This window comes from Schistocerca cancellata, chromosome 5 (assembly GCF_023864275.1).
Source record: "Schistocerca cancellata isolate TAMUIC-IGC-003103 chromosome 5, iqSchCanc2.1, whole genome shotgun sequence".
NCBI classification, from domain to species: domain Eukaryota; kingdom Metazoa; phylum Arthropoda; class Insecta; order Orthoptera; family Acrididae; genus Schistocerca; species Schistocerca cancellata.
Genome location: NC_064630.1, coordinates 519046061 through 519622776, shown reverse-complemented (window position 1 = coordinate 519622776; position 576716 = coordinate 519046061). Strand labels below are relative to the sequence as shown.

Below are 576716 nucleotides of genomic sequence, written 5' to 3'. Positions count from 1 at the left end.
TGCGGGAGGCCGGGTGGACGTACCACCGAATTGCTCAACACGTGGGGCGTGAGGTCTCCACAGTACATCGATGTTGTCGCCAGTGGTCGGCGGAAGGTGCACGTGCCCGTCGACCTGGGACCGGACCGCAGTGACGCACGGATGCACGCCAAGACCGTAGGATCCTACGCAGTGCCGTAGGGGACCGCACCGCCACTTCCCAGCAAATTAGGGACACTGTTGCTCCTGGGGTATCGGCGAGGACCATTCGCAACCGTCTCCATGAAGCTGGGCTACGGTCCCGCACACCGTTAGGCCGTCTTCCGCTCACGCCCCAACATCGTGCAGCCCGCCTCCAGTGGTGTCGCGACAGGTGTGAATGGAGGGACGAATGGAGACGTGTCGTCTTCAGCGATGAGAGTCACTTCTGCCTACGCAGTGCCGTAGGGGACCGCACCGCCACTTCCCAGCAAATTAGGGACACTGTTGCTCCTGGGGTATCGGCGAGGACCATTCGCAACCGTCTCCATGAAGCTGGGCTACGGTCCCGCACACCGTTAGGCCGTCTTCCGCTCACGCCCCAACATCGTGCAGCCTGCCTCCAGTGGTGTCGCGACAGGTGTGAATGGAGGGACGAATGGAGACGTGTCATCTTCAGCGATGAGAGTCACTTCTGCCTTGGTGCCAATGATGGTTGTATGCGTGTTTGGCACCGTGCAGGTGAGCGCCACAATCAGGACTGCATACGACCGAGGCACACAGGGCCAACACCCGGCATCATGGTGTGGGGAGCGATCTCCTACACTGGCCGTACACCACTGGTGATCGTCGAGGGGACACTGAATAGTGCACAGTACATCCAAACCGTCATCGAACCCATCGTTCTACCATTCCTAGACCGGCAAGGCAAGGGAACTTTCTGTTCCAACAGGACAATGCACGTCCGCATGTATCCCGTGCCACCCAACGTGCTCTAGAAGGTGTAAGTCAACTACCCTGGCCAGCAAGATCTCCGGATCTGTCCCCCATTGAGCATGTTTGGGACTGGATGAAGCGTCATCTCACGCGGTCTGCACGTCCAGCACGAACGCTGGTCCAACTGAGGCGCCAGGTGGAAATGGCATGGCAAGCCGTTCCACAGGACTACATCCAGCATCTCTACGATCGTCTCCATGGGAGAATAGCAGCCTGCATTGCTGCGAAAGGTGGATATACACTGTACTAGTGCCGACATTGTGCATGCTCTGTTGCCTGTGTCTATGTGCCTGTGGTTCTGTCAGTGTGATCATGTGATGTATCTGACCCCAGGAATGTGTCAATAAAGTTTCCCCTTCCTGGGACAATGAATTCACGGTGTTCCTATTTCAATTTCCAGGAGTGTAGATATTGGTTAACTGTCATTCTATATCTTTGTCTCTCGAACACATTGTTATGAAATGGAAATACATCTTTCAATGGTTTATCCTCGACACTTTTGAGAATGTCATCAGTACTTTCAATTTCAGAGAAAGGCAGTTTTCCTCAGAGCCTTTTCTGAATGAGTTGCTTAGTTATAAAATTAATTAACTCTGACTTTCTCATCCCCCTATATCCTTTCCAACCATCTCTCCTACAAAAGGAGCAAAGATCAGTGACGATGAATTTCTTTAGTTGGCTACTCATTTATTATAGGATAAATTTTTATTAGTTTTTTGAAAAAAATTGGAGAGTGACTGCAAAGATTGTTTGAGTTGGCTACTGATTTATAAGGATAAATTTTTTATTAGTTTTTTTAAATTGGAGATCAACAGAAAAGATTTTTTGAGTTGGCAGAGGCAGAAGAGTTACTAAGAAGTTTCAGGTCTCAGATGAAAAATTATGCAGGAGACCGTTTATAACAAAGGACTGCCACAATTTTTTTACAGCTGTATGTAATCCTCATCGCTGATAAAAATCCAGTGGAAGCCTTACACAGACACCAATCACAGAGTCTCTTCTATTTCCTATACAAATACAATGATTTGTGTGCACCTATTCAGTGCATGCTCATGTTTCGTCCCTGCTATGGTGAGCAAGGTATTTGGCTGCCAAACATGTCATGATGTTTCTAGATGATCAATGCTGCCATCATCACAACCAACGTCATACACAGGTGGTGCAACCAACTGCATCTGACCAAGCCAGGGAATCACAGGTTCCCAGCTCCAGGCATCAGATTACATTCTAGTAGTGTAGTACCTATTTTGATGTAAATTTATGTAATTTTTGTTTGATTACTTCACCTCTGTTATAATGGATATAATTCCTGTCGATGAAGATACTAAGTTTGTGGTACAAATATGTCTCCCTAGCATTTGTTTTATCACTAGATTTACTTAATGTATACACTCCCTTGTCCAAACATGATATTGAGCAACACGGAATTTTGTCTGCTCATGTTATTGCATAATTGCGCATATTTTCCTATGCTATTAATTGGGCTACTGAGACAGGGCTTGTTATTTGTAACCACTGTGTGATGATAAATAATTACTAATAAATATGTGAAATTAACCAGTCTTCACTCAGAAATAACTTTTTAGTTTGAACCTATTTTGCTAATCATTTTCTATTTTAGTATTTTGTACTGCACGTTTCATTGTGATGTCAACTAAGAAGGAAGACCTATGCTGCTGTGGGAGAGATATTGGCTAGTCATTCTTGCATGTCACTGGTAATTAATTTTGAACTGATCTGTAGCTTATTCTTTGGAAAAACAATTATTCGTCATCCAACTAGTGATGTTTTTGAAAAGTCTATGTGGTTATAAAAATATTATTATTATTAATCTAAAAAATAAAAGAACAATTAATAGGACATCACAGCAGGCAGTCTCAGGTTCATAATGGCATCAAGCTCAGAAACGTGCACTCGACAATGGTCAGCAGCATCAGGCATTAGCAGTTGGCCTCTTACACAAGATACCTCAGCAAGATCACCCATGGAATGGCCCCTGACAGATCTGGAGCTAATGCAGACTTTCATGGCCTTGAGGAATTTTGTTTCATGAAAATTGTGCCGGGGTCCACGGAATATTTATGTACCTAACATTTAATCTCCTAATGCTGGGGACATCATTACAGGCAATAAGATTCAGAAAGCAGTTTGAAAGTCAAACAAAGTCAGCCGATGTGTGTTATAGAGTGTTGCGTGGATATGTATGAACAGTTCAACTTGCTGAGTTTAAGTTTGAAACTGCAATCTGAGTCTTTACAGCTTCTGATGATATCACCAATGATAGACACAGAAATACACCTTGGGGCACAGCCTAAAGCATCTGAAATAAAAGTCACCGAAAACCTGGAGCCAAGGGACTAACACCCTATGCATTCAGTAGCTTTCTTCCCCCAACAACCAATGAGTATTGAGATGGACCATCCATCTCCACCATAGTGAAGGAGGATACCGGTAGAACCAGACATGAAGAGGAACAAATAGCATTAAGAATAAATAATACACTGATGACAGATGTGTATAGTGTTGCAGAACTTTTTAACAAACATTTTATAACTGTTACTGAAAAGATGGGGTTGTCAGGTTCGGTAGATGATAATATGGAATACCTCAGACCAGACATTTCAAGTAACTTCCATAATATGAATTTGACACTCACTACCCCAGCAGAAATAGTTTCCATCATAAAATCTTTAAAATCAAAAACATCTAGTGGGTATGATGAAATATCAACCAAGTTAATTAAATAATGTGATTCTGAGCTAAGTAACATATTAAGCTAGCTGTGTAACCAGTCATTTATCAGTGGCATATTTCCTGAATGCTTGAAATATGCTGAAGTTAATCTACTGTTAAAGAAAGGAGGTAAAGAAATAGCATCAAATTTCCGTCCAATTTCACTGTATCCAGCATTCTCAAAAATTTTAGAAAAAGTAATGTACAATCGGCTTTATAACCATCTTATCTCAAATAACATACTGTCCAAGTCACAGTTTGGATTTCTAAAGGGTTCTGATATTGAGAAGGCTATCTACATTTACAGTGAAAATGTGCTTAATTCATTAGACAAAAAATTGCAGGCAACTGGTATATTTTGTGATCTGTCAAAGGCATTTGACTGTGTAAATCACAATATCCTTTTGAGTAAATTAAAGTATTATAGTGTAACAGGAAATGCTGCAAAATGGTTCAAATCTTATATCTCTGGCAGGAAACAAAGGGTATTATTAGGAAAGAGACATGTATCAAGCTATCAGGCATCATCCAACTGGGAACTAATTACATGTGGGGTCCCACAAAGTTCCATTTTAGGGCCCTTACTTTTTCTTGTGTATATCAATGACCTTTCATCAGTAACATTACCAGATACTAAGTTTGTTTTGTTTGCCGAGGATACAAACATTTCAATAAATAGCAAATCAAGTGTAGTCTTAGAAAGATCAGCTAATAAAATATTTGTGGACATTAATCTCTGGTTCCTAGCCAATTCTTTGTCCCTAACCTTTGAAAAAACACACTACATGCAGTTCAGAACTTGTAAGGGGTGTCCCACGAGTATATGCCTAACATACAATGACAAGAGTATAGAAGAAGTGGACAGTGTTAAATTCTTGGGATTACAGCTTGATAATAAATTCAACTGGGAGGAGCACACCACAGAACTGCTGAAGCGTCTTAACAAATCTCTGTTTGCAATGCAAATTTTGTCAGACATAGGGGATATAAAAATGAAAAAGCTGGCATACTATGCTTACTTTCATTCCTTAATGTCATATGGGATTATTTTTTGGGGTAATTAATCAAGCCAAGCTAAAGTTTTCCGGGCACAAGAACGTGCAGTAAGAGTTAAATGTGGTGTGAACTCAAGAACATCCTGCAGAAGCCTGTTTAGGGAACTAGGGATACTAACTACTGCTTCTCAATATATTTATTCCTTAATGAAATTTGTCATTAAAAATATATCACTTTTTCAAACCAACAGCTCAACTCATGGAATCAATACTAGAAATAAGAATAATCTTCACAAGGATTTAAAGTCACTTAGTCTTGAACAAAAAGGTGTGCATTATTCAGGAACACACATTTTCAATAACTTGCCAGCAGCCATAAAAAGCTTAACAAACAATGAAATTCAGTTTAAGAGAAGCCTAAAGGATTTATTCGTGGCCAACTCCTTGTACTCCATTGATGAATTTCTCAGTAAAACCAAATGATCTGTGTATATACAAATAAGTACAATATAACTTCTGCGCAATTTCAGTGCAGTAATGTGTTCATTGTAAATGTGTGTGTGTGTGTGTGTGTGTGTGTGTGTGTGTGTGTGTGTGTGTAAGTACAATCTAACTTCTGCACTATTTCAGTGCAGTAATGTGTTCATTGTAAATAAGTATTATAGTAGTTGTATTACATGTTTACTACCTTATAAATAAATAAAAAACTTTTTTATTTTAAATTCAGTGCATTAGTATTTGTAAAATGACTTTCATATAGTGTTCATTAAAAAATGACAATCATTCCACTTGGGACCTGTGGAATGGTACATTAGCTTATTTGTTTTAGTTGTAAATATTTGTCATGTATTGTTGTTTTTCTGACATGTTCCACATCCTGGATGACCTCCTCACTACAGATCAATTGGAATGAAAGTAAATCTAATCTAATCTAATCAAAGCCGTTTTGGTTAATGTTACAAGGTCAGATCAGTCAATAATCCACATTGTTACCCCTGCAACTACTGAAAAGGCTGCTGTCCCTCTTCAGGAAACACATGTTTGTCTGGCCTCTCAACAGATACCCCTCTGTTGTGGTTGCACCTATGGTGCGGCTATCTGTATCACTGAGGCACGCAAGCCTCCCCACCAACAGCAATGTCCATGGTTCATGGGAAGCGGAGGGGGGGGGGGGGGGGGGGGATGTCAATGATATGGATCTATAATTCAGTGGATTACCTCTATTTGCTTTTTTGTAGTCTGGTGTGACAGTTTCTACATACAGATCTTTCGTAGAATGGGTGGCTTTGCATGGTGCTAAAAATGGAACTATTTCCTCAGTATTCTCTGAAAGCAACCATTTGCTATACAATCTGGAGCTGGAGAATTTCCTTTATTAAGCAATTCACGTTGTTTTAGTACATTGAAGGTATACCCTTATAAATTACTCATGTCGACAGCTGTTCCAGATTCAAATTGTGGAATATTTACTTCATCTTCTTAGGTGAAAGAGTTATGGAAAACTATGTTTGGTAACCCCGCTTTAGTGGGGTTGCAATCAGTAACATTACCATTGCTATTACACATTGAACGTATGGATTGCCTTGTCACTGTTGTACTTTACATTTGATGAGAATGTCTTTAGATTTTATACCGTATTTAGTGAAATAGTTTTGTTGTGGAAACTATTAAAAGCACCTCACACTAATTAATTGTTATAAGCTCTCAAGTGATGTGAACATTATTTCTTTGAATTTGAGCCACATTCGGTCTACACTTACATAGTTAGCATGGAACAAATGGAGAATGTGTGTTAGGAAGGCATCAAGCAAATTTTCAACTGTTTTCATAAATAGATTTATTTTGCTTTTGTTTTTAGGGGATTTGGCTGTTATGGTATTCAGTCTCACAACAATAATGTTGTGGTGTTAATGTGCTGTATCTGTCACAACATTGTCCATTTGCCTAGAATTATTAGTTGCTATGAGTCTAGTATGCTAGTGCCAAGATCCTGCATAGTGCATAGCCCATGTGTAAGCTCACAGTCTGGCCCAGTGTTGCTGGTCCAACTCTACACTGGCTGGCTAGCCAGGCTCTGCTCCATAGGGCTGGTCTGCCAGGCTGTCGGGCTGTCTACAACTCACACATCATGGCACAAGCTCAACTCAATAACTGGCTCACTGTCCTACACAGCCAAATCACTTGACATCTCATGATGAGGTGATCCTTAATATGTGCCCTGTCTCATAGTATCTTCACTGAGTTGGATGAAATTAAGAAGAAATATAAATTATTTATTGTTGAAAACTATGTATTTTCTTTGATTTTATTGTAATAATCTATTTTCACTCACTCCTTTGCCCTTCCTTATGAGAAAGGAGATGTGGTGATTCAATGAGTATCTCATTTTATGTGTTGGCTTTAAATGAAGTATTTGCACCTAACACAATACGCCATTGTCTGGTAAACATAGCTGTTATGGTTTCCAAACTAACTGATCAAAAAATAAAATAATAACTGTCATATACATGATGTTATGAAGAATTCCACTGACAGCTGACAAAATTCTTGTTTTATTGATGCACAATCAGTTTCGTGACCTAAAGCTGCTTCATCTGGTGCAACCTACATGATAAAGAGTAATATACAGTGTCCCAACTTTGTGGGTACTAAAATTAATGGAGGTGATATCTAAAATATACTCACAGTGTTAAAAGATCGTAGCTGTACCCATTGTTCCTAGACAAGAAATATTACTCCGTGAATATTGTTTACTTTATATTGACAAACAAAGCATCCTTTGTTTTAAAACTTGCCAGCATCTGAAAGGAGAACATATATTTTATGGTGAGAAAACACTAAAAATGTTTTAAAACTTTATTCTGGCTTGTAAAGGGAGTGACCCAGCACTTCTAGTCATCAGTACATGATGTCACACTGTCCACAAGGTAGTCTCCACTTCATCAGCCTGTTAGTCCATCTTAATCACTTGTCCAGGCCACTTCTGCCCTTCCCATCACTGGATTGTGCCCTGCAGTCCCATCAGTAAAAGAGTGCCAACTTATATGTTTTCACACAGTAATTTGCATTGTGCCCCAACTTATCATCCTAGTAGTTATTATTTTTTATTGCCAATCCAATTTTTTTTAATATGTTGGCTTCCTCTCACCATGAAATATTATTTCTTTTTTTAGATGCAGGCAAATTTTAAAACAAAGGACCTTTGTTTGTCAATATATAGTAAACAATTTTCACTGAGTAATATATCTTGTCTAGGAGTAATGGGTACACATATGACCTTCTAACATTGTGAGTATATTATGGATATCACCTTCATTTTATTTTAGTGTCCTCAAACACTGTGTATTACTCTTTATCATGTAGGGTGCACCTGATGAAGCAGCTTTAGGTCACAGAACCAGTTGTGTATCACTAAAACAAGAATTTTACCTGTTGTCAGAGGGCTCTTAACATTATGCCTTTCAGCAGCTACAGATGCCCAGAATATAATGTTGATCGTCGGTCAAGCAGATGCCAGACTGAGATTCATTGGAAGAATCCTAAGGAAATGCAATCCGAAAACAAAGGAAGTGGGTTACAGTACGCTTGTTCGCCCACTGCCTGAATACTGCTCAGCAGTGTGGGATCCGTACCAGATAGGGTTGATAGAAGATATAGAGACGATCCAACGGAGAGCAGCGCGCTTCGTTACAGGATCATTTAGTAATCGCGAAAGCGTTACGGAGATGATAGGTAAACTCCAGTGGAAGACTCTGCAGGAGAGACGCTCAGTAGCTAGGTACGGGCTTTTGTTAAAGTTTCGAGAACATACCTTCACCGAAGAGTCAAGCAGTATATTGCTCCCTCTTACGTATATCTCCCAAAGAGACCATGAGGATAAAATCAGAGAGATTAGAGCCCACACAGAGGCATACCGACAATCCTTCTTTCCACGAACAGTACGAGACTGGAATAGAAGGGAGAACCGATAGAGGTACTCAAGGTACCCTCCGCCACACACCATCAGGTGGCTTGCGGAGTATGGATGTAGATGTAGATGTAGAATATAAAATACTTTGTTGTAACATGTTTTGCACTGTGTAAAAGACAGTGTGATTTTCTGTGGTGGAAATGATGAGAAAATTTTGGACCTGTGAGATTATATGGGTTACTTGGACATTGAGCACAGTAGCAGAGTTCTCTTATCATCAGTCCAGGAAGTTGGTGCAAATTGTAGCTCTGTGCCACAGAGAAAACAGCACATCCACACTTTCTGTGCATGCTAGATAAAAAACTTGGCAGAAAGACAAAAAGATGAATCATGATCATTGTTGTTTTAATTGTTATTGTTTAGGATAGTTCAGTTCATGTGGACATACTCTAGCAAGAGCTTCTGTACTCACCATGTGATAATGTACAAATGCTGTGACTATGCTTCTGTCTCAAATAAAATAATGGGCAGCTACTGAGTTTATCTTAACATGTCAATGTGTGAACTTTTACATAGTGAAAAGGAAAGAGTTCTCAGACAAAATGCATCAGGAAGGAGAAATGTTTTTGGACAAAAAGCTCTTGATGAACTTTCCACATCAGATTAGAATAAAACCTCCAGTTCTGACATTTTAATTCTTATAACGAATCATCAGATTTTTTCTACATACAGAGAGTCTTTTATATGTGAGAATGTTAGAACACATACACTACTCACCATTAAAATTGCTACACCAAGAAGAAATGCTGATGATAAACGGGTATTCATTTGACAAATATATTATACTATAACTAACATGTGATTCATTTTCACGCAATTTGGGTGCATAGATCCTGAGAAATCAGTACCCAGAACAACCACCTCTGGCCGTAAAAATGGCCTCGATCCACCTGGGCATTGAGTCAAACAGAGCTTGGATGGCATGTACAGGTATGGTCACCCATGAAACTTCAACACGATACCACAGTTCATCAAGAGTAGTGACTGGCATATAATGACGAGCCAGTTGCTTGGCCACCATTGACCAGACGTTTTCAGTTGGTGAGAGATGTGGGGATTGTGCTGGCCAGGGCAGCAGTCGAACATTTTCTGTATCCAGAAAGGCCTGTACAGGACCTGCAACATGCAGTCATGCATTATCCTGCTGAAATGTAGGGTTTCGCAGGGATCGAATGGAGGGTAGAGCCACGGGTCATAACACATCTGAAATGTGACATCCACTGTTCAAAGTGCTGTCAATGCGAACAAGAGGTGACCAAGATGTGTAAGCAATGGCACCCCATACCATCACGCCGGGTGATACGCCAGTATGGCGATGACGAATACACGCTTCTGATGTGCATTCACTGTGATGTTGCCAAACACGGATGCCACCATCATGATGCTGTAAAAAGAACCTGGATTCATCCGAAAAAATGACGTTTTGCCATTCGTGCACCCAGGTTCGTCGTTGAGTACACCATCGCAGGCACTCCTGCCTGTGATGCAGCGTCAAGAGTAACCGCAGCCATGGTCTCTGGGCTGATAGTCCATGCTGCTGCAAATGTCATCAAACTGTTCATGCAGATGGTTGTTGTCTTGCAAATGTCCCCATCTGTTGACTCAGGGATCGAGATGTGGCTGCACGATCCGTTACAGTCATGCGGATAAGATGCCTGTCATCTAGACTGCTAGTGATATGGGGCCGTTGGGATCCAGCATGGTGCTCCATATTACCCTCCTGAACTCACCAATTCCATATTCTGCTAATAGTCATTGAATCTCGACCATCGCGAGATCCAATGTCTTGATACAATAAACTGCAATCACGATAGGCTACCATCCTACCTTTATCAAAGTTGGAAACATGATGGTACGCATTTCTCCTCCTTACACAAGGCATCACAACAACGTTTCACCATGTGCTGTTCGTGTATGAGAAATCGGTTGGAAACTTTCCTCATGGCAGCACAATATAGGTGTCGCCACTGGCGCCAACCTTGTGTGAATGCTCTGAAAAGCTAATCATTTGCATATCACAGCATTTTCTTCCAGTCTGTTAAATTTCGCATCTGTAGCACGTCATCCTTGTGGTGTAGCAATTTTAATGGCCAGTAGTGTATGTATATTTCATTTCTCACTCTTATGTTACTCTGATTTCAACTTGTGGGTCTGATGATTGCAGTAACCAAAATATGTAAGCAAGAAGGTACTGAAAGCAATCTAGACAGCATTATTTGCAAAAATTCAAAATGATTGCAGATTCACTTAAGAAACTTATTTCCTTTATTACCAACAACAAAGTTACTTGCAACCTTAGTACTGTAATGGAACTGTTCAATACACCTCTCTTTTAGTTGAGGAATGGAGAACCCTATACATAGTAATTCGGAATATGATCCAAAAAGGTAGAAATTTCAAATCATGTATTTTCTAGAATTTTTATTTAAATGTACATTGATGAAAAATAAGACTGACATAAGATTAAATGTTTTATAAGAAACATAATTATTTTTGTATTTCTAATGTACTTCACAGTTGTGTTCACTTAAGGATATTTAAATAGATAATCGTATCTATTATCTTCCATAACTGTTCAAGAAGATAAAATCAACAGAAGAATGTATTTCTTTTTACTTTCATGAATATTAATCAACTGTAACTCTTTGTTCAAGAATTTCGATTATGTCAGTCTCACAATCATATCTTTGTTTTGAAACTGTTCTATCATTTTTCTTATTCAGGGAGACTATGTTATGTTTCAGCAGGAGGCACTTCTGATGTAGTTATAATGCAGATATTGTATGAGGTAATGGTCGGAAGCTAACAGTTCTTGTCAAAGGGTGTGTTAATTTTTGAAAACTGCAAAATTTTGAATAAAATAATTGTTGTTGTTGTGGTCTTCAGTCCTGAGACTGGTTTGATGCAGCTCTCCATGCTACTCTATCCTGTGCAAGCTTCTTCATCTCCCAGTATCTACTGCAACCTACATCCTTCTGAATCTGCTTAGTGTATTCATCTCTTGGTCTCCCTCTACGATTTTTACCCTCCACACTGCCCTCCAAAGCTAAATTTGTGATCCCTTGATGCCTCAAAACATGTCCTACCAACCGATCCCTTCTTCTAGTCAAGTTGTGCCACAAACTTCTCTTCTCCCCAATCCTATTCAATACCTCCTCATTAGTTACGTGATCTACCCACCTTATCTTCAGCATTCTTCTGTAGCACCACATTTCGAAAGCTTCTATTCTCTTCTTGTCCAAACTAGTTATCGTCCATGTTTCACTTCCATACATGGCTACACTCCATACAAATACTTTCAGAAACGACTCCCTGACACTTAAATCTATACTCGATGTTAACAAAGTCCTCTTCTTGAGAAACGCTTTCCTTGCCATTGCCAGTCTACATTTTATATCCTCTCTACTTCGACCATCATCGGTTATTTTACTCCCTAAATAGCAAAACTCCTTTACTACTTTAAGTGTCTCATTTCCTAATCTAATTCCCTCAGCATCACCCGACTTAATTTGACTACATTCCATCATCCTCGTTTTGCTTTTGTTGATGTTCATCTTATGTCCTCCTTTCAAGACACTGTCCATTCCGTTCAACTGCTCTTCCAAATCCTTTGCTGTCTCTGACAGAATTACAATGTCATCGGCGAACCTCAAAGTTTTTACTTCTTCTCCATGAATTTTAATACCTATTCCGAATTTTTCTTTTGTTTCCTTTACTGCGTGCTCAATATACAGATTGAATAACATCGGGGAGAGGCTACAACCCTGTCTTACTCCTTTCCCAACCACTTCTTCCCTTTCATGCCCCTCGACTCTTATAACTGCCATCTGGTTTCTGTACAAACTGTAAATAGCCTTTCGCTCCCTGTATTTTACCCCTGCCACCTTCAGAATTTGAAAGAGAGTATTCCAGTTAACATTGTCAAAAGCTTTCTCTAAGTCTACAAATGCTAGAAATGTAGGTTTGCCTTTTCTTAATCTTTCTTCTAAGATAAGTCGTAAGGTCAGTATTGCCTCACGTGTTCCAACATTTCTACGGAATCCAAACTGATCTTCCCCGAGGTCGGCTTCTACCAGTTTTTCCATTCGTCTGTAAAGAATTCGCGTTAGTATTTTGCAGCTGTGACTTATTAAACTGATAGTTCGGTAGTTTTCACATCTGTCAACACCTGCTTTCTTTGGGATTGGAATTATTATATTCTTCTTGAAGTCTGAGGGTATTTCGCCTGTCTCATACATCGTGCTCACCAGATGGTAGAGTTTTGTCATGACTGGCTCTCCCGAGGCCATCAGTAGTTCAAATGGAATGTTGTCTACTCCCGGGGCCTTGTTTCGACTCAGGTCTTTCAGTGCTCTGTCAAACTCTTCACGCAGTATCTTATCTCCCATTTCGTCTTCATCTACATCCTCTTCCATTTCCATAATATTGTCCTCAAGTACATCGCCCTTGTATAAACCCTCTATATACTCCTTCCACCTTTCTGCCTTCCCTTCTTTGCTTAGAACTGGGTTGCCATCTGAGCTCTTGATATTCATACATGTGGTTCTCTTCTCTCCAAAGGTCTCTTTAATTTTCCTGTAGGCAGTATCTATCTTACCCCTAGTGAGACAAGACTCTACATCCTTACATTTGTCCTCTAGCCATCCCTGCTTAGCCATTTTGCACTTCCTGTCGATATCATTTTTGAGACGTTTGTATTCCTTTTTGCCTGCTTCATTTACTACATTTTTATATTTTCTCCTTTCATCAATTAAATTCAATATTTCTTCTGTTACCCAAGGATTTCTATTAGCCCTCGTCTTTTTACCTACTTGATCCTCTGCTGCCTTCACTACTTCATCCCTCAGAGCTACCCATTCTTCTTCTACTGTATTTCTTTCCCCCATTCCTGTCAATTGTTCCCTTATGCTCTCCCTGAAACTCTGTACAACCTCTGGTTCTTTCAGTTTATCCAGGTCCCATCTCCTTAAATTCCCACCTTTTTGCAGTTTCTTCAGTTTCAATCTGCAGTTCATAACCAATAGATTGTGGTCAGAATCCACATCTGCCCCAGGAAATGTCTTACAATTTAAAACCTGGTTCCTAAATCTCTGTCTTACCATTATATAATCTATCTGATACCTTTTAGTATCTCCAGGATTCTTCCAGGTATACAACCTTCTTTTATGATTCTTGAACCAAGTGTTGGCTATGATTAAGTTATGCTCTGCGCAAAATTCTACAAGGCGGCTTCCTCTTTCATTCCTTCCCCCCAATCCATATTCACCTACTATGTCTCCTTCTCTCCCTTTTCCTACTGACGAATTCCAGTCACCCATGACTATTAAATTTTCGTCTCCCTTCACTACCTGAATAATTTCTTTTATCTCGTCATACATTTCATCTATTTCTTCGTCATCTGCAGAGGTAGTTGGCATATAAACTTGTACTACTGTAGTAGGCATGGGCTTTGTGTCTATCTTGGCCACAATAATGCGTTCGCTATGCTGTTTGTAGTAGCTAACCTGCACTCCTATTTTTTTATTCATTATTAAACCTACTCCTGCATTACCCCTATTTGATTTTGTATTTATAACCCTGTAATCACCTGACCAAAAGTCTTGTTCCTCCTGCCACCGAACTTCACTAATTCCCACAATATCTAACTTTAACCTATCCATTTCCCTTTTTAAATTTTCTAACCTACCTGCCCGATTAAGGGATCTGACATTCCACGCTCCGATCCATAGAACGCCAGTTTTCTTTCTCCTGATAATGACGTCCTCCTGAGTAGTCCCCGCCCGGAGATCCGAATGGGGGACTATTTTACCTCCGGAATATTTTACCCAAGAGGACGCCATCATCATTTAATCATACAGTAGAGCTGCATGTCCTCGGGAAAAATTACGGCTGTAGTTTCCCCTTGCTTTCAGCCGTTCGCAGTACCAGCACAGCAAGGCCGTTTTGGTTAATGTTACAAGGCCAGATCAGTCAATCATCCAGACTGTTGCCCCTGCAACTACTGAAAAGGCTGCTGCCCCTCTTCAGGAACCACATGTTTGTCTGGCCTCTCAACAGATACCCCTCCGTTGTGGTTGCACCTACGGTACGGCCATCTGTATCGCTGAGGCACGCAAGCCTCCCCACCAACGGCAAGGTCCATGGTTCATGAAGTGAAAATACATTCCTGCTTCATGTTAATACTGATTTAATGTATGGATAAACAGAAGCCAGACACCTCTTTGCAGCTTCAGCATGAAGGAATCATTAACTCACAATGATTGTGATAAGAGAAATAAGAACTTACAAAAAACAATGTGAAATAAGTTAGGTGCAAAACACTTTTTACTGATTCTCTCTCTCTTTATTTTGTGTTTTTATTAACTGAAGACTTATAATCCCCAACAGACAAACAATACATGCATAGAACTGGGTTATTTAACAACATTTTAATTAAATTTTGGTACTTTTTATGGTCGTAATGAGAGTGTGGCAGACTTTTGCCACACGTCCGTCTTAGCAGTTCCATACATTCCTAGTTTGCACATTTCTTCCTTCATGTGTTTTCTTCTGCCCCAAGCTGTTAATTCCTGCTGCTATGGTCTCTGGATACCCATAAAGGACAGTAGCTCTGTTTTTTACGAAGGCTTCCACTGAACTAGCCTCGCTCTCGGCCATGGTCTTCTCTTTGTGGCATCAGCATCAACTTCGGCCCTGCAAATGTGCTGTAATGAACATGCCATGTGATGACGTGCTTTGCATGGAGACGCTCATGTGAACTTTCAAGACTCACCCACACCACGCAGTCCTTACAACCTCTGCACAGCCCGGTGTGTAAATAAGTGTCTTGTGACACTATAAATTCTGACCAGTGGGTATTAGTGCTGACGTGAGTTCTATCTGAGCTCCGAGCTCCATCCGTCACTACCGCACACTGATGTGTTCACCGCTTGTCTTTAGTTTGGGTCCACTCCAGACTATTGCTTCAGTAAGAGGCAATTAATTTCCATGCCTCATGTCAATAAAATTTGGTGTCATGTGGATGATACTCAGAAACAAGGTACTGACTTTGTCTGGTGTCCGCTATTATTACTGTGCCATGTCTTTGTATAGTGCCACTACATTGGCAATTGAATCTTTCCAACATCTAATAACTTTTAGACCATCTCATGATTTTCCTTTATAGTAGTTCAGTTGTTGAAGAAATGTTTTGTTTCTTACCAACATGTAGACAGTTATCTTTTGACGGTTCCCATCATGCCCTATGCGCAATTTAGTAACTAACATTGTAAGTTAGGTAGAGAAACTTCCCTACACTGGTAGCCGTACAATAAACTCAGTTAACTTAATTTTCAATTTTAAGATATTGTTGGCTGTCTTGTCCCATTAGTGCACATTTTGACCATCATGCTCGTGCACACCCACCAGCAAATTCCATTTTTGTGCTGTGGACACTAGTGTACTTTGCATGACGGGCTATTTCAATTGTGAGTGTTTCACTGTCCCTTCCGCAACCTATTGACCATGGTTTCTGACACCAACCCAACCAATGCCTCACTGCATGCAGCTGCCATTCCAGTGCCACACATCATAGCCATCCTGACTGCATGCCTCACAGAAGTGGAATGCTGCAACGCCAACCTGTTCATGAAACTTGCATTGATATGACCACAACAGGCCCAGTGCCAATACCATACTCCAAGCCCATGCCTGCACTGGCTCCTGAATATGCCATTGTGATGCTGTTCCTCCTGTCCTCGGTGCATCCATTACCAATCCCCCACATTCTGCCACCAGTCGGTCCAGTCATGCTGTGGCTCATGTGTCATCCACCAATCCATGGGACCCATGCATGCGGTTTTCCTCAGTGAATGCCATCAATTCAAGACACCACCAAGCGATCAGCCAGCTCAAACTGACATATGCAATGGAGGTCCACAATGTCATCTCATCATCCCCAACCAACGCATGCTAGAAGAGACTCCAACACTACCTCATAACGCAACTTTCATCATCTGAAAAGCAGTGTATCTGGGTCCTCCTTGCCCTCAAATAGTGTGGAGATTTACAACACTCTCAATTCCTTCACCAGAGTCTCTGACATCTGGCTGGCTCACCACCCAGCTCTGATAGACAGCTGTGGCATCGCACGCCGAACTCTCCCTCACCAGCGCCACCAGCCTTCACTGACAGGGTGGCCACCTTGCCTGCGAATGCTGTCGCTGCACACCAGCCTCACCCCGCCTGACACACTCAGCTGGCTGTCATTCTGCCAGCCACCCTGCCACAAGCTCCCCCTCACTGCTTGATGCACTGCTAATAATGTCACCAGCTGCTTCCCTCCACGCTGGCCCACAGCAACCAGCAGTTGCAAGTATATGACACCCTCAGCCACCTCAGCACCAACCTGGAAACATGGCAGGCAAGTGTAGCCTGCACTGATGCCGCCATGCTTGCAGCCCCACCAACCAGTGAAATGACAGCTACCACTGCCCCAGCTCTCATCATCCTGCTGACACCTCTCATGACATGGCTGGCCGCTGCTAGCACCACAAGAGTTTGGCCCAGATGCTGCAAACTGCAAGGAGCCCTGTTCTTGGCACCCAAATGATAACAGCCACTAGGATTACACCTGCCTGGCTGGTATTCGGTCTCCCTGTGCCTGTGCAACCACAATGCTCCCATTCCTGATCGACCCCGGCCCTGAGTTGTCTATCTTATGAAGTGGCTCATAAGGGACCCCTAGCACTGATTCAGCCATCCTCCTGATGACAGCAAAGAACACCATCACCACATACATCATACATCATCGTGTCAACCTCAGCCTACAACGAAACCTCCCTTGGACCTTTACAGCCACCAGCCGACCCCATTATCGGAGTGGACTTCATCGGGTACTACTGACTGCTCCATGACTTGCCACCCAGCACCTTACTGACACCGATACTGGGAGATCAATGAAGTGCACCATTCATTTCACTGTTTCCTACTATGTGAAGTAGGTGACATATTCTGGCCCACATGCTGACTTTCTGGTGTGATTTCCTACTCTCACACACCTCTCCAGCATGCCTTTGGAGGTCTATCATTCAACTGTCCACTACATTGACACCACTTGTCTTCTGCTGATCATGTCCCCAATCTCCCCAACCATTGCACAAATCCAGGATCGCCAAGGCCAAGTTTAATGAGCTGCTCACCACAAGTATGGTGAATCCTTCAAAGAGCTTGTAGGCAGCCGCCCTTCACTTTGCCATGAATAAGGATGGCTCCTGGCACCCACATGGTGATTACTGGAAGCCAGTACCCGAAGCCACTCCTAACCAGCTACAACATGCTGGCTGAGATTATGATTCTGAGCATGATCGACTGCACCAAGGCTTTCAGCCAGATTTCGGTTTGCCTGAGGACATCCAGAAGACTGCCACCATCATACTGTTTGGGTTCTACAAAAGTGCCTTGGTGACCTCTGGCCTCCATAATACTGCCCAAAGTGGATGGCTTGTTGTGAGGCTTGCTCTGCTGTTTCCCTACTTGGGCAACATACTCATTTTCTCCATGACACCCGATGAGCACCGCAAGCATCTCCACAGTATTTTTGGACGCTTCCAGGGTGCCAATATCATCATCTACACAGCAAAGTGTGTTCTCAGTGCCAGTGATGAGGTATTCTTGGGCCATATCATCTCCACAACTGACTCATGCCTCCTGCCCGACAAGGTTCAACCCTTGATTTTCCATGCCCAGAGGCATTCAACATTCAATGACTTCCATCACTCCCTTGGTATGTTAAACTTCTTCCATAGCCATCTGAAGAATGCTGCTACTAAGCAGATCAAAAGAAAACATGCCAGAGTCATGGCTTCCATCAATGGAAGGCAGCTTCTCTATTGACAAGTGTGGATGCTACCTTGCTCAGCTATCTCCAGCCCCAGGTATTCGGAGGAATTGCAAGACCTGGGCCAACACCTGCCTCACCTGTCAGTGCACCAAGATCAGCCGCCACGAACATGCCCCCATTGCTGCCTTCTCAGATGTCATACATTGCTTCAGCCACATCCATGTGAACACTGTCAGTCTTCTACCTTTCTATGACAACTACCGGTGGACAGGTTCACCCACTGACCTGATGCAACACCTATGCCAGGCACAGTAGCTGCCACCTTCAACTTCACGTGGATTTTCCACTTCGACTGCCATGGCATGTCACACCAGACTGCAGGCACCAATTTACAACTGTTCTTCTTTGCGTGCTGACAGATGTGAAATAACGCCTCCCATGACTAGGTAGAAATAATTAATTATTTATGTCAAAGGAAAGATATATTTTGCATTAACTGCAGCGATCATGTAACGCTGATTGTCTGAGTGTTAATGCCAAGCTTACTGTGATCAGCTCGGCATTGTGATCAGCTCGGCATTAACATTTCTGTTACTACTATCAACTAATGCGCGATTGATTTTGTGCTCTCTATTGTTCTAGTGCTTTTCTGTTAGCCTCTCGAACTATCAGATTCTATCTTGCCAGACATTTTAGCTCTAGTGAGCTCTATTTCTTAACATTGTAATTATTATTTTTGTCTTATGACATATTATTCATCGCAATTACTGCGATGATTTGCTCTGCTGATGAGAATTCTAATTTCTAAACAGGAAATATTAAACATTATTAACGATAACTAATTTTCACCGTAAGTTGGCAAATTCCATTGTGTTTTCTTTGCAGAAGATGTCTGCCATGAAACTTGTAAATGTACATAATAATTTTTCTAAATAATAACCTGAATTATTGTAAAAAAAAAAAGTAGTTAGATTTTCCGAGTCTCTGATATTCTATATTTCATCATTAGTCGACCCCACTTCTGGGCACTAATAAGAAAAAATACTTTTCTTTGCAAAGTTTTCTCCTGCTCTTTAAAAGCTAACCATCATGCAAACGAAAAAAGATATATTTACCGCTGAATTACTTCTTCCAGAACTTTGCTACAGAACTTATAAAAGGTAAATCTCACGTTGCTACTTAATTTATAAAAATTACTATTTACTGTCAACAGAAGTCTTCTCAATTATAAAATATTCTCTCTATTTAACAAGATTTAACATTCTTTCAAGTAATATAAATAGAAAGTTATATTTTACAAACCTTTGTGGGGATGACCTGCACCTGACATTGAGCTACAATCCAGCCACCAACAGCATGGTGGAACAGCTTCCTCACACCATGAAGGCTACCCTCATCTGCCACACAAAAGCTGATGACCCACCATCCTGCCATTTGTACTTCTCAGGCTCTGTGTCACTCACAAGGCCGATATGAGAGATCAGCTGCTTACCTTGTTTATAGCCAGCCGCCTGCCATGCCAGAGACTTCCTAGTGCCTGTCGATCTGCCTGTAGATGACGGTCTTCCCTGAGTTCATCACCAGCTTGCATGACCACTCCCCAGTGCTGGGCAAATGCAGATCATTCATTCATGCTGACCTCGCCTCATGCACTCACATTACATTGCACATAAATGCTCACCAGCCCCCTCCCTCCTTCACCCATACAACACTGGCCCCCACTAAGTCCTGAAGCGAATCTCTTCATGGCACTCCCTACCAGCATTTTGACTGATAGGCTGTAGCCTGTCTATATGCAGTCCAATCTCATACCTGTCTGTCGGACTACCAACCCTGCAACAACAACACACTGCCACCACTGACACCTCACAAAGCAGCCCCACTACCAAAGTGCACGAAATGCTAGCCTACCACATGACATCCAAGGACACCATGAAAAGCCCAGCATGCTATGCTGGTGCTGCCGCAACCCACCAGCTGTCAACAACACAGGCATCAGCACCCCCCACATTCAGGATGCTCACTACATCTCCTGCAGCCTGTCCCCTATGCATTATTTTGGTTCCGTCACTCTTGACAGCTAGTTAGTCCCATAACAGCATAATTTCAAGTGTTTGCAGCTCAGTGTCCTCGAATTGCCACCATCCATCCTCACGCCACAAGAACCAGCAATTCGTGCTCACAATACTTGGTGCATGCACTTTCAACTGTCAAATGCAGCCACCAGGCTGCCAACTCTTTCTCGCAGCCACCCAGCAATGCTGTTGCACTCTTGCCTTTGCAGCCCGGCACTGGAACTGTGCCCAGCACCTGCCTACACTTGTTCATCTAACAATGGACACAGGCTTAGGCCAACCCAACTTGGTACCCCACATCCCAGGTGGCACCAGCTTACTTGTGCTTGCACCTGCTGCCAATACCACACTGTGATTCAATTTCATGTAGTAAACTGGCACTACTGACTAGTGGCCAACCTGCCCACCTCACACCTAGTGTCCTGACATCAAGTGCCTACTTCCATCACATGACCAGCACCTGTAGTATCGATGTCACCACCCATGGCCTCACCACTGGTACAACACGCCCATCAACCAGTACCAGTATTCACCGTCACCACTTAGTTCTTGCAGGAGGGAAAGGGGGGAATTGTGTGGTGGCCTTTCATTGCACATCTGTCTTATTAGTTCCATACATTCCTAGCTCACTACAGGCATCTGCTAGGGCAGCGAGTTTCTCCCTGTGAGTACTTACTTCTGCTCCAAGATGTCAATTCTATGTGTAACTGGATACCTGCACAATGGTACCTGACAATAGCTTGGTTCTAGCAAGTCTTATGCCAACCTAGTCTCGCTCTCAGTCCTATACTTCTCCTCATGATCTCAACATGAACTTCAGCCCCACAACCATGCCACAGCAAACATGCCACATCGTGACACGCTTCGCATAGAGATATTCCTTGTGAAGTTTCAAGACTCAGCCAAGCCACACTGTGTTTACATACTCTACAGAGTCTAGTGTGTAAATCGTTATCTTGTGCTGCAAGAAATTCTGGCCAGTGAGTGTTAGTATCCACATGAATACCATCATAGTTTCAAGCTCTATCTGTCTCTGCCAGCACACTCATGTATTAGCCACATGTCTTTGTTTTGAATCCTGTACAAACTATTTCTTCTGCAAGAAACAATTAATTCTGCATCTTGCATTAAAAAAAACAGTGTCAGGAATGAGGTACTTACTTTGTCCTCTATCCACTACTCCTACCATGCCATGGCTTTCTCTAGTGCTGCTACATTGGTGAGTGACTCTCTCCATATGTTAATGTTATCAACATCTCATGTTTTTCCTTGATAGCAGTTTAGTTGTTTAATAAATGTGTTGTTTCTTAACCATGTGTGGATATTTATCTTTGTGTAGTTCCTATCATGTCCTATTTGAATTTTGTAGTTTATTTCATAAGTTAGGTAGGGAAATTTTCCTACAAGAGTAGAGGGGTCAGAAAACTCACTCACAAGATATAGTTACAGTTTATCGTATATCACATTTAATTAAAGATCTTATAAAGCAATCATTCAGTAACAAACAGGTAATGATGTAAGCTTACTCCATGACTAATATGTAAGGATAGTTTGGATTTTCTGTCAGAACATACCATATTTTATTTCCTATTTATTAATATTTAGTGTTATATAGACACATGCAGATACAGCTGCCCTATCCCCTTGTGGCAAAACCTGTATTTGTTGCTGTCTTTCAAGCCAAAATTGTGCTTTGGTACATGGACAATCTTGTGGAGATGACAGTTAATGTTTTAATTTTGTGTCTTTGTGCAAGTGCATGGGAGGGTGACAGGTCGATGGGGTGGGGACACAGTAAACCTTGGACAGAGTTGAAGAGCTCTCTACATTGCCCCTTCCCAGGCTTTAAATAGTGTTGAACTCAGGCACATTGGTTGGGGAATTCCCCTCATTGTCATATGCAGTTATCAATAACAAAATTGTGTTGGTCCACAATTTCATTTTTATACATTGTTAAAAATTGTACACAGTATCAGCAGCTGCCGTATCAATAATTTATTAATACTGATGCTTTTATGCAATTATTGAATTCTGACAGAGAATGGAGTCTAAAGCAGACATGGGGTGTAAGGAGGCAGAGCGAAGGACTGTTTCAACACCTCTTCCCTTATTCCTCACAGGTGTTTTTCTCAGTTGCCAATTACGATGCCTATATGTTTCTTCAACTCTTCTCTAAAATTCAATTCTTCAGCTTACAGTAGGCTAATAAATCACCACTGAGACTATAATTAATTTTGGTTATATTTACCACTGATACTGATGGTTTTGCCGATAGCAATTCTTCATGTGCCACCTTCTTTGATGATTTCTTGTGGGGTATGTGAAATGGAAGCGCATCTGGATTCCTGTCAAGCAATATAAAAATCCATGTGTAAAAAACATGAAACTGTAAAAATGAGTTTACATAACCTTAAATACAGATGACTTTTTTAAAATGGTAGAACCAATCCCCTACAACAGTTATGAAAATAAGTTCATCTGATTATGAGCATGCTTTATTTTATATGTGAGAAATTAGCAACAGTAACTACATTGCTGGAAATGAAAAATGAACAGCTTTGAAGACATGTACAAACACTATTTTGGACAGCTCATGTACAGAGGACAGTTAAGAAACAATTCAAAGTATAGTAATCTATTGTGGACAGAGAATCAATCATGTAATAACCATGAAAATGCTCAGTCATTATCAATTGTTTTTGACTTGATGAAGAGCTGGTCTGTTGTTTTAAGAATTGTGCATATTGTAAGTATTGTAAACATGAGACCACTCGCTTGCTGTGAGATTTGATGGAAATGAAAGGGGATGTGACAGCTGTTAGTTGTGCACAGCCAATGAGAAAGCAGCAGGCAGACAACATGTCTGGAAGCATCAAGAGACTAAGGAATATTGTCATATTCTAACAACAATACATATGTGTAATCTGATACATATTCAGAAAAACAGTCGTGTTTGAGTCCACTATAACCATAACATCAGAAATCACAACACATTCAGAAGTAACAGCCAAATATTTGTGACAACCAAGATTATAAATTTCAATGCAGTTTGTGTACAGAAATACATTGCCTTTTTTCTTGTCTCTCATTGGTTAGGTGATACTATCATCCCAGATAATGATACAAGAGATGATGATGATTAAAAATAGTAATGTCACAGATGACAGGCAAAAAAGGATGTGAAGATAAATGTAAACTATTTTTTGTTTGTTTCATTTCTCCTACTATTATCAAAATCTAGGCACTCAAAAACAGCAGAAGTATAGAATAGGTAAATGTTTATTCTTTTAGGCAGATTCTTTATATCAACAAAACAGTTTGTATTTTTCATTGGTCAAAACATGTTAAAAATAAAGTTCTGACAAGGAAATTCTTAAAATTAATGGTGGTTGCCTTAAATTCAGATTCGTCTTATGCTTCAGAAAATACGGTAATTATTGTGGACATATCACAGAGGATAGGAAGGATAGAGACTTGTACGTATGTTAATATTATGACCAAGAATTTGACTAAGAAAAATTATCAGAATTTTAACGGTTGAGATTAAGCAATTCTTCTACAGTATTTACGCACTCAGTGTAAAAGGTGTCTGAATTACCCTTATTGTGACTAACTGACTTTCTTAGGTAGTAAGTATTGCAAACAGGTATACATCAGAATCCAGACATCTAAGTTCATAATTTCTTTGATCTCCACAAATATTGTAGTTGGATCACAGATCTGTGTTAGTTAAAGTCCAAATTTTAGTGTGATGGGCAGTGACAAACAACACCCATCTCTGAATAAGGCCTTAGTTTTAGGGATATTTTGGACTTGGGAATAATTTATGTACAGAATGACATGTACATTTACAATAATTACTATGACTTTTAGTGAATATCTACTCCACAGTAAGTTAACACTCCAGCCAAGGGTGATGCACTCATGCACATTCATCTCTCTCCGTTTGATTCTTGTGTAGGATCTTTAAATGGCCTACACATATAAATAAATATTTTTACTATTTCTTATTCGCACCATCCCCATGCATCAAAGATATTGTGCAGAGGTATGCCTCTATCTCTGTAAGCTGACAGAAAACTGAATGATATACTACCATTTTTTTTTATGTTTTATGTTGTTTTTCTTCACCAATCTCTGTGTCTGTTGGTCTTTTGGGCTGGTGTGGTAAAGACATATGTACTTGTACTCTCCCAATATTGTGTCAATTAAAAGTTATTATATGCAGAAGTCACAAGTTAGCATTCTCCTACCAAGCTATGTCCTAGTCTCAATGCAACAAGGAATGCAATAAGGACTTGCATTTTTGCCCTCCCACGGGACACAGCCTTATAGTAGGCACCTTCAGTGACAGGTGGGAGGGTTTGCATACTTTGTTGAAGTCAAGAGCTATGCTAGTGATAGCGCAGCTACTGGCAGGGTCACCCAAGCTGGATTCGTCTCGACTGAGGAACCAGATGAAGTGTGTCCCACAACATAGGGCACGGAGGGCTCTAGAGGCGTAGTGAAGCCAGTTTCCCTAGAGTAGTAAACCAAATAGACATCCTGGTCCTCCAGGTTGGAGGTTGGGCATGAGGCTAATAACCCCATACTGTAAAAAAAAAAAAAATACATAAATTCAAGAGAAGCCTCGGAAACTGGGTGGAAAGCATGTATTATGACCCCAGCAAAGGAAACGGATAAAGGATCTGACAGTAGCATCATGGAATATGAGGACAATGCTTCAGCCTGGAAACATGAAAGAAACAGCCAATGAAATTTTAAAATTTAAATATGATGCCATAAGGCTACAGGAAATAAGATGGTAAGGGAATGGGCAGATAGATAAACCTGAGTACTCACTGGTATATAGTGGACCAGAAGAAAGAACAGGCCAACTTGGAACAGGGTTTATAGTAACTAGGGAAGTTGGGAAAAGCCTTGTAGAATTTGAACCCATAAATGAAAGGATGTGCAGACTCAGACTGAGAGGAAAATTTAGGAATATATCAATAGTGAATGCACTTGCACCAACAGAGGAAAAAGCGGATATAATTAAAGAACAGTTCTACGAAGAGTTGGAAAAAGTATGCTGTGCAGTACCTAAATATGACTTGATGCTAGTAATAGAAGCTTTCAATGCAAAAATATGGAGGAATGGACATCCATATGGAGTTTCTGGAAAATATTCACTACATGAAGAAAACAATAAGAATGGAGACTTACTACGCCAATTCGCAGTAAGGAATAATATGAGTATTAAAACTACCTGCTTCCCACACAAAAGTATCCATCTGGGTACTTGGAAGTCTGCAGTCAATCTAGTAGTCAATCAGATTGACCATGTTTTAGGGACTGTACACTACTCCATGTCAGTTACGGATGTACAGAGCTGCAGAGGTCCAAACTGTGACTCAGACCACTTTGTGATCAAATGAGCCTTGAGAAAGAAACTGTCACTACCAAATGCCAGCAGAATAACAAAGACAATGAAATGGAATACAGACAAACAGAAAATCCCTGATGAAGTAAAAAAATACCAAGTAACACTAAGAAGAAAGTTGAGCAATGAAGAGACCGCAGTACGAGTAGACGAAAGGAAGATGCTGCAGAGGATATATTAGGCATAAGAAGGAATAGTAGAACCTGGGAATGATTTGATGAAAATTGCAGGTCAGCAATGGAGGAAATGAACAGAACAAGAACAAAAGTGCTATAGACAGAAACCAGAAATAAAGTGGAACAATACAGAGAATTAAGGAGAAGAGCTAACAGACTGTGTAAGAGAAAGAATTAAGAGAGTGCACTAAGAAGAAATTTCAAGAACTAGAAGAATTAAAGGAGCAGAGTGAAATAAGGAAATTGAAAAACTGGAATAATAATCCCCATTTATAAGAAAGGGGATGAACAGTATGTGAAAACTATAGAAGTATAGCACTCCTAAGCACAGCTTATAAGATCTTCACAAGTATATTAAACGAAAGGATACAGAAGTGTCCAGAAGGCACACTAGGGGAATACCAGTGTGGCTTTTGACCAGACAGAAGAACAACTGATCAAATATTTGTGATAAGACAAATGATGAAAAGTTTTATGAATATGATATAGATCTGCATTACCTATTCATCGACTTCAAACAAGCCTTGCCAACAACTGGCAAGAACTAAGCTAATAAGACTAATCAGAATGACAATGAGAGAGACAAGAGCAAAAGTAAAGGTCCTTAGCAGAACAAGTGAAAGCTTTGACTTTAATAAATGTGTGAAGCAAGGTGACAGTCTCTCCACTGCCCAATTCAATATAGCCCTGCATATTGTAGTAAATAAAATAAAAATAAGAGGCACCATATTTATGAAAACTAGCCAAATATGTGCATACACTGATGACACTGCTATGTTGTTGCTGTTGTGGTCTTCAGTCCTGAGACTGGTTTGATGCAGCTCTCCATGCTACTCTATCCTGTGCAAGCTTCTCCGTCTCCCGGTACCTACTGCAACCTACATCCTTCTGAATCTGCTTAGTGTATTCATCTCTCGGTCTCCCTCTATGATTTTTACCCTCCATGCTGCCCTCCAATACTAAATTGGTCATCCCTTCATGCCTCAGAACATGTCCTACCAACCGATCCCTTCTTCTGGTCAAGTTGTGCCACAAACTCCTCTTCTCCCCAACTCTATTCAATACCTCCTCATTAATTATGTGATCTACCCATCTAATCTTCAGCATTCTTCTGTAGCACCACATTTTGAAAGCTTCTATTCTCTTCCTGTCCAAACTATTTATCGTCTATGTTTCACCTCCATACATGGCTACACTCCATACAAATACTTTCAGAAAAGACTTCCTGACACTTAAATCTATCTCGATGTTAACAAATTTCTCTTCTTCAGAAATGGTTTCCTTGCCATTGACAGTCTACATTATAAATCTTCTCTACTTCAACCATCATCAGTTATTTTTCTCCCCAAGTAGCAAAACTACTTTACTACTTTAAGTGTCTTATTTCCTAATCTAATTTCCTCACATTGCTATAGTAGGAAGAAATATCAATACACTCCAAGAAACATACCAGGCAATGGAAACAGAAGCCTTAAAAACTGGCCTCATAGTAAATGAAAACAAAACAATATGTATAGTAATGTCACCATCTGAGACCAGAAGAACCCCTGAAAACTTAAACATCAATGGGGAATGCTTAAAAGGAGGGTCCTCTTTTAACTACTTGGGAGCCCTAATAACAAATGAAAACAGTATTGGAAAGGCTATAAGGGAAAGAATACAAGCAGGAAACAGAGCTTACTTTGCAAATAGGCAACCATTCAGAAATAGGCTTGTTACAAGAAAAACAAAATTGCTAATATATAATTCCCTAGTCTGCCCAGTTATCACACACTAGTCAGAGGTATGGACATTGACAAAACATGATAAAAATGCACTAAGAACCATTGAGCAGAAAATACTATGCAAAATCTATGAGCCAATAATGGACGGAGAAGGCTAGAGAATACACTACATGCCAAATTACAAGAGTTAATACAAGGTAGGGACATAGCAAAATTTGTGAAACCACAGTGAATATGATGGCTAGGACACTTGGAGAGAATGGCAGAGGATAGAATTCCAAAGACAATGATGAAAGGTGTGATCTGTTCAGCTAGGCAAAAAGGGAGACTTAGAAGAAGATGGATTGATGACATAATAATGGCTCTCACCAGTATGGGAGTCTGGCACTGGAATAGAGCAGCAAATAACCAAGAAGTGTGGAGGAAGATCGTTGACAAAGCCAAGGCTTACCAAGGGCTGTAGCATTACTGAAGAAGAAGAAGAAGAAGAAGAAGAAGACTTGCATTTTCAAATAGATCTCTTCGGAGAAGAAGTCAACACGAAGAGGGAATAGCTGACATAGCCACGCCAGCATTGCTGTACATCATTGGAGAGATGAGGTAAATACGCCTTACACCGAAACTCAAAGGAATTTATCCTTAACCTATGCTGCAGAACTGCTACAATGTTTCTTAACCTGCACGCATCCATACCTGACTGTGTTTCTGGACTTACAATTTCTGGTGTGTCTAAATATACATTACCTAACTACATAAGATCTTAACAATTCACATTACCTCTCTCTCTAAGCACTATGTTTCATGGTCCAGACTAGGACGTCACCATCAGGAGAGACTTAGCATGTTTGTAATAATTTAAAATGATTGCATAACTTTTTAAATTTTCTATTACACTAATTGTTGTCTTTCTCTGTTTCATGAATGGGATACTATATTATTGCAACAATCATGGAAGTCACACATCTGCAAAAGATTAAATGTAATCAATTGGAGAATTCATTCCAGAAGGAGTGAAAAAGTCAATGAAAAGGTAGGAAAATTCATGATCCATTGTGTGCATTACTGTGCTTAGTAGAGTCTCTGCCAATAGTGATCATAGTACCTTTACTAATCCAATTACCGAATTGAAGCATTCTCATAAAATACGTAGACATTTGGACAAAAATTTAATTTCAGAGAGAGAAATGTGTGCATACAATTGAGTTATGCTGACAACGTATTTTGATACATGTTAGCAAGGCACCACTGAATAGGTTTCATAGTTCTGTCTTCACTACTACAAACAGAATATTTCATTTTCAAAAGTATTCATTTATTTTGTCATTTTGTAAAACTATCAAAAATGAGTACACAAGATAGGCACATTGTTGCCAGTCCCTTGCCGGATAGCCATGCACTAGGTATTGGTGACATGAACATTGCAACAAATGAAATCGAACCTGAAAATGTCAATTACAGTGATGATGACCAATTACGCTTTTCAGTTAACATGGACAAAGATGATAATAACATTATCATTCAGAATGATATGATGATGACATTAGATGAGACAACATCACAATTTTCTCCAGGGAGTATTTTTTCCCCTAGTGAAAATGTAACACGCGACAGCATGGCCTTATTAAATCATTCTTTGCGTGCCACACTTATACCTAATGCAAAAGTGATTGGACAGGGTACACTCTGCACAACATAAACCCAAATCACAACGCACATGTTACAGCAGTTATTTAAACAAAAATTTAATGATTTCAAGTATGAGTTTAAAGAAGAGCAAAGACACACTCAAACAAAGTATCGGTACACAAAAGCAATTACTTGAACAGCAAAAGCAAAGTCTTGATGCTTTCAAAACCAACATAACACAACAATTCAATGCCTTGGCAAAAGATTTGTGTGCTGTTCTTTCAAATGAATTATTGGATAAACTTGTAAGTATCGGGAAAGGTCTAAAAACACAACTGCTCACCGATTTGTCCCTAGATACACATAATTTAAGCCTGAAAGTGTCATTGGTAGGCGAGACACAACAGTTCACAGAAAAGGTGAAGGAAGTACCAAGAGGCTCAAAAAAATGTAGCAGGAGCAGCCACAGTTGTGCCAGTAAATAAACTCGTGGGTACCATTGATGGGTTGCAAACAGCATAGAAAGGATTACTTGAACAGGTGCAAGACCAATCATTGCAGATAGGTAGCATAAGCTTAAATAATCAGTTCATGAGAAAGCAGCAAGAAAGGATAGACAAAGACATTAAGGAAATAAAGGATGGAGCTGAGGCCGGGATGCTAGGCCCAGGTAGTACCCTGGTGCATAAGGTAGTCCAGGAACACAAGGGTTATGTAAGTACAGAAGACAGAATTAAGAGCTGAAAAATATCAGAGGTTGAAAGCAGTGGAGAAAAAAATCACAGACTAACATCATTAGTAACCATGAAAAGGAAAGGGAACATTCAACACCAAGCTGTCAGGAGTCAACAGACAAGGTAAATAATCCAAACATCTATCCCCACTTGAACCCTAACATTTTAGGTGAAATACACTCCTGGAAATGGAAAAAAGAACACATTGACACCGGTGTGTCAGACCCACCATACTTGCTCCGGACACTGCGAGAGGGCTGTAAAAGCAATGATCACACGCACGGCACAGCGGACACACCAGGAACCGCGGTGTTGGCCGTTGAATGGCGCTAGCTGCGCAGCATTTGTGCACCGCCGCCGTCAGTGTCAGCCAGTTTGCCGTGGCATACGGAGCTCCATCGCAGTCTTTAACACAGGTAGCATGCCGCGACAGTGTGGACGTGAACTGTATGTGCAGTTGACGGACTTTGAGCGAGGGCGTATAGTGGGCATGCGGGAGGCCGGGTGGACGTACCACCAAATTGCTCAACACGTGGGGCGTGAGGTCTCCACAGTACATCGATGTTGTTGCCAGTGGTCGGCGGAAGGTGCACGTGCCCGTCGACCTGGGACCGGGCCGCAGCGACGCACGGATGCACGCCAAGACCGTAGGATCCTACGCAGTGCCGTAGGGGACCACACCGCCACTTCCCAGCAAATTAGGGACACTGTTGTTCCTGGGGTATCGGCGAGGACCATTCGCAACCGTCTCCATGAAGCTGGGCTACGGTCCCGCACACCGTTAGGCCGTCTTCCGCTCACGCCCCAACATCGTGCAGCCCGCCTCCAGTGGTGTCGCGACAGGCATGAATGGAGGGACGAATGGAGACATGTCGTTTTCAGCGATGAGAGTCGCTTCTGCCTTGGTGCCAATGATGGTCGTATGCGTGTTTGGCGCCGTGCAGGTGAGCGCCACAATCAGGACTGCATACGACCGAGGCACACAGGGCCAACACCCGGCATCATGGTGTGGGGAGCGATCTCCTACACTGGCCGTACACCACTGGTGATCGTCGAGGGGACACTGAATAGTGCACGGTACATCCAAACCGTCATCGAACCCATCGTTCTACCATTCCTAGACCGGCAAGGGAACTTGCTGTTCCAACAGGACAATGCACGTCCGCATGTGTCCCGTGCCACCCAATGTGCTCTAGAAGGTGTAAGTCAACTACCCTGGCCAGCAAGATCTCCGGATCTGTCCCCCATTGAGCATGTTTGGGACTGGATGAAGCGTCGTCTCACACGGTCTGCACATCCAGCACGACCGCTGGTCCAACTGAGGCGCCAGGTGGAAATGGCATGGCAAGCCGTTCCACAGGACTACATCCAGCATCTCTATGATCATCTCCATGGGAGAATAGCAGCCTGCATTGCTGCGAAAGGTGGATATACACTGTACTAGTGCCGACATTGTGCATGCTCTGTTGCCTGTGTCTATGTGCCTGTGGTTCTGTCAGTGTGATCATGTGATGTATCTGACCCCAGGAATGTGTCAATAAAGTTCCTGGGACAATGAATTCACGGTGTTCTTATTTCAATTTCCAGGAGTGTAGATCACAATTATAACTAGCATCAGGCGCTGCCAACTTCTGTCCCTGTGATGCAGAAGTATTTGGAATACGATCTGATACATCAAAACAATGTCACACTGGCAATGGACAGTGCTGCATGTCTTTCTACTTTGCTCGTGGATGAAGGCTTATTATGACACAGGCAGTTTCTGATTTTTTCATCTAAAGATAAGTGAACAAACCCAGTCATGTTCAGAAGAGCCTCCCAAAACGTTTCCCTAGGAACTGGAATGAAGCACAGAAGATAGGTTTTTTGGTAGGTTATACACAAGGTGATCTGAGATGGTGGAAAAATGTCACATTTATGAACAGTTTGAAAGGGCATTCCTAGACAAGTTCTGGTGCATCATAGTGCAAGAGAGACAGGGGCATGAAGTGTTTAACTTGGCACCATTCAGCAGGGCTCAGAAGATACACCGAGTAGTATCTAAATAAAACTCCTTCTGGACAAACCCAATAACACATGTAGGTGTCCTAAAAATTTTGAAAAGCCAACTACTGGCTAACATAAGTGAGAAATTAATCACTACTCCTGACAACAATATGGAGAATTTCCTCTCAGTTATTGATTCCATTGATCTTATCTACAAAGGCAGACCTGCACAACCACAAAGTGACAGCACACAGGCAGACCCCACACAAAGTGAACAACATGGCGACAATGGCAATAACAACCAATGTGGTTGGCAGCCACATCCTCCTCACAACAATACCACCAGGAAGCAATTTGGTAACAGAAAGGGACAAAAATTCAAGCAAAGATATAAAAACAACCAAGGATTTAATCAGTCAGAATTTAATGGGCAGTCAAGTTATAGTCAATAAGCATGCAATGTGCTGCCGACTGGGGCACTGACCTGAACAGCAACTGGCGAGACCAGAACACAACAAGGTGACAAAATAATCCACCACTGCCTGACTATAATCAGCATAACTGGAATTACATTTTGAATAGAAGCCAGGAACAATAAAATTTTGAATCAGGAGCCACACAAGGTACTAACTGGTGAAATCAGATGCATAATGTGCACGTAGTTGAAGTTACCACTAATGAGGTGGTCAGTGCTCAGGGTAGTTCACAAAACTCAAACCGGTCTCAATAGGCCCCCATTCAATTACCAGTAATAGGAGTGGGGGCATGGAACTAGTTAAAAGCCATTTTCTTAGATATGACAACTGGGGTGATATCAAAGACGAACTGTGTCAGAAAGATATTACCAACTGTTTGGATGAAAATAAAGGCACAATACAACCAGAAATCAATGCACAAATACTTAGTTTAAGGGTACCCAGAGTATGTGCACTTGAGCAACCATGAATATCATTTTGCAAGGTTTGTTTGACCAATTACAAAAATGAGGACACGTACGGTCCAAAACTGTAAAATGAAGCAGCTGAAGGAGGTAAGTCTAAAGGCATAAAACTGCAGGCATGAATTCCTATTCAAATTCACAGCTTCTCTTTAACAAGCATTTTTTTTTGTGGTTGAAAGGCTTCCAGTAAAGTTCATCATTGGCAAGGACACCTTTACAAAGTACCAAGGGCAAACTGACATTTGTAAGAGGAAGTGTCATTTCGTTGTGAACAGCCAACAATATTCAGTCGACCTTGTCAGGTCAAAAGCCAGAGAAAGCAAACCAAAACACACAGCTGACATTCGAATACAATTCTTATATCCTACCGTCATGTTTGTAAACACACAGGGAATTGGGAAATCAAAGGAAGACGAAATAGGCCCTGAAGTCATGCACACCAATGTGAGTGAGTCAGTGCATCTTACGGAAGAACAAAAGGACGGAGTGCAGGTAATGTTTTTGAACAAAGTTTTGGCACAATCAAAGGATACAAATACAAAATGGAGGTGTACCCACATGAAATCTTCTGCTTTTCATCTTACTCCATTCCATGTGCCAAGAAGAAGGCTGCCAGGAAAGAGATCAATAGAACGTACACTGGGAAATAATGTAACCATCCTTATTTCCATATTGTAGTCCCATTTTGGCCATTAGCAAATCAGATGGTAATGTCCACCTTGTGCTCAACACATAAGGAATAAATAAAATTGTTCTGCCTCTCAGGACATGGTCTGACAACCTGGAAGAGCAACTTTCAAAATTCCTTAACATTAATTGCCTCTCCATAACATTTCTCTGAGCCTCGTACTGGCAAATTGCACTAAATGAAAATAGCCATAAGTACACTGCCTTGTGTATGTGGGAGCAGATGCTATGAGCTAAGTGTTCTCCCTTTTGATTTAAATGTCAGTGCAGGCTTATTTATTTCTGATTTATATCAAGTCTTATGGCCTGAATTGCTAAGTAGAGTCACTGAAAGGTCTTGGCTAAAATCTTGTCTTGGTTTTTAGAACACAGATTCACAGCCAACCTAATGAAGTTACATTTTTGTAAGGAAAAGGTTAGGTTCCTTGGACACATAATATCACCCCAAAGGCATACTTTCAGACCTGAAATAGCCCAATGCTATCAGACACTGCTCTGTACCTCAAAATAAGAAACAGTTGAAGGGATATCTCGGATTAGTATCTTTCTTTGGAAAATTTATACCACAGCAGATTTTAAATAGTGAGGCTCTATTGAGTCTTCTATGGAAGAACAACCCCTGGTTATGGACCAAGCAATGCCGAACTGATTTTGACAACATTAAAGAGGTTCTTATGAATGCCAACATGGTACATGATCCTGACATGACCAGGATCTTTGTTTCTGTACAGGCACGTCCTCCCAAGAGCTCGGTGCTTCTTTATTCCATATCACTGACACAAATGGAGAGTTTGCCCCCAAGGTGGTTAGTTTTGCTAGCAGGACCCTATCTGAAGATGAACAAGCATATTCCATAACTGAATTGGAAGCTCTCGTGGCTTTCAAAAAGTTTGAATATTATCTGTAGGGAAACCATACCGAAGTGTATTATGACCATTAGTCATTGTCTTCCTTCTCACTTGTAGACTCTTACACAGAAGGATCACTAGGTGATGTCTGTGTTTAAAGGAATTTGATTTTGAAGTTGTGTATATGATAGGTAATCAAAATGTAATTGCTCATGCCTTAGCAAGGCTTCCACAAGATCTAGACCAATTCTTGGAATTCATGGAGAACAATTCAGAAATCAGGTTTTTGCTGATGAGAGATAAAACACAACAGCCATATGACATTAGGATGTGTAAAAGCACAGAGCAACTACAGCAGAAGGATACCACATGGCAAAAGGTAAGGCTAAAACTGCTGCAGAACAGGGATGACAAGCTGAATTTTTTTTTTTATGATTTACCAAGGTGTGTTGTTTCAACAACACCACCCAAGGCAGAGCCTGTGGTGTTTTTGTTTACTAGAAGACCACCATAATGACTTTATATTAAACATTCACAATGGTCAGGGAGACTATGGCATCTCCAAATCCCTTAGTAAGATAAGTACATTTTGTTACTATCCAAATTTAAGATAAAAAATTCTGCAGGCAATACGGAAATGTGCCATGTGTCAGAAGGCTAAGCATACAAACAGGTCAAAAAACTAACTGAACTACACCCCATATTGCCTAAAAGAGCCTTGGAGATAGTTTCCTTTGACACAGCTGGACTGTATCCACAAGGGAAAGGAAGTGTAAGATATGTTTTTGCTCTATACCAAGTTTTCTCCAAGGATGTCATATTATATGTTTTCTACAAGCCATGAACTTAGATCATAAACTGCACTATTTGAAACCAAGCCAATGTTGCACACAACATCCTTCACCACCAGGCTAGTGTCGTCAGCAAACAGAAATATTTTAGAGTTACCCATAATACTGGAGGGCATATCATTTATATAAATAAGGAACAGGAGTGGCCCCAACACTGATCCCTGGGGCACCCCTCATTTGACCATACCCCACTCAGATCCCAGATCACAGCCATTTTCAATACTGTGAATAATGACCTTTTGCTGTCCGTTGTTAAAGTAAGAGGTGAATGAATTGTGAGCAACTCCCCGTATTCCATAATGGTCCAACTTCTGGAACAATATTTTGTGATCAACATAATAAAATGTCTTAGTTAAATCAAAAAATATACTTAGCATTCAAAACCTTTTGTTTAACCCATCCAGTACCTCATAGAGAAAAGACAATATGTCATTTTCAGTTGTTAAATGACTTCTAAATCCGAACTGTACATTTGATAGCAAATTATGTGATATAAAATGATCAAAATTATCCTTACATACACAGCCTTATCAATAACTTTAGCAAACACTGAGGGCATAGAAATAGGTCAAACATTGTCTAAATTATCCCTTTCTCCCTTTTTATAAAGCGGCTTTACTACAGAGTGCTTTAATCGTTCAAGAAACTGACCATTCCTAATGGAAAAATTACAACTATGGCTAAGTACAGGGCTAATCATGTGCAGCACAGTACTTCAATATTCTGCTAGGTACTCTATCACATCCATCTTCAGTGATTTAATTATTGACTAAATCTCCCCCTCATCTGTATCACAGAGGAGTATTTAGACAACAATCTCAGAAAGGCATTTGCCAAGAGAGTTATATGATTCCCTATAGAAACTACATTTTTATTTAATTCACCAGCAATGCTCAGAAAATGATTGTTAAATACACTACATATATCAACAGAAATATTTTTACTGTGAACTGACTTTATATCATCAATCTTGTGCTGCTGACCAGACACTTCCTTCGCAACTGACCATATGGTTTTAATTTTATCCTGTGAATTAGGTGTTTGGTACCACAGCACAACAGACACACCAAAAATAAATAATGTATAAAATTAAAATTATGTGTGAGTGTGCTAGTATGAACATGTGTATGAAAAAGCTACATTATGCTAAATGTATAAAAAGGTTGGACTTAGGTCTTGTGTTACGAAATGGTAAGGGTCAGACCAAATGTTACAAGTCCATGTGACTGAAGTGATTGCCAACCAAGTCTTGTTACAGTACATTTGCAGGATTGTTTTACACTTGTACATAGGCACAATTCTCATAGAGGTGTGGCGTTGATAGTTCGTATCGACCATGAAACTTAATATCTGTGAACTCTAAGTGCTCTGTTGAGCCTTCATCTTAACTTTACTTTAGTCAGTTCTTTGTTATACTTCATTCTGTATGGACGCAGTGTCAAATGTAAATATATACGAGCTATGACATATATAGGAATGAAGTTTTCTATATCCCGATTACCGATCCCATTTCCATAGTGGTGACCCCGCAGTTCGTTTGTGTTTCACGTCTTCCGTGCTGGTGTTTATGCAACAGGTTAAATGCACTACACAATGACCACGCCAAACAATGCCTTGTTCGAAGATGTGGAAGCACAACTCCGATCACCAAGTTTCGTCATTTCTGCACCAAAGGCGTATTCATCATTTATGCACAGTGATTTGCGTTCTCAACCAACGCTGTGTGCTAACCTCATTAATTTTCAATGGTCGACAACTACGCCATTAGTGCGAACAATGGATTCAGGCTTCACGTCACCGGATTATGCCCATCCGACAGTGAAATGTGAACTGAACAATATTTCGAATTGTGTCTCTTCAAATCGAGTGTTTCAAGAACAAAGTGATCTCCATTCGAACACATGTTTAGCAACCCACCAGCATGCTACATCAGTTACTGTCAGGCTGTGTGCATCGCCGCCATTACTACAAACTGCGCCGGGTCCATTCCGCGCACGTGGTATTCCAGTTGTGTCTAATTTACAGGCACAATTCAGTGTTTTGCATAACATGGACCACTTACCTCACCTCAGTGGCCTGCCACGTGCACTACAGGCATGTTATGCATCATATAGTTTCCACATGGATGGTGTTCTCAACCCCCGCCCCCCCACACCACACTTGCAGGGGTCCCCGTTACCAGTCACTCAACTGCCTGCTACTCCCACAGCACAGTCTGTGTCTGCCATGCCGGTCTCTTGCCCTGTTCCGGAAGCGGGTCGTTTCCATCCAGCACTCGTCCCCCATGGTCCAGTTACCGGGTCCCCCTCATGTGCTGTCCATCCGCTCGTTTCCGTCCATGTCTGCCTCGCCATGTTTTTGTGATACACAGTCAACTATGCCAGCTGCCACTACTACGGATTCGTTCGCCTGGTTTAAATCCGGGCATACCACGCCGACCTCTGACTTAAACTCAGTTCAGACGCTACCCCAGGAGACACTGAAGCCACAGTCATCACCCCCTTCTGACCGCTTGCTGAAGCTACCGCCCTTATACGAGGACAACCCAGCATCGTGGTTCACACTCGTCGAGCATCTGTTCGAGTTACATCATGTGTCTGACGACAACTCAAAGTTTCTCTGCCTCATCACACACCTCCATGATCACTCGGATTTGATTTGTGACCTACTCCTCTCGCCGCCACCTGCACCAAAATACGAGTTTGCAAAGAAGACTATAATGGAACAACTTGCCTGCTCACCACAAGAGTTAATAGTCAAGATTCTCTATGAGGAGCACCTGGGAGAACGCACCCCCTCACGACTCTCGTGTTGCCTTCGATTGCTCGTGAACGAGCATACCATGCCTGACACCACGCTATGGGCTGTGTGGTCTACCAAACTACCTACCAATCTAGAGATCCATCTGTTACCACACTAGTTCGCACACTAGTTTGAGTCCATAGGCCCGCCTACTCATTGCTGACCAGTTGTATTCGCTGCTGCGGCAACATCAGCTGGTTCATTCCACACTGTTCGTCGGCACAGCTGCCCCCGCATACCAACCTTCAGCTGGCAAAGAAGGGCTCGCTTGCTGTCACCTTGTCTACTTCTCCTGGCAGCATCAGTTCACTCTCTCAGCTGTCCGAGCACTCCAGGATCGCCCAGGCACCTTGTGTACCGGTCTATTTACCGGAACAAATCAACAAGTACAAGCCGGCCCCGTTGTCGCAGTCTCCGCCTCCTCCTCACCCTGCTCACCCTTTCTGCTGGTACCACAAAATGTTTGGTGATGATGTCAAGAAGTGCAGGTTGCCATGCCAACACTCAAACATCGACCGCAGGAACTAAGAGATTCCGAGTCCTGCGGGGAACCTAACAGATGTCCTCTTACATAACACTCTGTTCACTCGTCTGCCCAGCCGAGTGGTCATCTCTGCGTGACTGACATTGCGTCAGGTCTAGCTTCTCTTGTCAACACTGATGCTGACTTGTCGATCATACCTACTTCGATGGCTGCACCCACTTCTTCACAGACGTAGTCACTTCTACAAGTTGTCAATGTTACCTACCTCAGGCTCAGTAAAGTTTATGGCGATCCCATCTCCTTCCCTACGTTTTCTGTGGATGTTCTACATTGCCAACATCAATGAACTGATAATCGGTATTGATTTTTTGTCTCATTACAAACTATCTTCGAACATCATACAGGGTTCCATGCTCCACCATCCTACAAACACTCACATACTGTGCACGCGCACTTATGTCCAACGCTCTGTTTCCACCACAACATATGATACCATACACGAGTGCTCCGCCCTCGTGGGCAACATTGTGACCTGCATTACCGACCTACTGTCAGAATATGACTCAGCGACGCAACTCCACCAGCACAATGAGAAACTGAAACAATGCATCGCATCCACTTACAGTGAGCTCGTCACGGCTCAGCACATAGAATGCATCACAGTGTAGGCAGGTCAGTTGGTAGATCACAAATTCAAAAATTCACAAACCCAATCATCCCGGCCGCCCCATTGTAGGTGGTTACCAAGCCCCCACAGAACGTATCTCTGCCTACGTAGATCAACACCTTCAACCCATTACAAGCAGTCTCCCATCCTTCATCAAAGACACCAACCACTTTCTCGAACGCCTGGAATCCTTACCCAATCCGTTACCCCCAGAAACCATCCTTGTAACCATTGATGCCACTTCCTTATACACAAATATCCCACACGCCCAGGGCCTCGCTGCGATGGAGCACTTTCTTTCACGCCGATCACCTGCCACCCTACCTAAAACCTCTTTCCTCATTACCTTAGCCAGCTTCATCCTGACCCACAACTTCTTCACTTTTGAAGACCAGACATACCAACAATTAAAGGGAACAGGCATGGGTACCAGGATGGCCCCTTCGTACACCAACCTATTCATGGGTCGCTTAGAGGAAGCCTTCTTGGTTACCCAGGCCTGCCAACCCAAAGTTTGGTACAGATTTATTGATGACATCTTCATGATCTGGACTCACAGTGAAGAAGAACTCCAGAATTTCCTCTCCAACCTCAACTCCTTTGGTTCCATCAGATTCAACTGGTCCTACTCCAAATCCCATGCCACTTTCCTTGATGTTGACCTTCACCTGTCCAATGGCCAGCTTCACACGTCCGTCCACATCAAACCCACCAACAAGCAACAGTACCTCCATTACGACAGCTGCCACCCATTCCACATCAAACGGTCCCTTCCCTACAGCCTAGGTCTTCATGGCAAACGAATTTGCTCCAGTCCGGAATCCCTGAAGCATTACACCGACAACCTGACAACAGCTTTCGCATCCCGCAACTACCCTCCCGACCTGGTACAGAAGCAAATAACCAGAGCCACTTCCTCATCCTCTCAAACCCAGAACCTCCCACAGAAGAACCACAAAAGTGCCCCACTTGTGACAGGATACTTTCCGGGACTGGATCAGACTCTGGATGTGGCTCTCCAGCAGGGATACGACTTCCTCAAATCCTGCCCAGAAATGAGATCCATCCTTCATGAAATCCTCCGCACTCCACCAAGAGTGTCTTTCCGCCGTCCACCTAACCTTCGTAACCTCTTAGTTCATCCCTATGAAATCCCCAAACCACCTTCCCTACCCTCTGGCTCCTACCCTTGTAACCGCCCCTTGTCCCATGCACCCTCCCACCACCACCTACTCCAGTCCTGTAACCCGGAAGGTGTACACAATCAAAGGCAGAGCCACGTGTAAAAGCACCCACGTGATCTACCAACTGAGCTGCCTACACTGTGATGCATTCTATGTGGGAATGACCAGCAACAAACTGTCCATTCACATGAATGGACACAGGCAGACAGTGTTTGTTGGTAATGAGGATCACCCTGTGCCTAAACATGCCTTGGTGCACGGCCAGCACATCTTGGCGCAGTGTTACACTGTCCGGGTTATCTGGATACTTCCCACTAACACCAACCTATCCTAACTCCGGAGATGGGAACTTGCTCTTCAATATATCCTCTCTTCCCGTTATCCACCAGGCCTCAATCTCCGCTAATTTCAAGTTGCCGCCACTCATACCTCACCTGTCATTCAACAACGTCTTTGCCTCTGCACTTCTGCCTCGACTGACATCTCTGCCCAAACTCTTTGTCTTTAAATATGTCTGCTTGTGTCTGTATATGTGTGGATGGATATGTGTGTGTGTGTGAGTTTATACCTGTCCTTTTTTCCCCCTAAGGTAAGTCTTTCCGCTCCCGGGACTGGAATGACTCCTTACCTTCTCCCTTAAAACCCAAACCCTTTCGTCTTTCCCTCTCCTTCCCTCTTTCCTGATGAGGCGACCGTTGGTTGCGAAAGCTTGAATACAAATGTCTGCTTGTGTCTGTGTATATGCGGATGGATATGTGTGTGTGTGTGCGAGTGTATACCTGTCCTTTTCTCCCCCTAAGGTAAGTCTTTCCGCTCCCGGAATTGGAATGACTCCTTACCCTCTCCCTTAAAACCCAAATCCTTTTGTCTTTCCCTCTCCTTCCCTCTTTCCTGACGAGGCAACCGTTGGTTGCGAAAGCAAGAATTTTGTGTGTATGTTTGTGTTTGTTTGTGTGTCTATCGACCTGCCAGCGCTTTTGTTTGGTAAGTCTCATCATCTTTCTTTTTAGATATATTTTTCCCACGTGGAATGTTTCCCTCTATATATATATACCTTCTGATGCCAGCAATTTTGCAACCACGTCTGCAAGCCTGTATATGTAAACTTGCATCACGGTATACCACATTCACTAAGTTTCTCCTGTTTGTATCGTTCAATGCAATTTTCGCATTTCCAACATTATGAACATTAAATGTCGATTAAAAATCACTTCTAAATTCAGTTTTTGGTCTTCTTGTTACATTCCTTTAATAAAATCCTTATAATTACCATACCATAAAAAAAATTTGTATGCGATTTTATATAGAAAAATTAGAAAATTGCCTGCAGTTGGGGAATTAATGATGTATGTGGAAGATACAGCTTTTCATTAGAAAATGGTATACAAAAATGGCTCTGTAACTTGAGGAGAGAGGCAATTTGTATGGTTTCTGACAAAACACGTAAGCAATTAGGTATTGCTGCTGCAGCAAAACAGTCTTCAGCTGAGAAGATATTCCAGTGTAATCGCTTAACAAAAACGTTTGGCTGACTGCAGACTTCTGTGTAGTAAATAAAAGTTAAGAAGGTTTCAATGAATTGTTTTAGAATGGGAAATGGGCATGTTAGATGTTGTATATACCTTTGAAAGACCTGGTTAGTACAGATAGGAAACATGCATATTACTTATATCAGTAACCATATTGATAGGAAGAATGTGTCAGTTTATTGTAGGGAAGCATAAGAAAGTGTTACATTTAACTTTTTGAATTGTTTGATTTCTCTCTCTTGTCTTTGGTGGCAGAATTGGGAGAGGGAGGAGGGAGGGGTCATGGACCATGTTACTTATGTAACTACATGCCTAAGACCCAGTTCACACAAAAGTGGCTGGTGCTGTCGCCTTGTGATGGCAAGGCAGGGTTGTAGCATGGGTGAGACATAAGCAATGCTCACTGAAGGGGTACTGTTAGAGAGTTTCAAGATAGTCATGTTACCACTGTCAAACCAGCAAATTCTTTGTTGTGGCAAACAACAAGTGAAGTGCAAAATTGCTTGAATAAAATAAAGAAATGTACGGTTACCATTTGTGAGTGGATGTAAATGTAAGGCACTGAGCAGTAGCGGATGCACCTATATATCAAGGAGGAATGGTCTTTTTCCTTGAAAATTGCCATCTGACAGTGTGAGTGGAACAATGTTGTATCTGCAACTCGCAATGGAAAATATGGTTCTCATAATTATCATAGCCAAATAGTAGTAGCTGCATGTTAAATAGTTAGGATTTCTAATGTAGTAGTTTAACATCTAGTCAAAATTGAAATCTTTTCATCATGATTCCTATTTTTCATACGTTTTTCATATGAACATAAGACTGCAACTTTTGTGAGAAATGTTCAAATTTATTTGGACACCTTTCCAAAATGTGGTCATTCATTCATATTTCACTGCTATAGCAAAGAAATTCCTTGGTACAGGGCACATTTCCCTAACATGTGGAAGAGATTTCACTCTTATAAAAATAACAAAAGATTGTTTCCCTTATATCACTCAGAGAATTGGATTTCAGTCTTTGCTAATGCCAAGATCAACAGATTCCCTGTCTGAAAGATGAAACCAAAGGATTTCAGAGATCTTAGCATACTATACCATGGGCTGCACACAGGTTCTTTCAAAACATGAGTATGTCTAGCCAAAAATTCCTGCAGATGACCATAATGCACTGAGGGAAAAAGAACATCCGACAAGCATGGGTTTGTCAAAGCAATACACAAAACTGAGGTACTGGGAAGGAAATCTGCCACATTTCAGTTTTCCCTATCTTGTACTATAAAAGGAGCCAAAAACAAAGCCTTACTTGACATGTGGCAGGAAATCCCAGTTGAAAAACGGAATTTATTTGAGAAATTACCATGTGAATAGTGGATATGCATCTCCGTCTCACAAAATACATTGATTGACGGCAGAAATTGTAATGCTGGCTGTACTTGTTTAATATAATTGCAACAGGGATAGTGTTAAATTTTCCTATACCTTCTGCTACTGTTTGTGCAACAAACATTGTTTTACCTTTGTTGTTGCACTTCCTCAAAATATGTTTTCTATTTCTGCAATAAGTAACACACAAAAAACAGCTCAGAATTGTAATGGCGCTGATACCACGCAATTTGTCCAGGATAATGAAAAAAATAGTGTTATTTTTTCAAAGGAGACATAAGTAATTGTGTAGTAACTGTTAAAAAAAAATTGCAGAATGGTGTTTTTTACCTCACATACATTGCCTGTGTAAAGAAAGACCAAAAGGTAAGAGTAGCACAGTGTATTTGTTCTCCTGTAAAACATACTTTTTGTTAGTTACAATGTTGTTCAGGTTGAACAATTCAGTTATGCGTCATCGTATAGAGTATTATTAATAATGAGATTTTCTGGCTAACTTGTCTTGATCCAACTGGATAGCTGTGCGTGTTGAAGTTCCACTTCTGGGGCAGGTAGGTGTGCCAGCCCCTAGACTGAATCTGACTGGCAGATTAACAACAAGAGTAAGTGGGCTGGCCAGCTTGGGTGTGGCTTTTAGGTGGTTTCCCACATCGTACTCAATACAGGGCTGTACTCAAGTGCAACTTCAGTTTTATGAATTGCAAAAATTTCGTAAACTTTGCTCTCTTACACATGAGCAGACAGTTAGGGTACACATGTTCTGTCCCCACATGGGGGATGGAGGGAAGGGGGCAGATGAAGGAGGGGCAGGGAGATGACTAATGGAGTGGTGATAGAAAGGGCATCCGGCCACACTTCACACTAACTCTGACAAATCTGTTAATAACCATGTCGAACCTGCATCAATGCAGGACAAAGACACAAGAAAAAGAAGAAAACTGGGTAACCAATCTTGTCAAGTTCTCTACCGATGTTAGGTAAGATAAGATAAGATACTTTATTGTCACATAACATGTTTTTATACAATCATTCGATTGAGGACATTAGTGACTCGTCAGTCTTTAACCTAAGTTGTTACAGTATTTCATATACAACAGGAAATACATAATACATACATCGCTTATTATAATAAAAATACAAGATTATATTTTAAATCTTTTCGTAAGTCATCGAATCATTACCATAGACTTCACACAACTATATGAAGTATGGATGTACTGAATGGAATACAAACGGCCATTCAAGCTATAATTCTATATATAAACATGAATAGACAGTGAACATGTATACTTCGTATCTATATGGCTTCGAAAGTATACCATTTGTACTTGTATCCTTACTCCCTATTCCTATTTATAAGTTTTTCTAAACTATTTGCTTTTTATTCATTTATAAATTCTTCTAGAGTATAATAACATTTTCTTTTTAGGTATGTGCCAATGGTCTCCAATGTGGATTCCCCAAATATTGACCTTATCTTATTTCTGATCTTCAGAGCCATGTAATGTGGACTATTTTCATATAATGTGAGTCTGTAACAAGGTAGCATGTATTTCAATTTATGTCTAGTTTCATAGGCATGTGTGAATGTATTTCCTCCAAACAGATGTGAGTTTTTCTGTTCACAGAGAAGTATTTCATATATGAAGATGGAAGGGATTGTCAAGAAGTCCAGGCTTTCGAATAGTGGTTTGCATGAATGTCTGCTATTAGTTCCTGTCATTGCTCGAAGGTGGTTTGTCTTTTCAGCACCCCAAAAAATTATTCTATATCTTATAACTGTTATGAAATATGTGTGGTATACAATTTTCTTAACCGTTAAATCCGTTACTTTGTGTAGTACCCTCATTGCATAAACTCAAATATTTAATCTCTTCTTCAGTTGAATGTCCACATGGTCAGTCCATTGCAAGTTTAAATAGTTATCCCAAGAAATTTTACAGAATCAACTGTGGTCAGTTCTTTACCTGAATATTCTATTTGCGATATATATTCAGTACTTTGTTTGGTCCTCAAGAGTATGATTTGGGTTTTTTCAAGATTTAATTTCATAGCATTATTTTTTATACATTGTTCAAGTTCTTGTAGAGTTTATTTCATGGTCCATACTAACTCTTCAGTGTTTTGCAGCAAACTACAGCAGTTGAGTCATCTGCCTAAAGTATAGTATTCTTATTTACTTTGCTAGGTATGTCATTTATGTAATATAAGAACAGAAGTGGTCCTAATATCGAGCCCTGAGGCATGCCTGCTTGTATTTCTCTCCAGCTAGAGCAAGTTTTCTCTCCCTTTTGATGTATGACCACCCTTTAGTGTCTGTGTTTGAGATAAGATGAAAACCATCTTATAGATTTTCCATGGAAGCCATAGGTACCCAATTTTTGGAGCAGTAGCTTATGGTTTACTGTGTCAAACACCTTTGAGAGATCACAAAAAATATCAGAACCACTTTGTTTGTTGTCGAGGCATTTACTTACTTTAGAGATTAGTTCATTTACAGCTTGTAAAGTGTTTTGTCCTTTCCTAAACCCATTTTGGTTATTGAGAATAATATTACCTTCTTTACTGTACTTTTCTAATTGATTACATACTATTCGTTCAACTATTTTAGAGAAAACTGGGAGTATAGACACTGGGCGGAAATTTACTAAATCATATTGTTTTCCCTTTTTGTAGATTGTACAAACTTCAAAATATATTTTAGTCTGTCTGGAAAGCAGCCCTCATCAAATGATTAGTTTATTATATTACAGAGTTGAGGTACAATGCTGTCACTTCCTGCCTTTATGATATTTGTTGGAATTTCATCCCAGCCCACAGATTTAAGATTTTTTAGGGATTGTATGATGTTAGCTACTTCCTTACATGATACAGCAGTAAATTTAAACTCTCTTGATTCCTGCAGTACTGCATCAGGTCTTATTTATGGAAGCAAGAAGTTATGAATTTTATTTGTGGTTATGAAGTAATTATTAAATTCTTTGCAGATGTGCCGAGTGTTAGTAACAGTATTCCCACCAATTTCTAGTTTGTAATTAAAATGTTTTGTTTCTACAGTACCTGTTTCTTTTGTGACAACCTGCAATAGTGCTTTTGATTTATTTGAGGCATTAGCTATATGTTTACTGTTTCCCATTTGTTTTGCTTGTTTAACTACCCGATCAATTATTTTTTTGTATTTGATTTTGTACCTAATAAATTCAGCATCATGGTTGGTTTTCACTTCCTTATGCATTTCCCTCTTTCTAATACTAGAGATCCTGATACCTTCCGTAATCCATGTCTTACTTTTATTGTATTTATTACATGTTGATATGAGGGGAAAGCATTCATTGAAAATGTTCTTGAATTCATATATGAAAGTGTTGTAATTATTGTTTACTGAACACTGGTTTGTCTTGCACACTGCAATTGCAATAGCCACTACAATTATGATAACATAACTGAGTATGTTTTTCTAACATTTCAAAAAAATTTTCATTAAATTCTAAATCATTTCACATTTTGACACTTCAACTTAATGGAAACTGCAGCGCACCATTTGAATGTCTTCACCACATGTCGCTTCACTGCACCAATCATTGCTAGAAATGGATATTGTGTGGAACATGAAGCAATGTATCTCCCCCAGGCCACCACTGTGTGCATTGTCTCATTTGTTAACATGGAGCTGGCAAAATACAGCGCCATGTCTTCACCACACATCCGCACCATGCCAATTCTGTGTGAAATTGGTGTATGGAGAATAGTATGGGGGGGAGGAGGGGGGATGTTTCCTGGGACTGTGCACAGAAGTGTAGGTTTTCAGGGTGTTTTGTGACTACAGGAGAGATGAAAGGTGAGACATAAATTATTTTATTTGACTCATGATGGAATTGTAGTTCATAACTGACTAATTCTAGGCAGTAAGAAATCATGCCTCAAATAAAGCAAGTAACAGTACCTGGTAGAGCAGCACATGTGAAAAATTTGAAGATCTTAGAGATTATGTACAGGACAATTGGCAGATGTGTGTGTATGTGGGGAGGAGGGGGGGGGGGGGGCACTGAGGGGCAGAGATGTACACAAAGAAAATGTGTTACTAAAATGGAAGTTAGTAAACACCATCTTTAGTTTGTCAGTCTCTCTGAATCTACTATTATAATTATGCAAAGCTGGTGGTCAAAGGTGTTTAGAGAACTGAGAGAATCTATGAAGATTTACAATTAAAAAATGTAAAATCAATTACTTAAAGATTGTAAAGACAATGTTTTACTGAGTATGCTGCTGATGTGGAACTTTGCTGCAGTTATAAGTCTGGTTGGATCACATATACCATGATATATGAAATTTTATCTTTAAAAAGCTGAACTGTAAGAATTATGTTTCATCTACATTAAGATCTGTTTAATGTTAAACTTCATAGTAGGACAGAAGACCAATATTAATCTCAGCATTACTATTTGCCATAACATAGGACTTTTAGGAACACATGAGGCAAAAGTGACCCTATTACTTCTCTTAGAAGATAGGTTAAGGAAAGACAAACCTATATTTATAGCATCTGGCAACTTAGAGAAAGCTTTTGACAATGCCAACTAGAATACACTCTTTGAAATTCTGAAGGTAGCACGGATACAATACAGAGTGGGAAAGGTTATTTCAACTTGTACAGAAACCAAGTAGCAGTTACAAGAGTCGAGGGGTATGAATGGGAGGCAGTGGCTGAGAAGGGAGTGAGACAGGGTAGTAGCCAATCCCCAATCCTATTCAGTCTAGATAGTAGCCTATCCCCAATCCTATTCTGTCTATACACTGAGGAATTACTAAAGGAAACCAAAGAAATATCTGGAGAAGGAATTACAATTCAAGAAGAAGAATAAAAATGTTGAGGTTTTCCAACGACATTGTAATTCTGTTAGAAACAGCAAAGGGCTTGGAATGATCAGTATCTTGGAAGGAGGATATAACTGAACATCACCTACAGCAAAAACATGGGTAATGGAATATAGTCAAATTAAGTCAGGTGATGCTGAGGGAATTAGATTAGGACATGAGACACTAAAAGTAGTAAATGACTTCTGCAGTAAAATAACTGAGCAGTAAAATAACTGATAATGGCAGAAGTAGAGAGGATATAATATGTAAACTTGCAAAGGCAAAAAAAAAGCATTTCTGAATATGAGAAATTTGTTAACATCATAGTCCAGTATAGAAGTGAAATGTGAGCAGTACACACTTCAGAGAAAAACAGAATATATACTTTAGAAATGTGGTGCTACATAAGAATGCTGACAGTTTGATGGTAGATCATGTAACTAGTGAGGATGTATTGAGTAGAAATGGGCAGAAAAGAAATTTGTGGCACAACTTGACTAAAAGATACAATCAGTTAATAGGACACATTCTGAAACATAAAGATCACCTTTTTAGTACTGGAGGGGTGTGTGTGTGGGGGGGGGAGTAAAAATTGTAAAGGGAGACCAAGAGATGTTCAAAAGGCTGCAGGTCACAGTAGTTATTCGGAGATGAAAAGACTTGCACAGGACAGAGTAGCATGGGGACCTGCATCAAACCAGTCTTCGGATTGAAGACCTCAACAACAGCCTTCAAAGCCCATAATCTAAAATGAAAACTTGGGTATTTATTGTGGGAATAATGAACAACGCAATGTAACTTAAGAACTTTGTCCAATACTTTTATTTGCCATTTCATAATGCTGAACTGATGTGTTCCACCAAAATGTCAATGTCTATGCACTATATATATGCTTTCTAAGATACTGTCAGTTCCCATGGTCAGTATGATCACCAACTTAAACTCCATTGAGGATGGGTGGGACATGGGGACATAGTGAAGCAGTATCTGGTCTAATTTGCATTACTGTCAACATCCCCTGACCAGTTGTAAAAACAGGTAGAAACAATAGATTATCTCCGAACATGACATCTGATACTTCTACTATCAAATTGTTGACATATGTATACTGAATTTCACCTATTTTGGGTTACGCAAAAGATGGAACTTCACGTTCAAAACAATTTTTCCATCACTTCACGACTTTGCATACATTGACAGGCACTACAGGACCTACATAATAAATCAGACCTGATCAACATGGCATCATTAGTCTAAGGTGTTCTTTTTTTTATTTCAAACTGGTGTATTATTATGATAACAGAAAATCCTGGGAGAAAAATAATAAATGATTAAAAAGAAAATTTACGTAAAGACAAAACCCAAAAAGAGAACAAGCACATGAAAAGCAGTGCCTGAAATCCTATTCACTGCCTGGAATCTTGCTCTCCTTTGAAGTTATGGCTGAAGACACAGAAAAAGACACATTTCTGATGTCGTAGCATGAATGGTGTAAGTCATGCAATGACAACAGAAATGTTTTATCTCTTAACCAAACAGTTTTAGAAAGAAAACTGTACACAAACCTACAAATTCTTTTCATGACGATATACCCTATTGAATTATATTCCTTGACTTCTGTTGAAATTTTGGCTTATTTGCTCTAATTTTCCTGAAATATATCACGTACAAGTTACAAATGTGCATCTGTTTTCTTCTTTTTTATGTATGAGCCACAATGGACTATGTTTATATCAACTATTTTTCCTTCCTTTTCTTCCACATTTCTCTCATCATTTCTCAATATCTTTCTTCTGTCCAAGCGGTCCTAGTCTTCTTCTTGGGTTTTTACCTTTGGAATATTGGAATTTTTTTCAAAGGGGCAATCATTCCTCAAAATGTGTGGAGTAATTCCAAGTTTGTCTATGTCCCTTACAATTTATCGAAATAGCTGAACAGTATTTTTGTCAGTCTGTTGGGATTCATCCTCTGGATGTAGCCATAGAAAGCTATTCTCCTTTCCCTAATCATATGTGTAATATTTTCTAATCCTGTCTGCCTTATTTCACTATTTTGGCATTTTCTGTATTGTGTTTGCTCTTTAACTGGTTCCAATATTTACCTTAGTGTTTTTATTTCTGGACATCTAGTCCATCATCACCTTTTTGTTTAGAGTTAAACACTCTGCATTATAAAATGCTTATGGCGAATTACTAAAGAATAGTGTCTCAGTTTAGCATCTAGAGATTTTGATTTCTTATTATATATATCCTTAGTGAGGTAGTACACTGTTTTCATCTTATTAACTCTTGTTCTAATGGCTTCCTTCTCTGAAATGTCTTGTTCTTTTAGATTAATTTGTTAGGTCATTCATTTTTTTTCATATTTACTTTCATTATCTTGTTGTAGGGAATGTTTGTCACAGATTTGGTTTTCGCAATGGAGATTTGTTTTACTTACATTATTTTCGTGTATGTACCATGTACAAGGGATTTAATGTGTGGTGTTTCCTGAACCAATGTGTTACACAAAAAAGGGCATCAATCTTCACAATATATGATCTCTCTTTCCTTTTGCATGTCCTGTCAAGTCCTATTGCATGGGAACAGACATAGCACAGTCTTTTGGTGGAATTGTTTTGAGGAAATGCTGCACTGATAACTGAAAGTTTTGCAGGGTGTGTACGAATGCCCAGAAGTTGGAGAGATGATGCTTGCTTTGTATTTAATTACAGATTCTTCTGCGATGCCAATCAAGACTGCCATACTTGTCTTCTCTTCAACTGATTGATTGTAAATTACAAATGAATTTCAGGCAGCCAGCTGGAGCAAATGAAAAAAAATTGGACTAGCAATATTTTCATGCTCTCTTTCATGGTATCAGATTTGTTGACATCCACTGATCAACTATATCAACTTCTTTCATTGCAGTTGTAATCAATGACTACTGTAGTTTTCTTGATAATTTCCCCATTCTAAATATTCCCATTCTATGTAATCTCTTTTAAGTCACTGTTGCAGTTAATTGACAAAAGTGCAATATCCTTCTTATCCTCCCATTTTATTGCAAATCATTTTCTCCTTCTGTATTCAAATATTTCTACTTTGCCAATTATTTTATTTTGAAATGAGGTGGCATGTCAATTCTTGTCAACTTCACAGATTGCATGTAATCATAGTTTTTTGGTTAGAAAACCTATGAACTCAGAAGATGTATAGAAATTCCCTCTAACGCAGTAGCCAACACTAACGGGAAGATGACATGAGTTAGAGGGAAGAAGGAAGAAGTAGTAAACGAATTCATTCAGAAACTTAGAAATATTAAGTGAGACAGTACATACCAGTGTCAAACTGGTATAAATGAAACTGAAACTGCTTTTAAGAGCTGCATTAAAATTTGTTTAGATTTGTGGTATATTTGTTCTCCTCATAAAAATGAACCATGGATCTTCCCATTGGTGGGTTAGCCTTGTGTGCCCCAGCAACAGTCTGAATGATTGGCTGATCTGGCCTTGTAACATCAACTAAATCGGATTTACTGTGCTGGTACTACAAACAGCTCAAAACAATGGGAAACTGCGGTGAAACCTTGCTTAATGAGCACCTCCCATAATGCACAATTCACGTAATGAACAAAACAAATTGTAAAAAATGACTCGCTTAACAAGCGATGTTTCACATAAAGAGTGACGACAATTTAGTGTGACGTCACCTGCAGTTCATGCGCAGTAGGGAAAACGTTCAACAATGTGAACATCTTTCATTGTCAGCAGTGGCATATGAACAATGTCTTTAGTATCTACTGCAGTCTGGGTTTAGTGCTCTTTCTGCTACCATCTTGGTGCAGCTTGTGATCATAAAGTTTTCTAAACTTGTGTTCAACAGTGTTTTTTTGTCTGCAAATTTTAATAACCTTTCGTAGAAATGTCCCCAAAGATGAAGTCGCAACAAGATAACCATATGAGAAAGAAAATGACCTTAGAAATGAGACATAAAATCACTGAAAAACGTGAACATGGTGTGAGCATTGCTGTTTCAGCAGGGACATACACTCAGTCTACATCAACTATTTGCGTTCTCCTCAAGAATAAGGACAAGCTTAAGGAGAGAGATGCTTCAAAGGGAGTGACAAGAGTATCTAAACAATGGTTTCATATCCTGCATGATGTCAAAAGCTTATATGCATAGATGAAAATCGATTGCAAGGTGACACTATTAACTAGAACATCATTTATGAGAAGGCAAGAATGATTTTCACCGACCTCGTTAAGAAGGCCCCAGTATTATCAGCAGCCATGGGTGGTTAAGAAGCTTAAGAGAACAACCGGTATCCACATCATTGCGAGGCACGATGAAACAGCCAGCTCCAACACAAAGGCAGCAGAGAACTTCAACAGTAACTTCAAGATGCTCATAGATTCTGAGGGCTATCTGCTGCAACAGGTTTTTAATTGTGATGAGAATGGGTGTGTTTTGGAAGAAGATGCCAAAGTGTACCTTTATAACAGCAGAGGAGAATGAATTGCTAGTCACAAGGCCATAAAAGACAGTGTCGCACTGCGTTTCTGTGTCAATGCAAGCAGCGACTTGAAAATTAAATTGCTGCTTGTTTACTATTCAGAAACTCCTTGAGCCTTCAAGAAGTGTAAAGCCCAGAGGAGCAGGTTAAATGTGATGTGGAGGTCCAACAGCAAGGCTTGGGTGACACTTGATCTTTTCTGTGATTGGATCAATGAAGTGTTTGGTCTTCCGATCAAAAAGTATTTGTTTGAAATGAGTCTGCCATTCCATGTCTTGCTTGTTATGGACAATGGTCCTGCCCATTCTCCAGGCCTACTAGACCACATCCTTGAAGAATTTCAATTCATCAAGTTCCAATTTCTGCCTCCCAACACCACTCTGTTACTCCAGCTTATGGACCAGCAGATTATTTCTAAAGCTCTACATTAAGGCATTCTTCAAGCATTGCTTTGAGTTGACTGAAGCTACCAACCTCACTCTCAGAGAGTTTTGGAAATATCACTTACACATCATTGCCTGTGTCAAGATGATCAAAAAGGCATGGAAAGGGGTTACCAAGGAAACCCTCACTTTGGCTTTGGCTAGAGTGCGTCGTTAACTGTGACTCTGAGGCATTTGAGTCAGTACCTGTGGAGCCTGCAGTCAATGAGATTGTGTCTTTGGCCAAGAACATGGGACTAGAAGTGGATAACAACAATATTGATGAGCTTGTGAAAGACCACAACCAAGAAATTACCACTGAAGGAAGAGCTTATGCAGTTGCAGTGTGTTTCACAGCAGGAAGTTGTGGAGAGTTCTTCAGAGGAGGAGGATTTGGTAACAGCAAAACAGCAATCTTCTGGTGCAACAAGAGATATGCTGAAAGCTTGGGAATTGGCTGCATCGTACTTTGAAAATCATCACCCCAATAATGCAGTGGCTACACACACTACAAATTTATTCGATGATAATGCAGTATCGCATTTTCACCAAGTGTTGAAGCATTGGCAGAAATGAACGACTATAAATAGCTTCCTAGTGAGAAAGAATATGTCATCTACTGTGAATAATAAAGAACATAATACTATATATATAATTTTCTTTGTATAAATGGCATGAATAAGATAAAACTTTTAGTATTTTTTCCACATGGAACAAATTATCATATTTCACAATAATTTATATGGTATAAACTGTTTTGCTTAATGAGTGTTTCGCACTATGAGTAAGGTTCTGGAACAAATTATGCTCACTACATGAGGTTCCACTGTGCAACTGTAATTTTTCCTGAGGGCATGCACCTCTACTGTATGGTTAAATGATGATGGCATCCATTTGGGGAAAGTATACCATAGGTAAAATAGTCCCCCATTCAGTTCTCTGGGAGGGGGCTACTCAGGAGGATGTCATCAGAAAAAACAAAACTGGCATTCTACGTATCAGATCATGGAATGTTAGATCCCTTAATTCAGTAGGTAGGTTAGAAAATTTAAAAAAATAAATGGATAAGTTGAAGACTGATACAGTGTGAATCAGTGAAGTTCGGTGGGAGCATGTACAGGACTTCAGGACAGGTGAAGTCAGTGTTATAAACACAAAATGAAACAGTTGTAATGCAAGAGTAAGTTTAATAATGAATAAGAAAACAGGAATGCAGATAGCTACTTAGACAGCATAGTGAATGCATTATCATAGCCAAGACAGACATGAAGCCAACACCTAATACAGTAGTACATGTTTAAATGCCAACTAGCTCTGCAGACAATTAGTTAAGAGAAACAATGATTTAATAGTGATGGGGGTCTGGAATCAAACAGTAGGAGAAGGAAGAGAAGGAAAAATTGTAGGTGAATGCGGGCTGGGGGAAAGGAATGAAAGAGGAAGCTGCCTGGTAGAATTTTGCAAAGAGCATAATTTAATCATAGCTAACACTTGATTCAAGAATCAAGAAAGAAGACTTTATGCGTGGAAGAGACCTGGAGACACTGGAAGGTTTCAGATTGATTATACAATGGAAAGGCAGAGATTTCAGAACCAGGTTTTAAATTGTAAGACATTTCTGGGAGCAGATGTGGACTCTGACAACAATTTACTGGTTATGAACTGTAGATTAAAACTGAAGAAACTGCAAAAAGATAGAAATTTCAGGAGATAAGACATGGATAAACTGAAAGAACCAGAGGTTATAGAGAGTTTCAGAGGGAGCTATAGGGAACAGAGGAGCAAGGAATACCCTAAAAGAAGAATGGGTAGCTTGGAGAGATGAAATAGTGAAGGCAGCACAGGATGAAGTGGGCACAAAAACGAAGGGTAGTAGAAATCCTTGGGTATCACAAGAGATATTGAATTTAATTGATGAAAGGAAAAAACATAAAAATGCAGTAAATGAAGCAGGCAAAAGGGAATACAAACATATAAAAAATGATATATCTAAAAACAAAGATGATGAGACTTACCAAACAAAAGCGCTGGCAGGTCGATAGACACACAAACATACACACAAAATTCAAGCTTTCGCAACAAACAGTTGCTTCGTCAGGAAAGAGGGAAGGAGAGGGAAAGACGAAAGGATGTGGGTTTTAAGGGAGAGGGTAAGGAGTCATTCCAATCCCGGGAGTGGAAAGACTTACCTTAGGGGGAAAAAAGGACAGGTATACACTCGCACACACACACACACACACACACACACACACACACACACACACACATATCCATCCGCACATACACAGACACAAGCTTGTGTCTGTGTATGTGCCATAAAATGTAGATTGGCAATGCAACAAAAAGAGTTTCTGAAGAAGATAAATTTGTTAACATAAAATATATATTTAAGTGTCAGGAAGTCTTTTCTGAAAGTATTTGTATAGAGTGTAGCCATGTGCGGAAATGAACCATGGACGATAAACAGTTTAGACAAGAAGAGAATAGAATGTTTTGAGAAGTGGTGCTACACGAGAATGCTAAAGAGTAGATGGGCAGATCATGTAACTAGTGAGGAGGTACTAAGTAGAATTAGGGAGAAGAGAAATTTGTGGCACAACCTGAAAAGAAGAAGATGGATTGATTGATAGAACACATTCTAAAGCATCCAGGCATCACCAATTTAGTACTGGTGAGAAGTGTGGAGGGTAAAAATCATAGAGGGAGACCAAGAGATGAATATAGTAAGGAGATTGAGAAGTATGTAGGTTGCAGTAGTTATTGGGAGATGAAGAGGCTTGCACAGGATAGAACAGCATGAGGAGCTGCAATAAACCAATCTTTAACTGAATACCACCACAACAACAACAACAACAACAAAAATCAGTCATGAAAGTAAAACTACAAAGAAGGACATTAAGTGGAACACAGATGAACTTATTAATATCAGGCAAAATGTATTATCTTTGTACCGTGTGTATAAAGCTTCTCCTAAATATGAAACAGTGAAGAAAGATGAATTGTACAAAGCTTATCTTGTACGTGAGAGCACCTACAGAACTAAGCTTAGAATGGCACAAAGAACAGTCTATGAAAGGCATATTGAAGGTGCTCCTAATAAGTGCAAAGCTGCATGGAATGTTTCTGCATAAGAGCATCGCATATCATGAATGTAACATACTTATTGATCTGGATAAAGTTAATCTTTTTTCCATGGATTCTGTAACCAACATTAGGAACAAAATTACAAGTACTACTGCAGCTGATCTACTTAAGCAACACCAATAAGGGAGCTATAGCTTTAAATGGAGGACAATCATACTTATTGAGATTACAAAAGTAATGGCAAAGTTCTCAAACTCCAAGAGCATGGACTACTCTTGGTTGACTAATTATAAAATAAGAAAAACAATACATATAATTAGTGAACCATTGGCCTTTCTTTTCAACAGGTGTCTAGAGTTTGGAATATTTCCTACAGTACTAAAAATATCAAAAGTCATTACAGTGTACAAAAGAGATGACAACATGATCTATAAAAATTACCGGCCTGTTTCAATAGTTCCTATTTTCTCCAAAACATTTGACTTTCTTATTTACAACCAACTAAACTATTACTCTGAGTTGCAAACTCTACTTTCTAATAGCCAACTGGGGTTCTGCAAGGGAAGAAATACTACCAATTCTGTTCTCTGAACTGTGAATGAAGTAATAACAGCCTTTGAGAATAAAAATAAAGCTTCATTTCTTTTCTGTGATTTAAGTAAGGCACTTGACTGCATTGCTCATGATATCTTACTTACTAAATTCAAATTTTATAGTGTACAAGACCCTGCAATGGCAGTAATTATATCATACCCAAACAATAGGAAACAGTTTGTTTCTGTCAGAAACAGGCACTCACAGCTGCAACAAGTTAAAACAGGGGTCCCACAAGGTTCTGTCCTTGGGCCCTTCTTTTTTATAACTGCAGTCAATGATTTACCCCACTGTGTTCCCAACTCAGTTACTTGTTATGCTGATAACACAACACTGCAAACTCAGCATGAGAACACATTAGTTCCGCAAGATGAGATGCAAGATGGCATGGAAGCAGCACTAAATTGGTTCTCATCAAATACACTACTTTGATACCCTGTTAAAAACCAGCAGATTATACTAGGATTGTCAAAAGAGGTAGAAGCAAAAGCAGTTAAAATTCAAGGAATTCATGTAGACTTTAAGTTAACTTGGGAAACACACATCTACCATACCTGTACAAAATTATCTGAAGTTACTTATTTAATGTGAAAACTGAGAGGCTTAGTACAAAGGAATATTTAAGAATTATTTATTCTGAACTCTTTCAGGCACATAAAGGGTATGGACTGCTGATGTGGGGATGTTCTCCTCTCATTAGTAAAATTCGAAAAATTCAAAAGGATGTGGAACTCGCAATGAGCAATACTGGTAGATTAGAGCACTGGTGGCCACTATTCGTACAGCTCAAAATATTAACAGTCATTAATTTCATCACTCCATGAGAAAAACAATATAACAGATTTCGAAACGAGGGAAAATATACGCCACCAAAAAGCTAGATGCTAAATAAAATTAAATATACCAATGCACAGGCTGGCAAGAACAGGGAATTCCTATCTAATAAACAGTTTAAGAATATGTAATAAACTTCTATTTTTTGCTCACTCAGCCCACATAACTAGCTTCAGAAGAAAGCTATTAAACTGGTTACTTATTAACCCTCCTTATGAATTTATAAAATTCCATTGGCACTAATTTTTAAGATTTTGTCACTGACTGTATTTATTATTATTTTGTTGTTTCTCTATCATTTCTATTGGAATATGTAATGCTCAATTAGTTTTAATATACTAGTGTAGGAAAATGTAACATACTATCAGTAAAAAATGCTTATTCCAACTCAGGTTGTCAGTGGTAAATAAAGAATCTAAATCTAAAATTTTGTGGCTCAAATGGTTCAAATGGCTCTGAGCACTATGGGACTTAACTGCTAAGGTCATCAGTCCCCTAGAACTTAGAACTACTTAAACCTAACTAACCTAAGGACATCACACACATCCATGCCCAAGGCAGAATTCGAACCTGTGACCGTAGCGGTCGCGCGGTTCCAGACTGTAGCGCCTAGAACTGCTCAGCCACAGGCACTGGCTCTAAAATTTTACTGAAAAATAGCTTTATTAGAGTCGTAACCATCCGAGAAGCTACTGGAAGGTTCTCAAAGTCCCAATCCAGCTTTGTTCTTCCTCCTGTGCAGATTATGAATTACTAGACAAAATCCCTTTTGTTTCACAGGGTATATACGAGGCCTGTCTAAACTGTATCCGACGTTTGGCCAGAAAAAATATTTCGAATACCTGACAGGGTTGGGACCCTAATCCCCTTTAAAGTAGGCCCCTTGTGCTAGGGCACACTTAGCCCACTGAGCCTTTCACTGCCAGAAACACATCTGGAAGTCTTCTTTTGGAATGGTGTTCAGCTTCATTGCCGTGTGCCGCATTATCTCTGCTCTACTCACAAAATGGGATCCTTTCAGTGGCATTTTCAATTTTGGAAACAACCAGAAGTTGCAAGGAGCCATGTCTGGAGAGTAGGGAGGTTGGCGAATGGCTGTAATTCCATGTATGGCCAAACAATTTTGGATCAAGTGGGATCAATATGCGCGGGCCTTGTCGTGATGCAGTTACCAGTTTGCCGCCATCCACATGTCAGGTCTTTTGCGCCAAACTGCATCACGGAGTTGCTGAAAAACACCTTGATAGTATTCCTTTGTCACTGTTTGTCCTTCTGGTGCATATTCATAATGCACAATTACACGGACATCAAAGAAGACAGTCAGCATCATCTTGATTTTGCTTCGCACCTGCTGCTTTTTCTTTGGCCTTGGAGACTCGGGATGCTTCCACTGCAATGACTGTCTTTTTGTTTCTGGGTCGTGCCCATATACCCATGACTCATCTCCATTTATCACGGTGTTCAAAACCCAGGATCAGTTTTGATGGTGTCTGGAAGGTCCTGTGCAACGTCAAAACGGAGGTCTTTTTGTTCTGGCGACAACTTGGGCACAAATTTCACAGCCACTCGGTGCATGTTCAAATCATCATGCAAAATTGCATGTGCAGAAGCATTACCCCTTCCAACCTCTTGGGGGGCAATCTCCTGCATGGTCAAACAACAATCTGCCATCACCAAATTTTGCACCCTCTCAACAACAGCTGCACTCCGAGCAGTTTGGGGCCTGCCAGAACACTGGTCACTCTCCGCTGATGCGCGGCCATTTTTTAATCGGTTGAACCACTCCTTTATTTGTGTTACACCCATCGCATCTTCTCCAAACACCTGCTGAATATTACAAATTGTTTCACTTTGAGAATCACCAAGCTTTTGACAAAATTTGATGTACTATATTTGCTCAACACTTTCAGTCATCTTGAGAGAATCCGTAATCTGACAAACACATTGTGTAGCACCTCACCCAGTGACCGATAGGCATCAACTGACATGCTGGAAGGTGGGAAGAAAATTCACGCATGCGCATAAAGGTCTCTTCCTTTACTGTGTGCAGTGGCACTATGCTATCATCTCTATTTTGTGCGGGAAAATCAAAGGTCAGATACTTTTTAGACAGACCTCATATAGATTTTATAAAATTTTGCCCTTTTCAGAAGAATAATTTCTTTCTTTCTCTGCATTCAATAAAGTCAACGTTGTAGCACACTCTGATATCTTCAAATGTTATCTCATTCTCAGAACTGTTCTTAGTTACACAGTACAATAAAGCACATATTGATGAATTAGTACCAGACAGAGAAACAGAGGTTTAACATTCACTGCTTTGGCATCTACATCTTAACTGCATGTGATGGAATAGAAACTATGATCAATCCAAACATATGTGGCAGAGAACAGCCTAGGAATATTTCTGTGACTATCACACTGAAAGCATGTTGCAAACAAATCAGACTGCCCTGGACAAATCACGACAGGTAGTTGTGGGGTTAAGTCTCTGTATGCTTAAACTGCAGTCTTTCAAAATGAATGGATAGCTCAAAAACCTACTAACAGTCATCACTATTTCTTATGTGTACATTTACTACTTATAAAAATAATTTATGTATCATAACATAGCAAATGGAAAGAAGCATCTAGTAGAGAATTAAATAATAGTCAGAATTATTTCATGAATGACTATAATTTATGTCAAAAATGCTGTTTTTAAGAAATTAATTGCAGAAACCAAACTTTATATTTAAAATACAAATTGCAAGTGTTTTTTTCATCACCAATCATTTTCCTGAAGCAGATATGAAAGTAACACTGTGTGTGTGTGTGTGTGTGTGTGTGTGTGTGTGTGTGTGTGTGTGTGTATGAGACCAACTAGGGACAAGAAGCTAATTTGAATTCCTTCTCATTTACTGATTTCTTTTTCCCCAATATTCTTTAATTTTTTCACTAGGTCTCTTTTCTCTTTGCTCAGACCACTTCACAACGGTTCTCAGATTTTATTGAAATCCTACTAATTTTAATACTTTTCTTTTGAACATAGTTCTCTCTACTCCTTTCTCTTGTTTTTAAGTTGTGTGTTTCCCAACTTTTTTAAATTTACAAATCCAGCTTTTTGTTAGCATACTGTCACTCATTTTGTAAAAATTTCCAAAAAAATCAGTGGGCTTTCCTTTATTGCTTCATCATTTTTTTCCACATTATATACTTCTTAATTTGCTGGTTTCTTTGTTTCTCATTAGATCCATTATTTTTCTCCTAATTCTTCTCTTTAAAACTTTTAGTAAGTCTGATATACAATTCAAGATTCACCACCCTGTTACAGAAGATTATTTTTGCATTTCTCAATATTTACTTTTATTGTGGATATTCTTAGCTGTTCAATATTCTGTCTCAATTTTGCATTTTCTTTCTCTTTTTTGGTAGTTTTTCTAACCCACTTTCTCAAATTATCTTTCCTGGTAACCTGAATGTTTTAACCTTTTCTATTTGACCAACAGGCACTATTAAAAATTGTAGTGAAATCTTTTTAGGATTCCATATGCGAATCAGTAAAAATTTATTGTCCATCTCCTTGTCTTTCTGTCTTATAGTTCAAAACCCTTTTTCTCAAGAACAGGTAGCTGTATCAAATTGAACTTTATGTCACATATTAAAGTCTACAGTCCCTTGGCAATACAGAGAAGTAAAGGAGCTAGGCCAATGTAATTAAAAAAAAAGCCTATTTATGACACATACACTCCTGGAAATTGAAATAAGAACACCGTGAATTCATTGTCCCAGGAAGGGGAAACTTTATTGACACATTCCTGGGGTCAGATACATCACATGATCACACTGACAGAACCACAGGCACATAGACACAGGCAACAGAGCATGCACAATGTCGGCACTAGTACAGTGTATATCCATCTTTTGCAGCAATGCAGGCTGCTATTCTCCCATGGAGACGATCGTAGAGGTGCTGGATGTAGTCCTGTGGAACGGCTTGCCATGCCATTTCCACCTGGCGCCTCAGTTGGACCAGCGTTCGTGCTGGACGTGCAGACCGCGTGAGACGACGCTTCATCCAGTCCCAAACATGCTCAATGGGGGACAGATCCGGAGATCTTGCTGGCCAGGGTAGTTGACTTACACCTTCTAGAGCACGTTGGGTGGCACGGGATACATGCGGACGTGCATTGTCCTGTTGGAACAGCAAGTTCCCTTGCTGGTCTAGGAATGGTAGAACGATGGGTTTGATGACGGTTTGGATGTACCGTGCACTATTCAGTGTCCCCTCGACGATCACCAGTGGTGTACGGCCAGTGTAGGAGATCGCTCCCCACACCATGATGCCGGGTGTTGGCCCTGTGTGCCTCGGTCGTATGCAGTCCTGATTGTGGTGCTCACCTGCACGGCGCCAAACACGCATACGACCATCATTGGCACCAAGGCAGAAGCGACTCTCATCGCTGAAGATGACACGTCTCCATTCGTCCCTCCATTCACGCCTGTCGCGACACCACTGGAGGCGGGCTGCACGATGTTGGGGCGTGAGCGGAAGACGGCCTAACGGTGTGCGGGACCGTAGCCCAGCTTCATGGAGACGGTTGCGAATGGTCCTCGCCGATACCCCAGGAGCAACAGTGTCCCTAATTTGCTGGGAAGTGGCGGTGTGGTCACCTACGGCACTGCGTAGGACCCTACGGCCTTGGCGTGCATCCGTGCGTCGCTGCGGTCCGGTCCCAGGTCGACGGGCACGTGCACCTTCCGCCGACCACTGGCGACAACATCGATGTACTGTGGAGACATCACGCCCCACGTGTTGAGCAATTCGGCGGTACGTCCATCCGGCCTCCCGCATGCCCACTATACGCCCTCGCTCAAAGTCCGTCAACTGCACATACGGTTCACGTCCACGCTGTCGCGGCATGCTACCAGTGTTAAAGACTGCGATGGAGCTCCGTATGCCACGGCAAACTGGCTGACACTGACGGCGGCGGTGCACAAATGCTGCGCAGCTAGCGCCATTCGACGGCCAACACCGCGGTTACTGGTGTGTCCGCTGTGCCGCGCGTGTGATCATTGCTTGTACAGCCCTCTCGCAGTGTCCGGAGCAAGTATGGTGGGTCTGACACACCGGTGTCAATGTGTTCTTTTTTCCATTTCCAGGAGTGTATTTTGATACTGACAATCAGGGTCCTTCCTGTTGACCTAGAAACATGAAATTTCCCAAGAAGTAAGGATTCACATCGAAAACAACGAAAAAAAATCCAAACATTGTCAATCTGTAATTACATAAGACAAAAAATGTAATTTGTTATCAGACTGTTTTTCTGTCTGACCATATGTCAAGACATCATTTTCTCAGGAATGAGTAGACACATCAAGCTGAAATTTATATCACATACTAAAGTTTATGGTCCCTTGGCAGAATATACATCCGTTTACTTCCAAGTCAATGGAATCAAAAGATATGGCCATTTATGTCACATACTTTGATACTCGTAAACTCATCAAACCCTATGGGGTATTTATTGTTGACCTAGAATCATGGAATTTGGTAAGAAGTAAAGTTTCACTGTACAAGTAAAGGAAAAATCCAAGAATTGTTTATCTGTAATTATATCAAAAAAAAGAAAAAATCTTTTGTCATTTGTTATCTAATTCAAAACTTGAAATTAAAATATTCTGGATAGTCTTGGTATCCATGGGACCGATATCTTCGCAGTATCAATGTTGATAGCAGGAAAACTTGTGATTCTCAATTTTTGGAAGGGATGAACTGCCTACATAGATAATTAAGTTTGTACAGAACCTTCAATGTGTGAGGCCTACTTGGACCTGGACAATTTTTTATGCTAATAAAAGAAAAGTTTTCTCTTTGGAGATTCTTAAGTCTGCTCTGTTCTAAGAAATTAATATGTATTTGCATCTTCTGGATTTTCAAATAGCACAGTAAAACCATCATAACACACCAGGCAGTTTACTTCAAGCTACTGTTTCTTCTCCTGATATTTATTGGAGATGGTATTCTTTTAAATTTTTGTTCCAGATTCTTACAATTTCTCTAAAATACAGTAAAAGAGGATACGAGATTAGCCATCACCATGGCTTATACCTGAATTTATTTACCTCTTTACTTCTCAGACTATATGAAAGAATATCACTGATTACATTCCCAATTTTGACAGAAAATCAAAAACTTGCATTCGTTTGTGCAAGGTTCTCTCTCAACAGAGAAAAATGTCTTCTTGATAACCCCAAATGTTAAAACTAGGCGTTTTGGAGTTCAGCTGTCTGACAGATAATAAATTTCAAATTAAATATTTGTTCTAAAGAGCAGCTTTCCTACATCTGCTCTGATATTAGTGTTAATTGTCTGTTTAGAGGTTTTCAGTTCTATTTGGCAGCTAATTTATTTTGTAAACTACTGGTAGGTCAGAAATTACTGTAGAGTTACTTCAGGAAGGAAGATTGGTGTTTAACGTCCCACTGGCAATGAATCCATTGGTAAGGGAGCACAAGCTCTGATTGTGTCAAGGCAGGGGAAGAAAACTGGAAGTGCTCTTTCAAAGGAACCATCTGGCATTTGCCTAGAGCGATTTAGGGAAATCACAGAAAATCTAAATCTGGATGGCCAGACACAGATTTGAACCACAGTCGTCCCAAATGCAAGTCCAGTGTGCTAGCCACTGTACCACATCACTCAGCCTCTGTAATTAGTGACATCTTCTTTGCAACCTTTCTTGTGTGAAAGTGCATTAAGACAAATTTCCATTCTTCTGTTATCTTTCTGTTTTCCATACTTGATCAAAAACTATTTGTTATTCTTCATAGTTTCAAATGCTTTTGTGATTTTTTTCAATGGTTGCCTATGTATCTTCTTACTGATCATCACAGAAATCTGAAAATTCAGTTCTGTGTAATTTGGTAGATTGCCAAAATATTTGTAGTATTTCACAATTTTCAGTATTATTCAAGCCAATTCTAATTACTTAACTGCAAAGTAAATATTTAGTTCTTGTCATGCCTTTGATTTATTCTTGAAGGTCTCATAAAAATCACTGGAAATATTTATTGTGACTTTTCTTGAATTTCCGTACATTATTATTCATGCAGTTCTAAAATTTTTTGTACTTGTTGCCATGTTTAAATTGGCTATCATGTTCATTTCCAGACCATATCCATTGCTTTTTATGTCTGGTCAACCTAAGCGTATTGTTGCTGTCATGTGGATTTGCTGAGATGTCTTTCACCAGTTGCATTAAAACATACTAATGTAATTAAAATGCAAATATATCAAAAATATTACCGCCTTGGTTTTGTAGGAACTTTCTCCAACAATCGTTCAGCCAGAGGATTATATTCATCTGAGTCTCTAGATTGTGGAGATAGTCTTGATTCTGCATCCATGATAGTTGATTATATCTGAAACAGAGAAAAATTTACACAAATACAGATAACACTATAATGAAATATTTGTATATTACCCATGTAAACAAAATAAGATTGACTTATTATGAAATTTACACAACAAAATCAAAAGTGACAGCCAATGTTAAATTTCTGGATCCACATGTTTCTACCCTAAAAATGCTAAAAATAAGTTACAGAAAAGGAGTTCATATACACAACAAATGTAATGAACAATAGAAACATATACTAAATACACTGTCCCACACTCTCACAGCTTTGGTTTTCCACCAGTCACTTGATACTGATCACACTATCTGATTCACTTGAGATATTTCCTAGATCTTTCTAGGTAAATTTTATACGGTTTGAGGCTTGGTATCATTTTTTAATTTCTTACCAGGTAAACTCTAGTTCTTGCATTGAGTTTAAATATACAGCTGTTTGTAACATAGTAGAGTATATTTTTCTTATACACAATTATATTTAGAGTAAATCAAACAATGAAAATCCCAGGATGGAGAAACGATGGTATGAAATACAACAGATTGCTACTCACCATGCAGAACAGACAGTAAGCAGCAGGCAGGTGCATTCAATATATATTTAAAAGTAGACTAAGCTACTGGATAAGTCCTTCCCCAGGTGTAGGAAAACACACATACTTTCTTTCATATATGCACAACTCACACACACATGGCCACTCTGACCTAAGGGTAATAGGCACAAATTCATGACAGATGCAGTCTGAGTCCACAGATCAAAAGTGAGGAGAGGGGCTGGTGTAATTGGTTAATTCAAACTATTGAGAAATGCATGGAAGAATGATTTTCAACACATACTGATGTTTTTTCCAAAGGAAACCTGTTTTTATTTTTAGCACAGCTGAAAATAGAAAAAAAACTTAATCAATGCCATTTCTTACATTGTAAAATGTTTATTACATCCAGAGTAATTTTTAAGGTAAAGTTGACGCTTGAGTTACTCCTCAGCAGTTCAATCACGTGTATCAGAGAGAACCAAATTAATCAGGAATACAAAAAGTGATGTAACATAGGTACAGAAGAGAACATGAACAGCATGTTATGTCCACATGCTAACATTTTTATTAACCTTTTTCTCTGAAGGATACTGTACAGCACTGATTTGTTAGAAGAAAATGTACATTAACATGAAAACATAGTTACACTTACAAATTTGTTTTTTGTTTTCAATTACAGAATGTAAAAGAGAGTGTCTTGACATTTCAGGCCAATAAATGTTCAAAGTAGTGCCCATCATTTGCTGCATACATTTGCAATATACTGTGTAATGAAAGTTTTACCAATGCAGTACATCTGGGGTAATGTTGCCACATGCTGCCTCAATACAATGTTTCATATCCTCTGGGGTTATACACATCACGGTACACGTTCTCCTTTAATGTACCCCACAGAAAGAAGTCTGAAGGTGTAAGATCAGGAGAATGGACTGGCCAGTTTATGCATCTGCCATGTCCTATGAACATTCTGTCAAGCGTCAGCCTAGTATTCATTGCAGAATGTGCAGGAGCACTGACATGTTGATACCACAACATTTTCTGACAATGTAGGCAGATCATTTTGTAGAAACTCAATGTATTTTGCAGCTGTTTGGGTGCCTTCAATGAAGTGAGGGCCAATGAGATGGTCGCCAATTACTCCGCACTATACATTTACATTCCACGGTCTCTTTCGCTCTACCTGTCGAAGCCAGTGAGGATTGTCCACGGACCAGTAATGCATGTTTCGTAAATTTGCTGCACCATGGTTTGTGAAACCTGGTTCATCCATAAACAGGTATAACTGCAACGCATTCTCTGTTAATGCCCATTGACAAGAATTCACTCGATTATTAAAGTCATCTTCATGTAATTGCTGATGCAGTGACACATGATACAGGTGAAATTTGTGACAATGAAGTATGTGCTTTACACAACTTTGACTCATTGCACTGCCTCTAGTGATGTCAAGTGAACTCACGTGTGTGTTCACGGCAACAGCAGCTAACACACCAACTGCTCCTGCTTCTCCTGTAATGGGTTTGTTACGGACCCATTTGCATGTTACAACCATACCTGTTGCATACAATTGTTTGTCGATGTTTTCAAATGTGTGGTGTGTTGGATGATCTCTGTCCAGGTACCTTTCTGCATATGACCTGCAGTTTGCAGCTGCATTTTGTCTACACTTGGCATAGATGAGTATCATCTCTGCCTTTTCAGAGTTAGAATAAGCCATTTTCACAGTTCTTACAACACTGTACACACTGTTGTACTTGGGAGCCTCTCACGTTCCTACTGTGCATATATCTATTCTTACTTGTGGACAGTACACTATCACAGACATCCGGTAACACAAAGTACTACAGTTATTCTGAGTACAAGGACTAATTCAGAAAGTGCTACATGCAGACACTGAGACAGCCAAACTCATAAACATCGTACTCTTCATAAACATACCCCTACAGATCTTGTTTGTTACAACAAGTGACTGAAAGTCTGAAGTTCAAGCATCAACTTTACTCTGGATGTACTTAGCATTTTACAATGTGACAAACAGCATTGATTAAGTATTTGTTTCTATTTCCAGTTGTGCTAAAAATAATAACAGGTTTCCATTAAAAAAAAAAAGAAACAAGTAAGTGTTGAAAATCATACTTCCATGCATTTCTCTATGGTTTGTATTAACCAATTCCACCAGCCTCTCTCCTCACTTTTGGTCTGCAGAATTCGTTATTCGGTGTTCGTAGTAGTTTCGTAGGTGTTGCCAGTGGTAATGTTTAGTGACTCACCCTGTAGATGCTCACAGGAGCATGAATGGGAACGTGTTATGCAGATCTTGGTGTCACTCGCATCCATCTAGAAAAGTTTTTATTGAGTCTAACGAGGGCGATGTTGCACTGATATATTCGACGATGCCCTTTTGCTACACTGACTAAAGGATCCTTCAAAGAAATACCAAATTAAGATAACCTGAAGATGCGAAACACGTTGGAAAATAAAAATTAAAATTGCAACCAAGACTGTTTTTAACCATTACTAATACTAAATATTATTCAGTTTTGATAAAACTTAATATATAGCCTATTGTTATTAAAAAGAAGCTGGTTGCAAAATCTCAGCTTTCTGGCTGGGGTATTTACAAAATTACAGAAAATTACCTAAAATACCAAAAGCGGACACCTAGGGAATTAAATTAGGAACTACAATAGTTTATCTTTTGGTATTATTTCAAAACAAAAACTCTCAGTGTGCAGAATTAATTAATTAAGATTTTCATATTAAAACTTTCATTTTCATTTTCGTGATATAAAATTCAGATAAAATTATCATTTATGTCTTATGTCATTGTGGGAGTAAATGCGAGTGAGTGAGAGTGTGTATGTGGAAGATATGTTAAATCTGAAGTTTAATTTTATGTAATGCATTACGCAATCATAGCTTGGGAAAGATGTTTGTACGCACATTGCTGATGGCGTATGTCCAAGCGTACTTGTTTTTGTAAGAAAGCAATGTTTTCCTAAAGTAATGTCAAGATTAATTTTTGTTTGGTTTCAATTGTTGTTGTTGCGGTATTCAGTCCTGAGACTGGTTTGATGCAGCTCTCCATGCTATCCTATCCTGTGCAAGCTTCTTCATCTCCCAGTACTTACTGCAACCTACATCCTTCTGAACCTGCTTGGTCTCCCTCTACGATTTTTACCCTCCACGCTGCCCTCCAATGCTACATTTGTGATCTCTTTATGCCTCAGAACATGTCCTACCAACCAATCCCTTCTTCTGGTCAAGTTGTGCCACAAACTCCTCTTCTCCCCTATTCTATTCAATACCTCCTCATTAGTTATGTGATCTACCCATCTAATCTTCAGCATTCTTCTGTAGCACCACATTTCAAAAGCTTCTACTCTCTTCTTGTCTAAACTATTTATCGTCCATGTTTCACTTCCATACATGGCTACACTCCATACAAATACTCTCAGAAATGACCTCCTGGCACTTAAATCTATACTCGATGTTAACAAATCTCTCTTCTTCAGAAATGCTTTCCTTGCCATTGCCAGTCTACATTTTATATCCTCTCTACTTCGACCATCATCAGTTATTTTGCTCCCCAAATAGCAAAACTCCTTTACTACTTTAAGTGTCTCATTTCCTAATCTAATTCCCTCAGCATCACCCGACTTAATTCGACTACATTCCATTACCCTCATTTTACTTTTGTTGATGTTCATCTTATATCCTCCTTTCAAGACATTGTCCATTTCGTTCAACTGCCCTTCCAAGTCCTTTTCTGTCTCTGACAGAATTACAATGTAATCGGCGAACCTTAAGGTTTTTATTTCTTCTCCATGGATTTTAATTCCTACCCCGAATTTTTCTTTTGCTTCCTTTACTGCTTGCTCAATATACAGATTGAATAACATCGGGATAGGCTACAACCCTTTCTCACTCCCTTCCCAATCACTGCTTCCCTATCATGCCCCTCGACTCTTATAACTGCCATCTGGTTTCTCTACAAATTATAAATAGCCTTTCTCTCCATGTATTTTACCCCTGCCACCTTCAGAATTTGAAAGAGAGTATTCCAGTCAACATTGTCAAAACCTTTCTCTAAGTCTACAAATGTTAGAAATGTAGGTTTGCCTTTCCTTAATCTTTCTTCTAAGATAAGTCGTAGGGTCAGTATTGCCTCACGTGTTCCAACATTTCTACAGAATCCAAACTAATCTTCCCCGAGGTCGGCTTCTACCAGTTTTTCCATTCGTCTGTAAAGAATTCGCGTTAGTATTTTGCAGCTGTGACTCGTTAAACTGATAGTTCGGTATTTTTCACATCTGTCAACACCTGCTTTCTTTGGAATTGGAATTATTATACTCTACTTGAAGTCTGAGGGAATTTCGCCTGTCTCATACATCTTGCTCACCAGATGGTAGAGTTTTGTCAGGACTGGCTCTCCCAAGGCTGTCAGTAGTTGTAATGGAATGTTGTCTACTTGTGGGGCCTTGTTTCGACTTAGGTCTTTCAGTGCTCTGTCAAACTCTTCACGCAGTATCATAACTCCCATTTCATCTTCCTCTACCTCTTCTTCCATTTCCATAATATTTTCCTCAAGAACATCGCCCCTGTATAGACCCTCTATATACTCCTCCCACCTTTCTGCTTTCCCTTCTTTGCTTAGAACTGGGTTTCCATCTGGGCTCTTGATATTCATGCAAATGGTTCTCTTTTCTCCAAAGGTCTCTTTAATTTTCCTGTAGGCAGTATCTATCCTACCCCTCGTGAGATAAAACTCTACATCCTTACAATTGTCCTCTAGCCATCCCTGCTTAGCCATTTTGCACTTCTTGTTGACCTCATTTTTGAGACGTTTGTATTCCTTTTTGCCTGCTTCACTTACTGCATTTCTATATTTTCTCCTTTCATCAATTACATTCGGTATCTCTTCTGTTACCCAAGGATTTCTACTAGCCCTCATCTTTTTACCTACTTGATCCTCTGCCGCCTTCACTGTTTCATTCCTCAAAGATACTCATTCTTCTTCTATTGTTTTTCTTTCCCCCATTCCTGTCAATTGTTCCCTTATGCTCTCCCTGAAACTCTGTACAATCTCTGGTTCTTTCAGTTTATCCAGGTCCGATCTCCTTAAATTGCCACCTTTTTGCAGTTTCTTCAGTTTTAATCTACAGTTCATAACCAATAGATTGTGGTCAGAGTCCACATCTGCCCCTGGAAATGTCTTATAATTTAAAATCTGGTTGCTGAATCTCTGTCTTACCATTATATAATCTATCTCAAACCTTTTAGTATCTCCAGGGTTCTTCCATGTATACAAGCTTCTTTCATGATTCTTGAACCAAGTGTTAGCTATGATTAAGTTATGTTCTGTGCAAAATTCTACCAGGCAGCATCCTCTTTCATTTCTTAGCCCCAATCCATATTCACCTACTATGTTTCCTTCTCTTCCTTTTCCTACTGTTGCATTCCAGTCACCCATGACTATTAAATTCTCGTCTCCCTTCACTACCTGAGTAATTTCTTTTATCTCATCATACATTTCATCAATTTCTTCATCATCTGCAGAGCTAGTTGGCATATAAACTTGTACTACTGTAGTAGGCATGGGCTTCGTGTCTATCTTGGCCACAATAATGCTTTCACTATGCTGTTTGTAGTAGCTTACCTGCACTCCTATTTTTTTTATTCATTATTAAACCTACTCCTGTATTACCTCTATTTGATATTGTATTTATAACGCTGTATTCACCTGACCAAACGTCTTGTTCCTCTTGCCACCAAACTTCACTAATTCCCACTATATCTAACTTTAACCTATCCATTTCCCTTCTTAAATTTTCTAACCTACCTGCCCGATTAAGGGATCTGACATTCCATGCTCCAATCTGTAGAATGCCAGTTTTCTTTCTCCTGATAACGATGTCCTCTTGAGCAGTCCCCGCCCGGAGATCCGAATGGGGGACTATTTTACCTCCGGAATATTTTACCCAAGAGAACACCATCATCATTTAATCATACAGTAAAGCTGCATGCCCTCGGAAAAATTACGGCTGTAGTTTCCCCTTGCTTTCAGCCATTCGCTGTACCAGCACAGCAAGGCCGTTTTGGTTAGTGTTACAAGGCCAGGTCAGTAAATCTTCCAGACTGTTGCCCCTGCAACTACTGAAAATGCTGCTTCCCCTCTTCAGGAACCACACATTTGTCTGGCCTCTCAACATATACCCCTCCATTGTGGTTGCACCTACAATACAGCTATCTGTATCGTTGAGGCACACAAGCCTTCCCACCAACGGCAAGGTCCATGGTTCATAAACATTATAGTAATAATTTGCTTGTCAAAGTGACGCCAGTAAATCTGATGTAGTGATTGATTGGCTCAGAACAGTTTAGGCGCGAATATGATCTTGAAAGATTGATCTGATTGGCTGTTCACTTGATCAACCAGAGTGAAGTCTTTCCCATGCTCTATCAAGTAGTATATGGGCTGTGAGCAATGGCATTGAGAGAGTCGTGGACTAGCTTTTGAGACGCAAAGGTCATGTTAAATGTGTCCATCTGTAAAATATGTACCATGAAGAAATGTTTGGTCCTTTGCGTTCAGATGGATTTGTTATGGTAGCTTTTGTTGCTACGAACATTTTGTATAAGTTTGAGAGTCGTGGGATATTTTGTTCGGGAGATATACGCGTGTGACTTGTTGGACTTAGAAAATTCCGCGTGATGATGTTCTGTGTTCTACTACAGAATATATGTGATGAGCAATCTTTGCGAAAGAATGACTGATGTAAGAAATCAACATTGTGAGTAGAAAGTAACTGTATATTCGTGTGATCATTCTCAGAATGGACTTAGGAGAATTCTGGCTGCTTTACGTGTGACATAAACTGGGAATTCATAATAGCAGTTCTGCATAATAAATGTGGGCTGATGACACATATTAAAGCAAAGACAATAAAACCTACTTTTACCACATTTTCGAACTTTCAATGAAGATTAGCACTCCGTTTTCCACCCAAAAATTTATTATGAATATTACAGGAACAAACATAATGAGATTTATTTGAGATTTACGCAGCCTCAGTAATTGTAGATATTAGGTGCTGTTTTCATCAACGCTGCTTTTTCATCACCTTGTAAGTATCTACATTGCAGAGTGAAGGGACACTGAACAGCCGCCGATCTGAGGTAGGGGAATATCAATTTGCAGCTTGCTTCAGTGACAGTGGAACTCAGAGACAGTTCTGTCGCACACACATGAAACAGTTTCTTTTAATTGTTGTTGTATGATATGAAATTTCAATTTTGTCACATAAAACATTTTATTTTTAAAATATTATAATCAATATAATGTTATATATCCAGGATATGGTGGAGGCCCCGCCTATGTCTATCAGGCATGCAGGATGCAGTTGTCCGCAAGTTGTGGCTAACATCAGCAGTGATGTCTGTCACTAGGATTCAGATGCTATTCTCAGTTTGTACAGACAGCTGGTGGACGTGGAGTAGACTGCAGGCCTTGCTTGCAAGGTTGCAAGCAGAGCTAACAATCTGCAGCACTGTTCCAGAACTGATTGAGTTCCTTTGGTTTGGAGCCATGTAGAGGGTCTGGACAAAAACTCCATCAATTCTGTGAGGTCTTAGTTGCAGATTTCTGGACCTGTGTTATGGAGTGGAAAATTGTTGAACTCTCCTTGATAGATCAGGGGTGCACTACACAAAGGCAGTAGCTACTTGGGTAGCAAAGGACTTGTGGTGTGCACATGGTGGTTTTTTTAGCCTAGGCAGCAGTTTGAGTTCCTCTAATGAACACTCACTAGTCAATACACAGAGGGTGTGTGGAATTTTAGAATCTATGCATCCCTAGTGTGTGAATATCTTTTGTGTTGCTATGGGCAACTACAGACACTATAATTTATTTTATTCCGTGTATTGAACTTTATGTGTGTAATTCATGTAGCTTGCTTAATGCATTAATAAGTTGTTCCAATCAAAAACCGCCCATAAATTACTCTGCTAACAGATTATGGGCCCAGAACTACAAATTGGCGCAATATTCTATAAAAAAATTATGAGACCACCGGTTCGGGAAAATTAGCAGCAGCATGCGGTAATTTGGAATGACGTAATTGCAAAAATCATGGTGCCAGTAAATACCAATTCATTGCCTACGGTCGAAAAACTGATGGGAAGAGAAAACTACAATACCTGGCAGTTCGCTATGCAAACATATTTAGAACATGAACAATTGTGGGATGTGTCAGTGGCGAAGTATGGGATGCAACTAAAGTTTGTACAGCAACAGCCAAAATTATACTATCCATCCACCCGTCGATATATGTTCACTTGCAAGATACATCTACAGCAAAAGAAGTGTGGGGCAAGCTAAAGCAAGTCTACAAAGATTCTGGTCTCTTCAGAAGGATAGGGTTATTAAAAATGTTACTATCAACCAGACTGGAGAATTGTTCATCAGTAGAAGAATATGTGTCAAAGATAATTTCCACATCACAAAAATTAAATGGCTTGAATTTTGAAGTTAAAGAAGAATGGGTTGGGTGTATTCTGCTTGCAGGATTACAAATATAAGCCAATGGTTATGAGCTTAGAAAATTCAAATGTACTGATCACAGGAGATGCCATAAAAAATAAATTACTGCAAGAAATAAACGATGAAGCTTGTAATAAACAATCAATTAGCGATTCTGCTCTGTGAATCAACAAGAAAAAGAGTGATGTAATATTCCAAAAGAGTCCCAGGTGTTATAACTGCAACAAGTATTGGCATCTGGCTAAAAACTATCACCGCAAGAAGAAAAACAATGAAAAAACTTTGGCCAAGACAGCCAGCTACCAGACGTTTCTCACAACAGCAGCTGCAGGTAAAGATACATGGACAGAATGGTATGTACACTCAGGCACATCAGCCCACATGTCTAAATATCCCTATAATGAAAGTAGTGTTCAAGCATTGACAGGCTCGCAGGTTTTAATATCAAATAATGAAAACTTGCTCATAAAAGGTATGGGATCTTCATTTGTAGATGTTCTCACTGGTAACAACAAAGCTAGAATCAAAGTAGAGGATACTCTGTATGTGCCTCAGCTAAGCACAAATCTACTGTCTGTTAGTAAAATATTAGAGAAAGGTATTTTAATTTTATTTGACAAACAAGGTTGTCGTATTTACGACATATGCAAAAATGTGGTTGCTAGTGCATCATTAGCAGACGGTATGTACCAACTAGACCAACCACATGATCGAAATTTTGAAGCAAAATCTTTATTGCAGGCAAATACTGCAGACTTGTGGCATAAAAGACTAGGTCATATGCTTTCTGAAGCTATGGATGCACTTTGTAATGGTGCGGCTACTGGAATTTCGCATAAGGGAACAACAAATACTCTCTGTGCAATTTGCTTAGAGGGAAAACAAACAAGACTTCCTTTTCCATGATGTAGCTCAAGAGAGACAGAAATTCTTGAGCTAGTTTACTCATATTTGTGTGGGCCGATGCAAACTAGACCAATTGGAGGAGCCAAATACTTCCTTACTCTAACTGATGATTGCTCCAGGAAAGCATTTGTATATTTCCTCAGAAATAAACATCAAGTAGCACAACTGATATGATACATCAAAAATCTAGTAGAAAGGTAAACTGGAAAAAGGATCTGCACTCTATGCACTGATAATGGCACAGAATATGTGAATGATAATCTGATAACCCCCCCCCCTCCCCCCACCCCTCAATGAAACATGGACCTTGCCGTTGGTGGGAAGGCTTGCGTGCCTCAGCGATACAGATAGCTGTATTGTAGGTGCAACCACAATGGAGGGGTATATGTTGAGAGGCCAGACAAACGTGTGGTTCCTGAAGAGGGGAAGCAGCATTTTCAGTAGTTGCAGGGGCAACAGTCTGGACGATTGACTGACCTGGCCTTGTAACACTAACCAAAACGGCCTTGCTGTGCTGGTACAGTGAACGGCTGAAAGCAAGGGGAAACTACAGCCGTAATTTTTCCGAGGGCATGCAGCTTTACTGTATGATTAAATGATGATGGTGTCCTCTTGGGTAAAATATTCTGGAGGTAAAATAGTTCCCCATTCGGATCTCCGGGTGGGGACCACTCAAGAGGACATCGTTATCAGGAGAAAGAAAACTGGCATTCTACAGATTGGAGCATGGAATGTCAGATCCCTTAATCGGGCAGGTAGGTTAGAAAATTTAAAAAGGGAAATGGATAGGTTAAAGTTAGATATAGTGGGAATACACTAAGCAGATTCAGAAGGATGTAGGCTGCAGTAGGTACTGGGAGATGAAGAAGCTTGTGCAGGATAGAGTACCATGGAGAGCTGCATCAAACCAGTCTCAGGACTGAAGACCACAACAACGACAACAATCTGATAACATTTTTCAGAAAGGAAGGAATCTGACATCACACTACAGCACCATATACACCAGAACAAAATGAAGTAGCTGAGTGTTACAACCGTACAGTAGTAGAAAAAGCAAGATGCCTGCTCTTTGAAGCAAATTTGCCAAGTAAATTCTGGGCAGGAGCAGTCTCCCCGACTAATGCACTACAGAACAAGACCCCTGAGGAAGCTTGTACAAACAAGAAGCCGAATCTTAAGCATCTTAGAATATTTGGAAGTAAGGCATATGCTCACATTCCGAGCACCAACAGACAAAAATGGGACAAAAAAGGTGCTGAGGGTATTTTGGTAGGATACTGCAAAGATTCAAAAGCATACAGACGTTTTGAACCTAACTGTCAGAGAATCATAAAAATGAGAGATGTGATTTTTGATGAAGATACTTCGAAACAGTGTAAAGAGGGTACTGAGTCAAAGGAACCAAGTCGACTGTTTCTCCCACTGACAGAGAAGAAGCAAGATGAAGTAACTACAATTGAATTAGAAGAAATTGAACCTGAAAGTGTAACATCAAGTAGTAGTTCAATGAATACTAGCAGCAATGACGAAACAAGTACAGACAATCCGTTTAATGATAATGAGCAACTGCAGTAAATATGAAGGTCATAGAGAATTCCAAAGCCAAAGAAACTGCATGAGTTTGTAACTTATCAGTCTAAACAGTCAACTGACTCCAATCCTTTGACATTAGAAGAAGCAATGATGTCAGACAACGCTGAAAACTGGCTGAAGGCAATACAAGATGAGTTACAATCTCACAAAGAGAACCACACATGGGAGTCTGCTGATTTACCTTCAAATAAAAAGCCATTAAAAGCAAAAAGGGTATTTAAAAGAAAGAAAGATATGAAAGGTTTCATTGTACACTATAAAGCATGGCTAGTGATAAAAGGTTGTGCTCAGAAGCAAGGCCTGGACTATGATGAAACATATGTGCCAGTCATAAGATATAACTCATTAAGGTATTTCTTTGCTATGGCTGCTAAATATGATCTTGACATTGATCACTTATACGTTGTCACAGATTTCTTACAAGGTGACTTACATGAAGAGATTTATGTGAAAGTTCCATAAGTAGATCCAGTTACAAAGACAGTGAAAGATAATTGTGTAAAAAGACTGAAAAAGGCAGTATATGGATTGAAGCAAGGTGGTGGCTGCTGGAACTTGAAATTAGATGGTACACTATTGAATCTAAACTTCAAAAGGTCAGCAGCTGATCCTTGTGTCTATTATAAAAATCAAGGTTCAGACATTTTAATAGTTATTGTTTATGTGGATGATACGCTCATTTTTAGTAACAATTCACAAGACAGAGATGCTTTTAAAAACAAACTCTGAGAAAAATTTAAGCTGAAAGATCTTGGTGAAGTTACAAACTGTTTAGGCATCTGAATTACTAGGAACCACAAAGAAGGTTATTTGTGGATGGATCAGACACACTATGTGGAACAAATTCTCAACAGATTTAATATGACGGAGTGTAACCCAATATGTACACCACTGGACAGTAATCAGAGGCTCACTCATGATATGTGTCTGAAAACTGAACAAGAGCAAGAGGCTATGAAGAACATACCCTATCGCGAAGCAATGGGTAGTTTAATGTATGTTCAGTTAGGAACAAGGCTGGACCTAGCCTTTTCTACAGGAATTGTTAGCCGTTTTTGTAATAATGCAGGCACAGCAGACTGGCAAGCAGTCAAAAGAATCTTCAGAGATCTAAAAGTACTAGGGATATGAAACTTTTGTTTTCTTAATCAGAAGACTGCCACATGTAGGTTGCTGTGATGCAGATTGGGCCAGAGATTCTGAAGACAGAAAGTCAACAACTGGATAGCGCATTAAATATCAAGGAGCAGTGATATCTTGGCAGTGTAAGAAACAGCCAACAGTGGCCTTATCTACAACTGAGGCAGAATATATGGCTCTGAGCTCAGTATGTCAGGACGTTCTACTGCTTCAAAGGCTACACAACAAAATATCACCAAACCCCAAAAAAGACCATGTCAAACTATTATGTGACAACAAGGCAGCAATTGACCTGTCTAAGACTAGCAGCTATAAGAGTCGAACCAAACATACAGATACAAAACACTTCATAAGGGAAAAAGTAGAGTAAGCACAAAGTACTGTGGAGCACATACCTTCAGACCAAATGCTGGCAGATATGATGAGAAAATCTCTGACAAAGGCACGCCATCATCTGCTACTGGAAGATTTTGGACTGAGAAAGTAGTTTGCCTGTGTGTGTGTGTGTGTGTGTGTGTGTGTGTGTGTGTGTGTGTCTTTTTTGCAGGCATAATTCTAGTGAGTGGGGTTGTGGGATTTTAGAATCTATGCGTCCCTGGTGTGTGAATATCTTTTGTGTTGCTACGGGCAACTACGGATGCTATGATTTATTTTATGCCATGTATTGAGTGTTAAGTGTGTAATTAATGTAGCTTGGTTCATGTATTAATAAACTGTTCCAATCAAAAACCACCCATAGATTACCCTGCTAACAGGGTGAGATCAGACTGGATACAAAATAAAGACACTTGAACTGTCAAAATCTTAACAGTAAATTGTGGAGTATTCATAACAAAGTTCCTGAATTTACTATCTTCCAGGAAAGTTGTCACACTCAAATTATTCTCAGGACCAAGAGCTGTCTGAAACCGAAAATAGAGCGCTCCGAAATATTTAGCAAGGCATAGAATTTACATCAAAAAGACAGACTGGACACCATAAGAGGGAGAGTGTACATTTCAGTTTATAAAAATATTGTGTTTATTGAGGTCAGAATTGAGTCTGCACGTGAAGTTATCTGGACACATGTAACATGTCAAGGCGAACTCAAATTAATTATAGAATTGGTTAGAAGGACACCCACAACTGAGCTTCATAGTAGAGTCAGATAAGTAACTGTTTCATTTGTAAAGAGTTTTATTGGTTCAAAATCAAGACCAGTTTTGAGGCAATTCTAAGCCCATCTTCAGATGCACAAGACTGCAAAAGGGAAAATTATTGAGATTCACATTCTTAGTCATTCAGTATTTGTATGTGCAATAGACTTTGTCAGCACATTTACTTCTTAACATTACAAAATACATATTGATATATACATTACTGTACTTAGCATTTCTAAAAAAATCTTCTATAAAAGCTATGGAAGGATACTGTATAAGACTTAAAACTTGTTTATTACAATAATAGAAGGGATTCACTGTCCAATGATAAATATGAGGCTGATATGGTCAGGTTAGTCTGCATGAAAGCACAGATGTCGCACCAGATAGTCACAAAATAACCTAAGGAAAGCGGGCAGTAAGAGAAATAAAAAGGGAGAGAAATACTGAAAGAAAGTCACTGAACAAGGTAAGGTAGCTTACACCATGAGGCACGTGGCCACCGCACACTGTGAACACTAGACTGCGGGCAGGTGACCACCATTGTTCAGTTATGTTCTCTCAGTATTTCTCCCCCTTTTCCTTCCTTTGACTGCTCACTTTCCTTAGGTTATTTTGTTGCTGTCTGGTGCGACACCCATGTTTTCGTTCTGACTAACTTGACTGTATCAGGCTCCATTTATAACTGGTCAATGAACCCCCACCCTCATTTACCCTTTTGCAGTCTTGCACCTTGAAGATGGGCTTATAATTGCCCCAAAACCGATCATGATTTTGAACCAATAAAATTATTTGCAACTCTAGCAGTCACTTTGTTGACTCTACTAATTATGAACAATTATGAAAAGGATAGATTGTTACTCACTGTAAAGATGACACTTTGAGCTGCAGACAGACACAACTGAAGGACTGGTACACATTAAACTTTCGGGCAAAGCCTTCATCAGGAAAAAAAAAACACATGCACTCACACGAACCAGTACACCTCTCTCTCTCTCTCTCACACACACACACACACACACACACACACACACACACACATGAGCACTATCTCTGGCTGCTAAGGCCAGAGTGAAATTGAAACAAATTGAATGGGAGCAACAATCCATAGTGGAGTGGGGAAGGGGCAGGGATAGCAGAGTAGGGTTGGGGAAGAGGAAACAGTGCTCCCTGGTGAAGTGTGCAGGAACTAGAGGTGGCAGACAAGGCTACCTGGTACAGTGTTCGGAATCTGGGGGAGGAAGGTAAGGGGGAAAAAAAAAAAAAAAAAACAGGAGCGGAAAGGAGATAGAGGTGGCAGACAAGACTACCTGAAGCAGCATTGGGTGACTGAGGGGATGGAGGGAAAGGAGAAATAGAGGCAGCACTGTTTCCTCTTCTCCCACTCGTACCCTTCTTCCTCTTCCCCCTCCCCCCCTTTGCCACTCCATTGTGGGTTGTTGCTCCTGCCTGGTACATTTCAGTTTGGCCTGAGCAGCCAGAGATAGATGTCATGCACGTGTGTGAGGTGTGCTTGCTTGTATGAGTGCATGTGTGTTTTTCTTTTCTGATTAAGGCATTCGCCAAAAATTTAATGTCTACCGGTCTTTTTGATGTGCCTGTCTGCAACTCAGTATGTCATCTTTACAGTGAGTAGCATTCTATCCTTTTCTAGAATTGTTGATATTTCAAACTTGGCTTACCATTGTTTGTTTCTACTAATTATCAGACCCGATTCCACCATGACAGTTTTAGAATCTTTCAAAGAAAGTCTATGCTCTGTAGGATGGAAATACCCAGATTATGCAATATTAGTTGGAGGCAACCTATCGTGTATAGAATGAGATATCTATGGGTGGTTTGCAGGCTTTAAGGACACGCAATCTTGTGAAGTATTTTGAGCACATTTTCCGAGAACTGTCTTGAGCAGCTAGTTCAACAGCCCACATACAATATTAATACTTTACATCTTGTAGATACAAACAGGCCTAATCTCATTAACAGTACCAGTAGAGAGAGAGGGAGTAGTGAGCACAATTGTCATCACAGAGGTGAAGGTTACTAAAGTTAATAAAGCCATCAAGAAGGTTAGACGAGTATTTTCGCTAGAAGCAGCAGAGATAAGAGCAATTGTTAGTATCCCACTTAGACAATGAACAGGCATTTAGTTCCAATCTGATGGACATAGAGGTACCATGAGCAAAGTTTAAACTGATTGCAATTTATGCTCTGGAGAAGTATGTGCCAAAGAAGCATATTAAGGATACAGAAGACTCACCACTGTTTAATAACAAAATTCAGAAAATGCTGAGGAAGCAGAGACTGTTGCACTCTCAGAAAAAGGAATGCGCAGATGATGACAGGCCAAAGTTATCAGAAATTTGTGCATCTGTAAAAAGATCGATGCATACAATTAGTGCCATCATACTTTAGCAAAAGTTCTTGCCAAGAATCGGAGAAGTAAAATCGCTAAACAGGTTAAAGGTTTCTATTCAGTCACTTACTGACCAGTCTAGTGCAGCAATAGAAGAGAGCAAAGCAGCAATAGAAGAGAGCAAAAGGGAAGCTGAAGTTTTAAGTGTCAGGTTTAACAAATCATCCACATAGGAGAATCATATATAAGCATACTGTTGTTTGACAATCATACAGACTTCCATAAGGAAAATGTAGTATAAAGAGAAGCAATGAAAGAGTTGAAAACAAGTAAGACACCAGGACTGGATGCAATCCCAGTTTGGTTTTACAGAGAGTACTCTATAAAGCATTGGCCCCTTCCTTAGCTTCCATTTACTGCAAATCTCTCATCCAGAGGAAGGTGCCAAGCAACTGGAAAAAAAATGCAAGTGATGCCTGTATATAACAAGGTAAAAGAACGGAACCACAAGATTACAGACTAGTGTCCTTAACATCAATTTACTACAGAATTCTTGAACATAATCTCAGTCTGAATATAATAAATTTCCTTGGAACAGAAAAGCTTGTGTCCCAAAGTCAGTACAGATTTAGAAAGCATCACTCATGCAAAACTCAGCTTGCCCTCATCTTGCACTATGTCTGGCAAGCCATGGATGAACAGCAGCAAACAGATCCCATATTCCTATATTTCCCCAAAGCGTTTGACACAGTGACCCACTGCAAACTGTTAACAAAATTGTGAGCATACAGAACATGTTCCCAGGCATGTGAGTGGCTTGTAGACTTCTGAAGTAATAGAACCCACTATATTTTCCTTGACAGTTAAGTTTTCATAGAAGACAAGGACATCAAGAGTGCCCTGGGAACTGTGATAGGACCATTCTTATTCTCTATACATACATTAACTGATGGAGGAGATGAGCAGAAAGCTGCGGCTGTTTGTTGATGACACTGTAGTGTACACGAAAGTGTCATTGTTGGGTGACTGTTGAAGGATACAAGATGACTTATACAAAATTTCTAGTTGGTGTGATAAATAGCAGCTTGCTCTAAATGTAGAAAAAATATCAATTAATCCAAACTAGTAGGAAAACCAATCACAGTTACATCAATTAATGACTAAACATCTAGATGTGACAATGGAAAGCAATGTGAAATGGAACATAGACATAAGGATGGTGGTTAGGAGGGTGAATGGTTGACTTCGGTTTATTGGGAGAATTTTAGGAAAGTGTGGTTGATCTATAAAGGAGACTACATAGAACACTAGTGCAATCTATTCTTGAGCACTGCTTTAGTGTTTGGGATCACCACCAGGTCGAATTCAAGGAAGACATTGAAGCAATTCAGAGCTCGGCTGCTAGACTTGTTACTGGTGGGATCGATCAACATGCATGTATTATGGAACTGCATTGTTAACTCAAATGGAAATCCCTGGAGGGAAGACAGCGTTCTTTTTGCGATACACAACTGAGAAAATTTGGAGAACCAGCATTTGAAGTTGATTGCAGAACGATTCCATTGCTACTAATGTATATTCTGTGCAAGGAACACAAAGATAGAGAAATTACAGTTCACACAGAGGAAAATAGAAAGACATTTATCCATCTTCTATTTGCAAGCAGAACAGGAAAAGAAAAGACTAATATTGGTGCAAGATACCAACTGTCATATGCCACACAGTGACTTACAGTCTATGTATCTAATGTTAGATGTAGAAATAATGTTATTTATTCAGTACTACTACCTTTGTAACTATCTGTAGTTCAGAAAGTTATTTTTAATACATTGTGTGTTTTGATGCACAGTTATTAGTGAATCTGGAGAAGTTTTTCTAAATGATACTGTTGTCTGTGTTACTTTTGGCAGTTTCTTTCCCATCTGGACTGCTGTCTTCCTTCTCTATGAGTGATTGTTTGATGGGGCTTCTGTTGTTTCATGCAATGGAATTTTTTAAAGTTTTTCAAGAATAGAGCCAAACTGAGACCAGCTCGAATTCAGTGTCTCAATTGGAATGTAAACCAGGAACGAAAGTTAATGCTGCAAAATAGCAAGGCACACCACTTGGGCATTGTCACACAACACTCGGGCAGGAAGCACAGAATTTCCACACTACATTGGCATTCTGACAGCACTGCAACGTGAAGTAAGACCACATAACACCCCCCCCCCCCCCCCCCACACACACACACATGCACGCACTGAGTGCAAGTGCTTCCACAATATCTAAATGTTGCAGAAAAGTCCCAAGCTGAAGTCTGAAAGCAACAGTTGGGATACTGTGGTGCAGTGTAGAAAGCTAACAAGCTTAGAAAATGGGGCTAAATTCAATCATCATCACAGCTCGGTAACTTCATACGCATGCGCTAACCAATATAAATACATAGACTTCTGAAACACATGATCAGTCAGTAAGAGAGTCTTGTATTACAATGAATTTACATCAAAGCTGTTTCATGAAGTGCTGCCTATCATTTGTCTGATGACTTCAAATATATGACACCAGCCAACAAGCCGGATGCACTCCACAACCGTGGGTTGCCACTGCTGCCATCCTCACTGCCCCAACAAAGTGAAGACTTGAGTGCCTTTTAATGACAACCTACTGCAGATCAATCGAGGGTAATCCCAAGAGCTGCCGACCTCATGTCTTCTGGGAGAGGTGCATTCGGCTGCCCTCTGGCTGTATATAAGAGCAGCTACTTGTGTCCTGGCCACAACTCGTTGGAAGGCCAGGCCATACTTCTGCATGGCCACCGTCATCCTGTGCAGAGCTGTTGGCTGCCAAGCATTCGCAAACTACAATGACCACAAGAGCACCTTGGTCGAATGGTTTGCCAAGCTGCCAGCATCACAGCTGGAGCGGGAATGCCTGCAGACCTCCAGGCTGTGTCCCGTACAATGCCACCCCTGCCAAGTGTGCGGTCCCCAGCCCCACTAAGCATCTTCAACATCTGCTGAACCTCCCAAACATGCATGCTGCTCTGTCTGCCACTGGTCAAAGCCCTGGCGAAGGTATTTTTCATTGTATAGATTCTGATAGCAAATGTATTCACGGCCAATACTGACTTACTGATGCCTTTGGGTGCGCCACTGGACCACATTCCCACACTCTGCTTTAAATGGTTTGGATGAAGAAGATATCAATAGATCATGTGTTGACCAAAGCTGAAAGAAACTGTTGCCTTACATAAAAAGGTGGATCACTTACAAGATAGTGATCAATAAGCGATGGAAGCCTTGCTACTACAATTCAAGGATTTGTTTAATACCAATGGTCCAACCAGTGATGCCTGTTACACAACATCATATGCCCATAGGCAATAATACTCCAGTCTGTAGGAAGCCATACTGTGTACCAAGGTGTCTACAGGCACTAATGGAAGATTCGTTGATCAGCAACTAGAGGAGAGAATAACATATGGTAGTGAAAGTCTACAGGGTGGAGCGGTAGTCAATGTCCACAAAAAAATCACCAAATGGTACTAAAAAAAAAAGTTTCTGTTGCGATTGCTGATATCTGAATGGAAAATCTGTCACTGATGCATATCCCACCCTAAATATTACTAAGACATTGGGAAACTTAGGTCAATGTAAGTATTTTTCAATGAGGGACCTGAGAAGTGGGCGTCACCAGTTAAAAGTAGCTCTATCATGCTCTTGGCACCATTTGCAGAGGGGCACCAAATGGTCTCTAAGACAAACAAGATTTTCCAGAAAATTTTGTTATGAGAACAGAAAATCCAAGGGCATAATAAAATAGAGTTGCAGAACAGTGATATATAGATAAACTATACGACTTGTGATATAGCAGTAGCACAGTTTCACCTTCCAGCTACAATCACCAGTACAACCAAAATCAATGTATTACAACCTGCATTGTATTGACTGGAAAACTGTTATAAGTGATATCTGTGCAAAGCCTGACTTTCCTAAGCAACACCTTGAAGCCTGACATATTATACTCATTGGACAAACTTATAACATTGCAGACAGGATGAATTTCTGCAGAACAAATGTTCTAGCATATCCAGCATTATCGAGATAAATAATGTTGTAAGATCACAACTATGAATAATACAACTACAAGTGTTGTCATGGTTCTAATAGCAGTATGTGTACTCTACTTTGCTTTCAACTAAAACTGTCCCACATGTTGAGTTACTCCCACACTTCAAGCCTCGCATCCTGCACACACAGAGAGCACATTTCCTTGGGTCTCCACACTTCTAATGCTGGCTCCTTTACATTCGATGAGAACTCTATTTGTCCACAGATTTTCTGCTTTTCCCTGCAGTTTATTTTATTCCATTTGGTAAAGAATGCAATTCTGAAAATCTTTCAGCTGAATCTAGTTGGTTATTTAAATCAAACTCAGCTTACTATTGGTAATTGAAGGCCAACTTCTTAAAAGTGATTGTTACCTCACTACTCTGACACAAGATTGGCTATACCCTCCCCCCCCCCCCCCCCAACCCCCAATGATGAATATTCTCAGAGTGAAATGTATTACAAATACACTATTGCCCTTAATCTAAATTTTTCTGGAGTGAATGCAAACATCTGTGATACATTTACTGTGTTTTTTATTCTATTTTTATTGATCCAGCTTTAGCAAACAGTAAGGGATGTTCAAGTGTTACTAGACAGGTCAAAATAACTTAATATCCAACATAAACATAAGAATATACAGAAATTCTTACACTCGCAGTTCAGCAGGCTGATCTACATTTGATAAAAAAAAAATTAATGTTTTTGCACATTTAGAAATTATTTTACAGAACAAAAACAATGCTTTATTAGGAGTGCCCTAGTTTCCTCTTAAATGCTGGTTTTGGAGCAATTTCTATTTCTTCTAGTGATTTACGGTACTGTTTAATGTGATACTACAGTGGATTATACTTTTTTGATAGGGTAATATCCTGGAAACTTGATACATAACTGTCCTCTATTAGTATAATTATGAACATCTTTTTTTGGCTGCATTAGTTTACCAGTTTTCATGAGATAGGTTCTTGTGAGCAATATTGTTTAAAGGATAAACAAATATGGAACATTTATAATGCCATGCCCAGCAAAATGAAGTTTCCAAGATTCCAAATTTATTAAGGACACAAAATATCATCACTGCTGTGTTTTGAATTATAATGCATTTTATGATTTGAGTAGAATTTCCCCAGAAAATTACATAGTTGTGAGACTTAGTGCACAGAAGCCTGCACCAATGTCTGCTTACCTGTTGTAGCTTTTAATATGTTCAGACGATTGTGCACTGTTGATAGTTTCTTTGGACAAGTTACATATTTATCCCATTTATATATTAGCACTGTCTGAAACATATCTGTTTGACATATTGCAAATCAAAAAAATTGGGTCCATTATGTGTAAGATGACTCATGCACATTTTTAAATTTTAAATTAATTGATGCTGTTTTTTTTATTTTTGTAAATTTCTTCTGACTTGCCAATTAGGACTACTAGTATATCATAAAATTAGTAAAATACATTATATTACAGTTTTACAAATATAGTAATTTGTAAAACATGCACTTCATTTCATTGTAATTAAGGAAATAATGTGTTCTACTTTTAATGTTGAAGATTTATGTATTCTTTGATACAATAAAAACGTCACTAATTAACATTTTTATTCTTTTTTTAAATAGCAGTATAAAAAAAATTGTTACCCTTTTTATTTCCTTTGCTAATGCAACAAAGATAATTTTTGGTTAATAAAGAGCAAGTTTTTGGATGCATATTTCAGTACGTACTTCTCTATGAAAATCCTTTGTCTTTCTTGTTCCAAAAGAATAGAGCTGACAGCATTAATGATGGGCTTTTAGCAAGCATACACCTTCATAAATATAACTGGCTGCTTTTCAATTTGAGACTGATTATTATTTCCACTAATCTACACATCTGTACAACCTACAGTTTTGTTACCATACGTCTGTTTTTCTGCCTTCTAGGCCAGTATTACCTCAGGATGAGTGGAAAATGTTCGTCATTAACCACTTCCAGCAATTCAAATCTATTGTTCTGCATAACTTATGCAGTTTCTTCGTTTATTCTTCCAGCAGACACTTCACTGAGAATTTTTTGTGTATTAATCAATTCATTTGCGTTGATATAGACCTACCATCTAACTTAGGGCCCACATTACTATTTCACCTTAGAAATCAAGAGATGGGGCTACAATTAAAACAATACATATCAAAGGATAATGCAAATTATTTCAGACTTCAAGGTGTGGAAATAATTTAAGTTTCTACAAGTCAGTGCTGTTGCGAGAAATCTTTAATTTTTTCTGTGTGGGATATTAAAAATGAATAGCACTAGGTTGAAAATATATTGTACGAGAGAGAGTCCCATAATTAAAACACCTCGGAGTAATGGTATTGAAACAAAACTCAAATATGGAATGATCATCATCACTTAATATTTTCCGTAAGTCTCTTCGGGCATATGCCAAGTTTCGTTCATATTGTCTAAACTTTGGGTGCAAGTACGTTTTTGGTGTTAGAATGTTTATTTTTTTACAACAAAGAAAACTTCTTTTTCTTGCTAAATAAGCTCTTTAATCTATGTAACTACGTATTTAACTGATTATTGTATAAAACTCGAGCGCATTTTACAGTTTTAGAGATCCAGATGTACGAAAAATACTGAAAGGCGAATACAGTTTCGGAATTTCACTTTTACTCTATGCCTTGCCTTTGCCCTGTTTGCACCCAGGAACTTGTACCCTACTATTGTTTCATATGTTTCTATTTTATTTCACTCTCAGAAGAGTCTGGACTATCGGAATCTACATTAACAGTGGAGAACATCAAAGTGAAGTAGTAATGCTTTTAAATTAACAATTGCTTTAGCGGCAAATGATTCCGCCACTTGCATTACAAATAATCGGCTACCGCTACCTTCCCTTTTGTATGGCAACGCAATTACAGATCACTAGATTACAGTACTAAAGTACATTAGTGACCAGAACTCACAACTAAATTATTCATACTAGTCTGTACGTTTTCATTAATAGTGTTATGAAATGCATATAACTGAAAATAATTGTTATTGTTCGCAAAAGTGTATGCAAGCAAAAGTTGGATGAAGAAGACAGGGTTTCTCTTAATTGAAGTATTTTAAAACAACCACGAGCTGAAACGATCACACATATAATGGCTAAATTCACAGGCGTATGCAAAGGGGCTAAGGCGGCATTTCTCCGCCCTCGCACCCTCGTACAACTGGAGATTTTTTTTCATGTACTGAGTGTATAACCATCATTTCTCTCGAGTACACCAACGTTTTTGTCTCATCTATACAATTTATTACTGTAGTATGATAACTGATGAATTCATTTATATAAAAAAGGCAATTTTAGAGTCTAGCCCCCCCCCCCCCCTTCCTGTAAAATTTCAGCGGACGCCTATGACTATGTTAGATAGGTATATGCTACAATTAAGGAAATAGGAGCACACTTGCCTTCGAAATTGACGAAAAGTAGTCAAACGAGTTTGGAACTTCACTCTTCCAATAGGTTTCTCCAAACTTGTTTTCAAAGATGAATTAACAACGTTGTCACTATAGCAACTACACGCTCCTGGCTTGATTTACTTTCCATTTCGTATCTTTACTTAAGTTACAACGCATAGCATCTCCACTGTTGCATACGCATACATATCCGTTGCCTTTCATTTGGACCTCTGTTACGGAACAAGTGGATTATTTTCCGGCAGATATCCCCTGAAAGAAGGGATTTCACTACTTTTAATATGATCATAAACAAAGTACCCATAGGCAGGAAATAATAACTGAGAAAGTATCTTCATGTAAGTCTATTAACATGCAGCTTAACTGAAGTATTTCTAAGAGTATTGCCAATAAATCGCTGTCTTTGATTCGCCTTCCCCACAACAGTTTCTGTGTGTTCTTTCCTATTTAAGTTGTTCGTAGTTACAATTTCTAGGTATTTAGTTGAATTTACGGCCTTTGGATTTGATTGAGTTATCGTCTAACCGAAGTTTAACGGATTCCTTTTAACACTCATATGGATGACCTCACACTTTTCATTGTTTAGGGTCGATTGCCAATTTTCGCACCAAACAGATATCTTTTCTACATCGTTTTGTAATTTGTTCTGATCTTCTGATGACTTTTGTACACTATAAATGACAGAATCGTCTGCAAACAAGACGGCTGCTCAGGTTGCCTCCTAAATCGTTCAAATATAGACAAGGAATAGCATAGGGCCTATAACACTACACTGGGAAACACCACTTCTGTTTTACGCGATGACTTCCCATCAGTTACTCCGGACTGTGACCTCTGTGACACGAATATGATCGCATAACTGAGACGATATTCAATAAGCACGCAATTTGATTGCGAGCCGCTTGTGAGGTAGTGTCAAAAGCTTTCCGGAAATCTAGAAATGCAGAATTAATCCGAAACCCCTTGTTAATCGCACTCAACCCTTCGTGTAAGTATTTTCCCTCCGTATTGACTATGAAACAGTTATCTTCGAGGTAATTCATAATGTCGAACACATGTACCAAAATCCTGCTGGATATTAACGTTAATGATATGGGCATATAATGTAGTGGATTACTCTTAATGTAGTGGATTACTCTTATCGACTTCTCTTGAATATTGGAGTGAACTGTGCAACATTCCAGGCTTTGGGTACAGATCTTTTGTCGCGAGAGTAGTTGTGTACGATTGTTAAGTATGGAGCTATTGCATCAGCAGACTCTGAAAGGAATCTAATTGGTAAAATATGCAGGATGTTCGGAAGTCTCGTTACAGGCTTCTAGGACTTGTGGAGGGGAGTGAGTACACAATGGTTTAAATGGGAACCCATAGTGATCTAAATTGCTTTACGGTACTGCTGAGAGGATATCTACTTCCAAGTTACTCATGTTGGCAGCCGTTCTTGATTCGATTTCTGAAATATTTACTTCGTCTACTCTGGTGAACTCTGCCTTAGCACCACAGTCTAACATGGGGCAGCACTGTCATCGATAGTATTTCCATTGCTGTCGCTTGCCGCTAGCATATTTTACACGCGAACAGACTATCTTTGGATTTTCTGCCGAATTTCGAGACAAAGTTACAAACATCTCGCATTGAAGTCCGCACTAACTTGCGAGTTTCTGTAAAAGATCGGCAATCTTGAGGATTCTACGTTCGTTTAAATTTGGTATGTTTTTTTCGTTGTGCCTGCAACAGTGTTCTGACCCATTTTGTGTATTACGGGAGATCGTTCGTTAATTTATTTGCTATAAATCTGTCAATTGCTGTCGATACTATTTCTCTAAATTCAAGCCACATTCACATTGTTAATTTGGAAGGAGTGACGATTGTCTCTTAGGAAGGCGTCAAGCGAATTTTTATCTGCGTTTTTGAATATGCATATTTTTCGTTTATTTTCGGAGGATCTGGGAATTACGGTATTCAGTCTCTCTGCGACAATCTTGTGTTCACTAATCCTGTATCCGTTTTGATGCTCGTTATTAACTCAGGATTATTTGTTGCCAAGAGGTCAAGTGTGTTTTCAGAACCTTTTTCTATTCAAGTAGGCTCATAAACTAACTGCTCGAAATAATTTGTTGGTTGGTTGGTTGGTTGGTTTAAAAGAGGGGGGAAGGGACCAGACTACGAGGTCATCAGTCTCTTGTTCCTAATAAAACAATGCCACAAGTGTGAGAATGAAACGGACGATACATGTAACACAAAACGGAATGAAAGGAAAAACCACAAGTATGAAGGAAAGACAATGAACCCTAAAAGGAACAAAAGAGGACAAGAAAACAACAGAGACGCTAGAAAAAGAAGAGAGAAAAACAAGAAAGCAGATTACAGTGGCTGGCTGACCACGAGAATAAAAAGGAGAAGCCAGCCACTCTGCAACACATTAAAACTTCCACCCTAAAAGCACTAGGGTGGAGGACACAGAGGGACAAAGGACATGCGCTAAAACCTACATAGAAGTATAAAACCCACTCTCTCGAATAAAACTTAACACTAAAGCTGCTGCTGAGGCATCGTCACCCAACACCGAAGGTAGGGAGTTGGGAAAGTTAAAAGTCTTCTGCCAAAGAGCAGCTAAAAGTGGGCAGTCCAGTAAGAGGGGGACGACTGTCATTTGGGAGTCACAGCGACACAGAGGTGGGTCCTCGCGACATAGTAGGTGACCATGCGTTAGCCATGTATGGCCAATGCGGAGCCAGCAGAGGACAACTCATTCCCTGCAAGAGGACCATATGGAAGACTTCCACACATTCGTAGTCTCCTTAATGATACACAGCTTGTTATGCGTACTGTTATGCCATTCCACCTCCCAAAGCCTGAAAATTCTGCAGCGCAGCTCAGCTTCGGTGATGCCCTTCCCCAGAAGCGGTTTAGGCGTCGCCTGTTTGGCCAGCCTGTCGGCAAGTTCGTTGCCTGAGATTCTAACGTGTCCAGGGGTCCACACGACCACACAAACACTATTGAACGACAGGACTGTTCCAGGGTATAGATAGACTCCTGGATGGATGCTACCAGATGATAACGAGGGTAGCACTGGTCGATAGCTTGTAGGCTGCTCAATGAGTCAGTACACAGTGGAAATGACGCACCAGGGCATGAGCAGATGTGCTCAAGAACACGAGATACGGCCGCCAGCTCTGCTGTGAAAACATCACAGCCATCTGGCAGGGAGTGATGTTCAATATGTCCTCCATGAACATACACAAAGACTATGTGACCATCAGCCATCGAGCCTTCGGTGTAAACCACTTCAGAGCCCCAGAACACGTCACGAATTGAGAGGAGGTGACAGCGGAGAGTTGCAGGGTTAACGGAGTCCTTAGGGCCACGTGAAAGGTCCAGACAAAGCTGCGGCTGAGACGTACACCATGGATGCGTACATGATTGGACCGCAAGTAAAAGTGGTAAAGGGAAGGACTCCAGTTTGGAGAGAATGGACCGCACGCGAACTGCAGTAGTTAGCCCTGACCTGGGCCGCCGATGTGGGAGATGGACTACTGCTGGTGGGAAAAGGAGATGGTAATTTGGATGCTCAGAAGAACTACGAACATGTGCAACGTAACTGGCGAGAAGTTGTGCACGTCTGATCTGCAATGGAGGGACCCCAGCCTCCACCAGTACGCTGGTCACCAGACTTGTCCTAAAAGCTTCTGTCGCTAGTCGAACCCCACAGTGCTGCTCAGGGTTGAGTAAATGCAACGCTGAGGGTGCTGCTGAAACATAAACACACTGCCAAAGTCAATTCGGGATTGGACAAGGGCTCTATAGCCACAGCAGCGTAGTGTGATCTGCACCCAAATTGCTGTTACTCAGGCAACGGAGGGCATTGAGTTGCTGCCAGCGGTTCTGCTTAAGCTGATGAAGATGAGGAAGCCACGTCAATCGAGTGTCGAAAACCAGTCCTAAGACTCGATATGTCCCCACTATACTGTGTGGATTGTCATGAAGATAAAGTTATGGGTCCAGATGAATGATACAATGCCGACAGAAGTGCATGACACACGACTTTGCGGCTGAAAACTGGAAGCCGTGGGCTAGAGCCCATGACTGCGCCTTGTGGATGGCTCCCTGTAGGTGATGCTCAGCAACACCAGTACTGGAGCAGCGGGTACGAAAAGCAGAAGTCGTCCGCATACAGAGAAAGTGAGACAGAGGGCCCGACACATGATGCTAGACCGTCAATGGCCACTAAAAATGGAGTGACACTCAATACAGAGCACTGCAGAACTCCATTCTTTTGGATATGAATGGAACTATACGAGGCACCAACTTGGACATGGAAAGTATGGAGCGACAGGAAGTTTTGGATAAAAATCGGGAATGGGCCCTGGAGACCCCACTCATATAATGTGGCAAGGATATGACGTTGCCAGGTCGTGGCGTATGCTTTACATAAGTCAAAAAAGACAGCAATCAGGTATTGCCATCTGGAACAGGCTGTTTGGATGGCGGACTTGAGGAACACAAGATTATCAGTGGTAGAGCAACCCTGGTAGAAGCCACCCTGACATGGAGCCAGTAGGCCACGTAGCTCAAGGATCCAACCCAACCACCAACATACCATACATTCCTGCACCTTACAAAGAACGTTGGTGATGCTGATGGGCCAATAGCTATCCTCATCAAGCGGGTTTTACCGGGTTTCAGCACCGGAATGATGGTGCTCTCCTGCCATTGCGATGGAAAGACGCCATCACACCAAATGCGGATGAAGATGACGAGAAGATGTCGTTTGTAGTCAGGCGAGAGATGTTTAATCATCTGGCTGTGGATCCAATTAGCCCCACAAGCTGCGTCAGGGCAACGAGCAAGGGCACTGAGGAGCTCCCACTCTGTAAATGGGGCGTTATAGGATTCACTGTGCATGTAATGAATGAGAGGATCTTCCCTTCCAGCCGCCATTTGAGAGTGCGAAAAGCTGGGGGGTAATTCTCCGACGCAGAGGCTCAAGCAAAGTGCTCGGCAATCACGTTTGCGTCGGTAGAAAACACGCCATCTATCATAACACCAGGAACACCTGTTGGGATCTGGTACCAGAAAAGACGTTTGATCTTCGCCCAGACTTGGGAAGCTGATGTAGGGCACCAGGTGGTGGAGATGTATCTCTACCAACACTCCTGCTTCTGTCATTTGATAAGTTCGCGAAAGTGGGCACGGAGCCTTTTAAAGGCTATGAGGTGCTCCAGGGAAGGGTGCCACTTATACCGCTGTAGAGCTCGCTGATGTTCCTTAATTACTTCAGCGACTTTTGGAGGACACCAAGGGACTGCCTTACGCCACAGGCACCCTAAAGAGCGAAGGATCACGTTTTATGCCACAGAAACAATTGTCGTCGTCACCTGCTCAACCATCATATCGATGTTACCATGTAGGGAGATTCAAAGGTGACATCATAGGTGAAAGTTTCCCAGTCCGCCTTGTTTAAAGCCCATTGGGATAGGCGTCCATGGGCCTGACTCTGGGGCAGTGACACGAAGATGGGGAAGTGGTCACTACCACACAGGTCGTCATGTGCTCTCCAGTGGATAGATGGGAGAAGTCCTGGGCTGTACATTGATAAATCAATGGCCAAGTAACTACCGTGAGCCACAATGAAATGCATGGCGGCCCCAGTATTTAAGAGGCAGATGTCGAACTGAGACAGTAAAGTTTCTGACATCTCTGTCTCTGCCAGTAAGCACAGCGCCACCCCAATGGGGATATGGGCGTTAAAATCACCCATAAGTAGGAAAGGTTTAGGGATTTGATCACTTAGTGCAGCTAATATATTCAGGGGTACTGCACCATCTGGAGGAAGGTTTACATTGCAGACGGTTATTTCTTGCATCATCCATAATCTAACAGCCACAGCTTCAAGGAGGGTTTGAAGGGTCAGTTTCACTACAGATTGAGTTTAGGACATAAACACAAACTCCAACTGACACTCAATTATAGTTGCTACGGCTCCTGTAACATCCCTTATAGCTGCGGAGGGCAGGGATCTGCATTGCCGGAAACCACGTTTCCTGGAGGGCAACACAGATAGCAGGTGTAAAGCTTAACAGTTGCCTTAGCTCAGCCAGGCTGAGGAAAGAACCGCCACAATTCCACTGGAGGATGATGTCTTCATGAGACTGGGGAGGCATGGAACATTCAATGAGGTAGTTTACACCTCAGAGTCACCTGCTGACAACGACTTCATACCTGAGCAGTCTATTCCATTGTGTCTGACGGTCTGGCGAGATCTAGGCCTTCATCGTATGCCAAAATCCCCACCCCATCCTCAGATGCAGAGCTTGTAGGTAGTGGTGGTGTGGGTGCCACCGCAATTTCCTTGGTCTTGGGGGTTATCTTTTTGGATTTCTCTCACTGTTCCTTGGATTTCCCTGGCTGGGAGGACTTCACTGGCTCAGTCTCCAGGACTGAGGATGAGCGTGAAGCCCTACGACCAGCTGATTTCGGGTTCTTCAGCCACTGGTGGGTGTCATTTCTCCCACTAGCAGAAACCTGGGAAGGGAGTGACCCAAAGGACCCCTTCCTAGTGAGAGAAGCTGAAGAAGACTTGTGATTCTCCGGCTTAGATGTGAGGACAGACATCCCTGATGGTGGGAGGGTTGCTCCCGAGTGGTTGGTGCGGGAGCAACAGGGAGGGAAGTGCCCCCCACCGTCAAGAGGGCAGATGTAGTCTTCCGGCTCTGAGAGGTGACTGGGGTTGGCAGAGCTAATGGTGCCAGAATTGTTGTAGCAGCAGTGTAATAAGATGTCATACGCACAGGATGCAAGTATTCAAATTTTCTCTTAGCCTCAGTGTAGGTCAGTCAGTCCAGGGTCTTCTACGCCATGATTTTCCTTTCTTTCTGGAGAATCCTGCAGTCTGGCAAGCAAGACGAATGGTGCTCTCTGCAGTTGACACAGATGGGACGCTGAAAGTACATTGGGGAGACATTTGGCTGAACTTCCAGCACTTAAAGCACCGTATCAGGGGAGGGATATAGGGTTTTACATCACAGCGGTAGACTATTACGTTGGCAACCGAATTATCTCTCGGACCCTGGTGGACATGCCAGATGAAATATACACCTCACCACACTAATTGGCGCGAAGCTCATCGTCAGACTGCAAAAGAAGGAGCCTGTGAAATATGATACCCTGGACCATATTTAAGCTCTTATGGGGTGTGATGGTTACAGAAACATCCCCCAGCTAGTCACAAGCGAGTAATGCCCGTGACTCGGCAGAGGATGCTGATTTGATCAATACTGACCCATATCTCATGTTGGACAAGCCCTCCACCACCCCAACTTGTCCTCTAAATGCTCAACAAAAAACTGAGGCTTCGTTGTCATAAAAGATTCCCCATCAGTTCTCGAACATACAAGGTACTGGGTGCAAATTAGATCCACTGTGCCATCCTTAGCCTGACATTCCTCCCATGATGTGGCCAGGGAGAGGAATGATTTGGGGTCATACTTCTGTGCATTGAACTGAGCCCTTGAACTTTCACCACCAGCAAGAGATGATGGACTACACTTCATTGTGTGTGTTCTGCCATGATGCCACTCACTTCGACCCGGGGCCCTCCCCACGCATGCCACCAAGCCACAGCAAAGGCCACCTGGCAGGAGGGCCATTGCCAGGAGTCCCGATGCCCCAGGGGGATGGGAAAGTACCCCTTGGCATACATGGGGAGTTAATGGAGCAGGCATCAGCAGAGTGATCCCTGTGTGGTCAGGGGGCTACAACCAACAGGGTGCATGGCGGCCCCATCACAACGGACTGGCTACCATGCTGGATATCAGGTGCAAACAGGTTCATGGCCAGCATTGACACAGAAAGTGACTCTGCACAGTGCTTGGTGGAAAATGCACCCAGGAGGGTGTCCTCGCCCAAGAGATGGAGAATGGGCAGGACTGCAAAGTGACAACGAGAAAGTGGGCTAGAGATCTCAATGCAGATGGGCACAATGCACCATGTAAGGTGCCCTTCCCCAATTGGCTCGCTCTTCCGGAAAATTTTGAAAAATGGAGGTCAAACCCTACAGGGGACAATCACATAAAGGCCAAAAAGTGTAAGACTCCTTTTAGTCGCCTCGTATGACTGGCAGGAATACCTTGGGTCTATTCTAACCCCTGGACCCACAGGGGGTGGGGGTGGTGCGTCGAAACAATTTTCAGAGAATGCGTGTAGCACAATTTCAGATGATATTACATGTATACGTTCGGATTTAAACATGTATTTTCGCCAACTACAATTGTACGAGTCGGGTACATGTTTGAAATTAGACTAAACTTTTCTTTGAACCTTTCAGCAATTGTATCATCCAAACTGTGAGGTCGCTAAAAGGATCTAAATATTATTTTACTTCAGTTGATTAGATTAGATTAATACTAGTTCCATGGATCATGAATACGATATTTTGTAATGATGTGGAACGAGTCAAATTTTCCAATACATGACATAATTAAGTTAATTTAACAACAGAATTAAGTTAATATAACAACTTTTCTTATTTTTATTTTTTTTTTATTTTAATTTTTTTAATAATTTTTTGTTTGGTTTTTCTCTTTTTTTTCTTAATTTATATCTAAAAATTCCTCTATGGAGTAGAAGGAGTTGTCATTCAGAAATTCTTTTAATTTCTTCTTAAATACTTGTTGGTTATCTGTCAGACTTTTGATACTATTTGGTAAGTGACCAAAGACTTTAGTGGCAGTATAATTCACCCCTTTCTGTGCCAAAGTTAGATTTAATCTTGAATAGTGAAGATCAACCTTTCTCCTAGTATTGTAGTTATGCACACTACTATTACTTTTGAATTGGGTTTGGTTGTTAATAACAAATTTCATAAGAGAGTATATATACTGAAAAGCTACTGTGAATATCCCTAGATCCTTAAATAAATGTCTGCAGGATGATCTTGGGTAGACTCCAGCTGTTATTCTGATTACACGCGTCATACCATTTACTGTATGGAACTGTATGTACTGTGTCTTATCAAAATTCAGTGAGAGTCCGTTTACAAGAAACCACTTAGTAATTTTCTGAAAGACATTATTGACAATTTCATCAGTTAATTCTTGTTTGTCAGGTGTGATTACTATACTTGTATCATCAGCAAAGAGAACTAACTTTGCCTCTTCTTGAATATAGAATGGCAAGTCATTAATATATATTAAGAACAACAAAGGACCCAAGACCGACCCTTGTGGAACCCCATTCTTGATAGTTCCCCAGTTTGAGGAATGTGCTGATCTTTGCATATTATGGGCACTGCTTATTTCAACTTTCTGCACTCTTCCAGTTAGGTACGAATTAAACCATTTGTGCACTGTCCCACTCATGCCACAATACTTGAGCTTGTCTAGCAGAATTTCATGATTTACACAGTCAAAAGCCTTTGAAAGATCACAAAAAATCCCAACGGGTGTTGTTCGGTTATTCAGATCATTCAAAATTTGATTGGTGAAAACATATATGGCATTTTCTGTTGAAAAACCTTTCTGGAAACCAAACTGACATTTTGTTAGTACTTCATTTTTACAGATATGTGAAGCTACTCTTGAATACATTACTTCCTCAAAAATTTTGGATAAAGCTATTAGAAGGGAGATTGGACGGTAATAGTTGACATCAGATCTATCCCCTTTTTTATGCAAAGGTATAACAATAGTGTATTTCAGTCTATCAGGGAAAATGCCCTGTTCCAGAGAGCTATTACACAGGTGGCTGAGAATCTTACTTATTTGTTGAGAACAAGCTTTTAGTATTTTGCTGGAAATGCCATCAATTCCATGCAAGTTTTTGCTTTTAAGCAAGTTTATTATTTTCCTAATTTCAGAGGGATGCCAATAATGATCTCTACCCATACTAACTCACAGGAACTATCTACTTCAATTTCGCTACAAGATACACTACTTCTACCAGCAACAAACATGCCACCGCCAACTGTCCTTTCCAAACACCATTAGGCCCTTCGCAAAAATTTCGGCTGAACTTATCTCCAGATTTAGAAAGCTTTCAGTACCTATAGCTATTTGATTATCAGTGCTTTTTATTAGCATCCCGGGTTCGATTCCTGGCGGGGTCAGAGATTTTCTCTGCCTCGTGATGGCTGGGTGTTGTGTGCTGTCCTTAGGTTAGTTAGGTTTAAGTAGTTCTAAGTTCTAGGGGACTGATGACCACAGATGTTAAGTCCCATAGTGCTCAGAGCCATTTGAACCATTTTTTTTTATTAGCATTTGGATCTCTGACACTTTCCCAACATGACTATGGCAATTTTAAACTGTTACATCGATGGTTGTTAGATCTACGTTCTTCCTGTGTTCGAACTGCACCTTTTGACACAGAAGCCCATTTTGTATTTCTGCAAGACCCTCTAAACTAAAAAACCATCCAGTCTATGCCACACAGTTTGTGAGAAACTCAGCTCGCCCTTTTCTCATATGATATACTGAAAACTGTGGATGAAAGGTAACAGGTAGATTCAATATCTCTAAGAGTTCCAGAAAGCATTTGACACTGTGCCACACTGCAGGCTGTTAACAATGGTACAAGCACGTGGAATAAGTTCACAGATATGTGAGTGGCTCAAAGACTTCTTAAATAATAGAACCCAGTATATTGTCCTCGATGGCAAGTGTTCATCAGAGACAAGTGTATCGTCAGGAGTGCCCCAGGGAAATGCGATGTGACTGCTGTTGTTCTCTATTTACATAAATCATACAACGGACAGAGAGCGCAACAATCTGTGGTTGTTTGCTGATGATGCCATGGTGTATGGTATGGTGTCAAAGTTGAGCGGCTGTCAGAAGATACAAGACGACTTAGACAAAATTTCCAATTGGTGTGATGAATAGTATCTAGCCCCAAATGTGGAAAAATGTAAGTTAATGTGTATGAATAGGAAGAGCAAAACTGTAACATTTGGATTCAGTTTTACTAGTGTCCTGCTTGACACAGTCAAGTCATTTAAGTATCTTGGTGTAATGTTGCAAAGTAATATGAGGTGGAACGAGCATGTGAAAACTGTTAGGGAAGGCAAATGGTCAACTTTGGTTTATGGGCAGAATTTTAAGAAAGTGTATTTCATGTGTAAGAGACTGCATATAGGATGCTAGTGCGACCTATTCTTGAGTACTGCTCAAGTGTTTGTGATCCGTACCAGGTCAGATTGAAGGAAGACATCGAGGCAATTCGGAGGTGGGTTGCTAGATTTGTTACCAGTAGGTTTGAACTACACGTAAGTGTTGTGGAGATACTTTGAGGGCTAAAATGGGAATCCCTGGAGGGCAGACAATGTTCTCTCCAAGAACCACTACTGAGAAAATTTAGAGAACCGGCATTTGAAGCTGACTGCCAAATGATTCTGCTGCCACCAACATACATCACACGTAAGGGCCACGAAGATACGAGAAAATAGGGCTCATACAGAGATGTACAGTCAGTCATTTTTCCTTCGCTTTATCTGCGAGTGAATCAGGAGGAGATGTGACAAGTAGTGGTACAGGGTACCCTCCGATATGCGCCATATGGTGGCTTGCAGAGTATCTATGTAGATATAGATGTACCCATGTAGCCATCTCCTGCATGTAATGGACTCCTGACTGCTATCAGAAAAGGTAGTTTACATTTTGCTAAGCATATGCTACTAAAATGTTTTATGAATTGTAATAATTTCCTTCCTAAGTGCATAGTAAGCCTGTCTACAAATGATTTCTTCACCACGACTTGGCTTGTGTCTGTGTATGTGCGGATGGATATGTGTGTGTATGCGAGTGTATACCTGTCCTTTTTTCCCCCCTAGTGTAAGTCTTTCCACTCCCGGGATTGGAATGACTCCTTACCCTCTCCCTTAAAATCCACATCCTTTCGTCTTTCCCTCTCCTTCCCTCTTTCCTGATGAAGCAACCGTTGGGTGCGAAAGCTTGACTTTTGTGTGTATGTTTGTGTGTCTATCAACCTGCCAGCGCTTTCGTTTGGTAAGTCACATCATCTTTGTTTTTAGATATATTTAGATATACACTCCTGGAAATTGAAATAAGAACACCGTGAATTCATTGTCCCAGGAAGGGGAAACTTTTTTGACACATTCCTGGGGTCAGATACATCACATGATCACACTGACAGAACCATAGGCACATAGACACAGGCAACAGAGCATGCACAATGTCGGCACTAGTACAGTGTATATCCACCTTTCGCAGCAATGCAGGCTGCTATTCTCCCATGGAGACGATCGTAGAGATGCTGGATGTAGTCCTGTGGAACGGCTTGCCATGCCATTTCCACCTGGCGCCTCAGTTGGACCAGCATTCGTGCTGGACGTGCAGACCGCGTGAGACGACGCTTTATCCAGTCCCAAACATGCTCAATGGGGGCAGATCCGGAGATCTTGCTGGCCAGGGTAGTTGACTTACACCTTCTAGAGCACGTTGGGTGGCACAGGATACATGCGGACGTGCATTGTCCTGTTGGAACAGCAAGTTCCCTTGCCGCTCTAAGAATGGTAGAACAATGGGTTCGATGACGGTTTGGATGTACCGTTCACTATTCAGTGTCCCCTCGAAGATCACCAGTGGTGTACGGCCAGTGTAGGAGATCGCTCCCCACACCATGATGCCGGGTGTTGGCCCCGTGTGCCTCGGTCGTATGCAGTCCTGATTGTGGCGCTCACCTGCACGGCGCCAAACACGCATACGACCATCATTGGCACCAAGGCAGAAGCGACTCTCATCGCTGAAGACGACACGTCCCCATTCGTCCCTCCATTCACGCCTGTCGCGACACCACTGGAGGCGGGCTGCACGATGTTGGGGCGTGAGCGGAAGACGGCCTAACGGTGTGCGGGACCATAGCCCAGCTTCATGGAGACGGTTGCGAATGATCCTCGCCGATACCCCAGGAGCAACAGTGTCCCTAATTTGCTGGGAAGTGGCGGTGCGGTCCCCTACGGCACTGCGTAGGATCGTACGGTCTTGCCGTGCATCCGTGCATCGCTGCGGTCCGATCCCAGGTCGATGGGCACGTGCACCTTCCGCCGACCACTGGCGACAACATCGATGTACTGTGGAGACCTCACGCCCCACGTGTTGAGCAATTCGGCGGTACGTCCACCCGGCCTCCCGCATGCCCACTATACGCCCTCGCTCAAAGTCCGTCAACTGCACATACGGTTCACGTCCACGCTGTCGCGGCATGCTACCAGTGTTAAAGACTGCGATGGAGCTCCGTATGCCACGGCAAACTGGCTGACACTGACGGCAGCGGTGCGCAAATGCTGCGCAGCTAGCGCCATTCGACGGCCAACACCGCGGTTCCTGGTGTGTCCGCTGTGCCGTGCGTGTGATCATTGCTTGTACAGCCCTCTCGCAGTGTCCGGAGCAAGTATGGTGGGTCTGACACACCGGTGTCAATGTGTTCTTTTTTCCATTTCCAGGAGTGTATTTTTCCCACGTGGAATGTTTCCCTCTATTATATCCACGACTTATTAAGATAGATTATGCTGAGATGAGATGTATGTGTATTGATTTTGTAGCATTTTAAAATTACAGAAATGGTACTAAAGCACCCATTATGTTTACCGAACTAATTTTCAGGCTTTTCCGCCGAATCCAATTTTTTCATTTGCAATTGTTTTTATTCCTGGAAAATCTTCTTTATTTATGGTCGGAAACAGTCAAACACAATGTTTGAAGGCCTTAATCAGGCTTCTAATTTTTAAAATTTTTTGGAGGAGGGCCGCAGACCCCCCCCCCCCCCCCCCATGTCCTCCCTATTTGCCAAGTGATTACAGCTATGGGAATACTTTGCAGGGGCTACATGTGCAGATGGACGTGGCTGAGCAGAGTGTGAGAGTGGGGAAGAATAAGGTGGACATAGGAAGGGGGCAGGAGGTGACGGAGGACAGGCAGAGTGAGAGGAGAATGAGATGGATGGAGAGAGAGAGAGAGAGAGAGAGAGAGAGAGAGAGAGAGAGAGAGAGAGAGAGAGTAGGGAGGAGGGGGGGGGGCAGAGAGAGAAGAGGAGGAGGAGATAGAGAGAGTTTGGAGGAGTGAGGAATTGAGCAGAGAGAGGGGGTTGGAGTTGATGGACAGAGAAGGAGACAAGGAGGGGATGAAGAGAGACAGGGGGACAAGGAAATGTACAGAGAGAGGAGCGAAGAGATGGACAGAGAGAGTGGGAGAAGGAGAAGGACAGAGAGACGGGAGAGGAGGGAGAGATGCAAGAAGCAGCTTGAACAGGAAGACAGAGAAAGAGGAGATATACAGCTTGTTCAACTTTTCTTGAAACTATGACCCCTAATACTGCTTGGAACTCATCTATAGAATTCGGAAGTTTTGTGACATTTACCACCGAGTTAGCCAATCCACATGACCTCACACTAAGAGATACTGCACTAGCCATTACGCAGAGAACTACTTGACCTTGAGCTGTGGTATTAATTTAATTTCATTTCACATCTTAGCTACAAATAAGTACAACATGTGAACATGAACATAGCTGTAATGCACTTTCATGAGACCTTGTTACTCCCTTGCATCATGTCCATCACAGCAATTAGTCAGACTGTAGTGCAAGCTACAGATATTTTCAGCAGTGTGAGAGATTTCCCCCTGCAACATTCCACTCACTGTGAAAGGCCAAAGTCCTTACTAATTTCTTCCCACGCTCTCTACTGAGGTGACACAAGAAATGTTGAACAAGCTATACCACCATTGTCTTATTGCAGAAAAACAAGTTCTGCCATTTGAGATTTCAGTTTGCTTCACCTTGTTATCAATTTTTACTGTTTTCTGCGTGAACATTTATTGAAAATACTCTCAAAAGTGCATGTTTTGAGGCATAATCTGTTGGTGTGACATATCACGGAAAAGATTGGAACTGCATAACAATGACACAACACATAATAATTGTTCAAAGCAATGACTGCCAGTCTCAATGCATGTATTGCAACAGTGCTTGCACTTTTGCTGCACCCTCACAAAGATCCTGGTTACCTGTTGTACATTGGAACAGACAGCTGGTGATAAGCAGCTTACACCTCTGATGACCACCAGACAGACATACTATACACAGCTTAGCTTAGCATGTGTGTCATGTGACAACCACATGCATTGCATTGGTGCATTAACCTGTGCTGCAGGAACACCTTCATCCCTGGTGTCACCTGTCCACTGCATTAGACAGCTTGTGATGTGTCCATGGTGAGGTGTGTTACTGTGTATAGTGCACAATGCTTAGTCAAAGATAGGATACTATTTGTTGGGACACATGCATTTAATCTATGGTGCAGCAGGGTGTAGTGCCCACAATGCAGCAGAAATGTGTGGAGAATACTTTCCCAACAGGCGTCATCCTAATTGGAAGGAGTATATCTCCATGGATACCAACTTACAAGAGAAGTGGTTCATTCACACCACAGACAGACAGCTGGCCCAACCAAAGCCATGTCTGAACACCAGGCTTTGAGGAGGTGGTGTTGGATCATAAGTACCCATCAACTTTCCCGTGAAACACACACTTCAAAGGATAAAGTGTGGAGAGTACTGGTGAAACAGGTATAAACAATGTGTGAAAGCACTGGGTCAACAGATTTTGTGCCCTGCATTCATGTCTATCAATGGATTATCCATGGCAGTGCTGTAGAGACAAAATTTGCACTGTTTCTATTGTTCACAGATGAGGCCTCATTTACCAGTGATGGTTTCTCAACAGCTGCAACACCCACATCTGAAGTGAGGACAATCCCCACGCTACCCACATCAGAGGCTGCCAGAAACAGTTATCTGTCAACGTATGGGTGGACATTGACCAATATACCTAATATGAGTTTGACTGGTCCATGTTATACGGTGTTCCTGTGAGGTATGCTGTCACAGTTCTTGGAGACTGTACCATCTGTTGTTTGTGAAAGGATGTGGTTTCAACATGACAAGGCACCAGCCCACCTCAGTGTTAATGTCTATGAGAACCACATTGTTGGACTGGAAGAGGAGGTCCTGTTCACTGTCCAGCCATATCTCACATCTCTAGACTTTTTCCTTTGGAGTTATGTCAAGACGCTGGTGTACAAAACAGTACAGAAATGGATGAAAAGCTGCTTTCTAGGGTCCAACCTGCCTGCCGTCTAGTACAGTGTTCGCCAGGGATCTTTGTGAGAACACTGCAGAACTACATGTAGCATTACCATGCATGCATTGAGACTGGCAGTTGTCACTTTGAACAATGACTATGAGCTATGTTGTTGTTATGCAGTATAAATTGTGTACATCCATAACGCAATAAATATGCATTTCCAACAATTGGTTCCTTATCTCAGTACAGTCGGTTGTAGGCTCACTATCACCTGTTTCAATTTGACACAAAAGGTTTGAGATGCCCTGTATGTTTAGTTATACCAAACTATAGGACGGCTTTGTGTTTTATCCTGTTCTCCCACATGGGAAGCCTTGTGGGCATGGTAATTATTTTCCTGTAATTAAGTGCATAATGAAATATTTTCTGGTCATTTGCAAACATTATTCGTTATATTACAGTACATATAAAGTCATATTACCTTTCTTAAAGCATTTTTATTCCAACCAGTCTGCCCTCTGGAGGAGGCTATTTATGGTTTATTTAAATGTTAACCCCCTAACCTTAATACTAAATGGTTCAAATGGCTCTGAGCACTATGGGACTTAACATCTGAGGTCATCAGTCCCCTAGAACTTAGAACTACTTAAACCTAACTAACCTAAGGACTTCACACACATCCATGCCCGAGGCAGGATTCGAACCTGCGACCGTAGCAGTCGCGCGGTTCCGGACTACAGCACCTAGAACCGCATGGTAATACTAAATGAATGACACAAAAGCTACATTTAATGTCATGTAATGTTAGCATGATTAAATTACCACAATTATTTAATAACACTTCACTCTTTCAAAATATAAATAAAGAAACTTACAATGAGCTGGACAATCAACACAATCTCAATCAAACTAACAGCTCCCATTGGTAGTCATTGTGACAAAACATTTTAAACCTTACACAGATTCTATTCCTCATTTAAATTTCACATTTTCACACAAACACACACACACACACACACACACACACACACACACACACACACACACACACACACACACTCGGTGACTGATCAATGACCCTATGACACAGCCACCTGATATTGGTTATGCCATTGGAAATAGGTCCAACTTATGTATTAAGTGTACTGTTCTTACATAACTATGAATGAAACTCTGAAACACTCTTAAGTCTAAAGCATTAAAAGCCTTCAGGTTTATGCCAATCCTATGTTGTTTACCCTCCTGTGGGCCTCGTTGTTGGTAGGAGGGCTCACTACCCAGTGATCCAGATGTCAGTCGCGAGGAAGTCTAGTTCACTAGCTTGCTGTATGGGAAAAGGTAAAGGGAAGCTAAGACTGGTCTACAATGGATAGAGAAGGTTCATCAACTGTGCTGAAGACAGCTTCTCTAGGAGAACAACACCTCAGATGCAGTTCCCTGTCCTCCAGGAATAGAGGCCTAGTTGGAGGCCAGTAACCTCTAACTAACACTCTGTTCAAACATGCCTTGGCATGTACAATGGTACAACTGACTGCAGTGTCAGCCACAGCCAACAGGTGTTACTGGATGCAGATATGGAGGGGCATGTGGTCAGCACACCGATCTCCCACCTGTTGTCAATTTCTGTGACCAGAGCCACTACTTCTGAGTTAAGTAAGTCCTCAATTGGCCTCACAAGGGCTGAGCACACACCCAGACAGTCACCTATCCAAATGCTAGCCAAACCTGACAGGTTTTAAATTTGGTGATCTGATGGAAACTGGTGTTACCTCTGTGGCAAGGCCATTGGCAGCCAGAAATATCTACCTGTAAAAATATCAACCACTTACAAGCTTCAGCAGTTAAATAGCAAGATGGATAAACATGATGTTGACCGCAGCATGAAAAGGCACAGGACGAAAGGCTATAGAATACAGGACACCTTAAAGATAGAAACTTGGAATGTCAGAGACTCACGAATAAAGAAACTGAATTAATTCAATAAATGAAAGAGAATAAAATAGATATACTATCTGAAATGGAGATGAAGATAAAGTTAAAAGGATCAAAGACAATTAATCATGTGAAGATGTTTTACAGCAGAGTTCAAGTCAAAGTGGCTAAACTTATGGACAAAAAAATGGGCATCTAAAGTATATGAGTATACTTTTATTAATGAACAAATAATGACTACAAGATTAAAGTAAACCAGAGGCTACTTGGCAGTTGTAGTTGTAGCTATATATGCACTAGAAGAAGAAAAAGGGGAGAAAAGAAAAGAATTTATTCTATTTTGCAAAATGAAATAGACAAGCAAAATAAAAATGACTTCGTGATTTTACTTGGAGACTTTAACACTAGAGTAGAGAACCAACCTATGTAATTTGCACCCAAGGGCAAGACATTTTAAACAAAAATGGACATAAATTAAGACAATTTGGAATTTTTAATAACTTAAAAATTACTAATATTTAAAAGGTCATTAACTGATTATGTAACAGTTAACAAAAAAGCATCATTACTGATAACCGATACAAGAGTATATCAAGGAAGCGAGATGTACTCTGCTCATTATTTAGAAATTTTTTAAGTGAATATTTTAACAAGAAGGAGTAATAACACTTACAGAAATAAACAACATTTAAAGTACAATTATTACAAGATAATAGCATACAAAACTTATACAATAAGATATTAAATGGACATCTGGTAATGAAACCCACCAATGAAGATATTAATGAAGAATGGGAGAATACGAGTAGTAGTGTTCAGAAGGCAGCTTTTCAAGCAAAGGGAACAAGATTTGAAAGACATAATAACAAGGGATTAAGAATATGGAATGAGGAATTAGAAAAAGTAGTAAGTTAGAAAAAGGAAGCCTATCTAAAATATCGACAAAGGAGAATGACAGAATCAAGAGCAAAATATAATCAAAAAAAGAGCAATTGCTAAATGAGAAAGAAAGAAGGACACAGAGCAAGTTGGGATAGATATATAAGTAACCAAAGAAAATGACATTCATGGACAACTATAGATTGTCTATAAAGCAATCAAACTTTTAAATAGACAAGAAAAAGGTACATTGAACATTAACACAATCGACAAAAGCAGTGGGAAAAATATTAGAAAAAAGTTGTGTTATGACCAAAAGTTAATGTAACAAGCAGAAATGTATTAAGGTGGATGAACTGACATTAGCAGACTTAGAAGAAGCTTTAAAAGCAATTAAAAACAGAAAGATAGCTGGTATAAATGAAATTAACAGCAAGGTATTAAAATATGGGAGAACTCTCAAACTAATATTTTTACATTTCCTAAATATCTGCTGGGAGAATGTGAGAACACCACAAATCTGGTCAACAGCTGTTGAGTATTCTATTTTTAAAAAAGGAAATCAGAAAGACTGTAATAATTATAGGGGAATAAGTATTTTAAAGCTGGACATAAAGTGTATGCAAAAAATTTAACCCTAAGGCTAAGACCAATAGGTAAAATAATTTTAAATGAAGGCCAGAGCAGATTTATATTTGGATGAACAACAGTGGATGATATATTTACTTTCATGATATTGATGACAGAAGAGAATTTAATAATGAGACTCACATAGCTTTTATTGACTATGTCAAGGCATGTGATAGATAAGTGGGACAAAACTCTGGTAACTATTACACAGAAATGGAATTCCAAGACACTTGATAAGGACCATAAGGAGTTTATATATTGAAACTAAATTTGTAATAAGAACAGGGAACAAAATAAGTAAGAATGGTATTTTAACTAATCAAGGAGTTAATAAAGGTTGCAGTCTTTCTCCAGCTTATATATATAAATGACATGAACACAGGAATAAAACTAGATAAAGAGCATTATATAAAAACATTAATGTGTGTTGACGACCAGACTATAATAGCCATTTCAGAAGCAGAATTCAAAAGAAATATTTTTAAATTAAAACAAATTGGCCGACATTATAATTTCAAAATATCTATGGAAAAGACAAACATAATGGCGTTCTAAGGGCAAGAATAGGTGCACTCAAAAATAGTGGTAGAAAACAAACTCACTGACAAGGAGGTCATTTTAACTGCCTGGGCTGCGACATTTCTTTTGATTATGATGAAGATATAAAGAATCTTCTTCTTCTTCTTCTTTTGCTTGTGCCATTGTCCCACAGTTTCCGCAGGGCGAGCATGGTTACAATTGGATGTGGCATGGCACGGTTCATTGAAGGGGTAGCCAGATGCCTTTCCTGTCACTACCCCATACCCCCCACCCCCCTGGCCCCCCCCCCCCCCCCCCGGGACAGAAACAGTGTACCCCAGCTGTCTGCATCTTAAATCATGAAATTGTGCGAATGTGTTTCAAATGTCTGAGAGTCGTGTAACTGAGATGTGATGTGGGGACCAGCCTGGTATTCACATAGTGGGATGTAGAAAACTGCATAAATACCACATCCAGGCTGGCCGGCACACCGGCCCTCACTGTTAATCCACCAGGCGGATTTGATCCAGAGCCGGTGTGCCTACTCAAGTCCAGGAAGCAGCGCATTAGCGCTTTCAGCTAACCTGGCAGGTCGATGAAGATATAAAAAATAAAACAGCAAAATTTCAATATATCTGTGGAACAATACAAACACATTAAATGAAAAGACAACTGAAGAAACACAACTGAAATTCTATAAAACACTAGCTGTTCCAGTGTTACATTATGGATCTGAGGCTTGGATAGCACAAGGAAGGCATGAATAAAATTGTGACATCAGAAATGAAATACCTCTGAGCAGTTAAAGGGTGTGAACGAGAAGATAGAATAAGAAATGAATATATTACACATGTAAGCAGAAATGAAGGCATCATGTAGACAGAATGCGATAAGATAGAGATCCTAAAAAAGTTTTGTAATATGTACAGAAAGGCGTAAGGACATCGGTCAACCCTGGAAGAGGTGGAGCTGATTCTGAAGCCAGAACAGGTTCTTTAAACCTAATCCATGAATATAGATGTAGATAATGATGATCATGGTGGTGGTGACTATGTTATTTAAGGCATGTTTCTTTTATTAACAGTTTTAATGACCACATGTGCCAGATATAAATAAATGTTGTTGGTAACAAGTTAAGCTTCGACCTCAGTGGAGTGCAAGGTGCAGAGAAAGCAGGAAGGAGAACTTTGTAACCATGTTGAGGAGGGATGTAAGAGGGGGAATATTATCTATCAGCTGCAGCATGATGCCACTTCAGGCATGTGTATTCACAATAATCAGCAGCTATGATGTAAATTACACATGGGAGTAACAAGGTAGTGTGAAATATCATCATATAGTTTTTCATGTTCAAACACATTAATTACACTATTTTTCAGTTAGTACACACAGCATGAATTCATTGAACTACTTTGGTGCCACAGTTGTTAGATCACTGAAGCTGCAAGGAGTCATAAGCATAAGACAGCTGACGCAAAGTGTATCAACATGTACCAGTAACAAGAATGGAGCAGAAGCTCAACTTAGCAATGACAACTTATAGCCACTTCGTGCCACTGCCGAACCTCCCGAACTTAAATGTCATCGTAAGCACTCAACAGGCAAAAATTACCATCATACTCATTACAACTAATAATTACCACATTTCAGTGTGAGTGACTTTATATAAATAAAATGAAAAATAACTAAAATATCATGCTCTGGGGGCAGAGGGGGATGGGGCTTTGGACCCTTCATCCCCCATCCCACCCATATCTACACCCTCCTGAGACTGGTTCTTGAAATTTCTTAAGTAGGCTTTCATGGGATAATTTATGAGTGTCTTCAAGAGTTTGCCAATTCCGGTTTATCAACTTTCCATGACACACTCCTGTTAGTCAAATGAATCTTTATGCCATCCTTATTTGTACACGATATGTCCAATACCCTCTATTAGTTGTATTTGGTATGGATGCCACACACTTGGGCAATCCCATGGGTCACACATGTGATTAGTAAACAGTCTCCTTTATAGACAGACTGCATTTCCCAATATCTTGTTAAAGAATGGAGATCTGTCATCTGCCTTACTGCCGACTGTCCATTTGGTCACCCCTCAATTACACCATTCCGTATCATATACCTCTACAGATTGTTACACCCTGGTATTTATAGGAGTTGAATTATACAAACTGAGAATCATTGGTAAAGTAGTCACAAGATGCTATTTATTTTTTTCCTTTTTTGAAGTGCACAGTTTAACATTTACGAACATCTGAAGTAAGTTGCCAATTTTTTGCAGAGCTCTGAAATATTAACAAGATTTGGGATAATGTTTCTGCAGCTTGTTCCAGACAGTAGGGCCTACTTCATTAAAGGTGACAGCATCTATGATAGTCATAGGTTGGTAATAATATTGTCTGTCAGGTTACTGATATACAATATATGGCGCTGAAGACCTTGCTGTCGTGCGCCCACACAACCCTTCTACTACTACTACTACTACTACAAGATATACAATATGAACAACAAGGGTCCCAAAACAATTCCCTGTGGCATATTTGAAGTTATTTCTACTTCTGTCAGCAAGTGTCTCTCCACCAAAGGTAACGTGATGTGTTCCCCCTACCAACAAATCATTTCAGTCACAAATTTTGTTTGATACCCCTTATAACCAAACTTTTTAAAATAAATTTTGTCTGTTACCAAGTCAAATGCTATTCAGTCAAGAAATGCTCCATCTATCCAATTTCCTCAATCCATGGCTTTCAGGTTATCAAGTGAGGACAGTGCAAGTTGGGTTTCACAATGACTGGTGTTTTCTGAATCCATGCTGCTTGGCATGGAGGGGGGTCATTCAGTTTGACATACCTCATTATGTTTGAGCTGAAAGTACTTTCTGAGATTCTGCAACTGATGGACATCAGTGAGATTACATGAAAGTTTTGTGGATCACTTCAGTTACCCTTCTTGTAGGCAGGTGTGACCTGTGCTTTTCCCAGTTTCTGGGAATAGTTTTTTTGTTCAAGGATCTACAGTATATTATTGTTAATTTGCGAGCTAGCTCAACTGCAAATTCTGTGTAGAATCCATCAGGGATACCCTTGGGCCCGGGAGCAGTGTTTTAATTTTAGCTGTTTCTCAATGCCACCGACACATTTATTGATATCTCATCTTTTTAGTGGTGTAAGAAGTAAGATGGTACTGTATATCTTTTGGTTTGTTGGGGGTTAAGGGACTATGTAGCAAGGTCACCAGTCCCTCCGTCAAGAAGTAGTTCATCTGCAGTTAGTGACATCAGCCAGAATTTTGATCGAATTATTATAGTATGTATGAGAGTTAAAAATAGGGGCATTGAATGCAAAATTGATGCCAGAACTGAGAGAGAATTCAGTGAGAAGTAAAAGTGTATGGGTTGGGGCAGTACATACATCAGAGCAGATGAAAGGTCTCTCAGGGTTCACTGGTGTACATCTTTATCTTCCTTAGTAAAGAAACATTTAAAAACACATTTAAGTATTTCTGCTTTTGATTTGTGATCCTCAGTTTCAGTTCCTGTATCGTATGTGTGTCAAATACTAACTTTCGCACTACTGGCAGACTTTACTTATGACCAGAATGTCTGTGGGGTTTCTGAGAAATCTATCAATTTGAGAGTCTGTTACGGTAGTGACTGAAGGTTTCTCGCACTGCACTCTTGACAGTCAACTGTTTCAGCCATCATAACAACACCAGGAATTTATAAAGAGCAAACAATTTGATGAAAATTTAAACATATTCCTTTAATGCTCTGAACTGTTTAACCTTAGAAACTAGGAGGGTATTCTTCTTCGTTGTCTTTTCAGCGATCACAGGCTCTATAGACCACACGCTGCATCAACGATCTGCAAACAATTTGATGAAAATTTAAACATATTCCTTTAATGCTCTGAACTGTTTAACCTTAGAAACTAGGAGGGTATTCTTCTTCGTTGTCTTTTCAGCGATCACAGGCTCTATAGACCACACGCTGCATCAACGATCTGCTTCCATCTTCTTCAACCTCTCACTGTCTCTCTCCAGGCTGCAGAGATTCCTACCCTTCTCTATGTCATCTTTCCACCATGTACGAGATTTGCCCGGTGGTCTTGTTGCTTGGAGAGTGCCTTCAAATGACTTCTTGGGAAGTCTGTTGGTTTCCATTCTAGCCACATGCCCAGCCCATTGCACTCTCCCACTTTTTAATTTCTGCACGATCGAGGGCTGCTTCATTAACTGATAACTTTCAGTGTTCTTTCGAACTATCCATATGCCATTCTCCAACACAGGTTCCCAGATCTTTCTCACCACTTTTCTTTTGAAAATATTCAGTTTTTCTTTTTCTTTTGTGGTAAGCGCGCAGCTCTCTGAACCATACAGTACTACTGGGCAGATGGTGGCGGTATATTTCTTCATCTTAGTGATGACTGACAAAGCTTTGCTTCCGTGTGGGCAGCTTAGAGCATACAGACATCTTGATCTCAAAGTTATTCTACCATTTATGTCCCGAGTCATGATATTTTCACTGCTGAAGCACAATCCAAGGTATTTAAACAGATGAACTTTTCTGAATCTAGAATGACAGTGAATTTCAAAGAGTGGATTTGTGTTTATGACTCGTCCTATTACTATATAGTCAGTTTTTTCATGGTTTATCAAAAGTCCCGTTTTGCTGGCACTGTGCCCTGAGAGATCTGTACATGTCCTTCAGCTTTCCTTCTGTTTCAGTGAGTAACACTACATCATCTGTGTATGCTAGGAGTTTTACTTCACTATGTTCAAATCAGAGACCATTGTGTAGCAGCAAATTACTCTCTTGAACCATTTTCTCTAAGGCAAGGTTGAAGAGAACACATGAAAGGTCATCTCCCTCTTGAAAGCCTTTTTTGATTGGGAAATTGGGTGACATGGGTCCTCTGAACTTCACTACTGCCTGTGAACCACCCATGCACAGTTGTATCATCCTAATGATTTTACTGGATATCTTAAATTCCCTTAGTGTGTTATAGAGGCTACTTTTGTGGATGCTGTCATAGACTCACTGGAAATCAATGAAGAGGCAGTGGGTGGTTTTTGTTAAATTCCCAGTATTTCTCAAATATCTGCCATAGAGTAAACAGATTATCAATTGTAGAACAGTTTGGTTGAAACCCAGCTTGATAGTCTTGAATAATGTTTTCTGTGTAAGGCTTCATTTTGTTGTGAATGATCACTGATAGAACTTTTGCAAGTTATGTTCAGGAAACTGATTCCTCTGTAATTTCCACATTCCATTGTGTTTCCTTTCTTGTGTATGGGGCAAATTATTGCAGTTTTCCAGTCTTCAGGTAATGTTTCAGTTTTCCAGATCATTGTGAATAGGTTAAATGTTTATGTAGCTTGTTTCCACCCTATTTTAAGATCTCTGCTGATATCTGGTCCTCGCCTACAGCCTCATGGTTTTTCAACTTTTGGATGGTGAATCACTTCCTGTTCTGCAATGCTGTATTCGTCAGTATTACTGCTGTTACTCCTGATCACTGTGTAGGTGAAGGTTATGCGAGTGTCAGTGCAATTTAACATTTCTGAGAGAGTATGATCAAATAAAAACAGGGACATGTAATATTACAAGATCTTGTGCCAGGATGAGAAATCTCTAATTCTGAAACCAAATTGTAGACTAGAGTGAAAATGCAACAGTCTGTTATCAAAAATCTGTATATACATATGTACTACATGTACTACACACTAAGAAAAATGTAAGTTACAGCAATGATTATTCATAAAAATAATTTACCACTAACTTCAGTCATTCCCGTATCACAGTGGCAACAAATATTGCCCCTACCAAAAAACAAACATGTGCTCTAGATTCACTTCACTTCAGAAAAGTTACATCTATATTCACACTCCTCAAACCACTGTGAAGGGCATTGCAGAGGTTATTTCCTATTGAGCCACTAGTGTTTTTACCTATTCCTTTTGTTCGTGGAGCTTGGGAAGAAATACTGCTTAAACCTCTTTGTGCATGTAGCAATTAGTCAAATCTTGTTTTGGAGTCCATATGGAAGCAATGGGTATTGGACTCTTAACATATTCCTAGATTGATCATTTATTACTGGTTCTTGAAACTTCAGGAGTAGGATTTCATCATATAATTTACATCTCAAGTATTGGCCAATGCTAGTTTTTCAGCTTTTCTACGATACCATTCTGCTACTCGGACAAATAAACACTTTGACCATTTGTGCTGCCCACCTATGTGTATGTCCATTCTAAGGATACTACTGAATTACTCTACACATCTAGCATGGAAAGTTCACCATTAACAGCAAAAAATTCTATCAGTAATCAGAAAACACACTTACTTATGGAACAGTTTACAGGCCAGCCAGGAAGAATCTTCTGCTTCATGAAGCATATGGAAACAGCTTTTGTATAATAATGCAGACTTAACTGGAGAATCATTGTTTGTGGAGAATTTAATGGAAATTTACTGTCAATACAGTGCTGATTTAAGACATCTGTAATCATTGCGTCCTTATTTTGAATATATTAATATGATAAATTCCCTACAAGATTTGAAGGGCATAGTGCAACAGCTTCTTGTAATTTGTTTTTAGATCCAACAAGCTGCAATGAATTACATGTAAAACTGTTAGTCAGTGGTTTGTCTGATCAATGTGGTCAAACGTTAACAATTACAATTTACTGGTCAGTTAGGTACAGACATATAACAAAAGTAATGTATCACTGAATTTTAAACATTGACCCAGTCAAAGTGCTTAAGAGAAATTATGGGAAGACTGCCGTGGAGAAATTTATGGCGGACACAGTGTTCATGAAAAATAAAAATTAACTCTCTTTTACATATTCCTACATCACATTAAGCCTTGCTTTCCCCTAAAACAAATAAAGGAAAACTGAATAGAAGAAAGGAATAGGGGTGAATACACCTGGGATTTAAGTATCTTGTGCTTGGAAGAGAGAGCTTTACCTAATTCAGGAGAGTAACCATAGTCGAGCTTTGAAGTCCCAACACCACCGATATTGTAAGCTATAGTCATACTTTGAAGTCACTGACTACCAGATTCAATGATTAATTCTTCAGAATGGCAGTTAACATTGCTCCCACTAATAAACAAACGCAGATGCATTAGATTTACTTGTGCTGATACTGTATGTAGAACAGACAGATATTACTTTCAAAAACACAATCCTTAAGGAGGTTACAAAACTCATCAGGTCACTAGAAAGTAGTAATTCTGCTGGCTGTGATGGTATTTGTAATAGAACATGGAAATCTTGTGCTGACTAGAGAGTGTTACAGGCTGGCTGGTTCTGGTTGCAGAGTTGCATGTGTGGGAAGCTGTGGTATGGGTTCTCCAGAACTGCGGTGAACATGTAGTCAAGAATGTTTCCTCAACAGGAACATTATTATTTGATGATTTTCATACAGTATTTTGGCAATAGTGGCTCAAAAGCTGGTTGTAGCTATTAGGCAGCAGTCAATGCATCATAAAAGACAAAACAACATACTCCTAACATAAAACAGAATTCTAAGTACACAGTAGAAAGTATAAGAACAAAACAAATTAGATTGGGAGTAAACAATAGCACAAAGACAGAATATACATTTATATATCTATATCATTTTTTACCAGAAATTGGCTAAATCAACTGCACTTGGCATACAAATAATAGGTCTTAACAGGATCATGTTGTCAAACAGAATGGACAGTTCATGAGATGCATTGATTTTTTACCTTCACCTTCACACATTAACGAATTACATGGAAAGCATCACTATTTTTTGGCTCTAAATTCAGCCACTCATGTGCAAAGTCCATTCAGCAATACCCACACAAACCTGATCTCTTCACGTCTTGGAAGTTCCTCAGAAAGTGCCATTCAGTTTAGTAGATGATTGTTGCATGCTTGCCTTAGTCCCTGCCTGGTCTGCTAGGCTGCCTCAGTCAGCTCTTTGTCAGTGTCTAAAGCTTTTCCTTGACTTCGGGCATTGGCGAGCATGTAGATGGCCTAATAGAAGATGTAGTCCAGAAGTGCAAACTTCATTTTTCTTCAGAATTATTACTTACCTCCCACCCATATTAGCTGGTCCTCCTGAGCCCAACCTGCGACCTTGCTAATGCCAGAAAAACCTGTCCTTATCAAATCCAATAACCAACAACAGCACTTGCATTTTCATATCCATCTGTTCCTCTACAAAATGCTTCTCCCATATAAATGTCACCTGTGCATGGTGAATCTTCATTGAAGAGCAACCCCTTGCCCAGTATGCTGAAAGTCCTACTATGGCCCTCACTGACAAGCTGTACCAAAAGATGCCCCCTCCAATGAAATTCCCAAGCCTTATCCACATGTGCTCCTAATTATCCAATCACCCCTGTAATAAGCTGCTAAGGAGCATCCATCATCCTCAAAATATAACCCCATACTGGAACAACTTAACCATAACCTTTGTCACGGTTTTGGTCACTGAAGTCCAGAAATGAGGGACATCTTACCCACAACTCGCAAGTTGTATTCCTCCACCACCACACAGTGTATGAAACTCTTAGTCCAACCTTTTGCTGCATCTGCTCCCCAACCCTGTGTTACACACCCCTGTGGAACTTCAATGTTCACGACATGTATGATGCATTCACCCAGTACATTCTACGTCTGTCCTGCCACAGGCATATCTTACCCTATCATAGACAGGGCAATCTGTGGAAGTAGTATCAACCTGTGAAAGTAGCCATGTCATACACCAAGTCCATTGTAAGTTCTGGACAGTGTTTTATGTGGGCCTGACCACCATCTTGTCCACCACAACAAATGACTATCACCAAACAGTGGCAGGGCACACTGCAGATCACAAAAGCTTGATGCTGACAACTCAGTGCCTCAACTCAATGTCGGTATTTAACTCTTACACTAATACAGTTTAAGTTTTCCATTTTAGCACATAAATAATTGAAATAATATAATACTGTCATTATTCTGTTCTGGATTTTCCATTGTTTAAATATACAATGGTATAAGTAACATGATAATCTTACTCAATCTGATCCATTATAACAAAATAAAACTAAACTTTTTATAGCATCAAGACTGATTGGTCTCCAGATTGACTTCTGTTTATTGCAGAACAGCACTCAATAGACACCTTGGCAATTAATACATACACACAAAAATGTGACAAGCTATCAATAATTTTCCCTGGTTTTAGAAGAGTGGCACATTTGAAAATTATAAATTATTCTGTTACTTAAATTCTTAAAAATTTTTTACATCTTTACATAAAACTGATGAATTTATCTTTTGGGTTGTCTGCTGAGGAGACTTTGTTCTGATACAGTATAGTTTATAACATAATAACTTAATACTATGGATGAGAGGAACTTTTCACTGTCAACATGCTTAGGTTAAAGAGGAACAAACGGGGCATATGGAATTATATAACCTTAGCAACTATTAATAAAAACTATCTGATATTTTTAATTTTTTAATCAAATGCATTATTATGATTTCCTTACTACAAAAATACATTCTGGTAAATAACAATGCACATAAAGGCAAGATAGAAAAGGTTATTAATAAACACAAATTTGACCTTCAATACCAAACAATGAAATAAAGTGGAACATTTCTTTATAATTAAAAATACAATGAAATTTTATTTAAAATCATATTATATAAATATGTAAACATTATTACACTTATTACAATATAATACAAGTAGCTTCTCCTTAGCAACTCACAAATTCCTTACAATGGAGTATATAAGTCCGCCTTCTTAAAAAGGCTTCACAAATATCAACAGGCTTATTATCTGTTTTTACAGATTTTATCCAATGCCAAATATACTTTACGGGAGTTGAAATTGTTGGATCTGTTCAGGATATGTGTATATCACTGTTTCTCCAGCTCCATTTTGCTCAGATGTAATGATGTTACCTTGTAAGGTCTGGGTACCTGAAACAGAAAGTTCTATGTAGTTTCTTCCACACTGTACACAAATGAATGATAAAGCCATAATTTGGAAAAGAGATTTGCCATCAAACAGATTTTTTTCCTTGTTTGCATAAGGTAAAGGTGGATAAGAAGTTGCAGGAACTTTATGGTTAACAATTTCCAATAGTACACAATGAAACTTGTGCTCCTATTGTTAAAAGCATATAAATCACACTTAGCAAAGAACACTAATCTTTCTACTCCATTTAATGGAAACAAATGTTAAGCTACTGTCTATACCTCTGCAGCCAATCTACGTAATCTACGAATTTGTTAACCAAAAGACTAGCTTTCTTTAAAAGCACAAATTTTATGGTCTAAATAACATTAAATTTATAATCAGTGAACTGTAAGTTAGTTACCAATAATGTTACTGTAGTAGAGGTACTAAGGTGAGAGCAAACACTCTTTTTCCGCGCATATTGTAATGTTACATCCTATTCGTAGTTTCCTAAATCCTTTTGTTATGTCATCCGTTATCTATTTTTCCCTTTGGTATGACGAGCAGCCTTCAGCAGTCTATCCTCCATTGCTGTTAAATACAGTCTCTTAATATTTGAGGACTCATCTTTTCTTCAAACCTAACTGTACACGTTCACTGATTAAAAATCTAGCTTTCTACCTTTGAGTCAGTCATTCGCTTTCATATAACATAGACATCACTGAGCATCTGATGACTTTTTTAAAAATTAGGAGAAGATATTTCTAAATTTTCCAAAAATAGTAACACATCTATGATTCCATCGTTCTGGTCTTACTCTCAGTTTGAATATATTTATACTTCTAAAGTTCCAATCTCATGAACTAAGTATGCTTAAGTGCATGCCTTTGCTGACAAACTGTTTTTATGTAGACCACTTCCAAATCATTATGACACACTAACAATGCTTTTTAATTTCAACAGATTCTTTGCAGCCTTAAAAAAAAGCATGTTATGCAGACTGGTTGCATAGAGTAATGGTTAAGGTAGAGTTCCTAACTGCAATAGGTTATGGGTTCAGATTACCTGAGAAGGTTTAAATCTGTATTGAAATGTCTTTGGTCATTTTTTACATTTCTATTCCTTTGTCACATCATTTTAATCACTGTATTAAGTTTTTCAAGTGCTCTCATTTTTCCTTCCTATCCTCCTTTTTCCACTTGCAATCTTTGTGCATGTGAATTTAATTATATATATTTATCTATCATAATATTTGAAAATTTGATCTATTGGCTAAAAAGTAAAGGACAAAATAATCTCTATTGACTGTGCAATGGTGTAAAAATTTGTATTTTTCATTATAAGATGTACTCTTTTTTATTTTTTTAATTTTTTTTTAACAAGATTCAAAGTTTTTTAGATGATAATCTTAATACAAACATTTAAAACAAATTCTTATTGTGCTATGGCCAAAAAATGCAGATGATGCAAATGAAAGAAGAGTTTATAAGTAAAACAAATTCAAGCAAAATGAGGAGTAAAAATCATTAATGCTATAACCAAGAGAAAAATATAGGATGATAAAATAGAAGAAATTAAATCAAAGTTTATGTATAAATGTAATTATAATCACATGAGCAAAGATTCCAAATGGAGAAAGAAAAAGAGGAAGAAAGCAAATGAAAAAGTTAATGTGGTAATTAAAATGATGTGGCAAAGAAACAGAAATAAAAAAAAAGTACATTTAAACCAAGTAACTGAATAAAAATAATGATCAATGTCATTTCCATAAAGATTTAAAAATAAATTTCAGAGCACCTCACAACATTCAGACTCACTACATTTTGCATGTGATGACTCTACCTTAACCACTACACTACACAACGAGTCTGTATAATATTGTTTTGTTACAGCTGTAGCGTATCATGAGAAATTGCAAACAAGGGCCTACTATGGTGAATGGCTGAAGGGTGTGATATCTGGGACCTCAATCAACATAACCACAATGATGTTTTCAAACAGTCAGTTGCCGTGCTGGGGACCTCTTCTTTTAGTCAGACACACTTGGTTTTCCACTGCTACTCCAGTGGTGTGATTCTGTCTCATAGGGATGGAAACACTTTTCACCTCTCGTTACAATTACAAATGCTTCACTATTGCATTGCAGTGATTGGGTAATCATTGGCAGATATTAATGCATTTGTAGTTGTGCTTTATGGTTAGGTTCCTTGGCACCCACCAATCTTAGACTTAACAACTACACTTGTCACAAATAAATTAAGAGGTAGATCCAATTCAGAAAAACAACCTCCCATGATTATTTATTATTATTGTCAGCACTGGAGGTCAATGGACATCAGGTTGCTCCTCAGTGCGCAATACTGTCAGCGATTTAGGAATCTTCCTTCCACAATACACACTAATATGCTCCAGAACACTGTATTGAAAGACCCGATAATGTCAGCACCTGATACACCCTCTGACTAGATACATCTGATGACTGTTCTGTCTCTATTGCATGCATATAGCTGGTGGAGGGGCAATGCTCACATTATCAGAGTAGCAAGCAAGCAGATGTGGGTACTGCACTTTTCTTTTCGTGCATGAAATATTTGTTTGTATTCTCCTGCTTTCAGCAAAGTAAGCTGCAATTATACCTGTATATAAATATATTTCTACATGAAAAATTTTAGTTCACATCACAATCACTAAGACCTGGCAGTTTGTACAATTATTTCAATATCATTCATGTCCCTTGTTAATTTACTAGTGATTGGAATACAAAAATATAATAACTACTTTGTTAATTAAGCAGAAAAAATAAAAAACAAACATTCTTATGGCCAGCTTTCTTGGCACTAGGGGCAACAGCATTTATCCAACCATCACCTTTCACTGCAGTAAGTGTCGTGACCGCATATGTTAGACTGTGGTATTACAGAGTCTTAAGCCCAGAATGAAATGTTTACTCTGCAGCAGAGTGTGTGCTAATATGAAACTTACTGACTCCCGAGTTTGAGTCTTGGTCTGACACACAGTTTTAATCTGCCATGAAGTCTCATACTCTTATGTCCTCTTACAACATGAATGTTTGCAAACCATTATTTTATTTTATGTTTTTTCCCCCTTCATTTCTGTCTCCTTTTATTAGCAGTACAATTCCAGTTTAAAACTATTTCCAATTAATGCTCCAGCTACAGCAGTTTCTAACTACATAATATGGCATCAACAAGAAATCCATTCACTAATGCACAAAAAGGGGCATTCAGTGGCACACCTTTCATGCTTAGAACTCTCTCTCTCTCTCTCTCTCTCTCTCTCTCTCTCTCTCTCTAGTTTCTATCTGACTACACAAAATAAAAAAGGAAGAAAGAAAAACACTTACCAAATGTTTCATCAGGCATCTCTTCATACATTTCTGCTACTAGTGGCTTGTCTACCTTGGTAGCCTGAAACAAAGACCAAAAGTTGGCAAACTTTTTATAGCAAATGTAGAATTCCCTCTTTCCACATTTCTTGAAGATAAAGAAAAGTTAAAAATCACACTGATTGCAGAATTAATGATATAATTATCTGTATGTTGTAAATACACAACCAGTAAAAATTTAAATCACTGACTAGTAACTGCACCAAGTTAGGAATATGTATCTATTAAAGATGAAACAAAGAGTAATGTATATAAACAGTTGACAACATTTTGATATCTTTAACTGCAAATAGTTACCTTATGAGCAGACAGGACAAACAAATTGAAATAAGAGAGACTAAACATTTTGAATTAACACGGGGTATGGCTTTTAAGTTTCTAGAAACAACCATAGATGGCACTAATAAGGTACTATATTATTGTTTTAAAATTTGTCATCCGAGTTATTCACTGCAGCTCAGAAATCAGACAGGTAATTTGTTTACAAGGAATATTTACAGAAGCAAAGTTGCAAAAAACCGCAAATTACATGTGAAGGTTTTTGTTGGACGACTTTTGATGATTTTCTTAAAACCATTAATCGACAATGCCTCTAACCACCTTCTTAAACTTCTACTCATCATCATTTTTAGAAAAGGCTACGTGAAATTCATTTTCAGAATTTTACTGCGGCCACACTTCCATTGGAAACGAATTTCATGAAGGTTGAACAAAACTAGTTGTTGTTCCAAAAAGCAGTGATGCTGTGTGCAACACGACTGAAGAGGATCTAACAGTGAGATAGAGGCATTCTTAGGCATGTCAAGGAAGTTTTATTTTGCATAAACATTTAGTTGTAAAGAAATGTCTGTTTACTGTGGATCCCACATGATTTGACCAAAGTTCTGCCGAATGTATGTATAAAGAAAATGCATAAAAATTCAACTGGTAAAATGCAAAACCAGTGAACAACAGTGCCAAGGGAGAAGAAATTTAGATATAACTGTAGAAGCAGCAATCAATTATATGGTTATTCCAAAATGAATGCAAGCCAACACACACTTTGTTTAAAAGATTGTGAACTGAAATTAAAAAAAAAAAAAAAACAGAAAGGTAGGAAATTCAGAAGATGGAATCTTGAAAAAGATGGATGAGAGTTTCAAATAGAGTACTAGGCAACAACTCACAAATAGGCAACAGAATTGCAGGGTGTTCCAAACTGATCTTTACAAGTTTTATTACATATATTTAAGAAATGGGGATTGGTAGAAAGGTGCAGTCTGCAATGTAATGTTCACCCACACTTTAAGGTATTTCTTTTTTTTATTTATTTTGCAATTGGTTACTGACGAAAACAGCCACCACAGCAGATAGCACAATGTGGGAATGGTTGATAGAGATCAAATCCAACACTTAGGTAGGTAGGTTGGTTGGTTGGTTTAAAGATTAAAGGGACCTAACGGCAAAGGTCATCGGTCCCTTGTTTCGGAAACACACAGAGCACGCAGAATTTCTGGACATGTTACAGAAGCACACCACCATTACATCCAACCATCTGAAGGTTATAGACCTATGTACGGTTCAAAGAACGTGGAATGTGTGCAACAGTTCATCTGGAGCCTAAGTACATCAATCCATCAGGCCTCTCAACAGTTGGAGCTACTGCCAACCACAGTGCACAGGGTGCTAACAAGCACTCCAGTCTGACTACAGGCCAAAATGCAAAGCATTTGCAACCAAAATTCTGAGTCGCATCTACGATGACAGTGACTATCTGAAAAAGGCAAGGTTCACAGGCGTAGCTTGCTTTTGTGTGGGCGATGAAGTATACCCACACAATGTGAGGCTCTAGTGTTGTGAAGCCCCCCCCCCCCCTCCCCCTTTTATTTTAGCATGGACACCGTGCACAACAATTGAAAGGTAGACATGATATGGTCTGCTTAATAACCACACGTGGGATCCTTTTTAAGAACTGCAACCCAACATCATGCTGCAGCAGGATGGTGAGGCTCCTCACTGGGCTTCGATTTTTAGGAAGACTTGGGAATAGGAGGAGTACAAATTATAGAAGGAAACCAAGGCTTGAATGCCATAAGCAATTACAAAAGGATGTAGCTTCCAGTTTTTGCACAGATGAAGAGATTTGCACAGAACAAACTGCTATATGAAGCACTGCCAAACCAAACTTCAGTGGGAAAATTAAAACAATAGTGACTCCTAGTATGAAGGTGTAGTGTTTGTTGTTGTTTCCCCTTATTGAGGTTCAGTTGTGTGGCTGCAGGAACAATAACAGGAACCTACTGTGATATTTTTCAAGTTAATAAGTCATTGGGAGTGGCATTAATTTTGACCAAAAATCAGAACAACAAACAGAATATAAGAACCAACCACTCTCCTAAAACTATAATGAATAGAAAAGCTAAAGATAGTTTTTGGAATAGTAAATCAGCCCTTCACAGTGTAAAAGAAGAACGGGGCTTAAAGTTAAAAAGAGTGGAAAGGTACCATGTGAAGAAACTAAAAGATGAGGCAACGAAGATCAGATACCAGTTCCAACTTAGTAATCGCTTTGAAGCACTCAGAGAAACGGACGCGAATCAGGACCTTGCACTAATATGGGGAAACATCCAGAGCTCAGTTAGGGATACAGCAAAGGAAACACTCATGGGAAACCCAGTGGGCAAGAAGATCTGAAGATCTGGTTTGGAAAGGAATGTGCAGATGCCCTGGAAAGGAGAAAGGAAGCCAGGAGCAAGTAGCTGAAGGGGACAAATCTGGCACATGGAAAAGCACAATCTGAGGAGATCCAAAAGACTACACAAGCAATTCTGAGAAGAGCAAAGAGGAAATAAGGGATATCATCACTGAAGCAGAAACAGACTTCAGAGGACAAAAGGCTAGTGAAATGTTTCTGAAGGTGAAGTACCTCTGCAAAGGTCACCAGGCGAAGCAGAAATCTGTCAAAGATTCCCATGTTAAGATCCTGACGAGAGATACGGACATAGCTGAGAGATGGAAAGAGTACTTTCAACAGCTGCTAAATTGTGATGAACCCGAACTGCAGTTTGATTCTGGTTTTTATCTCATCCAGGGTAGGTGGGGAATAGTCTGCATTAGCTGTAATTGGGTACTGGAAATCAGACATCTTAAACAGAATAAGAGTCCGATTGATACAGGCAATATGGACCAAAGAAGAACGACCAGGAGAATGGAAAACAGCTCCGATTTGTCCAATACATAAGAAGAGTGACAAACTGAAATGTGACAACTATCGAGGAATCGCCCTGCTTAACATCTGCTATAAGATACTGTCCAATTGCCTCATACACAGAATTCAGCCAGTGGCAGAATCGGTGATTGGCGAGTACCAGGGAGGTTTCCGGCCAGGACAGTCAACAGTAGATCACATCTTCAGTCTCCGGCAGCTCACTGAGAAACTGGGTGAATATGGTAAAGATGTGCATATTTTATTAGTTGATTTTAAGAAGGCCTATAATTGCATACATCGCAAGAGCCTGCTCAACTGTTTAAGAGAGTTTGGCATAGCAGAGAAATTCATCAATCTGATAAAGATCTGTCTGAATGAAACACGTGCAAAGGTGAAGATGGGAAATCGCGTAACTGAGGAGGTTAAAATTGTGACAGGACTCAGGCAAGGAGATGTGTTGTCCCCTATTCCGTTCAACTTTGCCCCCGAGAAGATCATACGCGAGACCTTACACGAGAACAAAGGGATTGAGACCGAAGGAAAGAGACTGGCATACTTAGCCTATGCAGACGACATCTGTTTACTCTCTAGGTCGGAAGAGGAGTTGGAGCAAATGACCAAAGCACTAAAGGAAGCTGCCGGCAAATTTGGGCTAAATATAAACAAAGCCAAGACAGAGTACCTCGTTATGACGTGTGGTCATTGTCAGACTGCTGATCATGTACAATCACTGCAGGTTGGGGACCAGTCCTACAAGAGAGTGCAAGAACTCAAATACGTAGGGGCACTTTTCACTGAGAACTCGTCATGTGAAGCAGAGATCAATGCCAGAATACAAGCAGGAAAAAACCCATCTTACCACAGCCTAGCACAACTGCGTCAGTCCAGATATCTCTCCAGACAGTTCAAGATTCGACTGTACAAAACCCTGATCCAGCCTGTTGTTCTATATGGCTGTGAGACATGGAGTATCCGGAAACAGGACTTCCATAAGCTCCTGGTTTTTGAGAGAAAAGTGCTTTGGAAAATATTCAGTCTGGTTCTGGATGCAGATACAGGGAATGGAGGATCAGATACAACCAAGAGCTTGAGGAACTATACCAGCAGCCCAACATAGCAGGAACTGTCAAAGTCAAACGAATGCAGTGGGTCGGCCATGTGGCCTGGATGGAGGATCACAGATGGCCTCGGAAGCTCCTGGATTTCACACCTATAGGAAAGAGACTGCCAGGGAGACCCAAGAAGCGTTGGAGGGATGGACTCCATGAAGATTTAAACCAAGTGTCAACAGATGTGACCGGACGGCGGATAGCAGCAATGGACAGAATACAGTGGAGGAGGAAACTTGTAGATGCGTGCAGTCCACTGGGCCTGATCACATAGTAGTAGTAGTAGTAGTAGTAGTAGTAGTAGTAAATTAGCCCTTCTAAATAAAAACTGATAATGTCAGGCATATGGGGAAGCATACAAATCAGCTTCTCCTGAACAATGCACTACCACCAGGGTACGCACATTTTCAGGTGTGGTAGCACTTTGATGAACACTGTGTCATCTGCCTATAGCAATGCATCTTATGGTCAGCATCTTCTCTAATTAACTTAATGGGTTATTGTATCCCCAGGCATGATGTTCAACTGTGACGACACACAAAGTGTAAGTGGTTCCCCTCCACCATGTTCCAAAAGCCTCTTCTGAAGGTGGATGAACAAGAAGTCCAGGGCACCCTCATGCCCTCAAAATGAAAAATCACTTCTGAACGTGGAAGAATCTATTGAAGGTCTACAGTATAGGGGGTGGAAGGCACAGGGAAACCACCACATTAAAGACTGTTGTGGTATCTCTAGTCCCACTGGACAAAACACTTTAAGGAATAGCTGTTCCTGAGAAGGAATATTCTGGAGTAATGTGTCCACAATCTGACCTCCAGATGGGCATTATCCCAGGAAAAGTGTGCTAAGAGATTAAACAAGAAGAAGACAAATTCCTGGACTGAGGATTGGAGCCCATAATATGACAACAATGAATGAGAACGGTAAACTGGAAGATGTGAATAAGGAAATGAAGAGTTATAACAGCTTTTTAGGACACTGTAAAGTGTGATGGGAAGGAGAAGGAGAGGGTAAGGTGAATTACAACAGAAGAGACCACAAAGGAGAAGGAGCAGTAGGATTATTGTATAAGAAGAAAAACAGAAAAGATTAAATAAGAACAGTGATAATGGGAGACTGGAACAGCGAATTGGGGATATGTGGGCATGGAAATGATGTTGGAGATTATGGACTAGGACAATGGAATTAAAGGGAAGATAAAGTGATAGGGTCTGAGAGAGTCTTTGCTTTTGGATTGCCAACATGTGGTCATGAATCATAAAAAATACTATATACACAAAAAAGCAATGTTTATAGACCCAGGTACCAGAAGGATTACTTTTTAACCAATCAAAGATTTAAAAACAGTGTCAGTACATCTATAACTTTCCCAGGAGAAGATGCCAATACAAATCACAACTTTCTTGTAACAGACACAACAACTAGGTCAAAACATGTTAAAAAGAAACAACTTCTAAAGAAGTGGAACCTGACAAAACTGAAAAATGAAGATGCCAAGCCTTTTACGTGTAGTATGGTAGACAGACTGAGAATAGTGAGACTAAGCCTGGATATATCCGAAGAGTGGGTTACTAGCAGAGAGTCAATGCAGAAAACTTTACAGAAAGAATTTGAAAAAGTGGAAGAAAGGAGGAATAAAAAGGAATGGATCACACAGAATGTGTTAAATAAAATGGATGAACAGAGAAAATGGAAAATGACTATTCAGAAGAAGGAAAATGACAATATAGGAAACTGAACAATGATCTGCGGAGGACTACTGACAAAGCAACAGAAGACTGGATGAAAAAGCAATTTGAGCAAATAGAACCATTTTTGAGGAAAAATAGATGAAATGTACAGAGTTGCAAAGTGTATAACAATGGAAAAATAAGCAAACAAGGAATGCTAACCAAGCAGGGAAAGGTAACAATGAATACTTACAAAAACAAAGATGTACTGATGACATACGCAGAATGCCTATACAATTCTATGTACTGAGCATGAAGGATTAGTCCTAGAGGATGAACAAGAATGTGACAAAAATCACTGGAGATCAATAACGGACAAAGTGATTAAAATGATCCAGGCTCTTAAGGAAAGAAAAGCAATGGACTGCGATCAAATACCATCCACGGGGCTGGATGCCTTTGGGAGTGATACTATAACTGAAATTACAAATCTGGTCAGTAGAATATATGGCATAGGTATCTAGCTTCAAGATCACCTTAAGACCATAATGTTTCCCTTAACAAAGAAATGCAATGGCAATTAATGTAAAGACTATATAGGACAATTAGTTTTATACGCCTTCCTATCAGGGCTGTCACCAGAACAGTGCTAAGAGGAATAGAAAGGAGAATAGAGGAGAATATCAGTACAGAGTTAGAAAAGAAACAGGGTCCAGAGATGCTATTTGGTGTCTGACAATGTAAATTTGTTTCGTTGACTGGGAATATGCATTTGACAAAACTGACTAGACTCTGCTGTTGAAAAGATAGATTGGAAGGATAGCAGTTTGATAAAGTAACCCTTTATGAGGCAGAAAATGGTAGTTCGAGTATAAGATGAAACTGAAGAGATGTGAGTCGGGGTGGTTGTATGTCACCAGCACTTTTCAATATATATGCTGAAAAGCTATTCAATAAGGCCTTGGAAAAACCTAAAGGACTTGTAGTGAAAGGAGAAAGAATAACACCATCAAGTATGCTGATAACATGACTGTGCTAGCAGAAACGGAGGTAGAGCTTCTCATAATGAAGGAGAATATTGTTAAGTGTGGGTGAAGAGTTTGGAATGAAATTGACCATTGGCAAGATCAAAGCAATGGGAATCAGAAAAGATAACATAATTAGTGTACCCCAGATGGTATTAGAAGAGGTAAACATTACAGACTTTACAAAAGTCTGTTGAGCATTTATGGTGTAACAGTTGGTGGCCGTATTTTTTTCCTTCTCTTTTTCTTTCTTTTTTTTTTGTGGGGGTGGGGAAGGGGGGGAGGGCAGAGAGGTGCACAACAGCATGGGCTGTGAAGGCAGGCAATGGAACTGAGCATGTTATGGTCAGCAACCAGTCCTGTCACACTTGTGGTCAACTCTGCTCTTGGTCACCGGCAATATCCATTCAATCGTGTGTTGGACAATATCCATACATTCACGTGGACAGTTAAATGGTGGTCATGATTATATAAATACAAATGCACTAAGAACCTCAACCTCATGGAACATCAGTCCTTTCCTATGGCCCCATCGTTAGTTGCACATCAAAAGTCGCTATGTTGGACTGGTCAAAGATTACTATAATGAAAAGACTTTGTTGCTAACTATCCCTCCCACCAAAACTGAGAAAAGTAACATTTAATTCTCTCTCTTCCAGACCATATCTCCATCTAATTATGACCCTCCCCCACTTCCACCCAACCACCCTCTGGTTATCATCCCAGAATTACTTCCAGATGTCATCTTCCTTTCTCAAGGACATAGTCCTCTAACTGAAAGAAAGTGCAGTCATTCACAACCTTAAAATGTACCTGTTCTGATCACACTCACAGTCTTTATCTACTGTAATATTGTCATGATGAAATGCAGTGATTACCTGACAAAGAAGATGCCAGCAGTCTGACTCTTTCACTTACACTATGTGACCGAAAGTATCTGGACAGCACCAGAAACATACTTTTTCATATTAGGTGCATTGTGCTGCCAACTACTACCAGTTACTCCATACCAGTGACCTCAGTAGTCATGAGACACAGTGAGAGATCAGAATGGGGTACTCCGCGGAACTCGTGGACTTCAAACATGGTCAGGTGATTGGGTGTCACTTGTGTCATGCAGCTGTACGCGAGATTTCCACACTCCTAAACATTCTAAGGTCCACTGTTTTTGATGTGATAGTGAAGTGGAAATGTGAAGGGACACATTCAGCACAAAAGCATACAGGCTGATTTCGTCTGTTGACTGACAGAGACTGCCGACAGTTGAAGATGGTGGTCATGTGTAAAGCCGGTATTACACGACGATCCGCCGCGAACGGTACTGGTCTATCGCAACAGCCATCTAGTGGTAGAATGGGTGAAACTACGAAAATTAGCAGACACATTATCTGCACGCAGGAATAGAGAGCAGTTCTAAACTGCCGTCAATCCGCGCATGCGCAGTAGGCAGCGATAATTCGCGCATGCGCAGAAGGGTGTACCACGGTGCTTTCTGCTTGTTGTTTGGTTATTGTTAGGCGTCTAGTGGCTAATTTCAGACATTCATGTTGGGGATTTTCCGGTTGAGATCTTCTGCATTTTTTTCAGTAAACAGGTTTCACAAATGCAGAAAAGAAACTTTTTTTTTGCAGTAGACACTTATATACTAGCTGTTTGTGAAAGGATTATTTCTACTGATAGCTTCGTATTCTAGAAATGAAATGGATCAGACAGGAATTAAGCGTCTGAAATCAGGCATACAGCGAGGGAAGGTGTACGTATGACCCACTGTATCGTAATAAGGTAGTCGGAAATCGTTTCTTTCTGAGGAATATGCATATAACGTTATACAGTGATTTTCGAATTGTATCGTAATGCCTTAGTTTACGAAAGTTCAGGTTTGATTTAATTGCACCTCTTGCTTGATTTCAACATGCCAGAAAAGAGAAACTGGCAGTGAAAGGGAGAAAGTCCTTGCAGTTTGCCCCAGTGCAACAGACGAGGACTGCAATATTCTGAGTATAGTCCAAACTTAGAAAAATAACACAAGGTCACCTAAGTATTGGTCATTTAATGTGTTGCAAATTGCAGTGCATACATCCACAACTTTTGAAGTGGTGGGCTGTGCTATTCTGTGGCTAAAAGCCAGACTCTTAAAAGATTCCCCATTCACCAGGAAACGTAATGTTACAACCAGCCAGCAACATAACAGAGCGTTCACTGGTATTTTATTAGTGATCTAGGATGGTATGATCACAAAACATAACCATATAATTCTTACTCTCTAGAAGGTGAGATAGCCTCCCTCATGACTGTCACACTTTCTGTTTCCATCTTCTATCATAGACAGCAGCTTCTCGAAACAGGCCATGTCCATCCTAACGAAGTTCCGAAATTCTTGTGGATCTTCGGGCCTCAGTTCTTTCATTAACAGTGAATATATTTTCCTGCCTTCCACCCTTCTTGTCACCCAGGGTCGAACCTAACAACATTTGACTTTTCATTTTCGTCGCCGTTCTGCCCTAATCTGAAGATTTACTGTCACTGCCAGGGCAATAGCTCCAAAAACAAGTGGATCCTCCATGTGCAATATGCTGTATAAATGTAAATTTCGATAAACATACCTGTGTAATCAAGTGTCGTAATACAAAACTGTTGCGTCTGTAATTCAGAACAGTATTAACCTACATTAGAGAAAAACTATTACTTAATACATGATGGTAGAAAACAATTTCTTTATAAATAGGAACCTTGAGTTCACAAATAGTTTGAACGTATGACACTTCAGTATATCATACAGCCCCCTTGAGTTGCGCGCGGTATAATGAACGACTTTACAAGACGTTAGGACATAAGACATCTATATTCTTTTCGCGCGTATAGGTATATCCCGCGTGGATGGTGCAACAGGTCGGAAGTGAACCAGTCTGTAGTTACAGGTATGCACGTTAGGGGCGTTGGTGCATAGGTGTATGGTTTAGGCACATCGTGCAATACGGGCTTAATAGGCAGACATCCATCCGGACCGTCACACAGGAATTCCAAACTGCATCAGGATCCACTGCAAGTACTATGACAGTTAGGTGGAAGGTGAGAAAACTTGGATTTCTTGGTTGAGTGACTGCTCGTAAGCCACACATCACACCATTAAATGCCAAATGACGCCTCACTTGGTATAAGGAATGTAAACACTGGACGACTGAACAATGGTAAAACACTGTATGGACATCTGCCAGCGTGCGTAGTGCCAACAGTAAAATTTGGAGGCGGTGGTGTTATGGTGTGGTTGCGTTTTTCATGGAGGGGGCCTGTACCCCTTATTGTTTTGCATAGACTATCACAGTACAGGCCTACATTGATGTTTAAGCACCTTCTTGCTTCCCCCTGTTGGAAGAGCAATTTGGGGATGCGGTTGCATCTTTCAACACTATCAAGCTCCTGTTCATAATGCACGGCCTGTGGCGGATTGGTTACATGACAATAACATCCCTGTGATGGACTGGCCTGCTCAGAGTCCTGACCTGAATCCTATAGAACACCTTTTGGATGTTTTGGAATGCCGACTTCATGCCAGACCTCACCGACCAACATCGACACCTCTCCTCAGTGCAGCACTCTGTGACGAATGGGCTGCCATTCCCAAAGGAACCTTCCAGCACCTGACTGAACGTATGCCTGTGAGAGTGGAAGCTGTCATCAAGGGTAAGGAAGGGTGAACACCATATTGAATTCCAGCATTACCGATGGAGGGCGCCATGAACTTTTAAGCAATTTTCAGCCAGGTGTCTGGATACTTTTGATCACATAGTGTATAAGCCCTACCACACTGATTACATCCCAGAAAACCAACATAACCATTGGGTTGGGTTGTTTTGGGGGAGGAGACCAGACAGCGAGGTCATCGGTCTCATTGGATTAGGAAAGGACAGGGAAGGAAGTCGGCCGTGCCCTTTCAAAGGGACCATCCCGGCATTTGCCTGGAGCGATTTAGGGAAATCACGGGAAACCTAAATCAGGATGGCTGGGCGCGGAATTGAACCGTCGTCCTCCCGAATGCAACATAACCATTAATTACTATGCAAATCGCTACACCCAAGCCAGATAATGTCTCCTCAATCACTCTCCCTCTATGCCCCTACTACCCATACATCCATATTCTGTATCACCTAGCCACCCTTGACGCCCCATTGCAGCTGGTTACTGTGCCCCTACGTAATCAATCATGGTGCTACTTGACTGACACCAATGCATTAACAGCGGCCTCATTTATAAAATCAATGATATCAACTATTTTCTTCATTACCTCTCCACTGTTCCCCTGTCATTTTCACCCAGATGTTGGCTTGTCACATTTGATGTCAGATCAATCCTTGTAATCTGGTTTCCAAACCTGCTTCCATCCCCTCCCCAGCCAGCTTCTCTGAATTACATACAAAGATGTTGTTCTAAAGCCAGTTTTACACAAACAATGTTTTTTCTGAACCGACTACTTGTGGTGGGAGTGGGTATGCAACAACAATGTACAACTGGCTTGGGTAACTGTAGAATTCAAAAATCAAGAGTATGTGCAGAGTGAACATAGGCAGAACTGCGGGGCAATAGTGTCAACTGCTAACACTGGAGTCTACTAACTTGTGCTCACTTGTCTTATAATAATGGATCTTTATCTTCTTGATCTTTAACAGTTTGCTTCATTATTTTGTTAGACACTGCAGCATTCTTTGTATGAACATTCTCCCACAGGAATAGGAAAAAAAACCTTAAGTTTTAAAACATATGAAGAAAGAAACAGCCTACACTGTGGATAAATATTGTAAATAGAAAATACCAAAGTTTTAAGAAAATTGTTTCAACAGTTGAGAAATATATATATTATATCAGCTCTGCTCATGGACAATAACAGTTCTACACATTATTTAACACTTAGACAGAAGCAGCTTAACAAATAAAGTAAAAAAATTGGTATGTACTGCCTCCCAAATATTGTTTTGTATGCTGTTGGTATACACTTTCTCAGGCAAATAAATTGGATGTTTTGAAAAGTTAGAATTACACTTTTTATAATCATTCAGATCCAAGCAGTGTGGAAGATTTATGAACTATACCACCCATCATGTACAGTCCCTAAATGCTGTTACTACATTTTTACTTTCTATAAGAGTGATAGTCCTTTTATATCCTCACTTTCACTGTTCAGTACTAAGTGACGTCACATCATGCTGTGAGCAGCCATTACATGGGTGAAAGTAGTACACTGCGTGAGTGGCACGGTCAACTGTGTCCACAGTGTGTTTATTTCACAACATGAAATTAGACACCTAGTCTCTGAAGTAAATTTGAACAATGGCTGTATCAGAAAAATTTTAGAAGTTGACATATTGCCTGTCCTTCAGCCATTTCAACAGGATAAATTTCAACATGAAAATGCCCAGCCATGTACTGTTAGGAGTGTGGGTGCCATCTTCAAAAGAAGAATGGCTATTGTTGCTTCCCTCGCCTTCATGTTCTTAAGAAGACATGTAGTGCAGCAAACATGTCTGGCATATAGTCATTCACAACTTTTTCACAAGAGTGCCCCAACAAGCATAGTGGATTCTTTGTAGACTAATATAAACTGTGAAGAAAAGGTTCTCAAGAAAGCGAATCATGACCCTCTCAGATAACATGCCTAACCTTTTTAGATACTCTAACTGCAACACATTGGGGTTTTATACCAACCTGAATTCTCAGTCACAGATCACACATAGCAGTGTGATCGTATTCATTTGCATACTGTAAAGAGCCTAATGTGCGATACAGGGAGATCATTTTCACAAATTTGCTTAAGGGAGTTAAAATTAAGTTTACAGAATAAAGAGTGCAGTTAGCCAAAAGGTTATCTGAAATTGCAATCTATGTTGGTGGATGTGTTGAAGGAAGGAACCTTGGGTGTCTCACTGGCAAAGATGCTTATATATCTGATACAATATGACATTACAGTGCCCAAGTTTTTCCGGACTACAATGCAAACTTCTTTCAGACATGCATGCACATCTGAAGCGACAGGCACTTCAGCGACGACAGCCTTTACGAAATACATGAAATGTATTCACAGTTGTGAATATGAACAGTATACAGCTAATGGTTGTTCATATTCGCAACCACAAATACATTTCAGGTACTTATCAAACAATGGAAAATCCAGGATGGAATGTAACATTATGAAAAGGATAGTTGCGACTCACCATATAGTGGAGATGCTAAGTCACAGACAGGCACAACAAAAAGACTCAGAAAGTGAGCTTTTAGCCACACATGCACGCACACAAGGTCTCTGGCTGATGTGCGTGTGTTGTCCATTTTCGACAAAGGCCTTGTTGGCCAAAAGCTCAGTTTCTGAAGGCTTTTCATTGTGTCTGTCTGCGACTCGGCATTTCCACTATATGGTGAGCAGCAACTATCCTTTTCACAATATTGTTTTATGTACTTATAAATCTTTTCTGCAACAAAAGATGGTTTGGAAATGAAAAATATAAAAGATTTCCCAACACTTTGAAAAATAAAATTAATTAATTTATGATAATATTTCTTCATCAATAAGAGAGTTTAAAATTAGTTGTACTCATATTCACTTTTGAAATTAAAATTGTCTGACAATGCAGAAAACACCGAAAGAAATAATTTAATATTGTAAGTAAAATAGACATCACGAAGAGAAGACTTTGGCACAAATGACAATATTAATTAAAGTTTCAAAACAATTTGACAGTTCAAGCATGTTCTTAATGGTCATGAAGGAAAATTAAATGAGTGTCTTTTGCTAACAAAAAAGATTATGTTTATTGAACCGAACTGTGTAAATAAGTTATTGATGTTCACAAAGACATCTGATAGATGAACACATCATATGTGTCTATTAAAATCATTTAAACAATGTTTCAAAATATGAGACTTATGAATGAAGTTTCTTCTATGTATTTTCTGATGAAGATAAGCAACGATATACGAGTTTTCTATACCTAAAACAGCTGTACCTCTCCAGGCAGCACAGCTCCATGGAAAGCTTGATCCCTGTCACAACTCTGAAACCTATCTTCGGGGTTCTCACAAACAATACCTCTCTTCATAATTGAGGAAATATGGTACATTATGTACCTCCTCCTTATCGAATAGTGCTGCCTGGTTATGTATCCATGACTACTCTGATGAACAATAATTATTATTTCCACGACAATGCTACAAACTATTCACTGTTTTTTTGAGCAGTAAGTATGAAACCAGTGTAATGTGTTCACATCAATTTCACTTCCTAAATCTAGCACCAAGAATATTTTAGTTTTTTATGAAAGTCAAAATGACTAAATGACAGATGTTTACGATTGGTTCCAGATAGCTGTCAGCCCCCCAGCAAGATTCTTAAGTTTGGAAACTAGGGGAGAAATAATGACAGAACTGATGCTATGAGCACACATAGTGTCTGGTGTAAATAGCTCAGCTGGTAGAGCACTGACTGCACAAGGCAAGGTTGACTATTTGTAAATGGCATTTTTGGACTGTCTTACTAGTTTATTTTTTATGATGAAAAATAAATATGACCAGAAAATATAACACACACACACACACACACACACACACACACACACACACACACACACACACACACACATCCATCCATCCGCACATACATATACCTCAGATTTTCAGAATGTTTTCAGTGTGTGTCGTCTGTTATACTTTGTCTGTTATACTGTCTAGTCCTATTTCTTTTTCATCATAAAAAAAAGAAACTAAAGACAGTCCAAAAATGCCATTTACAAATAGAGATAATGTACAGATTCAAGTAATTCAGGATAAAATTGGAATTCCAACACATGGAAACAGTGTTTTGGGCTGGGGCTGGAAACAATGCTCTGCTGACTGAGCTACTTACACACCAGACAGCATCAGTTATGTCATTATTTCTCCCCTCGTTTCTAAACTTAAGAAACTTGCTGTGGTTGTGGTGGTGGTGGGGGGCTGACAGTTATCTGTGTCAAAAACAGATTTTTTTTAAGTAATAATTTTGAGAAGTGTTCTTACTAACTTTTATCAATGTACCATACTTTGATTATCACTTTTAAAAATAATAAATGCAGTATCAGGCAATATTACTTTGTGTGTACTTTACAACATCACTTTAGTTTTCCTGTGTCACAAAACTGATGACTAATTCTGTTTACTCTAAACAAATGTGTAATAATGCAACAAAATTAATTTACAATTTACACTCGGACAATCAGCAAATGCAAACAAACTGTAGTTTATTGGTATCTTTATGTTGAAATGTAAAAGAGTACATCTAATTTAATCAGAGATACTAATAAAAATGTTACCTCTCTATATTTCTGCAGATACAGTTTCAGAGGTTCAACATAATTATCAAATCCTAAAGTGGTCATTGCAAATAGTATATCTTCACCATTAATAGTCTTTCTTTTCTCCATGTGACAACGATCACTTGCTTCACTTGTAATAAAACTTATAAATTCTGAAACACACTCCTGCACACATTCTCTTGCATCTTTAGCAATCTTTCCTGGTTCTGGTATTCCTCTTTTCATAATTTTTGCAATGTTTGCAATTGGTAAGAAACGATCCTGCTCTCTCAATGGGTATCCTGGTTTATCTCCACCTCCTTGATTTGAATCATCAGTATTTTCAGCTGTAAGAATTGCATCACCATCATCTGAAAATTTAATCAAATAATTAAAATCATTTACATTTAATCAGCTAATAATAAATTTATAAAAGAAGTACTACAACACAATGGATTAACATATGATCTTACACCTATTTGGTGTACTTATATAAAGATAATTTATCAGTAATTATGCTTTCAATTACTTTAAAATAGGACTCGATACAATTCAATTTGTGTTTCACGAGGCAAGGCTCTCATCATCGTGCTGCTGTCACTCAGTTTGTGGCATTCATTAAATGAAATAAAAAACACATTGTAGTAAGGGTCCTCGTCTTACACAAAATTATCCACTTCGCACACTGCAACTTCATAGTGCTGCATTGCCTGTGGGTGTGGGTACCAAGAGTGTCCACTTGACGCTTGTCGCAGTGTCTGGGGGAAGTAGGAGTTGCTTCACATGAGGTATCCCTGTGTACGAGCAGCTTGTGTTCACACTTCCAAAGATATTATTTTACCAACTTCTAGCTACTACCTCCATGGAAGGTTAACTACTTGTAACTATTCACCTGCAATAAAATAAATCCAAAAAGCTGTTAAAAATCACTATCTGCTATCACGCATTTATTTTATTTAATGAATGGTACATACTGAGTGGCCTGCTGATAAGAGTACTACATGGCCCAAAGGCAGGTTTGAACACCTCAGTGCTTTACTAGGCATATCTCCATTGGAGTTTTTCCAGCCAATGAAATGATTTACCCAGCTATTTATATGGGATCTATGATTTAATATTGACTCCAAAGCAAGATGGAACTCTGCATTCTTCACATAAAGCAGGTTTCCTAGACACCCCATAAGATGAATAGGCAGGACACAACAGAAGTTGCAAGTTGCAGGCAAAAACCCTCTCTCCAAAGATCACATTGATGCAAAAAAATTCTTAGGTCACTTTCCAAAACCACTGAACTTTACCAGATGTACGCACTGGATATTTGTTAAGTTTACCTGATGTGTGACCTGGTCTTTCGAATGTTTCATTAGAATCATTTTGCAGTAAATATTAGAAATGCAAGCAATAATTTGAAAATTAATGCAATCATTCGAAACTAGCACCATTAAGAATTATAAGCAACAGTGACAGTCAACACAATAAATAACGAACACTTAAATGTTTCAAAAGCTGGTAATTTAAAATGGTTATATAAAGCAAAATATGAGCATTATTGTATACATACACCACGATGATTAGCTATTTGCCATCCACTGCTTGATTAAGGGCACCACTAGAGTTTTCACTGGATTATGGCCTTTAGCTTATATTCAAGCGTATATTGTGCACTATGTTCAGTAAACCCCCCCCCCCCCCCCCCCCCATGAACCATGGACCCTGCCGTTGGTGGGGAGGCTTGTGTGCCTCAACGATACAGATAGCCGTACCGTAGGTGCAACCACAACAGAGGGGTATCTGTTGAGAGGCCAGACAAACGTGTGGTTCCCGAAGAGGGGCAGCAGCCTTTTCAGTAGTTGCAGGAGCAACAGTCTGGATGATTGACTGATCTGGCCTTGTAACATTAACCAAAACGGCCTTGCTGTGCTGGTACAGCGAACGGCTGAAAGCAAGGGGAAACTACAGCCGTAATTTTTCCGAGGGCATGCAGCTTAACTGTATGATTAAATGGTGATGGTGTCCTCTTGGGTAAAATATTCCCCCATTCGGATCTCCGGACGGGGACTACTCAAGAGGACATCGTTATCAGGAGAAAGAAAACTGTCCTTCTACAGATTGGAGCATGGAATGTCAGATCCCTTCATCGGGCAGGTAGGTTAGAAAATTTAAAAAGGGAAATGGATAGGTTAAAGTTAGATATAGTGGGAATTAGTGAAGTTCGGTGTCAGGAGGAACAAGACTTATGGTCAGGTGAATACAGGGTTATAAACACAAAGTCAAATAGGGGTAATGTAGGAGTAGGTATAATAATGAATAAAAGAAATAGGAGTGTGGGTAAGCTACTACAAACAGCATAGTGAACGTATTACAGTGGCCAAGATAGACACGAAGCCCATGCCTACCTCAGTAGTACAAGTTTATATGCCAACTAGCTCTGCAGATGATGAAGAAATTGAAGAAATGTATAATGAGATAAAAGAAATTATTCAGGTAGTGAAGGGAGACGAAAATTTAATAGTCATGGGTGACTGGAATTTGACAGTAGGAACAGGGAGAGAAGGAAACATAGTAGGTGAATATGGATTGGGGCTAAGAAATGAAAGAGGAAGCCGTCTGTTAGAATTTTGCACAGAGCATAACTTAATCATAGCTAACACCTGGTTCAAGAATCATAAAAGAAGGTTGCATACATGGAAGAAACCTGGAGATACTAAAAGGTATCAGATAGATTATATAATGGTAAGACAGAGATTTAGGAACCGGGTTTTAAATTGTAGGACATTTCCAGGGGCAGATGTGGACTCTGACCACAATCTATTGGTTATGAACTGTAGATTAAAACTGAAGAAACTGCAAAAAGGTGGGAATTTAAGGAGATGGGACTAACTAAACCAGAGGTTGTACAGAGTTTCAGGGACAGCATAAGGGAACAATTGACAGGAATGGGGGAAAGAAATACAGTAGAAGAAGAATGGGTAGCTTTGAGAAATGAAATAGTGAAGGCAGCAGAGGATCAAGTAGGTAAAAAGATGACGGCTAGTAGAAATCCTTGGGTGACAGAAGAAATACTGAATTTAATTGAGGAAAGGAGAAAATATACAAAGGCAGTAAATGAAGCAGGCAAAAAGGAATACAAACATCTCAAAAACGAGATCGACAGGAAGTGCAAAATGGCTAAGCAGGCATGGCTAGAGGACAAATGTAAGGAAGTAGAGGCTTATCTCACTAGGGGTAAGATAGATACAGCCTACAGGAAAATTTAAGAGACCTTTGGAGAAAAGGGAGCCACTTGTATGAATATCAAAAGCTCAGATGGAAACCCAGTTCTAAGCAAAGAGGGGAAAGCAGAAAGGTGGAAGGAGCATATAGAGGGTCTATACAAGGGTGATGTACTTGAGGACAATATTATGGAAATGGGAGAGGATGTACATGAAGATGAAATGGGAGATACGATATTGCGTGAAGAGTTTGACAGAGCACTGAAAGACCTGAGTCGAAACAAGGCCCCGGGAGTAGACAACATTCCATTAGAACGATTGACGCCCTTGGGAGAGCCAGTCCTGACAAAACTCTACCATCTGGTGAGCAAGATGTAAGAGACAGGCGAAATACCCTCACACTTCAAGAAGAATATAATAATTCCAATCCCAAAGAAAGCAGGTGTTGACAGATGTGAAAACTACCGAACTGTCAGTTTAATAAGCCACAGCTGCGAAATAATAACACGAATTCTTTACAGACGAATGGAAAAACTGGTAGAAGCCGACCTCGGGGAAGATCAGTTTGGATTCCGTAGAAATGTTGGAACACGTGAGGCAATACTGACCTTACGACTTATCTTAGAAGAAAGATTAAGTCTACAAATGCTAGGAATGTAGGTTTGCCTTTCCTTAGAGAAAGCTTTTGACAATGTTGACTGGAATACTCTCTTTCAAATTCTAAAGGAGGCTGGGGTGAAATACAGGGAGCGAAAGGCTATTTACAATTTGTACAGAAACCAGATGGCAGTTATAAGAGTCGAGGGACATGAAAGGGAAGCAGTGGTTGGGAAGGGAGTGAGACAGGGTTGTAGCCTCTCCCCGATGTTATTCAATCTGTATATTGAGCAAGCAGTGAAGAAAACAAAAGAAAAATTTGGAGTAGGTATTAAAATCCAGGGAGAAGAAATAAAAACTTTGAGGTTCGCCGATGACATTGTAATTCTGTCAGAGACAGCAAAGAACTTGGAAGAGCAGTTGAACGGAATGGACAGCGTCTTGAAAGGAGGATATAAGATGAACATCAACAAAAGCAAAACGAGGATAATGGAATGTAGTCGAATTAAGTCGGGTGATGCTGAGGGAATTAAATTAGGAAATGAGACACTTAAAGTAGTAAAGGAGTTTTGCTATTTGGGGAGCAAAATAACTGATGATGGTCGAAGTAGAGAGGATATAAAATGTAGGCTGGCAATGGCAAGGAAAGCATTTCTGAAGAAGAGAAATTTGTTAACATCGAGTATAGATTTAAGTGTCAGGAAGTCGTTTCTGAAAGTATTTGTATGTAGTGTAGCCATGTATGGAAGTGAAACATGGACAATAAATAGCTTGGACAAGAAGAGAATAGAAGCTTTTGAAATGTGGTGCTACAGAAGAATGTTGAAGATTAGGTGGGTAGATCACATAACTAATGAGGAGGTATTGAATAGGATTGGGGAGAAGAGAAGTTTGTGGCACAACTTGACTAGAAGAAGGGATCGGTTGGTAGGACATGTCCTGAGGCATCAAGGGATCACAAATTTAGCATTGGAGGGCAGCGTGGAGGGTAAAAATCGTAGAGGGAGACCAAGAGATGAATACACTAAGCAGATTCAGAAGGATGTAGGCTGCAGTAGGTACTGGGAGATGAAGAAGCTTGCACAGGATAGATTAGCATGGAGAGCTGCATCAACCCAGTCTCAGGACTTAAGAGCACAACAACAACAACAACAACAACAACATGGTCAGTAAGGCCTCACTTTAGACTTTTCCATTTATTTTATTTTCTTATTTTGCACACAATGAAATTTCGATTGAAATAACCATGGAGAAACAACCTCCTTTTTTTGTTAAAGCCCAAAGAATAATAACACTACTATGCCAACATTATCAAGGCACACACTTCACAAACACATACAAATGAAAACAGAGTACTTTGTCGTGTTCGCATATCACCCCTTTCTCAGTAGTGTAGTCAGTTTATGAGTTTATGATTTCAACTAATCTCGCTGGAAATTGAATTTCATGACCACATCACTTTTTTTATGTATTTATTTTTTTTTTTTCCCCTCTCTAGAGTCTTCTTGTTGGACCTCGGCTGACAATTCCACTCGAATGTCTTTGTGGTGCTTATTATTCTCATTCATCAGGTATGAAGATACTCTTTATCTGGTCTTTCACTTTAAGTATTAAAAAAAAGTATATATCATTGCCTTCACCCATACTTCCCAGCCAACCTAATTCCTACTCCTGGCATTAAGCTGTCATTCTACCCTTCTAATGACTACAGCAGCCACTGTCACGCAAGTTCTGCATGGATAATTGTGTCCTCCGCATACAAATGCTGTGAAATGTAGACTAAATCAAAAAAACTTTGGGGTCCTTTCACTTACTTCATATGGAGCCTCTAGTGCCTTTTCACTTGATCAGTCCTTACAAAAACGTATGCCGAGTTGCTGAAGCCCTTATGTATGAATGCTGTCTCTTTTGCTCTGTGGGGATATTGTACAGGTTTTAGATGATTCATATACTGTTTCAGTTGTGACACAATTTGAGGTAAGTCTGCATCCCTTACAGTGCCATACTCTTGGGGGGGGATAGAGAAAATCATCTGGTATCCTGAAGAGTGAGCTGTAAACTATTTCTGCAGCTTTAGCATTAGTGTTCTCTCTAATGGAGCACTGAAGACTGAAAAGGATTACAGGTATTATTTGAGTCCATTTAGCAGTTGCAAGAGCACGGATCACTGCTTTAAGTGTTTGATAAAATCTTTCAATTTTTCCATTTGATTGAGGGTGATATGCTGTAGTTTGGGTTTGATTGCAACCACTTATTTTTGATAGTGCTTGAAATAGCTCAAAGTTAACTGTTTTCCATTGTCAGTCAATACTTGGTATGGCATTCCGAATCTAGTTATTCAATAATTTAAAAATGCCCTCACTACTGCTTCGACTTTTATGTCTCTAACAAATACTACATCTAGCCAATGTGTAACTATATTGATGCTCGTTACACCATAAATATATTCATCAGAAGGAGGCACTGCTCATATGAAGTCAAGGTGATTTATTTTGAAGCGTTCATCACTACTGGGAAAGTTTCCTAATAGCACTTTTAACAGGTTGTGATACTTTGTTTTTCTGACAAGCAGTACATGTTTTCATCTAATTTTGGACATCCTTTTTTGTACTGATACACATAAAGTGTGACAATGTTGTTAAACAGTATACCTACAGGCTTCAGGAATGTAAGGGCGAGTAATTTGTATCTCCATGTGTCGATGGTATTTTAATTCAAGTGACGTATGACGACTGGACTGTAGTTGATGAAGATCATCATCGTCGTCGTCGTCGTCTACTTGTTCTTCAGTTATATCTTCATAGCTAATTGGAACTAATTCTTCAAGCCTTTATAAGCTATCAGCAACAACATTTCCTTTACCAGATATATGTTGCAGATCTGTAGTAAACTTAAGAACATACTGGAGTTAACTTAATTGGACTGGCATTGCTTTCTCATTCTTTTGCTTAAATACACACATTACAAGAGCACGGTCAGTATAAATAAGGAAGTCTCTTCCTTCCAACAAGTATCTGACATATTTGACAGCCATGTATATACTAAGCAGCTCTCTGTCATATGTGGGATACTACTTCGTGTCATTGTGAACTTTTTTGGGGAAAAATTCACATTGTCCTCCACTGTTTATCTTGCCAATGTTGCTGTGCAGTACCTAATGCAAAATCTGATGAATCCACAAATAACGTGGGTTCATTACATGAACCGGGGAATGTCAAAAGTATTGTATTTGCAAAATATTTGCATTTGTGGCAAGAAGTAGTTACTTCCTTCATCCACTCAAAATGCCTTTGGCAATTTTTAATTGTACCTTTTAAGTAAATCATTCAGCAAAACTTGGTTTTCAGCAGTATGTTTCGAACATCGACAACAGAAACTGATGATCCCTAATAATGCTCCAAGTTCAAAATAAATCACCTTGACTTCATATGAGCAGTGCCTCCTCCTGATCATTTGTAGTTCGTTACTGTTGCTACCCTTCCTGGATCTGGCTTCATTCCTGCAGGTGTAGCTAAATATCCCAAGAATGTTAGACCTTCTACACCAAATACTGAGTTTCCAATATCTATTACAAAACCATGCTAATTCATCTGTTTAATGGGTGAATTTAGTTGCTCAACATGTTGCTCTGGACATTCTGATGCTATCAAAATATCATCCAAATATGGGAAGCAAAAATCCAATTCTCTTAAAATTTCATGTATAAACCTCTGAAATGTGCTAGGTACATTATGAAGTCTGAATGCCATATAATTAAATGCATAAAGACAAAAGGTACAATAATAGCCAATTTTTGTTTATTAATCATTGGCTAATGGAATTTGGTAAAACTCTTTCAGTAGGTTAATCTTTGAGGATAGCTTTTTTCTTTTGAAGCATAAAATTTACATCAACAACTTGTGGAACTGGATAGCAGTCTGACAGTGTCCAGTCATTCAGATGGTGACGATCTCCCCAAACTCGCCACTGACCATTTGGTTTCTTAACAAGGTTTAGTGGACTAGCCCATAGCACTTGTGATGGATGTATAATAGCATTATTTAACAGAAACTGAAATTCTTTTGTAGCAATTTGCAATTTATGTAGGTGCAATCTATGAGCCTTACACTGGTGGACCACTAGACATAGTGATGTAATGTTGCATTATGTGCTTCAACACCTTTGGTATGTATGGCTTTGTTAGTTCAGGAAATTTCTCCTAAAGGGACCTACCGCACTGGGATGCCACAGCAGCTCTAATGGCAGATGCCAGACAGAAGCTTGGGACACAATGGAGCCTCCCACACCTGACACCTACCCGAGTGTGGCAGCTCTGTAGGCAGAGTGGCCATCATGCAGTTCTGCTGGCAAGCCTGGCAGCACTGCCAGTTAAACACACACCTGCTTATGGCCACTCCTGCACCAGGACGCTAGTAGACCTGCCTAGTGCTACCTGCCGCTCATCCGTACTTAGTTATTTGCTCATGTGAGTGCTAGGGAGAGTTTTTACACCAAATCTTTTATCTGCAAGATTCGGATAAGATCAGCTACTTGGGACACTATCTCAGGACTACTCAAAATGCGAACTGGGAAAAAATGTTTAATAATGCACCTTCAGGATTCCAGCTGGCTGGATCTTTTGGAAATTATTGATCCTCAATTTACTCATAGGCTGTTCCTGATGCTCCACATCAATGACAAGAAGTTCCTACCAGACAAAGCATATTTTACTATGCGGGCTATGGAAGAACCTAATTCCAGATCGAAATAGCACAGATACATCTCCTGCGGCAGAAAGTGATGCTAAAGGGTCCAAAACATCAGACACACTAGAATTATTTTAAGAGATAAGATATGTAAACAAATGAGACAAGTTTCCTACATTTTGTCTAAAATATTTGAAGAGTGAATTTCAGTTTATAATAACAGACGACACAAACAAAAACTGAAAAAAAAAAATTCCATGTATACTTTACAGCAAAAACTAAAATGGTAAATATCACTGCAAACAACAAATTATTACCTACCGATTAGGAAGGTCACAAGAATCTATTTCCTCTGGTGAGATTACGTTAATTAAAACAGTGCCCTTTTTCGTCAGTTAAACTCGGGAGACCTCCACTAACTTGTCAAAAGAACGTACTGACATTCTCAAGAAATTGGAAAATGTAGCACTGTAATTTGTTAAACCATTACACAGTAAGTAAAAAAAAAATCATTTATGTCACAACCAGCAATGAAGGGATGTACTCAGAATGTGTTTTTCTACATTCCCTTTTTATTTCGAACTTGCACACAAAGCTACCAGCTCTTCTACTGAGTGGATACTGAAGGTTACTTTTCTGGCATGTTTGCTGGCATCTTGTACTGCCAGACCTGAGTGCTGCAAGCAGAGCGGCAGCAGACCTGCTATGGTGTCCCCAGGTGATAGAGCCCTAAGTTTGGAAAACAGACATCTTGCACAGAGTGAGCTTACTGATGATTTTTTACCATTGACAGTAGAAGTAGAAGTAGAAGCAGAGCAAAATTTGACAAAAACAGTAAATATTGCTATTGCCATTTCTTAAATTTGGCACATGCATATAAGCCTGAAAAATATGTTCAGCCTTGTCAGTGGCCAAATAAGCAAAACTTTTAGGGTAGATAACCACCAGCTGAGTGTTCTACCCCAGTACCCACACTAAGTTGCCAATATTGCCTATTTGTTAAAGATCAAAATGGTGGAAGATATTTTCTGCTGAAGTGTAAAGGTGATGTTATCTATCAACTTTTTATTTTTGAGACCATCAAGTAATGATGAAGGAAATCAACCTCCAACACATCTTTTGATACATCTGTTACAACAAAGGGCCATTTAACATTGTTTCTGAGTGCTAAATCAATGGCTAACAGATTTGTACCACAAGTTTTTATCTCCGACCTATTTGCAGCATGAAGATTCAAGTCTGAGGATTTAACTTTCTAGTCTTTTGAAGCTGGTGTAACACACACATCTGCTTCACTACCTGTCAGAAAGTATCTTCCGCCATTTCAATCTTTAACAAGTAAGCAATATCGGCAGCTCACTGCAGGTACTGGGGTAGAACACTCAGCCGCTGTTGTGTCTAAACCTTCTGGTTTTGCTTATTTGGTCACCGACAAGCCTGAATACATTTTTTAGGCTTATGGCCATGTGCCAAATTTAAAATGATAATAGCAATATTTACCATTTTTATTGAATTTTGTTCTGTTTCTACTTCTACTGTGCAATCATTGGCTACTTGGCTTTCAGAGCATCTTAATCTCAGTTTCCAATTCTTCAATTCCTAAAAGAAGTTCTTGTGAACTGATTCGGTTGGAGATGTTGATGAAATGGACTGAACTGATGCAATTTGAACCTCCCAACAAAGTGCATTTCAACCATATGACCTGCCATTTGAGCAGTCTTATCCACTGTTTTGTCAGATATAACCAAAATATTTTGAATGCTCCTAGGAAGTTTGTCAAGCCAAAATGTTTTTAAGATCTTGTCTGACACATCAGTATTGGCACAGCCCCGCATTTGTCTTAATAACAGGCTAAGCTTCGTATCATCCAGTTCTAAACCACTCAAGAGATTTTTAAGTTTTTGGTCTTCACTTTCTTTAAATATAGTCAAAATTCATTTTTCACAAGAGAGAATTTTTGTTCTCATCACTTGTAACTAGATCCCATATATTTTGAACAGATTTTGTCTCCAGATGAGTGAGCAAATAGTTAAATTTAGTTGCTCTGTACCTATAACAGCTATTGAAATTGCACTACAGCTTTACGATAACAGATGTCTGGCTCCTCCATCCTAAGCAGTGGTAGCTTAATGTTCACCTTATCAATTTCTAGCTTACATTCAGGATTATTCCCCTCATATCCATTTGCTGTTGACATTTTGCATATTTCTTAAACACAGTAAGCGATGAATTCAAGCTCTAAAAAAATCACATTTAAAATCTCACCACAAATCAAGTTGCAAATGTTGTCATCTCAACAATCACATTTAGTTCATCGTCTCAGTCTTTTCTTATCTCTTGGCATCCAGCAAAGAACTCCCTTGGTCCATCTACCATCCATTTTGCGTAACTACCTGCCCTCTTCCATTTTCGCTGTGATTATAATCACATCGTGCACTCCAGTTTGTTTCTGGATTCATTTTCTTTGTTATCCTATTTATCCTCCTAATTCCCAATATGCAAAGCATCATAGCTCTGTGCAGCTCTCAGTTTTAGAATGGTTTTTACATAAGAGCCCCATGTTTCAGTGCTATACGTAAAAACTTATAGTACATGCAATTTGTGTATTTTACATTTTAAAATTTTGGTAGCTTAGTTTTTAAAACTATTTTACCAAAACAACTCCTAGCCATTTGTAGTCTTCTGGTTATTTCTTTTTCTGTCCATCCAGTTACTGTCCTCATCTACCATAGACACAAAAGCGACACCTAGTTATGTGCCTTTGTTGCTAATTTTGCCCATTTCCAGCATGATAATTACAAATTATTTTATTCTTATGATAATGGATTTTCAAAACTATTTCCAAGCTTCATACAGTAAGTTTCCTCATTTATTATTCAAGATACCTGCACAAGAGGCAAATTACACAACTTCAGAAGTAAAATGGAGATGGATCAGATGAGTTCCTTTAACATATACTGACTTTTATTCTGCTCTGAGGTTATAGATCTGGAGACCACTTCCAGACCTGCTGTGAATAGTTTTGGAAGCATGGAACTGCTCTGCCTCACTCTTGTTTCAATTTCCATAAACTTCAGTTTTGACATTAAAAAAAAGAAAGCAAAATCCTTGCTTCTGAGGCTCTTTAGGTGTGGTGAGTTGTTGCTGGACTACTAAGGATGATCTTACATGAACTGGACATAGCTGAGTACTGAACGGAGTGAAAATAAACTATCCCAAGGAAGATTTCTGCAATACAGACTATAAGACATATTTCTTTGTTTACAGTGCTCATTTAAAAAGTTAACTCATAACAACAATGAGGTAGTTAGAGATGGTGCACAAACTCACTAGTTGTATGTACAGTACACCAGCGGCAAGAGAATACCTTCACTGCATGATAGCAATGGTAGTGTTACTGATTACAGTGCCACTAAAGCAGAGTTAAAACACAGTTTTCCAGTAGTATTTTGGAACATATACTGTGTTTGATCATTATGAGTCACACAAAATTTTTAAGGCTTTCGTGGCCACTTGTTGACAAACTGCCTATTTGCTTCTGTCTCGGGTTCTTCGGCTGATGTTCGTCTGATGATTTTATTGACATTTCGCCAGCACGAGTGGCTGGCATTGTCAAAACTTCATCCTCCATTGCTGGTGGTGAACTGGAGCCAAGATCGCAGCCGCAGACTATATGTACCTGGCGCGCTAACGTCCGAGGGCTTCTCCGCAGTCATTTCTGGAGTTCAGTGGAGAACCGAGACGAATCTATATTGGAAAATTATAGTGACAGCAACTATTTCAGGTCCCTGCAATACCTCTAACTGGACCTGTGGTATGGGTAAACACCAGGGAGTGAACACATACGGTTGTCCAAAGGGTACATTTGAGAGGAGGGAGGTGAAAGTCCCTACAAAGAATTTCTAAACTAATAGCAATTTGAAAGCCCACTCTGTGTCATTCGGCATGAGTAAGTATCTCATAATGTGGATGATTAGGGAATTGGTGGATGGTAACTGCAACTGGTGACATCAATATTGTATATGTCAGGCCCTAGCTTCCACTACAAGACTGCCAAATGCTGAGGTGCTAAGGGAAAACCACACAGGGAATTGCTGCAAGTTCCACCAACAGCACAGAAGGAGGAAGTTTGTAACTGTACTAAAATGTAGCAATGTGATTTGCTTGTGAACTTGAGGCTTTCTTCAAGAAACAGCTTGGTTCAGCACTTCACTTCTCCCTACTGGAGAACCTCTCCCAGTAGCTAGGATGGAGGTAATGAGCGTGAGTGTCAGTTCTTTATCATAGTAGATGATACATCACCAAGGTTCCTACAGTGCCACACACTGCAAGCTGCCAAGAGCTGCTTCACTTGCATTTATAGCCCTCATGAGCCCTTGTGACTGTTGAGATAATGTACCAGAAAAAAGTTCCTCAGTATGCACGCTATATCTTCACTTAAAGAAAAGAGCTTTCCTTTACCAGTAGGTAGGTTTACATTCCACCCTGGTAACAGACATTTGGCTCACTAGATATCATAAATCTTTAATGTCTAAAATTGTTCTTTTTGTTAGTTAAATATTATTCTTTTCAAATATTATGAACTACAGTAGGTGCATCTGAAGTGAAGGCTTATTTAATAATTTTATTTCAATTTAAATAATGTATAACGATGCTTTGTTTAATGAATTATGAGACAATTTCTGGCCACTACTTACCATCAAAAGATGAAACGTGTAGCACAGTCAATACACACATGTAAAAGTGATACACATCCTAGCTTTTAGAACTAATAGTTATTCCATCTGGGAGGGGGGAAGGAGGGAGGGGGGGCAGAGGGGGGGAGAGATAGAGAGAGAGAGAGAGAGAGAGAGAGAGAGAGAGAGAGAGAGAGAGAGACAGACAGAGAGAGAGAGAGAGAGAGGGGGGGGGGGGTGTTGAGGAAGGTTAAAAGGGAAGAGCAGGTCACTCATACCTCAGGAGCAGATGTACCCACCAGCAGTGAGGTCGATGGTTGTGGTCTTCAGTCCTGAGACTGGTTTGATGCAGCTCTCCATGCTACTCTATCCTGTGCAAGCTTCTTCATCTCCAAGTACCTACTGCAGCCTACATCCTTCTGAATCTGCTTAGTGTATTAATCTCTTGGTCTCCCTCTACGATTTTTACCCTCCACGCTGCCCTCCAATGCTAAATTTGTGAACCCTTGATGCCTCAGACCATGTCCTACCAACCGGCCCCTTCCTCTTGTCAAGTTGTTTCAAAAACTCCTCTTCTCCCCAATTCTATTCAATACCTCCTCATTAGTTATGTGATCTGCCCAACTAATCTTCAGTATTCTTCTGTAGCACCACATTTCGAAAGCTTCTATTCTCTTCTTCTCCAAACTATTTATTCTCCATGTTTCACTTCTACACATGGCTACACTCCATACAAATACTTTCAGAAACGACTTCCTGATACTTAAATCTACACTCGATGTTAACAAATTTATCTTCTTCAGAAAAGCTTTCCTTGCCATTGCCAGTCTACATTTTATATCCTCTCTACTCCGACCATTGTCAGTTACATTGCTCCCCAAATAGCAAAACACCTTTACTACTTTAAGTGTCTCATTTCCTAATCTAATTCCCTCAGCATCACCCGATTTAATTCGACTACATTCCATTATCCTCGTTTTGCTTTTGTTGATGTTCATCTTATATCCTCCTTTCAAGACACCATCCATTCCATTCAACTGCTCTTCCAAGTCCTTTGCTGTCTCAGACAGAATTACAATGTCATCGGCGAACCTCAAAGTTTTTATTTCTTCTCCATGGATTTTAATTCCTACTCTGAATTTTTCTTTTCTTTCTTTTACTGCTTGCTCAATATACAGATTGAATAACATCGGGGAGAGGCTACAACCCTGTCTCACTCCCTTCTCAACCACTGCTTCCCTTTCATGCCCCTCTACTCTTATAACTGCCATCTGGTTTATGTACAAATTGTAAATAGCCTTTCGCTCCCTGTATTTTACCCCAGCCACCTTTAGAATTTGAAAGAGAGTATTCCAGTCAACACTGTCAAAAGCTTTCTCTAAATCTACAAATGCTACAAACGTAGGTTTGCCTTTCCTTAATCTTTCTTCTAAGATAAGTGGTAAGGTCAGTATTGCCTCACGTGTTCCAACATTTCTACGGAATCCAAACTGATCTTCCCCGAGGTCAGCTTCTACCAATTTTTCCATTCGTCTAAAGAATTCACATTAGTATTTTGCAGCTGTGATTTATTAAACTGATAGTTCGGTAATTTTCACATCTGTCAACACCTGCATTCTTTGGGATTGGAATTATTATATTCTTCTTGAAGTCTGAGGGTATTTCGCTTGTCTCATACATCTTGCTCACCAGATGGTAGAGTTTTGTCAGGACTGGCTCTCCCAAGGCCGTCAGTAGTTCTAATGGAATGTTGTGTACTCCGGGGTCTTGTTTCGGCTTAGGTCTTTCAGTGCTCTGTCAAACTCTTCACGCAGTATCATATCTCCCATTTCATCTTCATCTTCATCCTCTCCCATTTCCATAACATTGTCCTCAAGTACATCGCCCTTGTATAGACCCTCTCTACACTCATTCCACCTTTCTGCTTTCCCTTCTTTGCTTAGAACTGGGTTTCCATCTGAGCTTTTGACATTCATACAAGTGGTTCTCTTTTCTCCAAAGGTCTCTTTAATTTTCCTGTATGCAGTATCTATCTTACCCCTAGTGAAATAAGCCTCTACATCCTTACATTTGTCCTCTAGCCATGCCTGCTTAGCCATCTTGCACTTCCTGTTGAAGTCATTTTTGAGACGTTTGTATTCCTTTTTGCCTGCTTCATTTACTGCATTTTTGTATTTTCTCCTTTCATTAATTAAATTCAATATCTCTTCTGTTACCCAAGGATTTCTATTAGCCCTTATCTTTTTACCTACTTGATCCTCTGCTACCTTCACTATTTCATCTCTCAAAGCTACCTATTCTTCTTCTACTGTATTTCTTTCCCCCATTCTTGTCAATCATTCCCTAATGCTCTTTCTGAAGCTCTCTACAACCTCTGGTTCTTTTGGTTTATCTAGGTCCCATCTCCTCAATTTCCCACCTTTTTGCAATTTCTTCAGTTTTACTGTACAGTTCATAACCAATAGATTGTGGTGAGAGTCCACATCTGCCCCTGAAAATGTCTTACAATTTAAAACTTGGTTCCTGAATCTCTGTCTTACCATTATATAATCTATCTGATACCTTTCAGCATCTCCAGGTTCCTTCCATGTATACAACCTTCTTTTATGATTCTTGAACCAAGTGTTAGCTATGATTAAGTTATGCTCTGTGCAAAATTCTACCAGACGGCTTCCTCTTTCATTTCTTACCCCCAATCCATATTCACCTACTATGTTTCCTTCGCTCCCTTTTCCTACTCTCAAATTCCAGTCACCCATGACTATTAAATTTTCGTCTCCCTTCACTACCTGAATAATTTCTTTTATCTCATCATACATTTCATCAATTTCTTTATCTGCAGAGCTAGTTGGCATATAAACTTGTACTACAGTAGTAGGCATGGGCTTCGTGTCTATCTTGGCACAATAATGCTTTCACTATGCTGTTACCTTACCCGCACTCCTATTTGTTTATTCGTTATTAAACCGACTCCTGCATTACGCCTATTTGATTTTGTATTTATAACCCTGTATTCACCTGACCAAAAGTCTTGTTCCTCCTGCCACCGAACTACACTAATTCCCACTATATCTAACTTCAACCTATCCATTTCCCTTTTTAAATTTTCTAACCTACCTGCCCGATTATGGGATCTGACATTCCACGCTCCGATCCATAGAATTACAGTTTTATTTCTCCTGATAACAACAGATTAAGGGGAAGAAAAACGCACAAAAGCAGTAATGAAACAGGTTGGTTGGTTTAATGATCAATGGGACCAAACTACAAGCTCATCTGTCCCCTCTCCTTACCTGGAACAGGCAAATCAGCAAAACTACATACCAAAGAAGGGCCAAGTGTATGAAATCCAAGGTTTACCACAGGTCAACAAAGCCTAGAGAAAGGAACAAAGACAACGAGGGGGGAGGGGGGGAGAGCGGCGAGATGTCCCATCCAGGGAGCAGAGAGAGGCCCCCAAAGGCAGAAAATGCAATGGGAAACATAACCACCCACCACACACCAGAGGCACCCCACCCATGAATACCCAAAACCCTAACAACATGAACAGGGTGCGAGGAGCATAGGAGAACTGAGGAAGGACACCAAGTCAAATAAAACATGTGAGAAGGGGGAAGAAGAGTAAAAGAGCGTGTGGGGTGGGGGTTTGGTCGGACCAACAAGCCCAGACAGCTGCTGCCATTTGGAGCAGAGGCGGCAACAGGGCATAATGCCAATTTATCATTGAGCTGACAACACTGAGATACCTCCCTTACTGAGAGTGGTAAAAAACTTTCTTCGTGAATAAAACATAAAATCATGTGTCAGCCACTGAGGCATCATCTGCTAACACCAAGGGTGGCAAGTCAGGAAGATTAAATATAAGTCCAACACAGGGCAGCTAGGTGAGGACAGTCCAGCAAGATGGTGGACCACCATCAAATGGTCACTACAACAACAGTGGGGTGGTTCCTTGCTATGGAGGAGATGACTGAGTCAGCCAAGTAAGACAATGCAAAGCTGGCGAAGGACAATGTACTCCTTGCAAGACGCTTGCATGGAGGATCTCCACAAATTTGTGCTTTCGTTTATTACCTGTAGTTTGTTCGGTGAAGTCAGAGTATGCCATTCTGTATTCCAAATCCTTAGAACTTGCCAGTGATATACTGTTCAAAAGTCTGATTCCAGAATACTGATCTCAATAGGTGGCTTTGCAAGTCAACTTGGCCAGCCTGTCAGCAAGTTAATTCCCCAGGAACCAAATGTGACCTGGGATCCACAGAAAGACCACCGAGCTTCCAAATTGTTTGAGGATGAAAAGGGAACCCTGGACAGTCAGGACCAAGGGATGGTGGGGTAACACTGGCTGATATCTTGTAAGGTGCTCAAAGAGTCACTACACAAGAGGAAGGACCCATGGTGCAGAAACAGATGGGGTAAAGAGCACGAGAGATGCCAGCAAGACCAGCAACCATAAAGCCATGAGTATAAGCTACTTCTGAACCCCAAAATGTGTCAAGAATAGAGAAGAACTGATGGTGGAGGGCTTCAGGCTTGCAGTGTATGCGAGGTCAGGAAGCTAGAGGTCAGGAAAGAGAGAGAGAGAGAGAGAGAGAGAGAGAGATAGACCAGATGCAGATGGTGATAACACTAGACCTGGGCTGCCACTGGGGGACGTGAATCTCCATATATGGAAAGAGGAGACGTAGTTCAGGTGCTCCAGGGAGCAGCAGACGTGTAACACAAAAGTGATCAACTGTTGTTGATGCAAAGCCTGCAATCGTCGAACATATCACTCTGCTAGGAAGATGATCATAGGGCTAGTCCAGAAGAACCAGTTGCCAGTTTTACACCACAATGGTGTATGAGGTAAAGCAATAATCTAGACAGGACTAAACCAACGCGGTGTCGAGCTATGTAAGTAGAGCAGTCCACATCCCAGTTGGTGTTGCTGAGGCATCAAAGAGCACTGAGGTATGACCAATGCACCAACTTAAGTTGCCATAGAAGGGGATAAGCCATGTCAACCAGGTATCAGCAATCACTCTCCAAAAATGATGAGAGTGCACCACATTGAGGGACTGGCCATAAAGCTACAGATTTGGATGGGGATGTACTGTACGAGGTGCGGCTAGAAAAAAACCGGACTGATGTTGGAAAAAACATTTATTTACAATTATTTACAATTTCGTGTTATCTCCTTCAATGTACTCTCCTCCTCGGTCTCTACACCGCTCCATACGAATTTTCCAGTGTTCATAGCAATGCTGCAGATCATTTTCGGTAAGTCCATATATTACTTCCGTCGCTTTTTCTTTTACTTCTTCAACAGTCTCAAATCTAGTTCCTTTCAAAGCTGACTTGACTTTAGGGAAAAGAAAAAAGTCACAGGGGGCCAAATCAGGTGAGTAGGGTGGATGATCTAAGATGGGAATGTTGTGTTTTGCCAAAAACGTCTTCACTGACAACGCACTGTGAGATGGGGCATTGTTTGGTGAAGGATCCATGACTTTTTTCTCCACAAATCGTTCCGTTTTCTCCGTACTCGCTCACGTAGGGTAGCCAGGACGCTAATGTAGTAATGCTGATTCACTGTTTGTCCCTCTGGTACCCAATCAATGTGCACAATCCCTTTGATGTCAAAAAAAAAAAAAACAATCATCATTGCCTTGAATTTCGATTTCGACACTCGTGCTTTTTTTTGTCATGGAGAACCAGGAGTTTTCCAATGCATCGATTGGCGTTTAGTTTCGGGATCGTAAGTAAAAAACTACGATTCATCGCAAGTAATAACATTTTGTAAGAAGGTGGGATCACTTTCAATGTTTTCCAGGATGTCAGAACAAATCATTCTTCGGCGTTCCTTCTGTTCAATTGTGAGACACTTTGGAACCATTTTTGAACACACTTTGTTCATGTTGAAACTTTCACGAAGAATCTGCCTAACACTTTCCTTGTCAACTCCTGTTAACTCAGACACTGCTCTGATTGTTAAACGGCGATCTTGTCGAACAAGTTTACTGATTTTTTCAATGTTTGCATCAGTTTTTGCTGACAATGGTCTGCCAGTGCGAGTGTCATCACTGGTGTCTTCGCGGCCATCTTTAAATCGTTTAAACCACTCAAACACTTGTGTTCGCGATAAACAATCATCGCCGTACACTTGTTGTAACATTACAAATGTTTCACTTGCAGATTTTCCTAGTTTGAAACAAAATTTGATGTTAACACGCTGTTCTTTCTGTACACTCAACATTTTCCGACGCACAGACAAAACGTCAACTACTTAAAACAGACGCCACGGGCAGACTGAGTGCAGGAGGCAGATGAAACTCGAGCAGTAGGTGGAGCGAGAGTCACGTGACAGGCCGCGCGACTTTCAGCCTTATTGCATTCGTTTTATTGTTTCACCAGTACTAGTCCGGTTTTTTTCTAGCCACACCTCGTATAGCGACAACAAAAACGCGAAACACAGGTCTTGGCAGCCGAAAAATGGAACCCACGAGTGAGAGCTTAAGACTGCACATGGTGTATTGCTCCCTGCAGACTGCATTCAGCAATGTTGATTGTGGACACACAAAATAGTGCAAAAATCATCAACATACAAAGATGGGGTCACCGTAGGTCCTGCAGCCACCACAAGACTACTTATAGACAGTTTTGATTGACGTACAATCAAACCAGAGGTGTGCGGAACCCCATTCTCTTCCAGATAAAAACTGGGAGCAGACCACGGAGGCCTCACTCATTAAGGTGACAAGGATATGATGGCGCCATGTGGTATCATGAGTTTTATGCAGATTTGGGGGGGAGGGGGGGGGGGGGGGGGGAAGAGACTGCAATAAGGTGCTACAAGCAGTGTGTAGGTGGTGATATAAGTGCTTCATGTCACAGCAGTAAACCATAACTTTCACTTTTTCAAGAAGGGTATTCTCACTCTAGAGTCAGGATGCAAGTGCCGGTATCAACGCGATTGTCCTTAGGACCTCTCTGGACGAAATGAACACTGTCATGCCATCATATTAAATGACTGGTGAGGACTTATGTCCTCCGGGGTGTCTCCTAAGTGCTCTCAAACACAAAGGGAAGTCAAATGTCTGGTATAACAGGTTTTAATCAGTAAGGAACCATATGACCATATGGTATCTTACTGAGTGAGTTAACTTCACCAAAATTATATTTGTAAAAGAAAAAAAATAATAGTTTGGTAAATTGCAAAAGACTTATCGCCTGTCCTGGAACAAACCAAGTAACGAGGAAAGGGTTTCGCCCCAAGCCAACAGGACTGGCTGTTATCCCAGAGGGGTGACCAGGGCCAAGGATGCAAAAGTAGAAGCAGAGAGATAACTGTTCCTTTTTGAAGAAACAGCCGAGGAAGAGTATCCAGAAGTATCGACCATAGTATACTTCATGTGCAGACTGTACAACCTGGTACCACACAATCCAATCAGAGACTCACCCTGTGACAGCCACCTAGCCATGGCAAGAGCTACCTGGCACAACGGTCGTTGCCGGGATTTCCAATACCCAAAAGCAACATAGCTCACACTTGGGAAACAAAATTTAGAAAGGGAGATCAAACCCAAGGGAGACCACAACAAGCTGAAAAAATGGCGAACCGAGTATTCCCCAAGGTGTAGAGTCACTAGCCTACTTATGTACTCATTCAATTTAGTGATGGTATGTCTACTTGAAATGCTGTTCAACTGACACTAGTTAGCTGATAAACAACACAAGTGGTTCCATTGGTTGCTCTTGGTTTGATATTGTAGTATCTTCCACAGGTATGGCTGGAGTAGGTGATACGGGGCACAGAACTGCAATGTCTCAGCAGAGGATTTGAGGGTAATCAATCTGAAGGTTGTACCAGATTGCCAAGCCATTGTAGTAGATGTTGGTGAAAAAGCCCTAAGGGCAATTTGGGAACAGATCCTGAAATTGTACCTTGGGTTCTTATAGGAAGGTTGGTTTAAAGGCGGGAGAAGGGACCAAACTACGAGGTCATCATTCCCTTATTCCTAATAAAACAAGGCCTCAAGGGTGAGAATAAAACGGATGAAACATAACACAAAACAGAAAGAAAGGAAAATTCACAAGAACGAAGGGAAGGCAAAAACACTTAAAGGAACAAAAGAGGACAAGAAAACAACAGAGAGATGCTAGAAACAGAGGGGAGTAAAACATAAAAGCAGATTACAGCGGCTGGCCATCCACGAGAATAAAAAGGGAAAGCCAGCCACTCTGCAACACATTAAAATCTTCACCCTAAAAGCACTATGGTGGAGGACATGGAGGGACAAAGGACATGCGCTAAAACTTAGATAGACATACAAAACCCACTCTCATGGATAAAACGTAAAACTAAAGCTGCTGTTGAGGCATTGTCACCCAACACTGAAGGCAGGGTGCTGGGAAAGTTAAAAGTCTGCCACAGAGCAGCAAAAAGTGGGCAGTCCAGCAAGAAGTGGACGACTATCATTTGGGAGCCACAGCGACACTTAGGTGGGTCCTCACAACGGAATAGGTAACCATGCGATAGCTATGTATGGCCAATGCGGAGCCGGCAGAGGACAACTCATTCCCTGTGAGAGGCCTGCATGGAAGACTTCCACACATTCACAGTCTCCTTAATGACACACAGTTTGCTGTCCGTGCTGTTATGCCATTCCGTCTCCCAAAGCTGGAAAACCTTGCGGTGGAAGACAGACCGCAGATCAGCTTCGGAGACGCCTATCTCCAGAAGCGGTTTTGGCGTCGCCTGTTTGGCCAGCCTGTCGACAAGTTTGTTGCCGGGGATTCCGATGTGTCCTGGGATCCACACAAACACCACGGAATGGCGGGACTGGTCCAGGGCATAGATGGACTCCTGAATGGACGCTACCAGAGGGTGGCAAGGGTAGCACTGGTTGATAGCTTGTAGGCTGCTCAATGAGTCACTACACATGAGAAATGACTCGCAAGGGCATGAGTGGATGTACTCAAGAGCACGAGATATGACCGCAAGCTCTGCAGTGAAAACAATGCAGCCAAATGGCAAGGACTGCTGTTCAACATATCCTCCATGAACATATGCAAAATCCTACGTGACCATCAGCCATTGAGCTGTTGGTGTACACCACTTCAGAGCCCCGGAACACGTCAAGATTCAAGAGGAAGTAACAGCGGAGAGCGGTGGGTTTAATGGAGTCCTTAGGGCCATGAAAAAGATCCAGGCAAAGCTGAGGCTGAGGCGTACGTGAATGGACCGCAAGTAGAGGTGGTAAAGGGAAGGACTCCAGTTCGGAGAGAAGGGACCGCACGCGAACCACAATCGTTAACACCGATCTGGGCCGCCGATGCGGGAGATGGACTGCCACGGGCGGGAAAAGGAGACGGTAATTCGGATGCTCAGGGGATCTATGAATGTGTGCTGTGTAATTGGCAAGCAGTTGCGCACGTCTGATCTGCAGTGGAGGGACACCAGCCTCCACCAGTACGCTGGTCACCCGACGCATTATAAAAGCTCCTGTCGCTAATCAAACCCCACAGTGGTGCACAGGGTCGAGTAACGTAATGCTGAAGGTGCTCCCAAACCATAAACCACACTCCCATAGTCAATTCGGGATTGGACAAGGGCTCTGTAGAGCTGCTGCAGCGTACAGCGATCTGCACCCCAATTGGTGTTGCTCAGGCAACGGAGGGCATTGAGGTGCTGCCAGCACTTCTGCTTAAGCTGACGAAGATGAGGGAGCCAAGTCAATCGAGCGTCGAAAACCAGTCCCAGGAATTGATACGTCTCCATTACAGTGAGAGGGTCGTCATTAAGGTAAAGTGTAGGTTCCGGGTGAATGGTACGACGCCGACACAAGTGCATGACACACGACTTTGCAGCTGAAAACTGGAAGCCGTGGGCCCATGACTGGGCCTTGTGGATGGCTCCCTGGAGGCGCCGCTCAGCAACAACAGTACTGGAGCAGCAGTACGAAATGCAGAAGTCGTCTGCATACAGAGAAGGTGAGACGGAGGGGCCAACAGCTGCTGCTAGACCGTTAATGACCACTAAAAATAGAGAGACACTCAATACAGAGCCCTGCGGGACTCCATTCTCCTGGATATGGATGGAACTATGGGAGTTACCAACTTGGACATGGAAAGTATGGAATGACAGGAAGTTTTGGATAAAAATCTGGAGTGGTCCCTGGAGACCCCACTCATAAAATGTGGCAAGGGTATGATGTCGCCAAGTCGTGTCGTATGCTTTACGCAAGTCAAAAAAGACAGCAATCAGGTGTTGCCATCTGGAAAAGGCTGTTCGGATGGCAGACTCAAAGGACACAAGATTATCAGTGGTAGAGTGACCCAGGTGGAAGCTGCCATAACATGGAGCCAGCAAGCCATGTGGCTCAAGGACCCAACCCAACCACCGACATACCATACGTTCCAGCAGCTTACAAAGAACGTTGGTGAGGCTGATGGGCCGATAGCTATCCACATCAAGCGGGTTTTTACCGGGTTTGACCATCAGAATGATGGTGATCTCCCGCCATTGCGATGGAAAGATGCCATCGCACCAGACCCGGATGAAGATGACGAGAAGATGTCGCTTGTAGTCAGATGAGAGATGTTTAATCATCTGGCTGTGGATGCGATCAGGCCCAGGAGCTGTGTCGGGGCAATGAGCAAGGGCTATGAGGAGCTCCCACTCTGTAAATGGAGCGTTACAGGATTCACTGCAGCATGTACTGAATGAGAGGATGTTCCTTTACAGCCACCGTTTGAGTGTGCGAAAGGCTGGGGGGGTACTCCTCTGATGCAGAGGCTTGAGCAAAGTGCTCAGCAATTGTGTTTGCGTTGGTACATAACTCGCGATTTATGGTAACACAGGGGACAGCTGGTACCAGAATAGATGTTTGATCTTTGCCCAGACTTGGGAAGGTGACGTGTGGCACCCAATGGTGGAGACATACCTCTCCCAACACTCCTCCTCCTGTTGTTTGATAAGGTAGCGAACACGGGCACGGAGTCATTTAAAAGCTATGAGGTGCTCCAGGGAAGGGTGCTGCTTATGCCGCTGCAGAGCTCGCTGACGCTCCTTAATTGCTTCCGCAACTTCCGGGGACCACCAAGGTACTGCCTTACGCCTCGGGCACCCTAAAGAGCGAGGGATCGCATTTTCTGCCGCAGAAACAATTGTGCTAGTCACCTGGTCAACCATCACATCGATGTTACCATGTGGGGGAGATTCAGCAGTGACAGCAGAGGTGAAAGTTCCCCAGTCCGCCATGTTCAAAGCCCATCTGGGCAGGCGTTTGTGTGCCTGACGCTGGGGCAGTGACAGGAAGACGGCAAAGTGGTCACTACCACATAGGTTGTCATGTGCTCTCCAGTGGATAGATGGGAGAAGTCCTGGGCTGCAAACTGATAAATGAATGGCCGAGTAACTACCATGAGCCACAATGAAATGCATGGCGTCCCCAGCATTTAAGAGGCAGAGATCGAATTGCAACTGTAAAGTTTCGACATCTCTGCCTTGGCCAGTAAGCATGGTACCACCCCACAAGGGGTTATGGGCATTAAAATCTCCCAGAAGTGGGAAAGGTTTAGGGAGTTGATCAATCAGTGCAGCTAATACATTCAGGGGTCCTGCACCATCTGGAGGAAGATATACATTGCAGACAGTTATTTCCTTCATTGTCCTTATTCTGACAGCCACAGCTTCAATAAGGGTTTGAAGGGGCACATGTTCACCACAGACTGAGTTTAGGACATAAACGCAAACTCCACCTGACAATTGATTACAGTCTCTACAGTTCCTGTAATATCCCTTATAGCTGCGGAGGGCTGGGGTACGCATTGCTGGGAACCAGGTTTCCAGGAGGGCAATGCAGAAAGCAGGTGTAAAGCTTAACAGTTGCTGTAGCTCAGCAAGGTGGTGGAAAAAACTGCTGCAATTCCACTGGAGGATGACATCTTGAGACTGGGAAGGCATGGAACATTCAATGAGGCAGTTTACGCCTCAGAGTCATCTGCTGCCATCGATTTATTGCCTGAGCAGTCTATATCCATTGTGTCTGAGGGTCTGGCGAGATCTAGGTCCTCAGCGGACGCCAAAATCTCCACCCCATCCTCAGCTGCAGAGCTTGTAGGTAGCGGTGGTGTGGGTGCCACCGCAAGTACCTTGTTGTTGGGGGTCTTCTTTTTCAAATTCTCACACTGTTCCTTGGGTTTCCCTGGCTGGGAGGGCTTCACTGAATAAGTCTCCAGGACTGAGGATGAGTGTGAAGCCCTACAACCAGCTGCTTTTGGGCTCTTCAGCCACTGGTGGGTGTCATCTTTCCCACTTCAGAAACCTGGGAAGGGAGTGACCCAAGGGACCCCTTTCTAGCGAGAGGAGCTGAAGAAGACTTACACTTCTCTGGCTCAGAAGTGGGGACTGATATCCCCGATGGTTGGGAGGGGGGGGGGGGGGGGCGTGATGCTCCCGAAGTAGGTGGTGTGGGAGCAACAGGGAGGGAAGTGCCACCCACCATCAAGGGGGCAGGTGTAGTCTCCCAGTTCTGAGAGGCGACAGGAATTTGAGGAACTGATGGGGTGACAACTGTTCTCATAGTGGCAGCATATGAGGAGGTTATAGCCACAGGATATAGGCGCTCAAATTTCCTCTTAGCCTCAGTGTAGGTCAGTCGGTCCAGGGTCTTATATTCCATTATTTTCCTCTCTTTCTGTAAAATCCTGCAGTCTGGTGAACAAGGTGAATGATGCTCTCTGCAGTTGACACAGATGGCAGGTGGGGCACACGGAGTATTGGGATGCAATGTTCGTCCACAATCACGACAGGCGGGGCTGGATGTACAGTGGGAAGACATATCGCCGAACTTCCAGCACTTAAAGCACCGCATCGAGGGAGGGCTATATGGCCTGACGTCACAGCGGCAGACCATCACCTAGATTTTCTCGGGCAATGTGTCACCCTCGAAGGTGAAGATGAAGGCACCGGTGGCAACCTGGTTATCCCTTGCACCCCGATGGACTTGCAGCATGAAATGAACACTTCACCGCTCTAAACTGGCGCGCAGCTCATCGTCAGACTGCAAAAGAAGGTCCTTGTGGAATATAATACCCTGGATAATATCTAAGCTCTTATGAGGCATGATGGTTACAGAAACATCCCCCAACTTGCCACAAGAAAGTAATGCCCGTGCCTGGGCAGAGGATGCTGTTTTTATCCAAACTGACCCAGAGCCCATTTTGGAGAAGCCCTCCACGTCCCCAAACTTGTCCTCCAAATGCTCCACAAAAAACTGAGGCTTCATGGCCATGAAAGATTCCCCATCAGCTCTCTAACATACAAGGTACCGAGGCGAATAAGATTCGCTGCCATCCTTAGCCTGATGTTCCTCCATGGTGTGGCCAGGGAGGAGAACGATTTGAGGTTGTACTTCTGTGTGTTGAATTGAGCTTATGATCGCTTAGAGACTGCTGGTGTTTCACCACCAGCAAGATTTGATGGACTACGCTTCATCGTGTGTCATCTGCCCTGATGGCACCCACTCCGGCCAGGGGCCCTCCCCATGGGTGCCACCCAGTCACAGCAAAGGCCACCTGGCAGGATGGCCATTGCCAGGAGTCCCGAAGCCCCAGGGTGATTGGCATCTACTCCTTGGCATATGTGTGGGGTTTACGGCACAGGCATCAGCAGAGCTATCCCTGTGTTGTCAGGGGGCTATAGCCAACAGGGTACATAGTGGCCCCACCGCAACGGACTGGCTACCGTGCTGGATATGAGGTGCAAGAAGTCCATGGTCATTGTTGGCACATAAAGTGACACTGCGTAGTGCATGGTGGAAAACATACCCTGGAAGGTGTCCTTGCCCAAGAGATGGAGAATGGGCAGGACTGAAATGCGATGACAAGAAAGTGGGCTAAAGATATCAATGCACGATGGACATGATGCACCACGTAAGGCGCCCCTTCCCGAATTGGCTCGCTCTTTGGGAAAATTTTGAAAAACGATGGTCAAACCCTACAGGGACCCATCACATAAAGGCTGAAAGGTGTAAGATTCCTTTTAGTTGCCTCTTGCAACAGGCGGGTGGGGGGGTTCAACGTGTTGAGAAGGTGAAAAAAAGCACTAAACTTTCAGAAAGTTGCTTTCTGTATCTTTCTGAATATCTAGTAATATGATCTTCAAATCCATAGTTAGAGCTGAAGAAGAGCATGGCACTGAGACCACCATATGTAGGCAAAGTAGGACCATGCTGACTAGAAGGGATGATGAAACTACCATAACTAATGAAAAAATGGTGATCAACACTACCAGAGGGTGTCAATGAGGGAGGGTTTTGTCCCCTCTACTATGTAACCTACTGGTGAATGAACTCATTTAAGAGCTGAATACTAAATGCTGCTTTTGTCAAGGATATGTGGACAACTTAGTCACAGTAATACTTGGCAAATCTGCTAGTACTGTTAGAACTATGGAACAATGTGCATTGAACATTGTGTTAAATTGGTGCACGACACAGGATCTAAGGAGCAACCCTAATCTTTGTAATACCATTTACAAGGAAGAACATACAGGACATGCCCGGAATCTTAGCTTCTCTATGAAACTCTATCTGTAATGAAGATTGTGAAACATCTAGGGGTAGCCCTGGATGCGAAACTATTATTGACCCCTCACATAAAGAATGCATAATGATGGGTAAAAAATTAAAGCACCAAAAAATAATAAACAAAGTAACGAAATTTCAGGAATACATTTGTCTGGGGAACATATTTAAGTGATTTACGCAATTAATAATGCAAGATCACAGGTTAATGTAAGTGTGAGATAAGCTACTGCAAATGTGAAATGCTGGTACATTACTAGCCAGTGTAACTGCCAAAATGTAGAATGCAATCAAGCAAACGTGCATGCATTGTGTATTGCAGTTGCCAGATGCCAGTTGGTGGGATGGATTTCCATGCCTTTTGAATTTGGTCAGTCAATACAGGAGCAGTTAATACCGATGCTGGAGTTGTTGTCCGGTGATGTCCCATATGTGCTCGATTTGAGACAGTTCTGGGGATTGAGCACGCCAAGGCAAAATGTTGACACTACGCAGACCATGTCGGATTACAACAGCAGTATGTCGGTGAGTGCTGTCCTGTTGGAGAACACCTGTTGCAGTGCTGTTCATGAATGGCAGAACAGGTCGAATCACCAGACTGATGTACAATTTTGCAGCCAGGGTGCATGGAATAACCACAAGAGTCCTTATCACATCCCAGACCATACCTCCAGGTGTAGGTACAGTGAGTCTAGCTCACAGACAGGTTGGTTTCAAGCCCTCTACTGGCCTCCTCCTAACCAAAACATGGCCATCACTGGCAGAACCAGCTTTCAACACAAAACGTAACACTCCAATGAGCTCTCACTTTGAGACCATTGAAGACACAAATGGCAGTGGTTTTGGGTCAGCGGAATGTGTGCTACAGGGCGAATGACTCAGAGCTGTACTTTAAGTAACTGATATGTAACAGTTCACTGTGTCACTGTGGTGCCAACTGCTACTCAAATTGCTGCTGCAGATGCAGTATCGTGTGCCCGGGCAATACAGCAAACAAGATGGTCTTCCCTCTCGGTAGTGCCATGTGGTCTTCTGGTGCCCAGCCTTCTTGAGCAAACGTTTTTGTGACACCGCTGCCAGCAATCATGTACAGTGGCTACATTCCTGCCAAGTCTTTCTGCAATATCGCAAAAGCTTCTCGTAGCCCTATTACATGACCTCATTCAAATTCATTGAGGTGTTAATTATGGTGTTTTCATCATCTTACACGTGTTCTTGCCAAACACCAACTCACCACATCCAATCTCAAACATACTGTCCATCACTCAGGAATCAGTGACCATGAACAAGCTAACAGGATGGCCAGGACAGGTGCAACAAATCCATTTATTGGAGTGGAATCTCTCCTAACCATCACCAAAGTGATGGTTAAATCTAAACTAGGAAACTGGATCAGAATACAGCATTTAGGATATTGGACTATGATCCAAAAACAGAAACATGCAAGTTAATGACAACAATACCATGTTGTGTTGGGAGTTTTTTAAGACTGGGCTTGAACAAGAGACAGTGTAAACTCATGGTAGGACTAATGACAGGCGAGGAACTTTAAGAAACACCTACACACAATGGGCGTAGAAAAAGAAGCCCCTATGTGTAAGGTTGTGTGTAGGCTGTGTGGTGAGGGCGATGAAACATTGGAGATCTGAAGACACAGAATGTTTCGTTCATCAAGTCCTGAAGAAATCTTTCTGTTAAAGAACTGGTAAAGGATCTCTTATTACTCTTTAAGGATACTGGTTGGCTTTACTAGAATCATAAAGAGTGAAACCGCATAATAAACCTTGTTTCAGTGTGGACAATAGTGAGCTAAGACTGCTGTTAAAAATCAAATTAAAATATTGAGACATTCAATGCCTGGGTGGGAATATGACATAAGTGGAAAGCTGCTGAGGTTTTTGGAAGCTGAACTTAGAGGGAGTTGAGAATACTGCATGGAAGATCTGCTTGTGAATAAGATCTGTGGGCAGTTGCAGAAAGGCAAAGACTGTGAGAGGATGTTGGTGAAGGTGTTGAGGGATTCAGTGGTGGGTCAGATTTGTTTCCTGCAGATGCCCATGCTGTAGTGAAGAGAGCATTTGGTATGGAAAAGGTGACAGCTGTCTAAGTGTAGGTAAACTGGTTGGTATTATATGGACCATGGTTTGCATTTGGGCTTCCGTGAAATAAAGATCAATGTCAACAAAGAGGCTTTGGACCTGGAAAGGAGTTAAGTCATTGCAGGAGCAGAGGAGTTCTGCTTCACTGTGATCACAGACCTAAGAAATAAATTTGTACAGAACCAGGGGGACCAGCTTCAGGGTACTGAGAAATGGCCATGCAGTTCATGGAACGATTAGTGTAGGGCAGAGCCATCCTGCTTTCTGTAGCTGATACCATGATTTGTCTGTACGTCTGTCATTCGAAAGTGAAGTAGTTAAGGGCAAGGATGAAGTTGGCTAGGGTGACAAACAAATTTTAGAAAGATTTTCAGGTGGCTGTACGTACTGAGCATAAAAACAGACTACCTGGTTATTAAAATATTCACTGATAACACTTCCATGCACGATTCAAATAATCTAATGATAGCATCGAATTCACAGTAGTGAGACGATCTCAGTAAAATTTTTACTATATTTTTAAAATTTTTATTAACATTTATACTAAAAATTTTTATGTGAAGTTCTTAACAAGTAATACATATGCGCAATAAGTGCATGTGACACATAGTTATGTATATCTTGATGTCTCCTAGGCAATGGCCATATTTCAAAATTACTGTTAAGCAAATACATAAATAGTCATAAATTATCTATCGAGTAAGCCATACAAGGATGCCTAAACAAGTGGTTATAGATAGCATGAAGCAATTGTTCCGTTATACTATCAATCCTTGTATTTTTAACATGATTTTGGTAGCTTATGTATCTAAGATTGTCATTGATTAAGCAGAATAACTCTGAATAAAGTTGTCAAGTTCACTTGGTATCCTGCAGTTCTGTTAGTGGCATATAAACATGAATAAAGCCTGTTATTTTGCTATGTTTACAAATGAATAATGTGAGGTGAGGTTGTTAATAAACCAAGAATGTGTGTTGTACGCACTTAAAATAGATACATGCTATAATGTTTTTAACCTCTTGAGTGGTGGTAAAGTTGTGAGTTGTTGTGACGAGTAAGGCAGTGGATTACACGGACATGTTTTTAAACAAGCAGGCAGAGCAGAATGCAGAAGTATTTAGTCTTTGTCTCTTGGTCTGTGAGGTTGTTTTTCATAAGGTTTTGTGCAGCCAATGATTCACTTGTGCCTGAGAGTTATTTGGGACTTACAAATATTTCAATGTGCACTGGTTCAGGGCTTAAGAAATATTTTAGAACTCTGGGTAATAGCGAGTGACTATTTGAACCGTGGTGAATTCGTTACTGTATAAAGATTTATACACACTGGTTGAACATCAAGACTTCAATGTTGTTCAAGTGATTTGATGCACAGCTTCATGACTTTAGCTCACATCTGTTACTGCCTATGAATGCACTGCAAAATTAATTGTTTTTGGCTTATTGTATCTCTGTATCATGCTCAGTAACAACCAGTTTGAGGCCACTATTCGCAATAAATATGTGTGAGAACTGAATACAAGAATAAGCCTTTGGTTGTACATCGCATTATTATTCTATGGAATCATATTCTTAAAGTTTTTCCATTTAATATCACAAACCATTTCCTGGTCTGTTTAATATTTCACTGTTTTGTCACTGCTAAGTTAAGGTGGCTCATGAATGTTTGTAAAAGGGCTTAAATCATCATTGTGGCCATCCATTTTTAATCAGATGAACTATATTCAAATCTAAGGCTTTGCATCTGCCCCCCCCCCTCCCCATTCTTTAGGGCAAACAAATAACTAGGGTAATATGCACCCATGTCAAAACTGTAAAACATGAAGACAAAGAAGAGTTAAAAATGATTACACATCAATCCCAATCGGCAGAACATGAGACAGCCACGAACAGGGACATGGAGAAAGATCTATAAAATACATCATAGACAAACTGAGGTCCAGAGTTAAAAAAAAAAAAAAATTAAATGGCTTTCGCCATATTGCTGTGACGGATAAAAAGTAAAATGCGGTTGACAGCCAACCCGTAATTCGCTAAAAACGGCCGATAATTCAGCTCCACTCCCACAACTTAACCAATGGCAAAGGCTAAAAGGCAGTGTCCAATATGCAACCTAGTTAAAATGACCTCCTCTTGGCGAGAGGGCCGAGAGGAGGTTGCCCAAGCTGCTAGGAGAGGCTTAACAACCTGAAGCTTATTCCCATAAAGGGACGGCCAGTGGTAATATCGAAGTGACACCACCTGCTGACAGACAGCGATACAGAGATCATCCGAAGGAATGTAAGAACTAGCAGGCTGAGATATGAGGACTGCAGCCTCATTTCCTGTGAGACTGATGTGACCAGGAATCCACAAACACCACTGTTGTGTTTGCTGGTTCCTGGTCACATCAGTCTCACAGGGCGAAGAGTTCTGCTATAAATACTGAGCAGTGTTCCATAAACCAATACTGAAAAACGTTGGTGCCAATGACGAAGGCACACCTGACGCCACAGTCAGTTCGAGAGCCATCAGTGTACACAATAGTACTATCACAGAGTTCCGTGCCAAGGTCGTGAAACTGAAGGTAATAGAGCGAGGCTAGAGTAGTGTCCTTAGGAAGCGAATGAAGGCCAAGGTGAACACAGGCCGCTGCACAAAGCCAAGGTGGTGAAGGGTTCACACCCACCGGGAAAGTTGCAGGGAGCTTGAAATTAAGCCCCCAGAGCGAGAGCCAAAAGAAAATTCCAGGAGGCAACAGAGAAGATGGACACACCCCATACTGGCGATCAAATGAGTCATCGAAGGAAGAGGCATAGTATGGATGGTCATTCATGGCAGGCAAACAGCATGCATATCTACTGAGGAGAAAGTCACGGCAGTATGAGTGGTCGTCCGGTAGCTTCTGCATGCAGACTCTCAATCAGGCTAGTGTAAAAGGCGTAAGTGGTCACACGCATGCCACGATGGTGGGTAGTATTGAGACGGCATAAGAGGGACAGACATGCACATGCATAAACAAAACATCCATAGCCTAGTTTCAAACAGACAAGGGACTGGTACAAATGGAGGATTCTGGTTCAATCTGCACTCCATAAAGTACCACTGAGGACACACAGGACACTGAGGGATCGCATACAGCAGGCTGCCTGGTAAGATATGTGGGAAGACCCAGAAAGTTTCCTATCGAGCACAAGCCCCAGGAATTTTAGTTTCAAGAAACTTAAGAGCAACAGGCCCATCATGTACAGATGGTGGAAGAAACCAATTGCGCCACCAGAAATTCACACAAATGGTTTTGTCAGTGGAAAAACAAAAGACATTTTTGAGGCACCGTGAGTAAAAATGATCAAGACACCACTGAAGACACTGCTCAATGAGAGAGGTCCTTGGAGAGCTGCAACAGATGGCAAAATCGTCAACGAAAAGGTAGCCAGAGATGCACGGTGGGGGGAGAGGCCATTATAGGATTAATGGAGATGGCAAAGAGGACAATGCTAAGGACGGAATTCTGAGGCACACCATTTTCCTGGATAAAGGCAGAACCCACACGTATCTTGAAAACTCAGTCTTTTTAAAACTTCCTGGAGGAAACGGGGCAGGTGGCCATGGAAGCCCCATATGTAGAGAGTACGGAGGATACCAGTCCTCCAGCATGTATCGCAGGCTTTCTCCAAATTGAAAAACTCTGCCATAGTGTGGGATTTGCGCAGAAAACCATTCATGTCATGAGTGGACAAAGTGACGAGATGGTTAACTGCAGAACAGCGAGCTCGAAATCCACACTGTGCAGTGGTTAGTAAATGGTAAGACTCACGCCACCATACCAGCCGGGTATGAATCATACATTCCATCACTTGTAAACATAGCTGGTGAGAGAAATGGGGCAGTGGCTACGAGGAAGGTGTTTGTCCTTACTGGGCTTAGGTAAGGGTATGACACTGGCTTCATGCCAGTGTCTGGGAAACGTTTCATCTGCCTAGATGCAGTTGTATGTATTAAGCGGAAATTGTTTACCTGCAGGAGAAAGGTGCTGCAACATCTGAATGTTAACAGCGTGTAGCCCTGGGGTGGAGGATCAGGATGAAGTTAGAGCAAGATCTAGGTCCCTCATAATAAAGGCAGCATTGTAGCATTTGCGATTCTGAGGAGAGAAGGGTATCACTCGAGCCTCCTCTGCTCGTTTCCGATGGAGGAAGGCAGGGTGATTGTGAGAGTAGCTCGAAATCTCCACAAAATAGTGGCCCAAGGTGTTGGAGATAACAACAGGGTCCACAATGACATCGTCTGCTACTGTCAGGCCGGAAATTGGGGAATGGATCTTGGTCCCAGAGAGCTGTTGGAGGTTGGCACATATGACAGATGAGGGAGCGGAACTGTTAAAAAAACTAGTGAATGAAATCTAGCTAGCTTTTTTGCTATCCCAAAAATGCGACTACACTGTGCACGCATCTGTTTATAATGAATGCAGTTTGCCATCATAGGATGACAGTTAAAGGTGCGGAAGGCATATGTCTACGCGCGAATTGCATCATGACATGCCTCCGTCCACCAAGGAAGTGCGAGGAATGGAATGTTCTGCAGTGGTAAGGATAAAGTGTTTGAGATATTCCACCTGGTCATCACAACTGGGGAATCTTGTTCACTGAAGGTTACCAGAGATGAGTAAAGCCTTGGGTGTGCAGGGAATGGTCGCTCGAGTATTTGTCAGAGAGAACAGACCAGTCGAGATGATGTGAAAGCTGGGCAATGCAGGATAGCTCCAGACGGGAACACGTTTGCGAGGAGCCTGAACGGAATATGGGTCCTCCTGTGTTAAGACAGAAGAGGTTAAGCTGATTAGGAAGGTCCGCCAAGAGGGCACCTCTCTGATAGGTTCTGGGAGAACACCATAGGGGATGGTGCGCATTAAATTCACTGAACAGCAGAAAAGGGTGAGGTAGCTGACATCGAATAATGGACGGATACAAACTGTACAAAGGAAAAATGGTTAAGTGAGGAAAGGAAAGGTAAACTGCAATAGCTTTAAGACAGGTAGTCAGAATGATGGGTTGACTAGGAGTGTCACCCTGTTTGAGCAGCATGACTCCCCCACGAGACAGAATGCCAACATCAGAGGGGGAAGGTCAAAATGTACTGGGAAGAAAAGCAAGAGCTTAAAATGATCTGAGGACACAATTTCGTTTCCTGATGGTAGAGATCAAGTAGACACTGTGATTGTAAGAGCAACCATAAATCCTCTTTATTGAACTGAAGGCTGCCAATGTTCCATTTGAGCAGTCACGATTACAAAAATGAAGGGGTGTCACCTCGGCGACTGACAAGTGGCAGCCTGCGAAGAATCGCTGCTACAGCACACAGAGGCATGAGGATCCTGCTCCATGAGGTCCACAGAAGTATCAGTTTTCTTCTGCTGTCGGCCTGCAGAATCCGACGCAGAAAAACAGTTGGTGGTGTGCACTGGCGACATGGAGGCCGACTGAGCGTGGGTATCACATGGTGACACCATCGAAGAGGATCTTCGAGGCAGCAAAGCAGAAAACTCTTTGCCTTTATTTGACTTCTTGGAGCCTTTCTGGCTGGCAGAGGAAGACTCAGATGTTGGTTGGCTAGAGGGATGTAGGAAGTCTTCACAGGAGTATTCCTTCTGCCGTTTGCAGCCTGCCGGCTGTGTAGCTGGTGACTTCACTCCGTGAGGTGAGAGTTTGGTGGCTTGTTACAGCTGGACAAGGAGATGGAGATGCTACTATCACACTGGGCAGTTTCACAATCTCGGAGCTGAATTTGAGGTTGCGTGGCCATGTCCTCCATGGAGTAAGATGTAGCAAGAACAGTACTGTAAGTGCCCTGCGGTAGAAGGCAGGGTTTGTGACTCGCCAAAAACTTGCTAATGACCGGGTAAAGTACTATTTCCTTTACCCGGATCTCTTGGACAGCCCACTCATCAATATACATGGGACAATCTCGAGCAGAGGCAGCATAGTCGCCATTGCAGTTGATACAGCGGGGAGGAGGAGGCGGACATTCACCCTCGTGCACATCCCTACCACAGGTTACACATTTGGCCAGGTATCAACAAGACATTCGAGTGTGATTGAAATGACGACACTGGTAGTAGCGCATCAGATACGGAATGTACGGTCGGACCACCACTCTATCTAAGGTGAGAAAAAGAGTGCCTTTGGGCACTAAGGACGCATCTACCTTTATCATCACCCGATGGACAACAACGACACCCTGATCAGAGAGGTATGTTTGGATTTCGGCCTCTATCAGCCTGTAGAGAAGCCCATTGTATGTAAGACCACGGGAAGAATTCAGAGTTCTATGGGCCTCGACACTGTAGTGTTTTGAGAATTTCCGCGTAAATTCTAGAACCACTTCGCCTTTGACTGTCTCGAACAAACGATATTTTAAATATAAGTGTGACAGAGCCTATCTACTGTGCATTGCCTGTCTGTGTGTGCAGGTCAAAAGTGTGTAGTAAGAAGACTGCAGACACAGCAATTTAACAGCAGCGACAAGTGTTTGCCGGTCGCTCCATGGAAGTTTAATGAAAGAACACGGAAGACTCAAGGAACTTGTGTGTTATTCCGTACTGTTTTAGAACTGTGACTATTGTTAGTGACGAAAGAACAATTGAGTGGAAAAAGATTTTTAGTAACTTAACTGAACTTGCTAGAGGCAAGACATGTGTATGATTCCTGTATAATAGAGTCGTGGTTATCAAGCCAACTCTGTTGTAAATGTAACTTAATTGTTTCTAATGTGAGACGACATGGGTGACTTACAAGAAGTCTAATGTTTATATTGAAAGTGTGAATTTGTTATTGCGCATGGAGTCCAAATATACCGACGGTGTTGCCGAAAGGGCACAGTTTTAGAAGAGATGGCCTATTAAAAAAAGTCATCACAAAAACGTTAGAACGTGTCGACCGGTGTGAAAGGTCTGAAGGAAAAAAGGAATTTTAAGATGAAAACAAGAGAAAAAGCTATCAAGTGTTGCCATAGCAATCAAGCATAACAAGACAAAAGAACCATTTCACGCAATTGGATTCTGCCTAAATATCTGATGGAGAAAATTTCTAAATGTAAATAAGGGAGAAGAAGTGAAAAAGCCACGACGAGAAAAACCAGAGAGCAGATATCGACGTATTAGTCTAAGAAGAGATACACCTAGAACGATACGACAAAGAAGAACTGGTGAGGGTATGCAGACGAGAAACCAGCATCTGACGCCGCTGGCACCAGTTGCTGTTCACCGGTGCTGACCTACTTCCACATCCACTCACCAACGGCTACGTGGAAACCAACAACTGATGCCACTGGCATCAGTTGCCGTTCACCAGAGCTGATTACACATCCGTTCAACGGATTACACATCTGCTCAACGACGTAGCCCAAATTCTATGCCGCGTAAGCATAAAACAGAACTTTGTATTAATACAATGAAGTGGTATAAGCCATTGAATAAGCATTTAGCGTAGTTATTATACTTAAAGTTAATTTTTTGATGCTCACAAGGGCTAAAGCTTGTAAAATTATGGATCAGGAACAGCAAGTTGGAGAAACTTCAAAACCAGTCATAGCTACGAGAGTTACAAAAGAAGGACCTGACTAGTCCGAGTTAGTTGACCTAATTAAAACTCAAAAGCAACTAAGTAAAGAATTAGGTGTAATGAATTCTCAATCAGATCAAAGTAAAACTTTAAATGCTAAGTTAGATGACCAGAGTCAGCAGTCAACTGCTCAGAGTCTGTAGTTAAATTTTAAACTAGATGCATGGAGTGAGACTTTAGGTATAGAAATAGACTCAGTGAAGTACCAACTGAACGCCCAAACAACGAATTTAGGATTGTTAAATGTCAAAGTCGACTCACAGAGCAAAGAACTTGGTAATCTATGCGAAGGCATGGATGCTTTAAAGACTGAATTTGACATCTTGAATAGTACAGTCAATCATTCAAAATTAAACTTGAAGAAAGAATTAACCCACTCACTTAAATCAGCTGTTCACTGACTTGAGTCAGAAACAGAATGATAAATTACAAGATTTAGCAAAAAAGTTAGAATTTAATACTGTAGACTCAGAAATCATTGAAAAGTTAGGATCACTGGAGGATGCATGTAATGCTAAGTTTAATACTGTAAAGCAGGGATTGCATACTTTAAAAGATAAGGTTGAAAAGCAAGATAAGTTAATACCAATAATCCAATCGCAAATTACAGACGTTAACACATGAACAGAAAATGTAGAAAGAAGTTTCCAAAAGAAGGTAGCTAACTCTGATATAGTAAATATAAGTAGTCTGGAGGAACAATTTGAAGGTATTATAGAGCCAAAAGTCACCGAGAGAATAACATCCAGGCACGTGTCGTCTATTGTTTCTTCCGAACTTTCAGATACCTGAAAGGTTTTGATGACTTGTGGAAAGAATTCAAACTTGTCCAAGACAGAGTAGAAAATAGAATAACTTCACCTAATGTTGTGTTACCTAGTGAAGTGGTGACTGTTTTGCAATGGGGAGACTTTCAAACAAAATTTAACAAGAAGTACTGGTTTGCACTTGCTCAAGTGAAGTTAATACCAGATCCATGGGATTTGGGCAGAGTCGTTTATCCGCCCAGGACATTAACATTCTGAGTAAACGGGCAGAGTGACGACCGTCGGATCCAGAGTCGTTTTCCATGTTTATTCTATAATAGTTTTCCTGCACCAAATTCCCTTCCAAATCTTAAACTATTCTATCATCTATTTTTAAAATCTTAAACTATCCTACAATCTTATTACCTATAAAACTGGATATGACAATAAAATAAAATAAAAACAATCCCAGAGAATCACAGAATAAGAAAGAAAGTTATATTTGGATGAAATGAAATGAATAGAGTATTTCATATGTGTATAAAATATGATATAATATGAAAAGCTAAATAATTATTTTACAGTGGTGTATAGATTTTTATATTTTATATAAAATAATTTATAACTTTAAGAGAGGTGATGTAAATGGGACGGTTTGTATCATTTTTGAAAGGGGTGGATATTGTAAAGCCTGATTTGCACCAACTGATAAATCATGGCTAACACAAGACACACATCACACCTTTCTGACAACCCTCGCAAACAAGTGTGACTGATTCTTCACCATTTGCCATTTCCATAGGGTTGCTAAGATTTCCTTCCGGGATCTCAAGGGTGAAAGTGGGAATGTCCATTCTGTAGGAGAGGATTTAACACCAAACCTTCTCCTGCATCTCACTGAAGTACTTGTGAGGTAGGAATCCTGGGGAGGGGGAGGTGGGACAGGTTTCCTGTCTTTGGGGCTATCTTCTTTCTCTTCTGTGATATTAGCAACCATTTCCATTTATTTCCTTTCTTACTTCTCATTTGAGGACCTATCTATTTTTTCCTTCTTTCCATATTCACATACTTCTATCACAGAAGTCCTTACTACTTTCTGTGGTGTCAATAACCTACATCTTATCTTATCAGGCATTCTCATCCTCCTTACACATCTTCTCCTTCGGTACGGCATGGCTGTGTGTACTGTGTGGCTGCCTCAAGTCGAGTGAGCTGCTGTAGCCTCGCTGAGCCCCAAGCGGAAAACTCAACTGATAAGACTGGGCGCGGCAGGAAGTAGCACGCGCCCAGAGAGCAATGGCGGCACCGGAAATGGACCTTTCGTGCGGATCGCGCTTGGTTAAAACTTAGCGCGATCCTGCGCGGCGCCTCGTGCAGCGGCTAAGTCCCGTTCAATGTCACCTGCCTTGCGCAACACTCACTCAGTGCTGCCAACACAGCCATGCGTTAAGCCTTAGCCACTGCACGAGGCGCTGCACAGGATCATGCTAAGTTTTAACTAAGCGCGATCCGCACGAAAGGTCCATTTACGGTGCCGCCATTGCTCTCTGGGCGCGTGCTACTTTCTGCCATGCCCAGTCTTATCAGTTGAGTTTTCCGCTTGGGGCTCAGCGAGGCTACAGCAGCTCATTCGACTCGAGGCAGCCGCACAGTACACACAGCCATGCCGTACCGAAGGATTGTGTAAGGAGGATGAGAATGCCTGTTTACAAGACAGTCGATACATTCGACATGACTCCAAAGCCAACAGCACAGCAGCAGCTACTGGGAGGACCAATTACTTTTGTTGGATGCAAGATTAATTTCTCATGCACTACTACAGAGGTTGTCAGTGGTAACTCATGGTTAACGATTGCCATAATACGAGGAGGAGAGACACCTCCTTGAGGACTTGAGAGCTACAATGAGAGGGGGGTGTATGGTCAACCCAGAAGTAAGGTATAGGTACTGATATTAGGGGAAAAAAGACAGTATCGTGACAGAAGTCACACATTTTATAGGGATTATTCTGGTAAGTTTGAATTCTATAAACAGCAAGCATTATTATGTTTCATGTAAGTACACAAGTGTCCAAAGGAACACTTTCATAGTGCCCAGAGTTCCTCCAAACTACATAAAATATTGAACATAGTACATACTTAGAGAAGGTAGTACAAAAAGTTGAGAGCCAGAGATAGATTACTCAAGTGTCACAAACACCTGTAGTTTATGATTGAAAATAAAGTTTCATGTTTTCTAAATTCTAGTCAGGCTTACTGGATCACTAATAAATAATCAGGTCTTGATATCAAAGAATCGCTCAATGTATACTGTTAAAATGTGAATTGTTATTAAGTGTGATATAAGTGTACTGATGACTATGCATAAAATATCACGTGTTCAATCTGAGGAGGGGGATATGTAGTGTTACGAGAATTTCCACATAAATTCTTGAACCACTTGGCCTTCGACCGCCTCGAACACACGATATTTTAAATACAGAGTGGCACACGTAAAACCGGCCCGAACCAGAACCAGAACGCGAATGCGCGTGAGAGCATTACTAGCTTGTCAGTTTCTTTGCCGCCTTCCAAAAGCTGTAGTGTGTGACTAGTTCATACGGAAAGTAGTCGTTATAAACCGTGTACTTCATTGTCATGCCTTACTCCACTGAAGAATGTGTGTACATTGTTGAAGAATAAATGCGGTCTCAATCAATGAGAAAGTGGCGTTCGACGGGCAGTGTTGTTAATTCAAAGAGAAATAAGGCACCGACTGTAGGTACACCTGAAGTTGTGGCAAACGTGATGGCACACATTGAAAGAAGTCCCTACAAGTCAACACGACGATTATCACAGCACTGTGAAATATCTCCCAGGTCATGTCAACACATCCTTCATGACTTAAAAATTAAACCATATAGTGTGAGTGTTGTTTGGCAAATAAAAGAAATGGACAAGGGTAAGTGTACACATTACTGTAATTGGTTGCTGGAGCATGTCGCTGGGGGACATCTTGATGCGTTCCTCCTTTTTTCGATGGATAAAGCTTGGTTTCATCTGTCGGGTTACGTTAATTCACAAAACACAAGGCTACAGAGAATCCCCATGGCATACTGCAACAGCCATTACACAATTTAAAAATTGGTGTATGGTGTGGTGTATCTGGTAACAGAATTATCGGACCATTGTTCTTCAACGAAACTGTCAACACACATTTTTACTTTAAACTCTACAATGAATTTTCGGCTCTGTTAACTCCAAACAAAAAATGTTGTGCATATGCAAGATGGGGCAACTTCTAATACGTGGGATTCGTCCTTAGCTCGTACACATACTGATTTTACAGAAGGAAGGACCATTAGTATGGGCTTGTGGCCACCCTGCTCTCCCGACTTGTAACCATGTGGCTTTTGCCTCTGGGGATTTCTAAAGGCTAGAGTCTACCGCAAAAATCCCAGAACACTTGACACATTAAAAAACAACATACGTGAAGAAATTGTGAACATTCCTCAAAGAGTACTGAAAAGTAATTTCCTTAACATGTTTTGACATGCTCAACTTTGCTTGGATGTTGACGGCGAACATTTTGAACACAGACTTTAAATTCCTTTCTAAATATGCATATTAAACTAATACAAGTAAATCTGTTACTTAAATTGTTAATTACATAGTTAATAATGAAACTACACAATACAAATGTAAGAAAGTGATGATGTACATTGATATTCCTTTCAGCACAGGGGCCAGTTTTATGTGTGCCACTCTGTATAAATGCGAGAGAGCCTATCTACTGTGCGCTGCCTGTCTGTGTGTGCAGGTCCGAAGTGTATAGTAACAAGACTGTAGACACGGTGGTCAAATGGCACCGACAAGTGTTTGCTGGTTGCGCCATGGAAGTTAAATGAAAGAACACGGCAGACTCAAGGAACTTTTGTGTTATTCCGTACTGTTTTATAACTGAATGTTGTTTGTGACGAAAGAACAATTGAGTGGAAAAAGATTTTTAGTAACTTTTAACTTGCTAGAGGCATAACATGTATGATTCCTGTATAACAGAGTTGTGGTTATCAAGCCAACTGTGTTGTATATGTAACTTAATTGTTTCTAATGTGAGACGACACAGGTGACTTACAAGAAGTCAATTTTTTATGTGAGAAGTGTGAATTTTGTTCTTTATTGAAGTTCAAATATACCGATAGTTGTTGAAAAGTATTATGTGAGTACCTCATTATTTCACAAAGAGAGAGAGAGAGAGTCATATATATTCCTGTAACTAGCATCATTCTTCAGAGAAAAAGTTTTCAGAGGCTGATGTAGCCCGCTATCCAGAGAAGAAGATCGGCTGTGCATACCAAGTAAGTCTACGAGTGTAAAAGAAATGAGAAGGTTGCAATCCAGCTTCACACATTCTTGTCACAAACATTACAACACGAACAGGATAGCCATGGGTATACAAAGCAGTACGCAATTGTTGTGCTTGAGAATAAATAGTAGTCTCCAAAAGCAATGTGCCGTTCGTAAATGAGACCAGGATTTCACGGGGCTGGCAATGGCATGAACACCTTTCTGAATTTGCAATGATAAATCCATTTCTAAGGACTGACCATCTTCAGTATGTGAAACCACAAGGAACTGTGATGCAGTTCTGGAGACATGGACTGCAAAGATGAAGATTGGCTCATCGTGAGAAAATCCACCACGATTGCCAACATCTCTAACGGCGCCCTTTTTTCAACTGGAGGTCCCCTTCACAAGGTAGTGCACCCCCTTTGGTGATTGTTCACACCTCCCAAACACCTGACAGAGGGAGCAAATGGCAATCTGGGAAGGTAGTAACTCAGCCAATCACTCTTCCCTGGGCCTGGGCTGTCCCATAGGCTAAGTGGAAACCCTACCAGTAGACCTAGCCCTGGAAATTACACATTACCCAGTCATCTGTTATGCAACAGACATGTGGACCGGCCTTCAGGAGCGTACAGGGAGGAAGAAGATAAAAAGGAGACTTAAACACTGATGTGGAGGAACGAGAAGAGATGGGAAATGAAGAAAGGAGAAAAGGAACAAAAAACAGTGGTGGGACTGAAAATGTGGAACTCATTCCCAAAAACACCCCAGACATGTTTCCCACGGGAGGTGAAAAAATAACCAGAGGACAGACATGCAGCACGAAAGGGGAAAAGATGCTGCAAAGGCTGGGGGTCCCATGGTAGCCAAACACGAACCCGCCAAAGAGCGGCGAGCTCCATGGGGGTCATTTGGATGTGCTTTTGTGCTTCAAATTGAGGGAAATCTTTTAGATGTTTATGTAAGGCATCCGTTACCCACTCAAAACAAGCCTCAAAAGTCACCTGAGCAAGGCACAAAATACTGTACTGAACATGAAGAGAAAATTCTTGGAATATTATTACAGGTAATGATGTTGCCATCAGCCCTGCATAGTAGCTCTCTATGGACTCATTGGCTTCACAACACGCAAATACTAGTGTACTTGGGTGTGCTTGTTTTCACTGATTGTGCCATAGCTTTTGTTAGCTGTGTACTACTGAAGCACAGATAAGGCTGGACTTGCAATTCACAACATTAACTGTTTTACACTGATGTGATGAACTGATGTATTCTTTTGGTTCAGTTTTCCATGCATTTGTGGATAGTTTCACAGAACCATCATTTTCTCAAATGAACTGAAGAATGGGAAACACTGACTTACACACATCATGGTGCTGACACTGAATAGGCGCATATAATCCTCAGTGGCTCAGTAACAATAGAAAAGCCAACAGTAGTCACAACATGCACTAAAAAAATTGGACCTGTTAAAAGACTATCATTCCATCGCCAACTATGATTTTGTCATAAAAACACAAACAGTTTTGGAAAGCATTTTTTTAAGTGTCCGTGGTAAATGGACACAAGAAGTGACAAGACAATTAGACATCTACAACCTATTCTCATTTCCAGCAGAAGGAAAAACTCGAACTGAGGAACTGGGTGAAGTTGTGAGGAAACATTATGTTGCTGTTTTCCCTTACAAGCTGGAAAAAAACTGCACTGTATGCAGCTCGGGGGGAAAAAAAAGTGCTTTCCTGCAAAACATGCAAACAAAAATCTTTGAATTCATTCTAGTGTCTGGCTTCAGGTATATCAAACTTTGCAGAAATGTAAATAGTAAACAATCTAGATCTTTTCATACTTAATATGCGATTTCATTTCGCATAAAAAACCATTTGTGTCATTTATTCACACTGATAAGTGACTTCCTCACTATGATTAACAAAGTCCTCCTTTCAGGACAAACATAATTATGTTTGCATTCTTGCTAGAACACAGAACTTATCAATTATCCAAGCACAAGTACAGAGCTTCAAGTCCAGGAAGACTTCCTCATTAATTCGAGCAGTTAAATACAACAAGCAAACATTGAAAATCAGACAGAAAATCAATACTACAATCATTTAAAAAGAAGAAGAAGAAGAAGAAGAAGAAGAAGAAGGGCTAGTAAAAGCAACTGAAACAATTAAACAATGGAAACTCCAGGTTGGAAAATATTGGGAAAACCTCTGCTTATCCATTGTGGATACAAGCAGCGGCCTGACAAATATTTCCCAACAAAAATTACCAACCAGCTGTATGTTTTGAGAAATTATTTTATTTAGACAACCAGTTTCAGCATCTCATTAAAGTCTTCTTCAGTCGTGGAGTGCATAGGAGTTTGAAGGTGGCATTAAAGAGCTGTCAAAACTGGTTGTCTAGATAAAATAACTTCTCATAATTTACGGCTGTTTAGTAATTTTCTTGGTAAATATTAGGAAAAGTATAGGTTGATACCATAAAGATAACCCATTGAGTTGCAAACAACCCCAATGAGAAGGTTTTATACATTATACACTACTGGCCATTAAAATTGCTAAACCAAGATGAAATGCAGATGATAAACGGGTATTCGTTGGAAATATATTATACTAGAACTGACATGTGATTACATTTTCACCCAATTTGGGTGCATAGATCATGAGAAATCAGTATCCAGAACAACCACCTCTGGCCGTAATAACAGCCTTGATATGCCTGGGCATTGAGTCAAACAGAGCCTGGATGGCGTGTACAGGTACAGCTGCCCATGCAGCTTCAACATGATACCACAGTTCATCAAGAGTAGTGGCTGGCTTATTGTGACGAGCCAGTTGCTCGGCCACCATTGACCAGACGTTTTCAATTGGTGAGAGATCTGGAGAATGAGCTGGCCAGGGCAGCAGTCTAACACTTTCTGTATCCAGAAAGACCCGTACAGGACCTGCAACATGTGGTTGTGCATTATCCTGCTGAAATGTAGGGTTTCGCAGGGATCGAATGAAGGGTAGGGTCACAGGTCATAACACATCTGAAATGTAACGTCCACTGTTCAAAGTGCCGTCAATGAGAACAAGAGGTGACCGAGACGTGCAACCAATGGCACCCCATACCATCATGCCGGGCGATACGCTAGTATGGCGATGACGAATACACACTTCCAAAGTGCATTCACCACAATGTCGCCAAACACGGATGCGACCGTCATGATGATGTAAACAGAGCCTGGATTCATCCGAAAAAATGACGTTTTGACATTCGTGCACACAGGTTCGTCATTGAGTACACCATCGCAGGCGCTCCTGTCTGTGATGCAGCGTGAAGGGTAACCGCAGCCATGGTCTCCGAGCTGATAGTCCATGCTGCTGCCAACGTCGTCAAACTGTTCGTGCAGATGGTTGGTGTCTTGCAAACTTCCCCATCTGTTGACTCAGGGATCGAGATGTGGCTGCACGATCCGTTACAGCCACACAGATAAGATGCCTGTCATCTCGACTGCTAGTAATACGAGGCCGTTGGGATCCAACACGGCGTTCCGTATTACCCTCCTGAACCCACCGATTCCATAGTCTGCTAACAGTCATTGGGTATCAACTAATGCGAACAGTAATGTCGCGATACCATAAACTGCAACCGTGATAGGCAACAATCCGACCTTTATCAAAGTCGGAAAAGTGACGGTACGTATTTCTCCTCCTTACAAGAGGCATCACAACAACATTTCACCAGGCAACGCCAGTCAACTGCTGTTTGTGTATGAGAAGTCGGTTGGAAACGTTCCTCACGTCAGCACGTTGTAGGTGTCGCCATCGGCGCCAACCTTGTGTGAATGGTCTGAAAAGCTAATCATTTGCATATCACTGCATCTTCTTCCTGTCAGTTAAATTTTACATCTGTAGCACGTGATCTTCGTGGTGTAGCAATTTTAATGGCCAGTAGTGAAGCTTTTGGCCATAGCCTTCTTCGGTAAAGAAGAAGGCTTTGGCCGAAAGCTATAATGTATAACAGTCTTTTGGTTGTACCTACCTGCAACTCATCTTTACGCTGAATATCAATCTATCCTTTGCCTAATACAATTGAAATAATTGGCATATGATGGATACCATTTTAGTCATATTGGGTGTTTCTGACAAACTGAACATGCAAGTGACCTCTTACAAAAAGTTTACACTTACAGACCATACTACATGTAAGGACACCATGAGTTTTAGTGCTTCAATCCCCTGAGTCTCGAAGCTGTGCAGTAACACAGTCCCCTGAAAGCTTTAATCAATGTGTGTTGTACCACTCAAAGAACAATACAATGTTTACACTTAGCATCACTTAGTTCTGAGATAGGTTTTACAAAATTTAACACATGATGATCTAAACTGAGTAAAAGAAGAATTTTTCACTTCTACTATAATCTCCTATGCCATCTTCTCCTTGTAGAAATGATTGTAGTCTTTGGACTAAACTTTGGTATTAGGAAAGTTCTTATCACAAGAAGTTTTAGAGGAGCATTCTGTTCACACTTGTTGCACTTTGCATCACCTTTTCAGTTGGCTCTGCTTTTGTTTTCTCCTCCTAATTACCAATAAATTCAGTTTTGCTAATACTGTGTGGTAACTATTTTCACTACTTTAACTGGAGTAGGGGCCTACGGCTGTACCTAGCCTCATGACCAAGAGTTAATTTATGCTACTGCTGGGTAACAAGTTCACTTTGTCAAGTAATAACTAACTTATTTTTATGTTTTCATGCAGAGAGAGAGAGAGAGAGAGAGAGAGAGAGAGAGAGAAGGGGGGGGGGGGAGAGGGAAAGAGAGAGATTGGGGGGGGGGGGGAGGCTATATCTACCAAACTCAGGACTCGGGTTGTTAAACCTTTATGGTTCATCAACAAACTTAACAGTGGTCACTAAAATACTTCCAAAGTTTATTATACAGGAAGGCTCGGGTACTGATCATTTTCCAGCTAAAGAACCTGAAGTATTTATCATCATCATCCAAGAGGGCACCAAGAGCTCACTGGATGCTACAGAAGCAATAAGCATTTCCCCTCTTCCATTCTGGTTTGGTTCAATACACTAATTAATAATTAAATAAGTGTAATGGGAAACAAAACCTGTATTGAAGACTGCACTGTCGGCTGCATTCTATATTCAAGACATCAGATGTGGGAAGTAGCATAATTGATGGCTCACCTTCATCAGCATATGTAGTAGAAATGGTGTTAGTGCAGTACGGACCTGTAACAACCATCTCTCCATGGTGTACATCATCTTATACTTACAGAGAGTTTGCATAATTTTTGTCATATAAATTGCAATCATAACACAGCCAGAAAATTTCTCACAAATAAGCCCATCCCTGGGAGTAGCTTATAAAGAGCAGACAACTGCTTCAACCAATCTGCAGATGTACTTGGCATGGTTTACTATGAAGTTTATCTACTTTTGCATTAAATAACTAGTGAAATATTACACAAATTTTGTAATGCACTAAGGTCTGAATTTCAAATAAAATGGTGTTGATGGCCGTACACAAAGAACTGCATGGAAGATAGAATCCTATGGTGTTCTGTTTTCTCACATACATTACGTCATTTTGGTATTTTGTTGGAAACTGACACTGTAGAACAACCAATACACTTCCTTTTCTTCGACCTGCCTGTGTAAGATATTATAGCTGTGATAATTACTTAAACTACGATAAAAGGCATGTTAAAATTTTTTTCTAGGTTACACCAGTAAATTCAAATTAGGGTTTTGGAAGTGCACAGGAAAAGAGTTACTTCTCCGATTCGGACAGCATTTTTATCAGCACCAAGTGTTTTGAACAAATTTTATCAACACAAAGTGCTTTGAATGAATCTTGGCAATGGCTTGAAGTAGCAGCATCTGTGGAACAGATGGACAGCCTCTACATGAAGTTGGGAAAAGGGTTAATATTAAACCACTCTAATGCCAACAAAATCAGCTTCTAATGGACTCTTCATTTTTCAAACTTAAGCATATGTCTCTCACCCATTTCAGGAAGTCAAAAATATGACAATACCAAGTAAACACAACACAAACAGCCTTCACTTAAAAGAATGAATTCTTTAGCATCTGCCTAGTCTTCAAAGATCCAAAACAAAATTTTTTATCGAAGAGCTGTAGTAAGATCAAAATAGAAACAGAAAATTAAGAAGCTGTTCATGAATAGGGATTACAAACATAACTCCTTACAATGGATGCCACTTGTTAATAACTGCAGTAGTAGAGTAACATTTAGTTGAATTATAGCAACTGTTTACCCACAAAGACCTAACAACATTGGACAAATCATCATCTAAAACAACATTAGAAGAGGAATGACAATATGAAGTTGTCATGTACACTCAATTCATAAAGCTTCCACGTGATATTTCACCTACTAGAAGTGTTACAAGTCTTCTTGGGGTCAAAGATGATACCTTAATACAACAAGCAGTTTTATGTTTCTTTGCAGCATAGGAATGTTATCAACAGTTAACTGAAATCATTTGAGGTCTCAGTCAAAGCAACTCAAAATCTTTCTTAATTCTAAAACACAGACTAGATGGCAATTAACTAATCTGCCCAAGATCTACAGTGGTTAAAAGGGAATTGAATATATGGTCTCATTTTGTTGTCATGAGAATACCCTACCTCACCAAAAATACCCTTTTCTCTGTCTCAACAATTTAGAGAGTGCAGGCACAGGCACATCTACTATGGTTTGATCACGTTTTCATGGACAGTAAATTAAGATACTTTATAAATTTTACCTGACAAGAAGAGTATCACTCTTTGTTAGTAGCAATCCATCCTTTTCATAATATTGTCATTATTCCATGCTGGATTTTCCATTGTTTCAAAAGAATTGAATGTGTTGGGTGATCACAAACTTGTCAAATGACAATTGCATAGGTAAGCAAAGTTGGCACCACTTGAACTGAAAAGGGAAGTTCCTTGCTTCAGAAAGGATACTGTCTATGTGAGTAGTCCAGAAGGTGCCAGTTGCCAGTCTAACTCTATGATGACACAGTGGGTCTAACAATTCAAAGTCAAAGGCATTCCTGAGCCACTAAACTGACAACTATAATCCAAGTGAAAGAAACCATAATCCAAGTGAGACTCGATCAGAGCCCAGGAGGTACAAAGTGTGGTGTGATCCACACATCAAGATGTGTGGGCAAGGAAGCAGAAAGTGTTAAGTTTCCATGTGCAGCTAGTCTTTAGTTGTCAAATATGGGCCAGCCAAGTCAACTTTTTGTCAAAGAGGAGTCCCAAAAATCAGGACTGCACAACAACATCCAAACACTGGGTACCCAGGTAGATTTCTCGGTCAGGATGGTCTATGGTAAGATGACAAAAATGCACAACCCGCATTTTTGCAGGCAAGAACTGGAATCCGTGGAAAAGAGCCCAAGCAGAAGCCATCGGATGGCGCCTTTGAGTCACTGTTCAGACAAGGCTACAAAGTGGAAGCTGTACCAAGTGCAGAAGTCATTGACGTACAGTATGGGGATGGCCAGTGGCTAGATGGAGGTCACTAGCCCATTGGTAGCATTGAAGAAGAGTGAAACAGTATGCAAGGACCCCTATGGAACGGTGTTCTCTTGGACCTGTGGAGAACTGAGTGAAGTATTAACTCGACCACAGAACAACCAGTGGGATAAAAACTGATGATCAGAAATTGGTGGGGAGCCTCAAAATCCTCAGTCATGGATCAGAAGTAAATTTGAGGGCACCAGGCAGTGTCTTACGCCTTATGTAGGTCCAAAAAGACTTAAATTAGGTGTCTGTGTTTAGGAAAAGCTTGTCCGATTGCTGTTTCCATCCTAACCAAATGGTCAGACGTGTATCGTCCCTCACGGAAACCACATCAATACAGGAATAAAAGCCCCAGAGATTGGAGAACCCAGTAGCATCAGTAGGCAACTGTCCTTTCGAGCAGTTTGCCCAGCTGACAGCAGCTGATGGATGTTGAGCTTTTGCCAGTTTTAAGGACTGGAACTATGATCCTATTTTGCCATTTGAAGGGAAGACACTGCTGAGGCAAATAAGGTTGAAGACTCTGAGGGGATGGAGCCACTGAGTAACAGATGTTGTATCATCTGATTCTGAATGAAATCAGAGTTCAGTGCCACACTGTGAGATAAGGCAAAAGCCTGAAGCAATTTTCAGTAAGTGAAATGGTTACTGTATAATTCGGCATGCCGAGAGTTGAAAAAAGGACACTGACGCCATCGCAAAGTGATTGGTTGGTTGGTTGGTTGGTTGGTTCAAAAAAGGAGGGGGGAAGGGACAAAAGTGCTAGGTTATCAGTCCCATGTTCCGAATAATAAAATGCCACAAGGGTGAGAATAAAACAAGTGAGACTGACAACACAAAACGGAGGGAAAGGAAAAACCACAAGAACGACGAAAGTCCTCCAAGATGTGGAAAGGGTCCTTCCGGATGCCATGAAGGTTACAGGGTGCAGCGAACTGCAGATGGTGGCTCATGTCGGCACTAATGATGTGGGTCACTATGGATCGGAAGAGATTCTCTCTGGTTTCCGGTGGCTATCTGAGTTGGTGAAGACTGCCAGTCTTGCTAGCGAGATGAAGGCAGAGCTCACCATCTGCAGCATCATCAATGGGATCAATTCCGAACCTTTGGTACAGAGCCGAGTGGAGCGTCTGAATCAGAGGCTCAGATGGTTCTGTGACCGTGTAGGCTGCAGATTCCTCAACTTGTGCCATAGGGTGATGGGGTTTTGGGTTCCGCTAAATAGGTCATGTGTCCACTACACACAGGAGGCGGCTACATGGGTAGCAGGGGCTGTGTGGCATGGACTTGGTGGTTTTTTAGGTTAGACAGTCTTGGGAAAGATCAAAAAGGGCTCCAGCCTCAAAGGGTAAAGAGCAAAGAACAGACGAGAATCGACCAAGCAACAGTCGGTATTGTAGTTGTAAATTGTTGAAGCTGTGTTGGAAAAGTACCAGAGCTTCGAGTGCTGATAGAAAGTACTGAAGCTGAAATCGTTATAGGAACAGAAAGCTGGCTAAAGCCGGAGATAAATTCTGCCGAATTTTTACAGAGGCGCAAACTGTGTTCAGAAAGGATAGTTTATTTAAAGTAGGTGGTGGTGTGTTTGTGTCTGTTGATAGTAGTTTATCTTGTAGTGAAGTTGAAATAGATAGTTTCTGCAAATTACTGTGGGTAGAGGTTATACTCAACAGCTGTACCAAAATAAAAATTGGCTCCTTCTACCGACCCCCCCCCCCTCTCCTCCCCTCAACTCAGATGATATAATAATAGCTGAACGATTCAAAGAAAACTTTAATCACATTGTACCCCACTCATACAGTTATGATTGGTGGAGACTTCAATCTACCCTCGATTTGTTGCCGAAAATACACGTTCAAAGCCAGTGGAAGACCGAAAACATCTTCCAAAATTGTACTAAATGCTTTCTCTGAGAATTACTTTGAACAGTTAGTTCACGAGCTCACAAGAGTTGTAAATGGTCGGGAAAACACATTTGACCTCTTATCTACAAATAATCCTCATCTAATAGAGTGTCAAGATGGATACAGGGATTAGTAAACACAAGGCCACTGCAGCGAGGCTCAAAACCATATCAACAAAAACCACTAAAAATAAACGCAAAATATATCTATTTAAAACAGCAGATAAAAATTCTGTTTGATGCCAAATTCAGAAGAATACAAAATCCCCGAGAATGGCTAAGTTTCACAGAAGCTCAAAATTCAGTGCGGATGTCAATGCGAGTTGCTTTTAATAGTTTCCACAATGAAACATTGTCTCAAAATATGGTAGAAAACCCAAAGAGATTATGGTCATATGTAAAGTACACCAGTGGCAAAAAACAGTCAATACCGTCACTGCGTGATAGCGATGGAAATGTTACCGATGATGGTGCCACTAAAGCAGAGTTACTAAAGACAGTTTTCCATAAATTTTCCAGAATTCGAAACCAGAACAGCTGTTAGCATGAGTGACATAAAAGTAGATATCTTAGGTGTTGCAAAACAACTCAAATCACTTAAGAAAGGCAAGTCTTCCAGTCCAGATGGTATACCAATCAGGTTCCTTTCAGAGTATGCAGACACAATAGTGCCTTTCTTAGCAATCATATACAACCGCTCACTTGGTGAAAGGTCTGTTCCTGAAGACTGGAAAGTAGCACAGGTCACACCGATATTCAAGAAAGGAAATAGGAGTAACCCATTGAATTACAGACCCGTATCACCGACCTCAATTTGCAATAGGATTTTGGAGCATATACTGTACTCTAACATTATTAATCACCTCGAAGAAAATGACTTATTGATACATAACCAACATGGATTCAGAAAATATTGTTATTGTGCAACACAGCTATCTCTTTATTCCCATGAAGTAATGAGTGCTGTCAACAAAGGATCTCAGATTGATTCCGTATTCCTAGATTTCCAGAAGGCTTTTGACACAGTTCCTCACAAGCAACTATTAATCAAATTTCATGCATATGGAGTATTGTCTCAGTTGTGCGACTGGATTCGTGGTTTCCTCTCAGAAGGGTCACAATTCATAGTGACAGACGGTAAATCATCGATTAGAAAAGAAGTGATATCTGGCATTTCGCAAGGTAGTGTCATAGGCCCTCTGCTGTTCCTGATTAATATAAATGAGCTAGGTGATAATCTGAGCAGCCCCCGTAGATTTTTTGCAGATGACACTGTGATTTACTGTCTAGTAAAATCACCAGACAATCAATTCCAATTACAAACTGATCTAGAGAGAATTTCTCTATGGTGCGAAAAGTGGCAATTAGCACTAAAAGAAAAGTGGGAAGTCATCCACATGGGTACTAAAAGAAATCCGATAAATTTTGGGTATACGATAAATCGCACAAATCTGAGGGCTGTCAATTTCACTAAATACCTAGGAATTACAATTACGAGCAACTTAAATTGGAAAGACCACATAGATAATATTGCGGGGAAGGCGAAACAATGTCTACACTTTGTTGGCAGAACACATAGAAGATGCGACAAACCCGCTAAAGAGACAGCCTACATTACACTTGTCCATCTTCTGCTGAAATATTGCTGCACGGTATGGAATCTTTACCAGGTAGGATTGACGGAGGACATCGAAAAAGTGCAAAGAAGGGCAGCTCGTTTCGTGTTATTGCGCAATAGGGGTGAGAGTGTCACTGATATGATACGTGAGTTGGGATGGCACTCACTGAAACAAAGGCAGTGTTCTTTGCGGCAAGATCTATTTACGAAATTTCAATCACCAAATTTCTGTTCCAAATGCGTAAATACTTTGTTGACTCCGACCTACGTATGGAGAAATAATCATAATAATAAAATAAGAGAAATCAGAGCTCTAACAGAAAGATTTAAGTGTTCCTTTTTCCAAGGCATCATTTGAGAGTGGAATGGTAGAGAAGTAGTATGAAAATGGTTCGATGAACCCTCTGCCAGGCACCTAAGTGTGAATTCCAGAGTAGATGTAGGTGTCAAACTTTGGGAGGCACCTACTTGGAAACTGAACGTATGAAGCGACAGGAAATTCTGGATAAAAATCTGGAGCGTGCCTCTAAGACCCCACTCATATAAAGAGGTAAGGATATGTCGTCACCAGGTGGTGTCATACACTTTTCATAAATCATAAAAGACGACAACAAGTTGTTGGCATCTGGAAAAGGCTGTTCAGATGGCAGATGCGAGGGACGCAAGATTATCCGTGGTAGAGTGACCCAGGCAGAAACCACCCTGGCATTGAGCCAGTAGGCCACTTGACTCCAGGACCCAACCCAACTGCCAACACACCATATGTTCCAGCAGCTTACAAAGAAAGTTGGTGAGGCTGATGGGATGATAGCTATCCACATCAAGCAGGTTTTTGCTGGGTTTGAGCATTAGTATGATGGTGCTCTTCCGCCACTGCAATGGAAAGATGCCTTCGCACTCAATCCAGTTGAAGATCATGAGGAGATGTTGCTTGTAGTCAGATGAGAGATGTTTAATCATCTGACTGTGGATTTGATCTGGCCCAGGAGCTGTGTCGGGGCAATGTGCAAGGGCACTGAGGAGCTCCCACTCTGTAAATGGTGTGTTATAGGGTTCACTGTCGCATGTAGTGAATGAGAGGACTTTCCCTTCCACCTGCCGATTGAGAGTGCGAAAGGCTAGGGGTTAATTCTCCGATGCAGAGGCACGAGCATGGTGCTCGGCAAACATGTTTGTGCCAGTAGATAACACGCCATTTATGTTAACATCAAGGACACCTGTTGGGGTCTGCTACCCAAAAATTCTTTTGATCTTTGCCCAGACTTGCCAGTGACATATGGCACCCAATGGTAGAGACGTATATCTCCCAACACTCCTGTTTCCCCCATTTGAAAAGCTGGCGAACGCGGGCACGGAGCTGTTTAAAGGCTACGAGGTGCTCCAGGGAAGGGTGCCACTTATGCCACTGTAGAGCTCGCCGATGCTCCTTAACTGCCTCAGCAACTTCTGGCGACCTCCAAGGGGCTGTCTTTCACTGGGGGCACCCTAAAGAATGAGGGATCGTGTTTTCCGCTGCAGAAATGACTGTTGTAGTTACTTGCTCAACCACCACATCAATGTTACCTTGTGTGGGAGATTCAATGGTGACAGCAGAGGTGAAGGCTTCCCTGTCTGCTTTGTTTAAAGCCCATCTGGGCAGGCTTCTGTGGGCCTGATGCTGGGGCAGTGACAGGAAGATGAGGAAGTGGTCACTACCACACAGGTCGTCCTGTGCTCTCCAGTGGATAGATGGGAGAAGGTCAGGACTGCAGACTGAGAGATAAATGGCCGAATATGTGCCATGTGCCACACTGAAATGTGTGGAGGCATCTGTATTTAAGAGGCAGAGCTCAAGTTGTGACAGTGAATTTTTGACATCTCTGCCTTGGCCAGTAAGCATGGTGCCACCCCACAAGGAGTTCAGAGTGTCAAAATCTCCCAAAAGTAGGAAAGGTTTAAGGAGTTGATCAATCTGTGCAGCCAATGTGTTCAGGGGTACTGCACCATCTGGAGGAAGATATACATTGCACCTGACACTCTATTATAGTCACAACGGTTCTTGTATTATCCCTTATAGTCATGGAGGGCATAGGTCCGCATTTCCGAGAACCAGGTTTCCTGAAGGGCAATGCAGAAAGCAGTGTAAAGTTTAAAGAGTTGCCGTAGCTCAGCCAGGTGGTGGAGAAAACCGCTGCAATTCCATTGGAGGATGACATTATTGTGAGGCTGGGAAGGTATGAAGCGCGCAAGGAAGCAGGCTATGCCTCAGGGTCATCTGCTGCCACCTGTAATGTCTCTTGCAGCGGTCTCTCCATGATATTTTCAGAAATTTTATAAATTATATAACTCCGTACATATCTTGAAATATCTCTTCTTATCTTACCGATTCCTAAACTGTAATATACAATGATCATCAATGCGAAGTAGTTTCAAGCCCTATTATTCCTTGGAGCGTCCATTTACTCCATGGAATAGCTTCTCTGCTATCTATGTTTTCTCTTATGAAAAGAATGAAGGATCTTGCCAATTAGCTGTGAAAGAAGGAGGATGTATATGTATGTATTGTTGAGCTAGTCGCCATCTTGATGAGATTCTGTATGAGAAGGAATTTAATACATGAACTAAACTAAAGTAAGTGTGTTCGCGTATTATTTAACTGATTATTACTGACAGTGTCTGCTTACTATGCTGTGTTGCACGGGATCAGTGGGAAACGTCTGATTTACACTGGACGAACCTGCCGTTTTGTATGCTCAAGATATCCAGTTACTTCAAATAAATAGGCTAACACGGTCTTACCAGCAGATCTCTGGTCTTCCCCATGTGATCACCGAAAGTTAATAATTGTTACAAATGTTTTCAGGAGATTGACTGACAATTTTCGTCACACCAAGACTTCGAAATTGCTTCACTGCCTTATGGAATTTAAGTTAATCTCAATTTAATCAGGATAGAACAGTACTGAACTGTGTGAATGTGATAAGCCTGCTTTGTGAATGAAAATTCCCTTAACATACACATGTTTTTACTATCCTGATCAGTGAAGCTAAATCAGGCCGGTGTGAGAGTGTTTTTTTTTTTTTAATTTTTTGAATACCACAAAAAAATATTAAATTTGGCGACCGTGACAGGAGTATTTGTAGCCATTTCTATGGTGGATGAGGCATCAGTGAGATTTAGGTCTGCAGGGGATGCTAAGATCTCCACCGCAGCCTAAGGTACAAAATTTATATGGAGTGGTGGTGTTGGGGCCACCAGAGGGTCCTGTTTCTAAGCAGACTTCTTCTTAGTTTGCTTGCTCTCTCTCTTCTCTTTAGGGACTTGCTGGGACGATTTCTTCAAAGCAGCTTCAGGCTGGGAGGAAGACCGTGAAGCCCTTCGTCCAGCAGCTCTAGGCTCCTTGCGCCACTGGTGAGTGTCCGCCAGAGAGGTCTCCAAAGGACCCCTTCTGCACAAGAGGAGCCGGAGGAGGCCGTTGCTTCTCTGGCAAGGGGAGTGGACCAATGTCCACTGCAATTGTAGGGGGCGGGGGTGGGGGGTGTCCCCAAAGTAAGTGCATTGGGAGCAACGGGAGGAAGATTGTGAAAGTCAACCAGTCCAGGGTCTTTTACTCCATTATTTTCTGCTCCTTTTGGAGTACTGGGCAGTCTTGCGAGCAGGGGAGTGGTGCTCTCCACAGTTGATGTAAGTGGGAGGTGGCGCACATGGAGTATCTGGGTGCAGTGGATGTCCGCAGTCTCGACATGCGGTGCTGGAAGTGCAGCGGAAAGAAACGTGTCCGAACTTCCAGCACTTCAAACACCGCAAAGGGGGAGGGACGTATGGTTTAATGCACAGCAATAAACCATCACCTTGACTTTTTCCGGCAATGAATCACCCTCAAAGACCAAGATGAAGGCACCAGTAGCAATGTTGTCTTTGGTCCTCTGTAAACATGCCGGATGAAATGAACACCCCGTCGTTCTAAATTTGTGCAGAACTCAATAGTCAGACTGCAAGAGGAGATCACGATGGAAAATGATCCCCTGGACCATGTTGAGGCTTTTATGGGGAGTGACGGAAACAGGAGTATCGCCTACCTTGTCACAGGTGAATAAAGCTCGGGATGGGGCTGGGGAACCTGTCTGAATCAAGACGGCACGGTTTCACATCTTTGACAGCGCTGTCACTTCTCCAAACTTATCCTCAAGGTGTTCAATGAAAAATTGAGGCTTCATAGGTAGAAAGCAGTCCCCATCAGTTCTGCTACAAATTAAAAATTGAGGTGAATATGGCTCTCTCGATTCTGTAGCCCTACGTTCTTCCCATGGTGTAGTGCGGGAGGGAAACAATTTAGGATCATACCTGTCGGCATTGTATTCAGTCTTGCCCTTCTTAGAGACTGCTAGTGCCATACAGTCACCAGCGAGAGATGACAGTCTGCTTCATTTAAGGTCATCCACCCTGATGCCACCCACCCCAATCAGGGCTCTCCCCACGGGTGCCACCCAGCCACAGCAAAGGCCAAATGGCATGATTGCTGTTGCTGGGAGGCCTGATGCCCCAAGAAGACAGGCATCTACTCCTTGACTTAAGTGGGGAGTTTACAGCTCAGGCATCAGCAGTGTGATCCCTGTGTTGTGAGGGGGCTACACCAAATGGGTACATGATGGCCCCACCACAATGGACTGGCTACCGTGCTGGATACTGGATGCAGAGAAATCCAATATTGTCATGGGGGTGAAAGAGGACAGGAGACAACGGAAGAAGATGACACATCCCGGAAAGTGTCCTCGCCCAAAAAGTTGAATCGGAGGTGGAGATGCAAAGCCATGACAAGAGATTCAAGCGACTGAATCTAAAGGGCACTATGGATAACTCATGCACCACATAAGGCGTCCTTCCCCGTATGGTCCACACTTCTGCAGAATTTTGAAAGTGGCAGGTCAAACCATAGAATGGGACCTGAACTCTTAGTGCCAAAAAGTGTGAGACTCCTTTAAGCCGCCTCTTACGACAGGCAGGAATACCTCGGCCCTATTCTAACCCCTGGACCTCCAAGGGGTCACAAAGTGGGTCACATGGTGTTCAGCAAAAGCCAACGCATCAGTACATAAATCATCCTGAAAAAAGTGACCTGGTACAGTTGTGGAGCTTTGGCATCCCAGAAGACTATGAACTCTGGTGTATCCTTGCGATGAAGAGGCACAGTTTCCAGGGAAAAGATGTAGCTTTCCTAGCACACTGTAATTAGATGGCAAGCCTTAGCACATAGTCACTTAAAACTTCTAAGATTTGTCTGCAAAGGATGTCACTTGAAACACTGCAAGGCTCTTCAGTGATCCTCAACAGTTACTGCACTGTCTTGTCCACCACTGCACCGGCCGGCAATGGAGAGGACCAGTTCCAGTGGTGTGGATGATTACATCGGATCTTGCAGAGCCTTATTGATGCAATCTAACAGATGGGGTGAAAGTAACAGCAGAGGCATGCAACTACCAGTTGGCTCTTTTAAGCACCCACTGTGGTAGTCACTCCATCATACAGTATCATGGAAGCAACAGGATCACATGAAAGTGGTCACTGTCACCAAGATGATCATACAATGACCAATATAGGAAAGCCACGAAATTGGGGGAGGAGATTGTTAGGTCAATAGCTGAAAAGGTGGCTTGGACAACGTTGAAGTGGGCATGAGTACTATTATTTAGAAAAGAGATAGCATGGTTGGTAAGAGGCTGGGCAAGTAGAAGGCCCCTCCTAGACAAAGTGGTACACAACTTACAGAGAATGGTGCACACTGAAGTCCCCAAGTATGAGAAAATGGGCGGAAATTGTTGGTTTGAGCTGTTCAGCTTTAGATAAGCTTAAGGTAAGTAAACATTACAAATGATGATCTCCAAGGACGTTTGCACAGGTACCACTAATGCTTCCAACACAGTACAAAGAGGAAACCACTATCTGACAACATTGGTGCAACCAACTGCGCACTCTCCTCCAGATGCCTAAACCACTGTACACACACACTGCTCCAGATGCCTGCTTGGGACGTGGATGGTTCTGACAGTACACACAACAACCACCAAGCACTGGGGAATAGTCATCAATGAGATGCGTTTCTTGTAGGACAACACATATAGCACTATTTGTAACATAGTGATGTTTTACCTGATGTGTGCAACAGACTGGTAGATGAACTCACTTTGTGCACTAAAACTACCCAGTTTTATAAAAAAAAATATTTTCTTACAATATGCCTGACTTTTTACTTTTAGATTTTAGCCTTATGGTCCTTTCCTGCAGTTTGATAATTGTGTCAATTTTTTGTGCATTAGATCCTCAGAAAAGAATCCCGTAGCTAAGAACCGAGTGTACATGGAACACTATGACTCTGTGAGACACTTATTGTTACACACTGAAGTTAGAACCCAAAGGACACAATACACTGGTGACACACCCCTTTCCAGTATCCCCACATTTTCATTCTATAGTAACTTGACTAGTGAGATACGCCTCTACATCCTTACATTTGTCCTCTGGCCATCCCTGCTTAGCCATTTTGCACTTCCTGTCGATCTCATTTTTGAGACGTTTGTATTCCTATTGGTTATGACCTGTAGATTAAAACTGAAGAAACTGCAAAAAGTTGGGAATTTAAGGAGATGGGACCTGGATAAACTGAAAGAACCAGAGGTTGTACACAGTTTCAGGGAGAGCATAAGGGAACAATTGACAGGAATGGGGGAAAGAAATACAGTAGAAGAAGAATGGGTAGCTTTGAGGGATGAAGTAGTGAAGGCAGCAGAGGATCAAGTAGGTAAAAAGACGAGGGCTAGTAGAAATCCTTGGGTAACAGAAGAAATATTGAATTTAATTGATGAAAGGAGAAAATATAAAAACACAGTAAATGAAGCAGGCAAAAAGGAATACAAACGTCTCAAAAATGAGATCGACAGGAAGTGCAAAATGGCTAAGCAGGGATGGCTAGAGGACAAATGTAAGGATGTAGAGGCATATCTCACTAGGGGGTAAGATAGATACTGCCTACAGGAAAATTCAAGAGATCTTTGGAGAAAAGAGAACCACTTGTATGAATATCAAGAGCTCAGATGGAAACCCAGTTCTAAGCAAAGAGGGGAAAGCAGAAAGGTGGAAGGAGTATATAGAGGGTCTATACAAGGGCGATGCACTTGAGGACAATATTATGGAAATGGAAGAGGATGTAGATGAAGATGAAATGGGAGATACGATACTGCGTGAAGAGTTTGACAGAGCACTGAAAGACCCGAGTCGAAACAAGGCCCCCGGAGTAAACAACATTCCATTGGAACTACTGACGGCCTTGGGAGAGCCAGTCCTGACAAAACTCTACCATCTGGTGAGCAAGATGTATGAAACAGGCGAAATACCCTCAGACTTCAAGAAGAATATAATAATTCCAATCCTAAAGAAAGCAGGTGTTGACAGATGTGAAAATTACCGAACAATCAGTTTAATAAGCCACAGCTGCAAAATACTAACACGAATTCTTTACAGACGAATGGAAAAACTAGTAGAAGCCAACCTCGGGGAAGATCAGTTTGGATTCCGTAGAAATACTGGAACACGTGAGGCAATACTGACCTTACGACTTATCTTAGAAGAAAGATTAAGGAAAGGCAAACCTACGTTTCTAGCATTTGTAGACTTAGAGAAAGCTTTTGACAATGTTGACTGGAATACTCTCTTTCAAATTCTAAAGGTGGCAGGGGTAAAATACAGGGAGCGAAAGGCTATTTACAATTTGTACAGAAACCAGATGGCAGTTATAAGAGTCGAGGGACATGAAAGGGAAGCAGTGGTTGGGAAGGGAGTAAGACAGGGTTGTAGCCTCTCCCAGATGCTATTCAATCTGTATATTGAGCAAGCAGTAAAGGAAACAAAGGAAAAATTCGGAGTAGGTATTAAAATCCATGGAGAAGAAATAAAAACTCTGAGGTTCGGCGATGACATTGTAATTCTGTCAGAGACAGCAAAGGATTTGGAAGAGCAGTTGAACGGAATGGATGGTGTCTTGAAGGGAGGATATAAGATGAACATTAACAAAAACAAAACGAGGATAATGGAATGTAGTCGAATTAAGTCGGGTGATGTTGAGGGTATTAGATTAGGAAATGAGACACAAAGGAGTAAAGGAGTTCTGCTATTTAGGGAGCAAAATAAATGATGATGGTCGAAGTAGAGAGGATATAAAATGTAGACTGGCAATGGCAAGGAAAGCATTTCTGAAGAAGAGAAATTTGTTAACATCGAGTATAGATTTAAGTGTCAGGAAGTCATTTCTGAAGGTATTTGTATGGAGTGTAGCCATGTATGGAAGTGAAACATGGACGGTAAATAGTTTGGACAAGAAGAGAATAGAAGCTTTCGAAATGTGGTGCTACAGAAGAATGCTGAAGATTAGATGGGTAGATCACATAACTAATGAGGAAGTATTGAATAGGATTGGGGAGAAGAGAAGTTTGTGGCACAACTTGACCAGAAGAAGGGATCGGTTGGTAGGACATGTTCTGAGGCATCAAGGGATCACTAGTTTAGTATTGGAGGGCAGCGTGGAGGGTAAAAATCGTAGGGGGAGACCAAGAGATGAATACACTAAGCAGATTCAGAAGGATGTAGGTTGCAGTAGGTACTGGGAGATGAAGAAGCTTGCACAGGATAGAGTAGCATGGAGAGCTGCATCAAACCAGTCTCAGGACTGAAGACCACAACAACAACAACAACAGTAACTGACAATCAATACCTATCCCTAAATTTTTCATGTTTGTTATTAAATGTTGCTTACTCATTTGTAACACTAAGAGGCAGGCAAAAAGAATCGTAAAAATAAAATAACTACGAGGGCGGTTCAGAAAGTAACCTCCGATCGGTCACAGTGCGGGTTGTGGGGGGAGTAGCGACGCCATCTGTGCGTTCACGCACTCAACAGGTCAGTCGGCATCAAGCCGTGGTCAAGTGAACGTCGTACCTGCGCTAGTTTAGTTTTTGTGGCAGTTTGAAATGTGTGCTGCAATAGAAAACCCCGCCAAATGTGAAGTGCGTGCTGTCATAAGGTTTTTTACAGCCAAAGGATATTCTGCAGCAGCTATTCATCGTGAGCTTTGTGCCGTGTACGGACCAAGAGTTATGAGTGAAGGAGTTGTCCGTGAATGGGTATGTTTATTTAAAAGTGGACGAGAAAACGTTCATGATGAAGAGAGGAGTGGTAGACCATCATTGGTGACTGACGAACTCGTTCAGACAGTTGATGCAAAAGTTCGTGAAAATCAACGTTTCTCAATGTCGGAGTTGTCTACTGGTTTTCCACAGATTTCTAAGACTCTCTTGTACGAGATAGTGACAGCAAGATTGGGTTACCGTAAGTTCTGTGCACGATGGGTGCCCAAAATTCTTACCGACCACCACAAAACTCAAAGAATGGCCTCTGCATTAGACTTTCTGTCACGTTATGAGGTCGAAGGAGAACCATTGTTAAACAGAATCGTGACCGGTGACGAAACCTGGATTAAGTACGTGAACCCTGAGACAAAAGAACAATCAAAGATGTGGACACATTCAAATTCGCCTACCAAACCAAGAAAAGCCTCGCAAGATTTTTCTGCCAGGAAACTGATGGCAACGGTGTTTTGGGATGCCAAAGGGGTGTTGTTGGTTGAATTCATGGAACGTGGTACGACCATTAATCAAGACGTGTACTGTGAAACAATAAAAAAGTTACGACGGGCTATACAGAACAAACGCCGTGGTATGCTGACTTCCGGTATCGTTTTTTTGCACGATAACGCCCGTCCTCACTCTGCTCGCAGAACAACGGCCCTTCTTGAGTCCTTCAAGTGGGACGTTATCAACCATCCACCTTACAGCCCAGACCTGGCGCCAAGTGATTATCACCTCTTCATGCATTTGAAGAAATGGCTCGGGTCACAGCAGTTTGATGACGACGAAGAGCTCAAAGATGCGGTCACAGGCTGGCTCCAGGCACAAGCGGGTGATTTTTATGCAGAAGGAATTTCAAAGCTTGTGAGGAGATACGATAAGTGCCTCAATCGCTATGGAGACTATGTAGAAAAATAGTGCAAAGATGTAGTTGTAAGATGTATATATTAAAATATTTTTATTTAACTTGGTGTATGTTTTTAAATCAACCGGAGATTACTTTCTGAACGGCCCTCGTATAATGAACTGATCAGAGACAGCACAAAAATTGCAGGAACTTGTTATCTTTTTTCTCTGTCAGCAGTAAATAATATAGGCCCTTGCTGTTTTTGATATACATATATGGTTATCAGAATCAGAATTTTATTGTCTCATAAGATACAAATTAAATGCGTGATTTATTGTACAGAAGACTCTTCAGCTTATAACCATAACACGTTACACATGGAATATTATGAAAAGGATAGATTACTACTCACCATACAGCAGAGATCCTGAGTTGCAGACAGGCAGAACAAAGAGACTTTCAAAAAAGTAAGATTCTGGCCAAGGCTTCACCACAGTTACACACATGATCACAGTATCTGGCTGGCCTCAGCAGCCAGAGGCTGTGGTCGCGCGCGCGTGTGTGTGTGTGTGTGTGTGTGTGTGTGTGTGTGTGTGTGTGTAATTCTGATGAAGGTCTTTTTGGCTGAAAGCTTACTTGTTGGACAGTCTTTCTGTTGTGCTTATCTGCAATTCAGCATCTACACTATACAATGAGTAGTAACCTATCCTTTTCATAATATTGTCATTATTCCATCCTGGAATTTTCCAGTGTTTGATTTTAAACATGGATACATTTAACTCCAAAATCTGAATTTAATTTACTATCTTGCAAATGATCAGATCATTATTAGAAAAATTCCTTAATGGCACGTTTTAATCAGAAGGCTACGTAATTGTCTTTTTATCATTCCAGTGTTAGCCTTTCAAAAATTAGTTCACTGTAGCTTCTTGTGTGTTTTACTTCCCATATCTTATGGAGTATACACAAAAAGAGATAGTTTATGTGTAAGAAGCATCAAACTTCCTTTGTTCTTAGTTTCATACCTGTGCCGGGAGTTATTTGGAAGAAACAGTCAGGGTTATTATTAGTAAAGAGAATTATTTCATATGAGTACAACGAGGAAATACTTAGTATATTTAGGCCTCTTAACAGTGGCAGACACGATCTTCTAGGCCTTGTATTGCAATATCCCTGATAATTCATTCTAAAAGGTTAATATTTTTGTCATATTGCTAGCATTTCCCCTAAGAATATTCTTATGTTCCCACAAAATAGGGAAGGTACAGTAGTTTTCTTTTGTGTATGTACCAATGACATTGGCTACATTTGACATAGTAACTGCCAAGTTGCCTTTTTTTTCCGGACAGTTTGTGTGGACCATGACAGATTTCTATCCAATGGCATTCCCAAGAATATAACATATTCTGCTTGTTTTAGTTCCTGACTTCTGTATATTTCAGTTTCAGAAGATACAAATTTAGTAATTTTTCTTCCAGATGATGAAACTATAAGAATAAAAGTAGTGCCTGTCTCCTTCTGACTATAGCTTAAAACTGGGGTGATGGACTGAGAAGGGTGATGTGGGTGAGGAGAAAAAAGAAGAAGGGACGCTTGGGGAAGGACGGCTGACAGCTGGGAGGGAGGGGGGGGAGGGGGGGGTAGCAGGGTATGGGAAACCGAATGTGGTAGTGGTGAACTTGTTCTGGCAACAGGCAGGGAGAGTTGTGCACAGTACATGAAGGTAAAGAGGAGAGGATTGTAAGGGGGAGGCTAAACAGAAGGGAGAAAAACTAAAGGGAAGTGGGCATGAGTGCTAGATCCGTGAAGTTAGGATACTGCAGCAAGGGCTATCATAAGTTAAGGGCAGGAGGATTATGGGATTGAAAGATATATTGCAAGGACAACCCCCATTTACATAATTCAGATTAAGCTGGAGTTTGGTGGAAAGCACCAAATGACACTGGTTGTGAAGCAGCCATGAACGGAGATGGCATGTGAAATCAGCCAGGGTTTATCCATTGAAGACAAAGTCTGTATACGAGTAAAGGTCCACACTAATCACATAAATTGTACAATTAATAATTACCAGTTTCAACAATTATCTTCACGTCTCTTAGAAATAGAAAAACAGCGGCGTGACAAACTAAGTTCAACACTCTAACAAAAGGACAGATTGCTACTTACAATAATCTATCATTTTATTTATATTATTGATATTCCAGACATCCATACCAGCCATGCATACCATACAAATATTCTGATACAAGTATCAATGCCAATTTTTACACAGCTAAGCACCTGTTTGCCCTGGCTAAAGAACCTTTATAACATGCCAAAGTCAAAAATAGATAACAAGAAGGGGACAACAAGACCAGATGACAAGAGTTTGTTGTTACATCATACAATGGTGCACTTTCTGACAGAACTGCACAAATATTCAGAAAGTTTAAAGTAAAAATTTGATTTCAAGCAAAAAGGTACAATTTGCTCTAGGCTATGCCATAAAGTTGGCAACAACAGCAACAAATATTTGGAATCTAGTGTCTACAGATTCAACTTCCAAAACAATGGGAAGTTTTATATTGATCAGATGGGATGAATTTCAAGACTTATTTTACAGAACATATGTGCAACCAAAATAAGAGCACATTTGGATAAAGAAAAACATGTAGCAGGAACTATACAAGATATGGGAGTGTTGCATAAGGCATCAAAAGGAAAACTGAGGTGTCTAGTATCAAAACTGGCCAAATCACAAAAGCTACAAAAATCACTCCACATTACCAATTTGTTCTATAAATACAGCACCATCAGGTGAAACAAGAATGTGTTTCAAAAATTGGTCATTTCTTTGTGCTACGGAGCACTGAATTCTTGGTTGTGCAACAGAATAGGTGAAGTCTTGTAGGCAGCGACTTCATAACTGTCAAGGAACGAGCAACAATTTTCACATCACAGCATTTTTGCCTAGAATCTCTGGTTGTCAGATTACACAACAATGTGAGATTAGATTAGATTAATACTTGTTCCATAGATCATGAATACGACACTTCGTAATGATGTGGAACGTGTCAGGTTAATAAAAGATGTCTGTACAAGATATTACATTACACAAAATATTGCATGACATTATTGTTTAAGTTGTTGTTGTTGGTCCCCCCCCCCCCCCCCCCTTAATTTATATCTAAAAATTCTGCCAATGAGTAGAAGGAGTTGTCAACTAGAAGTTCTTTTAATTTATTTTTAAATGTTAGTTGGCTATCTGTCAGGCTTTTGATGCTGTTTGGTAGGTGACCAAAGACGTTTGTGGCAGCATAATTTACCCCTTTCTGTGCCAAAGTCAAATTTAACCCTGCATAGTGAAGATCATCCTTTCTCCTGGTGTTATAGCTATGCACACTGCTATTACTTCTGAACTGGGTTGACTATTAACAACAAATTTCATAAGTGAATATATATACTGTGAGGATCCCTAGATCCTTAAATAGATGTCTGCAGGATGACCGTGGGTGGGCTCCAGCAATTATTCTGATTACACGTTTTTGAGCAATGAATACTTTTCTACTCAACAATGAATTACCCCAGAATATGATGCCATACGAAAGCAGTGAATGAAAGTAGGCATAGTAAGCTACTTTACTGAGATTCTTATCACCAAAATTTGCAATCACCCCAATAGCAAACATAGCTGAACTCAGACGTTTCAGCAGACCATCAACGTGTTGCTTCCAGTTTAACCTCTTATCAATGGACACACCTAGTAGCCTTGCCTCTTCTAGTAAAGATCTAGATCATATTTTCTCCACAACATTTAAAAAATGATTATTGAAAATATTTTCAATTTTTGAGTGTTTGTTAGTACACTTGTCATTCAGTTTTATGGCACTAAAGTCTTCCTGTGCTCTTGGTTGCCCTGTTTCCCTTTCAATAATATTCCAAATTGCTTTAATTTTATTATCAGAGTTACTGATCTTAGACATGATACACATGCTTCTGGACTTTTTAATAACTTTTCTTAGTACTGCACAATAGTTTTTATAATATTGAACAATTTTGGGGTCAGTATTCCCTCTTGCTGTTAGATACAGTTCTCTTTTATGGTTGCAAGACATTCTTATTCCTTTAGTTAGCCAAGGTTTTTTATATGTTTTCTTGGAATTATGTTTAACTATTTTCTTGGGAAAACAATTTTCAAATACCCTTAAAAATGTATCGTGAAATAAGTTATATTTCAAGTTTGCATCGGGTTCCTTATACACTTCATCCCAGTCTAGCTGCTGTAGGCTTTCCCTAAAGTTTGCAATATTTATATTGTTAATTGAACGCACTGCTTTGAAAGTCTGATTTGATATACTGCATGGAGCTATGCCATGTACTGTAACTAGCTGTGCACCATGATCTGAAAGACCATTCTCAACAGCATAAGCATTTATGTCCTTAAACTTATCTTGGTCTATAAAAAAGTTATCTAGCAATGCACTGCTGTTCTTTGTTATCCGAGTAGGTAAATCAATGACGGAGCTCAAATTGAAAGAACTGAGTAATACTACAAGGTCATTCGTCCTATTACACTCTTTCAGGGAATCAACATTGAAATCCCCACAAATGATAATTTGCTTCCCCCTGTCTGACAGATAGCACAACAAAGCATCCAAGTTTTCTATAAATAGCTGGAAATTCCCTGAGGGGCATCTATACACTGTTACAATTATGAAAGTGCCATCATTTAGTTAAGTTCAGTGGCACTTGCTTCCATATGTTGCTCTACAGAAAATTTTTTACTTTCTAAATTTTTTACACTGTGGAAGCTTTTGACATATACGGCAACTCCTCCTCTCATCATATTATCTCTACTTACATGTGCAGCTAATTTGTACCCATTGATGCTAACCTTTTGCATATCAGTGACAATGTGATGCTCAGACAGGCATAGTACATCTATTACATTCTCAGTTTCTATATCTTCTAAACAAAGCAGAAGCTCATCAATTTTATTCTTCAATTCCCCAATATTTTGATGAAATATACTAACATTATTTTTCACTTTACTTTTGTGAGTATCTTTAACTTTTTTAACATCTTTAGTACTTGCCTGGCCGAGTTTCCCACTGGACACTGATCTTACACCAAAAAAAAGTTTCCACCATGAGATGTAGTTCCTCCCCCCTTTAAATTTCCTGCTATCAGCCCAGCCAGTTTACCCTTCCCTTTCTTGTTGAGGTGTAGGCCATGTCTAGTATAGTCCCACCTACAGAGTGAATCAACAGGAACCACACCAATGTGTGACCCTGCACCAGATCCAAGTAGCCGTTCCAACTCCAAATTAACTCTCCTGACAGAAGAGGTCAAATGAGGTCGGTCGTGGTGCTCCAGAACCGACACAAACCCAACACCAGTATGACTTGATGTTGATGCAATCTTTGCCAGGTCAGTGAACCTAAATCCTCTGTAACCTGCCCCAGTCCAGCACTAGGTTTGAAAAAACTTGTGACCTTGTATTCTGACCCTAATTCATCCTGCAGAAGTTGGCCCACACCCCTAGCATGCCAACTACCTAGCAACAAGACTTTCTTTCTCTTTGCAGAGTTCCCTACATTCTTATTCAATTTGCTGCTGAAAGCTTGTTGAGCCCTGTATACATCTACTTCTGTGAGAGGCTCATCAGTTTCTGACTGAAGCAACAGGTCAAACCTATTTTGTACATTGATAACAAAGCTGTCAGAAGAATTTCAGTAGGTAGCATAGTTCCTGATATTGGGAAGCACTGAGTCTAAGAGGCAAAAATGGCTGGCTGTAAAACAAAAGACATAAAAATTCTCTTGCAGAAACACTGTAGCCCAAAATGTGAAGACCTACATTCTTTGCAGTTGTATAAAATGATAATATTAGCTAGTGAAGTAGCTTGTGTTGGTAATGAGAGTTACAACACTGTCTCCAAAGCCTGCATCAAAGGTTCCTGTGAAATATTTGATATTGGAATCTAAATGACAGCAAAGTGCATATTTAAAACAACAATATTACTCAGTACATTGTTGTGACTCGCCGATCATTCAAAGTGCCACCGCGCAATTACGCGTGTCCTCTACGTGCGTCGCTGTCTGCCAGCCACGCAGCAGCTGCGCCACCTAAGTGGCCAGCCGAGCAGCAGCCACTAGACTGGGACTCAGTGCTCATTCGAATGCTAATGTGTACACATGTCTTACTTGTCAACTTACTCTGTGACTTATATGTGTTGTTGTGTCGTTCTGAAATATATGTGTTAAACTTGACGTTCTAACAATTGGCAACGAGGTAGTGGATTTTCCTTTTCACCGTTGACTCACAGGGTTCCATGGCTTCTGTCGAGCAACTATTGCAAAATCTCCTTGAACAGCAAACGCTGCTAACAGCGGCGATTAGCGATTTCGTCGCGGCGTCAAATGCGGGGCGTTTCTCGTCGTTGGCTATACCTCCTTTTCCTCCTTACGACGAGACGGCGGAAGACTGGTCCGATTATGAAAAACGTCTTCGACAGCACTTCTTGGAATTTCATGTCACGGACGAACAACCATGTAAGTCTCTGTTCCTTTCCTGGATTTCACCTCAAATGTATCGGTTGTTGTCGCAATTGGCTCCTTTGAAGGATCCTGCATCTTTGTCCTTTGCTGAAATGTGCTCACTTCTGTCTGTCTATTTTCAAAAGCAAACGCATGTGGTAGCCTCTCGTGTTGCCATTTATCGTTGTCAAAAACAACCAAATCAATCCTATCGCGCTTGGGCTGCTGAACTTCATGGCCTCAGTCGAAAGTGTCAATTTGTTACTGACGTTCACAAAGAATCCTATGCCGATTCCATGGTACGGGATGCTATTATCCGGTCGGCGCCCGACAAAGAAGTTCGGCAACGTGCCCTTCAGTTGGCGAATCCGACTCTAGATGAAGTTCTCTCCATTGCGCAGTCTTTTGAAATTTCTCGCGCCGCTGGGGCGCAAATAGAGGCGTGGGGTGATGTCGGGGAAATACAACCTCTGTGTGCTGTTGACGACGCGTGCGGCGCGTCCCCGCCGGCCGACGTGGCCGCAGTGCGCTCCCACGCACAGCCTCGGCCTAGCCGTAAACAACCCGCTAAGAAACTGCAGCAAAACCCCCGGCAACTTCCTTCATGACCGCGGTGTTTTACGAAACATTCACGCGAGGATTGTCCTCAACGTTGGGCTGTGTGACACAACTGCAAAAAGAAAGGTCATGTGTCTTCCGTTTGCAAATCCGACCGCATACATGACGTTTATGAACATGACGCTGATTCTGATTCTGTGTTGTCTGTCAATTGCACTTCTTCCCTTTCAGGGAAGTTATTCCTCACTGTCCAAATCCTTGGTCGAGATGTTCGCATGCAAGTGGATACCGGTTCTGCTGCCACTATAATTAATTCTCAGACGTATCTTCAGCTGGGTTTTCCATTCCTGTTCCCTGTCACTCGGCAATTACGGACGTACAATAAACAGAAGATTTCTCTCTTGGGACAGTTTAATGCTGAGGTATCTTACAAATCCGTCGTTCGCACTGTTCCCATATTTGTGGTCGACCAGAGCAATGCAGAAAATCTTTTTGGTTTCGATGCCTTTCGCATTTTTGGGTTCTCCATAGATGACTCTGTCAATATTGTCCCTGATGCTATTCCTTATGCTCAGCTGGATTCCTTGTCGACGACATTTTCATCCTTTTTTTCTCCTGGGTTAGGCCGTGCAAACGACTTTGAAGCTCATATCACACTCAAACCCACTTCTCGGCCTAAGTTTTTTCGGGCTCGGCCCATTCCTGTGGCCCTTCGTGATCGGGTAAAACGGGAGTTGGATCGTCTCACTACTTCAGGGGTCTTGCTTCCTGTCACTTCCAGTGCGTGGTCCTCTCCTGTCGTTGTAGTTGCTAAGCCAAATGGTGATATTTGTCTCTGTGGCGATTTCAAAGCCACTGTAAATGCTCAATGCCTCATCGACACTTACCCTATGCCCCGTCCTGAAGAACTGTTCACTAAACTTGCTGGAGGCCAGTATTTTTCTAAAATTGACCTGTCAGAAGCTTATCATCAACTTCCTCTCGACACTGCTTCCCGGCAGTTTCTGGTCCTTAACACGCCTTTCCATCTCTATCAATACCAACGCTTGCCATTCGGGGTTGCTAGCGCCCCTGCTCTCTTTCAGCGATTCTTGGAACAATTATTGCTCCCTGTCCCTGGGTGTATCAATTACATGGACGACATTGTTGTCACTGGCTCCACCACTGAAGAACATCTTCAAAATATCCGCACACTTTTTCATGTCTTACAGACTGCCGGTCTTAAGTGTAACCTTCAGAAATCACAATTTTTTCAGGCATCTATCACGTACTTGGGGGTTTCAACTCTCTCGGGATGGTATTCGTCCGCTTCAACAAACTGTCGCTACTGTCGCTGCGATCGATGCCCTTCCACGCCCTACATCTGTTAATGAACTGCAGGCCTTCTTGCGGAAAATAGCATACTATCACAAGTTTTTACCGTCTGCGGCTTTGGTGGCTCAGCCGTTGCATCGCCTGTTGCATAAAAACGTGCCTTTTCACTGGTCCGCGTCATGTGAAGCGGCTTTCCAGAAGTTGAAACTATGCTGAAACAGGCCCCATGCCTGGCTACTTATCGACCTGGCCAACATCTTGTTCTTGCCACAGATGCCTCTCAATACAGGGTCGGTGCAGTCCTTGCGCACCGTTTTTCTGACGGTTCGGAACAACCCATTGCTTATGCCTCCAAAACGGTCACGGATGCCCAACAAAAGTATTCTCAAATTGAGAAAGAAGCTTTGGCCATCATTTATGCTCTTCATAAGGGTGGTGTTTTTCTCTATGGCTCAAAATTTCATCTTGTTACGGATCACAAACCACTTGTTTCCTTGTTTCATCCATCAACGTCACTTCCCGACAAGGCTGCACACCGCCTCCAGCATTGGGCTCTTTACTTGTCCCGTTTCAATTGTGAGATTCATTTCCGGCCAACAGCTCAACATGCGAATGCTGATGCTCTGTCTCGCCTTCCCATGGGTCCTGATCAGGCATTCGATAGGGACGAATTTTTGTGTTTCCACCTGGATGTTGCCGAGCAGCGGGTTGTGGACGGGTTTCCCATCACTTGGGACAGGCAGGCGGCTGCTACGGGTTCTGACCCTACCCTCTCCCGGGTTTTACATTGTATTCAGAAGGGTTGGCCAGATCGCCCGTCCGCTAAGACTTCTGATCCGTTGCGGAACTACTACACTTTACGCTACCGCCTCACGGCTAGGGATGGTGTTCTCCTCTCCACTGACAATGCTTCGCTGCGTGTTGTGGTACCTGCGTCTTTGCGAGCTTCGGTCTTGCGCCTCCTTCACCAAGGGCACTGGGGTGTGTCTCACACAAAATCTCTGGTGCGCCGTCATGTGTACTGGCCTGGCATCGACTCTGAAATAGCACACATGGTCGCTGCCTGCGGCCCTTGTGCGTCACAGGCCGCTGCCCCGAAGTCATCTTTGTCACCGTGACCTTCGCCTGAGAAGCCCTGGGAGCGCATTCATGCTGACTTTGTGGGACCCTTTTTAGGTACTTATTGGCTCCTCGTAATTGATGCCTACTCTAACTTTCCTTTTATTGTCCGTTGCACGTCACCTACCACCGCGGCAACCACCAGTGCTCTCGCCCACATTTTTTCTTTGGAAGGCCTCCCCTCTACTCTTGTTACTGATAATGGTCCACAATTTGCCTCTTCCAAATTTGTGGATTTTTGTGCTCGTCACGGCGTTATGCATGTCACAGCCCCACCGTTCCATCCACAATCCAACGGTGAGGCTGAACGACTGGTCCGCACATTTAAGGCTCAGATGCGGAAACTTCCGACTTCTTCTGCTGCTGATGATGTGCTTCTCCAGTTTCTGGCATCTTACCGTTTCACCCCCATGGGCGACCACAGCCCGGCTGAGCTCTTACATGGCCGACAGCCCCGCACGCTACTTCATCTTCTGCGGCCTCGGGTGCCAGCAACGCCTGTTCCGAATGCTGCTACACCACCTTTGGCTCTACCTGACGCTCGGGATCTTGGCATCTCTCAATACTCACAACGCAGCCCTCTTACCGTCATCGCGATGCCAGCACCAGAACGGACGCCACCAGGAGACGTGCCCATGCAGGAACCAGAGGACCATCCTCTGTCAGAGCAAATCTACTCGCCTCCTCCTCCAATGGACGCCGACACATCGCCCATGTCTCCTGTCATATCAACTGGACTGGCCGCAACGGGCAGATTGGTGCATGGGGCCCCAGCAGATTCGACCCCTATGTCCCCTGTCATCTCGACCCGTTATCATCGGGGACACTTCCGTCTGTACGGGAAGCTTCCTCCTCGAGACTTTACGGCGAGTCAAACAATGCCTATGGACGTTAGCCATCTCCAGGACACCTCCATCAAGACCAGTGCAACAATTTCGAAGGGGGGAAAAGTGTTGTGACTCGCCGATCATTCAAAGTGCCACCGCGCAATTACGCGTGTCCTCTATGTGCGGCGCTGTCTGCCAGCCATGCAGCAGCTGCGCCACCTAAGCGGCCAGCCGAGCAGCGGCCGCTAGACTTGGACTCAGTGCTCATTCGAATGCTAATGTGTACACATGTCTTACTTGTCAACTTACTCTGTGACTTATATGTGTTGTTGTGTCGTTCCGAAATATATGTGTTAAACTTGAAGTTCTAACAGACATGTTAACGGTATGTTATAATAATGATTCTATTACCATACTTGATTATTTGCAGATTATTTTCTTTTTGTTGTGTTCGGGGTTGAAGTGAAATACAAACTATTCATTCAATAGCTTTTTTCACAAGATTTTGGAATTTAAAAAGACTACTGTTTTATTTGAGAAAAAACAGAAAAGGAAAAGAAACAGTAAAATTAGATAAAATTCCAACAAAAATGGCCAAGTCACAACTTAAATTAACCAATAATTGTGGGTTCATTATTAATCAGATTTCATGAAACAATGTAGCTAAAACACTGAACCATTAAGGATGTAACTATGAAAGATAAAAAGTCTGAGCATCATTTTGTCTTTGGAGGTTTTTCATCAATACTCAAAAATATGCCTTTGGTGACTTGGCCAATTTTAATACTAGACGTCTCAATTATTGAACCTATTGGAGGAGGGGGAAATTTACGGACTATAAAAAGGCAGTCGGGATTATTGCTGTACGAACAGGGTGAGTTTAATTTGAATGCTTATTGTGATGTATTCAGAAATTTACTAGTTTGAGCAGTGTTGCACACTGCAGCAGCTTGGTGTGCAGGCACATACACCAACCACCAGCAGTGAGGAGATTGGGTGTCCTTCAGTAAGCTCTGCCACAGGAAAACAAAATCTCCCTATAGAGAGGCCAAGGCAGAGCCACCTAGATTCCACTCCAAATGCGTTATTGACTATCGAGACTTTTCATTCAATGGTCTTTGTCTCATTAATAATCTTCGACTTATGGTTATATTTAATTGTTTTGCCATGCTGAAAGATTTCTAATAATAGGTTGGATTTTAGATTTCGATCTTTCACTCTGATTTTTACTCAATGATGTGTTGTTTATTTTGCCATATACAAGCTTTCTATTGTCACCCTTTACATGTTTTACATGGATTTTATTTTCACATATTGTATGTCACTTTGCGTTTTATTGTAAGAGGCTCACCTTGCCATATGCAATAATTTTAATCAATGACTGTGTATCTCATTTTGCCTACTGAATTTGCAATACTGATTAGTCATGTAACCTATGTTTAGTGCCCTCTACTGGCTACAGTTATTTGGAGAAATTCAGGGACACACGCCCACCACCAGCACTTACTATGTACCTAGTTATGTAGATATTGACATTGATGCTTAGAATATTTTATGGTATAATAGCTGGTACACATGGCTGTTAGTCATGTTAATATTTTTTTATTAGTCATGTATTCCTAGCTATTTGTAGATTTAGCTTCAGATAATTGAACTAAGATTGTCACAACACTGTTATACTATCTGCAACAGACCTGAAGATGGCAACACCCAAAACAACTTATATGGTTAAGATAGACCTGGGCCATTCCATGCTATGTGGTCTAATTTCGTAAAAAGTTCCCACATGACCAGCACAGATTTTGTTGGAATTTTGTGCAAATATTCACACGTTCCCAATACACATTGATAAATTTTTATTTTCGCCACTTCCGTAGGTATTTATAGTCATTTGTTTGACCCCACAGCACAACTATCAAAACTGCACCCCTGAGTTTTCAAAAAAAATTTCCTGAAAGAAACAAAGCTATGCCATCTTGCACAAGTTTTTGTGCGCTCTTATGCAAAATAATAAAAACAATTTCTTGAGCAATTTTCATACGGATAATTCAAAGCAACACACACACACACACACACACACACACACACACACACACACACACACACACACCTCTTCAGGTTTTACACCATTGTCACACTGCAAGTTTTGGAAAGTTCATAGCAACCTGCCTGACTTTTTTTTTTTTTTTTTTGGAAAGGGTTCATGATATAGAGAATTTTTAGTGTGTCTTAATGTGCAATGCTATGGGCGCTCTAAAGTATAGCATATTCTGTGATTTATGTGAAGTGATGAAAACTGTAAATGGGTAACTATGGTCCATGGTGGCTTAACCACTATTGGTTTCTTTTAAAGCCAGAAAACCAGCTTCACCATCCCCATAAGGGCCATGCCTGATAGCTGTGCAACAGCAGCCACTGATGGGTTTCTTTAAGACAGGTTCCCAAGTGAAAGTGCAGGTTTCATTAACTTTGTGTAGAATGTCACGAGGAAAATTATATCACTGCTATGAACATCCCCAAAACATACACAATGTGACACTGATGTAAAACTTGAAGGCAGTTTATACCATATGTGTTGCAACTGTAACACAGCAATTTTACTGTCATCATGGCCAGTATCTTGGTGTTGCATAGTTAAATTTTGATGTTAATAATCTGTTTGATTCTGTATTTATCACAGAAGAAAAATAGACTGAAGAATGTCATGATAAGTCATGACGAAAGACACCACTTTTCTGGGGTTTATCGAGTTATTCTGTCTCGATCTCCTTTTTTAGTCATTAAGACTTTTGATATTACCATCCCCAGGAATTACTTAACAATTGCAGAACATAATAAAATAAGTCAGATTTAAACTTAGTACCAGCAAAATATGGGTGCATTTTAAATATACCTCCACCTTTCAGTTTTTTAGCACCTTATGTGCTCACATTGCAAAACCAAAGCTATTTTTTTAGGCGTTTAGAAGACTGCCTTTCTAATTAAAATTGTTTAAAAGAGTTCAGAAGACTTTTCGTAAAAGTGAGCTAAAAATAGCAATTTTTGACATTTTTACAAAAATTGTTAACTTTCCCCTCAATTTGTAAACTAATGGAAAGCAGCACGAGAATGAAGTTTTATTTTGTAAAACCTTGTATTGGAAAGTTATTACATGCAAAGTCTCAGGTTTATCCTGCAATTACTTAAAGATATAAAAAACTAAATGTCGCCTTTTTTCCAAGCATCTTTCTTTTGCTCGACTTTGCTTATAATTATCCTTATGAAAATTGCCCAAGAAATCTTTTTTATTATTATGCTTGAGAGCCCAAAAAGTTTTACACGATGGTATAGATTTGTTTCTTTCAAAAAAATACTGCTGGTGACGATATGTCTCAAAAGCTGCTGACTATTTCCGGGGTGCATTTTTGATAGTTTTACTGTGGGGTCAAACAAATGACTGCAGTTCTCTAAGCACTATATTGACAAAAGTAAAACTTTACCCATGTTCATTGGGAACATGTGAATTTTTGCACAAAATTTTAGCAATGTCTGTAATGGTCCTGCAGAAACCTCTAGACCACTTACAAATAAAATCAGGCTGGGGTCCTGCTTTGAGAATACTGCCCATCTGAGAATGTCTTAAGACCTGTTGTTCTTGGTCCTGATCATGGAGATGATATCAATGAATGTCAAGGAGAGTCCATGACCAGACTGGTTTAACAACGTAAATACCAAATTTTTTGCAAATTATATAGGTATCACAATAACAAATTACTTTCTCCTTTGCTAAAAGAATATGTATTGGACTTAAAAATTGATTATCATTAAAATTTTAATAACTGGTCAATCCATGCCAAATGGTCCAAGCACTAGTTATTTGGACATCTCAAAAAATTAATATTCACTGGGTGAATTCCCTCATTTTTGAGGGACTCAAAAATATTTTTAAAATTTTATCAGTTATCATTTAGATACAATGGCCATTTTTCTTTCAGGTCGCAAGCATTCTTCGCATTCAGAATCATCTGCAATTTTTTAAATTATTTGGTAATGGTTTGCCCCCAGACCTTTCAAATAAGAAGCATTTAGCTCAGCACACATTGTACTATAAATTAAAACCATGATCACACAGCTGAATGTATTCCTTAATATATTTTAAATAGCTCAAAGTTTATGGTCACAAATTTAAAAGAGACAATTTTTTAACAGTATTTTTCCAAAGAAGGAGTAATTTCTCAGCCTTAATGTTCTGTGCTATTACAATACACATTATAGTTACTTTTCATAACATAAAGTATCAATGGTGAGAAGCTTACAGTTACAAGAAACACTTTTTTTGTAAAAAAGGAACAGATTTCTTGAATTTTTCCATTCTTTTTCCTGCAATACCTTTGCCAGGGGACCAGATAACAGATAAAAATTTGAAAATTACACACTTAATAGACCTTTATGATGTTAAACTTCAGTATAAATTTCAACTTTGAGATTCAATGGGAAGTCACAAAAAATTACCGAAGTGAGTTAAAAACACATTTCTTAATATCTGGACTAATGGATAAAATGTATCGGGTGAGTAGCATGGAGAGCTGCATCAAACCAGTCTCAGGACTAAAGACAACAACAACAACAACATGATCACTTTAAAAAAAAACACCAACTAATTACATTTTCTTGTTCTCACATAATTTATTTTTACTACATTGTTCACTGAACAACAGATAAATTGCTTCACTCAGTTTGGGTGTTAGGATAAAAATTCACCCAGCTGCAGTTGTAAATTCCAGGGGAGACAGCTCCTTCGGTACATTTTTAACAGGCATTCAGACTTTATCCTTTTCAACTTTTTTAAACGAGGTTCCTGGTCCTGATGGGTGGTAAAATGAAACATGCACATCTTGGTTTTGAAAATCAAGATTATCAACTTCGGCAATCCGTCACTGTTCGCCATAAACACAAGCGACCACATCCTTATTTTTAAGTGTCAGGGGTACAAGTTTTCTGTACTGATGACGTTCACTACCTGGGGATGTTGATGTGATCTTACACTTGAGCAAGTTGTGTGACAGAGATCTAAAACAATGAAAAGATCAGAGGCCATTGATATTCTGACAAGTGTTGAATCCTCCTTCCAAGACATTTGTGTAGAGTTCTTGTATTTCCTCACATTTTACACAAACACAGCTAATCCTTTTTAACTATTCTTTACAGAATTTAAAGATTTATTGAGATGCCAATATCCAGTTCTCATAGGTCCGCTGAAGACTAGCTTTTGAGACAGCTCGCTTTGTTGTACCCCAGACACCAAAAAACACATTCTTCCCATGCCATTCTGCATGAAGTCCATAGTCTTCTTTGTGAACGCGTGTGTGTGTGTGTGTGTGTGTGTGTGTGTGTGTGTGTGTGTGTGTGTAAAAATGGCTTGCAGCACCATCAGAGAAGCAGAGAAGTTTGTGCACACTTGATCTTTATGATAGAACACAAATGGGTGAACTGTGGCCTGTTTGTTTACCCAGTGGTATCCTTGTACTTCAATTTGAGCAAAAAAGGAATAGTGTTCAGGAAAGTCAGCAAGAACTAAGCATTCATCAACTATCAGAAATTTGCCCTGAGCTTTGGCACAAAATTATGCATTTTCAGTTTTCCAAGGTTAGCTACCAACACTTCACAAAACCCTTTTCATGGTTTTGTAATTATCACCATTTCTATTTTCTATTGACAGGCAACAAATCATCTTCTTCCGATTCTTCACACATGTCAAGTAAAGCATGTCTGTCTGGACAGTCTTGACATTTTCCCATGATCATACAATTGTAATTGTCAGTACTGCAAAGCAGAACTTCTGAAAGGTCTTTGTACTTAACTCCAAGACTGGCCCCACCTGTCAAGTACTTTACATTCAATGGTACAAACAGATGCACATATTATGGGTGCCAGATGCCCCAGCAACAACACAAAATTTCGACCTTCCTATTTTAACATCAGGATTTTATCTTTTGAATTCAATGAATAATGCATTTAAATCGCACAATATTAACCTTTTTGTCTCTGAACCTTAGTACCATTTTCTTTAACAGAAACATGATAATTTTTGCCAGGCATAAACTGCTGGTTATTATTATCTTCATAAGACCTAATAACCTTTTCAATTGTGTTTTCATCTATGAAATTAGGTGCACTTTTCCTTTTGTAATGTAGGTAAAATTCCCTTTTCTTTCACCAATTGCCTTGTTAATTTAACCAAACATTCTGACACATTAAATTCTTTTGCCTGACTCCAAGAATTTAGTAGTAGACTGATAATCTTATCTTTGCCATCTTTGTTTGAAATATGACATTTAGCTTTTAGCTTATCTATGATTCAGTTTGAGAATTTTTAGAGCTTCAATGTGGTTTAGTACAACGTTCCTTTTTAAAAGAAACTTCCCAGTTCTTTTTGACAATAGTTGCCACTTTCTCAATTTTTGCATTCAATGGGACCTTTCTTCATTTAGTTTTCTAATTTTGTAGCAGGAGAAACACTTTGGATTTCACAAGCTAAATACTCTTTTTCTGTAATTTCTGATGAGTCACAAAATTCTTTATCTTAACTACCACAATACCTTTCTTTGTTCATGACAAATATCTTAGAGTAACATGATGGGCAAAATGACTTTCCTGGAATTGTATCAACAAAAAGGCTTTTATTTTCAGAATAATGATCAAATGATATTTCTCTCAGACTTTTTGTTGCAGGCTTCTTTTGTTTCTTAAAAGGGTGCACAAGTTAGATTGGCCAAAAAGATGGTGAAATTTAAGTATTTAATTTCATGCTACTTGCAAGTTGAGTTAACCTCCGAGCCAACCTGTAAGTAAAACAATACTTTTTCTTCTTCACTGTGATCTTCAATTAAAGTAATATCTTTAGGAAATATCCTTACACACTTTTATGGCAAGCTTCATTAATATGAACACTAGTAGAACACAGACTCCATTGTTAAACCACATACTTCAAGAGCTCAGTAACTTGAGTGTGGCTGAACAGATGGTGGTGGAAGGGGGAAGACACACAGACGTTTACAGGCTTGTCTGTGAGTCTGTACAGACTTTCAGATGCTGTCTGCTAGCCTGCTGAAACTTTCAGCAGAGCACTATTTCAATGAATGATCATCCATTGTTTTAATTTCACGAGTTTCTTCATCTGTTTAAATCATATAATTCATATACTTTATTCCATGGGTCCAGATATTGCATATATTAAGAAATATATTTTTTACTCATATTTGTAATTTATACTGAAGTTTGATATCATAAAGGTCTATTGAGTGTGTAATAGTCAAATTTTTATCTGGTCCCCTAAAATAGATATTACAGGCCAAAGAATGAAAAAATTCAAAAACTCCTCAACTTTAAACATCCTATGCATACACTAAATAGCATGCTACATACTGATGTGGAAGAATGACACTATGAGTTGAAGCATTACATGGCTGTTTGTAAATGTGCTTCACCCCGCCATCCACCTTCTTGTGTGCACACTGCCATAATAAAGTGCCTTGCATCTGTTACATGATTACAGCTGCAGGTTCTTCAAATAATGAAGAAATCAGTTTGTTTTCCTTGTGTCTATACAATACTGAGTGATGGACTTCTTTTATGGGATACTAATAACATTGTAGGAAGATAGACGTATGTTATATCGATTATATGTGGTGTTACACACACACACACACACACACACACACACACACACACACACACACACACAAGAGAGAGAGAGAGAGAGAGAGAGAGAGAGAGAGTAAAACGTTTTGTCAGCTAGTTTACTACCGCACTCATTTCCATTACAGATACTGGGGTACAAGAAAGGAGCCTCCTTGAAGACTGCGACTGGCATATGAACAGGCCAAGGAAGGTATAAAGTAAAGCAATAGGGTGTATCCTTGGCAACGTCAGAAAATGAAAAATCTGATGACTCATCCTTTCACACCAGAAACATCCAAATCTGAGCTTTCAAGGCCAAAGTTAGCCATTATTTCTGTTAACATAGAAGGATTAACAGCATCCAAAGAACTGCTCCAAGATCTATGCAGTCAACAGCAGTGCCAGGTACCGTGTGTACAAAAGACATGGAAGATGCAACATGCACACACCAAAAATAAACACAATGCACCTCACCATTGAAAGACCGTATAACAAATATTGAAGTGCTATTTTTATTCATCTGGACATTCAGATCCTATCCACAGCATTTACCAAGGAAAATGATATCAAACTTCTCACTTTAGAAATAGCCAATTGTACCATTTCATCCCTTTTCAAACCACCTAGTGCTGAATATATTATAAATTAATCATCCAATTTTCATAATAAAAGAGTGCAGATTGTGACTGGTGATTTCAACAGTGATAGTAATGTTCAGGGCTACAATCATGAAGATGAGAACAGGCCGGCAGTACAAGAATGGGTAGAATTAAATGAGTCGCATTTAATTCATGATGCAAAATTACCAGCATCATTCAACAGCAGGAAGTGGAAGCGAGGTTATAAACTCGACCTCATATTTAGTAGCAACAGTATCAGCCAACAACGAGTAAAATTTGTTGTTTCCCCAATACTCAATCACAGCATAGAACAATAATATGTGAAATATTTTCTGCCGATAGATCTCGTAAAATACCTTTTTGAAGAAGGTTTAATTTTAGAGAACCAGACTAGTCAAGATTTACTAAATTGTTCGACTTCGAAGTGATTTCTACAGAACCAGCACCAGAACATTGACGCCTTCATCACTGCTATAAAGAGCTGTTAAGGAATGTCAATTCCTCGCGGTCGTCTAAGATCCTACATTCCTGGGCTTACATCAGACCAAGCCACCATACTCACAGAACACAGGAACTTATTTGAAGAAGATCTTTTCAGTCAAGCAACTGTGTATGGAGGGAACAAACTCATCACTTCTTTGATAAAGATAAAAAGGAATCAATGGATTAAAACCACAGAAAACTTGGATCGAAAAACAGACAGCCATACAGCTCAGAGACTCCCAAAACACTTAAGTAATGATCCATCTACAACAGCTGTAGACTATGTCATTACAGCCAATAAAATAGTACATCAGTTATTGCTGAACAGGAAGGCAACCCACTAAAAAAGACAATACTGCAAAGAAAAGAGAACAATCTGCCTACAACATCATTCAGCAGGGAAGAATTAGATAAAGTTATTAAACAAAGTAAGAATGGAAAATGAGCAGCCTTAGATTATATACAAACAAAGCAATTAAGCACTTTAAAATAACAAAAAAATGGATTCTACAACTCTCTAATACTTCTGTGAGCAAATGTCAAATCCCGAAGATATGGCAGAAGAACCAAGTGATTGCTCTGCTGACACCTAGTAAAGAAGGGAACAATCCAAAGAGTTTTGGACCATTTCATTACTTTGTCATCTATACAAACAGCTGGAAATAATGCTCTTTAATCACCACCTAGCTATAGTCGACTCCATGCTATTACCTCAACAAGCCTGATTTCATCCTGGTAAAAGCTGCACTGGACAACTGCTGAATCTTAAACAGTTCGCAGAAGATGGGCCTGAAGCTCCTAAGATGACAGGGGCAGTATTTGTCGAGTTATCAGCAGCCTATATCGCTGTCAACTACCAGCTAGTGCTAGGCAAGGTATACAATATGAGTATGGATTTTAGCCTAATGAATTTCACAGCAGCAATTCTGCAAAGCCACAGGTTCTTCATTGCCTTTCAATGGCAGTGCAGTCAATGGAGACAACAGAGAAATGGTCTTCCCAAAGGAAGTGTATCTGTCACAATCCTATTCAACCTGTATACTAATGACCAAACTACAGCCCCCTACAACAGGAGTTTCCTGCATGCTGGTGACCTCAGTCTTGCCACTCAGAGCTCAGACTTTGAATGAGTGGAGAACATCCTCACAAATGCCCTTCGAGATCTATCAAGATACTATAGCACAACTTACACCAAACATTTCAAAGCCTCAAATGTGTGCTTTTCATTTGAGAAACATGGAAGCTACTTATAAGTTGATCATAGTATGGTCAGGAGTTGAGTTATAACATTTGCTACACTTCAAATTACCTACGAGTGATACTGGACAGATCTCTTACTTTCAAGAGAGATGGCATGAATCACAAGTTGAAAGTTTCCACCAGTTACAATCTGTTAAGAAATTGCCCGGATCACAGTAGAGGTTGACAGAAGCGTCCGATCCCAAGCGTCTGCTTTCACCCGTGACGTAAGGGTGTTGTCGTGTGTAACGTCATGGAGTTTGGTTTGAGAGTGTTGCGTGTCTGTAGATGTCCTCTACATCTACATCTACATTTATACTCCGCAAGCCACCCAACGGTGTGTGGCGGAGGGCACTTTACGTGCCATTGTCATTACCTCCCTTTCCTGTTCCAGTCGCGTATGGTTCGCGGGAAGAACGACTGTCTGAAAGCCTCCGTGCGCGCTCTAATCTCTCTAATTTTACTTTCGTGATCTCCTCGGGAGATATAAGTAGGGGGAAGCAATATATTCGATACCTCATCCAGAAACGCACCCTCTCGAAACCTGGCGAGCAAGCTACACCGCGATGCAGAGCGCCTCTCTTGCAGAGTCTGCCACTTGAGTTTGTTAAACATCTCCGTAACGCTATCACGGTTACCAAATAACCCTGTGACGAAACGTGCCGCTCTTCTTTGGATCTTCTCTATCTCCTCCGTCAACCCGATCTGGTACAGATTCCACACTGATGCGCAATACTCAAGTATAGGTCGAACGAGTGTTTTGTAAGCCACCTCCTTTGTTGATGGACTACATTTTCTAAGGACTCTCTCAATGAATCTCAACCTGGTACCCGCCTTACCAACAATTAATTTTATATAATCATTCCACTTCAAATCGTTCCGCACGCATACTCCCAGATATTTTACAGAAGTAACTGCTACCAGTGTTTGTTCTGCTATCATATAATCATACAATAAAGGATCCTTCTTTCTATGTATTCGCAATACATTACGTTTGTCTATGTTAAGGGTCAGTTGCCACTCCCTGCACCAAGTGCCCATCCGCTGCAGATCTTCCTGCATTTCGCTACAATTTTCTAATGCTGCAACTTCTCTGTATATTACAGCATCATCCGCGAAAAGCCGCATGGAACTTCCGACACTATCTACTAGGTCATTTATATATATTGTGAAAAGCAAGGGTCCCATAACACTCCCCTGTGGCACGCCAGAGGTTACTTTAACGTCTGTAGACGTCTCTCCATTAATAACAACATGCTGTGTTCTGTTTGCTAAAAACTCTTCAATCCAGCCACACAGCTGGTCTGATATTCCGTAGGCTCTTACTTTGTTTATCAGGCGACAGTGCGGAACTATATCGAACGCCTTCCGGAAGTCGTGTTGTGGTTTGTTGTGCTCTCTTGTAGTATGTTCAGGGTTTTTGTTTGTGTGGTGTAATGGGCTCAGTTTGCTTTTGCTCATTATCCAGAATTGTTCAAGTGTCGGCTGTGTTTGTAATGGAATTCATTTCAGTGAGTTAACGATTTTGTGTGAAGGTTAATTTAGTGTTGGTCGCTGTGTCGTGTGGTAATTTTAGTAAAATTAATTGGTTGTTGTTTTTGTTCAGGAGTGGATATGACGGATAAAATTAACAGTGCGCTGGTCAAGGGAAGTGTTCGATCCCAATGTGTGGCTGTGTATGTCGGTATTGGTGTCGGGAGATGTTTTTGAGCTATACGGGCCAAGGGAAGTGTTTGATCCTAATTTATGGGATCGGGAGCAGCTGTTGAGCTATATAGGTCAAGGGAAGTGTCCGATTCCAGATGATACTGTGTTTCGTGGTATTTGGGAAGTTTTGTGATGTCTGGTTTTTTTTCATCATTTTGTGTGGTTTTGTATGGGGGTGGGTGTTAAATTTGTTTATATTCAGTTTGCCCCCACCCAAAATACCCCATTTCTCGCACTTGTCCCGTTAGTGTCATTAGGCTTTTTGTGGAAAGTGTGCGTGTTTGTTTTTCGATGTATTTTCGTCCTCATAATGTGTACGTAACGACTTTATAAGCGCCATATTGGAATCGTGGTTTATGGTCGTTTCCGCCATATTTGTGACGTCATGGGTCAAAGCAGACAGGCGGAATCAGACGCTTCCGTATTTCCCACAGTAGGGCAGGCAACCTGAAACCATCCAAACATTTGCACTTGAATTAACCTATTCCTCCATGGAGTATGTTTGATCAGTTCGGTATAATTCATCACACGCCGAACAGGCAGACGTAGCTCTCAATGGCACCTGCAGAATTAGAACAGGTTGTTTGAAATCTGCTCATGTCTAATGGATTTACCGCATGGCAGGAATGGTAGCACCTCCCATTTGAAGAGAAATTGGGGCAAATAAGGAACAAAAGAAAGTGGACCAAACCCAAACTCATCATGTGTATGGGCTTAAACCTCATTCGCAGTGACTGAAATCCAGGAAGAGTTTCCTTAGTACACCAAACATACTTGGTAACAGAGTTGAAAATGCTGGGGTGCAACTTTGGAGGTATAAGACTTCCCTTCCCTCTGAATGGAAAACAGTTTCAGATATAAATTGCCTCCAGGACATGACAAGGAATGGAGGACCTGGAAATCTTTGAATAAGCTGAGGATCAGGAGTGGGTAGATCAAGTTTTAATCTGCCAAGATGGAGCTACAGTACAGAAAACAATATTAATTATATCCTTTCTTTCAGAAGTGCTAGTTCTGCAAGGTTCGCAGGAGAGCTTCTGTAAAGTTTGGAAGGTAGGAGGCGAGGTACTGGCGGAAGTAAAGTTGTGAGGACGGGGCGTGAGTTGTGCTTGGGTAGGTCAGTTGGTAGAGCACTTGCCGGCGAAACGCAAAGGTCCCGAGTTCGAGTCTCGGTCCAGCACACAGTTTTAATCTGCCAGGAAGTTTCAATATTAACTATGACTGCGGAGAATTCCATACTGTCCAGCACATGCTTCAGTATCAATTGTGTCCAGTCTGCTGTGCTGCAGAAGACCACCATCAAGTGACAGAAAAATGGACTGGAAGAGGACAAATTTTGATCAAAGACTATATGAAATGTTAACTGTACCGGTACACCTATCTATGTCTCTGACATGAGAATAATAATTAACGGATATTTCTCTTCATCATAAAGTAATATAAAGCATGATTCAATATTGGGACCTACAACAATCCCAGTAAAGAGTAAAGGTTTACCACGAGTACCGAAAGAAAATTTATTACGAGTTGAATGGAGCAGTTTAATAAATTACTTGTTGAAAAAATTCCACTCCACTAAAGAGTATCTTCACAGGGATTCATTCCTACATTTGATTTTAATTCGTATTAGTAATTCAATTATATAATATTTCATAACGAAGTCATCTTACTGTGCTGCACTTTACGAAAAAAATCTATATATCTACTTCTTTCAACATAGAAGAGCTTCGTCTACTTTGGAATCCATAGTTACTCACTTAAGGCAATTTAATATCAAGCAAATCAAACAAAAGCATAAATGCAGATTTTTTTATGGTAGTCGATTGCTTTTAGAATATGAAATCTATTACACAAACAATTCATGCATACAAGGATAAGGATAACTTTAACAGTATTCACGAACACACCCAGCGAACATATGAAAACACCTATAATTAAATTTTCACAACTTATATTTTACAAGACTTGCTGTTAACTATTAAAGAAAATAACTAATCAAACAGACAGCAACCGTTAATGCATTAGAATATATAATATTCACCGTCCAGTTCTTCGCCGTGAACCATGAAATTTTGAGTTTCCACGGCAAGGAAATTATTTCCCAAATCATCTCCGCTTTCACTTGTATCCATTACCCCTGCTGTATCACTTCGCAGCAGTAGTAAATTAAGTCTTCTTCACACAGTACACGCTATACACTCGGCACTTTAATACAGAGTCAACAGACTTCTAGATTCTAGAACACAGTATTTACTATTTATGTTTTGACGAACAACAACAACTAATATCTTTGCGTAGAACAAACAAAAGTCACCGATATATTTTGCAAACACTAGATTAAAAAATACATAAAACTTTCGGTCAGTCCTGTTAAACACTTAGTAAAGCTCTTGAATATTGTTAATTCCTTTTGCGGGGTTTTAAGCAGAAGAATTCGAACAAGCGGACAAAACACTTCCTCATGTTATCATGTTGGTTGGACTGGTTATTGACACTAGACATTTTGTAAGCTATCAAAGCGCGGGTAGTTTTGTTTAGCAGCAATTTGTTATGCCGATCTCTACCTATTTTCCGTATTACGGGTCATGTCTTTACATGTCGTGTTCTCTTTTTTCTAAAAACCGTATTTAATTGCGAATTTATGTTTCTGAGATGGAATATTTTGCGGTTATCTAATGCCCATCAATAAGATAAGTTTTCATTTTTGGAAAGAAGAATATAAATTCGTCAGAGGAAATCTTAAAAATGTGCGATCGTATTGTTGTTTTAGTTGATATGGATTGTTTTTACTGTCAAGTTGAAACTCGATTAAATCCAGCCTTAAAAGGAAAACCCATGGCTGTTGTGCAATATAACCAATGGCAAGGAGGGGGGTAAGTTTGCGTAAAAAAGATAATACTTTTCTGTTAGAACACATTTTCTCTTTTGATTACCATTTTCAGACGCTTTGAAAGGAACGCTATAGATATTTGCAACAACAATAGTTAATATGGTGCATAACGCCAGCTGTAACTAGTAGCCGATAACGACGCTCGTACAGCATATTTTACAACTATATCTCGCTGTGTTGACAATGTTTTGTATATTTTCATTGGGATTGTTTTCTGTGACAACGTACCTCACTGAACGGACTCAGCAGAAGTGACCGTTAAAATTTTTGTGCAGATAGCCACACATTATAAACAGCGCTTTTTAACTACTTTAATATTACTTGGACTTATTTCTCATCACGTCTACACCTTAATGGTTTTTGTAACTGATATAAAAATCAAGTTTTAGCTGAATTGTGATATTGTATAACTGAAAGCACTGATACCAGATGTTATTTTCCTCACATGATGTACTGATGTGTTGTGTGATGTCATACATGCATGTGTGGGAATGGAACAGGACGCTAACAATATATTGTGTCCCTATATTATTTTATGAGAATGTATGTTGTGTTGACAGATTGATTGTAGTGTAGCACAAGCTGTAGGTTAGGTTGAAAGGTGACTGGTTGCAAGATGGTGAAGCCAATAAATGTGAATACAAAATCTTAATTCTTATGAAATACTGATCTGTATTGCAGCTTGAGGCCTAGTTTATGTTGAAAATTGACAGTTTTAGTTTAGTGAAGCAGTATCGAAGGCTTCAGTTAACCTGCCAGTAAAAGGCACAAAAATAATTTAAGGCTTTGGTTCCCTGCTTGGGGTTAACTTTACAATTATGTATTCGTGTACAAAGATATTAAACATGCTGTCATCCAACATAAAACAAGATACTGGGAAGTCTTACCATTTTAAAAGGAAACTATAAAGGCGCATTACAAATTATTGGATTACCTTGAGTAAAGACTTGAAAAATTCAGTTAGATCATGGCAAATAGCAGTGTTCATTGTAAAGGCTGTTCTGTTGTTACTGATGTAGGTAATCATTTTCTTTGAAAGTGCCAATGTAATCAAGTAAATATTCAACTACCAATAAATGATAATCAGTTATTGTCTAATATTACTAAGGATTCAGCACCATTTTTTCCAAAGTAATGGGGTAATTTACTAGGTTAGCCTACATTTAGTTGATACTAGCACAAATATGATCTAGAATGAAGAGCTGTATATTGATACTTCACTGTTTATATAGTATACTGAATAAGTTTTGGCACTTATGCAGTTTAGCAGGTACGGAAAAAATTTTTCATTTTTTTTCAAAATTTGATCGATTATAGTCAAATTTGATACGCTGATTACGAATACGATATTTATTTTCGCCCCAGTCAATTATTTACATCAAAAAAATTGTTTTAATTTTTTTTTAAATTCTTTTAAAAATTTTTTATTTTTCAATATTTTGTCGATATAGTGAATTCTGATGCGCTGATTTCGAATATAACATCCATTTTCATTTTCCCTTGACCGTCGGCGATATCTTCTGCCCGATAAGCGCGGCGCTGCCGATGACGCAACATACTAATCAGTATTTTCAAATCATAGGCGGCCGCTGCCGCGGCCGCATTCCAAAAAAAAAAACAAACTCCCAACCTAACCTCAAGTGGGCTACGCTACAGATCACTTTATTTATGAAAATACAAAGTACAATCACCAACAAACTTTACATATTCACCCACAGAGCTCTCCAAGCCAGATACATTTGGAATGAAAAATTTTTTCCGTACCTGCTAAACTGCATAAGTGCCTAAGTTTTTATAATTTACTTGTCTTTTGTTGGTGTATACCTTGACTTGTTGTACAGCTCTGAGAGTTTTCGTTATATATCTATGTGTATTTGCTGCAAGCCACCATGCAGTGTGTGGCAGAGGTTACATATGGTACCAGTATCATTTCTCTTCTTTCCTGTTTAAGTTGATAAGAACACTTTGGAAGAACAACTGTCAGTTACTAATTTATCTGATTTTTCCCTTTGTGATCATTCCATTACTTGTTTATGAGAGGAAGTGTTATGATGTTGCCTGACTCTTCTGAAATACATGCTCTCAGAAATTTAATGGTTAACTTTTCTGTGATCAGGGTAACAATTCATCTGGAAAACCTGGAATTCTCAGGGAACTACGTTTTACATGGAAAAGTCAGGGAAATCTCAGGGAATTTTGGGAGTTTCATAAAATTCCTCGCAATTCTGTGTTTTTAACCTTGCATTAGAATTTGATTTTACTGAGTTTTATACAACACATATTTTAAAATACTTGATATTTCAAAGTGTATTAATTATATGAATAGTATTCCATATAAATTATTGATGTTTATAAACTGCAGTTAAACTACTGAGAGGAAACGAAAGTGCTCCACCCACCCCACTCGACCTTAATTTATCAGATACTTCTTATGGCGCTGTCATGCTGATGCACATGGCATCTCATGTCCCTTCTGTCACTGGGCTTTGACAATCAGTTCCATAATATTTCACACCTTCGGAGGGAGCCCATGACGAAATATGCTTACTGCCTCGGACTGACAAGCAGTATTCAAGAATCAGTTGAATGAGTGCATCACCCATTTAGACAATGACTTCAATAAGGTCATTCCACTTTAGGTGGTTGAGGACTGTTACACCTAGCTATTTTACAGTTGTTAAATGTTTCCAATAGTTTATTGCCAATAGGGCAATTGAACAGCAGTCATTCTCCTCGGCTGTTTAGCGGCAGCACAGTGTATTTATTTACGCTGACAGTCAACTGCAAGTTTTTGCACCAATTGTTGATTCTCTGCAAGTGTTTCTGCATTATGGTACACTACATTTTCCTAGTGACACAACTTTTGAGTACACATTAGCATCACTCACTAAGAGAACCACAGAGCTTCCTACATTACCCACTAGATCGTTTATGTACGATGGCTGACAAAAAAAGTGAAGCATCCAGAAGACATGGTCGGATGTCACTGTAACTTCAAATCATGAGACGGTTTGTAAATGATTAGAGTTGTATTTCTCTGTTACAGGTAGAAAGGCCACAAGTGTTCGTATTTAGTGTTGTTGACACACTTGATAGGGTATATAAGGTATGTGAACAGCATCAAACATTGAGTGACTACTGTGAAGGACATGGAAATGATGCATACTTATGGTGAGAAAGTGTAATCAGCCTCAGACAGAGATTGAAAATGGCCGCACTGTGGGTCTCCATTGGCTGTTTGGTCAAACTGTGAAATATCCAGATTTGTGGGGCATTTGGCTGTAACAGTGGCTTGATGTTGGACTACATGGCAATATGAGGGCAGGCCGATTCCTCATCAAATTTCTGGTTAACCAGATCTGATCACCCTAAGGAAGGATCACTGTATTTTGCGTGAAGAAACCCTTGACATCTGTGTCTGACATTGGAGAACAGGTAATGAGTTCTCTGCAACATTGTGTGTCATCATGCACATCTGATTGGAAACTAGAAGCTGCTTGAGTAGGGACTTACTGTCCCATGCTAGGTTGTAGATGACACAACACAAACTAAGCATTTGGGATAGTGCCATGACATGGAAGTATAGACTGCTTATGAACGGTGTTACATTGTCTTCAGTGGTGAATCACAGTTGTGCCCTGCCCCGGGTGACCATTACCAGCGAGTGCGTCGGTGACATTGGAAGAAGTTCCATTCTTCCAGTGTTTTCAAGGGGCACAGTGGTGTTATTCCTGTTCCTGGCATCATGGTGGGGGGAACTATTGAGAATGACTTCATGTCATGGATGTCTTGAATCCTCATGTGTTACGGCTCATGAGACAGTATCAGGGCACCTTATTTCAGTAGGACAACACTTGTGCAAACGTGGTATGTGTCTCCCCCTTGTAGCCAATGAGCTCTCCAGATGTGTCCCCCAATAAAATATGTGTGAGATCAACTCAGACAACAACTCCCTTCCAGTGCCATTATCCCGGATACCAAGGACCAGTTACAACAGTTATGAGCTAGCTTGCTTCAGGAGATGATATAACAGCTTTATGACACCTTTCCCCAACTGAATCACAGCATACATCCAGACCAGAAGGGGTGCAATGTCATACTGATAAGTATACTGCTAGATTCTTTATATATTTTACTTGATTTTGTAATCGTGAAATTACATCACACCCCTTCTCAACCCATGAAGTTTCAGTTCTTGTCCTCATCCCCTTCTGTGTACTTCATTTCTTTTATCAGGCTGTGTAAATTGTTAATGTTAACAGTCATATAATACTCCTTTGGAGTACATCTAAAGTTACTTAAAATTACATTTAACATTTAGGCCCTTGAGATAGGAAGATTATATGGGTAACAAGCTGCACAAATTTCAAGCAATATGTGGGCAATAAACAGAACACTTTATTACAAACCTAAAAAGATACAAATTTTACATTTTATAAAACTATGGCAGTACAATTACTGTTGTGTGCAAGTGAGAGTTGGATAAACAAACAGAAAGATGGCAGCAAAATACCAGCAACAGTGATAAGATTCTTGAGGAGAGTAAAAAGTTGCACAAGAAGAGGTTTAATATGGAATGGAACAATGGAAAACCCTGGTTGAAATATCAACAATGTAGGAAAAGATAGTTTGCTATTTATTGTAAAGACATTCCAAGTTGCAAACAGGCACAATTGACATGTACACATAAGCTTTCAGCCACAGCCTTCATCAGAAAAAGAAAAATAATGAGAAACATATACCATTCATTCACATGAACAAGCACCCCCTCCCTCCACCCCCGCACACACAACCACTATGTGCGGCAGCTCGAATGCAACTGTTATGTGGAATGCAAGCAGCAGTCTACAGGTGCTGGAGAAGGGGAAGGGATACCAATGTACAGGTGGAGAGAGAGAGCAACGATTTCCGGCAGTGTGTGCAGGGACTAGATTGCCAACAGACAAAATGTTGGGAGGTTGTGGGGCAGAGTGGTAGGGAAAATGGACCAAAAGAGGAGAGGAGCAGGGAAAGATGGGCAAGTGTGTTACCAGAGGGCGGCACACAAAGAGGGTGGGAGACAAGAAAGAGGAGGTAATAGGACAGAGGGGGTGGAAGGTATGGGGAGAGTATGTTACTGTAGGTTGGAGCCAGGATATTTAGGGGAATGGAGAATGTGCTGTAAAAATAAGTCCCATCTTTGCAGTTCAGTTTGGAGGGGATAATCCATATCGCTCAAGTAGTGAAGCAGCTGTTAAAATCAAGCATGTTATGTGGTCAGCTGCGTGTTGTGCCACATGGTGATCAACTTTGCTGTTGACCACAGTTTGTTGGGTCATTCATCCTGGTGGACAACTGGTTAGTAGTCATACCAATATAAAAAGCTGTGCAATGATTGGAGCACAACTGGTGTATGATATTGGAGGTCATCTGTGCTGAGGTGTGCTTCTTGTGAGAATGAGTGGTCTTCGGTTCTCTTCTTTTTCTGGTGAATGTTGTGGCCAAAGGTTATGTGTGAGGGCCTTTTAATTGTGCCTGTCTGCAACTTTGTGTGTTATCTTTATGGTAAGTAGCTATCTATCCATTAATATATAATAGGGTTGTTTAAAATGAGCTGAATGTACATGAGCAGATAACTGAATACAGAGATAATGGAAACAATATGTGGATAGATTATCCAAGAAAATCATGAACTGCATTCCGAAAGAAAGGAGACACACAGGTTGACTAAGGAAATGATGGCCATAAACTTTGTGAAGACAGAAGGATAACAACATGAACTTGGACAACATTGCATGTAGTACTTTGAATCCCACGGACAAACAGAGAGAGGTGAAGTTCATATCATCTCTGTTTACTGAATCCATGTTTGTTGGTATTTTCTTTCTCCAGGGGGGGGGGGGGGGGGTCATAATATGTAAGCATAATGTATGTTCTCTATTTCTACAACAAATTGATTTTAGTGATATGGTCCTATAATGTGGATCTATTGAATGACTCTTTGTAAAAATAGAGATCTTTCCAATCTTTGCCCCACAACCTACGACAAGTTGTTATTAGAAGGGGAGCAAGTTGTTAAACATAATCTACATAGAATTTCATCTGGCCCAGATGCTTTTCCTCTGTTGAATGATTTCACTTGATTTTATATTCAGTTGTCACTTACCTCAGTATCTGCAATTTTAGTGATTGTGTGATGATTGAAAGGAGGAACAATGTTAGACTTTTTCACAGTGAAGTCCAGATTCAGTGTTTTTACCCTCTGCCAGTCAGCTTTACTAAGTACAGTAACTGAATTGGTGATTTTAATCTGTTTATTGACTTTAAATAAGAACAAAACTTTACTTTTGAATTTAATGAATACTTCTGTTGCTGCTCACCTTACACTGATATTGGCCTCCTTCAGCTTTTGTTTGTCAAGGAGGCATTTTCCAGCACTTATATCTGCGAACGTTTTAATGTGGTTTTTGAACCATCATGGAACTTATCCATCCCTAAAAACTTTACTCAACACATACTTGTCTGAAATGTGTTCTGTACTTTTGTCCTTATCTCTAATGCTAAAGGTGAATTTTTGATGTCGACTGCCCTGATTTATTATTTATATTTATGTATTTATGCATCCATAGATCATTTTGTACAGTACTATTGGACGTGTCAGAAGCGCACAGAAAGTATATATAAATAAAAACATTAACGAAATAGGATAGGATAAGGTGAGGATAGGGCAGGAATTCAACCATGGCTTAATCAAAGGAACCATCACGACATTCAACTTGGTGACTAGGAGAAGCCATGGGAAACCCAAGTCAGGCTGGCTGGATGGGGAACAAACCCCAGTCCTCCTGAATGCGAGCCCAGTACATTAAGAATCGAGCAACCATCTCACTCAGTACATGACTGGAAGGGGCATCACAGAATTCATCATTGTGGGTGCAACATGCAAAATAAGTAAATAAATGAGGCAAGGAATTTTGAAAATAAAAACACTACTAAAAAAGTGAAAACACATGAACAAGTTGCATAACACTGCAGAAAAGTACAAAACGCACAATTAGTCAATCAGTGATATAGGTACCCCTCAAAAAATAAAACACAAGGGTGCATTACATAGCACTGTTAAAGGGTGTAGTGCATGAGCACACAAAAACCTGCCGATACTGTAGCCATCATAATTAGGTTATCACCAGATCCTTTCTCATCAGAGGTGTGTCACACTGCATCTGAAACAGAGGAAACAGAAAAATTCTTTGCAAAGACAAATACAGCACCAATGGTGCATCAGTTAACAGAAACAAAGAACCTACTAATGAATGAGGGCATAGTAATCTTATAAAGTAACTTATGCATTTACATTGTAAAAACACTTTTCAATAAGAAATGATTTTAACTCTGATCTAAAAGCTGTTTCCATCTCCAACCAGTTTGTGTATGTCAGCAGTGCATTACAAAGACTGGCACTAAATTGGCTCACGTATCATTGAGTGCAGATTGTTCTAACTTCTTATATGTGGACATGTGTGAGTTGTCAGTATTGTAACTGTGGTAATCAGAGTTGGTTAGCAAGACACCAAGTCTAGTTCTTGTCATCAACACATATTGTATGTGTACAAGGAGGGAACAGTAAGCCAACACAACTTTTTAAATGGTGGCATGCAATGCGCCTTAGCCAAGCTATGTGACAAGATTCGAGTAGCCCTCTTATGTCATGTAAAAATTTCATTTAATTAACTATTAATTTTATTCCAGAACACTGCTCCATAAGCTGCAAGAGATTTGAAATAACTAAAATAAGCCATTCTAGCACCATCTATGGAGCAAACTTTACAAATAATTTTCAGAGCAAAACAAGTAAAACTGAGCTTCTGGGAGAGATTATCTGAGCTTCTAGGAGAGATTAGTTGCATGGTTTTTCCAGTTTAAGTGTTGTTCAAAACATATTCATGAAAGTTTCGTGCTTTGTACATTTTGTAACACTTTCCACCCAGTACAAGCTGGAGAGCTTGGTTTTGATTCATCTTCTCTAATTGCTTGTAGTTCATTTTCTTCACATTAAGGGTTACCTATTGGTGTTGAACTATGATTGCAAGGACTTGGAGACTTGATCAGTTGTAGTGGACAGAAATTCCTTAACAGCAGTCACCTTTACACTATTTTATCTTCAGACAACATGATCTTTGCTGCAGTTTCTGAGGTGTGTATGTCATGTGTATAAATAAGGAACAGAAGGGAACCTAACACACTACCCTGAGGTACATTATTTTTACTTTCTTCGCATTACATACTAATCTGGTTGTATGATGATAATCTGCACTCGGTATCCTGTTGCAGATCATAAGTAAAAATATCTTACAGCCTTTCTTAATGTCCATTTTAACACCTACAGTCATTGATGCCATAACAGCCTCATGGTCAATGATTCCCTCTTCTCTATTACTGTATTCAAAAGTTTGGAGTTACTTACTTTGGTATCTAAGTTGCTTCTCAAATGTGGTATGAGAAGTAACTGATGTTGAAAATTTAATAATTGGGTGGAGGACTTCCCCAACTGTGATTTATTCTTGTAATTGTTTCCTATCATATATTCTAGTTTTCTTGTAAGAATCTCTTACCTCTTTTTCCCCACTCATTACCTCTTCTTAAGTAGCTTTCCTTCTCATTCTGTCCAGTAAGTCTCCCATGACCAGGGGTTCCAGGTGACTTTGCCAGCTCTCTCCCCATTTCCTGAACCTTGCCAGTTGCTTTCCTTCATCCATCTTCCTTTCCCTTCAATGCTTCTGCCAAAAGAAGGAGCGACTGGCTCCGAAAGCTTGAACATTTCCATATCCTCTATCGGTGTTTTCTTGTGCTGCCATTTGCTGAGTAGATTTTTATCTATCCAGTTATAACTATGATTTATTATTTATAGCTTTTCCTCATTACAGAGGCTTATCTCCAACATAATAATTTACTTGGAAATTACAATACAAACAATAAACGTTCTTAAACTATAATCTCAAAATATTTCTCCAGGTGTTTCGATCTTGTGTGTCCTCTTCCTCTGCGCCCATTCTCCTCATTGTGTGCTGTACATTTTGGAGCCAGCGACCGGCTGTGAAAGCTTGCACACGTAAAACCTTTTTTTATATGTATGTTCTCCTGCCACTGCTTGGTGAGTAGATCTTTTATCCATCCAGTTACATCACGCAGTCAAAAATTGATTGTTTTCATAGTTATATAGTATTATATATAACTATGAAAACAATCAATTTTTGACTGCGTGATGTAACTGGATGGATAAAAGATCTACTCACCAAGCAGTGGCAGGAGAACATACATATAAAAAAAGGTTTTACGTGTGCAAGCTTTCACAGCCGGTCGCTCCATCTTTGGGCAGGAAGGGTTGGAGGGGAAGGAGGGGGGGGAGGAGGGTGAGACTCCCCTGACACGGGGCTCTGGGTGACTTTTCTGAACTCTGCCCCTTTTTATAAACCTCTCCAGTCCTTTTCCTTCACTACCCTTCCTTCCCCCTCAGTTCTTCTGCTGGAAGAAGGAGCAACCGGACCCGAAAGCCTGAGATATATATATCTGGTGTTAGATATTAGATAAGGTCATAAAAGAATGGGAAACATCACAACAGGGGATAACCTTAGGAAACCTACAGATTAAATGCCTGGCTTTTGCAGACGATTTGGCGATTGTCATGAAAGGTATAAAGGAAACAAAAAACGCTATTGAAAAACTGCACGAAATGCTTCCAAAACTGGACTACAGATCTCTTACGAAAAGACACAGTTTATGAGCACAAAGAAACTCTCATCTCTGAACACAAAGTATGGCACGATTTATAAAACGGAAAACTTCAAATACCTCGGTGAAACACTACAAATGAGTGGACGTAACAGAGACTCAAACGAAGAAAGAAAAACTAAACTGGACAAGGCATACAAAGTAGTGCGGAATCATTACAACAAGAAGCCTATCTCACAAAAAGCCAAATTACGCCATTACGACACGGTGGTGCTCCCCGAGGCACTATATGCAGCAGAAACCACACTAATCCTAGGGCATACACATATCAGACAATTAGAAAAAGTAGAACGGAAAATACTTAGGAAAATATTTGGCGCAACTAACAACACTGGAATATGGATCAAGAAACCTACAGAGGAACTGTACAAACATACGGAGACAATCACAGAAAAGATTAGAAAACGCAGACTACAATTCTATGGACACCTATACAGAATGCCATCACACAGGCTGACCAAACAGATCTTTGACTGGATATCCACTAGAAACAACAAATAGGTGGCAGAGGTAGAAAATGACCTGAACCAACTCTACATAACAGCAGACACAATAAACGACAGAATAAAATTCAGAAACATCATTAAGAAAAGTAAACTACATGAGATACAATGTGACAAACGAACAGGCATAAAATGGACCGAAGAATGCAAGCAAGATCACAGCCAGAAGATGAAAGAAATATGGGCAACCAAAAAGTCAATCATGATGAAGCCGAAGACACAAAGCCGACAAGAAGCATGGACAGAGGACCGGAAACAGAAACACAGCGAGCGAATGAGGGAAGTTTGGGCAGCAAAAGGAACTGGCCATGTAGTTTAGTCCAAATGCGCTCTTTAAGTGCAAAACACCAATAATATATAAAACAACGATGATGAGACTTACCAAACAAAAGCGCTGGCAGGTCGATAGACACACAAACAAACACCAACATACACACAAAATTCAAGCTTTCGCAACAAACGGTTGCTTCGCCAGGAAAGAGGGAAGGAGAGGGAAAGACGAAAGGATGTGGGTTTTAAGGGAGAGGGTAAGGAGTCATTCCAATCCCGGGAGCAGAGAGACTTACCTTGGGGGAAAAAAGGACGGGTATACACTCGCACACACACTCATATCCATCCACACATATAAAAACACAAGCAGACATATACAGAGGCAAAGAGTTTGGGCAGAGATGTCAGTTGAGGCGGAAGTGCAGAGGCAAAGATGTTGTTGAGTGACAGGTGAGGTATGAGTGATGGCAACTTGAACTTAGCGGAGATTGAGGCCTGGTGGATAACGGGAAGAGAGGATATATTGAAGAGCAAGTTCCCATCTCCGGAGTTCGGATAGGTTGGTGTTAGTGGGAAGTATCCAGATAACCCGGACGGCGTAACACTGTGCCAAGATGTGCTGGCCGTGCACCAAGGTATGTTTAGCCACAGGGTGATCCTCATTACCAACAAACACTGTCTGCCTGTGTCCATTCATGCAAATGGACAGTTTGTTGCTGGTCATTCCCACATAGAATGCTTCACAGTGTAGGCAGGTCAGTTGATAGATCACGTGGGTGCTTTCACACGTTGCTCTGCCTTTGATCGTGTACACCTTCCGGGTTACAGGACTGGAGTAGGTGGTGGTGGGAGGGTGCATGGGACAGGTTTTACACTGGGGGCGGTTACAAGGGTAGGAGCCAGAGGGTAGGGAAGGTGGTTTGGGGATTTCATAGGGATGAACTAAGAGGTTATGAAGGTTAGGTGGACGGCGGAAAGACACTCTTGGTGGAGTGGGGAGGATTTCATGAGGGATGGATCTCATTTCATGGCAGGATTTGAGGAAGTCGTATCCCTGCTGGAGAGCCACATTCAGAGTCTGATCCAGTCCCGGAAAGTATCCTGTCACCAGTGGGGCACTTTTGTGATTCTTCTGTGTGAGGTTCTGGGTTTGAGAGGATGAGGAAGTGGCTCTGGTTATTTGCTACTGTACCAGGTCGGGAGGGTAGTTGCGGGATGCGAAAGCTGTTTTCTGGCTGTTGGTGTAATGGTTCAGGGATTCCGGACTGGAGCAGATTCGTTTGCCACAAAGACCTAGGCTGTAGGGAAGGGACCATTTGATGTGGGATGGGTGGCAGCTGTCATAATGGAGGTACTGTTGCTTGTTGGTGGGTTTGATGTGGACGGACATGTGTAGCTGGCCATTGGACAGGTGGAGGTCAACGTCATGGAAAGTGGCATGGTATTTGGAGTAGGACCAGGTGAATCTGATGGAACCAAAGGAGTTGAGGTTGGAGAGGAAATTCTGTAGTTCTTCTTCACTGTTGGCAGGCCTGGGTAACCAAGAAGGCTTCCTCTAAGCGACCCATGAATAGGTTGTCGTACGAGGGGGCCATCCTGGTACCCATGGCTGTTCCCTTTAATTGTTGGTATGTCTGGCCTTCGAAAGTGAAGAAGTTGTGGGTCAGGATGAAGCTGGCTAAGGTAATGAGGAAAGAGGTTTTAGATAGGGTGGCAGGTGATCGGCGTGAAATTTAGCCTCATTTTCACAATCTGCCACCACAAAACCACTCCTTTTAATACATTTACACGCAGTTTTTTCGAAATTTTCCCGAATTGCTCCACCCTTTAACGTGTTTTGGTGGCAACACAACCACCTAACCTTTGTGCACATTCTTGTCTTCCAACCCAAGTTCACCACAGGATCAACATAGTCCAGCTATAACCAACACTTTTTCGCCTTTTTTCACACCAGATCTCCAGTTGCTTTCCAGTTCACCTTTATCTCTCCCCATATATTTTTATTTTCATTTCAGCCTCATGTTACACTTTCCACCCTCTAATACCATGTCACCCTCACACCATCCCCACAATGACCCCATTAAGTTTTATTTACATTCCCTCCGCAAACATGCCTTCGCCCTAGCTAGATTACACTCCCATATTTTATTTTCTCAGGCTTGTCTGACGTATGGCATTACCCCCAAAGGCCTCACACTTAAAGTTCCCATCTCTGGCTGTAACCCTTCTTTCCATCAGTCCCTATACCAGTTCCGCGCTGAACAATCCATAGCCCTCACCCACCTAATCCTTCACCTACACATCAACTCAGCCAATGAAGACACTTGTCAACTCCTATCCTTAATAAAAGTCCTGAACCTTTCCTCTCCCACATCCACACCGGCTGTTCAAAACATCCTCCTACAGGCTAACTGCAAATTAGAACAGCATGCCACCCTCCACCTCAAAAAACTATCCAATCTCCTGGTTTCCCACCTCCGGAAAGGCAACTCACTCACCCTTCACAACCTTTCCAGCAAACCTCAACCTCCTCTCATTGCACACAGACCCAGTCTCTCCCATCTACTCAGTCTCCCACTTCCAGCTCCACTCCCCCCCAAAACCTCAAAATTCCAATCAACACAATCTGGAACCACAACACCCTAATTCAGTAGTTAACCTTTCCTCCAAACCTCTCTCCCAATCCGAAATCTCTGTCCTATCCAAAGGCCTCACCTTCAGCCCCACTCCCAGATTCAACCAAACAGCTCTGGTCAATGATTTACTGTCCTACACCCGTACTCTCTGCTGGAAATATCACTGTGCCACGAAGAAAAATGATCCTAATCCTAATCCTACTCCTAATGGTCCAACTCACCAAGACACTATCCAAATTGAACCCTGCCTGGAACAGTTCCGTCCTCCATCACAGCCGGACCCACCTCCTCTTCCTCAAAATCACAGTCTCAAAACCTTCCAGGAATTTCTCACTTCCAGCCTTGCCTCTCAATCCTTCTTAAAAAACCTTTATCCTACTCCCAACATCACCACTCCCGAAGCCCAGGCTATCCGTGATCTGAAGGCTGACCAATCCATCGTCATTCTTCCGGCGGACAAGGGTTCCACGACCGTGGTACTTGGATAAGCAGCTGCAGCAGCAAGTCGTATACTCCTAGCTCACTCATTTGTTACATAGTTTAATTCTTAATTTCTTTGCGTGTTTTTGGTACTTGCATTGTTTAATTCATAAATTTCGGGCGTATTATAGTATTTGAGAGTTGTAGCATCGCATTTTAGTACCTGAATAGTGTGAAATCGTGTAGTCTCCTTCCGCCGCCAATCAGTGTGTCAGCAGTGCGCAAGTAGCAGCATTACTGCATTTACTAGGCAATCTTGTATTTTAATAACCGTTTAAATTTTGTGTCGATTTGTTTGCGCTCTCTGTAGATTAGTTCAGACGTTCTTTGCACAACAGTTTTTAGCATGGATAGGGACTGCAACTGCTGTGTTCGGATGCAGGCTGAGTTGGCATCCCTTCGCTCCCAGCTTCAGGCAGTGTTGGCTTCGGTCACATAGCTTGAGGCTGTTGCCAATGGGCATCACCGTGTGGGTCCGGATGGGGGTTTGTCGGGGACGGCCAGCTCGTCCCACGCATCCCCTGATCGAACTACGACTGTGGTTGCCCGGGATACTGCCCGCATTGAGGCTGATCCCTCACCTGTGGTAGAGTGGGAGGTCATCTCAAGGTGTGGCAGGGGGCGAAAGACATTCCGGAGGGCTGAATGGAAGGCCTCTCCAGTTTGTCTGACGAACCAGTTTCAGGCTCTGTCTCAGGCTGATACTGAGCTTCGGCCTGACATGGCTGCTTGTCCTGTTCCAGAGGTTGCCCCTCAGTCTGCAAGATCCGGGCGGTCGCAGAGGGTGGGCTTACTGGTAGTTGGGAGCTCCAACGTCAGGCACGTAATGGGGCCCCTTAGGGATATGGCAGCAAGAGAGGGGAAGAAAACCAAAGTGCACTCCGTGTGCATACCGGGGGGAGTCATTCCAGATGTGGAAAGGGTCCTTCTAGATGCCATGAAGGGTACAGGGTGCACCCATCTGCAGGTGGTCGCTCATGTTGGCACCAGTGACGTGTGTCGCTATGGATCGGAGGAAATCCTCTCTGGCTTCCAGCGGCTATCTGATTTGGTGAAGACTGCCAGTCTCGCTAGCAGGATGAAAGCAGAGCTCACCATCTGCAGCATCGCCGACAGGACTGACTGCGGACCTTTGGTACAGAGCCAAGTGGAGGGTCTGAATCAGAGGCTGAGACAGTTCTGCGACCATGTGGGCTGCAGATTCCTCGACTTGCGCCATAGGGTGGTGGGGTTTCGGGTTCCGCTGGATAGGTCAGGAGTCCACCACACGCAACAAGCGGCTACGCGGGTAGCAGGGGTTGTGTGGCGTGGGCTGGGCGGTTTTTTAGGTTAGATGGCCTTGGGCAAGTACAGAAAGGGCAACAGCCTCAACGGGTGCGGGGCAAAGTCAGGACATGTGGGGACCAAGCAGCAATCGGTATTGTAATTGTAAACTGTCGAAGCTGCGTTGGTAAAGTACCGGAACTTCAAGCGCTGATAGAAAGCACCGAAGCTGAAATCGTTATAGGTACAGAAAGCTGGCTGAAGCCAGAGATAAATTCTGCCGAAATTTTTACAAAGGGACAGACGGTGTTTAGAAAGGATAGATTGCATGCAACCGGTGGTGGAGTGTTCGTCGCTGTTAGTAGTAGTTTATCCTGTAGTGAATTAGAAGTGGATAGTTCCTGTGAATTATTATGGGTGGAGGTTACACTTAACAACCGAGCTAGGTTAATAATTGGCCCTTTTATCGACCTCCCGACTCAGCAGCATTAGTGGCAGAACAACTGAGAGAAAATTTGGAATACATTTCACATAAATTTTCTCAGCATGTTATAGTCTTAGGTGGAGATTTCAATTTACCAGATATAGACTGGGACACTCAGATGTTTAGGACAGGTGGTAGGGACAGAGCATCGAGTGACATTATACTGAGTGCACTATCCGAAAATTACCTCGAGCAATTAAACAGAGAACCGACTCGTGGAGATAACATCTTGGACCTACTGATAACAAACAGACCCGAACTTTTCACCTCTGTATGTACAGAACAGGGAATCAGTGATCATAAGGCCGTTGCAGCATCCCTGAATATGGAAGTTAATAGGAATATAAAAAAAGGGAGGAAGGTTTATCTGTTTAGCAAGAGTAATAGAAGGCAGATTTCAGACTACCTAACAGATCAAAACGAAAATTTCTGTTCCGACACTGACAATGTTGAGTGTTTATGGAAAAAGTTCAAGGCAATCATAAAATGCGCTTTAGACAGGTACGTGCCGAGTAAAACTGTGAGGGACGGGAAAAACCCACCGTGGTACAACAACAAAGTTAGGAAACTACTGCGAAAGCAAAGAGAGCTTCACTCCAAGTTTAAACGCAGCCAAAACCTCTCAGACAAACAGAAGCTAAACGATGTCAAAGTTAGCATAAGGAGGGCTATGCGTGAAGTGTTCAGTGAATTCGAAAGTAAAATACTAGGTACCGACTTGATAGAAAATCCTAGGAAGTTCTGGTCTTACGTTAAATCAGTAAGTGGCTCGAAACATCATGTCCAGACACTCCGGGATGATGATGGCATTGAAACAGAGGATGACAAGCGTAAAGCTGAAATACTAAACACCTTTTTCCAAAGCTGTTTCACAGAGGAAGACCGCACTGCAGTTCCTTCTCTAAATCCTCGCACCAACGAAAAAATGGCTGACATCGAAATAAGTGTCCAAGGAATAGAAAAGCAACTGGAATCACTCAACAGAGGAAAGTCCACTGGACCTGACGGGATACCAATTCGATTCTACACAGAGTACGCGAAAGAACTTGCCCCCCTTCTAACAGCCGTGTACCGCAAGTCTCCAGAGGAACGGAAGGTTCCAAATGATTGGAAAAGAGCACAGTCTTCAAGAGCACTGTCTTCAAGAAGGGTCGTCGAGCAGATGCGCAAAACTATAGACCTATATCTCTGACGTCGATATGTTGTAGAATTTTAGAACATGTTTTTTGCTCGAGTATCATGTCGTTTTTGGAAACCCAGAATCTACTATGTAGGAATCAACATGGATTCCGGAAACAGCGATCGTGTGAGACCCAACTCGCTTTATTTGTTCATGAGACCCAGAAAACATAAGATACAGGCTCCCAGGTAGATGCTATTTTTCTTGACTTCTGGAAGGCGTTCGATACAGTTGCGCACTGTCGCCTGATAAACAAAGTAAGAGCCTACGGAATATATCAGACCAGCTGTGTGGCTGGATTGAAGAGTTTTTAGCAAACAGAACACAGCATGTTGTTATTAATGGAGAGATGTCTACAGACGTTAAAGTAACCTCTGGCGTGCCACAGGGGAGTGTTATGGGACCCTTGCTTTTCACAATATATATAAATGACCTAGTAGATAGTGTCGGAAGTTCCATGCGGCTTTTCGTGGATGATGCTGTAATATACAGAGAAGTTGCAGCATTAGAAAATTGTAGCGAAATGCAGGAAGATCTGCAGCGGATAGGCACTTGGTGCAGGGAGTGGCAACTGACCCTTAACATAGACAAATGTAATGTATTGCGAATACATAGAAAGAAGGATCCTTTATTGTATGATTATATGATAGCAGAACAAACACTGGTAGCAGTTACTTCTGTAAAATATCTGGGAGTATGCGTGCGGAACGATTTGAAGTGGAATGATCATATAAAATTAATTGTTGGTAAGGCGGGTACCAGGTTGAGATTCATTGAGAGAGTCCTTAGAAAATGTAGTCCATCAACAAAGGAGGTGGCTTACAAAACACTCGTTCGACCTATACTTGAGTATTGCGCATCAGTGTGGGATCCGTACCAGATCGGGTTGACGGAGGAGATAGAGAAGATCCAAAGAAGAGTGGCGCATTTCGTCGCAGGGTTATTTGGTAACCGTGATAGCGTTACGGAGATGTTTAACAAACTCAAGTGGCAGACTCTGCAAGAGAGGCGCTCTGCATCGCGGTGTAGCTTGCTCGCCAGGTTTCGAGAGGGTGCGTTTCTGGATGAGGTATCGAATATATTGCTTCCCCCTACTTATATCTCCCGAGGAGATCATGAAAGTAAAATTAGAGAGATTAGAGCGCGCACGGAGGCTTTCAGACAGTCGTTCTTCCCGCGAACCATACGCGACTGGAACAGGAAAGGGAGGTAATGACAATGGCACGTAAAGTGCCTTCCGCCACACTCCGTTGGGTGGCTTGTGGAGTATAAATGTAGATGTAGATGTAGATCGTCGGCAGTATGTGGCTGAGAGACTGCGTCAGCTTTCAGACAACACTACATACAAAGTTTGCCAAGGTAATCCCATTCCTGATGTCCAGGCAGAGCTTCAATGAATCCTCAGAACCTCAGGCCCCCTACAAAACCTTTCACCTGACTCCATCAACCTCCTGACCCCACCAACACCCCGCACCCCTACCTTCTACCTTCTTCCTAAAATTTACAAACCCAATCATCCCGGCTGTTCCATTGTAGCTGGTTACCAAGCCCCCACAGAACGTATCTCTGCCTACGTAGATCAACACCTTCAACCCATTACATGCAGTCTCCCATCCTTCATCAAAGACACCAACCACTTTCTCAAACGCCTGGAATCCTTAACCAGTCTGTTACCCCCAGAAACCATCCTTGTAACCATTGATGCCACTTCCTTATACACAAATATTCCGCACATCCAGGGCCTCGCTTCGATGGAGCACTTCCTTTCACGCCCATCACCTGCCACCCTACCTAAAACCTCTTTCCTCATTACCTTAGCCAGCTTCATCCTGACCCACAACTTCTTCACTTTCGAAGGCCAGACATACCAACAATTAAAGGGAACAGCCATGGGTACCAGGATGGCCCCCTCGTACGCCAACCTATTCATGTGTCGCTTAGAGGAAGCCTTCTTGGTTATCCAGGCCTGCCAACCCAAAGTTTGGTACAGATTTATTGATGACATTTTCATGATCTGGACTCACAGTGAAGAAGAACTCCAGAATTTCCTCTCCAACCTCAACTCCTTTGGTTCCATCAGATTCACCTGGTCCTACTCTAAATCCCATGCCACTTTCATTGACGTTGACCTCCACCTGTCCAATGGCCAGCTTCACACGTCTGTCCACATCAAACCCACCAACAAGCAACAGTACCTCCATTATGACAGCTGCCCCCCATTCCACATCAAACGGTCCCTTCCCTACAGCCTAGGTCTTTGTGGCAAACGAATCTGCTCCAGTCCGGAATCCCTGAACCATTACACCAACAGCCAGAAAACAGCTTTCGCATCCCGCAACTACCCTCCTGACCTGGTACAGTAGCAAATAACCAGAGCCACTTCCTCATCTCCTCAAACCCAGAACCTCTCACAGAAGAACCCCAAAAGTGCCCCACTTGTGACAGGATACTTTCTGGGACTGGATCAGACTCTGAATGTGGCTCTCCAGCAGGGATACGACTTCCTCAAATCCTGCCCTGAAATGAGATCCATCCTTCATGAAATCCTCCCCACTCCACCAAGAGTGTCTTTCCGCCGTCCACCTAACCTTCGTAACCTCTTAGTTCATCCCTATGAAATCCCCAAACCACCTTCCCTACCCTCTGGCTCCTACCCTTGTAACCGCCCCCGGTGTAAAACCTGTCCCATGCACCCTCCCACCACCACCTACTCCAGTCCTGTAACCCGGAAGGTGTACACGATCACAGGCAGAGCCACGTGTGAAAGCACCCACGTGATTTACCAACTGACCTGCCTACACTGTGAAGCTTTCTATGTGGGAATGACCAGCAACAAACTGTCCATTTGCATGAATGGAAACAGGCAGACAGTGTTTGTTGGTAATGAGGATCACCCTGTGGCTAAACATGCCTTGGTGCACGGTGAGCACATCTTGGCATAGTGTTACACCGTCCGGGTTATCTGGATACTTCCCACTAACTCCAACCTGTCAGAAGTCCGGAGATGGGAACTTGCCCTTCAGTATATCCTCTCTTCTCGTTATCCGCCAGGCCTCAATCTCCACTAATTTCTAATTTCAATTTGCCGCCGCTCATACCTCACCTGTCTTTCAAAAACATCTTTGCTTCTGTACTTCCGCCTCGACTGACATGTCTGCCCAAACTCTTTGCCTTTACAAATGTCTGCTTGTGTCTGTGTATGTGCGGATGGCAGAAAAGAATCCAGGATTACTTGCACAAATCTTTGTCACTGGAAAAAGTTTTAATTGCATAACTCTCTACAGGTGACATATTGGTCTCCCTTATTACAACAGAACGATAAGAAAATTTCTGAGTGATATTTTCCAAGTTTTCTCTGTTGTGTTGTGTCATTGCATTTACTGAGGCTTGTTGTGAGATACATGATTGACCTGCATTGGATGGTTACCTTAACTCAAATTATTTTGTTTTCAGAATCTGTAAGAACTAGGTTATTATTGAGTTCTTCACAGCAGTAAATACATTGTCACCATTTTTATGTAACCTATCTAGGCAATATATTGCCACGAGTTGTGCTGCATGTGATATGGAGTTGTAGTTAACATCTCAAGTTGGCTTGGTGTAAATTGCCAGTTCAAATCTGATCACTGGTAATTATTTCTTAGTTTGTATATGTCATCTATAGAAGGTTCTTGAAATTTTTGTGTTTGGATATTCTGGAATTTTCAGTGCTTGTATAAATAGCTCAATCCTCCTTTCAGGAGGCAGTTGTTCTGCTCTGTCTGTTTGGTGTTACCTGTAAAAAATATGCTTTCAGTGCTAAGTGTTGTATTCATTGGTGATCCTGTTTTGTATTTGGACTTGGTTGTGGTTACAATGTGACATTGTTTGGTGCAGATGCCAATTAATTCAAAACATCTGTGTTGCTGTGGCTTCAAATAGGGAATGTAAAAAAGCCATCACCTACATGGACAGGAAACAGAGTACAAGCAATAGACCTTTTCTCCGCATATTCAGGAGACCAATGGATTCCAAAACAGCAATAAGTCAGCTGCCCCAAGCATCACTGTTTTCTAGAGACACTTACTTGGATAGCACAGCACAGCAGTGGTTTGAGAACAATGAAGGGAAGCTCAGTCATTGCAACAAATTAGAGAGTGGACTGAAGAAAATATTGGTGACAATGGACAGCAAGTCCACTTTGTGGAAGAACAATTGCAAAACAGGGCCCAACATCATGGGGAAATGACAACAGAGTAATTCGTCAGCTGATGCCAGTGGATTGAAGAAATGCAGCAAAAAAGAATAAGATAAAAGACTGTGACTGGCTCCCAAATGTGGTCCCTATGGCAGTTCTGGAGGATCACCATGACCCCTCTCATACACCAGGTAGTAAGAGTAAGATACAGCAGCTTATGGGAGCCAGAAATGTTGACTCCATACACCAGGAGATAATACAGAATGTCGAAGAAGAAGTTTATCAATCTTGAACACTGTATCTCCTCCACCAGTCAAATATGCCATGAAGAATGAATTCAGCCAACTGGGACTTACAACACAGTTATCAAGGTACAACCCTATATCTGACCACTGCATTTACAACCAACTTCTCCACCAAGTAAAGTACTGCACAGAGGAACAGACATTCAGAGGAAGGAGGTCAGCACACTGATTTTTTCCACTGTGCATGCCCTAGATGCTTGGTATGCTACTGCAGAGAAAGAAGACGAGTGTTCAGAGTCAACAATCACTACAGTTCTGTTCGTGCCAGCCAACTGCAGATGATTATAGCCAACCTGTGGAATGAAGCCCATCACCTTGTCATGGATGAGATTGCACTGCAACACACTGTAGCTATTACCCATTGCTGTAGTGCAGTTCCACAAGTAACTAAGTGACGGTTAGTGTTAAATTAAAATACCAGGAATCATTATAATTTACAAATGTTTTTGCTGTATTTTATATATATATATATATATATATATATATATAAAAACAAAGATGATGTGACTTACCAAATGAAAGTGCTGGCAGGTCGATAGACACACAAGCTTACACACAAAATTCAAGCTTTCGCAACCAACGGTTGCTTCATCAGGAAAGAGGGAAGGAGAGGGAAAGACGGAAGGATGTGGGTTTTAAGGGAGAGGGTAAGGAGTCATTCCAATCCCGGGAGCGGAAAGACTTACCTTAGGGGGAAAAAAGGACAGGTATACACTCGCACACACACCCATACCCAACCGCACATACACAGACACCAAGACTTACCTTGGGGAGAAAAAGGGACAGGTATACACTCGCATGCGCGCGCGCGCACACACACACACACACACACACACACACACACACACACACACACACATCCATCCATCCGCACATATACAGACACAAGCAGACATATGTAAAGGCAAAGAATTTGGGCAGAGATGTCAGTCGAGGCAGAAGTACAGAGGCAAAGATGTTGTTGAATGACTGGTGAGGTATGAGCGGTGGCAACTTGAAATTAGCAGAGGTTAAGGCCTGGTGGGTAACAAGAAGATAGGATATATTGAAGGGCAAGTTTTACTCAGGCTTGTCTGACTTTTGACATTACCCCCAAAGGCCTCACACTTAAAGTTCCCATCTCTGGCTGTAACCCTTCTTTCCATCAGTCCCTATACCAGTTCCACACTGAACAATCCATAGCCCTCACCCACCTAATCCTTCACCTACACATCAACTCAGCCAATGAAGACACTTGTCAACTCCTATCCTTAATAAAAGTCCTGAACCTTTCCTCTCCCACATCCACACCGGCTGTTCAAAACATCCTCCTACAGGCTAACTGCAGATTAGAACAGCATGCCACCCTCCACCTCAAAAAACTATCCAATCTCCTGGTTTCCCACCTCCGGAAAGGCAACTCACTCACCCTCCACAACCTTTCCAGCAAACCTCAATCTCCTCTCATTGCACACAGACCCAGTCTCTCCCATCTACTCAGTCTCCCACTTCCAGCTCCACTCCACCCAAAACCTCAAAATTCTATTCAACACAATCTGGAACCACAACACCCTAATTCAGTAGTTAACCTTTCGTCCAAACCTCTCTCCCAATCCGAAACCTTTGTCCTATCCAAAGGCCTCACCTTCAGCCCTACTCCCAGCTTCAACCAAACAGCCCTTGTCAAAGATTTACTGTCCTACACTCATACTCTCTGCTGGAAATATCACTTTGCCACGAAGAAAAATAATCCTAATCCTACTCCTAATGATCCAACTTCCCAAGACACTATCCAAATTTAACCCTGCCTGGAACAGTTCCGTCCTCTGTCACAGCGGGACCCACCTCCTCTTCCTCAAAATCACCGTCTCAAAACCTTCCAGGAATTTCTCACTTCCAGCCTTGCCTCTCAATCCTTCTTAAAAAACCTTAATCCTACTCCCAACATCACCACTGCTGAAGCCCAGGCTATCCGTGATCTGAAGGTTGACCGATCCATCGTCATTCTTCCAGCGGACAAGGGTTCCACGACCGTGGTACTTGATCGTCGGGAGTATGTGGCTGAGGGACTGCGTCAGCTTTCAGACAACACTACATACAAAGTTTGCCAAGGTAATCCCATTCCTGATGTCCAGGCGGAGCTTCAAGGAATCCTCAGAACCTTGGGCCCACTACAAAACCTTTCACCTGACTCCATCAACCTCCTGACCCCACCGACACACCGCACCCCTGCCTCCTACATACTTCCTAAAATTCACAAACCCAATCATCCTGGCCGCCCCATTGTAGCTGGCTACCAAGCCCCCACAGAACGTATCTCTGCCTATGTAGATCAACACCTTCAACCCATTACATGCAGTCTCCCATCCTTCATCAAAGACACCAACCACTTTCTCGAACGACTGGAATCCTTACCCAAGTTGTTACCCCCAGAAACCATCCTTGTAACCATTGATGCCACTTCCTTATACACAAATATTCCGCACGTCCAGGGCCTCGCTTCGATGGAGTACTTCCTTTCACGCCCATCACCTGCCACCCTACCTAAAACCTCTTTCCCCAATACCTTAGCCAGCTTCATCCTGACCCACAACTTCTTCACTTTCGAAGGCCAGACATACCAACAATTAAAGGGAACAGCCATGGGTACCAGGATGGCCCCCTCGTACGCCAACCTATTTATGGGTTGCTTAGAGGAAGCCTTCTTGGTTACCCAGGCCTGCCAACCCAAAGTTTGGTACAGATTTATTGATGACATTTTCATGATCTGGACTCACAGTGAAGAAGAACTCCAGAATTTCCTCTCCAACCTCAACTCCTTTGGTTCCATCAGATTCACCTGGTCCTACTCCAAATCCCATGCCACTTTCCTTGACGTTGACCTTCATCTGTCCAATGGCCAGCTTCACACATCCGTCCAGATCAAACCCACCAAGCAACAGTACCTCCATTATGACAGCTGCCCCCCATTCCATATCAAACGGTCCCTTCCCTACAGCCTAGGTCTTCATGGCAAACGAATCTGCTCCAGTCCTGAATTCCTGAACCATTACACCAACAACCTGAAAACAGCTTTCGCATCCCGCAACCACCCTCCTGACCTGGTACAGAAGCAAATAACCAGAGCCACTTCCTCATCCCCTCAAACCCAGAACCTCCCACAGAAGAACCACAAAAGTGCCCACTTGTGACAGGATACTTACCGGGACTGGATCAGACTCTGAATGTGGCTCTCCAGCAGGGATACAATTTCCTCAAATCCTGCCCTGGAGTGAGATCCATCCTTCATGAAATCCTCCCCACTCCACCAAGAGTGTCTTTCCGCCGTCCACCTAACCTTCATAACCTCTTGCTTCATCCCTATGAACTCCCCAAACCACCTTCCCTACCCTCTGGCTCCTACCCTTGTAACTGCCCCCAGTGTAAAACCTGTCCCATGCACCCTCCCACCACCACCTACTCAGTCCTGTAATCCGGAAGGTGTACACGATCAAAGGCAGAGCCACATGTGAAAGCACCCACGTGATTTACCAACTGACCTGCCTACACTGTGAAGCTTTCTATGTGGGAATGACCAGCAACAAACTGTCCATTCGCATGAATGGACACAGGCAGACAGTGTTTGTTGGTAATGAGGATCACCCTGTGCCTAAACGTGCCTTGGCGCACGGCCAGCACATCTTGGCACAGTGTTACACTGTCCGAATTATCTGGATACTTCCCACTAACACCAACCTATCAGAACTCTGGAGATGGGAACTTGCCCTTCAGTATATCCTCTCTTCCCGTTACCCACCAGGCCTCAACCTCAGCTAATTTCAAGTTGCCGCCGCTCATACCTCACCTGTCATTCAACAACATCTTTGCCTCTGTACTTCTGCCTCGACTGACATCTCTGCCCAAACTCTTTGCCTTTACATATGTCTGTATATGTGCGGATGGATATGTGTGTGTGTGAGTGAGTGTATACCTGTCCCTTTTCCCCCCCAAGGTAAGTCTTTCCGCTCCCGGGATTGGAATGACTCCTTACCCTCTCCCTTAAAACCCACATCCTTTCGTCTTTCCCTCTCCTTCCCTGTTTCCTGATGAGTGTGTGTTTGTGTTTGTGTGTCTATCAACCTGCCAGCGCTTTCATTTGGTAAGTTACATCATCTTTGTTTTTAGATGTATTTTTCCCATGTGGAATGTTTCTCTCTTGTACAAATATCCAACCGAACACGTTGCAGTCAGTAGTTCGTGCTGCAGTTCGACGGCATCGTTTGTGTGTGGATGTTAATGGTGACCATTTCGAACACCTACAATGATATCTTTAAGTTGGACTTTAAGCTACACTTTCACCAAAAATGAGACAACTCCGTCAATTAGTTTGCAAGTTTTGCACTTTTTAACAGTGGATACATTTTTTTTGGACCCCTCTGTATTAGTCCCAAGCACAGATAATTAGTAATGATTGCTCCATTGCACAGTATTGTTCACTGCTTAGAAATGTTCTGTTGAATTGTATCCACTTCTAAAACAAGCTTCTTCATTTTTGTGAAAATTTTTGTATGATTTCTACAGTGTGTTTGGTGACAATTTTAGAGTCAATAGCTGCTTTTGTGTGTGTGTGTGTGTGTGTGTGTGTGTGTGTGTGTGTGTGTGTGAAGAAACACAATACAACATTTCTCAATTCCACAGATTTCTGTAAGTCATTTCACTAGCTATTGTGTGTTATTTTTTCTCTAACTTAAATCATTTTATTAAAACTCTACCATATTATGGCATCACTTTTTCCATTTGTTTCTGAAATTCAGATTTCACTATTTCATTCACAGAGAAAAAAATCCATCATTATGATTCCATCGTTGTTTCAATCTCTTTCCTCGTAAATTTTTATCCATAATTTCTATGTTATGTGGACCTTGCACAGCACAAGTATGACAATGTGTGTGAACCATCATTGTAGTGCAGCTACAAACAAATGCATTTAATCTGTTTATAGAGCCTTGTATAACAGTGAGATAAAAGGGAACTCACATTTACGTGAACTGGCATTGTTGTCGTAATGTGAAGTGCTGGAAGAGGAGCATTATGGATATAGATTTGAGAAGAAACTGGGTGACAAAGTGATGGGACCATTGTGGGACATATTTTCCTTAATAATCCAGTCTGAGTTCCAGAACAGTATGTAAAAATGTGTATGAAATCATTCCAATACATTTTGTTGCTTGTCCAGACTAAAATATAGGGTTAACTGAAACCTTCAGTAGCACTTTGCCACCTCACAATCATCCTGTCACTGTTTATCTAGAGCTGGACTTAGGGCCACGCAACAGATTAGTCTGTCACCTCAGTCTACATTCCAAAAATTGAGACATGTGAAACAAGTATAGTCAGTGTTCTGTTCTCTTTCTGTTTCTATGTGTATGACATAACACGTCACATCATCATCATCATCATCATCATCGTACCTTGGGTCAAAACCGATGTCCAATACTGCTAAGTTCAATTGACCCTAAGTGCACATGCAGTCTATAATCACACCCAAATAAATTGTTTGAATTTACTATTTACTTTATTTATATAATCAAATAATGAACTGTATCATATGTTGCTATTTACAGAATAATAGCTGTAAATTACGAGGCCAGAGCTTTTGGAGTAACTCGTCACTTGAGAGGTAAAGAAGCCAGAAAGAAATGCCCTGATATCGTTCTAGTTTCGGTTCCATCTGTAAGAGGAAAGGCAGATATTAGCAAGTAAGTATGCTGTGCTTAAATTAGTTTTCCTTTTCTCTGCCTAGGAAAGTGGATAATTCCATTTAAGTTAGAAGGAATGGCCAAAGTGCATTCTTTAAGTATTGTATGCAGTGGTCTTAAGTAAATTGGCTAACTTAACTCCATCCAGACAGTGAGGCATTGCTGGTGTTGCATTCAAGTTTATAGCAGAGGTCAAGCACCACATTTCAGCTCAGCCATAGGATTGTTTTTGACCATTCGCCTTTCTGTCTGTTTATTGCATGTATTTTGCACAGTGGAAAGAGGACACTAACCTTTTCTTATTTGGATTCGGTTTTCAGCGGGAAGAAACTTCAAAAGGATGTTGGTAATGCACAGCAAACTGAATGCTGTATGGTCTGTTAATTAACATTGAACATAGAAACATTGTCCAGGACTGAGTGGATCGTATTACAAGTGTGAGCCACCATGCCACAGAGACATCCACACCAAAGATCTTGGAACACCTTAAGAGACAGCTTGTCTCCTAAATGCCCATTCTCTCTGTCAAATTCGGAAAGCCTTATCTGCTGCTGAGGAAACAGATGCAGGACCAGAGCCTATTATGTTTATACTTACATAAACTGATAAGCCAGAACATTATGACCACTGACCTACTATTGGTATAAAGCCGTCCAGGCGATAGCAGCGTCACTGGGCAAGGAATGACTGCTAGTCAGACCCATCGACAGTGCGTGTAGTATCAGTGAGCATGCTGTCTATGTGTAGAATGTGGAAGGTGCACAATCTATCTGCGTTTGACCGAGGGCAGATTGTGATGATGACCCGAAGGGTCAGAACGAGCATTTTGGGAACAGCACAACTTGTCGGGTGTTCAAGGAGTGCTGTAGTAAGTGTCCTCAACATGAGGCAAAACCAAGGTGATACAATGTCCAGACGTCATGGGATTGGGCAGCCACCCCTTGTTACGTATGTTGGATGTCGTAGGCTGGGGAGACTGGTAAAACAGGACAGGGGGTGTGGCAGAGTGTTGCTTGATCTGATGAATCTCAGTACCGTCTCCATCATGCTGATGGAAGGCCCCGAATCCGTCATCTTCCAGGGGAACAGCTCCATGATAAATGTACCGCAGGATGGAGACAAGCTGGCAGCAGCACTGTTTGCAGACCACGTACACCTCTTCAGAACGATCATGTTTCCCTATGGCAGTGGCATTTTTCAACAACATAATGCACGATGTCACAAGGCAAGGAGTGTGATGGAGTGATTAGAGGAACACAGTGATGATTTCCAGTTGATGTGCTGGTGCCCCAACTCACCAGATCTGAACCTGATCAAACACATCTGGGATATGATTGAATGTGGCAGAGCTCACCGACACCCTCCCTGGAATTTACGGGAATTAGGTGATTTGAGTGTGCAGACGTGATACCACCTCCCTCCAGTGATGCACCAAGGCCCCATTGGTGCTTTGCCATGACCTTTTGCAGCTGTTACCTGTGTCAAAGGTGGTTATACTGGCTATTAAGTTGGTGGTCATAATGTTCTGGCTGATCAGTGTAGAGAAAGATAGTGGTCCTATCACACTTCCGTGCAGCATTTCTGATGATGCCCTTCTCTCTGCTGAACACTCACCATCAAGGTCAGCATACTCATACTGGGTTCTGTAACTTAAGAAGTCTTCGAGCAGCTCACTTATCTGTGAACCTGTTCCAATGTTGGAAATAAGGCCATACCTGTAATACTACAAGCACAACATCCTAATGAGATATGCCAAACCAGTAATGCAATGAGCATGGCTGTCCTCATGAAGACGTTGTGCCTGTAATATTTGGGTATTGCATTATTTCTAACATTGAAGACAACATAATATTATGGGTATGACATTATTTCTAACGTTGAAGACAACATAATATTATGGGCATGGCGCTCAGGGTTTTAAATAATATATTTTTTGTAGTAAAAATATAAATTTTTAAATATATAAAATTTTGGGCTCTCTGAAACATTGTAAAGATTATATTTCAAATTTTGAACATTGTGGAATTATTGTGACAACAATAATTTCAAATAAAGATGTATCTTGAATTACATAAGATCTAGAGAATATAAGATGTTTATAAAGAAGAAAATGAGGGCTTTCAAACAAGGTATGTCAACACCAAAACAAACAATTACTAGCAGGGTTGGCTTTTTAAGTGCACTTGATACTCCTTGATTTCAAATATTCCATTATAGTAAATTTTTCTACTTGAACTACTACTACTACAGTTTGATTAAAATTAATTGTTAGATGATGTCTATAATTTGCTGCTACAATGTTGCCACATTGATTGCCTCCCATTTAAAGGTGACATGAAGACATTACAGGTCACTTCCCAAGTATTGAAGTGAAGTGTTGTTACATGTAACGTGGCTGGTATCAGATATGACGGGAACGTGAGTTTCTCTGTCCACTTCTGGATTTAAATGACCAGTGTTTGAATTGGAGCAGATGATGTGTTTTGAGGCACAGAATTTACATTTATGTCCTAACATAACTACAACCTTGTGGAGTGCAATGTATCCAAGAAAGTGGTGGTCAACAACCTGCCGCAGAACTATTAACCACACTTGCTTTGCCCACAGCAGTTGAAGCTGGCCGCTACAAGCAAACTCAAAACAGAAAAATTTCAATTTCATCCCTAAAAGTGAACTGTAATTTCTAACTTTACCAGAAACTATCCTTGCATGGATAGAAGAGCAGACTTGATACCAACTGATGAACAATCATTATTGGCACTTGGTTACAGGTTATAGGTGACACAGGCAGTTTTCAAATGAAAAATGAATGATAGAAAGAAAAAATTAAAGTAATTATAAAATCAGTGTAATGATGAAAATGACATTCAAAGGATTAAATATAAAAAAATACATTTAAACCAGTTAATCGAATAAAAATAATAATAATTATTCTAATGTTGTCATTATGATCCCTTTGTGAGTGATGTGTAGGGGTTGCAGTATATTCCTAGAGTCATCATTGAGGCCTGTTCTTAAAACTTTGTTAGTTGACTTCCTCAGGATGGTTTACATCTGTCCTCAAGAGACTGCCAATTCAGTTTCTTCAGTGTTACTGTAACACTCTCCTGCAGCTCCAACAAAACTGTAACCTTTCTTGCTGCCCTTCTCCGTATATGTTTAGTATCCCCTGTTAGTTCTATTTAGTATGGGTTCTACACAGTTGAGCATTATTCTAGAATGGTTTGCACAAGTAATTTGTAAACAGTCTCCTTTGTATACTTATTGCACTTCCCCAATATTCTACCAATAAACCAAAGTCTACCACATTCTTTACCCACAACTGAGCCTATGCGATCATTCCATTCATATTCCTACATAGTGTTACACCCAGGTATTTGTATGAGTTGGCCAATTCCAGCTGTGACTCACTGATATCGTAATTGGAGGATACTACTTTTTTTTTTTTTTTTTTTAATTTTGTGAAGTGCACAGTTTTACAATTCTGAAAATTTAAAGCAAGTTGCCAATCTTTGCACCACTTTGAAATCTTATCAAGAGCTGACTGAATATTTATACAGCTTTTTTAAGACTGTACAACATTATAGAGAACTGCATTGTCTGCAGGAAGTCTGAGGTTACTAATAATATTGACCGCAAGGTCATTAACATAAAACGTGAACAGCAAGGGTCCCAACACACTTCCATGGGGCATACCTAAAGTTACTTCTACATCTGACAAGGACTCTCCATCCAAGATAACATGCTGTGCCCTCCCTACCAAAAAGTCCTCAAACCAGTCGCAAATTTCACTTCATGGTCCATATGATCAAACTTGGACAATAAGTGGAGGTGTGGTACTGAGTCAAATGCTTATGTGGAAATCAAGAAATACGGCATGTACCTGACTGCCTTGTCCAAAGCTTTTAGTATCTTGTGAGAGAAGTGCGAGTCGGGTTTCACATGATAGATGTTTCCGCAATCCTTGCTGGTTGGCGTGGAGGAGATCATTCTGTTCAAGATACCTCATCATGTTTGATCTCAGAATATGTTCTAAGAGTCTACAACTAATTGATGTCAAAGATAGTGAACTGTAGTTTTGTGGATTACTTTTACTACCCTGTTGTAGATGGATGTTATCTGTGCTTTCTTTCAACTACTGGGCACAGTTTTTTGTTCTAGGGATCCACACTAGATTATATAAGGGGTGTTCAAAAATAAACAAGCCGGAGACATAATTACAGAAAAAGTACCTCTGTGTTAGAAGTACTGACCCTGGCTGTTGAGACACTTGTCCCACTGTGACGAAAGGCAATGAATGGCTGTCTCATAAAATTCCCAGTGCTGCAGTGTTAAACAGTTCCGCACGTACAGCGGGACGTTGTCATCCGAGGTGAATCATTTGCCCCTCAGAGCTTTTTAAGGGGACAAAAAATGGTGTAATCACAGTGAAAGAGGTCCGGACTGTATGGAGGGTGGTCGAGAACCTCCCATTTGAATTTCTGCAGGAGTGCCACGACTGTGTTGGCCATATGAGGCTTTGCATTGTCGTGGAGCAGAATGACCCCACAGGTGAGATTGCCTTGTCATTTTGATTTGATTGCTTATCGAAGGATTTGGGTGTGATGTTTAGTCCTATTGTGAGTAACATTGGAGTGCCGACATACTGTGTAACAAAACACCTTGCTACTCTGTTGAGTCCTATAGAGGTCATTGTGAGCAACACTGAAACCCTGTTGGATCCACTGCTGGACTACGTCCAATGTTATGATTTTCCTCCTATAGAGCTCTGATGCTGGACAATTTGTGAGACGTTTCCATTAGTGTAAAATAAATGAGAGTTCAAGGGAATACAGTGAATGGAAAAATTGAACTGGAAAGTGTTAATAACTTGGCAGATTTCTTTCATTGATTAGAGGAAATGCATTTAAACAACTCTGATATTCAAGTAAGTTTTGATGTGGTCTCTCTTTTCACTGGTGTTCCACATTCTGAGTTGTTACAGTTGATTGAGATTAGATTTGGTGCCAAATTAACAAATCTATTTCAGTGTGTGTTCCACTTTCACTTATTTTTTATTCAATGACCAATATTATGAGCACACAGATGGAATTGCAATGAGAAGCCTGTTGTCATCTTTTATTGCCAATTTCTTTAAGGAGGACTTTGAGGAACGTGCCTTGGAGTCGGTGTCTTTGGAACCTGTGTGTTTTTTCAGATATCCAGAGGAGTTTTTGTTAATTGGCCTCATGGCAGTGAGAGTTTCAACGACTTTTTAGAACATCTAAAGTCAATCTAACCTAATATTTGTTTTATGACGGAGGTGGAAATGGATGGCTGTAATCCCTTCCTTGATGTGTTGGTCAGGAGGAAGGTCGATGTTACATTGTTGGGATATGCCATTTATAGGAAGCCTACTCTTACCTTGCTTCGTAGGGCATGTCACCGTGGACTGTGAGAATTTGTTAGTTTAGTTAGCCTATCTCAAAAGTCACCTTTCTTCAGAATAGTTATAGTGAAAGACAGATTAGATGTGTGTTGTGTTATCGGCCGACTGTGCACTGCAGGAGTAATGATAATTCCAAGCTGGCCCAAAATCTATGGCCTTTTTGCCTTACACAGGGTGCATTTTGAACTGGATTGGTCATATCTTGTGGAAATATTATGTGAAGTGTGTTTTCCAACCATCATTTAAGATCAGGAACCTTTTAGGTTCCATAAATAATGATCTAGGTTTGTGAATGGTGAGGGTGTACCATATTCCATGCAGTTGTGGCGTGTCACATATTGATCGGACTATCAGGACTGTGGAGGGCTGGTGTACTGAGAATAAATGGAACACAAGTTTACAACAGCCGAGCAAATCTGCCATTGTAGAACATTGTCTTGACATTGGTCATCATATGGAATATATCAACATGGAGGGCTGGTGTACTGAGAATAAATGGAACACAAGTTTACAACAGCCGAGCAAATCTGCCATTGTAGAACATTGTCTTGACATTGGTCATCATATGGAATATATCAACATGGAGATTCTGGCATGCATTTCCAGCTGTTGGGATAATATTATTATGGAAGCTATTGAAAGCAAATTAGCAAGTAGTGATGTTGTCTGATTTGAGATACTGGATTGTGATGGAAGTTACTCTAAAACAGAGTAAACAACAATCAAACAAAACAAATCCCATGACCAACTGTAAATGAGGAAGTGAATTAAAGAGGAGACGTCAAATCACAGGCAGACACAACAAAGGAACTACTCTACATTTAACCTTTCACTTAAAGGCCTTCTTCTAAAATAGGACATGCATACACTGACACACACATTCCTGCAAGCACAACTCGCACACACATGAACACTGGCTGCAGAGGCCAGACTGCATACAGCAATTGTGCGTGATGAGAGAAGCATTCTGTGGGTGGTGAGGGTTAGGAAGGAGGCGGGTTGGGAAGGGTGAGAGATAGAAGGGTAGAAATGGAGGGAGTGTAGTGCTGCTTGTGGGAGCATGCAGTGACGAAGTGGGGACAGGGTAGAGCTTCTAGGTGTGGTTGGAAGGAGCAGGGGGGGGGGGGGGGGAGAAGCAGAGAAGTGGATAAAGGTTAGTGGGTGTGTTGGTGGAATAGAAGGCTGTGTAATGCTGGAGTGGGAGCAGGGAAAGGTGGGTGAAGTACAGGAACTAGGTAGGGTTGAGGCCAAGGGGGGTTACTGGAATGCAGGAAATATTGCAGGGAGACTTTCACCTGCGTAGTTCAGAAAAGAAGCTGGTGTTGGTAGGAATGATCTAGATGGTGCAGGCTGTGAAGCAGTCATTGAAGTGAATCACAGTGTATTGGGCAGCATGTACAGCAACTGACTGATCCAGCCATCTCTTGGCCGCAGTTTGTCAGTGGCTATTCATGTGAACAGACGTCTTGTTGGCTTCCATGTGCTCATAGAAAGCAGCACTGTTGATGCAGCTTAGTTTGTAGATTATGTTCCCACTTTCACATGTAGCCATGTCCTTTGATGGAATAGGTGATGCCTATGGCTTGACTGGGGTAGGGCTGGTGGGGGGATCCATGGGACAGTTCTAGCACTTGGGTCTGTTTCAGGGATTGAGCCATGAGGCAAGGGGTTGGGAGCAGTGGTAGACAAGGACATTGCATAGGTTTGGTGGGTGGGCATCCATCCTTCACATCCCTCCAAAAGCCTCACTCCTATAGAAGTATTAGACCTTTCCATAGGCCTTACCTTTTGCCCCACTCCCAAATTAGTCATGCTGGAGTTGTTAAAGACCTTCTCACCATTTCCCAATCCCTACGGTGGAGGCACTTTTTTGCCATCTGCCCTGCCAAACAGACTCAATCCATATCAATGTTTAACCTTGCCTGACTCATTTAGTTCCTCCATCCAACCGTGATTGACACCCACTGCTCCCAAATCAACCTGTTAACATCTCATAATTTCTTTACCTCAAACCCTGCCTTACTATCATTTCCAAAATCCCTCAACATGGAAACTAATCTTATAACCACAGAAAGAACTGCAATCCACCAGCTAAAAACTGATCCTGACATTATAATCCTGCCTACAAATAAAGGCTCCACTGCTGGGATTGCAGGGATTATCTAACATAAGGACTCCACCAGCTGTCAGATTTGTCTACCTACAAACCCTGCCACAATGACATCATTCCTGAAACCCAACAGGATCTCCAGTCTATCCTCAAATCCTTAGTCCCATCCCAGAATCTCTCCCCAGAGTCTCTCTCCCGCCTCACCTATACCACCACGACACTCCTACCTTGTACATGCTATATAGAGTCCATAAATCCAACCAACCAACCAGCCAGGGTTACTGAGACCCCAATGAGACAGTCTCTGCTCTTGTGGATCAACACCTTCAGTCTATTACCCATAACCAACCCTTCTGTATAAAAGACACCTGCCGTTTCCTCCATTGATTCTCAACGGTTTTTGTTACTTTACAGCATGACACCCTGCTTGTCACTGGTGATACCACCTCCCTCAACACTAACATCCCTAATTTCCATGGCTTTGCTGCTGTTGAACAATTACCTACACAATGCCCAACTGACTCCAAACCTACCACCTCCTTACTGGGCACCATGACCAGCTATATCCCCACAATTACTTCACCTTTGAAGGCCCCCCCATAAAAAAATCTATGCCAATCTACTCATGGGTTATCTAGAGGAATCCTTCCTAATCACCCATAATCCCAAATTTCTCACTTGGCTCAGATTCATTGATGACATCCTTGTTATCGGGACTGTGGGTGAGGACACACTATACACATTTCCCCCAGAACTTCAACACCCTCTCCCCCATTTGCTTCAGCTAGTCCTCCTCAGCCCAATAAGCCACCTTCCTTGATGTTGACCTCCACTTGAAAGATGGCTACCTCAGTAGCTCTGTCCTTATCAAACTTACAAACCACCAGCAATACCTTCACTTTGATAGCTCCCACCCATTCCATACCAAGAAGTCCCTTCCATAGAGCCTAGCCACTCCTGGCTGTCACACCTGTAGTGACGAGCAGTCCCTCTCCAAATATACCAAGATCTTATATACTGAGGCCTTCACAGACCAAAATTATACTGTGAACAGTGCAGAAACAGATATCTTGTGCCATGTTTCCAGTCACCTCCCACATTCCCACTGTCTGGCCACAAATGAGCACTCCCCTCATGACTAAGTACCACTCTGGTGTGGAGCAAATGCATCACATTCTCTGCTAGCTTCCTCTCTTTGTGCCCTGAAATGAGGAATTTCCTGTTCAGTATCCATCCCACCTCTCCCACATTGCAGACCACCATACGTACGCAATATTGTTCTCCACCCCTGCTCCTAACCCCTTGCTTCATTACTTACATCCCTGCAGTGGATCTAGATGCAAGACTTGTCCCATACATAATCCCACCACCACCATCATCTACTCCAGTCTAGTCGTGAGTATCACCTATCCTGTCACAAGCTGTTATGTCATCTACAAACTAAGCTGCAACCACTGTGCTTCTTTCTGCATGGGCATTACAACCAACATGCTGTCTGTCCACATGAATGGCCACTGACAAACTGTGCCTAACAGACACGTGGACCAACCAGTTGCTGAACATGCTGCCAACGAAGTGTACTTCACTTCAATCACTGCTTCACCGCCTGTGTCATCTGGATCCTTCCTACCAACATGAGCTTTCCTGTATTGTGCAGGTGGGAACTCTCCATGCAGTATGTGCTACATACCTGTAACCCCCTGGTCTCCACCTTCACTAGTCCCTGTCCTTCACCCCCTTATCCCCCTCCCTGCTTCCTCTCCAGCACTACACAGTCTTTATTCCACCAACATACCCATTAGTCCTTTTTCCTCCTCTACTTCTTTCCCTCTTCCCCATCCCACTCAAACTCCTGACTGCACCAATCAAACCTCCCAACTGCACCCAGCAGGCCTTCCTTTTCCTCACCACATCCCTGCATGCTTCCTTAAGCATCACTACACCCTACCCCACCCACACCTTGCTATTATTCCCTCTTCCCACCTCAGTCTCCTGCACACCCCCACCACCCACAGGTGCACTTGCTGTACTCAGTCCAGCCTCAGGGGCCAGAGACAGTGGTCATGCAAATGTGAGATGTGTGTGTGTTTTCTACTTTAAAAGAAAGCCTTTTGGCTGAAAGCTCAAATATATAGCAGTCTTTTTGTTGTGCCTGTATACAGCTCAACATCTCCTGTAGATGGTGAGCAGCAATCTATTCTCCTCATAATATTGTCATTATTCCTTCCTGGGTTTTCTATTGTAAGCGAAAGTGAGTAAATGTGCACATCTGAAGTAAATTGCTCGACTGAAGAGTCACTACAATTAATTCCTTTCGTAGCTCTCTGATGAAGGATTTTCAGACCCATTTTCATATAACTTGTGCAATGTTTTCATGCCAAAAATAAATCCTTAAAGTTTCTGTCACCACACAAATTGATCTTGCACACTGCAACATTTACTTTCCGCCAGATGGGAAGTTCATACACCAGCTGATCACTGACTTGATAGCAACTATTCCCGTCTGTCTTCATCATAGGGGGTTTTAATGCTCACATTTCTTAGTGTGTCTGTTCCAAAATCTTTCAGTGAGCAGTAAACTAGAACAGATCTTTTTCTGTTTTTATCTTTGTGTTTTACACTGTCTTGCCCACACATTTTAACCCAACATATGGTACCTTCTCCACTATCAGTCTGGATCCCCAGCGTCTACTGTCAATTTATTGGAAGATTTATGATGATTTACAAGACAGTGATCATTTTCCAATCACTCTTCCTATGCCTTATAGATAGGGACACGAAAATTTCTAAGAAAGGATAATACGAAATTATAGCCTCTTAGTGAAATTATGAAAAAATCAGCAATTTTTCAGAGATAGTGCAAGAGCTTTATTTTGGCTGTATAAAAATATTGTAATTCTGGGGATGGCAGTTTACTAATATTTGTCAATGGTAATTATTGAATATTAAAATTGTATTCTGTCTTATGATTTCCTCAAGCTGATGTTTGTGTATAACCTTAAAATATTAGATCATTTCTCCTATACAAACTTTGATGTGACAACGAAAATAGCACCAAATTTTGAGGACAAAAAAACACCAATTTTAGCAAAATTTAGCATAAAATAACATCCAGTTTGATGAAAAGTATCAAATTTGGCAAAAAAGAACACCTAATTTGGCAAAAAACACCAAATTTGGCAAAAAAAAAAACAAATTTGGCAAAACTGTAACGCCAAATTTGCTAAGAAATACTGCCATATTGGGCAAAAAATAACTTTTTGGCAAAAATACCACTGAATTGGACCAAAAAAAAACACTAAATTTGGAAAAAACTAACACAGACATTGCCCATAAAATAAAACTTTTTTTCCTTACCCTACTTATTGATAACAATCAGAAGTCATTCGACACTGGAACTTAAAGAACGCCAGTTGACACACCTTCCTCAATCCTGAACTCCATGCCCAAGGAGTAGTGAAGTTATCCACCAACACACAACTACTTTGATATTACAGGCAGCAGAAGCAGCATTCCCTCTCTCTTCAGTGACCCATCACTGGAAACCCATGCCACAGTAGGAGCATGAAATTGCTAAGCAGTTAAAAATCACAAACATGCACTCAAGCAACATAAAAAACATCCACCTAGCGATACATTTATGACCTTCTAAAGGCTGCAGACCTGACCTGCTATGTAATTAAAAAAAGACCAGAAGGAATGTTGATAAAGTTCTGTAATTACTGTTTGACCCCATACTCTCTCCTCTCAAGTATGGGACAAACTACACTACACATGACAACAGTCATCCCCTAATATCCTTAGCATTTATCAAGATCACACCATTCAGTCTGACACCACCATTGTTGCTGAATGACTAGCAATGCAATTTACCTGTCTATTGATTCCCGATCCTCGGGAGCTTGCAGTGACCCATATGTCAACTGGAAATTTGTTGGTATGTAGGTGCAATGTCATGACACACCTCCAGACCAAGACCACATATCCAACCAGATGCTACAGCTTTTACCCATATAATACAAATGTCATATCCTTGTTATTTTTTATCACATCAGGCATAAGGGTGACATTCTTCCCAAGGGAAGTGAAGCTGCAGTTATCTCAAATTTGAAACCAGAAATTCACCTTACTTGTCTTACATATTGTAATCGTCCTACTATCATGAGTACAACTCCAAATATAATTTTTATTTGTGTATTGCTTTAACTTAAAAAATGAAGCATCTCACAAATTATGTGACTGCAGCAGCAAAATGATACAAAGTTATAAAATTCTACATATCTCGTCAGTTCAGCATTGTCAGCAGGTTTCAGTATCTGCTTGTTGCAGCTTGCAAAATTCTTGATTTTAATTGGTGGGAAAACACCACTATTCCAATAAAAAAATGACATTCAAACATTCTTACCACAATTTTATTGTAATGAACTTTTGTAATTTTTAACAAACTCATATGCAAGTAATCAAACTTGGAGTAAAACAACCACTCATGATGGGTACTATGTATAATATATTAACAGTGTAAAGATATAAATTGATTATTGAAACCTTTACAGCAAGTAACTTATAATCGAAAATTATCGGTTTACAAATGGTCAGATGTAGCATTAAGTCTTTCAGAATACACAAATATAATTGCAATTTTGGTAAGAGTCCATTTTTCCATAGAAATCAATTACATAATTATTTTAATTACTAACATTTTTTCATGCAATCACATAAGGAAGGCTTAAGAAATTAGTTTCATAACTTTATCATATGTACATTTCAGCTGATTGTGTGTGATCCTCTCATTTTTCTTGAATGTTCTTCATAGTAACTTTACATAAAAATAGTTGTCATGAAATCTGAATAATTACACTCTCATACAGTTCTGAATCATAAGTGACAAAATATGAATGGAAGTAACAAGTTGTTATAATTACTTGTGATATATCAGTTGCTACACTGATAGTATGGATTGTGTTCAATACTAGTTGCTATGCTTTTTGTTAAGTTACAATATGTTTTTGCAAGTGGTTTGAATGGATGATGAACATATAATTTATCTGGACTGTCGAGCCTAAGGGACTTCTGTCCAAATTTCAGTGTGGATTTTGGGAGGACAGCTCTGCAATTGACTACCTAACTTACTTGAATCCATTATCAGAGCTGCCTTCACTCCCACTGCTGTTTTTTCATCCTGTGATAAGCCTATAACACCAAGTGATAACATCATGTTGTTACTACTGTACATCAGTGGAGCTTTTGAGGTGCCCTCCTCATTTTTATCCATATTATCTAATTTGTCCTTGTCCTTCTGTGTTGGAGTGCACCTCCCCTATCCACAGAAAAACTGAATCCCACAAGAATCTGTTCCAAGTGTAACCTTTTTCCTAATAGCAATTAATGAACTTAGGCATACCTTCCTTGTATGTTGTAGACTCCTGCATCTATTACAGTTTCTCAAACTTTAAGTGTCACAGAATAGTCAGTCTTGGGCCTTCACCTATGGCTTCCAGTCCAATACTTCCAAAGATATGTAATGCACTTCTGTCATCACTGAATCTTTATTTGTGTGATGAATTACCTGAGATTTTAGAAGTGTACCATTTCTTATGAATCATTTTTAATGCTAATCTACGTAACTGTCTCATTTATGTGCCAGCTGAAGCTCAAGTGCATGACCTATTGTTTGGTATCTACATTGATGGGTCAATCCATACCAAATGGTCCAAGAAAAAAATAATGGGCTGCTGGACCATCTCAGAAAAATTTTATATTAGCTGGGTGAATTCCCCAATGTTTATTAGTCACAAAAATATTTAAAAAAAAAATTATTGTTTATTATTTTGAAATGGCGGCCATATTTGTTCCAGGCCGCATGTGTTTTCTTGTATTTGCAAGCATCTACATTTTTTACAATTATTCAATAGTGGATTGTCCTAAGCCTTTCAGATAAAATGCATTCAGTTCAATGCACTCTGGGCTACAAATTAACATCATTATCAATCACTAAGTTGAATGTATTCTTTAATATATTTTTAATAGTTCAAAGTAATCAGCTACAAATTAAAACAACTCAATTTTTGAACAGTAGTTTTCCAAATAAAGATCAATTTCTCAGCTTTAATATTTTTTCTGCTATTACACTGTATAGTATAGTTACTTTTTATATAGTATCAGTGGTGAGCAGCTTAAACTTAAAAAAATACACTATTTTAATTTTTTCCATTTTGTAGCCTGCAATATCTTTGTTGGGGGACCAAATAAAAATCTGAAAATTTCACAGTTAATAGACCTTTATGATATCAAACTTCATTATAAATTTCAACTTTGAGATTCAATTGGAAGTTATGGAAAAAAGGTTGAAAACACGAGTCAAAAATACGTTTTTTAACATCTATGATATCTAGGCTTATATAATAAAATATACCAGTTGTTGTTGTTGTTGTTGTTGTTGTCTTCAGTCCTGAGACTGGTTTGATGCAGCTCTCCATGCTACTCTATCCTGTGCAAGCTTCTTCATCCCCCAGTACCTACTGCAACCTACATCCTTCTGAATCTGCTTAGTGTATTCATCTCTTGGTCTCCCCCTACGATTTTTACCCTCCACGCTGCCCTCCAATACTAAATTGGTGATCCCTTGATGCCTCAGAACATGTCCTACCAACCGATCCCTTCTTCTGGTCAAGTTGCGCCACAAACTTCTCTTCTCCCCAATCCTATTCAATACTTCTTCATTAGTTATGTGATCTACCCATCTAATCTTCAGCATTCTTCTGTAGCACCACATTTCGAAAGCTTCTATTCTCTTCTTGTCCAAACTATTTACTGTCCATGTTTCACTTCCATACATGGCTACACTCCATACAAATACTTTCAGAAATGACTTCCTGACACTTAAATCTATACTCGATGTTAACAAATTTCTCTTCTTCAGAAACGCTTTCCTTGCCATTGCCGGTCTACATTTTATATCCTCTCTACTTCGACCATCATCATTTATTTTGCTCCCCAAATAGCAAAACTCCTTTACTACTTTAAGTGTCTCATTTCCTAATCTAATTCCCTCAGCATCACCCGACTTAATTCGACTACATTCCATTATCCTCGTTTTGCTTTTGTTGATGTTCATCTTATATCCTCCCTTAAAGATACCATCCATTCCGTTCAACTGCTCTTCCAAGTCCTTTGCTGTCTCTGACAGAATTACAATGTCATCGGCGAACCTCAATGTTTTTATGTCTTCTCCATGGATTTTAATACCTACTCCGAATTTTTCGTTTGTTTCCTTCTCTGCTTGCTCAATATACAGATTGAATAACATCGGGGAGAGGCTACAACCCTGTCTCACTCCCTTCCCAACCACTGCTTCCCTTTCATGTCCCTCGACTCTTATAACTGCCATCTGGTTTCTGTACAAATTGTAAATAGCCTTTCGCTCCCTGTATTTTACCCCTGCCATCTTTAGAATTTGAAAGAGAGTATTCCAGTCAACATTGTCAAAAGCTTTCTCTAAGTCTGCAAATGCTAGAAACGTAGGTTTGCCTTTATTTAATCTTTCTTCTAAGATAAGTCGTAAGGTCAGTATTGCCTCACGTGTTCCAGTATTTCTACGGAATCCAAACTGATCTTCCCCGAGGTCGGCTTCTACTAGTTTTTCCATTCGTCTGTAAAGAATTCATGTTAGTATTTTGCAGATGTGGCTTATTAAACTATCTATCAACACCTGCTTTCTTTGGGATTGGAATTATTATATTCTTCTTGAGGTCTGAGGGTATTTCACCTGTTTCATACATCTTGCTCACCAGATGGTAGAGTTTTGTCAGGAATCGCTCTCCCATGGCCGTCAGTAGTTCCAATGGAATGTTGCCTACTCCGGGGGCCTTGTTTCGACTCAGGTCTTTCAGTGCTCTGTCAAACTCTTCATGCAGTATCGTATCTCCCATTTCATCTTCATGTACATCCTCTTCCATTTCCATAATATTGTCCTCAAGTACATTGCCCTTGTATAGACCCTCTATATACTCCTTCCACCTTTCTGCTTTCCCTTCTTTGCTTAGAACTGGGTTTCCATCTGAGCTCTTGATGTTCATACAAGTGGTTCTCTTATCTCCAAAGGTCTCTTTAATTTTCCTGTAGGCAGTATCTATCTTACCCCTAGTGAGATAAACCTCTACATCCTTACATTTGTCCTCTAGCCATCCCTGCTTAGCCATTTTGCACTTCCTGTCGATCTCATTTTTGAGACGTTTGTATTCCTTTTTGCCTCCTTCATTGACTGCATTTTTATATTTTCTTCTTTCATCAATTAAATTCAATATTTCTTCTGTTACCCAAGGGTTTTTTACTAGCCCTCGTCTTTTTACCTACTTGATCCTCTGCTGCCTTCACTACTTCATCCCTCAAAGCTACCCATTCCTCTTCTACTGTATTTCTTTCCCCCATTCCTGTCAATTGTTCCCTTATGCTCTGCCTGAAACTCTGTACAGCCTGTGGTTCTTTCAGTTTATCCAGGTCCCATCTCCTTAAATTCCCACCTGTTTGCATTTTCTTCAATTTTAATCTACAGGTCATAACCAATAGATTGTGGTCAGAGTCCACATCTGCCCCTGGAAATGTCTTACAATTTAAAACGTGGTTCCTAAATCTCTGTCTTACCATTATATAATCTATCTGATACCTTTTAGTATCTCCAGGGTTCTTCCATGTATACAACCTTCTATCATGATTCTTAAACCAAGTGTTAGCTATGATTAAGTTGTGCTCTGTGCAAAATTCTACCAGGTGGCTTCCTCTTTCATTTCTTAGCCCCAATCCTTATTCACCTACTACGTTTCCGTCTCTCCCTTTTCCTACACTCGAATTCCAGTCACCCATGACTATTAAATTTTCGTCTCCCTTCCCTATCTGAATAATTTCTTTTATATCATCATACATTTCTTCAATTTCTTCGTCATCTGCAGAGCTAGTTGGCATATAAACTTGTACTACTGTAGTAGGTGTGGGCTTCGTATCTATCTTGGCCACAATAATGCGTTCACTATGCTGTTTGTAGTAGCTTACCCGCATTCCTATTTTCCTATTCATTATTAAACCTACTCCTGCATTACCCCTATTTGACTTTGTGTATATAACCCTGTAGTCACCTGACCAGATGTCTTGTTCCTCCTGCCACCGAACTTCACTAATTCCCACTATATCTAACTTTAACCTATCCATTTCCCTTTTTAAATTTTCTAACCTACCTGCCCGATTAAAGGATCTGACATTCCACGCTCCGATCCATAGAACGCCAGTTTTCTTTCTCCTGATAATGACATCCTCTTGAGTAGTCCCCGCCCGGAGATCCGAATGGGGAACTATTTTACCTCCGGAATATTTTACCCAAGAGGACGCCATCATCATTTAATCATACAGTAAAGCTGCATGCCCTCGGGAAAAATTACGGCCGTAGTTTCCCCTTGCTTTCAGCTGTTCGCAGTACCAGCACAGCAAGGCCGTTTTGGTTATTGTTACAAGGCCAGATCAGTCAATCATCCAGACTGTTGCCCTTGCAACTACTGAAAAGGCTGCTGCTCCTCTTCAGGAACCACACGTTTGTCTGGCCTCTCAACAGATACCCCTCCGTTGTGGTTGTACCTACGGCACGGCCATCTGTATCGCTGAGGCACGCAAGCCTCCCCACCAACGGCAAGGTCCATGGTTCATGGGGGGGAATATACCAGTTACAGTATATAATTTAATCATATCTATGATTACTTACTTTTTTTAATTGAAAATAAGCCTACTAATTACATTATATTGTTCTTTTGTTATTTGTTTTTTGTACATTGCTCACTAATTTTGTTCACTCAGTTTGGGTGTTAGATTATAACTTCGCCCAGTCACAGTTGTAAATTCCATGGGAGACAGCTTCCTTAGTACATTTTAAGTGGCATCCAAACTTGATCATTCTCAAGTTTTTTAAAAGATGTCCTTGATCCTGGAGGGTTATAAAATACAACATGTACATCTCGGTTTTGACAGTCAATATTATCAACTTCGCCTATCCACCACTGTTCATCATAAGTTTTTAAAAATGTACTAAGGAAGCTGTCTCCCATGGTATTTACAACTGTGAGGGGGCGAACTTATAATCTAACACCCACACTAAGTGAACAAATTTCTCAAATGTTCAATGGACAATGTACTAAAAACAAATAACAAAAGAACAATATAATGTGATTAGTAGCCTTACTTTCAATAATACAAATTAACGCTTAGGCGCCAAAGCCCGTAAAAATACGGTTGTGCGCGGCCTGCCCGAAAGTCCGGCACCCGTAATTTTACGGGCGCGTGTTCTCATTCTTCCCCTTCCTTCTTTTGTGTGTTCTTACGGCTCCCGCTTGTCTGGGAGGTGCTGCATGGACTGTAGTTCGAGTATTGGTCACTAAATGGTGCGGGCATGCTGTGGAAGGGTGTCCTTCCCCTTTTATTTGTCGGGTTTTGTGAGCGGCGTTTTTTTCCCGCGCGGTCTCAGTAGCATCGACATGGCGAAGCGTGGCTTGCTGGACGAAGAAATTGCACGCGACTTATATCGTGATTTAGAAAAAAGTGATGTTGATTTGTCAGAGGAAGATATTGTAGATGACTCTGATGATAATGATGTTGACTGTTCATGTAAAGAGTTCTGACAACAAAACATGTATAATTTTTGTTCAGATTTTCACTGAAAAAACTTTCAGTATGTAATTATGATTTTATTTGTAAATACTACTCTTCTGATAGATTCAGAAGAGGAGAGCAGGTGTCCAAGCACTTCAGCAGCAAGTAATCCCGTCGATATTGTGCCTGAAGAACGAGTGAGACTGACGGCGAGGGGGAAGCCAAGACCTGCGCGCCACACCGATTCTGAGGAAGGTTGGATGACTACTGATCGTGCACCAGATATCGATCTATTCTCAGGACAATCCGGAATATGCAGTGTTGTCAGTTTAGACCAGAACAGTGCACCTCTAGAATTTTTTTCATATTTCCTGACAGACAGTATGATGAAACATATAAAGGAACAAACTAATCTGTATGCTCAACAATGCATCAGGAAATTACGAAGCACAAATTCCCTTTCACCCACCTGTTTATTATCAAAGTGGAAAGGAGTTACACTTATGGAAATAAGGAAGTTTCTGGCAATTGTAGTCCATATGTGTGTGGCCACGTATATGAGAGCACTGGTCCAAGAACCCTGTTGTGTCGTGTAATTTCTGTCCAAACATCTTGAGCCGTGGCAGATTTCTTTCTATTTTAAGAAACTTCCACATTAGTGATAATTCCTTAGCTAAGAGGAAAGGAGAAACTGGGTATGACCCACTGCACAAGGTGAGACCCCTCCTAGGTAATGTGTGTGCTAATTTCCAGCGTGCGTATACACCATCTCAAAAAATTACAGTAGATGAAGGCATGTGTAAATTTCGAGGCCGTGTGTATTTCAAACAGTACATGCCACAAAAACCAAATAAATACGGTATGAAACTGTACATGTTATCTGAATCTGACACAGGTTACATCTGGAATTTCTCTGTTTACACGGGTGAAATGTCTGACACAGTGACTCTGGTAAAGACATTGCTTGCAAATCTGTCAGGAAAAGGCTACACTTTGTTTACAGACAGATTCTACACAAGTCCAATACTTGCTTCAGAACTGGAAGCTGCAAAAACTACTCTTGTGGGAACAACAAGAAAATCTCGGCAGGAATTGCCTCGTGCTATAAAAGATCCGAACCTTCAGCGAGGTGAACTTATTTTCAGGTGTAAAGGAAATACGTTAGCACTGTGTTGGAAGGACAAAAGAAATGTGCATATGATAAGTACAAGGCACACTGCTGAGATGGTCAATTTCACTGATCAGAGAGGAAGTGAGAAGTCAAAGCCAGCCTGTGTAGTGGACTACAATAAAAACAAGTTTGGTGTTGACTTATCAGATCAGTGATTGTCATAAGGTGCATTTGAACATCAAACTGTGAAGTATTGGAGAAAGTTGGCATTCCATGTTATACTAATGGCAATTGTAAATTCCTGCATATTATACAATAAGGTTACTGGAAAACGCGTCACAACATCTCACTTCATGACAGTTATCTGCACAGATCTTGCACAAAGCAAAGATCTTGAACACGACCTGGTCCATCTGGACTCTCAAGACTATCAACTGGAAATTAATTCCTGGAAAAGATTGAGACAGAAGTAGGTAAGAAACAGAAACAAAAACAGTGTGTAGTGTGTTCTCTGAGAGGAAAAAAACTGCCTGGAAAAGTGTGGCGAAAAGACACAAGCTACCAGTGTAGTGAATGTAAAGTAGCATTGTGCAAAATGCCGTGCTTCAAAATTTATCACACAAAGAGCAAAATTGCATCCTAAAATAGTTACAGGAGGTTACTTTAGATAAGACATACTGTATCCATCATAATTACAATTTTTGTGTAAAATAAAAAAAAAAATCCTTCTAGAAAATACAGTGAATATACCTTTGACCAATTTTTCCTTTTTTCAAAAACAATGTTATAATAATAATGCTTGTCAAAAGTATGTATTAATTCAAGAGAAAAGTATTGTATAAGGTTTTAAACAAGAAAGTCTAGGTTTTTCAATAAGAGTAATTTTATTTGCTATAACTGAAACCTTTCATGAGTTGTAGTTGTTTAAAATAGGTTAAAATCAGCCAGTCTTTATGGTAGACACCCGCGCGCAATAGCTCGGGACCCAAAGTGTTAAGTAATCATAGATATGATCATAACTTCCAATTGAATCTCAAAGTTGAAATTTATAATGAAGTTTGATATCATAAAGGTCTATTAACTGTGAAATTTTCAGATTTTTATTTAGTCCCTCAACAAAGATATTGCAGGCCACAAAATAGAAAAATTAAAAAAAAAATTAAAATAGTGTATTTCTTTTTTAAGTTTAAGCTGCTCACCATTGATACTGTATAAAAAGTAACTATACTATACAGTGTAATAGCAGAAAAAATATTAAAGGTGAGAAATTTATCTTTCTTTGGAAAACTACTGATCAAAAATTGAGTTGTTTTAATTTGTAGCTGATAACTTTGAACTATTAAAAATATATTAAAGAATACATTCAGATAAGTGATAATGGTGTTAATTTGTAGCCCAAAGTGTGTTGAACTGAATGCATTTTATCTGAAAGGCTTAGAACAATCCACTACTGAATAATTGTAAAAAATGTTGATGCTTGCAAATACGAGAAAAGACATGCGGACTGGAACAAATATGGCCGCCATTTCAAAATAATAAACAGTAATTTTTTTTAAAAAAATATTTTTGTGACTACTAAACATTGGGGAATTCACCCAGCAAATATAAAATTTTTCTGAGTAGGTCAAGCAACCAGTGCTGGACCACATGGTATGATTGACCATGATGCTGTGGAGGATGATGCAAGTGTGCCCATCCCCAAGGGCAAGTGTAGGCCACAACTACCCTTTTTTTTTTGCCAAGAATCAACAATTCTTTGACAACTCCACGTTGGCCACATTAGACTGCCCCAAGAATAAAGTTTTAAATAACCTGCTTCACCTTATTGAAGCTGCAGTGTGACAAATTTTAATAATGTGCACATCATTATTAGGCAAACACTAAAGCTGTCCGACTCATTTTTAGCTGGTTAAAGCACCAGACCTAGTTTTACACTTTATCTGAGTGAGTGCGACATATATAACCTTACTTAAAGCTTGTACAATATGACCTTGTTGGCCCCTGGCTGGAGGTGGCTGGTCTCCTCCTGCTGCAGTCTCAGCTAAGGAGGACCTCTTGCTGCTCTTGGCTGTTGTGTTATCTTGACCCCACCTGAAATTCATTTATCCTTCTATGCTTCTCAGTGTTTTAATCTGAAGGTGTTAGTTATTGCTCTTAATGACTATTTCACCATCTTTTATAACACTCATGGACCTGCCGACTGGACATGGAAGGTGTGCATCTCACTCCGCCCTTAAACTTGAGGAAAAGTGTGAGCCATGATCGTATTCTGACTTGGGAGAAAAACACATTTATGTACTTCTCTTTATCTTTTGATAACAGTGTATTCATAAATTAATGTCTGGTCTTTTTTTATTTATTAAAATAATAGTAATAATTTTTATATACAGCCTGTATATACATGTTGACATTACTTCAGCACAGTAACCACTCAAATTCAAACATTTAGTGTACTTTGTCGACTGCTTCTTTATCCCTTCATCAAAGAATGGTGCCATCTGGTGCTTCAGCCAGTTGTTGACAGAATTGCTGAGCTCATCATCAGTCATGAAGTGCTGAGCAGTCAGTCAGTACTTCATCTTAGGAAAGAGATAAAAGTCAGTTGGTGTCAAGTGTGGATGAGACAAAGGATGTTGAAACCTCTACTAGTTAAAAAGTCTGAGTTTTTCCATCATTTGATTCGAAGTATGGGGTCATGCATTATTATGAAGCAGAATGATTCCTTCGGTGATTAACCTGTACTGATTGTTTTAGATTCACCTTCAGAGATTTGTAAGAGTCTCACAAGAAGCCTGTGATGTGACAGTCAGGAGGCTATATTCAGGGTTTGACCAAAAGGCACTGAGTCTGGAGGCTATCGTCAGGGTTCATCCAAAAGGCACTGGTTGTGTGTTTGATACTACAGTGATGAAGTGGAAGTAAAAGCATATCATCATTGCAGCTACCAATCCATAGGTCAGGCTCTATAGTCCAAGAAGGATAATACTGGATCTTTACAAAGTCTAAAAAGGTTGGATTTATTAACACCCCAATTGTTACCCTCATGAAATATGTTGTCAAAATTCCTTTGTGATCTCAAAAAACTGTAGCTATGATAATGTGGTTTGAAGTTTTTGGACTTACTGGGAGAATGAGGTTCATCCATTGTTTGGACTGTTCCTTAGTTTTGGAGTTCACAAACTGCATCCGTATGTCAGCCCCTGTCATGATTTTGCTCAGAAATTCCTGCTCCTCCTCATGGTAGTGCTGAAGGAAAGTCATGGCTGGACGTATTCTTCCAGTGTTGTGATCGTTGGTTGGCAATTTGGGTACCCACTACGCACAAAACAGATGGTAAGCTAATCTCTTTGTTAAGGAAGCTTGTGCTTGTAATCTATGGCACACATTCAGAAAATTCAGATATTGTGAACTGAAGTCATCTTGCAATCAACAGTTTTGTCAACATATTGCGCAAGTGACTCAGTCACATCTGATTGTTTTCCATGCCCACTTCTGCCATGCATTGCATCTTCCACATTGCTCCCATACATCATTACTCTCAACCCCTTCCCCATACACATGAAATAGTCACATGCCTGACTCCTCATGCTTGCTGGAAATGAATGACAGAATGTATCTAGCAATTGATGGGAGATGCAATAACACTATCCTCTTCAGTCACTTGCAGCTCACACACTGATGAATGTGAACAAAGAGCTGATAGCCACAACATGACCTACAAATTCTCCTTTTCTGACCACGCAAGTGCAATGAAATATTTTTTATTTTTAATATCCAGTTGGAGGTTAATTTATGAATAACCATCATACAAACAGAGTACATGAAAAAATGGTTTTATTACATTTGTTAGAATAATTAACATTTGAAAATGATAATTACAATGCAGTTTGCATTACAACGTTTGCTTTGTCAGAAAAAAGTTCTGGCTCTTATTGTAGAGACACTGAAGGAAACTGGTCATTTTCCATGGTATACATTTATTTGCAAGAATGTTATAAGCAAATACACCATAAGGACAGCATGCCCAGACATTTATGAAACCCCAGCATTTCCTTTGTTACTAGCTCTGGATTTGCTGGTTTACTCATTTCAGTATTGTATGCCGCATTTTCTTCATACTCTTTATTAGATTCACATAGAAGACATGGTACAAAGAGGCTATGTAAGAAAGAAGTTTATTGGGCTTCTTTAGCTTTGTTGAGGCTCACTCTTACTGTCCTTACTGTCTGTATAAACAGTTCATGATAATTTTTCAGTTTTTCCCTTTGTCTTTCATTTGCAGTCTGGTTATCAGTTTTAAATTTATCACACACAAGTTTTTAAAAATATGGAACGACAGATTAAAAACTTAATTGAAACATGTCCTTTAGGACCATGCGTTATTGAGCTGTCATTCTCTATTCCACTGAAAGCACTAAATACATATGACTCACGGCCTGGTAGTTTAGTAGTAACATGCATGACTGGAAACAGAGAGATAACAGGATTGAATCCCTGTCAGATAAAGGAAATTTTTCAGTCCGCCTTTACACTAGCCTTTACCTCACAGTGATGTGAAGCTATGCCAGAAACGACAAATGGTTTGTCTTCTACATTAAACTGTAGGTCCCCTTTCCATGGTAGTGTTAGGTTAAGGTTGCACAAGTCACCAAAGTGGCATTCAGTTGAAAGAAGTTCATAACCAGAATTGCTGTAAATGTGAAACTCCTAATTACAGCCTGTTACATAAAATACGAAATGGATATGGCCTGCTATATTACTGAACAAAGATATCTCATTTCTTAAAGGTACACAAATCAATAAACACTCCTGAACATGGTTCACTTCCACCCACCTCCGCCCCTCCCCCACTCCTCTGCCAAATCTCAAATCTCAGTCTCCATTAAAAGAGGCAATGCAACACTAAAAAATGACAAAGTCCTGTGTGCTCCACTTCTTATTTAAGCATCTATATAACCTAAACCATAGTTGGCTCTACCTTTCCTGCACAAACGGAACCTTTTATAGGGATATTCTGTGACACCATAAAAGGATAGGAGACTATGTGAAGGTACAACATGTGCAGCCATGTTCGTATCTGGGGCCCCTTGGGAGGTTGGCAACTTCATTATCAAATAGAGGACATACTCTAAAGGAGTTTTATATCAGAGATTGGTGTCCCTCAAGTGATCATTTTAAGTGTCACCCTCTTGACAAGTTGACTGATAGTTGTCCTAGCAGCAGGAATAGCACATCACAGTACTGTGAGTTGACAGAGCTTCTCATAAGAAGTGACTGATTTAAATTTTGTCGGTGTATTACAGCTCTGACTCCTATATTTCATGCATATTTATTTATCGGGCACTGTTTTGCACTTTAATAACTATATAGTGCATGGAACTGTTGTTTGCATTGCACCATTTGTTTGTTTTTATGTTTCAAGAGCCACTTGTACTAGTTAGATCCCCCACTCAAGTGATAGCTGTCCTAACAGCAGCAGCAGCACATCAGAGTACTGTGAATTGACACAGCTTCTCATAAGAAGTGACTTAATTTAAATTTCATCACAATTCTTTAGCTTCAGCTCCTATATCTCGTGTGTGTGAATATTTATCAGGCCATCTGTAGTATGAATAGGAACTGTGATTGCTGTGTTCAGATGCGAGCCACTAAAGACTGCAGACAGTGTTGGCTGTGGTAACACAGATTAAGGCTGTTGCCAATGGGCATAACTGGGGGGGGGGGGGGGGGGGGGGGCAGACAGGGCGACCCAAAGGACGTCCAGCACTACCCACATGTCCCCTGATCTGCTACTGTGGCCACTCCAGATACTGCCCGCTCTGAGATTGATCCCTCACCTGTGGTCAAGTGGGAACTCAAGCCAAGCTGTGGCCAGCAGTGAAAGACTTTCCAAGGGGTCAATCGGAGGGCCCTCCTGGTTCATCTGATGAACAGGTTTTGGGTGCTATCTGTGGCTGACGAGGTTCCTGAGCCAGGTGAAGTTGCTTGCCCTGTTCCTCTTGACCTGCAATGTCTAGGCATTCACAAAGGGTGGAATTACTGGTAGTTGGGGGTGCCAGCATGAGATGCATAATGGGCTCCTTAGGGATATGACTGCAAAGCTGTGGCCAAGCTGTGGCCAGCAGTGAAAGACTTTCCAAGGGGTCAATCGGAGGGCCCTCCTGGTTCATCTGATGAACAGGTTTTGGGTGCTATCTGTGGCTGACGAGGTTCCTGAGCCAGGTGAAGTTGCTTGCCCTGTTCCTCTTGACCTGCAATGTCTAGGCATTCACAAAGGGTGGAATTACTGGTAGTTGGGGGTGCCAGCATGAGGTGCATAATGGGCTCCTTAGGGATATGACTGCAAAGGAGAGGAAGGAATCCAATGTGCATACCGAGAGGAGTCATTCCAGATGTGGAACAGGTGCTTCTGGATGCCATGAAGAACACAGGGTGCAGTCAACTGCAGGTGGTAGCTCATGTTGGTACTTATGATTTTTTATTGCTTTGGATCAGAGGAGATTCTCTCTGGTCTGCAGCTAGCTGAAGTAGTAAAGACTGCCAGTCTTGCTTGTGAGATGGGGGCGAAACTCACCATCTGCAGCTTCGTCGACAGAACCGACTGTGGTCCTTTGGTACAGTGCCCAGTGAAGGGGCTGAATCAGAGGCTTGGATGGTTCTGTGACTGTATAAGCTGCAGGTTCCTCAACTTGTGCTTCTCGAGTTTCACTTAATAGGTTCGTGGTCCACTACTCACAGGAAGCTGTTACGCCTGTAGTGGGGGCTATGTAGAAGGGACAGGGCAGTTTTTTAGGTTAGAGGGTTTGAGGAAAGTGCAGAAAGGGATTCAGTTTCAGAGGGCGCAGGACGGACGCAGGAAGAGATTAGACAGAGGAACAATCAATATTATAATCGTAAACTGTTGTAGCTGTGTTGGAAAACAATGAGAGCTCCAAGTGCTAATAGAAAACGCTGAGTCTCAAATCGTTGTAAGTACAGAAAGATGACTATAGTCAGAAATAAGTTCAGCTGAAATATTTACAATGGATTTAACTGTGTTTGGAGAGGAAGATTAAATACAGTTGGTGGTGGACTGTTTATTGCTGTCAGAAGTAGTTTACCTTGTAGTAAAATTGAAGTAGATAGTTCCTGTGAGTTAGTATGGGTAGAGGCTATACTTGACAACGGGAATAACAGCTGCTGAATAGATCAAAGAAAGCTTGAGTGTCATTTCAAATAGGTACCTCACTCATACCATTATAGTTGTTGTGACTTCAATCTAACCTTAATATATTGGTGAAAATAAATGTTTAAAGTCAGTGGTAGGCGTAAAACATCGTCCAAAATGGTACTGAATGCCTTCTCAGAAAATTATTTTGAACAGCCATTTCAGGAGCCCACTTGAAGTGTGGATGGTTGTGAAAACATTCTTGACCTCTTAGCAATAAATAATCCTGACTAAATAAGGGGCATCGTAACAGGTACCGAGATTAGTGACAACAAGGTTGTTGTAGCTAGACTGAATACCATAACATCCAAACCCAATCAATTTAAAAAAGCAGGCTAAAGTTCGCTTGATACCTTCCTAAGAGAGAGTCTCCAGTCCTTCCAATCTGACTGTAAGCATAGACCAGATGTAGTTTAAATTCAAAGAAATAGTATTAACACCAATTAAGGGATATATACCAAATAAATTAATAAGAGATACTGCTGATCCTCTATGGTGAACAAAACAGGCCAATACATTATTGCAGAAGCAATGAAAAAAGTATGCCAAATTTAAAAGAATTCAAAATCGCCAGGATCGGTGAAATTTTAGAGAAGCTTGAAATATAATGCGAGCTTCAATCTGAGATGCTTTCAATAGTTTCCGTGGCAAAACTCTGTCTCAAAATCTGACAGAAAACCCAGTGAGAGTCTTGTCGTATGTAAACACACTAGTAGAAAGACGCAATAAATACCTTCACTGTGCTATAAAACTGGCGAGGTTATTGATTATGGTAACAATGGTGATGTTATTTATGCCAGTGCCACTAAAGCAGAGTTACCAAACACAATATTCCAAAATTCCTTCACAAAAGAAGTCAAAGTAAATGCTCCAGAATTTGAATCCAGTACAACTGCCACATGACTAACTTAGAAGTACATCTACATCGATACTCTGCAAGCCACCAGTACTTGTCATTTCCCCTTCTGTTCCACTCACAAATAGAGCCGCCATATGAGTCCTAATTTCTCGTATCCTATCATCGTGGTCCTTACATGGGATATATGTTGGTGGGGGCAGAATCGTTCAGCATTCAGCTTTGAATTTTCTTAATAGTGTGTCCCTAAAAGAGTGCTGCCGTCCCACCAGGGATCCCCATTTGAGTTCCCGAAGCATCTCCGTAACACTTACATTTTATTTCAACCTACCAGTAATAAATCTAATAGCCCTCCTCTGAATTGCTTCAAAATCTTCCTTCATTCCGACCTGATATGGATCCTAAACACTCGAGCAGTACTTAAGAATAGGTCACGTCAGTGTCCTATACGTGGTCCCCTTTACAGGTGAACCACTCTTTCCTAAGGTTTTCCCAATAAACCAAGGTTGACCATTTGCCTTCCCTACAAAAGTTTTCAAATGCTCGTTCCACCTCATATCACTTTGCAACATTATGTCCAGATATTTAAATGACTTGACTGTGTCAAGCTGAACACTAGTAATACTGTATCCAAATTACAGGTTTGTTGTTCTTACTCATCTGCATTAACTTACATTTTTCCACATTTAGGGCTAGTTGCCATTCATCTTACAGGAGGCTGGGGCAGGGAGGGGGAGGGATAGTATGGTGAGAGGGGCGGACAGTGAAGTGTTGCAGTTTAGACGGAGGGCAGGAGAGAAGGTGCGGAGGGGGGAGGGGGTAAGTAGCGGAAAGGAGAGAAATAAAAATAAATTAGAAGACTGAGTGTGGTGGTGAAATGACGGCTGTGTAATGCTGGAATGGGAACAAGGAGGGGGCTGGATGGGTGAGGACAGTGACTAACGAAGGTTGAGGCCAGGAGGGTTACAGAAATGTAGGATGTATTGCAGGGAAAGTTCCCACCTGCGCAATTCAGAAAAGCTGGTGTTGGTGGGAAGGATCCATATGGCACAGGCTGTGAAGCAGCCATTGAGATGAGGGGTATCATGTTCGGCATCGTGTTCAGCAACAGGGTACTGACTCTAATTATCCTCCCGTCCTTGTACAAAAACAAATCTCCTATGCCTTATCTTTCCAGTCTCCTACCACTTCCCAAAGTCCCACAGTCTGGTCACAGAGGAGCATTCCCCTCGTAACTTAGTATCATCCAAGACTGGAGCAACTGAATTACATTCTCTGCCAGGGTTTCAATTACCTCTCGTTGTGCCCTGAAATGAGAAATGTCCTACCCACTATCCTTCCCACCCCTCCTACCGTGGTATTCCGCCGTCCACCGAACATACACAATATACTTGTCCATCCTTAAACAACCCCTGCTCCCAATCCCTTACCTCATGGCTCATACCCCTGTAATAGACCTTGATGCAAGACCTGTCCCATACATCCTCCTACCACCACCTACTCCAGTCCAGTCACTAACATCACCTATCCCATCAAAGGCAGGGCTACCTGTGAAACCATTCATGTGATTTCCAAGCTAAGCTACAACCACTGTGCTGCATTCTATGTAGGCATGACAACAAACAAGCTGTCTGTCCACATGAACGGCCACCAACAAACTGTGGCCAAAAAACAAGTGGACCACCCTGTTGCTGAACACGCTGCCGAACGTGACATCCTTCATTTCAATGACTGCTTCACAGCCTGTGCCTTATGGATCCTTCCCACCAACATCAGCTTTTCTGAATTGCGCAGGTGGGAACTATCCCTACAATACATCCTACGTTCCCGTAACCCTCCTGGCCTCAAACTTCGTTAGTCACTGTCCTCACCCATCCACCCCCTCCCTGTTCCCATTCCAGCACTACACAGCAGTCATTTCATCGCCACACTCAGTCTTTTAATTTATTTTTATTTCTCTCCTTTCCGCTACTTACCCCGTCTCCCTCCGCATCTTCTATCCTGCCCTCCGTCTAAATTGCAACACTTCACTGTCCGCCACTCCCACCATACTATCCCTCCCCCTCCCCGATCCAGCCTCCTCCTTACCCCCACTGTGCAAGTTGGGTTTGCATGAGTGTGTGTGTGTGTGTGTGTGTGTGTGTGTGTGTGTGTGTTTCTACTTCTGACAGAGGTCTTAATGGCCGAAAGCTAAGAGTGTGTGAATCTTTTTATTGTGCCTATCGCGACTCGGCACCTCCGCTATATGGTGAGTAGCAACTTTCCTTCTCTGGTATTGTTACATTCCATCCTAGATTTTCCATTGTTTGATTGTATCTTCCTACAGTCACTAAACTTCGACACCTCACCATACACCATGGCATCATCTGCAAACAACCACAGAATGCTGTCCGCCAAATTGTTTATGTATATAGAGAACAACAGCAGTCCTATCATGCTTCCCAGAGGCACTCCTGACGATATCCTTGTCTCTGATGAACATTTGCCCTCGAGGACAATGTACTGGGTTCTATTATTTAAGAAGTCTTCGAGCCTCTCACATATCTGTGGATCTTATTCCATATGCTTGTGCTTTTGTTAACAGCCTGAAATGAAGCACCGTGTCAAATGCTTTCCGGAAATCTAGAAATATGGAGTCTGCCTGTTGCCCTTCATCCATAGTTCTCAGTATGTCAAGCTGAGTTTTGTTCGAGTGATGCTTTCTGAAACCATGCTGATTTGTGGGCATAAACTGCTTAGCCTCAAGAAAGTTTATTACATTTGAAATGTGAATGTGGTCAAGGATTCTCCAGCAAACAAAAGATAGAAATATTGGTCTATAATTTTTTGGGCCCCTTCTTTTACCTTTCTTATACACTGGAGTCACATATGCTTTTTCCAGTCACTTGGGACTTTGTGCTGGGTGAGAGATTCACGATTAACGCAAGCTAGGTAAGAGGCCAATGCCGTAGAGTACTCTTCGTAAAATTGAACTAGGATTCCATCTGGAACTGATGATTTACTTGCTTTCAAATCTTTTAAGTTGCTTCTCTGTGCCAAGTATGCTTCTTTGTATGTTGTCTGTCCGATGATCAAATGACGGTATGTTTGTGCAATTCTCCTGTATGGACAGTTTCTTGAACCTGAAATTTAAAACTTCAGTTTCGTTTTGCTATCTTCAGCTGCCACACCAGACTGGTCAACAAGGAACTGAATGGAAGCCTTAGACTCGCTTGGTGATTTTACCGACGACCAGAATTTTCTTGGGTTGTCCACCATATCTTTTGCTAAGGTGTGATGGTGGTAGTTGTATGCTTCGCGCATAGATCTTTACACAGATGCAAGAGTCTGTTCTAACCTCTGCTTGACGTTATTTGTGTGTCCCCCTCTGAACATAGAGTGCAATAGCCTCTGCTTCCTCAACATCTTATGAATTTTGTTATTAAACTATGGTGGATCTTTTCCACCCTTCATCCACAGCACATAACTCTCCAGACCATGATTTACAATCTGCTTAAACTCTGCCCATAATTCTTCTACATCCTTCTTACTAGTACTAAATGACGCCAATTCACTGTCTAAGTAAGATGTTAATAACTACTTATCTGATCTGTCTAGCAGAAACACTTTCTAGCCTTCTTGACTGATTTATTACCTTTCGTAATCATAGTTGCTTCAGTTTCTTTTAAGTTTTTTTAATGTCCTCTAACCCTAGGCCATCCAGTGGTGTTCATCATTCAATCCTTGCTCACAATCATTATAGATATTCTGTGCTTGCTCTGTCTCTCGATTCAGCAGATCAGTAAAGTATCTTTGTCATCTTTCCAGAGTCAGTTTACTCTCACTTATTATGTTTCTTTCTTCATCTCTAATCAAGCTGGTTATTGGAGCAAATTGTCTTCTAGCATTTTTTCTTTTGTAAGAACTTCCTTGTTTCATTCTTCTTCTTGGACAATTCCATACATTCTATTTCAGCCTTAGTCCATTCCCTTTTCTTTTAGCAATGTTTCATCTTTTCGATCTTCCTTTTCTCTCAATAATCCTCCAACAAGCTTCTTGTGCAGTTCATGTGTAATGTCTTTTGGTATGCACTGTTCTTTTCTTCACACACTCTCTTGCACTATTCATCAAACCATGTGGGCCTTATTGATTTTCTCTCCATATCTAATTAATCTAATATTATTTTTGATCGGCTACTCCCACAGGTGGATAAAGAAATTGGAATATACCAAAGTGGATTTCAATGAGGAAGATCAACAATAGACCAGATTTTCAACCTGCACCAAATTTTGGAGAAAACTGTTGAATATAGAATTGGAACACATCACCTCTTTATTGACTTGAAGGCTGCATACAACAGCATCAATAGAAACCAGTTATTCATGCCTTACAGGAGATAAGGATACACGGAAAGCTCCTGAGAATGGTTAAAATGATGATGTCTGATATAAGAAGCTGCATTCAAGTGTGAGGAAATTACTCAAACCCCCTGGAAATAAAAAATGAACTACATCAAGGAGATGGATTAGCATGTGTATTATTTAATGTAGCACTAGAGAAGGTGATTAGGGAAGCAGGCCTACAGACCAGGGACACCATCTTCTACAAGTCAGTGCAGATTTTAGCATAACCAGATGACGTAGACATCATAGCACGGACAGTACCAGCACTGAAAGAAGCTTTTACAGCCTTAAGACAAGCAAGTAAGAAGATGGGTCGTATGATAAATGAGGATAAAACTAAATACATGGCCTGTGGGAAAGCATATCAACCCAATATGCTGTCAACTTTCAGTGTGAATGGATACACATTTGAAAGATTTGATAGCTTCAAGTATCTTGGTTCCACAGTCACTTGCTTTAATGACATCTCAAATAAAAATAAGATTCACTGGTATCAGCAAATAAGGCATATTTCACCTTGAGTAATTTATTCCAGTCAAGACTCCTCAGCCGCCCAACAAAATTCACTATTTATAAAACCCTTGTTAGCCCAGTTCTCACTTATGCTTCAGAAACATTGCCCTTGATGAAAACCGATTCGAGACTGCTCGATGGATTTGAGAGATAAGTTTTGAGGAGAATAATTGGCCCTGTGTATGACAGAGAACAATGGAGGAAAAGGTACAATTCAGAATTGTGCTGTATATATGCAATGCTGCTGTAACAAAAATCATACGATCAGGAAGGATAAGATGGGCAGGTCATGTGATGAGAATGGAGGAGTTGGAGGTGATAAAGAAGATTCTCTTTGGTAATCCAGGAGAACAAAGAGGACGAGGACAACCTCAAGCAAAATGGCTGGATGGAGTGGAAGAAGACCTATGGAAGTTGAGGTGCAGAAACTGAAGGAAGACAGCACATGACCATGATGGATTGCGGAAGCTTGTTGGGAAGGCCAAGGTTCATCCTGGACTGTAGCGCCACAGAGAAAGAAGAATCATAGTTGTTATAATGACATCATGATCGTTAATACTCATTTTCACACTGACGTCATCGATAAGGTCCAGCCTATTTGTAGCTACAAATCTAAGATATTTCCACTGCATGTAGCTGTTCAAGACAATTTTCAGAAAATGTGCTCAAGAGTATTTCGCATGACTGTCTGTCTGTACCCCCGCAATGAATCCATGGGCATCCGACAAATTACGTAGCAGTCACCTTCAACTAGTATTGCATGATCTGGGTATTTACATGTTATTGACCATAGACTTTCTTTGAATGACACTAGAGCTGCCACAGTGGAATAGGGTGGCCAGTAAAAACATCCAACAATTAACTTAGTTTCCCCTACACTGATTATATGCGACCAGACAACTTCACTGTCACACTCAACTTCAACTTCAACCTCAAGAGAGACAGTATGTTTGTCAACTTCAATGAAAACTCCCCCTCCTATGGCCTCTAAACTGTCTTTCCGATATACATTCCACAACTTGGTAAATATCTCAGAGCTTTCCACTTTGGGTTTCAGCGAGCTCTCAGTCCCAGGAAAAAACTTGAGAGCGAGAACTTTCCTGGAAGGCAGTAAATTCGAGACCTTCATTACGAGTACTTCTATGGCTTACTGATAAAATTGTGACAGTCGAAGTGTTTTTATTCTGAACATCATTTGACTTCCCTTGCTTTGAATTGACTGGCGAGTGTATGCTTGGTGTAGCAAAGAAACTTGAAACACTTAAGAAAGGCAAGACTTCTGGTCCGGATTTTATACCAGTCAGGTTCCTTTCAGAGTATATTGATAAAATAGCTCCATACTTAGCAATTATCTACAACTGCTCACTCATGGAAAGATCTGTATCCAGAGACTGGAAAGTGGCACAAATCACACAAATACCACAGAAAATAAATGGGAGTAACCTGTTGAATTATGGGCCCAAATCACCAATGTCCATATGCAGTAGGATTTTGGAACATATACTGTGCTCAAACATTGTGAATCACCTTGAAGAAAAAGATTTATTGTCAAATAGCCAACAGAGATTCAGAAAATATCAGTCTTGTGAAACACAACTAGCTCTTTATTCTCACGAAGTAATGAGTGCTATCAGCAGCCATCAAATTGATTCCATATTTCTAGATTTTCGGAAGGCTTTTGACACCATTCCTCCTAACGATTTGTAATGAAATTGTGTACCTAAGGAGTATTGCCTCAGTTGAGTGACTGGATTTGTGATTTCCTGTCAGAAAGGTCACAGTTTGTAATTACTGATGGAAAGACGGAGTAAAACAGAAGTAACATCTGGTGTTCCCCAAAGAAGTCTTATTGGCCCTCTGGTGTTCCTGATCTTCATAAATGATTTAGGATACAATCTGAGAAGTCCTCTTAGATTGTTCGCAGATAATGCAGTCATTTACCATCATGTAAAGTGATAAAATGTTCAAACCAGATTGCAAAATTGTTTAGACAAAATATCTGTATGGTGCAAAGAGTGGCAATTGACTCTAAACAATGAAAAGTGTGAAGTCATCTACATGAATACTAAAAGGAGTTGCTAAATTTCAGTTAAATAATAAATCATACAAATCTGAAGACTGTAAATTCAACTACTAAAGAGATTACACACACTACACTTATCAATCCTCTTCTAGAGTAGTGCTGTACAGTATGGGATCCACATCAAATAGGATTGACAGAAGACATAAAAAAAGATGAAAGAAGAACAGCTTGTTTTATATTATTGCAGAATAGGTGAGAGAGTGCCAAGGATTGGGATTGGGATGACAATAATTGAAATAAAGATGTTTTTCGTGGTGGCAGGACCTTCTTATGAAATTTCAATCACCAACTTTCTCCTCAGAGTGTGAAAATATTTTGTTGGTGTCCACCTACATAGGGATAAATGATTATCATAATAAAATAAGATAAATCAGAGCTCGTATGAAAAGATTTAAGTATTTGGTTTTCCTGCATGCTATTTGAGAATGGGATGTTAGAGAAGTGGCTTAAATATGTTTCGATGAACCCTCTGCCAGGCGCTTAATTGTGAATTGCAGACTAACCATGTAGATGTAGGCTATAAACTGCATGAAACAAATTGTGAATATTCCAGTGAAAACCTTTTGTTTCTAAGCAAGTCTATGATTTACTGCTCCTCTTCTTGCCTTACCTCCACAAGTTGTCAGAGTTGAAGCTTCAGAGACTGAAGGCTGTATTTGTATTCATCATAGTTGTAGTGAACCAGAACTGTGTTTTAATACCACCATTGTCCAAAGGAACTTAGAACTATTTTACTTTAATGGGATCTAATGATGTACTAAAATGAAATACCCAACTTTCAAATACCTATATTGATTTTATAGTATTTATGTTGAAAAACTTGTCTCATTTTTACAGCACTGTTGGCTATTTTGAAGAATTTGTGATATACATAATACACAAGATTGAACATTTGAAGATGCTATCAAGTAGAGCACCACATACGCACTTCAGTATTTCATCTGCATGGATATTTGCACTAAAAGGTGGTGACATGCAGAGACTCATACACAAACATCTTAATCATTTACATTGCACCTGCTTATCAGAAAATAATGCAGCAAAGCTGTTGTATTGAATATAAAATCTATAGTCAGTCTGGTCAGAATGCTCGAAATGCTTACTGTTATCTTCTAATGTATAATATATCATTTTTTGTGTGATGCCTTGTTTGTTGTGCATGGGGTTTGATTAACTTCTGGTGAACACACAGATGAAGTACCTGTGGTGTACAGAAAGTAAAGACTATTCAGTATTTTTGTAAAGTTTTGCACCTTGAGCTTGATTGCATTCTCTTCATCACATAAATCAGATAACTATAGTTTTAATCTTGCATTCCTGTTTTTATTACTTGTCATAAACTTTTGTTGCTGATTGTATAACACCTTTTGCGTTTTTGTAAATACTCTTTTGTGCCTTCAAAAATTTAAAATAGGCTTTAACAATAATAACTTTAAGTACTTTTTTACTATAAATCAAGTAAGGGTAGACGAGAGGTTATTCAGTACTAAAAGTTTCAGTAATGGTATCGTTTTTATAGCATGAAACACGTCAATAATTGAAACTGGAATACAGTTGAAATGTGCAAAATCGATATAATACAAATAATTTCAGTACAGAATGTGATTCCTATGTGCAGCTATAAAGTGTATTAAAGGGCTTTTCTATGGGTAGAGTAGGAAATGAATTACAGTGTTCTTTGGGTGGTGCTGTCAGTATTGCAGGGATCATGGGAGGAGAATTGCAAGCAGCAATATGCCGCCAGTGAATGTAGAGGAATTGAAGATCATGATAAATTAGTACTTTAATCATCCCTAGATTAGGCTTTTTCAGAATTGTGAGCTAGCCAAACCACAACTGTGTTTGGTTAGCAGCAACTGATGTCACTCTCTTATGCTGCGCAGATATCGCGATGCAGGGCGGGAAGTAGCTGCAGTATTTTGCCAGTTTACTGATTGTGTGGAAAGAGCAAGTGTTGATGAGGCATATTTGGACATCACCAAAGCTGTTGAAGAAAGAATGTGTTTACTAGGAAAAGGGAAAGTTACACCAAAACAGTTACCAAATACATTTGTTGTTGGTTTTTCTAATGTAGATTCAAATGATGAAGGTGAGTTACTTTAAATTTCCATTATTCCTTTTCATCTCTTTCATGTTGTTTGTCTCATGTGATGGACTATAAAATAATAGATTGTATGTAATTCAGAAAATTACTGTAAAGTGTTGTGTGTATTGCAAAAACAGTAACATAATGTAGAATAGTTTGTATTATTTGTCCCATTCAGGACTAACACTTGTATTTTCCTTAGTATGAGATAAAAACTATATGTGTAAATGAAGCTTTAGGTACTTACCTTTGCCTAAGTTATGAAATATACATCTCAGTGTAACAATGCTGTAGCACTTTTGCACTTGTCCCTGCAGTATTTCTGGCCTTTGTATCTGTGGCATCATAATGGTGATAACTGCTCTTACTTCTAATGTGATACAAACTGATTGTTTTAATATCCGTTTCAACTTAAGCGAAACTAGGACTTCAATATATGCCTGAAATCAGCAACACTAGCTCACATCGGTGTATTAAATATCACATCTCTCTTCACATGAAATTACTTTAAACAAATATGAACAACTACTTTTCAAAATAAAGCTCAACTTACAAAGAGTATGACCACAACAATTACAGTAATTTGTATGTGCTAATAAACACACTCTTTACATCACAGATGTAACAGTAAAATGGGAGAGCAATTGTCTCAGCACTGTTGCTATAATACAATCGTATCGGAACATTTTACCAAATTTTTTTACAAAATTAATTTTTCTTTTAAACACAATAACAAGATTCTATTTTTCTTTAATACATTTGTGTATTACAATATTTAAAAATTAAACAGTTACTTCTTCTCCATTGATATTTAAGTTTGGTCAATAGTCTAGTGTTACTCAAAGTATTTTGACTACTCCACTTAGTGCAGCACTGTTGTCATGTCATGTTGTATTGTGGCAGTAGGTAGCTCCTCCTTTTGTTGCATCTCTGTAGGCTGTTGTCCCATCTCCTTTCACACAATTTCTATCATTTTGAGCATGAGACATCAGAAGGATAAAAACAGCAAAACCACTTAGTACTGGATAGGTTATCCTATGTTTCTTGTTGCTCCATGTTCTGCAGATATTTTTTGGAAAGTGGTACTGGATGTTGCAGAAAGAGGGGAAAAAAGAACTTTTTGCAATCCACAAAAAAAAAAAAAAAAAAAAAAAGTATGACAGATAGCAATATTATGCTCATTGCTTCTCCTTGAAAATCCTTCTTAACCTGACAGTAATTTCGGGTGCAGAATATGGGTTTGCAGTGGTGTACTTCAGGTGCTGTCTGCACTTGGTAAGGTTTCACCTTGTTGGATTTGCCAATTGCCTGTATAAATCTTGCTGATGAATAGTCACCTTTAGAAATTTTTCTGCTGATCCAGCTACTCCATCCCACCACTGTGTACAAACTTCCTTTTCTTTTCGACTTTGATCTTTGTTGGGTGATGCTGAAATGTTAGATTATGACAACTACTTTGAGCTACTAAATAAACTCCGAACTCTCATTTGCACTTCTCTGTAGTTAAAGTCTTCAAGTCTCACAATGACAGATCCCAATGATTTTTAACTCAAAATAGTTTAACCAAACATTAACACATTCTGATACCTTATGTTTGACCCATGGGCCATACATCAGAGTTCCTTTTAACATGAGAGTTTGTTTTTCGGTCCCATTTACATTGATGGTGGCTGTCTTACTCCAAGCCGTCTGTGACACCGCCAACTCGGAGTGCCAAAGCATACATGTAGCATCATAGAGAAAATGAATGCTGTGCGTCACATGACTGCTTGCCACTGCCCTTGTGGTTATGGCACATGCACCCTCTGTACAAACGCAGACTGGGACGTACAGTTTCTGCTCCTTGCTTATACACTTTTAACAAATATCCACTGCATGTGATAAAATGCTCCGAGGGTCGTAGACTATCTTGAGTCTTCAGTCAAGCAAATGTCACCTGACTCTTTACAAAATCCATTTTTTGTTTTGTATTGCACTACTCTGCTAACAGAGTAGCACCATTCCTCAAATACAGATTGACAGTTTATTATTTCTTCATAAACATAGACAAATACAGACAAGCAGGACTGACAAATCTTGATCTCACACCAGAAACAATTGAATTTCCCATTGACATTCTTGTCAGCTCTGCATTCCAGTCTTTCGTATACCTTGGGAGCTGGGCAGGCCTGGGGTCTCTTTGCTGCTACTTGCAATGACGTCACAAGCAGCTCAACTGCTCTCGGTGCTGCACCTACTTGAAAGGAATATCTCAGACAAGAATACAACTGCAGACTATGAAAACAAAACAATTCTAAAAATTATAAGAAGATAATTATCTCCTTAACAAGAAACAATCTAACTCTCAATTCATTCCACTTGTTATTTATTTGAAGCCACCTAACATGGATATAAAATCAACTTATGTAAGGGATGTTTTATACCCTTACAACACCCTGTTACACTACAAACTCTTAAACAGAAATAAATGGCCAACATAAACATGTCTTTAGTTTCAAATGATCTATGGGCAATACCTGTGGATGTTAATTTAGGTGATTAACCGACTGAAACTATCTAGCTGGAGTAGATGCCACCACACTACAAATTACAGCTGAGCATGAAGGTGCTCTAAATTTATCATATGTGTTCCACAGTTAGCTATAATGGTGTCTTACCTGGACAGTGAATAACCCGTGCGAGTTATCACACATTCACTCATTCACTTGATCTCTTTCTTTCATGAAAATTCCTACCAGCTTCCATATTGATTGAATGGTGAACTCTTCTGCACTTTGCCAGTTCTGCCTTAAGTTATTCTTTGGACTCACTGTGATCATTCACATGGCAAATCTCTGCTATATTACTGTATTGTCATTCTCTGAGGCTCACTTATCCAAAATCTTTGCACTCAAGGTGCTCCCTCAATCAGTCCTATTCAGCAATAGACCTTAGTTTACACTACAGATGTTTCAAGCTTTCCACTAATAGAATTATATACACTATGTGATCAAAAGTATCTGGACACCTGGCTGAAATGACTTACTAGTTCATGGCGCCCTCCATCGGTAATGCTGGAATTCAGTATGGTGTTGGCCCATCCTTAGTCTTGATGACAGCTTCCACTCCTGAAGGCATATGTTCTGTCAGGTACTGGAAGGTTTCTTGGGGAATGGCAGCCCATTCTTCACGGAGTGCTGCACTGAGGAGAGGTATTGATGTTGGTCAGTGAGGCCTGGCACAAAGTCGACGTTCCAACTCATTCCAAAGGTGTTCTGTAGGATTCAGGTCAGGACTCTTTGCAGGCCAGTCCATTACAGGAATGCCATTGTCATGTAATCACTCCACCACAGGCCGTGCATTATGAACAGGTGCTCAATCGTGTTGAAAGATGCAGTCGCCATTCCCGAATTGTTCTTCAACAGTGGGAAGAAGGAGGCGCTAAAACATCAATGTAGACTTGTGCTGTGATAGTACCATGCAGAACCACAAGGAGTACAAGCCCCCTCCTTGAAAAACATGACCATACCATAACACCACCGCCTCCGAATTTTACTGTTGGCACTACACATGCTGGCAGATGACGTTCACCGGGCATTTGCCATACCCACACCCTTCCATCGCATCGCCACATTGTGTGCCATGATTCGTCACTCCACACAATGTATTTCAAATGTTTAATTGTCCAATGTTTACACTCCTTACACCAAGCAAGGTGTCGTTTGGCATTTACTGGCGTGATGTGTGGCTTATGAGCAGCCGTTCGACCATAAAATCCAAGTTTTCTCACCTCCCACCTGTCGTAGTACTTGCAATGAATCCTGATGCGGTTAGGAATTCCACATTACGACACTCTTCACTGTCGGTGGTCTCTGTCAGTCAACAGACGTGGTCAGCCTGTACACTTTTGTGCTGTATGTGTCCCCTTGCATTTTCACTTCACTGTCACATTGGAAACAGAGGCCCTAGGAATGTTTAGGAGTGTGGAGATCTCACATACAGACGTATGACACAAGTGACACCCGATCACCTGACCACGTTCGAAGTGCGTAAGTTCCGTGGAGCGCCCCATTCTGCTCTCTCACGATGTCTAATGACTACTGAGGTTGCTGATATGGAGAACATGGCAGTAGGTGGCAGCACAATGCACCTAATATGGAAAACGTATGTTTTTGGGGGTTTCCAGATGCTTTTGATCACATAGTGTACCTCAGCTGAGCTTTGAGTCGTTTCCAACCTGAAAGTAGTGGGGAACCAGAGTGACTGGTTCCAACATTCGAGACTCAAATGACAAAGATGATCAGTGAGACTTTTATGAAAGTGAAGTTAACCCTTCATCTTAGTCCTTATGGACCAAACCATGTTGGGCTGTTCAATGGTAGGAAACCAATGGAATTGCTATTTTTGCTGCAAACTGTTAAAAGTCAACCTCCTGCTACTACATGTGCAAGGGTGATCCCTTTTTCAGGCTTGAGCTGTTGATGACTTCCACCATTGTCATCATCAGGAAATTTCCGTAGGCCCTTAGATACTTTATATAGTTTGTTGGATTATGTTATGGAGACATCACGAACCTATGGAGCTTTTATATGCTACCAGAGATTATGTCAATCTCTGTGACTGAAAAAAATTGGTCATATACTGATTTCCTTAACTGGTGGATGACTCAGCTGATTTCTTTTCTGCCTTTCAGCATTAAATGCTCATTTCCATGCAGTACCAAAGGTGTAGCCAGTAGAGTGATTAAATTTTTTGTTACACATTCTGACCGCAACACTTCTTTGATAACAAAATCCCTGTACATGGGCTGTTATTCCCCTTTCATCAAACACAATCATACATTTGTTCATGTGGCTGTTTCCAGCAATAACAGATTTTCCTAAACGACAATATTTACTGTGATGTTGGTGGTCTCTGTAGCATTCTGAAATCATAGGTAAAGACGGACCAATGTAACAGCTACTTCATTCACAAGGTATTTTTTAAATTCCAAGAACACCAATATCAAAGTTGTCTTTTACTAGGCGCACATCTCTCTAATTTTCTTGGGTGCCCACTAATATATTGTCTTTTCAATATGACTTATTATATTTGTTGTAACTCTGAAGAAATAAAGTAGTGCTATTCTCTGATAACTTCTGATAGTTGAGTCTCTGTGTTCTTGTTTCTTAGAGATGATTAACTTAATACAGTGGTACTTCGATTTTACGTTATCTAATTTTACATTTTTCATGATTCTGTACAATAAATTTGTAGCCCCTGTGAAAAACCCATAAGATCAATGCTAAAAATTCCCTGCTTTTAAGTTTCTTCCTAATGAGATTTACTCGATTCTGTATTCTTACTTTGCTTCTCACTGGACTTCATCCCATTTTCTTCACATTCGCATTTGAAGTGACTAAACGAGTTATAAGTGGAAAAAAAGAAAGGAAGAAACAGCTTGCACTGTGGGTGATGTCAGAGTTAAGGGAATGTTTTAGGTCGTTCCAGAGAGGGAAGATGTGAGGTAGGAAATGCTGACATAATCCACTATCGTTATTGCCAACACAACTTGCAACTCTTAACTTTACCGTGGTTCATGTTTGGGACACTACTTTTTGCAGGATCTGATGTAATTATAATGTGGTGGCACTGTGAAGGTGACCAGAAACGAGGCCATCAATTTGTCGATCGTTATAGCATCGAGTTGACTTTTATGAATAAACTAATGACAGGAGAATCTCAGTTGCGACAAGAACTCTTTAGAGGAATATATTTGTGGGTGCACAACGTGTCAAATATTTGTGACAAGGAAGAATACGAATGTCACTGCTCACAGTTTCACTTACAGTGATTTAACCTGCCCTCCTAGGTTCCTGCATAACCACACACTAAGAAATCGCCACACGTTCTGAAATAAACAGGCAGATATTTATTTCATACTTTGTTCTCTGACTAGACAGAAGTGTTTAACAACATTGAATATAGTAGAACATAATGTATTACGATCATAACGAATGTGACAACACTAAGTTGTAAAAAAAGTATTGGCATGCAGCGAGCTACAAACCTATAATCTTTAAGTCAGCTATCCATGATGTTATCCATTATGCTACAGGTTTCTTGTCTGTATTTAGTATTGTGCATTAGTTGTTATAAAATCTCTTGAAGCCTTACATCATGATTCTTTTTAATAGACACTTAATGATAAATATGACATGTTTGTGATACTCGTTCAGTGCACTGTTGCCTTGAAATGGTATACTGCACACATACATCTCACACTACATAGGAAATGAGTAATCGAAATGCACACAGTTCACACAGGGGTTGTTGACTAGTGCTCGGAAAAGTCAATAGTCGAAAGTCCACTAGTGATGCCGAAACTGCAGAAAGTAGTGTGAAGCTGCGTCCACACTGCCACTGGAAACATATTTCTGTAGGAAATACTATTTCCTACAGTGTATCACATCTGTTTTCGACTTTGTTTCTTGTCTCTGTTTCCATCCATCCTGGCAATGAACATTTCTGAGTGTATTCACGTTGGCTGCAATGCTGTTTATTCCATTGTTTCTGCCACATCATGTCTAGAGATGAGGAAACTGTAATATGTGCTGCTGCATTATTAATCTTGAAGGTTCTTGCAAACCCTGTGTCTTGTGACCTGAAGGCCATAAGCATATCTCAGGGTTTCGTAGAGTTACTGAATAAGGTTGCATTTATCAAAAATTTTGTAATTGGTTTTAAAGGTACAATATCATTTTGATAGAGAGTTTGTGTAGTAGTTGATAATGGTCATTAAAATTGGATTAGTTGTAAGAAATCGATCTTTTTGTTTGCATACAGTCATCGTGTCTGGTGAGTGAAAACATACTATACAATAACTGGTGGGAAAAACTAGCTATGTATGGGAACTGGATATGGAAGACAACTTTAGTTTCCGTACTTTCACTTGGATATCATCTAGCAATTTTGAATATCTGATATATATGGTATCACCATTTCTTTAAAAAAAGATAGAAATTTCAGGAAAGCAATTACAACCAGACATGTTGTTAGTATTAGTTTTCTGTCAACGGGAGATTCATTTCTTTGTTTGGATGATTTGAGAAAGGGTTCTGATACATGAAACTGATCATCAATTAAACAAAAGTAACTGAATTTTGCAACTTTTTCTGTTTCCTACATAAAACTGATTAACTCAAGTCGCTGTCCTGTTATTAATCCAGCATGCTGGAAATCCAAAAAGGTGAGTTTTATAGCTGCTCGTTTCCGTCGTAGAAATTAACGCTGTCCTGTAAAATACCTGCCTTACCAACCATTCGGAACTCATCACATATTCGGAAATAAACACCCAAACATTTATTTCATTCTTCAGTCTCTAATCAGAGTAAATGTATCATTTATTGCAGAACATACTTGTATTACACTTTCGGATTTTTTGCTTTACTTTTACTGTGAAAAGTGGAAGAGTTGTAAGCTCAATGATTGATGACGGTGTTGGCAGTGTTCGCACTCACCCTCCTTCCAAATACTTGCATTACATTCATAACAAAAGACTGAGACTGTGTTGACAATGCTGTGATAGAAAAAAATATATATTAGCATGCAGTGGAACACAAACTTACATCCATTCGTATCGTAAACCACGAAACTATCAGTTATGTCATGGCTTGCTCATTCGGCTACTGTCTCGTCTAAATGATCACATTTCTTCAAGCCTTATATCATTGCTACATTATTAACTGCATTTAATAAACATTGATGCTGTGTTTGTGATAGATTTTCATTGCGTCATTGTTTTGAAATGGCATACTGCGGCACATACACTGCAAAACAAATAAATAATCAAAATTCACACAGTGGTCGTTTGTACGCGCTCGCAAAAGTCGATAATCGGAAGGCCACTAGTTACGTCACGACTGCAAAAAGTAGGGCGACAGTTGAACATAGAACATTTTGACATTAAACGTCATTAGATATGCGACAGTTCATACGAGGACACAGAGAAATTTTGTTGAAAAACTCCGATTTTGCCTTAGTTCCTTAAAAACCACCGAATTCGTGTTACCTTCTTAAAAACAACTGAATTCGCGTTATTTCCTTATAAACCACCAAATTCACATTATTCGTCAGGTTATCGTTTATACGAATTTTTCCTGTCCATACTCATGAAATCACCCGAAATTGCTTACCATGAAATTACCTATCTGCACCTGCAACCCCCCTTTCCTCAATGACCTCCATCTGTTCAAATTCCTCCAGTCGATGGCCGTCACCGACCTAGCCCTGCAAAACCATGTAACTCAGGCCCAAGCTTTCTTGCAATACCTCCTCTCTGCCCATAAAATTCTCCTGTTCTTCGATCCCAAATTCCTGTATCCAGTCTCTGATGCTGACCCTCTTGCCCTCCAGGAACTAGAGCTGCTTGCACAATGCCACCTCAAAAATCTTTTCAAGCTGGTCACCACCTACTCATGCCTTGGACTACCACTGTCCACCACCTCTACAACAGCTTCCAAACCTCACCTGTATCCCCTCACAGCCAACATACCCTGCCTTGCAGACCTAATACATACCGCACCCTCAGAAATTTCCTCCCACCACCACACAGAATCCAGACCCTAAACAGAACCGAAACAGTCATGAATCTTTTCTCCAAAAGCTTTAGTCCCACGAAGTATGAGCCCTTTCCAAAATCCTTACCTTTTGCCACACTCCCAAATTCTATCATGCTTGGCTTGAGACCTTGTTTCATTTCCCCAGTGCCTACAGTGGAAATACTTTTCCGCCATCCACCCTACCAATTAAATTCAACCCAATGCCAATGTTGAATCCTGCGTGACTCATTTCACTTATCCATCAAACCATGATCCATCCCCACTCACCCCTATTAACATTCCAGGATTGCTGAACTTCAAACCTTGCCTCACCACCATTCTCGAAATCCCTCAAAGTAGAAGTAGAAGCTAATCCTACTTGCTGGCAAAGGCTCCACCATTGTGGTTTTGAAGCGCAGGATTTACCTGGCGGAAAGACTCTGTCAGGTGTCAGATTAATCCACCTACAAACCCTGCCCCAGTGATCCCATTTCAGAAAATACAAGATCTCTTGTCTTTCCTCAAATCCTTAGGCCCATTCCAGAACCTCTTCCCTGAGTGTCTCGCTCCTCACCCCCTACCTCTCCATGCTCTCCTACCTTTCACATGCTTCCTAAGGTCCATAAACCCAATCACCCAGGGATCACCTTTGTTGGCAGTTACCGTACCCCCGCTGAGAGAATACCTGCTCTTGTTGACCAACACCTCCAGTCTATTAACCATAACCTACCTTCTATATAAAAGACACCAATCATTTCCTCCATCAACTGTCCACAATTTGTGTTACTTTACAGCATGACACTCTGTTCATCACTATTGATACTACCTCCCTCGATGTTAATAGCGCTAATACCTGTGGCTTTGCTGCTATCAAACACTTATCTTTCCTAATGCCCAACTGACTTCAAGTCTACAACCTCCATCCTGGTCACCATGACCAACTATATACTCACCCACAATTACTTCACCTTTGAAGGCATCACCTACAAACAAACTTGTGGTATAGCAATGGGCACCCACTTGGCACTATCCTACGCCAATATATTCATGTGTTATGTAGAGGAATACTTCCTATCCACACTGAATCCCAAACTTCTCATCTGGTTCAGATACACTGGTGATATCTTCATGATCTGGATCTTGGGTAAGGACACACTGTCCACATTCCCCCAGTGCCATCTACCCCAGAGCCATCCTCAACCTAACAAGCCCCCTTCCTCGATGTTGACTTCCACTTCAACGATGACTACATCAGTACCTCCAACGATATCAAACCTACCAATGACCAGCAATACCTCCATTCTCACAGCTGCTACCTATTCCCTGTCAGAAAGTCCCTTCCACGCAGCCTAGCCACCCAAGGCTGTTGCATCTGTAGTGACAAGCAGTCCCTCTCCAAATGTTCCAAGGGTCTCACTGAGGCCTTCACAGAGTGAAAATACCCTCCCAACCTTGTACAGGAACAGATCTTTCATGTCTTGTCTCTCCAGTCACCTATCACCATCCCATATGCTCACTACCTGGACACAAAGGAGCACTGCCTTGTAACCACATGGGATTGCAGCAACTGAATCACACACTCCTCTCTGGTTTTGACTACCTCTTGTCTTACACTGAAATGAGGAATTTCCTGCTCATAATCCTTCACAACCCTCCCACAGTGGTATTCTGCCACCCACCATATCTGTTCAGTATTCATGTCCATTCCTACTCCATCCCTGCTCTGATCCTGTTGCCTCATGGTGCATATCCCTGCAATAGACCTGGGTGCAAGAGATGTCCGACACTTCCTCACACCACATCCTACTCCAGTTCAGTCATGAGCATCACTTATAACCCATCAAAGGCAGGACTACCTGTAAAGCTGTCATGTGATCTGCATTCTATGTGGGCATGATAACAAACGAGCTGTCTGTCAGCATGAAGAGACAGCTAGACCAACCAATGCTGAACATTCTGCCCAACACAGTGACTGCTACACATCTTGTGCCAGCCCGTAATGCCCCTCGCCCCAACCTTTGCTAGTCCCCCTTACCTGTTCCAACTCTTGCACAACACAGCCTTCTGTTCCATCAATGCATACACTAGCCTCCCCCCCCCCCCCCCCCCCCCACACACACACACACAACCTCCTGAATACACATAGCTGCCCTACCTTGTCTCCACAATGCCCTTGCATGCTTCCAAAAGCAGTATTACACCCTCCTCCACCTCCTACCCTGTTATCACTCACCATCATCACCCCATCTCCTCCTTACCCCCACCACCCAGATTGCTTCTCCCTTGAGACACAGTTTCTTGTAGTCTGGCCTCAGTGCCCAGGGAAAGTGCTCTTGTGTGTGTGTGTGTGTGTGTGTGTGTGTGTGTGTTTTCTGTGACAGAAGACAACCTTTTGGCTGAAAGCTCACATGTATAGCAGTCATTTTGGTGTGCCTGTCTGCGACTCAACATCTCCTCTGTATAGGTGGTAGAAATATATGCTTTTCATATTCCATCCTGGATTTTCCATTGGATTTTGATTAAATGGAACATCTAAAAATGGTAATTTTCTTGCTCTTTCTATTGCAGTGATATTGGGGTATGTCATCAATGAAAAGGTAAAGAGCATAAAGGTGTTGTCAACTAGCAAAAGAAACAAGAAGGATGAAGATGAGCTTATTTTCACTTGTGTTCTTTGAAGTGTTCAATAATATGTATGACAAAACAGGGACATGGTCTTCTAGTAATTTCAATGTTTCTTCTACTGCCACTTTTGTAAATAGAGAGACCACATCCATGCTGACCATAATTTCATCAGAATTGATTCGGATTTGCTTAATTATGTTAGCAAACATTTGAGAGTTTTTAATATGGTGGTCACGGTAGCCAACAGTTGGCTTAAGTAACTTGGTTAGATATTTTGCTAGTTCGTGGGCTGGAGCCTCTATAGCATCAACAGTAGGCCACAGTGGAATGCATTCTTTGTGGATTTCAGGCTAAACATGTAGCCTTTGTGGCCAAGGAGTTTGTATCCTCAGATTCTTTATCTTATTATTTGGTAGGACAGAATTCTTCAGTAGTTCTGCCTCTTTCTGTTAAGTGATAAAGCGGGATCACATTTCATAGTTTTGTATGTAATATCTTTATCATGATAAGCTGTGGTATGAAGGATGATTGTGGCATCCCCCTTTCAGTGGGAAGCACAATGTGATCTTCATCTCTGCACAAAGCATAGTGCCCTTTCCTTTCTGTTCTCCTAATATCTGACTTTAGGAAGCTTGGTTATTGCTGATATGGACTGGCAGTGAGCCTACCTCACTGGCAACGTTCTGTGAGAGATGCCATACTGCCTCTGTTCAGTGCCAAGATGGTTCCTTCATAAAGATTCTTGTTTGACAAGTTGATCACTGAGTATGCTATCTTGCTGGGTAACATTCATTCTTCTTCCCGCACTAGGTTCTCAAATTTAATTGTTTGTTTGTCCATAGTTTTGCTGAGATCAGCTGTTTTTTGGTCTGCTGTGGTCATATCATTTCATTCCCAGTTGAAAGGTCAGACGGCTGTAGATAGAAAGAGATAGCAGTTATATAAATTGTGGGTATTGACATACAATTTGCATTGTGTGTGCAGTATTCGCTCCTTAACAATTGCTAGTCTAGTATTCTTAAAATCTTTTTTACTCCAGCAGATCGTAACAATGCTGTCGACCACAGCAAACTTAAGCACCACTGCAGCATCTCTACAACACTGCAGAAACTCTCAAATGTTCTTGGATATAATAAAACAAATCAGAGCAACTCAATAGATATTTTACTACTGTAGTAAATGAATTAAGATTAAAAATTAAACAGTCAAACTCATCAGCAACTAGTATATTTGCTGATCAGCTTTCTAGAGGGCATGAACTCCATTGGGATCTTGTCACACCCATAGATTTAGTGAATGCTGTTTGAACATTTTCTAACTCAAATACACTCCTGGAAATGGAAAAAAGAACACATTGACACCGGTGTGTCAGACCCACCATACTTGCTCCGGACACTGCGAGAGGGCTGTACAAGCAATGATCACGCGCACGGCACAGCGGACACACCAGGAACCGCGGTGTTGGCCGTCGAATGGCGCTAGCTGCGCAGCATTTGTGCACCGCCGCCGTCAGTGTCAGCCAGTTTGCCGTGGCATACGGAGCTCCATCGCAGTCTTTAACACTGGTAGCATGCCGCGACAGCGTGGACGTGAACCGTATGTGCAGTTGATGGACTTTGAGCGAGGGCGTATAGTGGGCATGCGGGAGGCCGGGTGGACGTACCGCCGAATTGCTCAACACATGGGGCGTGAGGTCTCCACAGTACATCGATGTTGTCACCAGTGGTCGGCGGAAGGTGCACGTGCCCGTCGACCTGGGACCGGACCGCAGCGACGCACGGATGCACGCCAAGACCGTAGGATCCTACGCAGTGCCGTAGGGGACCGCACCGCCACTTCCCAGCAAATTAGGGACACTGTTGCTCCTGGGGTATCGGCGAGGACCATTCGCAACCGTCTCCATGAAGCTGGGCTACGGTCCCGCACACCGTTAGGCCGTCTTCCGCTCACGCCCCAACATCGTGCAGCCCGCCTTCAGTGGTGTCGCGACAGGCGTGAATGGAGGGACGAATGGAGACGTGTCGTCTTCAGCGATGAGAGTCGCTTCTGCCTTGGTGCCAATGATGGTCGTATGCGTGTTTGGCGCCGTGCAGGTGAGCGCCACAATCAGGACTGCATACGACCGAGGCACACAGGGCCAACACCCGGCATCATGGTGTGGGGAGCGATCTCCTACACTGGCCGTACACCACTGGTGATCGTCGAGGGGACACTGAATAGTGCACGGTACATCCAAACCGTCATCGAACCCATCGTTCTACCATTCCTAGACCGGCAAGGGAACTTGCTGTTCCAACAGGACAATGCACGTCCGCATGTATCCCGTGCCACCCAACGTGCTCTAGAAGGTGTAAGTCAACTACCCTGGCCAGCAAGATCTCCGGATCTGTCCCCCATTGAGCATGTTTGGGACTGGATGAAGCGTCGTCTCACGCGGTCTGCATGTCCAGCACGAACGCTGGTCCAACTGAGGCGCCAGGTGGAAATGGCATGGCAAGCCGTTCCACAGGACTACATCCAGCATCTCTACGATCGTCTCCATGGGAGAATAGCAGCCTGCATTGCTGCGAAAGGTGGATATACACTGTACTAGTGCCGACATTGTGCATGCTCTGTTGCCTGTGTCTATGTGCCTGTGGTTCTGTCAGTGTGATCATGTGATGTATCTGACCCCAGGAATGTGTCAATAAAGTTTCCCCTTCCTGGGACAATGAATTCACGGTGTTCTTATTTCAATTTCCAGGAGTGTAGTATGTACTGCTACTGACTATCTAACTACGCAATAAAAAGGACAATACACCTAATATGCAAACTGATTGCTTTTATTATAATAAATTCCTAGAGTTGGAGTTTTCCCTGTCCAGCTCAAAATTTCAAAAGTTATGCCTGTATACAAAAGGGGGGAAAAGTATCTCCGTAAGCACTTAAGAACAGTATGTATTGTTACAGTCTTTTCCAAAATATTTGAAGCAATTTTTCACGTACAGCTTTGTAACTACTTTATATGGACAACATGGTTCTTAACAAGGAAAAAATACCACTTCTGTAGGCCTTGAAATTGTTGATCAGGCAGCAACTACATTTGAAAATAAAATATGGTCTTATTTGATCTATGAAATTTGAGTAAGGCATTTGACTGTATCTCCTTTGACATCTTACCAGCCAAACTACAGTATAATGAGTGAATAATACGGTATTAGAAATAATAATTAATTCATATCAAATAACAGGAGACAGTTTGTGTCAGTTCAAAGTAAGCATCCAAACATCGAGAAAGTCATGTCTGGAAGGGCTCATAGCCCTGTCCTTCGACCATTCTTCTACATTGTTGCAATAAATGAGTTGCCATATTATGTTGGGATTTAGTCAGTTATCTGTTATATAGACGATACAACATTAATCACCACAGATTGACATTTGTCAAGGCTACACCAGAAATCAAAGGACGCTTTCTCCTTAACATTAAACTGGTTCTCATGTAACAAACTGCTGTGTAATCCAGAGGAACTCAGCATCTGCAGGAGCAAATAGCTAAAAATGTAGACTCAAAATTTGTAAAGCTGCTTGGAATACATATTGATTACAAATGGAAATGGCTAACTGACATTAACCATGTTTACAAGAAGATATCATGGGAGTCCTATCTCATATAGAAATTTGCCGAGCTAACAAGTAATAATCTGTCTTAAGACAGATTACTTTTCACTTTTTCAGTCTCACTTTAGACTGCAGATGACCTTGCTGCATGGCTGACAGAGGACTCATGGGAGCTGTACGGGTTGACTGGAGTAGAGTAGAGCGGAGCAGAGTGTTGGTGGTGAGGAGGCAGAGGAGGTGGTTGGTGCGGCACTTTGTGTGTGTGTGTGTGTGTGAGTGTGTGTGTGTGTGTGTGTGTGTGTGTGTGTGTGTGTGTGTGAGGAGGCGGGAGAGGTGTTGAAATATTAACAATATCAGGTATGTGGAATAAAATGTCTTCAGTGAACTGCATAATATCATTGGGAAGCAAATGGTCAAGTAGAATTTTACCTACAAAGGAGGAAAGGTGTTCTTTAATTGGGGACACCAAGATCAGCATAAATAAATTTAACACAATTTTTGTGACCGAAAAATTCCCACATTTACACCTAAATAGATGCACACACCATACGCAACAAAATAGACCAAGTCCATCATGCTGACATACACAATAAGATGAAATAATTAGATGACATTCAGTGCATTATTTTAAGAATTTCAGTCTCAGTAAACAATCAGTTAGAATAAATGCAATTAGAGTGAGAACCATTGCAAGATTAGGTTATATCCACTATGAGATTGATTTTGAAGGCAAATATCTCAAGAAATGTATTTATCAAATTTTCACCCACGCAGAAGGAAGTGTTCAGGAAAAGCCTAACAAGCCACATTACATGAGGACAAACCATGTTGATGTCATTTCGATGGGAATAATCTTTTATCAACTACAATGTCAATGACTGGTTTGTCTGTTTGTGACTTTGGAGCTTTGTTTTGTGTTTTTCAAACAGTAGAAAGTCCAGGATGGAATGTAACAATATTATGAAAAAGGAAAGTTGCCACTCACCATAAAGTGTAGATACTGAGTCACAACAAGAAGACTGTCACAAATAAAGCTTTTGGCCCCATAATGCTTTTGTCAAAAACAGATGACGGACACACACACTCATACAAATGCAACTCACACGCGCATGACTGCAGTCTCAGGCAACTGTAGCCACACTGCGAGCAGCAGCACCAGTGCATGATGGGAGTGGCATCATGCAAATGGCCCGGGACAACCAGGAGATCCGGGAAAAACCCAGGAATTTTTTCGTCTGGGAGAAAACTGGGAAAAACCTGGGAATTTTTCATTGTTTTAGTTTCCGGTTACATTTTTGTAACTTTGACTGGTAACAACCAATACTCTAACAAAGGATATTACTTTATCTCGCTACTGGAGAGTAATACTGTAGCAATAAAACATGAACGGGGGGAGGGGGACGAAAGTAAAACTTAAGTTGCAAAAGATATGCACCATATGTAACAACAAAACACAGTGCTCATACAAGCAACAGAAAAAGTGTCAAAGGCTTTAGGAGGACTATGCAAGTTATTAGCTGATAGGCAATAAAGAGAGCAAATTTTGTGAAGAGTTCCTTGTTCTCCCGGTTACAAATAATTCCATCCAGTATTAATTGTGAGGGTTTTTTTAAAAAAAAAGAAGAGAAGGATGTCAAATCGGCCGACTGGGAGCAGGAGAGGCACCACAGGACATTTTAATTTCCTCTGTCCTGAATATAGTTTGATGACACTTATTACAAACTATTACACATTTGAATTCCACAGAGCAAAATACAGTGATGTGCAATAGAAAAATGCTGTGTGAAGAGGTGTGACACTGTACTTTGGCACACTTAAGACCAAATAGCCTGTCATATTTCCTCAAACACATATATTTTATGTATCAGACTCTTCAGAAAGAGATTTGCTACAAAATGAACATATTTTTTAAAAGTCACTTTTTTAAAATTTTTGCTCAATAGAGCTGTACTGGGAGGTGGGTAGTTTCCATGTGGGCCTTGTTTACATTTACTGATTTTGCTGTTTCCGCTTCGTTTGTTGCTCTCACATCAGATGAAAACAAAACAGATTTATATGGCTGGGAGCTATCAAGTGAATTAAAATACATTCACATAATTACAAAAGGCTAAAATATGTTATTAGTTTCAGATTTTATTTTATTTCCACCTTTCTGACAGTCGAGCATTAATTGCCTTGCAATTATTTTTGTTGGTTTGCTAAAGAAATTTGGCTTTCATTAATTTTTTCTGCTGAGGCAGTCAATTTATTTGGGGGGAAGAAAAAAAACGTTTAATTCCACACTATTGCCTAATTTCAACTATTTGCTGCATTTTAAGTGCACGTATTCATCTTCTAGCACATATAGCATTATGCCATGATAAAGAACCAAACATGAGATACTACAGTATTGGTACTCCAAGAAAATCTAAATTCCAATCTGGACATACGAAAGTGCACTTTAAGCCAAATCATGCATTTTAGTATGGTTCACAAAATTCCGATGCTCTTGGAGTATCCTCTGATGTCTTGTTTCTTTTATGACGTAATGTAAGATCTTGTAATGTTTTACATGTACAAATTTACGGGCTTCCTGCGTCATTATAGCTGTGCAAACGCCGTGACACCTGTTACCTGGCGCTCTCTGGCAACTGCTGAAACGAACCTATTTTTAACAGGTCACAGGAAAATATTGCGAATGGTTGTTGGAAAAGCATTACTTTCAAAGTAAATTTCCTTTTACGCAACATGAACTATGTGTGAGAATGTACAATGAATTTCTTAAATCACAGAGCGTATGACTCTCTTTTAAAAATCAAATCTTTGAGGACGAGCATTTAGAATAACTTTGAGCCCAGAAGATCAGACATTTATGTCGTTAAAAATTTTTCTGGCACATGTGTGTGACGTATCTTAAAGTGTAACACGCCCAAGAAAGATCAACATTATGTGTGAAAGCTTAGCTTCACTTGCAGCTTATTAATCTTAGAGACCAATATTATATGTGAAAGCTTTTTTATTTATTTATGTTATTTGTTTGTTTATTTTTTTCTGCAACACTTTGTGTATTAAATTAAACCATTAACTTTTCCTATTTGTGTGTTCGCGCTACTTAACAGTCATGTTGCTATTGGCTGACTACATCACGTGTCCAATGCTCTGAATATTCGCTGTCATCGGCTGGCAAAATAATATGACATGGACTGTGACTGGCTTACAAAAGTGCATCGCAGTGTCAATTTCAAATGCTTCTGAAAGTAACATGCAGTGTTTGGTGGAATTCGAATTATACTTTCATAATGTGAAAATATGTGGTGTACATGTTGCTGCACATCAGACAACTTGTGTTTTTCCCTGAGTTTTGTTTTCTAAAGTGCCGGGAAATTCTACGCCGGCATGTAAAGCCATAACCATTCAAAGGGCTGATAAGTTGTACAGTTCCGAGGAAAAGTATACTGTCACTTAACATGGAAAAAGTGTATTTTCATTCAGGAGAAAGTGTATTTCTAACCAGGAAATCCGGTAATTTTTTTTTCCTCATCAACGTATACACCCTGAGTGGCGACTGGGTCGGGGTAAGGAGGAGGCTGGGGTGGGGAGGGGGTCAGATAGTAGGGTAGGGGTGGCGGACAGTGCAGTGCTGCTGGGGAGTGCACAGGAACGAGGTGGAGGGAGGGTAGCGCAGCTACGTGCAGTTGGTAGGTTAGACAGGACAGGGGCGAGGTGTGAAGAGGGGGCGGAGGGGTAGAGGAAAAGGAGAGAAGTAAAAAGTCTGGGTGTGATGATGGAATGAGGACTGTATAGTGTTGGAATGGTAACAGGGAGGCCGGACGGGTGAGGACAATGACTAACGAAGATTGAGGCCAGGAGGGTTATGGGAGCATAGGATATATTGCAGGGAAAGTTCCCACCTTCACAATTCAGAAAAGCTGGTGTTGGTGCAAAGATCCATATGACACAGGCTGTGAAGCAGTCATTGAAATGAAGGATGTCATGTTTGGCAGTGTGTTCAGGAATCGTGTCGTCCACTTGTTTCATGGCCACAGTTTGTCGGTACCCGTTCAAGTGGACTGATAGCTTGTTGGTTGTCATGCCCACATAGACTGCAGCACAGTGGTTGCAGCGTAGCTTGTAGATCACATAACTGGTTTCACAGGTAGCCCCTCCCTTTGACGGGACAGGTGATATTTGTGACCAGACTGGAGTAGGTGGGTGATGGGAGGATGTATGGGACAGTTCTTGCATCTAGGTCTATTACAGGGGTATGAGCCATGATGTAAGGGGTTGGAAGCAGGGGTTGTGCAGGAATGGGCAAGTATATTGTGTAGGTTGCGTGGACGGCAGAATACCACTGTGGGAGGTGTGGGAAGGACAATGGGCAGGACATTTCTCATTTCAGGGCACGACGAGAGGTAGTCGAAACACTGGCGGAGAATGTAATTTAGTTGCTCCAGTCCTGGGTGATACTGAGTTACGGGGAATGCTCCTCCATGGCCGGACGGTGAGACTTTGGGAGGTGGTGAGAGACTAGAAAGATAAGGCACGGGAAATTTGTTTTTGTACAATGTTGAGAGGATAATTATGGTCTGTGAAGGCTTCAGTGAGACACTCGGTATATTACGAGAGCGACCGCTCATCGCTGCAGATGCGACAACCACGGGTGGCTAGGTTGTAACTTGCACTGCAATATATCCTACTTTCCCTCCTGTCCTCAGCCTTCATTAGTCATTGTCCTCACCCTTCCAGCCTCCCTGTTCTCATTCCAGCACTATACAGCCCTCATTCCTCCATTGCACCCAGTCTTTTTGGTTCTCTCCTTTTCTGCTACACTCCCCACCTCTCCCCTGCTCTCTGTCTAACCTCTCGACTGCACATAGTTGCCATACCCTCTCTCCACCTTGTCCCTGCACACTCTCCAGCAGCACTGCTCTGTCCGCCACCCCTACCCTACTAACCCTCCCCCTTCCCACCCCAGTCTCCTCCTTACCCCACCCAGTACCAACTCCCATCATGCTGCTCGCAGTGTGGCCACAGTTGCCTGAGACAGCAGTCTTGTGTGTGTTAGTTGCATTTGTGTGTGTGTGTTTTTGTCTGTCTGTCTTGCCTATTTTTTGACGAAGGCCTTATGAGCTGAAGGCTTTATTTGCAACAGTTTTTTTGTTGTGCCTATCTGCGACTCAGCACCTTCACTATATGGTGAGTGCAACTTTCCTTTTCATAATATTGTTTTGTCTTTTTAATTTACAGCAAGCTTCATTTCAATGTTAGTTATAATGCGTGCATGCGTGCGTGCATGTGTGTGTGTGTGTGTGTGTGTGTGTGTGTGTGTGTGTGTGTGGTGTAGTTTAATGTAGTGTAGGGTAGTCTAGTGTCTGTGTTGTTTGATGATGATGATGATGATGATGATGATGATGACAGAAGGGAGAGGGGTGAAACCCAGTGCTGACTGCAGCCTACTCCTCGTGAGTAGCACCAAGGGGGCTGCCAAGCTAACCATCGCCATCTGACAGACGTATCACCAACAATGGTGTCACATGCCCTCACATTATGAGACCCTGTGCAGAGGTTCAGTATTCAAACCAAGACATTAGTGCAAAGTCTGGTGATCAGGAACTTAACACCACCATGTCTCCTTCCCTTCATGGCCAGATTCTGGCAGTGAAAATTTTTCCACCTCCAGGATCCGAAGCAGCTTACCCCACGTCGAACGCCACTGCTCAAGTGTGTGTCAGCAACCTTGTCCATAGAGGTGTGTTTCTGTCTGTGACTTGTCTTTCAATCTAGTATTCAAACCAAGACATTAGTGCAAAGTCTGGTGATCAGGAACTTAACACCACCATGTCTCCTTCCCTTCATGGCCAGATTCTGGCAGTGAAAATTTTTCCACCTCCAGGATCCGAAGCAGCTTACCCCACGTCGAACGCCACTGCTCAAGTGTGTGTCAGCAACCTTGTCCATAGAGGTGTGTTTCTGTCTGTGACTTGTCTTTCAATCTATTAGGAATTGATGAGAGTCAGAGACTCTCAGTTGTTAAGTTTTTTGGTAGCCACTTCAAATAGTCACATACAGTACCACACATTTTAAAGTTAAAAAGCATTGTATTGGACTCTTGAAATAAAATGGGAGTCATTACTGTATGTAGTCAATTTTATCATTGAGTTTTGGTCTGTCTATTACAAGCTGTCAGTTGAGGTCTCATGACTTGTCATTTCTGTAAGAAAAACTTATAAGTTTGAAGTGAGGCACATACTGTGTGTTCCCTTTGGAAGGATGGGGATTAACACACCTGAAAACTGGCGTATCAGATGGTAAGTTGACAGTACTACTGCTTTGCTGAATTTTCCTTGTTATCAGTTCAATCAAGATAATTAGTAGTTTATTACAAATACTTACCATATTATTTACTGATATGGTCCTGCTGGCTCACACTTTGCCCAAACTGATCATACTCATCTTAAATGAACTCAGATATGTCAGTATCTTAGCCAATCCTAGTCTCTGCTGCTCGTAAACTGTGCTGAATTATTTTGAGCCAACAGTATTTCCACATTTTTCCAGTCTTCCTTCACTGTGGCATTTTACTGTATGAATGAATTCCATTTGTAATAATAATATCAGTGTTATCAGGTGTTTTTTATATAGTCTGACAAGCTTAGCGCACACTGCTTCTCTTCTGTAGACTATGTTGTCTGCAAAGATTTGTTTGTTTTTCCTTAATCAAATTTTTATATTCACAAACTGTAAAATCTTCTAATCTTTCCACACTAATTAAGGCCATAGAAGCATGGTCTTTTCCGAATGTACTTCAAACCAAAAAGCGATTCAAGTTGCTGGAGTTCAGAGCTTTTGTTCTCTATGCATTTTGCGTTCTTGTAGAGTTATTTACATAGAAAGTTTCATCCACTACCACATATTTCTTTATTTCTAACCGGGAAGTGAAATACCAGTTTTCATAGTTCAGCTTAAAAATGATTGCATAATGAAATAATTTCATAAAAAATTTCATCCCAAATTTCACCTCCTTAGGGTTTGAATTTTCAAAAGCACTGAAGCGCACATTTTCTTTATTTGTAACCAAGAAGTGAAAAACCAATTTTCATAGCTGTAGCTTTAAAAATACTTTAGTGGTTCTTTAATAATAATTTATTTCTAAAAATCTTCCACCCATATGCAGTCTACAATCTTGTGTCATAGGCAGGCATCTTGATTTCTGTTTATTGCTTTCAGAATACCGCAGAACATAAACTACAGAGAGTACTGATCCTGGTAGTCTGAACTAAATTTTCATTGCCTCACTAAACACAGGTGCCCAGAGAATGAAAATGTTGTATGAAGCCAAATAAAGGGAATATTTTTTAATTGGATAGATAAAAAATCTACTCATCAAGTGGTGGCAGAACACACACATAAAAGACGGTTGTAATTGGCAAGCTTTCAGAGCCAGTGGCTTTCTTCAGGCAGAAAGGTTGAAGGGGAAGGAAGAGGGGTGAAGGAAAAGGACTGGAGAGATCTAGGAAAGTCACCCAGAACTGCAGGTCAGGGGAGACTTACTATACAGGATGAGAAGGAAAAACTCATTGTTGAAGACTGCATCAGACGAGATTTGAAAACCTGAGAGCTTAATGTAGACAGAGTTTAATGTTAGAAGTGTGTAGCTGGAGGCAGGGTAATATGCATACAGAGATTACTGCTTAAACATCATGCATGAGTTAATAAGAGTGTAAAGCTAAGTGCATTGTACGTAACATAGGTGTGGGGGGGGGGGGGGGGGGTGAAAAATAGATGGGAAAGACAATGAAAGATGTAGAAAACTAAAGCAGAGTGAAGCGAAGAGTAGTTACAGTGAAGAAATCCCTAGATGGAAGAAACTAACATAAATTAAGACCAGGTGGGCGGCGAGAACCAAGGACATGTTAGTGCTAGTTCCCACGTGTAGAGTTCTCACACACTGATGTCTGGGGGAAGAATCCAGATTGAATGTGTGGTGAAACAGGTACAGATGTCACGAATGTGTTTTTAAGTGTTCTTGCTCTATATGAGGCTAGCAGTGTATGATATTTAACTATAGGAAAAAAATAGAAACTCTTAAATCACTCCTTGTTTGTTATTTTTGGGCCTAAAACGTGTATTTTTGAAAATTTGGATACCAAACTTAGGAGGTCAATTTGATTGGTTATTTTTTAATTTAGGGTATTTTGTGTAATAGACGATGTTGTAGAGGACACTTTTCTAAAAACAATTACGTCAGTTGCAATGTTGTAACTTAACCCATTGCAGAGATATCCATATTTTTGCTAACATCTCTAAACTGAAATATCATCGCGCACTTACAAATGAAAATGGCCGCCATTCAGTAAAGCTGAAAGGAAAAATTTTTTAAAACACTGTTTTGAAGTTTTCAATTATAGGGTAGTGGCATATTAAAAAATTAAATTATTTGAAAATGGTCAAGCAACCAACTTAATTTTTATTGGACCACTTCATTTGGATTGACTACTTATAACTTGTCCTTGGTTCTCGTCGCCCACCTGGCCTTAATTTACGTTAATTTCTTTCATCACCGCATTTCTTTACTGTAACTACTCTCTGCTTCACTCTGTTTTAGTTTTCTACATCTTTTATTGTCTTTCCCTTCTATTTTTCACCATTCCTCCCTCCCCTCCCCCCCCCCCCCCCCCCCTCGCACCTTTGTTACATACAATGCACTTAGCTTTTCACTCTTATTAACTCATCCATGATTTTTAAGCAGCAATCTCTGTTTGTATATTACACTGTCTTCCACCTTTAAGCTCTCAGGTTTTCAAATCTCATCTGATGCATTCCCCAACGATCAGTCTTTCCTTCTCATTCTGTATGGTAATGCTTGCCTGACCCGCAGTTCTGGGTGACTTTCCTGAAATCTACTCTTTTTCCTAGACCTCTACAGACCATTTCCTTTACCCTTCTTCCTTCCCCTTCAACCCTTCTGCCTGAAGAAGGAGCTACTAGCTCCAAAAGCTTTCCAGTTATAACCTTCTTTTATGTGTGTGTTCTGGCACCACTTGGTGAGTAGATTTTTTATCTATCCAATTAAATAATTTTGTCAGTAATTGATTATTTTTGTTCAAATAAAGGGAATAGCTGTTTCTCAAATGGAATGAAAAACATCACGTTTACTTAACTGAATCAGGCATTTCACTTTAGTGAAATAAATTACCATTTACCAAATAGAAAAATTATCATTAATTGAGAAGTGTAACAAATTTAGTGATTACTATTATAGATGTTCAGGAACATAGGCAGACACGATATATTATACATTCTTTCTTATCATTTATCATTAATAGAAAAACTGACAGTTTAGGGACAGATCAGTAGTGCTGTTCTTTTTTCATTGTGTTTTTGTAGTATCCGACTCATACTTTTATGCTACAATGTATTGTGTTCCAGATAATAGAGTTGATGGTTTATCAACATGGTTATCCAGCTTTGATGAAACAGAACTTAGTGAGCCTGCTGAAGAAAGACTTGCAGTTGGTGGTGTCATTGTTGAAGAAATGAGAGCCGCTGTTTTTGAACAGACTGGATTCAGATGCTCTGCAGGCATTGCCCATAACAAAGTAATTATTGCAATTGTTTATGCTATAGTGAACAATAGAGCGCCTATTTTATGAATGTGTGAAAATAAGAAAAAATATTGTACCTCCAATGTGTCGGTCAATCATACCCATCCTCAACATTGAATTGGTGTTTCAAACAATAATTACTCTTTGACACTTATGTGGGACCAAATATACATCAGAGTTACCAGTAACATTTTGGAGATGCTATTTTCCCTTTACTACTACTGAAAATTCATTGGTTTTGTTTCTCAGATACCATTTGAAACACTTGTGCCAAAAAATAAAGTTAGTTTCTTTCTAAATCAAGAGAGTTAAGGACAGCTGTTTGCATTGTGTAAAATTTTGTTATTAAGTATATGATGAATCATTTTTATGCATAGACTAGCAACCCACCCTGACTTTGACAGGAAGCACTAGACTCTGTGGTCAGACAACTTATCTGACTTAGTGGTAATAAATTATATACACAAACCTTCCTCACGAATAAATATGTCAGTTAGTGAAAACCATATCAAAATCCTTATATTACTTCCTCCAGATATATAGACAGAAAAATGTGACAGGACTTTTCATCATAGTTCAGCCAATTTGCTCAAAATATTTATAAGTTTTATACACAAACCCTTGTGAGTCTGTCGTTCTATTAGTGAAAAATGCATTATAATCCCTACAGTAGTTTCTGAGATCAGCTTTCACATACAGGCAGCAAATTGTTGTGGAGGACTTCAATTTAAAACATTTAATAATAGATTTGTATAGATGGGTTTCTGTATTAAATTCTGTGTGTTTTTCTATAATGTTTGTAATTACAAACACATCGTCTGTGCATGAACGACTGAGCTAAATCCATTTGTTCTTCAGAAATAAGATCTCTGATATTCTTCATGCCTTGATGGCCTTTATCAACCTTGAGAAGGCTTTTGACCATATGAACTATGATAGCCTATGGAAGATTATGTCTGAATGTGGATATCTTTATCACATAACAGAGGTAGTGAAAAGTCTTTACAAAAATAAACAAATTGTAATAAGTGCAGGTAGAAATCGATTAGAAGAAATAATTATTAATCTGTATTTTAGACAAGGGTTCAGACTGTCATCTGCCCTTCTTAATATTTACATTGACTTCATTCTTCATAAATGGGAATGTAAAGTAAAGAAAGGAATTAAGGTAATGATGAGAAATTCATGAATGTACTTTTGTTTGCAGATGATGTTATTCAAAAGAATTAAGACCCCCTCCATAACTAAGCACACAGCTGAATTAAATATGCAAAAAGTACACCTTAACAATTGCTAGTAATAAAACGAAAATCATGGAATTTTGAGGAAAATATGCAGTCAGATTGAAAGTTGTTTTGGATAACTCAGTTTTAGAAAAAGTTTCCCAGATCTCTTATTTAGGCTATGCTACAAGCTTTGAGTTTGACTCTGCTATTGAAGATAAAATACAAAAATTCAAAGCTGTCTGTGGTACAGTAGCAGAACTTTGGACCATATAGTCCATAAATAGACCATCATGAAATTCCATAATGTTATGGCATTTCCTGTGTTATCCTATGTAAGTGAAAGATGAGTTACTACAAAAAAATATATATATATATATATCCAAACAGCAGAGATAAGATTCCTAAGAAAGACGAAGGGCTGCGCAAGGAGAGACATGATTATAAATGAAGATATTAAAACATAATTAAATGTTTTCAACATGAATAAAAAAAATTCAGAAATATCATGAAGATTGTAGACAACAACTCATGAAAGTGACAGAGCTCACAATTTCTCAGAAGATCCTAAACTACAAGAGGTATCAGAAGACCTCAAAAAAGGTGGGAATGATTTTGTTTGTTTGTAAGTTCAGAACAGGCAACGACCTAATCCTTGAAAGGAAGATGATGATGAGATGATGATACTAATGGTTTTTTTGCTGTCTGGAGTTGTGGGGGCTGCTTACTTTACGGCTTTTATTATCAAATACTGCCACCTCTGTAACTGACCAGCTCGTAGCTTGCATCATTGCCACAAGGCATCACTCCAGATGCCAGTTAAATATGGAACAGATAACACTAGATATATTACACACCCATCATAACTGTAATTGTAAATTATGTACACAAGCTTTCCATGTGAATCAGTCTGTCTATTAGTGAAAACCATATTAAAATCACTGCAGTCGCTTTCACATTGAGACAGAAAAATGCAGTGGGGGGGGGGGGGGGGCATCAGTTTGTAATATGTATAAATTAAAAAGTTCAGTCTTTGTTATCATCATTATTTCCCTGTTCTGAATCATTATGGAAGAAAACATAAAACATAATTCTTAGTTTGCATTTTATTTCTATACGAGAGTGTCCATTTGGTGCCCCAAGTCATTCTAATTATCAAAATTTTCTTTCTCAAACAGTTTTAATCTTCATAATGATAAGTTGGGAATCCATAATCAAGTCTTAACCTTGCTGAAATCTTACTACTACTTTGCTTAGGTACTGACATTGCAAGTTACATTGATCCATTAGTGCTCATCTTGCCTCCCAAGTGCCTGGGTACTTTGCTGATTAGGGCAGAATAAGATTATTTAGTGCTGCTTATAGTTGGGACATTTTTGAATCTGTTATGAATATTTTATAAAGTTAATTATTTAAAAATATTTGAATGCGTAGCTGAAAGTACAGTTACCTTAAATATTACAGCTACATTTTTGTGCAAATAACACATGAATTAACACATATAGACATTCTTTCTTTTTTTCTTTGAAGATCTTCTGAATTGATAGTGACTGAAAATCTTTATACCATCTTTTTGTATTGTACATCTATTTTCTATGGGTGTATATCTGTTAATATAAATGACTACAAGTAAACATGCGAAAAATATAGCTTATAAATATGAGCCATGTGTGTCATCACTATAATTTCAGCCTTGAACTTTCTAATGTTTTAAGTATATATGAAATAGATGTGAAAAAGATTAACTTGAGAATACTTTTGGAACAGACCAGAGGTGACCAGAAACCAATCTAAGATTATACTGTGCCTGTAAACATCATCTGCAGTTTATTCACCACTGAACTTTAAGCCACAGTCTCAGTTTAATTATTCCTATTGTGGATAACATTAAACGAATGTAGTCTTGGTAACTAGTTCTCCATGTGCTTATGGTTGTTTTATCAAATAAGACAGCTTTGATAATGGGTTATAAGTATTTTGCAAATAATTGTTTTTGTATGGTGTGTTTTGATGTAATGAAATTGTTTCAGATACTTGCAAAATTAGCATGTGGACTTCACAAGCCCAATCGTCAAACAATTTTACCACAGTCACAAGTACCAGTCTTGTATCAGACTTTACCAATCAAGAAAGTTCGAAGCTTGGGTGGAAAGTTTGGCGATTATGTAGCTACAGTTTTAGGATGCACTGTTATGAGTGATCTTGCAAAGTTCTCTCTTTCAAAGCTTCAAGAAAAGTTTGATGAGAAGCAGGGGTGAGATGTCCTTCCTTATTGTCATCATTATTATTATAAATTATTACTGCTACAACAACAACAACAACTACTACTACTACTACTACTACTACTACTACTACTACTTCTTATTACCTCTATGTGCATTGTTCATAACACTGTGATGTAAACAAGCCAGTGAAGTGAAATTTACCAAAATTGGAAAGCAAGGTAAGGATCATTCAGGTAACTTATGGACTGCAGCCAGGTTATGTCATTGATGACCTCTGATATTTTAACAGGAGCATACCATACCATTTTGAAGGCATAACTGCAGCAAGTAAGTGCTGTGCAATGTCTTCTGGATTACAACAGCGCTATCAGTGAACAACCTCACAGAGTTTCCAACCTTATGCACTAGATCATTTATGTGTATTGTAAACATTAGCAGTTGCATGACACCACATTGAATGCAATTAGTGAACAAACTCTTCTCCAGCGAGTCTCATTACAGCTTGAATTCCATTGATAGCCAAGTATACAAGTGACTTTGTAATGTTGAATGACTGGTAGAGGATTTAATGTAACTGAGAACGCAGCAACTTTTTTCAAAGTGACATATTTTTTTCTAATTTACTAGTTTATATTTAGCTGGAAGAAACACAAATAGTATTAAGATACATGGGGAGAGATTGTTGTCAATTTTCTGTATGTTGCTCATATTTTTTAATGCATACCTTGGCTTGTTCCACATCTCTAAAAAATGCTCCTTTTGATGGGATCTAGGGAACATGATGAATGAATGACTGTATGCAGGAGTTGAGATAAAAGTGAGCAGCATCCTCTGTTGTTTGTTATCCAGTATTACACTGGACAAAAGTGTATGATGATTATCTGGGAAACCGTTCACTCTCATAGGGACTTCCATCTGGTCTGAATGCTGTGTACTGTAAATTTCATTATTGGAGAGGCTCCGAAACATGTGGCAATGTGTTTAATATTGATATGTTTAATCTCTGTTTTGTATCAGCACAAGTTTTATGTGAACAAAATTTGATTTTAAATGCAAACATTTTAGATTAGGCATGGTGATGACCATTATGAATATGAACTGAGAATACAAGTTGCTGTAACCAGACACATTAGACCAACTACAGTATTCTCCATGATGCAATTCAGTGGATTATTCCTCCATCATCAGGTGAATTTATGTCAATTAATAAGGCTAACTTTCGAGTAACATGTGGCACTGTCTATCGATGATCACTGGCTTCGTTTCCAGATGTACTTACATCACATTATGTACCCTGTACAGATGTGCTACAGGTCAGCTGAAAGTCACAGGTGCAATTTATCAATGCCTTAATTTGACATAAAATCACTTGGTGATGGAGGTATTATCCTCCTAATTGAATAGTGGAAAGTATCCTATAACTGGCATAATGTGACTGGTTACAGCTGTTTGTATTTTCATTTGAAAATTTGATTTATTTTGATTATTCATTCATATTGTCAAAAGTTTCATACGAGTTAGTGTAATTGAGAATGCACCTTTGACCACAAGAGATGAGTATTGTGTGAATATATTTCATATCATTTCTTCTCTCCCCTTAAAAGACACGAGTATGTATCACATTTTCATGTTTTGCTTCCTTACAGGACTTGGTTATACAATATAGCAAGGGGTATAGACCTAGAACAAGTCACTCCACGTCTCGTGTCGAAATCAATTGGATGCTGCAAGAATTTTCCAGGCAACCAGGCACTCTCTACAAAAACTGATGTGAGTAACATGGATTTTGTGTTTCATCTTTCTCTCTCTTCTACTGTTTATTCTGCCTGTTTGGGTCCACTGTTTTTCATGATTTGACAAAGTTATTTTATGTTCATGTACCTGGTTGGTTGGGGGGGGGGGGGTGTAGCAAGTATTTGAAAGGGGTGTGGGCTTGTAAATAACATACTCATGTTCAGAAAAAACAAAACTGTATCAGTTTATTTTCTTACGGAATTGTTTGGTTAGTTTTGCCAGGAATGGGGGCAGGGAGTGGGAGGCGAGAGAATGACTTAGAACAGAAAGGAATTCCGTTTCAAGGCTGTGGCTCCGAGAGACCTCCGTCTCACAAGTCAGGTGACTCTCCAGTGTGATTTGATTGGTATGCTGACTTTTCTGATGATGATTCAGCATCTTCTGTCATGAGCCGATGCCTTGTTGTAATGTCAGTGAAAAAGTGATGTGGACAAAAAAGGAGGCCTTTTTTGTAAAATTTAAATACTGAAAATTTCTCACGTTTTGTATTTGAGGCAGAGTTCGGGGCCAGCACAGCATTTGTCTAAACAAGTGTGGAAAAATACTTAACAACCTCACTCAGGTTGGCGGGTGCGCCATACCAGTGATTGTTAATCACTGCCCTGTCTCACATGCTAGAACACTGTGCATTAAGTTGTGTGAGAAGTTTGCAGGCTACATGCTTCATATGATGTAAATTTTTACACCATTACAATAATGTACTATGATGATCAATTCCAGAGCTAGTACATTTTAATTTTCTTGCAAGAATGTACAAAAATATGCTATTATGTATTATGGTGCAGAGTATTATAATCCAGTAATACAATTAATTGATTTCTATTGAGTTATTGTGTAACAGTTTGCACTTAACACTGTCCCATAGTAGTTTATTAGAGAGGTTTACACTTAGGTAGTTCATGTAATTCAGTCCATAATTAGATTCACCTTGTCCAACAATCACTAGTCTCAGTGACAGTAACCTTCCATGCGCTTGTTAATCATAACATAGTTCAATTAAAATATTCCTTACCTTGGGCTACAGAAATCACTCGAAAGTTTTTAAAGAGAAAAGTTCTTGAGTTTCGCAGATTTTAGTGAGCACAATTTTGCATACTGAGTGTGAGTCAACACTGGGAATGCACCTAGCAAAGGTCTTACACATGAGCTTTTAAATCACAAACTGCCAATTTTGGGTGACAACCAACTACTTATAGACAGGTGTAAGAACAAACAGTTATTTTGAAAACTACATCATGCTTTAGAAAGTTGACTAGGTTGGATTTTGATTTATAGAAAATGCTGTTGGTCAGAAATTTAGAAAAATGCACTGAAACTATTCTCCTTATGGAATGTGAATCCCCTTGTTACATGTAAGTGTGCCATCTTCGAAGTAGCATAATATTGCTGTATTTATTCATGCTGCACGTTTCACCTAATATAAGATATCTTCAGATTGGCCAGTATAGTGTTGATAAGTTGGTTTTGGGTGCCGCAATTAAGGCATCAAACAAACTTGTTAGGTTTCAGAATAAATCCTTTGTCAAGGTAGAGTACACACACACACACACACACACACACACACACACACACACACACACACACACACACACACACACACACACACACCTTTATTGTGCCAGTTGGTCACATGCTAGGAGATTCCATTTTAGCAGGTGGTCAAGGGTGGGGCAGATGTTGTGTCATGTTGGGGGGCAGGGTAGGGGAGAGAGAAGCAGGAAGAGGGGTTGTCGGTGAGTAGTTAGCGGCTTCGAGGGAGGCGGCAGGTTTGCTGGTTAGTAACGTTGGAGGGACGGATGGCAGGTGTCCAGGCAGGGCAAATGACACAAGTACTGGAGCTGGTGGGGTGCAGCATCGGTAACGTAGAGATGTAGTTTGGGAGGGAGTGACAGGACAAAGGAAGGAGAGACTGTTGGGCATCAGGTGTGGGACAGGGGGTTAATGGAGATTGAGGCCAGGAGGATTACAGGAGTGGTGGATGTGTTGCAAGGATAACTCCCATCTAGAGAAAATGGTGGTGAAGGCTTGTGAAGCAGCCATTGAACTCGAGCATGTTGTGCTCAGCTCATTCCATTAGTCAGCTGCTTGGAAGTCACGTCCAGATAAAATGCAGTGCAGAAATAGCAGCTGAGCTGGTATTTAACACTGCTGCTTTCACAGGTAGCCCTGCCTCTGATGGAGGCCTATGACAGGACTCGAGTAGGAAGTGCTGGGTGAGTGGATTGGGAAGGTATTTCACATGGATCTTCTACTTAGATATGTTCACTTTGGCAAGGTGGTGTAGGGAAGTGGGGGGGGGGGGGGGGGTCAGTGACATAGGGATGGACCAGAATGTTGTGTAGGATGCAGAGGTGATGGAATACTGCTTTAGGAGGGGTGGGAAGGATCTTGGGTAAGATGACCGTCATTTCCAGGCATGATGATAGAAGCACATTATTCACTTAAAAGCACATTATTCACTTAGAAGCACATTATTCACTTGTTCCACCCCAGGTTGATACTAGGTGATGAAGGGGCGGGGCATTCCTGTGGGAATTTTGGAGGTAGTGGGGGGATTGGGGGTGGGAGAGGATATGACGTGGAAAAACTGTTTTGTGGACTGGGTTTGGGAGGGTTAGTGCCTGTTTGTGAAGGTCCTCTGAGTCCTTCAGCGTACAGGGCAAGGGGCACTCATCCACAGGTGAATAGGCTTTATGGCAGCAATTTTTTGGTGTGGAAGGGGTGTAAACTGTTGAAATGTAGTTACTGTTGGTGGTTAGTGAGTTTAATGTGTACAGAGGTGTGGATGGGGTCCTCCGAAAGGCGGAGTTTAATATCTGGGAATATGGAAAATTGGGCTGAGGAGGACCAATGAAACAGACGGGAGAAGGTGTTGAGGTTTTGGAGAAATGAAGATAGGATGTCTTGGTCCTAAGTTTAGATAATGATGGTATCAGCAGTGAAACTGAACCAGACAAGGGGGTTTTGGATGTTTTGAAGCTAGGAAGGTTTCTCAAGATGGCCCATGAAAAGATTGGTGTAGAAGGGTGCTATGTATTTGCCCAGGGCTCTGCCATGGATTTGTTTATGTAGGTAAAAAATTCAACAACCAAAACCGCATAAATATTTCTTTATTTAAAACAATCAGTTTTGACAGACTTTGATGTCATTTTCAGGTCTTAAAAAAATCTTTTTGTTATGAAACGTGTCATTTTAGTTTGGACCTCACACCAAGTTCTCATGTGGATAAAAAAATAACACATTACAAAAGGTTTGTCATAACCAACATTTTTAAAAACATATAGCACCCCTACACAAATGGCCATATCCATATACACTGAAGAGCCAACGAAACTGGTACACTTGCCTAATGTCATGTAGGACCCCCGCGACCATGCAGAAATGCTGCAACATGACATGACATGGACTCAACTAATGTCTGAAGTATTGCTGGACGGAACTGACACCATGAATCCTGCAGGGCTATCCCTAAGAATACGGGGAGGGGGGGGGGGTGCTGAAGATCTGTTCTGAATAGCATGTTGCAAGGCATCCCAGGTATGCTCAATAATGTTCACGTCTGGGGAGTTTGGTGTTTAAACTCAGAAGAGTGTTCCTGAAGCCCTCTGTAGCAATTCTGGAAATGTGGGGTGTCGCATCGTCTTGCTGGAATTGCCCAAGTCCGTTGGAATGCATGATGGACATGAATGGATGTATGTGATCAGACAGGATGCTTATGTACGTGTCACCTCTCAGAGTCATATCTAGACATATCAGGGGTCCCGTATCACTCAAAACGCACATGCCTCACACCATTACAGAACCTCCACCAGCTTGAACTGTCCCCTGCTTACATGCAGGGTCCATGGATTCATGAGGTTGTCTCCATACCTGTACATGTCCATCCGCTTGATAAAGTTTGAAATGATACTCGTCCGAGCAGGCAACATGTTTCCAGTATTCAACCGTCCAGTGTCGGTGGTGACGGGCGCAGGTGAGACGTAAATCTTTGCACCACACAGTCATGAAGGGTAAATGAGTGGGCCTTCGGCTCCAAAATCCCATATCGATGATGTTTCTTTGAATGGTTCACACGCTGACACTTGTTGATGGCCCAGCATTGAAATCTACAGCAGTTTGCTGAAGGGTTGCACTTCTGTCATGTTGAATGAGTCTCCTCAGTCATCATTGTCCCATTCTTGCTGGGTCTTTTTCCGGCCGCAGCGAAATAGGAGATTTGATGTTTTACTGGATTCCTGATATTCTCAGTACATTCATGAAATGCTCATACGGGAAAATCCTCACTTCATCACTACCTTGGAGATGCTGTGTCCCATCACTCATGCACCGACTATAACACTACATACAAACTCATTTAAATTTTGATAACCTGGAATTGTAGCAGCAGTAACCAATCTAACAACTATGCCAGGCCCTTGTTGTTGTATATAGGTGTTTCCGATCGCAGCGCCGTATTCTGCCTGTTTACATATCACTGTATTTGGATACGCATACCTGAACCAATTTCATTGGCGCTTCAGTGTATATATCGCTCACAGATGCTTGTTACATCACAAAAGCACAGTACACAGTAGCAGTGTACATATCGCTCACAGATGATTGTTACATCACAGAAACACAGTACACAGTAGCACATCTGTATACATAAGCTGGAGATATTCGAAACAGTGACAATCCACTTTAAACGGAGTACCTGGTAAAACTACTTGTTTATATAACTTTCCCTCAAAAGAGATGTAGATGTGGGTAATGATGTAGTAGTAAGGTGTATGAGGATTGACATAGTGGATTTGGAGTCTGAAGGATGTTAGGAAATGTGTTGTTTGATAACAGCAAGGTCATGGGTGTGAGGGATGTGGTATATAGGAAGATGACATTAATAGTGTAGAGTAGGTGTCTAAGAGATAAAGAGGTGCGAATGGTGGAGTGTCAGTGAAGGAAGTTGTTAATGTCTTTGATATGAAAGGTTAGGTTTCGGGCAGTTAGTTGGAGGTATTGGTTAACCACAGTGGCAATTCTTTCAATAGGGGTACAATAATTGGCTACAATAGGACATCCAGGATTGTTGCATCTGTGGATTTTTGGAAGTATATGTAACGCTGTTGTGCAGGGTGTTGTTGGGTTGAGAATGAAGATGGCTCAGGGAAGAGATTCTTGGATGTGCCTAAGGATTTTAGCAGGTGTTGGAGATTATGTTGAACTTCTGGATGGGATCACTCTGGGATAGGTTTAGGGGGAGTAGTTAGGTAATTGGTGGCAGAAGCCTTCCTCCAGGAAGTCACTGTGATTCATAACAACAGTGGTGGAACCTTTGTCTGCAGGAGGATAATTAAGTCAGAATCTGTTGTGAGGTTGTGGGTGGCTGTCCTTTCTTTTGCTGAGAGGTTAATGTTCTTAGGAAGGGATCTGGGGAAGGATGTTGAGGCCAAGTTGGAGGTAAGAAGTCCAACATGGTTAAACTTTGGCGAGGCCATTGGATATGAATGAAACTTGAATAGTGTTGACATTATTGGTGGAATGGTTAACAACAGTGTTTTGGGTTTCTTTGTTGTCTGGATTTCATGGAGTGTCGGGAGGGAGTTTTGGAGGATATGGCAAATCTAAAAGGTCAGCTAGGCATGATCTGGGTACTATGATGGGTTGACAAGGAGGTTCACTGTGGGTAGGATAGGTTTTTATGGGTAATAGTGCTCCAAGGTGGGAGTAGGATATCAACAGGTTGGACAGTTCATGGAGATGTATGGAATGCCCTTCCAGGTGCTGGAGAGCAAGGGTTTCACTTTTGGAGATGTGGTTCATGTATTAAGGATTGCACTGTAAGAATATATTATGGAGAGAACAGTTGTGCTTCTGGGATGCCTCTGTCATGGAGATGTGTTTCTGCAGTACTGGGCTAGAGAGAGGTAGGGACAGGCAGGATCTGAATTGATAAAAATCATTGTGAAATGAGAGATGGGAACCAGAAGAGGGAAATTTCATGGTTAGGTAATTGTGCAGGATGAGAGAGGAAGAGGTAGAGGGCATTCCATTACTTAGGCAGTGTTTGAGGAACAAGATATGGGACTGGGATATAGCTAGGGAAAGGTGTACTTTTCTGAACTGATAGATGGAGCAGGGCTTCATTTGGGCTAGGATGGTGTTACATACGTGTGAAATGATGCAGAAAATGGATGAATGAAAGTGATATGTTAATGTGACAGGAAGTGGATAACAAAATGTGAGTTTGGGGAATAAAAAAAAAGAAAAAAAAGAAAGAAAAAAAACAGAAGAAATTGTGCAGAGATCAATAACACAGTTCCTGACATGAGGGTATTTGATTGTGTTCAAGTTGCCCAATCTGTCTCACCTTCTCCTCCTCAATCCAGTGTGCCACCTTCCTGGTTGTTGACCTCCACCTTTCTGATGACTCCATTTATACCACTGTCTATATTAAACCCACTAACCACTAACGGTACCTACATTTTGACAGCTATCATTCCTTCCACACCAAAAAATCAGTACCTTACTGCCTGGCCATCTGTGGATGTCTTATCTGTAGTGTTGTGAACTCCCTTGCCCTCCATGCTGAAGATCTGACAAGAGCTTTACAGACAGTCACTAGCCCCCAAACAGACTTTCTGGGCCATATCCTTAAAACACCCCTTATCTTCCCACCATCCCGAAGAATCAACCACAAATGAGACAACCTTCATCCCCTTCTCCCTCATCCACTATTGTACTGGACTCATATAACTGAACTACATCCTTCGTCAGGGCTTTTATTATATGTCATCAAGCCCAGAAATGAGAGACACCCTACCAAAGCTGTCCCTCCCCCCATCCCCACCCCCACCCTCCTAGTGTGGTATTTTGCAACCCTCCTATCCTACACAACATCCCTATGTAACACACACACACACACACACACACACACACACACACACACACACTACCTTGCTACATGCATCATATCTCTGTGGAAGGCCCAGGTGCAAGACTTGCCCAATCCTCCCACACAGCACTCCCATCTCCAGTCCTCTCATAGGCTCCCATCAGAGGCAGGGCCACCTGGGAAAGCAGCCATGTCATTTTCAAGCTCTGCTGCAGTTTCTGCACAGCGTTTTATATGGGCTGCCACCAAACAGTGGTCACAAACAAAGTTTACCACTCAGTGCCACAACATACAGCTGAGCACAACACGCTTGAGTTCAGTGGCTGCTTCAAAGCCTGGGTCCTCTGGATCATTTTCTTCACCACCAGCTTTTCTGACAACATCAATTGGAGAACTGTTTATGAGGTTTCTTTCCTCTCTCCAAGGGAAAGAAGTCTTTCACCAACAAGTTTTTACATTCAGCAACTTTTAAATAGTGCAGTCTGTGTCGCTGTCTCATAATACTTCATTATGTATAGATTATTTGTCACTCTTTTGTAGCTGTTACATTTAAAACTACAGGACAAAGTCAAAAGCTTAATTTAAAAGATTGTAAAAATAAATGAAAAAGGTTGTATGTAAGAATGAAAAAATTCAAGTACAGGCAATAGTAACAGAAGAAAATGTGAAAGACCTAATTAAGCACAATGGAATGACCGAACATTGGAGGAAGGACCATCAATATATGAGAGATTGTTTAATCAAATCAGTCTTCTGCTAACTTTTACCCAATAACTCTACATCAGAGTAGCACCCTAACAGACTTTTCCTTACAGTAACTAAAATCAATTGAAGCTCTTAGGCTGACAGATTACTCCAAACTGCATTAAGTTTACTGAGTCTTCATACAGCTGAAGTTTGTCAATCAGAACCTGGTGCCAGGTGATGCTGCTTTGTTGTAGTCACCTACGTGACTACAGTAATGTTTGATTAATCTTTGATGACAACTCATTACATGGAGTAAACACATCAATATCTTAACTTCTGTGAATATACACTGAAGAACCAAAAAAACTGGTACATGTGCCTAATATTGTGTAGGGCTCCCATGAGCGCACAGAAGTGTCACAACATGACATGGCATGGACTTGTCTTATGTCTGAAGTAGTGCAGGAGTGAATTGACACCGTGAATCATGCAGGGCTGTTCATAAATCCGTAAGAGTACAAGGGGTGGAGATCTCTTCTGAACAGCACGTTATGGGGCATCCCAGATATGCTCAATAATGTTCATGTCTGGAGAGTTTTGTGGCCAGTGGAAGTGTGTGAACTCAGAAGAGTGTTCCTGGAACCACTCTGTATTTAGCAGTTCTGGACATGTGGGATGTCGCATTGTCGTGTTGGAATTGCCCAAGTCTGTTGGAATGCACAATGGACATGAATGGGTGCAAGTGACAGACAGGACGCTTACGTGTGTCTCACCTGTCAGAGTCATATCTAGATGTATCAGGGATCCCATATCACTCCAACTGCACACGCCTCACACCATTACAGTGTTTCCACCAGCTTGAACAGTCGTCTGCTGACGTGCAGTGTCTGTGGATTCATGATGTTGTCTCCATACCCCTATACATCCATTTGCTCAATAAAATTTGAGACTAGACTCGTCCAACCAGGCAACATGTTTCCAGTCTTCAATAGCCCAGTGCCAGTGTTGACAGACCCAGGCAAGGTGTAAAGCATTGTGTCATGCAGTCATCAAGAGTACACGAGTGGACCTTCAGCTCCGAAAGTTTATATCAATGACATTTCATCGAATGGTTCGCACACTGACACTTCATGATGACCCAGCACTGAAATCTGCAGCAACTTGTGGAAGGGTTCACTTCTGTCTCGTTCTTGTAGGATATTTTTCCAGTCGCGCGATGTGGCAGATTTGATGTTTTACCAGAGTCCTGGTATTCATGGTACACTCATGAAATGGTCATATGGCAAAATTCCCCCTTCATTGCTACCTCGGAGATACTGTGTCCTATCACTCGTGCGCCGACCATGACACTACGTTCAGACTCATCTAAATCTCGATAATGTGCCATTGTAGAGCAGTATCCAATCAACAACTGCAGCAGATACTTGTTGTCTTATATAAAAGCCAACAGATACTTGTTGTCTTATATAAAAGCTGCCAACTGCAGCGCCATATTTTGCCTGTTCACATATATCTGTATTTGAGTATATAAGCCTATACCATTTTCTTTGGTGCTTCAGTGTTGTATCCATAGATGGTATCCCACTGGTCCAGTGTTAAGAAGCTGCAGTAATTGTATGCCTGCCTGTCACTTCTTCCTTAATGGCACACTGTCACTTCTCCAATGCCCAGGGACAACTGAAACATTATCCAAACAAACTACCAGCAGTAACCGTTTTAACAGAAAATCATCCTACATGTAATTAATCACAATAACTCTGAACATCTTTGCGTCAGGCCACACTCGTTCACACATTATTCTGACATCATAATGTGGTGGCATTTGCATCATAATGTATATGCACAAATTTGTGCCCTCACACAAGGAAATGAAATGAAAAAGAAATGAATAGCCATAGAGAACTGTAAGGGACATAACATGAATGGAAAAGAAAATCAGCATTTAGGGTTTAGAGAGAGTGACAGTTATTTAGAAAGAGACATCAAATCAGGAAAATAAATTTAAGAACCTTAGATGATGTAGCATTTTCGAAAAATAAGTAAATAGTCATTATTTATGAAGTAGATAAAATACAATAAACAGAAATAAGGGGAATCACAAAACAAATTAAATTAAAAAAGAGATGTAGATGAATGAACCAGAGAGTTAGCAAACTTCTAATTGACGCTGAGGCCTTTGGTGATAGGGCATTATCATAGTTGAAAGAAGATATTACAGGAAATTGCTTATTAAAACATTCAGCTACGTCATTTTTCTCACTCCAAAATGAATTTCATGTTTTTTCTTTTTTTTTAATTTTCTTTGTGTTCATTGTAACTTTATTTCATATTGGCCAGTCCTTATTGGCCAGTCCTTACTCAAGGATTTCATCTTCTCTCTGTTCAAGGAGTTCTCTTGTTTTTTCAGTGACTATCATATTATCCAGAGCAGAGAGGATTTTTCCCCATGGCTAACATTATTGGTAAAGTGGTTGAACTCTAATGGTCATAATGTGCTATCCTGAGGAAATCCTATGTTAATGTATTTGTTGTTGTTGTTGTTGTGGTCTTCAGTCCTGAGACTGGTTTGATGCAGCTCTCCATGCTACTCTATCCTGTGCAAGTTTCTTCATCTCCCAGTACCTACTGCAACCTACATCCTTCTGAATCTGCTTAATGTATTCATCTCTTGGTCTCCCTCTACAATTTTTACCCTCCACGCTGCCCTCCAATGGTAAATTTGTGATCCCTTGATGCCTCAGAACATGCCCTACCAACCGGTCCCTTCTTCTTATCAAGTTGTGCCACAAACTCCTCTTCTCCCCAATTCTATTCAATACCTCCTCATTAGTTACGTGATCTACCCATCTAATCTTCAGCATTCTTCTGTAGCACCACATTTCAAAAGCTCCTATTCTCTTCCTGTCCAAACTATTTATCGTCCATGTTTCACTTCCATACATGGCTACACTCCATACAAATACTTTCAGAAACGACTTCCTGACACTTAAATCTATACTTGATGTTAACAAATTCCTCTGCTTCAGAAACGTTTTCCTTGCCATTGCCAGTCTACATTTTATGTCCTCTCTACTTCGACCATCATCATTTATTTTGCTCCCCAAATAGCAAAACTCATTTACTACTTTAAGCGTCTCATTTCCTAATCTAATTCCCTCGGCATCATCCGACTTAATTCGACTACATTCCATTATCCTCATTTTGCTTTTGTTGATGGACATCGTATATCCTCCTTTCAAGACACTGTCCATTCCATTCAACTGCTCTTCCAAGTTCTTTCCTGTCTCTGACACAATTACAATGTCATCGGCGAACCTCAAAGTTTTTATTTCTTCTCCCTGGATTTTAATACCTACTCCAAATTTTTCTTTTGTTTCCTTTACTGCTTGCTCAATATACAGATTGAATAAAATCGTGGAGAGGCTCCAACCCTGTCTCACTCCCTTCCCAACCACTGCTTCCCTTTCATGCCCCTCGACTCTTGTAACTGCCATCTGGTCTCTCGCTCCCTCTGTTTTACCCCAGCCACCTTTAGAATTTGAAAGAGAGTATTCCAGTCAACATTGTCAAAAGCTTTCTCTAAGTCTACAAATGCTAGAAACGTAAGTTTGCCTTTTCTTAATCTTTCTTCGAAGATAAGTGGTAAGGTCAGTATTGCCTCACGTGTTCCAACATTTCTACAGAATCCAAACTGATCTTCCCCGAGGTTGACTTCTACCAGTTTTTTCCATTCGTCTATAAAGAATTCGCGTTAGTATTTTGCAGCTGTGGCTTATTAAACTGATTGTTCGGTAATTTTCACATCTGTCACCACCTGCTTTCTTTGGAATTGGAATTATTATACTCTTCTTGAAGTCTGAGGGTATTTCGCCTGTCTCATACATCTTGCTCACCAGATGGTAGAGTTTTGTCAAGACTGGCTCTCCCAAGGCCGTCAGTAGTTCTAATGGAATGTTGTCTACTCCCGGGGCCTTGTTTCGACTCAGGTCTTTCAGTGCTCTGTCAAACTCTTCACGCAGTATCGTATCTCCCATTTCGTCTTCATCTACATCCTCTTCCATTTCCATAATATTGACCTCAAGTACATCGCCCTTGTACAGACTCTCTATATACTCCTTCCACCTTTCTGCTTTCCCTTCTTTGCTTAGAACTGAGTTTCCGTCTGAGCTCTTGATATTCATGCAAGTGGTTCTCTTTTCTCCAAAGGTCTCCTTAATTTTCCTGTAGGCAGTATCTATCTTACCCCTAGTGAGATAAGCCTCTACATCCTTACATTTGTCCTCTAGCCATCACTGCTTAGCAGTTTTGCACTTCCTGTTGATCTCATTTTTGAGACATTTGTATTCCTTTTTGCCTGCTTCATTTACTGCATTTTTATATTTTCTCCTTTCATCAATTAAGTTCAATATTTCTTCTGTTACCCAAGGATTTCTACTAGCCCTCGTCTTTTTACCTACTTGATCCTCTGCTGCCTTCATTACTTCATCCCTCAAAGCTACCCATTCTTCTTCTACTGTATTTCTTCCCCCATTCCTGTCAATTGTTCCCTTATGCTCTCCCTGAAACTCTCTACAACCTCTGGTTTAGTCAGTTTATCCAGGTCCCAACTCCTTAAATTCCCACCTTTTTGCAGTTTCTTCAGTTTTAATCTACAGTTCATAACCAATAGATTGTGGTCAGAGTCCACATCTGCCCCTGGAAATGTCTTACAATTTAAAACCTGGTTCCTAAATCTCTGTCTTACCATTATGTAATCTATCTGATACCTTTTAGTATCTCCAGGGTTCTTCCATGTATACAAACTTCTTTCATGATTCTTTTATTGTATTTAGTGACTGATAAGTGTTCCATTAACAGTTCAACATACCTGATGATTGTGATATATCTACTCTTTATGTGCTATTCTGTTTGATCAGAATCAATCATTAGCTTCATCTCTTATTCATAATGATTCTACCTTATTTAGTAGTATTTTATGGTCAGCAGTATCAAAAGGCACACACTCCTCCTTGTCAAGAGTGTCAGGTACCAAATTTGTAAATTCTGCAATGACCAATTCTGTAATCTACCCTTCAGCACCAAACCTGTGGTGCACTTAAAAGTTTGAATATACTCAGTTAATTCATTAAGCTGTCTACAATATTGCGAAAGAGGTAGATTGCTACTCTCCGTTAAGATGACACATTGAATTGCAGACAGGCAGAATCGAAAAGACTGTTACACATCGAGCTTTCAACCAAAGCCTTCCTCGGAAAAGAAAACACACACTGACACACATTCACACAAGCCAGCACACTTCACCCACACATGATCCCTATGTCCAGCGGCTTGAGGCAGAATGCAACTGTCATCTTGAATGAAAGCAGCAGTGTGGTGAGAAAGAGGAAGGGATAGCAGGTTACGGGTGGGGGGGGGGGGGGGGGTTGCAGGTACTAGATGGCAACAGGACAAGGCTGCCAGGCACAGTATTGGGAGGTGGGGGAGGGGGAGGAGACAGGGGGCGAGAGCGGCACCCAATGTGGATGAGGGGACATGAAATGGGTGGAGGTGATAGGACAGGGGCGGTGGAAACTTCAGTGGAGTGTGTGGGGACAGTGGGTTACCATAGATTGAGGCTGGCGTAATTTTGGGAGTGGAGAATGTGCCATAAGGATAACTCCCATTTGTGCAGTTCAGGAAAACTGGTGGTTCAGGTAGAGTTCAAATGGCTTGGGTAGTGAAGCAACCATTGAAATCAAGCATGTTATGTACAAACTGCATGTTGTGCCACAAGATGGTCTACTTTCCTCTTAGCCTCAGTTTGGCAGTATCCGTTCGTCCTGGTGGACAGCTGGTTGATAGTCAAATGTTCAAATGTGTGTGAATTCCTAAGGAACCAATCTGCAGAGGTCATCAGTCCCTAGACTTACACACTACTTAAACTAACTTATGCTAAGAACAACACACACACCCATGCCCGAGGGAGGACTCGAACATCTACTGGGAGGGGCCACACACTCCGTGACATGGTGCCCCAGACAGCATGGCCACTCCTCAGGTTGATAGTCATACCAATGCAAAAAGCTGTGCAGTTATTGTAGCAGAGCTGCTATATGACACGGCTGCTTTCACAGATGGCTTAACCTCTGGTGGGATAGGATAAGCCTGTGACTAAACTTGATGAGGAAGCACTGGGTGGATGGATTGGATGTTTCTTGCACCTGGGTCTTACCCAGGGAGGTGATCCCAATGACAAGGGGTTGAGATTGGGAGAGACACAGGGATGGACTAAGATGTTGTGGAGGTTGGGTGAATGATGAGACACCACTTTAGGAGGGGTGGCAAGGATTTTGGGTAGGATGTTCCCCATTTCAGGGCATGATGATAGGTAATCAAAGCTCTGACAAAGGATATGGTTCAGTTGTTCCAGTCCAGAGTGGTATCGATTGATGAAGGGTGCATTTCTTTGTAGCTGTTTCGTGGAGGTGGTGTGGGGATTGGGGGTGTGTGGGGATGTGGTATAGGGAATCCTCCCACCACCCCGAAGAATCAGCTACAAAGGAGTGCCCCCTTGGTCACCCAGTATCAGTCAGGTTTGGATGAATTAAACACATCCTTCGTAAGGGCTTTGATTGTGTATTGTCATGCCCTGATTTCTATTATGGCCATCTCACCACCAGAAGATCAGCTTTCACTGTGATCATGTGTCATTTCTCCTTTCATAGAAATACAGGACATGGGTATGAGAGGGAGGCAGAGCTTGTTTCTCCACATCATTGCTCTCCCTCTGTCAGTCAAAATTTTGATTATATTCTGATTAAAATATCTTTGCAATTGACAGACTGCAGTGGTAGTGGGAAGTGTTGCTGGCATGCAGCAAGCAAGGCCCATGCTAGGCAAGGCTCTGTAAGTACCTACAAAACTGGCAGTACAGCGAGCATGTGGCCCATGAGCAATAACTAACAGTTGTTTGGTGACTGGAGCCTACCACTCGGCTCACTGAAATGTTACTCACAAAGTAGTTTTAATCAGAGTATATTTTATATTTTAGGTTCTCAGCTGACTGTCAGTTTATAGTGTTCGCACTTTGAACTGTAGTGCCTAGAAAACAAAATCTGTCAGAGTATTTTGACCCCACCAAAATTTTTCCCTTAACATGCGGATAAAGTTATTTTCATTTGTACTTCAGTGATAAGTGCCTTAATGGTTTTATCTGTAGCATTGTAAGTATGGGTTGAAGGTTTATGAATGCCCACAAAAGGTCAAAATTAATATTCTGCAGATTTTGCAATTATTGAACTGGCCAAAAGAGAAAAATTATGACGAGAAACTTCTTAAATCAATAGATCCACTCAGTTCACTGATAGAAAAAACGCTGCTGCTTTTCAACAAAAATGGTCATTGATGAAAGCTCAAATACAGCCAATAGAAGACAGCAAAGACCATTCAAGTTTTTGCAAAAACAAACATTCCAGTTGAAAATCTACCTAATCACCCCTTTTTTTTAACTGTCAGTTTCACAGCTCTAAGGCTTTGTCTTCACGCATGCAGCATGACAACCTTAAAATTTGTACGTCTAATCATTTACACAAAAAAAAAAAAAAAAATATGCAGATTTTGCCAAAAATAGACACTACATTTTCAGGTTTCTACTCATTATTATTTACTGTAAAGGAGCTTGTGTGCTCTGTACGCATTGTTTCAGCATACGAATTGCTACCTAATGAAAACTTGGTGCCTCTTCATTTTTATAGTTTTACTGACTTCATTCTCTCTGGTTGGCAGTATTATTATTGTACTTAGTGTGTAATTATTTAGAGGTATTATATCTGCTTTTGGGAAATTTTGATGTGGTTTCGCTGCAATACTTGTAAAATGGTTCATTCACAAAGTTTGCCAGCTAGCACAGGTCATCTATTTCTTTATCTGTTGCCATTGTTTGTATGTTGTTATCCTGTTGTTTGTCTCCACCTGTTTCCTCTTGTATGACATCCCAGATTGCTTTGTTTTTATTTTCTGCTTTACATATTATTTTATCACTAAGTGAAATTTTTAAAGTAATCAATACATTCTGTAAAACTTTTTGTATCTGTGATAAAAATTTAAGAACTATGACTCACTATACATCTTTATCGTTGAACTGAAGTGCATTAGGTTCTGTGAGTACTATTTAAAACCTGCTGTTATCCAATTGTTTTTGAGACATTTCTACTGATGTAGGTAGTTTTAAAATGTCTTTTCAAAATTCAGTTTGAATAATGTTGAAGACTTCAAGAATTTCATATTTACGTTGGTTTCCTCATACACTTCAACCCAACTTTGGATTGATAGCTGTCTTGAAAATTGTTGCAGTTCAACTTATGATAGAAGTCTTTTGCAGGCTTGTAGTGTACGGATTTTCCATTCCTGTTTTACTAGTTGTTATCTGGAAGAAATTACCTGAGACTTTCCATTCTCTATAATCCATTTTGCTAACTTAGACATTTCTTTTTTAAAAACTTCAAAAGAAGCATTATCTCGTTTAAAAAACTATAACCTTGGAAATTTTGTTATGTAATGCATAATCTGCTGTTGCAGACTCTCTTGGTCATTTATGAACAATGAATTTTGAAGTGTGATGACAGCAGTGGTCATTGTTTTCTGTCTTCATTTGACTAAGTTAGTACCTTCAGCTCAAGTATCAATTATTAAAGTCTGTGCAGTGTCATATACTTATGAAGTTATTTTCTGTGATCAGGTAAAACAGTGGCTTGAAGTACTGTCTACAGAGGTCATGGAACGACTGGCCAAAGATTATGATCAGGTACTGAACATTATAATTTTGTTTACTCTAAGTTATAGTGTCTGTTTAGAAAGCATTTCATAATCTAGAAAAGTTTATAAAAAAGCAAAATGTAATAAACTGTGTTAAAATCTTTGACCATTTGGAAAGTAGCTTTAAATTGAAGTTTAAATGAACAACTTGCCAAATTGATATGAGAATCTATGCTAAATGCATTGAAAAATGATGAACACTGTAACTTACATTTGTCCTTGAAACATTTAGTCTCTGCAGTTTATTTAAAGAAATTTTTCTTTGCTGTTATGGTGGATTACATTTTGTATTTACCCGTGATGAGTTCGTATAAGAATAAAAAGATATCCTCTACACAAAGTTCAGATTATTATTTCTTTACACTTGAGTTGAACAATGTTACTATAAGACAAAAAGCAGAGAAATAGCTTGTGTGGAATACTTAACAAAAACTGACAAGTTTAGGAATTCCTTGTCTAATAAAGTTCATAGATAAAAGCATCTCATTATCTAAGGAAAAACAAATCATATGTACAACTCCATTTTTCTGTTATTATCATGGTCATCATACTCTGCGGGTAAACCATTTTTACCAATATTATCTTCATGAGGGTTAAATCTGATTGTGTTTTTCCATTGGTGATAAGGATGGTGTTAGTCATTGAAAGCTCTGGGTTTACATTATATCTGGACTGGCAGAAAATGTTAGGAATGCTTCCTTGCTCATGGAGTTTTGACAAAAGTCACAATCTGTAATATTGTCTCTGGAATAGATTGTGGCCCTCGGATTCTGAGATGAGTGAGAGCCCATGAACCAGAGACTTCGAAGTCTCTGTGAAAGGCTAGGCTGTGACTTCATGGACTTGTGCCATAGGGCTGAGAACTGTAGGGTGGCCCAAAATGGATCACATGTGCTTTACACACAAGAGGCTGCTACCCAAGTAGCTGACTCTGCGTGGCGCCACAAATTTTATTTATTTATTTATTTTTAAGTTTTTTAATTGACTCTCCAGCCACTCCTGATAACAATATCTGTAGGAGACTGGGAAGTATCAGCATGAGATTCAAAGAAATGCCTCCAACAGATGAGATAGTCGTGAGTGACAGACAAATGAAAACAAGACGCCTGGAAAAAAGTGTTAACTGTTCATTATTTCAAAAGTAATTGCCATAACTGTTAACAAATTTTTCCCACTGTAAAAAAGACGAGGTGGCCAGTGCCTTCATGGAGAAGTGTTTGCAGTTGTTTATGGTATCATAATTGTACCTGGAATTCACCTCTCTGTCCAAAGTAAATCAGTCACGAAAGGTCACAAATGTCTTACTTCAGGGCTCCAAACGCATTGAAGTTGCATGGGGAGAGATCGGGACTGTATGGAGGTTGTGTAGGTGCTTCCCATCAAAACTTCTGCAGCATAGACAAAACAACCTTGCCAACTTGTGGGCCAGTGTCAATTTGCTTCAGACTAAGAGGTGCATGCCGTGGTACAGTCGTGATTCAATAGGCACCCGCAAACATTTTCCCACGGAATCATTACCCATCTCACCTCGCAGTGGGATAAATGCATTAACAGTTATGGAAATTACTTTTGAAATAATAAACAGTTTGTCACCTAATATTAGGTTCAGAAAGTTTGTTAAAACCCAAAGTTGGCAGCAGTGATATTTTTGGGTATTATTCGAGCACATATTGAAAGGATAGGTTAATGGGATATGGAGGTGGTGGTTTTGTTGAAGCAGACAAGAAACTGAAATCCATCAAGATAGAAGCTGGAGCTGAATGCGAGGTATTTTGCGCAAGACTCAGTATCAGAGGTGGGCTTAAAATTACAATTGGGTCCTTCTATCAGCCACCAGACTCACCCCCTAATTTAACAAAAAACTTCAGAAAAACCTGCTTTAGAGAAAACCTCAGTTTGCCAGAATATAATTTCTCCAGTGATATCATAGTCATCGGTGGAGACTGTAATGGATCTGGGAGATGTGTTATATTCTACCGGATTTGTCGATACCAAATTGTAAATGTTTTCTTATATTTTTGTCAGAATATTTGTGAATTGTAATTTGCCTTATTTTATGCTAATTTACTTATATTTTTGAGAGTGACAGCATATTGATTACTATTAGTAGATGTGACGAAGAATATCAAAGAGACTGGTTACAAGTGGAAGCTTGTGTGTTGTATAAAATGTCTTTGATGCTGGAGTCGTCTGTGACTGTAGTCAGTCGGCCGTGAACTCTCGGTGTGTGTGTTGACGGTGGAACAATGTGCAGATCGCCGTTATAAATAATTTGCTAGTGAACAAGAAAAATTGATTATGTTACTACTTTTTTATATAAACTTTAAGAAGAAACCACATTCGAAGAAATGGTATTTGAAGCACCAAAAAGGAGGCAAACGCATTGAACCAGGTCATTTCTGCAGCCGACAAAACTGCATTGTGGAATCGTACTTCCACTAGACGACTGAAGCCAAGACAAATATCGTCTTGTAAACATTTCACGGAGAAGGTACTGTCACGAAATATGCTAAATACAGTATATAAAAATAGTGAGCATATTTCAAGACCTTAATCATCCAACAATCAACTGGGATAATTACAGTTTTGTCGTAATGTACGTGACAAGACACCCTGTGAAATTACTAAATGCCTTCTCTGAAAACTATCTGTAACAAATAGTTCAGGTCTCCACCCATGATGGAAATATATTAGATGTAATGGCAACAAATATGCCTGACCTCTTTGAGGATGTCCACATCGAAATGGATTCAGTGACCATGAGACATCTGTAGCAACCATGATTACCAAATTATGAAGGACAAATAAAACAAGTAGAAAGATTTTTATGTCCAGCAAACTAGATAAAAAACAGTAATTTCACATCTCAGTGTGGAATCAGAAATGTTTAGTTCAGTAGAGGAGCATGTAGGGGAGCTATGCCTCAAGTTTAAAAGATTAGTTAACCATGCACTTGATGGATATGTACCCAATAGAACAGTTCGTAATGGGTGGGGACCCTCTGTGATTACAGTCATTGTAGAGAAACTTCAAAAAAACAGACACTACTCCATAATAAGCGTAAAACAAAGTGCAGGGCTATAGATAAGAAGATGTTAAACGAAAAGCATTTAGTCACATCCATCTACAAGAATGGTAGCAGAAGTGATCCACAAAACTGCTGTCCAGTATCATTGACATACATTTGTTGGTGAATCTTAGATCGTATTCTGAGCTCTAACATAATGAGGTATCTCGAACAGAATGCTCTCTTTCTTGCCAGCAAGCATTGGTTCTGGAAACACTGATAGTGTGAAACCCATCTCACACTTTTCTGATATGACATACTAAAAGCTATGGATCAAGACAGTCAGGTAGATGCAATGTTTCTTGACATCCCAAAAGCATTTGACCCAGTACCACACATACACTCAGTATCAAAAGCGTGATCATATCAAGTAAAATTTGTTTGGATTGAGGAATTTTTGGTCAGGAGGACTAAGCAAATTATTTTGTTTTACATTAATGATCTTGCAGAAAATATTAACAGTAACCTCGGAGTTTCTGCAGATGATGCAGTTATGTATAATGAAGTACTGTCTGAAAGACGTTGCAGAAATTTCAGTCAGATTTTGACAATATTTGGAAAAAGATAGATTACTACTCACCATATAGTGTAGATGCTGAGTCACAGATAGGCACAACAAAAAGACTTTCTTTTTGTTTTGCCTATCTGTGACTCAGCACCTCTGCTATATGGTGACTAGCAATCTATCCTTTTTGTAGTATTGTCATTAATCCATCCTGGATTTTCCATTGTTGGATTCTGTCAGATTTTGGTAAAATTTCAAAGTAGTGCAAAGATTGGCAATTTGCTTTAAATGTTCAGAAATGTAAAATTGTGTGCACCACAAAACAAAACAAAATAATGTACTATGACTATAATATCTATGAGTCACAGTTGGAATCAGTCAATTCATACAAATACCTGGGTCTAGCAATGTATTGGGATATGAAATTGAAGGCTCGCATAGTCTCATTCATAGATAAAGTAGGTGGCAGATTGCAGTTCATTAGTAGAATAATAGGGAAATCTGTTTACATAGGAGACTCCATAAAAAAAAAAAAACTCGTGCGACCCATCCTAGAATGCTGCGCAGGTGTGTGCGATACGTAACAAATACGACCAACAGGAAATATTGAATGGATACATAGAAGGGCAGCACAAATGGACACAGGCTTGTTTGGCCCATGGGAGAGTCTCACAAAGATGCGGCAAGAACTGAATTGGCAGACTCTTGAAGGTAGACTCAAACTATTCCATGAAAACCTGTGTTGAAAGTTCTTAGAACCAACTTCAAGTGTCAAATCTAGCAAAATATTACAACCCCATTCGTATCGCTCCCATAGGGATCCCAAAGGCAAGAGCAAAGTGATTACAGCACACGTGAGGACATTCAAGCAATCATTCTTCCCATGAAACATATGTGAATGGGATGGGAAGAAACCCTGATAACCATTCCAGAGTGGTTTGTCAATTGTAAATGTAGATGTAGATATAATCACTGATAAGATTTAGTCCATGAAGTCTTCAAGCGACAGTTAGAAACGATATTTGTATATTCTGTTAACAACAGATTATTATTACTCTGCTTCATGCTACTAATTTTACTATTTACATTTAGCCCATTTTTGTACAGGTTGCATACATCAATGTAGAAGTACTTTATTGTTGATACAATGTAAAAACATAGTTTCTATTAGTTGTTTCTCTTTTATTAATTTGTACCTTGACTCTAGATCCATCAAGTATCTCCCTGAGGTTGAAGTCTTCCAGTAATACCAATACCAAAGTAATTGAGTTTGGATCACTACATCATACTCCCCTAAAAACTGTGTCCAATACACAGACAGGTTATGCATTAATAATTACATTTGCATTAAGAATGCACTTCCCTTCAGCAGTGAGTATTAACTTCTTTAAGTTGTAAGAAATGACACCATATAAGGTGAACACTGATTTATTGACAACCACATCAGCCAAGTTTGACCGCAATGCACTAACTCAACTTAGCACTCTTATGCTTTGATAAGTCCAGATGAATTTCAGCATACAGTATTGTCTGTCCATACTCATGTTACATCTTGTGTCAGTGTTCAAGGTCAACAGTTTGAGCATGTAATAAAATGATCATAATCATAAACACAGAAACCATATTCGAGTTATTGGTTTGCTTATATTTGGTACGATAGGGCAGATGTTTCTGGGACATCTTTTCCTAATGGTCAGACAGTGGTTTGTGGTGGTGCTGTTATCTTGGTACATTTAATGATGGTGATGATTTTGTTTATTGTTGTTGTGTAAACCATTGGAACTATTAATTATTATTGCCGACAACATATATTTATGAGAAGTAAATATACTGGTGCATGAGAGAGTTCCAAGAGGCAGAGGTTTCTGGAAGATGTAGGTTAATAGAAATCATAATGCATAGTGAGCTACACTATTATAAATGAAAAATAAACTGTAATAAATATAAGGAGGCCCTAGTACATACACAAAATGGCAGCAAGTATAAAAAGACTGATGATTCTAATGAAAATTGGGAATATATTAGACACGCCAAACCACAGTACTTCCTAACAAAATATAAAACCTTCAGAAATACATACGGGGACTCACTTAAGAAGCTAAATGCTTATTATTATGTCAGTTAGATAAGTGAACCAAGACATGCTAGTAAAACAGAATGGAATTCAATAAATACGGAACATGGGCTGAAGAAATATAGTCACAAGAGAAAGCAGACTATAGATTGTGTGTGAGAGATTAATAAAATAATGTGAAAAGACATGGAGGATATAAACAGATGATTCAGCACCTGCAGTAAACCCACATAAAGTGAATAATCCATTATTCCTGATTAATATCTCACAGTGTGAAACCCTAAAAATTATTTTGAAGCTTAAAATAAAATGAAACACTGAATGGGATAACATAGCATTTCAATGCAGAGATGAATTAATAAAAACATTAACATATGTAATTAGTAACAGACCTGTTAGAAATCACTCAGGCACAATGTGTGTGTAAAAATGGAGCAGTTACTAGCAAATAATCACAGTTAAAATCTTTGACTCAGAGTTTGTCTTCTTATTTGTAACAGTAAGTCATTATGAAATGGATTCTTTCATCTGTAAATATAACCACCCAGACATCTCCTACCATGGCTTTTGATAAGGCCTCTTTACAATTCTAATCAGTAGCAACTTTTTTCCCTTTAAGTGTTGAACAAAATCAATAAAAGGAAAAGTTGTGTGACTACTCTACATTTGTGTAAGGACTTTGATTATGTGAATCATTCAGTACTCTTATTAAAATTAGAAACTTAGGATACAAGAAGAGTAACATTATGTTTTTAATTTCTTCCTTGTATTACAAATTACAATATATGAAACCATATTACAAAAATGCAGAACAGATTGTGACAATGAGCTCTTCATATAAGATCCTCAGCGAATTAGATGGGGCTGCACTGAGAAGTCAGGAATGCAGAACAGTGAAGAATAGCATTGGCTGAACTGCTGAATATCAAATATGTGTGACTCTTATGGTGGGCGTTTTGTTAAATTATAATCCAACTCAAGTGAACATAAATGCCAAATCAGTTTTCATCTGAAACAACTGACAAACATGATTTTGGGGGGGTATTCCTTGGGGATGACAGTCTAGCATGGAAACAGCATATCAGCTACATCTGTAAAAAGATTGCCTGCAATGTAAAATTTGTAAAATTCTCCCAGCCATACATACTCTTGTTTTTGTAAAACAAATTTACCAATAATTAATCTGCTCATTTCTCCAATATGGAATTGAAATTTTTCCAGACCTACAATCTTCTTGGGTAGAATATTCAGGATACGGAAGAGAGCTGTTACAATAATTGCTAACATAAGTAAACATCAGACCTGTAATGACTTCATAAAATATAATTTATTGTTTACTCGTTGTATGTTCTTGTTGTTGTTGTTGTTAGGTCTTTAGTCCCGAGACTGGTTTGATGCAGCTCTCCATGCTACTCTATCCTGTGCAAGCTTCTTCATCTCCCAGTACCTACTGCAATCTACATCCTTCTGAATCTGCTTAGTATATTCATCTCTTGGTCTCCCCCTACGATTTTTACCCTCCACGCTGCCCTCCAATACTAAATTGGTGATCCCTTGATGCCTCAGAACATGTCCTACCAACCGATCCCTTCTTCTCGTCAAGTTGTGCCACAAACTTCTCTTCCCCCCAATCCTATTCAATACTTCCTCATTAGTTATGTGATCTACCCATCTAATCTTCAGCATTCTTCTGTAGCACCACATTTCGAAAGCTTCTATTCTCTTCTTGTCCAAACTATTCACCGTCCATGTTTCACTTCCATACATGGCTACACTCCATACAAATACTTTCAGAAATGACTTCCTGACACTTAAATCTATACTCGATGTTAACAAATTTCTCTTCTTCAGAAACGCTTTCCTTGCCATTGCCAGTCTACATTTCATATCTTCTCTACTTCAACCATCATCAGTTATTTTGCTCCCCAAATAGCAAAACTCCTTTACTACTTTAAGTGTCTCATTTCCTAATCTAATTCCCTCAGCATCACCCAACTTAATTCGACTACATTCCATTATCCTCATTTTGCTTTTGTTGATGTTCATCTTATACCCTCCTTTCAAGACACTGTCCATTCCGTTCAGCTGCTCTTCCAAGTCCTTTGCTGTCTCTGACAGAATTACAATGTGATCGGCGAACCTCAAAGTTTTTATTTCTTCTCCATGGATTTTAATTCTTACTCCTAATTTTTCTTTTGTTTCCTTTACTGCTTGCTCAATATACATTTTGAATAACATCGGGGATAGGCTACAACCCTGTCTTACCCACTTCCCAATCACTCCTTCCCTTTCATGCCCCTCGACTCATAACTGCCATCTGGTTTCTGAACAAATTGTAAATAGCCATTTGCTCCCTGTATTTGACCCCTGTCACCTTCTGAATTTGATAGAGAGTATTCCAGTCAACATTGTCAAAAGCTTTCTCTAAGTCTACAAATGCTAGAATCGTAGGTTTGCCTTTCGTTAATCTTTCTTCTAAGATAAGTCGTAAGGTCAGTATTGCCTCACGTGTTCCAGTATTTCTACGGAATCCAAACTGATCTTCCCCGAGGTCGGCTTCTACTAGTTTTTCCATTCGTCTGTAAAGAATTAGTGTTAGTATTTTGCAGCTGTGGCTTATTAAGCTGATTGTTCGGTAATTCTCACATCTGTCAACACCTGCCTTCTTTGGGATTGGAATTATTATATTCTTCTTGAAGTCTGAGGGTATTTCGCCTGTCTCATACATCTTGCTCACCAGATGGTAGAGTTTTGTCAGGACTGGCTCTCCCAAGGCCGTCAGTAGTTCCAATGGCATGTTGTCTACTCCGGGGGCCTTGTTTCGACTCAGGTCTTTCAGTGCTCTGTCAAACTCTTCACGCAGTATCCTCTTCCATTTCCATAATATTGTCCTCAGGTACATCGCCCTTGTATAGACCCTCTATATACTCCTTCCATCTTTCTGCTTTCCCTTCTTTGCTTAGAACTGGGTTTCCATCTGAGCTCTTGATGTTCATACAAGTGGTTCTCTTATCGCCAAAGGTCTCTCTAATTTTCCTGTAGGCAGTATCTATCTTACCCCTAGTGAGATAAGCCTCTACATCCTTACATTTGTCCTCTAGCCATCTCTGCTTAGCCATTTTGCACTTCCTGTCGATCTCATTTTTGAGACCTTTGTATTCCTTTTTGCCTGCTTCATTTACTGCATTTTTATATTTTCTCCTTTCATCAATTAAATTCATATTTCTTCTGTTACCCAAGGATTTCTACTAGCCCTCGTCGTTTTACCTACTTGATCCTCTGCTGCCTTCATTACTTCATCCCTCAAAGCTACCCATTCTTCTTCTACTGTATTTCTTTCCCCCATTCCTGTCAATTGTTCCCTTATGCTCTCCCTGAAACTCTCTACAACCTCTGGTTCTTTCATTTTATCCAGGTCCCATCTCCTTAAATTCCCACCTTTTTGCAGTTTCTTCAGTTTTAATCTACAGGTCATAACCAATAGATTGTAGTCAGAGTCCACATCTGCCCCTGGAAATGTCTTACAATTTAAAACCTGGTTCCTAAATCTCTGTCTTACCATTATATAATCTATCTGATACCTTTTAGTATCTCCAGGGTTCTTCCATGTATACAACCTTCTATCATGATTCTTAAACCAAATGTTAGCTATGATTAAGTTGTGCTCTGTGCAAAATTCTACCAGGCGGCTTCCTCTTTCATTTCTTAGCCCCAATCCATATCCACCTACTACGTTTCCTTCTCTCCCTTTTCCTACACTCGAATTCCAGTCACCCATGACTATTAAATTTTCGTCTCCCTTCACTATCTGAATAATTTCTTTTATTTCATCATACATTTCTTCAATTTCTTCGTCATCTGCAGAGCTAGTTGGCATATAAACTTGTACTACTGTAGTAGGTGTGGGCTTCGTATCTATCTTGGCCACAATAATGCGTTCACTATGCTGTTTGTAGTAGCTTACCCACATTCCTATTTTCCTATTCATTATTAAAGCTACTCCTGCGTTACCCCTATTTGACTTTGTGTTTATAATCCTGTAGTCACCTGACCAGAAGTCTTGTTCCTCCTGCCACCGAACTTCACTAATTCCCACTATATCTAACTTTAACCTATCCATTTCCCTTTTTAAATTTTCTAACCTACCTGCCCGATTAAGGGATCTGACATTCCATGCTCCGATCCGTAGAACGCCAGTTTTCTTTCTCCTGATAACGACATCCTCTTGAGTAGTCCCCGCCCGGAGATCCGATTGGGGGACAATTTTACCTCCGGAATATTTTACCCAAGAGGATGCCATCATCATTTAATCATACAGTAAAGCTGCATGCCCTCGGGAAAAATTACGGCCGTAGTTTCCCCCCCCCCCCTTGCTTTCAGCCGTTCGCAGTACCAGCACAGCAAGGCCATTTTGGTTATTGTTACAAGGCCAGATCAGTCAATCATCCAGACTGTTGCCCTTGCAACTACTGAAAAGGCTGCTGCCCCTCTTCAGGAACCACACGTTTGTCTGGCCTCTCAACAGGTACCCCTCAGTTGTGGTTGTACCTATGGTATGGCTATCTGTATCGCTGAGGCACGCAAGCCTCCCCACCAACGGCGAGGTCCATGGTTCATGGGGGGGGGGGAGGTGGATGTTCTTAAGACATGTATATTTGTAAAGCAGAGTATAAAACATAACATACCATAACAGCAACAACAACAACAACAACAACAACAACAACAACAAATAGATACAGTCATCTTTACGCTGACTGGAGATGATTATCATGTGACACTGTGAAAACAGAGAACTAATCATTTTCTCCTGGAAGATATTTCTTTAACAGGTTGCAAAGGGCCGGCCGGAGTGGCCATGCAGTTCTAGGTGCTTCAGTTTGGAACCGCGTGACCGCTACGGTCACAAGTTCGAATCCTGCCTCGGGCATGGATGTGTGTGATGTCCTTAGGTTAGTTAGGTTTAAGTAGTTCTAAGTTCTAGGGGACTGATGACGTCAGATGTTAAGTCCCATAGTGCTCAGAGCCAAGCCAGGTTGCAAAGCTACATAAAGCATCTCCTGTAAAACATTTGTTAGTTAAATGGTGTACAAAGTTACAGCTTTCTGAACTGTGTAGTTTTTCATATTATTGTCTATATCCAGTTCCAGTATATTAGCAGCAAACATTTCCTAAAATATGCCGGAACTGTAGTGTCCGATGTGCTGTTTTTCGTATTTTTATCAATGTGAATTTACACAAAAAACATTCCCATGAGTTTATTCCTATTATTAGTAAATAAACATTATTATTCTTTTATTATTTTTATATCATATGCTTTGCACAATATTTGTACTGCTAACTTTTGCTCTATAAATATTTAATGCAATTTCTGTGTAAGAAAGTTAAGATTTAAGTCTGTTCAGATCTCATTTATGCTGTGTCTGAAGTGGCTCGATCTTCACTCTTAATTAGAATGCATATGGCATCAACAAATATTTCATTTTCTTATCACTTCTTTCAGTTCACCATAAGATCATGTATGTAGGTTAAGGACAGGTGTGGACATAATATCAAACTGTCTGCTTTCTGATTTGAAAATAAGGCTTCATCCATCATAGAGAGAGACCATTAATGACTTAATGTTTTGTTTGCCAAGTAGAATTTTATAGTCCATACAGTCCAGTCCTTGGAAAGGTTACAGAATATACCAACTGGGTATTTTTTCCTTATCTGACTCTGTTAAAACTTCATATGTGAGTAAAAGTACACTACCATCGATGAAAAGTACTCAGTTCACTTAACGTATCAAATTTGGATAAAATCTCAAACTTTTGATGATTGGCTCCATTGTCACTGTCAGGGCTAAGTCTGACTATAGGGAGTCTGGCGAGGCTCGTGCTTTTATACCCAGAGAATGGCGTCTGATTGCCTGGATTATGTCACAGAGATGGCACATGGTCAGTGGTGTCTTCTGTGTCTATTACATTTGCAGTGCCAAACGTACATCAAGCAGTAAATTATGGGAAGTTATCATCTGTGCTTTTTCTTTAGCAAGTGCTTACATCAATGTATTGATAAGCACGTAGCTGGAGTCTTTATGGAAGTATGAACATGATAAATAAAGAATACAGAGGAAGACTTCTGTCAGTTTACTGCCTGATGTACGTGTAGCACTGCAAGCAACTCTGGACAGCAAATGTAAATGTAATATACATATGCAGAGGGCACCACTTCATCATGCACCCACTCCATGACATATTCCAGCCAGTGATTCATGACAGAGTTAGACACTGATGATGATTATGGAGCTTGGGATTTTAACCGAATTGGATGCAGAAGGTGAATCAAGAACGTTTTATCCAAGGAGTCTGTTGCAAAAGAATTCATAGCCAAATACAAAGCTTGGAAAAAAAACTGAAGCACCCAGAACAGGTGGAGGAACAAAACAAAACTTCACAGGTTGTTAGGGTGTGTGTTATTATTACAGTGATTACAAAATCGATTAAATTTACAAAGAACGTGCCAAGATGAACCTACTCATCAGTATGCCTTTGCACCCTCTCTGGTCTGGATGCGTGCACTGATTTGGTTGGGAAGGGTGTCATATAGACTTTGGATGCTCTCCTGAGATAAGCTGGCCCATAACTGTTGTAACTGGTCTTGATATTCTGAATACTGGCACTGGGATGGAGTTTGACGTCTGAACTGTTACCAGACATTTTCTATCAAGGGCATATCTCGGGATCTTGCTGGCCATGGGAGTACCTCAACAGTGTGCAGATACGTGTCATGTGGATGAGCACTTGTCCTGTTGAAAAATGGTACCACAGTACTGTCTCATGAGAGGTCCCACGTGATGACACTGGATGTCTGTGACATACCATTGTGCCTTCAGAGTTCAATGACCTGAAGTCATATGTGATGGTTCCCCATACAGAGACACCAGGAGTAACACACTGTGCTGCTCCCAAACACTGGAAGTGTATGACCTTCCCCCAATAGCCACCATATGCACTGATGATAGGCATCAGAGTTGTGCAGAACTGCGATTAATTGCTGAACATAGTGTGACACAGTTTGTTAGCAGTTCATGCTTCCCAGACATCACACCACACCGAACAAAGCACTGAATGTTGTGTTGGTGGTGATCTATTCATAAGGCAGTAATTCCGTGTTCCAGCTGCTGCTAATTTCTGGCCAATGACACAAGATGACACAGAGCGTCAGAGGGAGTCCATTACTGTTCACAGGTAGCAGGTACAGATGTGAAGGGGTTTCATTGTGCTTGGCAAACAATACAGCTGTCCTCCTTTGTGTTGCTCCGATATGGTGAACCAGAATCTTGACAATGAATATGCCTGCCATCACGTTTTCATGCAGTCCAGCATCAAGCCACCACTGCATCCAAATGCCCCACAAATATGGATATCACACGACACAACTCAGCCAAATGGAGACCCACAATGAGGCCTGTTTCAAACTTACGTCAAGCACTGATAGCACTGATAACACTGTCTCACACAAGTACATGGTATCTCTGTGCCCTTCACAGTGACTTGCAACGTATGTCACTGTTGAGACACCTTATACACCTTAACAGGCCTAGTAACAACACTAATGCACTCTAGTTACCCTTTTACCTGTTACAGAGAAGTGCAGGTTAATCACTTACATACCTGCCAATGACATGTGCTTGTCTAAAGTTACATTGGCATCTGACCAAGCGTTTATGGGTGCTTAACTTTTTTTGCCAGGCAAAAGGCTGTGAATAGGTTCTGCCCAGAGCAATAAATTAGTGTTCAAAAGACTAGGAGGAAGGAAATGGATTCATAATTAGAGACATTTGTAGATGGATGTTACTACAGCATATTTAAGTCTGTCATGAATTATACCCTGATTGCAGCAACAGCTAGAGTACTCTCCTAATATTTTGATTTCAAGATTTTAATGCCTGATACAGATATAGCTGTCATATATTTTAAACTAAAATCCATCAGTGGTGTATGCACTGCCTTTAGGAAATCTAATGCACCTGTATTTGGTTATTTATTCCTAAATATGATGTTTGTTTATACCATAGTATGATGTTTGTTGCCTTTGCAAGGATTTAATCAATGGAATTTATGACCAGTGAATTCTGTATGTCATTGCCTTCAAATGTTCTGTAGGCTCTGCACCACTTGCTGTCTGGGAACTCAATTTAGTTTTATTTCAGTTTTCAGTTGATTTGTTTCTTGTTTATCAATGTTCCAGATTGTTTTAACTTTATTCTTGGAGGGTGTATACAGGGTGAACATTAATAAAACTGACAAACTGCAGGGACAGATTCCTGACTGGAAATGGAGGAAAAAAGGTTCTATGAAAATGTGTCCGGAAATTCATCGTTGCCACGGTAGATGGCACTGATGAACAAAAGTTTCTCTGACCACGTGCCATGTGTTCCTTGTTTGTTGCAGGTTGTGTTACTGTCACAACATAATGTAAGCAGCAGAATGGTCCAGTATTCATGTTAGGAACAAGCTGAGATGGTGTTTGTGTACGGCTAAGCAGACGGAAACAAACAGTCAAGAGGCAGAACCCGGTCGTCTGCCACCTCCCTGAACATTTGTGACATGAATACCAGTCCATTCTAGTGCTTACAGTACACTGCATCAATCACACAACCTGCAACACATACAACACGTGGTCAGAAGAACTTTCATTCACCACCGGCATCTATCATGTCAATGATGCATTTCCAGACACATGTTCATAGGACCTTTTTTCCTCCCTTTCTAGTCAGGAACCCGCTCCTGCAGTTTGTTGGTTTTATTAATGTTCATTCTGTGTTTTTGTTGCGGCACAAGTATTTTTATAAACTCAGAATTTTGCAAGATTGATGTAATTAATCTTCAACTCACTAGTTTTCCTATGAATTTGTCAGTGTTTTCTCTTTCTGTAATTCCATGTGTAGTCCACCCCTTGTACCTGCTTGTGTTCTATTTTACTCTTTTTTATTTTAGAGGAAAGCTATTCTCAAACCAATATATCAGTATCATTGAGGTGGCATTAATTTTTTATGCACTCTTCCTGCTTCACATTCTCACTGTTTTTCCCTTAAGTTTTCACTTTCAGCACCACGACTGAGTCACTGGTTGTGATTCTGTTACTCAGTATTACTCATTTATGGACTAAACCTACTGGTTATCTTTTGATGTTGCCAGCATTCCTCTGTTATGATTAGATAAACAGTTTACTATCATTTTTATGTGAAACCTTCGGAGATGGTTGACTCTTAAACAAATTATCAACAGCTGTTGCATTCAGTCCTCCATTTTTCATTGGTGAAGTTACTACTAATCCAAAACTATGGCATCCAATCTAGCTGTTCTTCATCAGTAAAGAAAGTTCTGGTAGAATGTAAATAATTTAGGAGTAAAGCAGACCGCTCATTGAATAGTAGAGGAGTTGTTCAACAATCTAGAGAACATATATGTATGCTTGCAATTGCTCCTACACTCACATACACATACTCACATGAACACACAATGCTGGGGTATTTGTTTGCCTGGGATGAGGGTTTGTGTTGGATGGGATAGGTAGAGGGAGATAGAGGCAGGAAGAGAGAGGATGAGTTGGGGAAGGTTAGCTGGTAGTTCAGAGAGCAGGAGGTGTGTGGGATGGGAAACAAAAACACTGGCACCGGAGCCATTAATTTTGTGTGGCGAACAATACTGTATTTACTCAAATCTAATCCTCACCTGAAAAACGAGACTCGAAATCAAGGGGAAAAAAAATTTCCCGAATCTAAGCCGCACCTGGGAATTTGAGCCATTGCTATGCGTCAGGCGCTCCATCTGTATTTATACGGATACCCTTCCTTTCTCACGTGCTTTGTCTCGTTCGAATCGGTTGCTTATTTTTCTTTGATCTGATAAGGGCCGTTATCTTTGTTATAGGTGTTTACGTCACTCTAAGCTGAAAATGCATTATTGTACGGCACTCTAAGCTGAAAATGCATTATTGTACTGTGTCATGCATTGTTTGTCGCATTCTGATAATGAATGTTTACGACCTGTCGCCGCTCGCGGCATGGCTTGCTTTTGTGCACGCCGCCGTCGCTTACAATAAAAAAAAAGAGAGGAATTGTCTCATTAGCGAAACAATGGCAAGAGACTGCTATTTGTTGTTACTTACACTGCTGCTTTCGTTGATAATGATCAACAAGAACCAAATAATAGACTGCGTACGATAGATGTTCTGAACGAGAGTTTAGCTAAAATTTTTTTCCGTTTGAAAATCTTTGCAGATGCCTCTTTTGTACATTACATTCTGCACAGAAATTAGAGTCATCTTACATTTAAAAACCTAGTCAATTGCCATACTTCATTTCTGATTGTATCACTATTAGGCATACGAATATAAACATGACATGATATGTATATTCTTCTGCATTTTCTGTTGTCTCTCACTAGTTTTGTAGGCTATTAGGCAGACAGGATTTAAATGAGATAGCAGCAAACACGAAAGAATACATGGCAGAATGTTTATATTCATATTATTCTTATGGTGAAGAGAATACTGCATGTGATTCACAATTCATAAAAGTTCCTATTAGCAACCATCTCTTCTCGCTGGTAGGAAAAAATTCAGAACGTAGAGTTGGCCATATTGACAAACATCCCAAACAGTCTTGCCAGTCGGATTTTCGTAGTACATTGAAATGCTGCTACATTCGAAGATGAACAATACGGAATTTCTATTTACTTCGTTGGATAATGTATGAAAATGCAGTGGTCGAAACTCGGGGTGGAGAAAAAAGCTCGTCTTACACCTTTTTTTTTTAAATTTATTTACTGACGCAGAGGTTTTGGCGCCAGTATTTATCTTTCTGCTTGCAAAGCATGCCTGTGTAGCGCTACATATATTCGACGGCAGAAGTTAGTTGTGGCAGCACCTACAAACATTTTTCAGACTTCCGCTTACTTTGCACTCGATTATAAGCCGCAGGCGGTTTTTTGGATTACAAAAACCGGAAAAAAAGTGCGGCTTAGATTCTCATGTTGTGCTTAGCAGCTTGCTCCATCACTGGTTGGTCAAATCTATTCATGGCCACAGCTGGTTGGAGGTCATGCTCATATAAAATGTTGTGGAGAAATTGCAACAGAGCTGGTATATGAGATTGCTTCTTTCACAAGTAGTCCTGCCTCTGATGGGATAGGATAAGACTGTGACAAGACTGGAATAAAATGTGATGGGTGGATGAATTGGGCAGGCCTTCCTTGCACCTAGGTTTTCACAGAGACGTGATCCAAGTGATAAGTAGTTTGAGTAGGAGCGGCATAGGAATGGACCATGATGCCACGTAGGTTGAGTGGGCATCAACATACCACCAAAGCAGAGGTGGGAAGAATCACGGACAAGATGTCCTTCATTTACAGGCATGATGGTAGATAGTTAAGGCACTGGTGAAAGACATTGTTCAGCTGATCCAGTCTGGGGTGATATTAGATGACAAAGGGGGCACTCCTTTGCAGCTGGTTCTTACAGGAGGTGTAAGGATTAGGGGAAATCTGTATTCAGGATAGGTTAGGGGGATAATGCCTATCTATAAAGGCCTTTGCGACACCTTCAGCATAGTGAGAAAGGGACTAATCATCACTGGAGATTTACCAGCCACAGGTAGCCGGTCTAAATGGTATCAAATTGTGGTGGGGAATAGGTGACATCTGTCATAATGTAGGTACTGGTGGTGTTTGATATGGGTAGAGGATTCTGTAATAGTATGATATTAGGTTATCTCTTCCTAGATGTAGCTGTCCAATTATGACAGCTTCTACGCCATATTTTAATAAGGATAATTCAAGTGCTACATTTTAAGTTTTTACTAAATCAATGAAAGAAAAATATTTTTTGATGCAAAACATTTTATTGCTTCTTAGAATATTGACTTTTAAGTTAAATACACTTTTGTATGCATTTAAAAATATTCTCGAAATAATTATCTTTTTCTGCTTCGATGTTAATACTTTATAAGGACAGTTTTGGAATGATTCATGAAATTCTTGAGGTTGTGAAAATCACTGTCCTTGGAACTCTTGTATAAATATACCCTGGTATCGTCTGCTGTTGTGATGTTGTTCATGGATTTTGCATCTCCTTGATTAAATTTTTGGAGTTTTTTTGTATACCATTTACATGAAGCTGCATTTGAACTTTGATTAGATTGTGTAGAATCCATTGGGAACAGATATTTATCAGAGTTAAATGTTTATGCAAAATAAATTGTACTATATTCTTTGATATGCTTCAGATTTCTTCTGTCTGTAGTAAGTCACATGATGAGCCTCTTAAGTAATGCTGTGCACAGCATCATTGTTTTTGGAATAACAATCAAATTTGTTCAACCTTATGTAGTTCCTCACTGATGTAAATAGACCACAGCAAAATTCTGGAAACACTCTTTTCTGAAGGAGATTGAATATCATCAAATGAATGAAAATAATCAGTTTTTGAAAATATACTGTAATTGGATAGATAAAAAGTCTATTCACTAAGTGTCAGTAGGAAAACACACATCTAAAGGTGTTAAAATTTGCAAGCTTTTGGAGCTAGTGGCTCCTTCGTCTGGCAGAAATTTTGAAGAAGGAAGAGGGATGAAAGAAAAGGAGTGGTGAGATTTAGGAAATGTTGAAAATTCAGAAAAATTGCCCAAATCCCAGGACAGGGGAAATTTTCTGGTTGAGATGAGAGGGAAGGACTGATTGTTGGGGACTGCACCTAATGAGATTTGAAAATGTGAGAGCTTAAAGGTGGAACACAGGGCAATACACAAGACAAAGATTACTGCCAAAACACTATGCACGAGTTACTAAGAGCAGAAAGCTAAGTGCATTGTATGTGGTGGAACTGGGAAATTGGGGGGATAGACAGGTCAGAAAGTGAAAGGTATGGAAAACTAAAAGGGACTGAAGAAAAGAATAGTTACTGTGAGGAAATGTTGATGTCTGGGTGAGAATGCAGATAGCACATGTCATGTTGTAGAGCATACTCTGTGACAGAGTATTGTGTGCTGCCAGTAAACACCCTCTGTTTATGTCCATTCACTCTAACTGATAACTTGTTGCTAGTCATGCCAGTGCAAAAGGCCAATAGTCATTACATAACAGCTGGTATATTACATGTGTCATTCCACCGGTGGCTCTCACTTTGATGTTTTGCCAGTTTCAGTGCTGGTATACTGTAGTAGGGGCATAGAGCAAGTCCTACAGCAGGGCAGTGACAGGGGCAGTAGCCATGGGGCAGGGAAATGGATGCAGAAAGAGCTTAGTGTCAGACAAGGATATTGTGGAGATTGGGACAGTGATGAAAAGCTATTCTTTGTATGGTGGGCAAAATGTAGGACAGAATGGGCCTTATTTCAGGCATCATTTTAGGAAGTAGTAGTGTTGTTGAAGGAGCTGGTTAATACATTCAAGACCAGAAAAGTCTTGAGTGACAAGAGATGTACTCCTAAGTCATTTTTTGGATGTTTCAACACTACCACGATTGTATGTGATGGCCAGAGAAATCTGGTTTTGAACTAGTCTGGTGTGGTAATTAATCCAGTGAAGGCTGATGTGAGCATGGTTTTGTATTGCTGGAAAGAGTCTGTGTTGAACAAATATGTTTGTCTTGAGTGCCAAGGCTGTGTGGGAGGGAATGTTCGACAGGGAAAGGATGGCAACTGTGAAAATGTAAGTACCATTGTTTGTTAGTAGGTTTAATGAGGACAGAATTGTGTAGCTGGCTGTCGGTGAGGATGAAATCAACATCGAGAAAAGTGGCCTGGGATTCAGAATAGGACCATGTGAAATTTAATTGGGAGAAGGTATTTGGAGATTCTAGTAATTTTAACAGGTCACCCTCACCATGAGTCCATAGGGCAAAGGTTTTATCACTTAATCTCAACCAAACCAGGGGTTAAAGGCTTATGGATCACAGGAAAGTCTCCTCCAAGTGACCCATGAAAAATTTGGCATAGGAAGGAGATATTCTCGTTCCCATGGTCATGCATCTGATCTGTTTGTATGTTTGCTCCTCAAAGATAAAGTCGTTTTTGGTAGGTATAAAGTTGAGTAAGGTGAGCAGAAAGGATGTCTTAGGTTTGGAATCAGGTGGGTGCTGACCGAGGATATGTTCAGCAGCAGACTGACCATATACATGGAGAATGTTGGTATAGATCCGCAAGCAATATTCTTGTTAGACCCTATGTTCCTTCTGCATCCATTTTCATGCCCTATGGTTCGTACTCCTGTGACCATCACCGGTGCAAGACTTGCCCAATGCACCCTTCTACCGTCACTTATACGAGACCTGTAATGGCAAAACATACACTAATGAAGGGAGAGCTACCTGTGAAATGACTCAAGTAATATACCAACTTTTACATAAGTACTGTTTGGCCTCTTACATCAGCATGCATACCACCTAATTATTAGTTACGAAAATGGATATAGGTAGAGGGTGTTTACTGGCAACACACAATATCCTGTTGCAGAGGATGCTCTACAACATGACATTTGTGAGCTCGGTGCCTTCTTCACCACACATGCCATCTGGATCCTTTCCCCAGGCACCAGTTTCTCAGCATTCTGCTTGTGGGAACTAGCCTCACAACATTTGGTTCTTGCCACCCATTTGGCCTTGATTTGCATTAATTTCTTTGCTCTCAGCATTTCTTCACAGTAACTATTCCTTTCTTCACTCCCTTTAAGTTTTGTATATCTCTCATTTTCTGACCTGTCTATTGCCCCCCACCCTCTCCAAATATCTCTATCATCACATACAATCCACTTATCTTTCTGCTCTTATTTATTTGTGCACAATGTTTTGTTGTTTTGGTAGTAATCTCCGTCTTGTGTATTACTCTGTCTTCCACCTTTTTAGCTCTCAGGTTTTCAAATTTCATCTGCTGCAGTCCCCAACAATCAATCCATTCTTCTCATCCTGTGTAGTAAACCTGGGGTTCTGGGCAACTTTTCTGAATTCTCCCCATTTCCTAAACTTCACCAGTCCTTTTCCTTTAGCTCTCTTCCTTCTCCTTCAACCCCTGTGCCAGAAGAAGGAGCCACTGGCTCTGAAAGCTTGCAAATTTAAATATGTTTATATAATATTTGTTCTCCTGCTGCCATTTGGTGAGTAGATTTTTTATCTATCCAAGAAAATTATTGAATCAATCAACATCAGGGAAAGGATAAATTGTCACTCACTGTAAAGATGACTCGTTGAGTTACCGGCTGGCAAAATGAAAAGGCTATTACACATTATAGCTTTCAGTCAAAGCCTTCTTCAGCAGAGATAATACACACACAAACACACAAGCAAGTACACCTCATGATCGCTACCACTGGCATCTCCGACCTGAATGCGACTGCCATGTAAATAGCAATCTGAAGTGGGGCGAGGAAGGGTAATGTCTGGCGGGGTGCACAGGGACTAGATGACAGCCTGATGACACTTTAAGGCACAGCAACAGGAGGTCAGGTGTGGGGGAAGGGAGGGGAGGGGGAGTTACAAGATGAGCAGGAAAGGGAAAGGATGTGTGGGTGGATTGGTAGAGGGCACCACACAATAAAGACAAGGAAACATGAGAAGGGAGGAGGTGATAGAACAGAGGGAGAATGTGTTGTAAGAATAATTCCCGCCTGCGCAGTTTGGAAAAGCTATTGGTGCAGGGGAGGATCCAGATGGCAGCCTTCTCATTGTGCCTGTCCGCAACACAACAGGTCATATTTATGGTGAGTAGCAACCTATCCTTTTCCCAAGAAAAGAAATTATTTGAACAATTTTTGTTAAATTAGGCATGTATGGAAATTATTAAAAACCATTATTCAGTGATAACCTTCAGGTGATTTTTCTTTAATTTCTCTCTTCTTTCTGTAAAATGGCCTACATTTTTGATGATGACAAATGATGAATTTTAGACAACAGAGATATCACACCAAAAATATCACCATCTAATTGTCATTTGTAAAAACTTAAAATGTACCCCTCATTCATCTGTTGATATTCCACTTGCAATTTCACTTTCTTGTGTTGCTACTAGAAGCTGATTCTTATGAAGGTCCTTATATTTTGATGGAAGATTTTTTATCCATGGGTATTGTCCAAACTGTAGTTATTTACTTTTTCTACTGATTCAACTGTAACTAAGTTAACTCTCTCAGGAGAATTTACTCAGAAATAAAAAAGTCCTGGTGAAAGCACTACTAGTCATTGGGGTTGGACAAAAATGTGGAAAAACTGAGAGAAATGTGTGCTTCAACATAACTGCAGATTGCATTGTTGTATCTGACCACAAATGGTACCTGTGCAATATTCTTTATATGTTCGGATGTCAATCATGGTCAAAACAGCATTCTGTGTAGCCATGAGTGCATCATGTCAGAGCTAAGTGAATTTGAGCAGAGGGAAATTGATTGTCAGTTCTCTTATGGTGGTTGCTTCCTTAACTAAGGGAGGTGAAGTGTTTGGTCTTCCAAGAGGCACAATATAGAAGATTTGTGCCTTATACAGAGAAGGTGGAAAAACATTATCTGCTAAGTGACAATGTGCATGAAAGTGTGTGTTGAGTGACCAGGACAGATGATGATTGAAGAAGATAGTATGAAAAAGTCAAGGCAGTACTTAATGTTGCACTTGTGAGCCTTGTCAGCACCAAAACAACAGGAAGGGAGCTTAATAAGCAGGGAACTACAGGCTGAGCTAGAATTCAAAAACCACTAATCAGTGACGAAAATGGCTGTAACAGGAAAGAAGGGTGCCAAAGCCATAAAACCTGGACTGTGAAGTAATGGAAGAAAGTCATTTAGTTGGATGAGTCTTGTTTTACACTGTTTCCAACTTTTGGCAGAGTTTATGACTGGCATACATCATCCAAAGCCTATGGTGCAGATTGTTGCTGCCAAGAGTAAAACATGGCAGGGATTCAATGGTGGTGGTGGTGGTGGTGGTGGTGATGATGATGATGATGATGATGATGATGTGGGCACCTATGGTATTCCATAGGCCCCATGTTTTAGTTTCCAAGGTCATGTTACTGCCATGGATTATGTAACCATTTTCGCTGATCAAGTCCATCTCATAATACAGTGTTTGCTTCCCTATGGTGATGCTGTCTTCCAAGATGACAGGGCCTCTGTTCGCACAGCTTGCACCATCCAGGACTGTTTCTGAGAATGCGCGGATGATTTGTTGCATCTCTCCTGGTCACCACAGTCACCAGATCTCAATATTATTGAACCTTTGCAGTCTACTTGGAGAGAAGAGTGCGTGCTCAGCATTTACCTCCTTCATCGTTACCCAAACTCTCAACAATTTTTCAGGAAGAATGATATAAGATTCCCTCGAAAACCATACAGGACCTGGGACTGCAAGCCATTGTGAATGCAAATGGCTTTCCTACACCATATTAGGCATGGTAATGTGTTCTGTTTTTGATGTTTCCATATTTTTGTCCAACCCTTGTATGTTTTGTGGCAGAGTTCTTGAGCATGGTCTGAGTTGCAGTATAATAAATTTCCTTGAGATGGAAAGACTTCTGTCCACAAATGAGCTTGGATTAAGAAAGCATAACTCATATGAAACTCAGCTTTCTCTTTGCTCACATGATATCCTAAGGACCATGGATGAAGGGCAAAAAGGCAGTTCCATACTCCTAGACTTTGAAAGTATTTCACATGGTGCCCCATTGTAGACTGTTGACTAAGGTCTGGGCTTATGGGCTAAGTTCCTGGAAATGTGAGTGGCTTGAAGACTTCTTATGTAATAGAACCCAGTATGTTTTCCTTGACGGCGACTGTTAATACGAGATCAGTGTATCATCAGGAGTGCCCCAGAGAAGTGTTGTAGGACCACTCTTATTTTCTGTACACACAAATGATCTGACAGTGTTCTTTAGCCAATATGGCAATTGTGTTTTAAGGCAAATATTTGGATATGTACATTCACATACAAACTCGAGCAATTGTTAAATAACAGAATGGGTCACTATTTGCTATTTCTAGCAATTGTTTTCTTAATTCTAACTACCACTTCTCAAAATATCTACATCAGAATTACAATATTCGGCAGTTTCTTCTTCATACTTAATTTTCTTTAACTTTTTGACTATGTCATTCAGGAAATTCTTCTCTATCTTTGGGTTTCATTGTTTCGGCACAATAATATTGGAAATTGGCTCTGTGTATTTTCATTTTCTTTTGCAGGCCCTATGTATTTTCATTTTCTTTTGCATGGAACAAATGTGGGAAGTAACCTTTCTTCAGTTATTTGAGATGAGATATTTTTGGGAATTTGCTAAGTTTTGCTTGTACAAAATTGATACTATCTATCATTTTTAGACCTAATTTTCTGATCTCCAGTAGCATTAATTTAGTTCCTGGGTAGATATTACAAGGTTTTATTGTATTTTCAGCAAAGTGCTTCCGAACGACTTGTGAATCATAACCTTGAGTCTAGTGTGATACGAATGTATAATTTTTGTTTTCTTCAGATATCAACCACTTACAGAATTTGTCATTAGTTTTAAATTTATAAACAATATCACCATTTAAATTGTGAACAATTTTGAGATTCGGAATATGTATTCCTGTTTCTTGTTGAACTTCGTAATCAAAAAATCATATATTTTTTGGTATATGGACAAGGAAGTTACATCGTTTTTTCTTCTGCACAAGATTCATACACTTTTCGTTTAATTATTCTGTTGCAGTTGAAACACTGGGGCACATAATAATTTTTAAATTCTCTTTTAACATAACAACTGTTTTCGCAAAATTTTGGACAACTTTGACTTTATAGTCTTTTATAGTTTCTTCATTAAAGTCCCTCTCACAAATACCACATTTTTGCAGTTTGCTATTGCATGTGACTTTTATAATTTTTAATTCCTACTTTTCATGTTCTTCCAATCTCAAACAAATCTTTTTACATTCTTCACATTTATATGTTGTATTACAAACTCTTTGCTGATTTTCATCATTATAACAAAATCAACTACAGTTTTCACAATATATTTTATTTTAAACTATTTTGTGTTCAGGTCTTTTGCATAATATACATACTTTTTCTTTTATTTTTCATTCACGTTTTGTTTTGTTGTTATATGACTTATTGCATTTCTCACAGAACTATGATGATCCTAAGAAAGCTGTCATGCTGTTAATTACATCAAAATAGTTGTGAGTTTTATACAGATATATTTTTATTTCTTTCACATCCCCGCAATATACAACCAAATTGAAATTTTTGGGGCACACATTTGTTTGAATATCCAATAATGGCTCAACTTTTTTAATATCATCTAGAGTAAATTCTTTTTTGTTGTATTCGCCTAACTGATAACATAAAATTTCAGTAGTTCTTATTGTAATTTATATTTATCATCTTTCCTAATTTTCATACTTCCTGGAGCACTTAGTTCTCCATCTAAAATAAAATTTGTGTGATATGTTAATGTGACTATTATCGCTATTGGACAACATAGTTGTCATCATTTTTAACCATTGGTTACACTTTTTACTTTTTTTCCTCTACCACATCTTAGAATTGCTAACATTTCAATATGAAATGTATTATCTTCTAGAATGAGGTTTTCACTCTGCAGCGGAGTGTGCGCTGATATGAAACTTCCTGGCAGATTAAAACTGTGTGCCCGACCGAGACTTGAACTCGGGACCTTTGCCTTTCGCGGGCAAGTGCTCTATCATCTGAGCTACTGAAGCACGACTCACGCCCGGTACTCACAGCTTTACTTCTGCCAGTATCTCGTCTCCTACGTTCCAAACTTTACAGAAGCTCTCCTGCGAACCTTGCAGAACTAGCACTCCTGAAAGAAAGGATATTGCGGAGACACGGCTTAGCCACAGCCTAGGGGACGTTTCCAGAATGAGGTTTTCACTCTGTAGTGGAGTGTGCGCTGATATGAAACTTCCTGGCAGATTAAAACTGTGTGCCCGACCGAGACTCGAACTAGGGCGTGAGTCGTGCTTCAGTAGCTCAGATGGTAGCACTTGCCCACGAAAGGCAAAGGTCCCGAGTTCGAATCTCGGTCGGGCACACAGTTTTAATCTGTCAGGAAGTTTTATTATCTTCTATATTGATAGATTCATCAGCACGTTTTGCTCTTGCTCTTGTCTTTTCATATAATCATCAATTAAATGGGAATTCTTGTAACAAATTTGAATTAATTAATTCTGATCTAGTCTTCCGAATAAATCTTGGTGAAACAGAAATTCTTGTAACATTTTTTTTTTCCTTTAGGTCTGAGTTCAGGTACTTCGAAGTTATTAATATTTCTTGTTCAAATAGGTAAATTATTGAAGTAATTAAATTAATTAAATCATCTATTATTAACCTTATAATTAGTTAAATTATTTCTTCTGCAATAATCACGAAGTTGTGCGATTGGAAATTTGCACCACTTGTCATAATTTAAAATAAAAACAAATTGAGAGCATTAGATTTTTTTACTTTTCATGTACTCTAAAATACCTTTTTTTTTTTTACATATGTTAGTGTATTTATCTTTGTGTGATGGGTCTGAATAAAAGCAATGTAGACTTTTAACTTCTTTACAAACAATACTTTTTTGTTGTTGTGTGCAGCACTGAAGCTGCTTCAACTGCTGCTGTGGCATTTTCTTATTTTTCATCTTTCTTCATTGACAATAATATTTTTGAATGATCTTGACTCAGAATTCGCTGTAAGGGATTTTTATACTAATATACAGAAATGTTTTTTCCTGCGAAAACAAGAAATTCTAATTTGATATTCATTCACAAATTGTCTACCTATTTTTCTATATCCATCTTTTGTGTATTTCTGTGGAATAAAATCATCAATTTGCTTCTCAGTATAACAGTATTTACAGAATTTGGATTTGATGCAATCTGAAGACTGCTTCGACAGTTGTGCTTCCTTTTATACAGAAACAAAATTTCATTTGTTGGACAATGAAAGTGAAGATCCATCTGCGTTTTTCATATTTAAATTTTGTACGACACTCGTAACGATTTGTATACGCATCTAATAAACGGAATTCATTACAACAATTTGATTCAGTTAACTCAGATTTAAAAACTTCAATTAATTCCAACCTTAAATAATTTTTGTCAACCTTTATTTTAATATCAAAATGCCCTCTGTCACCTGTAACAAAACAATTAGCAAAATGAATGTTGTATTTAATACTGAACATGTTTAAATTTTCAGTAATGAGTTTCATTTATATGAAAGAATTTTTATAAGACAATTTTAGTTTTATCCATCCAATTGTTGTGCAAAATATTGAATCCTAACCATATAACATACACTTCATCACCTTTCTGCCTCAAAACTTTTTCACAAGATAGATGTCTGTATAATTTGTTTTCTGCAGTTCGAGCTCATAAAAATTTCCTTTCAATTCTTCTCTGTCTAAGCTCTTAACTTATATTGATTGGGTTAGAATGAATAACGTCTTCAGTTTCAAATAGTTCTGTTGACTAATTGATTGTGTATCCTTTCTCAGAGATGCTTTTTAATTTACTAATTTTTACTTTGTGACCTGTTTTATATTTAGCATCAGTACTTACCAAATTCGTTACATGAACAGTTTGCACTAACATTTTTCTTTTTTCATTTTCTTTGCTTACATCTTTTGGCTTCATTTGTATTGTTGAATGTTTCATATTATTATATTCATCAATTACATTTTTAACTAAATCAATCCTTTATAATTGCCATTAAGAGCCTTCTGGATAATTGAAATAAAGGAGTACCACTAAAAAAAAACTGGAAGGCTTTCCTTCAAACAGTGCTGAAGGTTTTACTGTTTTCGAGAATGAATTTATTTTTCCTTATTAAAAAATTTGATTCATTCAATTCATAGTAAGCAGGCACATGATTTGCACACGAAAATTTTTGAATGTAAAAATAAAGCCTCCGAATAAATTTACCGTTAATAAAAAAACTCCAAAAATTCTATTGTGCAGTTGCAGACCTAAGCAAGCTTCGCTTGCACTCCAAACTGAAAATAAAACAGGAAATGGGTAAGTTTCAGCTTCCAATCATGTCATGTTGGAAAAGATAACAGAAAACTTGAAGGACATCTAGCTCAAATGGTCTGCTGCAAACAAATTACTGCATGGCGCGCCGGCTTAAGCAACCTTCGTTTGCACTTAGCGTATCCAGAAAAAATCCTCAGAAAATAGTGTAATGACTTGTTGGGAAAATAGTATATGGACATGCTGTGCGCAGCCCTAGTTGCTTTTTCCATGTTCAGACTGAATATAAATATTTGGTTAACTAGCAAACAAAAATCCAACAAATTTGGTGCACTCTGATGCTAGCCAACAGGTGAAGTGGAAAATAAAAAAAGTTACTGTGCTCGAAGTGCCCATATATTACTGTCACCTATAAAGGGAGATTAGTATGACCCACTCTCGAGTTTGGGAACCCAACCAGGTCTCATCAAAGGAAGACATTGAAGCAGTTCAGTGGCAAGCTGCTAGATTTGTTAATGGTGGGTTCATCAACACACAGGTATTACGGAGATACTTCACGACCTCAAATGGGAATCCCTGGAGGGAAGGCAACATTTTGTAATACACTATTGAGAAAATTTAGAGAGCCGGTATTTGAAGCTGACTGCAGAATGATTCTACTGCTGCCAGTGTACATTTTGCATAAGGTCACAAAGATAAATAAGAGAAATTAGGACTCGTATGGAGGCATATAAGTTGTCGTTGCTAATTGAAATGGCCTGGGAGTCGGGACAGGTTCCATCAGACTGGACAAAAGCAGTAATCACACCAATCTTTAAACATGGAAACAGAAAAGATTGTAACAACTACAGAGGTATCTCTTTAATCAGCGTTGTGGGTAAAATCTTCTCAGGTATTGTTGAAAGGAAAGTGCGAGTATTAGTTGAGGACCAATTGGATGAAAATCAGTGTGGGTTTAGGCCTCTTAGAGGTTGTCAGGACCAGATCTTTAGCTTACGGCAAATAATGGAGAAGTGTTATGAGTGGAACAGGGAATTGTATCTATGCTTTATAGATCTAGAAAAGGCATATGACCGGGTTCCTAGGAGGAAGTTATTGTCTGTTCTACAAGATTATGGAATAGGAGGCAAACTTTTTCAAGCAATTAAAGGTCTTTACATGGATAGTCAGGCAGCAGTTAGAGTTGACGGTAAATTGAGTTCATGGTTCAGAGTAGTTTCAGGGGTAAGACAAGGCTGCAACCTGTCTCCACTGTTGTTCATATTATTTATGGATCATATGTTGAAAACAATAGACTGGCTGGGTGAGATTAAGATATGTGAACACAAAATAAGCAGTCTTGCATGTGCGGATGACTTAGTTGTGATGGCAGATTCGATTGAAAGTTTGCAAAGTAATATTTCATAGCTAGATCAGAAATGTAAGGACTATGGTATGAAGATTAGCATCTCCAAAACGAAAGTAATGTCAGTGGGAAAGAAATATAAATGGATGGAGTGCCAAATAGGAGGAACAAAATTAGAACAGGTGGACGGTTTCAAGTACTTAGGATGCATATTCTCACAGGATGGCAACATAGTGAAAGAACTGGAAGCGAGGTGTAGCAAAGCTAATGCAGTGAGCGCTCAGCTACGATCTACTCTCTTCTGCAAGAAGGAAGTCAGTACCAAGACTAAGTTATCTGTGCATCGTTCAATCTTTCGACCAACTTTTTTGTATGGGAGCGAAAGCTGGGTGGATTCAGGTTACCTTATCAACAAGGTTGAGGTTACGGATATGAAAGTAGCTAGGATGATTGCAGGTACTAGTAGATGGGAACAATGACAGGAGGGTGTCCACAATGAGGAAATCTAAGAAAAACTGGGAATGAACTCTATAGATGTAGCAGTCAGGGCGAACAGGCTTAGATGGTGGGGTCATGTTACACGCATGGGAGAAGCAAGGTTACCCAAGAGACTCATGGATTCAGCAGTAGAGGGTAGGAGGAGTTGGGGCAGACCGAGGAGAAGGTACCTGGATTCGGTTAAGAATGATTTTGAAGTAATAGGTTTAACATCAGAAGAGGCACCAATGTTAGCACTGAATAGGGGATCATGGAGGAACTGTATAAAGGGGGCTATGCTCCAGAGTGAATGCTGAAAGGCATAATCAGTCTTAAATGATGATGATGATGGTTATGATGATGATGCTCCCTCGCTCTGTTTGCAAGTAGAACAGGTAAGGAAATGGCTAGTAGTGGCTCAAGGTACCTTCCACCATACACCATATGGTGGCTAGCAGAGTATGTATGTAGATGTTGTTTTGGTCTGATAGATTTCTTCACATCAGTGTATGAACTCTACCACTCCATTCAAACATTACTCAGTTATGTAAATTCACTCATTACTGTGAAAGAAGCTGCAAAATATGTTCTTGTTTGCAGAATAAGCGACGTGCAAAAATGATTACAGTGTCATACAGGCAGAAAAATAATCCCAAATCTATTTCATCGCGTTGTGGACCACTGTCTTCATATGATGTGAATAACATGGCAAAAGAAGCGTATGAGTTACTTAAAAGCAGTAATACATGTCCGCCAGCTGATGATAAATGGTATGTTTTCTTTATAAGAATTTAATGTTAGACACATCACATTTTGTATTTCTTTTAGGTTTACCCATTGTATAGAATATTCCATTGCCTTTTGGGTATGCATCTAGGACAGCGTCAGTCATAAATAAAACTGAATGTGTGTAAGCAACCACCAAGTATACAAATCCATAGTGCTTATAAATTATGTGGTTAATTATTAAAATGGATAGCATGTTTGGACTGCCAGACCCAGAACAATAATTCCTCTGAGAGCTTGGGCAAATGGAAGCCACCCATTTATTGTCTCAGAGAAATTATTGTTCTGAGTCTCCGCTACCTGGCATTCCAAAACATTCCACCCATTTTTAATAGTTAATCACATAATTTGTAAGCACTATGGATTTGCTGATTTGGTACAGGCTATGTTTTATTCTCAGATGTATAAATTTTTGTCTATGACTGACACTCTTGTTTCTGAGTGTGCTATCTGTGACATACAGGCATTTACTCCACAATATTGAGTCAAGTGGTTTTAATTCAGTCACCTACTCATTTTGAAGATTTCTGAATAGTTATTATCCAAAATATCAAAAGAATGCTTGCCCAAAAGATGATGCACTCTACTACATTCTATATGTTGTAACACTCGTTTAAAAATTATGGTACTGCTGTGTGTGTGTGCAGGGGGGCGGGTGTATTTGTTTTCCATCTGTTTCAGACAACAGTTATTTATCTGCATTAATTGCATGCAGTTCAGTTATCATAAGAAATCTTTTGTTGCTGTCTCTTGCCATTAACTGTTATGTAAAATACATTATTTTTGGCAGCTTCTGGGACTAATTTATTTTAAGAGTACAGTAGTTTGTTGTAGCATGTGTGTAAAAATAGAAGCATTATCTGTCTGTACTCTTATGTGTGCTCAGTAAACTTGCATTCATTGAGATGTTTTAGTTCTTTTGCTAACACAGCTCTCTGCTGGTGCTCAATTTTTAATTCTATATAGCATATTTTGAGAGTGACACAAAGTTGTTTTGGGCTTTCCCAGCACCATCATTATTGCCCCAATAAGGCTTCACAAAAGCTGTCACTTTTGTAGTCAGGAACCCAAATACAGACAGCACATTACTTCTATGGTCCACATTGTAAAGGTACTGAAACATCAAAGGATCGGATTCAAATCAAGCAACCAGCACTGATTTCTGGACATGTTGGCCAGGATATATTGAAATGGTTAAAGAGATTCAACCATGTCACTAAATACAATAGTTGGGATGGCATGATATGTGTTTTTGCCGTGTCTGCTTTTATTTGGATGATACAGATGAGCAGTTATTTAAGAACAATGATGGGAAGTTCAAGAATTTGATTAAATTTCAGGCAGAATTTGGGAAAACACGCAGAGAGAATTAGCAAGAGGTCCACATCACTGAAGAACAATACCAGTGGGAAACAACACAATTACCCTATAACTGTTTGTGAACACAAGAGTAGGATCACACTTGCCGGTGATGATGTCAGGACTCTAAGTCATTGAGACGAACTCACAGAATACCAACAATGCGACTGATGTGTGTTTCAGTTGCCATTAAATACTGTTAAGCACTAGAACTAGGATTTTACACTGTGTATTATTTTCAGTGTAAAGTCTGGGGTCAATGGCTATTTACTTAAAACAGATGGCAGTCAGTCTGTTTGCAATGATTCCCAGTCTGCTGCCACCAACTCTTTTTCTAGACACAGCATTACAAAATTATATGTTGTGTGGCTCTCGATGTTGGTGATTTTGTAACATTTCATGACCAGCCAACAGTCCTTGGAGCCTATTTATGCCATCGGACATTTTTTAATGTAAGCCTTTAGACACAATATTGCGTCACACCCACCTGGCCAACACCACACTCTGGTTGTTCCTCTCTACTCATGACCTCCCTCAAAGCTGTCATGTTGTAACCTTCTGTTAGCCCAAATCTAATTGACCCTTTCCAGTTCTACATTTGTACAGTATTTTACATCTCAAAACTGGTACTCAGCTCTTAAATACACAAATAATTCACAGGATAATTCTTATATTAACATTATATTAATGACACCAAAATTTCAACGACATAGTTTATTTTCGTACTATAAAAATTTAAATTTAAAGCTGCCTCTCCAAACTTCCTGCTACTCAGATGCCAGTTTTTCCCTTTTTTTAACTTTACGGCCTAATTATTTCATTACTCCATAAAGTAATGAAAATCCTGCTCTGCCTCACAGCCCAGTTAAAAATAGAACTGGCAGCATTGTCACCAAAATACCACACACAAATAAAAAAATATTACGGTATGCAGTAAGAAAAAGAATAGTGTTCATCGATTATTACTCCTGAAGACATCAAACAAAAGGGCAATTCCATACACACCAGGCAGCTGCTGATGTCTCCAACCAAACTAAAGGATGAAACCCATTACCAAACTAATGAGGGACCATTTGCGGAGATGAGCCCCAGAAGAGGTATTGGGGAGCCACATGGATGTCGTCATCAATGACATAACAAACTGAAGAAAATTGTGTTCCAAAATTCAAAGACCATTCCATTGAAGGTTGCAAAGACAAAATATGTGCCAATCTGATATGAACACGCATTGGGAGAAAACTTAAAGTGAAATTTGCCATGTTACCAGATTGTAGCTGTAATTGTTTCCTGGATTAAACTTCTTGCAGTTTTCACAAGCAGTCATAGACTTCAGGAGATTGGAGCTCCAGATTGATGAAGCTATCCCAACAAGTTCATACAGAAACAATTGTTCTGAGCTGTTGTCTACAATTGAATACTGACTTCCTCACTGCCATCAATTCCATGTGTTCTAGTCAACAGTTTAAATGCTTAGTTTAACTGTGAATTTCAAACCAAATGCAAAAAGATACTCAGCCTCACAAAACAACTCTATATTCCAGCAACAGTCATAACCATCACAAGTGAACAAGCAGAGCTCTATGTTTATTTATTTATTTATCTACCTCCGTAGTGCAGCAGTAATGTTACCGCCTACCACACAAGGGGGCCTGGGTTCGATTCCCGGCAGGGTACTGGGTGTTGTGTGTCCTTCATCATATTCATCATCATTGACACAGAAGTCGCCGAAGTTGTGTCAACTAAAAAGACTTGCAATACGGCAGCCAAACCCCAAAGGGGATATCTCGGCCAATAAATGCCATACGATCATTTCATTTATTTATTACACGTCAAGTTAGGACCAAATTGAAGAGCAAATCTCCAAGGTCATGGAGCATGTCAGTACATGAAATTACAACATAAAAGTAATAACAGATAAAAATAAAATGTGTATGAACCCGAAAAAAAGTCAATCCGTAAGTTTAAGTAAATGCACTCAACAATACAACAAGAATCAGCTTAATTTTTGAAAGAACTCCTCAAAAGAATAGAAGGATTGACTCATGAGGAAAACTCTTCAGTTTCGATTTGAAAGCATGTGGATTACTGCTAAGATTTTTGAATTCGAGTGGTAGCTTATTGAAAATGGATGCAGCAGTATGGTGCACACCTTTCTGCACAAGAGTTACGGAAGTCTAATCCAAATGCATGGTTGATTTCTGCCGAGTATTAACTGAGTGAAAACTGCTTATTCTTGGGAATAAGCTAATATTGGTAACAAGAAATAACAGTATGGAATATATATATTGAGAGGCCAATGTCAAAATACACAGACTAGTGAACAGGGGTAGAAAAGAGGTTTGTGAACTTACAGCACTTATTGTACTTACCGCCCTTTTCTGAGCCAAAAATATCCTTTTAGAATGAGAAGAGTTACCCCAAAATATAATACCATATGACATAAGCGAATGAAAATAAGCAAAGTATACTAATTTTCGTGTCGAATGATCATTCACTTCAGATACAGTTCGAATAGTAAAAATGGGAGCACTAAGTCTTTGAACAAGATCCTGAACATGGGCTTTCCATGACAGTTTACTATCTATCTGAACACCTAGAAATTTGACTGTTCAGTTACACTAATCATATGCCCATTCTGTGGAATTAAAATGCTAAACAACAACAATTAGAAGTTTACTTTCACTAAATTCAACTGCCCCTGCACAACATTCAAATATCTGTTCAGTACAGTGTCACAATACATCTATGGACTCAAATGGAATACTGTTTTTTACGAACATAGCCACTCCCCAACCCCGCAAGGAACTCCTTGAAAAACAGCCAGCTAATCTGTGTACTGGTAAAGGAAGCCTCTGAATTGTCATATTATTTAAGTGGTGCTCCGATATATCAATAATTTCAGAGTCAACATCTATAAGCAGTTCACTAACTTTATCTCTAAATTTTGTATTTTGATGAAATCTGCTAATTCCCTCTCTACTCGGAACATAACATCCTCTGAAGATGACTTCCTTTAAGCAGGTATACCTATCAGCTGACTTCAATCTAAAAAAAGGTGCAGCTGTAACACCAACTACTACAGGAATTTTTCCATGAGTGATCCCACTACCACCCACTACACTGTCACCTATAAGCTTCACCAGCCTCTCCTTCCCATACCTATTGAGGTATGGGAAGGGGAGGCTGTCCATGAATATCAGCTGAATGCCATTGGTACAGAATTCCCCCTCAGAAGAATCTATTATCCAACCATCAATAGGTCCCAGCAGGAATAAGGAACAGTGTCAGTGAGTGGTCATCCTGCTTCAATTTTATTGGTCGTGTTCCAATCCGGAATGGAGATAACGTAGATCAGATGATTCAATGTATAACTCCATATGAACATTTGGGATCATCCCCCTGTCAATAATCGTAATATTGTGTGTGTCCCGCTGAACAATAGATAAATCAGAAGGATCAGAGAAGGTACTGCAAGATGTCAGTGTGTCCTTAGTCCTTTCCTGTAGTCCTCATGAGAAGAAAGATGACAAATGGCATTCCATCATAAATTGCAACTGACTGAACAAAATCACTAAAACAAATGTGAACTCATTTCATGATTCGATGATGCTTTGAACTAACTAAATGGAGTAAAGTCTTTCTCTACTACAGGTATAATGACTGACTACTGGCAGATCATAGTAAATGAGACTGATGAGGAAAACATTGCTCTCATAACACACAAGTTCTAAGTTATGCTGTTTGGTTTGTGCATCACTTCAGCCAACCTTGAAAGCATTTTGGGCAACCTGCTTTAGCATCTTAAATGGATGAATGTTGTAGGTACTTGGTCAACTTTTGTTTCTTGAATACATTTGTAGTGTGTCGAAGACACTTGTCAGCAGTGCTGAAATGTGTCCGTCATCCAAGTCTTCATCCAGTTGCAAGAGTTTGCCTCTTCATCTCACAGGATATAAAATTTTTTTAGTATGTAGACAACAGAAAGTGTCTGTTCTGGTCCAGAAAATATAAGAGCCGTAACAAATTTCTGAACACATGCGTGATTTTGAGAGGTTTCCTCTGAATGTGGTCCTACTGTGACACTTCATGAAGAATTCAGTTGTCAGATGTGGCCACTACAAGAATTGTAGCAGAAAGACACCAATTTTTCTTGGATCAGGGAGCAAGAAAGATCTTCCTGTATCCTTTAAAGATGTACTGTCATCTCTACCAGTCCTGGCACTTTTTACAAGAATGCTGAGATGGAACAACATGCCTACTCTACTGGTCATGGGAGAGGTACATTTCTAGTGCAAATCAACGAAAAAACTGGAAGAGTGGTTGCTTATGCCTCCATAGTTTTCTCCAAGTTCAGAAAGTACTTCTTTACAACTGGGAAAGAGTGCCTTGCGGTTGTTTGTGCAGTCATTAAGCTCCGACCCTTTTTGTGTAGCAGATCATTCACTGTTGTGACTGACTGTCATTCTTTATACTGGCTGACGAGCCTGAAGGATCCATCAGCACAATTGGCGAGAAGGACTCTGAAGCCATGGGAATAGGACATTATTGTTGTATACAAAAATGGATGCAAACACATGGATACCAACTGCCAACTCTTTTTCACGAAATCCGTTGGAGGATTATAACAGTGCTGGTGACGTTCCAGTCACTGCTCAACTAATAAACATTACAACAGAACAAATGGAAGATCCAGCAGTAATGAATACTGTAGAAGCCTTAGAGAAGGAAGAAGCTGTAAAAATTCACATTAATAGATGTAACATTTACTTGTGCCTTTGTCCCGCATTTATGCAGGGTCAGCATGGTTAAGGTCAGATTTGGCATGTTTAATTTAAGAGGAGGCGTGATGCCCTTCTTGTCAGCACCTCGTTGAAGACAACACAACACCCAGTCCCTGAGCGAGCAGAGAAAATCTCCGACCCAGCTGGGAATTGAACCCGGGCCCCTTGGCATGACAGCCTGTTGCACCACTCAGCTATTGGGGACCATTAATGGATGGAACATTGTATTCAACTAATTATGACCCAGTTGCTTCTGATTTCAGCTCTTTTACAGACAGCCATACTGAAGTATTTTCATGACATGCCAGCATCAGATCATGTTGAATCTGTAAGTACACGTAATGGAATCAGAAGCATGTATCATTGGCCATTTTTCTAGTGATCTCTCAGGCAATATGTTTATCCTTTGTAGGGAATGCTAATGATGGAAACATGTGCCTTAGTCACTCTAGGACATGTAGTACCAATTCCTCCAGCAGTTGTTCTAATGCAGTGAATTGGAATTAGTCTCTTGAGGAGATTTTTTCAAGTTTACCCATGGCAATACTGCAGATGGATAAAAATGTGCACTGACTATTTCACCTGCTACGTTGTTACAAAAGCTGTATCAATTTCCAAAATTTCAGAAATTTCTGGGTTTCTTGTCAAAGATATAATTTTGAAGCATGAGACACCACATATAAAGAGCTCTGACTGTGGAAAAGTGTGTCAGTTGAGACTAGTATGAGAAGTAATTACACAATTGAGCATCATCCACAGGATGACTATTGTCTACCATTCACAAACTGAATATTTTAATAAGATATTGGCAGACATGCTCTTCATGTACATTGACGAGAAAGTGGGATCATGATATTCATGGACAACATTGCACTGCAGGTTTCTCTCAGTTTTTCCTGATTCACAATTGAGAGGCTGCAACAGCAATGGATGCTTTGTTTCCATTTCAGCTTGATGACGCCCAATGTTACATCAACAGAACTGACAAAGCAAGACAGCTGGCACACATACAGACCTTGGATGCCCAGGATAAAGGCCGTTAATGCAGTGACACCAAACACTGACTTGGGAGCTACAACACAGGCAACCTAGTGTGGATTTTTATGTGTGTGTCTGTAGGGTCAGAGTATCAGAAAAACTGTTAAAGCACTGCTTCGGCTGATACCAAATCTAGTTATCATCTACAGAGTAAAGGATGGTAATCCTACACCAGGGAGACAAAAACCACATAAGATTGCTTAGATCCATCACATTTCCAGTTTTTAAAACATACATGCATCCAAAATTGCTGTTTTTATATTAAAGTGTTCAAAATTTCTTGACTGTTACATAGATCAGGAAAATGAGCCATCAGGAAGGCATAAAAATGATTCTACATATGAATGGATTATGGTGAAAAGGATATCAGTTTCAGTTTTAGTCTGATTGAGGTACATGGTAGAAAGAAAGGGTGGAAAACATATTTTGCTATGTCATAAAAAAGATCCAATAAATTCACTATCTGCTGAAACATCAAATCAGATAAGTTTATTTCTGTTTGATATGGTTGTATAGTTCACTGATGATAATTTCTTGCAGTTTTTGGATAAAGTACATGTTCCAGTCACATCAGTGTGACTACCACCTATGTTTGATGTCAATATGCAATAACCACCCATAGATGGCAGGTGGAAGTACTAGCAGTGGAGGATATATAAAGTGTGTCAAGAGGATGCGGAATACATGCAGTCATTTGTCATCCAGGCCAGAGGAGAGAGTGTTCTGGCCTGGGGAAAGTTTTGTGACATTCTTTGGGTGATCTTGTCATTCCGGAAGGCACAGTGTATCAACCCAAGTGTCCATCTACCCATGGGGACCTTGTCCACCAATACATGCAGTTTGTTTGTGGCACAATGGCATATACCGGAAGGATAGTGCTACCTGTCACACAGCTCGTAGTTTACATGTGTGACTTGAAGAGCAGCAGGATGAGTTTACCATACTTCCCTGGCCACCAAACTCCGCAGATTTGAACCCAATCGAGAATCTAAGGGACCATCTCAGTCGGGCTGTAGGCTTCGCGGATCCGCAACTGAAAAATCTAGTACAGCTGGTCATGGTACTGGAGTCGTCATGCCTTCATATCCAGGTTGGTACCTTCCAGAACCTCATTGACACTCGTCCTGCACATTTCACAGTGGTCTGCAATGCAAATGTTGGTTATTCAGGCTTTTGACAGATGGTCACATCAGTGTGACTGGACAGTGTATAATCCACTTATCTGATGTATAAGTGCTTTGAGCTGAACTGCTTTGAGTTCCGTACTACCACTGCTGAGTGAGTTAGTTAGCTAGGTTAATTACTTAGTTCATACCACGTATCATGATTATTTGCACAATTTTTATCAGAATGGTCATGGGTCAGTTTACAGCATAGGTTCTCAGCTATTTCCGACCCAATGCTCCCTTTTTGGAGAAAAGTGTTAATCCAAGAATACTGTGATACAGAAGTCGGAAAAGATATGAAGATAAGTAGTGGAAGATTGAAGTGTGAACTGCCAGAGTTGTGATCCAGCTGCTGAATTTCTAAGAGTACTGTTCTAAATAAGCAGGCATCTGTGTTCAAATTCCAGCTGGTTTACATTTTCCAAAATTACTTTTATTAAAAGGTATTAACAATATTGGTGTCATTCTCAGAGGTTGAGTAGCAAATATATATTTTAAAATTTTACAATATTTTTAATGAGAGAGCTAACTTGGTATAATGACAATAATTTTTCAGTATTTAGTGTCACATTTGTCATCAACAATCTCAAATTGCTGCACTCTAAGATTGACAGTCTGTTTCTGTTTTTGGTAACTATCTTGCTAATCATGCTAAATCGTCTTTCCTGTAAATATGAAGATGGGTAAGCGATGAAATACCTCTTTGCTGCAGCCCATAAAGCTGGATACGACGATATAGGAATTTATCTTTTTAGCCATAATTCTTGGCATGCATCGTTGAATTTTAATTTTAACTCTTCATGTTTTGAAAGTTCTATCAGCTCTTCCTGCAAGGGTAATTTTGATATATGTGGATAAAAGGTTCCAGTACCCAATCTGGAATAGTCACTTGAACATCATCCTCAAATCTGTTTGTAAAAGATTTAAATGGCTCCATGTGCTGACAAAATAGTAAATGGTCTTCATCATTTGTTTTCACACAAGAAACATTTGGAAACTGATGAAATCGTTTTCAACCTAAATTGTATCTGTGCAAGGCAAGTTTTGACACAAAAGAAGAAACAGTTGCCTTTGTTTTGATTAAATTCAAGTCATCTCCTTGCATCTGTAGATTCATTTCATTACATTTACTGTTCAAATCAGTAAAATATGGTATATGTCCCTTAAATTTCAGTCAATTAACCCTAAATAAATTATCTTTGTTTTCAAAAAACGTTAAAAATGTAGCAGAAGCTGGAAAACATTATAGTCAAGTACACTATGACAGCCAGTGAACCTCCGTGTGTAGGAGCAGACAGTTGAAATCCTGTTAACTGCAGCAATTATGAACTATAAAGAACTATGAAGGTGATCTCTAATGTTTTTTGCTACCAAATGTCTGCAAAATGCTCCTGAAGAGGGGCAGCAGCCTTTTCAGTAGTTGCAGGGGCAACAGTCTGGATGATTGACTGATCTGGCCTTCTAACACTAACCAAAACAGCCTTGCTGTGCTGGTACTGCGAACGGCTGAAAGCAAGGGGAAACTACAGCCATAATTTTTCCCAATGGCATGCAGCTTTACTGTGTGGTTAAATGATGTTGGCGTCCTCTTGGGTAAAATATTCCAGAGGTAAAATAGCCCCCATTTGGATCACCGGGCGGGGACTACTCAAGAGGATGCCGTTATCAGGAGAAAGAAAACTGGCGTTATACAGATCAGAGCGGGGAATGCCAGATTCATTAATCGGGCAGGTAGGTTAGAAAATTTAGAAAGGGAAATGGATAGGTTAAAGTTAGATATAGTGGGAATTAGTGAAGTTCGTTGGCAGGAGGAACAAGACTTCTGGTCAGGTGAATACAGGCTTATAAATACAAAATCAAATAGGGGTAATGCAGGAGTAGGTTTAATAATGAATAGGAATGCAGGTAAGCTACTACAAACAGCATAGTGAAGGCATTATTGTGACTAAGGTAGACACGAAGCCCACGCGTACCACAGTAGAACAAGTTTATATGCCAACTAGCTCCGCAGATGACGAAGAGATTGCTGAAATGTATGATGAGATAAAAGAAATTATTCAGATAGTGAAGGGAGACGAAAATTTAATAGTCATGGGTGACTGGAACTCAATAGTAGGAAAAGGAAGAGAAGGAAACATAGTAGGTGAATATGGAATGGGAGTAAGGAATGAAAGAGGAAGCCGCCTGGGAGAATTTTGCACAGGGCATAACTTAATCATAGCTAACACTTGGTTCAAGAATCATAAAAGAAGGTTGTATACATGGAAGAACCCTGGAGATACTGGAAGTTATCAGATAGATTATATAATGGTAAGACATAGATTTAGGAACCAGGTTTTAAATTGTAAGACATTTCCAGGGGCAGATGTGGACTCTGATCACAATCTACTGGTTATGAACTGTAGATTAAAACTGAAGAAATTGCAAAAAGGTGGGAATTTGAGGAGATGGAACCTGGATAAACTGAAAGAATCAGAGGTTGTAGAGAGCTTCTGCGGGAGCATTAGGGAACAATTGACAAGAATGGGGGAAAGAAATACAGTAGAAGAAGAATGGGTAGCTTTGAAAGATGAAATAGTGAAGGTAGCAGAGGATCAAGTGGGTAAACAGATGAGGGCTAATAGAAATCCTTGGGTAACAGAAGAGATATTGAATTTAATTGATGAGAGGGGAAAATATAAAAATGCAGTAAATGAAGCAGGCAAAAAAGAATAGAAACGTCTCAAAAATGAGATCGACAGGAAGTGCAAAATGGCTAAGCAGAGATGGCTAGAGGACAAACGTAAGGATGTAGAGGCGCATGTCACTAGGGGTCAGATAGATACTGCCTACAGGAAAATTAAAGAGACCTTTGGAGAAAAGAGAACCACTTGCATGAATATCAAGAGCTCAGATGGAAACCCAGTTCTAAGCAAAGAAGGGAAAGCAGAAAGGTGGAAGGAGTATATAGAGGTCTATACAAGGGCGATGTTTTTGAGGACAATATTATAGAAATGGAAGAGAATGTAGATGAAGATGAAATAGGAGATATGATACTGCATGAAGAGTTTGACAGAGCACTGAAAGACCTAAGTCGAAACAAGGCCCCAGGAGTAGACAACATTCCATTAGAACTACTGAAAGCCTTGGGAGAGCCAGGCCTAACAAAACTCTACCATCTAGTGACAAGATGTATGAAACAGGCGAAATACCCTCAGACTTCAAGAAAAATATAATAATTCCAATCCCAAAGAAAGCAGGTGTTGATAGATGTGAAAATCACCATACTGTCAGTTTAATAAGCCAAGGCTGCAAAATACTAATGTGAATTCTTTACACACGAATGGAAAAATTGGTAGAAGCCAACCTCGGGGAAGATCAGTTTGGATTCCGTAGAAATGTTGGAACACGTGAGACAATACTGACCCTACGACTTATCTTAGAAAACAGATTAAGGAAAGGCAAACCTACATTTCTAGCATATGTAGACTTAGAGAAAGCTTTTGACAATGTTGACTGGAATACTCTCTTTCAAATTCTGAAGGTGTCATGGGTAAAATACAGGGAGCGAAAGGCTATTTACAATTTGTACATAAACCAGATGGCAGTTATAAGAGTCGAGGGGCATGAAAGGGAAGCAGTGGTTGGGAATGGAATGAGACAGGGTTGTTGCCTATCCCCAATGTTATTCAATCTGTATATTGAGCAAGTAGTAAAGGAAACAAAAGAAAAATTTGGAGTAGGAATTAAAATCCATGGAAAAGAAATAAAAACTTTGAGGTTCGCCAGTGACATTATAATTCTGTCAGAGACAGTAAAGGGCATGGAAGAGCAGCTGAACGGAATGGACAGTGTCTTTAAAGGAGGATATAAAATGTACATCAACAAAAGCAAAACGAGGATAATGGAATGTAGTCAAATTAAATCGGGCGATGCTGCGGGAATTAGATTAGGAAATGAGACGCTTAAAGTAGTAAATGAGTTTTGCTATTTGGTGAGCAAAATAACTGACGATGGTCAAATTAGAGAGGATATAAAATGTAGACTGGCAACGGCAAGGAAAACGTTTCTGAAGAAGAGAAATTTGTTAACATCGAGTATAGATTTAAGTGTCAGGAAGATGTTTCTGAAAGTATTTGTATGGAGTGTAGCCATGTATGGAAGTGAAATGTGGATGATAAATAGTTTAGACAGGAAGAGAATAGAAGCTCGAAATGTGGTGCTACTGAAGAATGCTGAAGATTATATGGGTAGTTCACATAACTAATGAGAAGGTATTGAATAGAATTGGAGAGAAGAGAAATTTGTGGTACAACTTGACTCGAAGAAGGGATCAGTTGGTAGGACACGTTCTGAGGCATTATGGTATCACCAGTTTAGTATTGGAGGGCCACGTGGAGGGTAAAAGTCATAGAGGGAGACCAAGAGATGAATACACTAAGCATATTCAGAAGGATGTAGGTTGCAGTAGGTACGGGGAGATGATGAAGCTTGCACAGGATAGAGTAGCATGGAGAGCTGCATCAAACCAGTCTCTGGACTGAAGACCACAACAGCAACATGTAAACATAAATAAAATTTTGATTTGTCTTGTTATTACAGTTTTCAAACACAGACATAATATAAAAAAATCTTGGCACTTTGAGGACAATATTTCTCTTATGTACTTTTTTTGGACGATATAATTATATGTTCAAGTGCATGTACCAAACTTAGCACAGTAAGGCAGATTTGTGGAGTACAAAATACCAGTCAGCAACAGTGGATTTTTTTTTTTCAAACATATTATATGGTTATGGAGCTATTACTCCAACTTTTGGCGCAACACTTCCTGAAGTACCATCCAAATAGGATATACTTCAAAATATGTGTTTTTGAGAATAGGTGCTGGTTATCACAAATAGGAATTCAGAAACTTAGGTACTAGAATACAAGAAAGCAATGCCAGTGTAGAAAACTGTACAAAATCTTGAGCAATAATTTGCTGTGGTTTCCTTAGGACCGTTAGGTATTTAAAGTCCTTGCCGATAAACCAACAATTGGGCTGTAAAGGAGCCAAAAGAAAAGTAAATGAATTCAAATCAAATGAAATTTTTTATAATAATAATAACTGTTATTATTATTAAATTGTGATCTTGCCAAAACCACTGCAGATTCATATAATGTAAGCTTTGTTTATTAAATTGTAGAATATCACACCTATTTGTGTGAGCATAGCTTTTGCAAGTATTGCCCGGGATGGGATGGTGAGAAGTGGCAGTCAGTGTCCCCTAAACTTGCATTGGACACCCCCAACCCTCATCCCTCACATGCATGCACACACACACACACACACACACACACACACACACACACACACACACACACACACACCTCATTTCTACCCACTGATGGTGGACCCCGTTGAAAGTGATTTACGAAATACCTACAGATGATTTGTTTGCATGAACATCAGCATGCTGGCCATTTACAGGTTGCTGAATATCACAGTAGCTTAAATTTAACAAAAGAAGGTGTATATATTCGACTTTACCACTATTGATATTACAGAGGGAACAAAATTAAACTAAAAAACAAAAGTAAGGTTTTTACTTTATTCTGCACAAGGTACTAGATTTTATTTGAATTAAAATCAATGTAATAATTAATGTGAATTAAAATCAATCATTAGAATAGAGGGAGTTGTCAGGAGGAAATAAAATGCAGTTTAGAGTTAAAATTTGCATTGTTATTTGTCAGACAGAGTATATTATTGTACAAAATGTCAAAGATTTTTGTAGCTGCTCATTGCAATGTTTCTGTATTAGAAGAAACTTTAGTGTATGCTTACAACAGTTTTTATTACTGTATGTAAACACCACTCACATTACTATATTCCTAAGTGACATATTACCCAAACCACTTTGAATAAATAGCATTTAGTATAAATGTTCAGTAATGCAAATATCAAAAGTTTCTGAACTTAGGACTTCAAAAATCTCATATATATATATATATATATATATATATATATATTTAAAAACAAAGATGATGTGACTTACCAAATGAAAGTGCTGGCAGGTCGACAGACACACAAACAAACACAAACATACACACAAAATCCAAGCTTTCGCAACCAACGGTTGCCTCGTCAGGAAAGAGGGAAGGAGAAGGAAAGACAAAAGGATATGGGTTTTAAGGGAGAGGGTAAGGAGTCATTCCAATCCCGGGAGCGGAAAGACTTACCTTAGGGGGAAAAAAGGACAGGTATACACTCGCACACACACACATATCCATCCACACATACACAGACACAAGCAGACATTTGTAAAGGCAAAGAGTTTGGGCAGAGATATATATATATATATATATATAATAGAGGGAAACATTCCACGTGGGAAAAATATATTTAAAAAGAAAGATGATGAGACTTACCACACAAAAGCGCTGGCAGGTCGATAGACACACAAACAAACACAAACATACACACAAAAATCTAGCTTTCGCAACCAATGGTTGCCTCGTCAGGAAAGAGGGAAGGAGAAGGAAAGACAAAAGGATTGGGTTTTAAGGGAGAGGGTAAGGAGTCATTCCAATCCCGGGAGCGGAAAGACTTACCTTAGGGGGAAAAAAGGACAGGTTTACACTCGCACACACACACATATCCATCCACACATACACAGACACAAGCAGACAATATATATATATATATATATATGGTTATAATAGAAGGAAACATTCCACGAATGAAAAATATACCTAAAAACAAAGATGATGTGACTTACCAAATGAAAGTGCTGGCAGGTCGACAGACACACAACGAACACAAACATACACACAAAATTCAAGCTTTCGCAACAAACTGTTGCCTCATCAGGAAAGAGGGAAGGAGAGGGAAAGACGAAAGGATGTGGGTTTTAAGGGAGAGGGTAAGGAGTCATTCCAGTCCCGGGAGCGGAAAAAGGGACGGGTATACACTCACACACACACACACACATATATCCATCCACACATATACAGACACAAGCAGACATATTTAAAGACAAAGAGTTTGGGCAGAGATGTCAGTCGAGGCAGAAGTGCAGAGGCAAAGATGTTGATGAATGACAGGTGAGGCATGAGTGGCGGAAATTTGAAATTAGCGGAGATTGAGGCCTGGTGGATAACGGGAAGAGAGGATATATTGAAGAGCAAGTTCCCATCTCCGGAGTTCGGATAGGTTGGTGTTAGTAGGAAGTATCCAGATAACCCGGACGGTGTAACACTGCGCCAAGATGTGCTGGTCGTGCACCAAGGCATGTTTAGCCACAGGGTGATCCTCATTACCAACAAACACTGTCTGCCTGTGTCCATTCATGCGAATGGACAGTTTGTTGCTGGTCATTCCCACATAGAATGCATCACAGTGTAGGCAGGTCAGTTGGTAGATCACGTGGGTGCTTTCACACGTGGCTCTGCCTTTGATTGTGTACACCTTCCGGGTTACAGGACTGGAGTAGGTGGTGGTGGGAGGGTGCATGGGACAGGTTTTACACCGGGGGCGGTTACAAGGGTAGGAGCCAGAGGGTAGGGAAGGTGGTTTGGGGATTTCAGAGGGATGAACTAAGAGGTTACGAAGGTTAGGAGAGTGTCTTTCCGCCATCCACCTAACCTTCGTAACCTCTTAGTTATGAAATCCCCAAACCACCTTCCCTACCCTCTGGCTCCTACCCTTGTAACCGCCCCTGGTGTAAAACCTGTCCCATGTACCCTCCCACCACCACCTACTCCAGTCCTGTAACCCGGAAGGTGTACACAATCAAAGGCAGAGCCACGTGTGAAAGCACCTATGTGATCTACCAACTGACCTGCCTACACTGTGATGCATTCTATGTGGGAATGACCAGCAACAAACTGTCCATTCGCATGAATGGACACAGGCAGACAGTGTTTGTTGGTAATGAGGATCACCCTGTGGCTAAACATGCCTTGGTGCACGACCAGCACATCTTGGCGCAGTGTTACACTGTCCGGGTTATCTGGATACTTCCTACTAACACCAACCTATCCGAACTCTGGAGATGGGAACTTGCTCTTCAATATATCCTCTCTTCCCGTTATCCACCAGGCCTCAATCTCCGCTAATTTCAAATTTCCGCCACTCATACCTCACCTGTCATTCATCAACATCTTTGCCTCTGCACTTCTGCCTCGACTGACATCTCTGCCCAAACTCTTTGTCTTTAAATATGTCTGCTTGTGTCTGTATATTTGTGGATAGATATGTGTGTGTGTGTGTGTGTGGGTGAGTGTATACCCGTCCCTTTTTCCCCCTAAGGTAAGTCTTTCCGCTCCCGGGACTGGAATGACTCCTTACCCTCTCCCTTAAAACCCACATCCTTTCGTCTTTCCCTCTCCTTCCCTCTTTCCTGATGAGGCAACAGTTTGTTGCGAAAGCTTGAATTTTGTGTGTATGTTTGTGTTCGTTTGTGTGTCTATCGACCTGCCAGCACTTTCATTTGGTAAGTCACATCATCTTAGTTTTTAGGTGTGTGTGTATATATATATATATATATATATATCTGTTTCAGATATTCATAAACATGTACTTTAAAATATTTGAAACATCCACCCTTTTCACAGACTCCTGTTCATAGGATCATATTTATTGACTACTGTCCATGTGCTACATTTATCATTGGTGTCACTAGATTTATGCTACAGAATGGAAATTTCTGTCTTTTTATACATATTGTTGACTATTTGCCTGTAAGTGTCTTGTCTTTTACATGATTAATGTCAACACTTACATCCTCTGTGAAAGTTACTATCACAGCTTGATGTATGTTATGTGGAAGTTCATTCACATAGATTGGTGTACCAAAACATGATGATCACTGTTCACCGTGAGACTGAATGCTGTCTGGCGGTACTGCAGGCTTGTGATGCGGTAGAAAAAGTAAGCAGAGCAGTGATGAATGAATAATGGAGAAAGCCACTGACACAAGCAACTTGGATGCTGAAGGAAAGTTGTTGAAGAACAGTGAAACCTTGAGCAGAATGACCGAGTGTTGTATTTACACACCTCATCACAGAGTGTGGAGGTCTCTGTAAAGCAGGAAAGTGATATGTGGCAGGTCTGGCGGCAGAATAAAATGCTGCTGCAGGCACATATGTTTCAGAGTGCACCACTCAGCACACATTGTTCAACATTGAGCTCCACAGCAGATGGCTCCAACATGTTCCTATGTTGCCTCAATGACATCACAGGTCTGATTGCAGTTAGCGTGGTAACATAGAAATTGGACTGTAGACCAATGGAAATCCCATCTGATTACCCACATTTCGTGTCACACCAGTCGACTGTTATGTCTGGGTATGGCACCATCCAGCTAAACAGCTGCCTGTTGCACCACAAATGCAATGCAGGCCAGTGGGGCAATATTATACTTTGCAGGACATTCAGCTACGTTTCCATGGCATCTGTAGTAACAATTGAAATCACCATGAGAGCTACGGAAAGCATGAATGTTATTGCGGACTATTTGCATCACTTCATGCAAGATTTCATCCACATTGACACTGGCATCTACCAGCAGTATAACTGTCCATGTCAAATGGCCAGAACTGTGCCACACTGCTTTGAGCAGCATGGTGGAGAACTCACATTGATTGATGTCTTGACTACCTTATTCCTCTAATCTCAGTCTGGTGGAACACATCTGGGACACTATTGGCCACCAACACCACATCCACAAAGCGCACCAGCTCATGATTTACAGAATTATGTAGCCTGTGTGTAGACATTTGGTGCCACATTCCTCCAGAAAACTACCAAGGCTTGTCAAATCTGTGCCGTGGGGATGCGCTGTATTGTGTTCCAAAGATGAAGTGTGGATCCAAAATTGTATGTTCTGCTTTCTAAAATTTCCCCTTCCTGCAGTTTTTTTTTTTTTTTTTTTTTTTTTTGTAAATTATTCAGATTCATGGTGTAGTTCAAAGGCATTTGTCTTTGTCTAATAATTTGCTACAATGATATCTGCAACTACATTTATGTATAATTCATTTAAGCACACAGGCTACATTATTCTGTAAATCATGGGCTGGTGCTTTGTGGACATAGTGATGGTGGCCAATAGTGTCCCAGATGTGTTCCACTGGGTTGAGATCAGAGGAGTGTGGTGGTCAAGACATCAATCAATGTGCGTTCTCTGCCATGCTCCTCAAAGCAATGTGGCACAGTTCTGGCCTTCTGACATGGACAGTTACACTGCTGGTAGATGCCAGAGTCAATGTGGATATTTAAACTAAGTTTGTACTTGTCACCTTCTTCTTGAAATTTCATGGTGTCAAACTCTGCTTCAGCCTGATTTTTGTATGATGAAATAAACTTACACTCCTGGAAATGGAAAAAAGAACACATTGACACCGGTGTGTCAGACCTACCATACTTGCTCCGGACACTGCGAGAGGGCTGTACAAGCAATGATCACACGCACGGCACAGCGGACACACCAGGAACCGCGGTGTTGGCCATCGAACGGCACTAGCTGCGCAGCATTTGTGCACCGCCGCCGTCAGTGTCAGCCAGTTTGCCGTGGCATACGGAGCTCCATCGCAGTCTTTAACACTGGTAGCATGCCGCGACAGCGTGGACGTGAACCGTATGTGTAGTTGACGGACTTTGAGCAAGGGCGTATAGTGGGCATGCGGGAGGCCGGGTGGACGTACCGCCGAATTGCTCAACACGTGGGGCGTGAGGTCTCCACAGTACATCGATGTTGTCGCCAGTGGTCGGCGGAAGGTGCACGTGCCCGTCGACCTGGGACCAGACCGCAGCGACGCACGGATGCACGCCAAGACCGTAGGATCCTACGCAGTGCCATAGGGGACCGCACCGCCACTTCCCAGCAAATTAGGGACACTGTTGCTCCTGGGGTATCGGCGAAGACCATTCGCAACCGTCTCCATGAAGCTGGGCTACGGTCCCGCACACCGTTAGGCCGTCTTCCGCTCACGCCCCAACATCGTGCAGCCTGCCTCCAGTGGTGTCGCGACAGGCGTGAATGGAGGGACGAATGGAGACGTGTCGTCTTCAGCGATGAGAGTCGCTTCTGCCTTGGTGCCAATGATGGTTGTATGCGTGTTTGGCGCCGTGCAGGTGAGCGCCACATTCAGGACTGCATACGACCGAGGCACACAGGGCCAACACCCGGCATCATGGTGTGGGGAGCGATCTCCTACACTGGCCGTACACCACTGGTGATCATCAAGGGGACACTGAATAGTGCATGGTACATCCAAACCGTCATCGAACCCATCGTTCTACCATTCCTAGACCAGCAAGGGAACTTGCTGTTCCAACAGGACAATGCACGTCCGCATGTATCCCGTGCCACCCAACGTGCTCTAGAAGGTGTAAGTCAACTACCCTGGCCAGCAAGATCTCCGGATCTGTCCCCCATTGAGCATGTTTGGGACTGGATGAAGCGTCATCTCACGCGGTCTGCATGTCCAGCACGAACGCTGGTCCAACTGAGGCGCCAGGTGGAAATGGCATGGCAAGCCGTTCCACAGGACTACATCCAGCATCTCTAAGATCGTCTCCATGGGAGAATAGCAGCCTGCATTGCTGCGAAAGGTGGATATACACTGTACTAGTGCCGACATTGTGCATGCTCTGTTGCCTGTGTCTATGTGCCTGTGGTTCTGTCAGTGTGATCATGTGATGTATCTGACCCCAGGAATGTGTCAATAAAGTTTCCCCTTCCTGGGACAATGAATTCACGGTGTTCTTATTTCAATTTCCAGGAGTGTATTTGGCATCTGCTTTTCAATTTTTTCAAATATGATTTTGTAATATTGTGACTGTAAGAATTTTGTTGAATAAAATTCAGAACTTTTCCCATAAGCGTTAGAGGTGCAAAGTGTTCTGTACCCTCATCATTTATAAATGAGTATGCCCATCTCTAATCAGTTTTATTACAAAGGTAATTATGTTTAAATATCACAGAAAGTTGTCATTTCTATGTGCTTGATACTCTGTCTTAGTTCAAATATTTGTTGTTATAATGTGTTGTTATTCATGTGGGTACTCCTTAGGTGACAAACAGCAGGTGCTGCAGTGCATGCTTGTATCTGCTTGATATACAACTCTGTATGCAAATGTCTAAGAAATGTTAATAGTTATATGAAATTGCTGAAAATCTTTCTGAAAAAGTAATAGTAGAAGAATAATTATTAATCAGTATTTCATAAAGAAACGCGTATGAAGAATTTTTACAGTTTTTTCACCTGGAAATCTTTCATGTGATGACTTTGTGTTGAGAAATGAATTTGAAGTTAAGAAGTTCAATTTGAAAATTAAAATGATAGAAGAAACTTATTAAGAATAAACAGACATTAAAAAAAGACAAAATGGCTTATTGGAGAATATTTTATTTATGAATTGGTTTCTCAAGATAAAAGATTTGCTGCTTTCACACGAACTGCCTGGAAGGGAATTCATGAACGCAAACCATTTGGTTATAATGTGTACACTGCAGTACAGTCATCAAGGCAATTGTACAACATAAAAGGAACTAAAGACTTCGTGATTGCTTCAGACATAATACAACGTTGGAGACTGGACTTTGTTTCTTCTTTAAAGTGATTTACCAGATTATTTTAAAGTGATACTGAACTACTGTGAGTAAGTGGTGTGAATTACATGTACCTGTCTTGTATATTGATGAGAAATTAATGTTAACTGGAGTGATGCAAATGCTCGTTTAATACATGAAGACATTATTAAGTATTGCACATTTTGAACTGGAAGCAATTTTAAAATATTCAATAATACTTTCAAAGAAGCAACAAGAGTAAATTTTTCTTGACAACAGTGTTAAACAAGCCATATTTCAACAATGAGACCAGATGCTAATAAGCAGTATTCTATAAGATTCAGCGCCCAGTACTGAATACAGAAAAGGTTCCATGTAATTTAAAATGGCCTTAAACAACAGTTAATAAAAAGTTCCTTGTCGACAATAATTACAGAAGGTGTGCATAACAATGACAGCGTGGTGAGCCTGATCGCCCACTTCAGTGGCAGTTGGCAGCCTGCAGTTCACAGTCAACAGATAGCACAATGTGGGCAGCCAGCGCATAGGCAACCAGCACACAGCAACTACAGTCTGTGAGTGGGCTCAGTCACATCCCATGAGCTTCAAATATGACACATAAAACTCCAAGTGGGGTTTACTGTTTCAAAACCTAGTGGTTCTGTTTCTTTAAAATGCAATTTACTATGCACTGGATTGTCATTTGCAATAAGAAAGGAAGATTTTAAAAAAATTATGACATTTATGTACAAAAAAATAGACAAAAGATTTGATCATACAGATGAAATTTTTTAGTAACAAAATGCATAAATGCTTTCAATGTTGGTGGCATGTCTACACACACATACGAAACCATTTGCATGCACTCAACGAGAGTTGTCGCGTAAACTAGATGATGAACATATAATTATGCACAAAAAAAAAGTTACTCACCAAGAGGCAGCAGGAGAAAAGACATGAAAGTTAAGGAAATGTGCAAGCTTTTAGACCCAGTGTCTCCTTCTGGCAGAATGTTGAAGGGGAAGGAAGAGGGATGAAGGGAAAGGATTGGTGAGGTTTAGGAAATGGGGAGTGTTACAGAAAAGTTGCCAAGAACCCTGATTCAGGGGAGATTTACCAGATGGAATGAAAAGGAAAGACTGGTTGTTGAGACTGCACCAAAAGAAATATGAAAACTCGAGAGCTTAAAGTTGAAAGAAAAGGTAGTAAGCAAGGTGGAGATTACTGACAAAACATTGTGCACAAGTTAATAAGAGTGGAAAGCTAAGTGCGTTGTATGTGATTGAAGTGAGGTGCAGAAGGGAGGAGGAGGAGGGAACATACAGAGGTCAGAAAATAAAACATAGAAAACTAAAAGGGAGTGAAGGAGGGAATAGTTCCTGAAAATAAATACTGAGATCAAAGAAATTAACTTAAATTAAGGTGAGGTAGATAGAACTAAGGACATGTTGTAACATCAGTTCCAATCTGCGTAGTTCTGAGAAACGGGCAGTGGAGGGAGGGGAGGGTGGTGGAGATCCAGGTGGGGGCATGTGTAGTGAAACAAGCACTGGGGTCACAACTGTCATGTTTTTGAGCATTCTCTGTAACAGAATACTGTGTGTTGCCAATACACACCCTGTGTGTATGCCCATTCATCCTAACTGATAACTTGATAGTAGTCACACCAATGTAGAAGGCCAAACAGTGTTAATAACAGCGTGCGTCATTTCACAACTGGCTCTCTCTTTGATAGAATATGTTTTTCCAGTTACAGCACTGGTATAGGTGATGGTAGGACGTTCCATAGTGCAAGTCTTACAGTGGGACCAGTCACAGGTGTAGGAGCCATCGGGTAGGGAAATGGGTGAAGAAGCAGCTTAGAGTGACCTTATTTCAGACATTTTAGGAAGTAATAACCTTGTTGAAGGGGCTGATTTTAAATATATTCGAGACCAGGAAAGTATTGAATGACGAGAGGTATACTTCGAGAGATTTCTACCAAATAAATTAACAAATGCTGGAGCTGATCCCTCATGGTACATGAAACAGGTCAGAACACTGTTGCAGAAACAACAACAACAAAAAAAGCATGCCAAATTTAAATGAATGCTAAATCCCCAAAATTAGTGATCTTTTACAGAAAATTGAAATTTAGCCTAGACTTCAGTGCACAGGTCACACCAATATTCAAGAAATGAAATTTGAGTAATCTACTAAATTACAAGCCCATATCATTATCATTGATATGCAGCAGGATTTTAGAGCATATTTTATGTTTGAACATTATGAATTACGTCGAAGATTACAAACTATTGACATAAAGTCAACACGGATTTGGAAAACATCGTTCTCGTAAACTACAACTAGATGTTTACTCACACAAAGTGTTGAGTGCTATTGACAAGGGATTTGAAATTGATTCCTTATTTCTATATTTCCAGAAGGCTTTTGACACACAACTTCACATGTGGCTTGTAATCAATTTGCATGCTTATGGAGTATCATCTCAGTTACGCAACAGATTTGTGATTTCGTGTCAGTGAGGTCACAGTTTGTAATAACTGATGGAAAGTCATTAAGTAAAATAGAAGTGATTTCTAGTGTTCCACAAAGTGGTGGGTGTAGGCCGTCTGCTATTCCTTTCTATATAAACAATTTAGGAGACAACCTGAGAAACTGTCTTAGGTTGTTTGCAGATGATGTGGTCATTTACTGCCTAGTAAAGTCATCAGAAGATCAAAACAATTTGCAAAACGATTTAGAAAAGCTATGTGTACGGTGTGAAAATTGGCATTTGACCCTAAATAATGAAAACTGTGAGGTCATCCACATGAGTACTAAAAGGAATCCATTACACTTCACTTACACAATAAATCAATCAAATCTAAAGGCCATAAATTCAACTAAATACCTAGGAATTATAATTAAGAACAGCTTAAGTTGGAAAGAACTCATAGGATATGTTCTGGGTAAGCTGAACCAAAGACTGTATTTTATTGGCAGGACACTTACAAAATGTAACGGATCTACTAAAGAGACTGTCTACACTATGTTTGCCTGTCATTTATTGGAGTACTGCTGCACTGTGGGGTATCTGTACCAGATAAGATTGACAAAGTACATTGAGAAAGTTCAGAAGAGTGCAGCACATTTTGTATTATCGAGAAATAGAGGAGAGAGTGACATGAGCGTGATAACAGCTTTGAGGTGGAAATCGTTTAAACACAGGCTTTTTGCTGCAGTAGAATCTCTTCCGAATGTGAAAATATTTTGCTGATACCATCCTACATAGGGAGAAACGATCATCGTAATAAAATAAAGGAAATCAGAGCTCACATGGAAAGATATAGATGTTCATTTTTTCTGCACACTGTTTGAGAGTGTTATTGTGGATCTGGTTTGATGAACCTTCTGCCTTCTAAATTGTTTTGTGGAGTAGTATATATATGCTTTTGAACTAGGCTGGTGGGGTAGGGAAGGCTGAAGGTAAGGATGCTGGTGTATTCCTGCAAAGAGGCTGCATCTGAACAAATACGTTTGCCTGGAATGCTAAGTCTGTATGGGAGGGAATGTTTGACATGGAATCTGTGGCAATTGTCAGAATATAAGTACTGTTGCTTGTGTTAGTAGGTTTGATGGGAACAGAAATTTGTAGCTGACCCTTGGTGAAGATGAGGTCAACATCAAGGAAAGTGGCATGGGATTCGGAATCAGGCCATGTGAAATTTAATTGGAAGAATGTATTTAGAGACTTTCACATGGTCCTATTACAAATCCCACACCACTTTCCTTGATGTTGACCTCATCCCCTACCTAGTGTCAACTACACATTTCTTGTTTTCTTTAGCCTTTGAGCAGTGTACACCTGCAATGCTGTATACTGAAGTATACTAAATGAAGAGGTACTTGAGGAGAGTATGCCAGTAATTGCATTACTGTTAGTACTCTTTGCCGTCTGTGTAAGGAAGAACCTTTCCTTTCCTTGCTACGGGGATGTACCAGTTTAGTGGTAATAATTACCTGTTATCCTCTGTGCAGGGAAGCAATTTTTTTTCTTTCTTGCTGCAGGGAAGTACCAATTCTCTGGTTGGAATTTCATTCATATATGAGGGCCCATGAGGAATTGGTAATGCTAGTATTGACAGTGCTGGAAGAAAGAGAATATTCTCTAAGCATCTTCCACAATAAAACTCATGCTCTAATTTAGTGATTGTGCCAATCCACTGACAGGTTTCTAGATTAAGATTACAGCTGTAAAGGAATGGTTATGTTAATCCAGTGAAGTGTTTTCAGATTAAGATTTCTGGAATATAATTAAGTTTATTTTATATGGGGATTTTGTAGAGTCAATATATGAATTGACAATATCTGCTAAGAATTTGTACTGTGGTTTTTTTTCCCCCACCCCAGTGGTAATATTAATCGACGTGCTTTTTGTAGAAAGGGAATTCGTTCTATTTTGAATTTTCAAAATGATGAGTTCTTTTACGGAATGCTAAACATGGATTAAATATTTCATGTAAATTTGTAAAAGAAATGGGTTATGTAAATACAGTATGGTATGGTGATTGAAAAGCCAGTAGAACATACTGTTATAATGAATGAAGGAGTGTAGCATACTTTGTGTCACAGGTCCTTTAAAATAGACTCTAGTTACTTATACAATGCTTAAAGATGCAATTTGTTATGAAAAGATAATGACAAATGAAGAAAATGGAAATGTTATGACTTTAACTGAACTGATTCGATTAAAGTCCACATATACTATGATCTTGAAAGAAAAGAAGGATGATAATAATAATAATGATAACAAAGATAATTATATAAAAAGTACACATACTTACTTGATGTGTGCATAACTAAATAGGTTCCAGAAACAGAGCAAAAATGCTGCAGTTGGTTTGGTTTAGATACATTGCTGACATCTTTGCAATATGGACTCATGGTGAGGCTGACCTGTTAAAATTCCTGGAATCTCTAAATACCTTCTCCCAATTAAGTTTCACATGGTCTTGTTCTGAATCCCATGACATTTTCCTTGATGTTGAGCTCATCCTCACTGAAGGCCAGCTACACACTTCTATCCACATTAAACCTTCCAACCAACAACAGTACTTACATTTTGACAGTTGCCATCCTTCCCATGTCAAACGTTCCCTCACACACAACCCTAGCACCTGAGACAAATGTATTCATTTGGGTGCAATTTTACAGACACCGCCACTCTGACTTCAGCTTTCAGTGGACGTAATTATGCCAACAGCCTATTTCAAAAGCAGATTTCCCAGGCCATCACATCACATCCCATCGTGGTACCACTGATCCCTCCAGAAAACAATTTCGGAGCACACCACTTGTCATCTAGCATTATCTTGGCCTTGAATGTATCAGTCAGCTACTTTCACAGGGCCACGACTTCCTACAGTTATGCCCTGAAATGAGATCCATTCTGTCTGAGATTTGGCCACCACACCTAGAACAGCTTTTCATCACCCTCCCAATCTCCGCAGTATCCTTGTTAGACGCTATGTTCCTTCTGCATCCATCTCCCCAACCTATGGCTTCAACCCCTGTGACCATCCCTGCTGCAAGACTTGCCCTGTGCCCCCTCCTACCACCACCTATTCAAGCCCTGCAAAAAAAAAAAAAAAAAAAAAAAAAAAAAAAAAAAAAAAAAAAAAAAAAATACTATCAAAGGGAGAGTCACCTGTGAAATGACACGTCATATACCAGCTGTTATGTAAACACTGTTCGGTCTTTTACATTGGCATGACTGCCACCCAGTTATCAGTCAGATGAATGGGCATAGGCAGAGGGTGTATAAGGCAACACACAATATCCTGTCACAGAGCATGCTGTACAGCGTGACAGTCATGATCTAGGTGTGCTTGTTTCACCACACGCACCATCTGGGTTCTTCCCTCAGACACCAGTTTTTTAGAACTCTACAGGTGGGCACTAGCACTACATGTCCCTGGTTCTTGCCACCCACCTGGCCTTAATTTATGTTAATTCCTTTTGTCTCAGCATTTCTTCACTGTAACCGTTCCTTTCTTCCATCCATTTTAGTTTTGTACATCTTTCATTTTCTGACTTGTCTATTTTTCACCGTCCCCCCTCGCACTTCTGTTACAATGCACTTAGTTTTTCACTCTTATTAACTCGTGCACAGTGTTTTCATACTAATGTCTGCCTTACATATTACCCCGTCTTCCACCTTTAAGCTCTCAGGTTTTCAAATCTCGTCCAGTGCAGTCTCCAACAGTCAGTCTTTTCTTCTCATCCTGTCCGGTAAGCCTTCCCTGACCCAGGGTTCTGGGTGACTTTTCTGAACTGTACCCCTTTCCCTGAACCTCTCCAGTCCTTTTCCTTCAGCACTCTTTCTTCCCCTTCAACTCTTCTGCCAGAAGAAGGAGCCACTAGCTCCAGAAACTTATAAAAGTTAAATCCTTTTGTGTATGTGTTAGATTTTTTACCTATCCATTTACATTATTGTTATGTTTCACATTTGAATTAGATTACTTAGAAAAATTACTCATTTATAAGAGGCAGCATGTGTTAGGGTACAGAATTTTGCCGAATTAAATTCAGGATATTTCTCGTAAGTGTATGGAATGTTCTGTACCCTCATCTCTGTTCAAGGTTATTATAAGCAATTGAAGCAATTCATAAATTAACTGCAGCTACCTCAATTGACATATTGTCACAAAACTCAACAGTCATATAGAAAAACTCAAAAAGTTTTGTATTGTTGCAGCTGCATTTCAGGCTTCTGCCGTGAGAGTGCAGCAGTGAGTGGGTGGGCAAGATGGCAACAGGTACCAAGAAAGATTATGTTGTGCTTGAAATGCATTCGCATCACTCTGCCATAACCGTCCAACACTTCAGAACATAGTTCAACAAAGATCCATAAACTGGCAGCTCCATTCGGCAATAGTATGTGCAGTTTAAAGCCTTAAGATGCCTCTGTATTGGAAAATAGGAAGGTGAACCTGCAGTGAATGAAGAAACGGTTGACTGCATGCGATCCACAGAAGTCGACAAATAGAGCAAGCCGAGAACCAAACATACCACAACCAACCATTTTGAAAACCTTAAGCAAATGACTAAAGCTGTTGCCTTACTGCTTGCAATTGCTACAAGCCCTGACTGCCAGTAACAAAGTCAGAAGCTTCCAATTTTCGGCACAAGTGCAACAGCTTGTGGAAGAGGATGGGTTTTGTGAGAAACTCATCTTCTGTGATGAAGCAACATTTTTTTTGTGTATGGCACAGTGGACAAGCACAATGTTTGTAATCTGTGGGACAGAGAATCCCCACACTAGCAGCACATTCAAGATTCACCAAAGCTAATATGTTCTGTGCAATCTCATGGTTTAAAGTTTATGGTCCCTTTTTCTTCTGAAAAAGGACCATACAGGACACATGTACTTGGACATGCTGGAAAATTGGCTTGTGCCACAACTGGAAACCAACAGTGTGGATGATGCTGTACCCCAATTCCATGATGATTATCATGAATTGTTAAACAAGAAATTGAGAAACTGATGAGTGGTTGTGGAGGGGTTAGTGATGTAAGTGGAACAACCAAAAGAAATTATTTTTTGAAACACAGATAGGTCACAATCTATAATGCAACCATGGAAAGAGGACCTACAGTTTAATGCGGAATCCGAACCATTACAAATTGACAAGCTGACTCAGTAACTCAGCGAATGTTCCTACGAAAAGGATAACTGTACAATAAACTAAAATATAATAAGCATTCTACAAGCTGTACAACTTTGCTTCCTCTGTTTTCCCCCAACATTTGAGGCTTTAATGAAACAAATTGGTTACACATGTATCATTCAAAGCATTTTCCATCACTGGCTACTACTTTCTCCCATCTTTTGGGCAGTGTACAAATCCCAAGTCGAAAAAATTGTTCATCTTTTGAAGCGATCTACAAATTGGTCCAATTTGTGACTTCTTCATGAGATCAGAAGTGTTGGTCAGCCAGGCCAGGCACCATTGATCTAAACACGTGACAGTCAGAGGGAGCTCTATCTGGAGAATACAGCGGGTGGGGTAGGCCTTCCCATTTTAACGTTTCCAAGTACATTTTGACCTCTTTTGCAACATGGGGTTGAGCGTTGTGGTGCAGATGTTTGTCTTTTAATGCTCTGCTCAAACGCATTAATTGCATTCGATAACAAGCACCTGTGATTGTTTCACTTGGTTTTAACACCTTATAGTACACGATGCCAAGCTGCTCCCACCAAACGATTTTTTGCATTTAGGGTTATCGTAATGAACCCATTTGTTGCCCCGGTCACAATGCGATGCAGAAATCCCTTCCGTTTTTGCCTCTGAAGCAACTGTTCACAAATACACAAACACCATTCAATGTCCCTTGGTTTCAGCTCACATGGGACCCAAGATCCTTCTTTCTGAATCATGCCCATAGCCTTAAGACATTTTGAAATGGCTTGCTGTGTCACTCCCACTAATCATGCCAATTCTTCTTGAGTTTGACGCGAGTCTTCACTCGGCAATGTCTCCAGTTCTGCGTCTTCGAAAACATTCTCTCTTCCACCACTATGCCGGTTTACGACGTTAAAATCACCGTTCTTGAAGCGTTGAAACCACTCACGACACGTTTTTTCACTAATAGCGTCCTTGCCATACGTACTTGAGAGCATTCGATGGGACTCAGCAGCTGTTTTCTTCATACTGAAACAAAACAGTAACACCTTCCACAAATGACGAGAATTAAGCTCGTAAACTGACATTTTCAATCAAGAACAACTTTATGATGCAGGCACAAATCGACTAATGTTTGAATGAGATTATGTTGACCAAGGTCCAAGCTAACTGCCTGATGTCTGCCATCTGTTTCTTTCGACCGCTACTTACCATAGTCGCCACCTATCAGCAAATGGTGGAAGCAAAGTTGCATACCTTATAATAGGAATTTCATTGAAAATATCACGTTTGAAAGGTTTCATGTGACAAAACTGTTATAATTTTTTATATGAATTTCTTCATTAAGTATTGATTAATAATTATTCTTCTATTTTTTCTTTCAGAATTACTTTCAGTGATTTTGTATAACTATTATCATTTATTATGTGCTTGCATACAGTATTGTATATTTAGCAGATACTAAATTCATACTAAGTCAGAATTAAAGAAATTTTTAAAATCAGTGTTTCATATTATTGCCTTGAAGGTTCACTGATGGCTCTTATAGTTTGTTATTCCAAGACCCGCCTAGGTAGTCCATGTGGTGTTGGTAACTCCATGCAGAACTTGCTGTGATACAGGATGTCTGGTGATGACCTCGAACCAGTGCCCAAGGAGTATCTCAAACAAATAACAACATAATTACCTGCATCCTACCCTCCTATATAAAAGATACCAACTTTTTCCTCCACCGTCTCTCCATAGTTCCTGTTCCTTTACCACATGGTGCCTGCTCATCACTACTGATGCAACCTCCCTGTACACTAACATCCCTAATGCCCATGCCCTTGCCACTATTGAACACTACCTTTCCCAACTGCTGATGGATTCCAAACCTACAACCTTCTTCCTGATCGGGATGACCAAATATAGCCTCACCCACAATTACTTCACTATTTATCTGTGGTATAGCAATGGTCACCTGTGCATGGCACCATCCTATACCAACCTATTCATGGATCATCCTTCCCTAACCACCGAGAATCCCAAACCTTTCACCTAGTTCAGATTAATCGGTGACACCTTCCTGATCTGGATCAAGAGTGAGGACACCCGATCCACATTCCTCCAGAACTTTGACACCTTCTCTCTCATTAACTTCACCTGGTTCTCTTCAACCCAACAAGCCACCTTCTTCAAAGATGGCTACATCTGTTCCTCCGTCCATATCAAACGTACCAACCACCAACAATACCTCCACTTCGACAGCTGTCACCACATCTGTTGTGACAACCAGTCTCTCTCAAAATATGCCAAGGGTCTCACTGAGCACTTCACCAACCATAATATGCTTCCAACCATGTACAGAAACAGGATCTCCTGTGCCTTATTTCCCCAGTCACCCACCAACTCCCACCATTCGGCCATAGGGGAGTAATCCCCTTGTGACTCAGTATCATCCAGGACTGGAGCAAATGAATCACATTCTCTGGCAGTGTTTCAGAGCAAATGAATCGCATTCTCTGCCAGTGTTTCGGAGCAAATGAATCACATTCTCTGCCAGTATTTCAACTACCTCTTGTCATGCCCCAAAATGAGGGCTGTCGTACCAGCCATCCTCCTCACCACTCGCACAGTGGTATTCTGCTGCCCACCAAACCTTCACAATATCCTTGTCCATTCCTACACTACCACTGCTCCCAACGTGTTGCCTCATGATTCGTATCCCTGTAGTAGACCTAGATGCAAGACCTGTTCCATACATCCTCCAACCACCACCTGCATCAGTCCAGACAAGCATCATCTATCCTATCAAAGACAGAGCTACTTGGGAAACCAGTCATGTGATCTACAAGCTAAGTTGCAGCCACTCAGCCACTGTGCTTCATTCAATGTGGGCATGGCAACTAATAAGCTGTCTGCCCACATAAATGGCCGCGACAAACTGTGACCAAGAAACAGCTGGACCATTGAGTTGCTCAGCACACTGCCCAACACAACATTTTTCATTTTAATGACTGCTCACCATTTCTGCCATCTGGATCCTTCCTACCAACACCAGCTTTTCTGAATTGTGCAGGTGGAATTCTCCCTGGAATATATCATGTGTTCCCGTAACCCTCCTGGCCTTAACTTTCATTAGTCCCTGTCCTTCATCCACCTATCCCCTTCCCTGTTCCCATTCCAGCACTACACAGCTTCTGTTCTACTAGGCACTACACAGCTTCTGTTCTACTAGCACATCCACAGTCTTTTCTTACTTCTCTCCTTTTCCACCCATCCCCTCCCCCCTCCTCTCTGTCTAACCTACAAGCTGCACCTAGCTGCCCTCCTCTCTGCTCACCATGTCCCTGTAAACTTTCATAAGCAGCAGTTTACTGTCCCCCACTCCTACCCTGCTAACCCTCTCCACACCCCTACCTTGCTAACCCTCTCCATTCCTACCACAGTCTCCTCGTTACCCATATCACCCAGTCTGCAGCTCCCATCATGCCCAGTTGCTCACAGCCTGGGCTCAGCAGCCGGAAACAGTGGTCATGTGTGTATGAGCTGCATTTGCGTGAATGTGTGTGTGTGTGTGTGTGTCTGTTGTCTATTTCAGAAGGAGGTCTCCTGGTCGAAAACTTACAAGTTTAGTAGACTTTTTGTTGTGTCTGTTTGCGATGAACATCTCCACTACGTGGTGAGAGTAGCAATCTATCTTTTTCATAATATTGTCATTATTCCTTTCTGGATTTTCCGTTGTTTGAAATTGTAACATACAAAACATAAATTTGAACTAATACAGAATTGTGATATACAAAGAAGTGACACACTTCTGTTATATCTAAACATCAAAATCTTTTTTTTAATATAATTAACTACAAACATGCTTGGTCATTTATAAACGTCAAGCAACTATTTTTACTTTCCCCTAGCACAATATGTATCCCATAAAAGTAAAACATAAGAAAATTCATATGGGTACCCGATTAGTACCTCATGTCATGGCCTCCACACTCTTCCATTCTAACCCCTTGTAATTTTTTGTGATCCATGAAGAAAGATCCTCCAATGCCAAGTCTGCATATTATTATGAGTTCTTGCTCTTTCATGTGGAATAAATTGTACTTAACAGCCAAAAAAATTGCTATTGATAGAGGAGGTGTTTTGCATTCAGTGTCCTTTAATTGACTAGGTCATTAGAGATGGAGCAGCAACTCAGGCTGAACAGGATGTCCACTGTTTTTATTTTCACACATAGTGTTTAAATAAATGTTTATACCCTAATGTGTGAAAGTTGTGTTAGTACTAAATTTTCACATTACGTCATACAAAATATCTACGTAAAAACATTTTGATGATTTTAATAAATTTTAGTAAACCAATAAACATACCAGAACTTGCATCAACTGTGCTTTTGAAGAGATTGATAGGGAAATACTGTGCCAGACATATGCAGAACTTGATTTTCAATTTGATATCTGCAGAATCAGAAAAGGGGCAGATATGGAACGATTGCAATGGCAAAAAAAATTAGTTTTTCTATATGTGTTTCAAATAATATGGCTACAGCAAACCCATGAAATTGCTTCAGCCATTTACTTTTTAAAAGAAACTGTCCCAGTATTTACCTTTGTCAGTTTAGTGAAACCACAGATACAGAACAGAACACTAGTCCTCCTGAATTTGAATCCCCTATTTAACATTACTCCATCTTTCTCATTTTTAATAGCCAAGACAAAAGCAGAAACACCACCCCACATAAACAAATGTAATTGGCTTACTATGCATATGTTATTTTGTTGCATGTCTTTCATCATACAGTATCATCACTCAACAACTATATGCTCCTGCAGTAAACTATTTCTATTATCTATTCAGTGATTGCCATGGGGACCAGATATTAAAATCCACACTATCATTAGCTGGAACATGAATGTTTCTAATAATTTATATGACCATGTTTCAGACCATAGCATTGTAAGTAGCCTTCTTCTGACAGTTGCCACTCTTTTCCAAAATCATCTTCAATCTATGAAACTGACAATAACCAGATACAAGGAAAACTATGAAAAATATTTTCACTTCATTAGCAGTGACATGAAGTGGTTTGTGTGTGTGTGTGTGTGTGTGTGTGTGTGTGTGTGTGTGTGTAGGCAGAAAATTATGCCTATGTAAGACATGTGTCTAGCACAGCTCTTAGATTGGTTGTTACTGTTTGGCAGGTTATCTAGATTTAAGTGAGTTTGAACATGGTACTATAGCCAGTGCGCACGCACTCGTTCGCTTGTGCACGCAAGCGCGCACGCACTCGTGCACGCAAGCACGCGCGTGCATGCGCGCGCACACACACACACACACACACACACACACACACACACACACACACACACAACCACTCACATTGTTTGTTTGTGTAACATCACAAAAAGTACATACGTAAAAACTGCACTTGACAACGAGAATAAATTCTCAAAACACGTTTTGCTCAGCATGAATAAAATATGTAATCTGTACTGTGTTTAAACTAAAAATATTTGAGCGACACGAAGTGAATGACGGTGTTAACCGATGCTCCAAGTGGCCACGCATCGAAACATGCTAAATACGGTTTGACAAAGGTGTCACGATTATCACAACAATCACAAAACTGCGTTTGCGCAGTAGAGACTGTTTGTAAATGGTTGTCACTGGTCATGATAGCTTCATTTGAACAGATGTAGTTACTCCCATCAGCCACCACGCCAAGTAGAGCTCGGCACTTGGCAGCGGCGGCAGATACAGCACAAATTGTTCCAACTTCTACTCATTTACCGAATCAAACCTGCGTAGTAGAGTGCCCTGGTATCAAGAAACTTAACCATATAATATTTGTAAACACTACTGGATGGCCAACATCATGCCAGCGTCATTTTTTTGTCCATAAACAGTAAATTGCAGGAAAATTATAAATATATTGATGCAAAATCAGATGCAGGTTAACATTGTGGCCATAGAAAATTTGATGGGACTGATAAAAATGTTGTAAGCAGCGGGAAAACGTTAATTCTGGGATTGTAAAAGTGGAGTTGTACTGTACAACTTGATAAAGGAAGGTTCTGAATTACTTCTCAAGTGCACTACAGTCATTGGTAATACTTTAACAAATAACATTTTTGGAGATGTATATACATTTTTGCTTACATTGTTAGATTTAGGAACATCTGCCAACTCAACATTATTCACTGAACTTTTTTGGTAACATTTTTGGGAAACAGCAGTCTTGTAAGCTACATGAAATCAATGAAAAAACAGTCTAGATTGTGATGGTTATTTTATTAAAATGGCCAGTTTTGGCCTAGTCTTAGGCCATCTTCAGACAGCAAAATCAGCTGAAGTTGATGGTGCATAGAACAGTCAGTTGACCTCAGTCGCTGAAACTGCTGCTTATAACTCTAGACTTGTTTCTTCCCCAGGGTCCCTTACATCCAGTTGAGGCATTTACCTTTGTCCATCATCACTGACTGAGATCAACTGACTGTTCTACGAATCGTCGACTTCAGCTGACAGTGCTGTCTAAAGATGGATAGGCCAAAACCAATCATTTTAATAAAATACCCATCATGATCTAGTCTGTTTTTTCACTGAACTGCTGAAAACAAGATGGAAAAATAGTCTTAAAAAATTTTTTGCTGGAAAAAGGAGTTTTATCAAGATAATTCGAATATAGAGAGTGATCCTGAGATGATGTTGCAAACTTTCATGGATGATGAAGAAGGGTAACTGTCTCAACAGGAGGTAAGTGTCCCTGGTCTGGAAGGAAGTCAAGAATTATAAGCAAAAATCACTCTGATACCTTTGACAGTAGAATAAACATACCGATACTATTGTTGCTAAGAATGTAGGGTAGGCAACTTTCAGAGGCGGTCGTATGTAGAATAAACATACCGATACTATTGTTGCTAAGAATGTAGGGTAGGCAACTTTCAGAGGCGGTCGTATGGAGAAAAACAAGGAAAAAGTGTCTAAAATGCATAGCTTAAGTGCTATGAGCTCTTTGTAAATCTTTGATACTGTGAAACATGACTCTTCTACTGCACAAGTGCACATAGCTCTTAAGGAACGCATTTTAGAGCCCATATTTACTGTAATTTTTTTTTTTTTTTTTTTTTTTTTTTTTTTTTTTTTTTTTTTTTTTTTTTTTTGCTCCATACTACCTCTCTCAAAAATATGAACTAGGGGAAAGATAGAGGCTGATGTAGGAATATCAATAGTGCAGATGGCAAGCAAAGAAGGGGGAATATATAGAAGGACCATACAAGAGAAATGAACTCCAAGGGATGTTATAGAAAAGGAAGAAGAAACAAATGAACATGTGATGGGAGATATGATACTGCAAGAATAATTTGACAGAGCACTGAAAGACCTAATTCAAAACACCACCCTTGGAGTAGATGCCATTCCCTCAGACTTACGGAGATCTCTGGAAGAGCCAGCCATTATCACACTATTCCAGCTGATGTGCAAAATCAGGTGAAATACCCTCCAATTTCAAGAAGAATGTAATAATTCCAATTCCAGAGAAGATAGGTATTGACAGCTGTGAATACAAACAAACCACCAGTTTAATAGCCATGGTTTAAAAACACTGACAACAAACTTTGTACAGAAGAATGGAAAAACTGGGAGAAGTAAATCTGGGGCAAGTTCAGTTTGGGTTCTGAAGAAATAAAGGAACACAGAAGGCAATGCTGATCCTATGGGTAGGTTATAGAAAGGCGAATCTATGATTATAGCATTTGTACATTTAGAGGCAACGTTTCAAAATGTTGACTGGACTATATTCTTTCAAATCCTGAAGGAAGCAGGGATAAAATACATGGAGAAAGTGGTTATTTACAACTTGTACAGAAATCAGACAGCAGTCAAAGGACACAAAACAGAAGCCACAGTTGAGAAAGGAATGAGACAAGGCCATAGCCTATAACCAATGTTATTTAATCTGTACATTAAGCAAGTAGTAAAGAAAACCAAGGAGAAGTGTGGTAAGGGAGAAGCAATAAAAAATTAGATTTGTGAATTGTATTGTAATACTGTCAGAGATGGCACAGGACTTGGAAGAGCATTAGAATAGAATAGATAGTGTCTTGAAAAGTGGTTGTAAGATGTGAGGTGAAATCCAAAATTTTCAGGACTGGTGCTGTCATCTGGAAAGTAGGAGTAGTAGATCTTTGCGCCACTCTGTGGCAAGAGCTGCATATCTGATGAGTCAGTGTACGAGTGGCATTCAGCTGGGAGGATGTGTTGTGTGTCCACAGTAATTTCCGTAATACTCTGTGTTTGGTGTGTGGATCCGTGAACAGAACAGCATGTGTGTATCAGATTCTGTGCGAATGTCAGGATAAATGCTATGGGGACCCTTGCAATGATTCAACAAGTGCTTCAGGGACAGAGAATGACTCAGAGACAAAGCAACAATTGTCCCAATGGAAGAGCCCCGGATCTCCAAGATCCAAAAAAGCGAGACAGGTGAAGAGCAAAGTGAAGAGCATGGTCATTGTTTTCTTTGATATCAAGGGAACTGTGCACAAAGAATTCGTCCCACCCAACCAAACAGTGAATTCCACATAGTCCTGTGACTTTTTGCGACGGCTCCGTAAAAATAGTGTGGCGACGATGGCCCGAACTTTGGCATCAAGGGAACTGGCTGTTGCATCATGACATCAAGCCCTGCCACACGTCCTTGCTCACCAGGACCTTTTTGGCAAAAAACAACATGGCGGTTGTACTCCACCCACCATACTCAACAGATTTGGCACCTTGCAACTTCACCTATCCCCAAAACTAAAACCCAAGTTGAAAGGCCGTTCGGTTCGATACCCTAGAGAGGATTCAAAAAGCATCGCTGGTGGTGATAAACACCATCAAAGAACAGGACCTCCAGAAAACATTTGACCAGTGGCAGAAGCGCTGGACCGGTGTGTACGTGCGGATGGGAACTACTTCAAGGGTGATGGTGACCATTAGCCCACAGGTAAGGTTTTCAACGGATGGCAGCACCAGTCCCGAAAATTTTGGATAGCACCTCATAAACACCTTCAAAGGTAAAACAGGGTTAATGGAATTTAATCAAATTAAATCAGGTGATGCTGAGGGATTTGGTTATAAAATGAGACACTAAAAGTAGTAGGTGAATTTTGCTATTTGGGCAGCAAAATAACTGATGATGGCCGAAGTAGAGGATATAAAAAGCGGGCTGTCAACAGCAAGAAAAGCTCTTCTCAAAAAGAGGAACTTGTTAACATCTAATATAAATCCCAGTGTTAAAAAGTATTTTCTGAAGGTACTTGTCCATAATGTAGCCTTGTTTGGAAGTGGAATGTGGACAAGCAGTTCAGATGAGAACAGAAACTTTTGAAATGTAGTGCTACAGAGCAATGCTGAGGATCAGAAGGATAGATCAAATAACTGATCAGGAAGTAAGAATCAAACTGGCGAAAAAAGAAATTTATGACACAACCTGACTAAAAATATAGACTGATTCACAAGACACATCCTGTGTCAATGAGGAATAGTCAATTTCGTCATGGAGGGAAGTGTGTGGTGTAAAAATTGTAGAGGAAGACCTAGGCATGAACACAGTAAACACGTTCAAATGAATGTAGGTTGCAGCAGTTACTCAGAGATGAATATGCCTTCACAGGCAGACTAGTGAGGAGACCTGCATCAAACTATTCCTCAGACTGATGTCTACAACAACAACATGTTTGTGTCATTCAGTCAGAGGTTATTGAGTGTTCCATTACAGAATTGCTGTCTCTATTGAGTAACTTACTGTTTTTATGGAATCAAAGTACCATACATTTTATGTGCAGTACTATGCGCAAATGTAGATGGAGAGTACTTCCTCACTCAGAAAAGAAGTATAATTCCTCCACAAAATGGAGAGATATCAGATAAACAGAGCGGCCATAAAGAAGAGAAGAAGATTGACCATCCCTCGCGGAAACAGTGAAAGCCAAAGATAAAATTCCACTATAGATGGGAGCTAAAATTCAACTATAGATGGGAGCAAAATGAAAACAACTGCTGTAGAAAATTCCCTTAATTCCGAAGCTGATGAAGAACTGTCTGTAATAACTTAATGATGTGAAAGAAACAGAAGAGCGAAAGAAACTAGTACACCTTCCTAATATCATTTAGGGCCCCTGCAAGCACATAGAAGTGCCACAAAATGACGTGACATGGACTTGACTGATGTCTGAAGTAGTGCAGGAGGTAACTGACACCATGAATCCTGCAGGGCTGTCCATAAATCCGTAAGAGTATGAGGGGTTGGAGATCTCTTCTGAACAGCATGTTGTAAGGCATTCCAGACAGTCTCAGTAATGTTCATGTCTGGGGAGTTTGGTGGCAAGCAGAAGTGTTTAAACGCAGAAGAGTGTTCCTGGAGCCACTCTGTACCAATTCTGGATGTGTGGGGTGTCACATTGTCCTGCTGCAATTGCCCATATCTGTCGGAATGCACAATGGACATGAATGGATTCAGGTGATCAGACAGGATGCTTACATATGTGTCACCTGTCACGAGTTGTATCTAGACATATCAGGGGTCCCATATCATTCCAGCTGCACACGCCCCACACAATTACAGAGCCTCCACCAACTTGAACAGTTCCCTGCTAACGTGGGAGGTCCATGGAGTCATGAGATTGTCTCCATACCCGTACACGTCCATCTGCTCGATACAATTTGAAAAAAGACTCGCCCAACCAGGCAATTATTTCCAGACATCAGCAGTCCAGTGTCGGTGTTGACAGGCACAGGTGAGGTGTAAAGCTTTGTGTTGTGCAGTTATCAAGGGTACATGAGTGGGCCTTCAGCTCCAAAATCCCGTATCAATGATATTTTGTTGAATGATTCGCACCCTGACTCTTGTTGATGGCCCCGCACTGAAATCTGCGGCAATTTGTGGGAGGGTTGCACTTCTGCCACATTGAACGATTCTGTTCAGTTGTAGTTGGTCCCGTCCTTGGTGGATCCTTTTCCAACTGCAGAAATGTCGGTGACCTTATCTTGTACTGGATTCCTGATATTCGTGGTACACTCGTGAAATGGTTGTACGGGAAAATCCCCACGTCATCAGTACCTCGGAGATGCTGTGTCACTTGAGAACTTGAAAAAATTCTCGAAATGCATTGCTAAGCATGAAAAAACACTTAACGAGTTCATTATTTCGTTATTTAAGTAATGAATGACAGCTGCAGGCTTTCAAAAACATCGATGATGACATATGAAAATGAGTCAAATGTTCCTACTTTCCAGACAGTTATGAGTTCCAGTTACATCAGCGGTTTTTATTAGATAATAAACCTTCATTAGATAATAAACATGTCCCTGACAAGTCTTTTGATGCCTGTTATTTACATATATTGTACATAAAATGCAAGGGGGTATCCTATACACACATTTTACAGCGTAAAATGTTATTTCCTATTTTTTGGAAGAAGTCATTGAAATTTAGCCAGAAAACTTCCTTTTACATCCCTCAGATCAAATAAAAACCACTCCACTACAAAATATTCACCCCTAACTATACACATACCTCTCAAAATAATAATACGCCAATCATTTTGTTATTTACTTTGGATTAAAGTCATAATCATGAACTTGCCCTCCATCTTACTTTGCCAATTTTCTTAAGAATTTTACTTTCTGCAAGGGAATGTTTACTGCAAAAAGTTACTTAGATATTTTTACACTGTGACTGAAGAATTTATAATACATCAACTTTACTCCTTTTGTTTACTCCTTTTGCTGTTATAAAAATAATCATTTAGACCATTGATATTTCAGCATATGAGCGGTGTGGCACAGTGGTTAAGGCTTGTAAATGGGAAAGCAGCGTTTAGAGTCACATCTGACCATACCCAAGTGGCCTAGTACTGTGGTAAGACATTAAACTCACAGTCGGGAGGACAGAAATTCAAATTCCCATCAGCAGTTCAAATTCTCATCTGGCTGTCCCAATATACAGGTTGGCGCACGAAATGTGTTACCAATTGTTTCTGTCACAATTTATGATGCACATTAGATATCCCTTTGGGATCTCTACAGCAGTACCAGCAGAACTTGGAAAAAGAAATGAGTTACGAAATGATGTGTAATTCATGATACTGCCACTAGGAGACCAGTAAGCAGCAATGGCTGACAATGGGAGACTCACAACACAGCAACGATCGGCAATTGTGTTACTTTTTCATGAAATGAAAAGCCTTGTTGTGACTCAGAGGCATTTTCGACAACAGTTTAACATTCGATGGGTCCCTTGCAAGAACAACATCCACAGGTTGTATGATAAATTTGTACAGGAAAGAACAGTATTGGAAGTGAAGCGACCTCGGCCTAAGCCTGTTTGTTCGCCGGAGAATATTGAAGCGGTACAAGTTGTTGTGCAGAGAAGTCCCGGGAAATCATGTAGAAAGGCAGCAGTGCAACTGGGAATATCCAGACGCTCCGTTCAACACATTCTTAAAAGTTACCTCCATATGCACCCATACAAGATGACCTGTGCACAGAAGCTCACTGAAGAACACAAGCAGCAGAGACTACTGTTTGCTCAGTGGGCGGAGGATAGGGAAGAAACTGTCAACAATGTTTGGTTTTCAGACGAGGTTTTTCATTTAGACAGTGTGGTTAAAAAACAAAATGTATGCTTTTGGGCCACTGAAAACCCACAAGTGCTTCATGAATGACAACATTATGCTCCGAGGATTACAGCGTGGGCAGCAATTTCTAGTCACGGACTTATTGGACCCTTTTTCTTTGAAGAAACTGTGAATAGCGAGCATTATTTGAGCATGCTTCGCAATAGCTTCGTTCCACAGCTTCTTGCTACTGCCTTGCCCTTCAAAACACAGTGGTTCATGCAAGATGGAGCAAGGCCACATACTGCAAACACTGTGTTGGAGTTTTTACACGAGCATTTCGACATGTGGATCATTTCACTCAGGTTTCCAGCTCGCTTCAATGACGGACAAAATTGGCCCCCAATAGTCCAGACCTTATTCCATGTGACGTTTTTCTTTGGGGGTACCTAAAGGAAAAAATTTTCGCAAAACTTCCACGTGATTTAATGGAGCTCAGAAGACTTACTCTTCAAGCTTGCAGTGAAATTACAGAAGACATGTGCCATAGGGTAATCACTAACTTCAGTGTTCGTTTGAAGGAAGTTAGGAAATGAAATAGTGGACATATTGAGCATGTGCTGAGTTATAACAAATCTCCATGGACGGCTCTTCATTGTAGTATATGTTCCTTTCAGATTGTATTGACAATATAGTTTATATTCAAAAACAAAATGGTAATACATTTCGTGCGCCACCCTGTATGTTTTCGATGGTTTCCCTTAATCGCTTATGACAAATGCTGGGGTGGTATCTTTCAAAAGTACAGGGCAGTTTTCCATACCCTGTCTGAGCATGTGATCTGTCCCCAATTACCTTGTCATCAACAGAACATTAAACCCTTAACTCTTTCTTTACATGTGATTATTCATAATTAAATAAAATATAATTCTTACCACTTTTATTGTTAACATTTTTTATCATCCTCATTGCTACTTGTTAATTTCCCATATCATATATAACTTCACTCCTATCACCAAACACGCTGCTAAAACTTTGGATTGTACATTTTCTAGTGTAACACATCTTTACCCAAGCACTCCTTGTTTAATAACTTATTTGGATTTTTAAATACTGCTCCCAACCTGTTACAGTGCTAACTGTTTTACTGTGTGAGCTGATTAATTAATTAAGACACTGGATTCGCATTTGGGAAGCCAGCAGTTCAATACACATCCAACCGTCCAGCTGTAAGTACGTTCAGTTTGGACACGGGCAATTTTTTTTCACCCTCCTTTGACAGTCTGAGGTTGTATTCCATTCATTGTTGATGAGACGTTAAACTTTAATACCTCTTCCTCCCTTTTAATTAGGTTTTTTGTTTTGTTAGTAATTTTCACATTTTTATTCTCCTTCAGAATGGAGTTGTATTTATGTGGATGAGTTCTTGCTACTTTTTTTTCACTAATCATTCTACTTTTTTTCCACCAATCATTAATTCAGATGTAAATTGTTGTTGACACGTTTATTCGTCTCGTGTGCTTTGATTCTCAGATGAACATCTATCCTGGAATGTGGCTCCACCACTTTGCTTAATGGGGAGACAGATTTCACATTTGAATAATTATGCTGCTACTTTTTTTTTTTTTTTTTTTTTTTTTTTTTTTTTTTTTTTTGCCGTATATTTCACTTACATGTTTTTATTTATCTGCTTAACTTTTAACCTCCATTGTGTGTTTCTTCTGTAAATGATAATAGTATCTTGGCCACTGGCTAGTTGTACTGACTGTTACACGTTAATGCTATTTGCAAACATGGCTATATGTATTTTGTAGACAGTGCTGTACAGTGAGTTGCAGCACTTCATGTAAGTAATATATCAAGAATGTGTGATAAGATGAAAGAAATGTTTTGGATCGTTAAGGGAGACAATTTAATTGGTATGGAGGATTGAATTCAACAGTACAAGAAAGAAAAGAAGTAGGAGAATGTAGACCATCTAAAAGAAATGAAAGATGAAGATACCTGGTAGAACTTTGCACAGAGCACAATTTATCATTGCTAACATTTGGATTAATTTATAATGGTAATTATATTTTATTACAACCAGATTTGAAACTGCAGCACCTTTCGAGGAGCAGTCTTGGACTGTAACCATAATTTATAGATTATGAACTGCAGATTAAAACAGAAGAAATTGCAGAAAGGGTGGAAATTAATGAGATAGGGAGGGGGAACCTGGAGAAATTGAAGGAACCAGAGGTGGATGAAAGTTTCAGAGGGAATTTCGGCCAATAACTGGCTGAAATGAGGGAAGTGAATACAGTAGAAGATGAATGGGAACATGTGAGAGACAAAATAATGAAAATAGCAGAACGCCAAATAGGGAGTAAATGAGATAGCATGCAAAATAATAAATTTCATTGATTAAAGGAGAAAATATATAAAAGGATCAAAGGTGGCAAGCAAAAGAGAATACAAACCTCTGAAAAATGAAACTGACAAAATTGCCAGATGATAAAGATAGAGGAGAAATGCAAAACTGTAGGAGTGTGAATGGCTATGAGAAAGATGGATGTCGCGTACAGAAAAGAAGCAGCTGTATGAATATCAAGAACTTAGTGAGCAATAAAGGGAATGCTGAAAGGTGGTAGTAATGTATAGAAGAGCTGTAGAAAAGAAACACACTTGAGGACAATATTATAGAAATGAAAGAGTAAGTTGATGAAAATGAGACCGAAGAGATGATACTGTTTCTCATTTTTGACAGAGCAATGAAATATCTTTTTCGGAACAAAACACCTGGAGCAGGGATATTCTCTCAAAGTAAGTTAGATACTTGTGATAACCAACAATGAAAATACTGTTGCTTTTTGTATGCAAATGGTTCAAATGGCTCTAAGCACTATGGGACTTAACATCTGAGGTCGTCAGTCCCGTATACTTAGAACTACTGAAACGTAACTAACCTAAGGACATCACACACATCCATGCCCAAGGCAGGATTCGAACCTGCGACTGTAGCAGCAGCGCAGTTCCGGACTGAAGCTTGTAGAACCACTCAGCCACAACGTCCGGCTTTTGTATGCAACATACAACAGACTTGAAGTAAATTTAGAGAAAGCTTTTGACAATGTTGACTGGAATACACTCTTTGAAGGCACCAGTGATAAAATACAAGAAAGAAAGGTTATCTATAACTTGTACAGAAACCAGACTGCAGTTACAACAACTGAAGAATGTCAAAGGTAAGCTGTAGTTGAGAATGGAAAGAGACTGATTTTGTAGCCTATCTACAGTGACACTCAATCTGCACATTGAGCAAGCAGTGCACAGGAGACCAAGGAGAAATTTAAATAGAGGGTTAATGTTCAAGAAGAAGAAATACAAACCTCAAGGTTTGTCAATACAGTTGTCATTCTGTCATAGATGGAAAAGACCTTGGAACAAGAGTTGCACAAAGTGGATAGTATCTTGAAGAAAAGTACAAAGATACAACAGGGTAATGAAATGATGTCACATTAAATTAGGTGATTCTCAAGGACTTAAATTAGGAAATTATGTGCTGGAAGTACAGTATGGGGTCTGCTGTTTGGGCACCAAAATACTGACCATGGCCGAAGTAGAGATGATACAAAATACAGGTTTGCAATAGCAACAAAAGTGTTTCTAAAAAAGAGAAACATGTTAATGATTCATGTAAATATAAGTGTTACGAAGCATTTTATGAAGGCATTTATATGGAATGTGGCCTTGCATGGAAGTGAAACGTAGATGATAAACAGTTCAGTCAAAACAAAAATAGATGGTTTTGAAGTGTGGTGCTACGAAGAATGTTAAATTGGATGGGTATATTGAATACAAAGCGGAGACCTGGGGAGACAAAATTATGGCACAGCTCTATTAAAAGAAGGGATTGCTTGATAGGACACATCATGAGGCATAAAGGAATGGTAAATTTGGTAATAAAGGGAAGTGTGAGGTATCAAAATTATAGAGGAACACAAGGCATGGCTACAGTAAAAAGGTTCAAATAGATGTAGGGTGAAATAGTTATGGAGAGATAAAGAGGCTTGTATAGGATAGACTAGCATGGAGAGTGCATTGAATCAGACCCCTACAAGAAGTGTCATTTAACAGGAAAAACTTACACGAGAGAAGGACGGATTTGAACTGAGGGTGTGTTGGTGGGAGGTGGTCGTGCTGGGGATAGGTCTGATCCACACAAGACGCCATTTCATGTACTCAGTCACTATGGAGCAGTGGGACTTGCAGCATTGAGTGTTTGTCTATGACAGTTTCATAAAAAGTGGTGAGTCTATTATTGCTACACAGCGATTGTTTTGTGTGCGATTTAATGTCGGTCAACATGGAGCTGTTCTGAGCCGTAAAACAATCCTCAGATGGGTGGAAGGCATCAGATCAACTGGAAACATACTGGATAAGAATCATTCTGGCCCAAGACACAGATTAACGACACCAGAAAATGTTGAAAGGGTAAGGCAAGCGGCAGTTAGAAGCCCAGGACGGTCAGCTAGACGTCGTGCTAGTGAGTTACGAATCAATCGTGAATCGGTTAGACGAATTTTGCATAAAGAATTAAAATTCCATCCCTACAAAATGCTCATTGTCCAACAACTTAAGGAAACTGATTTTGTTGTACGAGAAGATTTCGCTTACAGAATGCAAGTGATGTTGGGATCAAATGAAAATGAAATTTTATTGATGAGCGATGAAGCTTATCCACCAGCGTCCTCTACACTCAGAAAAAGTAACAGCCTGGTGTGCTCTTGGCTCTGTTGGCATTATTGGACCTTTTTATATATATATATATATATATATATATATATATATATATATATATATATATATATATTTAAAAAGAAAGATGATGAGACTTACCCAACAAAAGCGCTGGCAGGTCGATAGACACACAAATAAACACAAACATACACACAAAACTCTAGCTTTCGCAACCAACGGTTGCCTCGTCAGGAAAGAGGGAAGGAGAAGGAAAGACAAAAGGATTGGGTTTTAAGGGAGAGGGTAAGGAGTCATTCCAATCCCGGGAGCGGAAAGACTTACCTTAGGGGGAAAAAAGGACAGGTTTACACTCGCACACACACACATATCCATCCACACATACACAGACACAAGCAGACATTTGTAAAGGCAAATATATATATATATATAATAGAGGGAAACATTCCACGTGCGAAAAATATTAACAAACATGATTGTTCTATCGACCTGCCAGCGCTTTTGTTTGGTAAGTCTCATCATCTTTCTTTTTAAATATATATATATATATATTTAAAAATATATAATATATATATATATTTAAAAAGAAAGATGATGAGACTTACCAAACAAAAGCGCTGGCAGGTCGATAGACACACAAACAAACACAAACATACACACAAAAATCTAGCTTTCGCAACCAACGGTTGCCTCGTCAGGAAAGAGGGAAGGAGAAGGAAAGACAAAAGACAAGGGGTTTTAAGGGAGAGGGTAAGGAGTCATTCCAATCCCGGGAGCGGAAAGACTTACCTTAGGGGGAAAAAAGGACAGGTATACACTCGCACACACACACATATCCATCCGCATATACACAGACACAAGCAGACATTTGTAAAGGCAAAGAGTTTGGGCAGAGATGTCAGTCGGGACGGAAGTACAGAGGCAAAGATGATGTTGAAAGACAGGTGAGGTATGAGCGGCGGCAGATTGAAATTAGAAATTAGCGGAGATTGAGGCCTGGCGGATAGCGAGAAGAGAGGATATGCTGAAGGGCAAGTTCCCATCTCCGGAGTTCAGACAGGTTGGTGTTAGTGGGAAGTATCCAGATAACCCGGACGGTGTAACACTGTGCCAAGATGTGATGGCCGTGCACCAAGGCATGTTTAGCCACAGGGTGATCCTCATTACCAACAAACACTGTCTGCCTGTGTCCATTCATGCGAATGGACAGTTTGTTGCTGGTCATTCCCACATAGAACGCTTCACAGTGTAGGCAGGTCAGTTGGTAAATCACGTGGGTGCTTTCACACGTGGCTCTGCCTTTGATCGTGTACACCTTCCGGGTTACAGGATTGGAATAGGTGGTGGTGGGAGGGTGCATGGGACAGGTTTTACACCGGGGGCGGTTACAGGGGTAGGAGCCAGAGGGTAGGGAAGGTGGTTTGGGGATTTCATGGGGATGAACTAAGAGGTTACGAAGGTTAGGTGGACGGCGGAAAGACACTCTTGGTGGAGTGGGGAGGATTTCATGAAGGATGGATCTCATCTCAGGGCAGGATTTGAGGAAGTCGTATCCCTGCTGGAGAGTCACATTCAGAATCTGATCCAGTCCCGGAAAGTATCCTGTCACAAGTGGGGCACTTTTGGGGTTCTTCTGTGGAAGGTTCCGGGTTTGAGGAGATGAGGAATTGGCTCTGGTTATTTGCTTCTGTACCAGGTCGGGAGGGTAGTTACGGGATGCAAAAGCTGTTTTCAGGTTGTTGGTGTAATGATTCAAGGATTCCAGACTGGAGCAGATTCGTTTGCCACGAAGACCTAGGCTGTAGGGAAGGGACCGTTTGATGTGGAATGGGTGGCAGCTGTCATAATGGAGGTACTGTTGCTTGTTGGTGGGTTTGATGTGGACGGACGTGTGAAGCTGGCCATTGGACAGGTGGAGGTCAACGTCAAGGAAAGTGGCATGGGATTTAGAGTAGGACCAGGTGAATCTGATGGAACCAAAGGAGTTGAGGTTGGAGAGGAAATTCTGGAGTTCTTCTTCACTGTGAGTCCAGATCATGAAAATGTCATCAATAAATCTGTACCAAACTTTGGGTTGGCAGGCCTGGGTAACCAAGAAGGCTTCCTCTAAGCGACCCATGAATAGGTTGGCGTACGAGGGGGCCATCCTGGTACCCATGGCTGTTCCCTTTAATTGTTGGTATGTCTGGCCTTCAAAAGTGAAGAAGTTGTGGGTCAGGATGAAGCTGGCTAAGGTAATGAGGAAAGAGGTTTTAGGTAGGGCGGCAGGTGATCGGCGTGAAAGGAAGTGCTCCATCGCAGCGAGGCCCTGGACATGCGGAATATTTGTGTATAAGGAAGTGGCATCAATGGTTACAAGGATGGTTTCCGGGGGTAAGAGACTGGGTAGGGATTCCAGGCATTCGAGAAAGTGGTTGGTGTCTTTGATGAAGGATGGGAGACTGCATGTAATGGGTTGAAGGTGTTGATCTACGTAGGCAGAGATGCGTTCTGTGGGGGCTTGGTAACCAGCTACAATGGGACGGCCGGGATGATTGGGTTTGTGAATTTTGGGGAGAAGGTAGAAGGTAGGGGTGCGGGGTGTTGGTGGGGTCAGGAGGTTGATGGAGTCAGGTGAAAGGTTTTGTAGGGGGCCTAAGGTTCTGAGGATTCCTTGAAGCTCCGCCTGGACATCAGGAATGGGATTACCATGGCAAACTTTGTAAGTAGTGTTGTCTGAAAGCTGACACAGTCCCTCAGCCACGTACTCCCGACGATCAAGTACCACAGTCGTGGAACCCTTCTCCGCCGGAAGAATGACGATGGATTGGTCAGCCTTCAGATCACGGATAGCCTGGGCTTCAGCAGTGGTGATGTTGGGAGTAGGATTAAGGTTTTTTAAGAAGGATTGAGAGGCAAGGCTGGAAGTCAGAAATTCCTGGAAGGTTAGGAGAGGGTGATTTTGAGGAAGAGGAGGTGGGTCCCGCTGTGACGGAGGACGGAACTGTTCCAGGCATGGTTCAATTTGGATAGTATCTTGGGGAGTTGGATCATTAGGAGTAGGATTAGGATCATTTTTCTTCGTGGCAAAGTGATATTTCCAGCAGAGAGTACGGGTGTAGGACAGTAAATCTTTGACAAGGGCTGTTTGGTTAAATCTGGGAGTGGGGCTGAAGGTGAGGCCTTTGGATAGGACAGAGGTTTCGGATTGGGAGAGAGGTTTGGAGGAGAGGTTAACTACTGAATTGGCGTGTTGTGGTTCCAGATTGTGTTGATTGGAATTTTGAGGTTTTGGAGGGAGTGGAGCTGGAAGTGGGAGATTGAGTAGATGGGAGAGACTAGGTTTGTGTGCAATGAGAGGAGGTTGAGGTTTGCTGGAATGGTTGTGAAGGGTGAGTGAGTTGCCTTTCCGGAGGTGGGAAACCAGGAGATTGGATAGTTTTTTAAGGTGGAGGGTGGCATGCTGTTCTAATTTGCGGTTGGCCTGTAGGAGGATGCTCTGAACAGCCGGTGTGGATGTGGGAGAGGAAAGATTGAGGACTTTTATTAGGGACAGGAGTTGATGGGTGTGTTGCTTGGCTGAGTGGATGTGTAGGTGAAGGATTAGGTGGGTGAGGGCAATGGATTGTTCGGTTTGGAACTGGTATAGGGACTGATGGAAAGAAGGGTTGCAGCCAGAGATGGGAACTTTAAGTGTGAGGCCTTTGGGGGTGATGCCAAATGTCAGACAAGCCTGAGAAAATAAAATATGGGAGTGTAATCTGGCTAGGGCGAAGGCATGTTTGCGGAGGGAATGTAAATAAAACTTAATGGGGTCGTTGTGGAGGTGTTGTGAGGGTGACATGGTACTAGAAGGTGGAAAGTGGAACACGAGGCTGAAATGAAAATGAAAATAAATATAAAAATATATGGGGAGAGATAAAGGTAATACTAGAAATCAAATGGAGATCTGGTGTGAAAAAAGGCGAAAAAGGGTTGGTTAGAGCTGGGCTATGTTGATCCTATGGTGAACTTGTGTAGGTAGATAATGATGTGCATAAAGGTTAGGTGGTTGTGTTGCCGCCAAAACACGTTAAAGGGTGGAGAAATACGGGAAAATTTCGAAAAAACTACGTGAGGATGTATTAAAAGGGTGGTTTGGTGGTGGCAGATTATGGAAATTAAGCTAAAAATTGTCTGATGAAGAAATAATGACGTTAAAACCTGTGGGAAGCGGCTAAAAATGATCGATGATATGAGACAAACGGAAATGGAAATAAAGCAAAAGATATTAAAACTGGCCGAAAAGGTTGTTTAATAGCTGAAAGGAACTGTTTGTGTAGATTGTAGATTGTAGATTGTATTTTATTGGTCCTGTTGTCTACATAGCAGCTTATGCATAAGACATTGGACAAGTCAAGTTATAAATATACAGGCTGAAAGTAATTTCAAGGCATACATATTTAAGCTTACAATAATACACTTTACACACAAGTATTTATATAACACATTTCATAAATTTAAATATTCTTCAATGGAATAAAAGCAGTGATGCTGTAAATATGACTTTAGAGATTTTCCAAATGTATTGACCTCAGTGATAGCTTTTATGTTTTCAGGAAGTTTGTTATAAAGCTTAACTCCCATGTGAAAAGTACCTTTTTGGCACAGTGCTGTGCTGATTTGAGTCATATGTAAGTTCCTGTTTTGTCTGGTAAAGTGCTCATGTATATCACAGTTTTTTTGTAGCCTCTGGTCCTTGCCTATTACATTTAATTTAAAGAACAAAAGGGTTTCTATAATGTATACACACGGTAATGGGGGAATACCAGATTTCTTAAACAGGGGTTTACAAGAGTCTCTAGGCTTGCACCCAAACAAGATTCTAATGGCCCTTTTTTGTAGTTTAAAAGTGCTATTAGCTATTTTAGAGTTTCCCCAGAAGGTGACCCCATATCTAAGACGAGAATGAAAGTACGCATGATATGCATTCAATACTGTTTTCTCACTACAGCATGATTTTAATGAACAAAGAAGATAACATGTTTTGCTCAGTTCTGCATTGAGACATTCAATATGCTTATTCCATCTGATGTTACTCTGCAGCCAAAGTCCTAAGAATTTGGTTTCAGTACTGTTACCAACTAGTTCGTCATTGATAGAGACTGATGGGATAAACATGTCCTTGTTAGGAACATTGTGGAATTTTAGAGCAACGGTTTTCTTACTGTTTATTACAAGCTGATTACTCTGTGCCCAGCTGCTAAGTTGTTTCGTGACCGTGTTTACTGTCTGCTGTAACTGTTCATCGTCGTCTCCTTTTAGTAGAATCGTGGTGTCATCTGCAAATATGATTGATTTGTGTGCATCAATATTTAAGCTTAGATCATTTATGTACAGAAGAAACAGAAGGGGTCCCAATACGGATCCTTGGGGTACACCACATTTTATTTGTTTATAGTCAGATAAGTGATTAGATACAGTTTTTAGTTCAATATTTGTGTGCTTGACGCACACTGCCTGCATACGATTTGTCAGGAAGGAACTGATCCACTTGTTGGACAGACCTCGAATACCATATCTTTCTAGCTTTGATAGCAGAATTTTATGGTCCACCATGTCAAAAGCTTTTGACAAGTCAATAAAGACTCCTATTGTTTCCTGTTTTTTGTCCAACAGGTTTAGGATGGAATTGATGCACTCATAGACAGCAGTTGTCGTTGACCTCTTATTTCTGAATCCATGTTGTTCATTACATAGGATGCTGTTTTTATTTATAAATTTCATAAGTTTCTCATACATAACTTTTTCCAGTACTTTAGAGATGCAGGAGGAAATTGTGATGGGTCTGTAGTTATTTACATTGTCTTTATCCCCTTTTTTAAATACAGGAATAACTTTTGATGTTTTTAACACATCAGGGAAAGTGCCTGCCTGAAGTGAGCAGTCGCATAAATGTGTGAGTACTTCAATTAGGTTTGATGCGCTCTTCTTTAACATTGTTGCAGGTATACCATCAATACCTGCCGATTTGGAATTTTTTAGTCCTTTTATTGCTTTACCTACTTCATCTTGTGAAACAGAACTGATGTACATTGATCCTCTACATGTACTTATTTTATATTCATTTGCCTGGATGCTCTTAAAGTTTGATTGTAGCATATTTTCAGCAACACCTGTGAAAAAGTTGTTAAATGTGTTAGCTACTTCTAAGGGGTTTGTTACTTTTTTATTTTTATGTGACAGTGTTATATTTTTCCAAGGTTGTCTGTATTCTCCACATTCTTTTTTTATAACACTCCACATAGCCTTTGATTTATTAGCTGAATTATAAATGATTTCATCATTATGCATTATTTTTGCTGCTTTTATTACTTTTCTTAATATTTTGGAGTATTTTTTATAGTATGCGCGTACTACAGGTGAGGAATTTTTTGAGTTACATATTTCATGAAGTAGTCTTTTCTTCTGGCATGAAACCCTTATTCCCTTTGTGATCCAGCTGTTTGTTCTAGAGTTTCCCTGTATGGTTAATGTTTTCAGTGGGAATGCAAGTTCAAAGAAATGGGTTAATGTATCTATGAAAGTGTCGAATTTTTCATTTATATCGTTCATTTTGTACACTCCTAGCCATTTTTCTTTCTGTAATAAGTTGTTGAAGTAGTTCACATTATGCTGATTATAGCTTCGATATGCTGTTCTAAAAGACATGTTGTTAATAATACTGCCTTGTACTTTTATGCTTAATATTTGAGCAAGATGATCACTAAAACCTGCATTGAAAATTTTTAGTGAGGTGTTGTGTAAACTCTTCTTTACTAGAAACTGATCAAGAGCTGTTTGACAAGTTTCTGATACTTGGGTAGCTGCTTTTACTTCAGCCTTTAAATTGTAGGACGTTGCAAGGTTCAAAATGGTCTCCCTATTTCCACTATTCGTGAGGAAGTCAATATTGAAGTCACCACAGATTATCAATTCACAGTCCATTTTATTTACTTTATTTAGCAATGACTCCATTTTGTTTAAGAAAAGTTCAAAATTCCCGGACGGTGATCGGTAAACTGTAGCAATAACCAGGTTGAACTGAGTAATTTTTATAGCTGCAATTTCATAATCCTTTTCGACATTTGCCCTAGTTAAGTCAGGTAGTGTAATAAAATCTACATTATCCTTTGTGTAAATTGCTACCCCACCCTGTTTGCTGTTATTCCTGCAGTAGTAAGCAGCCAAGACAAATTTGTTTATTTTCGTATTCTGGATTAATTCTGGGTTAAGCCAGTGCTCTGAAATGCATAACACTGAGATATCATTAAGTTCATGTGTTAATAGAACGTTAATTTCATCGATCTTATTACGCAGGGATTGCACATTATGGTGATAAATTTTTAGTTCGGGCGTATTCACGATTTGGTAATTGGGAATCATATTTACAGCATCACATACCTCTAGTTTAAATTAGGAACGTCAGCAGCGTTGTATTTTCGTTCTTCTTTCTTGTTTTCCTCGCTGTTGGAAGGATGTTCAGGAAGCTGATAAATTGTTCTATCCCTTACAAGTCTTTCTTTGATTATTTCACTAACACGATCACAAACAAATCTTTTCCCATCATAGTTCAAATGCATTCCATGCTTCGTGTGCAGATTTCCATGTAGCTTGCTTATATCCAGTACATCGCACTTAGTGTATTGAGAACACAGTTTCCTTATTTTAATGTTTGTTTTCCGAATTTCTTTGTTTACACACGAATTATAAATCAGATCATGCCTATGAGGAAGTGTGGCAACTACTGTGTTTCTGCATTTATTGGCTTGTAAAAAATTCTGTAGCGTTTTCACGCAAACCTCTGCTTCATTTTTTGCCACATCGTTTGAACCCATTATACAGACGATAAAGTCATTTTCTTGCATTAATTTCGTCTGAGAGTTAATGTCTACAACATTTTTACATCCCGCTCCCGGTTTCACTACACTAGTCACTGCTATGTCACGATTTTTCTCACGGAGCATGCTGGATAGATTCCTGCCATGACTGTCTGTTAGTAATAGTACACTACTCTTTTTCCCTGATGATCTGTGTTTGTTGTTGACATTATTTGAAAAAACGCTATTCATTTTCAGTTCACTGTCTTTTTCAAGTTCACGATCATTTGGAGAGTCGTTATCACAGTCACTTGTTTGCAAAACATGATATTTGTTTTTCTCCGAAAATGTGACATTTTTAGCAGATTTTGTTGTTCTTTTTGTAGTTGGAACACTATTTTTGTACGGCACTTTTACCCACTCAGACGATATATTACTTTTGTCTTGCATCACTTCACTTAGTGTTGGCTTCGATCGCAGATTTTATAGCAAATCTGAAGTTTGGTACAGATTTATTGATGACATTTTCATGATCTGGACTCACAGTGAAGATGAACTCCAGAATTTCCTCTCCAACCTCAACTCCTTTGGTTCCATCAGATTCACCTGGTCCTACTCTAAATCCCATGCCACTTTCCTTGACGTTGACCTCCACCTGTCCAATGGCCAGCTTCACACGTCCGTCCACATCAAACCCACCAACAAGCAACAGTACCTCCATTATGACAGCTGCCACCCATTCCACATCAAACGGTCCCTTCCCTACAGCCTAGGTCTTCGTGGCAAACGAATCTGCTCCAGTCTGGAATCCTTGAATCATTACACCAACAACCTGAAAACAGCTTTTGCATCCCGTAACTACCCTCCCGACCTGGTACAGAAGCAAATAACCAGAGCCAATTCCTCATCTCCTCAAACCCGGAACCTTCCACAGAAGAACCCCAAAAGTGCCCCACTTGTGACAGGATACTTTCCGGGACTGGATCAGATTCTGAATGTGACTCTCCAGCAGGGATACGACTTCCTCAAATCCTGCCCTGAGATGAGATCCATCCTTCATGAAATCCTCCCCACTCCACCAAGAGTGTCTTTCCGCCGTCCACCTAACCTTCGTAACCTCTTAGTTCATCCCCATGAAATCCCCAAACCACCTTCCCTACCCTCTGGCTCCTACCCCTGTAACCGCCCCCGGTGTAAAACCTGTCCCATGCACCCTCCCACCACCACCTATTCCAGTCCTGTAACCCGGAAGGTGTACACGATCAAAGGCAGAGCCACGTGTGAAAGCACCCACGTGATTTACCAACTGACCTGCCTACACTGTGAAGCGTTCTATGTGGGAATGACCAGCAACAAACTGTCCATTCGCATGAATGGACACAGGCAGACAGTGTTTGTTGGTAATGAGGATCACCCTGTGGCTAAACATGCCTTGGTGCACGGCCATCACATCTTGGCACAGTGTTACACCGTCCGGGTTATCTGGATACTTCCCACTAACACCAACCTGTCTGAACTCCGGAGATGGGAACTTGCCCTTCAGCATATCCTCTCTTCTCGCTATCCGCCAGGCCTCAATCTCCGCTAATTTCTAATTTCAATCTGCCGCCGCTCATACCTCACCTGTCTTTCAACATCATCTTTGCCTCTGTACTTCCGTCCCGACTGACATCTCTGCCCAAACTCTTTGCCTTTACAAATGTCTGCTTGTGTCTGTGTATATGCGGATGGATATGTGTGTGTGTGCGAGTGTATACCTGTCCTTTTTTCCCCCTAAGGTAAGTCTTTCCGCTCCCGGGATTGGAATGACTCCTTACCCTCTCCCTTAAAACCCATATCCTTTTGTCTCTCCTTCTCCTTCCCTCTTTCCTGACGAGGCAACCGTTGGTTGCGAAAGCTAGATTTTTGTGTGTATGTTTGTGTTTGTTTGTGTGTCTATCGACCTGCCAGCGCTTTTGTTTGGTAAGTCTCATCATCTTTATTTTTAAATATATTTTTCCCACGTGGTATATATATATATATATATATATATATATATATATATATATATATATATATATATATATATATGAGAACGGGGCCACAGTTACTGTTAATTCGGTTCGTTACATTTGTATGCTTAAAACATTCTTGAAACCAGAACTAAGAAGACGACGAATCCCTTTAAAATGCGTTTGGTTCCAGCAGGATGGGGCAACATCGCACACCACAAACACTTCAGTGACAATTCTTAGACGCATGTTTCCTGGCTTGTTTATCTCACATTTTGGCAATGTTCCTTGGCCTCCCAGGTCTCCTGACTTGTCAGTATGTGACTTTTTTCTGTGGGCGTACCTTAAGAACTGTGTCTATAACCACAAACCAAGAAATTTGGACGAGTTGAGGAATGCAATCATTCAAGAAATTGCTGCCATCTCTGCAGAGATTTTAGTACGTGTGATGGAGGATTTTGAGAAAAGAGTTGAGTCCTGCATTCGAAATGATGGTCGTCACCTTGACGACATTATTTTTCACAAATAACTTTGTTAACCAAAATGGCAAATAATGAGCTTTGATTTTGTGTAAATAAACATGCATTAATTTTAAAGTTAGCTGAGTATTATTTCATTAAAAACCGTCTGTCTCCCTTGTGGCAACCTGTATTTTTATTACAATTACATATTTTCTTTGGAGATAACCATAATATATTTAAAACTTATTTACTCCAATAACACACATCTATGCATCATATGTCCTTTCATTCGTTATAATGAATCTGTGACAACATTCAAAGACTGCATAGTGATATTTGACAGTCTGCTCTTATGTTTGGTTGATAATACTGCTTATTATGATAATCATGATTTGGAAAACATCATTTCATATGCCTGAAAATTATATTTGTAATTCTTTTTTTTTTTTTTTTTTTTTTTAATACAGGGACCCTGCTGTTACTTTCCTTGGAATATCTGCTGGGAAATTCAGCAATGAGGACAGGACACAAAATAAGACAATAAATTCGTTTTTTAAATCAAGTGAGAAAAAGCAACACACAGAAGCCGAGGGACAGAATACATCTAAAGCTAATACTGAAATTAATAATATAATGAAAGGTAGAACAGAACCACTCACCTCTGTCAGTTACTCAGATGACACTGAAAGACTGCATGGCCATCATCGAGATGGAGAGTCCTTTTTTATGGCTTATTTTAAAAGGAAACATGAAAGCAAATTGAGTAAGGCACATGGAAGCTTGCATGTTGTGGACACCAAATCAGAAAGATGCATTGAGTCTCTGACAGAATTATTGCCAGGTGATGATCAGCTGAATAGGAAACAGTCATTAGTGACCACTGAAGAGAGTAGTAAAACTGAATCTTCTAATAAATGTTGCAAGTCATCAAACAGTAATCATGCTGAGAATAGTGAACAATGGATTAGTCCTCATGAAATATTCCCAAGTCTAGATGAAGCAGATGAAGAGACAATAGCACTTTTACCATCACCAATGCAAAGAAAAATAAGACACTCAATAGGAACAAATTGTAAAACTTCTAATAGTGATGTGGTATGTGTTGCAGATACTTCTAGTTCAAATCACTGTAAAGATAAGGCTGTAACTTCAAAAATGCCTGGAAAAACCAACACAGATGTACATGACAAGCAATTTACTGAGGATTATGCAACGCCGGTTAAAAAACAATGTTCTTCAGATACAGAAAGTATGAGACAAAACCAGGAGACTGGAAGCAATTTTCTAGCCACTGAAGTTGGTGTATCAGGCTTTTCTTCTCAGACTAATAATGTAAAACATCATAATGTAGTGTCCAGTAATGTAGCAAGTGATGTATGCCCCCACTGCAAAAGCATAGTGCTTTTAAGTGAGTATCCTGAACATTTAGACTTTCATTTAGCAGAGAAACTCCATGAAGAACTGAACAGTGCAACCAGTGTAGCTAGTACAAGTATGCCAAATCAAGTACCTAAAACCAAAATAAATCTAAATAAAAGAAAGAAGGGTGGAAATGTTAGAAACAGTCAGGATAACAAAACAGTCACCAAAAAGGTTAAGAGTATAACAAGCTTCTTCACACCCCTAAAGTAAACAAAAGATTAATTAACCACAGTGTAAATACCTCATACCTATGATTTTTTTTATGTTACATCCTTCTTGCTTTTAGTTTTATATTACAAAATTCTAACACATTATGTGTGACTTCTTTTTTTACAAATTCTGAACATTTTATTAATGTGTGTGTGTGTGTGTGTGTGTGTGTGTGTGTGTGTGTGTGTGTGCATGCGCATGCAGCAGCGTGTATCTTATGCAGGTGACATATTGCAATATTATTGTGTATTTTTATTATATTGGGTCACATATTTTATTTACATAATGTATGTTCCATTTACTGATGTAAAACTGATGATACTTTTTAGTCAAATTTTTGTGAATTGTAATGTGTGTATGATCCTTGCAAGAGTGTTAGTGCTCCGTTGGCTCTCCACAGTGGCAATAAAATATAAACAACAATTAATGTACGAGAGATTTATAGATATATCATGTTTTGTTTTATTTGCATTAATTTTGAGGGTATTTATTAAAGTAGATTTTGGAGTGATAATGTAAGAGAAAATGGGTGTTCTCAACATTAATGACAAAAATCTTGCTGAATCCAGGAGAAGTACACATAAAAGAATATTGGCTCTCAGATATTCATAATGTGTGTCTCTCCCTGAGTATTACAGGGAAGTGATTATTTTAAAGAAGTAAATACATGGAGAGACTGTAGTGCTGCTACTGCATTATATTCCTACTGCAGTGCTTAATCTAAAAGATAGCTAGCCACTACACTTACGTAATTATTTATGTTACTTGTCATAATTTTCTTTTATGGCCATGCCTAGTCTTACTTCATTATTTATTTAAAGGCTTTGCTGTTTTACTTTCAATGTTTTATAAAATTTTAATAATTTTGTAACGTGTGAAGAGTGTATTTGTGTAAATATATGAGTGTATACACGGTGATAATTTTGCCAGATAAAATCTGTGATTAAACTGAAACAAGAATTGTTTCACATGTTCAGTCAATAACTGTTATTTTTATTACTGTATGTTTACAAAACACTGCTTTTGAGAAACAAGTGTGTGATCGAGAACTGTGCTTGTCTGTCTGTGATAGATAAATATTTATCTTTTATATTCCTAATATTAATTAAAGTGAATTGCACATTTTGTGTGTTTTACTTAGTCTTCCATATTTTATCCATTCATAAGATACACAATAATTTTCTTTTTTTCCACTTTTATTTTTCTCACTTAATGTAGATGCCTGTGTCACATTTTGTGCCAGTGTGCTGACAAATGGTCGGTCACCTTCTAGTGATTAGCAGTACTTTAAACGAATTCAGTACAAAGTGCTTTTATTCTACATTTAAATTTTTGATTTTTTGTTCTGGAAGAATATTTGAATTGTGGGTCCATTTGTCATTACAAAAACTTATGATAATGAGGGAGGTGATACTGATGATGAAGATGATCATTTACAAAGCACTGTATATAGTATAGTCTTTCTAGAGTTGCAGTCTTAAGATACAACTAGTTAAACTATTAGACTCATTTGAGCAGCTGCTAGAGGGCTCATGCGCTAAGCTGAAGTTGGATTTGAGCAGTGCCTTCTCCCAATTCTGGCTACTTGGAGTGTAACTTTTAGCTATTTGATGAGTAAGTAGCAAGGAATCAGAAACTGCCTGGAGAAATTCTTCTAGTGCTCACAAGCTACAAGATTCGTGCATGTGCACAGCTGTTTTAAGTTGTAGTGGGGATAATCTCCAAATGACTTGTGTTTACTGTTTCATTTTCAAAGCTGCTGCAGTAGGTGTGTTGGCAGAATTTTTGTTTTTACACTTCATATCTCACTGTGTAACTGTAATATTATGAAAAGGGTACAATGCTGCTCGCCATGTAGCCGAGAAGTTAAGTTGCGACTCACCATCTCCAATATAAGGTGAGTAACAATCTATCATTTTCATAATAGTGTCATGATTCCTGCCTGGATTTTCCACTGCTTTATTTTGAATAATTGTAATGTCTAACCACAAATAAATGTTGTGTGTGTGTGTGTGTGTGTGTGTGTGTGTGTGTGTGTGTGTGTGTAGATTTTGAGTACTGGTAATTTATTTTCATTGTATTACATAAGAGAGTAAGACTCATAAATTCTAGTGGTTTGCATTCACATGAAACGTAGTAATTCGATAATTATCAACAACACAGAAAACAAACAAATGGTTCCTCCAGATACTTTCACAGATATTATTTCTTGAAATAAAACACAATGAACAGGTTTTTAATCACAAAGTTACCAGTGTCTCACCAACAACCATGTATTTCATTTTGTGCCCATAATAAGTAATCATGAAAGAAGGTTGTATACATGGAAGAGGCCTGGAGCCACTGGAAGGTTTCAGATAGTTTATATAATGGTAACACAGAGATTTGCAAACCAGGTTTTAAATTGTAAGTCCTTTCCAGGGGCAGATGTGGACTATGACCACAATCTATTGGTTATAAACTGTAGATTAAAACTGAAGAAACTGCAAAAAAGTGGGAATTTAAGAAGATGGGACCTGGATAAACTGAAAGGACCAGAGGTTGCAGAGAGTTTCAGAGAGAGCATTAGAGAAGATTGACAAGAACGAGGGAAAGAAATACAATAGAAGAAGAATGAGTGGCTGTGAGAGATGAAACAGTGAAGGCAGCAGAGGATCAACTAGGTAAAAAGACAAGGGCTAGTACAAATCCTTAGGTAACAGATGAGATATTGAATTTTATTGATGAAAGGAGAAAATATAAAAATGTAGTAAATGAAGCAGGCAAAAAGGAATACAAACGTCTCAAAAATGAGATTGACAGGAAGTGCAAAATGGCTAAGCAGGGATGGCTAGAGGACAAATGTAAGGATGTAGAGGCGCATATCACTAGGGGTAAGACAGATACTGCCTACAGGAAAGTTAAAGAGACCTTTGGAGAAAAAAGAACCACTTGTATGAATGTCAAGAGGTCAGATGGAAAACCATTACTAAGCAAAGAAGGGAAAGCAGAAAGGTGGAAGGAGAATGTAGAGGATCTATGCAAGGGCGATGTTTGAGGGTGATACAAATGAAAACCTTAAATTTGTAATAACAAATTGAAATTTCGCACCGTTAGCCTGTAAGTTGGTAAGCTTGCTACAAGCAGCGTGCAGAATGGCTTGTAGGTGGCAGCATAGTGCAGATGCACACTTACCGTCACAGTATCTGTATAAAGATGGCCGCCCCACTTGCGATTTGCACCAGGGAAGAACAGCGTTCTGTTATTCGGTTTTTGTGTAGTGAAGGTGTGAAACCTATTGAAATTCATTGACGAATGAAGGTTCAGTACGGTGATGCATGTTTGTCACAGCAGCAAGTCTACGAATGGGGTAGGAAGTTCGCAAATGGTGTGACTCCAGTGGAAGATGCTCCTTGTCCAGGTCAGGCACAACGAGTTGTGACTCTGCAGAACATTGCAGCAGTTGAAGCCATAGTGAAGGAAAACTGCCGAGTGACACTGAATGACATTGCAGCATGTTTACAGATTAGTCATGGGTCGGCACACCATATTGTGCATGATGTGCTCCAGGTTCACAAAGTGTCTGCAAGATGGGTGCCACGGCAACTGGGACTCCTGAAATTAGAGAACGACGTATTGATGGTTGTGAAGAACTTCTTCGGCACTTTGAACGGAAAGGTTGCAAGAATCGTTACTGGGGACGAAACCTGGGTTCACTTCAACCAACCTGCATTTTGAGTGTCTTCCTCATCCACCATACTCACCAGACCTTGCCCCAAGAGATTTCCATATGTTTGGAGCACTCAAAGACGCAATGGGAGGAAAGAAGTTCCGTTCTGATGAAGAGGTACGCCATGCGGTGCATGAGTGGTTGTGTGGACTACCAAAAGAATTTTTTTCTAAAGGAATTTATGCACTTTGTAAGCACTGGAGGACTTGCATTGACCGTGGGGGAGATTATGTTGAAAAGTGATACAGCTTTGTACCATTTCTGCCCCAAGGCCTCAGGAGTGGACAGCATTCCATTAGAACTACTGATAGCCTTGGGAGAGACAGCCATGACAAAACTCTACCATCTGGTGAGCAAGATGTACAAGACAGGTGAACTACCCTCAGACTTCAAGAAGAGTATAATAATTCCAATCCCAAAGAAAGCAGGTGTTGACAGGTATGAAAATTACTGAACTATCAGTTTAATAAGTCACGGCTGCAAAATACTAACACAAATTCTTTACAGACGAGTGGAAAAACTGGTATAAGCCGACCTCAGGGAAGATCAGTTTGAATTCCGTAGAAATGTTGGAACACGTGAGGAAGTACTGATCCGGCATTTGTAGACTTAGAGAAAACTTTTGACAATGTTGACTGGAATACTCTCTTTCAAATTCTGAAGGTAGCAGGGGTCAAATACAGGAAGTGAAAGGCTATTTACAATTTGTACAGAAACCAGATGGCATTTATAAGAGTCGAGGGGCATGAAAGGGAAGCAGTGGTTGGGAAGAGAGTCAGACAGGGTAGTAGCCTATCCCTGATGTTATTCCATCTATATATTGAGCTAGCAGTAAAGGAAACAAAAGAAAAAATGGAGTAGGAATTAAAATCCATGGAGAAGAAATAAAAACTTTGAGGTTTGCCAATGACATTGTAATTCTGTCAGAGACAGCAAAGGGCCTAGAAGAGCAGTTGAACCGAAAGGACAGTGTGTTGAAAGAAGGATATATGGTGAACATCAACAAAAGCAAAATGTAAATATCGTGTGACTAGGGCCTCCCGTCAGGTAAACAATTTGCCGGGTGCAAGTCTTTTGATTTGACACCACTTCGGAATCTTGCGCATCAATGAAGATAAAATGATGATGATAAGGACAACACAACATCAAGTCCCTGACTGGAGAAAATCCCCGACCCAGCCGGGAATCGAACCTGGGCCCTTAGGATCTACATTGTCGCACTGACCACTCAGCTACTGGGGGCGGACAAAATCAAAATGAGGATAATAGAATGTTGTCGAATTAAATCAGGTGATGCTGAGGGGATTAGATTAGGAAATGAGACACTTAACATAGTGAATTAGTTTTGCTATTTGGGGAGCAAAATAACTCACGATGGTTGAAGTAGAGAGTATTAAAATGTTGACAGGCAATGGCAAGCAAAGCGTTTCTGAAGAAGAGAAGTTTGTTAACATCGACTATAAATTTAAATGTCAGGAGGACTTTCCTAAAAGTATTTGTGTGGAATGTAGCCATGTATGGATGTTAAAACACGGATGATAAATAGTTTAGACAAGAAGAGAATAGAACCTTTCGAAATATGGTGCTACAGAAGAATGCTGAAGATTAGATGGGTACATCACATAACTAATGAGGAGATACTGAATAGAATTGGGGAGCAGAGGAATTTGTGGCACAACTTGACTAGAAGAAGGGATTGGTTGGTAGGACATGTTCTGAGGCATCAAGGGATCACCAATTTAGTATTGGAGGGCAGTGTGAGGGTAAAAGTCGTAGAGGGAGACCAAGAGATGAATACACTGAGCAGATTCAGAAGGATGTAGATTGCAGTAGGTACTTGGAGATGAAGAAGCTTGCATAGGATAGAGTAGCATTGAGAGCTGGACTGAAGACCACAACAACAATAAGTAATGAATTGCCATAACTGTGTTATAATTTGTTTCCAGTCCAATTCCCCTGTAACAAGTTCACTTATATTTTAGCTGGTTTTCTAAATTACTGGTAGGCCTATTTGAAAATGCACTACTGACTTTCTACATTGGTATTGATGTCCAATTATCGGTTCAGTTTTATTTACATGCCTGAATTGAGCCTCAGGCCAGGAAAATAATTAGAACCTTCAAAAAATAAGTGTTTGTGCCCTATTACTGTGTGAACCTTCACAGTGTGTCAGATGAGGATAGGATTCTGCAACAACTTTTAAGCCTACTGTGTTCCATAGTAGTGCAATTAGTAGACAGTATTCAAATAATTTTCATTCTGCAAGAAGCTGTAGTATGGTTAATATATTCCAGAGACAGTATTTGAAGTGTGAGAATATTTACAGGGAGCTATTACTTCTACTTGCAGTTCTGTTACTGGTGGAGCTGCAAATTGGAGTTTTTATAGAATCAGTGCAATAATGAAATAAAGTAGCATTGCTGGACATAATAAATTGACTGCTTGGAAAATTTCCCATGAGGTTTATAACACATTGTCAAAATTTTGCATTGTTTGGGCATGTTGGCAGTTAATTAACATTTATAATAAAGCAATATCACAGCAGAGAAAAGCGAACATAAAATTCACACATCTTGCATGATGGGAGTAGAGGTAAGTTTTCTGCTTTTATACATATCCAGCTTAGCCTTCAGTCACCACTCTCTTGTATTTCACCTCCTTACAGTGTTATGCAAATCCACACAAAATGCAAAATGTGCATTGCCTGGAAGGGCTCTGTGTTTTTTAACTACTTGAAGTAGGCACTTTGTGCCAAGAAATGCTTCCTTATTTTGTGTTTCTTATCTGGATAGAAGATGGTAAAATAATTGTCCTAAGCACAATTATTCTGTATGCCACCACTGAACAACATAACACAGAGCTGCACATGGTCAGTGATGCTCCAGTACACAAGTAATTCCAAACAGAAATGAGAAGAGACATGTTTGAGGAGAGAAAACATAAAGCACAGGGTTCCTATGTCACAGTAGCTGCGCATATGCAGTAACACCTGTCCTCTGGTGCTTGAAAGTAGCTCTCTGGTAGCTGCTCAAACAAACCTATTGGGTCACATTGTACATTGTGTAGCAACAAATTCATTAGATCAAAATGTGCAGCAATAAAACCCATTTATAGAAGTGGGTATATACAAGTCACCTGTACTAAAGACCCATGCCCCTCATTCCCATATACTCAAAATGTTGTGAGAAGCACTCTTCTGACGACAATGTGCTTATTGCAGAGAAAAATGTACATGTTGTCTCAATACTAATTTTGCAGAGTTAAACTAGAAAAAATACCCTTTTGGCATTTTCAGTAGTCTTATTAAGGTATCCAGTTATGGGTCTTGTTAAGATGTCCAATTATGCTGATCAAAAAATGTTTCTTCAAAAATTAAAATATTATCCCTTGCATGGATAGATAAGTATCTGACCCACAGAATATAAAGGGTGACATTAACAAATTGTGCCAGAGGACTTAAACTAGGTTCTAAGTGTGCAAACATTAAATATAATGTGATCCTTCAAGTTTTCTCTGCTTGATTAATTAAAGGTGAGCTTTTGGCCATTGCCAAGTTGTGGATACCATTTCATAGTGAATATTTTGATGACCAACAAAGTCATTATCTTCAGGCCCTGCAGGTTGTGCTACAGGGTGAAGATGTTCCATAATGTACACAAGCTCGATAAACTCCACCAAACGGAAGGTTGACTTCTCAGTGTACTGAACTTCCTACCAAGATGAACTAGTTGTACCTATGTTCACTAAAAATTAAAAAAAAAAATCATAACAACACACCAGGTGGGTCATGCAAGGTTGGCACTAGTTCAGGGGAGGCTTCATGATACCTGATAAATGCCAGGCAGCAGCTACGTCTTGAACAGCTTCATCTTGACCTTTGCATATCGGCTACATTCTCTACAGATTCTTGGAATAGGGTGACAGTATGACATGCTGTATGCCTGGTTCTTCAGTAAGGATTTTATTAAACACAAATTACATACAGATAAATCACAGAAAGTAAACAGTTCCTGACTATTACGGAAATACAGAAAACAAAATACTGTTGGAGATGGATACTTTTTGGCTATTACAGTAATCTGAAAGTTTGTTGAATAACTCACATGTTACTGTGGGAGAACACTGTAGGTACAACTGGGAAGTACTGGAGTACTAACCACAGTCTCAAAACAGCCATATGCTGTCGGTTCATACACTGAAAACACAAGTCAGTTGAATGGTGATTGCAGACAGTTCCACGTTAGGCAGAAAGGCTTGTCTGCATGGTAGCCAAATGTCGACAGTATATAACAAAAAAAGTCAAAATCACAGTCCAGGAACAAGGCATGTAGAGCAGGATTGTTGTCAATAGGTACACATGATAGCTTGCTGTAAACATTGGCTAGTTGCGACAAGTGAGGTTGTGGCGGTCCACAGCATCCATTAAATCTGCCATGTGTGGTTTCCTACATGACTTGGTGCCGGCAAGTGTACCTTTCTGTGCTTTGCCTAGCAAAGTCATCGTACATATGCATAATTAGAATTAATGACTCGCTGAAACGTACGAAATGGTAGATCCCTCCCCCTTGAACTGGCCCATAGGGACTGAACCGTCCTCAGTGATCCAGGGGAGGACGAGGTATGTGCGGCCTGCTGCGAAAGCTAGGACGCAGCTTCAGATGGTGGTGGTGTTAGGGAGTAATTCCTGGGTTCAATGCCAAATCACATAGAGGCAACTGGTGTGGACTCACAGTTTGCTGTTGTTTCTGGAGAACATTGTGGTTCTGACATTAGACCTGGTGTAGACTCGGGAGCCTCCTGCGTGCATATCATCCAAACCCAGAGGGTGATGGAGCTCTGGTAATGGCAGGTGCCCATTACCTGTGATGTTGACCTTCAACTGGGCCCTACATCTTCTGTTGTTGATCTTTGAGGTGGGCAACACAGGCTGCTCCCACTAGTATGCCGGATCCAGAGGTAAAATTTGCCTCATATGGCAAAGGAACTGTTTCCGGTGCTGGTGAAGGATGCCTTTAAGGTGATGCCACCAGGACAAGCTGGTGGCCTTGCTGGGTGGTGATGGGGTCATGTATCCAGCCAGATATATGTTTGAATGTGTGTCCCCAAGAGGGACACCATCTTCTTATTGAACAAATGGAAGCTGCTACAGCTCTGGCAAAGAATGTGAGGGTACCCCTGCAAGATGTCCACCAGACTCTAATCATAGATATATGTTGACCAGTAAGAAGATAAAAAGAAAATCAGTGCAGAACTGATGGACTATGAATGTCAATAGCTTTTCCACTTGCAATTTAAATGTTTGTAGAAAATGCTTGGTGAGCAGTAATGGGTATGTCTGTCAGTCATGGAGGTGAAATGTGAGAAATAAGGTGAAAGTATATATGCTGAAGTACAAGGGTTTGAACTTTAATAGTGGAAACTATTTATTTACAGCTTGCACAAAATAGATACGTGTTTCAAAGTTATACTGACCTTCAAAGTAGTCACCAGCATTGTGTACAACCTGTTGTCAGTGATGTGGAAGTTGTAGGATAGTCTTAGCAGTGCCAGTTGTGTTGACAGTTCAAGTGGCGTGGTCTATTGCCCGACGAATTTGTAGAGTTCTGAAGCAAATGCCGTGAAGTGTTTCCTTCAGTTTGGAAATCAAGTTGAACTCACGAGGGCTTAAGTCAGGGGAGTGCAGTAAGTGCTATAGCACTTAACAGCCCCATCAGTCAAACAAATCAGTAACAGTTTGCACTGTATGTGCTTGAGCATTGTACTGCAAAATGATGGTCAGGTCCTGCACAAAGTGTCATCACTTCTGTCTCAATGCTGTTCATTTTGGAACACAGCTTACGACCAGCTTAGAGACAGAAGTGATCACACTTTCTGCAGGACCTGACCATTATTTTGCAGGACAATTCTCAAGCACATAAAGTGCAAGCTGTTATTTTTGTTTGACTGATGGGGCTGCTAAGTGCTATACCACCTACTGTACTACCCTGACTTAAGCCCTCGTGTGTTCCACTCCATTTTTAAGGAAACACTTCATGGCATTTGCTTCAGAACTGCTACAAATTCATCAGGCAGTAGACCACGCCACTCGAACTGTCAGCACAACTGGCACTGCTAAGAGTATCTTACGACTTCCACATTGCTGGCAACAGGTTATACACAATGCTGGTGACTACTTTGAAGGTTAGTAAAACTTTGAAACACATATATATTTTGTACGAGCGCTGTAAATAAATAGTTGCCACTATTAAAATTCCAACCCTCATACAGTATTTTCAAAGTTGTTAAAACCTTAAAACTACAGAAAGATGTAGACACAGTTAAGATTATGAACCAATGGCCTTTGTAATTTGGTCTCTTCAACCCCCACAAACCAACCAACCAACAGTTAAGATTTATTGAAAGTTTTCCTTAGATGTTGTGCAGAGGCCAAGGCACCAACATATTTGTGGTCTATTTTGTAAAACAGTTTTCTGGGAGGGCAGAAATGTGGGCTTTCTACCAAAGGTTGCTGCTTGGTCTCGCTACTAATATGTGCTTAGAGGCTCTTCATAGAACTTTGAAGCATTATTATTTTGCGTCAAAAGTGAATTGTAGAGTTGATAGAATGAGGGGACCTTTTATTTGAGAGGGTTATAAGGCTCAGTAAAGAAGGATTGAAGGATTTAACATCAGGGCACATTTCATAAAGAACTGCGAGCCATAGAATGAGTCTGAGTATAAAGAACAACATGGTATCATGTGTTGAAGATCAAAGGTGGGAGGCGCTGTCGCCTTCAAATCATGTAACCACTATTAGGGCTATTGCAGATAGCTTGTGTCCTCTGCCCTGTCCTGAATGTAAGGCATATATAATTATTTCCACCTATATAACTTCAAACCCTGTCACTTCCTGTTACAGTTTGTGAAACTGTTATGTGCGCTTTATTCTAAAAGAAGTTTATGATTAATTAGTTTTCTTTTTTCAGCTGTGTGTGCGAAACTACATACAGTCTTGCACAGATAATGTGGTGAAAGACAATCTTTGCAAGACCAAAAAATGGAAAATCCAGTATGGAATAATGACAATACTATGAAAAGGAGATTGCGACTCACCATATAGCAGAGATGCTGAGTCGCAACTCAACATCTCCACTTGTATTGTGAGTAGCAACCTATACTTTTCATAATATTGTCACAATCTTTACAAGCATATTCATGCCATAGTGATGCACAAAGGAAATGGAATGGTCATTTCACAAGACTGTATAAGTCGGGGTGAGAGCCCCGCAGGAGATAACAGAGACTAGCTCTGCAGCCATCATCAGATGCCAGTACTGTGAAGTGGGAAGCTGCATTATGGGACAGATGAGATATATTAAAATAAGTCAATGGATAGTGTTGACATACACTAAAGGAGAAAAACCGCAACACCAAAAAAATAATTAATGTTGTTTGTTGTTGTGGTCTTCAGTCCTGAGACTGGTTTGATGCAGCTCTCCATGCTACTCTATCCTGTGCAAGCTTCTTCATCTCCCAGTACCTACTGCAACCTACATCCTTCTGAATCTGCTTAGTGTATTCATCTCTTGGTCTCCCCCTACGATTTTTACCCTCCACGCTGCCCTCCAATATTAAATTGGTGATCCCTTGATGCCTCAGAACATGTCCTACCAACCGATCCCTTCTTCTGGTCAAGTTGTGCCACAAACTTCTCTTCTCCCCAATCCTATTCAATACTTCCTCATTAGTTATGTGATCTACCCATCTAATCTTCAGCATTCTTCTGTAGCACCACATTTCGAAAGCTTCTATTCTCTTCTTGTCCAAACTATTTACTGTCCATGTTTCGCTTCCATACATGGCTACACTCCATACAAATACTTTCAGAAATGATTTCCTGACACTTAAATCTATACTCGATGTTAACAAATTTCTCTTCTTCAGAAACGCTTTCCTTGCCATTGCCAGTCTACATTTTATATCCTCTCTACTTTGACCATCATCAGTTATTTTGCTCCCCAAATAGCAAAACTCCTTTACTACTTTAAGTGTCTCATTTCCTAATCTAATACCCTCAACATCACCCGACTTAATTCGACTACATTCCATTATCCTCGTTTTGCTTTTGTTGATGTTCATCTTATATCCTCCCTTCAAGACACCATCCATTCCGTTCAACTGCTCTTCCAAGTCCTTTGCTGTCTCTGACAGAATTACAATGTCATCGGCGAACCTCAAAGTTTTTATTTCTTCTCCATGGATTTTAATATCTACTCCGAATTTTTCTTTTGTTTCCTTTACTGCTTGCTCAATATACAGATTGAATAACATTGGGGAGAGGCTACAACCCTGTCTTACTCCCTTCCCAACCACTGCTTCCCTTTCATGTCCCTCGACTCTTATAACTGCCATCTGGTTTCTGTACAAATTGTAAATAGCCTTTCGCTCCCTGTATTTTACCCCTGCCACCTTTAGAATTTGAAAGAGAGTATTCCAGTCAACACTGTCAAAGGCTTTCTCTAAGTCTACAAATGCTAGAAACGTAGGTTTGCCTTTCCTTAATCTTTCTTCTAAGATAAGTCGTAGGGTCAGTATTGCCTCACGTGTTCCAGTATTTCTACGGAATCCAAACTGATCTTCCTCGAGGTCGGCTTCTACTAGTTTTTCCATTCGTCTGTAAAGAATTCGTCTGTACAGAATAATTAATGTAGAGCAATGAAATTTCAGGAATACATTTGTCTAGGTAACATACTTAAGTGATTAACATTGCAGAATCAGAGGGTAATGTAATGACAAGATAATCCATTGCAGATATGAAATGCTGGTACATTAATAACTATTGTACCCGCTAGAATGTTGAATGCAAGCATGCAAACGTGCCCGCATCATGGTAAGGTGCCGGTTGTCAATTTTCGGGATTTAGTGCCATGTCAGTTATACTTGGTCAGTCAATAAAGGGACCATTAATGCTGTTTGTGGATGATACTGGTCTTGTCTTCCGATGATATCCCATACGTGTTCAATTGGCGACAGATCTGGTGATACAGCAGGCCAAGCCAACATGTCGACACTCTGTAGAGCGTGTTGGGTTACAACAGCGGTATGTGGGTGAATGTTATCCTTTTGGAGAATACCCCTTGGGATGTTGTTCGTGAATAACAGCACAGGTCGAATCACCAGCCTAATATACCAATTTGCAGTCAGGGTGCATGGGATAACCATGAGAGTGCTCCTGCTGTTGTACAAAATTCCTCCTCAGACCATGTCACTAGGTGTAAGTCCAGTGTGTCTAGCAAGCAGACAGGTTGGTTGCAGGCTCTCAATTAGCCACCACCTAACCAACACACAGCCATCACTGGCACTGAGTCTGAATCAGCTTTCATCAGAAAACACATCAGACATCCATCCTGCCCTCCAGTGAGCTCTCACTTGACATCACTGAAGTTGCAAATGGCGGTGGTTTGGAGTATTTGGTGTCTTAGCACTTGTGCTCCGTTTCCAGATTTCTCCTTCTTTTTTTCTCCCTCTTCCAATTCCAAAAGTTCTTTCTCAAAGGTTGTCTCTATTTTTTCTATCTTAGTGGTTGTGGTGTGAACAGCAGTGAGTGAACTTAATCAGTATGGCCACCTAACTCACTGAACCTTCATTGCTTTTCACAGACAAGAACAGCCTCTAAAAGTTCTGTGCCACTTTAAACACTTTCCGCCACTTCATATCTGCATATGAAAATGATACTTCTTTTAAAGAAATATTACTCTCACAGTCTCTTGTTTGCATGAAGTCTCTAATGAATGTACAAATTCAAAGTGGCTTAACACTCCACCACTTCAATATGTTAGGGAAGCTCTTCAATTACTTCTTGAATACATACCTCAAAGATGTCCATTATTTTTTATATCTACCTTTAAAAAAGATACACAAATGGCAGAAAGTATTCTTTGGACTTTGTAATTAAATACTGACAATTTCATTTCACTCAAATTGCCCAAAATGGCACTCAGATTTACTCAACAATAAAAATTACAGGTAGCCCCATGTCCGGCAAATTGATGTAGTGAAACTGAATCATCTTTTTTTCTGTCACACACAACAAACTTAAAAAAATAAGCCTGTATGTAGAAGGGTTGGAATATTCCTTGGCTTGCTACTTATACTTGTACAGTCCAAAGCAATAAATATTTTGTATAGAACAACATCCAAGCTCTTCACATGTACAGGGTTATTACAAATGATTGAAGCGATTTCACAGCTCTAAAATAACTTTATTATTTGAGATATTTTCACAATGCTTTGCACACACATACAAAAACTCAAGAAGATTTTTTAGGCATTCACAACTGTTCGATATGTGCCCCTTTAGTGATTCGGCAGACATCAAGTCGATAATCAAGTTCCTCCCACACTCGACGCAGCATGTCCCCATCAATGAGTTCGAAAGCATCGTTGATGCGAGCTCGCAGTTCTGGCACGTTTCTTGGTAGAGGAGGTTTAAACACTGACTCTTTCACATAACCCCACAGAAAGAAATCGCATGGGGTTAAGTCGGGAGAGCATGGAGGCCATGACATGAATTGCTGATCATGATCTCCACCACGACCGATCCATCGGTTTTCCAATCTCCTGTTTAAGAAATGCCGAACATCATGATGGAAGTGCAGTGGAGCACCATCCTGTTGAAAGATGAAGTCAGCACTGTCGGTCTCCAGTTGTGGCATGAGCCAATTTACCGCGGGCTACGCGTGAAACTTGCCCGCACGCGTTCAACCATTTCTTCGCTCACTGCAGGCCGACCCGTTGATTTCCCCTTACAGAGGCATCCAGAAGCTTTAAACTGCGCATACCATCGCCGAATGGAGTTATCAGTTGGTGGATCTTTATTGAACTTCATCCTGAAGTGTCGTTGCACTGTTATGACTGACTGATGTGAGTACATTTCAAGCACGACATACGCTTTCTCGGCTCCTGTCGCCATTTTGTCTCACTGCGCTCTCTAGCGCTCTGACGGCAGAAACCTGAAGTGCGGCTTCAGCCGAACAAAACTTGAGTTTTTCTACGTATCTGTAGTGTGTCGTGCCCATATGTCAATGAATGGAGCTACAGTGAATTTATGAAATCGCTTCAATCATTTGTAATAGCCCTGTACTTATTTGATGGTACAGACACAAACAAGTCATATGAAGCCAACAGGTTAGTAATCATGAAGAGATTGACTGCATAGACAAAACTGAAAAATGAGCAACTGAGGAACATAATCTTCCTTTGGAATGAGAGATAAAACAAGAACCTCATGAGTCCCAGACAGAGCCCCACAGCTAATATCTCAAGAAAACTTACAATGGGGGGGGGGGGGGGGGGGGCTAGTCAGTGAAGTGGTTAATATGACTAAGCTGATTGAAGTATTATCTAAGTGCCTTACAAATAGAAAAAATTTGCGAGGTAGTATCCTTATTTTGTAGAGCAGTGTGTACTTGCAATCAGTTAAAAATTTGTAATAATAGATACAACATTACCTGCTATAGTACCTAGACAGCAGGCCAAAATCAATGCCAGCAAATGAATAAAAAATAAATGGTGGAAAAAATTAAGTAAAATAAAGCTATCCTCAACCCAAAGGTTTATTTGAGGATCACAGTACTTTACTTACAGTTGTCCTACTGAAGATAGTATGCATTAGCTATTCTCTGACTCTTGAACTGGCCTGCCATACCTGTTACAGCAGAATCTACAGTCTACAAAGGTTTCCAAACAACAGTGGTGCTAGGTTTTCATTGCATAAACAAATCCTTCCGTGATATATGACAGGAAAAAATCTTAGGATCAACTGGAAGTTGAACCACCAGACCTTTATATGTGTAGACTGGCGTATACTCACTATGTCACTTAGCAACACAGAGGGACACTCCATAAAAAGTGTCCTATTAGTAACAGAAATGGAGGATATAAAGTAAAGACTCTCATATGCAGAGACCCTGGAATTTATAAAATGGTCAATGCTGATTTAATCTTACAAACATTCCAAACAGTGGAAAATCCAGGATGAAATAAAGACATATTATGAAAAGGATGGAAGGCTACTTACAACATAGAATAGATGTTGAATCGCAGACAGGTACAGTAAAAATATTGCTATTTGAGCTTTCAACCAAAAAGCTGTCTTCTAAGTGGACTTGGTAGATTAATCTGCCACGAGTAATGAGTATGATGGGCAAATATCTATTAGGCACACTACAAATGTAGTGGTGTGGAAATGTGAGTCTTACGGGGAGCCCTCAGTGGCTCAGATGGATAGAGCGTCTGCCATGTAAGCAGGAGATCCCAGGTAATGAGTCCCAGACGGGGCACACATTTTCAACATGTCCCCAATGAAGTATATCAATGCCTGTTTGCAGCTAGGGTGTCAATTTAATTATCATTTCACTGACAGTGGTGTGAAACATGTAATTTTGGAAAGGGTTGGGAACAAATTTTCAAATATTATGCAACATTGCAGTGTTCCTGTCAGTGATGTGGACTATCTTTCTTATAAACTTTGAAATACCCATATTGTCTATGTGTTATGGCCTATTGTAAAAGGCGTGTTTGCATGTGTGCTAAAATAAATGTGTCCTTTGTGTCGGATGAAGAGATTTTATAAGCTCCAATACTTTCCCACATGATATTCTTGGTCCCACAGAATCTGATGAGTGAGAAAAGTGAGTAGAGGGAGCCTGGGTCAGTTGCATTCTTTGCAGATAATTCCATCATGCTAGTAAGCAGAAATAGAACAGAAATTCAAGAAAAAATGGAATAACATGGAATTTACACAGAATTTTTAGAGAAGAAATGTCAACATACCAGGCACCTAGTCTGTTGTAGACGATCAGATAAGTCTCTGGAAGTAGTAATAAAGAGAATTCTAGACTCTTACCATACACAGAATCAGAACTCCAACAATAGAAGAATTTGACAATGCTATAAGTGAACTTACAAAAAATAAGGCTCAAAGTGAAAATGGGTTGATAGCAGAATTGTGAAGATCTTCATGCAGAATATTTATAAAGTTCTTAGATATATGCCTGGAGAAGACAATCTCTAAAGAATGGTGTGTGCTGTAATCAACCCATTACATGAGAAAAGAGATGAAACTGTAACTATAGGGGGATTTCACTGCTGCCAGTTGTTTACAAAATTCTGTCAAAAATCATATTTAAAAAGTGTAAAGCAAAAATGGACCATTTAATTTATTAATATCAAAGAGGTTTTAGAAAAGGTATATCCTGTGTGGAACAAGTTCTCAGTCTTAAGATGATCTTACAGATCCGCAAAGGTGGATGAGTGGTTATCACTTTGTAGACTTCGAAAAGGCATTTGAGCCAATAGAGATACATATGCTCTTTAATGTACTAGAAGAGTTTAAAGTGGATAGAGAGACAAGATGGTTGATTAAACAAACATTAACTGATATCTGCAAAAGCTAAATTCCAAGATGAAGTGTACGAACCTTTTGATATAAAAACACAGATTTGAGAGGGAGAAAGACTATCCCCATTACTGTTCAGTCTTGTTCAAGAAAAAGTAATTAGGACATGGGAAAAGAAGTAGAAAGGAATAACCATTGACAAACTACATGAAAAATTCATTTACAATGTTTGGATTATGCAGATGCTCTAGCGATCTTTTCAAACAACAGAGAAGAGGGTCATTAGTTCCCTTGAAAAACTCCATGAAATAGCAGCTAAAAGTGGTCTAAGTTTCTTATGAAAAAACCCAATATATGGAAGGTTCTCAATACCTAGATGAGTAATCGATGTTTACAAAGTTTGTCAAAACATTTCAATACCTTATTAATGTTGGTGAGGCAAGGTTCAAGGTTAATAAATTCTGGAAAGTGGGGATGGATAGATCACAGTTGGATGAAGGAATAGACTGAGTCAAATAGGGTTCCCCCCCCCCCCCCCCCATTAACTCCCGAGAATTTCTCAACCTCAAACCTTGCCTCACCATCATTCCCCAAGTCCTTCAACATGGCTAACCTTACATCTGCTGAAAGAACTGCAATCTGCCACCATAAACCCAACCACCCAGCACTTTTCATTTTGGCCAGTTACTGTGCACCCACTGAGAGAATCTCTGCTTTCATAGACCAGCATCTTCAGCCTATTACCCCCAACATATGTACCTATGTAAAATACATCAGCCATTCCCTCCACCAACTCTCCACAGTTCCTCTTGCTTTGCCACACAGTGCCCTGCTTGTCACTACTGCTGCCACCTCCCTTTACTCTAGCATCTGTAATGCCTGTGGCCTTGCCACTATTGAACTCTACCCTTCCCAACACCCAATAGATTCCATGACCAACTATATCCTCACTCACAATTACTTCACCTGTGAAGCAATCAGCCACAAACAAATCCATTATAAGGCAATAGGTATCTGTGTGGCACCATCCTATGCCAACCTATTCATACGACATCTAGAGGAATCCTTCCTAATCACCCAGAATCCCAAGCCCGTCATCTGGTTCAGATTCACTGATGACATCTTCCTGATCTGGATCAAGGGTGAGGACATCCTATCCCCATTTCTTCAGAGCCTTGACACCTTCCCCCTATCTGCTTCATCTGGTCCTCCTCAGCCCAATAAACCATCTTCCTTAATGTTGATCTCCACCTCAAAGAAGGCTACATCAGTACCACCATCCATATCAAACCTACTAACCCCTAGCAAAATCTCCACCTTGACAGCTGCCACTCATTCCGTACGAAAAAGTCTGTTCAGTACACACATGTGACTGTCGCATCTGTAGTGATGAGCAATCCACTCCAATACCCACCACAACCCAGAGTCCATCATCTGGATACAAAGGAGCATTCCCCCTCATGATTCAGTACTACCCAGGACTCAAACAAGTGAATTACATTCTTTTACCAGGATTTCGACTATCTCCCACCATGCCCTGAAATGAGGAATGTCGACCCACTATCCTTCCCACCCCTACCATAGTGATATTCCACCATCCACCGAACCTACATAATATCCTCATCCATCCCTACTCCAACCCTGCTCCCACCCCTCGCCTCATGGGCTAATAAGCCCATAATAGACTTAGATGCCAGACGTGTCCCATACATCCTCCCATCACCACCTACTCCAGTCCAGTCACAAGTATCAACTCTTCCATTAAATGCAGGGCTACCTGTGAAAGCAGTCATGTGATGTTCAAGCTAAGCTGCAACCACTGTGCTGTGTTCTGCATGTGCATGACAACCAACAAGCTGTCTGTCTGTATGAATCGCCACTGATAAACTGTGGTCATGAAAAAGCTGGACCTCTCAGCTGCTGAGCACACTGCCCAACACCACGTTCTGAACTTGAATGACTGCTTCACTGCCTGTGCCATCTGGATACTTCCTAGCACCACCAGCTTTTCTGAACTGTACAGGTGGAAATTCTCCCTGCATAATATCCTATGTTCTCATAATCCCACTTTACCTCAACCTTTGTCAGTCACTGTCCTTCAGCCACCTGTCCACTTTCCTGTTTCCATTCCAGCATTGCACAGCCTTCTAGTCTACCAATGCAGCCACTTCTCTCCTTTGTTGACTTCCCTGTCCCCTTGTCCATCTAACCTCCCAACTGCACCTAGCTGCCCTACCGTGTGCCCACTGTGTCCCTCTATGAATTCCTTATGCTGCACTTTACTATACTTCACCCCTACCCTGCTATCCCTTCCCCTCCCCACCCCAGCCTCCTCATTAAACCCATCACCCAGACTGCTTCTCCCATCATGCCCAGTTGCTCACAGTCTGGTCTTGGCAGCCAGAGACAGTGGCCATGTGATTGCATGAAAGTGTGTGTGTGTGTGTGTGTGTGTGTGTGTGTGTGTGTGTGTGAGAACAACTATTCAGGGAACTCTGTGGAAGACTTCTTGGAAAGCCTCATCAACAAAGTAAAAAAGCTCCTGCTGCACTCCTTCATAGCCATCCAACAGCCTGAATTTCTACAAAATCCAAGACAGACACTTTGTGATAATGAATGCTTCGTTATATGTGAGTTTGCACAGAATTATGCATTTGTCATGCATAATAAGATCCAGGGGTTTCATGGGAACAATATGCAGGCCATCATTTATCAATTTGTTTTTTATTACATAATTCAGAAACCCATGCAACTGATCACATTTGATTTTGTAACACATCAAAATGCCTTAAATGTGACATTGGGGTTGTTCCTCTTTTCCAGTGCCACTTGGTTGATTCCACAATATCCCATTTCCATAGAACACCGAAGTACATGTATAACTTGTATCACTGATACCTGTGCCACTCTGCAATGTATCTGCAACTCACACATAATGTCATGCTGAAGTTGTATGATTAGTGTTCCAAGAATATTACAGCTTGTGGCTTTCATTATACAAATAACATTGAGTATGATGAAGAAGAGTCTCTCCTTCAAGAGTGGTTTGCACATATTTGTCCAGTTGCAGGTATCCATTAGTTACACCGTGTTATGCCCACTGACCATTACAATATCCAAACAAAAGTTTTTTCCAAGTCACCAGACATAAGAAATAAATATCTAACATTGGACTCAACAAGACTAATACTGTGGTATCACAGGCATATATGGTAGTAGGTGGCTTACATGCATTTTGAATTTTCATGAAGATACCAGTGTGTTTGCCATTAGCTTCTTACATCCTCATCACCCATCACCTTCATTTGAATACCCCGAGAAACCTGACATCTTTACCATGGAGAAGAAAGATATACTTACAAAGGGCTATATGAGAATAACAACACACGAAATATATATCCTTTCATCAAAAGTTGTAAAAACAGTGTTATATATTGCTAACCAGTACCAAGGCATGGTAAGCACTGATGATACATGTGTCATTGTTTTTGTTTGTGTAAATTTGAACCTGTTTGCCATGCCTTTCTCAGGAGTTTGGCTGGAATGGTTGTATCACTTTTTTTTTTTGTCATTGAAGGTACAGGTCATAATCTGTTACTTCGCATATTACAAATGCTTGCTATAGACTTTTTCACATTGCTGCCTTACAAAAAAACAGACATTTTCATAACAAAATTGTGGAAGTTTTTTCCTCAAGTGTTCTATATGTTTCTTTGTGGTGCCGAATACGAAGTTCAAGGTTGCTGCCTTATAGCAGGTCAGGTTAACAATGAAAACTGTAAAAGACATCAAAATTTTTGCATTTTTTTCAGCTTTTCACTTAAGTCTCAAAAAATATGTGTTTCTTTGAAGATGACCACTTGTAATGGATCAAATTATTTTTTCTTTCATTCTTTCATACATATATATAAAAAGCCAACAGTAAAATAATAAGTTATTTTACGGCAAAGATAATGTTTTTGAAGAGTATTCAACTGATTAATTTCTGTATCTTCACCTGTTTGTCTCTGTAAGTGATAGTGGGCAGACGTATGCGAGTTCCACTGTGTCAGTATTGTTCAAAAATGTGTATTCTAACTGTACATTAAAAAAGTGTTATACAAGTTATTAGGAAGACCAACTTTAGATACGGATATTTATATAAATAACCCATCTGTTCATCATTTCGTCCGTGCCAAGAATCCTGAATCAAGAAGATCAAAGCAGACAAGAGGAATTTGCGTGAGCAGAGGAGGGGCAATCCAGTATCAGCATTGCACAATGGTGATAACGAGAAGTTCATAAATCTAGATGTTGAATGTTGATCTTAAATGTATTGAACATTGAAGATCTGTTGATATTAGCGCCAGTTAAAGTTCACCCAGGAGATGTATACCTTCCAATTTTGTTCAATTATTCTTTCCAATTAAATTTTTTTAATTATTCAAGTAGCAATTACTAATCAGTTTCCATTACATTATTTTTGCCTCCCCCCATGTACCACTATTCAATAGCTACTTTGAATCTGTAATTAGGTATGGCATAGTTTTTTGGAGAAACTTGAGAAATGTTACACAAATTTTTAAGTCACATAAAAGAATCATTCATAACATGTTCACCGCACAGCCAAGGGCGTCAGGTCGACCAGTATTTAAAGACCTAAACATTAACTGTCCTCTCTTTGAGGTGATTCTTTTCCTACGCAGCAAAAAAAAAAAAAAAAAAAAAAAAAAAAAAAATTGAACACCCATACAACACGCGACACCTCATATCACTTAAAATTGTGTGCTCAGACTCCTCAGTATATAGCCATGAAAATCCACAACAAAATAAAATAGTAGGACAAAATGAATATAAAGATAAATATTTTAAAAAGCAAGTTCTGTGATTTTCTAACTGAAAGATGCTGCTACTCAGTGGAAGATTTCATGAAGGATGAAGTGATACTTAAGAGTTGGATCCCTAAAATGGAATAAAAATTTGTGTTAGTTATGGTGTATATAATATTGGAAAGCTGACAAATTTTAAATAAGTAAATTCTTCACCAAGCGATATAGGAAGTGTGAGAAAATTTCAAATATAAAATTTAAAATTTTCCCAGCAAATTAAATGCTCAAAGAGGTTTTGGGATTGCAGCTGTTCATCGTAAACCTTATTCCACAATATTTCCAACGGACACTTGCAGTCATCTTCAGGTAAGCCATCGAAGACTGATGAAGACATTCACCACTCTGCCTTATATAGCGCACTGATAGAACTGCCGTACATGTGTCGGAGCCACAATGACAGAAGCGCCACACCGCCCAGCAGCAGTGCCCTCACTGGTGGAACTGCCCGACGCATATGCGGCAGTACTATCAGTGCACTATATAAGGCGGAACGGAGAACGCCTTCATCAGTCTTTGATGGCTCACCTGAAAATGACTGGCAAGTGTCCGGTTGAAATATTGTGGAGTGAAGTTTATGATGACCAGCTGCAATCCTGAAACCTCTTTGAACAAAATTTCAAATAATCGAATTGTAATCTTGACATGACTCCTGCACATCAGACATGTTCTGAAAATCTGTACAGTATGAGAGGAATAAAACAAATTTCACTTGTTTGTCTCTCATCAGTGCTATACTTTCAGTGTATTACACTTAAAAAGAGGTGGTTTTGAGTTAACTGAAGGGAATGCATGTTTGATTAAAACATTAACAAATTATATCTGCAACTTAGAAAGATGAATTTGAAATCTGTATGTAGTAAAGTACAAGCATCACGAAATGAGTGAATATGGAGCCCACAATTGGGTCATCACTTCGAGTAGATTTTCCATCTGGAAAAGAAATAAGGCATTTAGTGATAAAATATGGGTACAAAAGACAGATAGGTTGTATAGTGAACTATCAATGATGAAGAAATACCTATACTGATGCCATGTGCACACTTTTAACTTGTCCACATTTGGCTGTTGGTTCTCCAGGCAATGTTTCTTGGGCACCAGAAGTTCCAGGTAAGAGTCTTGGGCAATGGAAGGCCTGGGCAAAGGATCAGGGACTGTGGAAGGTCCAGGCTGTACAGTGTGTTGTTGCTATTATACAAAAGAAAAAAATTGTAATTGACTGATTAATGTCATGAGAGGGAAAAATGTGTTAGTGAAGATGCATAAGATTAAAATTGTTGTTGATGTTGGAGCATAACTCTTAACATTGCTAGCACAGTTTCTAATGGTTTGACAACAAGAGAAGCGGTGCAAAACTGGATTGCGCACTCTCCTTTCCTCTTATTACAATTTACAATTGACTTACTTGAAATGTTCAGCCAATCCTCTTCTCTGGATATGCGGCTGTGTCAATCTCCACAACTTCTTCTCCAAAGAAATAATGCTGGTTAGAGGGATTAAAAGAAAAACTCTCTGTCTCTGCCTCTCTGCTCTTGAAATAACTAGGTACTCTCATAATACTTTCAGTTCAGTTCTGGTATATTTCCATTTCCACAAGTCTCACATAAGTATACAAATTCTTGCAAGTCAATTGTATCTTTAACCATCAGATACAATTAAGTACATTTACAATGTGGTGAGTTTAATAACCACCAGAAATTCAGACAGTTCTTGCTTCTAGCAAGTCTAACACCCGAATTAAATGTCTCTTGCCAAATCACATTTAATTTGGTCATAACAATTACAGTCATTACACCGTCAAAGAATAATGGATCCTTGCTCCTTGCTCACATACAGCTTCTATGGCATGAGCGGCAAACACTCATCTGCGCCAATCGACCGCCACGATTGCAGTGTTCTCCCAATACACGTCCATCCTGCACACACGAAAACCGGTAGCGCCATAGACACATCTCCACTCTCCCACACTAATACTTAAAATATCGAGTGTTCAAGACGGTGGAAGACCGAGTGTCTCTAGAATTTACCCCAAAATCCTCTAGGCACTACCTATCCCTCCCCTTAGCTCGAACACGCGATATTTTATACATATTCACTATGTACATTAATATCTCCCATAATGCTAATTCACATCTTAATCAGTACATATTATATTTCTTCTAGTAGTCGTGTACTTAATATCCAGCTCATCTTTCTTCGTTTTGAGTATAACTATCTGAGCATTTCACCCATTATTGGAGTTAGTACTTTTATACCTAGGAACCATGCGGACAACATTCTTGATTTCCAATCACAAACTCCAAGTGTCATAGACACTTAATTATGTCATTCTTTACTCTACTTCTCTATATTGTTTTTTCTTTAGTACGTATTAGTTTCATTATCTACCATAGTCTGGAGGAACTCTGGGAAAATGAAAGCATTCTTTCCGACACTCATAAAACATAATAAAGCTAGTATTACATAGAATCCAAACTTACCACAATAATTTCCACAAAATTTTGTGACTTTTTTCATGTTACTGTCCTTTTCCCTCTAGGAACAGTACCTATTCCTTACATATGGGTTGACCCTACGAGTGCACACCCCTCTCTATTCCTATTTTCCTATGGCACATGTCAAACACCTTCTTGGTGCCCCTGTCCGCACAGTATAGGTCAGCCTTCCTTAGGTCTGCCTACCTGCCCTTTTATATCCTATGCATGCTGGGTGCACTCTCCTTATCCTTCCCAAGTAGCCCTCATGGTTCATTTCCCTAGTATACATCTTTATGTACACTATAATTAAATACGGTCTGGAAACTAAATCTGTTTCACACTTAACACTCACTTCTTAATACTTCATTTAATCCCCTAGAGTCCTCCATTACACTTCCACTCCTACGCTTCCAATATACACCACATATACATTATTCAATATATCATACCTTTACTTATGCTATACTTGTCCCACTATCCTACAAATCGTCATAACAAATGTTCAACTGACATTCCTGAGTAATTATCACAATTAGTTCCTCCCTGGCTTATGCTCATTAGTTCCTCCTTGGCTTATGCTCATTAGTTCCTCCTTGACTTACGCTCTCCTTAACAACTCACACTTCCTTCTTGTGTATCCCTGATGTGAAATTTTATAGTTTTTATATCCTTACGTACATATGCGATATAGAATCGTCATTGTTCTTATACATATATTATATACATGTTAATAAATATCTATTTGATAGTTTTCTCAAGTAACTAGGTGATTTAGAACCGTCACAATAAACAGCCGAGTGTGCATATTTCTCTATGTGCTCGTCCCCCTACAACACTTGACGGTTCTTACATCATTTTCATTTGTACTTTCATTGTTTGCGTCTTCGTGTTTCATTGTATGTATGCGTAAGTATGTCTGTGTATTCTGATTCTTCGACCTATTATATGAAATAAGTTGAAGGTTATTGGAAACTACAGAAAATAAGAAGGACTTCAGCGATAGAAGTATATGAATATGTAAAGAGGGAAAGATAGACTGGTACTCAGATGAGAAGTGAGAAAGGAAAAAGTAGAAATGGTTGCTAAGATCAAATAAGAGAAAGAAGGTAGCCCCAAAGACAGGAAACCCTACCCCAGGTTCCTTACTTCGCCAGTACTTGGAGTGAGAAGCCAGAGGAGGTATGGTGTTAAACGTCTCGTACAGAACAGACTTTCTCACCTTCACCTTTGAAGTTCCCGAAGAAAATCTTAACAACCCCTATGGTACAGTAAATGGTGAAGAATCAGTCATACTTGTTTGCGAGGGTCGTTTGGAAGGTGTGGTGTGTGTTCTATGTTAGCCATGTTTGTACTTACACTACCCACCCCTTCCAAAACTAGTACAAACCCTCCCCTTTACATAACATCTCATAAAAGGTATAAAATGTTCTATAAAAATAGAAAATTATACACTACAATCAAATAGTTGTTTAGTTAACCACTTTACACTATATTTTATACACACATAAAATACTCTGTCCAGTTTGTGTCATCTAGACATCACTTGGTTTAAATAGTATCAACATATTATACCTTTCACTCAAATAATATTTTATTTATTGCATTTCATGTTTGTTTGTCTGTGATTCTCTTTAAGTTTTCTACTTTACCGTCATATCCAGTTTTCTACATAATAAAATTATAGGATAGTTTAAGGATTCAAGAATAGATTACAGAATAGTTTAAGATTTGAAGGGAATTCGGTGCAGGAAAAAATAGCACAGAAGAAACACTGAAAAGGGATCTGATGGTCATCACTCTGCCTGTTAACACAGAACATTAACATCCCTGGGAGATACACAACTTTATGTCTTTAACATTGTATTTTCCTTTTTCTGATCCTGTTATAGGATCTACTAAAGCTAAGGCTTTAGGATGTATCACCACTTGTACCTGGTAAGATCCTTCATACTTTTGGAAAAATTTATGCATCTACTTCTTCAGGGCAGAGCTCTGATGCTGTTTTACTAGAACCAATCATCGATCTTGTATTGAGGTCCATTAGCTTTCTCATTATGTCTACTTACTTACTGTCGTGCCCTTTCAACCAAGTTCTTAGAAACTATTGCTTGATTAAGTTTGTTATCAACAATAGGTTGCTCCGGCCAGGTAAAACATTTAATAATCTGTTCTCCCACAAAGGGTTTGCCTATTACTTCCAAAGGTGTTAATCCAGTTGATAAATGCAGTAATTCATTTAAAATAAACTCAAAGTCTTTAACTTTCATTGTCCATTATGTATGTTTTTCATGGCAATTGGTGCAGCATAATTTTCCAATCTCTTTCATAACCGTTTCACAAGGATTGGAAGATGGATTATAGTTGGATATTAGTACTTGACAAACTTCTTCCCACGCTAAAAATTCTTTAAATTCATTACAGACAAACTGTGGCCCATTGTCTGTGAGAAATCGTTCTGTTTTTCCGACCTCGATAAAATATTGTTGCAGACAGTGAATCAAAGTTGGAGTATTTGATTTCTTAATAGGATATCATTCAACATACTTCGACCAACACTCTATGAGGACAAAAATGTACGATACTCCTCCCTTCCCTTTCGAAATTGGTCTGAAGAAATATCCGTTTAATGCCTTAGGAGTGATTGGATAGGTTTTGTATCTAACATTAATGTTACTCTCTTTTACTTTCTGACAGGTTTCACAAGTTCTAATTAAATAATTAAAGATGCTACCTTATGTCCTAATTTCTTAAAATAATAGAACTTGTTCATGTGAGCTATACACTTTTTTGTTCTGAAGTGTCCATATCCCGTATGACATACCCCACAATTTCGTCACCCATCAACTTTGGGATCCATAAACGCCACTGTGGAGATGTTATACTGTCTCCCCAAAATTAATTATGCCTTATAATTTTCCACCTCCCTACTTGATTAAGAGGTAAGTAATTCTTGTTACACACACGATGGGCATTTGAAAAGTCCGTGCAAAAATAAAAACTACTTACGTGTTTGGGGTAAACTTTTTATATTTTTCGACATAGTCTCCTTTTAGACTTATATACTTCGTCCATTGCTGTTCTAATCTGTTCATACCTTCCGAATAATAGGAATTATCCAAGTCTGCAACTTAGCTATAAGTTGCTGCAATCACTTCCTCGTTTGAATAAAATCTTTGTCCTGCCAGCCATTTCTTCAAATTGAGGAACAAATAGTAGTCTGAGGGAGCAAAGTCTGGAGAATAGGGGGGGACATGAAACGAGTTGGAATCCTATTTCCATTAATTTTGCAACCACAACTACTGAGGTGTGTGCTGATGTATTGTCATGATGGGAAAGGACTTTTTTGCAGTCCAATCACCAACGTTTTTCTTGCAGCTAGTTTTTCAAACAGTCCAGTAATGATGAATAATATGCACCTGTAATTGTTTTACCCTTTTCCAGATAATCGATGAGGATTATCCCCTGCTAATCCCACAAGACACTCGCCATAACCTTTCTGGCCAAAGGAATGGTCTTCCCCCTTATTGGTGCAGATTCTCCCTTGGAAACCCATTGTTTAGATTGTTGTTTGGTCTCAGGAGTATAATGTATGCATGTTTCATCCACAGTGATGAAACGACACTTAAAGTCCTGTGGATTCTTCCTGAACAGCTGCAAACCATCGTTTCAACACTTCACATGATTCCGTTTTTGGTCAAGCATGAGCAATCGCGGAACCCAACTCGCAGGCAGCTTTCTCATGTCCAAATGTTTATGCAAAATATTATCTACCCATTCATTTGAGATGCCCACAGCACTGGCAATCTCATGCAACTTAACTCTTCTGTCATCCATCACCATATCATGGATTTTATCAATGATTTCTGGAGTCGTGACCTCCACAGAGCGTCCAGAACGTTCAGCATCACTTGTGCCCATATGGCCACTCTGAAAATTTTGAAACCACTTATAAACTGTTCTAATCGAAGGTGCAAAGACACTGTAATGTTTTTCAAGCTTCTCTTTAGTCTCCTGAGGTGTTTTGCCTTTCATAAAGTAATGTTTAATCACCACAGGAAATTCTTTTTCATCCATTTTTTGACAATCACTTGACTTCCTTGATTCACACGAATGTCAAACACAAAGAAATAGACCAATATGGCTGAAACTTGGCGTGCATTCTTTCCAAAGATGCTACGAACCAAACATCACCTCAATACGCTCCGGCGATGCCATCTCTCGGACTTTGCACGGACTTTTCAAACGCCCCTCATGGCACATATTTCTGTAAAGTAGGAATCATGATGGATGTTATCGGTTATTCTTTGAGCCATTTCTTGTACCCTGTTGTGTAGATATTCTACTGTCATAAAATTAACAACAAAAATTATGCTGGGTCCTTCCATAAGTTTTAACTCTTTCATGCCTACAGGTAGTCTAGACAAAGCTTCATGTACAATATTTTTAGAACCTTTCACACGCTGTATTTTAATGTCATATTCCTGTAGGAACAACATCCACTGCATTAATCTATTATGTAATAACCGACTACTCATTAAAAAGATAGAGCTTGATGATCCACATATACATGGATCTCTGACCCCCATACTAGTCTTTGGAATTTTTGGAAACTCCCTACTGCTAATAGTTCTTTTTCTGTGGCTGTGTAGTTTAATTCGTGTTTGTTAAGATTCCAGCTAGCAAAAGCTATAGATATGTGATTTGTACTTTCCACACCCCACTCTCCTTGGAAAAGTTCTTCTGCTGTACCATAGTCAGACGCATCTGTTGATATTTTAAATGGCTCACCCATAACTGGATGGTGTAATATGATTTTACCAGTGCTCTTTTTACATTTTCAAATGCATCACTGGCCTCTTGTTCCCAAACCCACAGTATTCCCTTCCTTAATAAACATAAAAGTCTTGGGTCGTTCAGCTCTTGACTTCATATATATCGTCTATAGTATCCAAGGAATCCCTTCATTTGTCTTAAGTTTTTAGGTGGTGGACACTTCTTAATAGCTTTTATGCATTCTGGATCAGGTTTAATTCCCTGCACTCCTACCATATGCTCCAAAAAATTAACCTCCTGCCTCGCAAAGTGCGATTTGGACTATTTTACTGTAATATCTTTTTCTTTAAATCTTTTCAGGGTTTTACTCAACATCAGGCAATTCTCTCCCCAGGTAGATGAGACTACGAGTATATCATCTACATATATTATGGAAATCCTTTAACAATTCCCTTCCTAACGCCTCGTCCAGCGCACATATAAACATGGATACTAAGATATTTGCCCGAATCGTAACACATTAAAATGATATGATATGATTTCCCATCAAATAGAAATGCTGTATATTTCTTTGATTCTGGATGTAACCTAATTTGCCAATATTCCTTAGTCAGGTCCAGTGTGCTAAAATGCTTCACTTTCTCAAATTTGGACAATAATTCATTGATGTTAATTGGTCTGTCTCGTTCTCTCTCTATATGCTTATTCAAAGTACGCACGTCTAGCACTAATCGCACACCTCCTCTAACCTTTTTTACTACTACCCAGGGATTATTCATGACACTAGAGCTACATTCTATTACGTTATTGTCAATCATCTTGTCAATTTCTTCCTTAACTGCTTCTTTTAGATTTACTGGTATTGGATATGGCCTACAGAAAAATGGAGTACTAGCTTCGATTTTAAATTTACATATATAATCACTAATACTACCGGATGATCGGAAAATACTTCTTCATATTCCATTAGAATTTTATATAAATCTAGTTTTTGTTCACTGGCTAATATTGGTGATTTTACCCTGTATGTCAACTCAATGTGACATGTGACTTACCTTTTCAAGCTCGTGACAATTTTGCTGTCTGTTAATCGTAAACATTAACTCTCAGTTGCTTGTTTACCAATATAGTTGTCTGTTTCAAATGGTACACAGTATTCATATTTACCAAATATTTATACAAATACCAAATATTTGTATTTACCAAATAAAGAAGATGCTCCTCAAAATTCAATATGACGTTAAATTCTGACAGTCAGTCTAGGCCAAACAATACATCCCTATTGATATTTTCTATTACTGACAGCGTCTGACGAAATGGGATACTCCCAACATTGCAGTTCACCTGGGTTTCGTGTTTTATGACTTTGCTCTTCATTCTAGTAATACCGACTATGTACACCCCCGTTACTGGTAATAGCAGTAAGTGATGTTTAGTTCGTAATGTGCTAAAGAAAGCACTTAAGCTCAGTTCTTCCAGTAACAATCATTCTTTGGTTGGTATTTTATGCGTGAAATTAACATACTTATTATGGACTAGGCTTCCTAATGTATTTCTATGACCCGGCCCCGGATCCAGATCGTACTACGTTTTCTCATTATCGGTAATCACTGGTTGGTTACTGAATCGGGGTATTACGTTACCACTTTATACTTTATTATTGCTTGGTTCAAATTCTTGCAATGCCCCTGGGCCTATATTCGAATTTGGGTGCTTTTTTTGGTAATTTTCGTTACCCTTATTCCAGTTACACTGGTGTACTCTAGCTTAGTTGGTCTCATGTCTCTTAAAATTACTATTACTATTACTACCTCTTCTGTAATTCTGATTTTCACTTTGATGTACATTTTCGTTGTGGTCTTTGTTTAAGGCATCAAGTGCATCTACAAAAGACAACAGTTCTTCTACAGTTTTCCACCCACTACACAGTATATCTTTTCTGGTGTAAATGGATAAACATCTTATTAGAATTCGAACTAGCCCTTCTTCCTCCATGGGCTTATCTAAGTACTTTGCACATGTTAAATGCCAGTTGAAATACTTTCTCATCATACCCCACATACTGTTATGATACTTCGGGTACCACTAACCAGATGTCAATTTTTCCTGAGCACTAGCTGACCAATACTTCTCCTTAAACTTCTTCTGGTAGAGTGCCCAAGATGAAAAGTTCTCGATGTTCACTGTGCCCCTCTCTGAAGCTTCTCCTAAAAGTACCCTACCACAAATTTGATCTTTTTTTAATCTCCCCAGTTTTTGGCAAGGCTTGGTTAAACCGTTTCAGAAAATGGGTTGGATGTACTTCCCCATCTGGCTTAAACTTAGGGAACTATCTAAATAACCCCAAATTTGCTCCCCATTGTGAATCTGTCATCACTACTACTACATTGGGAGAAGTCACTCTATTAGCTACTTTGTCCTGCATAAGTTCGAATTCCTTCCACAGTTCATTTCCATTCTTCTTGGTATTACTAAGTTCGGAAGATAAGATTGGAGATACTTTGTCAGAGGTTACTCTCGCAGCAACTTTTCTGTCTATCATCTCTTCTACCTGTTCCTCCAGATTACTGATATTTAATATATCTGAAGTGGACAGTTTCTTTTTAAGATTTCTTTCCACGTTATCAACTTCCATGCTAACACCTGCAATTTGCGACTGGACTATAGGAATTAGTTTGTCCTGCTTTTCAACACTTTCCTTTAAAGTGTGTAATATTTGTTTTACTGCATAAAATGTAACACTACATATACTTTGAAATGATCCTAGTTTTTCGCTCAATTCAGACTCTACACTATTACATTTAACTTCAATATCAAATTCTAGTTTCTTTGCCAAATCCTGAAATTGGTTACTCTGTCTCACTAAGGTCAGTGAACAGTTGGTTTGCATGACTACTTAAAGAACTAGACAACTCCTCTCTCAAATCTATTTTAAAATTCTCTACTTTAGTAGTTAAAGCGGCAAATTCAGTCTTCAAATTTCCCATACCTTCACATAACTGACTAAATTCATTACTTTGTTAATCTACTCTAGCACTTAACAATCCTAAAATCTCATTATGAACATACAATTTATTATTTAATTGTGTATTCACTGAATCTAATTTAAGACTTTGAGCATTTAGGGTTGTATTTAGTTCCTTTCTTAAAGAAGTATTTTGAGCAGTAAATTCTTTACTTTGTGTATCTAATCTTGAATTTAATTGTAAACTCTGAGCTTCTAGATTTTTACTTGAAGTAGTAATTTGGGCGTTTACAGCCGCTGAATCTGCCCGCTGGGCTTTAATTAAATTCACTATTTCAGACCAGTCTGGCATTTCCCTAGTCACTTTAATAGCTGTGGCTGGTTCTGCTAGTTGCTGTTCTTGATCCATATTCTTTCTATTTTTCAATCTAGTGATCATTAAAAAAAATTAACCTGTGAGTATAATAACTATACTAACAGTCTATTATTGAAAAGTGTCCTTAACTTTACACTCAAATAATCATTGTCTTTCGCTCACCTGGCGTAGAGTCTTAGGCTGCATCAGTGAGCAGGTGTGGAATCGGGGATAGTGAACAGCATGGGTGCTGGCAGTGTCAAAGGTTAGTTTCAGCATCAGTGTTGGTGAACAGATTTGTAGTCAGCACCGGTGAGCAGCAGTTGGCGCCATTGGTGTCAGTTGCTGGTTACTGCGTCCACACCCCCACAATGTGTATGAGGCTGCTTACTCTCCACATTGAATCCTTGTCATCAAATAGATCTCTTCGTAATTCTTCTTAGTCTAAACTGTTGAGATTTTCCTTCCTTCTTTCTTTGTCTGGTATTCATCAACTTTCACCCTTTTTGCCGTTTATGCAGAATCCAACTCTGCGAAACAATTTCTCCGTCTTGCTACTATTGGTTGCTATGGCAACTCACAATATCTTCTTATCTTGAATTAGTTTTAAAATTCCTCTTTCTTCAACTCCTGATCACATTGGTCGCCACGTTCTAACGGTTTGGCGACAAGAGAAGTGGTGCAAAACTGCACTGCACACTCTCCTTTTCTCTTATTACAACTGACTTACTTGAAACGTTCAGCCGATCCTCTTCTCTGGATACGCGGCTGCGTTGATCTCCACAAGTTCTTCTCCTAAGAAATAATGCTGGTTAGAGGGATTAAAAGAAAAACTCTGTCTCTCTGCTCTTGAAATAACTAGGTACTCTCATAATACTTTCAGTTCAGTTCTGGTATATTTCCATTTCCACAAGTCTCACATAAGTATACAAATTCTTGCAAATCAATTGTCTTTAACCACCAGATACAATTAAGTATATTTACAGTGTGGTGGTTTTAATAACCACCAGAAATTCAAAGACAGTTCTTGCTTCAAGCAAGTCTACCACCCAAATTAAAAGTCTCTAGTCAAATAATATTTCATTTGTTCATAACAATTACAATCATTACAGCATCAAAGAATAACGCGTGCTTGCTCCTTGTACGTCACATACAGCTTCTATGGCATGAGCAGCAAATATTGTCTGCACTGATCAACCGCCACAATTGCAGTATTCTCCCAATACACGTCCATCCTGCACACCCAAAAACCTGTGTTGTGGTAGACACATCTCCACTCTCCCACACTCATACCTAAGATATCTAGCGTTTGAAATGGTGGAAGACCGAGTGTATCAAGAATTTACCCTGAAATTCTCAAGGCACTACAAGTTTTGTGCAGAACAGTCCAGCTCACCTACACCAACACCATCTAGCAATATGTCTTGCATTTGCAAGTTATAAGTTGAAGAAGTCTCGGAAGCCAGAGGTTTCAGCATAGTAGTGGGACAAAACTCATTTTTTGTCAACTTCCATCCACACTGCCATAGATATGAGTAGTACAGTATATGTGATTGATGGGGGTTTGAGCTATAATTGTGCCGGCGGGTACACAGGTTGACAGAAGATCACCAAGTCTGTGGAGCACTTGAGGAGGTCATTCAAAATGCAGTTCATAGAATGCAATTTAGTAGCACTATGACACCAATAGTTTCACAAGAAAATATTCTATTGAACGTGAAAAACAAGGATAGATTAATCACTATGCTGACGAGAAAATGCAATGATTCAACTACAATCAGGCAGACTGATAATGTGGACAGCAGAATACCTGGCTTCGGCTCATAAGGGTGTCTTAGTTGTGGAGGAAGGTGTTGACAGTCTGGTCATAATGATGGGTCTCCAAACTCTACCCAATGTATATTTCCTCAAGCTAAGGAGACTTACAGCCCCTCAGCTCCTCTACCATTCAGGATGATAAGAGGAGAAGAGTGTTGCCAAACACCTGCTCTTCCTTCATGCAATGAGTGGTTGCAATTCTACATCCACATTATTGAACCAAGGTTAACTTTCTCAAGAATCCTCTCCAAAAACCTAGATCTCAAATCATACATTACTAAGTGGACTGATCCTTCAGCTCATCTGAAGGTGGTAATAGCCATTGGTGAGAAATTTCTGACTGCTCTTTATGGTGGTAACTATCCAACCACAGCACTCAAAAAGCTGAGTCGTAAGCAATACAAAGACATCAGCCTTCAGTGAACACAGCTTTCATACCTCCCACTGAAGCTGCAGGTCAGTGACACACCTTCAGATATTTCTGTCAGATATAGCAACGGATCAGAAACTACTTGGACCCAGAGCTGAGGAGACGGAAGCTGAAAAGAAAGGGGCTGACTCCCATTACCACACTGAAACTCCCAATTCAGATGCAAGATAGATTATCAAAGGCAAACAGGACTGTTCTGCATGAAACTGTACCAGCAATGTTAAGGGTTTTGCTCCAACATCAGTGACAATTTTGATATGGAAGATAAACATGACATGGATGAACTCCTTGCAGTACCACTATCTGAAATTGCTGAGGTGACAGAAAGTGTTAATTCATGTAATATTTTGCATTATGCATATTTACTAATCAGTTGTTCCCTCTCGTGACATTAGTCATTCAATTATGATTTTTTTCAGTTGAAGAATAGCAACAATACACTACACCTCCTGGGCCTTCCATAGTCACTGACCCTTTGCCTGGACCTTCAATTGCCCAAGAACCTGCACCTGGACCTTTTATTGCCCAAGAAACATTGCTTTGTATAATGAAATAAGCACTTAGAACACTTTCTTTTACCATTAAGAAAGAGAACGATACCACACCATTTTCTTCACATTATGACTACATTTCCAAATTTAGACCAAATCAGATACACAAACAAACAGTAATGACTTTGTCAGCATTAGGAGATATACTACACACTGTAATGAAATCAATTTTATCATGTAGTAGAAAAATGCCATCTCTCTGTAAAATAACTTCTCTACAATTTTTGCATTTATGTTCAGAGGAAAGAAGAATGGGTTATAACTTTATTTATAGGTGCATAGAAACGAAAAAGTAATTTTTGCACAACTGCAGTTATATTTCTAAATTACATTGATTACACACTGATTCAAAGATTGATTAATATCCAAATTTGACTAGCTTACTTAAAGGCATAAAAATGCCACTTCTTCTTATGTTTTCAGTTATCTGCTTTACTATAAAAACTAAGGACAACTAACCCAACAATTGCATAATTCCAAGAATCAAAGTTATTAAAGCAAAGTTGTTGAACTGACTTGTAAATGTGGCATTGCCCGTATATCAGAAAACATCAGTGTTTGTGTCCAAAGAAAGGGGAAGTGCTTTGTCAGTTGATCGGAGAGAGACATCAGTGGTATAAGCTAGTTCACAGATGCAGTGGTAAAATAAATGAAGTGTGTAAGGGGAAAGTAGTAATTAAAGTTATAAAAGTGCAGATTTGGGGTGAGTAAGTTGGAGTCTCTAGGGTACATTAGTTCAGAAAAAGGAATTGCACCAGATGGAAACAAAATTGAACCATTGCTAAGTTCCCTATACCCAAGAATAAAAAAGAACTAAAATCCTTTTTTGGATTTTACAGAAAGCTCGTAAATAATCAAACCCTTGAACGAACGATTTAGGTTCCCTTCCATATTCCTTAGAGGCATACATATCTAACTGGTGCGCTAATTAAGGAAGATGATGATAAACAATGGGGCGTGCTGGAAGAGCCGCGTAGGCTGGCACTGAGGTACTATTCCTAAAAGCTAACAATTATGGTAAAATTCAATGAGTTAATACCTCTTAATCAAGGAGGGCCCTCACTTGGGGTGGAGTCTCTGGACAGAGCAGACCACAAATGACTAATAGCCTTTGTTCAGTGTCATCTGGCAGCACAGTGACACCTGCTTCAGAGGCGCACTTGACAGCAAAGGGCCAGCTGGGATGGAATAGTAATAAACCTGCCTGATAATCCTTGTGTGCACTGCACTAATTACACTACACTGCATGTAGTATTCCAAATGCTGATACCGGGAGGATGAGCCAGGTGTCTGGCATTAAGCTTCGTATGCCTGTAATCAATAGAAGCACCTCGAAGGGATGCAGCTTGGGAAGGTAGTGCAGAAAAATGCAGTAGTGCTCCACATGTTAAACGAACTACGACAGAACACTTACACTGAACGCGGGGTAAAAATTATGCTGTTCACACATACCCTGGCAAAATGTGGCAGACAATGCCGCGAGCCATGTGGCATTGCACGTGTGAGCTGCTGAGAGCATGGGTGGGAGGTATTGCATCCTCAGAGTGGAACAAGAGGCTACTCGACCGATGGTTCAGAGTGTGTGGCATCTGGAAAGCAAGGCCGTCTAAGTGCTCCCTCCAGCAGAAGTGACCAGCTAGAGTGTTGGGAGGCTGGTTTCCAATCCGCACAGCCTGTCATTTGGTGCTACAGATTGAGCCAATGGAAGGAGTCACCACACAGTTCCCCCATCTCGAAAGGAAAACACTGGTGCCAACCATGCAGAGGAGTGTTTGAAGCTCATTGAGGATGCTGGCTGGGGAGCATGCATGAGTTATAGCTACTGTGTTCATGTTGTGGTTTCCGGTGAAGAGAGGGTAATGGGCAACTCCTGTGCATGGTGTTGGGAAAATGTGAAGTAGCATTGCTGCTTTAATGGGCGAGGTGCTAGTGGCTGCAGTGACGATACTCTGCTGGGAGTGATGGGTGCCTACGGTGTCGGGGCACTGTCTGCATTGACTGAAGGCTGTGAAAAGGGTATGCGGTTGCGACATCAGGATTCCAGGCAGGTGGGGAGGGGGGGGAGGTGGTGTTGGTCATGTAGCCAGCTGGTGGCAGACCAGAAATGTTCGGCGTCGGCTGGTGGTGTGTCAGACACAGTGTTGGGGGTGCCGTCGGCTGGTGGCACATTGGGAACAGCGGAGAGGAGGGTGTTGGCCTGCATTGTATTGGTTACAGTGTTGATGGCGCGGCAACTTGGGCTGGTGGTACACAGTGGCAACTCCACGTCAGCGGTGCTGTGCTTATTGGCTGGTGGTGGTGGTGGTGGTGGGGGGGGGGGGGGGGGGGGGTTGAGCTACAGGACGATAGGACATAGGCCGGATTGCACCAGTCTATGGAGATGGTTGCTGCGAGCCCATTCAGATGAATGGAAATTATTCTGTCCCCACATTGCAACTCAAATTGCAGGCTGGAATACTTAGTGTGGAGTGGTAGCTGCTATGCATCTACCCAAAGAATGACGTGTACATGCTGTGAAGTCATAGTTGATGAAGGTACGACATTACATTGCGGAGGTCTTGGTCAGCTGGGCCATGAAGCCCTGGAGCTGCTGCATGAAACCTGGGATGGTGCATCAGGAGGGAGTGGGGTAGCTTCCAAAAAATAACCAGAATACTGAGCAGCTGTCCCTATATCAGCTTGGAAGCAGAAGTTCCTGAGCAGTTTTGGGTGCAGTCTGCAGGCCTAGAAGTACCAGGGCTAGGGCAGCAGACCATCAGAAGAATAACACATGAGGGCAGCTTTAAGTGTTTGGTGAAACCGCTCCACCGTGACGTTAGCTGCAGGGTGGTAGCTGGCGGTATGGTGGAAATTGGAGCCTCAGGTGGCTGTCAAAAATCAAAAGAGGGCCAAGGGGAATTGTCGTGTTGACAACTGAAGTGGGACGCTGAGGCCCAGACAAAACCTACAGCCACAGTTTCTGCTGAAATGTCGGGGATAGGGTTGGCCTCTGCCCAGCGAGTAAATCTGTCAGTAACTGTCAGCAGACATTGATATCCATTGGAGGAGGGTACTGTACCAACAATGTTGAGGTGAATGTGGGCGAACCAGTGTTGATAAATGGGGGGTGGGGGGGGGGGGAGGGTTTGACAGGGGCCGCAGGGGAGAGAACGTGCCATCTGACCTTGGTGCACTGGCACAAAACACAGAATCGGGCCCAGTAGCTTGAGTCATATTGGATGCCGGGCCATATGAACCATTGTTTCATGAGGGTAGCAGAAGTGTGGATGCTTGGGTGTGTGAAGCATTGAATAGGGTCAAATGCAGGAGGGAGAAAGGGGTGGGAGCAATTATCTTTGGACCATCAAGTTGTGGAGGATTCACAAGGATGTCACACCAGATCTCATGGTCAGAACCTGGTGTAGATCTTAACTGGAGGTTGCGACCAAAGGCCACATTCTGCAAGGTGTGAAATACGTCCGGGTCACCCTCTTGAGCAGTGCCAGGACACTGTAGTCTAAAGAGTTGTGTGAGGGCACAGGAGTGGCTACGGTAAACTGCCACAATGTTATCAGTGCCAGCAACATGCCAGATGTCAGTAGTGAATTGTGCAATATGCTCCTGTAGCCTTAACTGTCAAGGTGAGATCTGATCTATGTCTTTCCTGCAAAAATCAGAGGTGAGGGGGCAGTGGTCTGTGAAGATCATAAAGACGTATTCCTCGACTGAAGATGGAGAACAGCGGATGGCTTCATGGACTGCGAGCATCACATGCGCCCCAACGGTGTATCAGAGAGCTTGGACAAAAAGAAGGCACGAAATGACCAAACGATGTCTTATTGTTGTACGATGGCCCTGATCTGGCTCACATCTGCCACTATTGTGAGGTTGGCATTAGGGGGGGAGGGAGGGGGCAAAAGGGCCATACTGGTGAGGTCCCATTTTGTTTTTTCAAAGCTCTCATCATGGCCTGGGTCCAAGTGCCTTTGTTTTTATTGCCATGGAATGCTGTAGTGACATCCTCTTGGGTGGCAGTGGTACCCTTAAGGTGGTGATGGAAAAAGTTGACCGACGAAACACTGGAGGCCTTTGTAGGTAGTAGGGTCGTAGGGCGTGGAAAGTTCACTACTGCCTATATTATCTTGAGGAGAGGATAGGGGCCAGTGGCAGAGACTATGTGTCCGAGTAATTCAATCTCACTCACCCCAAAAACACATTTTGCCATGTTGAGGAGCACTCCAACTTCCCATAGGTGGAAAAAATTTCATGTAGGTGTTAGTGATGTTCAGCAGGATCTCTGGAGTAGATGCGTTTATCTACATAGGTGAAAGACATCAGTGCACCCTGAAGGATATTGTCCAAAAATTGCTGCCATGTTTGTGTGGCACTGCAGGGGCTGAACGTCATGAATGCCCTCTTGAGCAGGCCGAAAGGTGTGAATATGGCTGTTTTCTCAATGTTCTCCAGGTTGACTGGGACTTGTGTGTAGGCTTTAGTGCAATCTATCTTACTGAAGATAGTAACACCTAATATGGCTTTTTTGTAAGTGCAGAGGAATGGGACCAGTGGTCAGGGATGGTGCATGCTTTTGGAAGGGCAAAGTACACTGGCAGCAAGCAGCTCTTCAGATTCCTTTTGTGCGATTTTGTGCTTGTGAGGGGGGAGAGCGGGTGGGCACAGCAGCAAACCGAGAGGGGGGGGGGGGGGGCAGGAGTAGTGGCAATGTAATGCACAGTGTCACGCTGAACTTTCTGTGAGGTGCTGGGTGGCTTGATGAGGAAGGGGGATTTCTGCAAGGAGCTGAACATATGGGCCTGAAACTGCCAGGAACCATTCTTCTTGGGGACGAGGTGAAGAGCTGAAGCCCATGGGCCTATGGAAGGGCAAAGCACGCCAGTGGTCAGCAGCTCATCAAACTAATTTTGTTGGATTTTGCACTTGCAGGTGGCCAGGGGCAATGGCAATGTAATGCACAATGTTGCGATGTTGTGCTGAACATTCCAGAGTGCTGGGTGGCTGGACAAGGAAGGGGATTTGTGCATGAAGCTGAGCATATGGGCCTGAAACTGCCAGCCGTTTTATGGCAAATAATTCGGCAGAGTGAAAGCTACAATGGATGGTCCTAACAGCAGTGCAGTCAACTAAACGGAACTTCACTACACCAGCCAGTAGACTGTACTGACCGAAGAAGTCGGCACCCAGAATGTGGTCAGTAAGATCTGCAACAATGGAGGTCCACAGAAGTTCACGCTGGAAGCCTAGAGTGAGAGATCGGATAAGCACCCCATAAATAGGGATGGCTGAGTTGTTGTTGGTGGTAATGAGGACGGGAGGGATAGGATTTAGGAGTCGTTTGCGGGGTAGTATGGGTAAGTCGGAGCTGGTGTCAACGAGGTAGTGGGCAAGGGGACTAGTGTCATTCAAATCCCACATGAATAGGTGCTGTGAAGTGGTACAGCAGCTGGATCTGCCTATGTGCCTACTGGCAGTGGCTGCTGGGGTTTGGGGACCAGAAGCACAGAGATCTGCAGTTGGTCGCATTCTCACCAAATATCTGGTGGTAACAGCAAGGTGTGCCTAGTTCATGGTGGCTGTGGTTGTCAGCAGGGCAGTTAGAACTGTGCCAGCAGGGGTGGCTATTTTCGCCTGCGCCATCATCACGTGTGTGAGGGCAGTCAGTGCCTTTCAGTGGGTGCATGAGGTGTAGGCGGGTGATGCTGGCAGTAAGTGCTGCCATATCGGAGCTCAGGCATGTCAGAATGTTGTAGAGGTCTGGGGCCTGCATGCTGGCAGTGGGTTTTTAGCAGCACATGGTGTGAGTGACACCGTGCATGCAGTGGCTTTGGGTGGGATGGGTGAATAACCAGCCAGAGCTGCGGGGTGGTGGCCAGTGTTCCGCACTGCAGCCATGGTGGGCAAGGACTTCAGGGTTTCAAACAGTTTATCAGCCAAGACCATTCTGTCGCCTAACAATAAATGCATGTGTGAGGCTTGATCAGCCTCTATGAGGTTGGGAAGGTGCATAAGCTAGTAGTTTAGGAGCAGGCCTTTGGGAAAGATGTACGGTTCAGCGAGTGCTCAGATGTGATCCAGCAACAGGGACAGGCGCATGTCTTTGCACTGCTTGAATGATAACAAATTACATGCCCTTTGTGCTCCAAAGGTGCAAAACTGCAGCTGTTGTGTTCTTTTAGTTTAGTGTAGCTGCCAGAAGGGTGTGAGTGTGAAATAACATCCCAGACTTGGTTGCTAGTGGTCAGGTCAAGATGTCCGACAACCATCCCGAATTTCATTATGTCACTCGTGATAGAGCAACCTGCGAAAACTGGAAGCAAACTACAGGCATGCGTCTCGTGGCTTGAAGGGAGGCAAGTGAGCATCAGGCAACTGGGGGAGGAGGGTATGCAGAGCTGGCTTGTAGTGGGCACTCAGCTCCGTTGATCAGAAGAAACAAGTGGTTCTGTAGTGCTGACAGTTGCGTGCAGAGTTCCAGCACCTCCAAAGTGATGCTGTGGACAGAGAGGTAATTTGGGTGGGGTGGGGGGGGGCTGCTGGCCAGAGAACCCGTTGGGCCAGAGGAAGCCTGTCAGGCATGACTGCCGTAGGGGGAACATGTGGCAGCGACATTATGATTTAACAGTGCAGGCAGCATGTCATGGTATGTGGGGGTGGTGCTGGAAATATTTCAGAGAAGAAGGTAGGCGGGTCACACACAATATGGACCACACAATACAATCTTCACCATGTGTTGTTGTGGGAAGGAGCATTCAGTACGCTGCACGGTAACACTGTGGCTTGTCGGAACACAGGCTGTCAGCTGTGCCAGGGGAGCAGAGGGGCAAGGTGGTGCATGTGGGAGGAATTGCATACATGGAGGGGTGCAGGGAGGGTGTGGCTAGGGAGCAGTGGGGTGCATGAAGGGAGGGCTTGTGTGGAGGGGTGTAGGAGGGGAGTGGTGATGCATGTTGGGGGGATGGTTTGCACGGAGGGGTGCAGGAGGGCTGGAGAAGGCAAGTGCGAGTGGGATGCATCCAGCTGACCTAACAGGAACTGATTTCGCGACCACGTGGGATGTGCTAATCTGAATAACAAGAAACAAAAACCAGCATGTATCAGTAATGGGACTCAGCACTCTTGTTTTAAGGGGGTAACCTGTGAAGGAATGATTTAGATTCCCTTCTATACTCCTAAGAGGCATACATATCTCAGTGGGGCACTAATTATGGAAGATGACAATAAACAACAGGCCATACTGAAAGAGCTCTGGGCTGGTTCTGAGATACTATTCCTGAAAGCTAACTACAGTAAAATTCAATAAGATAATACCTCGTAATCAAGGAGCCCTCGCCCAGGTTGCAGTCTCCGAACAGGGAGGATGATGAATGGCTTACAGCCTATGTTTGGTGTGATGTGGTGACATGGGAAAACCCACTTCAGAGGCATATTTGGTGGCAACAGGAGTGTCAAAATGGCCAGGATGGAATAGTAATAAATGGCCTGGTATTCTCGGCATGCACTGCACTGCACTTATTACACTACACTGCACATATTATTCCAAGTGCTGATACAGGGAGGACAAACCACACATCTGGCGTTAGGCCTTGTATGCCTGTAGTCAATAGAAGCACCTGCACCTTGAGGGAACGCAGCTCAGGAAGATGGTGTGGAAAAATGTGTTAAGCTAACTGTGACAGAACACTGTCATGGAATGCAGGGTAAGAATTATGCCATTCGCACACATTGGCGTACCAAACAGATAAGTACCAGAATTCAGATTCTTAAATTAAATGCATTCCACTCCTCATATAACTACAAGCACTGACACATAAACAGGTGTACTGTCATTGTTGTTAAAAGAGCTAGCTGGCAATCTAATACTTTTTATGTTTGGTAGGAGAGGGCTTTACACGGGCAACCAGCAGCCAAATGGAGATGAGTAAAATGTTCACACATGACATCAATACAAGCATTTCATCATACACCAATAATTCACTGTACAACTTATCTGACTTTTGTATTCATAGTCTATTGCTAAAAATGTTTCTTTTTCAGTTGGACAACCGATGGATGACCCAGTCGTGGGCTTGACCGTCATTCATTTCATGACTCATGTGCTTTACTACACACAGATCCCATATTCATCCTTCTGTCTTGTAAACATGATTTGTTATTGCTTTTCCCATATTCATCCTTCTGTCTTGTAAACATGATTTGTTATTGCTTTTATCAAACATACTGTCCCATCAGTTCAACCTCTTTTAAGTGTAATGATGAACAGAGACTGTGTGGTACCAGGGTGCAAGACTCACATGTCTCTCACGGGTGATTTACGTATTGCGTGCAGCTTCTCAGAACAGATGGCTGCATCGATCTTCACAATGCTTCTTCTCTGAAGATTTTGTGCTGGTTAGGGAAATAATACTGAACTACTTCTCTACTTTTGAAATAATTTCTTACTCTCAGAATACTTTCACATCAACTTTGCTATATTTTCTTCTCCACAATAAAACAACTACACAAGTTTCACATGTGCTTTGAAGTCTCGAAAAAATACATCAGGTCTGGAAAACATTAGTACTTAACATATATCATTGCAGTCTCTTTTGGTTTTAATAACCCTTGTCAAAACAGTTCTGCTCCCAGCAAGTCAAACAAGAGAGTATGTAAGTCTCTAGATAAAACATATTTTGTTTGTTCCCAACAGTCACTACTATTTCACTGCCAAAGAGTAGCCCTTGATTACTCCTTGTACTGGACATACTGCTTCCAAGGCGTGCGCGGCCACCACTTGTCAGTGCCAAGAGACCACCACAACTTTAGTCTTCTCGTAACACACGTCCGTCCTGCACACACATAAACCGTGGTGTAATAGACACATTTCCACTCTCACACACTCATCCTTCAAGTATCGTGTGTTTGAGACAGTGAAATACAAGTGTCTCTAGAATTTACCCCGAAATTCTCAAGGCACTACATATGCCTCACCTTAGCTCGAACACGCAATATTTTATACATACTCATTATGTACATAAAGATCATATTCACATAACGCTAATTTAATTTCTAACATTTTTTTCCTAGCAATCATGTACTTAATACATAGCTCTTCGATCACAGACTCCAGGTGTCATAGACACTTAATTATGTTGTTCTTTACTCCTCTGTACTGTTTTTTCTTTAGTACATATTAACTACCGTTTCTCGTATCTGGAGGAACTCTGGGCAAGTGAAAAGGTTCTTTCCGACACTTATAAATCTAAAACATGACAATGCTAGTGGAATAGAGAATTCAAACTAACCAGAATATATCTACATAATGTGTGACTTTTGTCACGATACTGCCCTTTTCCTTTTACGCACAGTATCTATACCTTACATACGGGTTGATATTATGAATGCTCTTCCTCCTTCCATTTTGGTAGGTACACCCCTTTTAAACTTCTCAATCTACTATGGTACCGGTCAATCCCCTTCTTGATTCCCCTGCCCACACAGTATAGGTCAGCCTCTCTTGGATCTCCCTATCTGCCCTTTTCATCCAATAAATGCTGGGTGCACCCTCCTTCTCCTTCCTGAGTACGCTTCATAGCTCACTGCCCTAGTATACATCTTTATGTATACTGTCACTAAATATTACCTGGCAAAATTCAATTCTACTACACACTTCTCTCTTACTTCTTGGTACCTTATTCGATCCCCTAGAGTCCTCCACTACTTTTCAACTTCTACGCTTTCAGTAGACCTCATATTTATATATAATTCACTATACCATACCTTTCTTTATTCTAGACTTGTCCCACTATCCTACAAATCATCAGAACAAATATTCAACTGATATTCCTAAATAATTATCATCATTAGTTCCTCCCTGGCTTATGTTGATTAGTTCTTCATATCTCACAATTCCTTGTGCGATATAGAACTGTCTGTTCTTATACCTATGTGTAAATATATAAGAAGTGACAAAAGAAAAAAAAAGGGACTATGCAGAACCATCATATACCAACCATACAATATGTGCATCTACCCAGATGTACATATGTCTTCATTCCCCTACAACCCATGGCGGTTCTGACATCGCTTTAAGTTTCTAGCTCGTAATTTTCATGTTTGTGTCTATGTGTAATTTTGTGTGTGTGTCGATGAATGTTCGTGCAGCCTGATTCTTCGGCCTACTTATTTGAATTAAGTTGAAGGTTATAGGAAACCATGGAGAATGATTAGGACTTCAGCAATAGAAGTATATGCATATGGAAAGAGGGAAAGATACAACAGTACTCAGATGAGAAGTAAGAAAGGAAAAAATAGAAGCTGTTGCTAAGATTGAAGACGTGAAAGCAGATAGCCCCAAAGACAGGAAACCCTTCCCACCCCCCTTCCCCAGGATCCCCACTTCGCCAGTACTTGAGTGAGAAGCCAGAGGAGGTACGATTTTAAACGTCTCTTGCAGAACGGACATTCTCACCTTCACCTTTGAAGTCCCCGAAGAAAGAACCTTATCAACCCCTATGGCACGTCAAATGGTGAAGAATCAGTCACACTTGTGTGTGAGGGTTGACTGAAAGGTGTGTGTGTGTGTGTGTGTGTGTGTGTGTGTGTGTGTGTGTGTGTGAATATAAACCCTCCCTGTTTACATCAAATCTCATAAAAGGTATAAAATATTCTATACTAAATAGAAAATTATACACTATAATATAAACTAGTCATCTAGTTTGTCACTTCATATTATCTTTTATACCCACATAAAATACTATTTTCGGTCCATGATCATCTCGATATCATTCTGCTTACCTAGTACCATCATACTAATTTTCCACTAAATTATTATTCTGTTTGTTCCATTTTATGTTTAGAGATCACTGTTTATTCTTAAATTAGTCACTATGTTGTAGTCATATTCGGTCACTTAAATACTAACATGATAGGATATTTTAAGAGATTACTAATAGATTACAGAATAGTTGAAGATTTGAAGGGAATTAAGTGTAGGAAAACTAATGTGGAAGTAACACTGAAAACAACTCAGGAATCGATGGTCATCACTCTACCTGTTAACACAGAATGTTAATGTTCCTGGGGAACAGATGTGACTCCGCCCGGATCCCATGGATCTGACATTAACCTCACTCGATTACTTACGGACCAATAATTCTCATTAAATTTTGTGTGAAAGTCTCCCCACAACAAAACAACTACCATTTTACTAGGAAGCACGACATTAAGTAAAGTTATTCTATGTTCTAATCTGTCCTGAACAAGTTTGAATTCTGTCCATAACTCATAGACATTTTTCTTAGTGTCATTGAGTTCATAAGAGAGTTGTAGACAAGTTGGAGGTTACCCTCGCGGCAATTTTTCTGTCTTTCATCTCCGCTACCTGTTCCTCCAGATTACTTACATTTACTATGTCTGAAGAGGCCAGTTTCTCTTTAAAATTTCTTTCCATGTTGTCAACTCGCGTATTGATGCCTGCAGTTTGCACTTGGACAATAGGGATCATCTTATCTTGTTTCTCAATACTATCCTTCAGGGTGTGCAACCTCTGATTTACAACACCAAAGGTAACATTGCATATGCTCTGAAATGATCATAATTTTTCAAAAAGTTCCGTTTCTACATTATTACATTTATCTCCAATGTCAAATTCTAACTTTTTAGTTAAATCTTGAAATTGTGCATCCTGTCACTGGTTAAATTCAGTAATAGTTAACTAACACGAGTATTCAAAGAACTGGTGAGTTCACTCTTTAAATCTAATTTCAGATTCTCGACTTTGTTATTCAGAGTGACAAATTCAGTCTTTAGCAAACTTGTATTTGTTGCTTGACTCTTTAAAATTTCACTTTGCCTGCTTAAAACCTCACTCTGAGCATCTAATTTGATGTTCAACTGTATATTCACTGAATCTAACTTAAGACTTTGAGCACTTTAAGTTTCATTCAATTCCTTTCTTAACAAAACACTCAGTTCCTGTCTTAACAAAGCATTTTGATCATTTAATTCTTGTCTTAAAGAAGCTGAATCTGCTCTCTGTTCTTGTCTCTGGTTATCTAATTTAAGGCTTAGTGCTTTAGTTAAATTTGCTACCTCAATCCGGTTTGGCGTTTCCTTTGTTACTGTCATTGCCATGGCTGGCTCAGAAGTTTGTTGCTGTTCTTGATCCATAATTTTCTAGATCTTGGACCTAGTGATCATCTAAAGAAAATTCACCACTGAATACAATAACTATAATAATGGTTAATCAGGCAATCATCCCCTCAACTTTACCAAAAAATTATTGTTTTTCTCTCACCCGGCATAAAGTTTTAGGCATGAGCAGGTGTAGAATCGGCACCAGTGAATAGCACAGACGCCAGCAGCGTCGAATGTTGGTTACAACGTCGGAGTCGGCGAGCGGACGTGAAGTCAACAATGGTGAGCGGCAGCCATTGCAGTCAGCAATGGTGGCGGGTTACTGCATCGGCGGCGTTTACTGCGTCGGCTGGATCGATGTATGTGTGAGGACTGCTTTACTTCCCCACACCAAATCTTCTTAGTCAAACTATTCTCTGCGTCTTCCTTTGTTCAGAGCTTATTAACTTTTTCACCTTTTTTTCCTTTTAGGCAGAATCCATAATAGTTGCCTTGTCTTGTTATTCTCGGTTGCTATGGCAACTTAGTATCTTCTTATCACGATTTCTGTCGTAAAATTCCCGCTTTCTTCGAGTCCTGTCATTTGGGTCACCACATTCTAACGTTTTCCTGACGACCAGAGAATGTGTGGTACTGGGGTGCAAGGCTCACATGTCTCTCGCGGGTGATTTACGTATCGTGTGCAGCCGATCTTCTCAGGACAGATGGCTGCATCGATCTTCACACTGCTTCTTCTCCAAAGATTTCATGCTAGATAGGGAAACTACAATCGTAATTTTTCCCGAGGGCATGCAGCTTTACTGTGTGGTTAAATGATGATGGTGTCCTCTTGGGTAAAATATTGCAGAGGTAAAATAGTCTCCCATTCGGATCTCCGGGCGGGGAGTATTCAGGAGGATGTCGTTATCAGGAGAAAGAAAACTGGCGTTCTACGGATCGGAGCGTGGAATGCCAGAGCCCTTAATCGGGCAGGTAGGTTAGAAAATTTAAAAAGGTAAATGGATAGGTTAAATCTAGATATAGTGGGAATTAGTGAAGTTCGGTGGCAGGAGGAACAAGATGTTTGGTCAGGTGAATACAGGGTTATAAATACAAAATCAAATAGGGGTAATGCAGGAGTAGGTTTAATAATGAATAAAAAAAATAGGAGTGCGGATAAGCTACTACAAACAGCAGAGCAAATGCATTATTGTGGCCAAGATAGACACCAAGCCCAAGCCTACTACAGTAGTACAAGTTCATGTGCCAACTAGCTCTGCATATGACGAAGAGATCGATGAAATGTATGATGAGATAAAAGAAATTATTCAGGCAGTGAAGGGAGACGAAAATTTAATAGTCATGGGTGACTGGAATTCGATAGTATGAAAAGGAAGAGAAGGAAACATAGTAGGTGAATATGGAAGAGGGGTAAGGAATGAAAGAGGAAGCCGCCTGGTAGACTTCTGCACAGAGCATAACTTAATCATAGCTAACACTTGATTCAAGAATCATAAAAGAAGGTTGTATACATGTAAGAATCCTGGAGATACTAGAAGGTATCAGATAGATTTTATAATGGTAAGACAGAGATTTAGGAACCAGGATTTAAATTGTAAGACATTTCCGGGGGCAGATGTGGACTCTGACCACAATCTATTGGTTATGAACTGTAGATTAAAGCTGAAGAAACTGCAAAAAGGTGGGAATTTAAGGAGATGGGACCTGGATAAATGGACTAAACCAGAGGTTGTACAGAGTTTCAGGGAGAGCATAAGGGAACAATTGACAGGAATGGGGGAAAGAAATACAGTAGAAGAAGAATTGGTAGCTCTGAGGGATGAAGTAGTGAAGGCAGCAGAGGATCAAGTAGGTAAAAAGAAGATGGTGAGCAGAAATCCTTGGCTAACAGAAGAAATATTGAATTTAATTGATGAAAGGAGAAAATATAAAAATGCAGTAAATGAAGCAGGCAAAAAGGAATACAAACGTCTCAAAAATGAGATTGACAGGAAGTGCAAAATGGCTAAGCAGGGATGGCTCGAGGACAAATGTAAGGATGTAGAGGCTTATCTCACTAGGGGTCAGATAGATACTGCCTACAGGAAAATTAAAGAGACCTTTGGAGAAAAGAGAACCACTTGTATGAATATCAAGAGCACAGATGGAAACCCAGTTCTAAGCTAATAAGGGAAAGCAGAAAGGTGGAAGGAGTATATAGAGGGTCTATACAAGGGCGATGTACTTGAAGACAATATTCTGGAAATGGAAGAGAATGTAGATGAAGATGAAATGTGAGATACGATACTGCATGAAGAGTTTGAAAGAGCACTGAAAGACCTGAGTTGAAACAAGGCCCCGGGAGTAGACAACATTCCATTAGAACTACTGGCGGCCTTGGGAGAGCCAGTCCTGACGAAACTCTACCATCTGGTGAGCAAGATGTATGAGATAGGCGAAATACCCTCAGACTTCAAGAAGAATATAATAATTCCAATCCCAAAGAAAGCAAGTGTTGACAGATGTGAAAATTACCCAACTATCAGTTTAATAAGTCACAGCTGCAAAATACTAACGCGAATTCTTTACAGACGAATGGAAAAACTGGTAGAAGCTGACCTCAGGGAAGATCAGTTTGGATTCCGTAGAAATGTTGGAACACGTGAGGCAATACTGACCTTACGACTTATCTTAGAAGAAAGATTAAGGAAAGGCAAACCTACGTTTCTAGCATTTGTAGACTTAGAGAAAGCTTTTGACAATGTTGACTGGAATACTCTCTTTCAAATTCTAAAGGTGGCAGGGTTAAAACACAGGGAGCGAAAGGCTATTTACAATGTGTACAGAAACCAGATGGCAGTTATGAGAGTCGAGGGACATGGAAGGGAAGCAGTGGTTGGGAAGGGAGTGAGACAGGGTTGTAGCCTCTCCCAGATGCTATTCAATCTGTATATTGAGCAAGCAGTAAAGGAAACAAAAGAAAAATTTGGAGTAGGTATTAAAATCCATGGAGAAGAAATAAAAACTTTGAGGTTCGCCGATGACATTGTAATTCTGTCAGAGACAGCAAAGGACTTGGAAGAGCAGTTGAACGGAATGGATAGTGTCTTGAAAGGAGGATATAAGATGAACATCAACAAAAGGAAAATGAGGATAATGGAATGTAGTCGAATTAAATCGGGTGATGCTGAGGGAATTAGAGTAGGAAATGACACACTTAAAGTAGTAAAGTAGTTTTGCTATTTGGGGAGTAAAATAACTGATGATGGTCAAATTAGGGAGGATATAAAATGTAGACTGGCAATGGTAAGGAAAGCGTTTCTGAAGAAGAGATATTTGTTAACTTCGAGTATAGATTTAAGTGTCAGGAAGTCGTTTCTGAATGTATTTGTATGGAGTGTAGCCATGTATGGAAGTGAAACATGGACGATAAATAGTTTGGACAAGAAGAGAATAGCTTTCGAAATGTGGTGCTACATAAGAATGCTGAAGATTAGATGGGTAGATCACATAACTAATGAGAAGGTATTGAATAGAATTGGGGAGAAGAGAAGTTTGTGGCACAACTTGACAAGAAGAAGGGACCGGTTGGTAGGACATGTTCTGAGGCATCAAGGGATCACAAATTTAGCATTGGAGGGCAGCGTGGAGGGTAAAAATTGTAGAGGGAGACCAAGAGATGTATACACTAAGCAGATTCAGATGGATGTAGGTTGCAGTAAGTACTGGGAGATGAAGAAGCTTGCACAGGATAGAGTACCATGGAGAGCTGCATTAAACCAGTGTCAGGACTGAAGACCACAACAACAACAACAGGGAAATGATACTGAACTACTTCTCTACTTTTGAAATAATTTCTTACTCTCAGAATACTTTCACATCAACTTCGCTATATTTTCTTCTCCACAATAAAACAACTACACAAATTTCACATGAGCTTTCAAGGCTCATAAATCCACCACATCTGGAAAACATTAGTTCTTAACATATATCATTACAGTCTCTTTTGGTTTTAAGAACCCTTGTCAAAACTGTTCTTGTTCCTAGCAAGCCAAACAGCAGAGTATATAAGTCTCTAGATAAAACATATTTCGTTTGTTCCCAACAGTCACAACTATTTCACTTCCAAAGAGTAGCCCTTGATTACTCCTTGTACTGGAGATACAGCTTACAAGGTGTGCAAAGCCACCACTTGTCAGTACCGATAGACCGCCACAACTTTAGTCTTCTCATAACAAATGCCCGTCCTGCACACACGTAAACCGTGGCGCAGTAGACACATTTCCACTCTCACACACTCATCCTTAAAATATCATGTGTTCGAGATGGTGAAATACGAGGGTCTCTAGAATTTACCCTGAAATTCTTGAGGCACTACAAGACACCAAAAGTATAGCACTGATGGGAGATAGCCAAATGGGCAGGGTCATATGGCAGAAGTGTGCAGAAGACATTTATGGTAATTTTTGCTTCGCTCCCTCCCCCCTTATGAGAAAATTGAACATTATAGATGTCTCTTTTGAAAATGTAATGTACTTTCAGCCGGTATAGGGTTTTTTTTATAGCTAATGTCAATGTTTTAGGGGATGGGAGTACATGTGTTTGACTTTTTTACAGAAAGGCCAAAAATCGCTGATTTAGAGCTTGCTCCATTGCTGGTACTGCTCGTCAGAAAACCAAAACTGACAAGAGCATTTTGTCAGAAATTTTGCCTACTTTAAATATGCATTGAGTGGCTGCCTTCGAAGAACACATAGTGTTCAAGATATTAGTGCAAAACTGAAAAAAGTGCGATAATTTTGAAGTTTTTTTTAATTTTTTACTGTGACCCCAAACTGCTACAAGTCAGCAAAATTCATATTCAGATTCAGCGACCTAGAAAAATGTACAGAACCATTGAGAGAAAAGCTTCCACTATTTGATTATTAGAAAACCTTCATTTGACTGAACTGATACTTAACATGTTTTTAGCACTTTATACCATTTTGTTGCAGCTTGTGTACAACATGTATTGCTTTTTTGTATCATATAACTGTACATATTAATTTATATCTCCTAATCCAAATGTCAGTCCAACTTGATTTTTTAGTCTGTTGCGCAGTGTAACTTGAAGCACACATATCTTTTCAGAAATTTTGAAGGTGACATGTTTTGATATATTCAGTGACAAAAATCAAGGTCACTGATTTTAGATGTGTAAATTGTTTGGCTATGGCCATGCTGCATATCATTTGAAAGCATGTTCCCTCCCCTTTTTCAGAACTATTATGCATACAGTATATCATGGCAGTCGGCTGCAACTGTGAACAAATGAGAACTTAGACTGCCTAAGGAGGGAGGAGCAATGTGGGGGAATAAGCCCTCCCTCCCTCTTGAAGGGCTGCCTACCAATGTCTACATTTTGTGCTTCCATGAAAGCAGAACTGACATAACCGCATGAGGATCTCTGATTCCTTTTGTTGTAGTGAATGTTGAATTTGAATCCCTTTTGCACCAATAGTCTCTTCATTCATTTCAAAATAAGAAAAATAAGCAATCCACAACAAAGCAAATTGTAGCCCACAAAGGATTTGGTAGTGGCAACAACACAACCGTTTGCAGCAGTTGGCAGTGGTATTCAGGCCCGACCTCTACCAGTATCTTACGCAACCATACCATATTTACTCGAATCTAAGCTGCACATTTTTTGCAGTTTTTGTAATCCAAAAAACCGCCTACGGCTTAGAATCGAGTGCAAAGTAAGCGGAAGTTCTTAAAAATGTTGTTAGGTGCTGCCACAACTAACTTCTGCCGTCGAATATATGTACCACTACACAGGCATGCTTTGCAGGCACAAAGATAAATACTGGCACCAAAACCTCTCCATCAGTAAATAAATTAAAAGAAAAGGTACTCTCCATCAGTAAACAAATTAAAAGAAAAGGTAGAAGAATGTAAACATTATGCCATGTATTCTTTTGTGTCTGCTGTCTCATTTAAATCCTGTCTGCCTAATAAACTACGAAACTAGAGTGAGACAACAGCAAATGTGGAAGAATATACATATCATGTCATGTTTATATTTGTATTATTCTTATGCTGACTAGTGATACAGCCAGAAATGAAGCACAGCAACTGACTAGATTTTTAAATCTAAGATGACTCTCATTTCTGTACAGAATGTAATGTACTCAAGAGGCGTCTGCAAAGATTTTCGCTAAACTCTCGTTCAGAACATCATCTATCATACGCAGTCTATTATTTGGTTCTTGTTGATCATTATCAAAGAAAGCAGCAGTGTAAGTAACAACAAATAACAGTATCTTGCCATTATTTCGCTAATGAGACAATTCCTCTCTTTTTTTTTTATTGCAAGCGGCAGTAGCATGCACAAAAGTAAGCCATGCCATGAGCAGCGACAGGTCTTAAACACTCATAATCAGAATGCGACAAACAATGCATGACACAGCACAATAATGCATTTTCAGCTTAGAGTGATGCAAACACCTATAACAAAGAGAATGGCACTGATCAGATCAAAGCAAAATAAGCAATCAATTCAAATCAGACAAAGCATCTGAAAAAGGAAGGGTACCCGTATAAATATGGACGGAGCACCTGACATGTAGCAATGGCTACTTGGTAAAGCTTAAATGTTAAGATCACGACTCAAACCAAACATCCATTCGACCTAAATTGTGTTTCATGTTACAATGGACCAACTTTGTTTCGATTTGGAGGTGGAGTCTAAAAATTTTCTCTCCCATTGAATTTCGAGTCTCAAATTTCAGGTGCGGCTTAGATTCGGGATTTCCCCCCCCCCCCCCCCCCCCCTTGATTTCTAGTCTCATTTTTTCAGGTGTGGCTTAGATTCGAGTAAATATGGCAGTCCAAAGCACTCCCAACCTGAAACTTCCATGATATAGTATCCGCATAACACCTGTTTCACAGTTTTATCTGTATTAGAACAGTTCTTATATTATCTGAAAATGTAATGTTGCATATCATCTGAAAGCTTGTCCCCCCTTTTCACAATTACTTGTTTCATAAATCTATCAGTATTAGAACAGTTGAAACAGCCATTTTAGTCGAGTTCTCCAAACATTTTCAGAGCTTTTGTCATGCTTGTGCTACAGTTCTGAAGTTTACCATTTTTCATTTACTTGTCATGTGCAGTGAACCTGCCAAATTTTATGAAAATTGCATATCATCAGCAAGCTGGATTCTGCCCTGGCAAAAACTGCACAGGCATTTACTCAGTCTTACACAGTTCATAGAAAATGGCTCTAAGCCCGTAAGGTGACAGGAGTGGTATTCGTGGACTTTGCAACAGCCTACCACATCATCAACCACCAGTCACTATTAAACCAGATCTGCAACCTAACCAAGGATTTCAGCATCACTAGGCTCATTGCCAATCTTTCGCAGAACCGAAGATTCTTTGTTGACCTCCAAGGAGAGTGCAGCCAATGGATGTCACAGAAAGATTGCCTTCCCCAAGGAAGTGTGTTGGCTCCAGTTCTGTCAATATATATGCTAACAACCAACCCATAGTCCCCAACTGCAGGAGTTTCTTGTATGCTGATGATCTTGCTCTGGCAACATAAAACACAAACTTCAGTTCAATAGAAATCACACTAAAGTGTGGTCTTGAAGATCTGTCAAAATACTACAGAATAAACTAGCTTAAACCAACCCCATCAAAGACACAAGCATGTGCTTTCCAACTGTGAAATTAGGAAACCACACACACGTTAAAGATAGTATGGTCAGGGGTTAAATTAGAACACTGTGACACTCCAAAATACCTAGGAGTAACACTTGACAGATCTCTAACGTTCAAGAAACACTGCATGAATTTCAAATAAAAAGTCTCAACTAGAAACAACGTACTGAGAAAAGTGGGGCTGCCAAGCTGAAACCATCTGAACTTCTGCAATGGCATTACGCTACTCCACTGCAAAGTATGACTGTCCTGCTTGCTATAAGTCAACACATGCCAAACAGTTGGATATTGCCCTCAACAATACATGCAGAGTTGTAATAAGCTGCTTGAAGTCAGCTTCAGTCAAATAGCTCTACCACTTTGCAGGAATTGCGCCACCTCTTGTTCAAAGAGAAATTGCACCAAACAGCAAAAGGACAAAACTGGAGTAGGAAAAAGCGCACCACATGCATGATTAACCACCCTACCTACAATGACTAAACTAAAGCAAAAATTTCCTCAGAAGATTGGAGAAACTAAAAAGCACTGATGAAAAAGTCAGGTTGCAACAATAGAGGGCTAAGGCATCCCACCCTGCTGTTTGGGAAAGATTTTCAGAATCTACCACCTGGTCATGACAAGCATTGGCCAATGTGGAAGTCCTTGAGTAGGCTGAGGTCAGGAGTGGGCAGATCACAGCCTAACCTGGCAAAATGGGGATACATCGAAGAAAACAAAACCCAATGTGACTGCGGGGAAGAACAGATTGTTCAACATATTCTTCAGTGTCAACTGTATCCAGCAACCTGCACAGAGGATGACCTTCGCCAGGTAACGACAAATGCACTGGACATGGCCAAATTGTGGTCAAAGATTATATAAATTGTGCTGATCTGTCAGTAATTGTATAAACTGTGTTTTAAGTATGTTTCTGATGTGAGATTAATAATAATAATAATCTTCAGCATTCTTCTGTAGAACCACATATCAAAAACTTCTATTCTCTTCTTACCTAAACTGTTTATCATCCATGTTTCATTTCCATAGATACACTTTCAGAAAAAACTTTCTGACATTTAAACCTATCCTTGATGTTAACGAATTTCTCTTCTTCAAAAATGCTTTTCACACCATTGCCAGTCTACATTTTATATCCTCTCTACTTCGGCCATCATCTGTTAATTTGCTGCCTAAATAACAAAACACATCTACTGCCTTAAATATCTTGTTTTCTAATCTAATTTGCTCAGCATCACCTGATTTAAGTTGACTACATTCCATTATCCTTGTTTTGCTTTGGTTGATGTTCAACTTATATCCTCCTTTCAAGACCCTGTTTATTCCATTCACCTCCTGTTCCAAGTCCTTTGCTGTCTCTGAGACAATTACAATGTCATCAGCTTTACTGAATCTGTTTGACTATGGTCTATTTTATAAATATTGATGAATATTATTATGGAATTGTGGAAATTTATGCTTCAGCTAGCGTAAATTACGATGGATGTAACCTATGCTTACAGTATATTCATATACTGGCAATAGCTCAATAATTGAATGACTGTTAAGCAAAACTTCTTCAAACTTAATGTATCCCAATTAAACTTTCTGTTCTACTATTATTTAAATATTTGCATGAGACAAGTTATCTTTAAGACTTAAATATTCACACACAACAATTAGTACATGGAATAATTAGGGGTATCACTTCTTATCTTTAATTAAAAGTACATGAATCAGAAATTTCACATACACGCCCCTTTTTTTGATTTTATAATAAAAATTATTTTTATCAGAAAATGCACACAATACCATTGAATGCACAATATTTTCACTTCACTCCTTAATTTATGTGCTGAAAAACAGTTAATTTGCTTTTTTGTAATCTCAGGGAAATTTCTGTCTTCTCGCCTTGTGAGAAATTCAGAATAATTTGATTTAATCTCGTGGGTATCGTGTTGACACCGTAAGGAAAATATGTAGTAAAGAAATATCTATAACATTTATAAATTGGAAATTTACAACTGCTGTTACGATATGAAAGCAGAAAATTTAAATTAAACAATTATTATTTAACGAAGTAAATAATTTGTACAGAAATATAACATTTTGTGAATAATTTTCACAGTTTTGAACATAATAAATAATTGTGACGTATTTCAGCGAAATACTTGGAAATTACAATAATCTTCACTCAACTCTGGAGCTAAAGAATAAAGCATTCATAATAAGGTCATATTAGTACTGGAAATTGGCAGTAATAATAGAATGATTAAATAAATTCTCAGCAGGAATACAAGTTTAGTTCATTAGAACAAAATGAAAGAAAATAGGAGTCTGATAGCATAAGATGCTGTAGGAAAGGCGCACAATTAAAGAAGAGAAAGAAAAGACAAGCACGCATTATATAGAACAAAATACAGATGATAATGATATGCTACTCTCATTATTCTGGGCATACATATTCGCTGACTTGCAGCGCAGTTCACTGACTCATTAGTTAAATTATATCTATAAACCTTAATATTCCGATAGAAAAAGAAAATAGTATGTTATTACATCACAGGCAGGGCACAATATTATATGGCAAACCTCTGAAGTTTTTATCGCTTCTCCGTGGACTTTAATTCCTGTTGTTGTTGTTATTTGATGCAGCTCTTCATGCTACTCTATCCTGTGCAAGTTCTTCATCTCCAACTACTGCACCCTGCATCCTTTTGAATCTGCTCAGTGTATTCATCTCTTGGTCTCCCTCTACAATTTTTACCCTTCATGCTGCCCTACAATACATAATTGGTGATCCCTTGATGCCTCAGAACATGTCCTGCCAACCAGTCCCTTCTTCTGGTCAAGTTTGTGCCACAAATTCCTCTTCTCCCCAATTCTATTCAGTGCCTCCTCATTAGTTATCTAATCTACCCATCTAATCGTCAGCATTCTTCTGTAGCACCTATAGCGTGATCTAAGTGATCTAAAGAGACGACAAGATACGCTCCTTTGTTAATTTTTTAGTCGTCTTCACTTCTTCTTTTGTCTTGAGTGTGTATAGACGGACATCTTTCGAGTGCTGACAAATGTAAGCATATTTGTATGAGTTAAGCAGATAATATATTAATTGAATATTATTGTGCACTTTTAATTTGTAAGAGGTGATCCCGATTTCATGTCCGCCTTCCTTGAATTAATCTGCATTCAAGTAATTTACAGCTCAACAATCGCAGCGGCCGATGCAGCCAACGACGCCATTACGTGGCGATATTAACTTATGAAAAATTAGCGGAAGCGGAAAACTCGCCCGCTATTAACATAATATTAATTTTTCTCCGCAGCCGCCCGACGCTGCAGAAAATACTTAGCTTTAAGATTCTTATTTTCAGTACCATAGCCGAGACCCAGAGCCAGGACTCCGACTACAATACAATGGTTAACGGAGGTAAGAAAAAATACTCTCGCGCGTGTGTGGGCCGCAATTGTAATTAATAACTAAAGATCTTTTCCTTTAAAGTGAATTGACTAGCCGAGGAAATTAATATGAAAAGTTTATTACATTGTTCAGCTTGTATGCTCATGTTTTAAGATGCAGCAAGTCTAACATTTGTTAACGTAACAAATAATTTGAGATTAATATTGTTAAAAAGGAGAACTTCAGGAAAGCATTTAATCGTAAAATCAAAATTAAATGGAATATCATTTTTATTAAGGCCCACCACGTAAGTCGGCAACAATCAAATAATAATAATAACAATAATAATATATTAAATTACGACGGCCAACGGACGCGAGATTGGCGCCGCAACTTTGGGGCCCGATTAATATGATTCTATTGTACTGAATGTAATTATGTATGTGTCTAATTGTTGTAAAATATTAATGCTTATATGAATTCTTTTACATGTACAACAACAAAACCACACCCTGAGGAGATCTGGAGAAGAAAAAGTGTAGAAAAGAAAAGGGATTACAATAGAGAAAAATAAAGGTAAGGCCTATTGTGCAAGCATCCTGTGTAGCTCTGTGCGGAATATCGAACCCATGTGCACATGAGATACCTTCGGTGTTTTGTGTATTTATATGTTTATTTTTGGAGGGGATAATTATTCGTTTTGTGTATTTATATGTTTATTTTTGGAGGGGATAAGTATTCGTGTGTGTATCAGTGTTAAGAATTCGTCAGTGGCTTAAAGTGAATTCATTATGGGTAAGATAGGATAAGCTAAAGCATCCGTACCAGACGAACAAAATTTTGTTAATATGGAAATTGAGGGTCATTTGCAATACGTAAACGAATCCCAAGCCACCGCCTCGGATAACATAGTTTCCGGAGTGGGGGGCGAGGATCTGTGGACGGTGAATGACGCTCCACAGCAGAATGGGAATAGAGTAACAACTCCACTGCCTGGGCAGGGGGGCCAATCGAGTGCTAGATTAAGCGGGGCACCAGTATGCTCACCAATTGCAGACCCATTTGCAGAATTTCTGCGCAGGTTAGAAGAAAGAGATAGGGAAAAAGAAAGAATGTTAGAACAGAGGGAAAAACAAAGAGACGAAAAACTGGCTCAGATGCTCTATGAGCAAGAGCAACAAAGAGAACAGAAAGAAAGGGAAAAAGAAAGAATGTTAGAACAGAGGGAAAAAGAAAGAGACGAGAAACTGGCTCAGATGCTACGTGAGCAACAGGAGCACAATGAAGCGAAACTAGATAGTATCCAAAGCGAACTTGCCGAGATGCGGGACGCTTGCAAAGAAATCACCGATTTTGTGCAAAGCTTAGCCGGCGAGATGCAAAAATTACAGATATCGCAGGCTAGGCTTGAAGACAATGTCCAGACTTTAACCAACCGCGTGGATTATGTGGAGATAGATGCACGGAAAAGTATTGATGCATATTTGGAAGTGCAAGCTCAAAAAGTAGAAAAAGAATTAAATGAATGGCTAGAAGTAAAGGATCGCGAGATATCTGCAAAGATTGAAAGCGACGTAAAAACAGCTGTAGAACAAGCGACTGCGGCCGCGAGTGTAAATACTGACGCTAGCGCTGCTGCACTACATGCCGAATTAACACAAATCAAATCCCGTGTGACTGCGGAGTTGCCAAATTGGCAACAGGAGGTTGCGCGGAGACTGTCTGCGTTGGAAAGCAATGTAAACAGTGGCGGACAGATAATGAATCCGACTCCGCGCACTGATTACTATAATAATGCTGACGGTAGGCAGGGTGCAAGTGCGCAACCGCAACCTAATGCGAATTATGAGCACGGACAACATGCGATACCGTGCAGCGCACATCACGAAGTAATGAATGTCCCAGAATGTAGCAATCAGAAGTGCAAAAAGAAGGACAATGTAATAAAACACAGGACATTCCAACCCTTTAATAGCGAAAAACGAAATGTCCACCCTGTGGTATTTATTAAGTGCTTCAGGAATGTGTTTCCCAGGGCATGGACGGAAAGACAAAGAATACAGTTCGTGGTCTCCTTTATTCAAGGTGACGCGGCACTGTGGGCCACTGACATGTCCGAAAAATGTCGAACGATGCAACAGTTTGAAGATGCATTCTTGCAAAAATTCTGGTCTGATAGCGTCCAAGAAAGACTACGAAAGGAGTTGTACAGTCCAGAAATGTACAATCCTAAGATAGGAACGTTGCGCAAATATAAACAAAACCAGGTACTGGGACGAGCCAATGTCCGACCGTGACATAATCAGATTGATAAAAATGAAGTTGCCCAGTGAAATTAAAAGATATTTCATCAATGTGCCGGAATACGATATAGAACAATTCATGGAAATAGTGGATTCTGTTGACTTATTGATCGAAGATATGAAAACCGAAAACAAGTGGAACCATGCAGGCTGTAATCAACAAAAAGCCGATTACAATAGCAGCCACAGTAACGGTAGTAACTTAGTACCAAATGGTAACGGGAATAGGGAAGAGCACCGGCAACAGAATCGAGGCACAAACAGTGGCAATGGTTATAACGGCAACGGTTATAATCGTCAAAATCGAAAGAGAAATCATGATGGACGCATGAGTAATGGATATAATGGTAACGGCAATCCGCAATGGCGGAATAACCGAAACCAGTGGCGTGGTCATAACGAACCGACACCACAGTGGCAACAAAATACAGCGCCACAATGGAACGCCAACCCAGGTCCATCACGGAGCATGTCAGGAAGTTACAACCGACCACCGCAAAACGAGAGCCATACACAATATCAAAATACACCATCGGGGAGGCAGGGCGGCCAACCCAACAGTAGCAACAACAACAACCAGAACCACAATGTGAGGTTAGTGGAAGTGACAGACAACTGTCAATCCACTAATGCTCATCCGTTAAACTAAAGACAGCCACAATACGCTCTCCGTTGTTGGCTGCAGGACGGTGTAGTGAGGGCACATTCACGGATGACAGCCATAAACTTTGTATGGTGAGATACAATGAGGGAATAAAAATAGAAAAGGAACTTGTAGACATACCGCAGAAATGTAACCGAACCGACAAAAGTGTTGTGCAGGCTATATTGCAAGCAGATATGTGTGGAGCACCAATACAGATAATAGTCGATACCGGTGCATCAACCAATGTCATGAGCGCAAATTTTTACAAGTACTTGAGTCAAAATAATAGAATACCAGTATTGCCAGTGAAGAATTGGACTTAAGGAAGTTCGCTCAGTAGAGCAACTTTTACATATGTGAATAATAGGTTAAGTTTATAGTGTATTTTTTTGTGAGTAAATGTTCAGATTTTAGTGTAACATTTAAAGACAATGAGGCACACAAGATTAGTGTGATTCAATTTTGTAGATGTTAAGGAATAATAGTATTTTTAAGCAATTGCATTTTGGAAAAAAAATGAACGTAGGTTTAAGAATATTTTACAAATTTCATGTTTAAAAATGCTTTAAGAAATATTTAAAAAAAAAATTCAACAGCATGTAATGATGAAAGAATTTTTCATTAGTGTGTCATGGATATTTTTGAACTGTAGTAGAAACGCAACTTATGAAATTCAATATTATAGTGTATATGTTGTTCCATTTATGTCTATATCGATTTTGAAATATGCTCAATCATAATTTACTGAACAACATGAGTGCAGGGTGTACGTCACCCAAGGTACCTCATGTGTTGTGGACAATGTACGAAGCAAATCAGTAAACGCGACTACCGCTAAGCACTGTTAAAATATATTGCCATCTGCTAAGGCAGAGATTTACACGAATTTATCGTGTAAACAAAAGTCACAAATCAAACACTAATCTAGGAACTTGCACGCTAGGCCTAGATTATAAAATGTGTACGATAATGCGAGAGGCAAAGTTTTGTAAAGTCGAGCCTGGCTCTGGAGGGCAAGTACGCAATGAGTGGGCAGACATGACATGGGGACTTACCTCAGATGAGACGGAAATACAATTGTATAGTCAAAAAAATCTGAAGGCAAGTACGACTCTAAGTGGAAAATGAAAAGAGATAATTAGTGCGAGAGACTGGTAAAATCCAGCACGAGCCAAAATCCAGTTCAGACTGAATGAAATACATTAGTGTTTGTGAACTAATCGAAACAGTTACTTTAAGCAGTGTGAAAAACTGTGAAGGTGAAACTATGATATGGACAGTGAAGTGCTACTATTGAACGTTTGAAGCGGAGACGTGTTGTATCTCCGCTTACAGTCTCTCATGTGCAGTGAACCGGCTTTATCGCCGCGCCCACGCACTATGCTCAAGGGAGAGAGAGGCTTTCTAGCAATAAACGAGTAAAGCGGTTTCTGGACAGGACACATTTATTTTTCCTACCGTTACAAAATGACAAATAATATACCTCGCTAATGTCCGTCTACACAGGCGCGTTGCACTGGCGGCACGGCTCGGTCACCGATCCCGGAGGGTGTACACTCCAGTGACGAACCGTGGCACGACCGCGTGGACCGAGCGAGACAAAAGGCCGCGTCACAGAATGTTCTGCTCTTGGCGCGACCGAAGGTGCCGTAACGTCCGCGAAGAAGCGAAAGACAATTTAACGGCGACTGCGTTTACGACCGCGCATACGCGTTTACGGCGGAGTCACGTTGACTCGACGCACGTGGTCCGCGGCGGAAGAACTGGGGAGACGTGTGTAGCGTCGCGTCGACTAGCTCGCACTGGTCCCTGCTTTGTTCCCGTGCGGTCCGGTGTGCGACGCACCGTTGCCGAAATTCTGCATAACGGTACAGCTGCCCCTACTTGTGTCGGCAGTGCCATAGTTCAGCCCTTCGTGTGTTGGACGGTGCTGCCGCCACACGTTCAACAGCGGTAAGGACGCCAAACGCCAATATTACGCACGAAAAACTGTGAATTTGCTTATAAATGTGAACTGTTAATGTGAAGTGAACCCACAGTCAATATTTTTGGGACAGACTGTAGTTTCAGTGAGCACAATAATGCGAGACTGGAATGCGATGCGTGGACTGTTGCAAAACAGCAACCGCAGAAACGGCGAATGTTTGTGCTAAGCTCGTACTGGGACACTCATCAGTGCCTGCGAGTGCGGCAAAAACATAAATAATTTTATCAAGACAAAAACTGACGTGTAATGGAAACAGTGGCGCAACAAAACTTCATTCACGAGCCATGTCATGTATTCTGCAAGACAGTGCTAGCTTGACACTCGGAAACTGGCGAAAACTTAACAACAACTGCCGCACTAATAAATGCTCCTTTCCTACTAGCGTAACTATCTGCAGTGGGAAACAAATATTACGTTGGTTGTGTGTATGTTTCATGTACTACGTTGGAGATGCGTAGCAGAGCTGACTCCTGCCAACAAGAGCGAGGGGCGGATATCATCCCACTCCGCCACGCCCGGGCGAGACAGAAGCGCATCGCCAACCGTGCAGCCGATCAGCTGATTCTGGCGTTCCGCGATGGCGAGAGACATGCTGGCAACGAGCGGGCGTTGACCTCTCCGCAGCCGCCACGAACGCCGAGCACCGAACACACCAACCGACGCCGTCGCGAGCTAAACGTCGCGACGTAGATCATCGACACCGCAACCAATTGCTATAATGACCTCATTCTTTGCATAGTACAACAAAAAAATGTTTGTAATGTATGCACATCTTGTACTCCAATGACATCCCAGAAACATTCAAGTGAAAGTGACCAAAGCAGTTAGTCTGTTGCTCCGCCGAGGTTTTCCCCAGGTTTCCCTACGGCCGCGCCAAATGGGGAGCGAACAGTTGACACCCCTGGGACTTCAAGGTTATGGACTAACTCGTGATTATATACCTTGAACACGGCAAAAGTTGCAACCCTAAAAAGAAGCAGCCAAAATGAATTTAATTGTATTCTATGTCCTTTTGTACATGACTGTATGCGTAACCAATTGTATATTATATTGTTATGTAGATAACTTCATCCGTATTACACTTTGTGTGCAACACACCTCAGTAATTACAACATACGATGTGACATGTGTAAACTGTGAAAGAAAAATCTGCATGTGGACACTGTGGACATGAAAGAGGAAATATTTATGTCAAAAAACACAAACATTTTTTATGACATAAACATTTCAGGGGGCAATATAGCGTCCCCAGTGCCATATTACGAAAAGACTTAAAAACAATATTTATAAATAAGAGACATTCATAAAATGAATAATATATTTTTTTCATGTAGCCGTAAAACAATAATTTCTCTGTCGAGAAATGCAAAGAAATGCAATGCAAAGAAATATAACAAAGTGATCTAAAGAGACGACAAGATACGCTCCTTTGTTAATTTTTTAGTCGTCTTCACTTCTTCTTTTGTCTTGAGTGTGTATAGACGGACATCTTTCGAGTGCTGACAAATGTAAGCATATTTGTATGAGTTAAGCAGATAATATATTAATTGAATATTATTGTGCACTTTTAATTTGTAAGAGGTGATCCCGATTTCATGTCCGCCTTCCTTGAATTAATCTGCATTCAAGTAATTTACAGCTCAACAATCGCAGCGGCCGATGCAGCCAACGACGCCATTACGTGGCGATATTAACTTATGAAAAATTAGCGGATGCGGAAAACTCGCCCGCTATTAACATAATATTAATTTTTCTCCACAGCCGCCCGACGCTGCAGAAAATACTTAGCTTTAAGATTCTTATTTTCAGTACCATAGCCGAGACCCAGAGCCAGGACCCCGACTACAATACAATGGTTAACGGAGGTAAGAAAAAAATACTCTCGCGCGTGTGTGGGCCGCAATTGTAATTAATAACTAAAGATCTTTTCCTTTAAAGTGAATTGACTAGCCGAGGAAATTAATATGAAAAGTTTATTACATTGTTCAGCTTGTATGCTCATGTTTTAAGATGCAGCAAGTCTAACATTTGTTAACGTAACAAATAATTTGAGATTAATATTGTTAAAAAGGAGAACTTCAGGAAAGCATTTAATCGTAAAATCAAAATTAAATGGAATATCATTTTTATTAAGGCCCACCACGTAAGTCGGCAACAGTCAAATAATAATAATAACAATAATAATATATTAAATTCCGACGGACGCGAGACACCACATTTTGAAAGCTTCTATTCTCATCTTGTCTAAACTGTTTATCGTCCATGTTTCACTTCCCTGCAAGCTACACTCCATACAAATACTTTCAGAAAAGACTTCCTGGCACTTAATTCTATACTCAATGTTATAAAATTTTTCTTTTTCAGAAACGCTTTCCTTGCCACAGCCAATCTACATTTTATATCCTCTCTATCCTGACCATCATCAGTTATTTTGCTTCCCAAATAACAAAACTCATTTACTACTTTAAGTGTCTCATTTCCTAATCTGATACCCTCACCATCACCTGTTTTAAGTCATCTACATTCCATTATCCTCATTTTGCTTTTGTTGATGTTCATCTTATATCCTCTTCCAAAGACACTGTCCACTACGTTCAGCTGCTCTTCCAGGTCCTTCGCTGCCGCTGTCATAATTACAAGGTCGACAGCAAACCTCATAGTTTTTATTTCTTCTCCATGGATTTTAATTCCTACTCCAATTTTTTCTTTTTTTCTTTACTGCTAGCTCAATATACAGATTGAATAACATCGGGAATAGGCTACAACCCTGTCTCAATCCCTTCCCAACCACTGCTTTCCCTTCATACCCCTCGGCTCTTATAACTGCCATTTGGTTTCTGTACAAATTGTAAATAGCCTTGCACTCCCTGTATTTGACCCCTGTAACCTTCACAATTTGAAAATCAAAAGCTTTTTTTAAGTCTACAAATGCTAGAAATGTAGGTTTGCCTTTCCTTAATGTATCTCCTAAGATAAGTCGTAGGGTCAGTATTGCATCACGTGTTCCAACATTTCTTCTTGAAGTCTGAGGGTATTTTGCCTATCTCATACATCTTGCTCACCAGATGCTTGAGTTTTGTCAGGGCCGTATCTCCCAAGGTTATCAGTAGTTCTAATGGAATGTTGTCTACTTCCAAGGCCTTGTTTTGACTTTGGGTCTTTCAGTGCTCTGTCAATTTCTTCACGCAGTATCATATCTCCCATTTCATCTATGTCCTCTTCCATTTCCACAATATTGCTCAAGTACATTGCCCTTGTATAGATCCTTTGTATACTCCTTCCACCTTTCTGCTTTCGCTTCTTTGCTTGGAACTGGTTTTCCATCTGAGCTCTTGATATTCATACAGGTGGTTCTCTTTTCTCCAAAGGTCTCTTAAATTTTCCTTTAGGCAACATCTATCTTACCTCCAGTGATATATGCCTCTACATCCTTACATTTGTCCTCTAGCCATGCCTGCTTAGCCATTTTGCACTTCCTGTCAATCTCATTTTCGAGACGTTTGTATTCCTCTTTGCCTGCTTCATTTACTGCATTTTTATATTTTCTCCTTTCATCAATTAAATTCAGTATTTCTTCTGTCACCCAAGGATTTCTACTACTTTTACCTACTTGATCCTCTGCTGCCTTCACTATTTCATTCCTCAAAGCTACCCATTCTTCTTCTACTGTATTTCTTTCCCCCATTCTTGTCAACGGTTCCTTTATGCTCTTTCTGAAACTCTCTACAACCTCTGGTGCTTTCAGTTTATCCAGGTCCCATCTCCTCAAATTCCCACCTTTTTGCAGTTTCTTCAGTTTTAATCTACAGTTCATAACCAATAGATTGTGGTCAGAGTCCACATCTGCCCCTGGAAATGTCTTACAATTTAAAACCTGGTTCCTAAATCTCTGTCTTACCATTATATAATCTATCTGAAACCTGTCAGTATCTCCAGGCTTAGTGTATTAGATGTGTGGTGTGACCTCTTATTCAGTTTGCCATTTATACTGAACTCACTTGTTTAACTTCAGCAAGACTGTTCTCGTCTATTAAGTATGAGTAGTATGTGAACTTTCAATACATATGGTTCAAATGGCTGTGAGCAGTATGGGACTTAACATCTGAGGACATCAGTCCTCTAGACTTAGAACTACTAAAACCTGACTAACCTAAGGACATCACACACACCCATGCCCAAGGCAGGATTTGAACTTCAACCATAGCAGCAGCACGGTTCCGGACTGAAGCGCCTAGAACCACTCAGCCACAGCAGCCAGCTTCAGTACATAAATTTGTAAATATTGTACATATATAGATATAATGTATATAGTCTCATATCTTAAGTATATATCTTGTAGTTTAACATCCCTTTCCTGTGTATTCAATCCCTTAGCTTATCTGTGTGTGTGTGTGTGTTTTGTGTAGATACTTGTAGTTTTAGTATTGACTCTCGCTTAATTTTCTCTGTCTTTGTTTGTTTGATAGGCTTTACAAATGCTAGTGCAGGCTGTAGCTCATCAGGTTGTTTTGTTTTGGGCCCTCCAACATTTACCGCTGTGGCTGTCTGGTGCACACCTGCTTGTGGTTTGTTGACTATCTTGCTCCCCAATGCGCATGCACTGCAGCACTGTGATACCACTTGCTCTCCCCTCCTGAATTATCTGTATTTTCTAAGGGCCTCACTTTCAGCCCTAAACCTGCATTTGATCATGCTGCTTTGGTGAAGGACCTCCATTCCTTCACACATAATATCAATTGGAAATGTCACTTTGCAACCCAATCCCAAAACCTTTCTAACAGCAAACCTGACATTGAACCCCGCCTTGAACAGTTCAGACCAAGATCCCATCTTGATCCACCACCACCAGTTCAAAATCATCCCTTAGAAGCCTTCAAAGAATTCCTCACATCCTACATTGCCTCACAACCCTTCCTCAGGTCCCTACAACATGACCCTTACCTGTCCTCTGCTGAACTCCATGCTCTACATTCCCTAAAAATCCTCATCATTATCGCCAGCTGTCTGACACATCTACATATTTCGTTTGCCGTCAAGATCCCACGCCTGTGATTCAAACTGACCTGCAGTCCCTCCTTAAAACCTCAGGTCCCTCACAAGGACTAACACCTCAATCCACAGAACTTCTCACTCCAGCCAAAACATGCAACCCCACCTTTTACTTTCTTCCTAAGATCCAGAAACCCAATCATCCTGGCCGTCCTGTAGTTGCTGGCTTCAAAGCACCCACTGAAAGTATATCTGCCTTAGTTCATCAACACCTGAAACTCATAGTACAAACCTCCCCTCCTTCTACATCAAAGGTACCAAACATTTCCTAGACCATCTGAAATCCGTGCCCGTCCCACTCCCACCACACACCTTGCGTGTCACCATTGATGCCACGTCTCTCTATACCAACATCCCCGACGTACATGGTCTGTCTGCTACTGAACATTTCCTCAGTCAGTGCCCATGTGATTCCAAACCTATGACATCCTTCTTACTCACCCTAATCAACTTTATACATACCACCAACAACTTCACCTTTGAGAGGGAGAGACACAAACAGATCAGAGGTATGGCCATGCGAACCAGGATGGCTCCTTCCTATGCCAACCTTTCCATGGGTCGCTTGGAAGAGGCTTTCCTGGGATCCGTAAGTCTTCAGCCACTGGTTTGGTTTAGATACATTGATGACATCTTTATCATTTGGACTCATGGTGAGGCGGACCTGCTAAAATTTCTGCAGTGTTTGAATACCTTCTCCCAATTAAATTTCACATGGTCCTATTCTGAATCCCATGCCACTTTCCTTGACGTTGATGTCATCCTCAACAAAGGCCAGCTATACTCTTCCGTCCACATTAAATCTACCAACAAACGACAGTACTTACATTTTGCGAGTTCCCATCCTTCCCATGTTAAACGTTCCTTCCCATACAGCCTTAGCATCCGAGGCAAACATATCTGTTCAGTTGCAGACTCTTTACAGCAATACACCACCATTCTCACCTCGGCCTTCACTGCATGTAATTACCCCACCAGCCTAGTTAAAAATCACATCCAACCCTGGTACTGCTGATCCCTCCACAAAACAGCTTTGGAGCACAGCACTGGTGATTCAGCATTATTCTGGTCTGGAATGTGTTAATCAGCTACTTCAATAGGGCCATGTCTTCCTAAAATCATGCTCTGAAATGAGATCCATTCATCTGAAATTTTGCCCACCACACCTAGAATAGCTTTCTGTCGCCCTCCCAATCTCCATAATATTCTTGTCAGACCCTATGCTGCTTCTGCACCCATCTCCCCAACCTATGGCTCCTACCCCTGTGACCATCCCCACTGCAAGACTTGCCCTAAGCACCCTCCCACCACCACATATAATGGCCCTGTAACTTGGAAAATATATACAATCAAAGGGAGAGCCACCTGCGAAACAACACATCATATACCAGCTATTATGTAAACACTGTTCACCCTTCTACATGGGAATGACTACCACCAAGTTATCAGTTAGGATCAATGGAAATAGGCAGTGGGTATATACTGGCAACTCGCAATATCCTGTTGCAGAGCACGCTCTACAACATGACATTCGTGACCTCAGTGCCTGTTTCACCAACGTGCCATCTGGATTCTTCCTCCAGACACCAGTTTCTCAGAACTTGGCAGTTGGGAACTAGGTTTTGAAATCTCGTCTGATGCAGTCCCCTACAATCAGTCTTTCCTTCTCATCCCACACAGTAAGTCTCCCCTGACCCGTGGTTCTGGGTGACTTTCCCAAAATCTACCCCTTTTCCTAGACCTCTCCAGTCCTTTTCTTTCACCCTTCTTCCTTCCCCCTCAACCTTTCTGCCTGACGAAGGAGCCACTGGCTCCAAAAGCTTGCCAATCACAACAGTCTTATGTGTGTGTCCTGCCACAGCTTGGTGAGTAGATTTTTTTATCTATCCAATTAAATAATTTTATCACTAATTGATTGTTTTCATTGTTGTATTTCTTTCTTTGCTTCATAGAGATATTTAATGGTGTATCAAAACATTATCCTTGCCACAACACAAAACGTTAATTTACTTTTGGCGGCGTCTTTGGTTTATAGCTTATTCTGTTTACACATAGCTTATGTATAAAGAAAGAAAAATAATATGATTCAATACATCTTCTAGTGCTCTAACATTTCTATGATACTGCCCTCAAGGACATCTCCCTTGTATAGACCATCTACGTACTCCTATTTTTCAGCTTTTCCTTCTTCGCTTGGGACTGGTTTTCCATCTGAGCACTTGATATTTTCTCCAAAGGCCTTTTTAATTTTCCTGTAGACAAATGTCATCTTTTACACATTTTTATTCCCTTTTGCCAGTTTCACTTACTGCATTTTTATATTTTCTCCTTTCATAAATTAAATTCAGTATCTCGTGTGCTTCCAAGGGTTTCTAATAGGCTTTGTCTTTTTACTATTTGATCCTCTGCTGCCTTCACTATTTCATTGCTCACATCTACCCATTCTTCTTCTACTGTATTTCTTTCCCCTGTTCTTGTCAATTGTTCCCTAAAGTTCCCCCTGAAACTCTCAACAACCTCTTCTTTCATTTTATCCACGTTCTATCTCCTTAATTTCCAACATTTTTGCGATTTCTTCAGTTTTAATGTACAGTTCATAAACGATAAATTGTGGTCAGAGTCCACATCTTCCCCTGGAAATGTCTTACAATTTCAAATCGGACTCTGAAATCTCTTTCTAGCCATTATATAATCAATCTGAAACCTTTGATTGTAGCCAGGTCCCTTCCACACACACAACCTTCTGTCATGATCCTTGAAACAAGTGTTAGCAATAATTAAATTATAGTCTGTGCAAAATTCTACCAGATGGCGTCCTCTTGCATTCCTTTCCCCCAGTCCATATGCATCTATTTTTCCTTCTCTTCCTTTTCCTACTGTTGAATTCCAATCCCCCACCACTATTAAATTTTTGTCTCCCTCAACTATCAGAATAATTTGTTTTATCTCATCATACATTTCTTCACTCTCTTTATCATCTGCGGAGCTAGTTGGCATGTAAACGTCCACTACTGCGGTGTGTGTCGGCTTCATGTTTATCTTGGCTACACTAATGTGTTCACTATGCTGTTCACAATAGCTTATCCACATTCCTATTTCCTTATTCATTATTAAACCTATACCTGCATTATACCTTTTTGATTTTGTATTTATAACCCTGTATTCACCCGACCAAAAGTCCCATTCTTCCTGCCACCGAACTTCACTAATTCCCACTATATCTAACTTTAACCTATCCATTTCCATTTCTACATTTTCTAACCTACCTGCCCAATTAAGAGATCTGTAGAATGTCAGTTTTGTTTCTCCTGGTGACAATATCCTCCTGTGTAGTCCCCACCCAATGATATACTGCCGGAATATTTTACCCGACAAGATGCCATCATCATTTAACCATACTGTAGAGCTGCATGCGCTCAGGAAAAATTATATTGTGGTTTCCCCTTGCTTTCAGCCATTGTACCAGCACATCGAGGCTGTTTTGGTTGATGTTATAAGGCCAAATCAGTCAATCATCCGTAATGCTGCTTCTACAATTATTGAAAAGGCTGCTACCTTCAGGAACTACTTGTTTGTATGGTCTTTCAACAGATACCTCTATGTTTTGGTTGCACCTATAGTATGGCTATCTGTATCGCTGAGGCACACAAGCCTCCCCACCAGTGGTCCATGGTTCATGCATAAAATCAGTGATTTATAAAACAATATGTGAGATCTGTTTCCAGTCATACATAGAGCAAAGTCACAGGATTTTTAGTCAGACACACAGTACACACTTATACATACCTCTGCAACAGACTGCTTCATTCTTAATAACTACATTCAGACAATACAGGCAATCTTTCCACAGACATAAAACAAGATTATAATGTTAACAGTTTGTAAATGAAAGTCACGGTATGAATATATTAGAGGAAGGATAGTCTCCACACCTCTAACCATATACCGTAGTGAACATGTGCAACTTGAGACAGCTATTGTCTGTCTTAGATCTCCTGAAGGATTTAACCATGATATTTAATTATAAGAAATCATATCAAGAATGATGTGATAAATATTCAGTCACCTGTGGCCTTGAAATGGCTCACAGTAAGCAAGCTATAATACGAAAACAATCAAATGTAGAAATTCTTTAAATATCAGTATTACTTTTTTATCACTTTATTACAGGAAAATAATCCAGTACTAGTGCATTTTCAAGACATGCTCAATGTTCTGATGTTTTGAAACAGTATACATTCACAGGGAATAAGTTACAATACAAAACATACCAAAGACAAGCTTCAACTAAAAACACCAAAATCAAATATGACATCTCTCAAGTTCTAGCTATGAAATCAGTTACTGAAGAAAGAAAATACTCCCCTTCTGGATACATATTCATTACCAGATGTCCGACACTGTAGTAAGCCTCATCAGTTCTTCCAGCATAGTGAGTTGCATCATGTTCCCTATGCTTTCTTAAATCTGTCTCAGATCTGTGTTTTATTGTTTGTGTGTCTGTAGCAGGTGTTTGTTTCCTGTCGGAACTGGCTGTGAGTCTCATACTGTTTTCTTTCCAGATTCATATCCTGCATTGGCAATCTCCTTTTACTTCTGTAGGTAGTACAGTATTTTCCTCAGGTTGTCTACTGTCACATTGTACGGTGTTATACCACATAGTTCTGAATTTTTGCCAAAAATTTCTTTCCTGCTTTTTCATTGGTGCATGGTGCTCTACTTTGGCCTGTGTTACATGCTCTTTTCTATGGTACTTACTCCTCACTTTTTGCCAGAAATTCCTCACTTTTCAGCATCTCTCCTCCTCCTTGAAGGTGATATATGTTTCTTACATAGACAGCATTTGATGGTGTCATTAGTGTCCTCACTGCTTTCTAATCAGCATCTCTCCTCCTCCTTGAAGGTGATATATGTTTCTTACATAGACAGCATTTGATGGTGTCATTAGTGTCCTCACTGCTTTCTAATGTATCAGTTATGTCAGAATTCAGCACAAATACCTGCACTGTTTGTCTTTCAAACACTGGTATTGTTACTGCACTGCTATACAATATTTGTTGGGAACCAACAAAGAACACTAAAAATAAACAAGAATACCATGCACACTGCCATTACTTTCAGGAATCTACATTTAGGAACATGCCAGGAAATCTATCCAGCATGCAGTAGTAGTACTGGTTATGAAGATGTGTGCCTACATGCATGCATGCATGCATGCGTGTGTGCATCTGCACCTAATTCAGAGGCAAATATCTTTGACATTAACATGTGCAAAAATTACATAGTTTCTTTTCTGCATAGCTTTAAAACTGATTATATATTTATATGTCATTTTAATACGATGCCATGACTGGCTGGCGAGAGAAGCAGAAGAAGTGGGGGTACAAAGCACAACTGATCAAACTAAATTTTTTAATCAATTTATTTATTTATTGAAACTACATTCTGATTGGGCTGCCTTATTTTAATATGATGCTGACATTAGCTGCAGAAGGGGACCTGGGGTACGAAGCACATTTTTATTTTTTCAAAAAAAATGTTTTCAAAGTGGGATTTTTTTTAACTCACTGCCATCTGCCATCTTGATGAAGTCATTGTCCCTGGCACATGTAGGCAAGCTTCTGTCCCTGCACGCAGTCAACCCAGAGGTCAAAGGCCAAAGTGAGTCAACATCCTCATAGTCACAACGTCTTGCGGTTGACAAGCGCCTTACTAGCATGGATATGGAAATGTTTAGTATGCCCTTAAACAATTTAATCATCATAACATTTCATAAGGAGTATTTGCCATGGATTTCGATGCATTCTATGCTCTGCATTTATGAGGCATCAGCATCACTGATAGACACTGTTGCAGGATGACATGCATATTTGCACTTACGACTGCATCCTACTATGTTTACCTAACTTGAAAAAGTTAATAATATAATAAAATACTGTCTGTCTCTCAAAACTGTTTTTCATTTGACAAAAAAATCACAAATGTGTTGAATAAAATATGTAGTTACGATTAGTAAAGTAAAAATGGCAACTAGAATGATTTGTGTGTTCAGAAATCTAGAAAAGAGGCAATCAGGTCATATCTCAAGAAGTAACTAAAACAATTGTCCATGGGCAGGTGCATGTAGAAGAACTGTAGCTTGGGTTTAAAATTAACAGTTGTCCATACAGTATCTAGTTGAACAGTTCTTGATATATGTCTAAAAGCATGAGACAATACTTAGGTAGAGAGATACATTACAGTCCAATTGTCACTATGTCAAAAGCCGTTAATGCATTTTACATAGCATGAAACTTAATAAAAGTTCAGCTGCTGCAATTTCGGAGAGAATGAGACTTAACAGTTCATTAACATTCAGTTGTTTGTGCTATGTTAGAAAAACTTAGCAGTTCACACATTTTTCAGGTATTGTTGACTTAGTACATCATTATTAGAAGAGCCAGAAAGTGTGTGGTCATTACAGTGCAGCCTGTTAGATGAATGGTATGCTATAGTATCTATCTGAATCAATTACCTACAGTTGCAGAGCTGTAATAGAGAAAATCTACTTTTTACTTATGAATCTTTCATCTTACTGGCATATCTACAATTCCCACACAACTTTATGATTCTGATGAGGGTATTTTCTCTCTATAGGCACAGTGAGGGCTAAGAGTTTCTGGTTACCTATCTCAAGTAAGCAAAATAAATAACAAAACTCAAAGCTGATAACTGTATAGTAATTGCTTTCTTCTTTTACAAAGTCCTAACTTAATCATTCTTCCTACACATTTAGCAGATGAGGTCTCCCCCATGAATACTGTACACAGCCATAGCACATGATGCAGTAGCACTATACACCTTGTGGACCTATCAACCTCAACCACTGTTGGAACATCTCTGACAAAGCAGAGAGGAAGGTTTTCAACAAACAGTTAAGTGGCATTGTGAAGTGGTAGAGTGTTACACCATATAATGTACTATGTATTATTGGTGGTATCCTACTGACCTGTCGTTCAGTACCTTGTACATTAGTAACATCATGTCTACCACAAAACATGCATCTGTTTGGTGTTCACGAAAATCCAGTCTGGACTATTGTGTTGCAGCAATGTGACTATCCCCACAGCAATCGGCAACCCCATGGATTTTTGTGGACAACAACTCAAGAATTGCAGTGCAGGAAGTGCAGTGTTCCCTGTGTACTAATTATGTGATTAAAACTAAGTCCACTGCTCAACAATGCGTCATTTCTTTTGCTAACACTGGCCTTGTCATGTCTCAACAATGACTGCTTGCTCTCTCTGAACCTAACATTAGACTTTGAGGATAATACCAAGTCTGGCTCCACCTCTGTTCAACAGTGGCCACAAACTATGTAAATGATTCCATGTTCCTCCAGGCCCTGCATTGGACTGAGGCAACTGCAACCCATTCCAGCACAACCAATTGTGTGATATGCAGACCAGCAGGCATGTTGCATAACACATCAACCAACTGACCGTTCACCTGCCTTTCTCATCGCAGTGTATAGGCACACATTTAAAACTGCCACCATGCAACACCACTGGGCGAGCTTTATGGTTCCCGACCATGGAATAGATTTCTGAAATTTTCAGAATGTCTGATGATGCTGACAGGTGTGTTCACTGATTCTGCCATGTAGCATCACATGTTAAACTCTTTAGTGACATTATCCTGACCCTGCCACATAAGAACAAGTATTGTGAATTGAAAGCCACCCTATTATAGAGAATTTCATGCAGTCCAAAGCAGCAACTTCAGAAGGCCACATACAAGCATCAACTCCAGGCAGACACAACTTTGCAACTTTGGCACCGACTCTGTGCGACCACTGATGTGTCTCTTATGCCAGACATGTCTGTGGACCCTTTGGCTGGTGAAGTTACTAACAGACCTACAACTTGTGATGATCATCCCTGAGCCTCCCCCCCCCCCCCCCCCCCCCCCCCCCCCCAGAAGATCAACTCAGGCTGGCATATCGTATGTCTTTGGAGATCTGCCACTGCTGCAGGATTAATAAGTGCAAAGATGTTTCTACCAGTGGCACTGGACGTTCACTCGAGTCCGTCCGAACCGTCACAACTGTTCATGAAGAGGATGCCACACCTCAACAACGGCTGACAACCCACCACAACTCGGCCACACAGCCCACCCCACATGGTAACAACACACTAGGTATCACTCCCACCCCTGACCAATGACTTGTTGGTTTCACAGCCAATTCAGCACCACCACCCATAAGTGTCGCTAAAGCTGTAATTCCCAAATACCACCAGTGGTCCAATATAGTTGCACCTGCCCATGTAGAAGAGACAAGGCACCTATGGCTTTCAAACACTGCACAGGCAAGTGTTGCCACGGTGATGCCCATGCAGGGGCAACTCTATGTGCCCGATCTTTCAATGCATCAGTACTTCTTTATAGACACAAGATTGCACATCAGCTCCCTGCCATGACTCAACAGGTTGACATATACACCACCAATGGCCTTATGACTCCTTTCAGCAAAAAGTCTCCGAAACCATGGTCCATGGCACCACCGACCCCAATGTGCACCTTTTACTGACTTTCCAGTGTCCTTGGACCTTCTATGTCATGGACATCACCAAGCCAGTCCTCAGAATGGACTTTTTATGCTTTCACTGGTCCTCAGCAGGCATCGTTCACATGATTTCATCCATCATTTCACTAGTGCTAGTCAGGGTCTCGTCACCTCGGCCATACTTACACCACTCACATCTGCCCATCGTCCACTCAAACAGCAATGTGTCAATGACACACACTTTGATACATTTCACGAGTGTGGTGCACTGGTTGATGATATACTGAGTACACATTAAAACTACCTTGACTGTTGTATTCAATCCCAGTGGCTCTTCCCTGAAAAGGAAGACCTTAAGTGCCACATCAATGATGAAACTACAGAACTGCAACTGATCCTCCTCCACATGGTGGAGTGTCAACAACGGGAGACAGTGGGCGATGCACCGGCTTCCACCCCACACCCTCCCACCCAGTCCGCAGCTCTGGTCTCGCGGTCACGTTCTCACTTCCCGAGCACGAGGTCCCAGGTTCGATTCCCGGTGGGGTCAGGGATTTTCACCTGCCTCGAGATGACAGGGTGTTTGTGTTGTCCTCATCATTTCATCATCATTCATGAAAGTGGCGAGATTGGACTGAGCAAAGATTGTGAATTTGTGCGGGCGCTGATAACAATGCAGTTGAGCACCCCACAAACCAAACATCATCATCCTCCCACCCAGCCTTGGCTCACACGCACCACACTCTCACTGTTGACAGTGCCGCACATTAAAAATCTTCCCAAAGCCAATACAGTGCCACCTGCAGTGTTAGTAAACTGTGCCACTGACCCAGCCACCTCCCACGTCTGCGCGCATACATACGCAGTTCAGGATGTGACAATGCAGGGTACAGTGACCACTGACAATCCACCAGTTCACCACAAAACTCAGTGCCTGTGCCTCACAGTCTTACAGACAGCTATGTTGGCTATTAACAAACTGTTGCAAGTAGGGATTGTACACCCTTCTGACAGCCCTAGGGTATCCTGCATTAAACCTGTGCCCAAAAAAGATAGTTCAGTCAGATTCAATGGTGGCTACAGGGTAGCAAACTCCAGACCTGCGCACGATAGTTGTCCGATACATAAAATATAGGACTTCATGTGAGCACTTGCTGGTGCAACATTGTTTAGTACTATTGACCACATTCGAACATACTTACAAATCCTGAAGCATCCATATGATACTGAGAAAACAACAATCACTATGCTGTTTGGACTTCTTAAATATCTCTACATACCTCAAGGTCTCAAGAACGCTACTCAGACGGGGCAGAGGTATATTGGTTGTCTTCTTTTCCATTTTCCCTTCAGTTATACATAGCTGGATGACATTCTCATTTTCTCCAAAAACCACGATGAACATTTGGGCATCTAGGACTAGTTCTAACTGTGCTCCAAGATGGTGGTGTGGTTAATAATGAATCCAAATTGCAATTACAGCAACTGGAGGTACCATTCCTAGGTCATAAGCTCAATGCTTCTGGTATGCAGCCAACGGCAGTGCATATCTCTGTGGTGAGCAATCTTTTTCTCCCTGAAACATATCATGACCTACATCATTTTTTAGGGATTATAAATTTCTGTCTTCGCCACCTGCCTTGTATAGCTTGACTGCAGATGCCTCTCACAAAGGTCCTGGTGGGCATTGACAAAGATGGCAAGAATAAAATTCAGTGGGCTTCGGAGATGGCAGATTCATTTTGACATGCCAAACGATGCTTAGCACATGCTGCACCTTGGCACACCCCAATGCCAATGCCAATTGACCATCATGATTAGCACGAGCAATTCTGCTATTAGGGCAGTTCTACAACAGGCACTCACTGGTGAACCTCAGCTGCTCCATTTTTTCTCCAAGAAATTGTCACCCACAGAAGCCAAATGGTCTGCATTTGACAGGAGCATCCAGCAGTCTATTCTGCTGTCTGCAAAGACATTGGGGGCAAAGTAGATCACAAGCCACTAGTAGATACCAGAAGAAACCCATCATCAGATGCCAGCCCACAACAGTTCCAGCATTTAGACCATATCTTGCGCTATACCAAAGACATCAGACATGTTCATGGTTCAGATAATATTAGTGCAAATTATATTTCATGGTCCAGTGCTATATCTGTACAATACGACATCACACACGTGGCAATGGAATGACCTGAGCATCGGAGAGCTGCTTAACAACCAGACACTGAACTTGCTATCCAACATCTTTTACTCCCTTCATCTAATGAACCATCATTACCAGATGTGTCAAAAGACAAGCTGCATCCATTGATGCCTCTGCAAATGCATAAGGAGATGTTCTACCTGCTACATAACTTGAATCACTCCAGTATCAAGGCGACAGTACACTTCGTCAAAGATAGATTCATGTGGCCAAATATGAAATGTGATTGCCATTGCTGGGACTAGGCATGAATTCCCTGCCAAAGGGGCAAGATTGGTCACCACGCTCAGCCTCACCTTGGATGCTATCAGATCCCAAAAGCGCACTTTAAGCATGTACATCTTGACACTGCCAGCCCCCTACCCAAAACAGATGACTATCACTACCTCCTTTGTGTGATCAACAGAGCCATACAGTGGGTTGAAGCAGCTCTATCCTACATTATGGCTGAATCTACTGTTTGCGCATTTGTCAACCTGTGAGTTGTATGGTTCAGGACCCAAGAGCTCATTACCACTGATTCGGGTCATCAGTTTGAGTGTGGCCTCTTTAATGCTGTGTGCCACCTCATGTGATTGTTGCGCGCACACACACGCACGCACGCACACACGCACGCACGCGCGCGCACACACATACACACACACACACACACACACACACACACACACACACACACACACACACCGTCACCACCAACTATCTCACACAAAGTAATGGGCTCATGGAGAGGTGGCATAGGATCATGAAGGCAGCTCTGGTGCATCGCAGTGAGTCCCGGTCCGAAGTCTTGTAGCTGTCACTGTCAGAGGTACTATATGGTGCACCTCTCATCCTGCCAACAGACTTCACCCAACCTTCTACAGATCCCTTTCAGCCCAACCTCCCATCACTGATTCATTGGGTACCCCAACATATTCACACAGTTTGCATCCCACTGCCAACACCACATTTAACACCAAAGGTCTTTCTACAGAAGGATCTGGCGCAGTATGATTATGTCATGTTGCGGGATCCCACACAGTGTCATCAGCTAAGGGCCACAGACCTTTGACATTCTACTATGTGATACACAAATGACCATTCACAACACCTGCCTGAAGCCAGTGTGGATACTACATGACAGCCACATGCAATTGCATGTATGTTCTGACAGAAGACAAGAATGACTGGCATGAGTCATCTCTACTCTACTCTGCTACAGATTCCTTGCATCATACCATGGATGACAAAGCAGTCTCCTTTGCAGGCACTGTGCCCACCAAGCCCTTGCTAAGACATGTTATTTGCTTGAGTGTGCCAAAGTGCAGTGCCATGCCTCTTTAAACAGCACTCTTCTATTGCATGTTACTGTATTTCACTCTGTGGAATTCAAACTTGTGTATTTTGTAATGGAACCCATCAAGCTAATATCCAGGCCAGTGGGAATTAAAATGTCCTGTGGTGCCTCTCCTGCTCCCAGTTGGCCAATTTGTCATCCTAGCCTACTGAGTAGGATTATTTGTAACCAGGAGACTAAGAACTCTTCAGGAAAAGAACTCTTCTGAAAATTTTCACTCTTTATTGCTTATTAGCTAATAACCTTCTCTTTAGTGTGACATAAAATTAAATATAGGAAACATAAAACCAGTAAAGACAAGGGACAGGCAAGACAGTACACACTCATTCAATCCTTATGTCTCACCATTTTTTTCCTCTCTGATCTTGCTACCGCTTCACACGGCGTGCTTTCCTTTTTGCGAATGAATCTATTACTCCATCAAACGTTTTGCTGCATGAAAAATCAAAATGTCGCTGTCGAATACTGAAAAAGCTGTTAATACGAATAGTACCCAAGGCTGGGGTGGTTTCTTGATTTGATGACGTCCACTTTGTCACTGTCTGTTAGATAAAACGAAGTGGGCCTTTCTAATACTGCAGCAATCGCCAAATAAGCGATACTGTCTGGGCACAAAATGGTCATTTTTATCAACCTCATTTACACAAATAACACGACAGAATATAATTCACGAAGTACCAATATCGAATGCCTATTAGGCCTACTACAATTAAAAAGTTCTATCTTAGGAATTAGTTTCACGTTTCATTCTTAAGCTACAGTTCCTCAAGTATGAGATCGAAAAGTGGTAGTAGTGCGAAATTTTTATATAAATTTGTAATCGACAAATTCTTCCATATAATTTATGTGATGTCATCGTTTCTCTTCCTTCCTCGTTCTACAGAACAATATCGTCGTCACCAATTCTGTAATTATTCCTGCCATTGTCAAAACTGATTCTCCAGTTAACTTCACTAACCCTGCCAGAATCACCCTTTATCCAGCGTTTACTCTCCGGTTAGGCGTTGTTACGTGTTCGTACAACGCATTTTCAGCGCTGTTCCGAGAATAAAACTTAAGCCGATGCTAACCGAGGACTGTACAACTGGTCCTTAGTCGTGTACTGATCTGATAAATTTTTTTTGTCAAATGTCATTTTCCTGGATACACCGAGAAGATAATATGTAATCTTTCTTACCTATTATTCATTTATTTCCACTCTGGTAGTCTGAATCTATGTATTTCGCTAGTAAAATATAATGATGCTTATCATTCGCACACCCAGTCAACCACATAAGCTAACAGCAACTATTATATTACCACTCAACCATTCTGGTATATTCCGCTCAGCTCATCTAGCCCCATAACCTTTTGGCTGCGGGCAAGTTTTTTATTTCTTGAAGCGGCGAGGATTCCCCTGGCAGAGACATCACGTACACTACGCACGCATGCAAAAATCAACTTACGATTCGTTCAGAAATCAACTTAGAATGAGTTTTAAAATGTTCAAAAATCAACAAGGATGCGTTTCAAAATCATTTCAAAATCGATAGACCGACGTGTGGTAGATGCTAGCCGCTTTGTGAAACGAGTTTTTTTTCTTCAAGAATATGAATTTGGTGCTCCCTGTAATTGCCGCCTAGGGCAGGTACTCCCCAGCCTCACCCTAAATTGTTGCCTGGTCATGTGCACATGTGTGCATCGACATGCCATATCACCATCCACCACAGCACTATAATACAATGTGAATATGGAACTGCCACAACTCAGCTTTTGCCATTATTCGGTTCAAGAATACCGGCTTAGATCTTAACACGATCCAGGCCCCCCAAAAATTTACAAGTAGTTGGCGCACGCGCCATAGAAGCTTCACCATGAATATCATTGCCCGTAAAATATATCGCCTTTAGTATAATATTTGACAACGAGTATGAAACAGTCTCATCGTAAATATTTGAAATTAGCAGCAACAGGAAAGTAACCGCATTTGTCATTTACGAGTTCCTAACCAGGAGCGAATTTTATTATACCATCTGTGTGCTTGAATGGTTCAGTTTCTTATGTTCCTGAGTGTAAATTTAATATCTAATAGCCACAGTTGTCGCGTTTTTGTTTGCGTCGGAAAGTAAACCGATTTTCTGACATATTACAAGTTCCTAATCAGGGGCAAATTATTTAGTTTCACCGGAGTGCTTTGGTAGATAGGTTTCTGAATGTCTGCATATTACTAGACACAGTTTGTATGTTTTCGTCAGGGTCTACAGTAGAGTTGCGCAGCATGCCTCAATAGTCCGTTTATCTGCATAGTTCAGTTTTCCACGGCCTTTAGTGTGGATAGGGACTGCGATTGTTGGGTGCGGATGCGAGCTGAGTTGGTGACATTTTGCTCTCAGCTTCAGGCTGTGATGGCTTCGGTTACACAGCTTGAGGCTGCAGTGAGTGGACACCACTGTTGTGGGCCAGCCGTGGGGATCCAATGGATGTCCAGCACGTCCGAGTCCTCCGATCGGTCCTCTCACTGGTGGCCAGCCCAGTTACTGCTCGCACTGACGCTGACCCCTCACCTGTGGTCGAGTGGGAGGTCGCCCCAGGGCGAAGCAGATGGCGAAAGACTTCCCAGGCGGCCACAAGTAAGACCTCCCCGGCTTATCTGACAAACAGGTTCCAGGTGCTGTCTGTGGCTGACACTGTCACTGAGCCAGATGTGTCGCCTGTCCTGTTTCAGAGGAACCCACTCAGACTGCAAGATCCGGGCAATCATAGAGGGTGGGATTATGGTAGCTGGGAGCTCCAACGTTAGCCGTATTATGGGGCCCATTAGGGACTTCGCTGACAAGAAGGGTAAGAAATCCAATGTGCACTCTGTGTGCATACCGGGTGGAGTCATTCCAGAAGTGGAAAGGGTCCTCCCAAATGCCATGAAGAGCACAGGGTGCAGCCAACTGCAGGTGGTGGCTCACGTTGGTACCAATGATGTGTGTCAGTTTGGATCAGAACAGATTCTCTCTGGTTTCGAGCGGCTAACAGAAGTGGTAAAGGCTGCCAATCTTGCTTGCAAGATGAAAGTAGAGCTGACCATTTGCAGCATAGTTGACAGGACTGATTGCAGACCTCTGGTACAGAGCCGATTGGAGGGTCTGAATCAGAGGCTCAGACAGTTCTGCGACCGTGTACGCTGCTGATTCCTCGACTTGCGCCAAAGGATGGTTGGGTTTCGGGTTCCGCAGAACAGGTCAGGTGTCCACTATACGCAGGAGGCGGCTACACGGGTAGCAGGAGCTGTGTGGTGTGGAATGGGCGGTTTTTTAGGTTAGAGGGTCTCGGGAAAACACAAGAAGGGCTTCAGTCACAAAGGGTGCAGGCTGAACACAGGAAAAACGTAGATAAAGGAACCATTGGTATAACAGTTGTAATTTGTCGTAGCTGTGTTGGGTAAGTACCAAAGCTCCAAGCGCTAATAGAAAGCACCGGTGCTAAAATCGTTATAGGCACTGAAAGCTGGCTAAAGCCGGATATAAGCACAGCAGAAATTTTTGCGAAGAACCCAAAGGTGTTCAGAAAGGATAGGCTAAACACGGTTGGCGGTGGCGTGTTTGTTGCTGTCAGAAGTAGTTTAACTTGTCGCGAAATTGAAGTAAATACTTCCTATGAGTTAGCATGGGCAGAAGTTATTAGTGGCAACCGGAATAAAATAATAATTGGGTCCTTTTACCGACCTCCCAATTTAGATGATACAGTTGCTGAAAGGTTCAAAGAAAACTTGAATCTGATTTCAAACACGTACCCGACTCATACGATAATAGTTGGTGGTGACTATAATTTACCCTCGATACCTTGGCGAAAATACATGTTTAATTCCGGAGGTACACATAAAATATCATCCAAAATTGTGCTAAACGCATTCTCTGAAAATCATTTCGAGCAGTTAGTTCATGAGCCCACGCGAATAGTAAACGGTTGTGAAAACACACTTGACCTCTTAGCAACAAATACTCCTGAGTTAATAACGAGCATCAAAACCGATTCAGGGATTAGTGAACACAGAGTTGTCGTAGCGAGATTGAACACTGTAATCCCCAAATCCTCGAAAAATAAGCGAAAAATATACCTATTCAAAAAAGTAGATAAAAATTCACTTGACGCCTTCCTGAGAGACAATCTCCACTCATTTTAAATTAATAATATAAGTGTAGACCAGATGTGGCTTAGATTCAAAGAAATCGTATCGGCAGCAATTGAGAGATTTATACAAAATAAATTAACAAACGACGGAGCTGATCCTCCTTGGAACACAAAACGGGTTAGAACACTGTTTCAGAAACAACGAAACAAACACGCCAAATTTAAACAGACGCAAAATCCCAGAGATTGGCGATCTCTTACAGAAGCTCGAAATTTAGCGCGGACTTCAATGCGAGATGCCTATAACAGTTTCCACAACGAAACTTTGTCTCGAAACCTGGCAGAAAATCCAAAGAGCTTCTGGTCGTATGTGAAGTATGTTAGCGGCAAGAAACAATCAATGCCTTCTCTGCACAATAGCAATGGAGATACTACCGAAGACAGTGCTACCAAAGCAGAGTTACTTAACACAGCCTTTCAAAATGCCTTCACAAAAGAAGACGAAGTAAATATTCAAAAATTCGAATCGAGAACAACTGCCAACATGAGTAACATAGAAGTAAATATCCTCGGAGTAGTGAAACAACTTGAGTCACTTAATAAAAGCAAGTCTTCTGGTCCAGACTGTATACCAGTTAGGTTCCTTTCGCAGTATGCTGATGCATTAGCTCCATGCTTAACAATCATATACAACCGTTCACTCGACGAAAGGTCTGTACCCAAAGACTGGAAAGTTGCACAGGTCACACCAATATCCAAGAGAGGTAGTAGGAGTAATCCACTAAATTACAGGCCCATATCATTAACGTCGACATGCAGCAGGATTTTGGAACATAGATTGTGTTCAAACATTATGAATTACCTCGAAGAAAACTGTCTATTGACGCACAGTCAGCATGGGTTTAGAAAACATCGTTCCTGTGAAACACAACTAGCGCTTTATTCACATGAAGTGTTGCGTGCCATTGACAAGGGGTTTCAGATCGATTCCGTATTTCTGGACTTCCGGAAGGCTTTTGACACTGTACCACACAAGCGGCTTCTAGTGAAATGGAATATTGTCTCAGTTATGTGACTGGATTTGTAATTTCCTGTCAGAGAGGTCACAGTTCATAGTAATTGACGGAAAGTCATCGAGTAAAACAGCAGCGACTTCTGGCGTTCACCAAGGTAGTGTTATAGGCCCTTTGTTGTTCCTTATCTATATAAACGATTTTGGAGACAATCTGAGCAGCCATCTTCAGTTGTTTGCAGATGATGCTGTCATTTATCGACTAATAAAGTCATCAGAAGATCAAAACAAACTGCAAAACGATTTAGAAAAGATATCTGAATGGTGCGAAAAGTGGCAGTTGACCCTGAATAACGAGAAGTCTGAGATCAATCACATGAGCGCTAAAAGGAACTCGTTAAACTTCGGTTACACGATAAATCAGTCTAATCTAAAAGCCGTAAATTCAACTAAATACCCAGATATTACAATTACAAACAACTTCAATTGGAAGGAACCAAATTCTACCGCTTATTGGCAGGACACCTAGAAAATGTAACAGACCTACTAAGGAGACTGCCTACACTACACTTGTCCATCCTCTTTTAGAATACTGCTGCGCGGTGTGGAATCTTTACCAGATAGAACTGACAGAGTACATCGAAAAAGTTCAAAGAAAGGCACCACGTTTTGTATTATCGCGAAATATGGGAGAGAGTGTCACAGAAATGATACAGGATTTGGGCTGGACATCATTAAAGGACAGGCGTTTTTCGTTGCGACGGAATCTTCTCACGAAATTCCAATCACCAACTTTCTCCTCCGAATGCAAAAATATTTTGTTGACACCGACCTACATAGGGAGGAACGATCACCACTATAAAATAAGGGAAATCAGAGCTCGTACAGAAAGATATAGGTGTTCATTCTTTCCACGCGCGATGCGAGATTGGAATATGGAGAATTGTGAAGGTGGTTCGATGAACCCTCTGCCAGACACTTAAATGTGATTTTCGGAATATCCATGTGGATGTAGATGTAGATGTAGATATGCATCTGGGCGATTCCAATCCTTGCAATGGGGACTGTAGCAGACCTTTCTCGTGTAATGCTCGTACACAGAAAGTAAAATTTTGGTTAGAAAATTTGGAAGTGGTTTGCTGACTACTCTGCTTTCCCAGCAGAGGTTTTGTGGAGATATTGACCTCAACCACTATGGGAACCTCTCTGATGGTACAGAGAGGAATGTCTTTGACAAACAGTGAAGTGGCATTGTGTTGTACATGGATGTAACTCTTACCTCCATGGTGTAGTAAATGATGCTGCTGTAAGAATGCAGAGATACACTAAATAACATAACATGTATCACTGCAGATATCTACTGATCCACAGTTCGATGCCTCCCACAACATCAAGTAGATTTGCAATGACTGTCTCATATTTGCCATCATACGAGTACTGTTAGGTCGGATATTATGACTTATTAATATCACCATAATGGTAACAGATGCATTGATAGTTGTCATGGACAAGTCTGTACCTAACATGTAATCAGAATTACACTCCAGAGGCCAGATGGATCATCTCCGCTTCTACACTTAGCACAACTGGACTTGTGCAAGTTCAGTTGGATTTTGAATTTCCTGCCATTTTTTAATTTCTGTGTTTAAAAGTAATGGAATAACTACACTTGACAATCATTTGTTTGTTAAGTGGTGAAATCTACTGTAAACTATATGGAAATCGAAAACACAGATTCCAAGGTAAGTTTTGCACAAAGAATTGTGATGTAAAATTCACTCATTTCGACACAAAATTCACTGATTCTGTACTAAATTCTCTGCTTTAAAATATTTGAATTTCAGTGTTTAAAACTGATGGGATCACTACATTTAATGATTTTTCGTTTGCTAAAGTGGCAAACTAAATGCAAACCAATAACATAAGTATGATGCAAACTGAGTTTGATGTGAAATTCACTCATTTCGTCTCCAAATTCACTGACTCGACGCAAAATTCACTGATTTCGGCGGAAAATTGGTAATTTGTTACTAATTTGCTGTAATCTGGATGCAATTTGTTACGATCTCACTGTAATATGAGCAATTTCTTACAATTTCATTGTAGCATTGTCAGTTTGTTACACTTATACGTCCTCAGAAAAGGGCAGCACAAATTGTCACAGGTGTGTTGAATCCATGGTAGAGTGTAGTAACTGAAGTAACTGAAACGGCAGACTTTTGAAGACAGATGTAAACTATCCCGAGGAAGTCTATTAACAAATTTTCAAGAACTGGCTTTAAATCATTGCTCTAGGGATGTACTACAACCCCCTACATATCACTCACAGAGGGATCATGAGGATATAATTAGAATAATTACTGCATGTACAGAGGCATTCAAACAATCATTCTTCTCATGCTCCATACGTGAATGGAACAGGAAGAACCCTAATAACTGGTACAGTGGCACATACCATCTGCCATGCACCTCAAGGCGGTTTGGAGAGTATAAATGTTGATGTAACATGGGCAATTTGTTACACTTTCATTGCAACATGGCAATAATTACAACTTCACTGCAGCACAGGCAATTATAATTTTGCTGTATTGTTACAATTTTGCTGCGCCACTGAACTATCTGCTACATTTTTTTCTGTAACATGAGTTAACTTGTTACATTTTCAAGTAACGTGATGATGTTCAAGGATACGCTGTAAAGTAATGCCTCCAAATTTTCTATGTGAAGTTTGTTTAAACTTCTTAAATAAAACAGACATTATTAACAATCTACATCTTTATTCTTCATATCTACATGTTTATTTCTCAATTAGTCACTCTGGTGATGAACAGATTTCTTCCACCGAGAGACGAGTTCGTTAATTCCGTCAATGTAGCATGGTTGGGTTTGTTGACAGCTACAGTCTCACCTCTGTTTGTGCTGCTTCACCTCTATCAAAATAAAGTCTTTTAGATGTCCTTTAAATTTTGGAAACAGGTGGAAATCAGATCAGGCCAAGTCAAAACTTTATGGAAGAAGACCAATGACAGTGAACCAAAGGCATCGCATTGTTGCAGATGCATCGCTTGTGTGTGGCTTGGCATTGTCATGCTGATGGGGAGGTTGCTCCACTTATGAACTCTTCTAATTTTATTTTCAGTTTTCTGACGGTCTCACAACATCTTTCAGGGTCTATAGTTGTGTCTTTAGGCATGAATTCGAAAGTCACCACACCTTGAACATTTCAGAACGCTGTGAGTATGAATTTTCCTGTTGATGGCATAGTCTTGAACTTTTTTGGCGCCATTGGTTCTTTGTGGCATTGATGCACTCTTGTTTTTGGGGTCAAAATCGTGATCCTAGTTTTTGTCACCTGTCACAGTGTTGTTAAGGAACCTGTCACCCTCACATCAAAACGCAAAAGAAATTATTGAGAAATGTCCAGTCTCCCCTGTTTCAAGCCAGGAGTGAGCATGCAGGGCATCCGCTGTGAACACTGTTTCCTGTACTGTAGTTCTGCAATGACAGTCTTACATTGTGTCATGATATGCCACACTTACCTAAGAGCTTTGTCTGTGTTATCCAACGATTTTCTCTGATTAGTTCATCAAGCAAATCAAGAATTTTATTCACCATAGACCATTGTACTATGATATTGGCTTCGTCATACAGGATGTACCAGTACATACAGAATAATAAAATAAACAAATGTTAGTATGTTACAGAATACTTTTCAAACATGGCAGTGTACCAAATTACACCAGGATAGCTTCTAAAAGTTAATGCAATAAGTACATTATTATCTAATATAATATACTATTGTATTGTTTATTGTATACACTTTGTAATTACACATGATTAACCACAGCACACAATAATATGTTTAACTACAGACAACTTTTAAATGCTAATATCCTCCTCTGGCACCTCAAAGAATTCTTTAATGTCATAGAATGGATGATCTGACAGCCAGCTGTACCACTTAATTTAAAAAAAATTATATCCATAGACTGAGCATGAATTGGCAGTTTATTGAACATTTTGAGTGGGTTAACTTTGTGGGAATTTCCAGTTTTTGCTAATCTGTGGCGCGGTATGTCTAAATTACCCTCAGCCCTGGTGTTGTGTTCATGTATTTCCCCTCTGGCAATAAAGTGTGAAAGATTATTTTTAATATAGAGTACAGAAACATAGATGTATAAATTTATAATTGTGAGTATTCTGAGTCTGGAAAAAAAGAGGACGACAGTGCTCCCTATCACCTCTTTTGCATATTATGCATAACACTTTTTTTTCGTAATTTCAAGATGTTCTTGATATGAGGTGAGTGCCCCCATTTAATCAGACCATATGAAATATGTTACTGGAATAGCCCAAAGTATGTCACCCTAAGGTACTCTAAGCTCACGACCTCCTTTAGTTTCAAGATAAGATATGCCACCTGAGATATTTTTTCACATACATGATTGACATGTTCCTCTAAATAGAGTTTAGAGTCAATGTGAATACGTAGGAGTTTTACCGACTTACTGCCTACTTCAGTTGACGTTCCCATTAAAAGTTGTTGGGCTTTATCACGATTGCACAGGAGCTTATTGGCTGCAACCAGTCCAGGGCCTTAACAAGTGTTTCTTTTGTTAGTTTATTCAGATCTGAAATGTTATGATGTGTGGTAAGTAGTGTTGTATGGTCACCATAACACACTACAGGATGGGCGATGTTTTTAGGTAAATCATTAATAACTACAATGAAGAAGAAGGGTCCAAGGATAGATCCTTGTGGTACACTTGTGCTGATTTCCATTACACAAGAATTTACATTTCTGACTGAAACGAATTGTTTTCGGTTACTTAAATAAGAATTTATCACTGCTAAAGCGCTCCATTTCTCCCCATAAAACTCTAGTTTCCCCAGTAGTACGTCAATAGGAATGCAATAGAAAGCTTTGCCTAGTTCACATAATAGCAGTGATAACATGTCATTGTTTTCAAAATCTGTTAAGGTTTGGTCAATGATTCCCAAGATGCCCTCTGTTGTGTTTTTCCCTTTGCGAAAACCAAACTGATTGCTACATAGGATATCGTGTTTTTCAAAGAAGCTGCTTATTTGCATGTGTATCAGTGCCTCAAATATCTTTGAGAATATTGGAACAATGGAGACTGGTTTGTAGCTTTGGGGAAGATGTTTGTCCTCTTTTTTAAAAACTGGGACAACTTTTAATACCTTAAGTGCATCTGGAAAAACTCGAAATTCTACACATTTAACAAAAATATAAGCTAATGATTTGGCGATTGAGTGTATTGTCTTTTTAATTACGTTATTTGATAACCAATAACAGTCCATACTTTTATAACCTGAAAATTCGGATACAGCTTTCATGACATCAGCACATGTGGCAGCCCTCCATTGAAATACCAGGTTAAAAGGCAGTGGTGTTCCAACAAGGTCCATTGCAGATGAATTTGTTGCTTTAATACTGTTACTTATTTCTTTAACAGAGTTTAAAAAATAATGATTTAATTTCTCAGGTTCAGGCAGAGCTGTTTCTGTACGTTTTGGTGTATTATCTTGTTTTATCATCTGTCATATTGCCTTGCATTAATTGGGAGCCCTTTCTATACAGTTTTCCACTGTTTGCTTTTTTGCCAGAAGAAGTTTAGCTTTGCAGTATTTTTTGCATTTCAGATATGACCTATGAATGTTCACGCTCTGTTATGCTCCTTGGTTAGCGGCTTGCTTATGCATCTGATACAGAAATATGCTTGTTTCCTCTAATTTCTGCTAGCTCTTCTGTAAACCAGTTCAGACTTTTCTTTTTAATTTTACTTGGATATCTAATTTTTTTTTACTGTTGAACAAGAATACCATAAATCTGTGTACTTTTTAAAGAAGTTATCAAAGGTAATTTCAGCTTCCCTTTTTCCAGATTGATAATTATATAGAAAGTCCCAATCTGGACTTCCTAATCTATCAACAAACATACTTTTGTATTTGTTAGAACTTCAAGTTTAACACATATATTTCAGAACGACACAACAACACATATTAGTCACAGAGTAAGTTGACAAGTAAGACATGTGTACACGTTAGCATTCGAATGAGCACTGAGTCCCAGTCTAGCGACCGCTGCTCAGCTGGCCGCTTAGGTGGCGCAGCTGCTGCATGGTTGGCAGACAGCGCCGCACGTAGAGGACGCGCGTAATTGCGCGGCGGCACTTTGAATGATCGGCGAGTCACAACACTTTTCCCCCCTTTGAAATTGTTGCACTGGTCTTGATGGAGGTGTCCTGGAGATGGCTAACGTCCATAGGCGTTGTTTGACTCGCCGTAAAGTCTCGAGGAGGAGGCTTCCCGTACCGACGGAAGTGTCCCCGATGATAACGGGTCGAGATGACAGGAGACGTAGGGGTCGAATCTGCTGGGGCCCCATGCACCAATCTGCCCGTTGCGGCCAGTCCAGTTGATATGACAGGAGACATGGGCGATGTGTCGGCGTCCGTTGGAGGAGGAGGCGAGTAGATTTGCTCTGACAGAGGATGGTCCTCCGGTTCCTGCATGGGCACGTCTCCTGGTGGCGTCAGTTCTGGTGCTGGCATCGCGATGACGGTGAGAGGGCTGTGTTGTGAGTATTGAGAGATGCCAAGATCCCGAGCGTCAGGTAGAGCCAAAGGTGGTGTGGCGGCATTCGGAACAGGCGTTGCTGGCACCCAAGGCCGAAGCTGGTCCGAATGACGCACTGCAACACCCATGTCCGTCTGGATTTCATACAGGCGTCTGCCACGGTGTCTTAAGATGCGGCCCGGGCTCCATTTTGGCCGCCTGCCATATCCCCGTACCCAGACGAGGTTGTCGGTGGTGAACCGGCCAAGTGAAGGCACCCGCGGCCGTGAGATGGGAGGCCGCAGAAGATGAAGTAGCATGCGGGGCTGTCGGTCATGTAAGTGCTCAGCCGGGCTGTGGTCGCCCATGGGGGTGAAACGGTAAGACGCCAGAAACGGGAGAAGCGCATCAGCAGCAGCAGAAGAAGTCAGAAGTTTCCGCATCTGAGCCTTAAATGTGCGGACCAGTCGTTCAGCCTCAGCGTTGGATTGTGGATGGAACGGTGGCGCCGTGACATGCGTAACGCCGTGACGAGCACAAAAATCCGCAAATTCGGAAGAGGCAAATTGCGGACCATTATCAGTAACAAGAGTAGAGGGGAGGCCTTCCAAAGAAAAAATGCGGGCGAGAGCACTGGTGGTTGCCGCGGTGGTAGGTGACGTGCAACGGACAATGAAAGGAAAGTTAGAGTAGGCGTCAATTACGAGGAGCTAATAAGTACCTAAAAAGGGTCCCGCAAAGTCAGCATGAATGCGCTCCCAGGGCTTCTCAGGCGAAGGCCAAGGTGACAAAGATGACTTCGGAGCAGCGGCCTGTGACGCACAAGGGCCGCAGGCAGCGACCATGTGTGCTATTTCAGAGTCGATGCCAGGCCAGTACACATGACGGCACGCCAGGGTTTTTGTGCGAGACACACCCCAGTGCCCTTGGTGAAGGAGGCGCAAGACCGAAGCACGCAAAGACGCAGGTACCACAACACGCGGCGAAGCATTATCAGTGGAGAGGAGGATAACACCATCCCTAGCCGTGAGGCGGGAGCGCAAAGTGTAGTAGTTCCGCAACGGATCAGAAGTCTTAGCGGGCGGGCGATCTGGTCAGCCCTTCTGAATACAGCGTAAAACCCGGGAGAGGGTAGGGTCAGAACCCGTAGCAGCCGCCAGCCTGTCCCAAGTGATGGGGAACCCGTCCACAACCCGCTGCTCGGCAACATCCAGGTGGAAACACAAAAGTTCGTCCCTATCGAATGCCTGATCAGGACCCATGGGAAGGCGAGACAGAGCATCAGCATTCGCATCTTGAGCCGTTGGCCGGAAATGAATCTCATAATTGAAACGGGACAAGTAAAGAGCCCAACGATGGAGGCGGTGTGCAGCCTTGTCGGGAAGTGACGTTGATGGATGAAACAAGGAACCAAGTGGTTTGTGATCCGTAACAAGATGAAATTTTGAGCCATAGAGAAAAACACCAAACTTATGAAGAGCATAAATGATGGCCAAAGCTTCTTTCTCAATTTGAGAATACTTTAGTTGGGCATCCGTGACCGTTTTGGAGGCATAAGCAATGGGTTGTTCCGAACCGTCAGAAAAACGGTGCGCAAGAACAGCACCGACCCCGTATTGAGAGGCGTCTGTGGCAAGAACAAGATGTTGGCCAGGTCGATAAGTAGCCAGGCACGGGGCCTGTTTCAGCATAGTCTTCAACTTCTGGAAAGCCGCTTCACATGATGCGGACCAGTGAAAAGGCACGTTTTTATGCAACAGGCGATGCAACGGCTGAGCCACCGAAGCCGCAGACGGTAAAAACTTGTGATAGTATGCTATTTTCCCCAAGAAGGTCTGCAGTTCCTTAACAGATGTAGGGCGAGGAAGGCCATCGATCGCAGCGACAGTTTGTTGAAGCGGACGAATACCATCTTGAGAGAGTTGAAACCCCAAGTACGTGATAGATGCCTGAAAAAAATTGTGATTTCTGAAGATTACACTTAAGATCGGCAGTCTGTAAGACATGAAAAAGTGTGCAGAGATTCTGAAGTTGTTCTTCAGTGGTGGAGCCAGTGACAACAATGTCGTCCATGTAATTGATACACCCAGGGACAGGGAGCAATAATTGTTCCAAGAAGCGCTGAAAGAGAGCAGGGGCGCTAGCAACCCCGAATGGCAAGCGTTGGTATTGATAGAGGCCGAAAGGCGTGTTAAGGACCAGAAACTGCCGGGAAGCAGCGTCGAGAGGAAGTTGATGATAAGCTTCTGACAGGTCAATTTTAGAAAAATACTGGCCTTCACAAATTTAGTGAACAGTTCTTCAGGACGGGGCATAGGGTAAGTGTCGATGAGGCATTGAGCATTTACAGTAGCTTTGAAATCGCCACAGAGACGAATATCACCATTTGGCTTAGCAACTACAACGACAGGAGAGGACCACTCACTGGAAGTGACAGGAAGCAAGACCCCTGAACTAGTGAGACGATCCAACTCCCGTTTAACCCGATCACGAAGGGCCACAGGAATGGGCAGAGCCCGAAAAAACTTAGGCCGAGCAGTGGGTTTGAGCGTGATATGAGCTTCAAAGTCGTTTGCACGGCCTAACCCAGGAGAAAAAAGGGACGAAAATGTCGTCGACAAGGAATCCAGCTAAGCATAAGGAATAGCATCAGAGACAATATTGACAGAGTCATCTATGGAGAACCCAAAAACGCGAAAGGCATCGAAACCAAAAAGATTTTCTGCGTTGCTCTGGTCGACCACAAATATGGGAACAGTGCGAACGACGGATTTGTAAGATACCTCAGCATTAAACTGTCCCAAGAGAGAAATCTTCTGTTTATTGTACGTCCGTAATTGCCGAGTGACAGGGGACAGGAGAGGTGAACCCAGCTGAAGATAGTCTGATAATTAATTATAGTGGCAGTAGAACCGGTATCCACTTGCATGCGAACATCTCGACCAAGGATGTGGACAGTGTGGAATAACTTCCCTGAAAGGGAAGAAGTGCAATTGACAGACAACACAGAATCAGAATCAGCGTCATGTTCATGAACATCATGTATGCGGTCGGATTTGCAAACTGAAGACACATGACCTTTCTTTTTGCAATTGTGACACACAGCCCAACGTTGCGGACAATCCTCGCGTGAATGTTTCGTAAAACACCGCGGACATGAATGAAGTTGCCGGGGGTTTTGCTGCAGTTTCTTAGCGGGTTGTTTACGGCTAGGCCGAGGCTGCGCGTGGGAGCGCACTGCGGCCACGTCGGCCGGCGGGGACGCGCCGCACGCGTCGTCAACAGCGCACAGAGGTTGTATTTCCCCGACATCACCCCACGCCTCTATTTGCGCCCCAGCGGCGCGAGAAATTTCAAAAGACTGCGCAATGGAGAGAACTTCATCTAGAGTCGGATTCGCCAACTGAAGGGCACGTTGCCGAACTTCTTTGTCGGGCGCCGACCGGATAATAGCATCCCGTACCATGGAATCGGCATAGGATTCTTTGTGAACGTCAGTAACAAATTGACACTTTCGACTGAGGCCGTGAAGTTCAGCAGCCCAAGCGCGATAGGATTGATATAGTTGTTTTTGGCAACGATAAAAGGCAACACGAGAGGCTACCACATGCGATTGCTTTTGAAAATAGACAGACAAAAGTGAGCACATTTCAGCAAACGACAAATACGCAGGATCCTTCAAAGGAGCCAACTGCGACAACAACCGATACATTTGAGGTGAAATCCAGGAAAGGAACAGAGACTTACATGGTTGTTCGTCCGTGACATGAAATGCCAAGAAGTGCTGTCGAAGACGTTTTTCATAATCAGACCAGTCTTCCGCCGTCTCGTCGTAAGGAGGAAAAGGAGGTATAGCCAACGTCGAGAAACGCCCCACATTTGACGCCGCGACGAAATCGCGAATCGCCGCTGTTAGAAGCGTTTGCTGTTCAAGGAGATTTTGCAATAGTTGCTCAACAGTAGCCATGGAACCCTGTGAGTCAACGGTGAAAAGGAAAAATCCCCACTACCTCGTCGCCAATTGTTAGAACTTCAAGTTTAACACATATATTTCGGAACGACACAACAACACATATAAGTCACAGAGTAAGTTGACAAGTAAGACATGTGTACACGTTAGCATTCGAATGAACACTGAGTCCCAGTCTAGCGGCCGCTGCTCGGCTGGCCGCTTAGGTGGCGCAGCTGCTGCATGGCTGGCAGACAGCGCCGCACGTAGAGGACGCGCGTAATTGCGCGGCGGCACTTTGAATGATCGGCGAGTCACAACAGTATTCTTCCTTTTGTCCTTGTACCATTACTGCTTTAGGTTCTTCCATTTTAACTGGCTGCCTCTTACAGAGTTTAAGCAGTGGTGGCTCATGGTCTGCAAGTCCAATTCCTGCAAGTCTGACTGTAAAATCTTCCCTATGGAAATTCACAACAATATTGTCTATGCAGGCATTCTTATGTGTGGCATGGTTATTTGTACAATAGAGGTCTAATGATCTTAGCATATTCAAAAATGTCCTAGCAACTGGCCTTCTATGTTGAAGTCACCACATATAGCAATTCTTGTTTTACACTTCAATATCTTTTTAGCAATTAATTCACAATTTTCAATAAACAAATTTACCATCTGGCAACCTATATAGACTAACTTCCACTATATTTTCATTCATTAGTTTTACACAACTAAACTCCCCATCTAGTTCTGAGGAGTACATAGATGTATCAACTCTGGAAAACTGTATTCCTTCTTTGACTAAATTCAAGCACCACCATTCTTTCTCTGTTTTCTACATATCATGTCTCCCACCACATACCCTTGGGGTACAGATATATTTAGTTGTTCTTGGGTTAACCAGTGCTCAGATACACATATAACATCTACATGCTCATTGTTAAATAAATGTTCTAATTCTAAAATCTTATTTCTAATACAATGGATGTTAACTTGTAGAAAAATAAATAGTTTGTCTATGTCTGTATTCCTCTGAGAGCAGTTTGACTCTGTACTTGAAGTTGTAGTTTCAGTTAATGTCTTTAATTTTGATGCACTGTGATCATCTGTGTTATGATAGTCACATACCTGTTCATCCACTTGATGACTCACTTTGTTAACTGCTTTCTTCTGTGAAACCACTGCTGATCCCACAAAAAATCCTGGTCCCTTGGTTGTGGTTTCTTTCTTCAGGTTGACTTCTATATACCACCTGTTGACATTCTCTTTCCTTGAGCTTGAGTTGCTATTCTTCTTTTTGCAAGTAGTTCTCTCTTCTTCTTTCCTGCCACATCATTTTCTGCTTCTTCTAACTTTTGCTCTGATCTCTTACGTATATTTATTTCTTGAGTAATTCCAATACGTCTCAATGGTTGCCATGTGTAGCCATCCACTATACGCTCTGTCACACATGTTGCTGTTAGCACAAACGTTTTCTTCGTTATCAGCATAAATAACCCAACATTTCATATTATTGATGTTGATATAATCGTCACTGTACACAGCGTTCATTCTTCTATGAATTTCAATTGAAAGCATGTTTTCTGCAGTTATAAACTCGATTACAGCATGCTATATTTCAAGCACCAACGTAGTTATGTGCCACAGTGTCATGGCATATGCTGTAATTCAGAGCCCTCTAGCAGCAGGTGTTGCATGTTGCGTCAGAGAAGTGAATATGTCGACTGAATAAAATGTGTAACATTAATACTTCAACCAGTATTGAGAACAGGATAAAAAATTTGGAGGTATTACTTTTCAGTTTGTTCTTATGTAAGGCCCTCTGATACAAGTTTGTTGTAACATGTATACGCATAGGACGAAGTGTCATGTAGTCTCCACTGTCCAATAGCATAAGTTAGCATTATCAATCCACTTCATTTATCAGTTACTACATTTATCAGTTACTACATTTATCAGTTACTCAACACAATCACACAATACGATTCGCATCTAGGTCAAATGGGTTCTGATCAACACATGAGTTGTTCAATTTCCCACTATATTCACACATCGCATAAAATATTTCTGAGAACCCACGACCTTGAATAACTATAAGTTTGATGATTGTCAGATATATTTCAAAGTCTAACAACAACTGAACATCTTTCAATGTTCCACAACCTAGCAGACTTCTAGAATTCCACGAAGTTCACAAGCTTGACTGTTTCACTACTCACCTACAACAATTAACTCATTCCGTATGTTCTGTGATGCTTCCGAATGTATGTAGTGTGTTGCCATTTGCCTTCAGTCGCAAACCTGAGAAAATTTTCAATGTTCATCTAGTATTTATCAAGGCAAGACATTCACCAATTAGAAGGGGTATTCTGCTGCATCTAGAACTACAAGCAGTACTTGTGGGTACAAGACATTTACTTTATTTTTGCCAAGTTACAATCTGTCATCTTAGAGATACGACTTTGTGGAGCGAAATGGAGGCTAATTTCGACTTGATACAAATCTTTGTAACCTGATACAGTCCTTGGTATCTTCTCACAAACTTTTCATTTACGCTTTGCATTATATAGGTAAGACAACGTTAGCCATTGCCGTGCCCTATAGTGTGCTAACCTTCCCTTGTGTTCCAGTGCTACAAAACCTTTGTGTTTGTCTCTTGCACTCGCCTCTGCAATTCTCTCAATGTTCTTGCAAAATTACGCTTTGTCTGTCACTGACATTCTTTTTTTTTAATCATATCAAATGGCGATAGTATTTTCACTCCATATATTACCTGATATGTGGATAGTATGGCGATAGTCCTGTACTGGTGTGAAATTTCGAGTTGCTTGCTCTCACTACAAATGAAAAATACACGGTCCAGTCATATGGTGTGAGTTCACAACTTGTTTTACCATCTTTTCAATAGCACAATATAACCTCTTTGTTCTACCATTTGTCTGTGAGTGTAGTGTACTTGTTCGTAATTTCCGAATCTATAACAAAGTACATAACTGATACATGAAGTTGAACAATAAATTTGTCTCCTGGTATATAATTATGACTCTGGTGGACCAAACGTCATTATCCAAATATTGACGATGGCTGGCGCCACTGTTGGTGCTTGCTGGTTAGGAATTGCACCCGTTTCCAGCTGTCTAGAAAAATGACCAGTAATTGTCAACACCAAATGGTTCGCTGCAGGCGTCCAGTTAAAAGGACTGTACACATCCCTCCCCTTCTCTGCAATAACATTACTCTGTGACTCATACCTGCTCTCTATGTGCACTGCACCCAATTCCTCACATATTGATCTACATTTTTCTTTCCACCTCTCCACCTATACCTCTCTGCTACCCTCCGACTGTTTGCCCTACAATCTCCATGTACTTTGAGCTTCCTTTAGCATTTCCTCTCTGAGTTCAGCCAGCACCACCAAATGTGGCCCGAACCTCGTTACCTTACACAACAGACCATTACACATACTGAACTATGGCTGTGTCCTACGTAGCTTGCATTCAGCATCGGAGTTTTGCATCGCTTGCCACACATCAAGGCCCGGTCGTTGTGTTTGTATTCCAGCCTCTCTTCTGCTCAAGCATTCTACAATCCCATGTTTCTTTCCTGACCTATGTACAACTTCATAATCAAATTCACTGACAAGTTTAAGCCAGGATGTTCAGAACATAGATTCACTTCAAACTTTGTATATTTGAAATAGTCCATTAAGACAACATAATGTGCAAGTAGTAAAGTGTACTACTTAGATGATTTCGAGAAAATCGTAAGAGAAGTTTTATGTGTCAGTGATGTAATGGTAGTTTGCAACATTGAGCCTGAGATGACAGTAGTCAAGTGATAGCATTCAAGCTTCGTAATTGGTGGATCAGAGTATCGAGTCCCGCACATATTTTCCTGTATCTTATTTGTTTCAATACTAGTCATATCATTTCGTACATATTAATTTGAAAGGTAATATGATGAAAAGACACATGTACACTCCTGGAAATGGAAAAAAGAACACATTGACACCGGTGTGTCAGACCCACCATACTTGCTCCGGACACTGCGAGAGGGCTGTACAAGCAATGATCATACGCACGGCACAGCGGACACACCAGGAACCGCGGTGTTGGCCGTCGAATGGCGCTAGCTGCGCAGCATTTGTGCACCGCCGCCGTCAGTGTCCGCCAGTTTGCCGTGGCATACGGAGCTCCATCGCAGTCTTTAACACTGGTAGCATGCCGCGACAGCGTGGACGTGAACCGTATGTGCAGTTGACGGACTTTGAGCGAGGGCGTATAGTGGGCATGCGGGAGGCCGGGTGGACGTACCGCCGAATTGCTCAACACGTGGGGCGTGAGGTCTCCACAGTACATCGATGTTGTCGCCAGTGGTCGGCGGAAGGTGCACGTGCCCGTCGACCTGGGACCGGACCGCAGTGACGCACGGATGCACGCCAAGACCGTAGGATCCTACGCAGTGCCGTAGGGGACCGCACCGCCACTTCCCAGCAAATTAGGGACACTGTTGCTCCTGGGGTATCGGCGAGGACCATTCGCAACCGTCTCCATGAAGCTGGGCTACGGTCCCGCACACCGTTAGGCCATCTTCCGCTCACGCCCCAACATCGTGCAGCCCGCCTCCAGTGGTGTCGCGACAGGCGTGAATGGAGGGACGAATGGAGACGTGTCGTCTTCAGCGATGAGAGTCACTTCTGCCTTGGTGCCAATGATGGTCGTATGCGTGTTTGGCGCCGTGCAGGTGAGCGCCACAATCAGGACTGCATACGACCGAGGCACACAGGGCCAACACCCGGCATCATGGTGTGGGGAGCGATCTCCTACACTGGCCGTACACCACTGGTGATCATTGAGGGGACACTGAATAGTGCACGGTACATCCAAACCGTCATCGAACCCATCGTTCTACCATTCCTAGACCGGCAAGGGAACTTGCTGTTCCAACAGGACAATGCACGTCCGCATGTATCCCGTGCCACCCAACGTGCTCTAGAAGGTGTAAGTCAACTACCCTGGCCAGCAAGATCTCCGGATCTGTCCCCCATTGAGCATGTTTGGGACTGGATGAAGCGTCGTCTCACGCGGTCTGCACGTCCAGCACGAACGCTGGTCCAACTGAGGCGCCAGGTGGAAATGGCATGGCAAGCCGTTCCACAGGACTACATCCAGCATCTCTACGATCGTGTCCATGGGAGAATAGCAGCCTGCATTGCTGCGAAAGGTGGATATACACTGTACTAGTGCCGACATTGTGCATGCTCTGTTGCCTGTGTCTATGTGCCTGTGGTTCTGTCAGTGTGATCATGTGATGTATCTGACCCCAGGTATGTGTCAATAAAGTTTCCCCTTCCTGGGACAATGAATTCACGGTGTTCTTATTTCAATTTCCAGGAGTGTATTTGCATGAATGTTTATTGGATTTCCAATGTTATTTCGTTGTTTCATAGTTTTTATTATTATAACAAATATTATATTATTAATTATTTATAGAGAATTAAATAACCAAAAGCATAAATGTTTGCCTGTCGTAATTTCCGAAACCCCTTATATCTGCAATCGGGTAACTCAGAACTGCTTTGCACCTAGATGCCACAATCTGTAGACACAGGTTTCAAGGAGGAGGCTTGGAAAGCCCAACTGAAAAAAACGATATATAAAGGTGTAAATAACTTCATTCAATAATACAACGACTTATATTATGCCAGAATATGAGGGTAATGTACAATTAATCGAATGTGCTTTCCACTTTACAAATTGCAGGAAGATATTTTTTTATATGGAAAACAAATTAAAATAGCAGCTGCTATTTGGAATGAATGCAATTTTCTTACATGCTCAAGGAATCGTCTGAATTCCAACGGAAAAACAAAGTTAGTTGACATTTTGAAAAATTTCTATTTTTTCCGACGATTTGGATGCAAACAATGCATACCGTAACACAGCATTATCGTAACTATCTGGACCAAAAATTGGCAATGTGCAATTGGATGTATAAGATCTTCACAAGAAGCGGTATCTCGTTTGTTATCAATCAAAGATGAACAAGTTTGAAGGCGCTGGATAAAGTTTGAAAATAAATTCGCATTTGTTGCGGTTAACATGGTGCTGAATGTAGATTGGCAGTATACAAGATCCGAACAAAAGTACAAAAATAACGATGAAAAGTGTTCAATGTGTAATAATATCGATGTATATCGCGAATATTTGTGTTTTAAGTGCTACATCATTAGAAAAGTAACGGAAAGGACAATGAAGCAAGAAAAAGGTATGAATAAAACTTCACACATGGAGCGTCCACATCGCCATACGACGAATCAAGTGAAATAATACGTTCGGACTTCTGCATCTGCGAGGAACGTGCAGCAAAAGGTGTAATGTGCGCGGTATGTAAAATTTTGTTCCGTTATAAATGTGTAAATATATATCCAAAACGTAAGATATGGTTCTGCTCAAAATATCCCACTGATGAATAAGTTCACAGATTTAACGAAAAAACTGTTCAAACGCAATTATCTCAGTGTTAGTCGAGAATATAAACGTTTTAAAACACAACTGCAACAAATGCACCCAACAGAACGCAAGTAAATTTCACTCAGATACAAGAACTTCTATCAACACTAAAACAAGTTACAGCGTGTGTAAAAACTACGAAAGAGGTGGCAAAAATGGCGTCATATGCAATGTACGCGAAAGGGAGCTCAATTTACGGTACTAAAAACTCAGTCCGTCGCAAAAAAAAAAAAAAGAACAGCCGAAAACAATGTCGGAGTGGAAACGTGACACAGGTAACAGCAGAGAGTTACCTAATTCACCAATTCCTTTAAAAAAACCGATATGACGTCCAAGGTACAGTAGGTGACTACTCTGCATCAGAAAATGCTACTGCAAACATTCAGATACCTAAACCAGCCGTTTCTGCATCCCTGAAGACCCGCAAACTACGACAACATGTACCTAAGCCGCAACAAAAAATTCGTGATCGCTTGATGAAACTTTATATTCTACCCGACAGCCATGGACGCGGAATCGCCTCACTTGTTATTGAGACAGCAGTTGTGAAAGCCACGAGCTTTGTCAAGCCAGGAGCGCCCCTCTCAGAAATAATGAATGCTATCCATTATAAAGAAATTATGGAGTTCTCATCAAGCGACTTTATAGCTCTGTTTGGCGACCCAAACGATATATATAAAAACTAAACATCCACAGATTGCTCAGAATTAAGGAAACAACTGGTTTATATGTCGCACACAAACATTCTCTTTGTGACCATTCCCCACTACTACGAATTGCGACATTGGCCTCGTGTAAACAAGGATATCAGAGCAGCCAACGACCTTCTTTCTGATATATGCAAGCAATTCAAAAACGTTGATATTGTTGATAATAGCGACATTGGGTGCAGCTTTCACACATCACATGGCGTTCACTTGAACAGTGTAGGGAATTGTGATCCAGAAATTACTGGAAAAAATCAAGAGGCACCTGCAAATATCTGCAACACAAACAGCAGTGTAAGGAAAATCACCAAACCAGTTGCAGCAAGTACAACCCCAATGACAGCAGCAGCAGTACCACCCCCCCCCCCCCCCACTGCCACCAACAACAAAATCATCAAAAACAATGATAACAACAACAACACAAGAAACAACAATAACAACTAAACCTACATCAAAAGCAGAACAACCATCAGAAGCTGAGGAAAAACCAACAACAGTTATAGCTGAGGAAAACCAACAACAGTTATGGCAGCAGCCCCACTTATAGCAAAAAGTGTCAGTAAAAAAAGCAAATACTGTCACTGTACGTGAAACCACGTCACCGACAGCACCAGCAGCAGCAGCAGCCACTGAACTTCCAACAACAGTAGCAACTGATCAACACTGCCTGAGGAGGAGCCAAAGGCTAGGTACAGCTGTTTCACTTAGAGATGATTTTTTATGGCACCAAAGAGATTGTGACAAATCAGCCTGAAAAATTGCAGGTAAGTGTCAAAAATCAGTAACCAAGCAGCACTTCACCAGGTATTTATAAAATAACAAATAATTGTAGAACATTCAAGATAATTGGTCAAAACATTCAGTGTGTCAAGAATAAAGTGTTAGAATTAGAAGTCGCCATAAACAACTTTGTAGATATCTCTTGTATTTGTGTATCAGAACATTGGTGCAGGGTCAGTGAATTAAGTCTTATAAATACAAGCAATTTTGAATTATCATCTCAGTATTCCTGCAGTGTTTGTAAAAATGATGGAGAATGGGCTACAGTATAAAGTTAGATCTGAAACATACCATCTAAATATCGAGAAACATTTTTAATCATGTGCCATAGAGCTAAAATCTGAGGAGAAGTGTAAAAAACTAATTGTCATATCAATATACAGGTGACCACTAGGTGAAAAATATATTTCTTAAAAAATTAGAAGTAGTGTTAAACATTTTATATAACAATGAGGTGAACGTATTACTATGTGGGGATTTTAACATCAACCTGTTAATTGAAAATTAAGAAAAAAGACAGCTTTTGAGTTTCCTAAACTGCTTTCACATGAAACCACTCTTCACGCATCCCATTGGAATAACAGAGTCATCTTCGTCCCTATTAGATAATATTTTTTACAATTATCGAAAATGATGTTACTGAGGCAAAAACGAAAACTTAGGTCTTTCAGACCACAACAGACTAGTAACATGCATAAATTCTTCTGTACCTCAGGTGGTTAAATACAAGTGGGAAAATAAAAGGCACTTCTACCCAGAAAATATTTTTATTCGGTCGTTAGCAAAAGAAAACTGGGAAGATGAATACTCAAAATCATCAGCTGATGAATCATTCAACACATTTTACAAAACTGTCCATATTTAAGATATGTTTTCGAAAAAAACTGACAAGAATCAATGTCATGCCAATGAACAGAAGGCAGTGGATAACACCTGCTATCAAGCATCCAGTCAAAAGCTAAAACTTCCCCATTAACTGAAAAAAGACAACCAAAATTAACACTTTGCAGAATATGTTAAGGCATATAGGAAAATTTATAAGAAAGTTATTAAAGCAGCCGAGACAATGCACAATGGAAAAGTAATCATAGGGGCAGAAAACAAGTCAAAAGCAATATGGAATATAATAAAAAAGGAAACAAACAAAAATGTTAAAAAGTAAGATGACATTGTATTAAAAGATGATCGTGGTGTGTTACTCAGAAATGGTACTGTAACAAATTACATTCCAGTCAACTTGAGTCAAAAATTTGCTAGTAATAGAAGTACCACAGTTCAAAGTGAGCAAAGTAGTAATTCAATATTGCTATGTCCCACAAATAAATTAGAAGTTCTTAAGATAATAAAAACAATGAAGAATAAAATGTCCTCTGGAATTGATGAGGTACGAGGTTCAGTCATAATTAAATACGCTAGTGTCATAGCAGAACCACTCTCACATATCATAAACATATCATTATCAGAAGGAACGTTCCCAAGAAAGATTAAAAATTTCAAAAATGAAACCAATGTATAAAAAGGGAAATATATATGACACAGTAAACTATAGACCAATAGATTGGTTATTTGTGATGAGACTGTCATGAAAAATATAATTACAAATTAGTTCGAAAAATTCAATCTCTTGTCTGCAAATCAACATGGTTTTCGCAAAGGCATTAGTACAGAAACTGCAATTACCCAATCCATCAAAAACATTGTAATGGGACTTGACAGAAATAACAGATCAGTAGGAATAAACTTGGACTTACTGAAAATATTTGATACTGTTGATCATGATATCTTGCTAGATAAACTAGAAGCTATAGGTATATGAGGAGTTGTATAAAAATGGTTTCAGTCATGTCTCCACAATAGAAAACAGGGAGTAGAAATTACCTCAGCAAACTATAAAAACCAAAGCATTGTATACAGATCGGACATGCAGACTGTACCAAACGGAGTACCTCAGGGCAGCGTTCTAGTACCTCTCTTTTTCTTATATAATTACATACATTACAGGAAAACAAAGCGTCATCATGATGTGAACCTCAAAATTCAAAATAAATAAATTGAAAGGGTAGCTGCCTCAAAATTCGAAGGTGTGCAAATTGATGAAAATTTGGACTGGAAAGCCCACATTTCCTTACCTCACTAACAAGTTAAGCTCTGCTTGCTTTGAATTATGCATAGTTAGTACTGTGTGTAGTAGAGAGTGTAGCAGAAATGCTTACATCCATTCTGGTATCACCTATGGCCTAACCTTCAGGGGTCATATTAAGGCAAACATGAAATCAATCGTTACCTTACAAAAACGAGCTCCTAGAATAATTTCAAACAGACAAGGCTAACACCTGCCAAACATTTATTTCAACACCTAAACATTCTACCTTTACCATACCCTATATAAAAAAGTGTTGTTAATATAAAAATGCACATTGATAATAATAAAATCAACTCAGAACTTCATTGCTACAATACAAGAATGTGCAATGATATCCACATAAAAATAGTAAACAAGACTCAAACACAAAAACAAGCCAACATCCTGGGTAATATTTTGTACAACAAACTTCCAACTCAGCTAAAAGAAATAAAAACATTGTCTACATTCAAGGAAGCAATATTTAAATTTTTAATGACCAGCTGCTATTATAGTATAAATTACTATCTGCAGTAACATTGTAGCAAGTAACTACATTCATTTGCTATGTGTTAATAGTACCATAAATCAAATGTGTGCCACAGCCTCAATGTTAATTTTTCTGAACAAAAGTCTTAAATCAATTATTTACTTGTAAATGGCCCCAAAAAAGAGTTAAATGAATTATTTACTTGTAATGTATTTCATGTAAAAGATCCTTCTCATACTTTTATATTATTACAGTAATCAAAACTGTATTGCCCAAAAATATTGTGATGGGTACAATGAACCATTGCATTAAATAGGAAACTTTACACCCTTATCCTATTTCTGTTATACTATGTTCTTTGACGAAATCCATACAATGTACATTGTCGCTGGATGAATAAACTATTACTACTACTACTATAGTAATAACAACTAGTAAACAGTCAAATAACATTGGAAATTCAATAAAAGTTCATGTAAATACACATGTATTACATTTCACATGTAATATGTGGGAAATAAAAAGACTAGTGTTGAAAAAATGTAAATTTACAAGAAAGGTAAGTGTGACTCAGTTCAGCGATTCACCGATTATGGAGCTTGAGTGCTAATCCCATGACTGTGACCAGCTGATGCTCAGGATCACAGTGCACTGGCACATCACTGGCAACTAAAACTTCTCTTGCGATTTTTTCAAAATCCCACTATTTGCAAATTAGGTTGCCCTAGGGACTACAAAAAGTACGATTTTTCTAGAAATTACTTATGAAGTATGCCTTATTACTTTCACATAACGTCTTAATGGACTATTTAAAATGTACAAAGTTTGAATTAAAGCTGTGATCCGGACGTCATGGCCTCTCCTTGTGAGACACAGTGTCCCCCTTGTTAACCTACTGATTGGATCCTTGAGACCTAGTAAACATTTTAGGGCTGCATGATCTGAAACTACCTTAAATTTTTTCCCATATAAATAACACCGAAAATATGTAATTCCAATATCAGATTAAGCATCTCTTTTTCCATAGTAGAATAGGCTTTTTTTTGCTTTGTTCAGTTGACATGAAGCATAAGCTATTGGACATTCCTCGCCATTGGTCTCTCAGCTCAACATGCACCCCAACATCTGATTGGATTTGTTACATGATAATACAAACTCTATCTGATAGTTTGGTAATATTATAATTAGACTTAATGTTAATAGGTTTTTCAGTGTCTCGACTGTGCTTTAACACACCTCCAGTCTTTCAGTACTTCTATTACACACTTAATCCTTTCGTAGTTGATGGAACACTTTTTCCCCACTAAAGTAATATGAAGTTTTGAGCGTTAAGATATCTATACCTAATATCCTGTCTGGTGTTAGCATATAGCGAGATGCCTTTGTAACTTGGAGAAAAATAATACGGGCCATGGGGTGGATATAAAAAAGGCTTTGAGGGATTACATGGGATGGCGTGTATTTATAGATAAGAAATTGCGTTCGTTTCACGAATATCATATCGAAACATCATCTTCTATATTCCAAGAATGTCTGAGGTGGCCTGTTGTGTTCTCTTATTCATCATCGACATTGTTTTGAAACATTTCCACACACCTCAGTAATTCTGCTGGTTTTTAAATAATTTGTGTGTGGTGGGACGTACATGTTCCAGAAAACTTCATAGGATGTAGGAAACATTAGTGTGTAGTATTTCAAGGCCATCTTCAAATGTTATGATTAAAACTTGTGTGTGATATTTCATGTTTTCATTGCCAGGACAATATATGTGTTTTGGTACAGATTTCTTACACTTTGTTCTATAGCAGCCATCTTGATAAAATAATTCTAAAATTAAAAATTTAGCTGTGAAAATGCTAGGTTCACAAGAAAATATGGATCTAATTAGATCTGGGACACATGCATATGACTTCAGCGATTTTCAAAACTAGTCAGCTTAAATTTTTTTGTTTGTAGAGAAAGAGTATATTTATCACATGTTGTTGTTGTTGTGGTCTTCAGTCCTGAGACTGGTTTGATGCAGCTCTCCACGCTAATCTATCCTGTGCAAGCTCCTTCATCTCCCAGTACCTACTGCAACCTACATCCTTCTGAATCTGCTTAGTGTATTCATCTCTTGGTCTCCATCTACCATTTTTGCTCTCCACGCTGCCCTCCAATGCTCAATTTCTGATCCCTTGATGCCTCAGGACATGTCCTACCAACCGATCCCTTCTTCTAGTCAAGTTGTGCCACAAACTTCTCTTCTCCCCAATCCTATTCAATACCTCCTCATTAGTTACGTGATCTACCCACCTAATCTTCAACATTCTTCTGTAGCACCACATTTGGAAAGCTTCTATTCTCTTCTTGTCCAAACTATTTATTTTCCATGTTTTGCTCCCCAAATAGCAAAACTCCTTTACTATTTTAAGTGTCTCATTTCCTAATCTAATTCCCTCAGCATCACCTGATTTAATTCGACTACATTCCATGATCCTCGTTTTGCTTTTGTTGATGTTCATCTTATATCCTCCTTTCAAGACACTGTCTATTCCGTTCAACTGCTCTTCCAAGTCCTTTGCCGTCTCTGACAGAATTACAATGTCATCGGCGAACCTCAAAGTTTTTATTTCTTCTCCCTGGAATTTAATACCTACTCCAAATTTTTCTTTTGTTTCCTTTACTGCTTGCTCAATATACAGATTGAATAGCATCAGGGAGAGGCTACAACCCTGTCTCACTCCCTTCCCAACCACTGCTCTCCTTTCATGCCCCTCGACTCTTATAACTGCCATCTGGTTTCTGTACAAATTGTAAATAGCCTTTCGCTCCCTGTATTTTACCCTTCCACCTTTAGAATTTGAAAGAGAGTATTCCAGTCAACAATGTCAAAAGCTTTCTCTAAGCCTACAAATGCTAGAAACGTAGGTTTGCCTTTCCTTAATCTTTCTTCCAAGATAAGTCGTAAGGTCAGTATTGCCTCACGTGTTCCAACATTTGTACGGAATCCAAACTGATCTTCCCCGAGGTCGGCTTCTACCAGTTTTTCCATTCGTCTGTAAAGAATTCGCGTTAGTATTTTGCAGCTGTGACTTATTAAACTGATAGTTTGGTAATTTTCACATCTGTCAGCACCTGCTTTCTTTGGGATTGGAATTATTATCTTCTTCTTGAAGTCTGAGGGTATTTCGCCTGTCTCGTACATCTTGCTCACCAGATGGTTGAGTTTTGTCAGGACTGGCTCTCCCAAGGCTGCCAGTAGTTCTAATGAAATGTTGTGTACTCCCGGGGCCTTGTTTCGACTCAGGTCTTTCAGTGATCTGTCAAACTCTTCACGCAGTATCGTATCTCCCATTTCATCTTCATCTACATCCTCTTCCATTTCCATAATATTGTCCTCAAGTACATCGCCCTTGTATAGACCCTCTATATACTCTTTCCACCTTTCTGCTTTCCCCTCTTTGCTTAGAACTGGGTTTCCATCTGAGCTTTTGATATTCATACAAGTGGCTCTCTTTTCTCCAAAGGTCTCTTTAATTTTCCTGTAGGCAGTATCTATCTTACCCCTAGTGAGATAAGCCTCTACAGCCTGACATTTGTCCTCTAGCCGTGCCTGCTTAGCCATTTTGCACTTCCTGTCGATCTCATTTTTGAGACGTTTGTATTCCTCTTTGCCTGCTTCATTTACTGCATTTTTATATTTTCTCCTTTCATCAATTAAATTCAATATTTCTTCTGTTACCCAAGGACTTCTACTAGCCCTCGTCTTTTTACCTACTTGATCCTCTGCTGCCTTCACTACTTCGTCCCTCAGAGCTACCCATTCGTCTTCTACTGTATTTCTTTCCCCCATTCCTGTCAATTGTTCCCTTATGCTCTCCCTGAAACTCTGTACCACCTCTTGTTTAGTCAGTTTATCCAGGCCCACCTCCTTAAATTCCCACCTTTTTGCAATTTCTTCAGTTTTAATCTACAGTTCATAACCAACAGATTATGGTCAGAGTCCACATCTGCCCATGGAAATATCCTACAATTTAAAACCTGGTTCCTAAATCTCTGTCTTACCATTATATAATCTATCTGATACCTTCCAGTATCTCCAGGATTCTTCCATGTATACAACCTTCTTTTATGATTCTTGAACCAAGTGTTAGCTATGATTAAGTTATGCTCTGTGCAAAATTCTACCAGACGGCTTCCTCTTTCATTTCTTAGCCCCAATCCGTTTTCTCCTACTATGTTTCCTTTTCTCCCTTTTCCTACTGTCGAATTCCAGTCACCTATGACTATTAAATTTTCATCTCCCTTCACTACCTGAATAATTTCTTTTATCTCATCATACATTTCTTCAATTTCTTCGTCATCTGCGGAGCTAGTTGGCATGTGAACTTGTACTACTGTGGTAGGCATGGGCTTTGTATCTATCTTGGCCACAATAATGCATTTGCTATGCTGTTTGTAGTAGCTTACCCACACTCCTACTTTTTTATTCATTATTAAACCTACTCCTGCATTACCCCCATTTGATTTTGTATTTGTAACCCTGTATTCACCTGACCAAAAGTCTTGTTTCTCCTGCCACCGAACTTCACTAATTCCCACTATATATCTAACTTTAACCTATCCATTTCCTTTTTTAAATTTTCTATCCTACCTGCCCGATTAAGGAATCTGACATTCCACGTTCCGACCCATTGAACGCCAGTTTTCTTTCTCCTGATAACAACGTCCACCGGAGTAGTGCCCACCCGGATATCCGAATGGGGGACTATTTTACCTCTGCAATATTTTACCCAATAGGACGCCATCATCATTTAACCATACAGTAAAGCTGCATGCCCTCGGGAATAATTACGGCTGTAGTTTCCCCTTGCTTTCAGCCGTTTGCAGTACCAGCACAGCAAGGCTGTTTTGGTTAGTGTTACAAGGCCAGATCAGTCAATCATCCAGACTGTTGCCCCTGCAACTACTGAAAATGCTGCTGCCCCTCTTCAGGAACCACACGTTTGTCTGGCCTCTCAACAGATACCCCTCCGTTGTGGTTGCACCTACAGTACAACTATCTGTATTGTTGAGGCATGCAAGCCTCCCTGCCAACGGCAAGGTCCATGGTTCATGAGGGGAGGATTTATCACATAGGAAGACGTTTTCAACCTTTTACTTTTCAAATGTATGTCAAATTTTAACCATGAAAGCATTAAGGTAGACAATCCTTACAACACTACTCCATTGATGACAGTTTTCCTTAGGACTAATCTTCTGCCACTGAGTTCCACTATGTGTCACTGAAGGTCAATTTTGTTATGATGCTCATTCAAAAAGTCCATCCCTAGGATCATACTAAAGCTGTCACCTACATGAGGCCCCACTTCAAACTGAGCCATATCGATTACAAAACTTAATTTAACCAACTGATGATCTCATATCACTATCTCCTACCTCACAAACTATAATATGCTGGGTTCAATCGTTTTTGGTCCACAAGGTCTCTACTCGCTGTCGACAAGTATGTCTCTGAGTCCAACGAAACCTTAAGTTTGATGCCCTTCACACTCACTATTATAGCACATTCAGCATCTGCATTCATATTTGCTGCATAAGAATTTACTGGGAATGCTGCTGAGCGGACTTGGGGTTCCCTTTGGTGGTTAACACTTGCCTGTTACCTCCTTGTTGACACTTACTGCTGTTCCTATTATTTTGCTTCTGGTAACCATCTTTCATACCACTGAGGCTGCTGACAACTGCCTCTGAATGTGTCCTGTTTGACCACACTTATAGTATTTCACATTATTGGAGAACACCCTGTGTGTATCTTGTACACCAGTTTCTATACCAGTATCCTTCAATTCTATTGCTAATCTAACAGGATAATACAGATCTTCTGAGGTACCTGCCCACTTTTGCCTCGCCTTGTCAGTGACAGGCCCCTCAGTAATGCATCCAGAAGTCTATGTTCGGTTTCCTGCAGTATTATCTTGTCCATTTCGACATTCTTTTCAAACTTACATGCTGTATGTAAACATTAGGTATTTTGTTAGCAAACTCGTCTATCTATCCCTCTTTTTATTCATAAACGTGCTGAACTGTTCTTGAAAGTACCTTGCATTCTTTCGCTTCCTGGCATTTCAAGGGGCCCTAACTCAATGACTGAAACGTTTTTCCATTATTTAACACCTCCGTATATCTAACAAACGTTTCTGTCTCACCTGCCAATGGCAGTATTTTCACCTGTAGCAACTGGCTATCTGACCAACTATCCATCTCTGCCAATATCTTCAGATCCTCCAACAGGACACATCATCAGTTGTCCTACCAGAAAAATGGATGATCAATGTGGCACAGGCCAGATTCAGACAGCTGGAAGTTTCAGGATTACAGCCGATGACATTTATTTTACATCGCTAAATTTACACCAAAAATTGGTTTGCAGACACATTCGCAAAAGCAACAGCTGCATGAGTGGCCTCTGTCGACTGTCAACTCCATGTATGATACGCAGGTGCATGCTTAAGGGTGATACTGCACACACGCTCTCTATTGGAAAGCGGGCTCTCAGAGTTAAAATTCATACGTCAAATTAACAAAATAGTCGTAAAATGTTTTTTTTTCTGAAAATATTAAAGAAATGACCAGGTCCCACGCCTTATCCAGTAGAAAGCCATCATAATTATCAATAAGATCTTCTGCCAAAGGTATTTCGAGTGATTCCTTAGCAAACGAATCTCAGATGGGGTGTCGTCTAGGCCAAGATTTCTGTGCGGGATAATCCATGGAATGTCCTGTGGACATACAATGGCTGGCTAGGGCCGACTTCCTCAGCTGTGAAGGGCGAGTGTGGCAATCATGTACAATGAACCTTTCACACATTGTGCGTGTTGTCTGACCAATGAAGGCTTTGCCACACTGGCAAGGTATTCTGTAGAGTCAACCTCTCCACAATCCCTGATCGTTCTTTGCTGAACCAAGAAGGGCACAAGTCTTTGTAGGTGGGTGAAGGAGTACATTGACATGATGTTTTCTTTAGATTCTATCTAATTTCGACGAAATATTGTCAGCATATGGGTAGAACACTCTAGACTTCAACCGCTCGTTCTTCTCTTGACCGTATTGGTATTCACGTTTGTTCTTTGTTAAAGCTGATGTAGGTGGTACCCATTATCTTCGAACAGAGACTGTAGGTGTTCCAGCTCCTTTGCAAGGCTGTCTGCATCAGATACAAGATGTGCATGGTGAACCAACATTTGAAGGATGCCCATAGTTTGTGATGGGTGGCGGCAGCTAGACACCTGCAAATACAGTTCTGTATGTGGGGGTTACAGTAAACGGAATGCCCCAGATATATATCAATTTCCGACTGACCAAAACATTCAGAAACGGCAAAAGAACACTCAAGTTTGTTACCAGAGGGGAAACTTTAAGGAAAGGCCACTTGATTCGGCAGAATTTAAACCAAAGGTCTTCTGGTGATATGTAGATATTACTTTTGTAACACAGCCCCACGGTGAAGAAGAACTGTCACGCTTTCTGCAACACCTGAATTCAGGCCATGAGAGCATCAAATTTACGATGGAAGTGGAGAAGGGTGGTCGTCTGCCGTTTCTGGATGTTTTGGTGAGTCATAAAGTGGATGGATCACTGGGGCATTCTGATTATTGTACGTCCACACAAACAGACCTGTATTTGCAGGCATTTAGCTATCAACACCCATCTCGAACTATGGGCGTCCTTGGAATGTTGGTACGCCAGGCATATATTGTATCTAATGGAGGGGCCTTGCAAAGGAGCTGGAACATCTGCAATCTTGCTCAAAGATAATGGATAGTCTCCACATCAGAACTACACAGTTTTAACGAAGAAGAAACGTGAACACCCACAAGATCAAGATGAGAAGGAGTGGTTCAAATCCAGGGTGTTCACACCATATTTCGGAAAGTGCTATTCTTGGTTCAGCAGAGGACGATCTGGGATTGCAGATAGATGGCATCTCTAGAATACCTTGCCAGTGTGGCAAAGCCGACATTGGTCAGATAACACGCACATTGTTCAAGGGTGTTGATCATATACAATGCATCTTTCACAGGTGTGTTGAACATAATTGCCACACTCGCCTTTCACAGCCCAGTAAGTCAGCCATAGTCGAGCATTGCATCTCCACAGGACATTCCATGGATATTTTGCACAGAAATCTTGGCCTTGATTAGATCCTTCTGGAATTCAGTCATTAACGAATCGGTGGAAATAAGTTTGATGGAAGATCTTAGTAATCATGAATTCGGGCTTTCAACTGCATAAGGTACTTGACCTTGTGATATCTTTAATATTTTCAGAAAGAAAACATTTTATGACTAATGACACCTCCAATAACAGTTACTTTTATTTATCTAACATCTGAATTTTGACCCTGTGATCCCACTTTCTTACAGAGAGCGTGCATACCATGCGCCTACGCACAAAAGATAGAGCAATATTTGAAGGGGGCACAAAAGTCGACGGAGGTCACTCATGTAGCTGTAGCCTATGTGCATGCATCTCCATGCCAATTTTGGTATGAAGTTAGCGATATGAACCAGCAATCTCCAGTGAACCCATTCACTAGAAAAATTGCTGAATCGAGCATATCACTGCAATCCTGAAAATTAATGGAATACTTTTTACATTAGAAAAATTTTAAGATTCACAGTTGGACAGATGCTAACCGTTCACCGTTAGCTGCAGCTTGTCACTATAAATCCGACTTATCTGCCGTTAGATGCACTATTTTACCTAGTAACACTCATACTGCCTCTGATTTGGGTATGCCCTGGGGCTCTGACTCTGTCATTGTGAAGCCTTTAACCACTATTCCCAATGAAATATATACCCTCCACGTCGAAAACCATTCACACATTGCGAATTAGAACCTGCTCCTAAATTATTCCTAATCATCAACCACTTAGACTCTGTACATTGCCTGACTATGTGCCCATAATGGTGGCATATCACACATATTACTGACACAGATTCGACACATGGTGTTATGCCCTAGCAATGTTACACTGTGGTATCCAATAAGATGTAAGTAACCTTCCTTACAGTTACCGGTAAACCGCGATACAACAGCTGGTTCTTCTGTCCTGAACAAACTAACTCTCAAATTACAATGTGCTTCTCGCCCACACCACCATTTCTTCCACGTTATTAAGTAGAATAATATTCTTCTTGCTCACCTCACTGTGACGGTACTGCTTGTTGCATTCGCAGTGTAGTACTGTGTGCAGATCAGATCGTTTGACTTCCACTGGAGATGAAACCAGCACTTTGACTCCAACTGAAGTAGGCCTGAGGTGTTGTACTACTTGTGCTGGGATGGAAGGTGGTTGGGAGGTGAGGTGAGGATACTGACCACTGGAGGGTTCTGTGAAACAGTAATAAGATGAGAAGTTCGTTATTATAAATCATGTAGCTACAAATAGTCACTGTGGTGGGGTGGCCAATCCCCTCTCAGCACATGGTCAGTCACTTCTTGCAGTGTTGGACAGTGGAAACATGGCCTATGGCTGTAACATGAGCCGTGGATTGCTGATATCAAAGCCCAGCTTCGTAACATATCACCCAGTATAGCAGACCACATGGCAAAACAGTGTCATCAGTGATGCTGCAGATGGCCAGAATAGTTGCAGGGGAAATCAGCCTCTCCATAAGAAGTTCCACCGCAATGAACAGTACTGTGAGGCACCACATCACATGCGCCAGCAAATATATGTAGGAGGGGTCATCACCCTGAAGTCGAACCACTGTCCTCTTGGCAGGAGTCCGCAGTGGGCCAGGAAGAGGCCCCCAGTGGTATGGTACTAAATCCCAAGAGAGAGATCAGTACCAGGAGATAACTTCATGACGGCAAAGGCCCAAATTGATAGCTGGTTCATGACCCCTTGTCCCCCAACGTAGCCCCCTCATCCCAAATGGCACTGCTGGATTGCTCTTCCATTAACTGAAATCTGCGAGTTTGTACACAAGTCAGTAGCTCATTTATTATGATGTTGTACCACTTTGGGTCTCATGCAGGACAACAATTTTGTGGTCTGAAAGTGTGGTAATTGCCCGGCTTGGTCTGCTAAGGCAACGCCTTTCTGTCATAGTGCCAGGAATGCGATGCTGAGCCTGGGCCATCTCAGAATCTGTAAGCAGCTATGTTGCTGCATGTGGGATGTCAGCATACTGTGCCAAATGGCTGCCTCTGATTTTTGCAGTGCGTTACTACCAAAAAACTGTTGGACCACTGCAAGAGAAAATTACAAACAAAAAATGTAACTAAGAAATTAAATATTAAAAATAAGCGAGTTCCTAATTAAATGATTTCCTTGATATAGTAAAGGAAACAAATAAAATCACCTCAATCAAATTTACATAATAGACAATGAGATTATCTCCTTAAGTATAAAAAATTAATGTGTATCATATACCTTAATGAAAAACTATAAAAAGATAAGGCAGTTTAACTATTGAGCTTATATCCATTTTATATAGGCATAAATTCTCTCCTTTTTAATGACCAACTACTACACAAAACGTTTCTTCATATCAACATTAATGATAGGAATGTTCCTCTCCATTTCATCAAACTACTGATTAAGATTTTGAGAATGACTGGAGATTATTTTTGCAAATAATAGAAACATTATAATAAATGAATTATCAATTAACCAACATATTTTTCAAGCAACAGCATCAATAATATTATTACTTTCAATTACACTTATTTAAATAAAATATCCAGTAGGATAGGAAATTTAAATCTATAAAATCAAATCCAGATTATTAACAAAAATTGGAGCTGCTCCATTTTACTTTTTATTTCCAGAACATATAGGAGCTTCAAAATGAATTAATTTTTTAACATTAAATACATGGCAAATCGTTGTACCTACCAAAATTTTGTCATCTATTACATTACTAACATTTATTTCACTATTACTATTTTTGAAACTGTAGTGCAATTAAAATTACGTGACAGTTTATGTTCTAACAACAGACAAGATTTGTACTCACAATATTCTCCATATCAGGATTCTAACTTAACCTTTTTGGGACTTACCATTAGCATGTTATAATAATTCTCCTATAGACTCAATAGCAACACTTATTTGATGAATTCAAAAAGTTTGGTCTAATGCAATGTCTTATGTAATTAATCGACTGTAGGCCAATCTCTGTGATGATAAAAACTATTATGTGATGCCAAATCCTATATTTTGCAACATGATTCAGTAGGGTGTCTAATTATACCTTATACAAATAACTCATGGGCAGTTAAAATTAAATCACAAAAGTCACTTTATTTTCGCAATAACAGTTATAATTCCAGCTTCTGGATTAATCTCACCATTATTTTTAATGTCCTTCATTAAGGACTTAACTTCAATACAAGACTTAATCTTGGTAAGAGAGAAAATTTCCCATAAATAGATTTACTGTCCATCACCTATTACTTTAAGCATCCTTACCACAAAAACGATTGTCTTGATCACTTTGGGACACTGGTGTAATAGACTTTTTATTTGGAACAAGGCCTGGAATATTAGGAAAAAACAATTACAATACCCACACATCTTGAGCTAGGAGAACTTTTCTATGTAATTGGAGATGACTGAGTTTATGATGTAATTATTTCAGCCTATACATTTATAATAATTTACTTTATAATATTACCTACTATAATTAGCTGATTTGGAAACTGATCTATATCATTAATAAGCAGAGCACTAGATATGGCATTTCCATAAATAAATAATATAAGTTTTTGATTTTTACCCCCATCATTAACACTTCTTACATATAAAAGGTGTACATCTAAATATGTAAAGAAGCATTGATTACTCTTATAGGTGGTGATAAATATGCCCTGATAATTTTACTGATATGCAGAATGAAAATATAATGCCCCAACAATAACTTTATGAAGCTATCCAGATTGGAAAACTTGTATTAAGTAATAATACAGCACACACCTTTATAAACACAGCGCAAAAGAGAGAGAAAAGGGGACAGAATATCTCTAAATAGTATGTGATACATGAATGAATAATTTGTCAAAAGCAACAGGTTAATGTGAATGTGTGTAAGCTTCCTGTTTGCAGCGTCCAGCTGTACAGTGGGGCAGTCTCCCCACCTGAGTGCACCTAAATCAGTACGGCACAAAACAACTTAAAGAATGTCTTATAGAAGCTTAAATTCCTGTCAGACAATTTACTATACAAATTTTGTGGTACATTCCTACAACATGTTTCATACCAGTGTCCAGTGATGCAGAATTGTATGTAATCTAATCTTAGTCAGTCCCTGAAAACTAACTAGCATTACTGTTAACTGGCATGAAAAGAGAGTGATGTATTTGTTAATAATATTAATCAGTAGCCCTTTTTTAGCTGAATGTCGATTCATGAAAGTGACTGTATAGAGTAGGGGCGGGCAAACGTTGCTCGCGACTCATGAGCGCACAGCGCTGCACGTGTGCTGCTCGCGTGCAATCGTCGACCAGGGCAGTGGCGACAGTTGGCAGGTTGCGGCAGTGTAGTACCTGCTAAGCTGTGGGCGTTTATGCGAAGGATCCACTAAGTAGTGAACGTTGCATTTCAAGAACTGGAATATGCAGAGTGAATCAAGGAAACAGAGAAGTGGAGATTTCCTATCTTTTAAAAAGGACTGGGAGAATCATTTTTTCTTTGTGCAAAAACGTAAAAATTTGAAATGTTTAATATGTGGCAGTATTCTCGCTAGTCAGCGGAAGTTTAGTATTGAACGCCATTATAATAAATTTCACAAGGACGAGTATAATTTATTGTCGGATTCTGAGCGGATGGGGAAATTGAATGAGCTTAAGAAGAGCGATCTGACGATACTAGATGAATCTGATGTAAGTTGCTGTTGTCAGGAGAGATCTGCGACCTTCTTTCGTCATATCTCCCATCTAACTGATTTAACATTTTATGGAGCAGTGTTTTCAATTTTTCAGGACAACAACAATGATAGCCCAGCAGTACGTGCAAGTTATAAGATTGCGCTTAATATTGCGAGAGCTGAAAAACCATTAGCTGAAGGTGAGTTTATAAAGGAGTGCATCAATGATGCTGCTGATTTACTTTGCCCTCTGAATGCAAATCACTTTCCAACTATCACTCTTTCTCACATGGTTCAAATGACTCTGAGCACTATGGGACTTAACATCTAAGGTCATCAGTCGCTTAGAACTTAGAACTGCTTATCCCTAGCTAACCTAAGGACATCACACACACCCATGCCCGAGGCAGGATTCGAACCTGCGACCGTAGCGGTCGCGCGGTTCCAGACTGAAGCGCCTAGAACCGTTTGGCCACCACTCTTTCTTGGCGAACTGTAAGGCGTTGTCTAAGTGCCATGGGAGGTGAAGTTTCCCGTCAATTAAGGAGTGCAGTGCAGGACTTTATTGCATTTTCCATCACACTTGATGAGTCCACAGATATTTCAGACACCATGCAGTTAGTGATTTATGCCCGTGGCGTTGATACTGCTCTGCACATAACAGAGGATTTTTTAGATATATCGTTAAAAAGCATGACTACCTGCGCGGACATCCTAAAAGCTGTTGAAGAAGCTGTCGATTCAGCTGGCTGAAACTGGGAACGTTTGGTGTCAGTGACAACAGACGGAGCACCTGCAATGCAAGGGGAACAAATGGGATTTGTTGGATTACTAAGAGAAAAGCTACATCGCACAGACCGAGCGAGGTGGCGCAGTCGTTAGACACTGGACTCGCATTTGGGAGGACGACGGTTCAATCCCGCGTCCGGCCATCCTGATTCAGGTTTTCCGTGATTTCCCTAAATCGCTCCAGGCAAATTCCGGGATGGTTCCTTTCAAAGGGCACGGCCGACTTCCTTCCCCATCCTTTCCTAATCCGATGAGACCGATGACCTCGCTGTCTGGTCTCCTTCCCAAAAACAACCAACCAACCAACATCGCACAGAAGAATCATTGTACAGAATCCACTGCATTTTGCATCAAGAACTACTCTGTGCAAAAGCAGCAAAATTGGGGGACGTCATGCAAGTGGTTATTCGGGCAGATAATTATTTGAGATCCCACAGGCCTACACATAGACAGTTTCACACATATTTAGCTGAAATTGAGGAAGAGTACGGTGACATACCATATCACAGTGAAGTCCGCTGGCTTAGCCGTGGTACTGTACTCAAAAAATTACCAAGTACCAATAAATCAGTTTTTGAAGGACAAAGGAAGGTACGACCCCCAGTTAGAAGACTGAGTGGGTTGCCAACCTTGCATTTTTAGTGGAAATTACCGGGCACATGAATGCATTGAACACAAGTTTGGAGGAGCTAATTTGTGAAATAGCTGAAAAGGTGCAAGCTTGAGCTGTGGGAACGAAGCTCTCGTCAGGGAACACAGGGCATTTCCCTACTCTGTCTACTGTGAGAGAACGGAATTGCAAAGAGTATGTTTCCATACTTACTGCAATAAAAGAGGAATTTCTCAGGCGATCATTTTTATCCCAAGCTTTTGAATGGTTCTCGAGACCATTTTCTGTTTCTGTAGATTATTTTAATACTGTGTATGACTTGAGCAACTCAGCTCTTAAGTCACTGTACATCTTTGACGATATGTTCTTCATCTAAGTACTATTTGTTTTACACTCGTTTACATTATGTAGACTTTTATTAGATAAGATATTGAATCTGACATATTCATTTTAGGTCATTACCATACCTTCTGATGAAGTCACCCTTAAAGGTGACGAAACCTGGTCAAGGTATATAGAAAACCTATGCAACCAGTTGTCTGATTTTTACATATTTTTCAAATTTGTGTATACGGTTTGTAGCGGGGCTTTAAATTTCGCCGCGCTACACTCGTTCCCTCAGATAAAATTATCCCGTCGCAGCGGTATGAGCGCTCGACGGCAGAGAAAATACCAAAATTGTAACATTTTTTGTTTTCTATCCGTTTTCAATTGTCTCTTGTTAGCGATAGCTTAAGGCAGACGTGATCGGATGCTGATGTAAAAACTTAATGGCTAATCTTGATCTGATTGTAATGTGTAGACATTGTGGAAGTTATCAAGAAAGTCGGTGGATGGAAGTAGCAAAGTGAATTAAATTGCATACAGTATCAAGATGATTTTAATTGGTATAGATTAGTGATCCCTGGACTATTGCAAGATTTCGGAGCAGATTTTTTTTTTCACGCTGAAATGAAGGAGATATTTGAAGACGTGGACGCCGCCCGAAAGAAGATAAGTTAATCTGGTAAAGGATGATCTCTTGTCTACGCCACTTCACCCTGTCAGTTACATTCTGTTATTCTCTGTTTCTTTTCAATACTTTTTGTAGTGGAAATTGGTTTAACTTTTGCTCAAAAACGCCACAAGGACCACCCCAACTATAGCTTTTCTGAAATACGAAGTCCGATCTGCATTTCTTTCATTCTTTCCCTTTTTCACGGTCTCTCTTCTCCCATTTTTTTTTTAATTAACCACTACAACTGGCGACCGTGACAGGACGCAATTTTCGGATGTGTCGTTTTTGAGCAAATTTGAAACTTTAATTTGTATTTTTTCCCAACAGAGAATAACCAAAAATCCTGAAGTTTAAAGGGTAACGAAAACAACTTTATAGTACTTAAGCAAATGATTATACAAAAATATTGTAAAGAATTTTTGTAACTAATTCAATCTGTTTTTCTTTTCATGGCATACATTGATGCAAAACTATTATTTTGAGACCTTTTGGTGATTATCCGATGGAGATGTATTAAGAAAATCCATATTTTAATGAATACGATTTATGCAGAAGTGATTGACCAGCCGCTGCAGGACAGAAAATTTAATGGTGAGTCACACAATTATGTTTCATTCAAACATTCAATAGCCAACTGCAGAATCCATTTTTCCCTTTCCACACATCCTGTAGTTCTCTTCTAGATTTTTCCAAAATTATCTATTTCTATTGTAGTTTGTGGTAATTATAGTATTGTTGTAGCTGCATATGAAGATCGTGAATTTGACCGCCAAACAGTCATTTGTTACGAAAAATTTTGTCCGCCCTGCTGCATTTTTCTCAACCATTGTTTGCAATAGAGCAATCATTTACATTGACGAGAAAATATTTCAACCTAAATTTGAGTCAAATCTTTATTAATCAGACTTATATTATTCCCTTTTTGACTTACTATTATACATCCTATTACAATGGAACGTGGTAAGGTAGAGATAGTTTCGGCAGATGAGTTAAGTGAAGTAGATTCATCTTTCAACAAACAAGAAAGTTCGCGTTTCCCTCCATGGACGAGTTCACAGATCAATGCAATGATTTTGCCTCAAACTCGCGACATTTGTGATAATACACAGATGACGACTTTAAATGACGAAATGTGGAATGGACGCGAGACTAGACCGTCAGCGCCATTGCTAACATCAATGTCAGAACCAAATATGAGACAAATTCAGCAATGTAACACAAATCGGACACAGGAAACTGACAAACTGGACCGACTATTAGAGTTATTTGCAGACATGGAACGAGACGTTAGTCAGAAAATTGACATATTGAACCATACTATGACCGAAAATTTTGAACGGACGACAAAACAGATGACAAAATTAAATAACACCACTCAACAGCTCAGCCAGCGATTTGAGACATTGTCCGATCGAGTCACTAAACAGGAAGAAACTTGAGTTACATTCACACACGAAACAAAAAACAATATCAACCGATGTGAGAGTCAGTTAACTCAAATAGTTAATGTGCAGCAGGAAGTGAACACTCGTGTGGAAGAGTTAGCTCAGGCCCACACTTCAGCTACCTCCATTCAAGATAAGCTGACCGAAGAAGTGGGAAATATTACCCAACAACTCACAATAGTAGTTCTTGAACAGACCCACCTCAAAGAAAAGATAGGAAAATTAGAAGACCGAGCGTACCTCGCGTCACTAAACAACGACACCAACATGGCCGAAAGAATTGTACATGAATGTAAATTGTGTGACGACTATCTGGACAAAAACTTGAAACAATTACACAGGACATACTTTCAAAAGCAAAGACACATGTTAAAGACGAGACAAAACACACAGAAGACGAAGTGACAAAATTACGAGACAATGTTGTGCCGTGTTTGGCGATTGGTGCAAACGCATCGCTAGGAAACGACAAAACAGCTAAAACCATGGCTAACGACACAGACAGAACACCTATTGTGGAATCACCTATTTCCAATGAAAATTACAATGTGCCGCCTTCTTTTCCACCAAACGAGCAATATTACGATACGGCACCTAGAGTAGCAAGTGACACAAACTACGTCAATACAGTTATGCCAACCGGCATGACCGATGACACCTTTGTAAGACATGGGCATTTCCAGACGTTTTCCAGTGAGGACAAGCACAAAGTCCATCCTATTGTGTTTATTAGATCATTTGACGGTGTTTTTCCACGTAGTTGGTCAGAAGTTGATAAAATCAGATACGTCACCAATCTCATGAGAGGACGAGCAGCTAAGTGGGGTGCCGCTATGAAGCGGCGGTGCCTTACGTTTGAACAGTTCGAACAAGCCTTCTTGGACGAATTCTGGTCCGAGAATGAGCAACAGAGTCTAAGGAGAGAAGTGTGCAACCCCGAGACCTATGACCCTAAAAAAGAGACGTTAAGACAATACTTTGAGAGGTACCTAGACAAGACACTGTACTGGTCCAAACCAGCCGACTTGCCAGCGATAATTGACACTTTAAAGAGCCACTTACCCTTTCCATACCGAGACAGATTAATAGGAGTACCGGAGAATGACGTTAAGACTTTCTTAAACTTCTTAGATCAAATGGACGTAGTTTACAGAGGCGATTCACGCCATTCAAATTTTATTCATATTAGTAACCAAAACCAGCACCCACCCCAAAGGAACCGTAGTGACGGTGGTTGGTGGAACCATCCGTCCGCGCCGCGACACAATACGATGCCTGCGCGCGAAACATATTCAAATGGAAACGTGTATGACAGTAGGAGCAACCGCAGAAATTCGTGGAATAACAATAACAACAATAATTATCACCCATATCAAAATGGTAACTACAAGCAAAATGAAAATTACAGACAGTACAACAACAACAACAATAGGAGACGTGAGAATAACCGGTACAACCCGGGCTACTTTGACAGGAACATGACATATAACAGACATAATTACCACCAAAACAATACCAATCCCAACAATCACCGACAGAATATGTGGAACACACAAAATTCACGCATGACAAATCATAACCCTCCACGGAATCCGCCCCCGTTCCCCAGTACAGTTTTGCACTCCCCGCCACGAAGTAGCAATAACAATTGCGGCGCGCCATCAGCTGACGCGTGGGCGCCAACCGGCCGGAATGTTAACATAGTGGAGCTGGTCAACGAACCCGGCCAAACACAGCAGACGACGGAAAACAGTCGACGACCGAGCTAAGCGCTCGTGCTACGGTCGTGAGGTGTTGTAAGAGCGCAACGGCTGAGACGGTTTGTTTCCTCAGGTACGATGACAAAATCACAGCAGAACAGGAATTAACCAACGAGATAAACATTAAATCAGACAGTTGTGTTAAAGAATTCATACAAGCTACGGCATGGGTTAAGTTTAACGATTATGATGTACAAATTTTATTCGATACTGGTGCCGCTGCAAGTGTGATGTCAACCGCATTCTATAATGAATTGAAACAAATTATAAACATACCCACATTACCTGTACAGAATTGCCACGTGGTTAGTGCCACAGGTACTAAATCTAAGAACATACGCATGCAAGCTCTTGTTAACTTCACATTTTCCAATACACAGTTCAAGTGTAATTTTCTGATTGTAGACAAGCTTATCGTACACTGCATCCTAGGGATGGATTTTTTGAATGAACACAAAGCAATCATAGATTTAAGTAATGGCATATGTCAATTATCCGTAGGAGAACAACTAATTATAATGTTGAACTTAACAAGACGATTGAACCACGACAAAAACATTACGAAGTAAGTCAATTTCAATTGGTATATCCTACCATAGTTAGTGTATGTAATTTAACACCTGAAGATTCCGACTATCAGGAGATTGAGCAGGATTTATTGTATCAGAAATGTGTCGAATCTGACTACTTAACGAAACCACAGCAAGAAGAATTGTACAAATTATTGTGTGATTATGCACAAGTTTTCAGTGAGAGGCCTGGTGTAATCAGAGGTTATAGCTACAAAATGGATGTTAAGCCACATACGACTTATTGTAGGACACATTATAATATTCCATGGGCGAAGAAACCTGCAGTTTTAAGTGAAATCGAGCGTATGTTGATCTGGGGTGTTATAGAAAAATCACATTCCCCTTATTGCAGTCCTATCCTGGCGGTAGGCAAGCAAGATGGAAATGTCAGATTGGTGCTAGACGCACGTGAAACCAACAAAATTGTTATACCCGTTAACACAAGACCTGTCAACTTGGATGAACAGTTGCTAAAATTTTATAATGTACAATACCTAACTAATATTGACCTCCGCTTATCGTACTGGCAGGTGTCCCTTCACAATGACAGTCGTAAATACACTGCTTTCCTTTGTGAAGGACGCAGTTATCAGTTTTGTGTGTTGCCTTTTGGTTTGCGCGTAAGCGCGGGCGTGTTCATCGAGGCGCTTGACGCCGTTCTCGGCCCGTGTTTGTTGTCACGCGTCACGGCGTACGTCGATGACATCGTCGTGGCAACAAATACGTGGGAGGAACATATTGATCTGTTACAGCAAATTTTATTTAAATTTTCACAAGCTGGAGTCACAGTAAATCTTTCGAAGTCCAAAGTAGGAAGGCGTGAAATCAAGTTTTTGGGCCATATTGTCTCGTCGGAAGGTATTCGTCCCGATTCTAAGAAGATTGATGCTATTCGTAATTTCCCTCCTCCACAAAACCGCAAACAGTTGAAAGCATTCTTAAGCTTATCTTCTTTCTTTCGGAAGTTCGTTTCAAAACAGCTTCTGAACAGCTCTCACCTGCTAACTTTACTGAAAAAGAACGCAATTGGTTGCTGCAAACGTCAGCCATGTTCAAAGTTGTTTATGTTGATGATATTCAGCTCAATTTCTAAATGGAATTAATAGATCTACAGTGTAATTCTCGTCTGAGAGACAAGCTCCTTTTGGCAAACGACTTTCCGCAGCAAGAGTTTCCTTGTCGCCATCGTGAAGCCGCGACGATAATGTCAATGTTTGGCTTGACATACGTTTGAGAGAGATTTTTTTCTTTTGTGAAATTAATTAGTTTCCGTTAAGAGCAAACATCAGTGATGAAAATTTACATAACTCTTTGTGTTTGTCTGTATGTAGAAATTTTGTTCCAGACATTAAATGTATTGTAAACTCAACCTGTGACAATTAAATAAAACATATTGTAGGTAATAGGTACTCTTTCAAACCATGATTTCTTTCATACACTCCTACTAACCTTATTCCGTCATTCAATAAAGCATGCTAGGAAACAAAAAGTATTACAAAGGAAGGAGCGGAGAGGTATGGTGGGGAGGAGAGAAAAGCGGGTGGCCATCTTGCCCCTGTGTGCACGCAGAACCTATTAACTGCACACGTGTAGGTGCACCACACATGTGCAGGATTCCTGCCCGCCCCTGGCATAGAGTATCCACAAATTTCACTATAAGCAGCAGTGTAGCACATTCAAGAAATCTTCATGTGGAGGAGAATGTGTTTCTGGTAAATAAGTTCACAATACTTGATTTCAAAAACTGATATGTTAGCTTCTAAGAGCTTTCGACACAGTTTACGATCTCATAGCAGTAATCTAAGCCACATTTTCATTAGAAAAGCTAGAAAATTTTGTCAGACATGCAATCCAATACCATCAGTGCAAAAGTAGTCATGCAATGTCTGTGGAGTTAACACTGAATAATTTAAAATAGCACAAAAACAGATGAAGTTATAAATGGTGCAGTAATCAGTTTTCAAGTTATTAAAAGATCGCAACATCTTTAGACCTGTTTCAGTGCCTGTTAGCATGCAACTGAATACTAGCATGTGGAACAATACTGATACACAAACTCTACTAACTTCGTATTAAAAATGTACTTTAGCGCTGAACATAAACTGGATTAATCTTACCAAACGTCTTGTTCTTGGTAAAGACAGTTCAGCAACAGTCCATAAAACAAAGATAAACCTATCAGAACAGCATGTGGCCTTGGAAATGGATCTCCATCTAGCTTTGAAGTGACACTACAAAGTGCTGTATTGCGATGTAAGTGGCTGACCTCCTTTGAACAAGGAACCTACATGGCTTTCAGTCCACCAACAAATGCTGTTATTGCAGAATCTCAAAGAGAGTAAAAAATAAATACTACAAGACATAAATAATTAAAATATACTGTGAGAAAATGAATGGGGTAATTGACAGGCACATTTAACATACCCTATAGCAGACAATAATGCTGAAGCAGGATGAGCAGTATCTCTTCAACTGGCAGGTGCTATTTCTCGTGGAGGAACTTCAGTAAATTTTTAGAACATAAAGCACAGTCTTGGTTGAACAAGACAGGTTTATTTGATTACATACACGTATCTTGTGCAAACAAGACTGTTTTATTTTGTTCTAAAAATCTATTATGATTGCTATACCAGTGCCACTGTGGTAGTAATGGAGTGGAATGATTTCAGTAGATTTATCTATATTTTCTTTCTACTATGAGGTGGATCATCAATTTTAGGCGCAGAAAATTTTATCACAACAGTAATTAATATGCGTTCATGACAGTAGTTAATATAAAAGTAGAAAGTGTAACATAGACCAAACACCATTGCTTGTATGAAAGGTGGCTATTAAACTCCTTCTGCCTTTATTGCTTCCAGGTCTAGCAGGTAATTTTACTACATTATTACTTGACAGAAACCTAAATCTTTCATTCATCTTGCAGGAAGAGGGAATGAGATTAAGGCTATCTTTAGTGAGAAGAATAAAGGATTGCATTTAAATACAGCATCTGAGTTGCATTAGAAAAGTATTGATATTAATCAGTCTACATTGCATTGAATAAGAACTGGTTAGTTTCGATCTGTAAGTTTAGTAAATGTACCATTAAACTGTTATATTAATTGAAGTTAAAAAAGTTCATCCAGTTAAAACTTTACCTCCAGAGACACAAAAAAATAATAAACTAATTATACCAATTAGCTTGTATCATTAAAACGTAGGCTAGAAAAATATTATCATCAGGTATTTGTAAGTAGGCTGTTTAGGTTTTTTTATTGGTAACGCCACCTCTGTATGAAAATCACTGGCTGTGGTGTGTGCAGTCTGTGGCTGCTTTGCATTGTTGTAATACTCGCCATTGTAGTGTTAGGCAGCTGGCTGTGAACAGCGCGTAGCGTTGCGCAGTTGGAGGTGAGCCGCCAGCAGTGGTGGATGTGGGAAATGAGATGGCGGATTTTTGAGTACAGAATGGATATTATGAACTGCTATGTATATTATGACTTTCGATGATATTAAGGTAAATACATTGTTTGTTCTCTACAAAAATCTTTCATTTGCTAACTATGCCTATCAGTAGTTAGTGCCTTCCGTAGTTTGAATCTTTTATTTAGCTGGCAGTAGTGGCGCTCGCTGTATTGCAGTAGTTCGAGTAACGGAGATTTTTGGTGAGGTAAGTGATTTGTGAAAGGTATAGATTAATGTTAGTCAGGGCCATTCTTTTTCAGGGATTTTTGAAAGTCAGATTGCATTGCGCTAAAAATATTGTGTGTCAGTTTAAGCACAGTCGTGTACAATTGTTCTAAGGGGACGTTTCATATTGAATAGCAATTGAAATGAAAAGAAAAAGTTTCTATTAAACCAGCAGAGAAAACAATAAAAGATTAAACAATTTGTATTCTAACATTCTGACGACTTAAAGTGTGAGTGTGGATCTGGGTTATAGCGGCTTATTCCCTCAAACTACCTTCCACTTCTTTGCGAGGTGACTTACTTCGAACTTGCAGCCACTCTTCTTTACTGAATAGCCAGCTACTGGAAACCCTCTTGACTTCTACTCTGTTGAATAGGTACAGGATTTTTTTTACTCTTTCTACTTATGAAATAAGTAGACATACAAACTTTACTTATCGTCAACTAACGATGTATCTGACTTCCATAGACAGTAAAAATCTCACTTTCCACACGAATATGTAGCTTCCTGCAAGTCTCTCATACAGTCAGACATGAGAAACAAATTGAATTGCAGTTAAAATGAAGTTGGCTTGGATACCGTGACCTTTCTTAATATGTATCATTAAATGAGTCTTGCCTCTAACAAGGTTGCGTCAAGAGTCCACAAGAGTAGTTTTCAACTGTTCTTGTTCTAATAAGAATTGTCAGTGTTACAATAAGCACAGAGCTGCATATAAACTCCATGGTTCTTTCTTACACACTCACTAAAACATCTATGGATTGCCCGACAGGTACTTGTCAGTGCTGTCTGCCCTTCGCATCGACTTTCTTCCCGCAACTGATTTTACGGCTGCACACAAACACGTGACATGCAGTAGGTAGGATTCTACAATCCCACACTCATATCCAGAATATCTTGTTCGACATGCTAGAAGGCGAAGAGGTTCTAGAATTTACACAGAAATTCTTGAATCACTACAGTATCTTAAACAATCAATCTCAAGAATTAAATTCTCTGAATAAAAATTCGATATTCCACATAAAAACAACTTAGAAACATCAGAACAAATAGAAGTTATCTGTATAAATGAAGCAAGCATCCCTTTAAAGTGATATATTGAGAATCCATTAAATTATGAATTATTTAACCTGTATAGTAAAATAAAGGCGCCTAAAAAATTGCATTAAGAAATAAATGAAAAAAGCGCTTTGAGTAGCCTACAACTAAAATTATTAATACTAAACAAAGTTGTTTTAAAATTGAAAGTGTAGTAACTTCTAAAATCAGATTCAAAATTAACACTAACACCTGCCATAAACAATAAAACACACTCCAGTTATCAATAAAAATCGACCACAACTAAGAGTATGAAGTGAGAGGCTAAAATAAATTAATAAATAGACACTAGCAGTCATTTGGGTAGATGAATGAACCAGAGTAGTTACAAGAATAGGAGCAGCCATAGCTGCAGGTAGCCAGGGACAATGAGGAACTCTTTCAGTTATAGCAGCCAAACACTTGATTCAAGAGTAAGGTTTATTTCCGAAAATAAGAAATAAAATGTTAGTGATAAATATAATTTCAAATACGAAGATTCTATAGAGAAGCAATAGAAATTGAAATAGCAATTTCATCAGTACGATTAGATATCATAAGCCATATACCAGCGCCATAAGACATTAAATTTTATTAATAAGTAAGTGAGCAATAAGAAACGAATACTAAACCATCTCAAACTAATCCAATTTTGATTAATAATTACAAATGCTGTTGAAAGAATAAACGCTAAAACAATAATAACAAAACGATTCCTTTCGACAGATATATTTCTGATAATCTACAATACATAACTAAATAATAAATATACTTGTGGGGAGAGTTTAGTACAGATATGACATAAATGGGGTATGAAAAAGTACTGTACGATAATAATGCTTTTTTGAGCGAATATTTACACTATAGAAGCTACACATCTATTCTGCTTGGAAGCTGAGATCACACTATAGTCTGCAGTTAAGTCACACATATTCTATTTATCATACATCAGCGATGTGTATCGCAGTGGATGCTTCCACAGAGCCCCTCATACCGCCGCCCTGCTGCAGCTGTAGTACACAGCACTGCAGGGAAGACTAGAGAGGTTGCTGTGTACAAATATATAAAAAAATATAATTAAAAAAATTAATTACGCTATTGTCATGTTTGATTTTTATAGATTTTACAGGTAATGAATTGTCTTTCAATTTTAATTCACAAATCTCGTAAATTGTAAGTCAGTGGTGGAGTAAACTTACATTGATTCGTGTATTCTCTAGGCTGTTGAGATTTACGTAATTTTGGTATATGCTTCTTCTTTCGCCATAATTACTTCTCATTTTTGACCGTGAATACAATACTGATTTTTATCAGACATCCTCTTCAGATGCAGGCAGATACAGTGACATGACATTAGCATAATGCGAGGAAGAAAAGAAAACTTTCCTTGTTTTGCACTAAAAAGAACCCTCACACTTCATGTTTTCATAATATTTATTATTCAGGTAACACAATGTCTACCACACAGTTCTCACAAGAACACGTCTTCTCCCCAGGAGAACTAAAGACAGAGTGCATCTAAAAAAATTGAATGGAGTTTCCATCATTTGTCATTCGCCTTCCGGGGTAGCCAAATACATCTTTGCCGATGCTTACAGTGGCCGTGCTAGTGTTTATTGTCATTTGTAATAACTTTTATCGTACCGTGTCGGGGATTTTCCTTATGTATCTATACAATTGCCCCCACACTTTGGAGTGACAATGTTTGTATACACTCGTACAGCTTAAATTTAAATTTTGCCGAAAGTGGTACAATGACCTTTATTTGTGGACTTATTTTGCTTTGTGTATTGGGTTGGAGATGTCAGTTTTTTTTGCTTACACATTGTCTTACAGGAAATATGTAACTTACATATGGCATGATAATTCATTAAGTATTTACATGAGAGTGCTGCGAGAGCAGCTACGTGTTCTTTTGGCAACATTGTCAGTCTCTGTGCATGTGCACAAAATATCTTTGTTGGCTGTGCATGAGCCGTTATTATTGTGTATGGCCGTTTGCACTTCCACTCGCGCTTTTAGTGTCATTTTCACACTGAGTGCCGTGTGGCAGATAATTCGCCTTTTATATGGCCCGGGAAGAAATCTTTTCTGTCGTATCCACATTTTCAGTGGGATGAATACCACACATCAGCTCCCGACGTCAAGGAAGGTGATGCTTGCATGATTGTAGTTTGCTGATTAGTATATCAGATGTTGCATAGAATAACATTACCAAAATTGATTTGTTGCAATATTGCATGTGTTTGGATAATACTATATATTTCGTCACTCACTTAGTCGGGAGAATCGTTTTAGTCCTTGAGTTTTTTTATTTTTTGTTAGTTTTTCAAGTTTATCTTTTGCATATGGCTCGATATACTTTAAAAATTCACATAGACATTTTGACATAACAATGCATATTACAATGGACTACATCTAAGGCTGACATTCCACCCATTATTTGTATCAAACGTAGAAAATTCTTAAATACTAGAACATTACAAAATTCCATCTAAAGTTACAGTTACTGGTTAGCATAGTTTGTTTGTTCACTTCAAAAAAATACTCCTTTGCACATAAATACAAATAACTTACTTACATTTCATTACATTGTGTTATTATATATGCACTTAATGCATCCACATTTTATTTTCCAGTGATGCATACATCAGTTATGAGAGTTTAATATTTTCCAAGGGAGAAATAGAGAAAAACATTTACATCAGTATTGTATATTACGTGTAGCTACTGGTTTAAGTATTACTAAGGAAATGCTATTTGTCATTTCTTAAATCACTTATCAAGGAACTCCTTTTTCATAGAACCAAAACATATTAACGACTCAGGTACTATATACCATAGCATTGCTTATATTTGGTTACGTGTAGCTTTGTGTTTGTAATGTATAAGATTTTGCATTATCTGATACTTGTCTCTTTACAATTACATGGAAATACTGTCATTTATATTCACATGTGACGTGATATGAATTGATTAGTTTTATTGGAGGTCACATGCTTTCATGTTTATGTGCACTTTGTAGTCAGTAGGTATGGGTAAATGTTTTGTAGTTGCACTGTGATGATGTATATTCTTGTTCTTCATTTACTTGATGACCAAAATATACACATAGACATACTAGTAACTAAATCATTTCTTTGAGGTTTTTCATTAGGTACCTATAACACTCATCGTAAATCCCTCCTTCTGCACCGTGTCGATGCACTCGCTGCAATATGTAAAAGAAAAACTTATGACTCACTTACAAACTAATTGTGTTTCATAGTTCATAGGCCACTCATATACTTGGTCATCACATTCGTTCACAGACATTTTTCATATTTCATTCTTATTTGTTTATATATTTATTCACTTGCATTTTCATTCTTTTTGTTCATTTACCCTACAAAGAAAGCTACAGTGACATCTCCCACGGTATCTTATCTTTTGTTAGCTAACACGTCCTGTATGTTTCATTGTAATGATTTCTTTTAATTCGGATTACAATGTGTATATCTTAGTATTGACACAACTTTGCGTGTTGATGTAATATTATATTTATTCGTTCCCTGATAATAAATATAGTTGTTATGTGCTATTATTTATTTTGAAATTGAGTTTGATATTTGTGCAGCTTCGCATTTCTGTTTGGTTGTGCCATGAGTTAGCCTGTTGCTCTTGGGAAAGGTCAGTGTCTCTTCCCTAGTACTGACGTAAGAATGCATTGTTGAGTGCACACAGCTGAGTCGTACACTGCTCCAGTTTGAATTTCGCTTTGCGTAAAGTTGTGTTTTTACCCTTCCTTCTTCTCAAATGTTTGTCTTTGCTTACAAAACAAGAAATTACTTAAGTCTATACATATTTCATTCAAAAATGCACACAATAATACTTTTTGCTTATAAAACTATGACATTACTTACCTGATTACTGCTTGAATTTGTTCTCCTAGAGTATTTTTCGTCGATTCTAGTTCATTCTGGTATAGATCGTCTTTTATGTCTCCTTGCTCATCGAATCGTAAGAAACATGTTTGAAAATCTAATTTGCCCCCATCGCTTCTTAGATCTATAGTGTGGGGCTCAACTACAACCAATTCGGGTTTTCCTGCAGTGTAGTCTGATCTACTTCGGTGCATGGAACAATTTCTGTCTGTTGTACTGTGTGACTGTTTTTCCAGTTTGAATCATTACCAGTTCCTGACATACTTTATCATATGTTCATATGGCTGTTGTGAAATGTAGCCATATTGTGATTTTGTTGCGCAAAGGCTGGCTGTGGTACAGCGCATGGCAAGTTATTGCTGTTGCTGTGCACTAGCCATTGGTGTGGCTGACTGTTTTTATTTACATGCGGTGCATAGTTTTGAGAGGCGGGATTGAAATTAGGTTGCGGATGGTAACCATTCCTGTTATATAAAAAGTTTTGTTTAAATCTTTTGTTCTTGCCATTTCAATTCCAGTGTCCATTACCATGGTTAATGTATCCTTGTGGTTGTGCGTACCAGCCTTGCTGTATGCTCACGTATGGCGTTTTGTATTGAGCATTGAAGTTATATTGTTGTGGTGTTTGGCTGTCTGATGCCCTATTTGTTTTTACATCTCCTCATATATTAGGCTGATTGAATCTAAAATGGATAGAAAATATTTTGTGTCATGCTCAGGTGTAGTAATTAATTTTTCACGAATGTGTGATGGCAAATGACTTTTTAAAATTATTATAACATCAACATGAGAAATAGGATTCGTACAATAACGTGTTCTATTGAGATACTTCTCAAAATACCCTCGCAAGCTACCATATTTACTATCAAAAGGGCCGGGGCTGATAAACCTCCCGCCAAAGTCTCCCTTGTATGGCTTCTGACCAGTATTTGTCAAGAAATGCCCGTTCAAATTGTAAATATGTGGCACAACGCTCAGCTACCTCAGTCGCCTACAAAAGTACATCGACTTGCGTGTACCCAACAACAAACCTGATCTTTTGTGCTTCCGTCCAGTTTCTAGGGAACACATGTCGAAAAGCACTAATAAATACATCAGGATTCATATTCTTACCTTCACTCGTAAACGTTGGAAATTAACGATGTCTTAATAGACCTTCCTCAACAAATATAGTGGACAAGATGTTTGCATTTTGTACTGTGTTTACATAACTGTCATAATTATTTACATTTCTCGTAGGTACTGGTTCTGGTGTTATGCTATGTAAACTTCCACTCTGCAGTCTGTCATTACTACTGGCATTGTTTGTAGGGTTTGCAATGATCTGTGTGCATATATTACTTTGGTTTGCTGTGGCTGGCTCCTTGTTTATGTGTACAACTTGTCTCTGTAACACTTTCACGTAAGTAGTTACGTAACTTGTGCTCTGTAGCTTGCAAATTGGTGTTCACTTTATCGATAATGTCATTTTCCTGTTGCCGAATAACTTTTTCAACTACATCATTGATTAATTTACATTCCTTCACTACCTTTCCTACTGTGGTCCTGGTTTTGTCCAAAGTACCTGCTTCAGCTTGTGAAATTAAATCAGATAAATTTTCACTAATTTTGTCTCTTTCTTTTTAGGCACAGACTGATTCGATTTCAAGTGATGCTACTTTTAAAGTGAGTTCATCAATTGCTGTTGGTATATTTTAGTAATCCTTATGCAGTTTGTTCACTATGGTAGAGATGTTCTTTACTGTGGAAGTTAATTGTGTTTGTGTGGCTTCTAGGTTTGTGTACATGTCTTTAATCGCTTTTATTTGCTGTTCTACTGTATCATTCTGCTCGTTAAGAGTGTCTAATTTCTGTTTTATTTCCGTGGTGTCATTGTTTACTTCACAAAGTACATCTTGTTTTAGGTGTTATTCCATGTCTTTAAATTTTACACTCATTTCCTCATGAAAATCCTTAGTCAAATCACTCATCTGTTGTGTGACTGTATCCTGAAAATATTTTAAAACTTGTTTCTGGTCTTGTTTTATATTGTTTATGTCTTGTATGCCTATGGCAAGGTTTTGTGACAAACTGTCAAATTTTGTATTTGTGTCTGCACGCAAATTGGTGTTATTGGTGTTCGTATTTCTTATTACAGTGCTCAAGCTATCGACTTTTTGAAGTACTGCGGCAAGTGCGCTATTTTGGTTGGTATGTAATGTAGTTTGGTTGTTAACAACTGTACTTTGTAAATCAACATTTGGATTTCGTGTGAGGGGTAAAGTGTCGTCAAGAATCATGTTATCTTCGCTTTCCATGTTTCCCTGTGCAATCAGAATGTTGCTTGCAGAGATACATGATGTAGTTTCATCTATTGTCATTAATGTATCATCAAAGTGAGAACTCTGTGAAAGTTCACTAGCACTTTTTACTGCGGTTATGTTCATCTCTGAACTACTTAATATTTCCGAATGTGGAAGACATGGCGCTGGTACTTCAGATGTTGTGTCGTGCAATTTTATGCCATCTTGGCTCATTGTGTTATCGTCATTCTCAACAATAATGGAAACCGATTTCTGTGCCATTTTGACTGAATAATAAAATAAAAATTTTGAAAAACAGGAAATTGAAATATATTATTTTTGGAAATTTGAACATACGATTTACGTGTCATCAAGCGTTAATTGGCTACTTTTATGATGCTCGAAATGTTATGACACAAAAACTTCAAACTTTTCTCTCGCTAATCATTACATAAAATTTCTGAAAAATTCATTACACTACATTTAGGAAGGGAAATTAAGGAAAAGGATGTCTAATTTCTACGCAGGAGACGCTACCATGCTGGCCACTGTAGCCGAGCGGTTCTAGGCGCTTCAGTCTGGAACTGCGCGAGCCGGTTGGAGTGGCCGAGCGGTTCTATGCCCTACAGTCTGGAATCGCGCGACCGCTACAGTCGCAGTTTCGAATCCTGCCTCTGTCATGGATGTGTGTGATGTCCTTAGGTTAGTTAGGTTTAAGTAGTTCTAAGTTCTACGGGATTGATGACCTCAGATATTAAGTACCATTGTGCTCAGAGCCATTTGACGCTGCCAAGCATAGCTAAGCAAGCAGTTGCATAGTGGTCCTACCTTTGCTGTACTGTAAAAAAAGCGTATTTCCAAAATTTTCCGTAAATTCCGGTTTCACTTTTGATTCCTTTTTCAATTGGTTGCATTATCCATAAAAATTTTTGGTTCTGGTTATTTTGCTCTCAGTCATCATGTTGCACATGAAGATTTAAAAATAATAAATTTAATACAATATCATAAATAATTTTGAACAATTTATGCAGCTGGTTTCATGGCTTTCTCAATGTCCTGTGACGGTCGCCAGTTGGGCAAATATATATATATATATATATATATATATATATATATATATATATATATATATATATATATATATATATATATATATATATATAAAATTAAACAAATTAATTATACTATTGTTATGTGCGATTTTTATAGATTTTGTAGCTAATGCATGGTCTTTCACTTTTAATTCTCGTTTTCTCGTAAATTGTAAGTCGGTGGTGTAGTAAACTTACATCGATTCGTGTATTTGTACGCTGTTGTGATTCACGCAGTTTGGTTATATGCTTCTTCTTCCACCATAATTACTTCTCATTTTTGACTGTATATACAATACTGATTTTTATCTGACTTCCTCTTCGGATGCAGGCAGATACAGTGATATGACATCAGCATAATGCGAGAAAGAAAAGAAAACTTTCGTGGTTTTGCACTAAAAAGAACTCTCACACTTCATGCTTTCATAAAAATTATTATTCAGGTAACATAATGTCTACTACACAGTTCTCACAAGAATACATCTTCTCCCCACAAAGACAGAGTCCATCTAAAAACACTGAATGGAGTTTCCATCATTTGTCATTCGCCTTCCGGGGTAGCCAAATACATCTTTGCCGATGCTTACAGTGGCCGTGCTAGTGTTTATTGTCATTTGTAATAACTTTTATCGTACCGTGTCGGAGCTTTTCCTTATGTATCTATACAACTGGTGACTACATGTGTGGTGGGTATCGATTTGAATTACTGATCATGCTGTTAAGAAACACTACTTCGTCTGAGTGAGACGACTTAAACAAGATGATCCAACTTCTTTTAAGATTTAAATCAGAAACTTTATCAAAAATTTACAAATATGTGAAACGATTTTGATCAGAAATTTTCACAATTACTCGAAGTACAAAAGAAAACTACATGTAGTTTAGTTGAGGTGACCAAAACAAAAAAGGAAAACAATTTACAAACTGCATATGACGAGCTAGCTATGACCATATCTACAGTTCAGGCAGATGTTTCAGAACCACAATCAGTGTGCATCGAGCTCCCTGATGAAGTGAAAAGAATTGTTGGAAGACATTAGGTGTCTGGAAGTGGAACAAAAATGTGTTGACACTGAGGTACAGATAAGGGGATGAAGGTTTCTACAATAAACAAGTTACTAACTGAAACAACCGAGAAGACTTGGTGCACTTATTTGAAGTGGTGGACAATAGCAATGCTACTCTGCCACCAGAAATGGAAAACACCAATTGGTCATGCTAAACATCCTGATGACAAGTGATGTGAATGGTGGGGGCTCACAAAGTGAATATGTACTCTTTTTATGGTATGGCCAGGAGCAGGATATTACAGATGAAATATAATTAGATCATGCACCCAGCATTGAAGAAATTGATAAAGTTTTACAGGCAGTAATAAATGCGAAGATACACATTATTCCTTCTCCTGTTTCTTTGATACTGGTACCTCAACGAACGTGATGAAAGCAAGTTTGTTTAACGAAATTAAATTACTAGTACAAAGTTGTAGGATGTTGACTGCTGTGTGGAATAAATCATAAGGGGCTAAAATACAGATCTGTACACCAGTTACTCTTGAATATACCACAATGAAATGTATCTACCTCGAAGTGGAGAAATAGTTGATTGTATTTTGGGGATGGATTCTTTTCGACAATTTGAGGTGAAAACGGATTTAGGTAATGGCAAATGTCACATTCTAATTGGCAAATATGTAACTTCTCTTGACCTAGTTAAGATAAAAACGGGTCACAATAAAGGTCGAAGTAAGGTAGATCTACGGCTTATTTATTCAGATATATTCTTTGTATATGAACAGTATGTTGATGGGTTGCCAGACCCACCTATTGATATACTAGTTATGCAACATAAAGTGCAAGGTTGCCAGACCCACCTGTTGATATACAAGTTGTGCAAGATAATGTGCATCTTCCTGCTTATCCATGATGCAAAGGGGTTAATTATTTAAATTACCCTTAAATTATGTACAGGTCTTAGTAAAGTGCCCTGGAATGATTGAGGGTTATGTATACAAAATGTTAGTGTGCATGCACCAAATCTTCTGTCACTATTCATAGGGCTGGCTGGGGTGGCCGAGTGGTTCTAGGCAGTACAGTCTGGAACCGCGCGACCGCTACGGTCGCAGGTTCGAATCCTGCCTAGGGCATTGATGTGTGTGATGTCCTTAGGTTAGTTAGGTTTAAGTAGTTCTAAGTTCTAGTGGACTGATGACCCCAGCAGTTCAGTCCCATAGTGCTCAGAGCCATTTGAACCATTGAACTACTCATAGGCAATACTATGGGCAAAGAGAGAAGTAGTGTGAAAGGAAATCGAAAGGATGATCATTTAAAGGATGACCGAACCATCAGGGTCACCACGTTGTAGTCCCTTCTTGGTAGTCTCAATACTTAACAGGAATGTCTGTTTGGTGTTTAATGCAAGAGAAATCAGTGAAATTATTGTCCTTCATAGGACAAAGCCAGGGAATGTGATAAATAGTTGTTAAAATTTCACGAAGTCAGGTACTTAACAGATGTCAACTTGCACGTCTGGTGTTGGCAGATCACACTCCACCTGTGTAGCTGAAAGCACAATGCATATGTTTGTTTGGGCAGGATTTATCAGTCTGTGTCCTCTGATTGGGGTTAAAATTCAGTGCTGGGCCCAGAGCTGCTAAACAGAATGACAGTATATGTACATGACCTATTAACTGTAGCTACAACATAGGAAGAACATTTAGAATTATTATGCAAAGTGTTGGAAAAGCTGTGAAATATGGTGTTATAATAAACTTAAAAACTCTTAATTTGAACATGAGAAAATTAAATTGTTGAACATCATTCCCCGAGCAGAAATCCTTTCAGATAAAGGAAAAATTACGGCCATTAAACATTTATTGGTCTCTCCAAACAAGACACAACTGAAGGCATTTCTGGGATTAACATATTTCTTTAGAAAATATAATTACTAAATAGTGATGCCTTGTTAAATATATTGCCCTTGGTACTATAACTCCATATGCCCCACTTGAACAATATGCTGAAGTGATACATTATTTTCTGCCTGTGTTAAATGAGCAATTGCATATATTGTATTGGGGAGTACATTGTGTTTGTTTTTAATGTGCAATGAGACATCCATTCAGCTAGTCCAGTTGTCAATTTGACAGCTGCGCTGTGTTGTCTTGTTCTGGGCTCCGGCATCTGTAGAACAGGTTCCAAGTGAGGCTCATACCTATAGGAGGCACCAGAAAAGTTTTGAAACATGTCTTGTGATCGAAAAATATTGTGTTTTATGATAGGCAGATCAGTAAGATGCTGCTAAATCTGTCCATATATTTGAAACAAAGCATTTTACTCAATACTACTGACCAAATTGGCTTGCTTATTTATTTTCAAGTGCAAGTTTGTACATATATAGCATTAAGATCTTACATTTTCTCATAAAAGAAACAGGACATCAGAAAATATTCAAAGAGCATCGGACTTTCATAAACGATACTGAAGTGCATAATTTAAAATGCAGTTAGACGTCCAGATTCACCCTGAAATACCTGGTATTAAGCTTTCTAATGTGGAAAGCAATTTTCATGGACTGCAAGTACTGTAGTATCTCATATTTATTTCCTTATTATCGCATAGTGCTGTATGTGCCAGAAAATTATATGTACACTTGAAATTGGGCAAATAATTCAAACTAGCCAATGAGAGCTGCTGTAATGAATTAATCATCATTACAACAGCATGCTAGCGAGTAACACCTCTCAGAATTTGCAGTTAAAGTAATCTCCATGATGCCTGTGTTGCACAGTTTGTCAGTTTGTTGGAGAGACTGAAATTTTCATGTTATTTTCTTATATGTTTCTTTCCATCAATAATGTCATCTTATTTAGAAATGTTGTACAATTCAGATTTTTTTTTACAGGATATCCACGTATATGTTTTTCTGTTTCTTGGCATTACATATGTATTACATGAACATTTTTATCATTATAATATCTCTGTCATAATCATTTTAATCGTGCATCATCTCCACTTTTGACTTGTCCTATTCCATCATGTGCTTGTCTGCACACAATGTATGATATACAGGATATAAAACTACAAATAACCCTGTATTATGATTCGCTGAACTGGAACTCCAGTTCTTGTTAGCACAGATATCGTCAGACGAAACCAAACAACGTTATATTGTTGCAGCACTAAATGAAGATCTAGCGGCAGAAGTGCAAAACATCCTCACTGAACTGCCGAACACCGAACGAAAAGCGACTATTTAAAACGTTTTAGTGACATGCCTACCTCAGTCAGAGGAGAAGTATTTGGAAAAACTTCTGTGACCAGAAGAACTCGGCGATCGCAGCTTCTACGACGACTACGAACGCTTGTGAGTGATACAGTCATTGACGATGTATTACGAAACATCTGGTTGTCACACCTACATTCCGATATGCTGAAAATTGTAACAGTTTGCATCGGTGATTTGATTTCGCTAGCACAGACAGATTAATGGAAACGTATTCGTCTTCGAGTGTGTTAACATTAGTTTTACAACAAGATAACGTGTCCGCAGCGACTTTTTCATCTCTGCAGTCAAATGCTACACTGCAAACGGTGCACACTCGTCGTCGGCTATGTCGTCTATCGTCGCGAAGCTGCAATTGATCCAGCAAAATACTAAAAGCTTGTTCTCAACAGATAAGTAAGATTCTCAGCCACCTGTGTAATAGCTCTCTGGAACAGGGCATTTTCCCTGATAGACTGAAATACGCTATTGTTATACCTTTGCATAAAAAAGTGGATAGATCTGATGTCAACAATTACCGTCCAATCTCCCTTCTAACAGCTTTATCCAAAATTTTTGAGAAAGTAATGTATTCAAGAGTAGCTTCACATATCTGTAAAAATGAAGTACTAACAAAATATCACTTTGGTTTCCAGAAAGGTATTTCAACAGAAAATGCCATATATGCTTTCACCAATCAAATTTTGAATGATCTGAATAACTGAACACCACCCATTGGGATTTTTTATTATCTCTCAAAGGCTTTTGATTGTGTAAATCATGAAATTCTGCTAGACAAGCTCAAGTATTGTGGCATGAGTGGGACAGTGCACACGTGGTTTAATTCGTACCTAACTCGAAGAGTGCATAAAGTTGAAATAAGCACTTCTCATAATATGCAAAGATCAGCACATTCCTCAAACTGTGGAACTATCAAGAATGGGGTTCCACAAGGGCCATTCTTAAGTCCTTCGTTGTTCTTAATACATATTAATGACTTGCCATTCTATATTCATGAAGAGGCAAAGTTAGTTTTCTTTGCTGATGATACAAGTATAGTAATCACACCTGACAAACAAGAATTAACTGATGAAATTGTCAATAATGTCTTTCAGATAATTACTAAGTGGTTCCTTGTAAACGGATTGTCACTGAATTTTGATAAGACACAGTACATACAGTTCCGTACAGTAAATGGTATGACGCCATTAATAAATATAGACCTTAATCAGAAGCATATAGCTAAGGTAGAATATTCAAAATTTTTAGGTGTGTCCATTGATGAGAGATTAAATTGGAAGAAACACATTGATGATCTGCTGTAACGTTTGAGTTGAGCTACTTATGCAATAAGGGTCATTGCAAATTTTGGTGATAAACATCTTAGTAAATTAGCTTACTACGCCTATTTTCATTCACTGCTTGCATGTGGCATCATATTTTGGGGTAATTCATCACTGAGGAATAAAGTATTTATTGCTCAAAAGCGTGTAATCAGAATAATAGCTGGAGTCCACCCAAGATCATCCTGCAGACATTTATTTAAGGATCTAGGAATATTCACAGTAGCTTCTCAGTATATATACTTTCTTATGAAATTTGTTATTAACAACCAAACCCAATTCAAAAGTAATAGCAGTGTGCATAACTACAGTACTAGGAGAAAGGATGATCTTCACTATTCAAGATTAAATCTAACTATGGCACAGAAAGGGGTGAATTATACTGCCACTAAAGTCTTTGGTCACTTACCAAATAGTATCAAAAGTCTTACAGATAACCAACAAGAATTTAAGAAGAAATTAAAAGAATTTCTGAATGACAACTACTTCTACTCCATAGAGGAATTTTTAGATAAAAATTAAGAAAAAAAAACCAAACAAAAAAATAAAAAAAATAAAAATAAAAAAAATAATAAAAGTTGTTATATTAACTTAATTATGTTGTTAGATTAACTTATTTATGTCATGTATTGGAAAATTTGACTCATTCCACATCATTACAAAATATCGTATTCATGATCCATGGAACTAGTATTAATCTAATCTAATCTAATCTCCCGTGCCAAATATCTGATGGTACCATAAGAAGTTCGGCAGCGACGCACGAAAATGTACGCCATCATCCAAATGGAAACATGACGCAGAGTGCATATCTGCAGCTGCCACTCGTGGTAATAGCAGACGTTGCCTTTTCGTCATAGACCGCGACACAAAAGTACGAGGGTTGTCCAGAAAGTAATCCACAGCATTTTTTTAATTCTCAGCCGAAAACATTGCTACAATTTGAAGTCTCCTGGGTAGGCGCGCCAAGTTTCCATCACTTCCGACAGACAGCGTAGCTGCAGGACAGTTACAAAATAGTGTCTGGAGGTGATGTACGTTACAAGCAATGTGCCGTCATTGAATGTCTCACTGGAGAGGAAGGAACTGTGGAGAATATTCACAAACGCTTGTGCAAAGTCTAAGGAGCATCTGCTGTCAACCGAAGTCGATTAGTCTCTGGGCATGGAAGGTGAGGTCATCAGAAGGCAGTTCGGCGGAGCTCCACGATTTGCAGCGGTCGGGGAGACCATCCATGGTTGTCACATCTGACATGATGCAGCAAGCTAAGTTGTCATTCTCGAGGACAGACGCATTACGACTTGGCAGTTGGCACTGCATCTGTCACTTAGCAAAGGAAGTGTGGATGCAATTATCTGCACTCTTGTGTGTTCAAAAGTGTGTGCAAGGTGGGTCCCATGGTGTCTAACAGTGCATCACAAATCGCAAAGAAAAGACCTTTATCTTGATTTGTTGCAACGTTTTGAAGCTGAGGGGGAGCCGCCTTGTCCTGGATTGTGACAGGTGATGAACCCTGGATTCACCATTTTGAAACCGACACAAAACGACACCTCCTAAAGATAATGTGGGTGCCATAGCCAAGAGTTCCCGTTGTAACGTTCCCTGGCAAACTCATGCTATTAATAAACAAGAGTTTATTTGTACCATATACGCCGCTCTGAGCAAGTTGTATATACCGTAATTATTGAACAAAAAATATTATTGAATTTTGTGTAAAAGACATTTGTTATTATCGTAATATTTTTTGTAGTAATATTCTCTCTGTATTTAGGATAGTAATTTTTCTATATTTATTATGTGATTGTGAAATGTGTCAGTATCTGCGATAACAGAGATGTGAAATTTAGCCAGAGGAGAATAATATTGTCAAATTACAAAGAAATGTTAATAGTCAGCAGTAGTATAAAAGCACAACGTATTGTGTATTCTTGTGTCTTCTCTGTGTAGAGCTGAATGCGAGAGGAAGCTGTGTCGAAGCGATTTATGATTGGGTAGACTTCTTTTGTCTCTGTCTAGATTCAGCTGCCATTAGAGGAGGCGTTACAAATTAATGTGAGTTGAATTATTGTTTGATCTAAATATATCAGAATTTATCAAAAGTGTGTATTATTAATGTAAATTAGCTTACCCATATCATCTATAAAAATTTCTTTAAAGAATTTTCAGCATTTTTAGCGGTGTTGCTGGGCTGTGCCGCGACCGATCAATTTGCAGCGGCGGCACATTTGAAAAATTGTTCCGCTAAAGGAAAAATCAACCAAACCCGTAAATCGGGAACAGACAGATAAAAATTAACAGTGAATTAAGAAATTGTTCTTCTTTTACAGTGATCCTGAGACTGATGAATTTTTAAACTAATTATACGTTTGTGCATTCGTAGGCGGATAGTTAATGTTAGTTAACATTGAAATTAAACAATTTTGGTTCTTTCAAATAACTTAAATGTATAGCGAAGTAGGTTTGATCAGTGATAATTAAATGTCGGCTTGGCAATAATTAACCATTTTCTGATAATAGAGAAATCTTGTGCTCCATAGTTAACGCCGGGATAGAATTCAGTAAATATTTAACAAAAAAAAACCACTGCATTTAGAAAATGTGTGCCAAGACCGAATGATGTAAAGGATTTAAATTTTAACTAAATATTCTTAATCAGTTAATATGTGTTCACGTAATTTTTAAATGTACGTAATTCTTTTGAAAGTGAATTTTTTATTACCACACGCAAATAAGAGAGAGGTTCTACAACAAAGTTCGTACTTACAGAAGAAAGTTAAAGAAAGGCAAATTAAGTAACTAAAAGCAACCATAATAAATAATAATTATTCTTTAACGAAATTAATAGCAGTGATTTCGTTAAATTGGCGCCCAACGTGGGGCCCGAATATGCAGTGGCCACTAAATACGCAAGAGATAACTAGGGAATTATTATAGTCGAACTTTGTTGGAGAACAATTAATAATTTTTCCATGTATTGTATGTATTGCATAACCAATATTGTGTGGTAATACCTGTATATGATTTTTTGCATGAGAACACTATATACCCAGAGGCAAGCTGAAGAAGAGAGCTCATTATTTCGAAAAATTAATTACCTACCACAATATCAGGGGGCAGCTGCACCCAAGATAGATCACCAAAAGGTAAAGCTACAGTGTAGTTGTCCTGTGGGTAGTAAAGTAGCCTCAGTGCAGTGTTCTTGGACCATTAGTGGTGTGCTTGTTGTTAGTGTTTTTTTTTTTTTTTTAATAACAGGACATTTGAGTAGTTAGTCACTGTAGTATATAATAAGTGTGTTTTAACAAATGACCATTTCTTGTGTGATTATGTCAGTGAAACCTGAGTGTTAGGATATTTAGTTCAGATTTGTTTCTTTTGTTGACTATGGTTAGGTTGCGTAGTCAGAAAGATATCAACATGGATAATGAACAACAGTTAGTAAGTAGTGATACCGAGTTAGAAAGTGGGACACAAAGTAATGTTAGCGACGTAGTTCAGGAAGTACAATGTGAGAATCTGGGGGCAGAAGGGCAAGAAATGTTGCCACTGCCAGCCAGCGATTCAGTTGATAGCGGAAATACTGTGCCACCCGCAAGCACTGGACACGGACCAGAGAGTGGTGAGGTGTCAGAAGTGCAATCATTAAGAGTTATGTTCGAGCGCATGCTCAATTTCCAAGCTGAATTTGTACGTATGCAAGCAGAACGCGAAAGAGAACGTGATGCTGAAGAAGCAGAGCGTGACCAGAGATTGGTAGCTGAATTTGCACGTATGCAAGCAGAGCGTGATAGAGGACGTGATGCTAAACAAGCAGAGCGTGATCGACGCCTGCATGAGAGAGACTTGCAGTTAATGCAATCTTTGGAAGCTATACAAAGTGAGATAGTTAGTTTGAGACAAAACTATGAAACCATACCCAAAACGGTGCAAGAACTAAGCGAAAGAGTAGATAGTATCCAAGTGGCTAACGCCAGTATCGTAGATGAAATCGGTGTACTGACTAACAGGGTGGAACAATTAGAGATTGACACAAATCAAGTAATTGAGCACAAAGTGTCCGAACAAGTGCACAAAATGGAAAGCGAATTTTTAAAGGAAATAGACGAGAAAGTGCACGCCGCGATTGAAGCCAAGGATGTGGGCTCAAATGCGGAAGTGCAGAACCTGAAAAAGGTGGTACAAACTGACATTCCACTGTGGCAGCGGAATGTCAACAGTCGTCTTGCCGAAATAGAAATCAGCTTGCGGCATGACGACTCACAGCTGTATGTCACGCCAGCCAGGTCCAATAATGATAGGCATATAAATACAGCAGTAAAAAATTGCGACTGCGAGACAGAACAGGCAACCAATGTAAGCGAAACAAATAAATGTCATTCCAAAATAGTGATTGAAGAAAGCCTGATTAGAAACCGACAGTTTCAGATCTTTACAACGGAGAAGAAATCTGTTCACCCTGTAGTGTTTATCAAGGGATTTAGAAACATTTTGCCTAGCGTTTGGAGTCATACCCAGAAAATACAGTTTGTTATGTCTTACATACAAGGAGATGCTGCATTATGGGCAACCGAAGCAGCTGACAGTTGCGATACATATGAGCAATTTGAAAAGGCATTCTTGGCCAAATATTGGTCAACATGTATTCAGGAAAGATTACGGAAGGAAGTATATAATCCAGAGCCGTATTCTCCACGATTAGGCAATTTGCGAAAATATTTTGAGAAGTACATTAATAAGACCCGTTATTGGGACGAGCAGATTTCATCCCGGGATTTGATCAGACTTTTGAAATCACACTTGCTGATACACGTAAAGGAAAAACTTATACACGTGCCAGAGAATGACATGGAACATTTCTTGTCTGTTCTGGACTCAATTGACCTGATTCAGGAGGATGTTAAGGCAGCCTCTGAACAGGCTAGAAGTAACGGAAACGGTTACAGAAATGGTCGAAATAACACGCCTCCACCAAGTAATGGAAACGGCGGAGGTAACAATAGGAGACAAGATTATGTACAAAACGGGAATAGAGGTAGAGACCGGAACGGCAATAGTCCGCCGGTGGATAATGACCGGAAAAGGAGGTCAGATGACCGATATGAAACAGGCCCACCAAGCAATAGTCGATGGAAAAATGCCAGGGGGCCGTGGAACAATAATACCTATAATGATGCAAACCGAACTTGGCCACAGAACCAGAGGCCCAGTACGGACCGGCCAAACAGTGAAGGATATGACAATAACCGACCGCCACCACAAAATGCGCCAATTGCGCAACCGTGGCGGCCGACGCAACACAACTTACACATAGTGGAGGTCAGTGACACAGAGCAGCCACACCCATCCACCTGTAATAATTCAACAAACTAGATTCAGCCGAGATACGCTCTCCATCGTCGGCTGAGGTTTGGAGTGAGAGCAGCCCGACACCGAACAAAACATTGGGAATCTGTATCCTCAGGTATAATGACGGGGTACAGATGGGACATGAATTGATAACTGAACCATCCACGTGCATAAAGGAGCACAAAGACAAAGTACAAGCGATAATAGAGATCAAGATTAACAATATTGATGTGCAAGCGATCGTAGATACAGGTGCTTCTGTCAGTGTCATGAGTATGGACTCATTCAAAGTACTGGGGAAAGAAAGGCGTATGCTGACTTTTCCTGTGAACAATTGTAAAGTCACTGGAGCCATAAGTGCACAGCGACAAATAATTAAACTCCAAGTGCGGGTAGAGATGTATATAGAGGAAGAAGCCATAGCGTGCTCATTCCTGGTAGTAAAGGGTTTAAGGGTAGCCTGCATTTTGGGGGTAGATTTTTTGAGAGAAAGGGACGCAGTAATCGACCTTTCTCGGGGAAAATTAAGTTTGATGAACGCTGGTAGGAGGATAGAATTGTCCATGCTCAGATCTGAAGAGGTACCTGTGCCTAATTGTAATGCTATTAACATAAAGTGTAGGAATCAGTGGATACTACATTTAGACAATCATTGTCAAGGACAAAATCTCTATTATCCAGATGTACAAAGTGATCAATTAAAAGCAAATGTGGACGCACTTGTGAACAAAGTATCACAGCCCGAAAATTTGAACTCAATGCAACAGCAGGATTTGGTACAGTTATTAACTAACTATGCAGATGTATTTTCAGAACGACCACGAATTGTTAAGGGATATCAGTACAATATCGAGGTGAAGCCTCACAAAACCTACTGTCGAGCCTCATACTCCATTCCTTGGTCCAAGAAGGAAATAGTAGCTAAAGAAATAAGAAAACTGATCGAGTGGGGAATAATAGAACCGTCTTTGTCCCCTTATAGTAGTCCTTTGGTGGCGGCAGCAAAAGCAGACGGACAGGTACGGTTAGTATTAGATGCGAGAGACATAAACGAAATTATTGTACCTGTCAGGACTCATCCGGAAAACTTAGATGAGCAAATTCAAAAATTCCATGGAGTGCAATATTTGACATCTATTGATATGAAAAGTTCATTCTGGCAAATCCTGCTCACACCCGAGTCGAGGAAATATACTGCATTTATATTTGGGGGAAGGAGCTACCAATTTAGGTACCACCTTTCGGCTTAAATGTAAGTGCAGTAGTTTTCATAACAGCCCTCGACGCGGTTTTAGGTCCGGATTTGCTGCAAAGGGTAACAGTGTATGTAGACGATCTGGTGATTGCTACTGCCACCTGGGAGGAGCACGTAGAACTACTGGGTAGAGTCTTAGAAAGGTTTAAGCAAGCGGGGATAACAGCGAATCTTGAGAAATCCAAATTTGGACGTAATCAGATGAAATTTCTAGGTCACATAATAACACCACAAGGCATCAAACCTGACAGCAAAAAACTTGACGCAATTCGTGGGTTTCCTAGTCCGAGAAGTAAGAGACAACTCAAAGCGTTTATACGTCTTGCATCCTTTTTTAGACGGTTTGTTCCAAACCAATTAATGAATAACGAATCTTTATTGAGCCTGTTGCGTAAAAATGCGCACTGGGTGTGGACAGAAGAATGTCAACGCGCATTTGACGCTATCAAAAACGCTTTGGTGAATGCAAACATATTGCGACACCCAGACATGACAAAAGATTTTTGCATAGCGACAGATTCATGTTCATACGGTCTGGGCGCTTGTTTATTTCAGTGGGACAGGAGCAACGACCCCACAACAATCAATGTAATCGGATTTGCCAGCCGCACACTAAGCAGCTGTGAGAGAGCATATTCCGCTACCGAATTAGAGGCTCTTGCAGTGGTTTGGGCGGTAAAGAAATTTAATTATTACATCTATGGTAAAGAAGTCAAAGTATTCAGTGACCACCAGGCTCTGAGCTATTTAATGTCTTGCAAATTATACCATACCCGCTTGCTAAGATGGAGGTTAGCATTGCAGGAATATAAAATTAAGATTATGTACCTAAAAGGACAAGATAATGTTGTAGCTGACGCTTTGTCGAGGCTCCCACTAGGGCAATCCTCAGTGTCAAAGATTTTGGAACAATCGGGGGAATATCGAATACTCTTAGTACAAGATAAGGTACATAGGAGGGACTTTTTACACATGTGTAAGAATATGTCTATATTGCAGGAAACTGATCCGATTTGGCGAGATATCATTAGCAAAATTAAAGAAGGAACCAATCTTAAAAGTGTTCAGAATTTCAAAATAGTAGATAATATTCTGTATTATAAAACAGGTGTGTCAAATGACCATGTAGTCGTGTGTATACCGCAACAGGCTATCCCAGCTGTAGTGTGGCACACGCATTTAGCATGGGGTCACGCTGGGATAGGCAGGTTATACATTGCATATAAGCACACAAGATGGCCAGATCTGATACCCAAGTTTTTGGAAATTCACAACGCAACCCCGCATGCTTCTACGGGGTATCCACCAAATGAGATTATAATGAATAATAATAGAGTTCTGAATGAGTGGCTGGCACCTTTGCCTAAGGTCCCAGTCATTCCTGAGCCTAAGGAAGAGAAGATAAGAAAAGCAGGGTGCAACCTTACCAGGTGCGCTCAGAAAAGGAAAGAAAAATATAATCGACATGTGACGAACAACCAAAAATTTAGTGTTGGGGACTTAGTACTCTTACGCAATCATCCTAAGTCCTCGCCATCCTTGAAACAGAATAGCAAGTGGCAATTGGTGTACAATGGACCTTTTAGAGTAGTAAGTGTGCCACATGAGTGTAGCTATCTCTTAGCAGATCCCCACTCAGGGAGAGTACGGGGACTGTATCCGCGTAAGGATGTAAAAATATTCCTACAGTAAAAGACTAATAGTCATATGTGGACACCATTCTTTTGTAAATGAATGAACATTAATGATGTGTGATCTGTAGAGATAATGTACTAGTGTAGAAGTATTTAGTTATAAGAATATGATTGACTTTCTCTTTTGTTTATGAATCTTTGTGTTATGTCTTCTTTTAATTAATGTTAGCTTAAACATGCTCTAAATGTCTGCACAGATAACCTGATTAGTGCAATTATTTATAGTGTTAAACTGTGACAGAGATCAGTCAGGAGGAACATTTTAGTAATGATTAGTTTGTGTACTGCATAATATTCTATATGTGTGTCAAACTTGAAATATTTCTTGTACAATCTTTTCTATTATATGTGTATATATGTATATATGTGTAGCTGTCAGGTTGACAGATTCGAACCCAGAATAATATCAATAATATGAGGCCCTGAGAACTTTATTATCTAACCAATGTTATCAGAGAGAATAATGCACCCAGTAGTGACCCGAGGGCACCATGGGAGGCAAACCTATTGAAAATTTAAGTAGCGCAAAGTCACGCACAAAGAAGCTTCAATTGAAGCATGTGCAGATTCAATCAGTAAAAAAGGAGCTAGCCTGATACAGTCCAAGTCAATTTTAGCCTACAGATACTACACTGTAGTTACGTAGGAACTTGCAAGTGAAGTAAGACATAATTTCAAAGGAGTTATTGAACAATATGCCCGAATCCAGCTGGAATGCACAAATAAAATCTACTCGAACACGAATATAGATGATTTTTGGGCAAACTAATACGAAATTTTAATATTTGTTACCATGTACGCAAATATCACACACCTTGGTAAAGAGTTACGAATGTGCTGTTACAAAAATTGCACAAAGGACATTGTAAATAAAAATAAAGGAACTTAAACAAAAGTGCAGTATTGTGTGGCAGAGACAGACAGTGACTGTTAAACCTGCAGCAATACGTCACGAAGTTGTTGTGTATAAGTAATAAAAAACTGTATCATCGCCGTGTGTGCAAGTGGACAAGGAACTAGCACGATACGAACAGTGAGCCGATAACGGACGGTGGACCAAGTTAGTGTCAAACTTTAATTCTTTGTGTGTCAAGGGACGCTAGGAAAGCGCATTGACTACAGAGATACATTTTGTCCTAAGGTGAAAACTTGCGTGTGACTAATGACAAGTCATGACATGGTGAAAAATATTGTGTGCCCATAAAACGTGTTACTGTAACAACGAAACATTGTGCAAACCAGACTAGTGAAGGCCTACTGAATAATAACTGCCAATAACTGTGTGCATTTTTCCCACAGCAGGAAAAATGCCCATAAGGATAGTACACCGTTTGTGAACTTGTTGCATGTTTGCTGGAGCACTGCAAGAAGACGTCACACGGGCGAGCTGATATACAACGCGCATGCGGCTACATCAGCCATGCAGCGGCCGCAGCAGCCCGTAGCAGACCAGACAGCCACACGCCTCTCCGCGCCGTAGCTGTCAACACCGGGGGCAGTGACCTACACGGAGCCGACGCGCCGCGCCGAGCGCCGCTCAACAATC

The 576716-nt window shown here is 40.4% G+C and overlaps 2 protein-coding genes across 3 annotated transcripts; one reads left to right on the top strand and one right to left on the bottom strand.

Annotated features, from left to right (window-relative positions):
- Positions 1 to 118573: 118573 nt before the first annotated feature.
- On the bottom strand, positions 118574 to 225585 carry LOC126187550 (nuclear transcription factor Y subunit beta). Of its 2 annotated transcripts, XM_049928701.1 has the most exons (5): positions 225365 to 225585; positions 185404 to 185448; positions 137729 to 138081; positions 122366 to 122429; positions 118574 to 119021 (listed from the first exon to the last, which is right to left on the bottom strand). In XM_049928701.1, the coding sequence occupies exons 1-5, from the start codon at positions 225453 to 225455 to the stop codon at positions 118915 to 118917; spliced, it is 660 nt and encodes a 219-aa protein (XP_049784658.1). In that variant the 5' UTR covers positions 225456 to 225585; the 3' UTR covers positions 118574 to 118914. The 2 variants fall into 2 exon arrangements, with proteins under 2 accessions (XP_049784658.1, XP_049784660.1); XM_049928703.1 differs by lacking the exon at positions 185404 to 185448 and having other exon boundaries at positions 118576 to 119021; positions 225365 to 225584.
- Positions 225586 to 225719: 134 nt separating this feature from the next.
- On the top strand, positions 225720 to 425181 carry LOC126187549 (DNA polymerase eta). Its single transcript, XM_049928700.1, has 9 exons — positions 225720 to 226196; positions 252862 to 252996; positions 289196 to 289401; positions 313587 to 313756; positions 317016 to 317239; positions 318857 to 318980; positions 335279 to 335344; positions 365410 to 365579; positions 422212 to 425181. The coding sequence occupies exons 1-9, from the start codon at positions 226069 to 226071 to the stop codon at positions 423374 to 423376; spliced, it is 2388 nt and encodes a 795-aa protein (XP_049784657.1). The 5' UTR covers positions 225720 to 226068; the 3' UTR covers positions 423377 to 425181.
- Positions 425182 to 576716: the final 151535 nt, after the last annotated feature.

Bases quoted from the DNA above. Each gene is read 5' to 3' on its own strand.
- LOC126187550 (XM_049928701.1), bottom strand. From the start codon at position 225,455: ATGGATACAAGTGAAAGCGGAGATGATTTGGGAAATAATTTCCTTGCC. The intron at 122,430-137,728 runs GTAACATTTTTA...TCTTTGTTTCAG, and splicing joins ATCTGCAGAAATATAGAGAG to GCTACCAAGGTAGACAAGCC. The intron at 119,022-122,365 runs GTAAGTGTTTTT...TTTCTGTTTCAG, and splicing joins GATGCCTGATGAAACATTTG to GTACCCAGACCTTACAAGGT.
- LOC126187549 (XM_049928700.1), top strand. From the start codon at position 226,069: ATGTGCGATCGTATTGTTGTTTTAGTTGATATGGATTGTTTTTACTGT. The intron at 289,402-313,586 runs GTGAGTTACTTT...ATTGTGTTCCAG, and splicing joins TGTAGATTCAAATGATGAAG to ATAATAGAGTTGATGGTTTA. The intron at 318,981-335,278 runs GTGAGTAACATG...TTCTGTGATCAG, and splicing joins CACTCTCTACAAAAACTGAT to GTAAAACAGTGGCTTGAAGT.